At 36.2% G+C, this 576,716-nt stretch overlaps 1 protein-coding gene and 1 pseudogene across 1 annotated transcript; both read right to left on the bottom strand.

The window, feature by feature from the left end:
• Positions 1-140,229: 140,229 nt before the first annotated feature.
• Positions 140,230-431,638, bottom strand: GBE1 (1,4-alpha-glucan branching enzyme 1). Its single transcript, XM_068546910.1, has 16 exons — positions 431,259-431,638; positions 367,268-367,437; positions 324,676-324,791; positions 282,342-282,467; positions 281,356-281,491; positions 278,984-279,074; positions 277,215-277,424; positions 234,999-235,114; positions 226,517-226,644; positions 222,095-222,193; positions 216,476-216,586; positions 213,417-213,588; positions 178,948-179,132; positions 177,173-177,303; positions 155,872-155,989; positions 140,230-140,980 (listed from the first exon to the last, which is right to left on the bottom strand). The coding sequence occupies exons 1-16, from the start codon at positions 431,408-431,410 to the stop codon at positions 140,924-140,926; spliced, it is 2,118 nt and encodes a 705-aa protein (XP_068403011.1). The 5' UTR covers positions 431,411-431,638; the 3' UTR covers positions 140,230-140,923.
• LOC137765983 (large ribosomal subunit protein uL18 pseudogene) lies at positions 244,975-245,727 on the bottom strand (annotated as a pseudogene).
• Positions 431,639-576,716: the final 145,078 nt, after the last annotated feature.

Here is a 576,716-nt window from a genome sequence, read left to right as displayed (position 1 = left end):
ATCTATAGATAAATTTAAGGATACACATCTTAACAATATTTCCTCTTCTGATTCATGAATGTGGTATAGATCTTCATTTGTTTAGTTCTTGAATTTCTCCTAGCAATATTTTATAGATTGAAGTATAGAGATTGAGCACATTCTTTATTAGATTTACTCTTAGATGTTTTATGCTTTTTTCTTCTATTAGAGATGGAGGGTGTTTTTCAAATGTCATTAAAATTATAATTTATATGTAAATACAGTTGATTTCTAAATATTAACTTTGTATCTAGCAACATTTTTAAGTTCACTCTTAGTTTTCCTCTTTTCCACATTCTCCCTTTCTCTTTCTTTTTCAATGTAAGACCCCTTCATTTGAAAAAAGAATTTATTTTGTAGCCCTGTTCAACGCTACTCACATATTTTTATAGGACCCTTTCCACAGTTCTGTGATGATAATCAAGGATAAATCATTTACATTTATGTCAATTGCTAAAATAAGACCATATTAAAGTGTTATTTGGAATATTTTCATCTATCTGAAAAGTTCTTTCTATAACAATATGAGAGTAAAGGAGTCTTCTAAAAGTGTTGTCATCAGTGTATAGAGAAGAGAGATAAGAATGAAATTTTAAGTCATTACTATAAACAAATCAGTGTCCACACACACAATGCCAAGAATAGGACTGAGGTAATTTGGGGATGATTTAGATAATGAAAAATTTAATCAATTTTCTTTCTCCTTTGTATGTGGATCAAATTTTCTAGTGAGGATTCTGTATGTATTTAAATTTACTACATAAGTTTATTCTTTAATTTGACAATTATGTACCTACTAAGTACCAAATACAAGAAATAAGGATTTTTCAGTCTAGTGAGAGATATACAACTACTGAGGCAATAAAAATTCGGTGATTGTTTTCTTGATAGGAAGAAAGGAACTGATGCTTCTCAGTTTGGGAGGTATGATTAAGAAGTAAGGTTGATGGGCTTCCCTGGTGGCGCAGTGGTTGAGAATCTGCCTGCCAATGCAGGGGACATGGGTTCGAGCCCTGGTCTGGGAAGATCCCACATGCCGCGGAGCAACTGGGCCCGTGAGCCACAATTACTGAGTCTGCGCGTCTGGAGCCCGTACTCCGCAACAAGAGAGGCCGCGATAGTGAGAGGCCCGCGCACCGCGATGAAGAGTGGCCCCCGCTTGCCACAACTAGAGAAAGCCCTCGCACAGAAACGAAGACCCAACACAGCCATAAATAAATAAAAATAAATAAATTTAAAAAGAAGTAAGGTTGAAGTAGGGAAATGAGGTAAAAACGTTGTCTTAGCTGAGACACGAAAAAAAACAGTAGTTTTATCCAGGCAAAGAGAAGGAAGATAACATTTAGCAGAAGAATGAATAATATGTGAAATTGATAAATAAGTACAAATATTAGCTGTCTCTAAACAATATCCCCTGATTGACTTTTAAATATAATTTTTTGTTTTTTTCCCCCCTGTGGATAAATTCTGTCCTCCACCATCTCTTCTCCAACCTCTACTGTAAAGTATGTTGGAGGATTACTTTGTAATTTTTTTCCTTGCGAATGAGATATAGAGCCATATGACCTTTAATATCTTAGCACCAAAGATAAAAACCCGGGACCATTTTCTTAGTAGAAGGATAGTTTTATTTATGGTGCTGGAATGAATATGGAATTAGACTACAAAATTGGATTTCTCTTCTCTTTCATTTTGTTCTCTTTCCATTCCTCACCTTACCGTGTTCTGGAAAGGTACAGATTTCCATTTTACCTTCAATATACAGTAAACTTTATGTAATGAGCTAGGCTACTAGAGTTCAAAGACAGGCTTAAAGCATCTATCTAAGAACTTTTTTTTTTTTAGAACTTCTTAAATTTTTTAATTTAAATTATAGAAATGTAATGATTTTTAAAGCATTTTGAGTGATTTTTTGGGATATAAAATTATAATAATATATCTAATGTATATGTATTGTTCAAGAGGAACAATATGATATGCTATTTTACTCTTATGTTCAGCCTTTTGAGAATATAGGAACAAACTATTAAATACCCAAACACAAAATACAAATACATGCACTTTCCTCTACCAAATATAGGAACAAAAGTAATCCATTCAGATAAAAGGTTGATATAATCCAATAAAACAAAATTTCAGAAAATAACAGTGAGGATTATGCTAGTAGTAATGAATCAGGATTTGAATAACAGGAGAATGACTTCATGCCTATAGTCTTATGTATAGGCTCTATTACAGATATATACATGCATACATATATATATATATATATATACATATATAATGCTATATTACCACTAACTTTGTTGCTAACTTATTTATATCTATTATTTTAGCCAAAAGATAAAGAAATAACAACACTAGCCAAAGCCATCTCCTGTTTGATGACTTCTCATAGGAAAATAAACCAAAAAAAAAGATTATTTACACATGTGCACTTTTGTGTGTGTGTGCTTGTGAGTTCAAACATTGAACTCTACTTAGGGATTTAAGGTCCTATTCTTCATCTTTTCTAAGATTAGGGGAAAAAAATGTTTTTTCCTTTTTCCCTTCCAGGGGTGAGAGGCGGCCTTTTTACTAATCTCCAGGAGTACTTATGAATTAATTGAAACTTGGCAAAACCTTTCACTTTAAAGAATGGAGGTGGTTATGTTATAGAACCCCTGTTAAAAAAAACAGAGGCTTTGAAGGTACTGCCCTGTCTCTACAAGTTATTTATTCTCAGGAAGAGAATATCAAACCTGCTCCAATTCTTTTCAGAAAAAGTGCTTCTTTTTGAGTTTTATTTTTAGAACCAATATGCCAAAATAACTTTAATCTTCTGAATCATTCTTAAAAACTTTAAAAAATTTAAATACTGAAGTATTCTCTTTGGAAAAAATAAGGATGGGATGGCAAGATGCTGGGCCCTAAAGAGAACCTTCAGATAGGGCAGTCGGGGAGACAAATGAGAAATATTGCACAACTCAAACTTTATTGACCCAACAGACGTTTAGGAATTGTTCTTTAACCTCTCCATCAGTTTAAAAGTCTTCACTGAAATATGAATATATCCAGAGAATTGAAACAAGATTTTAAAAAGTGCAGTCAATTGAAATTCATATTTAGAGAAATTTCTCAGACTCTAGGGCAGCTACTTTCCAGTGTGAATTATTTTTTTTTTTTCCCTGTGAATGACACACAATTTTCTGCACACCTAGTTTTAAACTGTGAGAAAAAACATAAATACTGTTTTATGCTAAATGTAACAAAAAGATAACTATTTTCTACTTCAACATTAGATGTTTCCTTATAGTATGTCAAGTGTTTTGAGCAGTAAATCTGCACTCCTGAAACTGAAAAGTACTACCATCTCCTGGGTATTCATGAAAACTGCATAAATGATTACAGTGCTAGTTGTAACAACTCCTAATATGTTCACTACAAACTTGATGATTCCTCTGCTGGGAGCTCTCATCCCAGTGAGCAAAGAGGCAAAATTCAAAATCTTTACGGAGGCTTTTCCAACTTTTTCAATCAGTCCATAAAGTAAACTGAAATGATTCCACAAGTTTCAACTAAACAAATACTTCCAAGCAAATCAGTATAAAAAGACCATTTTTAATCCTGAGACATTTTCAGGTCACGTAAAAATTGTTTGTCAAATATAATTGTTCTCTGTCCCTTTTTAAACATCATGATGTTTGGCTTTGAAATGTATTTGACTACAGTAAAATTAACAGTACACAGCAATTTATATGTAGATTCTAAATTGGTGAGTACAAAGATTCAGAACCTCAAAGAAAGCCTGCAAAATATAATTATAAACTGGAACAGAAAGAATCCTCGGTTTCTGCAACCTACTTAGAGATATTACTAGTAGAAACAGAGTATAGAATATTGCAAATATTCCAATAACTACTGTCAGGAATTCACTAATGTTTCTAAGCCTCCTTTTCCCACTGGGGAAGAAATAATTGTTCTTCAGGCATAAATTATTCACAGAAAAATAATACTCCTTTATTTTGTGTGCTGTTTAAAGTCTTATAAAGCACTTAAATATGTGTTTAAATGTTAAACTAAATATTTATATACACATATATGTAAATATATATATAATAATCATATGTAATACATCATAGATACATATATACATACATAAAATTTAGAACTCAGAACAAAATTATGTGATTGAGTTCACATTCTCACAATAATGAGATTGATATTATTAAACACATCTTTTTATGAGGAATCTAAAGCTTACAATAATAAATTATACAAAGTAACATAATTAGTAAATGATAGACCTGGATGCAAAGTAAATTCTTTATAGAGTTGAAGCCCTATGAACTTTCCGGGCACCAGGAAAGGAAAATATCGTAGAATTATTATTTTAAAAAGCTCTGTAGAACCTAAATATTGAACACCAGAATGCAATACTTTGGGTTTCCGATTGCTGAAATGTCCCTGTGAGGGTCACCTCTTTTTCTACATCCTTACCAATCACGGCTCCAGCCTGAAGTGATTAGTCAGAAAGGTAAACGCGATAAATCAATTCTTAAACCACCAGGTGTAACTGCATAAGTGACTATTTTCAGAGGTTAATTTTCTCTCCTGAGGAAAGACTAGAATCCCAGAAGGAATTTGGACACCCTAATATATCATGGATTAAGCTAATGCCTTTGAAACTGCAGTGATTTACTCTATCCAAAGATAAGATAAATGGAAGAATACCAGAGGAAACAAAAATAGAAATTGGATTTACCATTTCTTTTTCCTAAATGAAAGGATTTACTCAGGAAGCTTTTTACTTAATCATTTCCCATTGAAAAATGTAAATCTCCTAAGTACTGCAATGGGAGTCATCTTCAAAGAATTCCAAATATGCCCTGGTTTCAAGGCATACCATTAATTTTACATTATTCATCATCTTCAATGTCAAAAGTTGTATTCTCATCTATTAGATCATCAGCTAGATGACAATTATTACTCAGCCATTATTCACTTCAGAACACATACAACTATCTTTCCCAGCTGGCCAAAAAGAAATCTAAGAGATCTGAAAAAAAATGCTGGAGCAGCAATGTATTTGAAAATGTACCAACAGTTTCAGAATTCATAAATTGTGAAATGATTGTGGTGATGGCCACGATGAAGTGTAACCTATAGCTTGCAATGGTAATAACTAAAACTCTAGAGGGAATACAAAGAGAAACTATGAAAGGCTCTAAAAATAAACAGTAACAGACAGATTGAGGATGGAAGTCAAAACTTGAAGAGAATCCATCGTAGTGGTGAGTTAATAGCTTTTTTTTCCCCTTTTTTATCTCCCATAATTGATCTGAGAGCAAGCTGGGCCCCATAACTGCATAGAAGCCATGGATAAGAAAATCTACCAGAGAAGCCCCATTAAAAATGGGACTGTGAAAAGGAAACTCTTCAGTTGGAGAATGCAAGAGGAATCCCTGGTGGGATTTTATTGTTGTTGACTTGTTTTTGGTTTGTTTCTTTCCTGGACCTGCTCTGAAGTCAGCCACTATTAACTGGTTACAGCAGCAGAGAAACCTAAAACCTTAAGAGAAATGGATCATTCATACATTGCTGGTTGGAATGTAAAATGGTACAACCATTCTGGAAATCAGTATGGTAGTTTCTTAAACAAAACTAAACTTGTATTTACCATACAACTCAGCATTTGCACTCTTGAGTAATTATCCCAGAGAAATGAACACTTATGTTCATACAAAACCTTGTACAGGAATACTCAAAGCAGCTATATTCATAACAGCCAGAAATTGGAAACAATCCAACTCTTCAATGGATGAATAGTTAAACTGTGGTATATCCTTACCAAGAATACTACTTAGTATTAAAAAGGGAAAAAGCAATGATAAATGCAACAACCTGAATGAAACTCAAGGGAATTATGCTGGGTGAAAAAGACGATCTCAAAAAGTCACACACTGTAAGTTTCCGCGTATGCATTGTTTCTTAAATGACAAATTATAGAAACGGAGAACAGATTAGCAGTTGATAGAGGTTAGAAAGCAGGTTAGTAAGGGGACTGGAAAAGGTGACTGTGATTATAAAAGGCGTAGATGACAGATCCTTGTGACAGAATTGTTCTGTATCTTGAGTATTATGGTAGTCATACAAATCTATACATGTGATAAAATTGCACAGAACTACGTTCATAAATTAGTGTATGTAAAACTAGTGAAATCTGGTATTGTCAGACTGCATCAATTTCCTAATTGTGATATTTTACTCTAGATACACAAGATGTTACTACTGGGGAAAACTTAGTGAAAGGTATATAACATTTCTCTGCATTATTTCTTATACTTGCATCTCAATATACAATTGCCTCAAAATAAAAAGTAAAAAACCCCACAAAACCCTGAGGGAAATCCTGTCTAGGCATGTATAGCTAAAAATATCGCTTTGAACACTGCCTTTGCTGCATCCCATAAATTTTCATTTTTATTCATACTAAACTATTTCCTAATTTCCCTTGTGATTTTTCTTCTTTGACCCATTGATTGTTTAAGAGTATGTCTTTTAACAGAATCACAGACATAGAGAACAGACTGGTGGTTGCCAAGGGGCAGGGGCTTGTGGAGGGATGGAGTGGGATGCTGGGGTTAGTAGATGTAAGCTTTCATATATAGAATGGATAAACAACAAGGTCCTACTGTATAGTACAGACAACTATATTCAATATCCTATGATAAACCACAATGGAAAAGAATATTAAAAAAAAGCATGTATATATATGTATAACTGAATCACTTTGCTGTATAGCAGTAATTAACACAACACTGTAAATCAACAATACTTCAATTAAAAAATAACAAAAAAGAAAATTAAAAGTGTGTGTTAAATTCCACATATTTTTAAATTTTCCTGTTTTCCTTCTGCTATTGATTTCTAGCTTCATTCCATTACAGCCAGAGAAGATACACTGTATGAGTTCAATCTTTTAAAATTTATTGAGACTGTTTTGTGGCTTAATATTTAATCTAACTTTAACATTATATTTGAAGCAAGTTTCTTGTGACAGCATATATTTGATCCAATGTGACAATCTCTGTCTCTTAATTGGTGTGTATTTCATGCATTTACATTTATTACAAGCCAATCTTCTAATTTACATGGAATTACAAGAGCCCCAAAGAGCTGAAACAATTTTTAAAAAGAAGGATAAAGTTGGAGGACTCACGCTTCCCAATTTCAGAACTCACTACAAAACTATGATAATCAAAATAGAGTGGTTCTGGAATAAGGATAGGTATATAAACCAATGGAATAGAGTTGAACCTGTACTTTTATAACTAATTAGTTTTTGACAGAATTGCCAAGTCCATTTAATGGAGAAAGAACAGTCTCTTCAATAGATGATGCTGAGACAACTAAATTTCCACATGGAAAAGAATAAATTTGGACCTCTACATCAAAGCATATACAAAAATTAACTAAAATGTAATCAATAACCTGAATATAAGAACTAAAACCATAAAACACTTAGAAGAAAACATAGAGGTAAATCCTCATGACTTTGGATTTGGCAATGGATCCTTAGATAAAACACCAAAAGCATGAGGAACAAAATTTTAAAAATAGATAATTTGAACTTTATCATAATTTAAAGCTTTTGTGTATCAAAACACATCATCAAAAACTGTAAAAAGACTATGTAAAGGGAGAAAACGTTGCAAATCATATATCTGAAAAGGATTTAATATCCATAATATATAAGGAAATTCTATAACTCAAGAGTAACAGAAAACAAACAACCAAATTAAAAGAATGGGCAAAGGACTTCCATAGTCATTTGCCCAAAGAAGATATATAGATGGTCAATAAGCACATGAAAAGATGCTCAACATAATTAATCATGAGAGAAATGTAAATCAAAACTATGATTAAATAGTACTTTACACCTACCAGGATAGCTATAATCCAGAAAAAAAAAAAAAGAAAGAAAAGAAAGGAAAAGAAAAAAAAGTGTTGGTGAGAATGTAGAACGTTGGTGAGAAGGTAGAAATTAGAATCCTTGTACATTACTAGTAAGAATGTACAGTAATGAAGAGCTACTGTGGAAACAGTCTGACGATTCTTCAGAAAGATAAACACAGAATGACCTCATGATATAGCAATTTCATTCCTAGGCATATATCCCAAAGAATTGAAAGCAGAGACTCATACCTATATTTGTACACCAATGTTCATTCCAGTATTATTCACAATAGCCAAAAGCTGGAACTGAGCAAAACATCCATCAACAGATGAATAAACAAAATGTGGCATATACCTACAATGGAATATTATTCAGCCATAAAAGAGAATGAAGTTCTGATAAATGCTACAACATGGATGAAACTTGGAAACATTATACTAAGTGAAACTGGCCATACACAAAAGGACAAATGTTGTACAATTCCACTTGTATAAACTATCTATAATAAGCAAATTCCTAGAGACAGAAAGAGATTAGAGGTTACTTGGAGCTGGGAAGAGAGGGAAACAGGGAGTTTTCGCTTAATAGTTATAGAGTTTCTCTTCGGGGTGATGAAAAAGTTTTGGAAATGAATAATGGTGATGGTTGCACAGTATTGTAAATATAATTAATGCCATTGAATTGTACAGTTAAAAATGATTAAATGGCAAATTTTATTTTATATATATATATATATATATATATATATATATATATATATATATATACATTTTTATAGGATTGGAGGACAGATCTGTAGTTATTTGGGTTTAGAGATGGGGGAATGGTGTGTTTACAAAGGGTCAGCATGGGGGACTTCTTTGGGGTGATGGATCTTTTCTGAATATTGATTGTGTTGGTGATACACAACTCTACGCATTTGTCCTTACTCACAGAATTGTATACCAAAACACGTGAATTGCATTGTGTGTAAATTTAAAAATTTAATCCATTCCCCAAAATAAAAATCCCTTAGAAATAGTTTCCAGAAATAGAACCCTTTTGCCCACTAAAATAGTCACTTGATACGCTCAAAGAATTTCCACAGAACTTCCAATTTTTGTATGATATTCTTTTTATTTTACTGGGACTGTTTCCTTATACTTTAAAAATATTTCCAAATTATATTTTTAAAAACCTGTAAATGCTTCATTTGTGGGGACCTTGGCTATACACCCAGGTTATAATCATAATTTACAGAACATGCACCAGTGTAGCATTCATGAAAATTGAACAAGAATATTATTAAGTACCTCATCAAGTAGATGGAATTTCATGATTTTCTGATGGAACGGGTTGGCTCAATCTTTAAGAATTGACAGGCCAAGTCTATCATCATATTTAAACCTTTACTTTGCCTCAGGTTCAGCTCTGTTCCTGATAAAGGACAATGGCTATTGGTCCTCTGAGCTCTGCCATTAATCATTTCTGAAGTCACGCCACTAAAATTTTTAGTAATTTTCATAAGCTTGAAGAAGTGCTTTTTTTTCCCTAAGATAAAACACTAGCTATCTTCTTTATTCTGTTTTTTCCTTAAGATTCATGAATCACATTATCTGTAACTATTTCTGATTTTCCATATTAGAAGTAATCATTTTTCTCCCAATGTATTTTTAATAAGTCCAATAGTGAAGAGTACTATCATTTCATTTCTTTCAAAATGTCTAAAGTGAACAGTGGCTATACTTGTCATAACTGTCTCTAAGACTTTGCATTCTTTACTTATGAGTTCATATGCTAGTAACTTCCAAGATACTCCTTTTTCAGGGAATCATTTCAAATTCCATCTTTCAATTCCACTAACTCCCCCTGCCTGTACTACTGATGCAGAATCCCTCTATAACTGCCACCTTGTATTTGATGCATACCAAGATATGAAAAAGCTCAGGATCAACACAACCAATTCTTTATTAACAATGATACCTGATCTCCCAAAACAAAAAAATCAAACTGCTTTATAACTCACCGAATTGCACTGAAGTCACAAATGTTCCTTTCAATGCGATATGGAAACACGTCATCATTGGTCTCACAATAAACATACAAATGAGATTTGTAGTTGTATGTCTGAGCTTGGATGATCTCTAGTAAGTAGGCCATCTTTATGGAAATCCCACTGGAAAGAAAACTCACGTGTATTCCTTTCCAGTATATAAGACTGCTTTTATTTGAAACATTGTTCACTGAGCTGAAACTCTGTGCACTGTGATTTATTGTATTTCATATCTGGATTTTACAGTTATAATCTAATGGTAATAGAGGCAGAGTTATCTACATGCACTAAAGGCCTTGTAATATTTTCCTCTGTCTTCTGAGGCAAGGCCTATTACAATGTATTTACATCTTATATTTGAAAACTTTTCAGTTATGCATTACATATTCATGGGTTTTAAATTATCCACATCTACTTGAAATAATGTTGACAAATCTTATGTTTCCTTTTGGGTCCTTAATAGAGCTTCTTCCTCCCCACCATCAGGGTTTAAACAAAGGTTTATGGGTAAAAACGACGCTTATATTCTTTCTGCATTTGTCATCCATGGACACACATATATCATGGTACTATAAGGTGTAAAGGTAAAATAAAAGAAGGTTTATCGGGAAAACTCACAAGCAGAGATGCAGCAGAGTTCATGACTCTTCCACCCTCTTGGATCAAGTAGAGAGGCATGCTTGGGTAGAGCACAGCTGGAGAGCCTTTAAGCTTAGCTTCTGATACCGGGCTGTTTTACTATTGAGCTAATTCAAAACTGCTGCGGGAGCAGCCTGCTAAGCTATCAAAAGAGTGTGGGAGTTCTGGGAGGGGGAGAATGAGCCTCAGACTCATCCAAATTTGTCTCTCCTCAGCCCACCCCCTAGCCCTTGGTGGCTCATTAAGTATGAGTCTTTCCATTAGCTCTCATGGATTCTGGGTCACAGTGATTCTTGCATAATTACCTAGTAGGTCTCCTGCAGCTGAGAAAGATAGCAAGCCATGGCTTGAAACAATTGTGAAAAACCATTTTGGCCTTTTCATCCATATCTAAAATAGGAAATCTACATGCACCAAACCTTCTGGGGTCAGAGGTACTTGTGCCTGTCTAGTTGAGGTCTGCTACTCCTCTTTGTTTATGTTAGGCTGTATATCCACTTTTAATTAAAAATAAGTTCTTCAGAGATTCAGAAATCACCCTTTTGTTATCAAAAGCAACTTCTGGGCATAGAAGGTAGTTGTACAGCTATAAGAGGCAGAGCCACTATCTAGACTCATATCTCTCCAGATGTCCTTAATCTTAGCAACATACACTATTCATCCACTCACCAAGGTCATAAACCATCCATCCATAGAGCATTGCCAAAGCAAACACAAATTTTGAAAATACTGAAGATGGCTAAAATGTTCCTCCTCAAACTCTTACTAACTCATGACTTCAAGGTGCATTGTTGCTCAGCCGAGGCAAACTAGATATAAAAGCATATGTACAACTTTTAAAGAGCGGCAGGCAGCCAGCCCAGCCTTATAGATATAGTTAATGGAGAGGCTAGAATAAGGGCAAACAGAGGATACTCGGAGTGTCAAAACTTTTCCCATTGAGCACCCCCATCCATTATGGTGGTTCTATGCCACTTGTTAAAATACCACTGCACAGACTTGAACAGACACTACAAAGAACTTATTGTCTTTAGAACTTGGAACACCGAGGGCAACTCACCAATCTGGGTCTATAGCCTATTCAGTCGCCAGCCCTCCCACTTTCCTTCCTCTAGGAGGGTGTATTGCCGAAGGAACACTGTTACTTGCAAGAACAGCCCAGAATGGAGTGGTGTTTGTCCCTTCGTGGTTACCTGCTTTTATGCAAAAAATCATTGACTCACCACTCCAAATGTAAAATCAAGCTTCTTAGAGGAAACTTGAAGGCATTGATGGGGGAATGTATGTCATCTGTGTTTGCTAATTGGATTTACTCAAAGGAAAAGTAAACTCTCTCCTAGCTTCATAACAGGAGGTAGTTTTACAACTTAGAGCAAGGTATCCCCCTAAATTAAGCTCTTACTCTCCCACAGAGACTGGGAGACAGAGACACTCTCTGCCTTTGTGATTACATTTCAAAGGGGTGGCTCCCAGGTCCTTGAGAAAGACCATGCTGGGCTGTAAAACTGGCAAGAAGCTTTTAAAAGATTTACACTTCAAAGGGGCATGAAAATAATTTATAATTATTTGTTTTCTAAAGTAAATGTTCCAAGAAAAGGGAGATCAGGGGCTTAGAGACTGGAAGAAACTTGTCTAAAGTTTAGTCATGCTGAGGGAAATGTTAAGGTCTTTTTGGTTACCAGGTATCCTGCCTGGACATTATAGTCACCAACCTGGGAGCCAAAAATGAAGGAAGACTTGAGTTTAAGCTCCAGCTCTGATCTATTCAAGTAAACATCTATTCATGTAAACATAATTCAGAGAAATACTGTACATGTAGCCAGGAACACTACACCTAAGAAATAAAGTCAGTAAAAAAAAAAAAGAAAGTAATTTAGAAGTGGGGATCCAAAACTTATCCACTTTTAGAAAATGGAACGTAAGTCAGGCAAGGGAGCCAAATATCAATGTGACCTCTCCTGGCCCAAGACACTACGTTCTTCTGCCATCCACAGAACACCTCGTTCATAGCATATTTTTCAAAGACTCTGCCATCAAAGTAGTTTCTCTTTCTAGGGATGTAGTAGTTCACTCACCCAACAGCTGCATGCTCTCTGATATGAGTGTTCTTTACCTGAAAAACCCTTTCAAACATACTTTAATTTGTTCATCTAATTCATCCTGTTTGATCTCCTTAAGTTACTGAGTCTCACACATATTTTGCAAAGCTACCAAGTCTTAGATACTGATACTTTTTTCCCTAGGCTACCCAGCAGACAAGCACAAGTCAGCAGGGCATTTGCATGGAGTTTCCAGAGTTACTGGGGAAAACAAAAGTAGCAAACAGGTGCAAGAAGTCAAGCAGAAAGTGAAAGAGAGATGCCAACCACCTCCCTTTCCTCTACCACATTCACTAGTATACCTGGAGTTAAGTCAGTTGACTGGTTTGCCATTTTTCACTACAAATATATTAAAAATATTTAATCTCAAAAGGAATGTTGAAATAGCTATTCTCCTGCTTTCAATCCACTCTCAATGCTGCCATTTAGCTTTTTAAAACTCAGAAATAATCCCTCATTCACTTCCTTAAAACTTAAGTGGTTCTTCCCAACTTCAGAATAAAGTCACTACCAAACTGCTTCACCTAACAAAAGGGATAACATGCCCCAAACATATTTCTTCTTCCCCATTTCACCCCAGTGGGACCTTGGGTACTGTTGCCATGTGAAAGGCACCTGCTGGAATTGTGCACTATAGTGAAAATTTCCAACACATTCCTTTCAAAAGACATTCCTACAAAAGACATTAATCATGAACTAATATGATATTTGCAGCAAAGGGATGGAATTTTCACTGTTAGAGTCAAAGTCTCTTTTCTGATCCCTCTTAAGAGTAGAACATAACCTCTTTAGGGACTGGATATATTACACTCATCTTTTGTCCACACTGCCTACGGTATAGAGCCTGGCTCATGGTTGACCCTCAATAAGAGTGTGCCAAATAAATGAAACAAATTAACTGTGAATGAATGAGCGGATAAATGACACTATGGAACAACTAGTTAGAATTAACTTAAAGCTCTGGAAAAGAGAAATGCAAATGTGTACTCTAAGGGATCAGATTAATGAAGTTAACCGGTATCAATGAACCACAGATTCACCCTACACAGACAAACAAAACACTTATATGTATCCATGGGAAAAATGGCACAATACCAAGGATTCTTTTATCTTATTCTACTTTGGGAAGCCGGAAAGTACATTCCATTTCTTGAAATCACTTTCCCTGACAATTTTTTTTCAGTCAGTTGTATTGATTGATCTTCATCAGTTTTAGCCTTGAAATGATAAAAAGGGTGGAATATAAACAAAGAGCTGCCTGCACAATATTTAGGTGGAGAACATTCATCAGTGTGAACAGCTCTAACTTAAAAGCAGTAAGAAGAGTATTCCCCCAATGCCCAAGTATAGTTCTCAGATTTAATGAAAAAGAGACAATTAGAACAAAGGCACTTGCTCGCTTCAAGTCACAATTCATCAAGCTGTCAAAGACAATAAAATGCTACACACCTAATCTTTCCTGTTAACCATAATGTAGGCAATGCAATTACATTGTTGCAGCAAATTGGCAAGAATTAGAGGAAGAATTAATGTAAAAACCTTGTGAAATTTTCTGTTCCAGTAAATGGTGTCATTCATATTTAAAAATCCGGTAAAGAAATAAGTATTAAGTGAATTAGCAATAAATACTTCTTATTAGGCCCATTTTCTTGCTCAAAAGTATTAGAGATTTTTTTAAGTATATAAGCAAGGAAAAATTAATTCGTACCACCAAAGTCATCTAATTTTAATAAAAACAAAAGATAATTTTAGGTGAAATGGAAAGTAGCAATACAAACATTCAGTAATACATAGAAATGCAAGAGGACAGATAAATTTAATCTCAAAAATGGTCAAAATGCTTTCAGTGGACTTCTTTCATAAACAGTAGATCCATATGCACACAGAAGAGGAAACTAAGCTGATTACGAAATTATATGGTTAACTATAAAGAGTATTTTCTAAATGACTATTTTCCAAACTCAGCTCATGGCACTATAAGAAATACAGAAAAATAAAGCAAAGCCCCCACCCTTTAAAGGTGCAAACGTTAACTGAGGACTATAAATGCCAGCCCAAGGATTAAAAAGATGCCGAGAAGTCGTGTCTGATCTAGAGGAGCTCACAATCCCCTGAGGAATGCTGTGGATAAACTAATCATTGCTGTTTATACTTTACTGTTCATGTATGCCAAGAAAATGGAGGACATGTATTTTTCATGTCAATCTCATCTTGCTTCAAAAGTCTCCACCTTGGTGCATAACAGCGATGAGACTGGTTCTTCAAGTTTGCTTGACAGTCTCATTTTAACTTATTAATTATTCAGCTAATGCAAAGTTTAACCCCTATCATGCTGTTTCTCCTACTTCTACTTCTGTTTCTTAAGAAACCAATGCATATATTGAGGGGTGGAGCTTGCAAGACTCCCAAGACTTGGACACTCTCCAATCTGCATCTTGTCTTCTGAATCCTGGCTGCTCTGTGCTGTGGGTTCACCAAGCTCAGTTCCCCTTTGCTTTCTCATCAACACCTTGATCCTTGTTGCCATTTGGGCTCTCCCTATGTTCTCCTTATAGCCTTGGCCATGTGCGTACTTTGTCCCACCAGATCAAGCTTTCCTCCTCATCCTCCCCCAAGCTCATAAGCCAGCAGTATCAGTCACCTTCACCCTTCCAAAATCATGGAGGAATGTTTCTATTTACCCCTTCTGCACACACACCCAAACTGTCACTAGCTCCAGCTCCCTCTGTCTCTGTCTCTCTCTGCTTGCTCAAATAGAACATACATCCATTTCTACGCTGATGTAGCTACCCCATGTTGAATTCTCATTTTAAATTCCAAATAGGAAATAAAACAAAAAAGCACTCCTTCCCTTTTTTTTCCCCTCAACAAAATACTCTCTTACCTCTCACCTATCTATACTATAAAACCTATACTTCTTTAGAGGAAAAGAAGATCTCTCTTCTACTATTTTCTGTCACCAGATACATACCATATGTTATATTTTTCTTATGTTTCTTCCAGGGGGCATAAAGCCACATACTTTAGCCCTAATTATGGACAGATTTTAAGAAGAGGAAATAATTCTTTCCAGTAAGCAAAATACATACAGAAATTCCTCACAAGTATTATCCCTGTTAGACCATAATTTTATTACAATATGGTATAGGAAGATGATGTTAACGCTGTGAAAGCATAAATAAGAAAGATTAGCTTAATTTAAGAGACTAAAGAAGGTTTGGAAAAGAGGGCAGTTGATTACAATGGTAAAGATAAGTTGAATTTTCAAAAGTTGAAATGACAAATACTAAAAACCAAAAGATCTACTTATATTTATACAGATGTATTTATTGACCAACAAAACATAAGAGTTCTGTCGTAGACACAGATATGTGCTGTCCAGAGGCACCTCTTCAAGAATGAACTTGGTGTTAAGCTACGGCATATTGAGCAAGCAGCCTGCAGCTCTTAGCTCCTTCAGGGTGTGACCCAGTTTCAGAAGTAACACCGTTTTGAACCCATGTTTATTGCTGAGCAAGGTGAGGGTATGAAGTCCCAGGGATTTTGGCCTGATATGACACTCTGATGAGCATTACTCACTCTAGAGCTCCCTGCCAATTCATCTAGGGCTTTATGGGGCCCACACTACAATTCAACTCTTTCAAGGTCAAGTTTTGCCTCTTCCTTTTCCTTTCACAGAAGTTGATCCTTAATAAACACTTTGCACCCCAAGCTCTATCTCAGCTCCTGGAGAACCCAGAAGTACGGTCTATGAAAGTAGGCCAAAAGATGGAGCTTTGGGGCTAGGTGACTCAGCAACCTGTAGGCAATGAGGACACCATCACTAGTGGTAGGTCAAGAACATTCCTCCAACAAGGTGGCAGTCAATGCTTTACCAGCGGTGAATCAGAAGGGTATCCCAGGGAAGGGGGAATAAATTAGCACAGGTAAAGATCAGGCATTGCAACTTACAGAGAAACTTGTAGATGTAAAGATAACAGGATGGGCCGGCTATGGCTAAGAGCCATTCATGCTCCATTTGGAAAGATAACAAGCAGCAGAGGTAACAAGGAACCAAAAACCAAGTATGAAAGCCAGAGGTCTGCGTGGCTGCCTACAAAGATGCTCTTATCATCTGTATGGCATGAAAGAAAAAGCCAAAGACAAGTCCAGGACCTAAAAGACCAAGCGGTTAAATGTCCAATAACAAACAAGGTGAAATGCCCAACTGAGGCAAGTCAGTTACACCACAGACAGGGCTCTGAATAGGAAATCCTAGGATGCTGACACACGTGAGATGGAGCTGCTGTCTGAGTATATACGAAGTAGATTCTATGGTGCAAGAGGTACACTGGGATAGATGTGATGTGGCCCAGATCCTCCATAGAGACGTGACCTGATGTGGAGTGTATGCTCCGCAGACACCCTCCGGTTATCACCCACGCGGGTTGCTAAGTGAGGAGGGGTATAAAGTTTAGACAGTTCAGCCCGATGCAAATCACTCTGACAAGTGGACTTGCTCCAGAGCCCCTTGTTGGTTTGTTCTAAGTGTGTCTAGTTTGTTTTCACGATCTCCTCTGCCCAAGCTTGCCTCTTTCCCTTTCCTTTCACAGATTTCTCTCTCTTATATACATCTTGAATCCCAAACTCCATCTTAAAGACTGCTTCCAGAGACACCAACTTGCAACTCAAACTGTTCAAAGAGAAATTGTAGTACCAGTATTAACATACAATTAGAAGGTATTTGTTGGGGGGGGGGGGCAGGTTGTTGCCTATAGATAATTGTTAATGACTATTTGATAGGAAGTATTTGAGGTGAATGTTTGCACTTCTTTCTGTCATCTGTAAAACTATCCAATTCCTTGTAGGTTCTCAATCTTGGAAATTTCCCAGGTGAAATTTGAAACTGCCCTCCTCACCCCAGACAAGGAAGGCATGGAGAGACTTAAGAAACAGGCAGCCACTCCAGATTGGTAGGCGGCAGTTTTAATAAGCACAGGAACTTACTTACAGGACTTGTCTTGGGTGGCAGCAAGATGAGTAGATCTCCACACCCGCCAGGATCTTAGTTTATGTAGAGGCCTTAAGTGGGTTCACTAACATATACTGTCCAGCTGGTCTCAGCACACATTGTTCTCTCAAGGCCTCATCCATGAAAATAGCTCCCGCTGTAGAAATGTTACCGCCCTTCCCGAGTGGAGCCCCACCAAGTGTCCACCTAACCGGTGTCACTGGAACCAACAGAATGAGACTGATTTCGGCTCAGAAGCAAAGGAAAGCTTCGTTTTTTGATCAAAGAATGGAGAGGCGCAAGCTCACGCCCTAGAGTATATGCTCTCTGCCGGGCTCCGGGCTCCGTGGGCGGGGCTGCTTTATCTGCGGGGCTGAGGCGCAGTTCTCGCGAGTCCCGCACAGTCGCGTTGCTCACAGCACCTCAGAATGAAGCGCCTGGATTGGTGTCTCTGCACACGGCCCGCCCTCCGCCGCCGTCTCGATTGGCGGTGTTGTGCGCAGTGCTTCTGCGCATGGTCCACCAAAGGGACCAGGCATCAGGTGCAGCGGTTCTGCCCCGGAAACTCTAATCCAACGTGTTAGGAGTACGGCTTCTGTACACAGCCTCCTACAGGCAAGTGAAACTAGACTAAGCACAAAAGAAGAGGTTAGACCTTATCACCTAGAGTCCGTCTTATTTTTCCCAGGGACCCCAGTGGACTTTGCTGGTGACAGGAATGGCAGGCAGAATATACATTTCAAGGACGGGAGAGGGTGAGGAGACTCTGATGGGCCAGGTCCAGCTGGTGGGTCAGCCACAGTCAGGTCCTCCCAGCGACCTCATGCAACACTCTTATGATCCTTAATGTGCCCCAAGAGGTCAGCAACGGGTTTCACTAGCCTGGAGGTAGCTCGTTTGGCAGCTATCTGGCTGCAGTGGAAGGAGATGCCCAAGCAACAATCTAAGCACATGCGAGAGAAAACGCAGATTAAGATAATGATTTGTGATATAAGTAACAAATTTTTCAACCGAGAGGCCCATGATCCAAAACCACTGATTTACTAACTCTTCTATGTCTTCTCTGCCCCAGGCCGGGGTGGGGCAGAGTGAGGAGTTTTGGGGCGGGGGCGGGGGGGGGGGGTGTGGATCACTCAGAGCGTTCACTTGTATCCAGATTAATCAGGTATGAACATACATTGTTTGGATAATGGCATAGATGCCTCCTTGTGAGGCAGTAATAATGTCCCAGGCCATTCTGTTTTGAGGGACAGCTTTTCTCATTAGAGACGTTTCAGTGTTCATTAAGGACAGGCTTTGCCAGCTATCATTTGAGGCAGGCTGGGTGAATTTAGTAAGGACTTCTACGTGTGCTATAACATCCTCCAGGCCCACGGAAGTACCAGTGGAAAACACATTACTTTCTGAAGTCTGTAGTCTTGAAACAGCAGTTAGCGTGGGAATGGTGGGCAGAAGGTACAGTCCAAGGACAGAGGAGGGGGTGAGGAGCCTCCTATTGCCTGGGTCCATCCCACAGGTCAACATGCAGTCACGTCCTCTTGATGACGCCCTCAAACATTTTTCCAAGCGCCCAAACAAAATATTGTATCATAAACTTCCATTTCAATTGTCCTTTATGGGGTGCTTCTGTCTTTGGTTCAGTCTTACTATTCTGTGCTCATTCTTAGTCTGAAAATTGGCAAACATTTGGATTCTCTGGTGTACCTGAACTAAGTACCATAAAGTTCACCTTTGTAACATATATAATGGATATGAATTGACTGAGATAGAGTATATGCTTAATATAGTATAGCTAGAAGAGTAATAATTATTATCTCAGAGCCATTCAGTCTAAACATCTTATTTAGGGTTCAACAAAGGAAGTCATGAAATTGGACAATATCAGGAAGGGAATCAATGTAGAAAGAAAAAAGAAGACGTCTATGGACTTTCAGCATTAAAATGTCAGGGAGATAAAGAGGAACTGAGGATGAGCCGCCAATGAGGTAAAGGAGAAGCAATGGAGAATGCATGCCATGGGCCCTGCGAACAAAACTCCTTAGGAAGGAGGGAAGAATCAACTGTGTAAAATCCTTCTGAGAGATAAATTAAGATGAGAATACAATTAGTAACTGGATTTTGGAGTGCGGAGATCATTGGTGGCCTTGACGGAGGGTTTTTACGGTGTGACAGGGTCAATATACTGATGGAAATGGGTATAAGAGGGAATAAGAGAATACAAAATAAGGTTACATCTGTAAACAATGCCTTTTAGAATTTTTGTTACAAAGAGGGCAGAGAAGTTGGAAAGTTGCTGAAGATAAAATGGGGAAAAACATTTTTTAAAAGAATGGATGAAAAGATGCAATTAAAAGGACTCTAGGCTCCCTTTTAACTTCAAGATTCAGCATCGTGATCATGTGAAGAACAGCAATGCAAATGCATTATTCTGCCTTACTGGGTCAATTTTTTTTTCCATATAGAGCTTTTACCAAAGATTTAACACGTAAATGTCATTAAAAAGTATTTCTGTTTTTCAGTCAAGTACTTTAAATTATGATCCACTCTCTTAAACACCTGCTCACTTCAAAACAGCTCATTGTTAAACACCCAAGTTAACTTATAATCTCTTAACAGGTTAAACAGGAGCACTTAACTCCTAAAGTATATTAGCTACAAATTGAACATTAAGTAAAAAGCACTCAAGGCTATTTAAGGCTTTAGTGCCTTCTTATAAAGGTATGGTATTTGCAATCAGATATGATTTCCATTAGTTATTATGGAAATAATCCACAGAACAATGTTCCTAATTGGTATTATAATAAAATGTTTCTCTTTGGAGCAAGAGTGGAATCAAGGCAAAGATGTGGATTAAAGTAAATGGCTCCCTTACCTTCCGGGACCATTTATTTTTGTCTCTCTCTGGTTATTTGGCCAGGAATAAGCAGGGACCCTGGAATGCAGGTTATATTTAGTTGACCCTCTCTATCAGTAGCTGTTTGCTTTGGGAGGCAGGTGAGTGTCTGAATATCACCTGCACCCACTGCCAGAGTAAGCAGACATCTAGCTACTCCTTTGGCTCCTGGCAGTAACTGCATTACCACTTTCCTATCCAATTCCTTGCCCTGCTGTCCAGAGATGAGTTCTAAATGCCCAGGGCTCAAGGTGAAGAGATAGAAGCTAAGGCAAAGAGTTATCCCAATATCCAGTGAATTTGTATTGTTAACAATTTAACTTTTCAAAGGATTTTAGAGTAAAGCAATCAGCTCTCTGCTAGAGTTGGGCAGGACATAAGGCTGAGACTGCTGAATCAATATGTGGAAACCTGACTGACAACTCAGGTAATGTGATGCAGGATTTTGGACAACAACTGGAGATAAATTACTTAACACAGTCGGGAACCAAAATTGTGTTCAGAAAGAGACGTATTTTCCTGAGAGAAGTGAGGAGAATTGTACTGACAGGGAAGTGATGGGCACAAACAAAACTCTTGCAATTATTTCATATGCAACTGTATAAGTTCTGATGAATATCTTTGAATTGTCTTTGTGGAAGGTAGGGAAGTATTGCGAAATATATGTAAATTAACTGTGATACAAATTCCTCCTCTTTAAAGTACGTAACTTTAGAACAGTTAGGGCTGAAATATAGAAAGATGCTTATTTTGTGAAGAGAAAACTGCAGTATAAAAAGTCGTATTTTTATCTCTCTAAATCATGAGGCAATCCTTTTAGAATTCAATTTGACTTATGACAAACTGTGTGAAATACTTTATATAAAGTTTATTTGTATTTTTAACTAGTTTGTATTGGTGTGCTAAAGAAAGTTTCTTCCCCTCCTCCCAAACTAATACCCCCCTATAATGTAATATATTCAGTAGTTGCAAAATCCAAGATGAATAGATCTAGCAACCTTATCAACCCTAGAATATGTGCAGTGAAATAGGGAAGGAGGATGCAGAGAGGGGCAAACTCAATTGATTATTCACTGCTGTAGTCACTGCCAATCAAGAGGCTGCTCCTATTTTCACATGTGTGAGCAAACAATGTTTGAAAGGGTTACTTCATTTCTGAATTGCTTCAGTAAAGACTCTTAAGTGCCTTCCAGGGTGTAGCCAAGATTTGTTTCTGGCTTTTCAGATTTCAATTCCCCTTTCTAATACAATCTATATATCCTTTTGAGGAATTACCTTCTCCAGTATGTTCTGCTGTTGCCATATTCAATAGATGACATGCTATATGAGCTAGGCCAATCAGATGCTTCCTCTTGAGCAGAAGGACAAAGATACCAGATGTAATTGGAATCTATCCCATTCTAACAACCATAACTCACCCAGATTATTACTCTTCCTAGGCTCTTGTTGTTCTTGCTTCCTAGCCTCTGGGACTACTTGACCTACTCATTTCCAATGCTCATACCCAGTGTCCCATGAATTTTTTAACCTCCATTATTTCCTCAATCAACTCTCTTTTGCTTAATTTAACCAGAGTTGATTTCTGTTGTTTGCAGTTAAATATCCAAAAATTTATACACAGGATAATAACTGACTGGCCCCAATGCTGATAGTTCTACTGGGTATTATGCCACCATCCTAGCTCTCCATGAACATACATGGGTGTGTGTGTATAAGAAATCTCAATGTGAGCTGTTCAACACTTATGTTACATCTTGGCCACTTCTTTTAATGTCTTTAGCAATCTGTGCATATGGCTATGATACCAAAACTGATCTTTTTCCTTGGCATCCTTTCTTGATGAAATTGATCAACAAGGGTACAATACCAAATACCTAGGAATTATCCTTTATACCTCCCTCCCCTTCACTACCTTTATCCAGTGCCTTACCAAGTCTTAATGATTATAATTTCTAAATACTTCTTAGGTCTGTATATATAACTCCATCTCTACCACCACTGCTCTGGATGATTATCATTTCTCTCCTGGGCTACTGCAAGAGCTGCCTGAATTATAATTATTTGTGTCCCTTTACAATCTATTCTCCACACACAGCCAGCAGAACAACCTTAATGAAATAATAATTTAAACATTTCACACTCTGCTTTAAACACTTCAGTAGCTTCCCAGAACCCTTAGGACAATGTCCAAAATCCTTAATATATCCTGCAAGCCAAGTAGTCTGACATTCCTCACTCAGCCCCTTACTTCACATAAAATGTGTAACCTGGTCACGCTGATCTTTCAGCTCCAGGAAGGAGCTATGTTTCCTCCCATTACAGGGTCTCTGTACTTACCTCTATGCATTTTGCCTTTTCTAATTAAATCTTAAGCACCCTTCAGATTAGCATCCTTCAGATAGTGTTTCATGCCCCCAGAAACACTTCCCATCCTCACTAACTACATCAAATCCCTCTAGTATAGACTCTTCAGAATCATAAACCTTTCTTGACACCACTTATCTCAGACACACTTGCATTGTAGGATTATATGATTATCACTTTTCCCCCTCTCCCAACAATGAAATCTAAGCTACATGAGAGCAGGGACAAAATCAATGGTTTTCATCATTGTTTCGCCAGAACTAAGTGCAGTGTCTGACAGATGTTAGGCACTTGGTAATGGATGAATAAGGCCAATATTCTCTGCGAAAATATGAATTCCTTGAATTCTCTGTGGAAATATAAACTAATGTCTGACACAAGTACTCAAAAACTGATTGGGTTCTTCCACACTCGGGTTCAGTAAAGGAATTGCTGACCTTAACAACTGATGAAGGTTATAAACATTTTCTTTGTCACTCAAGGTCAGGTACACATTTTGATCATAATCTGATATTGCATAATTTAAAAAAAAATTATTCTCAGACTCCCTTTGAACAATCAGATTCAACATGCCAGGCATGGTAGTAGATCATCTTTCATCAACAGTCCATGATATTGTTTTTTGACAGAGAACATTTCAGAAGAACTGAAATCATGTACTTCAAAAGAACATTTAACTTTTCCATTAACAGAGTACTTTATTTGAAATGCTTATTAATAAACTCAAGATATTTAAGCAAAACCCTAAATTAAATATCAACCCAAAGCCAATTAACTCTCACACGTGTGCCTTTGATTTTCTGGTGACAACCTAAAGTACAGATTCAGACTCAAATCCAGTACCAAAGTCCATGATCCTCCCAAGGACTTGATGAGACTCACTTGGTCTGCTCTCATATTTACAGGGTTTCCCCTGGTTCTCAGATGCTGACTAGTGTTGGCAATTGTTTCTGACTGAAGATGAGCCACTTTTCCTATATAAGTGTTCCACTCTGAAAGTGTTCCAGATGTTCCATTCTGGAAAAAAATATTGAATCTTATGCCTACTAAGGAATAGCCAGGGGATACAAGCATGCTTTCAAAAAACAACTATATCATCACTCCCATCTCTTGTCAATTCAAACCTGTCCTGTTGAAGTACTTATTTCCTAACCTTTAGATGAAATAGAATGCAGATATATGCCTTTTCTCATTACTCTTAGATAATAAAATGGTTTTACTCTGGAAGTGTTGACAGCCATCTTCTGACATTTGAAGCTGAAGAAGGAAGCCAAAACCAAGAGAAAGAAGTTGAAAAATACAGAGAACATTTAGTCCATGGTGAAATTTTTTAGCCGAAGATCACATTGTGCTCAGATCTATTCAATTATGTGAGCCAATAATGTTCCTCTTTTACTTACTTCAGCTTGGTGTTTTAGTTCTATGCATAACTGACATATGATCTGCCAACTATGCCCAAGAAAGATTTCCCCCAGGTGGCTAACTGCTCGCTGGTACGTGGTACTTAGAGATATCTTACTCCCAACTCCAAAAACACAAATCCACTCACTGAGGAAACATAGACAGTGCTATCTGTTCTAAAAACTCAAAGAAGACCACTAGAGGTAACAGAGTTTTCTGTTCTTATTTCTTCACTTCCTCAACCTTGACAGTGAGGAGGTCTTTTGATACTGCCCTGTGATTATTTTGAAACACTTAGGCCTACTCCTCCAAAGACATAAGGACATAATTGCTATCAGCTACATGCAAACCTACCCAGGATTTCCTACATGACCTTGATGTTAAAGCTCCTTGTCAAGATGGAGCCTACATCCTAATATCCTGGCGAATAGGGCACAGACAATTGGAAAAAATGTAGAAGAAACTAAGGCACTGAGGATGAGGAACAGTGGAGAGAAAGAAGAGATGTCAGAGAAAGAGATGGTTTCCAAATGCCCATTTAACCTAGGCATGCCCCGTGTAGACTGAAAGGTGACAGTGTGAAAAGGAAAGAATGTTTTGTATCATCTATCAGCCTCCATGTGCTTTCCTTTTTATGAAAAATAAGATTGTATTCCCTCTGCTAACAGATTGTTCATACAAAGCCTTTAAAATTGTACAAGATATAGCAAAGCAGTTAGACAATGAACACTCCTGGAACTTGTTTAAATATTTCTTCTCCATTCTTTCAGCCTTAAGTCCCATTTTTGGCTCCCCTTGGGGGTGCCTTTCCTCTCATATAATAAATCAACAACTATATCTAAATGCCATATATGTACAGATATATATATACACACACAAATATATGTAATTTTCTCCAGTGAAACCTTAAAATGGAAAGAAAAATACCAGTTGTGCATATATATACATGCACATACATACATATATATACATATGTTATGTTTACTTTTTCCAGTTGTCCATCATAAAATCTGTGCCAGAATCTATACTTGGTCCAGCATATGAAGGACCCACTTCTCTAAGTTTTGGATAAATTTCTTCTTGTTCGTCTGCTTTTATAACACTTCCTCTCTACCCCTCCCTGCCTCTCAGAATTGCTGTGCAATTGGAAACTGTACCAGAAACTGTACTAAGAAGTCAGCACTTCATTGTTGCTTTTAAATACAGTAATTATTTATGAATAAAATTACTACACATACATAGAGTGAGCATTATATAGCTCAAGATTTTACAGATTCTAAAGCAGCTTCTTCCCAAGTAGCAGTAGACATTTAAATTACTTTCAAATACAGATACCACAAATTCAAAAAAACTTGGAGTGGGAAAAAGAGCAATGGGGATATATTGTCTGCCTTGTGTCTAGAGGGCAGTTGTTTTCTCCCCATTTGCCAAGGAGAGAAGTGAACTGAAAAGAAGTGCTTACCCAAAGCTGCCATGGTCATGTTAATGCTTTTGGAATTTTTCCAAAGATTTTAACCAAATATTCAATCCATAACAAGTATTCCCTGTGGCACCGTTGAAGCATGCTGCAGTTACACATTATAAATGAAAGCCAAATCACACACTTATGTAAAATGACTGGTACAGCAGAAAAACAAGTTATGTATTTAATAAGCAATCTCAAGCTTGTAATGTAGTGAAACCCACTTGTAATATCTTTCAAAGTTTTTTTTTTCCCCTGCACACACTATTCATTTCTAAAGCTCTCTACAAGGCTTTTACAAAAATCAACCTAGCCGATATACCATCACTCCAATTTTCTTTGCCCATTGCTTTGAAAAACTGTACTCCCATTCACGAATATTAGTCATATCAAAATGCATGAAATGTGGTTGTACGGCATTCCTTGAAGCATGGTTTTTACTTACAAAATATGTATGTTAAAAAAAGAAGCCTTCAACACGGGCTTACACTCCATATAGTAGGCATGCTTTCTGTATTTCTAACCTGTGGGATACTTTTACATACAAAAGCCATTCATCTGTATTTTGTCTACCAAATGAAGGTTGTTATAGTTCCTCACATTGACATTACCCATAATTCTGATTGCCTTAATGGAGTAGCATAATGGGCATTTTTGCCAATTAAACACAAGGCTTTTGTTAAAAATTAAAATACTGGATGTGGCAGTCAATTCTGAAACAGACTAACCTGAAATTCTGCCAGCATATTTAAGCTGTCCATTTAAAGGTGAAACTATCCATTGTTGCTTTCAGCAGGCCCTTTACTAGCTGGGTTCCCTCTCTACTGAATTTCTTCATTAATTCCTATGACATTTTACTTTCCTTTAATTAGATAATTATCTAATTCCATTTGATCTATTTGTAAATGTGTTTTCATGCATCCAACTCCTCAGAACACATTGTTTTCTATCAGGCAGGGAAAACATATTATACTGATAATTAGTTACCCCATGAAACAGTGTTATAAGAAATTTTTCTCTGATCAACTTTGATTGAAAACAAGTCAGTATTTTGCCAGTGAGTGCATACTGGCTTAGGTTTTCAGTGTATTTTAGATTTATTTTTAACCTTGGCTTTCTGTTTGAGCCAGAAAAGATCATCTTCTTCTGAGGATTTTTCTCCTCTTTTGCTGATTAGCTATAGAATGAGGAGAAGCACCTGAGGGGCCACATTAAGAAGGATGCTGAGCGGTTTACAAGTCTCAGTAATTAATGACTATTTTTACCACAAAGAATATAGACTGGCTTCTTCCATCTATCTAAAACTCAATGTAAGCCCCTATAAGCCTCAATGCAGCATAATTGGTGCAATAGAGCTGAAAATGAGATGGAGGATATAATGCAGCTTCAATAATCCTGCCTTTAGCTAAAATGGAGCAGGAGAAGCCTCTGGCAGCCTCCAGTGTGGTTGCCACTAAGATTTAAAGACAGCCAGCTGTTTAGTGTTCCTTGTAAAGCCCACATCACTGTTTATGTCCTTAAATAGAGTTCAAATGTTTTAAATAATGATATTTATGAGAATGATTTACTATGGTAAACAATTTACTTCTCAGCCTTTTGGCTCTAATTCGGTGTTTTCTCTGATTAGGAGTAATCATAGACTGTGTACTTCTATTAGTTTTTATTCTGACCACCCTGTGCTTAAAATGTGCTCTCAAACCTCTTGGGATGAACAAATGGGTTTTGCTTTCTCAGTGTTGTTATTAAAAAACCCACTCTGCTGTAAATCATAATATGCTATTAATAGGTCTGAGGACTCAACTGGGAAAATGCAAAAAGCTTCACATTCCTGAAGGCATACTAAGTGAGACCACAATAAGTGCTGGATAATGTGTTTGTTTTAGATGTGTGACCATCCCCTCTACAGCCTGGATAGCACTGTTTTGTCCAAACCAGCCATAATCACAAAATAAGCTCTTGGTAGTTTTCTACAATATGACTGGAAAGAACACTCGAAACAAAAAAAGCAAACAAAGGGAGGGGCTGGGAATACCTTCCAGGAGATTCTAAGACAAGCCAGGGTTATTTTCAGCTACCTCTTTGAATAGCACCTAAGCATTTCACTCATATTCTTCCTCACAATGCTGGCACCACCAACTGTAAAAATAAAAAGACTGGCTTCTTCAAAAAAAGGCTATATTTGGAGACCCATTAACAGCATCTTCTATGAGTATTATATAACAGCTGAATGCCACCTCTCTGTGGATATCAAAAGTTAGAAGGTCTTTCTAAAAGCAACTCTTGAGGATATGCCAGGTATCCAGAATTCAAAAGATTCATTGTAGAAACCAAATGGAATCAGATTAATCAGGGATATGGTTAGAGTTAACACAATAATAGAGATAAATCCAATGGGATGGAGAAACCAGTTGTAGTTCAAATCTTTTAAGAATTACTATAGGGACTTTCCTGGTGGCGCAGTGGTTAAGAATCTGCCTGACAATGCAGGGGACACGGGTTTGATCCCTAGTCCGGGAAGATCCCACGTGCCGCTGAGCAACTAAGCCCGTGCGCCACAACTACTGAGCCTGCGCTCTAGAGCCGGCAAGCCACGACCACTGAGGCCGCATGCCACAACTACTGAAGCCCGCACACCTAGAGCCCGTGCTCTGCAACAAGTCACCGCAATGAGAAGCCCGCGCACCGCAACGAAGAGTAGCCCCCGCTCGCCGCAACTAGAAAAAGCCCGCACGCAGCAACGAAGACCCAACGCAGCCAAAACTTAATTAATTAATTAATTTTTTTAAAAAAGCATTACTATAGATCAGGGGTCCCCAACCCCCAGGCCGAAGACCAGTACCAGTCCGTGGCCTGTTAGGAACTGGGCCGCACAGCAGGAGGTGAGCAGCGGGCAAGCCAGTGAAGCTTCATCTGCTGCTCCCGATCGCTCCCCATTGCTCGCATTACCGCCTGAACCATCCCCCACTCCCCTGAACCATTCCCCACCCCCATGCACCGTCTGTGGAAAAACTGTCTTCTATGAGACCAGTCCCTGGTTCCAAAAAGGTTGGGGACCGCTGCTGTAGATGATAAAATTCTGTTAGGATGAGAGTCTAAAATACTACCTATTCCATTACCCCATGACATATAACAGGAGGGTTTCACTGTGAGACAGTCTCCTGAAAGACACTGTGTACTCCCCAGTTCACTACTGCAGGAGTGCTTAGTAGGGAAGCAAGTTCATAAGGAGCTGTGAGGAAGGTCCAAGAACAACTCCAACTGTTGAATGAAAAACAGAATGAAACAAAAGGAAAATCTGAATTTACTCATTGCAAACAAAACGTTCATCATAAAAGAACAGATTGGGTATTTATCTCTTATTTTATTTTGACTATTCTCACAAGGTTAAAGACTTTGGTAATCTGAATTGTACAGTTTCCTATGATAAAGGTATGAGCACACCAAATGTTATTCCCTTTAAACATAAAGCTGAATCCTGTGAAGATCCAAAGTTATAGCATCTAGGCAATATTACAGAGGTGATGCAGCATAATGCTCAAGATTGCTGGACTCCAGAGCTAGACTGCCTTGAAGTGATTCTTATTTCTGCCAGTTTTCAGCTGTGTAATCTTGGGCAAGTTCTTCACTTAATCTGTAAAATGGGGATAATAGTACAAACTATCTCAACAGATTATTGGGATGATTAAATGAGTTAATGTATAGAAACACAGTACTATTTAATAAATAAGTAAATAGAAGCCCAAATATGTACATCACTTTTCCAAGATCACATACTTAGGAAATAGTGAGGGCAGGACAAGTATCCTGTGATTCTGACCTGTACTTCACTGAGATGCCCACACTGGCTTGATGAAAGTACTGATGATTTTGGTGAGAGTGATTCTGGTGATGGGAGTACAAGTAAATGTAGGAACAAGTAATTAGGAGAGGAAGATGCAACCTAGATTCTGAATAAGCAAAATGAAGGAGGAACATTGAAAGGATTAGAAGATCAAAGGAAGGTGATGAAATACTCCACAGCGTGTCTGTCTGCCCAGGTACTTGATTGGAACTATTATATATTAGATGAGGCGCTTATACTAAAATAGATGTGAACAACTGGTTCAGGTGAACAATATACAACTTATATTTGTACTTAGTTTTTTCCTGCCCTACACATCTATGCTACCTTTCATGCATGGTCCTGAAAAACTGCTAATTCCTCAGTCTCATCCAACTAGGGAATACAATCCTGTGACGGGCTAGTCACTCTCCTTCAAACACACCTGGATTCCTTTTAAGAAGATTTTCAATACTATAAAGAAGTGGATATTACAGTTGCCTTCTTCATAATTGTTTAGTTTCATGAGCTCTACATACTGTCAAAAAGCTACTGGCTATTCTGCATAAGAATGCTGATTATATTGAACATAATGCCATATATTTGATTTACTTGTCCTTCCAAAAAATAATTTCCATTAAACATTGTCTGTGACAGAAATACCTCTTTTACTGTTTATATTCTCCAATGTTACATGGAATGTTTTGAAATTTTTTTTTCAAAGTTTGGTACTTCTTCATCCAATTTAAAATGATTTCCTCACTGGATACCTTGGCTACATCTGACTCAGAACAATTCTTCACATTTTCTATAGGATTATCATACTATTACATGGTTCTGTTGCTACAATGCTATTGCATTAAACTAATAATGCACCCCAGATAGCATTCTAGATTATACATTTTTTAGGCAAGAAAATAAAATATTTTCCCGACCACTCTAGAATTGAATATTCTCATGAATTTACCTATACACTAAGCTTTAGTTTTGCTTACATCCTCTTTAGCCTCACACTTTGTATAAAGAGATTTTTGTGACTTACTCTGGTTACTACAGAATTAGAGTCAATGGTGGGTGTTAATAAAGGCAAATATCTGCTCAATAATAGAGAATTTTAAAAATAGAAAAAATAAAATTACAATGGTCCCTAATTGATATAGATACACAAATGCCTTAAAAGAAGGGAGTTGTCTGCTGTTCGAAATATTTAGAAGAAGGAACAAATCTATCACCAATATTGTAGAGAAGATTCCTGAGTCAAATGCAAAGTTAGACTCAGGGTCCTCTGAGATTCCATAATCCTAAACCAACTCACAGTAGATCTATCACAAGAGGTGGGAACAATTTTCAAGAAAAGAAGTCATAATTCTTAGTATATTTTCCATTTGATGTTTGGAAATTAATTTATTGGATTATTGTATTAAGGCAATAGCTATGGACTCTGGAGTACTATAGACATGGCTCTGAATGCCAGCTTTGACATTTATTAGTATGTAGAATCAGGCAATTTACTTAACCTCTTGGAAGTGCTTTTTTTAATTGGTAAAGTGAGATTAATAATACCTATTACATAGGGTTAGTATAAGGATTGAGTAAAATAACCTTTTAATGCTAATACAATTCTCAGCATGGAGTGAGGGCACAATACATAGCTGCTATTATAATACATATAAATCAATAGAAATAAAACTTTTAAACAGCCATATCACTGAGGATGTTTTTAAAAGTTATAAAATGCAATTGTGCCAAAGTTGTCCATAAAACCGATTCATTTATAAAATGATTAAACCATTTTTTATCAGATCAATATATTCATTCCTGTGATTCAATTATGACTTATTGATCTGCTAATATTTCTTCATTTGCTTATGTCATCCAACTCCTTTATCTTGACATCCTCTGAAAGCACTTCAAAATGAATCTAGCACTGTGTTTTTCTTTTTTGGCAGTTACCTTCTTCAGTAGCTATAAATTTAGAGACCATTACCTTTGATGGAGAATCTGAAGGAAATTGGGGGGCAGTGGAAGGGTAGTAGAAGTGTTCATTGGAAGGAACCTGTTTGGTGTTGAGTATAGAAATAAATGTTGGATACCCAAAATGAAGGTTCTAAAGAAATGCAAGGAGAAAACTCAGCACTGAGATCCTAAACACTAAATGGAAAATTAAGAAACCAGGAAACCCAACAAAAATAACAAAACATGACTTAATGAATAATTGGTTTAAGCTGGGGATTTGTGTCCTTTTAAAATACTAATTTTAAATACATCACGAGTTATTTGTTGAGGAAATCAACTTAATTTATAAATTACCATCAGACATCAGTTATTTTTTATTTATTAAGACAGTGAGCAATAAAAACTTATTATATTTATAATTTTTATTGATTGTAATGATCAGTGTTGAAAAGAAGAGGAAAAATTAATGTTTCCAAATAGCAGATATGTAGTATTCTCTGCCAAAAGGGTAAACTCCAGGCAACAAGAATACAAAATTCAAATTCATGTCTTCTTTATATTCTCCAAAATTCATTTCCCTCAGAGTTTAAGTCACCAAACATTATTAAAGCAGAAACAATTTGCTCTCTTTGATCCCCTAGGTTGCTAAGTTGCTTCAGTAATCCATTGACAATAGTCATTGTCTAACATAGCTCTTTTGTTCTTCTACTGTATTCTCTGTCCATTGGTACCTGAAGATTCAAAAACCAAAATAAAAATAACAGCAATAGTTCCAGCCTTTCCCTATCCCCTTCCCACTAAAAATACTTCTGGCTCTGCCTGATAAGTTTCTGCCTTTTCCCCAAACAATGAGGACCATTCTGGAATTCCAAGCAGCTGTTTGCATTATTGTGATGCATTATTATGGGAAAGACTGAGGAAGAGGTTACACTAGAGACTAGAAGTTTGGGGAAGGCATTTTTTAGTAGATTTAGATGTTAGAGTTTGATATTGGGTTTGTTGTAGGTGAAGAGAAGAATAATATTACAATGAACCTTATATCTTCTTGTGGAGTTTGAAACATGTAATCAACTTAATTCATTTTCACATTTCTTTTTAGTGGCCAGTCTTTGTTTTTTCTTGACCTATACAAGGCTAAGACTGGATGCTTGAATCATGGCTATATTATCTACACAATGAGTTTTTACTACCAGTTTATTGAATCCTTAGAATTGCAAATGAAGAGAACCATAAACAACGCAAAAGATGAAGCATATTGGGTATTGTTTTCAGTAAAGCTTGTCCAGCGCAGAATTCACCACCATTTACCTGGTAGTAGTACCCATCTGTGTGGTAATGCTGTTATAATGGTGCTTGGAAATTAAGTATAATGTACAGCCTGATCACACGAGGTCTATATAGATCTATCTCGGGGGCTAGGTTTTGAATCAGGGTTAGTAGGCATTTCTGTTGAAGGCAAAACTGAAAAGTCATAATGAAAAGAATTTGCGTTAAGTATAAGAAGGCTAAATTGCATCTGCAAGTTCAATTGAGCCCCAAGGTGCTGCACATAATTTGCTTTGCCTACTGACTCTGGTCACGTCAGTGTCCACAATTAATCATAAGGTTGTAATCCATGAAGTTCTGCCTGACCTACTGGTTGGTATATCTGCCTGGAAGGAAAACCCAAGAACTGAGGAATGGAGAAATCTCTCTTCCGAGGCCTTCTAAAGTAGCCTGGGATGACAGTAATTGTGGCAGCCCAAACTTTCTATCACCTAAAAGGGTAGTGAGAGTAGAAACATAACGAGGATTATATTCCAAGCTTTCACATATATCATCTCCTTTAACCCGTGTAACAACTAAATGCAATATGAACTATGTTTTATGTTTTATGGATAAAGAAACTAGGACTCTCAGAGTTATATGCTCCAAATCACTCAGCTAGTTTAAGGCCAGAATTTGAACCAAATATAACAAGTTCTTTTTATTCTTATTACTCCACATCCTTTCAGATTTCTTCCCCTTCTTTCATTGTTTTTCCATCTATAAGAATATGCCTTCCGGGACTTCCTTGGTGGTCCAGTGGTAAAGAATCTGCTTTTCAATGCAGAGCACATGGGTTCAATCCCTGATCTGGGAACTAAGATCCCACATGCCACGGGGCAACTAAGCCGCACGCCACAACTACTGAGCTCATGCGCCTCAAGGAGAGAGCCCGTGTGCCGCAAACTATAGAGCCCATGTGCCCTGGAGCCTGAGTGCCACAAATAGAGAGAGAAAACCCGCACGCCACAACTAGAGAGATGCCTGCATGCTGCAACGAAAGATCCCGCATGCCTCAACGAAAATCCTGTGTGCCGCAACTAAGACCCAAAGCAGCCAAATAAATAAATATATAAATAAATAAATAAATAAAAAGAATATGCCTTCCTAGACTTTATACTCTTTTTTGTTTTTCTATCAAAATTATTGTAAAAAAAACAAGGGTAGCAATATTATTATTGAAATAATATGCCTCAGAATAATTCACTGAAAAAAAGTCTGAAACCTTGGTTGATATAAAACAAATTATCCTAACTATCAGGCTTTTGTCCTAAATTTAAATAGTCAAATAACTTAAAAATTAATATTTTTCGCCAAGATTGCAATGCCATTAATGAAGATCTTAAATAGATGCAAGTTTTCTAAGTGGCTTCAAAGCCATTAAGGAAATATTAAAATATATTTAATAGGTATCAGTGTTATGTATATCTTACTGCATTATAATACCTGGAACAATGTTCAGTTTATTTATGGTGCATATGTTACTCTCAGCCAATCCCCTGCTTGTGACTTATAAATGAATTTAATAGAACAGAATTGAATTGATTATTTATTTAATAGAATTGTCTTTATTCAAAGCTACAGGGTTGCTGGGCTTCTCCAGTGCTTTTCTGTACTAAAATATTATCTTTTACAGTCCTAGAGATTATGGTACACAGTGAGAAGAGAAATATTCTTTCTACCAGGGTTGCAAAGTTTCCAAATATAAATTGAAGTAGAATCTACATAAATATTTAAATGTTCCTTGGCCTATTACTATCATTGTGTTCATAGTATGAGACTCATCTATGAAAGGAAGGCTGAATTTAAATTCTCTAACAAGATAATTACCCATTGCATCTAATTTTGAGGGTAAATTATTAAAGAAACTGTGTCTGTTTGCACGAATATTCTTACTGTGAAAAGTTAGGTGGTCATGATTCTGAAATAATCCTGGTGGGTGAATGTGGATATACCAGGATTCTCTGGTGATGTTTTTAAGAGATTCTGAACAGGTCTGAACTCAGGCTTTTAAAGAATTTCGAATCTGTATCTACTCCTGGTGCTGCCTGCCAGCTCCAATTTCTTTACTTTAAAGGGCTAATCTCCTTTTAAGGAAGGGCAGTAGCTCACCAAAAAGGAAATGGTGTGCTTGTAATGACAAATGAACATGGCTCTTCTCTTCTATTTGATAGAAGGGCACTTGTTCTGTCTAAATCGTATATTCTTTTGTAAACAGACTCTCCAGCCCTCTAGCTAGAGAAATCAATGTCCTGTGCAGATGGTGCCAGACCTTTATTCAGAAATGCATGCACTTGATTTCTATTAAAGTTCTGACATTTAACCTTCTGCCTAAACCTTAAATCAGGACCCTAGGGCAAGGTCAAATATCTTCATCTTTTTAAATTTAAAAATTTGTTTCAAACTATAGAAGAGAAATTAAAATCCCAGAATGATTTGAGTCTGTGAGCATAAAAATAGCCCTCTAGCATAGTATGCATTTATAACGAGAGTCATAATCTAAGGATCAGTCTCTCAAAATGAGAATGAGAATCAAAAAGAATTAGAGGAAAAAAGTTGTGTCTGTGGAAAGACATATATAAAGCCCTATGAATATAAAAACCAAGCCAAGCCAATTAAAATTCAAGCTTATTTAAATACAACTCCATACCCTGTTCTCCAACATACATACAAATATACACATAAAAAATACAATGTAACCTAAAATTATGCTATTCAGAATTTTTAAAAAAGTAATTACAGGACTTATATAGCAGCTAGGGAAATTATCACAGGTTTGTAGCTACTGCCGCCATAAGAATTGGTTTCAATTCAGCCTTTAATGAGATCAGCTATTTCTATTCATTTTCATGGGTACCTACTTCTGTAATGACAAGGATTAATTTGAAGTTCCCAGAAATGCATCACCTAGCTCACGTTGGAGGGTAGCTAGTCTGTGGGCCATAAATATAAATTCTTCAAGTAGTGAGTTGACTATTTCATTAAAACTGATGATGCTTTAGTATTTCACATGCAGAGCCATGCAAAGGTGGTGTAAAGCAAGGTTTTAAGGTTTTAAGAAGGTATTTAAGGAGGAAAAGCTGTCATGGAAAGGTGATTGTTACTCACAGATGCACGAGTCGGGGTAGGGGGATGCTTCCTTTGTCAAGCAAGTGCAAAATAATGTCTGAATTTCAGGTGTCTCTTACGGCTAAAACGGGCCTGCAAAACATATCCCCACATTCAACATAGCCAATACAAAGACAGGGGAAGGCTTCTGTGGCATGGTTACCCTTCAAATGTCAATGACATGAATTTACTTCACTTTTCTTTAAGTAAAGATAATAATGATTGGAGGGTAATATTTGAGGTTTGGGAGAAGATAGTGCACACAGTATGGTTACTCAGCCTCCTGTAGGTTAGCCCCTGTTTGTAAGTCAATATTTCCCAGCATTCTTCTCTAACACTGTAACCAATGCCATTCAGAGAGACAGTGCTGGCAATGGCAGGCTACTGTCATGCTCAGTGTGAGGGAAGCTGCAAAACCGGCATCAAGTCCACAAAGCACAAGTTCATTAAATTCCCTGAGAAGCCCGCAATGACTCAGACACTTTGTGTTATGCAAGTTATGCGCATGTAATAACCAAGCAAGTAATTTAGCCTCAATTTGATCAATTCACTGAGGAGAGAAAAAAAAAAGAGAGCCATTGTGGTTTCTTATGAAATCAGGGGCAATCACTGTCCTGGACTTCTCAATAAGAGTGTTATAGACATGTTTTCCAGATTCTATTTTTCCGGTAAAAGAAGAGTTGACCAGTATTTTTGAGAGTTAAACATTAAAAAACATTTAAAATATCAAGAATTATTTGTAAAATAGTAATAATCCACCTACTTTTTTTAGAGTGGAAATTTTATAGAAAATGATAAAATGTTTATTTCTTTCAAAATTCTTTCCAGAAGCTGTTCTGAATCTTAACATAGTGTTCATCATCTTGCAAGTGAATAATAACATATAATGATTCTTAGCCCTGCTGCAGAAATCCCACTTTGGGACCAGTATCCTCTGTGACATCTATAAACCAATGACAAGACAAGATCACCAATAATGATGTCCTGGACACCAATCAGCCATAATGTAGTGAGCCCATCTGGGGTACTGTCTTCCCCTGCACCAGACAGGTGAAGAAGGGAGCTCATAAGTGATGTATGAACCCTTCTGTTGTACCTAACAGAGGCAGAGTGTTTATCTTCCTAAATATCTGTTAGACTCCTGTCACTTAGATATATAATACTCCAAGAAGACGAAAGGAAGAGGAAAAAAGGAAGTTAAAAAAATGTATCTTTCAAGCCATTGTGCTAAGGAGTGTCAGGTCAGGGGTTACTGCCAAGTCTGAATAGCTCTTCAGTGAATATGTTTATGTAACATGAAAACCACAAATTAATTCAGAGGGAAGAAGCGAATGAAAAAAATTCCAAATTCATGATTTCCATAATACAGCCCAAACCATTGGTTAACTTCTTTCACTCTCAAGTTTTGACTGGTTGGTTTTGTTACTGTCATGCTAATCAAAGGCACAATTGATAGACTATCATATGGAAAGGAAGAGCATTCATTTTTTTCTCAGCTTTATTGAGGTATAATATCATCTTCTCCTAAATATCTAAACTAGTATGGATCTTAACCTCTAAAAGAAAACATTTATTCCTTATCACTCTGATTCTTAGTTCCATCCATAAAATTGGATGAATAATTCAGTGGGTGGCTATATAGATTAAGTGAAGTAACATATGTAAAGTGGCTAGGACATTGCAAGCACTCAATAAGTATTAAATATTATTTTTATTCCTATAGGCGTGCAATATTTCAGTTGATTTTCAGTAAAAATCAACTTTTCCTTAATTCAGACTATGAGCAAGTGTTAGTTACAGTTTGAAAAAAGTGAAACAGAAGATTAAAAGAAACTGAAGATCCGGATAACTATTATTCACTATAATTGAATTTCCATTTATGATTAAACTTCAGCTTCTTCATAACTGAAAAGATACTAGAATAGTAGGTCATAATATTTGTTGTAAATATTTCCACATGTAAGAAGACTGATTATTTCTGACTTCAAGGCCCCAGAATACTTACACTACACTTCACAATTAAGATCCCAAAATCAGCTCCCAATTTCATATGTGAAAACAGCAAAAAAAGACTGGACAATTTGAAATTCAGTGTGTGAACTGCATTTTTGTTTTCTTAAGTAGCTCATTTTCTCATACAGTTAATCATTGATTTAGCAATATATTTTGGGCACCTACTATGTGCCAAATATATAATGTTAGTACTAGCAAGAAATATTAGAGTTAATAAGACAAGATAGAGCTTACAATTGACACACACACTGAACACACACATTTGCAATCAATTGAAAAACAAATATTGAACAAGAAAGTCAACCACAGGTCCTAGAGTCGAGTGGGATTTTGACAAGTAGAGCTAAAGGAGAAGAGAATTATGGGCAGAAAGAATAGCACAAACAAACGTCCAGATAATGGAAACACAAGATCTGATTTATCCTTTCTTTGTCTGCCAAAATCCCACTCTTTCTCCAAAGTGTAATACAATATTTAAACTGACTGCTTATCCCTTCCCCCATCTTCTTAATTGTTCTTCTTCCATAACATCTTTCATTTTGCATTAGTAAGTTAAGACACTCTCAAGATCAGGAACATCTAGAATCAAGAACATTTAGTTCTCTAGGATCTTATATGGTACCTGGAACTTATTAGTCACTAAAAAAATGTTCATTCTAGAATATAGAGAATGAGGGAAAATGAGAAGCTGTGATATGTGATTTATAAAAAGAAATACATATTTGGTCTTCATCCCCATTTTTGGCTCCTAAAATCCTTGGAATTTCCTAAGTGAGGAGAGTGGAAAAGGTACCTTTTTTATGTTAATGAGGTGACTTTTGGACCCCACCTAGGGATGGGGGGTAGGTTGACAGGAGAACCAACCATGTAACTTGAGGCTTGGGATTTTCAGTCCCACACACCCCTTCCCCCCGCCCCCCTCCCCCCCACCCCGACCTCTGGGAACAGGAGAAGGCTGGAGACTGAGTTCAAGCACCAATGGCCAGTGATATAATCAATTATCCCTAGGTAATGAAGCCTCCATAAAAAACCAAAAGGAGGGTCACAGAGCTTCTGGGTTGGTGAACACACGGAGATCGGGGAGAGTGGCACGGTCAGAGAGTATGGAGGCTCCACGCCCTTTCCCCATACCTTGTCCTACACATCTCTTTCACCTGGCTGTTCCTGAGTTATATCTTTTAGAATTAACTGGTAATCTAGTAATTAAAATGTTTCTCTGAGTTCTGTGACTGCTCTAGCAAATTAATAGAACCCAAGGAGGAGGTCATGAGAACCTCTAATCAATAGAGTCAGAAGCACCTGGGCTTTCGACTGGCATCTGAAGTGGGGAGAGAAGGGGTGCAGTCTTGAGGGACTGAACCCTCACTCTGTGGGATCTGATGCTCTCTCTGGGTAGAGAGTATCAGAATTGAGTTGAATTGTAGGACACCCAGCCAGTGTCTGGAGAATTACTTGGTGCTGTGCGGGAACCACATCCCCCCGACACCACACACACCCATTGGAATTGGTACCAGAATCTATTTAGATCTCTAGAATTTAAGTTTCAGTGACTGGGTAGAAAGAGGTCAGAAGCGTGGAGTCCCTGAATAAGGAGGTAATTTAAGTTATTTGAGAAGAAGAGAATTATGATGATGTTAGGTTTGATGACAATTAAATAGCCAAGTGAAGGTGCTGGCCAATTTTTGCATATACAGGACTAGAATTAAAAAGGTAGCCAGGACTGTAGAAAAATATTTGAGAGTTGTCCACATAGTGGTAACTGTGTATAAAAAAAAGATGAGGAGTGTCCTAACAAAGAAAGCCCGAAGGACAACTATTTGGGGGACAGAAAGAACATGAGAATACAGAAAATTGAGAAGAATTAGGAAGAGAGCTAGGAGAGCTTATTGTCAGAGGATTCCATGGAGAACAAAATAGTCAAAAAGAAAGGAGAAAGATCAAGAAAAACTGAGAAAGAGTTATTAGAGTTGTGATTTCTGTGTTCACTGGATACCAGCACAAATTATTTGGAGGCAGAATGGAAGTCATTTTATCAGAAGGAATTTTTCTTCCCATGCTGGGTACACTTACATCTAAAACATATCGCAGAACAGAGTCTATAAAAAGTAATATGATATATCAATAGCTTTATGAGGAGTGAAAAGAAAGTGTTTATTCAAAGCAATTTCAATATATTACTGTGATTTGCACATAGTGACATCATTTTAGGAGTGCATTAGATGAAGTTTTTGTACTCAGGACTTTATAATATGATTTTTTTTAAAGCCTACATTATTAACATTTCTGAAAGTTAGAAAATTTACACCAACTATTACAATTAAACTACAGTAAGAAATCAGTCTTGATGCAGAAACAAGAAGCCCGAATGCTATTTTGGAATCAGTAGTTACTATTTTTATGAGGGAAAGTGGATGTACTTATACAATACAGTAGGAGGAGAATCAGACTACCCAGAGGTAATTTAGCCCGCAGGTAGCCTGAATGTTTTGCACTTTAGAAATTGTGTATAGGTTGTGAGGACAGGAGTGTAAAGAGTGAAGAAATGAAAATAGATGACCAGCTACCCAGAGAATCTGCCTGATTCAGTTTGTAATTAGATGTTTAGATTATCACTCTTAATCTTTAAATTATTTCAATTCTGTTGAGAGTGGAAGTGAAATTACAAATTGTAGAATCTTGTTAGCTGAGCTAGTTTAAGACACAATAAATTCATACTGAGGGTGAACCTTCTTTCTGTACCGTATAAGTATGCAAAGAAAACATTTCCCATAGTAATATGAAAGTTAGTATATTTTCATGGTGGAATTAATTTAGTAATCTAGATTCATGTCTTATGAAACCATATAGAAGTCAGTGTATTATCCTTTTCCCCTTTGGAGTAGGTATTCATTCAATCATCCACTCATTTACCCATTCAAATAATAATTGAATGCTTATTATACATCAGGCACTGTGGTAGGCACTGGTCATCCAATCATGAATAAGATCCATCCCTTTCTCTCAAGAGCTGAAAACCTAGAAGTGCTTTCTAGATACTTCAAAATTTGTTAAAGAAGATTAATAGAGCAACTTTTAAAATCCAATATATATATGCCATACAACTACCACTTAAATATCTCACTATATTAACCAACATTCTTTATTTGCCCTATATCATAGCCAATGTCCATAGCATACTGAATGCTCAAAAACAGGATCTCTCTTATACTCTCTAATACTTTTCCTTCCACTAGTAGAAGGTTTTCATGTTTTTGTTTTTGTTTTTATCAAGAGTACAATTTGGATTTGCTCCCAAACATGTTTATATAAGTTATGCTTATGATCGTAACTATGTAATTCAATTAAATATTGCTTAAGCTGATTAAATACAGTTGTGAAAGTGTTTCTTTGATGCTGTTTCTAAGTTGAATGCTTTGTTAAGACTCAATAAAAATAGGTTACCAATAGGGCTGAATTAGTTTAGGAGACACAACTTTAAACAATTAAAGGGAAAAAACCTTAAACGTCTTAAAGTCTTCTCTACCTAGGTTAAATTACTTTGCAATGGTCTTTAAGTTCTTGGTCCACTTAAAAAAGAAAACAAAACTGACTTTCATACAAGATCTATTACGTACATGATTTATGTGGAAAGATGAACTCTAATCATTGGGCCCATCCTTTAGGGAAAAAAAAGCAAAAAATAACTTTGGTCTAATTTAAAAAATAGTTAATGAACATTATTTGTAGGTTTTAGGTTAATAGGAAACCTTTAATGCATGCGTATAACATTATTTTGTGATTCCTCACTGTAACCAACTTTTTCAATTAATTGGTCTACTACCAACCTTACCTGCATGTGATAGAAGGCTTTTTGCTGTGCTAGCTACAGACTACAATTCCAAAGACACATGGATATGGCATAACAGTGTTGCATACTAATTGCTTATGTAGATAGATATCATTTTGTTACTCTGAAACAGAGAAGATGTCTTTTGTTTCTCAATTTAAAAAAGGAATACTTTATTTAAAGGAACAGTTTTGATTGGGAAATACAAGAAGTTAGAACTTCATAGCCCTAAGGTCCTATTCTATGTTTTCTTCTTAGAGGCACAACAGTTCTCCCAGTTGATGGATAAAAAGTCCACAAAAGGGAGCCATGAGTTGGGTAGCATGTCCCTGGAAAGGAATGAGATATGACAGTTTGAAAATTGACTTTTCTATCAAAAATGTTGAGTTATTTAATTCTCAGTGATTCAGGGTACCGATAAATATTTTTACTTGGAATGAACATCCTTGAATGTTATGTTGTAAAAATGTCCAGAAAATGGGATCTGAACAAAGCCATTTTTCTTCCATTACATACTAACAGAACAAAGAAAAACAAATATGTTTACATACCCTATGCTTTATTAAACCACAATGACTTCAGTTGTTGCCTGTGGGATTTTTATGAGAAACTTTTCTTACTTTGCTCACTCACGTGCAGGCCATTTAATGGTCTTGTTTAGTTCACACTCATTAGCAGGCTTAATGATTTAGTGGATTACAACATTAAAACTAAAATAACAACAGATTAAACTATCCAAAAAAGAAGAAGAAAAATCCTCAGAAGGTTTTCTCTTGTGAATCTCTTTGGAAAAGCTAGATGTCCTATTGTATTCAGTCTTTAGTCTAGAAAAGATATGTAATTCAAATTATGACTTCTCTGTACCATTTTTACCTTCTTGTTTTATCCCAGTTGCTGACTTTGATAAAATTGCCATCTTGTTTAGCCATCTCCTCCATTTTACCCGTAAATCCAAATGTTCACCAAGTTTTGTTGCTTCTTCCTTTTTCATCTTCCCAATTCTCAAAGCCACCCACCAAGTCAACGACCTCCTTAGCTGACACCTGGATTCACTTTAACTCATGTTTCCTTTTGCTGTCCACACTGCACAGCACTTCCAGATGAATCTTCCTCAAACATGGTTTGTATCACTTAATTCTCCTGCTTAAGAATAAATAAAGCAATCTATTGACAACATCGTTTATCTAAATGCCTCTTCTTGTTATTCCAAGTCTTCTATAATCTGCTCCCACTCAATCTGATATTTATTCTCTTCTAATCAATTTTTAATTAGCTGGGGGTTTGAATATATAATTCCTTAACCTCAGCATAAATCCCATAGCTTATATCAAGGGTCTATAAACTATAAGCTGTGGACGAAATCTGCTCTATCACCTTGTTTTTATACAATCCATGGTCTAAGTATGATTTCTACATTTTTAAACAGTTGGGAAAAATTACAAGAATTCTATTTCACGATATGTGAAAATTAGATAAAATTCAAATTTCAATGTCTATAAGTAAAGCTGTATCGGAACACAGCCATGCTCATTTGTTTATATATTGTCTATGGCTGATTTCACACTACAAAGCTGAGTTGAATAATTGCAACAGAAACCACATGGCCTACAAAGTCTAAAATATTTACTATCTGACCCTTTACAGAAATATATATATTTCTATATATATATTCATTTCCCTTTATTTAAAGCAATGTATGCTAGCCATGTTATACTCTACTTCATAAGCAATTTTAAACATGAATCTCCTTTTGCAAACTTAGAAAAACATTTTCATCAAAACGCTACTTGGGGTGTAGTGAAAACTAAGCAGGAGATAGAGGGGAAGGGAAGAGGCAACATAAGCATGGAGAAAGAGGAGAATTTAGTGAAAGAAAAAGGTAAGTAAGGAGGGCAGCAGGGAGCAGATTGTACGACATAGAGGGAGAAAAACAGAATCAGAATTAAGTAAAAGTTAGAGCAATATTCCCAAACTAGCCAACTCCTGCCATGCTGCCCTTTCTCCCTATTAAAAAGAAAAATAATTAGCTCTTACTTAAAAGATTTAGTTATTTATCAGTTAAGCCTCACAACAAACTGCAATTAAGGCAATAATGTTATTCTAAGTTAGACATGAAGGGTGTGAGACCTACAGATGTTGACTAAGTGACATACCTGTAACTGCAACTTAGATATGATGCCAACACCCACTGTTATAACACCACGCTGCCTTTCGTTATTCTTCAAGAGTTCTTTATTCAGGAATGTATGTTTAGTTCTTTAGAAAATCATGCATTTTTAAAATTACTATGGAATACTATCAAATCTAAACTCAGCTTGCCTCTTACACTTAATAACTTCTTGTAAAATCCAGGTGTTGATTTTTACCTAAGAGGCTCTTGTGAGAAAGAGTAATCAAGAATTCTGTTGACCCAGGGAAATAAACTACACTGGTAGGTTTCAAGGCTATTGACCGATGATTAAATATCATCCTAATAGTGAATATTTATTGACCTCTTACTATGTTTCAGTCATACCTTTCTCACAATAATCTTAAAAGGTATGTACAATTAATATCCCTATCTGCATCATCACAGAAAAGTTTTGAGTAAATTGCCCAAAGTTACAGAGCTGGGCAGAAGCTGGGATATGAACTTAAATGGTCTAATACTAGAGCCATAAGATTAACAATTATGCCAGGTTAAGAAAATCTTTAAAAGATTTAAATATATGAGACTCATGAAAACCTAAATGCATGAGATTTACATTAGTGGTTTCTATTTTTTTAAAAAAATGAATTACCTTGCTTTGATAAGGCAACAATTTGAATTTATAAGACTACTGAAGTGCTATCTTTGAAGACAAAGCAGCACAGCATCATGATGAACAAACACTCACATGTGCCTGTGCACGCATACACACACAATTACAAACACAGTGGTAAGAAGTGCTATTGTGGTCAGGAAGATCCCAAATGGCATTATGCTTATCAACTTACCAGTAAACAGGAACTCCTCTGTGATGAATGGCATGCTTGGACCATAGTGTGGAGTTGCTTTAAGTTCAAGAAGTGTCTCTCCTTCAGGCAACACTCCAAGCCAGCTTTCCTCATGATCAGATCTTGGGACTGTTAACATAAAATGTTTGCTATCGTTACTGGGCTGTGAACGGTGCATAATGAACAGTCTGTCCCAGGGGGCCACAGTTCATGTAGCCCCCAAACACTGATGAGGCCAGAGACTGAGATGTCTGTTCAATCTTATTACTATTTTTAAGTCGATTTCAAGATAAAAAAGTTCTCTGGAATGAGGCGGAGGAACCTCACTGCTGCCGGCATAACCTTTTGCTGGTACATTCTCTTGGATGTTTCATCAACATAATGCACTGCATTTCACAGGAACTGTACTATTTTAAAAGACAAATGCTAAAACTATAATGTAATATTTAGATACTCTTTTCCTGGAGGTCAATGTAAGGACACAGAGTAATTATATCATAACATGAGATACTTAATTACAGAGGTACATATATATTACCTCTACTGGATAAAGCCATTTTTATTACAGCAATTTCTCATTTTAAAGAAACACTTTTTCCCCATTTAGGAAGTCTGACACTGGAATACATCTTAACATCACAAAAGCAGACATAAATGTGTACATTTAGTGAGGTGATACCCTACCCCAAATGTTGATTTTACATCTTAAACTAGAGGGTCTCTTAAAATGGAAAAAATAATGCAATGATTTAATATTGGTATGGTATAAAAAAATTTTTTTTTAATTTAAGAAAGCATTTTCAAGGTTTTCCAGTGCTGTTAAAAAGAACATATTTGTCTGGATCACATGGAATGCTCACCACCTCCTCCTGACAAAGTAGAGCATTAATAGTGGCAGCAACCATAACATTCTTGTCTCCCTTACTGCTAAAACCAGCACCCTGCGACACAGTGAGAATTGAAAATTCCTAACCTTCAACTCGGTTGATTGGAAAGTCTTCATTAGAAGTAGGTTCTCTTATGGCCCCATAATCTACATTTTAAAGCTTATTATCCACTGTTTTAGCCATTGATAAGCTGACAACTGTAAAACATTCATGAGAACACACTTGCAATCTTGCTAAATGCCTCCACTGTGCAATCTATTGCAGCAATGATATGTATTACAATTATTTCTTAAAGTACCCCAAATTCACAAATTCACCTTGTTTATACACACATACATAATGATGTAGTACTAGACCTAGATTTAGAATGATGCCCTTTTCTTTTATTATCAGGGAATTTTGCTTTCCATACTCCTATAATTATTTAACATGAACAGCTTTCTTTTTCCTTCCATCAAACAGCAGTGCTCACCAGCAATACAAATAACCAGAAGACAATTAGCCTTAATAGTCAACAAAGTGTTAATCATTATATATACTATGGTACATTTACAACCTGTAATGTATTGTTTTCCTTTTCTCATATAGTGTGAAGAAATTTGCAGGCTTGCCTAAAAGGTTTCTGACAACATAACTATCAAAATGATTATATAAGTAAAAAATAGAAGCAAACTTGTTTTTATTTAAAATTAAAAGTCCAAAATTTTAAATATCCTGTGTAGATCCAGTAATAACTGAAATGTTCTCCCTTTACTTGAGTCTTCATTTGATTGAATATATTAAACATATAAATATCAGGACTTTAGATTATAGAAAATGTGTCTGAAAATTCTTTCCAAAATATACCCCTGTAGACCTCTAGATGGCAAGCTTTAGTAAATTTTTAAAACGGGGCTGAATTCACAGTTTCTTACCAACTCTGTCTAATCCACCTATTGAAATAATTTCCTGTTAATAAGCTACTCAGAGGTATTTGTGCTCTTATGGAACAATGCATGAAAAGAGAACATTATATTTTTTTCTGAAATTTAATCCTCTTCTTTGGGATAAACTAATTGTATCTACATGGTGTACTAATGTCTTCTAGCAGTGTCATTTTGGTGTATGGGATAATCTGGAAAAGTTTTACTTGATAGATGATTTCAAGTGTTTCTAAAATCAACTATTCATTTACAATTATAAAGATTAGCTACAGCTTTTATTTTAGGAATTTCAGAAACCTTATAGAATAATTTTTTAAAAGTCCTTTGAGAAACGTAAAGTATGAAATATGTGTGCATTGGTCATTAGAATTTCAAGCATGCCCTTTACAAAACAAATACTAACAGAACAAATTTCCAAAGCATGCATCTTTTTGGGATACATCATTCATGTCTGTTTAATTCTATAATCACTGCTATTCCTTTAGTCAAGTTAAAAATATTTGTTTTGAATGCCAACTACATTCAAGAGTTGTCATGGGATGAACTGAAAAAAATTAGTAAGAGAGTTGATAATTAACATATATGCAAGTGGCGTTGAAAAGGACAAATTTACTTTGCATATAATATTATTAGCAAGAATGCTGAAATATGAACTCCAGTTATAGCTAGGATACATATGTTAAATCTTCAATGAGGACTTGAACTAATATCAATATCACTGGCTATGAGAAAATCCATTACTTAGTGTGCTGGATATTATAGATCCCTTTCTGAAAGGTAGCTCGTCCTCAAACACATAGTAACTATAGAAAGAATATTTAGCATCATGTCATACTGGCTACTGACGACAACTGGGAATCTGCTCTAATTGGCATAAGCATCTGACAAAAGCTGGGACCAATTTCTTTTCAAATTCCAGATTCGGGTCACTAGGATGGGTCCCTAATCCAACATGAACCAATAAGAGTCTTTCCCTAAAGATTATAAAACTAGAAAAAGGGGAACAAATCTCTCTCTACTAGCCGAAGCTATAATATAGAGAGATAGAGACAGAGATAGATATAGAGATAGATATAGAGATAGAGATAGAGATTGAGATAGAGGTAGACATAGAGATAGAGATATCTATAGTTGGTGAGTTAGAGGCAACCACTTTTGCTTCAGATTGGAGGATCCTAAATGGGAAAGAGTTCTGAGGGATTAACCCCTGATTCCAGTTATTTGTGAGATTGAGCTATTTTCTTATCTTCCCAGTCTGTGAGACAGCCTAGAAGCCAGTCATTAAGTTCCCATTTTACTTCAGCTTGTTCAAGTTGTATCTGAACACTTAAAACCAACAGAATCTTAACTAATACTTTTTGTTCTTTTGATAAAATAGTATCTTTTGTAGTTGTATTCTGAAGGTAAATCATTTTAGAGCTAAATCAAGCAGCTAGGTTTTTAATTCTTATTTATGTAAATACTGAGAGTGTAGACATCTTTTAAAATATGACAGAACCAAGATATACCTTCTTATAAAATCCAGGTACATTAAATATTATTTATGGACAATAAGTAGAATAGTACATTTAACTTAGAAGACTTCAATACAAAGAAAACTTTGTGACCATAGAAATGTAAAAAGAACCCAAATGAATAAAGATAAGATTTTCTTTCATTCATAATTATAAGTGTAAATGAGTCTTTTTGGGGGATACATACATGTATCATCCAAGAAATGAAAAGATTGAGAACTTTTATAGCTCCTATAAAATACTTTGATCTAGATTGTGCATGTTAAACTGAAATGAGGTATAGAGGTGAAGCCCTGGCTTGAGCTCAGCTCTCCTCATCACAAGCTGGGTGCCCTTTTGCAAAATCCTTACAACTCAGTGTCACATTCTTTTCAGACAATAGACCTCCTTGTTTTCAACACAAAACCTTGAGATTTGCTCTGTAAATGCTTTTTAGATGAGCATGGATTTTCTCCTAATTTTGGATGGTGGAAAATACAGATGATTTCCACTAGGGGCTCCTAAAGTCCTACAACATGGAGAACACCTGCCTGAAGATTAAGTCAATTCACAGAGAGAAGCAGATCAGGTGAAGAGAAATGCAGCAAGGGTATCACTTGAGCACATAGATCCAGTCATGCTGAGTCAGTCCAGCCCTGAGACTTTACATTTATGTACACTAATAATTTCTCATTTTTATCAAACCAGCCTGTGTATGGATTAGTTAGGAACCAAAGGAGTCTTAAAAATAGCGTCCAACCCCACTTTTTTGACTCGTGTATTTCAGTGGAATCTCTTATTCTTCTCCAAAGGGTAGAATCAGAGCTAGAGGATAAGAGAATCTTTAGTTTTATACAGGAAACTTAAAATGTTGATAGCTAGATAGAATGACATACCTAGAAGCAGCAAAAAGATTCATCAGATCACATATCCAGACGTCTGCGTTCAGGAAAATGTTATTTACATATAGTGATTGACAGAATAAGGTTTTCAAAAAGTTTGAGAAGCTAAAAGAAAAAGTGGGTCAAACTTGAAACATGAAATATCAAAGAGATTTATCTTTTTAACAGAAGATTAGTGAGTCCCACCTAACGGATCTTTGCAGGTGAAAAATATAAGAGGTTTTTGATTATTGCAGAAATGTCCAAAATGACTAATGTGACTTAACTGAATAATAACATTATAATAATGCCTTTAAGAGGAATATTTTGACTTTTTCCTTGGTTTTCTTTATTCTATAACATAATTTTGCTAAATTCTGGTACAAAAATATGCATAACTTGAACACTTGTAAGAAGAGTATAATTGAAAGATTATATCCAGATAGTCAGCTAAAAACTGGAGTAATTCAGGTTAGAAAAGAGAAAATTCTGGGAAAAGATTTAAAAAAAAGATGTGATGTCAAAAGGCCTGAAGTTCTTGACCTGTCAATTGCTAGAGAAACTGTCTTGGATAAATTGCCTGGTATCTGTAAGTTTCAGTTTCCTCATCCATAAAATTGGATTGATGTAGTAGATAACTATGTGCCTGTCTTCCCAACAGCTTTTCTTGGAAAATATCCACTATTTACATGGGAACTATGATCAACCTTGTTTGTTTGCAACCTTGGAAATTTTCAGGGTGAGATATGAAGCTGGTCCCCATACACAAAGGGCAGGAAGAGGCTGAAGAAAGAGGCAGACCACTCCAGATTAGGAGGTGGTAGTTTTAAGGGAACTTAACAAGGCTGGTCTTGGGTGATGGCAAGAAGAGTAGATTTCTGTATAACTCTGCTCAATATTCTGTAACAACCTAATTGGGAAAGGAATTTGAAAAATAATTGATACATGTATATGTATAACTGGATCACTTTGTTGTACACCTGAAACTAACACAATACTGTTAATCAACCATACTCCAATATAAAATAAAAAGTCAAAAAAAAAAAAAACACTGAATCAAAACTACAAAAAAAAATTTTTTTTAATTAAAACTAAAAAAAAAAGAAAAAAAAAGAAGAGTAGATTTCTTCACCCGCCCACCAGAATCTTAAGAGTTTATACAGAGGTCTTAGCTAGGTTTAGTCACCTTTTCAGTCCAGATGGTCTCAACAACATCTTACTCTCTCAAGGCTATGTCTCTGAAACAGCTCCTAGTGTGGGAACTATGGACAGAACATCTTCTCAACCCAGCCCTTGATGGGAAGAGAAGTTCTTACGATGATTGAGAGGCTCTTCCTGGAGGAGCGCCGTGTACACTGCTAGGAGCACTGAATAGTGAGCTCACCAGGAAGCCTCCTATCACCTCCAAGGGCCCTCACCTGGAAGCAATCTCAGCCTGCAGCATACCTGGGGCATGGGAAGCACCCAACCCGTCAGGGATGGTAGGGAAAGGTGGGGCAGCTGTGAGCTGTTGTTCAGGTTTTAAGGCTTGGCACAGGCTGACCAACACAGCCTTGGGTGGATGGTCTGTCTTTTCAGGTGGGTCCCGGCAGCAATGAAGTCAAACCACACCACACTGCTTCCCAGTTCCTGTTACCACACACTTTACGTTGACTGGGGTAGCCTTTTGGCTTTTTGAGCTCCCTCTCTGTCTTGGGCCTTTCCCACAGCCTGTACCCATTCCCAGGATTTGTCAGTTTCCCCCAGATCAGCAATGGATTTTCCAACATCATAAATATCTTGTCCCACAACTGGGCTCAGAATGGATATCAGCTTTCCATACCAGGTGCTGGGGGTGAATTGGAATATCTTGGCCTTCATTCCTGCAGCGAATGTGGCACACTCAGGGCCTTTAACGATGAGCAGAGATGGCCTGTTTCATTTCCAACTCCTAAGAATTTTTGGTACCTCCTCTATAGATTTCCAAGGCCCCAGGCACCCACAGAGATCCCCCTCACTGGGCCAAGCTTCCGGAGGACAGGGAGTGTGGGGGTGATATTGCTCATTCTCTCTGCCTCCTGCCTGGTCAGAGAAATGCCATCACCCCCTGTATCCCATAGCTGCACTAACCATGCCTGGATACTTTCCCTGGCCTTTGGCTGGAACTTGGAAGTTATATTAGTAAGCTCAGCGGGAGCATCTTCTCTCATCAGGAGCATTTCCTGAATTGGGGGCTGCCCTGCTGGCTGGGGTTGCTGTCACAGTGCTTTGGATTATCCTTTGTGCTAGAGATCAGATGTCACAGGTGCTCTGTCCATTTCACTGTCGATCACATCCTCCTCTTCACTCTCCTCACTTTCCCAGGGATTCCACCTCTTACTGTCCTAACCAGGCTTTGTCACAAACATCTGGACCTTACTCCTCAGCGGTCTGCACCCTCCCAGCTTTGCAAAACACACACTAAGGTGTCCAACTTGTTATCCTGCTCTCCTACCTTGTCCGCCAGCCCCAATGCGAGCAGAGCAGTGGACACCCGCATGTCCTGCTCTAACCTCAGCTCTTCTGCCAACTCTCTAACTGGCCCTCAGCCTCTAGTTGGACATTGGTGGCCACAGTAGAGGCCAGTCCACTGTGGGGGCCATTTGTTTCCCTTCTTTGCCACAGCATGCTCTGTGCAGCTCCTCAGACAAGGGTGTTAGACCAGCTGGCGTTTTCAGGGCATCCGCAGACTCACAGAGTGGTCCACAAACATCTAACATATAGGCCACCCCTCCCACATAGAGGTCAATGGCCAACTCATGATTTCCCTGGAGGATGCCTCTTTCCTGTCAAAAGCTAATAAAAAAACAGCAGTAAAACCAATGAATTGCTTAAGTAGTAATTAGTAAAAGTTTGTTATTCACACACCAAAAAAAAACTATTTACAAACTGGGAGCACTCAAACTAGAACACGGAAGGAAGCTCAGAGGTGTATTGTCATAACGCAGCTTATATAGTGTCAAAGCAGTAAGTGATTATTCTTTACAAAGATTGGTTATAATACTAGAATTTTCTTAAATAAATGGGAATTGGTTAGCGGTTACCACATATCAACTTTGAGGAACGCTTTAAGTTCTGCTTATAATTTTCAGAGGCACAAGCAAGAAGTGACCCAGGACAGGTTAACCTTGCTTGTCTGGCAAAATAAACTAGATTAAAGCTTTGCTTGTATGACTAACTGGTTTTGTGTGCTCAGGGAATTTTCAAGTCTGGTGTCCATTTGCACTTGATTTTAATATTCCCAAGACCCATTTATTTGGTCTCTCAGTTGGCTCCCCAATCATCGGTTCTCGACCTCTGGAATTTCCCTAGTGAAATCTGAAACTGGCCTCCATACACAGAGGGCGAGGAGAGACTGAAGAAAGAGGCAGAGGACTTCAGGTTGGTAGAGGGCAGTTTTTTTGTTTTTGTCTTTTTGGGTTTTTTTTTTGTTTTTGCTTTTTCTGCATCTATTGAGATGATCATATGGTTTTTATTCTTCAATTTGTTAACATGGTGCATCACACTGATTGATTTGCATATACTGAAGAATCCTTGCATCTCTGGGATAAATCCCACTTGATCATGGTGTATGATCCTTTTAATGTGTTCTTCGATTCTGTTTGCCAGTATTTTGCTGAGGATTTTTGCATCTATGTTCATCAGTGATATTGGTCTGTAATTTTTTTTTTTTGTAGTATCTTTGTCTGGTTTTGGTATAAGGGTGATGGCGGCCTCATAGAATGCATTTGGCAGTGTTCCTTCCTCCAGAATTTTTTGGAAGAGTTTGAGAAGGATGGGTGTGAGCTCTTCTCTAAACGTTTGATAGAATTCACCTGTGAAGCCATCTGGTCGTGGACTTTTGTTTGTTGGAAGATTTTTAATCACAGTTTCAATTTCATTACTTGTGATTGGTCTGTTCATATTTTCTGTTTCATCCTGGTTCAGTCTTGGAAGGTTATACCTTTCTAAGAATTTGCCCATTTCTTCCAGGTTGTCCATTTTATTGGCATAGAGTTGCTTGTAGTAGTCTCTTAGGATGCTTTGTATTTCTTTGGTGTCTGTTGTAACTTCTCCTTTTTCATTTCTAATTTTATTGATTTGAGTCCTCTCTTTTTCTTGATGAGTCTGGCTGATGGTTTATCAATTTCGTTTATCTTCTCAAAAAACCAGCTTTTAGTGTTACTGATCTTTGCTATTGTTTTCTTTGTCTCTATTTCATTTATTTCTGCTCTGATCTTTATGATTTCTTTCCTTCTGCTAACTTTGGGTTTTGTTTGTTCTTCTTTCTCCAGTTCCTTTAGGTGAAAGGTTAGATTGTTTGAGATTTTTCTTGTTTCTTCAGGTAGGCTTGTATAGCTATAAACTTCCCTCTTAGAAGTGCTTTTGCTGCATCCCATAGGTTTTGGATCGTCTTGTGTTCATTGTCATTTGTCTCTAGGTATTGATTGATTTCCTCTTTGATTTCTCCAGTGATCTCTTGGTTATTTAGTAAAATATTGTGTAGCCTGCATGTGTGTGTGCTTTCTACGTTTTTTTCCCTGTAATTCATTTCTAATCCCATAGCGTTGTGGTCAGAAAAGATGCTTGATATGATTTCAATTTTCTTAAATTTACTGAGGCTTGATTTGTAACCCAAGATGTGATCTATCCTGGAGAATGTTCCGTGCACACTTGAGAAGAAAGTGTAATCTGCTGTTTTTGGATGGAATGTCCTATAAATATCAATTAAATCTATCTGGTCTATTGTGTCATTTAAAGCTTCTGTTTCCTCATTTATTTTCATGTTGGATGATCTGTCCATTGGTGTAAGTGAGGTGTTAAAGTCCCCCACTATGATTGTGTTACTGTCAATTTCCTCTTTTATAGCTGTTAGCATTTGCCTTATGTATTGAGGTGCTCCTATGTTGGGTGCATATATATTTATAATTGTTATATCTTCTTCTTGGATTGATCCCTTGATCATTATGTAGTGTCCTTCCTTGTCTCTTGTAACATTCTTTGTTTTAAAGTCTATTTTATCTGATATGAGTATTGCTACTCCAGCTTTCTTTTGATTTCCATTTACATGGAACATCTTTTTCCATCCCCTCACTTTCAGTCTGTATGTGTCCCTAGGTCTGAAGTGGGTCTCTTGTAGACAGCATATGTATGGGTCTTGTTTTTGTATCCATTCAGCAAGCCTGTGTCTTTTGGTTGGAGCATTTAATCCATTCTCATTTAAGGTAATTATTGATATGTATGTTCCTATGACCATTTTCTTAATTGCTTTGGGTTTGTTTTTGTAGGCCCTTTTCTTCTCTGTGTTTCCCACTTAGAGAAGTTCCTTTAGCATTTGTTGTAGAGCTGGTTTGGTGGTGCTGAATTCTCTTAGCTTTTGCTTGTCTGTAAAGCTTTTGATTTCTCCATCGAATCTGAATGAGATCCTTGCCGGGTAGAGTAATCTTGGTTGTAGGTTCCTCCCTTTCATCACTTTAAGTGTATCATGCCATTCGCTTCTGGCTTGTAGAGTTTCTGTTTAGAAATCAGCTGTTAACCTTATGGGAGTTCCCTTGTATGTTATTTGTCATTTTTCCCTTGCTGCTTTCAATAATTTTTCTTTGTCTTTAATTTTTGCCAATTTGATTACTATGTGTCTCAGCGTGTTTCTCCTTGGGTTTATCCTGTATGGGACTCTCTGCACTTCCTGGACTTGGGTGGCTATTTCCTTTCCCATGTTAGGGAAATTTTCAACTATAATCTCTTCAAATATTATCTCTGGTCCTTTCTCTCTCTCTCCTTCTTCTGGGACCCCTATAACGTGAATGTTGTTGTGTTTAATGTTGTCCCAGAGGTCTCTTAGGCTGTCTTCATTTCTTTTCATTCTTTTTTCTTTAGTCTGTTCCACAGCAGTGAATTCCACCATTCTGTCTTCCAGGTCACTTATCCGTTCTTCTGCCTCAGTTATTCTGCTATTGATTCCTTCTAGTGTAGTTTTCATTTCAGTTATTGTATAGATCATCTCTGTTTGTTTGTTCTTTAATTCTTCTAGGTCCTTGTTAAACATTTCTTGCATCTTCTCGATCTTTGCCTCCATTCTTATTCCGAGGTCCTGGATCATCTTCACTATCATTATTCTGAATTCTTTTTCTGGAAGGTTGCCTATCTCCACTTCATTTAGTTGTTTTTCTGGGGTTTTATCTTGTTCCTTCATCTGGTACATAGCCCTCTGCCTTTTCATCTTGTCTGTCTTTCTGTGAATGTGGTTTTTTTTTTCCACGGGCTGCAGGATTTTAGTTCTTGTTGCTTCTGCTCTCTGCCCTCTGGTGGATGAGGCTATCTAAGAGGCTTGTGCAAGTTTCATGATGGGAGGGACTGGTGGTGGGTAGAGCTGACTCGGTAGAGGGCAGTTTTAATAAGCAAGGAAACTTACTTACGAGGCTTGTCTTGAGCAGTGGCAAGAAGACTAGATTTCTGCACCCACCTGCCAGAATCTTAAGAGTTTATATAGAGGCCTTAGCTAGGTTTAGATACTTATTTGGTTCAGATGGTCACAACATCTTACTCTCTCAAGGCTGTGTCCTTGAAAGAGCTCTTAGTGTGGGAATGATGGACTGATGGACAGGATGTACATTCCAAGGACAAGAGAGCAGGTAAGGAGCCTCCCATTCCCAGGGTCCAGCTCAAGCATCAGCCAGCAGTCACATCCTCTTGATTGCCTCCTCCAACAAACCTCTAACTGTATTTGGTTGTAGCAGGTTCAGAAACCTCATCCCGATTAGTCCACAAGGCCCTTCATGGGACCTGAGAGCCAGAGAGAGGTCAGACGGTCTTCAATAGCCAAAGGTGGGAGATGACAGTTAAGGAGCTGCTATTGATGATAGTTACTGCCAAGGAAAGGCAGACTGCAGTAGGAAAGAAGCTGATAAGCAGAGAGACTGACAGTTAAGAAATAGAGAGTCATGTTGTTTTGCTCACTGAGTCATTCTAAGTTCAGCTCTGCAATACTATTTGCTTTGTTGTTCAACTTTTCCTTGCAATCACTTGCCAGTACATTTCTCTTTTTTTTTTTACATCATCTTTGAAATTGGTATCTATCACTTGCTGCCAAGGAAATTCCTAATCTGATTAACTTTTCTAATTTTATATATTTTTTTAAATAAAGAAATAATATACTGGACATAACAGGACTTGGAAAACTTTAAAGCACTACCCAAATATAAGACAGTGTTACCTTGTTTATTATCTACAAGCAACCTCAAATGTTTGAGGGACTGTCATGAAAAAGAAGGATTTCTTGTTATAAGTAGTTTCAAATGGCAATACCGGGGAAAATAAGATTTGGCGAAATTTAAAAGGAGGAAGATTTCAGCTCAATATAAGAAAGAGGGTTTTAAAAACTGGAGTCTTCTAGTTTTCTTGCGTTCAACCCTAAAATTCTGTGACACTAAATATCTCCATGATTCTATTCCAAAGGCTATACCCATTCTAGTCAATGGCAACATTCCCTCAGCTCTATATTACTTTGGATAAAAAGCTATCTTTTCAAGTTTTCTACCACTTTTGTTTAATACACACATGCATACACACATACACATATATAAATACAAATTTTACATATATTTAAATTTTCTCTATATATGTGTATATAGTTTCTAAACCAGTAACTCTCAAAAAACTGAAGTCACTGATTGTTATTTTCTCTCCAGCAACTACTCCCATTTCTTTTAGCAAGAATAAATAGTTAAGATTTAAGGGAACCATTCGTCCCCATTCTTTGTCCATGTTTTTCATTGAAGCTGAATGTTGGGTTGGGATTGTTCAGGACTAGAGGATATGACCTCAATTAAGCCCATCAGTGTATTGAATTTCCTGCCCATAAAAATTGCTTAAAGGACAGGCACATAAACTAAGCTGGCTTAATTAGTGTGAAATCAGAAAGTTGCTCTGGACCAATTAAATGGCCTATCAGGAACTTTGCTGGGAATTCTGAGACAAATATCGTTTCTTCAGTTGTAGGCATTTGACTCTGGAATCTGCCAGCAACCTTCATGTGTTTATGGGGGAAACAATCACAGAATAGGTTCTAATACATTAGAAACAGAGTGGAGAAATAAAACTGTGTCCTTGATGACCAGGTTGAGTCACTGGATTAAATCTAATATTAAACCTTTTAAAAAGATGAACTTTTATTTCCTTTTAGTGTTTAAGACAGTTTGAGCTCAACTGTCTTTAACTTGTAACTGAATGCATTTTAGAAATTTTTTTTTTTTTTTTTTTTTTTTTTTAATGGCTGTGTTGGGTCTTCATTTCTGTGCGAGGGCTTTCTCCAGTTGTGGCAAGTGGGGGCCACTCTTCATCGCAGATGCGCGGGCCTCTCACTATCACAGCCTCTCTTGTTGCGGAGCACAGGCTCCAGACACGCAGGCTCAGTAATTGTGGCTCACGGGCCCAGCTGCTCCGCGGCATGTGGGATCTTCCCAAACCAGGGCTCGAACCCGTGTCCCCTGCATTGGCAGGCGGACTCCCAACCACTGTGCCACCAGGGAAGCCCCCTGAATGCATTTTAAATAATGCAAGTGAGGGGAGTGATGAATGAAGGGTACCAGAATAGGCCACAGCAAATTATGCCTCTCTGGCATATGGATTGTTTCGAGGTAATGGCCATTGAGAACCAGCAGATGCTGGTAAAGGACTCTTAACAACTCTTATCAATAGGGAAAACTTAAATCTGCATAATAAACCTTACTAAACACCCTTGTTTACCATACTTTTCTGGGTCACCTTCTTATAATTTGTTCCCCCCTCTCAGAAGCCCCAAACCCTAAGATGGTATATGGGTCCAAGTTCCAACCAGCCCTTTGGGTTACTCATCATTGGTTGCTCCCATGGGTGTGCAGGATACACATGTTAATAAACTTCTGTTTGTTTTCCTCTTGTTAATCTGTCTTTTTACAGTCTAATTTACAGGGCCCTGCCAGAGATGGGTAAAGGAAAAATATTTTTTCCTCCCCTAAATGGACAACACTGTTCCCACTATGTTTGTTCAAACCCCATATACCTGCACAATCTGACATTATACCCTAGTGACAACAGTCACAAAATCCACCAAGGTAAGGACTGAGATGGCAAAATTGTAAAAATAAAAATTAAAAAGGTTTGAATTATTAAAAAACACAATTCAACTGAGTAAATTTGAAGATCTCATTGGCCTTATTAGGCAATTCATGAATTGGGCAGCATCCCTTCTAGCAACTGAAAGGGCACTCTGAGGTGTTCTACAAATGGAAGAATTTTATAGGAAGAAGGGTGGGGCCAGGGAGTTATTAGCAAAAAAAAAGGATTTTTTTTTAAGCTGGGATATCTTTTGGGGGGGAGGGGGAGGGAACAGCAAGGGTTTTATCACTGAAATTGCCTCTTCTTCCTATGGGGGATGGAGTGGTCCCACACGGCAGATTATCTCATTGGTGCTGACCAGAAAATTCCAGACTGGTTGATTAAAATTACATATTTGGTGAAGGTAGAAACTGCTGTTAGGTTAGGTTTTAAATCTAGGTTTGGTGCCTTGGGTTTCAGCACAAGCGACGCCATTTTGGGCCTGTGGTTTTTCTCTTTAACAGCATAAGATATTTACTCACATGCCATGGACTATGAATTGCCTACTAAATGTGACTGAGAATAATTCTGAAAAGTCTGGAGCTGTAGGTGAAATTATGTCATGCATAAAGTGTGTCTTCAGGACTACATTCCTCCCCTCTCACTATGAACCTACACCCTCTCCTCCAAAGAAACATGTACAGAATATTTATCTTTGCTCTCCAGTAACTACACACATATATGGAATACTTCCTGGATTCCAACATCTTTTTTTTTTCTCTGCAAGAACTACATTTGGAAGGGTATTGGAGTAGGAACGACTTCATATTTTTCAACTCCCAGAGTTATTTGTGTTCCAAGAGAGCATGCCTGTGTGAGTCAACAGGAGTTGAACTCTTGTAACAAATGTTTCTAAGAAGCATTATAACAGAATATAACAGAAACTCCTATAGTAAATATGAACCCCATAGCCCACAAACTCTGGTGCTAAAAAAAACCAAAAACATAAAACAATTTTTTTAATTACTTAATTTAATGTCTATCTCAAGTCCTCATTCTGCCTCATGACAGAAAACAGCCTATCTGAGCTTACTCTCTGCCTTCTAATTCTTGCTCCCTTCCAGGGGGAGACGGGAGGAGGGTAGTAGATGCTGAGTCTAATTTGGAAATATTATCAAGAATAAAAAACCTGTATCAAAATATTTTCTGCTACACTGCTTTATTAGTAAAGTTCTAAGAATTGAGAATTCTAAATTAATCGGATTGTTGTATCTAATGGAATTTGATCTTAACCCAATCTTCTACCTAAAGCCCCACTTTACCAAAATAATATTGGTTTTTGAATAGAATTGGAAAGATAATCCTTAAGACAGCAGAATAAGTGGCTAATGGTGAAATCTGTAACATCAGTGATTAGAAGCCAGGAGACAGACTATTCACCCTATGCTAAAGAGATAATTCAGAAGAGGGGAGAGAAATGAATGGTTTTCAAAGAAAATTTCTGAGAACCAGAATTTGCATACAGTTTCCAGAAAACAGGTCTGATGAAGCAAGAATAGAAGATAATGAGCTAGGACATTTCCTCCTCTCCTGCAAGTCTGCAACCTCATCAAGGTCAAACATAACCTGGCCTGGCTAGAAGTCAATTGGTAAAATAAATTATCAAAAATATAATTAAGTAAGCAGAGAGGCCTGGGCAAGCTTCTTGGACTTTTTTTATATCAAAGCTGTAAAAATGAAGCTTCCTGGGGTCATTCCATCAAAATCACTAACAAAGCCTACATCTGGCTTGACTCTGACCAGAGATCTCGCCTCAGAATCAATTAGGGCAATTACAAACTAGTGGAGCACAAGGGCTCATCTGTGGTTAATTGAGTAAAACGTACTTAATCAACTTTCTGAGTAATAAGTACATAGAAAATCAGAATCCCTCAGGTCCACTGGTGCTTGCTCTAAGTCCTGCTACTTAAAATCTGGCTCTTTTATGGATATGAAGGGAAAATGTTTGAAGGAGGAGAAAAAATGGTTCAGGATGGTTTATCTGGTATAAGAGGGTATTTATCACCCTTCCTATCACCAATAAACAATTTCCAGTATATCCGAAGACTATCTTTGTGCCCTAGAGAGAGCACAAACATGTAAAAACAAAAAGAATCAATCAAAAGCAGCTAAACCTCAAGATTTGGAATCAAGATGGTGGAGTAGAAGTACATGCTCTCTCCCTCTTGTGAGAACACCAGAATCACAACCAACTGCTGAACAATCATCGACAGGAAGACACTGGAACTCACCAAAAAAGATACCCCACATCTAAAGACAAAGGAGAAGCCACAATGAGATGGTAGAAGGGGCACAATCACAATAAAAACAAATCCCATAACTGCTGAGTGGGTGACTCATGAACTGGAGAACACTTATACCACAGAAGTCCACCCACTGGAGTGAAGGTTCTGAGCCCCACGTCAGGCTTCTGAAACTGGGGGCCCGGCAACGGGAGGAGGAATTCCCAGAGAATCAGATTTTGAAGGCTAGTGGGATTTGATTGCAGGACTTCGACAGGACAGAGGGAAACAGAGACTCCACTCTTGGAGGGCACACACAAAGTAGTATGTGCATCAGGATGCAGGGGAAGGAGCAGTCACCCCAGGAGAGACTGAACCACACCTATCTGCTAGTGTTGGAGGGTCTCCTACAGAGGCGGTGGGTGGCTGTGGCTCACTGTGAGGACAAGGACACTGGCAGCAGAAGTTCTGGGAAGTACTCCTTGGTGTGAGCCTTCCCAGAGTCCGCCATTAGCCCCACCAAAGAGCCCGGATTGGCTCCAGTGTTGGGTTGCCTCAGGCCAAACAACAAACAGGGAGGGAACTCAGCCCCACCCATCAGCAGTCAAGCAGATTAAAGTTTTACTGAGCTCTGCCCACCAGAGCAACAGCCAGTTCTACACACCACCAGTCCCTCCCATCAGGAAGCTTGCAAAAGCCTCTTAAATAGCCTCATCCACCAGATGGCAGACAGCAGAAGCAAGAAGAACTACAATCCTGCAGCCTGTGGAACAAAAACCACATTCACAGACAGACAGACAAGATGAAAAGGCAGAGGGCTATGTACCAGATGAAGGAACAAGAGAAAACCCCAGAAAAACAACTAAATGAAGTGGAGATAGGCAACCTTCCAGAAAAAGAATTCAGAATAATGATAGTGAAGATGATCCAGGACCTTGGAAAAAGAATGGAGGCAAAGACAGAGAAGATGCAAGAAATGTTTAACAAAGACCTAGAAGAATTAAAGAACAAACAAACAGAGATGATCTATACAATAACTGAAATGAAAACTACACTAGAAGGAATCAATAGCAGAATAACTGAGGCAGAAGAACGGATAAGTGACCTGGAAGACAGAATGGTGGAATTCACTGCTGCAGAACAGAATAAAGAAAAAAGAATGAAAAGAAATGAAGACAGTCTAAAAGACCTCTGGGACAACATTAAACACAACAACATTCGCATTATAGGGGTCCCAGAAAAAGAAGAGAGAGAGAAAGGACCAGGGAATATATTTGAAGAGATTATAGTTGAAAACTTTCCTAACATGGGAAAGGAAATAGCCACCCAAGTCCAGGAAGTGCAGAGAGTCCCATACAGGATAAACCCAAGGAGAAACACGCTGAGACACATAGTAATCAAATTGGCAAAAATTAAAGACAAAGAAAAATTATTGAAAGCAGCAAGGAAAAAATGACAAATAATATACAAGGGAACTCCCATAAGGTTAACAGCTGATTTCTAAACAGAAACTCTACAGGCCAGAAGGGAATGGCATGATACACTTAAAGTGATGAAAGGGAGGAACCTACAACCAAGATTACTCTACCCGGCAAGGATCTCATTCAGATTCGATGGAGAAATCAAAAGCTTTACAGACAAGCAAAAGCTAAGAGAATTCAGCACCACCAAACCAGCTCTACAACAAATGCTAAAGGAACTTCTCTAAGTGGGAAACACAGAGAAGAAAAGGGCCTACAAAAACAAACCCAAAACAATTAAGAAAATGGTCATTGGAACATACATATCAATAATTACCTTAAACGTGAATGGATTAAATGCTCCAACCAAAAGACACAGGCTTGCTGAATGGATACAAAAACAAGACCCATATATATGCTGTCTACAAGAGACCCACTTCAGACCTAGGGACACATACAGACTGAAAGTGAGGGGATGGAAAAAGATGTTCCATGCAAATGGAAATCAAAAGAAAGCTGGAGTAGCAATACTCATATCAGATAAAATAGACTTTAAAACAAAGAATGTTACAAGAGACAAGGAAGGACACTACAGAATGATCAAGGGATCAATCCAAGATATAACAAATATAAATATATATGCACCCAACATAGGAGAACCTCAATACATAAGGCAAATGCTAACAGCTATAAAAGAGGAAATCGACAGCAACACAATAATAGTGGGGAACTTTAACACCTCACTTACACCAATGGACAGATCATACAAAATGAAAATAAATAAGGAAACAGAAGCTTTAAATGACACAATAGACCAGATAGATTTAATTGATATTTATAGGACATTCCATCCAAAAGCAGCAGATTACAGTTTCTTCTGAAGTGTGCACAGAACATTATCCAGGATAGATCTCATCGTGGGTCACACATCAAGCCTCAGTAAATTTAAAAAAATTGAAATCATATCAAGCATCTTTTCTGACCACAGTGCTATGAGATTAGAAATCAATTACAGGGAAAAAAACGTAAAAAAACACAAACACATGGAGGCTAAAGAATAGGTTACTAAATAACCAAGAGATCACTAAAGAAATCAAAAAGGAAATCAAACAATACCTAGAGACAAATGACAATGAACACAAGATGATCCAAAACCTATGGGATGCAGCAAAAGCACTTCTAAGAGGGAAGTTTATAGCTATACAAGCCTACCTCAAGAAACAAGAAAAATCTCAAATAAACAATCTAACCTTACACCTAAAGGAACTAGAGAAAGAAGAACAAACAAAACCCAAAGTTAGCAGAAGGAAAGAAATCATAAAGAGCAGAGCAGAAATAAATGAAATAGAAACAAAGAAAACAATAGCAAAGAACAATAAAACTAAAAGCTGTTTCTTTGAGAAGATAAACAAAATTGATAAACCATTAGCCAGACTCATCAAGAAAAAGAGGGAGAGGGCTCAAATCAATAAAATTAAAAACGAAACAGGAGAAGTTACAACAGACACCGCAGAAATACAAAGCATCTTAAGAGACGACTACAAGTAACTCTATGCCAATAAAATGGGCAACCTGGAAGAAATGCACAAATTCTTAGAAAGGTATAACCTTCCAAGACTGAACCAGGAAGAAATAGAAAATATGAACAGACCAATCACAAGTAATGAAATTGAAACTGTGATTAAAAACCTTCCAACAAACAAAAGTCTAGGAACAGATGGCTTCACATGTGAATTCTATCAAACATTTACAGAAGAGCTCACACCCATCCTTCTCAAACTCTTCCAAAAAATTGCAGAGGAAGGAACACTCCCAAGCTCATTCTATGAGGTCACCATCACCCTGATACCAAAGCCAGACCAAGGTACTACAAAAAAAGAAGTTTACAGACCAATACCACTGATGAATATAGATGCAAAACTCCTCAACAAAATACTAGCAAACAGAGTCCAACAACACGTTAAAAGGATCATACACCATGATCAAGTGGGATTTATCCCAGGGATGCAAGGATTCTTCAATATATGCAAATCAATCAATGTGATACACCATATTAACAAATTGAAGAATAAAAACCATATGACCATCTCAATAGATGCAGAAAAAGCTTTTGACAAAATTCAACACCCATTTCAGATAAAAACTCTCCAGAAAGTGGGCATAGAGGGAACCTACCTCAACATAATAAGGCCATATACGACAAATCCACAGCAAACATCATTCTCAATGGTGAAATACTGAAAGCATTTCCTCTAAGATCAGAAACAAGACAAGGATGTCCACTCTCACTACTATTATTCAACATAGTTTTGGAAGTCCTAGCCATGGCAATCAGAGAAGAAAAAGAAATAAAAGGAATACAAATTGGAAAAGAAGAAGTATAACTGTCACTGTTTGCAGATGACATGATACTATATGTAGAGAATCCTAAAGATGCCACCAGAAAACTACTAGAGCTAATCAATGAATTTGGTAAAGTTGCAGGATACAAAATTAATGCACAGAAATCTCTTGCATTCCTCTACACTAATGATGAAAAATGTGAAAGAGAAATTAAGGAAACGCTCCCATTTACCATTTCAATAAAAAGAATATAATACCTAGGAATAAACCTACCTAGGGAGACAAAAGACCTGTATGCAGAAAACTATAAGACACTGATGAAAGAAATTAAAGATGATACCAACAGATGGAGAGATATACCATGTTCTTGGATTGGAAGAATCAATATTGTGAAAATGACTATACTACCCAAAGCAATCTACAGATTCAATGCAATCCCTATCAAATTACCAATGGCATTTTTTACAGAACTAGAACAAAAAAATCTTAAAATTTCTTTAGAGACACAAAAGACCCCAAAGAGCCAAAGCAGTCTTGAGGGAAAAAAGCAGAGCTGGAGGAATCAGACCCCCTGACTTCAGACTACACTACAAAGCTACAGTAATCAAGACAATATGGTACTGGCACCAAAACAGAAATACAGATCAATGGAACAAGATAGAAAGCCCAGAGATAAACCCACGCACCTATAGTCAACTAATCTATGACAAAGGGGGCAAGGATATACAATGGAGAAAAGACAGTCTCTTCAATAAGTGGTGCTGGGAAAACTGGACAGCTACATGTAAAAGAATGAAATTAGAACACTCCCTAACACCATACACAAAAATAAACTCAAAATGGATTAGAGACCTAAATGTAAGACTGGACAGTATAAAACTCTTAGAGGAAAACATAGGAAGAACACTCTTTGACATAAATCACAGCAAGATCTTTTTTGATCCACCTCCTAGAGTAATGGCAATGAAAACAAAAATAAACAAATGGGACCTAATGAAAGTGAAAAGGTTTTGCACAGCAAAGGAAACCATAAACAAGACAAAAAGACAACCCTCAGAATGGGAGAAAATATTTGCAAACGAATCAACAAAGGATTAATCTCCAAAATATATAAACAGCTCATTCAGCTCAATATTAAAGAAACAAACACCCCAATCCTAAAATGGGCAGAAGCCCTAAATAGACATTTCTCCAAAGAAGACATACAGACGGCCACGAAGCACATGAAAAGATGCTCAACATCACTAATTATTAGAGAAATGCAAATCAAAACTACAATAAGGTATCACCTCACACCAGTTAGAATGGGCATCATCAGAAAATCTACAAACAACAAATGCTGGAGAGGGCGTGGAGAAAAGGGAACCCTCTTGCACTGTTGGTGGGAATGTAAATTGATACAGCCACTATGGAGAACAGTATGGAGGTTCCTTAAAAATCTAAAAGTAGAATTACCATATGACCCAGCAATCCCACTACTGGGCATACACCCATAGAAAACCATAATTCAAAAAGACACATGCACCCTAATGTTCATAGCAGCACTATTTACAATAGCCAGGTCATGGAAGCAACCTAAATGCCCATCGACAGACGAATGGATAAAGAAGATGTGGTACATATATACAATGGAATATTACTCAGCCATAAAAAGGAACGAAATTGGGTCATTTGTTGGGACGTGGATGGATATAGAGACTGTCATACAGAGTGAAGTAAGTCAGAAAGAGAAAAAGAAATATCGGATATTAACGCATATATGTGGAAGCTAGAAAAATGGTACAGATGAACCAGTTTGCAGGGCAGAAATTGAGACACAGATGTAGAGAACAAATGTATGGACACCAAGGGGGGAAAGCAGCAGGGTGGTCGTGGTGTGATGAATTCGGCGATTGGGTTTGACATGTATACACTGATATGTATAAAATGGATGACTAATAAGAACCTGCTGTATAGAAAAATAAATAATATAAAATTTAAAAATTCAAGGAAAAAAAAAAGCAGCTAAACCTGGAAGTTGCATTGGTCAATAAGCTGAACATGAGCTTTGATCCAAAATCCTAGCTCTTAAAATGTTCTGCAAGGATGTTAGTTTATTTTCACTCTCTTACTGATGATACATTCTGAAAATTAAGTTTAAAAAATGCTCCCAGATTAACTTAGCTCATTATTCCCTTTTCTTTTCAACCTATTCCAAGAGACAAGTGCCAGCTCTAGCAAGACAGTAGAAAATACAGCTCATGCTGGAATCCAGCATTTCCCAAACAACATTTCAGAGTCAATCAATCTCCAATGTATCTAATTTTTTGAAGACAGCTCTGTTACAGAAAGAATAGCCAAAAATCATTTCTACTGGGCATGGGGGCGGGGAGGAGACTACAAGCTAATTACCAGAGAGTTGGGGCAAACCATCAAAGTATATAGGTTTTTACTGAGCAATGAAATTTCTAACCTAAGCTATATGAGGAGTGAGTCCCTTACGTCTATGGAAAGACTACCCTCTAATTCTAATCTAAAGCACCGGGCGAATAAGCAAGAACTATTTTAAAGAATCCAAACAGCTCATTTCCTCCTCCTGCTGGGTACACTTCTAACAAGTTGGCATTAGCACACACCTTCCTCTGAACGGAAGAGAACAAAGAGAAAGAACAAACGAGATATAAAACAGAAAACAAAAATGCCCTAGGGTTGTTCTGAACTCCAGCGGCTCAGACTAGGTGAATAGTGCTTCATCAGCACAGTGGGAAGTTCCCAAGCAGGCAAGCCCCATGCCCTAGAAAATGCCTCTGATGTGGATCTCTAATCAAACTAAACAAAGAATTTTAAAGAGAGGATGAAAAAAAAAAAGTGGCATGTTTTTATGGGAAGAATATTACGTTGCCTCGCCTCCTCTGGAATTGGTACTCTGGCACCACACAACTGTCTGGAGTGTTCTCTCCCAGCAAAACAAGGCTCAAATTATTTATGTTTTCACTGTGTCACATTACACGAGGCTACAATGCAAAATAATCAACAAAAAGAAGCCTCAGGTGACACAGATGGTAGCACCAATTGTTTAAAAAAAAATACCTGATCACAAGCTTTGCATTAAAACCGCTCTGACAAATGAAATCATCATAAGAAGAAAATAGCACTTTGATTGAATAATAATTCTGAGTAAATGTCAACTTCCCTATAGCCATTTGGCATTAAAGATGGCTTTGGAATAAAATGAGAAGGACTCCGTTTCTTGTTTCACATGAATAGAGATTAAGTAGTGTAAGATCTTTTGAGAAGCAAGGAGAAAGAATTCCCACAAGGTTTCGATGGGCTCAGATTTTTAAATACGAGGGTACATGTGTGTGCAGCCTATAAACAAACCATCAAATCCTTCACACATGCACTGTTCTGAAGTGTTCAATCTCTGAGATATGTGGGAGTGGAGGCCAAACAATCTAATAGAATAGCAGAGAAGGGAAGATACTAACCGAAGTTTAAATATATTTTCCCATATTTTATTGCCTACATAGAGGTGTCAGTGTATACAAAAATAACAGATACATAGAGCATTTAGATAACCTTTTCTGAAATGTTTATGTTTGTAATCCCATGTTGTGTTGTTTGTACAGCCTTAATATTTAAGGTGTCTCTGCAGCTCTTTAGCTTCTTGCCCCTTATATTCAACAATGATAGAGATGACAGTGAGAGTATCAAATACAGCTGTCGAGTTTGATATGTAACCCAGGGTCCCTGTACACCCTTGGGTTCGAGTGGCTGTAAACCCGGCATCTACAGTCATAGGCACTCGGGTAGGTCTTACCTCTGGGCTTGACATTGCCCTTGCACACCCAAGGTAGCCTCTCCTTTCTTTTTTCTGTCTGCTTCTAGAGAGCTAAGCCAAAGATTTCTCTTTTGTGAGTCTTTTTAGGTTTCGTCGCCTGCCATTCTCAGTTGGCCCCCTTTCTCGTGCTATCCATAAGCTATTTTGTCATCTTGCTGCCTTCCCTCCCTTGCGCATGCCTTGCCTTGTGAAGCTCACTTACAGCTGTACACTTTCCATGCTGGTTGGCAGGCTGAGTGGTAGGATTTCATTTTTAGTGATTGTTGTGGTACTGGATGTCCCTTCTGATGTAAATAGAGCTCCACAGTTTCCAGGAAAAAAATGGAGGGTTCTATGTAAAGCCTTGTGAGTAATGGTAGAAAGCTTAAAGGAGATTAATGATTAGTCCCACCCCGGATGTCTTCCCCAAGTGTACCCAGAGTGAAAAGTTGGTACCTTGACCTGCTCTATTGCCTCATTTTTCACCATGTGGAAGGGTGGTCTTGGAAAAGGGGGTGATGCTTAATAACCCCCCATGGATTCCCAGGCTATTTTAGCGCCCCCAACACAGGCTGGGTCTCTTTTCTCACTTACCGCTATTAACAATCATTTGTTAGAAAGCTTACAAGCCAACAGCATGTACCGACAGCTTTCATTTCTGCATCTCCAAGGACTACCCTTAGCATTACAAATGGTCATCACAGGTCTAAGTTGATGCTGTTATTTTGATCTCCTTCCAAACAAAGACATTCTCCTAAGGATCTCTGCTGTGTGTGGCTGGCTCCATATTACTAGTGAGTTATCGTGTATGCAGAAGGATTTCTGAGTGTTGTAAAGATGTCCATAATTTTTTGAGCTGAAAGAGCTTCCCCAGAGGCCAAATTTATATTCTGATAACATAATCCTCATGTCTCATCTCCCTAAGCAGGCCTTCAGGAAAAGATGATCCTGAAGCCAAATCTACAAACTATTCCTACTTCTACACCATTAGTAATAGGAAATGACTCTAACACAGCCCCTCAATTGTCACCCACAAGGCTATGTCCTCATGTGCTACTTTTGCATCAAAATTAATTCTATTCATATCCACATCTGTTTAGAAGTACCTCAGTTCAGGTCTGCTAATAATTGAAAATATGTCTATACGAAGTTTTGAGAGATCTATAGAGACAATTCATGTAATTTCTTGTATTTCTCTCCTATCAAGAGAAAACTGCCTTTACTTGCAGGCAAAATCTACCAGGGACTCTGGGAGACTTCTTTAGCACTGCACAGTAGCTGATTGAAAGCAGCTCATTCAGGGATTGTGCCAGTGCTCGAGAGAGATGGCAAGTCCCAACAATCGCTGCGGACAGCTTTTTGACTCTTCTTTACAGATGGTGATGACAGTCATGCTGCATCCTGAGATGCGTTACCAGTCCTTTATGGGAAGATTCCTAGAAGACATCTGAGGAGCTCCTTCTTGTTCAGAAAACCTTGGCAATGAATATGGCAAAATCCAAGGACTTTACTATTAGTCATCTGCCTGTCCCGTCAACTTCTGGCAAAGCTGAATATTTTCCTTAGCACCTTGTTGAGTATTCTGTGTAATAGAAAGCCTTATGCATAATGGTAGAAGGCAATAAGGAGACTGATAAACTATTACTCTCAAGGAATTCCTCTCCAAAGGCCCTCACAGTGAAAGAGCAGAACCCATATACTTGTTGTCACTTGATCCATAAGACACTCCATAGTACCAACAAATGGGGAGCCCAAAAGAGGTATGAACATAGGCAAAAAACAGAAATGACAAAAATGCAGTAGGTCTGAAGGTTAGTCCAGGCTACTTTAATCCTTGAGGGTCTATCAAGCTGACTTCCCCTTGGGAATTGTTTTCTGGATAGCTTTGAAAGGAAGTGAAATTTGCAAGAAGAGTCTCAACCTGAATATTTTGGGGCTTGGTTATTAGCTTTGTCATGAACAGGCTTTACCTTCTCGGATCCTACTTTTCTATATTTTATTAGGATATCTCACGTGACCATCTCAGAAAATCTGCTATTGCCCCTTTTATAAGTGTCCAAGCGTGGCTTACAATTTAGGAATCTTCCTACTTCTGAATTCAAAAGACCCATGCTGTTGAGCAAAATGATAAAACATTAATATTTTTATAATTCTTCACAGATGTACAGAACCACACATCATGGATAAGATGAACATAGCATAACACTCATCAAGGGAAAGAACAATGAAAAAATTCATTAGACAAGGTTCTATTTGCATATAGGAACAATAACATTTATTGAGCACTTACTCCACATGAGGCACAGTTTTTTACATGCATTTTACATATATCACATATTTAATACTCATAACAAAACTTATGCGGTATATGCTATTATTTTCCACATTTTATAGATGAGAAAACTGAAGCATGACACAAATCAGTAATCTGATCAATGTAAAATTATTGGTAAGTGGCAAAAATGAGGTTAAAAGCCAAGCAGTCTGGCTTTGTAGCACGCTAGCTTAACCATTAGTCCATACTGCCTATGGTCAACACTAATCATTGCTTCGCTCTTACAAGGGGAATTGCTTGATTAAGATCACTAATGATCATGGATGTATCAATTCTGTATTGTGACAATGCTCATAATAAAGCACTCAAAACTTCAATGGCCTATACCAGTGAGCATTTATTTATCATGCCTCACTGGGATTCAGCTGACCTAGGCTAGGCTTAGCTGGGCTTGGCTGGGATCATTCATTTTTCTGCAGTGGTTCTGCTTCACATGCCTCTCCACCAGTCTCTGCTTGCATCTTGTTTACCAATATTCCATTGGCCCAGTGCAAGCCACATGGCAGAGTTCAAGAGTCAGAGTGCAAGGGCCCTACCAAAGGTGTATGGCAATGGATATGGACACAGGGAGAGGTAAAGAACTGGGTCATTCTAGAGACTGTCATACAGAGTGAAGTAAGTCAGAAAGAGAAAAACAAATACCGTATGCTAACACATATATATATGGAATCGAAAAAAAAAAAAAAAAAAAGGTTCTGAAGAACCTAGGGGCAGGACAGGAATAAAGATGCAGATGTAAAGGATGGACTTGAGGACATGGGGAAGGGTAAGCTGGGATGAAGTGAGAGAGTGGCATGGACATATATACACTACCAAATGTAAAACAGATAGCTAGTGGGAAGCAGCCGCAAAGCACAGGGAGATCAGCTCGGTGCTTTGTGACCACCTAGCGGGGTGGGGTAGGGAGGGTGGGAGGGAGACGCAAGAGGGAGGAGATATGGGGATATATGTATATGTATAGCTGATTCACTTTGTTATACCGCTGAAACTAACACACCATTGTAAAGCTATTATACTCCAATAAAGATGTTAAAAAAAATAATAATTGGGTCATTATGTAAGCCTACTATAATTAGTTACAAGGAATGTAAATAAGGTTGGAAGCAAATTTTACTATATTTATTCATCCCTTTATCCATCCATTCAGTAAACTCCCTTGAGTTTCATATATAAGCACTGTCCTTACATCTTTAGTCATACAAGATAAAATTCAGAGTTGCTCCTTCAAAAAGACTTGCAATCCTGTTGATGAGATAGACAAATCAACAGTTACCATACATCATGGTATTGCAAAGAATGTTATGAGAGCAAAGACTAGAGCTCCAAAGAAGGGTTGTATTCAATAAGGAGAAAGGATAAAGGGGAGGAGTGACTCCCCTAAGATAATGTTCAGGCTAAACTTTTATGTGTAGGTAGTTCAGGTAATAGCAAATGTGCCTGCATTACATGCAGCAGGACATCAAGAGATGAAAATGGAAGTGAGATCATGAAGGGATTTGCATGTCACACTAAATAGCCCAAATTCTATCCTGAAGGCAATAGAAGGCTATGAAAGATTTAAGCAGATTATCAAACTTTTTAAAAATGTCTATACAATGCCTGACAATTTTCTGATGGATAATTTACAAGTTGATATATAGGTAGGTAAGTGGTATTAGACAGAGATAATCCTTCTATAATGTTCTTTTATTTTGAAGTCCCCAAAGACACTTTCTTATTGATGTTCCAAAGTGTGATTAGGCTTTGAATGACTGGTTCACACTTACTAATAAACAACATGTAAGATAAATATCAAAGAATCAATTTATTTATATGCACTGAGAAATATAACTTTTACACGAACCATAAGTATTTGAGTCAGCAGGGTTGGCACATTGCTTCCCCATGGCCAAACTATGTGGTCATGCAATAAACATTAACCAAAATCTGTTTTAATAATTTACTGTGAAATATTATAGTGACAAGGACCACATAACAGAGAGGCAGACGTGGAAATTAGATTTCTTGGTGAGCATGGAATCAAAACAATGGGAGTTAGATGAATTGAATGTTTAATGGCAACAGGTGAGAATACCTGTTGGTCATTTTCACAATAGAGTTGGACTTTCCATTCATATCAGAAAGACCTAAGAGCCGTCCCCTGGCTCCAAATCTTAAGGACCAACCTTGCCTGTGGGACATAAGTAACTTGATGTCTAATGACTAGGGTCCCTTCTTCCTTTCATGATCATTACCTTTTGCCCAAAGTCTTGGCTTCTTTTCCTGCATTTCCACAGTTGACTGATGCCCCTTCTGTGTGGCACCTTTTTTCTTTAAATATGTTAAAACTTCAACCAGAAGTCATCTGGTCTGTCATAAGTCTGCTGGTCTATAATCTAATATTGATTTTACCATTTATCTCCCAGAGAGCCAATTATTTCCTTCACTGTCAACATTCCTAGTGGGCTTCTTATTGTAGCCTCTTAATACTAAAGAAAAAAAAAAACAAGGACACTAGAATGTGTAGTCAACAACTATTATACAAACATACATATGCAGTCAAGTTAAAAAAAAAACAGACATTTTTGGTTATTTAATGATGTAGTTCCAATGGTGAGTTTTGACCTGTAATAAAAGCATATGAGTTTTCCCTAAGTTATTTAGATCAATATATTCATGAAAATATGTTTTTTTATTCACTGGGAATTTTAACTTCAAGTAATGCATCTTTCTAATTATACAGTAAAGGGCAACAGACACCTCCAGGTAATCTTTGAAATAGGAGAAGAAACGATTTGTTCTCTGATTTTCCATTCTCCTTTCTTGTGCTCTTTATTACCATGAGCAAAATATTTGAATGAAACAGAATTTTTGTTTATAGATGACTAACTTCTGTTAATGTCGAAAAAGCCTCCTGACTCCTAAATAATAGTGTGATTACATTATGTATATTTCCTTGGCAAATGAGTGAAGGAAAAGGAAATAAAGTAAGCAATCTCCAAATTGCTCACTGATATTGGGCATTTATGGCTTCATCTACGTTGCTATGAGATAAGCAATTAAAATATGGTATTGCATGCACCCATAATATACAAGTCACGAAGGAAAGTCAGAAAAAGCTTACAACTATATAGAAGTACTGCTGCTTATGTGTGTCTGTTTCTTTTTATTTATTTATTTTTTACATATGATTTAGGGATTGGAGAATGGAGGATTACTACATATATCAAAATGCTTTTATTTGCTAGTAGTAGAAAACACAACTCAGGCTTAATTAATAATTTATTGCTTTTGTGGCTGAAAAGTCTTTCAAATAGTGCTTGAACCACAGCTCAAAAGGTATTGCCCAGGACTTTTATTCTTTTTGCATGTCTCAACCCCTCTTTCTGGGCATTTCCCTCATTCATTAGAGGCTTCTCTCCTTATACGCCAGGATAGATGGCAGTGGTTTCCAAACAATCATACTTCTGCATTCCTATCCAGCAGAGGAAAGCATTTCTGCCACAATATCCAAACAAATGCCCTGATACTCATTCTGATCAGACCAGCTAAACCGCAAGCCCATCTCTGAACAAATCACCATGGCCAGGGAGCCACCTCTGTACCTGGCAATGAAGTCAGCTTCCTGCACCACATGCCCTCCTGAGATTAGGGAGGAGATGTTCATTACAATCAAGGTAATGCACCAAGAAAAAGGAAATAAACTTAGGAGTCAAGTAACTGACTTTACACTTTGGCTTTAACATCGAATAAAAACACATTAAAAATTATTCCTATTTGCAGTAACATATTTGGTCAAGATGAATAGGGCACACAAAAAAATACTTTCACTGAAAAAAAAGAAAAAAAAATCACCTATGAAAAGGATTAATGGTAATAATGACAGACTTCATTGAATGAGATTGGGGTATTTGATATTTACCTTCCTCCACAACAGAACTCTATAACCATTTCCATTTGCCTTTTGGATATCCCAAAGTACCACTGCTAATCAAAAACTGCTGTAAGCCGCTAAGTTCAACTTCCCCTCTTATCTTCTAAGCAGCCACAAAACCCACTGTCCAGTGTTGCTTATTATCTTCTGTCATCATTCTCCTCTGTATCAAGTAGGAGGAACACTAGCATATCCCTGACAAGGAACACATAGCCAACTCAATTCCAGGGTGCTTTGCTTGCCATCCAGTTAGGAGATTTGGTCATTTAGAAACTAGAAAGCAATTATCACATGCAAATTGAGACATATATTGCTGTGTTGCAATGCTCTGCTTGTTTGGTCTTTTCTCTACATTTTACCTTGTTTTAAATTGTTTCCATTGACAGATTTAAACCTTAATTTTTTTCCCAAAAGAGTTACTAATTATCCTTATGTAGTGACTAAACCAAAGTCTTTTCCACCTTCAGGGCTATTTAAACCTGCTATATCTTTTTTTTCTATTTGCAAGAAAGCACTTATTCTATTTCACGTGGCACAGAAAGCTTACTGGCTCCTGCAAAAGTAAATTATTTTGCATGTAATCTAAAAACAAGGCAAAGTGACTTGACAGGTCTCCCCTTTACCCCCTCTTTCAGGATGAATTGCCATTTTCCAGGTACTATCAGCCCTGAGCAGTGGGAAAATTTCAAGATGTCCACTTCATAGCATCTAGACTTCAATGAACTAAACCATCAAACTGTTTTGTGCATTAAATAAAGTGTGCATTGGTAATGAATATTTTTCCAGTCAAGGTTGGTGTTATAAGGATTTGAGATGCAGAAGCTGAGCAATAAAATGTAGATATAGCTAACAGCCTTGGAAAATAATTGATTGAATGTGGGTTTAAAATCAAGTTTTACACAATCTTATGAGTGCTTTAATGAATTATCAGATATTTTATTCTAACGAAAACTTGGCTTCTATGCTAATCAGTCAAGGAAAGGTGTATTTGCTTTAGATTAATACTTCTATATAATAGAACTTAATTTACTTTCAAGAGCTCCTAGTTTAATTATTTACAGCTTGTATATAATAAAGGGAAAACACATATTGTGAGTTACCGTTAACTATTTGAACTAGTAGGATATTCTACTGCTTAATCACAACATAAAACTCCTCATCCATAAGTATTTGTTATAATCACAGTTGACTTCCAAAGAGTTGTTGACATTAAATAATATTTATTTAATTGTGTATATTAGATAAAAACTTGAGATAAAGAAAAAGGCAATAAGTGGAAACGGATGTTCCACAGTACATTTTCATAATTATTATTCAAATTCTTTCATTTGTTCCCTACGTCCTTCCACTAAAGCTGCCCTCAATATTCCTAACTCAGAAAAAAAGTCACTGCCCACAGCCTGATCTTTCTGACTTCACCTACTGATGATGTAGTGCCCCACATTTCTCCCTACAGGGCTGAGGCACTCATTTCCAACCACTGAGAGTCTAGACTGCTGGCAATTTTCAACTGAGTTTCTCTCCAAAATTTCCTGAAGCCAGTTGTTCTCAAACTTTAACATGTATTTGAATCACTGGGAGAGCTTAGAGCACAGACGGCTGTGCCCTCAGACTTCTGATTTAGTTAAGGGATCCAACATTCTACCTTTTTAACAAGAACCAGGATGATGAACCACACTTTGAGAACCGCTGCCCTAAGTTGAAAAGAACTGCCTCACACAAGGTTACATCTCCCTCCCTGGAAGCAGCCCAGATCCACTGGGAGTAAAAAAGTTAGAATTTCTTGCTTCCAAGGGACAAATCTAAAGGGTCATCTTAGCTCCAGACATGCTGGTGGGATTGGCTGTGGCATTTATCACTGCACAGTGTTTCAGTAATTCCGTTTGTCCAATTCTATGTCCATTCTTGTCCTACAGCTGTGGATCCTATGTGTACTACAAGACCCAAATTGATCTACTTAAAATTCCTGTCTTATTAATGGCTCTTCAGTATCCCTAGAATGCCATCCAAACATGTGTCTACCTTTTGCATTCTTCCCAATTCTGGATTACTTAGCTTCTACTGTCTGTTGAATGTTACTGGAAAAAAAAATGTACAAATTCATAATGTCCTGCTCCAAATTAGCCCTCCACACTGCCTGATAGTACTAGAATGTGTGTAGGTAGTATTTTCTCCCTGTTTCCACATGAACTATCTTTTTCACTTTCTTTCTACCTCCCACTCCACCATTTCCTAATATACTCTCAGGTGGCCTTTTCATCACCTTACCTAATGGCACAAAGCAGATGCCAAAGTCACCCTCCACACTCCTTTTCCCTTATTCCTAATATCTCATCCAATATCAGGTCCTGATGAGTCTATCTACAAAATATTGCTCCAATTGTCTACATCTCTTCTTCCCAGCTATCCATTCATGCCCCAGTGCAGGCAAATATTATTTCTCATTCTGGTAACATTAAAGCCTTCTTGACTAGACCCAGGTTTTTGTTACCTCCCATCCATTCTCTACCTTGGCAGTGTTTCTAAAACAAAAACTTGATTTTGTCTCTCCCTTTTAATACATTCTTTCCACACTGTTCTACCATAAACATCCTGATGACCCACCTCACCCCTCCTCCACTCCACATATATACATAACCATCTCAGAATAAAGTTTGAAATTCTTAACTTGGCTTACAAGGCTGTTCATGATCCAACCCATGCTTATATCTCTTGCCTCATCCTGTGTCCCTACATATAATAAAATATGCTCCAGTACTTCCCTGGTGGTGTAGTGGTTAAGAATCCGCCTGCCAATGCAGGGAACACAAGTTCAATCCCTGGTCCAGGAAGATCCCACATGCCATGAAGCAACTAAGCCCGTGTGCCACAACTACTGAGCCTGTGCTCTAGAGCCCGCGAGCCACAACTACTGAGGCTGAGTGCCACAGCTACTGAAGCTCGCGTGTCTAGAGCCTGTGCTTCGCAGCAAGAGAAGCCACCGCAATGAGAAGCCCGTGCACCGCAACGAAGAGTAGCTCCCACTCGCCGCAACTAGAGAGAAAGCCCACGCGCAGCAATGAAGACGCAACGCAGCTAGATAGATAGGTAGATAAATAAATAAATACATACATACATAAATAAATATGCTCCAGTTATGCTAAACAAGTTGAAGATCCTAAGCCTTGCATAAGTCACTCATCCAGTAAAATGTGTCTGAGTCCCCAAGGCTAGGAACATTAAAAAAAAAAAATTATGGCAACAAATTTTAAACCTTTCCAATCCTTGAGATATACCCTCAGACCCTGAGAGGTTGGTCATGAAATCCCAGGTTAAGAAACACTGTTATAGATGCAATCCTCTAATATAAAAGCAAAAGAATTGTAGAATTTTAGGGCTAGAATGACATTAAACAAAAAAGCAAGCCCAACTCTCTTGTTTTCCAAATAGGGAAAATGGTGCTCAGAGAAGTTAAATCATTTCAAGTGGCTATTATAGGAGTCAGAACAGAATGGGATGAGGGTGGGAAAAGTTAAAGAAATCTATTAAATACCAAAGAAAATTTTTAAAGTGGTTGTGAGGTGTCACCATCAATTTTGAAATCCAGATGTGTAGATGCGGGACAGGGGACAGACTGAGAGGACAGATCCCACACTGGTCTCCAAGGCAGACATGGTTCCTTCCAGAAGGCATTGTTGCCAGTGCCTCCTGGTTGAAGTCAATGAAGACTTAGAATGAGAAGAGGTATTGTACTTACATATTCATCCCTTTGAGTATGCTGGGTGTAGTGCTAATAGCTAACGTCTCAGGAAGAAATGCATTTTCTATTGTTAACTGGTATACAGACACAAAGCAAAATACTTTTGCACACAACTAAATAATAAAAATTTTCACAAAGCAAACTCTGATGTCTTCTATTTTGTTCTATTCTAAATCATTAAGATAAGGGCTAACTGTGACCTGCTTAATTGTTTTCACAGTCCGTTAATGGGTTGTAACCCACAGTTTGAAAAATAATGTAGCCATGATTTCTCATTATTTAGTCTGAATTTGAGCTCTTCTTCATGTCCTTTTATCCATAACAGCAATAATACTTCATAATATCCCTATTCTATTTTGCCTTCTTGGTAAATTGCATTTAATCTCCCAGCAATGTTTCTTATTAAGATTAAGCCATGCAGTAGGTATAAGAAGGATATATATATATATTTTAGTCAGCTCAGGCTTCCACAACAAAATACCATAGACTGGGTGGCTTAAACAACAGAAATTTATTTTCTCACATTCTGGAGGCTGGAAGTCTGAGATTGGGGTGCCAGCATGATCAGGTCCTGGTGAGAGCTTTCTTTCAGCCACCTTCCTGATGTGTGCCCTGCTGGTAAAGAGAGAAAGAAAGTAAGCTTTCTGTGTTTCTTCTTACAAGGACACTAATCCCACCACGAAAGCCCCACAATGATGGCTTCATCTAAACATAATTACCTCTCAAAGGCCCATCTCCAAATACCATCCATATTAGAGGTAGGGCTTCAACTTATGAATTTTGGGCAGACATAATTCAGTCCAAAGCTTAATGTAACACAATGTTCTTTCAAAAAGAAAGAGTCTTCTACGCCTGGTGGAAAGGAAGACATGGGGAAAGTGGAAGTGAAAGGTGAAAAAAAAAGTCCTATTTACCTTGGAACCAAAATTCTAGGATAGGCTGTTAGAAACATCCATAAAGAAGGATGAAGGGCATGAAGAGGAAGGATGAAGGGGAAGAAGGACGAAGGAGAAGGGCTTACTCCTCGTTTTTAAGTTGTAACTTACAAAATTTCAAAACCCTTTGGAGAAGCAGCCTGACAACATAAGGGAGCTACCATAAAGTACTGATGACACAGGCAGAGAACAGATCATGAGACTGTGATCTCTTCGTTCTCTACAGTCTGGGAAATGTATGTAAGAAATCCAGAAGTTTTTATGTGACATCTTACAGAGTGTGTGGTAAACAGCTGAAAGTCAGAGAATTTGATATCATAATGTCAGAAATTTTTGCTAGGATTTCTGCTAGGATTAACTGAGGTGTGTGTCCTGGGTAGGAAATGGCTAGCATCTCAGGAATTTTCTTGAGCAGAGAGAGATGACACTGACACTTCACGAAAGATACAAGGACAGAAACCAAGGCCTGAAACCAGGCAAGATGATCTATACCTCGACTGGAGATACTCAGAAGCAAACCAGATAAGAATAACGTAACAGTATGTGTGTGGTCTATGTGCCTAAAACCAGAGAGAGGAGTAGGAGAGGTGGGATGGAGACAAAAAGTCTGGATATGGACCACAATGATACAGAGAAAGACTGAAACAAATTGTTGTTAAACTGGAATAGACGGTGATATATTTAATTGCTAAGTTTGTGACTTAAAACGTGACACTATTATACTACACTTTTCTTTTACGCTCACTCTCCATTAAAATATTCTGACTTGCCATTTTAACTTAAGAAAAGTATAAGGTTATTTCTAAAAATATAACATAGGTTATCATAAGACGCTTGGGTCAAAAACAATGTGATTGCATGCTAATATTTTTGGAACCAAGTAGTTAACACCTCACTTTCATCTACTTCAAAAATGATAATAGATTGATCTATGCCATGCATCAATATCACAAGTGTCACACACATTTGTGCAAAGTTCCCATTTATAAAACTAGTGTTCTTTGTACCATTTTATATAAAAACTACTCTATTCTTGGGAGTCCTCCAAACTATGTGAAAAGAAAAATGTGTAACAAAGGTTCAATCCAAGATAAATAGTGAGCCATTTCTGGATAAATTTGTAACTGAGAATAGAATGAACTCCACTGGCCAGGGCCCACCATTATACTACAGCCATTGGTGCTACACTTAGCTATTCCTAAGTGATCATTGACTTTTACTGTACACCCACTGTGTACTTATCACTGTGGTAAGTAGGCACTGAGGACACAAACTGAACAGGACAGAATTCCTGCCCTATCAGAGCTGATGGCTTAATCCCCAAAAGAGAAAAATTAAACAGTTACAAAGCATTAATACTGACATCTGTGACACGTTTCATTTTTTCATGTTTCTGCTACAGGAGCAGAGACAAGGTAGGAGGGTCTTCTTGCTGTGCAATGGGGCTGCGTTAGGGAAATTGTGAGGGATAGCTTCACAGAGATCATAACTGGACTAAATCTTATAGGGAGGAATACTGTGTTATGTTTTTTAAAGCAATATTGATTTTTTAATACTTAAGAGACCTGAATGAATCTAGTAAAAAGTATTAGAATGGAGTAAGTTGGGGCCACAAAAAATTTGGAGATTAAATTTTGAGAATTTACCTCATGATTTCATGGGTTGGGTTCTATGACAAATAAGCCATTTAAGGATAACTTTTAAAATCCATGCAATAGTTATTTATTTTGAGGAGACTGCAATATACATTTGTAAATATGAACAAATACCAGCGGTCCTAATATTACCAGAATGACTACTTGTGGCTGGGAATAAAATATCTAGCAACAACATTATGTACCAATTCAAATATTTTTGTATTTCAAAATATTTAGACAGGCGAAGATGAAGTAACCTGAAAAACTCCTTGATGATTCAAAAATGGCTCAAGTGATGGTGATGAAATGAGATTTTAAATGCATATCTTGACCCAAGTTAGGTCAAATTCACTTTCCCAAGAATTTAAAATTGGAAGAGTTTCCAATGGGCTTCGGGTGCTGAACCCTGCAAAACATGTAAAATTAGAACTGGAACAGTCATGTTTGCCCACCAGCTTTGTTGGGCAAGCAGAAAGTCCAACTGCAGAAGAGTAAAGAATAGAGGGAAACAGAATTAAAGGCCACGTGAACCCAACTGGAGGAAGGGAGAGACAGGGGTAAGTAGGTTACCTTGGTTTCTGGGTTGTCTTGATTGGTCTGGTTTGGGTGCTCTTCATTTTAGTCCCTTGCAAAGCCTGCTTGAATTTCTTATCCTTGGATTTTCTGAAATATGCCAAGATTGTCCCAGGTTTTGCCTAGATAATTATGAGTGGATTTTTTTTACATCCAAGCAAATGATTGACACACACTGTGCCTTTAAAAAAAAAATTAAAAGGTAGCCTAAGATCAAGAAAAAAAAGACAATAAATTATTTAAATCATAATGTGCAACATCTCTATCATTTTTACTATTGACTCCACTGAATGAAAAGCAATAGAACATAAATAAATTCAAATGCTGCCTTTCTATTCCTCTAGGGTACACAGAACCAAAATTATATGTAATCTTAGCTGAATGAGATGACTCCATAATTGTATCCATAATAGGCAGTTTAGAGAAAAAAATGTATTCATTTTATCATTTCCATGTTTATTCTTTTGTTAAGTAGATTAAACTAAAATTCTCAGGGTGATCCTAGAATTTCATTTGAGATTTCGATGCTTTCCATCTGGAAAGAAGGCTAAGAGAAGAGTAACTGATTAGCCATTTATTTCCAAATACCCAAATATATTGAGAGTCTAATTGAAGTTTTTTAATTATCCAGATGTTAGACACATGTAAACTTTAAAAATAGGAAAAGGAACTGCTACTTGATAAGTCATAGGTTAGGGCAGCATTAGGAATAGAAAAAACTTTAAAGAGATGAGTGTGGCCTTAATGACATCAACTACATTTTCTTATTGAGTGGCTACTCTCACCATCCTATTCTATTATTCGGTAACTTTATAGAGGCTCTCCTTGCTACTGGCACCCTCTAAATTTCTTTTCTTATTAACTCTTCAGAAATTCATTCACACAAAAGGGATTGATAGTTGCTCAATGTTAGCCTTCTCAGGAGAACTGTCATTTTAAGCCTTTAGTTAAACAGAATAATCTTTTACTGCAGGATTTTTCAAAATGTAGTCAATAGAAAGGGGAGTATTTGAGGAACAAGGAAGTTTCCCTGATGCCTCTTATCATACCAGGCAGGTAGCCGTCCACTCCAACTCTCTCCTTAACAAATCAGGTCTTGTTTGGCAAAAAAGTATAATATTAAGCAGAAGTAATTATCATACTAATTCTGCCTTATCATTGTAACTGTTATCATTGCTATTCTCATTCATGAGTGAACTTTTTAACTTGAAAGTTTATATATTCTTCCCAAAAGAGAAAAAGAAAACAAAAAAGGAGAATTAACTCAATGAAGAATTAAGCAGATGATACTGAGGCGATATGGCACTAATAGCAATTTTTACAAACATATATAAAATAATTATACAAACAGTAACAAAAATAGAAGACATAACTTGTTCAACCTGATTTCTTGCATGTTGGTCTCTTGCAAAGTTCCATGAAAATTTGCAATACAAGCCCTTAAGGCAAATAATGCTGGTAGAGTTCCATGGTGGTGAATAGGTCGCCTACATATTACATCATATTTGTGTAGCAATAGGGATGGACTCTAATTCATAATTAAGTCGAGGGAGGAGCTGATACTCCCCGAACCAAGAGAGCTCAGGTGGCAGGTCATGCCATTGGTCAATACACTAAATAGCTGTAACCACAAGAAACTGGACCCCTGATCATGACAGGGAGAGGGAAGATGCTTCATAACCATACAGTGAGAAAAACCCACGGCCTAAGAGCTGAGGTTTGTCTCGCAAGTCTGAGATCTGTTTCATCCCAAGTGCAATGGGCAACACTAAACCCCACATCAGCAACTCCTATTATTCTATGATTATTCTAAATAAGTAATTCCCCAGTAGGACAGGTATGTGGGAGATCTGGTCATTTGCCTTTGCTTTTATAAAAATATAAAATACAATATAGAGATTTAACATGTGGATAACTATACTGATTCATCAAGTACTTACTATTCACTCATCTCCCAACGAATAATTTTGGGGGACAGCTGTGCCAGAAACTGTGTTACAAACAAGACATACCCAGAACTGGGACCCAGGACAAAGCACAGGAATGGGCTTTAGAATTCACATGACTGGGTTAAAATCCCGGTGCTACTAGCGACCAGCAGTATGACTTGAGCAAGCTACACGTACTCTCTAAGCCACATTTTTTGTTCCACAAGATGGATGTTTGCAAGTTTGTCATGCGGATTAACGAAAATATACGGATAGCACCTAACATTAGTATAATGGCCACAGTATTCCATTTTGGTCAATTTGTTTATATTATAACACTTTGCTTTGAAAAAAAATTCTGATAATCAGGATATGTAAATAGATTCCTCATTTCAGAAACACAAATGATCAGGCAACAAATTATAAGAATATTAGTACCAAATTTAAAAAAAAAAACTCTTTAGTAAAACATGGGGGGTGCCTTTTGTTGAAATAGTCTATTAGAGCATGGATGCATAAAACTAAGAGAGTATTTGTAAATAGCTTCTTCCAAGAGAATGATTATTCACACTGATAATCATTCATTGTTAGGCCATTTGTCAGCGGGAAATATATCAGTTCCCAATGATTAAAAAAAAAAAAAAGCAACCAAAATTTTAAAAAGGGCTTCTTGAGAAGTCTCCTCACATACAATTTCATAGAACACATCTAAATAAGTCACTAGTGTGGGTGGGTTGCTAGGGAATGCTGTAGCTTAAAGCACTTACGTGATAGCTTTGAAAACATGGGTCCACGTGGAAATGAAATTGTAAGAATTAAATGGTCAAATCCATCCACAAACACATGTTTTGAAGATACTGCATACTGTCATAGACTGTACCGAATCTCCCGTTTGTAAACTGTCATCCCCAGGTGACTCCTGCCGGAGAGAGATGCCCACGATAGACCCAAGAGGATGCTCACCACTGGAACAGAAATAGTCTTCCCCACACCTTCCTGTGGTTGCAGCTTGAAGATCCTGAAATTTAGCAAACAAACCAAACGCTTCCGGTCCAGTGTTCCGAACTCAGAGATTGCTCCAGGGATGTTAAGTAAGAAAGGAACTAAACTGATTTATTCTGAAGGAATTCACTAGCTAAAAGTACTCCTATTCCTACTTCTTCTTGAACAATTTACTTCCCAAAAGGATTGCAATAGAATGAAGTTAATCTGGAATATATGCATGGACAAGCATAAGGGAAAATGCATTTTTTAAGAAACAAATGAATTGCCCTGGCTGTCTGTTTTTATGAGCCAAACTTACTCCAAAAACTGGTCCAGGATGTTGCTAGCATCCAGTGGGTACACAGATGTTTCCAATACAATTCACACTAATATTAAAAGTTCAATATATACAGGTGCTTTGGGGAAAATTAATAATTTAAATAATTGGAAGACATCATCCTCCACTAAGTACCCTCAACTCTGCATCAACAGGATGTGGGACCCGCGGATATCAAGGAATGATTTGTACTACGTCATTTTACATATGGGAGTTGAGCATCTGCAGATTTTGGTATCCAAGGTGGGTCCTGGAACCAAGGCACTCTGGATACTGAGGGATGACTGCACCAAGTTTAAAAGCATCGATCAATCAATCAATCAATCCCAAGCGTCTGATGCTTTAAATATATGAACCTTTTTCATCTCCTCCCAAATTCCATTTTACAGATGAGGAAACTAATACACAGAGACTCTTATTTACCCCGGGAAGCAGTACTGGGATGCCAGTGTTCCGGTAGGGTCATACTTTCGAATCAATCATCTTAAAAAGGGTGTAGGTGGAAATTAAAGGACGATTGAGGAGATACATAAAATACATTCACACAACCTAATAACAGAGAAAAAAGATTTTTCCCATTACTGAGACAGAATAAAGAAAAATAATCTAATAAGTAGCTTCTAACCTACTGGTGAAAAACAAAATAGGACTGAAGTAGTTGAGCTTGCATATGAAGGTACATACATTGTAAAAGGATAATTATTACTTTTAAATACGAGTTTTACCTTGAGGCATTGTCATCTATGCTACTTCCTTCCTTAAATGAAGATAGTTATTTACTTTCCCCTAAATTAAAATAAGGTTCATAGAAGGAATACATTTTTGAAATTAAGATCTATGATAAAGAATAGATTTATAGAGCTTCCATAGATTTGCTATCATTTTAGAGTACACAACTGAATCAGGTGAAGACTTAGAAAAAATACACCCCAGGGAGACATTCAGTATTGGCTAAAGAAACACATTCTGCTTTAATGTTTTGTTGTTGTTGTCGATTTCATCACTTTTTTCTAAAATGCTATGATCGAGCCCTTGGAAATCCAGGCTCCTTGTTTTTTTTCACGGAGTCTATGGGACTGCAGAATAATTTAAGCTTTTCATCTGAGTGAGGATCTTTACTTCTGCAGTTCATCAACCTCATCTGTCACGTATATGTCATGAAATGAGAAAAGCCTTAGAAGGCAGGAAGAAATTAAAAACAAATTAATGTGGGAAGATGATATAAATCAAGTGGTAAAGCCAAGAGTGAATTATCAAAAGATTTTTCATCAGGAGTGAATACATTTTCCTTTCTCAAGAGGAACCCATTATGTGTTTTTGTTTGCACTATTATACATCAAGTGGAATATTAAGGAAATAGATTTATTAGGATTTAGAATGTGTTTTACTCTGAAAGAAAGAGGAAAGAATAGCAGTCCTTCAAATTTAATTTGAAAACGCTTAAACCATGAAAGTCTACATAGGCCCTGGTTAGTAATGAATGCTAAGAAAAACAAACACTATTTTTAACTTAAAACACATGAACAAATCCTCTCCCCTTAGAAAAAAAATACCAAAACAATATCAAGTTAGAATAAGCATTATTTATTCTATCTAAAATCCTTAGAATTGATTCAGTCAGCTATGACAGTTTGAGGTTTTTTATGGCAAATCATGCTCTGTTTACTGAGAGGGCAAAGAAACAAATCAAGGGTTGCTGTGTTCTCTAAGCTTGTTTTTCTTCTGAGTTAAATTGATTGGCTTTACCAGTGGGTTTTGAAAGATATGTCTATATAAAACAGAGATCTCAATAAGGAGTTTGAGATTGCCAAGCAATTTGAGAGAACATAAAGGTGGATAGAAATTCAAAGATAAAGAAAAATTAGCTTTTCTGTGGTAACCTACTTGTAACTTGCCTAATCACTCATCACACCTGTTATTTTATTAGAGAAACATAAGCAGCCATATTGGAGTCTACCTGGAGAAGTGTGTGTGTGTGTGTGTGTGTGTGTGTGTGTGTGTGTGTGAAAGAGACAGAGGCAAAGAGACTTGTAGGGAGAAGAACTGTCTAGGCATTTAATTTGGCTTAAGAAAGATATGTGGTAAGACTGGGGGGACTGACTACTGCAGTTGGAGAGGTGAACCATTATTGCAATAGGGAGAACATTCTGGACCAGAGATCTGCTAGTGTCTCAACAGTTAAGCAGGAAACGGCCTTTCCTTTCTAGCGAGGAGTAAACAAGGCTAGAAAAAACCAGGTGTGGGGAAGTGGGATAAAGGGTAGCCTGATGGGACAACAGATCAAAGAATGTTCTACTGTGGGGGCTTCCCTGGTGGCACAGTGGTTGAGAGTCTGCCTGCCGATGCAGGGGACGCAGGTTCGAGCCCTGGTCTGGGAAGATCCCACATGCCACGGAGCAACTAGGCCCATGAGCCACAACTGCTGAGCCTGCGCGTCTGGAGCCTGTGCTCCGCAACAGGAGAGGCCGCGATAGTGAGAGGCCCGCGCACTGCGATGAAGAGTGGCCCCCGCTCGCTGCAACTAGAGAAAGCCCTCGCATAGAAACGAAGACCCAACACAGCCAAAAAAATAATAATAATAAATAAATTAAAAAAAAAAAGAATGTTCTACTGTGAAGCCCCCCTGTTCTTGACAGGGGCTCTTACGGAGGGGTTGTATGTTGGCTCAGGCTGAAAGCGATCAAAATTCAACAACCTGGGGAAAGGAGAGAAAATTAAATTTGAGTGTTCTGATTAATCAGTAGGAATAAGCAGTTCAGCAAATCACTTATGAGGCAAAGAATCGAAATTTGGAGAGTCTGTGTCTGACTTGTCATAGGTAAATCAGATGCATCTGTGAGTTGTATTTAAATCATATGCAGTAGGGTGGTTCTCTGCAGTACGCTGTTTGCTAGAACACAAGAGTGGGGGATTTCTTTAACCTTCACTGTTTCTCTGCATCAAAGGGCCAGGACAAAATTCAACAGTCAGACTTAATGTCACTCCCAGCTCTGAGCCTTTCTTCTTGCTCTTGCCCTAAAAAAAAAATTTCCCTTACCCTCTTCTGTTACAAAGATCCTGGAAGAAACAGTTTGCTGTCTCAAGTGCTAGGGCAAGGGCAAGGATGGGGAAGGAAGATGATGTTGGGAAATCTTTAAAGAGGCCCTTGGACAACAACATCTGAGCTAAGGATGGCCTCCTAAAATGATTGTGGTCCCTCCAACAAGATAAAAAGCACCTAGAAGGGACATGTCATTTCATCAAACCCCTTCAGCTGACTGGGGGGGAGTCACTGCTGGAGTGTATAGTTTGTTTCCAGAGCTCTGAGCATGGGAGGCGCTACATGCAGCCTCTGGGCAGATGCAGGCTGGCAGAAGAGACTGTAGTGTACAAGGAGTTAAGATATGTTTAAATCCTCCTCCAGGCACATACTGGCGACTAGGCCTGGCTGGAACAAGAACAAAAAGGTCACATATGACAGCAGATCTCATCAGGGTGAGAAAGTATAGACCAGTGATTTTATTATGCCCCAGAGGCTCAGAGTCAGGAGGTATGTGAAATTAAGGGGGTGGTGGTTTTTTATCCCTCCTCGGAAATAGATGCTGCATAAACTTGAATAAAGTTCATAAACCTTTGAACTCCTATGTCTTACTTTCTTAGTCAAGAACACTACTTACAACTTTTATGACATAAGTTTATCCTGTGAATTCATAGGCCAATAAGAGCTTGAGAAAAAAGTTCTTCAAGATAGAACACCAAGTATTGTTACTGTTATACATACTACTACCATTAAAAGCAGCAACATACACCGTAAATTATATCATTAATTCCATAAGGGCGAAAAGAAATTAGTTCTGCTCATAAGTAACAAAATGCTGATAACTCTCATTCAATTTCACCATTTAGGAGCATTTAGAACTTTTATCATTATTGTGATAAACTAGAAGTGGGAATGTAGCCTGTGTTTTCTCTAATTTTGTAGTAATAATATCCTTTCTGACATACCTTGTCTCTGTCATCAAGGTAATATGATTTGCTTAATTACATTTCTCGGTGAAGGTTAAATAACAAAGAACCACACCAGTGAATTCATCTTTTAATAGATGTTACAGTGAGCTTTGGTTAATGCTAAAGAGATGGAGAGGAAAGAGGCTCAGGAAAGCAGATTGGACTCTCCTTTTCTCTGACTTGTCCTAGCTTACAGAATGTTACTATTCTGCATTCCATATATTAAATATAATTACATTTTAGTGTCATCCCCATTTCTCATAATGTTGAAGTGTTCATTGTAGCTTACCAAGAAGCCTTAAATATGGATGTATGGGAAGTTGGAATGAAAGAAATTATTCCAATCCTGCTTTCTGTATCTCATTATCAAGGCTTCATTTAACCACTCTCCTAGAGGAGGGGCAGTTGCACTAAAATTATACCACCAACTAACGGAGACCACCTAGAGAGATGCCAAAAGTCTTATGCGCAGTAATTTTTAGACGTTTTCTGTTATCCTTTATTCAGCAATATCCACAATACCTATCTTGGCATTTGGTGAATTATTCTGAATCTGAAGCTTCATTTTCTCTCCTAATCATCACACTCCACGGTCCAGGTAAGTTCTGTCACCCTCCAGTTCTGTGGCCTCTGAAAGCAGCCACCTCTTTGTACTGCTTCCACCATAGATTCAAGCAATGAGTAACAGCAATAGAAAAAGCCCTTCTTCCTCCTCCTCACTCCCGAACAGGAAGAGCCAGCTGAAGGCAATACTGTTGAACAGGTTGACCTCAACTGACACTCCAAAAACATTCATGTAGCACTGCACTAGATGTGAATAGAAATAAAGATAAGTAAAGAAAGGGACCAAGCCTTGCAGAAGCTGACAATGTATTAATGCACTTGGGAGGATTCTGATAAGTTTATTCACACTAAACTGTTATAAGCTGACAAGTGTTAGTTCCATCAGGTGCTATTGCAACAGGTTCCTTAGCAACCCAGTTCCTCCTTCCTTGGTTGGGCCGTAGCAGTGGGAGAAGCTGGTGACTGGGTATTGTTGTGTGGGAACAGCTTCTGAGGAGATCTGTCAGAGAATTATAAAGTTGCCCAACAGAGGCTCCAGAGAACAGGCTGTCATCCTGCTTCATCCTGGACCTTTTAGAGAATGGGCTCCCTGAAATGTCCCTTAACAGATTCTCTGCCAAGCAAGAGGGCAAGTATGCAGAGCTGACCTTGGAGCCGGAAGTCTCAAGAGACTCATTTTCTCATTAAGGATTTTATTCCCTTTAAAAGCACTATAATGTAGCTTGAAAAACTACTTTCCTTTAAGAGCTTGTTTCACAGCCTGATGTACTTTGTGGGGTAATGGCCACAGAATTTAGGTTCAACTGTCAGTAATCCTAAAGGGCACCATATCAAGTGTTCAGAACGTTAGGAATTTTAGGCTGGAAATAAAGTGGCCTCCTGAGTGAATTTCACATTTCAGTCAGTGGATAGAGGAGATCTGCCCTGAAAAAAGGTTTTGGGGAAAAAGTCTAGACAGTCTTTTTATAGGAGATTCTGTATTTCTATCTATGGATATATATAAAAATATATGGATATAAGATATATTTTGTAACTATCCTATAATACCATCTATGTACATATGCATACATAATTTCTTGTATTCAATCTGTGGTTATTCAACAGTAAAAAAAAATGAAAACCAGGGGCCACCCTATTTACACAAAAATTTATAGGATAGTTCTTTAATTTGGTCTATAATCATAAAACAGTAAACTTTTTTTTCTTTTAAATGAAAACTAGGGGCCGGACCACTAATAGAAATTTAGCTGAAAGATATTATGATGACCTCTTTTATCACTTAGGCAGGTCATTGAATACGTTTAGGTTTAAAATATATGAGGGCTGCCCTGAAGGTCAAGGCCTTGGCCAGTTAGCTTGGAACAAGGCTTCTTTCATCTGTGAACATATAGATCCAATAGACTGTTGTTAGCGATGCGTGGTATCATGTGTTCCTCTGCCCTAATCCCGAAGTGTAATTTATAAAAATTAAGTAGGGAGGAAAACAAGAGCATGTGGTTTTCTATAATTTGTGTATTTTGTAACTTGTCATGAAATTTTTCACATACTTGCTCCTATGTAATATCCAGTAGAAGACAGGAGATGCCCACTTCTCAGCGGCTCAAACAGGAGACAAAATGTTGCAGTTGGCTAGGGACACTGCCTGTCATCTCAAGTACAAAAGAGTGAGATGGGTCGTCTCAGGAGCAGAGACCAGATACGTCGGAGGAACTCGAGGAAGTATGAACCGCTCTGTCTTGAAGAGGGCTGGGATGGGAGTGGCAGCCATTTCCAGTTCTGCTTGGAGCCTTCACCATCACGGGGTTAGAATCTAATGTACAACACGGTGACTATAGTTGGTGACACTGTATTGTATAATTAAAATTTGCCAAGAGAGTAGAACTTAAATGTTTTCATAAAAAACTAAATATGTGAGGTGATGGATGTGTTAATTAACTTGATACGAGGAATCGTTTCATACTGCTATATACATATATCAAATCATCACATTGTACACCTGATACATCTTACAACTTTGTCAATTATACATCAATAAAAAATTTAAAAAATAAACCAATGTGGTCCATATCTGAATATTAAGGTTATCTGGAGGAGAAATTTTTAAAAATTTTGTGAGAAAAAAATCTTCTGACTGGCACCTGTCTCTTCAAGTTCTGAAGGTTTCATTCAGTCTTTAAAAAAAAAACCAAAGTATTAATTAATCAGAGCCTGAGAAGAAGGAAAGGGCTCTGACCTCAATCAAGCAGCTCCATATGACATATGACAATAACATATGACAAAATTAATAGCACGTGGTAGGCACTCAGTAAATGTATTTACTGAATAACAATAATAGTAATGATAGACAATGTCTGAAGAATTTACTATGTACTAAACACCTGGCTAAACACTGTACTCAGGCAATTCCAGCTGAAACACACGTTTTTCATGACCCATTGGACAGCAACACGTGACCTGGCTTAAAGTCATTTGATGGAAAAACGTTACCTGAACTGCTATGTGGCTATTTCTCAGCTTTTTTTTTTATTCAACTTAGTGTGAATATCCATATACTTTCCTGCAGAATTGTTAATATGTTTGACTATACTGCTCAAATTCTGTCATGGGTATTGTATAATATATTACATATACTCCATTTAACCTTTCTTTAAAAAATAAAAATGTCTTAATTCTAGGGTACATCCAGTCTCAAGGGCTTTAGACAAGGGTTGTAGACACTAAGTCCTTCCAATAACCTTTGATTTGGTATTACTATTATATTTATTTTATGGTTGAGAAACTGAAGCACAGAGAGATTAAGTAGCTTTTCTAAGGTCACACAGCTGGTGATGACTGGAGTTAGGACCTGAATTTAGGCAGTTTGTCACCAAGACCTATAATCTCTACCCACTGTTTCATACTATTTCTTATATGGATAATGACACATAATAGAGAAACAATCAAGTTTAGTGATAGGATAATGGAATGCCTACATGTAACCTATAAGAAAATATTTTATAAACAAGCAAAAATGCTTTCTGTTTCATTTTGGACAACTAGTCCAATGAATTGACTAAGAGCTACAGGAACTAGAAAGCAATATTGCATAGAAGAGAATAGGACAAGGCCACTTTGTCAGTGGCAGGTCCTGGGAAACTCAGGACATCAAAGAAGAAGCAATTATCAGGGGGAGATCTTAGGAATCTTTGTGTTAGACGCCTGGAAGAACCCCAAGGCAGCCACGAAAAAGCAGGGACCAAAGAAATCAGGAGAACCACAGACCCACAGAGGTCCAAGAGAGGTGACTGAGAATCTCTGCTTCCTCTTTTCCTTCACCTGGACACTCCATTGGGATTACAAGGGTTGCACCCAGTTTGCTACTAGAAGCCCTTCCTCTTATTTCCCTCTGACAGGTGAACCATCTGTGAAGGCTAGTGCAGAGGTACTGGGGAAAAGAGAGAGAGAAACAGCTTGCATGAGGGTGAGTATTCATCTCGATAACATCTCATTGAAAAACTATCTTCAGGTTTATAATATTTAGACATATACTTAAAATAATAAGAAAGAGGTAATGAGATGTAAAGTGATGTTTTCAACAACAAAGGAGAGGGAAAGTGGTCCTTTGCAAAATAACTGGCTAATATGAAAGGGGCCAGAGGACTGTAAACAGATGCTGAGGGCAAGCAAGGAGGAGGCTGAATAAACACACGCTAATGGCCATAAGAGAAATGCGTTTTCCAGAAAGTTCTGTTATATCATGATGTGCTCTGGAGTTAGAAGGGGCTAAGGTGAAATAACTCTACAAGTAAGGAGAGGATAATTAAGTTGGCTGGTCTCTGAGCTAAATGCTGGCCAAGTAGAATGGATTGCTTAATCCACCATCTGGAGTGGTGTCCAATTTATCCTTGGACTCTCAGGCCTTGACTATGAAATTAGGAAGTCAAGTTCTTAAAACTAAACAAAGATGGCTATTGAAGTGTGTGATGATTCATTTTCTAGCATGTCTCTGTTAAGCAATGGTATTAGAAGATAACACTTAGAGTATCCTGAGGACAGTGACATATTGTCGTAGCCACATTGATCCACAGAAATGTAAAGCCATTTGTCCCAGAGGTCAAATGGTGATGTTAAAACAAGCTTGCTTAATCTTGAGGTAATGTTGGAGTTAATTTACATGTGGACTTCGGGTGATTTGTATCAGAGACTAAAAAACTATTAAAAAGATTTAAACTCTCCTCCCCTTTTACCCATATAAAATGACCCTTCTCCAAAGAACTCTGATGGGGTTCTAACAGCAAGTTCTTACAAGGCTGACCAATCAGCTAAATGGACTTTTTAAATCACTATAAAAATGAAGCATACTTTCAGAGATCAGAATGCCAATTATTTTATCTAAAATTTCTTTCAGAGAAATTACATTATAAACTAGTGAACCCAGCGTAGAACTGTTTATAGCACAGCAATGCATTCACACGACTATCATTAGTGGCCAGGAAATGCTACTGAAAAGTCAAAAGATATACATTGTGTGATATCCATCCACATGTGTCAAAAGTTTTTTTCTTTCTTTTTTTTTTTTTTTTAAATCTTTTGGCCACACCATGCAGCATGTGGAATCTTAGTTCCCTGACTAGGGAATCGAACCTGTGCCCTCTGCAATGGGAACACGGAGTCTTAACCATTGGACTGCCAGGGAAGTCCTGTGTCAGAAGTTTTGATAAGACAGACATGATAAGGCTTCAGTGTTTTCTGATAAACTTTGAGGATTCACTTTATATTCAAGACCCCTTGAGTTATGTTGCAAGAAGAAACTGGGTGTCTTTGTTCCCTGGGACAGAAGGTAAAGAGTAGAATGAAAAGTTATGAAATGAGACTTCTTTTAAAAATAAGTACTTCAGCCTGGTCATCTAATTCAACTCTTTGATATCTTTGAATTGTAGTAATAGTCTCTTGTTTTTGTCTGCTCAGCATGTATTTTCCTTTTTTTTTTTTTTTTGACAATTAAGAACTCTATTTTTCTTTGCAAAGTAATTCAGGTAAATCTGGCCCCATTCCATCCTGCTCTGAGGGGTGGGAAGTAGCTATACCCAGTCAAACACATTTACAATGAGTAGCTCAAGGACAGTTATATGACCCTAGTTGAGCCAGGGAGTTAAGCCCTAGACTCTTTTAGAAATCCATGGAAAGAGAAGCTAAGTTAATAAGCCAAGAGCTGCAAACAGCCTCTGTATGGTGAAAGCCTGCCTGAGAATGAAGCCAACATAGAGAATAAAAGATGGGAAGAAGGGTGGGGGACAGGGGCGAGACCAAGGAAGCACTTGTTGATACTCTTTGGTTATAACTCTTCCTAAAGCTGGCTCTCTTATTTCTGGATTTTTCTGTTATATAAACTAATAATACCTTTTGTATTTATTATTATTTTAAGCAAGTTTATAATTGGGAGCCTGTCACTTGAAGTTTAAAGATTCAAATTTGCAAAAACTGATACTTGCAAGTGGGGTAAAGTATAGACTTTTGAACCGACTGAGTCAAAGTGGGATATGAGAAAGCTCGAATTTGTCTACCCCAGGAGATGACTGATGTTACCTATTATGCACTAACGAAGTAAATAGTCAAATTATCTCTTGCTATATTTTAGGAGTCTGGTGATGTGCCCACTGTAGTTGGAATTTTAGGTTACTAGGTATAAAAATGTAAAGACAGCTAAATCTTTTATCCTATGTCCTTAAAGAAAGACCAAGCATGTGTCCAAATGTGGCACACCAGAAAGCAGGAATGAGGAAAAATATACTGTTCTTGTTTGTTTGCTTGTTGCTATGAAGCTACAGTAATCAAGATAGGGCAATGTTGGTAGAATGATAGACAAATAGATTAATGGAAGAGAAAAGAAAATCCAGAAATAGACTGCTTTTTCACAAGGCACAGTCAAGCAATTCAATAGGAAATGAAAGTCTTATCAACAAATGATCTGAAAAAATGGAATAAAAGTATGAAAAAATATTAACTTTATTCATTATCTCACAATAAAAATTAATTCAAGATGCTCATAGACCTAAAACATTAAACCAAAACTATAACATTTCTAGAGATAAACGTGGACAAATATTTCCTGGAACCTTGGGTAAATAAAAATTTCTAAGAAAAGGCAAAACAAGCATTAACAAGAGAGAAAAAACACAATACATTGGACTTTAAGTTAAAAATGTCTGTTCATCAAGAAAATGAAAAGGCTGGAACAATATTGGTAATATGTACACCTAACAAATGACTTGAATCCAGAATACCTAAACTCCTACAACTCAATAACAGAAAAACAAAATATTAAATGGGTAAAATATTGAAAGATACTTCACAAAAGAATAAGCACATGGAAAGATCCTCGATATCATTAGTCACCAGAGAAATGCAAATTAAAACCACAATGAGATACCACGTCACATCAATTAGAAAAAAATTGAAGGAATTGATCAGACCAAACATTGGCAAGGATGTAGAGCAGCTAGAACACTCACACATTGCTGGTGACAGGGTAAAACAGTAGCACCACCTTGGAAATATGTTTGGCATTTCCTATAAAGCTAAACATCAACTTACCTCTGTCAAAGAAATTCCTTCTGTAGATATTTACCAAGAGAAATAAAAAAAATTTATTTTATACACAAAAACTCATAAAGTTTATAGCAGTTTTAGTCAACTGTATTCCCAAAGTGGAAACAGGTTAAGTGTTCCTTAGCAGGAATACATAAAAACAATGTGTGGTATAGTCATGTGTTAGAATACTATTCAACAATAATATTAATATTAAAAAATAAACTACTGATACACTCAACACAATGAATGAATCTCTTAAAAATACTATGTTGGGCAAAGAAAAACCAGACACAAAAGATTACATACAATACAGTTCCATTTCTGTAAAGTTCAGGAGTAGATAGTTGCTCTCAAGCACACCCATCATGGCACTTAGCTTAACCCTAACCCTATCCCTAATAATATCACTTGCATTTCAGGCTCAACTATATCCAAGGGCTTTCTTTTTTCTTCCCAAATTAAAATATCTTCCTTGCACCAATTCACTTACTATCCCAGCTGTCTTACCTTAGATAAGATAAAGGAGAAAAGGAAACAGAAAACTGTGGTTGATATACTCTTTCTGACTTGGATTCTATAAGATGGGTAGCAATAAAGAGCCATCATTCTGCAGTGAGGAGACAGAGCTTTTGGGGGGTAGTAGTAAACACTTAATGCTTTTATTATTTCTGACTTAGATAAATTGGCAAGAGAAGAAGACTATACAAATACTAACTTATGATGGTAAAGTTAGAACAGTGGCTGCTTATGTCAGGTAGGGATTAATTTGAAGAGAACTGAAGGTATTCCTGACCTTGACTGGGGTGTTGAATACATGGGAGTATACATTTTCAAAATTCATTGAACTATGTATCTAAGATCTTTGCATTTCCTTATATTTAAGTTTTTCTTCAGTGAAAAATAAAAATTTACGTGCTTAACAATATTTTTTTTAAGTGTCAAAAAACCAAAAAGACATTAAGGCCATGGGTTGCCATTTGTGACTAGTAACCTACGATGCCTACAAATCAAGTAATCAAATTTTATAGGATTGGAAAAGCTGAATTTTTCTCTGTGAAAAATATAGTTAGTCCTGGCAGGAATCAGGAGTAAGACTGAAATCAAAGAAGCCAGAGCTCGAGTCCTCATGCCATTTCTCTGTTTCCTTCCTGCTCGAGAAGATGGGGGATTACCACATTCACATTTCTGATGGAAAAGGCTTTCAACTTAAAATTATACTCAGTAAACTGGTTAATAAAGTGAGCAGGTAGAAAAGAACCATTTTCAGACATGGAAGAAGTCAAACAATCTAATTCTGAAGGGTCCTGTCATAGGAAGCTCTTTCAGGATGTGCTTCAAGCAAGGAAGGAAATAGATGAAGAGATAAGAAGGCAGAGCTCTTAGGAACAGGGGATCTCACACAAAATCAAGGAAGGAATACAAAGGACATCTCAGAATGGCTATTCTGTACCAGGTACAGATGGTGTCCAGTCTGTAGGGGTCAGGTCACATCACCAAAGAGCACATTATTCAATCTAGGCAACTGTTCAGGTTGGAGATTACCGCAGACCCACCAGAAAACCTCTAACATGATCTCCAAGAGAGCCAGCCTGCCAATACTTACCACATAGGAGATACCAGTGACTGAAATACAAAAGCACCAATGACATAAGACCTTTGCCACTTTTGCCCTAAGCTCTTCACCCCTTTCACCCCCCTAACCAAGAAGCCAGGAAGTATGGAGGACGGGAGAGAGTTGGGGGGACAGTGAAAGGAAAGATCCTATAATACTCCAGTGCAGGTCTCTGAGCCTAGTTCAGGACAGCCTGACCTTGGAGGAGGGGGAAAACTATGAACTAGAGATGATACTGAAGGTTTAAGTTGGAATGGTCTAGACATATACCTAAAAAGAAGTCACAGTTTGCTTTTTCTTAGGGGAAGGGGAAGGAGATCTGACAGAACAGGTTTAAACTCAGTAATGGGAAAATAATTACCTTTTCCCCTTGTTTTTACTACACTGAGTTAACTGTTCAATAATCTACTTACAGTATCTACTACCTGCCTGTCATAATGATTGAAGATTGGGCTTTCCATTTTTCTGTTACCACCACCCATATTCTATTCCCAGTAACTGAATGGAGTTATTTTACAGTATTTGATTCAGCATATTTACTGTTTGTCTCACTGTGATTATGAAAATATTTTCTATTGTGGATCCACAAGGACAACTATGATCACATTTCTTAATGTTACAAAACTTTCCATTTTCCCCAGTTACATCTTGGCTTAGTTTTTCAAGACTCAACTGAGAATTTTTAGCATAATAAAGATCTTTAATAATAATATTTGGAAATGTGTGTATATTTGCTAAAATACTAGGTATACAGTAAGTTACATGTGTTTATTTGTATTGCTTGTTTGTTTGTTTTTGAAATAAAGGTGTTGTATATTCTGAGATACTGTTCAATCCTAGCATTTTGATTGTTCTTTGCTTAAGCTTAACTTCTGGCCATTTGTGTTGTTTTATGGAGAGAAATAGAGTGAGTCTTCTTACATAGACTACATATGTGCTTAACCAGTTCTGCACTTACTTATTTTTTGTAGACACAAAAACAGATAGATGAGAGAGAAAGAGAGAGAGAGAGAGATAGAAATAGACATACATATTTATATATAGGAATAAACATATAAATATTCCTTATATATGTAATATTACTTGTAAAATTGAGATAATGTTACTTTATAGGATTGTTGAGGATTTACTGAAATAATTTATATAAAGAATAGTGCCTGTCAAATAACATGCTCAATAAACATCGTTTATTATTTTCAGAATAATATATAAAAATTATTCTCTAATCCCTTAGCATAGTCAAAAATATGGATGCATTCCAATTATTTAAAGAGTGGAGAGCACAATACTGAGGTTTAAGAGACCTAATTTTTAGTCCTGGCTTCTGTAACCTTCTCTGTTTGTGACTTTTACCAAAATGTTCTACTTCTATGGCCCGAATTTCTTCCCCTATAAAACTAAAAGGTCTGTTATATACTTTAGAGTCTACTTCAGCCTTATACTTACACAAAAAGTAAGTTAAGAAATGCATTTTCCAACTAGAGAAAGCCCGCGCACAGCAACGAAGACCCAATGCAGCCAAAAAATAAATAAATAAATTTATTAAAAAAAATAAAAAAAGAAATGCATTTTCTATAGCCAGTCGTTCGATAGACTTGGGCAAGACAAGTTAAGCAGTAATTTGAAATTGTTATGTTAACAAGTACTTGCTGAACACTTCCTATGAGCATGACTCTTTATGATGTACTGGCTCAGGGCTGGGACCCAAAGGGATTTCTGCAAATTTGGGGACCATATCATGAATAAAATTCTGTATTTATTGATAACAGATTTTTACACTTACAACTATAGCACTTTATCTGTATAGCTATAACATTTTCTTTGTATAGGTCTATCACCTACGACTTAAACAGTTAAAGGACTCAATGCTAAATTCTAGAATGTGCTTTTCTCCCTTGTGACATTTAGATCCAAGTCCGTCACTGGCCATCTCTGCAGAAGCTGAAAAACTGCTCTGCAACACTGCCAGCTCCTGCTTCAAGGTTGATTTCTAACAGATGTCTTACCCTTGTCCATCCCCCCTCTTTATTTCAGCTGCCATCCTTTGCACTAACAAAAGGAGTCTTTCGGCCATTTTATATACCTGCAGGAAGCTACGAAGCCCAGTGCATGAGAGCACATCTGGATTAAGATTGCCTTTTTCCCCTGACATACAAACACAAAGTACCTCACTGCAGCTTGCACGCTCTGTTTCCAAGTTGCTTGCAAGGGGCCTGGCAATTTGATAGATTTAATACAATGACATTCTGATCACAGAACCACTGGACTGACGTTAAGGCATTAGGATGGATGTAAGTTGTCACCCTTAAACACTTCACAGCCGACTGTGCAAAAATTTTTACCTGGGATAAAGAAAGTGTTCAAGAGTGTTCAAGAGTTGAAGAGTGTGAAACACTCAGGAGTAAACCACATTTGCTCCCTTTGGCATAATATTATACCTGCAGTCAGGATTCTGATTAGGACTGACATCAAATTCCCATTTTTAGGAAGGTCTCATTACCATCACCAACTGTGGCCAAAGAGGTAAAATAACATATGTTTATTTCATAAGGTAAATAATTTCATCTGGTAAATGCTGTATTCTCACACAGCTTCACAATAAGTACAAAGCTAAATAAAAATGGAAATTATTTTGCAAGCTTTCCTACAACTTAAAAAAAATGAAAGAAAGATACCTTGGGACTTATTTTCGAGATACATACAGATTCTTGAAATTCTTTATTCTTTTATCAGCTCTGTTGCCCAAGGGGAAATCTGTACAACAGGCATCGTATGTCTTTAATAATGAAGCAAAGTACTGTAGGCTCAAATCTTTCTAGCAGCTAAGAAACCCAATTGTGTGTAGGAAATGCCAGAAGAGTTTGTTTTGCTAGAGCTATAAATTCAGCAACATTCAAGGGTTAGGCTCATTTCAATCGAAGGCAGAAAGGCTAAACTGATGAAAACATTTTAAAGGATAATCCATATGGACTGAGTCTGAGGGAAATTTCCCATGAAGCAAATACCTTCCTTATAAACCAGAGAGCTCTAGAATCTGCCCCCTCCTTTTTGTGTTTAGAGGCTCAAACTTTATGAGATTTCTCAAAACAAAGTTTCATCCTTCTTGAAAAAGGAAAATTGAGAAATTTATTTTAAGTACTTCTGGTATAATTTCTCCAAGTGAAATTGTTTTCTCTATCATCCTATTTAAAAATATGCATTTGCAGTTAAAAACTGCAAAACTGGAGTTAGCAAATTAAGATAGTAAAGATTTGCTTCTAATGACACTGTTACACCAAACAGTACATTATATGCCTTAGCTGATGGATGAACAATGGCTAAAAGCTGCTATTAAGCAAAGTAAATACATTAAAGATAACTATAAAAATAATTGTATTTAAAGCATCAAGTAAACATTTTAGGCATCATTTCCATATGGTCTTCCTGGTGCTTCAAATTGATGTCATAATAAATACTATCCATTGAGACTCAAGATAAAGTCAATTCAAAGTACTGTAGATTTTTAAAATATTTAGTCAACAGTTCATTTTTCTTTCAAAAACCCATTCAGCTGAATAAATGTGTAATTTTAGGGACAGGAAAGGAACATGTTTACTTAGATGTTTTGATATAGGAAACCCCAGCACTACAAAAACATTGTACTGATAACAGACCAGCTCCGTCCTTAGCTAGGAACAACTAAGGAACACCACTGAAGCTGGTGTGCACTCGGTAAATTGAAGAATCATGTCATGTTGACTAATGAGCTTTTTAGCTAAAGACTCATCACAGATCTAAAATTTATATGTCACTTGGCAACAAGCCTACTTCAGGGCAAAATTCAAATTAACTCAATGTAAATATTGTTCAAAACAATCCCATTAATTTTAAGAGATTTAACAGAAGAATTCCTTCCACACACAAGTGAGCTCTTTATTTTGTAATTAGAAAATGGTGTGAAAGTGTTTCCTGACTCTATCTGTCTTGAAGTATTTGTACAGTCCAAACAAAAGAACTCAATGTTCTATTCCGGAACTTGGTATGTTAGACAAGTTTCTTACTAAGAAGTCTTGACTTCTTTAAACACGGTTCTAAAAAGTGTGCCTATTTGACTTTCTAATCTAAAACAGGTTAGAAGCAGAAAATCAGAAGGGGGCATGACTATATTGGCAGGCCATCAAAGAACAGCAAGAAATGACAGCTGAAAGGCTGGTGGAGAGGGACAAGTCAGAGAAACCATAAAATACACAAAGTAATTATAAAAAGTAAATACAACAAACTGACCCAAGACTTTAAAAGGCATAGCATCTTGAGGCAAACGTCTCCTCAAATAATTACTTTACTATACACTACAAAATTGATATGCACAGTGATGACACAGAGTCATTAAGAAAACATTGTTATGTGCTGTCCTCCAATAAGACAGGAAGTATTTAACACATCATACAAATATTCCCATAAAAATACCTAGCTTATTTTAAAAATAAAGCATGAGTATTCTGGGTAGACCCTTTTGTGGAATATCTCATCCCAATGATGTCAGACCTCTGAAGCCTAACTGTGTTAATGTCAGACTATATGATACACAATATGACTGTCAGATGCTGACTGATAGTTCAGGTAATAAAATGTAAACAAACAATTTATTTGTAACCTTAAAAGTAACCTATTGCTACATAGTCTTCGTGATAATAACATTTAATGTTATTAAACAAAATAGTTCTCTGAGTGGATATTTTAAAACTTATTCTCCACTCCCCTTTGGTTGAGCATTTATATTGGTTGTAATGATATTGTAATTAAAGCTTCATGTCTCAGGATGTTTTGCAGTATATATAACAGAAGAAAAGGCTACAAATAACTTAAATTTGTTTAGATAGCCAGATACCCAGTGGCAGGACAAACTTCAGTTCTCTTTAATACAGTGGTGCTGGTTTCATTTCTCTGCAGTTCCTCAGCTGTGCCCTTCACGGGTTTAGCCACAGGACCAGCTTCCTTTATGGTCGCAAAATGCCGCTAGCAGTACCAGGCTTCACATGTCCACAAATCAAGATGTGTGGCAGAGCAGAGAACAAATTTTTTTCCCCCTGATTTCTCTCTCACAAAAACTCAGAAGACTTCTTTCTTGTCATCCCCAGAAAAACTCTCCAAGTTCACCCTCATGAAATATGTTAATCCTGGTACCTGAGCCCTGTGGCCGGCAGAAGGCCATTCACTGACTGACTTAGGTCTGGGTCACTGAACTAATCACTGTGGGATTTCCCTGAGACAATCAAGCCCAGGCCTGGAGGTTGCACTGGATCTCACCTTGACTGTGGAGGAGTCGCCAACTATCTGAAGATTGGGTAATTATGAGGATGAGGGAAAAATCTCTTTCATTTAGATGCCTTCTTTACTATAGTTTGTCATACATAATACAAATATTTTGATTTCATAATTTAAACTTTTTTTGGCCACAATGACTGGAACGCATTTGAATTTGTTTAAGCAAATGAGGAAATATTTCGGAGTATGTAAGATATACTTATTGTCTTATTTTTCCAGGACAGTACCCTTTCCCAGTATTGAGGAAAGTGTTTTGAAGGGAGCAGGCTTTTTTGTTGTTTACATGCTTGTACTTTCTTGGCAATAGTGACTGATTGAAGGATGAGCGTCTGATACAAGCACAGCCTATCATAGTTCTCTGTACCCCTGCTCAGTTGTGATTCATCCAGGGCACAGACCCATGGTCCACGCCAGATTAGGCTACTTTCCAAAGAGCTTTATGAGTAGGAATCGTGGGAGCTGGGGAGGGTGGTTGAAAGCTGATTTTGTTTCACCTTGAAAAACTGTACCCAGAGCTGCTGGTGACCACCGTTCCAGCCTTGTGGAGAAAGCAGGTTTCAGAGACGCCAGGACCCAAAGAAGAACAGAAAGAAAAGGTGGAACAAAAAAGTCCCAAAGGCACTAACAAAGGTTCTCTCCTCTACCAAACTCTACACAGGCTGCCCTTAACTTTCTCAATTAGGTCTCCACTCTTAGACTTCCATGTTTGTCTCTGTATTGCCCAGTTTTAGCGAGAATCCTGCTAAGTTGGTTTAGCTAGAATTCTTCATCCTCTGTATCTGATCACCTTTGGTATCACATTGGGTTCCTCATCCTTCATCATCCCTCAGTTGATGTTGGGTCACCCTGCCCTGCCTTCAGCAAGACTTCTGTTAGGACGGTTTAGGCAGAATTTCCCCTTATCACTGTTGTTTCCATACAATTTTCCATACAATGACCCACATCCTGCTCTTGGTTGTAAATTCCCACTTACCCATGCTGTATTTGGAGTTGAGCCCAATCTTTCTCTCCCACTGCAAGACCCCTAGTGCCATGGTTCCTATTTCTATCCTTTGAAAAAAGTCTTCTTTACCATCATTAACAAGTGTCATTGAATATTTTTTTAACTACATGCATGCACCTCGTTCTAGCTGTGTCCAGTAACATGCAGGCCTTTCCAATGTATTGGGGTAGGAAGTTTCCAGAAAGTTTGTCCCCAATTACTTTTATAGGTATCTGATGCTTATTGCCAATTTGCTTTCCCAAAATGTTGTCCTAGTTTATAACATATTCATCATAAATCTGTATGTATTTGCTATTTAATAAATTGTACAATGAATACTTCTGAATTGCATATACTGTGGTATCACAGAAAAGTAGCAGAAGTAGGAGGAAATCTGCTATAGTGGAAGGACTATAGTCTTCAGGGTCAAGCAAACCTGAATTCAAAACTCTGCTCCTCCTGTTCACTAACCATATAATTTTTGGATAGTTACCTGAGTTTCAGTCACTTCAGTTACAAAAATGAGCATATAATGCCTAGCCAGTGTCCTATTAAAAACCCAGCATTTAATAAATATCTTTTTCTTTTTTCCCTGGAAGAAAAAGATATCTCCTATTCTTAATTTAACTACAAATTGCTTGAACTAGGGAAACTCACATTATCCACATCTCTGTACATCATTATCTTAATTTTTAACTAAGAAATTTAAAAATCTCTTTAAAATCTAATTTTTATAATCAATTTAATATCTTCAGATTTATAAATATTGTTATATCTAAATCAAATTAAAATGAATAATTTATAACTATGCAAAAAGGAGAGTTTTTTTTTCTGGGAGAATTATTACTTAGACAATAAGTATATAGTACCTGTCTCCATGGAATTTCTAACTTCTTTTTTTTTTTTTTAAACATCTTTATTGAAGTATAATTGCCTTACAATGGTGTGTTAGCTTCTGCTTTATAACAAAGTGAATCAGTTATACATATACAATATGTTCCCATTTCTCTTCCCTCTTGCATCTCCCTCCCTCCCACCCTCCCCATCCCACCCCTCTAGGTGGTCACAAAGCACCGAGCTGATCTCCCTGTGCTATGCGGCTGCTTCCCACTAGTTATCTATTTTACATTTGGTAGTGTATATATGTCCATGACACTCTCTTACCCTGTCACATCTCACCCCAACCCCTCCCCATATCCTCAAGTCCATTCTCTAGTAGGTCTGTGTCTTTATTCCCGTCTTGCCACTAGGTTCTTCATGGCCTTTTTTTTTTTTTTTTCCCTTAGATTCCGTATATATGTGTTAGCATACTGTATTTGTTTTTCTCTTTCTGACTTACTTCACTCTGTATGACAGACTCTAACTCCATCCACCTCATTACAAATACCTCCATTTCATTTCTTTTTATGGCTGAGTAATATTCCATTGTATATATGTGCCACATCTTCTTTATCCATTCATCTGTCGATGGACATTTAGGTTGCTTCCATGTCCTGGCTATTGTAAATAGAGCTGCAAAGAACATTTTGGTACATGACTATTTTTGACCTATGGTTTTCTCAGGGTATATGCCCAGTAGTGGGATTGCTGGGTCGTATGGTAGTTCTATTTGTAGTTTTTTCAGGAACCTCCATACTGTTCTCCATAGTGGCTGTATCAATTTACATTCCCACCAACAGGGCAAGAGTGTTCCCTTTCCTCCACACCCTCTCCAGCATTTATTATTTCTAGATTTTTTGATGATGGCCATTCTGACCGGTGTGAGATGATATCTCATTGTAGTTTTGATTTGCATTTCTCTAATGATTAATGATGTTGAGCATTCTTTCATGTGTCTGTAGGCCATCTGTATATCTTCTTTGGAGAAATGTCTATTTAGGTCTTCTGCCCATTTTTGGATTGGGTTGTTCGTTTTTTTGTTATTGAGCTGCATGAGCTGCTTGTAAATCTTGGAGATTAATCCTTTGTCAGTTGCTTCATTTGCAAATATTTTCTCCCATTCTGATGGTTGTCTTTTGGTCTTGTTTATGGTTTCCTTTGCTGTGCAAAAGCTTTTAAGTTTCATTAGGTCCCATTTGTTTATTTGTGTTCTTATTTCCATTTCTCTGGGAGCTGGGTCAAAAAGAATCTTGCTGTGATGTATGTCATAGAGTGTTCTGCCTATGTTTTCCTCTAAGAGTTTGATAGTGTCTGCCCTTACACTTAGGTCTTTAATCCATTTTGAGTTTATTTTTGTGCATGGTGTCAGGGAGTGTTCTAATTTCATACTTTTACATGTACCTGTCCAATTTTCCCAGCACCACTTATTGAAGAGGCTGTCTTTTCTCCACTGTATATGCTTGCCTCCTTTATCAAAGATAAGGTGACCATATGTGTGTGGGTTTATCTCTGGGCTTTCTATCCTGTTCCATTGATCTATATTTCTGTTTTTGTGCCAGTACCAAACTGTCTTGATTACTGAAGCTTTGTAATATAGTCTGAAGTCAGGAAGCCTGATTCCCCCAGCTCCATTTTTCGTTCTCAAGATTGCTTTGGCTATTCGGGGTCTTTTGTGTTTCCATACAAATTGTGAAATTTTTTGTTCTAGTTCTGTGAAAAATGCCAGTGGTAGTTTGATAGGGATTGCATTGAATCTGTAGATTGCTTTGGGTAGTAGAGTCATTTTCACAATGTTGATTCTTCCAATCCAGGAACATGGTATATCTCTCCATCTATTTGTATCATCTTTAATTTCTTTCATCAGTGTCTTATAATTTTCTGCATCCAGGTCTTTTGTCTCCTTAGGTAGGTTTATTCCTAGATATTATATTCTTTTTGTTGCAATGGTAAATGGGAGTGTTTTCTTAATTTCACTTTCAGATTTTTCGTCATTAGTGTATAGAAATGCAAGAGATTTCTGTGCATTTATTTTGTATCCTGCTACTTTACCAAATTCATTGATTAGCTCTAGGAGTTTTCTGGTAGCATCTTCAGGATTCTCTATGTATAGTATCATGTCATCTGCAAATAGTGACAGCTTTACTTCTTCTTTTCCGATTTGGATTCCTTTTATTTCTTTGTCTTCTCTGATTGCTGTGGCTAACACTTCCAAAACTATGTTGAATAATAGTGGTGAGAGTGGGCAACCTTGTCTTGTTCCTGATCTTAGTGGAAATGGTTTCAGTTTTTCACCATTGAGGACAATGTTGGCTGTGGGTTTGTCATATATGGCCTTTATTATGTTGAGGAAAGTTCCCTCTATGCCTACTTTCTGCAGGGCTTTTATCATAAATGGGTGTTGAATTTTGTCGAAAGCTTTCTCTGCATCTATTGAGATGATCATATGGTTTTTCTCCTTCAATTTGTTAATATGGTGTATCACATTGATTGATTTGCGTATATTGAAGAATCCTTGCATTCCTGGGATAAACCCCACTTGATCATGGTGTATGATCCTTTTAATGTGCTGTTGGATTCTGTTTGCAAGTATTTTGTTGAGGATTTTTGCATCTATGTTCATCAGTGATATTGGCCTGTAGTTTTCTTTCTTTGTGACATCTTTGTCTGGTTTTGGTATCAGGGTGATGGTGGCCTCGTAGAATGAGTTTGGGAGTGTTCCTCCCTCTGCAATATTTTGGAAGAGTTTGAGAAGGATGGGTGTTGGCTTGTCTCTAAATGTTTGATAGAATTCACCTGTGAAGCCATCTGGTCCTGGGCTTTTGTTTGTTGGAAGGTTTTTAATCACAGTTTCAATTTCAGTGCTTGTGATTGGTCTGTTCATATTTTCTATTTCTTCCTGGTTCAGTCTCGGCAGTTTGTGCATTTCTAAGAATCTGTCCATTTCTTCCAGGTTGTCCATTTTATTGGCATAGAGTTGCTTGTAGTAATCTCTCATGATCTTTTGTATTTCTGCAGTGTCAGTGGTTACTTCTCCTTTTTCATTTCTAATTCTATTGATCTGAGTCTTCTCCCTTTTTCTCTTGATGAGCCTGGCTAATGGTTTATCAATTTTGTTTATCTTCTCAAAGAACCAGCTTTTAGTTTCATTGATTTTTGCTATTGTTTCCTTCATTTCTTTTTCATTTATTTCTGACCTGATCTTTATAATTTCTTTCCTTCTGCTGGCTTTGGGGTTTTTTTGTTCTTCTTTCTCTAATTGCTTCAGGTGCAAGATTAGGTTGTTTATTCGAGATGTTTCCTGTTCCTTGAGGTAGGCTTGTATTGCTATAAACTTCCCTCTTAGCACTGCTTTTGCTGCGTCCCATAGGTTTTGGGTCGTCGTATCACCATTGTCATTTGTTTCTAGGTATTTTTTGATTTCCCCTTTGATTTCTTCAGTAATCACTTCGTTATTAAGTAGTGTATTGTGTAGCCTCCATGTGTTTGTATTTTTTACAGATCTTTTCCTGTAATTGATATCTAGTCTCATAGCATTGTGGTCGGAAAAGATACTTGATACGATTTCAATTTTCTTAAATTTACCAAGGCTTGATTTATGACCCAAGATATGATCTATCCTGGAGAATGTTCCATGAGCACTTGAGAAAAATGTGTATTCTGTTGTTTTTGGGTAGAATGTCCTATAAATATCAATTAAGTCCATCTTGTTTAATGTATCATTTAAAGCTTGTGTTTCCTTATTTATTTTCATTTTGGATGATCTGTCCATTGGTGAAAGTGGGGTGTTAAAGTCCACTACTATGATTGTGTTGCTGTCGATTTGCCCTTTTATGGCTGTTAGTATTTGCCTTATGTATTGAGGTGCTCCTATGTTGGGTGCATAAATATTTACAATTGTTATAGCTTCCTCTTGGATTGATCCCTTGATCATTATATAGTGTCCTTCTTTGTCTCTTGTAATCGTCTTTATTTTAAAGTCTATTTTGTCTGATATGAGAATTGCTACTCCAGCTTTCTTTTGATTTCCATTTGCATGGAATATCTTTTTCCATCCCCTCACTTTCAGTCTGTATGTGTCTCTAGGTCTGAAGTGGGTCTGTTGTAGACAGCATATATATGGGTCTTGTTTTTGTATCCATTCAGCCAGCCTGTGTCTTTTGGTGGGAACATTTAATCCATTTACATTCAAGGTAATTATCGATATGTATGTTCCTATTCCCATTTTCTTAAATGTTTTGGGTTTGTTATTGTAGGTGTTTTCCTTCTCTTGTGTTTCTTGCCTAGAGAAGTTCCTTTAGCATTTGTTGTAAAGCTGGTTTGGTGGTGCTGAACTCTCTCAGCTTTTGCTTGTCTGTAAAGGTTTTAATTTCTCCATCGAATCTGAATGAGATCCTTGCTGGGTAGAGTAATCTTGGTTGTAGGTTTTTCTCCTTCATCACTTTAAGTATATCCTGCCACTCCCTTCTGGCTTGCAGAGTTTCTGCTGAAAGATCAGATGTTAACCTTATGGGGATTCCCTTGTGTGTTATTTGTTTTTTTTCCCTTGCTGCCTTTAATATGTTTTCTTTATATTTACTTTTTGACAGTTTGATTAATATGTGTCTTGGCGTGTTTCTCCTTGGGTGTATCCTGTATGGGACTCTCTGTGCTTCCAGGACTTGATTAACTCTTTCCTTTCCCATATTAGGGAAGTTTTCAACTATAATCTCTTCAAATATTTTCTCAGTCCCTTTCTTTTTCTCTTCTTCTTCTGGGACCCCTATAATTCGAATGTTGGTGCGTTTAATGTTGTCCCAGAGGTCTCTGAGACTGTTCTCAGTTCTTTTCATTCTTTTTTCTTTATCCTGCTCTGCAGTAGTTATTTCCACCATTTTATCTTCCAGGTCACTTATCCTTTCTTCTGCCTCAGTTATTCTGCTATTGATCCCATCTAGAGTATTTTTAATTTCATTTATTGTGTTTTTCATCATTGCTTGGTTCCTCTTTAGTTCTTCTACGTCCTTGTTAAATGTTTCTTGCATTTTGTCTATTCTATTTCCAAGATTTTGGATCATCCTTACTATCATTATTCTGAATTCTTTTTCAGGTAGACTACCTATTTCCTCTTCATTTGTTAAGTCTGGTGTGTTTTGACCCTGCTCCTTCATCTGCTGTGTGTTTTTCTGTCGTCTCATTTTGCTTATCTTACTGTGTTTGGGGTCTCCTTTTCACAGACTGCAGGTTTGTAGTTCCCGTTGTTTTTGGTATCTGTCCCCAGTGGCTAAGGTTGGTTCAGTGGGTTGTGTAGGCTTCCTGGTGGAGGGAACTAGTGCCTGAGCTCTGGTGGATGAGGCTGGATCTTGTCTTTCTGGTGGGCACATCCACGTCTGGTGGTGTATTTTGGGGTGTCTGTGGCCTTATGATTTTAGGCAGCCTCTCTGCTAATGGATGGGGCTGTGTTCCTGTCTTGCTAGTTGTTTGGCATAGGGTGTTCAGCACTGTAGCTTGTTGGTCATTGAGTGATGCTGGGTCTTGATGTTGAGATGGAGATCTCTGAGAGATTTTTACCGTTTGGTATTACGTGGAGCTGGGAGGTCTCTTGTGGACCAGTGTCCTGAAGTTGGCTCTCCCACCTCAGAGGCACGGCCCTGATGCCTGGCTGGAGCACCAAGAGCCTTTCGTCCACACGGCTCAGAGTAAAAGGGAGAAAAAATAGAAAGAAAGAAAGAAAGAAAGAGGCTATAATATAGTGAAGTAAAATAAAGCTATTGTAAAGCAAAGCTATACAGACAAAATCTCACCCAGAAGCATATACATATACACTCACAAAAAAAAGGAAAAGGGGAAAAATTAATATATCCTGCTCCCAAAGTCCACCTCCTGAATTTGGGATGATTCGTTGTCTATTCAGGTATTCAACAGATGCAGGCACATCAAGTTGTTTGTGGAGTTTTAATCCGCTGCTTCTGAGGCTGCTGGGAGAGATTTCCCCTTCTCTTCCCTGTTCACACAGCTCCTGGGGTTCAGCTTTGGATTTGGACCCGCCTCTGCGGTGTAGGTCGCCTGAGGGCGTCTATTCCCCGCCCAGACAGAACGGGGTTAAAGGAGCAGCTGCTTCGGGGGCGCTGGCTCACTCAGGCCGCGGGGAGGGAGGGATACGGAGGAGGCGGGGCGAGCCTGCGGCAGCAGAGGCCAGCGTGACGTTGCACCAGCCTGAGGCGCGCTGTGCGTTCTCCCGGGGAATTTGTCCGGGGATCACGGGACCCTGGCAGTGGCGGGCTGCACCGGCTCCCGGGAGGGGCGGTGTGGAGAGTGACCTGTGCTCACACACAGGCTTTTTGGAGGCGGCAGCAGCAGCCCCAGCGTCTCACGCCCGTTTCTGGGGTCCGCGCTGATCGCCGCGGCTCGCGCCCTTCTCTGGAGTTCGTTTAGGCGGCGCTCTGAATCCCCTCTCCTTGCGCGCAGCGAAACAAAGAGGCAAGAAAAAGTCTCTTGCCTCTTCGGCAGCTGCAGACCTTTTCCCGGTCTCCCTCCCAGCCAGCTGTGGTGCGCTAACCCCTTCAGGCTGTGTTCACGCCGCCAGCCCCAGTCCTCTCCCTGCGATCCGACCGAAGCCCGAGCCTCAGCTCCCAGCCCCCGCCCGCCCCGGCGGGGGAGCAGACAATCCTCTCGGGCTGGTGAGCGCTGGTCGGCACCGCTCCTCCATGCGGGAGCCTCTCCGCTTTGCCCTCCGCACCCCTGTGGCTGCGCTCTCCTCCGTGGCTCCGAAGCTTCCCCCCTCTGCCACCCGCAGTCTCTGCCCGCGAAGGGGCTTCCTAGTGCGTGGAAATCTTTCCTCCTTCACAGCTCCCTCCCACTGGTGCAGGTGCCGTCCCTATTCTTTTGTCTCTGTTATTTCTTTTTTCTTTTGCCCTACCCAAGTACGGGGGGAGTTTCTTGCCTTTTTGGAGGTCGGACGTTTTCTGCCAGCGTTCAGTGGGTGTTCTGTAGGAGCAGTTCCACGTGTAGATGTATTTCTACTGTATCTGTGGGAAGGAAGGTGATCTCCGCGTCTTACTCTTCCGCCATCTTCTCTCCTCCCCCCGAATCTCTAACTTCTTGACACTGTTCAACTGCTTTTTGAACCATTCATGATGCTGACTTTATTTGGCTGGTGTCATTAAGCCAAACGAAAGGTGACAAAACTGCATGAAACTTTGGTATTTCTGAGAAATCCATCTCTGGATTTCTTTACAATCCATCTCTGGATTTCTCTGGACAATCTTTACATTGTCTGCTTCCTCTGGTAACACTTTGCTTCAATAAATGTATGTCTTGGGGAATTTAAGGGTACATTTAGAAAAATGGAAAATCTACCTGTGTGAAATCACTGGCTTTGTGAGGTTCCTAATTATATACTCAAAACATATACAACCATGTATAGTTCATGTGTTAATGAACTTTTTTTGTTGTTGTTGTTAATGAACTTTTATAGTAAAATCATGAATCTGCATGCCTTATCAGCACTTCTATACTGATAGCCATTTCTTTGTAGACTTTTCCAACTTAATTTGCAAGCTATATTGGAAATATTCATTAGTATAAATTCTTGAAGTTTGAATTATTTTTAAGGATTTAATGAATCATGTCAGCAAGTTCACTTTAATTCAGAGAGAATATTTTATTGCTTAGCCTTAAATTTTAAATTTACATGTATGCTCACTTCAGGAAACACCTTAATTATTTAAAGCTTTCCTTAACATATGCAGATATAAAACAATACTTTTTTGAAGCCGGAAATGTTTTTACATCAGAAGAGATCAGAAAAAAATGGATAAGAGTAGAAACACTGCTGGTTTTCATTTCCTTACATGCATTTGTCAGCTAAAGGTTACTTTTCGGGTCAGGAAAACTTGTATGCTAATCCCTTCTGATGAGAGAATCAAGGAAACATGTTGGGATTTTGTCTTTCTTAAGTAAAAGAATATTGTAATTCTCAGAATGGTACAGACAAGTATAAATATGATGCTACATTCGAAGTGCCTTTCTTATCTTTATATTTTCATTTGGTATAATGTGTAATCCACAAATAAATATGCACATAGGACCTAACACTTATCTTTATTTTTTTTCATTTATCTAAAATTTTGCTAAACAGCGGAGCAAAGTTTGCAAGTCCTAAATCCCTTTGTAATGCTTGCACTGCAACACGTAATCTGGAAAACCTTGGGACGTTTTTATTTTAGGGGAAAAAGGAAAATATATTGCATAAAACTAGAGATTCATGGTGCAGAAACTTAAGTAAAAGATGTTTGAGGAAATGAGGATTGGTTTACAGTAAGATAAGCAAATTGATTCCTCTTTTATTTAATCTGTGTTGTTCCCTGGAAAGAAACACGCACTCACGTATACACATCAACATGCACACACGCAGGGCTCACTGTAATCAGAGAAACAGCCATTGGTAGTTTGCTGCTTTTTGTTTTCTTCAGATAGTGGGTAAAGATACTAAAAGTCGAAAACATTCAGCTTTATTTTCTTCTCTAGATGTATTCTTGGATATAAGGATTCCACTGAGGTTAAAGATCATGTCTATTCTTTTTTTTTCCCCTCATAAATCTTTTAATAACAGTAAATGAAGGAAACATTTAACAGCAAGTCCCAGGGTGAGGGCTCCTTTTCATTCAGCGATCTTCAACAACAGAAACACCTCAGACTAAAATTCAGAATGCTAAGTACACAAGTTAATGACCAGTTATTTCAAAGGTGACCACAGAAACCATTTTGGTAGAGTCAAAAGGTTTTACAAAACAGAGAAAACATTACAAAATGTCCCAAGAGGTGAGCAAATTGGTGGGGGGCACAGAGCACCCAAGAGCCAGCTTGGCAAAAATAACTCTTCCTTGCAGCTGTTTAGGGGGATCACAAAACCGGTTCCAAAGGGAGCCACTGTGGGAGCAGGTGACGGAAGGGGTCTGCCCAGCGCATAGCAATCCCACCCTGGGAATGAGGGAGGATTAGGGTGCAGGAGGGGGCGACGACAGAGGCACTGCCAATTTCCTAGCAGAAAACATCACAAGTCAGACTATCTGATTCTCTCTACCACACTAACACCAATAGAAACGAAGAATTCTTTCAAATATAATACAAAACCGACACCGAAAGAAAGCAGGTTTCCAAAACGACAGCTTGGCTTGAAATGACTCTTTTCGTTTTGTTTCTTCCTGCCACAAGTAGCAAACCAGTGTACAAAAATGTCACAAGAGCAGCGACAAGCGCACAAGTGGCTCACTCTATATACAGAAGAGGAAGGCTCGCACGTTCTCACGGACCCTACCCACCCCACAGAGGGCAGGGCAGGGTGTGCGATGAGGACGCCCCTTCCCAGTAGTCCGGGGCCTTGCCTGCGGGACACCTTCCCTTATGCCTGCTCCCGATTTACCAAAACCAGCACCGGCGTCTTGTGCAGTGGCCACGCCCACCCTTCTTCCCCCCTTGCCCACCTCCCCATCTCCCCTTCAGATGACTCGGGATTGACGTCTACAAATCCTAGGAAGTCTCTTTGGTTGGGAAAGGGGGAAAGGGTCTTCCGCCAGCCCCGCTGACAACCTGCCCTCTGTGCGCAGCTGAGTCCACTTCACAAAACACGCAAGTATCAACGAGCACAAACGGCAAAACCCTGATGGAGGCTACAGCCAAAGGGATCATCGGAGAGCTGGACTTGAGGTAGCGGATGGGAAAGGGCCCCAACCGCCCCACACGTCCTGACCACCCTGCACGCAGCTTCTGTGAATGCTGAGAAGTCCCAGGACAAAGAGAGAAGTCTGACTTGGGGAGACTTGAGTCTGTGGCTTCCTCGCAAGCTGACAGAGGAACACGTCACTGGGCCTCCAGGAAGAAGATGGGCCAGATCATCATAGAGAACCAAATACCGGGGGGATGGGGAGGAGATGGGGGGCTACAAGCAGGCGTGACCATCTCTGTTATTTTGAGTTGATGACACAAGTTGGCCAGCTGAACAGAATCTTCTCAGTGGCCCAGATCCTCAGCCGAGGCTCTCTGGGCGCTGGAGGGAACCCTCCTCTCCCTTGCCGGGGCCGTTTTGAAAGAGACTATCCAGTTCTACAAACACTCTCTCAGACACACACGGAGCTCCCCCATGCTGGCAAATGGCACGTGGCAATTTGGCCAGGCTGGTTGAGGAAGCTCCTTGGCACTGGCAGGAAAGCCCTGGGGAGGCGCTGGGAAGCCCAGGCCCACAGGTGCGGGGGCCACCCTCCCAGGCACGCCGCCATGGGTCTGGCCAGGTTACCTCTCCGCATGGGCCCGGCCCAAGGTAATAGCCAGGTGCAGACCGATTCACACGCCTGCTGCTCCCCAACACCTCAAACACAGGCCATGACTCTCGTGGAGGAGGTTCGTTCTCTGTTCCCTCCCCCAACACGTTTCTAAGCCAATCCGACCCCCAGAAGCCCCACATTTCCCCTTCCCTTCCCCGGACAGGTGCATCTGCCTCCGGCCTGGCCAAGCCAGGCACATGGCTTCTTTCCACTTACTTCTTTCCTTCCAAGCAGCAGAAAAGTGCCAGCCAGCACGGGGCGCTGAGCTGTAGCCAGGGCAGAAGCGAGCTTTTGGAGGCACGCCAGTGCGGGGAAAGCTCGGGGTGACTGGCACCCCGCGCCAGGCCCGGAGACAGGGAGGAAGAGAGCCGCAGAACTGCTCTGCCACCGAGCCCTTGGCGGCGGAGCGTCTCTCCCACGCAGGCTGCTGGCCCCTAGCTGAGGCAGAGACTCTGCGTTCTGGCAGCGGGCAGGCCAGGCCCCCAAGGTCTCCTCCCGAAACCTCCGTTTAACCTTCCTGCGCGTAGAGAGAGAGGCCTAGGGCTACTGAGGTCTCGCAAGCTTCCTCATCAGCCACGCCTACACGCAGCCGGTGGGCGGGGCAAATCCAGGCACTGCGGCGGGGCCTCTTTGGGAGGGCAACCATCCAAGATGGCGGAAAATGTAGGTTGTGCATCGGGAGTTGCCCCTGGGTAGTCAGCGCGCTCGGTGTTCTCCCTCCTGCAATCCCACACCCCGGGGAGTGATGGCCTCAATACAGCGCGCCTCGGCAAAGGGGCAGGCCTGCCACAGTTGCTTCCCTGGGCGTTGCCATCCTCGGGGAGACTCCTCTCCACTCTGCCGCCTCCTGTTAAGTCCACGGCTGAAATCACGACCACCTAGTCCCTGAAACTCAGTCTAGGTCCGATACAGTTAATAAGTGAAATACTGCACGGGCCCAGGGCAACTGGGTTGCCTACAGTGGGAGGGGGAGGGGGACCCATCAGGGGAGGTCACGGAACTAGCTTTTCTGTTCTTAAATCCAGTCTTCGTAAGAGCCAACAAGAGCATGGCCATTTTTATATTGTATCTCAAGTAGGTAAGGGGAGGTGGTAGATTATGGCATAAATTCAGGTTGGAGTTTTGCTTTGTGGTATCACGGGAGGTTTGCAAGGGAGTTGAGGATATGTTATGTATTTCTGGTGAAAGCAAAAGTAGCTGATGATCATTAGGAAATTACTGGCCTTAGGAATGCAGGTGTGAGAGAGATTGAAAGAATGAGAGATTGTGGTCATACAAAGGTATGCTGGAGTTCAAAATTTCAGAGAAGCAGCAGACCCTCATGTCAGATCTTAGTGTAAGGGAAGCAATTGTCTAAGGTATCAATGCTTCCACATTTTTCGAGAGTAATAGATGACTGGAGAATGACAGCTGTGGGATAGAGGGATAGCGTGTGGCAGGAAACTCAAAGAAAGAAGGGGTTTTGCACAAGGGTAAAAGAGTCAACATTGGGAAACTGCAGTGCTTTATGTCATAGATGAAAAAGATTTGATCCCTGTTTAACAGTCATTAAGGGCATTCTGTAAAACATAATGGGTACTCATTCCCTTGGCTGAGAGCAGCATCAGGTGAGGCCACTTTCCTGTTATTTGCTAGCCTCCTACATACTGGCTGGACATTGATTCATTACCTTTTAATGAATAAATTCATTGAACAGTCAAGGTGGCAGAGCTAAGTAAACACACTGAACGTTTTTATTACTCATAGATATTTGGTCATTTGTAAGGTTGGCATATTGCTGACTGTATTTTCACTTCCATTTTCTTCAGCTAAGTCATAGTGCTCAATTGTTTCTTCCTGAAAATGTCTTTTATATTTATAAATTCTTCTCCATTCCCTTTTTCTCAGCAGTAGTTCTGAGTTGGAAATCTCTGTTTTCTCTAACTCTCGCCTCTCTCCTGTTTCAATCATCTTAATGCATCAATCAGATTAATCTTTGCAGAAGAATGATGTCAGTATCTAATTCCACTGCTCAAGAACATACACTGTATTGATTCTCCATTAGGTGCACTATTCAGTTGTATTAAGTCCTTTGTTAATCTACATCTTCAACCTTGCTCCCCACCACACCCCACTAAGAATGGTTTATTCTCTTCTGGCTGTTGCCCTCCTGTGTCCTCTGACACATAATATTCATGCTCACATTTTTGTCTTCACTAATGCTATTTCATCTGCTTCAATTGACTGTGCTTTTTCCATCAATGGGTCTGAATTCTGCCCTGTATTGTGGGCAAATTATAATCCATTTTCCAAAACGAAAAATTATCATTTTAAGTATTCCATCTTACCACGACTTTCCCCCTCTCTCAATTTTAAACATATAGCCATTCTCTTGTTTTGTTTTTCCAAATAGATTCGAAGCTATTTGAGGGAAAGTGTCATATTATATATTTCTTGCCCACCGCCATAGTGCTCAGAAACACGATATTGGGAATCTATGATGAATCACACACAGCTGGCATTGTGCTGTCAGTACACTATTAGAACACAGTATGTTTCTTGAATGATTGCCTTGGCATTTTTAAAAGAATGTCACCAAATGTTGACTATTTAGTATGCTATTTTTTTACATTGCTCAGTTCTATTTCGCATCAGAATTTGCCAAAAGTACTGCTAGAATCAGCTTGTAATAAAGTCATCACTAAAATTATCAAGGCCAGAGCATAAATGGACTTTGATTATAAGTGGATGTTAACTTTCAAAGAGTAAGCTGTGACTATTCAATTCATAAATCTCCATTAAAAGACACTCAGTGACCTTAGGCTTAAGCCCCAAGAGAGCCAATTCAATTTGTACTTCATAACCTAGGAAGGCCAGATGCTAGTCTACTCAGTTCTGTGGCAGAAAGATATTTAGAAGCATCTGAAGGTCAATCATGAGGAAAAACTCAAGCTCAATAAAAAAAAAAAAGAAAATGAATAATTTAAAGTGACGCATAGCACACCATTTTGTTTCAGTTAATTCTATTTTCTACCTCTTTACTGTAAGACAGGCCAAACATAAGAAATTCTAATTCTTTTCATAACCCAGAAAACATTTTTATGAAGAATTAAGTGTGAAAGTGACTTAGGTTTAAAAGTAATGAAATTATTCCTATGCCTCGAATTTGTATTGTAGAAAATTCAGATAAACTAAATTTCTGCAGTCAGGGGAGGGAAAGTCAGACAACAACATATTTTGGGGTAGATGACAACCCTGCGTAAATGTTACATGGCTTTTGTCCTGGTTGTTGCTACTGTTTTCCTCTATTGTCTTCAGAAGTTAAAGTCATGAGTAAACATTCTTGTTTCCTCACCTGCAAAATAAAATAGCTAAATCTTCTCAGCCCTCCCAGTTTGAAACACTGCATAATTAAAATTAGATTATCATTTCAGTACATCAGAGGTGGTGAACTACATTGCATGAGCCTTTTGTAGGCAAAATATCAAGGGGATAAATGATACGTTTAGGAGAAAATTCTCTCTTTGGCAAAAACTGTTTGTTCACACAAAAATTAATTGAACGTACTCTCTGTGTCACTATACGATACACTACATTGTGAATTTAAAAAAGAACCATAGCATATAAGGAATTGAGCTTCAAGGTTGTATAATAATATGGTTAGGGAGACAAAACACACATATATAAAATGCTCATGGCAATGAAATACAACACCTGAAAAAGGTAAGTCACTGGGAAATGTTAAAAGCTATGAGTTCAGAAGAACGGGAAATCAGAGGGTCAAGAAATAAAGTTCATTTCAGCTGTTGCATTAAAAACCAATACACACCTAAATGCTAGATGCTTTTCTTACATTGTCTCCTTTAGGGAAATTCAAAGTGGATTTTGAACTGGCAGACTTTGGGTACAAAAGAAGGGATGGAAATCAGAAGTCTGAAGGCAGGATGACAGAAGCATGGACCGGCTAGCAGGAGCAAACTGAAGTTTGGAAATCAGGTGGATGGGAAATCAATCTGGGGGTGTACACAGAAATTTAAACACTCTCAATCCCCTCAGTACTGACAAAGTATTGTCCTCCCGAGACCCCTTCACCAGCTCATCAGCTTTGCAGGGGTTTTTTGTTTGTTTATTTGTTTTGTTTTTGTTTGTTTTTACTTAAGACTGCATTAATGCATTTATTTTTTATATTTTTAAATTTTAAAATAATAACACACAGAAAAGTTGCAAGTACAATAAAGATAAATATTTTCCCCTGAAGATTTGATTTGATACCCCATCACCCCTAAATAAACGAGTGTATGTTTCCTACAAACAAGAACATTATCCTATAAACCACAATAAAGCCATTAAAATCAGGAAATTAAAGCTTTGCTGTTTAAAGACACCTTTTTGGATTTCAAAAGCATCTTACAGTGAGGACCAGTTCCTTGTGGTTTGAGTCAGCACATAACTAGCAATTGTGATGTCAGAAGCACTTTTGAACCAAACTTTTGACTAAGTATGAACTGCTGTGCTTCACTGTGATGAACTCAGAAGTTTAGAGCCTGCACTTAAACAAATATGTTGCATGTACATATTCACATATAGATTCACTTGTTAGCCATAGCTTGCTTATGCCAAGCTCTCTTGGCTGGCTACATCAGCATGCATATCTTTTCTTCTTCCACTGCCTCCTCAGAGTGCTATGGACAGATTTCTTCATTTCCTAGGCCAAAAGTCATATTGGTGGATGGAGTTGTTAAATCCAAAAAATTACTGTTATAACAACTTTAGCAAGTATACAGAGTCTTCAGGTTGATTGTGACTATATTTACACCTTTCTTGAACATATCAAGATTCTAGTTCTTGATTTGAACATTTAATTCTGATATAAGTTAAGGAAAGCTCTTCGACCAATCTCCAGTTTAGGAGGTGATCCTATTTGTAAAAGAATTAATTTCTCTTTATGCACATTAGCTCAAAACTTAATCCATGTTAGGTTTCCCCTTTTGAGCAAGTATTTTCTTTTTCTAGGTGGTTCCAAAGCACTTGATAGAACTGATGTATGTATAACTGCACCAAACTCACAACATGAACAGATTACACTCATTCCCAGTTCATAGTTTATCAAACACCATACTCCAATGGAAATAATTATATAGAAGAAAAGATACTTGTAACTTGTTTCTTCCAGCTCATTCCCCAAAAGACACAAAGTTATTAGGTTTTATTTCTTTAAAAGAAAGGGGAGGGGGCAAAAATCTCCCTTTCACACAGTAAGTTTTTTTCTTAAAGCTGTGGGAAAATCTGTTTGATATAAAAGAAACAAAAATGAGTTACACTGAATAATGTCAGAAATAAATCCCATAGAAAAAAAGCTTCCTGCAAAAAAAGCCAAAGATCCAACAGTCTGACATAATTCTCTGAAAAAGAGATAAACATGCAGGGCTTGAAGAGGCACCCTAGAGTTTGAATGTAATTACATATTTGAACTTGAAGATAAAGTATTTGACATTGGTGAACATTCACTGAACACCTGTAAACACAATTTTTTAAGAATTGCTTGCCACTCCTTAATAAACTTGAACTTTTCAATCATCTTGTCCTCCAATCCCTATATATTCACAATTTTTTCAACCTGGTTTTACTCTCCTCACTCAGACATCCTTTTTAACAATGCTTTTTCTACCACTCAGAGATCACTTTCTTGCTTAACTTTCTGCTATATCACTGTCCTTCTAGAAATACTATCATTCCTTTTCTCCCATCCAACTTTCAGGTCGATAAGAATAGTAACAGAAAAAAAATAATAAAAAATTCATCTTATCAATGGGTCAAATTCACGTGCTCTAACCTACCAGAAGAAGTTAAACATCTACTAGGCAATTCTTCTAGATATGTTTAATCAGCTCCTGTAATGAGTATTAAAAACCGTTCTCAGCTTTTGCAAGTTTTCAACTTGATGCTGCAGTCTTACTCTTCAAGGTAAAAAGAGATGCTAGTAAAGTGTCCACCAGTTTCTTTCCTTTTCACCTAAAAATCTTATTTGATATCTCCTTCCTCTTTCCTGTCTCTGGAAGAATTGCCCAAATCACACTCAGCCTGTTCCCTCGACTCCAGTCCTTTCCACTTCTGAACTTACATCTTCAATTTTTATCCCTCTACTTACTGGCTCCTTCTCTGGCAGTAAATATACACTCTCCTTTCCTAATGTTACCAAACCAGGCGCATGTGTCAGACACACAGGAGGCCAAACACTGAGATGCAGAGGTTTGCAGCAGAGAAGGGGTTTTTTCCTTAGGCAGCCAAGCAAGGAGACCAGAGAACAAGTCTCAAATCTGCCTCCCCAAAGACAAGAGGCTTGGGATATTTATGGGACAGAGAAGCAGGGTCTGAGGCATGGAGAAAGATGATTGGAGGCAAGGAAAAGATGAAGTAATCAGTGTTCTGAGCAGGCATATCTGAGTTACATGCTTCTTCATGGGATGAATGTTCAGAAAATGGTGGCATTAGTATGATCTAAGGGTGGAGTTTTGACCCTCTGAAGTCAAAAGGTCATTCATTGGGCCCTCATGCAAGCCCAGTCGAATGGTCGGTGATCTCCATTGGTTTGAACTGGGCAAGACTAGCTCCAGGTTCCTGAAAAACTACTTATGCAACTGTTACTATAGTGACCCATATATCAGAGGTGTAATCTATAGGGGGCAGTTAAAGGAGTCGTGTGATGTATTGTCTAAGCTCTGTGAAGCTTAGAGGATATGCATTTTGCAAGAACAATTGACGCAAGCTTAGGGACTTCCCTGGTGGTCCAGTGGTTAAGACTATGCACTTCCACCTCCCCCTCACCCCCCCCAAAAAAGCAGGCTTAGTCAGTAAGGGCAGGTTGTAGGATATTATTTATTAAGCAAGTTACAGTTTAAGGATCTAACTGATGACTGCCCTCAGTTTCACTAAGAAAGGGGATTATGCTTTTTATCTCCAGGTGTATTATCAAGCTTTTCTTTGTTCTTCTAACAAACCCACATTTGCCAGTCATTAGCTGTCCTCTGCCCGCTCACCAAATCCCAGTCTCCTTCTCCTCCTACCTCCCAGCATTCTGTTGAGTTTTCCCTTAAAGAATCACCATTGACAATCTAAATGGGAGATCAAATCATGGCTTTTCACTTAGGTCTTTTCTTACTCCTCAGCAACATTTCTTACCATTACCTACCTTTTGTCATTGCTGCTGTTACTTTTGTTCTAAAATCCCACTTCCTCTTTTCACATAACCTTGCATTTTCTGGATTCCCTTATGTCTCTCGAGATACTACTACCGACCCTTCTCTTGGTTTGTTATTACACACATCAAATACATGTGAGTTCTTAGAAAGGTCTGAGTTCAGAAATTTTAACTCCTAACTTCATTTACCATCACTATATGGATGGTGTTCAAATTTATATCTCTGGTTCCTAAATTTCCTGAGGTAGAGACTGAAATTTTAACAGCTGCTAGACATTTCCACATGGATTAACCTCAGTACCTAAAACATAAAAGGTTCAAAGTCAATAACCTCATTTTTTCTCAATTTCTCTATTGTTTATTTCTATGTCACTTACTTATGTTACCATTTTTCCTCTTTAAATTTTTAAAGTTACCATTGGTTTTCGTTTTCTTTTCAACTCTCACTCCCCACACCATCACAGAACTCCAGCCAAACAGTGCTTCCTTTCCAACGTTCCAATATACAAGAATTTTCGTCACCATGTTTTAGTTAAATAATACCATTTCCAAACAACACAATTCAAATTTCATTTACCATAAGGTATTAACCAAGTAATTGCAAAAAGTGAATTCTTTGATAGCTCTTCAGTCTATAAATTCTTACGTAAATAACAGCTGTGATTCATGATCATTGGCCAATAAAATAACTTCTTTCAGGTATGTTAATAAGCGGTCACTGTGTGTTATTCAGTTTATGCACAGATTATATGTAGTTATTAGTACATATTGTTGACTTCTAGTATCCTGTGATAAACCCATGAGCAATTTTTACAAAAATGGATAACTGGGAAAGGAAATTGGCTAACAAAGATGAAAGTGCAGCAAAGAAATGATAAGCAATAACATTTTTTCGGGAAGGGAAATTGGAATCAAATGTAAATGATGTCATAGAAAAAAGAAAAAAACGACTAGAGGGCAGACAGCAGAAGCAAGAAGAACTACAGTCCTGCAGCCTGTGGAACAAAAACTACATTCACAGAAAGATAGACAAAATGAAAAGGCAGAGGACTATGTACCTGATGAAGGAACAAGATAAAACCCCAGAAAAACAATTAAATGAAGTGGAGATAGGCAACCTTCCAGAAAAAGAATTCAGAATAGTGACAGTGAAGATGATCCAGGACCTTGGAAAAAGAATGGAGGCAAAGATCACGAAGATGCAAGAAATGTTTAACAAAGACCTAGAAGAATTAAAGAATGAACAAACAGAGATGAACAACACAATAACTGCAATGAAAAATACACTAGAAGGAATCAATAGCAGAATAACTGAGGCAGAAGAATGGATAAGTGACCTGGAAGACAGAATGGTAGAATTCGCTGCCACAGAACAGAATAAAGAAAAAAGAATGAAAAGAAATGAAGACAGCCTGAGACCTCTGGGACAACATTAAACACACCAACATTCGCATTATAGGGGCCACAGAAGGAGAAGAGAGAGAGAAAGGACCTAACAAAATATTTGAAGAGATTATAGTCGAAAACTTCCCTCACATGGGAAAGGAAATAGCCACCCAAGTCCAGGAAGCACAGAGTCCCAGGCAGGATAAACCCAAGGAGAAACATGCCGAGGCCCATAGTAATCAAATTGACAGAAATTAAAGACAAAGAAAAATTATTAAAAGCAACAAGGGAAAAACGACAACACACAAGGGAACTCCCATAAGGTTAACAGCTGACTTAGCAGAAACTCTACAAGCGAGAAGGGAGTGGCATGATATACTTAAAGTGATGAAAGGGAAGAACCTACAACCAAGGTTACTGAACGCAGCAAGGATCTCATTCAGATTCGATGGAGAAATCAAAAGCTTTACAGACAAGCAAAAGCTAAGAGAATTCAGCACCACCAAATCAGCTTTACAACAAATGCTAAAGGAACTTCTCTAAGTGGGAACCACAGGAGAAGAAAAGGACCTACAAAAGCAAGCCCCAAACAATTAGGAAAATGGTAAGAGTAACATACATATTGATAATTACCTTAAATGTGAATGGATTAAGTGTTCCAACCAAAAGTCACAGGCTCACTGAATGGATACAAAAAAAAACCCCCATATACTATGCTGTCTACAAGAGAGCATTTCAGACCTAGGGACACATACAGACTGAAAGTGAGGGGATGGAAAAAGATATTCCATGCAAATGGAAATCAAAAGAAAGCTGGAGTAGCAATGCTTATGTCAGATAAAATAGACTTTAAAATAAAGAATGTTACAAGAGAAAAGGAAGGACACTACATAATGATCAAGGGATCAATCCAAGAAGACATAACAATTATAAATATATATGCAACCAACGTAGGAGCACCTCAATACATAAGGCAACTGCTAACAGCTATAAAGGAGGAAATCAACAGTAACGCAAGAATAGTGGGAGACTTTGACACCTCACACCAATGGACAGATCATCCAGACAGAAAATTAATAAGGAAACACAAGCTTTAAATGACACAATAGACCAGATAGATTTAATTGATATTTATAGGACATTCCATCCGAAAACAGCAGATTACATTTCTTCTCAAGTGCACAGGGAACATTCTCCAGGATAAATCACATCTCGGGTCACAAATCAAGCCTCGGTAAATTTAAGAAAATTGAAATCATATCAAGCATGTTTTCTGACTACAATGCTATGAGATCAGAAATAAATTACAGGGAAAGAAATGTAAAAAACACAAACACATGGAGGCTAAACAGTACGTTACTAAATAACCAAGAGATCACTGAAGAAATCAGAGAGGAAATCAAAAAATACCTAGAGAAAAATGACAACGAAAACACGACAATCCAAAACCTACGGAATGCAGCAAAAGCAGTTCTAAGAGGGAAGTTTATAGCTATACAATCCTACCTCAAGTAACAAGAAAAATCTCAAATAAACAATCTAACCTTACACTTAAAGGAACTAGAGAAAGAAGAACAAACAAAACCCAAAGTTAGCAGAAGGAAAGAAATCATAAAGATCAGAGCAGAAATAAATGAAATAGAAACAAAGAAAACAATAGGAAAGATCAATAAAGCTAAAAGCTGGTTCTTTGAAAAGATAAACAAAATTGATAAACATTTAGCCAGACTCATCAAGAAAAACAGGGAGAAGACTCAAATAAATAAAATTAGAAATGAAAAAGGAGAAGTTTCAACAGACACCTCAGAAATACAAAGCATCCTAAGAGACTACTACAAGCAACTCTATGCCAATAAAATGGACAACCTGGAAGAAATGGACAAATTCTTCGAAAGGTATAACCTTCCAAGACTGAACCAGGAAGAAATATAAAATATGAACAGACCAATCACAAGTAATGAAATTGAAACTGTGATTAAAAATCCTCCAACAAACAAAACTCCAGGACCAGATGGCTTCACGTGTGAATTCTATCAAACATTTAGAGAAGTGCTAACACCCATCCTTCTCAAGCTCTTCCAAAAAATTGCAGAGGAAGGAACACTCTCAAACTCATTCTACAAGGCCACCATCACCCGGATACCAAAACCAGACAAAGATATCCCCAAAAAGGAAAATTACAGACCAGTATCACTGATGAATATACATGCAAAAAATCCTCAACAAAATACTAGCAAACAGAATCCAACAACACATAAAAAGGATCATACACCACGACCAAGTGGGATTTATCCCAGGGATGCAAGGATTCTTCAATCTATGCAAATCAATCAATGTGATACCATATTAAAAATTGAAGAATAAAAACCATGTGAGCATCTCAATAGATGCAGAAAAAGCTTTTGACAAAATTCAACACCCATTTATGGTAAAAACTCTCCAGAAAGTGGGCATAGAGGGAACCTACCTCAACAGAATAAAGGCCATATATGACAAACTCACAACAAACATCATTCTCAACGGTGAAAAACTGAAAGCATTTCCTCTAAGATCAGGAACAAGACAAGGATGTCCACTCTTGCCACTATTATTCAACATAGTTTTGGAAGTCCTAGCCATGGCAATTGGAGAAGACAAAGAAATAAAAGGAATACAAAATCGAAAAGAAGAAATAAAACTGTCATTCTTTGCAGATGACATGATATTATACATAGAAAATCCTAAAAATGCCACCAGAAAACTACTAGAGCTAATCAATGAATTTGGTAAAGTTGCAGGATATAAAACTAATGCACAGAAATCTCTTGCATTCCTATACACTAACAGCAAAAGATCAGAAAGAGAAATTCAGGAGACAATCCCATTCACCATTGCAACATAAAGAATAAAATACCTAGGAGTAAACCTACCTAAGGAGGTAAAAGACCTGTACTCAGAAAAGTATAAGACATTGATGAAAGAAATCAAAGATGACACAAACAGATGGAGAGATATACCATGTTCTTGAATTGGAAGAATCAACATTGTGAAAATGACTATACTACCCTAAGCAATCTACAGATTCAATGCAATCCCTATCAATTTACCAATGGCAGTTTTTACAGAACTAGAACAAAAAATATTAAAATTTGTTTGGAGACACAAAAGACCCAGAATAGCCAAAGCAGTGTTGCGGGGAAAAAACGGAGCTGGAGGAATCAGGCCCCCTGCCTTCATACTATACTACAAAGCTACAGTAATCAAGACAGTATGGTACTGGCACAAAAACAGAAATAGAGATCAGTGGAACAAGATAGAAAGCCCAGAGATAAACACACGCACCTATGGGCAACTAATCTATGACAAAGGAGGCAAGGATATACAATAGAGAAAAGACAGTCTCTTCAATAAGTGGTGCTGGGAAAAACTGGACAGCTACGTGTAAAAGAATGAAATTAGAACACTCCCTAACACCATACACAAAAATAAACTCAAAATGGATTAGAGACCTAAATATAAGACTGGACACAATAAAACTCTTAGAGGAAAACATAGGAAGAACACTCTTTGACATAAATCACAGCAAGATCTTTTTTTTTTAAAATTTACTTATTTATTTATTTTTGGCTGTGTTGGGTCCTCATTTCTGTGCGAGGGCTTTCTCTAGTTGCAGCGAGCCAGGGCCACTCTTCATCGCGGTGCGCGGGCCCTTCACTGTCCTGGCCTCTCTTGTTGCGGAGCACAGGCTCCAGACGCGCAGGCTCAGTAGTTGTGGCTCACGGGCCCAGTTGCTCCGCGGCATGTGGGATCCCCCCAGACCAGGGCCCGAACCCGTGTCTCCCGCACCGGGAGGCAGACTCTCAACCACTGCGCCACCAGGGAAGCCCCCAAGATCTTTTTTGACCCACCTCCTAGAGTAATGGAAATAAAATCAAAAATAAAGAAATGGGACCTAATGAATATTAAAAGCTTTTGCACAGCAAAGGAAACTATAAACAAGAAAAAGACAACCTTCAGAATGGGAGAAAATATTTGCAAATGAATCAACAAAGGATTAATCTCCAAAATATATAAACAGCTCATTCAGCTCAGTATCAGAAAAACAAACAACCCAATCAAAAAATGGGCAGAAGACCTAAATAGACATTTCTCCAAAGAAGACATACAGATGGCCAAGAGGCACAGGAAAAGCTGCTCAACATCACTAATTATTAGAGAAATGCAAAGCAAAGCTACAGTGAGGTATCACCTCACACCAGTTAGAATGGGCATCATCAGAAAATCTACAAACAACAAATGCTGGAGAGGGTGTGGAGAAAAGGGAACCCTCTTGCATTGTTGGTGGTAATGCAAATTGATACAACCACTATGGAGAACAGTATGGAGGTTCCTTAAAAAACGAAAAATAGAATTACCCTATGACCCAGCAATCCCACTACTGGGCATATACCCAGAGAAAACCATAATTCAAAAAGACACATGAACCCCAATGTTCATTGCAGCACTATTTACCATAGCCAGGTCATGGAAGCAACCTAAATGTCCATCAATAGATGAATGGATATAGAAGATGTGGTACATATATACAATGGAATATTAGTCAGCCATAAAAAGGCACAAAATTGGGTCATTTGTAGAGATGTGGATGGACCTAGAGACAGTCATACGGAGTAAAGTAAGTCAGAAAGAGAAAAACAAATACCATATATTAATGCATATTTGTGGAATCTAGAAAAATGGTATAGATGAACCGGTTTGCAAGGCAGAAATAGAGACACAGATGTAGAGAACAAACGTATGGACATGAAGGGGGGAAAGTGGGGCATGGGGATGTTGGTGGTGGGATGAATTGGGAGATTGGCATTGACATATGTACACTAATATGTATAAAATAGATAACAAGAACCTGCTGTATAAAAAAAAAGAGAAAATAAAAAAACGCTGGCTGTGGGAATGTTGACAACTCCAACATTGAAGAAACTCTAGATATGGAGCTAGATAGTCACTAGTTCACTGAAGATGGGCTTATTGACACAAATGAGGAAAGCAGTTGCCACAGCAAGGATACAGCTTTCCTAGAAGTGATGCTGGCAAAACTACATTAAAGGAATTCTCAAAGATATTTCTTGGAACTGAAATTTCAAACTATGGAATGTTGGAAGCCAATCTAAACTTAGAAAGGAGTACAATTCACCAAGGCATAGAAAAGATGTTTCCTCTGTATAGGAAGTTATATGACAAAAAGGCAAGCACTAATCAAGCTACTGTTGCCATGTTTTATACAAAGAAACCAAACACGTTAATTGTTTGCAATTCAAATGTTTTAAATTACTGTGTGCTAAATAAATGTCTTGCTATTGTTTAAATTTTCCTTTACATTTATAATCTACAGTAAGAGGGATTTTAATGCTTTGATAAACATTTTAAAGGTTGTAAAACAGTTGTAATTTTCTTTTTGATTATTGAGATTCATTTGTATGGCTCAGTTTTCACAGTAATTTTTATGATACCTCATCACTGTGCAAAACAAGGACTAGGTGTACTATCAATTCAGCTTCAGCACCTTCCATGTGTCCTCTGCTGCATTTTGGGTGTTCTTGCTCAGGAACTTCCTTACTCTTCTTAGATGAAGGATATCTGCAGATGGCAGAAGGGGAGTTTTGCCAGGAGCTTCTAGGCAGTCTCCTGAGAATTACCCACTTTGGTGCTGTAGGCAGCTCTGATAATCAAGAGCAGCTTTCAGCAGTATCTGGGCAATATCCTCCTGAGAATCACTGGCTTTGGTGTTGTAGAGAGCTAAGTTTATTAGCAGTGGCAAGTCTTATACTTTTGGATCTGCTGAAAGTCAGAAGTAAGCTTCCTCACCTTTACTTTACCAGCCCTTCCATGTCCCTAATAATAAATCACTTTGTAATATTTGTAGTGATGTCCGTCTTCCTGACTGCCCCTGATTAATACAATATTTAGCACCAGAAGAATTTCCTAGGTAAGAGCCATCTAAAGATGAGTCTTTATATTGGTTATCTCACCTAGTGAGACGTGAAGACAGTAATGAGTTTATTAGTGGTAAATGAGATGGTAGTCCATAAGACAAGGTGAAAAAGTGTATAGGTCAGGATCCAACCTGACAGAAGAGAGGCCATTATGAGTATTTAAAACACAGGGACTTAAAAGCAGGAATTTGGTTACACTGTTAATGGAAAAGGCTAGAATGCATTTGGGGGCAGTTGATACATCTCTTTACCTGTGTAGTTCTACTGAAACTACTCCGGCTTCAGGCCAATCCCATCTCTGGAGTAGCAATTGCATTCAGCTTTACAACTGATCTCCCAGCTACTGACATTTATCCCCTACAAAGTACATTTTAGAGCATCTTTCTGAGTTACAGCTCTTATGTGCACCATAACATAACGGGGGAAATTGGCTAATGTCCTATAGACTCATGGTCAAGTCCTAACCTGCAGTGAGATCAGATCATGGGCAAAAGGCTCCTGAGTCAAAATTTTCCAGCAAATACAATGAAGGGATTGGGGTAAATAGTAGATTTCACATTTTGTTAGCCTTAGGACGTTTTGTTCAAAGAAGTGCTATGTGGACTTATAAACAGATAAAAGTAGACTTGCTCTGAATGAGGAATTGTGGTGCTGTGTAGACTTACCCAGTCAGCAGCCCCAAATGCTTTGCCCCAGCCCCCTACTCACCACGTAGTTCTCATGGGGATTCCCCAAATAGCACATTATGAAAATCATTAGAGGAGTGGATTTTAAGGTCCATTCAGCTCTAAATATTATTATTTTTCTCCTACTTTGTAAATAATCCTTAATGACGATATAATCAGTAAAATCCAGTCTTCTTAGTTTAGATATTGAAGGTCATTTATAAACTGGTTCTAACATCATTCTACCATCATGTCTCTTTTCCTTCATAGAGCCTGACTCTGAACTACTAATTCATGTTGAATGAATTAATAGGTGTTCAGAGAGCATTCAGTGTAATTTCTTAATTCTAATATAATGATATGCCTTCTTTCTATATATCTATGACCTAATTCACCTACTTACTTTAACCTTATACATGCAAAGACTAATTCTTGATTTTTTTTCATCAGTTAGATCATTTAGTTTCATTGGTAAGTAAATCATTTAGGATTCGATTTGCTGCATTAACAGAAAATCCTAAACATTTTAGTACATTTATAAGGGTTTTTTTTTTTTTTTTACATAAAATAAATCCACAGTAAAGGCGGGCCACTGTTGTATGATTGATCCATAATCATTGGAAATCTAGCATTTTCTATCTTTCCTATCTGCCATCGAGCATATTAAAGTTTCTAATGACCTAAGATGCAGGCAGACCTCCAGCCATTTTATCCGCATACCAACCAGCTGAAGGAAAAGGTAAAGGCTATTGTTAGTAAATGCCCTAGTTTTCTATTTTACCTTTTAAGGAGTCTTCCTGGAAGTTCTACCTAACTTCTTTCTTTGCTCAGAATTTAGTCACATGGATGGAAAAATGATGTCTTTTGGCACCTGAATAATGGTTCTATTATTGTAGAAGACAGAAGAATGGACATTGGATAGGAAACTTGTACACTCTGCCATGACAGCAAATCTATTCGCTCCTTTGAGACTAACAGCATACTAAATTGTGAAATTCTATTACTTATTTATCTTTACATTCCTAGAACCTGGCACAGTATCTCAATACATGAATTAATAATAATGAATGAATAACAACCTTATCTTATTTTAAACTGGCATTTGGCTAGCCTTCCAGAATGTCAAGAAGGGGCCTACATCATACTTGTTCTAGGAATGTGAGAAGTACTAGAAATAACTGGCCAGTGAGGACAGAAATGATTTGTATTTGGGAATTCTTCAAAAGAAAGAAACTACGTGAATATTACTGACTTCGTTTCTGTAACTGCCTGTCAATAAGTATACATATCTATATATATATTTCACCCAAGTTTAGTTTTTAGTTTTGTCCAATATTTAGTTTATCTTAAATTTTTATATTACCTTCAGATTTCTAATATAACAAATCTTTAATATCTATTTATAAAGCAATAGAAATATGATAAAAGATGTAAGAATTTATTGTTTTGTCATACACAAAAAATTCATTTTTTTCATATATACTTTAAGATGTGTCACATATTATAATGAGATTTAACATCCTGCTGTCACAACATTGGGAAGAAATCTTCATGACTCTAGAAAATCCAAGTTTTAGGCTAATGAAATATCAAGGGAAGCTCCTGTACTTCTCATTAACTCTAAGTGGTTACTCAGCAACTAGTCACAATATGGAAACACAAAGCTACAGACTATGCCATCATGACAACCAAAGCTGTATTTTAAAATTTTGCCTATCTATCTACCCATCTATCTTTCTATCTATCTTCTATCTTATCATTCATATACCTACTGCCTTACTCCAAAAATGATTTAGATGTATTACAAATATATACTACAATAAGAGATATAAAAACAAAATTTAAAAGCAAGAATAATGAGAGCAAAGGAAGATTGGGGTAACAACAACAAAAAGCAGATCAACCCAGAAATTAGGTAATTAAATGAAATGCATAACATGAAATTATACTCATTTTCTAGAAGTTGGACTTTAATCTGGTTCTAAGATGTCTTATAACCTGGGGAAACTCATTCCAGAGAACTTTGAGATCAGTATTTGGGGATCCAGTTAAACAGCTATCAGGAGAATTCTGAACCTAGGGAAATAAGATTGTCCACTGACAATTAAATTATGAGATTAAGAAGTGATTTTAATGGAAATATTGACTACTAGATAAGCTGACCTTGAAGCAAAGTGAACTGAACACACACACACACACACACACACAGAATAGTTTGAAAGAGGAGTTATTGGTCATGGAAGCATAGAAAAAGAAGAGCAAGTTATCTTCAAGTTAGTGTACCATAACTATGTTTAAGCAAACATAGTGGGGTTTTTTCCCAAAATGTTTATCGATGTTCCTTGTGGATGAGAACTGAGTTAAACAATGTTAAATAAGTTCTGGAAACACTGAGTTAAACAATGTTAGACCAGTTTCCTTACTATAGGAATTCTCAGGGTCTTTAATATTTAATTTGCATTATGAGTCTGTAAGGGGAAATAAAGCATATAAGATTTCCCAAACTCAGTTGACAATTATGACAGATGCTATGCTATATTTTTATTGCACTGTTTCCACCTTCCTGCACAAAGAAATATCTAGCCTCCCCTGCAGTTAGGTCAGAACAGTGTGACTGAATTCTGGCTAAGAAGGTGAAACAGGAAGGGTGTAAGCCACTTCCATCCTGGACTTACTCTTGTAATTCTACAGTTTTCTCTTCCATCGTGACTTTGGAGGTCACATATTCCAGACAGCATAACTACAAAATGGAGAGGGGTCACCTAGTCTGCACTGAAATGTGACATGAAAGGAAAATACTCTTGTTTTGTCCAGTTGTTAAGATTTTAGGGCTTACCTGTAATTTCAGCCTCACTTTGCATAGCCTGAGGATTGTAGGCAAGCTCCTAATTTTTGGAGAACATTTACAAATATAATTTCTTAACATGAAATGTTGTACCAAGGTAAATGGTTGAAAAATATATGCCTGAGTATCTGAATGAATTATTTTGCCTATGGGATTACTAGTAAGTCAAATGTGGAACAAGTTTTACCAAAAAACCCCGAGTCTTGGTTTCCAAATGTTTTATTTGCTCACTTGCAGGCCACTACTCAAATAATTAAGTATAGTATCTCAGTAATCCAACACAGATCAACAAGACATACGTTTTAGACATTTGCTTTCATGTAGTCATGATTTTAGAGCTTTGCTTTGTCTGTTGGTCAGGGAAGGAGACGGGGAAAGGATGGTTGGCTATCATTATTTCAGCCACTTTAGAAAATTGCTTTCAAGCTCTTAGCCTGCAAAGTTCAGTCTCCTTTCAGTTTTGGTTTGTCTCCCTGGAACACTGGGTGTGATTTGTTTTAACACTACTTTTCTTCTGTAAAGGAGATTTGTCTGTTCAGGCATCTCCTTTTACACAATTTAAAAAAAAATATTAACTAAACTCTACATTTTATTTGAATTTCACCAGTTTTTCCCTAATGCTTCTTTTCTGTTCCAGAAGCCATCTTGGACACCACATCCCATTTAGTTGTCATGCCTCTTTAGCCAGCTCTGGGCTTTGACAGTTTCTTAGACATATCTTGTCTGGCATTTCCTTGTCTGGGTAGGTATCTCTATGATAGTTACTCTTATGTGTCAACTTGGCTAGATTATAGTACCCAGTTATTTAATGACACGCTAACCTAGGTGTTACAGTGAAGGTATTTTGTAGATATGGCGGTTAACATCTACAGATGGTCCCTGATTTAGGATGCTTCGACTTATGATTTTTTGACTTACAATGGTGTGAAAGCAATATACATTCAGTAGAAACTGTACTTTGAATTTTGAATTTGATCCTTTCCTGGGCTAGTGATAAGTGGTAAGATACCCTGTTGGGAAGCTGGGCAGCGGCAGCAAGCTCAGTGCCCAGTCTGTGACATGATCATGAGGGCAAACCACTGACATACTTAGAACCATTCTATCTTTCGCTTTCAGTACAGCATTCCATAAATTACATGAGCTAGTCAACACCTGATTATAAAATAGGCTTGGTGTTAGATGATTTTGCCCAACTGTAGGCTAATAGTAAGTGTTCTGAGCACCTTTAAGGTAGGCTGGGCTAACCCGTGATGTTCAGTTTGTTAGATGTATTAAACACATTTTGACTTCCAATCTTTTTAACTTAAGATGGTTTTATTGGGCTATAACTCCATTGTAAGTAGAGGAAGACCCTATGATGAGTTGATTTTACAGATTACTCTTGATAATGTGGGTGGGGCCTCACCCAATCAGTTGAAGGCCTCAGGAGCAAAAAACTGAGGTTTTCCAGAGAAGGAATTTTGCCTCAAGATGGCCATATAAGCTCTTATCTGAGTTTCAAGTTTTGCTAGCTTGACCTACAGATTTTGGACTTGCCAGTCCCCATAATCATGTGAGCCAATTCCTTAAAATAAATCTCTTTATATTTGCCTTATATATATTATATAAAGAGACATGCACACATATATAAAATCTTATACACACCTACAAAATATTCTTATATGGGTAATCTCTTGATATATGATCTCCATATTGTATGTATGTACACAATGTATATGTATACACACATGTATATGTATTATATACGCAACCCTTCATTTGTGTGTGTGTGTGTGTGTGATATTTTTCTCATGGTTAGACTAGAATTATAGGTTTTGGGGATTGTATTTTTGCCATTCTCATCACATCATATCGAGAGTACATGTTATCAATGTGACTAACCATGACCACCTGGCTGAGGTAGTTTTCCAGATTTTTCCACTGCAAAGTCATTATTCCCTTTTACCTACTCTGCTCTTTAGAAGGTGGCTACTAAGTGCAGCCCACACTCACAGAGGGAGTTGGGGGTAAGGAGACTTAAGCGCCACCTTCTTAAGGGGGAGTGTCTATGAAAATCTTCATCATTCTCCTGTACAGGAGATTTATCTCTTCTCTCCATTTATTTATTTACTCAATCATTTATATCAGTATGAATTCATAGATATTTATTTTATACGTTACACAGTAACACAATATTTATTTTATTGCTCAAATTATTTCAGGTATGACCATTGAGTGCCTTTCAATTAACCCCTGTTTCCCTTTGACACACTCTATTCTTTTGATTTGGGGCATCTCCCTACTTTCTGGCACTACAAGAAGTCCCAGGCTTATCTTGTATATTCCCTACCCAGTCCTAGAATCAGCTATTTCTCCAAGGAATCCTGGTTCATTCTTTTGGAAAATAACACTAGAAACCAGGATCTGGAAGCTGAGTTCAAGCTCTTTTAAATTTTTGTTTCTATGCAACACATGACAAAAATAATTCCTGGAACTTGAGTACTATCTTGCCACAGAGTGTGGGGCATTACAGGCCCTAGTTTGGCTTCAAATGCCATCCACTTCCCCCAGCGAAGACATTCAAATCCAACTAAAGACAAACAAGAGAATTCCCTGGTGGTCCAGTGGTTAGGACTCTGTACTTCCACTGCGGGGGGCCTGGGTTTGATCCTAGGTTGGGGAACTAAGATCCCACAAGCCATGAGGCCAAACAAAAGACAAACAATACAAATGAGAGCGTCAAATTTTTACCCTTGTTCCAGAGATCATCAGTGATCCATGATGGAAGACAGCAGAGTGAGTTGGATGAGCATGAGCCTAGACACAAACAAGGATAATAATCATCATTTTTCAGAGTTCAGGAGACTCACTGATAATGTGTATTAAGTGTCAGCACAGGGCATAGTAACAAGAAAGCACTGAACACATGGTAGCCAATGCAGTATGTCTTTAAAAAAAAATATATATATATATATAGAGAGAGAGCGAGAGAAAGATAGAGATATTGATATATAGATATGTATATCTGCTTGTAATTAGTAGAATTAGGCATACTACTGCTGTTTCTATATAGCTGAGTGATGCCCACTTATCGTAAGAAAGATTAAAGGGGATAGGGAGTGACTCTGTGTGTATGTGTTGGAGGAGGGACCTCTGTATCATATGATTGGTTTTAATCAATAGTTGACAACGTGGCTAGAGGCATCTGTGAAATGAAATTACATGCAGTGTTTTTCATTATTTATATTACTGGGGTGAATGGAAGGTGACACTACAAACTCAGTTAAAAAGAATCCCTAGTGGATATAAATAAAGAAGGAATAAAGCTATTTCATTTCCGCCCTCCTCTCTTTCTAGAGGAAAAACAAAAGACTTATAGCCAAATAGGTTGAGGTGAGAAATTCCCTAAAAGGATTAAGACATATATATTGCATTTTATTGCAAGATTTGCAAACTTCTTCGAATCCAAACGAAATCACTCTTGTTCAGATTGATGCTCTTAATATGGCCATATAAATTTTGGAATCAGTGAACTTTGTGAGTTTTCAGCTTACTTACAAATTATATGTATGTCTGTGTGTATTCACACACCCATGCATATGCTATAAATACATATATGTCAGAAGGGTTTTTTATTCATACATTTACAGCTGTTTCCCATATTAACTTAGACAAGTATGCACAAATAATTTGAACACTTACCTCGTTTAATTTATATCCTTGTGCAGCAAAGTAATTTTGCGTAATAGCTATTTTGTTAGTTTTCTGCTTTCCATTGTCTTTTTGTAAGTACCAGACAACTGTGGAAATTACAGATTGATGGTTGATAACTTTCTGCTTTCTTCAAGAAATTACTTTTGTGCAAATATTTACTTAATGAAGATGTGTGTTTCTGATGACAGTACAGACTTTCAATCCAAAAAATGATGGGCCAAACTGCTTCTAAACCATGAGCTCTCTTTTGCAGTTCTTAAGTTTCCTCTGTCATTTATTCCTCCTGCCAGCAGCGTATACTGGGCTGTGACAGAAGGGGAAGAAGGAAAGAAATAGAGACCCTCGACACCTGGTCGCTGTGTCTCACTGGAGAGCACCTGTGGCTATTTCACTTTGTGTACAGTTTACCCTGATCTACTGGTTACCATTAAGAGGTTGCTAACTTTTATTCGTAAGGGGTTACCTAAGAGCAGAGTCTGAGAGTAGCTGAGACACTAAGGGGGCAGTACACTGATTGCACGAGAAGGAATTCACTAGTGCCTTCAGAGAAGAAGCTAAAATAAAAAAATAAAAGCAGTGGTGGAGGAGGACTGATGTTTCGGTCATCTGCAGTGGTGGAGGAAATGCAAAATTCCCTCCTCTGTAAAGCAGCCCACACCCCCTGCCTGGGACAGTACGGATAACAGTGCAGAAGCCTTGAAGGACAGACAAGTGGCAGGTGATGGTGACAGTGTGTTCCTGACAACAAACTTGGAAAATGTCTCCAAATGCTGACTCACCATCCATGTAGCTATCGATCAAACAACAGCCATTTACAAAACCAATGACGATGCTCTTTTTTTACTAATTGTCTTAAAACCACGGAAAAGTCACTGAGTGCTTTCTAAAATGAGGCACTGGGAATTAAGAGCTATAACTTGAACTCAGGTCTTCTAACCATTGTATCACACATTTCTTTTAAAGCTCAGTGCAGGCTTCTAGGTGAAACAGTCTATGCAAGCTTATATGAGGGTCAAAGACGTCTCTCTGGTCCAGCAGAAATGACAAAAAACCCTGCAAGTAATAAGTAAACTTGTGAATGACACGCCCTTTGGTATAAGCAGATCTATCACAAAATCCCTTTTTTTCATGTAAATAAACATCACATTCTCTGCATAGTTTTTGCCAAGAGTTAAAATCCAGATGTAATATTTTAAATTATGGAGACAAAAACACTTATAACTACTGTATCTTAATTCCTCATACTACCAATTAAGAAATTCTGCCCTAAAGTATGAATGTTTCTCTGCAATTCTCTACAAATCACCACTAATAAGATAATAGAGCAGAAAAATTAGTAGGGAGTTCGTATGATTTTTTTTCCCCCTGAAGGCTGGCTTTAGTGGGAAAATTTATCTACATTTCAAGTCTCACGCATTGTGAATGATAAATGAACTCTGTCGCGTAAAGGACATGACATTGCTGTGCCTTAGATTTCTATTTTCTTTCGTCAGAATATTCTACCTAGCAAAGTTCATAGCTCAGTGCTTGTCTCCCTATAAGGAATGTGTAGATTAATGAAACCCCACCACTGTAAAGAACCCTAGTTCAGAACATGATTCAAAACAGGCAAAAAGAAATAATCTGAGAGGTGCAAGGCCAGGCAGAAAACTGCTTCCCTGTTTTGCTTTCTATCAGGTATGTCTGCTCTGGTTCATTCTAAACAGGAAGAGCAATAGGAAACCTATTTTATGATGCTTTCATCACCTGATTCAATGGCTGCAGGACCAGAGACAGTGAAAAGATATTTGCCCTGAAGCTGCAAGCAGAACACTAGAGGAAAACACATTACCCTTCATCGCTTCCCCCAGATCTATCTGCTCTCTCTCCTGTATTATTTGAAGAATAGGCTCCTTAACCAGACAACCTCCTGTATGAGCCCGCATAGCAATGGCTATAACCCTGATGGGTGACAAATGTTGAGTTGATATTGCTAAGGGGAGTGTGGAGTCAGAGGAAAAACTATATGCATTCTTTTACAGTTGCTATGAGAAAAGTCAGTTTATTGTCACTGGTTATTTTTTGATCTTGAGGAACATGGTGGCTAAATCCCTCATTTTACGTTAGAGATGAATACATCAGCTAAGAGCAGGGCAAAGTGAGAAACATCAAAGGTACAGAAAAGAAAATATGAAAGGAGTTGACCCTCAGAATTCAAGTGCTATAAAGTGAGAAACATTCCAGGAAAAATGTTTACAGTGCAAGTTTTGATTATTAAAAACTATGGTATTTTCTGAGTAAGCTAATATTAAACTAAAACATCCAGCACCATTAGCATGAGGGGTAAATTCTCTTTTGGATAATAGAGCAATTACTAATACTTGCTAATATTAAAAAATGATGGAAAGACATCTGTACTCATCCGTGTTTTCTAGAACATAAAAAATTAAAACAGTAAAAATATTTATCCTAAAAAAGCCAACAAAGATAGATCACTCTCATTTTTGATGTTGGTAATAAACACAGCAGAGGAAAAGACCATTATTATAAGGCAGACAGAGTAAAATTTTGCATCTCTCTGTTGTGATTATTGAAAAGTGTAACCAGTAAAAAGAAAAAACTTCTCACTGGACTACATGATGGTGAGAATGCTACTGAATCAAAAATGAAGATGTAAAGTGAAATATAGTACAAATATTAAACTGTTCTATAAAGGCCGTTTGCTACAACAGGGAAGAAAAATCCAAATATTACATTCTATTTGGACTCAATATTTTATTTCTTTGCATGTATTTTTATGTCTCACACCTAAAACAACTGTTTATTGTTCTTGTGGCAGGGGGAACACTTGACAAAGGCAATTAACTTACAATTACATTGTTAAATTCGAACTTTACACTGTGAAATCTAAAGACCATAATAGTAAGGTCAATCAGCATAATGAAAATATAGCATATAACTACTCTGGTCTTTTTGACTTTCCACAGAGGCTGAAGTCAAAAAAACAAACAAACAGAAAAACGAGTTCTAGGTGTGAAGTAATGTGTCATTTTTTAAAGAGTCACGATAGAAAATTAGCATATCTCTTTATACATAAGAAATGCAAAGGTAAGGAATTATAAGGTAGAACACAAAACATCATGGTTGCACATCATGTTATTATCAATAACAGGCACAGTACACAAATCATGGCAGTGCTAAAATGTTAATAACACATCTGTAAGGGGAAAAGCATTACAGAAGGCTTTCAGTAGTCTTTCCTAACGTGTGTCATCATCATCTGGCGTTGCTGTCAGGAAATCAAACTATTACTGTACTTTTGAAATTAAGGCAAATAACATGTGTCAGACCTAGATTCAAGGCTTTACTCAAGTTATAAGAAAGATGGTTAATATGCAGGTTTAGCTATAAAAGGAAGTCTCTTTTGCTAATCTCTTCCATTACTGAACCAGTTTTTAATAGACTTTCATGTACTCCTTATTAGTCATGATAAGCTAAAAACGAACAAAAAAAGAAGCAGTCAGTATTAATGTAAAGGAAAATATTAAGTCTTTTAAAAAGTGACAGATACTTTATGTCTCATAAATGCATCATAATTTCTCAGTTATGAATGAATTACCTGTGGCCTGCTGTTTAATAAACCAAGGGGCAATTTCATGATGGAGTATCCCACGGAGTTGAGATAGTTAATTCAGCTTCTAAAAGTGTTGAGGTTTAGAGCTCAAAAGTAGCTTAGATATCTGAGTTATTTAGTATAATTTCAAGTTACCAAATAGTACCTAAAGAAAAAAAATAGTATTAATCCCTACACCTCGTCCATCGTGCAATGTGCGCATATGTGGGGAAGGTCTCAGAGTTGAGAGAGGCAATTTAATATTCACTTTAAATCAATCCCCATAACATCACAGCAAAATAAACATTATCAAAGGCAATTTCGCAATTTTTTTTTTATTGACTGGAAGTAAAAGATAGTTTCTGAAATGTTACAATTACCAAGTCAGGCCTTCAGAAATGAAGATATTAGCATCTACCAAGATACTAAATGAACAAGAGATCACAAGATAAAACTTATGCAAAATAAGGCATGGATGAGTTCATAGGCAACGACTTTTATCTTTGACACAATTCTTAGTTTTATATTATTATTATATACTTATTACAGTATTTCTGAACACAATTTGAAAAAGGAGAGTAACAATCTTAGTATTTTGTAATTTAGACCAAGAGATACCAGAACAAATAAAGTCACCAAATATCCGCCTTAAAAAAAATGCTGTATACATTCAACAAAAGTAATCAAACGTGACACATGATTCAAATCTGAACTTAAAAGGACTAAATAATTGGCCTGTAAGGCAAAACTGTTTGAAGACATGATATATCACACTTCCTTTGAGGATCCTAGCTGTTCAGATGGCTGGAAAATATAGTCTAGGATCTCCAAAATTTCAAAAAATATGCTCCCCTCTCCTCCTTAAAGAAAAGTTTGACATTCATTTTCATAAACCAGTATTGAATTTCAGACATCTGACATTTAGGCTAGACAAATATATTTTGAAAAGCTTACACATTACAAGCTCTGGGACAACAAGCATGGGAAAACAAAGTGCACATCTTTCTTTGCTGGAGCTGAAATCAGATCTCTTCAGTTTGGTAGGTCCACATTCTGAAGGATGAGGGCCACTCGGTTTGGAATGTACACCTAAGTCAACACAATAGAGTCAGTGCATTTGAAAGAAAAACTGGGCGTGATGTCATCATGTCAGAGCGACTGAGGCATGATGCAGTTTCACATTTGCCTAAATTACAGTTACCTTTACAATTCTACTGGCTCTGAGGAGACTCAAATCCCACAGTTCCAACAGTTCTGGCATCAATGTAAGACTCCTTTAAAACAGTCACCGCTAGAGGGCTCCATACGCTTTACAAAAACCAATGCTCCTCAGACACTAGGGACAGAAATAGCCCTGGCTGCTCTTTCTGGGCGCTATCAGGTGGTGAAGGAAGGCTGCCCTCCAGTTCACAATGTTATTCTATTCAGGTGAATAAAAGTAACATCCAAAAGATTGCTCACATCAAGACACTTTCAGTATCGCTCTGGTTTGTGTTTTCTCCTGTTATTTTAAGAACAAAACCTTAATGGTAACAGTATAAGGTATCCTAAGTGTATTTTAGGCCCCAACCCAATTTAAATCAATCAAGAAGCTTGCCACTGCACCGAAAATACAATCCACATTCTTTGCCTGCCCCGCGGAGTCCTGACTCAGCTCCTTCTTGAAAAGGTACAGCTCCCATCTCAGATCTGCTCTTCACTTACCCCTTCTCCCCTCACCAGGCTCTGGCCACAGGGCCCTTCCTGTTCCTTGAACACTCCACATCCTTCCCTTCCTCTTGGTCTTGGCCCCTGCCTGCCCCTCTGTTCAGAGCACTCTTTACCTGGCTAGTTCCCTATCTCTTAGATCTTGAAAAATCCCAGTTCCACGGAGAGGTGTTCCTTGATAACTCTAGATCTGATGGTGTCTCCATGCCATTTCCTATCACAGCACCATTTTTGTTTTTTTCTGAACACTTAACAATTTGTAATTCTTTTTCAAGTTTATGATCAATCCTTCCCACTAGACCATGAGGTTTACCAGGGTATAGGCCATATATCTTCACATTTCTAAATTTTAGTAGGTGCCAATGGACAAAGTAGGTGCCAATGATGACTAAATAAAAGAATGAATGATGGAGTAAGTAATAGAGGGATCAATATTTGCATATTTCACAAGATATTCTTTAATACACTTACACCTAAAATAATTTTTGTAAAGCTGAGAAGTGATCTGAACTGCTTGAGGCTTATCTATGTGCTGTTTTATACATATTTAATTACTATTAACAAAGCAAACAGTAAAAATAATATTACAGATTGCTGTCTTCATTGTGACAGTATCTCTCCATTTCGGACTTTGTGAATATTTTACTATTTTCAGTCACTTTAACTGAAAACTTGACTGATGGTTAAAATAAAAAAAGAAAAAGGCTTTTATAGTTTAGAACTGGAATGAAAGATGCAAAGCAAACAGGGCTTTAGGAAAAAAAAAATAACGAACAGAACAGCTGATTTTCATTGACTGAGACCATTGTATGTCCAATGCATGTCAACTCTGCAAATGAGCACAATGTTTTCCCTTGAGGTTTCTGTGATAAAGACCTCTTACAACTGTTTAAAAAAAAATAAGATACACCAGTACAGCTGGTTAGCTTTGAACATTAAAGATTAAAGCAGTTTTTAAATGATGGAATTTTGAGAAATTTATATTATGAATGTAACAACTAGGGAACAGTTTTTCTAATCTTTCTTTTTTTTTTAACATCTTTATTGGAGTATAATTGCTTTACAATGGTGTGTTAGTTTCTGCTTTATAACAAAGTGAATCAGTTATACATATACATATATTCCCATATCTCTTCCCTCTTGCGTCTCCCTCCCTCCCACCCTCCCTATCTCACCCCTCTAGGTGGTCACAAAGCTCTGAGCTGATCTCCCTGTGCAGTTTTTCTAATCTTGAATCAAAAGTAACAGTGATTTAGGAAAAGAACATGGTCATCTGAGAAAAATTTCACAAATGCTAACAGTTTACTGGGTAACTCAATGTCTCACAGTCTGATTTGCAATCCAGTACTTCCAAAAGATAAATATTACATCCTTGCAGTCATTAAGTGTGGGGAACCCGCGTATTTCAATGCCATAATCAGTTTCCCTACAATTTACACATTATTTTTAATGTCATATAAAACCACATCATGATTTAATTGCTAATATAATCTTTTCCATTCGATAGTTTCTCTCTGACTGTGATAGGTAAGATGTTATAAGATTGGTTCAACAAAAGAAAGCTGGAGGCACTCATGAACAAAGCAGGACTATTACCAATGGTCCGGACAAATCCAGTCCAAAGGATGGCCTATTTCCACAGTGACACTACAGACTAAAGCAACAACAGACCAAAGCAAAAGAGGAGAAATAAAAGAAATCAACAATCAGATTCAATCATTTCTCTCTCCAGGTCTTCTCAAAACAGGCATGAATCAAGAGACAGTTGTCCTGCCATTCTAAAGGAATTTGCTATGTACTTATTCTAGCTGTTTAGTTTGAGGAATCATAGTAACTAGGTGTAACTAATCAGTGGGACAGCAGGTTATAATCAGAATGGTTCTGAATTGTTCTGTTAGGGCCGTTCTAAAACTGAAGACCAATCTAAATTTCTCAGCAGCACCGGAAACTGGAGAAAAGAATTTCAGTTCCCTTTACCTTAAAAACATTTCTCTGATATTATTTGGTCCTATATACAGATAAAAATATTCTGATTAGCCCAAGTCTCCTGAGAAAGAAGCAATGAAACACACAAGTCAGGCCTAGGACAAAAAATGATAGGTTCCTGCTCAGTGTGGCACAGTGATATACCAGGACACGTCACCTCAATCTCTTACTGGATCTTATGCACTTTTGATATCTACTCTGATTCATAACCTCATACAGATTTCATTAATGAAATATGAATAACTATAAGCTGATAATTTAGAAGCAGTCTTACTCTCTGTGATCTCTGGTATTTTAGCTAGCCCAAATTTAAGTGTAAGACAAACTGGATGACATAACTTCAAGGTTTGCAATAAATGCATTGAGTTTCCTATTTTGTCATTTAATGGTTAAAAAAATCCTCCAAGAATTCTCTCTCAATGATGCTGGCCATTTTATATAAGGACCTTTATGATGCCAATTCCAGCCACACTTAGAGACCTCTTAATACTATCTGCTCAAAAACCATCAGTTGATAATTGTACAATATCATTAATGGGAATATTGTGTAATTATACTTTTTCACTGCAGTGTTAATTACCAGAATGTGTTCATGTTGCTTTAGAGCCCCTGCAGTATAGGCGACATGAAAGAATTTCCCCAAGCAACGGATTTTTCTTAACTATGGCTATTTATGGATTTTGGAGTTTTCTTCTTTATTAGGGTTCTGAGTATATAAATCAGTGTTCTTAGTAGTTAGGAAGTGACTACCAATTATACTAAAGGACTTAAGATAATTAGAGCTAATCCTTATGATGAGACAATTACAGACATGAACAATTTGGGGACTCTATAATTTAGTGCTAATATTGGCTCTGTAAATCTCAATTTACAATTTTAATTCTATAAATAGTTTTGATTCATACGGCAAAAGAAATATGAACATATTTTAAGTAGATTTAAACATAAATGCTTATATTTAAATACGAACAACTCATATTTAAGTATATGTATATAGAAACCATTTAGTACACACATCACAAATAAAATATGCTGATAAACATGTTCACTAGGCCCACTTACTAACCATTAGGCCGTAAACATTTTGTAGCTAGGATCACATGAAGAACATGTGAGACAGCGTAATGTAGAGCCATGAATTTCATTTTTTCTAGCTATCTTTACAGTCCATTCTTCACAAGGAATCAGAATGCCGCATTATAATCCAGTTCATTTATTAAGAGAGTCAAAATGCATGCTAATCTACCCAGTTACTTTGACTACCTTAATGACTTAATCACTATGCAAACCATTAGTATAGCTCAAAAAATAACTGACCACACAATAATCTACTATATTATGTCATCCAGGCAAAGTATTATGTTCTTCTAGGGTCAAAATTGAGTTACAAAGATTAATTACACAATTTTTGCAAACAACCTGTCAAAAATTTGAAAACAGAAAATTTGAAAATAACTTTAAATAAAAAATACTTAAAAGGCAAATTTTGAAATGTTCTTAGAAATTGTAAAAGTTAGCAATAGCACATAATCAGAGTGATAACATCATTTGATGAAAAGGGCATTAGACCCTTAACAATCTATATATATACACTTGTCATAAAAAAATCAAAAATTATTTTGAAAAATAAGGGTGACATATAAAATAATTTTACTTTTCACATACATGCTTTAGTTCATAAAATATTTTCTAAGAAAAAAATCTTATTAATGTAGAAGTATATATTATCTCATTTAATTTAGAATATGAAAAAGAGTAAACTCTAAGAATCAAAATTGATTTTGTCTGAAAAAAAACTAAACATTTTCATAATTCTGGATAGAGCAAAAAACATTTCCCAACTTAATTTATATTTTCAATGCCTACAACTGAGCAACAAGAAAGATACCTCTATGCCAAATGCCCTATTTAAACTAAAAGTCTACCTTTGAATCACTAAATTTAGAATGGGAATAAACAGATCTACTTCTTAAGGATAAGGAGATTAATAGGCAAAGTAATAGATGCTGAAACTATTGCTTTATTCACATTTCACCATTAAGACTGCTTAAGTTATTGTAAAGGAATCTAATTCATTTCAGGTTCAATAATCTCTGCTCTTCCATTTGTGCCATGGAATTTGAATTTATGAATCAGAAAAGAGAAAGAGAGCACCCCTGCCCCTCCTCGTGCACTGATTAAGATATAGGTTAACATAAGTTCCTATATCAGGAACCAAAATATAGAGAAATCATTATGCTAAAATAGAGTTCCAAAAACTGTCAGTAAAGAAGAATGGAAAAGTTCTGCCCTATACCTTCTTGGCATTTGTGAGATACTCCGACCTTAGCATATACGTTTCAACAGTAGTACACATGCAGTTCTCCTCTGGCTTCACAGTTTCAACTGATGGAGCATATAAAGAAGACATCGGGATGGTACCTGGTGATGCTGCATATATGACTATAGCATATATGACTATTTTAAGATTCCTTTGAGCTCTGTTTGTTGCTATCTTTGAAAACAGATTTGACACTTAATCAGCAGATCCTTTGGATTATTGAGCTTGCAAATTAAGCTTTGGCAAATACAGTGTACTAGTTATGATAGACAGAAATTTCATGGAAAAGAAAAAAACTTACATTTTTTTCTCCCCTTCCCTCTTTATTCAAGGCATGTGGGAGGCAGAAGGTGGTCGAATGAGACCTAGAGCACTTAGGGTTATGTTCAAGAAACCTGATTGGATCCCAGCGCATATTGATCAGTTTAATAAAGAGTTCCATTATGATGATGCATTCTTATATTAGGTATGTATATTAATGTAATTTTTTTCTTTGGCTCTTTGAAGGATAACTCTGGTAAGAACGAATCTGTTTTATTGGATTTTCAGGTCTACTTGGGCTCCCTTATTCTTTTAAAAAATTTTATTATATTATTTTATTGTGTTAATATAAATTATTACAAAAATCACAATGTCATATACAAAAATATATGAAATACTATAATGAATATTTTAGGTACACATACCTTGCTTAAGAAATTATCCCTAACCACCAACCAATTTTTTTCTTAATTGAAGTACAGTTGATTTATTGGGTTCCCTTATTTTTACATTAAAACCAGTGATCACTTCATCTGGAGTCTAAAGACTTATTTAAAATGAGTCATTCCTAGATTGGTTCAAGATGGCAGAGTAGAAGGACATGCACTCACTCCCTCTTGCAAGAGCACTAGAACCACAACTAATTGCTGAACAATCATCGACAGAAAGACACTGGAACTCACCAAAAAAGATACCCCACATCCAGAGACAAAGGAGAAGCCACAATGAAATGGTAGGAGGGGCGCAATCATGATAAAATCAAATCTCATAACCACTGGGTGGGCAACTCACAAACTGGAGAACAATTAAACCACAGAAGTCCACCTACTGGAGTGAAGGTTCTGAGCCCTACGTCAGGCTTCCCAACCTGGGGTCCAGCAATGGGAGGAGGAAACCCCAGAGAACTGGACTTTGAAGGCCAGTGGGATTTGATTGCAGGACTTCGACAGGACAGGGGGGAAACAGAGACTCCACACTTAGAGGGCACACACAAAGTAGTGTGCACACCAGGACCCGGGGGAAAGAGCAGTGACCCCATAGGAGACTAAACCAGACCTACCTGCTAGGGTCCGGAGGGTATCCTGCAGAGGCAGGGGGTGGCTGTGGCTCACCACGGGGACAAGGACACTGGCAGCAGAAGTTCTGGGAAGTATTCATTGGCTTGAGGCCTCCAAGAGTCTGCTATTAGCCCCACCAAAGAGCCTGCAGGCTCCAGTGCTGGGTCACCTCAGGCCAAACAACCACCAGGGAAGGAACACAGCCCCACCCATCAGCAGACAAGCGGATTACAGTTTTACTGAGCTCTACCCACCAGAGCAACACCCAGCTCTACCCACCACCGGTCCCTATCATCAGGAAGCCTGCACAAGCCTCTTAGATAGCCTCATCCACCAGAGGGCAGACAGCAGAAGCAAGAAGAGCTACAAACCGGCAGCCTGCAGAATGAAAACCACAATGACAGAAAGATAGACAAAATGAAAAGGCAGAGGACTATGTCCCAGATGAAGGAACAAGATAAAACCCCAGAAAAACAACTAAATGAAGTAGAGATAGGCAACCTTCCAGAAAAAGAATTCAGAATAAATATAGTGAAGATGACCTAGGACCTTGGAAAAAGAATGGAGACAAGAATCAGGAAGATGTAAGAAATGTTTAACAAAGACCTAGAAGAATTAAAGAACAAACAGACAGAGATGAAAATACAATAACTGAAATGAAAAATACACTAGAAGGAATCAATAGCAGAATAACTGAGGCAGAAGGACAGATAAGTGACCTGGAAGACAGAATGGTGGAATTCACTGCCGCAGAACAGAATAAAGAAAAAAGAATGAAAAGAAAGGAAGACAGTCTAAGAGACCTCTGGGACAACATGAAATGCACAAACATTTACATTATAGGGGCCCCAGAAGGAGAAGAGAGAGAGAGAGAAAGGACCTGAGAAAACATTTCAAGACACTATAATTGAAAACTTCCGTCACATGGGAAAGTAAGTAGCCACCCAAGTCCAGGAAGTGCAGAGAGTCCCAGGCAGGATAAATCCAAGGAGAAACACGCCAAGGCATATAGTAATCAAACTGACAAAAATTAAAGACAAAGAAAAATTATTAAAAGCAACAAGGGAAGAATGACAAATAACGTACAAGGGAACTCCCATAAGGTTAACAGCTGATTTCTTAGCAGAAACTTTGCAAGCCAGAAGGGACTGCTACAATATATTTAAAGTGATGAAAGAGAACAACCTACAACCAAGAATACTCTACCCAGCAAGGATCTCATTGAGATTGGATGGCGAAATCAAAAGCTTTACAGACAAGCAAAAGCTAAGAGAATTCAGCACCACCAAACCAGCTCTACAACAAATGCTAAAGGAACTTCTCTAAGTCGGAAACACAAGAGAAGAAAAGGACCTACAAAAGCACCCCCAAAACAATTAAGAAAATGGTAATAGGTACATACATATTGATAATTACCTTAAATGTGCATGGATTAAATGCTCCAACCAAAAGACACAGGCTCGCTGAATGGATACAAAAACAAGACGTATACCTTATGCTGTCTACAAGAGACCCATTTCAGACCTAGGGACACATACAGACTGAAAGTGAGGGGATGGAAAAAGATATTCCATGCAAATGGAAATCAAAAGAAAGATAAAGTAGCAATACTCATATCAGATAAAATAGACTTTAAAATAAAGAATGTTACAAGAGACAAGGAAGGACACGACATAATGATCAAGGGATCAATCCAAGAAGAAGATATAACAATTATAAATATATATGCACCCAACATAGGAGAATCTCAATACATAAGGCAAATGCTAACAGCTATAAAAGGGGAAATTGACAGTAACACAATATTAGTGGAGGACTTTAACACCTCACTTACACCAAAGGACAGCTCATCCAGAGAGAAAATTAATAAGGAAACACAAGCTTTATATGACACAATAAACCAGATAGATTTAATTGATATTTATAGGGCATTCCATCTGAAAACCGCAGATTACACTTTCTTCTCAAGTGCACATAGAACATTCTCCAGGATAGATCACATCTTGGGTCACAAATGAAGCCTCGGTAAATTGAAGAAAACTGAAATTGTATCAAACTTCTTTTCTGACCACAATGCTATGAGATTAGAAATCGATTACAGGGAAAAAAACGTAAAAAACACGAACATATGGAGGCTAAACAATACGCTACTAAGTAACCAAGAGATCACTGAAGAAATCAAAGAGGAAATCAAAAAATACCTAGAGACAAATGACAAGGAAAACACGATGACCCAAAACCTATGGGATGCAGCAAAAGCAGTTCTAAGATGGAAGTTTATAGCAATACAATCCTACCTCAAGAAACAAGAAAATTTTCAAATAAACAATCTAACCTTACACCTAAAGGAACTACAGAAAGAAGAACAAACAAAACCCCAAAATTAGTAGAAGAAAAGAAATCATTAAGATCAGAGCAGAAATAAATGAAATAGAAACAAAGGAAACAATAGCAAAGATCAATAAAACTAAAAGCTGGTTCTTTGCAAAGATAAACAAAATTGATAAACCTTTAGCCAGACTCATCAAGAAAAACAGGGAGAAGACTCAAATCAATAAAATTAGAAATGAAAGAGGACAAGTTACAACAGACACTGCAGAAATACAAAGCATCCTAAGAGACTACTACAAGCAACTCTATGCCAATAAAATGGACAACCTGGAAGAAATGGACAAATTCTTAGAAAGGTATAACCTTCCAAGACTGAACCAGGAAGAAGCAGAAAATATGAACAGACCAATCACAAGTAATGAAATTGAAACTGTGATTAAAAATCTTCCAACAAACAAAAGTCCAGGACCAGATGGCTTCACAGGTGAATTCTATCAAACATTTAGAGAAAAGCTAACACCCATCCTTCTCAAACTCTTCCAAAAAATTGCAGAGGAAGGAACACTCTCAAACTCATTCTACAAGGCTACCATCACCCTGATACCAAAACCAGAAAAAGATACTACAAAAAAAAAAAAAAAAAATTACAGACCAATATCACTGATGAATATAGATGCAAAAATCCTCAACAAAATACTAGCAAAGAGAATCCAACAGCACATTAAAAGGATCATACACCATGATCAAGTGGGGTTTATCCCAGGGATGCAAGGATTCTTCAATATATGCAAATCAATCAATGTGATACACCATATTAACAAATTGAAGGAGAAAAACCATATGATCATCTCAATAGATGCAGAAAAAGCTTTTGACAAAATTCAACACCCATTTATGGTAAAAACTCTCCAGAAAGTGGGCATAGAGGGAACCTACCTCAACATAATAAAGGCCATATATGACAAACCCACAGCAAACATCATTCTCAATGGTGAAAAACTGAAAGCATTTCCTCTGAGATCAGGAAAAAGACAAGGATGTCCACTCTCACCACTGTTATTCAACATAGTTTTGGAAGCCCTAGCCCTGTCAATCAGAGAAAACAAAGAAATAAAAGGAATACAAAATGGAAAAGAAGAAGTAAAACTGTCACTCCTTTCAGAGGACATGATATTATACATAGAAAATCCTAAAGATGCCACCAGAAAACTACTAGAGCTAATCAATGAATTTGGTAAAGTTGCAGGATATAAAACTAATGCACAGAAATCTCTTGCATTCCTAGACACTAACAACAAAAGATCAGAAAGAAAAATTCAGGAAAGAATTCTACTCACCATTGCAACAGAATGAATAGAATACCTAGGAATAAACCTATCTTAGGAGGTAAAAGACCTGTACTCAGAAAACTATAAGACACTGGTGAAAGAAATCAAAGATGACACAAACTGATGGAGAGATATACCATGTTCTTGGATTGGAAGAATCAATATTGTGAAAATGACTATACTACCCAAAGCAATCTACAGATTCAATGCAGTCCCTGTAAAAATACCAATGGCATTTTTTACAGAACTAGAACAAAAAATCTTAAAATTTGTGTGGAGACACAAAAGACCCTGAATAGGCAAAGCAATCTTGAGAAAAAAAAAAAATGGAGCTGGAGGAATCAGTCTCCCTGCCTTCATACTATACCACAAAGCTACAGTAATCAAGATAATATGATACTGGCAGAAAACCAGAAATAAAGATCAGTGGAACAGGATAGAAAGCCCAGAGATTAACTCACGCACCTATGGTCAACTAACCTATGACAAAGGAGGCAAGGATATACAGTGGAGAAAAGACAGTCTCTTCCATAAGTGGTGCTGGGAAAACTGGACAGCTACATGCAAAAGAATGAAATTAGAACACTCCCTAACACCATACACAAAAAAAACCCCAAAATGGATTAAAGACTTACTTAAGTGTAAAACCGGACAGTATAAAACTCTTAGAGGAAAACATAGGAAGAACACTCTTTGACATAAATCACAGCAAGATCTTTTTTGACCCACCTCCTAGAGTAATGGAAATAGAAACAAAATAAACAAATGGGCCTAATGAAAGTTAAAAACTTTTGCACAGCAAAGGAAACTATAAACAAGACAAGAAGACAACCCTCAGAATGGGAGAAAATATTTGCAAACAAATCAACGGACAAAGGATTAATCTCCAAAATATATAAACAGCTCATTTAGCTCAATATTAAAAAAACAAACAACACAATCCAAAAATGGGCAGAAGACCTAAACAGACATTTCTCCAAAGAAGACATACAGATGGCTAAGAGGCACAAGAAAAGCTGTTCAACATCACTAATTATTAGAGAAATGCAAATCAAAACTACAATGAGGTATCACCTCACACTGGTTAGAATGGGCATCATCAGAAAATCTACAAACAATACATGCTGCAGAGGGTGTGGAGAAAAGGGAACCCTCTTGCACTGTTGGTGGGTATGTAAACTGGTACATCCACTATGGAGAACAGATGGAGGTTCCTTAAAAAACTAAAAATAGAATTACCATATGACTCAGCAATCCCACTACTGGGCATATACCCAGAGAAAACCATAATTCAAAAAGACACATGCACCCCAATGTTCATTGCAGCACTATTTACAATAGCTAGGTCATGGAAGCAACCTAAATGTCCATTGACAGACAAATGGATAAAGAAGATGTGGTATATTTGTACAATGGAATATTACTCAGCCATAAAAAGTCACGAAATTGGATTATTTGTATAGGTGTGGATGGACCTAGAGAGTGTCATACAGTGAAGTAAGCCAGAAAAAGAAAAACAAATATTGTATATTAACACATATATGTGGAATCTAGAAAAATGGTACAGATGAACCTGTTTGCAAAGCAGAAATAGAGACACAGATGTAGAGAACAAATGTAAGGACACCAAGGGGGAAAAGCAGGGCGTAAGTGTTGGGGGGTGTGATGAACTCAGTGATTGGGATGGACACATATACACTAATATGCATAAAATAGATAACTAATAAGAACCTGCTGTATAGCACAGGTAACTCCACTTCGCTGTACAGTAGAAAGTAGCACAACACTGGAAAACAGCTATACCCCAATAAAAAAACATAAAAAATTTTAAAAAATAAAATGAGTCAGTCCTAAAGCATCAGTAGTTATCGGAAACAAGATGTTGCTGCTGAGAAGACAGGGCCAATCTTTACCTTTTGACCGAGTTGGATCAGAATTCTATTACAGGCAGTGTTGAAGCTCTATTCTATTTCTCATGTGCTTGCAGTACTGTATTCCTCTACCTGGTATGGAGACTTATCTGACCTTCTCCATTCCACCTGCTAATTTAGAACTGCACAGTCCATATTTGGAAGATCAATTCAATTAGTGCTTGAAAAGTAATCTCCTGACTGTTGCTGCCACTGGTTACTTGGCTTGTTTTAATTATAACAGAATATCTTTGCTCTTAAAAAATCAAAAGGATGTCAAGATATTTTTTGCCCACCCTCAAAGATTGCAAGCCCTCGCCTAAGATGATAATTTTTCCAAAATTGGGAGAATATCCTCAAAGCACCTAGTGTCTTGACATGCTTAAAATACCTAAATAATTATTGAATAGCCACAACAATAGTAACTTTTGAATACATGTGCAGTAGCATTTTGCAGTTTCCCCAAAGCTTGGCTATGTTAATTAATTTATGCCTCGCAAGAACCTCTTGCTGTAGGCAGGATACTATTATTAATCCTCACTATGCAGACAGGGAAACTGAGGCACAAAAAGATCAAATTACTCAAGTTCTCATAGCTGGTAAATGGCAGGCTGGGGACTTGATCCCAAATTCCCTGCCATGACATTTTGTGGTCTTTTTTACTATATTACCAGGCTTCCCTCCCCAGGAGAACCCTCTTTGGATACATGAACCTTTAGGAAAGTGGGCTATATAACATTTTTGCTATCTGAAACTTTCAAAACCCTTTCAGTCTAGTTCAACTGGTTCAAGTTCAGCTTTATCACAAGTGGGTGCTACTTCTCCATGACTCCTCTTTATGAGCTGTCACCTTCCCTAACCCCTCAGGGGTCTCTAACTCTTTTGGTTATTTCAGAGCTTTAAGATCATTTTCTTATTCATTTCAGAAACTATTTGTATCAGTCTTATTTTACATGTCAAAACTGAATGTTCTGACAAACTACAGCAATCATTCTTTGGAGATAGAATCCACTAGCAGCTCTGAGCCCTCCCTCTTGAAAATACACATCAATCTAGATCTCTATCTAAGCCATATCAACATCATCATCAACACCCCACCTCAACACACACATAGGGTAACACCTAGGTTTCCCAAGGCTACTGACTTTCCTCAGAGCTGATAATCAACAACTTAATCTTGCTCATCCCTGCTCGTTTTATTTATTTTATGCCACTGTCTTTGACATATATAATATGGCAGCTCACAAAGTAAGGTGCTGGTACCACCCTAAGAGCTGGGAATATAGTAGAAAAATGGAGGAGCCAGGGGTACCAAACAGATTCTCATGCTTGACTTTTACCCAAACTTAAAAAAAAGATGAGAGAATTTAACAGCAATGATAAAGCCATACATTTGTGGGATACATCCTGGCCTCACATAAGTGAAACAAATCTTTTCTTTTTCTTTTTTTCTTTTTTCTTTATTGGAGTATAATTGCTTTACAATGTTGTGTTAGTTTCTGCCCCACATTGAAGTGAATCAGCCATACGCATACACACATCCCCTCCCTCTTAGACCTCTCTCCCCCCATCATCCCACCCAACTAGGCCATCACAGAGCACCGAGCTGAGCTCCCTGTGCTATACGGCAGGTTCCCACTAGCTACGTATTTTATGCATGGTAGTGTATTTATGTCAAACTTTACCTCCCAATTCATCCCACCCTCCCCTTACTCCCTCCATGTCCGCACGTCGATTCTCTATGTCTGCCTTTCTATTCCTGCCCTGCAAATAGGTTCATCTGTGCCATTTTTCTAGATTCCACATACATGTGTTAATATACGATATTTGTTTTTCTCTTTCTGACTTAAATCTTAATCCAAGACCTTTTATTGTGAAACAAACAAAAAAATGCAGATCTGAGACAGAGAGAAGAGGGAAGAGGAAGAAAGATAGATATATGACTAGTCAGGAAAAGGAAAACATATATAATGCAGATGTGGACTTGGCCATAAATTAAATGAAGAATTCCTCCAAATCTGCAGAGCTTCTAAATTCTACATTAACATTTTTTTTTTATTGAGATATAGTTGATTTATAATATTAGTTTCAGGTGTACAACATAGTGATTCAAAATTTTTATATATTATACTCCATTTATAGTTATTATAAAATATTGGCTATATTCTCTGTGCTGTACAATATATCCTTGCAGCTTATTTATTATATACATAGTAGTTTGTACTTCTTAATCCCTCCCCCATCCTGCTGCTACCCCCTTCCCTCCCCACACTGGTAACCACTAGTTTGTTCCTTATATCTGTGACTCTATTTCTGTTTTGTTATATTCATTTGTTTATTTTTCAGATTCCACATATAAGTGATAACAAACAGTATTTGTCTTTCTCTGTCTGACTTATTTCACCAAGCATAATACCCTCCAGGTCCATCCATATTGTTGCAAATGGCAAAATATTATTCTACATTTTTAAAAGAAATTAAATTTAGTAGTTTAAAGCAATATTCTTTCATTGTGTCAACATCACAAAGTAAAAGTTAGTTAATATAATACAACACTCTACTCAGTAATATAAGGAAACCAGAGAATTTTATAACTAGAATGAATTCAGTCATCAATAACTACATGAAAGAAAAAAATGTATATATAGATTCTTTTAAGGTGTTTTAAACTTCATTAGATAACCAATAATGTAGAAATCTGCTTAATGTAAAATATTACAGAGAAAGCAAGAACAGAAGGAAAGTAAATTGTATAAAAATAGAAATATTCATAATAGAAAGAAAACTAAAATGTGCCTTCCTCTTATTTTTTGAGAAATAATTTTTAATCCTATTAATATTCAAATTTCCTCAATTGTCAGCTAAATATCCTTTATTATTTGTTTTTCCAAAACCCAGTTCAGTCTAGCACCACACGTTGCATCTATTTTTTTTAGGGCAATCCTCTTTCCCTACTCCCTGCCTTGTCTGCATGTTGCTTACTTGTTGAAGAGTTGTTTCCTTGGACAAAAACACATCATTTTGAAAATACAGAATTAAATTTAAATGAAATGAAAAATACCTTAAAAATCTTACTTACCAAAAGAGAATAGGGATGGTTATTATGTTCAAAAGGTTTAGAAAAGAAATCGGTATCGTGGTCCAGTCTCTGGTGTCCTCCATATTCCGCTGCATCTGAATCTAGCACAATTTTGTACGTACAGTTCTTAAGGAATCACAACGGTTTAGGAGTTGAATGAGACATTATAAAACATTTCTGAGACAGGATTTAAAAGCGAGTATTTTGAAAACTGTTTAATGATGATTTGTGCTATGTTCTCATTTCTTCTCTAAGATTTCTGAGTTTGAGTTTATCATGTTTGAAAGGGGCTTTATAGGCTATCTAGTCCACACACCCATGGGATCCTTGTTATCCTTTTATCACAGCTCGTCACATGATCATCCATACCTATTAATGAAGAATCTACTTTCCTCTTCATGTAACTAATTCCATTTGTTAGAAATTCTTCTCCATATTGAACAGAATTTTGATTTCTTGGGACTTTTTCTACCCAGAACAGCCATAAAGAATAAGTTCAAAATACAGTAATTCTCAAACATTTAACAATAGCTATTTTGTCTCCATGTGTCCTCTGCATACATAACTAAATACTTACTAAATGTAATCCCAGAACCTTTGATCATTACTCATTTGATATGGCTTTTTACTATTTCCCCATCTCTGAATTCATTGCAGTTTGCTAGATCCTGGATGATAAAGTGAGGAACACAGAAGTGAACTAAGGGTCCATGTGTGGTCTGAAGACCAAGTAGGCTTAGTCTTTCCCCTTGGTTACAAGCAGCATGTTTCTAATAATGCACAAGATCATGCAAACATACTATCCATCATGCCACAGGTGGATTCATGTTGCAGTCATGTGATCTGCTACAACTTAACATCTGATTTTTCACAATGAGCTATTATGCATGTTAGCATTATTGTATTTATAACAAAATAACAGCTATGGTTATTATGTTCAAACTTATGCTCAGAAAGTCTAGAAATGATACTTGATTAAAAAATCCACAAGTAAATATAAATGGGTACCTAGAAATTTAAGTTTCTTCTAGCCTAAGGAGGGAGACAGATAGGTGTCTAGGTGCTTTGTATTTTCTTTTCCTCGTATATAAATATTTAATCTCAGAAACGTTTGTATATTTTCATTACAGCTAAAGTTATCACATTAAAAGTACATGGGAAAAAAAAAAGTGCATGCGGATAACAAACTATGACCATCATTTTCATGCCTAGGGGACCTCTGTTTGGGTAAGAGATGCAAATGGACGCACCACAGGAACTTTTGCTGGGAGTGGTGGCGCCATTTCAGTCAATCCAGGTCAGCCTACTCTGATGCAAATTTTGACTAATACTGTAATCAGCATGTTACTGTGTTTAAAAGAGAGGGAGAGGGAGAAAGACTGAGTTCAAAAGATGTCTACTGGGCACAAGCTCATTCATTCTAAAGTCACTCAATAGAGCTGCACATGATTTGAGCATATGGATTTATTTAATGGGGAAATACGGACAGTGAAAATAAATCATTAGGGGCATGGTAAATAAATGAAGCATTGTGGAATGAAAGGAACTACTAAAGTAGAAGCTTAGCTTTGGTTCTTCATCCTAGTTCATTAAATACTTTCACAGTCTTCAAAAAGCATTAAACAAAAACAAAAGGAGTACAATACAGTTTAGAGAATAATGACCTAGAATCCTTTCTAAAACACTTGAAATACAGTATCAATTATTAAATTATTGGTTAACAGCATAGATTATTGGTAGTTGTGACTGAAGACAGCAAGTATATCATGAAAAGCACTGATTCCCAGCCTGTGGGTTGATAATCACTGGTCATTGTGTTATAAGGGTCTCACGGAATGAGTAATTATGTTATTAAAATGGCTGGGATTCTATATGTACATTGTCTGAAGACTAAATTATGTTATTATACCCATTTGGTACTGTATTTCAAAGAATGTGCACTTTTTTGATGAATGAGATATAAATTCATTTAAAAAGTCACAGAATTTGTAGTAAGTTTTTTGATATGTTTTCTCAATCAAGGATACCGAAAGAACAGTTGTTACATAAGAACCAATTTCTTTTTGACATTGAAAGGGATCATCACACTGAAAATGGTTAGAATCTACTCACTTAATCTATAATTTATAGCTATAAAGAAAAAGCTTACAAAAGCCATAAAGTTTCAAAATATCAGTTTAGACATATTTCTCTGATCTATAATTTAAAGAAAAAAATTCTGCTGTGGCCACTTTTGGAATTCCCCAGCCCTGTGTCTCTATTACCCAGGGGATACAACCACGTCCTTTAGAAAACACAACCCTTAAACTCCAGAAATTCCAACAATTTAAAACACTAGATTAAAAGTAATGATTGCGAAAGAGCTTTATAATTGTGAATTACTACAACATACTACTCAAGTGTCAACTTAAAAAATGCACAATGTGAGAGTTGCGAGTTAAGTTTTATTTGGGGCAAAATGAGGACTGCAGCCTGGGCGACAGCATCCCAGATAGCTCTGAGAAACTGCTCCAAAGAGGCAGGGGGGAAGGTCAGTATATATGCGATTTTGGTGAAGGGGGAATACCTGCAATCACACACATATTTTTTTGCAGAAAGTTTCTGCTAGTCATGGGGAGCAGTCGTTGCCATGAAGGATTTTAGTGCTTTTCTAAATATGAGGAAATATAAGAATTGGGCTCATAAAATCGGCTCCTGAAAATATCTAACCATCTGAAGCCCTGTTCTGCCAGTTTTTCCCAGAGCACAGGGTGCCTCATTTCTGCTCTCCACCTGAACTCCTTTCAGGGGGTGTTGAAAGTCAGCAGACGCAGCAACTCATGATTTAATCCTTGTAGACGTAGATGGCAAGTGCCAATGGAAAATGCCAATTCATAGTTGACACAAAAATCAGGAAACCCCATCTTTTAGGAACACTGCTTAGCATAAACATGTTTAAAGAGGTTATCTGGGCAATTGGATTTTTGTTTTTCTCTTCTCTCGCTCAGGCATTCCCTCACTCCCTCTTTCTCATGTACATGTGAGCACACACAAACACACACAAATACACAGACACACATAGATACACACATGCACGTGACGTGGGACCCACACAGCACCAATACCCCTACAGAATTTGTAGTAAGTTTTTAAATATATTTTCTCCATCAAAGATACTGAAAGAACAATTGTTATATAAGAACCAATTTCTTTTTGACATTGAAGGGGATCATCACACTGAAAATGGTTAGAATCTACTCACTTAATCTATAATTTATAGCTATAAAGAAAAAGCTTACAAAAGCCATAAAGTTTCAAAATATCAGTTTAGACATATTTCTCTGATCTATAATTCAAAGAAAAAAATTCTGCTGTGGCCACTTTTGGAATTCCCCAGCCCTGTGTCTCTATTACCCAGGGGATACAACCACGTCCTTTAGAAAACACAACCCTTAAACTCCAGAAATTCCAACAATTTAAAAGTAATGACTGTGAAAGAGCTTTATAATTGTAAATTACTACAACTTACTACTCAAGCGTCAACTTAAAAAAATGCAAAGCCCTGTCTTCCACTAAAGAACATCCCTCTGAAAATATAACTCAGAGCCAATTTACACTTAAACTACCTTGTTCATGTGGTTTCCAGTTCCACAGTGGATAAAAAAAATTTAGCAGGACATCTCAACACCTTCACATCTCTTTTATTCATAGCTATCTCCCAACACATAGCAGACTTCCTTCTCATAATAGCTTCTCAATACATCTTTGAAACTGATATTCAGGATGACAATTCTGATTCACCAAGAAAGGCCAAATTACATCTTATTTTTTATATTTGAGGAAAGTAGGAGAAATTATTTTCCCATTCACTTAATAAATACACACAACGTAGGAGGCACTGTACAAGATATAAAATAAAAATGACTAAGATGTGGTTTTAGTTCACATGCAACTCATAGCCTATTAAGGGGAGATTAGAAACGCATATGAATGTCTATAAATAAAGCAGAAAGCAATATGCAATGAGAGGTAGAGCCAAGGAGGGAAGGTAGGATTGACAGTCTGTAAACAAAAACTTTTGAAGGCTAGGCTAGACTGTTAAGATTTATTTTGTAATTAAGTATGAGAACATTGAAGGTTTGTGAGAAAGGTTATGACAATCAAAAAAATTAACCTGAAGGTTGAGGGTAGAATAGGATGAACAAAGGAAAGACTAAGTCAGAGAAACCAGCCAGGGACCTAACAATGGTTCACGGACAGTAGTATGGCTAAACTTGGATAATGCAAATGGAGAGACATACATAAACCAATGAGATTTTGGATGTGCAACTAATGGTACTCAAATGTAAGGAAACTGATGCTCAATTTGGGGAAACACTTGGAAAGGGAGAATAGTTGTGTCCAAAGACACACAATAAGTTTAGTGGCAGAGCTGGGATGTAGACACAAGTCAAATTCAGATCTAATTACCCTACTCTCCACAAGTGGATGCCTATTTTATGCCAAGAATCAGGCAAAGTGTTTTCGCAGGCAGTTTCTTGTTTAATTCTAAATTTGAGATTCTAAGCATAAAGAGGTTGGAATGAACATGACATGAAGAATAAAAACAAGGAAAACAGATAAAGTGATATCCATCTGAGTGTTTAATTAAATTTAAAAGATTGGTGTTAAAGGACTGTAATTCTTAACATTACTTAAGGAGTCTGAATATCTGAGGTTTATTGCATTTGTTCTAGATCAATTTCTTGTTTAGTTGGTTCATTTGGTCACTTGATTGGGGAACATAAAATTATTGGACTGAAAAAATGTACCTTGCTCAATTTGGGAAAATACAGCAGGGGAAGAATGATAAAATGATAGAATTTTTATGGAGATTTTCTTTTAAAAAAGGAGATCAAATAGATCCCTATCCATTTGGATATCATTTTAAAATATTATTTCTTCTTATTTTAAATTCAAGAGCTTCCTAAGTATTTGATATATCTATAAACAGGCTGAAGTAGATAAGAAGTTTTAAGCATTATTTTATCATGTGTCCTTACATTTGAACCAAGGAAGAGCCATGTTCTGAAGACCTGTACTAATAAGATTAAAGAAGAGTGAAGACATGAAGACTCTTAAATTCAATGGTTCTTCAAATACTTCAAAAGCTGCTGTGTTTGCTCGGCCACTTGATAAAGTGTCTGTTCAAAGTAAAAGGATTTTGATGTAAGAAGTACTATCGTTTATATCATTCTGCACTGAACTCACTTCACTCCTGCTGAAGAAACTAAGGAAATTTATTGTAAGGTACAAACCCTGAGGTTTCAGACTGAGTGACAATAAAAGGGGTTCTCTAGTGACTAGGTGGCCATGAAGATGGCAAAGCTGGTAGGTTACCATATATCTTTAAATCTAAGACACCTTCAATTTTAAGATGAATTATTTTATACACCTCCAATAAAAAGAAAAATATCACTACCATGCTAATCACTGTAAGACACATCCCAATTGAAGACTTGTTAAAATGTGAAAAAAATGTACACTTAGAATATATGAATTTGGTATGTTATTTTTAGACCTGATTCTTTAATCAACCAACCCACAGTATTATGATTGCAATAACTTTTGGGAGTTAAGTGACCCCAGGAGAGAGAATCTGTATCAAAGGCAGAAAACAGTAGGTACGAAATTCTAAGGAACTGTGAATAAACATCTGGCAGTATAAGAACAGGTGGTAGAAAACAAAAATAATTTCATGTTTTTAACAGTCTAAAGATAACCACCCAGCACAGGACTTGCCTCAATGTTCTAACATAATGCTCCCCTTTCTATGTTTCATGAATTGAATTTTATTTATTGCCAGCCACAATTCACAAAATCTTAGGTTATGGCTGTATAGCGTCTCAAATAGATCTGTCTCTCTATTTTATAAATATAGTTAAATTATACCTCATTTATTGTCCTGAACCACCGAATTGGTCATAAATGATAACCTTTAGTTGCTCTCTCTGGTCTCTTTCCAAATATAGAAGTAGCAAAAACTTTGTGATGTGTTGCTGTATGTTCTATGAATGTATATGTGTGTTAGAGTGAGGCAGGTGTGTGTGTGTGTGTATGTGTGTATCTGATTTAGGCATTTCTATCTTTAGCTCTGTCATCTAGAATATACGATGACTTAAAAATTCACCAATGGAAATGATATTTTCATTATTTGTTTGAAACTATTATAGGGCAATGGACATTTATGAGTATATTACTTTCAATAGACAATATCCATTTAGCTTTTTGCTCTACCTAACTAACTTTAATTAAAAAAAAACTCCCCCAATATTATAATATTTCTAAAATAAAATTAAAACAGAGGGTAAAATAAAAATAAATAGGAAATTTACTACTGAATGTAGTCAAAGTATATTTTAAATATAACGAAAGGCAAGTGGAACTTCCCTTTAAGGGTACAATATATTTTTAAAAATTTTTATTAGTTTATATTAAAATTTTATTGTCCTTGTAAACAGCAACAACTTCAATGCATGAGCTACACATGCATTCAAGTTTGTGAACACTGTTTTCATTAAAAGTTTAAATGACAACCACATGTTTTAATTAAGTGCAAAACAAAAGTATATTTCTAGTATAATTTAGAATGTGCTTGTTTCATCAGTAGGTTTCTGATTTTAGCCTAAAAAATAAACTCCAATTCCTGCAAGCTTACTTCCTTAACTATCCATTCTTAGAAATTGTACAATGCAGAATAACAATAAAGTAAACTCAAAGGATGAGGGGCTCAAATATAATCTACCATGTAAATTAATGGATAGCTATGCTTTTTGAAATGTATTTTCATGCAAATCATTCTTAGGCACCAAATTGAATAATTTAAAATATTGAGCACTACATATTTCTCCATGCAAATAGAAATATTATTCTAAATACTTTACAGAATTCTTTGACTAACCTAATTAGGAACTTTTCTTTGTCCTAGAAGATTATATAACTTGAACTAACAAATGTCAGTTTCTCAGCAACTCAAGAAAGGAAAAAATATGCCCACACTTCTAGACTAACCTCCCTCTAAAATTGTTGGTCTTTGTCTGTGCCATTAAAGATTACTACCCAAAGAACTTATAAATTCAATTATTTGATGAAGCAATAGCAATTATTTAGAACTGCAAAAGAAAAAACAACCGATTTTTGTACATCTTTTAAACACATACTTTGTAATCAAAATGAGTTTTGACCATGCAGATGCAACAATTTTTACAAACATATTGTGCTTTTGAACTCAAAATAATTTTGACATAGGCTATAAAGAAACGTCTTCACCCAAACTTACTCTAATACATCCTTTAATAGAGTCCTATGCAATGTATATATAAATGGAAAATATAATTGGATACTTCAAAGTTCCTGAAAAATGATGACAATTAGCATAAGTAAGCATCATCTAAGCTATTTCATGCAGACAGACAAGAATAGGAGAAAGCATCCTAAAACAGTAAAATACAGTGGGTGCATGGCTTTGGGGTCCAACAATTGCATTCTAAACCCGATTCTGCCAATTACCAGCTGTGTGTCTTCCAGCAAGTTACTGAATTTCCTGGAGGCTCAGTTTCTCACTGGTAAAATGGAGGTAATATATCAGAGGGTTGCTGTGAGGATTCACAGAAGCAATGTACATCACGTGCTTAACACAGTGCCCAGTGCTGGGAAAAATGCTCAAGTTATTAGCTGCTCTTTATATTATTATTATAGACCCTGGACCATTTAAACTGCTGTCTAAAGTGATGAAAAATGTAAAAGTAGGTCGATTTACTTTCTTACTTTTTACACCCAACTTGGCCTTTTCTTCCTTTCTGACCTTTTTTTCCATTCCTTTCTCCCATGTCTTTGTTCTCACTAGAATCTAAACACTTTCCCTGTTATTTAAATAATCTGAACATTGAAGTTTGATTGGACAGTACATTGAACTATTTGAGGACTACACACTTTTTAAAATTTTATGAATTTGCTTCTGAGAAAGATTGAGACGCCTACTCTGAACATCCTAATCATTATTTTCCTATGGCAGTATCCTCCTTGGGTTTTGATCTATGCATGCTCTTGCTAAACTTTAAGAAATAATTTAACACTACTTTAGTCATAAAAGAACAACCTTGATTTTCTTCCCTTATTTTATAGAGTTAATATTCCAGATCCGTACAATGTAACTTCTAACACAATCCCATTTCATTATCTATAAAGTTTTATTTGGACATTTTAAAAGATTTTTTTTCCTTCTTTTTGGAACAGTCACAACAGTTAAAACAGATGCATGTCAGCTTGAAGCAATTAATTCTCAAGTGAATAACTCTGATTGGTATGAGCCCTGGAGACAGACATTTTATATAATTCTTAGTTGAAGTGGATAAATGATTACATGTTTACTAAAGTCGACATATACTCAAAGACTTGTATTATCAACTTGACTGGTTAGCCTTCTTTATACAGATGACTGAAGTTAAGCATTGAACATCAGAATGACTGTGAAAAATCATATATATATATGATTTTATATATAATTTGGCAAGGCCAGGATATGCACTTAGGTATAATATTTTCTACCCTCTACCACCATCTGCCAGTTAAAGTCTGCAAAGTAAATGAACATTAAAATACTTAAACATTTGAAAGCATATTCTTTTAGTGTTGGTAGTAGAAACATCCTTTTTCTTTATTTGAAGTCAAAATTTATTAGGAGTAATGTATAGTCTATATTCTTCTTTCTCTTTTAACTTTTAAGACCAAATAGAAAATCTAATACTTTAGGGCTTACTCAGTGCTTCAGAAAGGTAAATGAGAAGGGGCTGAGCTAGCTTTCCTTGAGAAACTGTAAAGTAAAGCTTACAGGAGTATGTGTGTATGTGTGTGTGTGTGTGTGTGTGTGTGCACACATGCATCATTACTCCCAGTCATTCCTGAGCACTTCTGGGCACACAGTCAGTAACTATCAAAACTTTACCTAGGTTGATGATTGTGAGGAAGAAGATTCAAAGTAAACATTTCTCCACAGGCACCAAAAAAATTGAGTGAGAGAGCTTTAAACACACATACACATGTGATTGTTAATATATACATTTTCCAGGGGTATAATAAATCTAGTATAGTAGTTTACAATCATCTTGAAAACAATCATATTGGTTTAATCTTACTAGGTAGTTGTGGAAAAGAATTACACAAGAAAAGAGTAAAGCTGCTAAGTTATTTCTGAAAAGTGCATTTTTGTACAATTCAAAACAAAATGAACCAATGTTTTGGCTATGATAGTCAAATATAAAGATGATTTACATAATTGAAATGAGCAAAAATTATGGCACATTTTGGATCAAATTCTATGTAGACTTAATTATTTACTTTTATAGTTATTTCACAAATGTTGAGTTTTATTTAGACTATCTAAATATTATCAAAATTCCAAAGTGATGTGACTACTATGGTCATAAAAGAGTTAACCAAATCCAGTAAGACAATTCTGTATATCCCTTAGGTAAGTTGTCTGAAGCTGTCAACAAACAAAATATCACCAGGAATAAATTTCCTACATTCAAAATTATTAAGGCAAGAAAAGGAAATATACACAATTAAATGAAAGAAAGCTGATGATAGCAGGACGCTTCTCTTTCACCTCTTTGTAAAGTGTTCTTTATTCTATGGGATTTTTAGTCCCCAGACTCTTTATCCTCTAACATCCTTCAGCACCTAGCATGACACTTTCCCAATCTGCACTTGAAGCTGAAATATACTTAGATTTATATCCTGGTTTAACAAATATTTGAGCAGTCATCTTTTTCCTTAAAAAGTAATTTTACCCCTTTAAAGTAAATATGTTTGTTTTAAAAATACTCCAGCTAAATTGATCTGTGTTTGTGAGTGTCAGAAACTAGGACAGTGTAACACTGCAAAAAATGACATTTAGTCAGAGACACCAGTAACTTTTACAAAGAGAAGCAGAGAAAAACAAATAAAATTATAAGTAGTTAGTGAGACACACTTTACCTATTTTAATGGTGTTTCTACAGGGCAACAAAAGGTGAATTATCTGGTGCCCAAGTAAAAAACTGTGCTGGACTTACAGGAACTAGATTTAAATCACATTTATTCACTTACTAAGAATATGATCTTGTGAAAGTTATAAATCTTTCTAATGCTTATATTTAATTTGAGGATAAAAATACTTGCCTGACCCCATCACTAAGATGATGCGAGGGCCAGATGAGTCAATATAAATAAAAGTATTCACACATATATACAATGGAATATTACTCAGCCATAAAAAGAAATGAAATGGAGGTATTTGTAATGAGGTGGATGGAGTTAGAGTCTGTCATACAGAGTGAAGTAAGTCAGAAAGAGAAAAACAAATACAGTCTGCTAACACATATATACGGAATCTAAGGGAAAAAAAAAAAAAAAAGGCCATGAAGAACCTAGTGGCAAGACGGGAATAAAGACACAGACCTACTAGAGAATGGACTTGAGGATATGGGGAGGGGGTGGGGTGAGATGTGACAGGGTAAGAGAGTGTCATGGACATATATACACTACCAAATGTAAAATAGATAACTAGTGGGAAGCAGCCGCATAGCACAGGGAGATCAGCTCGGTGCTTTGTGACCACCTAGAGGGGTGGGATGGGGAGGGTGGGAGGGAGGGAGATGCAAGAGGGAAGAGAAATGGGAACATATTGTATATGTATAACTGATTCACTTTGTTATAAAGCAGAAGCTAACACACCATTGTAAGGCAATTATACTTCAATAAAGATGTTAAAAAAAAAAAAAAAAGTATTCATACACTGTCAAGTGTTATGCAATTTAACTTTTGGTACTAATTTGGAAACCATCTCTAAAATACATCTGATCCAACCAATTCTACTTAATTGAATAGAACCAGGTCATGCTAGAGTTCTTCTACCTTTCAAAAAGCTATGATTCCAGGCTGCTCAGTATTTCCTAACAGTCATTAAACATCACAAAATTTCACTTAGTGAATAGGGGAAGACCATGGTAGAAGGGGCAATTAGGGATCATCTTCACAGAGCTACAGCTGAAGTTATGAGCATGTGTGAGTTCTTCAAGGGAAAAGAGCAAGAAAAAAGAATAAATGATTGGGTTTGGATCTGAGGGGAAAAAAGACAACACAAAGAGTGATTGATTAGAGAAGAAAGGGAAATCAAGATAGTGGTGCAGCATGTGGAGAAAGTGGAGGTAAGGAAGAAAGGTGGGCCAATGGTACAAGAATGAGGAAAAGATATAGCAGGGAGCAGAAGACTTTTAATTCCACTACTTCGGAAGGACAGAAATCAATTTGTAGCGGTGAAATGGGGAACAGGAAATGAAAAAAGAAGTATGACAAGAGAATGTAGGCAACAGAGAGGATGCGTATCTACTCCTCTCATCCTTTCTTTTCCTTCCTTTTATTATCAAATTTCTAGTGCATTTTTAGAATAATGATAATGACAGTAATTATGACCATCGCAGCTAACAGGTACTGAGCTTATAGTATGTGCTGGACACTGTTGCCAAGCCTTTCACATGCCAGTAACTCATTCAATTCTGACAATAATTCTACAAGTAGGTGTTTTAAAAATGAGAAAACTAGGAAACAAAGACATTACTTTCATGAGTAAGTGGAAGAGATGGAACTTGAACCCTCAGATGGTCTTAATCCAGAGCCCATGCTCTTAACCACTATCCTAGTAAAAAGAGCAAATTTCTCAATGTTTACAAGTATAAGACCCAGAAATACCTACTGCCATACAAGTTACATGAGCCTTTGTGAGATAAGAATGTTAGGGTAAGAGAACAAACTGAAGAAAGGAATGTTTCAGAATCAGAAAAGAATGCTACCAGAGAAACTTATTTTCCTTTTGTTTTCCTTAGCTGGACAAAAAGGAAGAGTGTTAGAAGGGAAGGTAGTAGAGTGAAATTGACTATTTCCCTAAGTAATAAAGAGCTTATGGGGAAAAATTTACAGTAATGGTTATAATTTTACAGACAAAGAAAATAATTTTCTGTTTTAATTAATGTTCCTATAATAAATGTTAATTGCTTGCCAATAAAAGGTAATATGACTGCACTTAAGTTATATATTAATTAAATAATTTTACTTAATAACATAATAAAGAATGCTTTCCTTATTCAACAGTTGGTATCATGTAACTACCAAAAGGATGAATTAGTTCCACAGATAAATTTCACAAATAAAATAGGGATTAATTAGGCATTTTGCCATCATTTAGGATAAGAGATACCACATTAACAGAATTAGAGATGGTTCTTACACATGGTTATAACTGAAACCACTGTTTCCAAGAACGCATTGTTCATGGCTTTACTTTTTCCACTTTTCTCTGGAGAGACACAACTTTCTTTGGTTGTAGCACCCATATATCCTTAAGAGCCCTTAAACAGTTATAATGAACCAGTAATTAAATAATGGCTTAATTTTAAGAAATCTTCTGGAATACTCAGGTACCATTTTCAAATATAGATGAAACACTGAGCCCTCAGTTTGACCCGGTGAGATTCTGAGTTAGAACAGCTTAACAGAAAACGACGAAAATAAAAATATCTCACTTATAGAAGATCCAAACAGCTTTCTCATAGGCAGGAGATATTCACTGAAAAAAAAAGAAAGGGGGGGGGTGTGGGGTGTGGGCTAATTTCTACAGAGAAGATCCAGAAGGAAAAAGTAATTTAACATCCAATATATTAGAAATTTATTTTAGATACTGAATGCTCTATTTAAAAAAAGCTGGCATCAGATATAAAGGTGATATGTATAATTTATTTTTCAAAATAAAAGAGAACAATCTGTTCTGGACTAATTAAATAAAGGACTATTTAAAAAGAAAGTTTAGATATGAAATCTTTCAGGCTAGTGTTTTCATTGTGGATTTTTCCTTCCTCTATAGTTTGCAATGCTATTCCCTAGGAAAGGAAAAAGTTTACTAAATGAGATAGTGAATGTAAAGTGCTTGCAGCACGCAAAGCATATGTTTGTAATAGATGGTAGATCTTATTATGAAAGTCTGTTCAGCAAGTATTCTGACAGCAGATTCCACAATTTTAAATTCTACAAAATCATGATGTATGTTATTGATAATATTTTATCAATTTTTCCTTTCTACCATTTAATTAAACATCTGCTCTAAGGGAAAAGCAATAGATTATAGAAATCTTTGTGTTTTAATTACTTAATTTTGAACAACATTTAAGGGCTCTTCCACCATTAGGAAACTGTATCCTCCATCTATCCATCCATCTATCCATACATCCATCCATCCATCAATCAGCAATTTAGCTTTATGTTTACCTAATATATTCCAAGTAAAGATATAATTGCTAATATAAGAAAGACAGTCTTACCATGTATCTTGGAGTCAATTGCCATATAATAGTACCGCTTTTCACAAATCGGTAAAAATACTTATGCTAGGAACAAATGTTTTCCTCCCATTAATGACACAACTAGTAGGTGAGAATGTCCTGTTTTCATAGCATACAATAATATTTCTGATTTCTGTTTTCCCCAGAAAGGCAAGAAATAGAGGAGAGAAATCTCGACTAAGCTATTGTTAGATGCATTTCTGGAACCAGAGGAGACTATCACTGAGGAACTGAGCTATGAACCAAAAACAGAAATGCTGTTGAATGACACTGAATAGCACTCAGCTATTAAAAAAAAAAAATCTAAAAACATTTGTGTGTAGTAAGGGCCCACTCATTATTCATTACTACCTATAGTCCTATGAATATATATTAAGCCAATCTAAAAGTGTTACAGCAGTTGCAAAATATTTTTCTTACTTTGTGATTCATCTCAAATTCCTGAGTAGAAAATGAAGCTAAATCATAGGCTCTTCATTGCCAGTGGAGGTGAGGGGTACACGTTTGTCATTATCATTAAATCACAGGGGTTTCTGGACAGTGGTTAACAATGAAAAATTACCAAAAGTACCTCTAGGTAACGAGGTAATGTTTAAAAGTATTACTTTCACCTTGAAACTAAAGAAGGCTAACCAAGGCCATGAGTGTACATCCATTTTGAAGCTACAGAAACAAAAGGAGGACTTATGTTAAATATAAAATTGTTAGTAGGATAACCTGTCCCCATTCGCATGAAAAGAGCTTCATCGCTAAATGGACACACAGAGTAAAAGCGCTCTTCCGCTCTCTCTCTCTCACACATACGCACATGAGGAAAAGAAACATGCTTGCATCTGTTCAAAGTCACTATGTAGATCTTTTATGAGAAATCCTTGCAACTTGTTTTTTTTTTTTTTTTTTTTCTTTAATTTTTTACCAAAACATCTAAGCCTGGAAAACTAAAAAGTTAAGCTCTAAATTTTTAGTCCAGAAATTAACCTTTACATATAAAATCTTGATAGAATGTGGCATCTAGCTAATCCTAAATTAAGTCCTTTGTTTTTATTTGCTGCATAAAGCCTAGATTCTAACAAACACAGACTGTTACATAACCATGCTTCAAAGGCTTCTGTAAACTAAGCAACTCACAACAACATCTCTGCCTTCAGCGATCACACTTCAGTGAATCATCCAAGTGACCTTATATGCTCATAAGAAACTCTGTGTACAGGTTGCAAATGTCAGTGTCTGAATTTACATTTTAAAAAATACATCTTTCAGCAGTTTAATGAAAATATTGCAAAGATCTTGAGTCAAATCCAACTATTTACTCATCTGTTCCCTTAGCTTTAAATATTTTTGGCCTGGATTCACACATTCTTCACAAGCCGTAATTTATGATTATTCCTCTTAACATCTCAATACCGTAACAGTTTGAAAAGCCATTTGGAAAGGGGGTTGCTATAACACTATTATTCTCACCCCACCTCAAAAGCATGCTGACAAATAATTTGAAAACATTTGTTACTAGTGTTGTTTATGCTCTCAGAGTGGTAAGAGTCTGTACATACCAAGACACATACCTTATAAATGAGCTGTGAGGGCTTAACTTTTACATAAATATTTTACAATAAACTTAACTGATGTGATGCATCAGAAGGTTTCACTCTGAGCAAAGAACTACGGCACATTTATATTCTCCAGAATGCAGAGAAATCACAATAATTGACCTGAGGCAATTATTTCATGTTTTGCTTAAAAAAAAAATTTTTTTTTTTTTTAGTTTTTTCTTTTGGATGATGGTGACAGGGGTCACGAGGAAGAATCTGTGGGGAAAAATCTGTAGAGGGTGATGGTGTGGTACTGTGGGGACCTGACGAGACAGACGTTTGTGCCATGAAATTGTGTATAATTTTCTCACGCTACCTATTTTCCCAGAACTGTATCAAAATCATTTTGAACATTACAGAAGTAAGTCATCATCTCTAATACCACTATTGCTACCACCAGCAACTAAATGCACACACCCATGAACGGCAGAAAGGGGCACCGTGGTCTAACAGAAAGAACATGGGCTTTGTAATACACTGCCCAACCTTCACCAGCCTGTGCTGGAGGGAAGTTGGATACTTGCTTAAAGGCCTAGTTTCCGGATCTGTCACACGAGTCTAACACAACCTACCTTACGGGGCACCTGGGAATGTTAAACTACATACTTAATGAAAATGGCTAGCAAGCAGAAGGCCCTCAAAAGAGGGCCCCTTCACCCATGCTCTCCCCTACGTCACTCAAAATGAGGCAGCGTCATTAGTTTTATTCAAAATGGATTAGAAAGAGCAGTTTGTCCTTAGGGGCTTAGCAGTTTTCCTCTTGATTCACTGCTGATTTGATAATGGTCTAAGTGAAGAAATGTGACCACAGACAGACAAGAATGATTCTGATACTACAAAGGGCATTATGTTTCTTTCTTTCTCTCCAGCTAAACAATGTAAAATCATGAGCAAATATACCACATCAGGAGAATGCATTTTGTCTTCCTGCGCATGTACCCTGCCAGTACATCGGGTCTCAGTTCTGCGTCACCCACATTGCTATCCACTGTATGAAAGAACACTGGTGATTATTACACTGCAGATGAGTGGCTAAAAAGACAAATGGGAGACAGCGCACAGGCAAAGGGTTTTTATTGTTGCTACCTTTTTTGTTTTCTAGAATATGGCTACAGATTCCTTTTGCAGAAACAATACTACGTCCTTTAGCAATCACCATGAAGACCAGGTTCAAAACCTTAGTAATACAAAGCAGACAACCCTCTCAGCTTTCCAAATTTATCATCTTATTTTGAAGTGACAGCTAAAAGCATCCTTAAAGCGTTGCTTCTGTTCTGCCTGGCATTGCCCCCAAAATAGCTCCCCTTACAACAGTTTCTTGGGAAGACAGTCAGCACATATGCTACACAGATCTGAGCGAAAGTTGATGTCTTGCTATTTGATATACCGGATACACAGGTTCAAAAATGGAACTGCTCAAGAATTCAGACATGCTGCCTATTGCAGGTTTGTATTTCATAGGGACAGAGGAAGTTCAAATGACTTCTTTAGAAACTTTAAATTTGTTCTGGTACCAAATCCTGCTTTTCTGGGAATTAAAAATTTGATGAATTTCTTGACTTGATTAATACATCCAATCTTGCCTCTGTGGATCCTTCACAGAGAAAATCTGTATTCAGTTCACTGGCTCAGTAGTTGGAAATACCAGTGGCACAGAAGAACACTTTGGTAAAGTCAGAAACTACAGCACAGAAGTCCCAATGTTTTTGTACTTTCTATACCTGAAATGATTCTATAATGCTGAACGACAATGTTGTTTAAAGGTATAAGAATAAAGTCAGAAAGATGAAAGACCAAAAAGAAGTGAGACTTGTAAAATGCTAAGGATAGTAAAAAGAACAGTTAAAGCTAAGCTAGAAACAACAAGAAGCTGAAAGAAGAGATCTATCTATTGCTTAGGGAAGATGGTACGATCATAACATTAATACTCTAGTGCTCTTGTATCTTCTCTATTAATAGTTTAGAGACAAAAAATAATGTTTTTTTTATGTTCAATGTTAAATTTGGAATTTTAGTTAAATTAGCTGAATAAATAAAGAATAAGGGAGATAGGACATAATACAAATACACATAAAGAAAAGCTAAAGCTTTTAATTTGAAAGTGAATAAAATATGAGTGAAAAATGTGATGGCTGCCAGAAAAGCTGATGTAACTTTAACTCCGTTAACGAGAGAGCAGTCTCAAGATAAGAGGAGGTAATGGGGCACTCTATATCACACTTGCCAGACCATATCTGGAATATTCTGCTGTTAGTTCTGGAGACACAATGAAGAGGAGTGTGAACAATGCTGGGCGGATTTTGATAAGAGAGACATGATGGTAACAGGTCTGGAAAGTATCACAAGAATCTATCAAAGAAACCAGAGGTATATTTGGTCTGGAAGAGGGTAGACTAAGGAGAGGTGGTACTGTGAGGAACAAGTTAAATGCCTTTTTGATTTGAATAGCTGGCATATAGAACAGGCATTGGCCCCAGAGTACAGAATTCATGCATTTACATTTAAGGCTATATTAAAAAAAAAAAAACAACAAAAAAAAACTTGAATTGTTTACCTTGTGAAATAGTGAGATTCCTAAGACTGGAAAGTGTTCTGATGTCTGCTATGATTTGTGAAGGAGTATATAGGTGGGATTTCTGCACTGAACTGGGTTATTGGAGTATAAAGCATTTCAAAAACCAGAAGTTTTTATGATTTCAAGCTAGGAGTTAGGGCTGGCAGTATTAATATAGCTAATTAGAAAATATGGTTTAAGGTATGTTGGAAATGCTCTCCTGCTCTCCTTTCCTCAAAAACAAAAAACCCTCATTATAAAAAAAAATTATTCTACTAGATATCTAGTCCATTAGGTCTTCCATACTTTTGAGTATTCAAAAAGACTGTTATTAAAATGCAAATGTCCTTAGAGGAAGCAATAACATATAGGAATTAGTTACAGCTTGTTGACAGAAAGACAGGAATGAGAAAGGCAGCAAGAGTAAATAAGGTCCAAGTGGGCACAAATCTGTAGAAGACAAAATCCTTGTAGTAAAAGAACCAAACAATATTTCTTCAAGGTTCTCTTAGAGACGCAACAGATGACTAAGGCTGCAACTATGACTTCTATAAAGATATGGCCCAAATTTCCAAGATCTGTATATCATTACAACATTTAATGAGTACATTTTCTGAAATGAGTCATTAATGTAAAGCATTCAGTATTTATTAATATAGAAATTTTCTGTATAACAGGTGCCTATGGGCGTTTAAACAAATTGCTAAATTTCAAAAGATTCAATTTGTGGCAAGGTTTACCAAAACCAAACTAGACTTTCATGTACAGTGTAACTTTGTATCATTAAACAAAATTAACTTTTGGGGTGGCTTTTACTTAGTAAAATATACTATGTTACTATATATATTTCCATTTAATAATATTTATTAAATTACACAGACTTCAGATAGGAGATCAATGCAGCTTGAGCCAAGATTTTTCTCCTAGACAGACATCATCATTGAAATTCCATGTATTTCCATTTGTCAGTGATGCTAAATTAAATTCATATTTTCTATTCCCCAAACTGGTTACTCCTCCTTGCTTTGCTGTCCTCAGTCATAATACTACTACCGTTCTTCTCACTCTTCAAAGTGAAACCTTGTATCTTCTTTTCTACACCCCATGTCCAAACAACTGCTGAGTCCTTTCACTGTAAGAAAGCGCTTCATATACCTCTTTCTAGCCTATGGACATTACTTTAGTTCATACCCTAATTATCTTTTACGTGTACTTCCATTTTTCATAATTGATATCTGTACTTCCAACCTCTCTCCTCATAAAAGCTAACACCCTGGATACATGAGAACTTTTCCAAATGCGTACATTCTTATCAAGTAGCTCCCTAGCCCAAACCCTTCAGTGACTCACTATGAAACTATAGAAAAAAGCCTAAACTAATTAATAAGGCATTAAAATATTCTATTATGTGATGGCAATCTATCTTTTCAGTTTTATCTCTGAGTACTTCTCCCTAGGGTCACCATTCTCCAGTTAATCTATGGTACTGTCCATTGTCTAAGGATAGTCTCTGATTTCCAGCAGCTGGAATAGCCTTCCTCAGTTTTTTCTACAATTTTATCCATTTCTCAAGGTCCAGGCTTAAAGGTCTTTTCTTAATCAATCAATCGGTCCACCAATCATCTCTCTCTCTCTCCCTCCCCCATCCAGGCTTAAAAGTCTTTTCCTTTTCAATCAATCAATCAATCTCCGTTGTTTTTCCTCTCTCTCTCTCATATTTATTTATTTTTCTTTTACTTATCCTCTGTTAAACGTGAGGATAAGTTTGTGGAACGTTCCTGCCCCATCCCCTTTACTGCATTATGCCTTACATCTTAAATTGGTTTTGTACATCTCTTCTTCCCCACTTAGGGTCAAGGGCAGTACTTAACTAACAAACACTGCAATAGATCACAAGTGTTCTGTAATTGCATTTTGGTTTGATAATAATCAAAATTATGGTTTGATTATATGACATTATTAGATATAGCAGGATTTAGTCCAGGGGTATTACTTTAGCAGTTTGTAGCTGAGAAGGCTTATGTATGAGTTGCTACATGTCTAGCATCTGTTTGCATTTCTTCATGGAGATGGTGAGAACATTTGCCTCCTGAACAGTACAGCTCTTCTTTAGTGCAGACAACCTCATTACACTGATTTCCATTGTCTGAGCATTCTCTGTGTTAACTGGGGCAGAGTTAGGCTATTAGTCACAGCGATAGCCTTCCCTCCCAAATGCTCTGATGTCCTGTGGGATGGTGATCTGGGAGGGTTGGGGTAGAAGACAGGGAACATCCTTCACGACCCTCAGTGTCACTGAGCAGCACAGGTGCCACAGGCTACTTACCAGACAGTATGGCCCTTTACTCCTTACTGCCAAGAAACGCGCTGTCTGGGCAACCACTTCACCAAGGAGGCCACTTCCTGGAGCCTCAGGGGTAATTCCTGATCATGACGAAAGCTACTCATGACGATAGCATTCTCCTCCCTAGGCACCTCTCTGGGGCTATGGGACTGAATTCTGGTCAACGGGATACAAAAGGAAATCTGCTAAAGTGACTTCATTCTTGAAAATAGACACAAATCTATTTGCCTTTTGTTGTGTCTGAAGGTGACATTTGGAACCATGGCTGTTATCTTGCAACTCTACCAGGTGCCAGCCTTTGGACACTGCTGGCACCCTGGAAGTTAAAAGCAGAAAGGCCAACGGACCAGGGAACTTGATGATATTGTCACAGTGCTGGGGTCCCCCTGCCTCAGGGCTTTCATTGTTTGGCAAAATGCATTTTCCTTATTGTGTGAGCCAGTCAAATAGGGGGTTTCTCTTACTGTAGCTAGAGACACCCTGACGCGTAGGACTTCATGCTGGCATCCGGCATCTCGCTCAGGTGGCAGACATTAATCATTGTTAGGGCTTCAGGGGAGGAACACATTCTTTCTACTGCCTGTTTAAAAATCTGTGCTGGTTTGTTGCTAGATCCTGAATCTGTCGCTTTTTCCCATGGATTGGGTAAGCCATAATCTCTTTAAAATACACAGCAGGTTTCACTTTGTAACAATGATCACACTTACAATTATTAATGTTTGTCTTCTTCACTAGTTTAAAAGCTCAATGAGGGCAGTGACTGTATCTGCCAGGAAATTCCTGTATTTCCAGCACCTAGCACAGGGCTGGCATGCAGGTGTTCGATAAATAGATGCTTAGTAAATATCTGTGAAATGAATGAATGGACGAGTAAATGAATGTACAGACAATATCAAAACATTCTCCCTATTATTTCCCTTGCTTACACCTCCCATGCCCTGATTCCTTACCAATTCAGGCCCACAAAAGTGAGCTATGTCCTGTATTTTAGGAGACAGGAAAAAGAAAGGGGAAGGAAGCTATCTTTACAGCTACTGTCTACTTGCTCACTCAGTGGAGAGGGGGAAAGGAGACAATTCTCAGGGGCGACTTACAAAATATTTTCATAAAGAGAAACAACAGTTATCTCCTATACTACTAATAGTATATTAATAGTATATTAATCCTATACTACCTATTGGATTAAAATATTACTTAATAAAATGTTAAAAATCTTACTTTTTAGAGCCAGAATGGAGTTTAGGGTTAATTTAGTGTAACTGAATTAAGCAAAGGTTTATCAACTATTTTAAGTCCCTCATTTTTCAGATGAAGAAACTGAGAGCTACTGTCACCAAGATCAGCATTAGTTTTTCTGATGCTCTATGATGCAATAAAAAAATTGAATGCAGACAGCCATATTCATTGGCAACAAAAAGGATATTTTCCTGGCACTGTCGTTCCAAGTCGGTAATCAGTGTAGCTGTTGCTTGGATGAAAGTTGAAAACAAAAAGAAGGCCTGCTCTCTCAAAAGCAATGATCTTATTGGATTCATGCTCTTCACTAACATGGGCCTGTAAGAATTAACACACATAATACATTTAAATAATACCCAGATGCTGTTACAAGTAAATTCTTTACTTATTTTTACAAAAAAGTTGTTTTTGTCTTTATTAACAGTCTTGTTAGTTATTAAGCCAAAAATGAAAATTCTAGCATGTTATATTTTTTGAACATGTTGCAATCTTGCCCTATCAAACTCTAGGCCAACAGCAGTCTCAAAAATTGCTTAAGGAGTATAAAAATCTCACCAGCAACTTGCCAACTTCAAACAAAGCACAGACAGAGGATTAGAGTTTTGGCTTAGGTTTTAGGTAAAAATATAGCACCTGTGCTATACATAAAGCATCTGTGTGTGTGTGTGTGTGTGTGTGTGTGTGTATTAGATCTATTTATAAGTGAATTTTCTTTAAGACTTTTGTTTTAGTCCTTAGATTAATGAGGTAAGGTATATAAAATTACTTTTCAAAATATGATGTAACATTGTTATTATATCCAGATTTCTGAAGTTGTAGTTTTCTTAAAAACTTTACATTATTGCACGACTTTGTCAGATTCAAAAACAACCAAGGGTCCTTCACGGTATACTTTTTTTTTTGTCTAATAATAGAGAAAGTCTGAAAAGGAATTACAACATCTACAAGCCCTCTTATTTTATACACCACATTTTACAGTAGGTAGTGAGAAGGCTTTGTTCTTTCAACCCTACCCTCTTCCAGCCCCAGCTCTGAGAGGACTCATTTCCATGCATGTCAGCAGCGCCACTCTTGGTAATTTAGAAACGTGAGCTAAGGCTCTAGAGCAAACAGCATGCCTTTTGGTATTCAACACTGTTCCTATTGAAAAGGAGCATCATTTTGCTCTCTCTTCTGGAATCAGCGCTACTAATAAATGCGATTAGGGTGTTTGTGTCATGTAGCCAATCTTACTGAAAATATAAGTACCTTTGTTCAACCATTAAAAAAAAATCAGAGACACCAGAGTAAAAACACATCAACAGTAATTTCAAACAGCACCAGTAGAAAGTAAATGGATTATAAGTAACACATATTATATGCTAATTTTTGCAAGGGAAAAAAAAACACTGTATAAAATCTGAACCTGTTAATTACATTTTCTAAAACTTATTGAAAACTGAGACTTTAATTCCAGAGGAGAGTCAGGCTCATGAAAAATACAAAACAGCACGCAGGTATAATGGCATCTATTGAAATGACAAGTTAAGAGACCAGTAAAGGAAGGAAAAAAAGGAATAAAGAAATCTCCATGTTGTCAAAGCAGTTTCTTTATGACAGCATAATTATTTATATAAAGAAAAATAGTCAAAACAATTAAGATATTTCCACAGCAATTTCCAAAGTGGATTCCATGCGGAGCTTTTGTCATTTATTTTAACCAATTGAAATAAAAATTACTAAATTTAAACAACAACGACAAGCTAACCAGGAATGGAAGCAGGGAATTATGTTTAAGATTTTCATTATCTATTGGGGAGACTTCAGTAACATGTTTTGACAACCTGAAGTATGTCACAGGGCACTACACACTGAATAATAAAATGCTGTTTAAAAGATCTGCATATAGATTTAAATCAATTGCCATTCTAAGCATGTACAACACTGGTGACTAAAACATAACATTTAGAGTAAAGAGCTTACCTGTGGAGCTGAAAGCCAATGACATCTTTCTTCTAATTTATTCATATCCCTGTCAAAGTTATTTAGGAACTTATAGCGGAGAAGGTCATCATCAGTTAAATGAAACTGCCTTCTTGCATAATGGTAGCTCTCATTATTTCCTTTTCTTGGGAAGTCTAACCATTCAGGATGCCCAAATTCATTACCTGCATTTGAAAACAAACATAAACATCACCTGGTAATATTAACATTTCTTATTAAGATAACTTAATAATTGTATGTTTTAAAGTCTTTGAAATCAGTTTAGGTTATAATTTACTATAGCTGTGCCCTATAAATGATGCACAACCCTGGCTTAGAAACAGCATAGTCTAGCATGCAGTACCGACAGCATTTGGACTCAAAAGCCCAGGGCACAGTTTTAGCCTGGTCACACATTCCTTGTTCTACATCTCATTTTCCTCATGCACAAACTGAGAACAGTATCTCTGTCATACTTCCTATTTCATCTCTGAAATAATCTCTGAAATCTCGGGGTAATTTTTGAGATCTCTATTTCTATAATCTCTGAAATCTGTACAACGCTTTGCAATTTCCAAAGGCTGTATGTACATTATTTTTTGATCCTCGAAGGAACTCTCTATTATATCCATTTCACAGATGAGAAATCCAAAGCTCTAGACAGCTAAGGGATTTGCCCAACCTCACATGAATAATAACTAGAAAAGCAACCGTTAAAATTTAGTTCTTCTCGTTAAAATCCAAAGTTCTTTCTAACTCGTCACATCAGGCAAGTACGTTTTAAACTTCAGGTGCTTCAGAAACCCAAGTCATCACTTTTATTATTCATTTTCCCCATCCCTTTCTCAGATCCATGTGCCACCATTAGACGTATATCTTTAATTTAAATGTGTGTGTGTGTACGGCTGGGACACTTCGTTGGGAACCCATTTGATATTATTTCTCATTATAATGATGAGAACCAGAAACCCGATACACTTTAAAAATGAAATAAAATAATAACACCTACATATTATACATTCCTCCTTCTGAAAATCAAATTTAGATATCAGTGGTCTAATAGACTGGCTCCTATTGTTTTCCCCAGGTTAGATTTCTATTGTATGGCTTCTTTTTTTTTCCTCCTAAAAATTAAACACTACTTTCCAAAATTTACTGACATTTGCCACTTTAATGCTGCAATTTTCTAAGCCACAGGTTTCTCCTTTGAGTTGGAAAGTACCGTAGCTGACACAAGTGTGTCCTACTTTAAGGTAAATAGTTGCTAAGTGAAATAAGTCAGACAGAAAAAGACAAATACCGTATGATCTAACTGATATGTGGAGTCTGAAAACAACAATAACAGCAACCAACCAGCAAACAAAAAACAAGCGCATGGATACAGAGAACAGACCAGTAGTTGCCTGAGGTAGGGGTGGGGGGTTGGGCAAATGGGTGAAGAGGGTCAAAAGATATAAATTTCCAGTTATAAAATAAAAATTAAAAAAATATGGGGATGTAATGTCCAGCATGGTGACTATAGTTGATAATACTGCATTGCATATTTGAAAGTTAGCTAGGAGAGAGTATCTCGAGAGTTGTCATCACAAGAAAAAAAAAATGTTTGTAACTATGTAGGGTGATGGATCTTTTAACCGGACTGACTGGATGATCATTTTGCAGTATATACAAATACTGAGTCATTGTGTTGTACATCTGAAACTAATGTAATGCTAGGTCAGTTATACTTCAATAAAAAAGAAAGGCAGAAAAGAAGCTAGCATATTAATATTCTAATAAATAAACACTCACAAGCTATGATGTGATTCAAAATGATTTACTGTAGAGTTGCTTTAAGTGGTAAATTCTGCTAAGAAACACTGCAATTTACATTTAACTTTTCAGGACTACAGTCATCAAAATAAAAATAACATCCAAATATGTCTGTAGCAGCTTCATAAAAATTAAAGTGTCTGCAAAAATTTTCCTTAACTCGAGTATTTCAGTCTCAACAATATTTCTTATATTGTTGTCTGCTACGTGACAGAGGAGGGAACCAGATTTCTAACTCCGCAGGCCTTTATTTACTTTATGGTGTCTTAAAGTGATACGGGAACTTCCCTCTGCTACACTTAGGAGGCCTGCCTAGGTCTGGAGCCTGATTCACATCAGCCCATGGTGAACCCATGGCATAGCTTGCTCCATCATCCATTCAACGAGCAAAAAGATGCACCTCCAGAATTGTAGTCCAGCACATTCATTGCTGATAATGAAGGTACTGCCAGTCTGGAGGAAATTATATGTCCTAGTGCTAGTGGGATTTCAACTAGTTGGGAATTTAGGCGAGACCAGAAATGCCATAGGGTAGCTAAAGTATAGTAGCCTACAAACCGGATCCAAGCTCTCTATAGGCAAAATACTTTTATTTTGGTATGACCATGAATCTCTGAGTTGACTCCAGTATTAATAAGCAATTTCTTTGGCCTTTTTGGGGGGAGATTGTTATATCACTGCCATCATGATTATCATAGTAGAAGCAGCAACAAAAGCTTAATGTTGGCTTATTATTTGCCAGGCACTATTCTAAGCATTGCACATGAATTAATTCCTTTCATTTTCAACAGCCCTGAAGTAGTTACTATTATTGTCCCAGTTTTATAGGTAAGGAAACTGAGGCACAGAGAGTTATTAAGTAGTGGGGCCTATGAGCCCAGACAGTTTGATTTTAGCACCCTCACTCTTGGTTACCACTCTCCCGTATTGCTTAGAAGCAGATACCATGGAAATATAGTGCAAAAATTGACCAAACTCTCATATGTGGACAGAGATTCCAAGATAATGGAATGATGTGCAAATGTGTTGAGTGAGAAGGTGAGATGCAGTAAGGAGTTTGGTTTAGCCATGAAATAGGGCTTGTGGTGAGGAGACGAGGTGAGACAGGCAGGGTGAAGCTAGATTAGGATGGGCCTTATAATCTTTAAACCTTAAGCTACTTTTAAGTAGGAGGATGCAAAGCTCAAATGTGTTTTTATTAAAGTATCTCTGGTAAATACAATGTGGAGGAGACACTGGATATTGGAAATAGCTGAATGGTAGGAAAGCTAACATGGAATTCAAAGTATAAGATAAGAAATAACCAGGGGAGTTCCCTGGTGGTCCAGTGGACTCTGCACCTTCCCTGCCAAGGGCCCAGTTTCGATCTCTGGTTGGGGAACTAAGATCCCACTAGCCGCACGGCGCGGCCAAAAAAAAAAAAAAAAAACAGAGAGATGACCAGATGCAGTGGGAATGGGGAAAAGAATGGCATTTTTGAGGTGGAAATAACAGGATTTGATGACTGCCTGCTGCATGGATTTTAATTCCAATGAGGACATTTTTGAGAAACATGAATTTAGGCAATTGAATCTCTCCGGGACTCAGTTTCCTCATCTGTAAAATAGGATAACAAGTTTCATAAAAGCTCTTTTAAGGTTCAAACAAGGTAAGTAAGGCACTTGGTAAAGGGTCTGGCAGCTAAAGTTTTCAATGTCTGGCAGCTTTTACGTTACACACTCATTACTGACGTTGCTCAGGAAAGAATGACATAAAAGCCAATAAGTGAGAGTTACTATAAACCTAAAATTTCTGGCTCCCATCATTCTGAGGAGGGAACTGACCAGCCCAACTCTGCAGCAGACATACAAGCAACCAGGATGAATTCATGGCAGCTATTTGGCTCTTCTTCACTTGGTTTTGTGGAACAAAATTATTCTTCTCTTTAGAGTGTGGAAATTTTACGCTGATGCGTTCATTCGTATATTCAATAATACAAACACATTTCCCTAGGCCAAGTATTAATGTTCTTTGAATTATCTATTTTAGATCTTAAAAGGCAGAATTGACTGTGAAAGTAATTTTGCTACAAGACACCCAGATTGATCGGGCAAATCAGGTTGCTATGTTAGGAATCCCCTCTCTACACTTTTCCTTCATTATTCCTACTACATGTTCATCCTGCAACCCCTGAACAAGCTCTCAGGGGTTATTTATAGTTATACTATATATTATACACACATATATATGCTATATATTGTATATATTATGCTATATAGTATATATTTTTATAGTATATATTTAGTATACAGATGATTATATTCCACCTAAAATTAACATTTTAAACAACCTTCTAAAACTATAGCTCAGTTCTGGTTGAAACACTCCTGGCATTTGAGGACCTCCTCATCTCCTAATTTCTTCCCAGTCTTCTTGAAAATGTGACCCAGGTCACAATTTCTGTTGCTTGCCATCTTTTCTATCTGCCTCAAGGTAGACTAATGAGGTAAAAACATAAATTTTTCTCCAGTGTATAGTTTAGCTTCTCTCTTAGTATCCCTCCTTGGAAGCCTAGTTTTTATCAGTACAGAATTGAATGGTGTAATCTCATTACATACTCTCATAATCTGGTGTAATCTCATACATCTCTTAATCTGATTAAAAGCTAACTACCTGCTCCCCAGAAACAGATACACACACACACACAGAGCCTCAAGGATTCATGGACTCCATTCAAAAACTGATACAATGTGAAATTACATTATTATCATTTATTTGAACATTCTACCATGAAAATTCACATCCTTATGATCTACAGAGTAAACGATTGAAGAGTAGCACAATTACAATTAAATGAAGTAACAGATGCAAATTATTTAGAAGAGTACAAGACAAAATATGTAGCTCAATAAATCTTAGCTACTATTATTATAGTGTTATATTTCCTTTTATTATTTTTATTGTACAAGTAACGTACTGATATATTATTTTTAAAAATCACAATTAAATGCACATACACAATATCTGAAATCTTATCAGATAGCCACTTGCTATGGTCTGAGTGTTAGTGTCCCCCCCAAATTCATATGTTGAAATTTAATCCTCAGTATGATAGTCTTAGGATGTGGGACCTTTGGAAGGTGTTTAGGTCATGTGGGTAGAGCCCTTATGAAAGTGATTAGCGCTTTTATAAATACGAGACTCCACTGAGCTCCCTTTCTCCTTCCACCACAAAAGGTTATGACTAAAAAAAAAAAAAAAAAAAAAAAAAAAAGGATATGACTAGAAGTCTATGACCTGGAAAAGGTCTCTCTCTCAACCATGCTGGCACTCTGATCTCAGACCCCTAGTCTCCAGAAATTGTGAGAAATAAACTTTTATTGTTTATAAGCTACCTGGTCTTTGGCATTTCATTATAGCAGCCCAAGTGAAATGACATCACTGTTTCCCTGCTGATAAATATTTTATTTATTTTTATTTATATCTATAGGAATAGCTATATATATCTCTATCTATATCCATACCTATACTTATATACATATCCATCTATCTATTTATCTATCTATCTTACCTACCTACCTACCTACCTACTTACAACTAGTTTTTGAAAAAAGGTAGATATATTATATACTATTTTGAATTTTAATATAAACACTTTCCATGTTAATAAGTATATTATCACCATGACAATATTCCATTTTGTGCATAAAATGCAATTTTATTTAACTATTTTCCTCATGTTAGTCATTTTGGCTTTTTCTAATATTCTAGTATTATAAAAAAAGGCCAGTCTTATAAATGCATCTCTGTACACTTGTCTGATATTTCCCTAACATTAACTGAATAAGTAAAATACTGCTTCAAAAGGTAAATAGCAGATAGGATTCTAAGAGAAAACATTTCCCAAGTTTTGAACATTGCTAATTATTTGAAGACACAGGCACAAGGTAGTAAATTGTTTCTCAAAATAATGTTTAACACACACACAAATTATATTCCTTAATGTATATGTTTAAGTTTCTACTTTAAAAGTACTTTTTATTACTTAAATTTAAGACTTCATTTTAGTGCCTTCTAACATACATTGATCTTAAACGTTCATTTATCTTTTCAATAACATCTAAAACTATTAACTATTAAGAAGAAAATTTATTACATGAGGGCAAATTAAGTACTTGGAAAAAATATAAGAAAAAGATGAAAGTGGTAAAAAAGTTTGGTATCATAATCCAATTTAGGATTTTGTATGTCACTATTTTAAAGAACATTCCAATAAGCATACTTACATAATATGGAATATGAAATTAAACTTCTGAGTTAGAAAAAAGAACTGTTTAAAAAAATATGACATGAAGAAGACCCTATTCTATTAGAGAATAATTTATTAATCTCTATTAGAGACTAATTTAGATTCTCTGAAAAATCTCCTGGAGAGGCTTCTTTTTAAATTGAAAGATATAGAAAGTTGCATACAACAAAGAAATAGACAAAAAAATTCCATTAGTGATTGCAGACAAAACATTTTACAGAGTGGCTTTTGAATGTTATCTCTGTTGTAAATGATCTGACAAGGGGCAAATTAAGTTTAATATAGACAAATGCAACATTAAATTTCATATTTGGTTCAAAACTGTAAGCACAAGCATAAAATAAATGGAAGCAAATCGCAGAAAGACTTTCAAAGTGACCTTGGATAACAGTGAACCATTCTCAGACTGAAAAGAGAAAAGTGGAAAATGCCCGTTAGTATCTTACACTAGTTCTCAGCTCACAAACCTAATGAAGAAAAATATTATCATTAAAACAAGTTAAGAATGTTCTTCTCCGCTATGGTCTACAGATTACTTAGGAAATGTGGCAGCACTTGAGACAGTACAGTGAAACATGCCCACCCAAATAAGCTTATAGGTAAGGCCTGCTGTATATAAAGATGGATAAGAAATCTAAATTTATTCAGGTAATGGCAAAGAAGGTAATTGATTTGTTTTAGTACAGATAACTTGATGGAATAGGGAACACATGATCTGAATCAGCATTTTAATTTAACCAAATTAAAAAATATGTGTGTATCTATATTTCTAAATTATATATAAATATGTTATGTTTACATGCATACATAATATATGTATACATTCCTCAGTGAAAGCAACAGGCATTTATAACCTGGGGTTCATGCTTTCCTACCGACTCCTGATATTTTCTGCAAAATGTTGTATGTATGTTCATCTGCGCATTTTTCTCAGGAGACAAAGGTGTTCTTCAGATGCTCCAGGCGTCTGAGTCTTAAAAAGGGTAAGAACTACTCGCTGTATTAGAATGTTAGGAACTAGAAGAATGAAACACAAGTAAGGGTTTCTAAGCTTCATAAAAAAGAAAAAAAAAAACGTAGAAGCCTAAATTGAGGAAAGCATTTTAAAAATCTTCAGCTGGTTTACTCAACAGATAAGAGGCTTAGAAAAGTCACATTTAAACTGACTCTAGTGCAGAGAGGCAATGAGTGTGACGCCTGAGAACAAGACTTCCAAGTCCAAAATATGCATTACAAGTAACCTGGCACTAACCATCAAAGCATGCTCTTCCTGCTCATTAAATTATAATTATGATCACTAATGTAATACACAGGATGGTACTCATTTCAAAATGAAGGGAGGATGGTAATTTTTTGAGCTGTCACTTGGGACATTTTGTAAGAAAACTCACAGTTCAGGCCACGATTCATTGCATTCAATATAGTAACAGAAGTGGATGCTTCCAGAAACGAGAAGGCTGAAAGCTTTAGCTAAACAACTTTAAAACAAACACAGGGAAGCAAGTGACTAACATTGCTGTGGTTAATTAATGCTTCTAGAAAATTCTACGCAGTTCCTTTTCTCCCTTTCCATTTCCTCTGTAAACAGCACCATTCATGCCTGGTTAATTGTGAAAAATCTCTAAGCGCGAAATTCCTATTGGGATTTCTTTTCCTGTAATTAATTTTTTGCTGTTTGATGTAAAGGTCCAAACTATAAATTGACAAGAAGCCAGCTGTTGCAGTGATGAAATTCGAGACAATACAACTAATGAAAAAAGCCCCAGCTCTGTTAGCTGAACATTTTGATTAGCCGGTTTGTGTGTTTTGTTTCTCTAAAATGTAATGCATACTAATTTTACCTAGGAATTAATTAAAGTCTATCACAGCCTCCATGCTGTGGATGGTATGTAACTCTTTGTGGATACCAAGTTTATGTATATATGAGAATAAGGTACAGTTTTAATGAGAATATAAAAAACTTTAGCTCCTACTCCTCTTAACTGTACTGAAGACTAACTCTTAAAAGGAAGTATCTATTTTAAAATCAAATGCTTTGGTCTTTCTCAGGGCCATCAGGTCACCAGAAGGTGAGGCACAGAATAAAATATTTTTCTATATTAGGGAGTGTGATTTCCCGTTTTAGAAAAATAAACTTGTTATCTACTGCTCCATCCCACCTTTGACACTGATCACTACGGCTCCGGGCAGGGGCTACACTAGTCTCTTCTTCATTCTCCACAGCATGTTCCCGTGTATTATACCTACAAAAGGGACTCCTTAAATATTTGTTAAGGTTGGATGTTTCCCTCTACAACTGATAAAGGTCTAACATCATCTCTTTTGAGGTACAGAAACAAAATATGACAGTCAGACCCAGAAGAGGAGATAAAGACAAGCCGAACAAAAACTCAGCAGTGCTACTGGGATTTACCCTTAAAGTCTATCACAGCCTCCATTCTGCGGATTTTAGGTAACTCTTTGTTGATATCAAGTGTATCTATATATACACATATAATGTGTATAAATATATATATGTGTGTATGTATATATGGTAAGTCCTAATGAAAATATTTTTAAAAAACAAACAAACTTTAATGCCCATTCCTCTTACCTGTACTGAAGACTATTTTAAAATCAAATGCTACGGTCTCTGGGTTCTCCCTGGAGCCTCCCTCGTGTACACTCTTCCTCCAAAAGGTGCAAGTCAGTGATTATATTCTGAGCCCCATGACTCCCTATATTGACCATATGCTCAACTATAACACAAAATTCTAATTTTAAAACTACTGAAGTGTATCCTGTGTATCAGATAACGTGCTCAGTGTACATCAGCATGGTCCCTTTCCTCATAGAGCTTACAATCTAATGAGGAAGAAAGACAGAATTAAACAAATATAAAAATACATATTTCCTTAAAGAGAGGAAGTGGGGAAGAAGGCTCAAAAAAGGCTTATGGGATCAGTATGAGTTGAAATAACAAAAAATTGTAGGGGAGGAAGGAGAGAATGGCGGCAAACTTCCTCCAAGAGCAAATATAAATGCCCAGAGATGACAGCACAGCAAGTTAGGGAGGACGGACTGATAATTATGTCAATATGCAGGGAAGGGGGAAGGGTCAGTCTTAGGAACTCAAACTTGGAATTCTAGAATTTCCCTTGGTATTAAAAAACAAAACAAAACAAAAATCTTTGCATACTAGGCATGTATATAGCTTTTAGAAACATACAGGGTAATTGATGCCACGGGAGTAGATGAAATTGCCTGGGGAGAATACTCAGGGAATAGAGGCAGTAAAGAGAGTATAATGGGACAAAGCCTGAGGCACACTCATACGGCTAGTTGGGGTAGAGGAAGAGGGGCCTGGAAAAGCTGGCAGAGGAAGGGCCAGAGAGAGAAGAGGAAAACCATGGCGGGTGGGAGACGGGAGACTGAGCCCTGAGAAGCAGTGCTTCCTAGAGGAAACAGTGGTCAACAGTATTAAGCGCTGGTGAGTTCAACTAAAACCTGAAGGCCTATAATAGATTGAGTAACAAGAGAGGACACTGATGAAGGAGAGTGACAGCAGTGATATCTGAGGGTATAACCAAAGAACTGAAAACTATACTGTGAGAAATGAATGCTTTATTTTCTTCTATTTGTTTATTCTATGATTTTCTGACAGGTAGTATATTTAACCAAACACCTGGGAGAGAATGGCTCATCTTAGTATGTAAGCTTTGCACTCGTAAATTTTAAATTCTGAGGCAGTTTATGGTATATATGTGTATGTATATATATTTCCTATTTTAAGGCATTTAAAAAAAGGATTAGTATACTATTAGGTTTCCTTAAAATTCCTGTAACAAATTTACAAACTAATATTTTGAACAAAAGACATGATAACTTCCAGTCCTTCGTCCCCTAGATAAAGGGCATGGTGGCCTGAATCAAGCACTATAGCTGCTGTCTTGCTCCATCTAATAATACTGTCGTGACTATCGTTCATGCCTCTGACACTGTGACAGCTTAAAGGGGCCAGAAATAATGCTTCTGTTGGAGCTGCGGTAGTGAGGCTGGTCAATACTCTCATTTTGCCCTGCTCTCCCCAACTTTCCCCCTGATTAATTATGCATAAAAAGTCTTGAGGCAATAGCCAAATGAGCTCTGGGCACTTGGGAAAACAATTTTCAACTTGAACTATGCTTGGGCCATGGCCAAACCAATCAATACCTTTACTTATCTACATGATTAGAATTGCTTTGGGTGATAAGTTCCCATCAATAAAGCACAGAATAGGGGGTGAACACTTGCTTACCTCAAGTGTTTTGATAAGAAGATTATCAAAATAAAACAAGCAAACAAACAAAAAATACTCTTAACTATCAATGTCCGTAAGTACAAAATCAGATTAACTTTATATTACCTGCAAGTGTGGTAAAATAAACGTAGACACGTTTATAAACCAGTCATTTTAAATGCTGAAGAATTACCATTATTATATTGATGGGTAATTATATATTTCTTGATGCTTTCATTTAAATCACAAAAATGGAAAAACGTTTTAAATAAATGAAATGTAATCATAAAACTATATTAAAATAATAAAAGCAATAGTAATTACTTGAGAGCCCTCTATATACACAGACTCTGTGCTAGAATTTTTAGCAGTTAGTTCAGATAATAGTCGCAAAAACCCCTCAGTATGGGAGGGAACATTATTCCTATTTTCAGATAATAGATCAGGAAGCTAATATAACTATCTAAGGTTATAAGGTATAAAATATCAAAGTTAGTATTCAAACCTATATCATCTGTATTCTTTCCATTTTATCTGGCATTAGGTACTTAATTTGAACAACATAGCTGGAAACCTATTCTGAATGTACAGGCATTAGGGAAGGTAATGAAAGAGCTATAAAAAGGTGTAAAGGTATATATTTCCAACTCCACTCTCAAGTGTACAAATAAATTACACCTATTACTGACCTGTGCTCCGTTTGTGCCTTGTGTGTTCTGCTACTCCTGCTGTTACTACTCCAAGTGATAGCTGTTTGGTCTCCATGAGGCCTTTTTTAACTTCTGCAGGAAGGTTTTGGTGCTTGTGCTTCCACTAGTATTTAGATGTAAATTTTTCCCTTGTTAAAACAATTACTTAAATAGTGTGAAAATTTTGGTTTTTTTTTTTTTTTTTTTTGCTTGTCTCAGATTGGGGATAGACATCCTATATCCTAGTTATCCTATATTTTTATTTATTATCCCTACTGCCTAATCAAATAACAGGCACAGAGTACCAATTCAAGGATTTATTAAACCTGTGTTGAAAGAAAAAAAATGAAGGAAATCTGCTTCCCTTAGTAGGCTATAGATTGCTTATGGAAAGTTCTGTCTTACTTTTTGATTATACAGTTCACAGCACAGGGACTCAGATAAAGAAAGTATCTAACAATTTTTTTTTAACTGATTGCAAAATTGGTCTTTCTAAGGCCATAAGAAAAACAGACAAAAGTGCTTTGGGGTGGAAAGGGGATGGATAAAGAGGAGCATATCCACGTCACCAGGGAGGGGAAGATGTGTATTAGAAGATAACTTCAGCTCTCTATTCCTCAGAGGCCTTCTCTGGCGTTCTCCTCTGAGTGCCGAGCCAATAGGAGGTAGAATTTCAAATTGTTCACGTTGCTCTGTATACTTTGACCTACATTCCATCTTCATGGCACAATTTTGTTTTAAAATAAATACAAGTATCATCAAACAAGGATAAGACAATGAACAAAACAAACGAGACTGAATTGAGAATGTGTTATTTTTATGCAAACACCATTTTTAAGAGCTAGATAATATTTTCTTAAGAAAATTGATAGCAACAGTAATGGACTTTTGCCATTCATTCCAAAACCATTTTGATGCTACATGAAGCAGAGGACTCACGATACTCTTTGACGGGGAGTGGAGTGGGAATTAAGGGAGAAATTGTGGGGGAAAAAAAGGGGTTCTTTAATAAAATCCCAACTGAATTCAGATTTTTCTGCAAGTAGTTAACAAATGCCTTAGAAGATGATTTGCTAATGGACAGCCTTGTAAAAAGTGTAAAAGTTTTGCATGCGAACAGGGCACCCACTGAAAGACTCCGCACCTTTCTAGGTGGTAGAAAACAAGAGAGGAAGACAGTAATGCAAAAACAAAGAATATATTGGCTGATTATAAAATTGATTATACATGTGGCTTTGTGGCTCTTCTAACTTTAGGTTTAGACTCAAAAGTTTAGTAATGGAGTCACACTGTACTATTTTTCCCTAAAATTTGCCTATAATTTAGGATATGTTACCACTAAGTCAGGGTCAGTTCCCTGTGGTCACATCAAACATACATAGTAATAGAAAACTTCCCTAATGAATTATTAAGAGCTAAGCAGACGCATTTAGAAGGCAAGCATATAGCCGCAGGAAGTAAGATTGGAAAGAAAATGTTCATTCAAATCCTCTATACTTCATAACCAACATCCATTTAACTCAATCCTGGTATCATTCCCAGGCTAGATGAATATTTCTGTAAGAATCTAACGCTCTTTCAAGGCACAGCCTGGATATAGCTTTTCTGAGGTTCAATCTCCCACAGCCTTTCTTCTGTAGGCAGCAACTCTGACTCCCTAGTAGAGAGATTTAACTACCTGCTTATAACTTAATCAAAGAACCAGTATCAGTTTGCCTTTGGATGATGCTTCCATCCCTCCAAGTTCCTGCCAACAGCTAGTTATCCTTCTCTACTTCCCTGCTGTCAGCTCTTGCTTCCTCTCAGGCCGCTGGTGCCCAAGAAATGAGAAAAAAGTTCCCTAGCAGCACGGTGGCTTGTGGGAAACACTGTGAACTTCTTCCCCCAGCAAGAAGAAAGGTTCTCAGTAATTGTACTTGCTTGCTTCAGGTGTCTCCCTTTGCTCTGAATAAAATGGATTTCGAATTTTAAAAATGTCATGGCAAGTTTATGAACTAGCCTATCAACTGGCTTTGAAGGCAGTTAAAAGGGAGGGTTCAAAAACACAAACAATCTATGTCTTTAAAATAATAATATTTAAAATATTATGCACAAGTCTCCTAGAGAGGTTTGATGCGACGTAAACAACCACCATCACCACCCTCTACACAGGTAAACCTTAAAATCTTCCATAAGGCTAAGTCAGTCTCTACACTTCCATAAAAGTTTAAGTTCTAATAAGAGAAAGGGTTTGGTAAAGAAAAGAACACAGAAATGAAGCAACACAACTAGTGATTTAATCAGTTGTGTGCTTAACTTTCATGGTATCCAACCATTTCATTAAACTATTCCATGCGGAAATGCTCATCACTATTATTTGTCCCTGAATGAGTAGAGTTTCTTTGCTCGCCTTTAAGCTTTATCTCCCAATATACAGAACTTGCTTCAGGCAAACCAGATGACCCACAGTAATATGATACAGCCCATGTTTCCTGCTTCCACATCTTCTCTCCAGTTAGTCCTTGGCTTGTAATGCCTGTTACAAGTCAAAAAGGCAAACGCCTCCAGAAATCCTGTCCATTCTTCAACTACCAGCTTAAACATCATCTTCTATGTCAGAGACAAATCTCCTTCAGTCTAAGAAACTTACCTATTTTTTTTTTTTTTAGCTAGATAAACTGATTTCAAGAAAAGACACATTTCCTAACTTCCCTTTATGGCTCTCCTTTATGGCGCTGTGTCTAAGTTTTGTCCAAAGATATACAAGCAGAATTGTCTATGTGAAGATTCTTTCTAAAGAGCTGACTCAAAGGTGGATATTCACTTCTGGTTCCTCTTCCTTCTTCCTTATGTAGAGAGAGTGTTTGGGTACTTATCTGGACTACGTGGGAAGGGCAGCATTTCAGGTTTGTGACTTTTACTTTATACAACGAAATGTTTTGTACATGTAGATACACAATTAAGTGAATTTAATGTAATTGTACCAAAAAACCTAAGGGTATGAAGAATATCTAAGTAAACTTCCATTCTTCAGGTTAGAAATTATATGTATAGTACAGAGGGAAACAATATGAAATATGCTACTATAGAACACATATCTTAATCTGAAATGAACATACTGTATTAATTTTTAAATAATATGAAGAAAGCTATTCAGAAATAAATGCTATAGCTTGCCTAAAGAGTAAAGAAATATCCAAGAGACTCTAATTACACTAAAAATATATTAAAATAAGCATCCAGAATCATGGCTCAACAGTCCCTCACAAATTGGTAAATGAATGTATATAAATACTGTGTCAAAGTTGTCCCAAAACTTCCTGAAACTTTACGGAAAATCATTGTGTCTTTTTCAGAGGAGAAAAAGAAACTTTTAACATTCCAAATGACAGATGTCAAGACTCATGAAATACCTAAATATTCATAACTTAGCAGACATTCTAAACAACCATCCAGGAATATATACATATTTGTTTTAATGTTATTCCTGGGACCCATTTTTAAAAAAAAGACTGTATAGGAACAGTGGGAGCACAGAGTGAAAACATACTAAGAGGTAAACTCTACTAACTGACTTATATAACCACAAATTCCATTGTAGTTTTACGCTTTCAGATAATTTTCCGACTATAACCTAGTCGAGTCTTCAGTAAATAATTTCTCTTATAGAAATTAGAAAATAGGCAAAATTATGTGTGTACAGTGAGTAAAACATGGGATATAGAAACAAATGACATGAATTTTAGTACTCTGTCACAATATATAACCTCAAGTTGTATGACTTTTCATTATTTGTAATATAGTTAGAACTTACACTTACTAAACACTTATTACATGCAAGGCATAATTCCAAAGACAACATCACTAAATATTTTAATTCTTACAAGTGCCCAGTAAGATAGGTATCATAATAATCCCCATTTATGACATGATGAAGGTGAAGTTCCAAAAAATTAAGTAATGTGCCACAGATGATACAGCTAGGAAGTAAAGCAGCCAGGATCAGAATGTGGGCAGACTGTATCCAAACTTGAATTCATAACCATTGTGTTATACTGCCTCAGAATGAAAATTATAAAAAGAATACTGACTTTGCAGGTTGGTTGTACTAAGTGAAGTTATGCATGCAAAAATGCTTTATAAACTTTAGAAGTTTAAAGAAATGCAATATTAATAGAAAAATGGCATAGGAGTATATACAGGAAAAAGAAAATGAAGAATAAGGATGCTGTGACTTGGTTACTGGCTGAATGTTACAGACAAGGAAAAGGAAGGAGCAACTGAAATGACTCAAGAGTTCACCCATGGTTACTAGAAGAGAGATGATGATACTTGTAATAATAATAATTTTTGAAAGGCATCACAATTTGTAGGGAGGATGATTACAGTTTTGGATTCAGTGACTTTGAGGAGCCAACAAGATACCATGTAGAGATCTCAGGCAGGCAGTTTCCAAATTTATATTTGTAGTTTAGAACAAAAGGTTCGATTCTGAGATGTAGATTGGGGGGATTATCTGAATTAAAGAGATGGACAAAGCCTAAAAGTAGATGAGCTCTCTGAGAAAGAAAGAGTAGGGAAAAAGTAAAAGAGGCCCAGGACAACCCCTGAGGAAGTACGTACATTGTAAAGAGAAACAAGGTGAAAAGGAGACTGTGAAGGAGACAGGGTCATGGCTGACAGAACAAGGAAGGCAGGGAAGGAAGACACGAGGGATGTGTCAAAGGGAACCAGGTGATCAAGAGAGTTCAGGGAGTAGGTGCAGAGACCCGCAGGTCAATGATGGCCTTAGAAACCAGAGTTTCCAGACCGTAGAGAGGGCAGTGGGAGACCTACAAGGGTTTGAGTGGGCAAAAGAGTATGAGAAGGAGGGGTTAACACACATGACTATATAATGAAGTTTGCCAAAGTAGAGAGAAACGGATAAAAATACTAGTTAGTTTCACAGGTTAGTAACCTATTTCTCAATTTGAAAAATGTGCATTTTAAAGCAATGTTTCAAGAGTTTTTGATAGTTTCTCAGATTCATTTCCTAGTTATTTTATAATTATCAAAATAATTAAAACAAATGTGTATAAAAATCATGGTGAAAAGAACTGTTTCCAGTCCAATGCTTACTGTCGATATTGCATGTTTAGCCACACTATAAAAGGAGACATTTATTGTTTTATTTAAGTACAGTTGAAAAACAAAAACAATTTAGGTGTCACTAAAGTATATATCATCAAGTTGCAGGGGAAATACTGCTTGGTATAAAACATCTTGTGATAAGGGTCAGAAAACAGCAAACTTTTTTTCTAATCATTAAAATTCAAAAATTCTGTTTTTCTATCAGTAAGTCATAATAATTATATCTGCCTTTTCCAATTAACCTCCTCAAGACAAAACAAATATTAAAATATTCCTGACTCATAAGGAAACAAGTGTTTTATGTACCCATGGTTAGTTACATAGATAGAAACTGATTTTAGGAAACAAAACTATGAATACAAATGGATTTCAGTATACTAAATACTAATGTGTACAATGATTATATTATTTTCTTATCCAAGAAAATAAATAATTTTCATAATATGCATAGAACAATATAGAGATATTAGAACTTTTTTCCAATTTAAACTTATGACCTTAAAGTCAACTGATTAAATATGAACAGATATCCTTGTCTTTTACTAAAAATATGATGGGTGTCTTATAGGAAGAAAAATTAGAATGTAAAAGTTTCAGCTCTTTATCTTAAGTTGTCTGGCCTTTGATGTTATATTTGCTCAGGCAACTATTGCCCTCATTTAGTCGGGGGCAGCATATATTGGCAAGGGAAAAAGAAAAAAAGTGGAAAAGAATAAAAGAATTAAGTTGGAAGTAGGCTGGCGGTAATTGAAAACTTTTTTTTCTCTTTCAAAAATATTTAAAACTTAAATCCCGTCTTTTTTAGCTACTTGAGAAATATCTTCCAGGGGAATAAGAACTGTCATCAATACCACTGTTAGGAAGAATATGAGGCCAATGTCTTTGTCTCATTTTACAAAAAGAACATTTAGTTACATGGGAATGGCCGAGCCAGGACTTTTCACGTGTCTACCCTAAAAGTAGAATCTACACATCAAACTAGAAAACTGAAACAATTACCCTTGAGATACTATTGATACTTTGAGATAAACAGAATCTAGTGGGTGACACTTGAACAGAAGGCCTAGAGTTACGATGAATAATACAGTGTTTTTTGACCTTTTTGTCATTATTGCCCCCTGACCTATGACACACACACACACATAGACACACACACACAAGCCTTTTAAGACATTTTTTTCCTAATTGCTTCCACCCCGTGAAATTTAAATACTGCAGACCTACTGCATATCTGTTTAAATATGCTATGATGCTCTGGAGGGCAATAACGATTATAATATCTAAGTTTTGTTTGCCCTCCCTTAAGGATCAATTTTCACCCCCATTGGGGTGATAGCACCCTCATGAGAATGCATGAATAAGGCATGTTTGTGAAACCAGGAAGATAGGCATGTTGCTGAAAATAAGTGCATGCATACTTCTCCATGTAGAGAAGGCACATGCTGTATGAATCAGGGAGTCAAGGAATTGTTTGATTATACATCTTCCAAGAGTATATAAAAAAAGCATACCTGGTACATGTGATCACTGCCCCCTGGATTTTATTCCCATGAAGCTCATTTTAGGAGCTGTCAGAAAAGTCTGGCTCTCACTTTGTTATACAGCAGAAACTAACACAACATTGTAAAGCAACTATACTCCAATAAAGATTAAAAAAAGAAGAAGAAGACAGAAAAAAAAGAAAAGTCTGGCTCTAAAAATATTGGGAGTGACTAACAAATGTCGTTAACAGTAGCTTTCCAACCTTGCAAGCAAAAGAACATGTTTGACTATTTTTACTTATTTATTCTGCTAATATTTCTTTGGCCTCATTTATAGGAGAGTCCATATACACACAGAATTTAAAAGTCTCCTAATTAAATGAGAGAGTCCTATCAGTTCACATAGCTTTCAGAAGACCTTGCTTTAATAAATAAAATGCCTTTCAAAAAGTCAATAAATGGATTTTTCAAAATGTACCGGGGTTATAAATGTTTATTTGCTCAACATGTAATAATTAAGTTCTGTCATACTACTATTTTAAAGTCTATAGCTAGGCATAAAATAAGCTGATCTTTAAAACAATATGTTAAATGCACAGCATTTTTACATTATAATAAAGAAAAAGAAAAGAAAATATAAAATGTGGAATGAATTGTTAACTACATAATGTAATTGATATTTTTTATTAAACTATAGACAATATATTGGAATAATCCAAGATATCTGAATGTCTTCTCGTTTGTGGAAAGGTGTTATCAAGTATAACATGAAACTTTCACTTATGACCTTTATATAATCATAATGTATGTAAGATTAAAGTATTGAAAAGGTGTGGATTATATAGGTTTTCAAACTTTTATTTTTGTCATCTTTTCATCCCCAAATGGTCATCTCAGCACATCTCAAAATGGAACCTCTGAATGATGGTGGTTTTGTGTATGTTGGTGAAGCTCAAACACCTATCATTAGTTTTTTGGGTTTTTTTAAAATTCCTTCACATTCCAAGTGTCTTTATTTTAATCACAGGCACCCCCTCCAGGTTTATTAAGATATAATTGACATATAACATTGTATTAGTTTAAGGTGTACAATGTGTTGATTTGATGTACTTATATATTGCAAAATGATTACCACCAGAGCTTTTGTTAATACCTCCATTGGGTCACATAATTACTATTTTATTTTTGTAGTGAGAACATTTAAGATCTACTCTCTTAGCAACTTTCAAGTATATAGTACACTATTATTAACTGTAATCACCATGCTGTACATTAGATTTCCAGACTTGTCTTATAACTGAAATTTTGTACCCTCTGACTAATATCTCCCCATTTCGCTGCCCCTACCCAGTCATTAGTTTTTTTTGCTTGATCACTGTCCTTTATTTTTTTTTAACTTTTTAAAAATCATTTTTCATTTTATTTGTTATTTTTTTTAAAATAAATTTATTTATTTTATTTATTTTTGGCTGCGTTGGGTCTTCATTGCTGTGTGCAGGCTTTCTCTAGTTGTGGTGAACAGGGGCTACTCTTCATTGCGGTGCATGGGCTTCTCATTGTGGTGGCTTCTCTTGTTGCGGGGCACAGGGTCTACGTGCGTAGGCTTCAGTAGTTGTGGCACTCCAGCTCTAGGGCACAGGCTCAGTAGTTGTGGCTCATGGGCTTAGTTGCGCCGCGGCATGTTGGATCTTCCCAGACCAGGGCTCGAACCCGTGTCCCCTGCATTGGCAGGCAGACTCTCAACCACTGCGCCACCAGGGAAGCCCCACTAGTTCTTATTAAAAGTAATTCATGGGGGCTTCCCTGGTGGCGCAGTGGTTGGGAATCTGTCTGCCAATGCAGGGGACACGGGTTCGTGCCCCGGTCCGGGAAGATCCCACATGCCGTGGAGCGGCTGGGCCCGTGAGCCACAACTGCTGAGACTGCGTCTGGAGCCTGTGCTTCGCAGCGGGAGGGGCCGCGACGGTGAGAGGCCTGCGCACCGCGATGAGGAGTGGCCCCCGCTCGCCGCAACTGGTGAAAGCCCTCGCACAGAAACGAAGACCCAACACAGCCAAAAATAAAAAATATAAAAAATAAAATAAATTTAAAAAAAAAATTAATTCATAAGGGTCTATTAGACAATGGCGTACAAACAAAGATGCAGAGCAGTTTCTGGATTGTTTCTCTCAAGCTATAAAATTCCTTTATAAAAACTGAAAGTTGACATTTTTAAAGTTTAATAGTATAAGCTTTTTAGTTAATTTTCAATACATTTCCTAAATATGTTTTTAAAGGGCAGATAACTATTGTATTGTAGGCTTTCTATAATATAGTTATGAACTGTTTCGGCTTTAAAAGTTATGCTATCATTCTTTTTAATTTATAATTTATGCTTCTACAGGTACAACTTACTTTAAGCAACTTAATGATATGAAAATGTTTTCATGAAAGACAAATCAGGTGGTAATTCTTTGCTATATTACAGAATTCTTTAAAATAACACATTTTCAATTGCATCTCAAATTATTCATTTTTCAAACTCTAAATTAAAGAAAACTTTTCCAAATGATAGTTACTTCATAATGTGAGTTATACCTATACTACCTATATTTTTAAAACTGCTTAAATCAAGCACCTGGATCATTTTTGAATTATGAAATAAAATGCAGAGGTTGATTCAAACTTGGACAAAGAAACGTATCTTTTATATGACCTACATAGACCAAAAATTTCAAGCACTATTACTTGATTACTTTGGATATAAATATGCAGTAAGAATAATTTACCTAAATAATATAATGATAGTTTTATCCTTATATTACATAACTTAGGTGGAATTAACAACTAAATTTCTCTTTCATTTTGAGGCAATAATCAGAGGGATCCTAGTATTCATATGGCTCTGGAAAATGGCAGTTTCATTTTCCTCATAATCTTCAGAAAAATCTTTTTTTTTTAATGAAGTAAATGATTTTGAACCCATCCACAAGAGATACATCCAATTTATTGATTGATGTGAATAGTGTGGAAAGAAGTGAGACCTACAATTTTAAACCAATTTTAAAGAACTCCAGTGACAGAAGATCTTGCAGTGCTATATTTAGGGTGAGGTCACTGCCCCCTCAAATCTATCTCTCACATTTTTAGTCCAGTAACATATCTAAACTGTGGATCTGACAATGTCAATCTCCTGTAAAACCCTTCAATAGCTCTCTATGACCTGGCCTCTCTCTCATCATTCATGTCCTAAATTAATATGTCCCTCATTCTGTTTCACCTTCTTAGCTTTTCGTAGTCACCATTCCAGTGAGGGACACTCACAGAGGATCAGGATAGAGAGGAATGGGGCACTTTAAACTGAACCCCCTTTCTGCAGGACACCCTCCCTTATAGCCCGCCACTTCCTCCCCCCGAGTATCAGTTTAGTGTTCTTCCCTGGGGCACTCACACTGCTCAATGCAGATCTTGAAGGTGACATTTATCACCCAACACACTTACGGCTATCTGGCTTTGTCAGTCTCCTTCCTGGACACTAGGCTCCGTGAGCTAATGCCTACGTCTTCTCTTTGTAAGATAGGTCCTAGGCTGGTACCTGACCTGGCAGTAGGTGATGAATCACTGTAGAATGAAGGAAGCATAGGAGACTAACAAGTCATTTGTAAGACTGGCTTGAAATTTGAGAATAAGTTACTTTCTCCCTTGATTTGTTTCAGATTGCTGCACAATATAAAATTTGGTTTGTTATTTTCCTCTTTGACTTACCTCCTCTGGAGGGATGTCTATAGCTAGAGGTTTACCAACATCACTGACAATCTTAGCATACATTTCAGGTAAAATAATAATAGAGTTGGCCCTCCGTATCCCAGGATGCAGAAACCACGGATACAGAAGACTGTACTGTGTGATTGTGATTTTACGTAAGGGACCTGAACATCCTTGGATTTTGCTATCCTTGAGGGTCCTGGAAGCAATCCCTACCCCCTCACGGGAACTGAGGGCTGATTATATTGGCTAATATGAAGTAGTGTGAGGCAGACAGAGCTGTGCTCAAATTCTGGCTCTTGTATTGATCTGAACAAGCCACTTAACATTTCATGTCCTTTATGTGTGAAATGAAGGCAATCATTCCTACCTCTCAGGATGGCAATACAGGTTTAAATGAGATATTATATGTAAAGCATTTACTGTACTGCCTTGCTCAGGGTAAATATTCAAGATATTGGAGCTAGTTTAAGACTAGCATGTTCAAAGACTGTCAAATGAAGACAAGTCACCCAAATAATATGCATGCCCCCAATCCCTCAAGGAAAATATATTCCCAAAGAGAAACCTATGTCTCTCCAGTGAGAAAGGAAAAAGAAAAATTACTATATTTCCCAAGGAATTTAATCTCTCTACTACTAACTGAGATTAGTGTGTATATTTCACCATCCTGCTTTGTTTGGGGGAGTGATGTGGGGTGGAGAGTTAAAACTCAGATAATGATCTAAAGTTTTATAGGCAAAGAAATTCACCTTCTAAATCCTATCTCCTGTTGGCAAGTTGCTCAGGAGAAATGCTGTCAGAGCAGATTATTTGTGTTTAGAGCAGTCACCATCACATCCCAAGAGATGACAGCCATACATAGCTCACCAGCTCTAGTAATATATAATCAATCACCTTTTGCATCCTATGGTTATAAGGATTTTTACAGCCTGCTTGAATAATACCGGAAGAGTCAGCCATTCAGTCTTTTAGCTAAAATAAACTCTCTGATCAATCCTGTTTGGAAGGAAGATCTGGGGGTTTCTTGGTAACCTCTAGAAGCCTATGAAAAGTTCTAAAAGGCTGTGAGCCAAATAACAAGACTTACTATATAGTAAAAGTGGAGAGAAGAGAATTAGTAAAGGAGAGAAATGATTCAAGAGCCTAACGTCACAGCAGAAATACTGTGACATAAAGAAAATCCATACCATGGGACCAGTGGGGGAGAGTGGGATGCTTATTCATTTATTGGCATATCCTTTAGGCAGATTCCACCAATAAGATGAGGTTATCACCCAGGTGGGCCTTTGGGATTGGATCAGGGGGAGGTTTAGTTAAAGATATAACTCTAAATTAGGAATCCAGGCCTAGGTATGATGTCCATTATATATTAATTTATCTTTACTCACTGTCCTAGGATAATACCCTATTTTTTCCCTTCTTAGGAAGATGAGCAATTTGACAGAGGATCCTGGACCTAGCTGCCTCCCTGAATTTAGAGGATTCTTCTGTGGGGCACTGAAGCTCATAAAGTGAGGCTTTGGAGTTCTTTTAAAATGCTAGGTAACAAAGTAATAAAGAAGGTTTGATGAAATTTCTCTGTTTCTAAATAATGTTAAATTACATAGTTCCTCCATTCTGCAAACTCAACCATCTACAACTCAACAATGGAGCTAGAGAAGTTTATATACTGAACTTTTAACCCAGGGCTACGTGGATAGTGAGTTCATTCAATGTTATAATGCAAACAGACACATACATATACACACACAGTATACATACAGTGTGTGTTTGTGTGTGTGTTTTTGTGTGTGTAGTAGCCTAAGAGCAAAGAATTCAGATATTAACTTTAGAAAAAATTGTGTTCTTTTCACTGGGACTTATTTTAAGGTCCAGGCCCACTTTATTGTTTTGTTACATTAGGAAATCTGCTATGCAGCCTACGTGTTGAACTTCCTATTTGTGATTATCTCGCCTTGAGGAGAGAGATGAAAGGAAAAATAAGTGTCTCCCATATGTGGGAATTTTCTTTCTTTATAAAGATATGATCATATACCTTCTCCAGGAGAAAAGTCAGTGCCCTAGATGGTAAGTTTTGGCTAAAAATCCGTAACACATGAGGAATAATATTCCATTGGTTAGCATGTTCTGCACAGAAGAACAATCTTATTTTCCCAGCAAGCCTCTCTAATGAAATAAACATTTGAACCAACAGTAATAATTAATATCTCTACTTTCTGATTCAGTTTTAGAGCAATAAACCAGAGAGAAAAAAAATTCTTCTTTCTGGTGTAAAAGGCTTAGAGGCAAATGACCAGAGAGCAGCAGACCTTGCTTAGATGGATAAAGACTGGGGTCCTGCAGTGGGTCTCATCTTATTGCTTTAACAATTTCTTTGGAACTTCAGTAGGAGGTTAGCCCAGCTGAACAGTAGTTTAGGGAGAATCATTTACACCACACCCAATAACACCACTGACAACCACAGAGACCCCAAAAGAAGCAATGCAGGGACTTATACAGATATCCTACCCTAAGATCAAGACAGGGAGAATTAAGGACACATAGGTTCAATTGCTTCTGTTTTCCTCTCAACATCCAGATTACTAGTAGACCCTTTTCCTATGTGTAAAGGGTGTGATGTATTCAACTTGAACAATGTGAGTGGGCTAGAGAAAAATGTGGATAAATTGCATCAGAAACATTCTTCACTAGGTTAAGATGAACTTCTCTAAAGTGACTCTTCTCCCAGGTTATAATCGTCAGCAAGGATTTGAAGGTTCTTGTGTGAAAATTAACCTGTCAGAAAGAACACTTCTGGTACTGAGCGGGGTATTTAAATCACGTCGGGAAAGGGACAGGCGAGTCCCTCAGCTGGCCCCCAGTGATCCCAGCACAGTCTGGATCTGTCTTTGGCCCAACTTTCATTTTTGCATTTCCTTCCCATCAGTGGATCTCTATGTTATATCTCCACAAATTAAAATCACTTTGTGAGATTTTTTTAAAAACCACTAGTGCCACAGCCTCACGATCGCTGACTCTGGCGTGAAAGGTTGATGAGGCTCAGGGTTCAGTACTTTAAAGACCCCCAGGTAACTGCAGCAGTACTTTCTTCTTAGCCCCATGCTGTACTCATGGTAAGTTCTCATTAAATGCCAGCCAAAATTGGTTATCAGTGTGCTGTGAATCAAATCAGGGCCATTACTTTTAAGTCTATGCCATTTAAAATAGATTCTATTTGTGTCTCTGAGCATTTTAACAGGGCTTCAAGCCATTTACAGCTGCTCATATTGAGAATTTTGCAGTTTTTCACAGCTCAGTTTTACAGACTTCTCCTAGCTGTGTCACATTCAGTAAACTTGCCTCAACAAGCTAAGAGAAAATGCCAAAAATCAGCACTCCTACTGTTCGGCAGAGTGTATTTTGTCCTCTTATAACTGCTTCAATTCCAGCACTTAGCAGGAAGACATTTAAATTTTTATTGTATTCCTATCTATCAGAAAAAAGAAGAATTTACAAGTTTGACACTAAACAGTCACAGATGGAAGATGTGAAATAGGATCACACATTTTACACTGAAGTATAATGTAGCTATCACTAAATGCAGACTGACACAAAATCCATCCAACTTTCCCTGTGGCTTCAGGGAGAATGTAACATATTCATTAAAGAATGTCCCACAGAATTTCAAATGTCAAAATACAATATAATCATATTGAGAAAATCCTTCAAATTTAGTAATGGAAATTTCATAATACTGCTGAGAGAGAAAATTGCCAGTTTGTAATTATGCCTCTTTCTCTGCAGGTACCACTCATTACAGAAACTAGGAAAACATCATGGTAATGAGATTCCTAAACAAGAAAGTAATAAAAACAGATGTACGCATACCAGATGACCACACTGTTAATAAAAAACGGTTTACTCCATTGTCATGATCTTAGTTTGTTTATAAATAGAGAAAACAATATAAGAAAAGTAGAAAAGGCTTCTCATTTAAATTTTATCTGTTGATAAAAATCTATTTGAGAAAGCTTCTCAATACCAACCAGGAAAACTCCAGAAGCAGCCCCATTCCTGTTTGCCTTGTTTGCTATGGGAAGTCCAAGTCCAGCCTCCTGGTCCTTCATTGGCCCTTCACTGACAGCTGGACTCACCACATACCCATCATCTGTCCCAACTTCCCTTCCTTGTACTGTGCCCTCTATGATTTCTGTTCTAGAACCAGAGAACTTTCCTATATCTTTTACATCCTCTTGGAATTCTCTCTTTACTTCCTAGCCTTAAGGAATCTTTAAAAAATTCCAAAGCCCAGGCTATAGCCAAGGCCAATTCAATCACAATTTCTAGTATTTTTTGAAACTCTCCAGGTCATTCCAGTGTGCAATTCTGAGAATCAGTGATTTATGGGTTCTCTATAATATCAGCTATTTTCTAATACTTTCAAAACCCTTCCCTCTTTTGACAGATGCCTGACAAAATTCCAACCCTTGAACAACCATGGCCTGCTAGGAAAAAAAAAAAAAAAAGTCACACAACAAAGAGGTTGATTTGGCTTATAATCTTGATTACAAATCTCAAATGAGCATTCAGTGTTACCTAGATATCCTACTACAGTTCTCTAGTATTTTCACTTCTGAAGATGTCTATTTCATACTTCTACCTTTTTTCTCAAGTCTCTTACTCCTTCTATTCTCAAATGATGACCTCACTGATGATATAAAATCTATCAAGCATGAACTTCTTTGCCTTCACACAACTCTACTTACATCCAGAAATTGACATGAAAACAAATGGTTTAACTGAATGAATGAATAAATAAATGAGGGAACAAATCAATGAGTCCCAATGATTCCAGATTATTTCTGACATTTCAGCTTTATTCAGTAACAGCTGATGTCATGGGGAATATGTATTTTATGATTACAACATGAGTTTTCAGTTTTCTGGACTACCATGCCATATTATAGTAGTGAAACATTGTTAGTTTTGTTGATTTTAACCCTGCTAGTTCAGTACTTTTTAAATGAGAAATTGGAATCACTTATGTTTCGAGATAAACCTAGAGAGTTACATGCAGCATTAAAATTGCTAATGGAATGAAGGTGTACTCATTTAGAAAATGGTATTCTATAACATAGAGTCCCCAGGAGGAAAAAGAAAGTGGTAACCGGGAAAGCAAAGCTTCTGTTGCAAGAATGATTCTTACTTTAGTTCAAAGGCTTTCTGAACAAGTGGAACATGAGCATGACAGTACTGAAAGTGATTCAGATCACTCTGCATCTGAATCTCTATCTATATGTGATGAAACTCAAGAAAATGAAGTCAAGTTGCTTAAAAAGATTTTCTTCAAGTTATAAGACACTTGGTTACGTGAAAATGAAAATATTTGGAGTTAGCTGTCCAATGTAACCTTCTCCTACCATTGCCCAGTCTAGGATAGGATTATAAAGAGCTTTCTGAAGAGCCAGAAAATTTTTCACAGAAACTGACTTGGAACTAACTCGATGATGACAACACTTAAATTCACGTTATTTTTGAAATTCAAATCTTTAAAAATGATTAAATAATATTATTTAGTTTTTAAATTTGAGATTAAATTTTCATCATTTTGTTTGGATAGCTGATTCTTAAGATTACATATGTCTGCTAATATTTTAAATCAGCAAGATATGTGCTTAATACTTAGATTTTAATTTATACTTTACTTGATATTTTAAAATATGTACATGTTTATATTTTAAATGAATTAAATACTTAGGTTCTTCTCTTTTTCTAGAATTCTAAGCAGTCTTTAATAAAGAATACCATCAATGCATTATTTTGGTATTTCAGTTGACTCTTGAAAAATGACAAGGTTTATCCACGAGTAACTTACAGTTGGCCCTCCATATGCTTAGTGCCTACACATGTGTAGATCCAACCAACCACTTAGTTTGTAGTACTGTAGTACTAAATATTGAAAAATATTCATGTATGAGTGGACACTTGCGGTTCAAAATTGCATTGTTCAAGGGTCAACTGTATCTGGAATTAATACTGCAGCATCAGTACTGGTGTTTTTTTCCCAGTACACAATTACTGGACATAGTAGCCCATTTGCCTGCCTGGCCACGCCTCTCTATAGCAGTTCCTGACAAGTCACATGACAAGGCCATGCGACTACTCCCTCTGCCTCAGTAAGCTGGGTTAGGAAAAGGTAGCACTTCAAGATAACCAGAGAACCACCAGAAAGCGGAGCAAAATATATCATTAACCACAGTTTCTTCTTCTTTGAATTGCTTTAGCAGTTTATCTACATACAAGTATAGGCATAGCGAGGAAACGCTGTGGGTTCAGTTCCAGACTACCTCAATAATGTGAATATTGCAATATAGTGAGTCACACAAATTGTTTGGTTTCTCAGTGCATATAAAAGTTACATTTACACTATACTATAGTCTACAGTAATAGCATTATTTCTAAAAACAATGTACATATCTTAATTTAAAAAGTAGTGTATTGCTAAAAAGTGCTAACCATCATCTGAACCTTCGGCAAGCTGTAGTAGTAACATTAAAGCAAATCAAAACCACAATGAGATATCACCAAACACCTGTCAGAATGGCTATCATCAAAAAGTCTACAAATAACCAGTGTTGGAGAGGATGTGGAGAAAAGGGAACCCTAGTACACTGCTGGTGGGGATGTAAATTGGTGAAGCCACTATGGAAAACAGTATGGAGGTTCCTCAGAAAACTAAAAATAGAACTACCATACAATCCAGCAATTCCAATCCTGAGAATATATCTGAAGAAAATGAAAACACTCATTCAAAAAGATAACATGCACCCCAATGTTCATAGCAGCATTGTTTATAACAGCCAAGATATGGAAGCAACCTTAGTGTCCATCAGTAGATGAATGGATAAAGAAGATGTGATACAAAAAAAATATATACACACACACAATGGAATATTAGTCAGACATAAAAAAGAATGAAATTCTGCCATTTGCAACAATGTGAATGGACCTAGAAGGTATTATGCTTAGTGAAATGTCAGACAGAGAAAGACAAATAGTCTGTTATCACTTATATATGGAATCTAAAAAATGAAACCAACAAATGAATATAAAAAAACAGAAACAGACTCATAAATTAGTGGTTACCAGTGGGGAAATGGAAGTGGGGGGGGGGGCAAAATAAGGGTAGGAGATTAAGAGATACAAACTACTACGTATAAAATAAATAAGCTACAAGGATATATTGTACAGCTCAGGGAAATATAGCCATTATTTTGTAATCAGTTTAAATAGAGTATAATCTGTAAAAATATTGAATCACTATGTTATACACCTGAAACTAATATAATACTGTAAATCAACTATACTTCAATTAAAAAAAGAGCACTGATCACAGATCACCATAACAAATATAATAATAAAGAAAAAGTTTGAAATGCTACAAGAACTACGAAAATGGGATAGATACAGGAAGTGAGCAAAGGCTGTTGGAAGACTTGTGCCCATAGACTTGCTCAACGCAAGGTTGTCACAAACCTTCAATTTGTAAAAAACACAATATCTGTGAGGCACAATAAAGCGAAGCACAGTGAAACAAGGTATGCCTGCAACATATATTCACTGAGGTCATCCTATGTGTAAAGCAGATGTTTTTCATTCTATATTTATTTTTAACCAACAATTAAACATTAAATAACCACTGATTATAAAAATAGCATAGACATATCCACATAGATTATCAATAATCACATGCCTTATTTTTCTAATCTGTCTCCTTTTCTATATTACAAATAGATAAAAAAAAAAACCCATAAAGCTAGTAAACCATCAGTCAATACTAGGCGTTTCTTACTGAAGAATTCATGCTGTTTTAAAGGGATTGAAAACCACATTTTTTCATTAAGCTTGCCAATCAATGAACGATCTCTAAATTGATTTCTTCAGGCCCCAGTTTTTTCATTTATTTGAAGTTTAATATTCCCAACTGACTTTAATCTCACTCCATTGCTTCAGTTCTACTCCTTCTTAGACTCTCCCTAAGTTTGTCACATGGCTTTCTTGTGCCTTTCTATTTTTCTTGTTTGCCTGGCTGAAGCAGCTCATAAATTCCACCAACAATCTAATCTCTTAACCCAGCTTCCTACATATTTACATGACATTCTCTGCTTATCTCTATCACTGTATCTAGTGAATGTACTAGGTCAGAGGTACTTGTCTGCTTACTTGTCTGGATCCCCTTTTGGGTTTTGAGACCTTGAGGGCAAGAACTCTTTTTCACCCAGGAATATCCACCACTTAGCAATACCTGGTACATAGTAGATACATATAAATGTCTGAAGCATGAAGGAATGCTATAAATTGTGTTAAAACACATTCTAGAATGTGTTATAAATATATTAAGTGTATAGTTTAAATTGATATATATGTCAAATTCACTAACTTTTTAAACTGAAGTTGCTTTATATCAATCTACCTCTCTCTCTCTCTCTCTCTCGCTCCCTCCCTTCCTCCCTCTTTCTGTGTAAAATAAATCTGGGCACAGGTAGGCCAGAAAAACATATTAAGTTTTATACAATGCTCACACACACTCATACACAGATACCATATAATATATAATAAATGTTAACTGATTAATATCATATTAGCTTATCCTAGAAATGAGCATCAAGGCAAACATCACACCTCTTCATACATGAAAGTTAAGTAAGATGTTTTAGCATCAGCATTCAGCAGATATCACTATGAATTAAAAACAAAAAAAGTAATCTTAACTCTAGTGAGATTTACTACAGAAATGGCTTAATTTCTTTTTTTTTTTTAATTTCTGTATAATTAACCACATAATACCACCTAGGAAAATGTCATTTGCTTTTTAACAAAGAATTACTACCTTTACTGATGTTTTCAAGAGGAAATGACTTAAATATTTCAAGAAACTTTTACGTTAAACAATATACCATCAGATAAGATTCTAAAGAAACACTCTTGGATGGAATTGAAACGTCAGCGTTTAGGACCCATATATTCAATGGAATAGCTAGTAATATTAAAAATAGTAATAGTAAATTTAACTTAAAGTTAAATTAAATTTAAATAAACATTAACTATGAGTTATGTGCCTGGCAATATTCTAAGTCTTGTGTACGTATTAAATCATTTCACCCTGAAAACAATCCTCTGAGGCAGGCACTACTCCACTCTACCACTGAGCAAACAAAGGCACAGAGTAATGATGCCCCTTACCCAGCTCACACAGCTAAGCTTGGATTCCCGTCAAGATCATTTTCTTAACCACTATGCTCTACGTTTTCTCTAAAATATATTTATTAACCATATTTTGGTAGCTAATCTATACACTGATCTAATAATAATTTTCACTTCTAATTTTTTCACATTGTAAATAGAAGAAAAAGACAATCAGCTGCTGTCATTTTCTAGCTGTACAATATTAGGTGTGTCCCTTTTCCTCTCTGAGTTGTAGCTTTAGTAAAATGGGACTTGGAACATCTACCTAGGTACCTGAATATTCTTCTTTCACCCCATGTTTCTTTGCAATCCAGACAGTATAAAAAAAAAAAAAAAATTTATGAAGATTGAGTTAGATGAGGCATTTGAAAATGTTTTAGAAAATATAGCATGCTATGTCAATATAAATTTACTTTTATTAATATTTATTATAACTCTCTTATGATCAATGGTATAAAAATATAAAAATAATTTAACTATCCCTGCTCTCCTCTTCTATATTTGATTCTTTCATATGCTGATATGATGGAAGAATAGGAAATATAAACCTATTTATTCATAATCATTAAAATAACCTAGCAAATTAAAAAAAAAAAAATCATAGCAAATATTCCCCTGGCTTTAACCAGAGTGAAAGAATTTTTTTAAACTCAAAATTACGAGTATATAAGACAAAAACAAATAAAATAAAACAAATCAGCCAAACTGGTATCATTGTGAGAGAATTCATATTGATCTTAATTATTTTTGATAAACAGAACACATATCTAAATGCCTGATGAATTTAGGTAAATAGATTTAAATGAAAAACTGCAAAAGTATGTTGTTTTCTTACTTCTTTTAAATCATTCTTTCTCTACTAGAGGGAAATAAAATTCCAGAAAGCTAGTAAGTTTTAAAATGCCTAAAACATGAGTAAACAACCAGATTGCTCCTCAGTCTTGAACTTCTTAAATTGATCTTTTTAAAAATTAATTTCTTACATGCCACTTGAAAAAAAAAATAACTTTCCTTAAAACTACAACTGGTGATTGCAGCTAATGAACTACTGCTAAAAATAACTACAAGGTAATTATATATATGCATATACGTATATATATAAATATATAAAATATCCTTTTTCAGAAAAATGTGAGTCTTGTGATGTGCTAGATACTGTGCTAATTGCTACTAGTTCATGAAGATATAATAGTGAATAAGATACAGATGACCCCTATTTTCATTCAGTTTTAAATGTATCAAGGCAGCTATATATTTAATAGTTTTTTAAAATGTAATTTTGTTATGTGCCACAAAAGGTAGGTATAGGGTAATATAAAAATGTATAATAGGTAAAACTAGTGAAGTTTGAGGCTTTAGAAAAGACTTCCCTAAGGAAAAAAGATTTGTAAATGAAGGATTTTGTCAGGTATGGCAGGGGGGATCTGAGTAGAGTGATTTCAAGAGGGGAGAACAGAAAAATATACAGAATTCACAGTGGAAGGAAGTTGGTACATTCAGTGAACTGAGAGAAGGCTTGCTTGACTGGAGCAGAGCCATCAACGGGGAGACCCATGGGAGACCATTCATGCAAGGCTTAGAGGTCAGCTGGAGGACACTGCAGCCATTGAAGCCATTCAGCAGGAGAGTGCCATGATCAGAAAGTGGAAAAAAATATTTAAAGTCATGATCGCTCACGGGGAAATATCAAATTTCATAAAACAACATCAATAATCAGAAATTATAGAGACTTTGGAGATTACTGGTTTCAAAGTTAGTAGAGAAATGCTAGATTTAGAAAAGACATTGAGACAGAAGCAATTTTTAAAAAGTGCTATATTGGAGTTAAACATTATAAGCCATTTGAAGGACAAATGTAAGAAGAAAACTTCAAAAGATCTTTGAGTCCTGTATCAAATAATAATTTCAAAATTATATTTGATACCACAAGTATGGTCAATTTACAGACCTTATAGAGAGATGCTAGAAATAATTATGTTTATTTAGTTGTGTTACTATCGAAAGTTCCATGGGAAGAGTTTCCAAAACAGAATAGCATCTTAGCCATCCTCAGGCTGAATATATACAGTTAAGATTATATTAATATAAACATTTCACAAAATTTATGAAGTTACTGGAGATTTGTTAAGGTCTTAGCTGTCCATGATCCATTTTTACCCTCAGGGAAAATATTGACCAAGACTCAAGAAACAGTTCTCATTATGAACTTTCATCAGACCTTTTTTAATCTGAAAGTTATCAATATTAAATTAACTAGGGCCATTAATTCTCTGTCATCTGCAGATAGTTTTGTTTTACTCTGATGCTCTGTTGTATGCTACAGGCTAGAACTGTCTTCAACAAAGGACAGTCTCAGGAAAAGGACTCTATCAGGTACCTCAAACTACTGACACTCCCAACTCTTTGCTATAGGCTTCTGAGCTGATACTGCTTACACAACTTCCAGACTAAAGCAGTAAACTAAGTCAGGATTACTAGAATTCTCAGATGCAGTGGGCTTCAAGAATTAATGACAGGACTAACAGCATGAAATCAGAGGTCTTATTTGATTTTATTTCTCTAACAGGAAAGTTGTTTTAGTTTCCACATATATAAGGAAGCTCTTTCATTTTCTTTTTAATCTATCTATATACACTGCAACAATTTAATAAACCCTGCTTTTGTAAATGAAATAAAACATTAAAAAATCTCTCACTTTACATGGTGACATAGTTGTTTACCTAAGTTCATTGACTCCACCTTTTCATCAAGATATAATTGAATAAACTGTGCGACTAAGGCCTTACTGGAAAAGTCATACTCGTGAATGACGTTCATTGTGTGAAGGAGGACTAGTTGCCTTTTAGGAACTGAGGCCGGCTTTACTTATGAATACAATGCCTGCAAAGTCCACCCAGGAAGCCCAGCCTGGTGCCTGAAAGACAAAGTGCAGTCTCACCGGTCATAAGGGCCACTTCCTGACAGGTTGGGAATATTAACAAATTTTGGTGATCCTGAGAGGAGAGGGATGCACTGAAAGGTACAGGTTGTACGGGTGAAATCTGGTGTATGGTTTATTGGGTCTGGCTTCCTAATCTCAAGTTAGCAAACAATAGAGGCTTTTAAAAGTCCAATCTGAGATTTTTTAATAAAAATTTTCAGATAGAAATGAATTAATCTGAAGCTCTACAGCTTTTATTGTAGAAAAATATCAGTCTCCCATATGCATTTTCCAGTCTTTCCAGCTCTCTCTAACCTAAAAACTGGTGAAATTTCCTAAAACTCAAATGGTCATGGTTGACCAAATAGAACTGAAGATGGTATTAGTTGATTTTTATATTTTATCATTCAAGATCCTTCAGACAACAATGACCTTTGAATATTCATATTTTCCTATTTTTTAAAACAAATATATTTTTTTGTCCATCACAATATCTTGGGCGTTGGCTTCCACATTTATAATACAAGAATACTGGTATACAACTACCTCAAAGAAGACCAATAATATTAGCTCAATATGCTATGACATGACAATTATATCCTTCTTATGTTCAATGTATTACAAACACTATAATAATAAACTCAATGATTAAATTCAGAATAATAATTCTGTTTAAAAAAGTTCACCCCACTTATTGACAACAATATTAAATAAAATACCAGCCATTAGATTACCTTTGCATCATGTATTAGTATAACAATCATCTTAAAGTAATTTAATTTTTACAGTTTACACATGACAGTGATTTAAAGAAATAAAATTATAATTTTCTATTTTAAACCTGAACAACCAAACCAAAGTATTCTACATAACTTATGTCATATATAATATTAGTTAACATTTTAAACACAGATTGGATATATGCTCAGCTCATACTTACCCATGAAATTGAGATAGCCTTCTCCGCCAAGTGCATGAGTAATGAGTCGAATCATTTTATGAAGCTGTATTCCACGATCAATAACTGGAGTAAACGGGGTTAGAACACTCATGTTGGTATACATTTCAGCATCCATCAACCAAAATGCCAGCGACTTATCCCCAACGAGTGCCTATAAAAATAAAAGTCACTGAGATAAATGCAAATAATAGGTACTAAGCAGCTGTGATTTATACTAGAATAACATGTAATTATACAGAATGGAAACAATGCAGAAGAGGTGTGTGAATTAATATTAATTTCATGTATTTTCCAACAGTCACTATGCTGAAGGTGAGCTGGTGAAATACATGAGAGATCTCATGTATCTATGTTTCTTTCATTTTTAAAATAGCTTGGTGAAAAGCTCATGATAAGCTACCTGAATATTTGTTATAATAAGCTGATGCTTCACATTTTTTGAAGTTAGAATAAACATGTATTTTAATGTTGAGAATACTAACAGATATTTTTTCTTTTTTTTAGGATTTGAATAATGAATTTTTTAATTGAATGAATTCTTTAAATTCTATAGTGCTTTACAATTTTCAAAAGTTTCACATACATGATTTCATATAATCCCATAATCTTACACTAAACTATTAGAATACTAATAGATTTTTAAAAATATCTTGCATATCATGATTTTATTGTTTTGAAAGAATGGAAGAGTTTCCTAAAAGTAATTTATATGTATATGCATTTATATTTATATAGATGTATTTATATATATAAAACATGTATATAAATATATTACAATGGACCCTCTCCCCTTCAGCAGCAAATTGACAACTTTTTCTTAAAATGTAAAATTTGCTTTCTCATTATATTTGCCATCTAATCTAAAATTAGTTTGTTTTATATGAAAATATAATAGTTGACAAATGGGGCAGGTAACTCAGAAACACCCTGAGCAGCAGAAGAGGCCTCTTAACAATCTGAATTATTTACGGTTAAAAATAGCTAACTAATGCCAAGTGTTATTTATTGACAAAAAATTATATATAGTGAAACATAGAGACTAAACCATAATCTCCTCACCCTATTACTGTACGATTATTTTCATTTTTAGAAAAATATTTTTACTTATAAACCTATTTTAATCTCTAAGCAATTTTCACATATATATTCATATTTATAATTTTTTATCAGGTTTAAAATTCAGTATACATTTGCTTTTATAGAAAGAACTAGGTAATTTGCATCTCTTTGTACATTCCCGACAATTTGTAATACAAGGCAGAATTATGTGGATCTTTAAAGTATGAAATAATTGGTAAATCCATACTGTTTCTGTACATTTGGGGAGAAAAATTATGAAATTAACCTACCAGTTTCATCTTCAATTTGTTTATTCCACTCATTTATTTATTCTTTTATTCATTCATATAAAATACACATATATTGGGAGCTCAAAACATGCTACAACTGCTAGGAGTTTGTAATAGAAACATATAATTCATGCATGCATTTTAATTTTCATATTGTTATGTATTTGACAAGAGATTCCTCCATCCTTAAATTAATACTATTCATTTCTTATTTTGTTATGTTTTGGTTCTGGTTTCTTCATAGGTATTTATTTGATCTGCTCCACAGACAATTTAAGTTGAAAAGAAAGTACTGCCCCAACTAGGAAGATGTAAAACTTAATATATGTCTACTTTATGAGTGAGCAAACTTTCTGTACAGGCCAAACAGTACATAGTGTAGGCATTGTGGGCTCCTTCCTCAGTCTCAACTACTTAAACATACCATTATGGCTCAAAAGCAGCCATAGACAATAGGTGAGTGAATGAACATGGCTGTATTCCAATTACCTTTACAAAAACAAGCAGCAGACAGAATTTGGCCCATGGGCCTTGGCAGCTGGCCTCTGGTCTACTTATACTTTCTTAACAGTTAAAGGAGACACCTGAAAAACTACTGTCTACCTTAAATTGTCAATTTCTGCTGAAATACCAGAGAAGCTTATTGTTTTAACTTTAATTTTCTGAATACATATACTGCAAATAATTTCAGAAAGTTTTACTGTCTTTTTAATGTATAAGGAGTTCATTTTATGTTGTTTATGATGATTCATAGGCTTTATGTAACTAAATGGCCTTTTCCTGCATTTATTTATGTTTATTGAGTGACTACGAGGAGTAGCACAGTGCTAAGGCTGGAAATACAAAGGTATCAGAAACAAATTTTCTGCTTAAAATGTGATGAGAAAGTGAAGAATGGGGAAACTATTTTTTCCCTATACACCTGGATGAAGGCTTCAGGGAGAATATATCTGAGCCAGGGCATTAGGTCTTTACACGAGCTTCCCAGGGGAAGTAGGCATTTGCAGGTGTGTGGGGAAAAATACAAGACTGGAACAAGGTTGACCTACTCAGGAATGGGAGGAAATTTAACAGTATTGAAGAATAGAACTCTTGGAGGGTTGAGCAGAGAATAACCTTTGGCATGGGCCTGGATATGACAGGCTGTGAATGAGAAGCTTTAACCAAAAGATCTGGGTTGACAAAATTAGCTTTGCCCTTTGGAAAATACCTCGGACTATATTACAGAGGATGGACTAAAATCAAGAGGGACAGAGGTCAGGGCGATCAATCAGCAAAAGATTTCAGTGACGGACGGAAAAAATGATGAAAGCTTGTGAAAAGGCATAAAAGAAAATCTTTAGAAGGAAACCTAAAATGGAAATTAAAATTAACCTGGATTAGCACCAACATTCCTCTCGTGACAACAAAGGAAAACATGTAAGATAACACTTGAAACTGTCATTCACAATCATTTAATTACAGTTTGGCAGGGTAAAAGTGGTACTGCATTTTGAAGCTGGAATTTATGGATCTATAAAATAATTTTAAAATGTTTTTCAAGTATGAATAGTTGTCACATAAAATAGACAGATAACACATTACATTAACTGTATTAAACTATAGAAATTTGTACTGTGATATGTTTATAATTAGGTCTGTTAATAAATACAGACAGAGACAGAATGGTTTATACACGTATTTATTTACCTGATCATGGCTCTCTGCATAAGCAATGTACTTTTCAAGGCAGCGTCTGTTTGTGAGTGTATACACTATATTGCCCATATCCCAATCTTCATCTTTATATTCTTTAAGTAACTAAATAAAAGACAAAAAATAATTCCAATACACCATTATCATCCTTACTTTAAATCCCAGTCTGAGGGTATACATCATATCAATCCAAATTATCTGAGATGCAGATATAAGCACAGCCACAGAGCAAAAATATCTTTGTCAAAACTTTTACTGAAATCACAGCTTTTATACAGACTATCCAAATGACAGTGGTTTTGCGTGTGTGTGTGCATGTGTTTGTTTTTCTGCAGATGATTTGATCACTGCATTTTAGGATTTTTGTAACCTTTTTCCTCTGTAATAGCTGCTACCTCTTGATTAATGACCACAGTGAAGTGTTGTTGTGCAGTATGTCTTTCCGCAACTTCCACAAGGTAGAGATATACTTGCTACGTTTTTAGGTTTGAATGAAAAAAAAAAATTAGCAAGAATAATGTCTCATTCCATTCTTAAAAAAAATTTAAAACAACTGTTATTTCAAAGTGTAAAGCCTAATTATCATGAAATAATTATCATCTTAACAGACCACACATTTTTGTTTCCACTTCAGTTGCTACTCAGTCTCCAGTGTGGCTTCTGTTCCACTAACACCCCTTCAGTGCAAATGACCTTGCCAAAATCTCAGACTATGATTGTCTCCTAGGTCAGTAATTGCTCTTTCTTAGGCAAATGCTTGCAGTATATGATGATAAGGCTGACCCTACCCCTTCCATGAAATGCTTTCCTTCTTAGTCTACCATTGCAAAACTCTTGATTGTTTTGTTTTGTTTTGCCACCACTCTAGACATCCTGTAAAATCCCTTCCTCTGCCTATCCTATAAAAGCTGGTGCTCCTCAGAGTTAATAGCGTAAAAATAGCCTGTTCTTTTACTCAATGCATTCTTTCTAAGTGGGTTCATTTCTCTTGTCCAAAAGTGTCAACAGCACGCAGATAGAAGCAGAGTTCTAAAATGGCCCTTACGATTCCGGCTCCCTCAGAGTCACATCTTTGTATAATCCTTAACCTGGAGTGTGGGAGGGACCTTTGAATACAATGGGTGCCCTTAGAAGAAATTGTGAGATAATAACAGTAATGTTTTAAGTTGCTAAATTTGTGGTAGTTTGTTACACAACAATAGAAAATTAATGAAGATTTTGGTACAAGAAATGGGGTTCCAGCCTGCTTGTATCTTCCTTTGCATGTTTTTTTTTGGCTCAGTGGAATTCAGAGGTGCTTAGCCATCCTGCGTAATTGCACTGTGAATCACTGAGCACCAGAGGACAGGCTGTATTAGGCAGACTAATGGCCACCCACAGGTGTTTACATCCTAATACCCAGAGTCTGTGAATATGTCACCTTACATGGCAAAAAGGACTTTAGAGATATGTTGAAGTTAAGGACATTGAGATGGGTAGATTCCTGGATTATCTGGATGGGCCGAATGTAATTGCAGGCATCTTTCTTAAAAGATGCCTGAATTGTCAGAGTAAGAGAGAGATTTGAAGATGCTACCCTGTTGGCTTTGAGGATGGGGGAAGGGACCATGGACCAAGGAATACAGGAATACAGGTCCATGCTTTTACAGGCTTTTAGAAGCTAGAAAAGTCAAGGAAACAGAGCCTCCAGAAGGAATGCACCCTTACTAATGCCTTGATTTTAGCTTAGTAAGACCCACTTCAGATTTGTGACTATGTGACAGTAAATTTGTGTTATTTTTGGACACTAAGTTTGTGGTACTTAGATACAGCAACAATTTGAAACTAATGTATAGACCTATACAAATATGCCCAATTAAGTTCGACTACTGTGTAAAAACAATTCAATGGAAGTATGTTCAATGGACTTTTCAACAAATCATGCTGAATGAGTTAGACATCCATAGGCAAAAGAAAAACAGAAAAAAACCCTTACACGTTGACTGCACAAAAACTAACTCAAATGGACTATGGGTTTAAATATAAAAGTAAAACTATAAAATGTTTAATAGAAAACATAGGCGAGTCAAAGAATTCTTAGGCTTGTCACCAAAAGAGATCCCTAAAAGGAAAAAAAAAAAATGATAAATTGGCCTTCATCAAATTTAAAGGAAACAAAGAACTTTTGTTCTGTGCAAGTCCACATGAAGAGGATGAAAAGACAAGCAAAGACTGGGATAAAATATTTGTCAACCACATACCCCACAAAAGAGTTGAATCTAGACTATATGAAGAACTCTCAAAACTCCACAGGAAATAAATGATCCCATTAGAAAATGGTCAAAAGACATGAACAGACATTTCACCAAAGAGGATATACAGAAGGCAAATTAGCACACGAAAAGATGTTCATCATCCTAAGCCATTAAGGAAAGACAAATTAAACCCATAGTGAGGTATTTCTGCACACCTGTTAGAATGACTAAAATAAAAAATAGTACAATAGCAAATGCTATTGTTCGATGATGTACAGAAATTGGATCTCACCAAAGTTGCTGGTGGGAATGTAAAATGGTACAGCTACTCAGAAAAATACTTTGGCAGTTTTTTAACAAATTAACATCCAACCACTATAAGACCCAGTAATTGTACTTTTGGGCATTTATCCTAGAATAATGAAAATTTATGGTCATACAAAAATCTGTACACAAATGTTTATAGCAGCTTTCTTTACAATAGGCAAAACCTAGAAACAATCTAGATGTCTTTTAATGGACGAATAATTAAACAAACTGTGATACATCCATGCCATGGAATACCATTCAACAATGAAAAGGAATACACTGAAGTAGAGTCACAGATATAGAAAACAAACTTACAGTTACCAGGGGATAAGTGAGGGAGGGAGGGATAAACTGGGAAATTGGGATTGACATATACACACTACTATATATAAAATAGATAACTAATAAGAACCTACTGTGTAGCACATGGTACTCTACTCAGTACTCTGTAATGGCCTATATGGGAAACGAATCTAAGAAAAGAGTGGATATATGTATATATATAACTGATTCACTTTGCTGTACACCTGAAACTAACACAACATTGTAAATCAACTATACTCCAATAAAAATTTTTAAAAAAAAAAGTTGAAAAGGAATAGACTACTGATACATGCAAGAACCTGGATGAAATCCCCAGAGAATTCGACTGAGTGAAAAATGGCAATTCCAAAAGGTTACATACTGTATAATTCCATTTATATAACATTCTTGAAATGAAAAAATTATAGAAATGGAGATCAGATTAGTGGTGGTTAAAAGTTAAGGAGTGACTGGGGGAAGAGGGAAGTGGGTGTGGTTATAAAGGCAACATTTGGGAAACTTGTGGTAGTGGAAGTGTTCTATATCTTGACTATGTCCATGTCACTATCCTGGTTGTGATATTGTTCTATAGCTTTGCAAGATGTTACCATTGGGGAATACTGTTTAAGAATTCACCAGATCTCACTGTATTATTTCTTACAACTGCATGAAAATCTACAATTATCTTAATATAAAAAGTGTAATTAAAAAAACTATATATAATGAAAAATACCAGATGCTCAATAAATATTTGGTGGAATTAATAAATGAGTGAATTCAATTAAATACCTATATTACCTTTACATGAACACTTCAGTTATTAGATAATAAAAATGATCAAATAAAATGAAAGAAGATACAGCAAATTTGGCATATTTTAGACAGGCAAATATTTGTTCAGTAAATGACTAAACTAATATGATATCCCAAACTACTGATTTTGAACTCTACAAGTAGAAAATGGTAAATAATTTGCTTTTGAACAGCAAAAACATGAATGAAATCTAGCATTCTAATCTAACGCATACCCTATGTGTAGATAAAATGCATGACACATACATTCTGAGTATAGTTGTCATTTCTATCAGTACTCTTGTGTGTTTTATTGACATTTGAAGGGATGATAATCATTTACGGAATATTTTTAGATGCACAAATTATAAAAGGAGAGGAAAATCACTGAGTTTTTAAAAAAATATTATTTTAACTCTCTCTTGTCTTATTAACTAAGGCTCCCACTTTGGTGGTGAAAAAAGATGTTAAATAATTACATAAAACAGAAGATGATATCTGTCTTCAGAGGCTTTACAATCTACAAAGACAAGATGGCCATATCCTAAACAGAGGACAATATATTTTTTTCTATTTATATGATGTACTGCATAGTACAGTATCTTGAGCATACAAGGTACTGAAATGTTTAGTAAGTTAAATTTTTTTTAAAGCCTGACATGATTGCTTAGAGAAGGAAATATCCTACTGTGAGCCATGACTGACTGGGAAATAATTCTAGTTTGATGTACACCTTGAAATATCCTTGAATTTGCCCAAAGACTGATGAAGGCTTTTCAGTAAAAAAAGTAAGATTTGGCACTTGTGAGGGGAAAAAAGTCTGTGTGGAAGATTAGAAATAATAAAAGATGGGGGGTGGATAAAGAACCTTCAACTAAGGTAAGAAACTTGAAGACCACAGCATTTTTTTTAAAGTGACAAATACAAAGCAACTTTCCCAGGTATTAAAGTTGGAACACACATTTGTTTGTTCCTTTGATTTCTAAGTCTAATCGCCTCTGTAAAACCCTTGCTTTTCGACCTGACAATGTTTACAAAATCATTATAGATGAAGAAGCGGAAGTTGTGCTGGTAGAGTTTTAATGTCACAGCTGTGCACTGCCCAAATTGCCTAGGGATACAGAAAAGACAATTAAGAGATGATTACAGTAACTACTTCCTTCAGAGTAGGCTTTATGTTTTCTCTATGCAAAGTTAAGCTCTTCTACCCTTGTGATCTCATGGCACCTGTTCATGTCTGTACTAAAGGGCTTATCAGAAAGCAATGATTATTTGATACGTATCTGACTCCTTATACATATTCAGCCTATGATTACAGACTTGGCCACTCAGAAATGTTCTACATCAAATCTATGTAACAACTTTAGTCTTTTAGACAAACATAAAATGAAACAAAATATAATCCAAACTACTTGAACTATCATTAAATTTAATAAAATTGTATTAGAAATTATATGCAAGGTGTCATGTATAATTATTCATTCCTAGTGCCTAACACATGGTAAGGGCTTTTAAACGCTAAATGAAGGAATGGATAAATCCAAATCTGTTGAGAAAAAAAACATACTATGAAGCAAGTACTGGGAATTAAGGAGTGACTTCTATATTAATTGATGATTTGCAGGCAGAAATGGATGCGTTGATGAAGTTTAATGTGTTTTAAATATAGAACACCGAACTTTCATATAATTGCATTGATAATGCAAAATTCCATTTACACAGCTAACATTATATCAATCATATTTTCTCTGTGCCTGTATAATGTAAGTGTGAATACTTTAAATTAGAACTTTTAGAAGTTTGAGAGGCACCTTATTAAAAAGCACAAGAAGCAACACACTAATGAGAGAACTTAATACTTCAATTATATCTGTAACTAATGATCACAACCAAGAAATAAATCAAAGAAATAATAAATAAACCAACACAATACATAGTATCCACAGGAAAAAAAGAAATTTACATGAAACCTTACCTGGATCCATTTATCTGGAATTGCCATGGCTAATCGATAGTCAAAGCCACCCCCTCCCTGGGAAATTGGAAAACACAGAGCTGGCATTCCTGATACATCCTAAAATAAAGAGCATCAGCATTATCAGTTCAGATTGCTCAAGTTTTTACTATATATTCTTCTGACAGTAAAATCCAGGCCAATGAATACAAACAATAAATAGGGGTGAATACTCGTGGAGTATTTTGGTAGCATAACTGTAAAAGTAGATAAAATTGTGATAGTGTATCTCATTTCCCAATAAGATTTTGTGTAATGCTTTTCATTTCAGGACCAATTTGATCTCTTTTCCTTAGCAGCACATAGAGAACAAAAACTAGTAAAAGTGTTATTGTTGAAACATAGCTTCTTACACTAATTTTTGAGTACTATATTTATTAACTACTGCTTTCATCAAACATAAAAATACATGTGCCATATATCTGTTATTCTTGTTCTCTCTGTATACAGCATGGACATATAGTGTATTTTGTGAGAACTTAGCTTCTGATGAAATGGAAAGTAGAGTTAGCACACTAAGAGCGAAGCAGCAAGATGGCTTTCACTAGAGTCAGTTACACTTGGAAAGGGTCTTTGAGGTTATCTAGTGGAATCTCTTCATTTAGAAGATACAGAAATCAAGGCTTATTGAAGTGAAGGGATCGCTAAAGACATGTTTCTCCATGGTAGAGCCAGGACTCAGACATCTGGCCTTTTGACAGGGTCTTCCTACTGTCATGCCACCACTAGATTATCGGTAATCAAATAAATATACAATCAAACAGATAAGTAAAAAAATAATGGTACAAGGACCCGGATGCAACAAAATACATTATTATAACAACTGTGGTAAAATATGGGACAAGTACCAGCAATTCTAACTCCACAATATCTTTCCAATAAATTCTTTTCCTTTGCTCCATTTCTACAGACACTATCTTATTTAACCTACATTACTGTTTTCTTCAACCACTATGTTTCCAAACAAAGTTCCCCATCTCCAGTTTCTCTTTATCCTAATTGCTGCTGAATAGTCTGCTCCTATCACTGCCTGCAAATAGCTTTCAATAGCCAACAATAAAAACCTCAAATTCTTCAATTTAAGATATAATTCAACAAGTATACTTTAAGCGTTGACAATATAGTTCACTATTTGATTATCGGCTTCCTCATTCACTGTTAAAATTTAAGATCCATGGAGCAGGACTTTTGTTGCTGTTCCTGACGCCGCTGTCCACTGACATATGCCAGGAATCTAGAATAGTAGAAGAGTCGCTGGCATAAGGCAGGAACTCAGTAACTCCCTGCTGAGTGAATGCATGAAGGTGCTGCCAAGGATTTCAAGATACATAAGACATAATACTTGACTTGCTGGATTCATGAACTAGGACCTAAATGAACATGCACACACATACACTTATCACGAAATGACAATGTGCGTGGCTGTCATAATTGTTAGCTGAAGTACACAGAAAGTGCAAGGAAGAGACCTCTATCTTTCCGTCGTTATTTCCACTACTTCATTTCAAATATTCAATACCTCATCCACTTTGAAACATTTACTCTTCCCTGTGCTTGTCACAAGCTTTTCTGTGTGTGTCATCGCCCAAATTCTTCTTTGGATCATTTTCCTTACTTCCTAAGAAAGACTATCACATACTCTGAGCTCTCTGAGACTTAACTGCTTCTTCTTCCACAACACACCTCATCCTCAAACTCGTCCCACAGAAAAGCTGGAAAAAAAGAAACATATGACCTCTCTGGACTGCCAAAATATGCATTAATTGTTTTCTAATGGAAGAGAGCTACAGTTAAATATAGTACATGGTGGAATACATCCATAAGAAAATATTTGTCAATAATATCTTATTTCTACATACTTCCTTAGAGTTTATAAAAGTGAAAAAAGATGAATTAAAAAAAGTGAAAAAGGATGAATGGTTAACAGAAAAGAAACCATTTTAAAAGAATTATATTTATCAAAATATGTCACATTTTCACAGATATGATAGGTATTCAGGTCAACTCCTTATAAACACTGGCTGAATATGTATTAAATCTCAGGCACCTGGGTTAGGCACTGGAATTACAGACACAATGCCTTCCCAAAAGAATTTTCATAAGACCCAGAGTTTTCCTAAGACTGGTGATAAGATGGCATTAAAGATCAAGATAATTTTTCTCAAGAAAACATTAAGGTATAGTCTATATTCGGTCTACAGGTAGTTTTAGCAAATAGTTTGAAAGGAAATAGAATCTGCTAAGAAAAATATTTGGACACCAATTGGTCTTAACTCCTAAATCTGACTCCTAGAAGGCTGCCCCATTAATGCATATGAGATATTTCTAGCTCTCTTTTGGAAGTACAGAGTTAATGACTATTCTTTTAAAATCTTAAAAGAAAAAAAAAAAATAAGTAAACGTAACGGTCACTAAAATAAATATACTTTAAATATAAAGGGGTTGATGCTTACTGACATAGGATATTAAAATGATCATGTATGTTTCAAATGAAGTTAAAATAGTTTTAATTCTTTAATATCTAAAAATGACTCATGACTATTCCAGAGGGGGAAAAAGCCTCAGTCATCAAAAAAATATTTTTAATTAATACAGCAAATATAACCATGTATAATAGTAGATATACAGAAAAAAGTCTTCAATTTTAATAACTATCATTATAAATAAATTCAAATTTCTACTACAGGACTTTATGTATAACATTGTACTGCATTGCATTGCATTGATTACACCACATTCCTTTCTTTAAAAAAAAAGTTCATGAGGATCAATTCCACATTTTGAAGAGACTCCCACTAGACAGAAAAGTGATGTATTGAAATTGAAGTAGTTTTCAATTTAAGTAGAATAAATTGAAGACACATCTTGTTTTAAAAATACCTAAAACCAAGTAATATAAAGTAGGCTAAAGTCTCAAAGTTTCCTTGGTAGAAACACTGATAATCAGACAAGAGCTCCCTAGATGATGAAACTATTTTACTTGAAATGAATGGAAAGATCAATGTAACAATTTTAAGTTTCATGTATTAAATAATTACTACTTTTTCTTCAGTACCCACTTCTGATTTGTGCTGTCATTAACTGTTTGTAGTAATTTGTCATATATAATGTCTCGGCTTCAAATTGCCATAAATATAATTGACAAACTAATTAATTTTTTTGATGTTTGACAGATAATATTAAAATATATAAAGACAAAATAAAAGTTTAAAAATACTAATTTACATTAAAAAATATTCAGCACAGAAAGTGTTAGCATAAGTACTAAAAAGACTTATAAGTTATGACCAAATATAGGTAGGTAGAGATTGTGAAACAATACAGAGTATCAAAATGGCATTGTAATTGTGGGGTTTTTAAGTTTTATATGAAAATTTACCCCAGGAATTTAGCATCTATTGCTCTATTCCTAGAAGATATTTAGGAGGCAAAAGGTCTCTGTTCTCGATCCAGAGATAAACCAGGAAATCATATCACCTAGTTTGAGATTTGGAGTTTTGAGAAATGATGTATAGAAAAAAGGCTATACAAATAATAAACACTACAGGAAGGAGACTGTCACTACTGCATTTCATTCCAATGAACAAAATGCCAAAAATGTGAAAATACACCTTAACTCTGACTCTTTCAACAATAGCCTTACTACTCTTACATGCCAACCACTACACTTTGTATAGAACAGTTTCAACACACTAAGTTCAATTTTAATAATAATTCCTAGTTAGAGGACTCACAAAACCAGAGGGACTTTACTACTAAATATAAATTAGCCTAAGCATTTAACAAACTTCTTAATTTATCAAATTTATCACCAAGAGGGGAATTGTCAATTATGCATATACCGAATTATATCATTACAGTGCAGCTTTGGGACAGTTAATCATGAACCTTCAGTAATCATGAATAACTAGTGAACATTTGGCAATTTGAGAGCAATAATGTAAACAAGAAAGGTAATCGCATCAGAACAAGAGAGGTTTCAGAGAAGCTCGCAGGCAGTGATCCATGCCATCTCTCATGGTTAAACCAGAAAGGAAAAAAAAAACTTAAATAGCCGGACGCATATTAATATTCAATTCTTTTCTGTGCTGAAGGTCACATGGCAAAAGGACCTGTCCACTGATTAGGGTATTTTACTTTCTAACCACTTGCAGTTTCTTTTTTAACAATGGAATAATGACAAGTAATTAGGGTACACTATCTGCCAATAGAAAAACAGTGAATTCTGAATAATATGCCACCCACACAAGGTAGCTGCACTATAGTCAGGGTATAATTGCACTTATGCAATTATTGACAACATAGAGATTATTCAAATATTGTATGCTGACAAAATGTTCTCTTTTAAAGGGGGTCAGAGGGTAGAGATCATTATAGCTTTACCTCAGCTATTGTTATAGAATCTGGGTACAGCGTGTGAATCAAATGATTTGCCAACATCATATAAGTCAAAGCGTCTTCATCTACTTGTAGTCCAAAATACTCATGGTAGTCACCGGAAAAATTCTGACCTGGAGAACAGAAAACCAATATGGATGCATCATCTTAGCATGCAAGTCTTAACTCTGCACAAATGCCCCCACCAATTAGTTGGTTGATATCAGTTTTCTTATCATAGCAAAATGTCATGAACCAGCAATTATATGATTTAACTTACAAAAGTACTCCGTATCTACATTCAAAGTTCAGACAATCCTGCAATTCAATTTTTGTTTTACAAAAGCAAACAAAAACCCTGTGATTTAAAATTTTAATTTAATTTGAACTGAATTTTACAGCAGAAAAATAAAGTAAAATGATACCAAAGAGGGCTTCCCTGGTGGCGCAGTGGTTGGGAATCCGCCTGCCAATGCAGGGGACACGGGTTCGATCCCTGGTCCGGGAAGATCCCACATGCCATGGAGCAACTAAGCCTGTGTGCCACAACTACTGAGGCTGCGCTCTGGAGCCCGCAAGCCACAACTACTGAGCCTGAGTGCCACAACTACTGAAGCCCGCGTGCCTAGAGCTCGTGCTCCACAACGGGAGAGGCCACGCAATGAGAAGCCCACACACCGCAACTAAGAGCAGCCCCTCTCGTCACAACTAGAGAGGGCCCGTGCGCAGCAACGAAGACCCAACGCAGCCAAAAAATAAAGAAATAAAAGAAATAAATTAAAAAAAAAAATGATACCAAAGAGATTCATAAATTTTGTTTTAGATACATTTTTTGTCACACTAAGAGATCTTAATGTTAGCTAGCTCCTATTCGATCCCTCTGAAGAAAAGCAAATATGAAAACCATCATAAAATTGAGACATAATGTTTATATTATTTTAAATATGGCTACAATTTATGCAGCATGGTTTTCCTATGATGACAAAAACAGTCTAAAATCCCTCAACTTCTACTTCCTCTTCCCCCACCTCCTGATTTGATTGCTTATAGTATATTTCACTTATTGGTATTATTATACTATGTACTTTATATTCCTTCAGTTGTCTACTCTTATTTTTAATTAAATCTAATTAGTGCTCAATGCCTGTCTTTTTTCCCCCTCATTTCCTATATCTAAGTTCTTTATTTTGGCTCCTTATTTTTCAGTTTGCTGGATTCTATCTCTAAAGGATATTTTCACAGGTAATTATGGAAGTGTTATTCTTCAAGTTCTTTCAAATTTATCCCTCAATGGCAATTCAAATATTCAATTCTCAAGTAACACTTTCTTTCCTTAAGAATTTTGTAGACATTGCTGTGGCAATACAGTGGTATGAGCCCAGGCATTTTTTTTCAACCGTGAAGGTAAATTGTTTTTTCTTCTACATATTACCTGATGATCTTCTCTTTATCACGGAATTTTATAAATTAAACACTGTGTCTTGATGTTAATTGTGTCATCTCACTTTTTTTTCTGGTATATTATGTATTCTTTTGCTGTGCACATTCAGTATTTGCTTCTTTCTTTAATTAATTAAATTTTTTATCAATTTGATACACATTAGTGTATACATGTCAATGCCAATCTCCTAATTCAACACAAAACCCCATGCCCCCCACCCCCCACCACTTTACCCCCTTGGTGTCCATACGTTTGTTCTCTGCATCTGTGTCTCAATTTCTACCCTGCAAACCAGTTCATCTGTATCATTTTTCTAGGTTCCACATATATGCGTTACTAAACGATATGTTTTTCTCTTTCTGACTTACTTCACTCTATATGACAGTCTCTAGATCTATCCACGTCTCTACAAATGACCCAATTTCATTCCTTTTTATGGCTGAGTAATATTCCATTGTATATATGTACCACAACTTCGTTATCCATTTGTCTGTCGATGGGCATTTAGGTTGCTTCCATGACCTGGCTATTGTAAATACTGCTACAATGAACATTGGGGTGCATGTGTCTTTTTGAATTATGGTTTTCTCTGGGTATATGCTCAGTAGTGGGATTGCTGGGTCATATGGTAATTCTATTTTTAGTTTTTTAAGGATCCTCCATAGTGGCTGTATCAATTTACATTCCCACCAACAGTACAAGAGGGTTCCCTTTTCTCCACGCTCTCTCCAGCATTTGTTGTTTGTAGATTTTCTGATGATGCCCATTCTAACTGGTGTGACGTGGTACCTCACTGTAGTTTTGATTTGCATTTATCTAATAATTAGTGATGTTGAGCAGCTTTTCATGTGCTTCGTGGCCATCTGTATGTCTTCTTTGGAGAAATGTCTATGTAGGTCTTCTGCCCATTTTTGGATTGGGTTATTTGTTTTTTGAATGTTGAGCTGCATGAGCTGTTTATATATTTTGGAGATTAATCATTTGTCCGTTGATTCATTTGCAAATCTCTTCTCCCATTCTGAGAGTTGTCTTTTTGTCTTGTTTAGAGTTTCCTTTGCTGTGCAAAAGCTGTGAAGTTTCATTAGGTCCCATTTGTTTATTTTTGTTTTTATTTCCATTACTCTAGGAGGTGGATCAAAAAATATCTTGCTGTGATTTACATCAAAGACTGTTCTTCCTATGTTTTCCTCTAAGAGTTACATAGTGACGATCTTCAATTTAGGTCTCTAACCCATTTTGAGTTTATTTTTGTGTATGGTGTTAGGGAGTGTTCTAATTTCATTCTTTTGCATGTAGCTGTCCAGTTTTCCCAGCACCACTTATTGAAGAGACTGTCTTTTCTCCATTGTATATCCTTGCCTCCTTTGCCATAGATTAGTTGACCATAGGTGTGTGGGTTTATCTCTGGGCTTTCTATCCCATCCCATTGATCTATATTTCTGTTTTTGTGCCAGTATCATATTGTCTTGATTACTGTAGCTTTGTAGTATAGTCTGAAGTCCAGGAGCCTGATTCCTCCAGCTCCATTTTTTTCCCTAAAGACTGCTTTGGTTATCTGGGGTCTTTTGTGTCTCCAAACAAATTTTAAGATTTTTTGTTCTAGTTCTGTAAAAAATGCCATTGGTAATTTGATAGGGATTGCATTGAATCTGTAGACTGCTTTGGTAGTATAGTCATTTTCACAATATTCATTCTTCCAATCCAAGAACATGGTATATCTCTCCATCTGTTTGTATCATCTTTAATTTCTTTCAGCAGTGTCTTATAGTTTTCTGCAAACAGGTCTTTTGTCTCCTTAGGTAGGTTTGTTCCTAGGTATTTTACTATTTTTGTTGCAATGGCAAATGGGAGCATTTCCTTAATTTCTCTTGCAGGTTTTTCATCATTAGTGTATAGGAATGCAAGAGACTTCTGTGCATTGATTTTGTATCCTGCAACTTTACCAAATTCATTGATTAGGTCTAGTGGTTTTCTGGTGGCATCTTTAGGATTCTCTATGTATAGTATCATGTCATCTGTAAACAGTGAGAGTTTTACTTTTCTTTTCCATTTTTATTTCTTTTATTTCTTTTTCTTCCTTGATTGCCATGGCTAGGACTTCCAAAACTACATTGAATAATAGTGGTGAGAGTGGGCATACTTGTCTAGTTCCTGATCTTAGAGGAAATGCTTTCAGTTTTTCACCATTAAGAAGGATGTTTCCTGTGGGTTTGTCATATATGGCCTTTACTATGTTGAGGTAGGTTCCTTCTATGGCCACTTTCTGGAGAAATGGGTGTTGAATTTTGTCAAAAGCTTTATCTGAATCGATTGAGATGATCATATGGTTTTTCTCCTTCAATTTGTTAATATGGTGTATCACATTAATTGATTTGCGTGTACTGAAGAATCCTTGCATCCCTGGGATAAATCCCACTTGATCATGGTGTATGATCATTTTAATGTGCTGTTGGATTCTGTTTGCTAGTATTTTGTTGAGGAGTTTTGCATCTATATTTATCAGTGCTATTGGTCTGTAATTTTCTTTTTTTGTAGTATCTTTGTCTGGTTTTGGTATCAGGGTGATGGTGGCCTCATAGAATGACTTTGGGAGTGTTCTTCCTCTGCAATTTTTTGGAAGAGTTTGAGAAGGATGGGTGTTAGCTCTTCTCTACATGTTTGCTAGAATTCACACGTGAAGCCATCTGGTCCTGGACTTTTGATTGTTGCAAGATATTTAATCACAGTTTCAATTTCATTACTTGTGATTGGTCTGTTCATATTTTCTATTTCTTCCTGGTTCAGTCTTGGAAGGTTATACCTTTCTAAGAATTTGTCCATTTCTTCCAGGTTGTCTATTTTGTTGGCATAGAGTTGCTTGTAGTAGTCTCTTAGGATGCTTTGTATTTCTGCGGTGTTTGTTGTAACTTCTCCTTTTTCATTTCTAACTTTATTGATTTGAGTCCTCTCCCTCTTTTTCTTGATGAGTCTGGCTAATGGTTTATCAGTTTTGTTTATCTTCTCAAAAAACCAACTTTTAGTTTTATTGATGTTTGCTATTGTTTTCTTCGTTTCTATTTCATTTATTTCCGCTCTCATCTTTATGATTTCTTTCCTTCTGCTAACTTTGGGTTTTGTTTGTTCTTCTTTCTCTAGTTCCTTTAGGTGTAAGGTTAGATTGTTTACTTGAGATTTTTCTTGTTTCTTGACGTAGGCTTGTATAGCTATAAATTTCCCTCTTAGAACTGCTTTTGCTGCATCTCATAGGTTTTACATCTTCTTGTTTTCATTGTCATTTGTCTCTAGGTATTTTTTGATTTCCTCTTTGATTTCTTCAGTGATCTCTTGGTTATTTAGTAACGTATTGTGTAGTCTGCATGTGTGTGTGCTTTCTACATTTTTTTCCCTGTAATTCATTTCTAATCTCAGAGCGTTGTAGTCAAAGACAGATGCTTGATATGATTTCAATTTTCTTAAATTTACTGAGGCTTGATTTGTGAGCCAAGATGTGATCTTTCCTGGAGAATGTTCTGTGCGCACTTGAGAAGAAAGTGTAATCTGCTGTTTTGGGATGGAATGTCCTACAAACATCAATTAAATCTATCTGGTCTACTGTGTCATTTAAAGCTTGTGTTTCCTTATTAAGTTTCTGTTTGGATGACCTGTCCATTGGTGTAAGTGAGGTGTTAAAGTCTCCCACTATTATTGTGTTACTGTCGATTTCCTCTTTTATAGCTGTTAGCAGTTGCCTTATGTATTGAGGTGCTCCTCTCTGGGTGCATATATATTTATAATTGCTATATCTTCTTCTTGGCTTGAACCCTTGATCATTATGTAGTGTCCTTCCTTGTCTCTTGTAACATTCTTTAGTTTAAAGTCTATTTTATCTGATATGAGTATTGCTACTCCAGCTTTCTTTTGATTTCCATATACATGGAATATCTTTTTCCATCCCCGCACTTTCAGTCTGTATGTGTCCCTAGGTCTGAAGTGGGTCTCTTGTAGACAGCATATAGATGGGTCTTGTTTTTGTATCCACTCAGCGAGTCTGTGTCTTTTGCTTGGAGCATTTAATCCATTCACGTTTAAGGTAATTATTGATATGTATGTTCCTATGACCATTTTCTTAATTGTTTTGGGTTTGTTTTTGTAGGTCCCTTTCTTCTCTTGTGCTTCCCACTTAGAGAAGTTTCCTTAGCATTTGCTGTAGAGCTGGTTTGGTGGTGCTGAATACTCTTAGCTTTTGCTTGTCTGTAAAGCTTTTGATTTTCTCCATCGAATCTGAATGAGATCCTTGCCGGGTAGAGTAATCTTGGTTGTAGGTTCTTCCCTTTCATTACTTTAAATATGTCATGCCACTCCCTTTTGACTTGTAGAGTTTCTGCTGAGAAATCAGCTGTTAACCTTATGGGAGTTCCCTTGTATGTTATTTGTCGTTTTTCCCTTGCTGCTTTCAATAATTTTTCTTTGTCTTTAATTTTTGCTAATTTGATTACTATGTGTCTCAGTGTGTTTTTCCTTAGGTTTTTCCTGTATGGGACTCTCTGCGCCTCCTGGACTTGGGTGGCTATTTCCTTTCCCATGTTAGCGAAGTTTTTGACTATAATCACTTCAAATATTTTCTCGGGTCCTTTCTCTATGTCTTCTCCTTCTGGGACCCCTATAACGCGAATGTTGTTGTGTTTAATGTTGTCCCAGAGGTCTCTTAGGCTGTCTTCATTTCTTTTCATTCTTTTTTCTTTATTCTGTTCTGCAGCAGTGAATTCCACCATTCTGTCTTCCAGGTCATTTATCCAATCTTCTGCCTTAGTGATTCTGCTATTGATTCCTTCTAGTGTATTTTTCATTTCAGTTATTGTATTGTTCATATCTGTTTGTTTGTTCTTTAACTCTTCTAGGTCTTTGTTAAACATTTCTTGCATCTTCTCAATCTTTGCCTCCATTCTTTTTCCTAGTTCCTGGATCATCTTCACCATCATTATTCTGAATTCTTTTTCTGGACAGTTGCCTATCTCCACTTCATTTAGTTGGTTTTCTGGGGTTTTATCTTGTTCCTTCATCTGGTACATAGCCCTCTGCCTTTTCATCTTGTCTATCTTTCTGTGAATGTGGTTTTTGTTCCACAGGCTGCAGGATTGTAGTTCTTCTTGCTTCTGCTCTCTGCTCTCTGGTGGATTAGGCTATCTAAGAGGCTTGTGCAAGTTTCCTGATGGGAGGGACTGGTGGTGGGTAGAGCTGGCTGTTGTTCTGTTGGGCAGAACTCAATAAAACTTTCATCCCCTTGTCTGCTAATGGGTGGGGCTGGGTCCCCTCCCTGTTGGTTGTTTGGCCTGAGGTGACCCAACTCTGGAGCCTACCGGGGCTTTTTGGTGGGCCTAATGGCAGACTTTGGGAGGGCTCATGCCAAGGAGTACTTCCCAGAACTTCTGCTACCAGTGTCCTTGTCCTCATGGTGAGACACAGCCACCCCCTGCCTCTGCAGGGGACCCTCTAACACTAGCAGGTAGGTCTGGTTCAGTCTCCCCTGGGGTCACTGCTCCTTCCCCTGGATCCCGATGAGCACACTACTTTGTGTGTGCCCTCCAAGAGTGGAGTCTCTGTTTCCCCCAGTCCTGTCGAAGTCCTCTAATCAAATCCCGCTAGCCTTCAAAGTCTGATTCTCTACCAATTCCTCCTCCCGTTGCCGGACCCCCAGGTTGAGAAGCCTGACGTGGGGCTCAAAACCTTCACTCCAGTGGGTGGACATCTGTGGTATAAGTGTTCTCCGGTTTGTGATTCACCCACCCAGCAGTTATGGGATTTGATTTTATTGTGATTGCGCCCCTCCTACCGTCTCATTGTGGCTTCTCCTTTGTCTTTGGATGTGGGGTATCTTTTTTGGTGAGTTCCAGTGTCTTCCTGTCGATGATTGTTCAGCAGTTAGTTGTGATTCCAGTGCTCTCGCAAGATGGAGTGAGAGCATGTCCTTCTACTCCACCATCTTGAAGAATTTCTACTGCCTCAGTTTTTGTTTTTATCCTCATCTCAAAGTGGGAAAGCATGCTAAGTAACTCAGGATGTTTTTCTTTACCATTTCTTGGGCTCCCTACCCATAAAAAGCATATCCCATATCCGTGGATTTCAGTTCATTTCACCAACTCCACAATTCCTTGGAAAATACCTAGCCCTCAGCACAGCGAGGTTCTGCAGGGGCATGTAGGTGTTTTAATCTAGGAGAGGATATTTTTGAATTTTGTCTTGCTTGCCTTTTTCATCCCCTAAGTCAGCTTCTCTCCAAAGTGGAAGATATCAATGAAACCTGTCATGTCTTATAGATTCAACTTCTTCCCTAGGAATGTTTCGTGTGGGCAGCATCATGACTGAGAGCAGATAACAGCACTCTGAATATAGCGTCTTTCCTTGGCAGCCACTTTTTGATTTATACTCTAGAGTCAATTTTTTGGATTGGTTGTTGCCAGTAAATATTTGGTCATTAAAAAAAGAATAATTATTCTCCATGTTATCGATTGAAGGATTAGGATTCTGTGATCCCACTTCTCTGTACAACTTTTAAACTGAAGACCTTTGATCCATATTTTTAATTACAAATTAATTTACAATTTAATTTTAACTGAGCACATCTATATTTAAAATATACATATTTTCTTCAATGTTTAATATGCAAAGGAACCCATACATTAACAAATGTTCTCATTTATTATTTTTGTTATTTATTTTTCATTACAACTGCTGTCATGTTCACAGCCTGAGGGTGCTGTAATAAATGGTATCCTTAAAAAACATTTTTAAAAGAATGCTACATATTAAGGAGAGCATATTATTAAGTAGATATATTTCAAAGAAAATCATTATCTTTTATGTACTTATAAAATATATTTGACCCAATCTCTTGCCAAAAGGGGATCAGAAGTGACCAGAGAAAAGACATACACAATGGAACTAATAAAAATCAATCCAACAATAATGGTTACTGCAGCGACATAACTGAACCCCAAGCCTGGTTGTAATCTTCCAGTAAAAAATAAAATAAAATCATTAGTTACATCTGTAATGTATCAGGTTACCTACCTATTCCATGGTGATGATAGAGCATGGATGTAACACCATCAAAACGAAATCCATCAAATCCATATTCTTCCAACCACCACCTTATGTTTGACAGAAGAAATCTTAAAACTTCCCAGCTAAAATATTAGATAAATATATATTTAAGCATAATGTATATAGTATTTTCCTTAATTCTTATACATCCTTTGCTAAGAGTAATAATTAAAATCAAAATCTCTCTCTTAGGAATCATGATGTTCAAAGAAATATATCACATAAACAACAGAAAACTGCTAAGATTTACCTCATTTGTTTGATGAAATTCATTCTAAAAGGAAAATTTGTTAAATTTCTTTAGCTGCAAAATCACTCAATATCTGAGAAAAACCTAAGGAAAAAATGTGTCAGTCTGGTCCAAAGTGCAGGGACTCTGTCTTGTTCAATGCAAACATACAGTGATTACTATACAGTACTGGTTACTTAAAAAAAAAAAAACACAAAGTCTGTCACTTATCCCTGAATTTTCATCAAGATTTTTCATGTAATATAACCATAGTTACATAGTTTCTCCTTTTAGAAAATATAATTTCATTATCAATAGAAAACTGCTTTCAGCCTTCAGTGTTTGCTTAAAATATTTCCTTATTCTACAGTTTAAAACAGATATAGTTCAGAATAAAAAGTAAAAGAAAAAAAAAAAGACTTTTAAAATCAACCATATGATAAGCAGTATTATACTTACTAGACTTGTTTTGTGAGGGTAAAAGAAGGAGACCTAATTACTAGAATATACATGTTTAATAAAGTAAAAAGTTCTACAAGTTAGAGTCCTATATCCATAAAAACAGAAAGAAAACAAAGCACTGTTATAACTCAATTAAAAACACCACATGAAACAAGGCTATTTTGGACAATTGAAAAGAGGGCATCATCAATTAGTATTTTTTTTTTTAGTCATACAGTTATGGTTGAGTTCTCTGTCTCATTATAACTACGGTCTTAAGACTTTAATACCTCATTTAGTTTAATGACAAAGCAGTAATAGTGTACACAATTCCTTAACCCATTTGAAATTTATGTAATTTTGTTAACCTTCTATATATTAAAGAGCAATCTGACGTAAGTGGAGATTAAGTCAGCATAATCAACTCCAGAATGGTAAATCAAGACTTTGGGGCAAGATGAGTATCGTTGGTAATTAACTGCTTTAAATAACTTATTTTGGGTTTCAAAAACTTACTCAAAGTTAAGAAATGAAAAAAAAAAAAAAAACAGAAATCCAAGCAATCCAGTAGATATGAAAGGGAGCCAGGAGGTTCTAGATTGTTAGGTCCAAGCCATGATGAAGGTAGAATATACCAATGTTTCTATTAATGCATACTCATTTAGGGTTTAAAGAGAAAAAATTCTGCTTAACAAAAAGAAATGAATAGATCAAAATTGCTCTATTTTGTACAGCAATTTCTAATATCTATACTTTTTTGAAGTTTCTTTAAAATTAATAAACTTTATTTTTTAGAGCAGTTTTGGGTTCACTGCAAAATTTAAAGGAAGCATGTCTATACTTTTTTTTTAACAAGGTTGCTATATAAATATTTCAGAAAGAATAAATTTGCATATCAATAATCCTTTCTAAATAATATTTTGAAAAGGTCATACTTTTCTCATTTGTCCATTTGATTGGTAATGTATATTCTACTTCTGAAAGGCAAACTGAAAGTTATTTTTAGCCCAAAATACCTCAGCGTAGGAACAAAACCTGTTTAAAAACTAAATATCTTGGGTAGATGTATGAAGGTATGAATATGTAAACCAGAGTTCACAGACTGTCCCTGGGCCTGATCTGACACGTATTACTGTTTTGTTTATCTTACAGAAGGCAGTAGACCCTTGAACAACACAGGTTCGAACTGCACAGGTCCACTTATATTTTTTTTCAATAAATATACAGTCATCCTTCCATATTCTTGGATTAGCATCCTTGGATACAGAGCGACCACAGTATTCATTATACTATGCCATTTTATGTAGGGGACTTGAGCATCTGTGGATTTTGGTATATGGTGGGGCTCCTGGAACCAGTCTTCTGCAGATGTTGAGGGACAACTGTGCTTTCAATTTTTCAGTCTGAATTTCTGAAGATGGAACATGTACTTTCTGGTTCCTCCCAGTACCTGCAAAGCCACATTTTCATACCAACCCTACTGACTCATTTACGTCACCAGCTTGGGCTGGTGGACATTTGCTGTCAATTTCTAACATATATATTAGACATTTATGTTAGACAGGTAAACACATTCAAATGTGAAAACTGCATCCTAATATCTACAGAGATAAAGTAAGAGAAAAGAAGAAAAAAAGCCAATGATATTGCAATTCAATAAAAAGCAGAAAAGGAGGTGATGTGACTCTAATAATTAAAAAGTACTGCCCAATATCACATACTTGATTAAGGGCGGAGTTACTAAATGTCCTACTGATTCCTGTTATTACAATATTTAATCTATCTTCTTCTTGACCAAAAGGAGTTATAAAACTACATTTAACATACTTGGCTGTAACTATGTGAGCAGACAGATTCTTGGTATGAGTAAATAGAAGAAGAATTTCCTGTGATAATCAGAAAAGAAACAATAATGAAAATGGAGCATCTAATTAAAAAGTTCAAATGGGCTAAAAAAATACTAAATTCTATCCTATGGACCTCTAAAATTCTCTTAACCTGAAACAAAGTCTAAACAACATAAAAATTCTTTTAAAAAAATCACCACAAGACTAAACAGATAGAAACAAATCAAATTTCTAGTGCTTTCAAAATAATCCATTTATTATATTTTATGAATATGTAAATCATTAATAAAACATAAAATAGATGTGTAGTCTGTAGGGATAGAAAAGAGATTCAGTTGACCCTTGAACAATATGGGTTTGAACAGTGTGGGTCCACTAATATGTGGATATTTTTCGATAAATATAGTATCTGGATTTTCATTTTATAGATCTTTAAATTAGCGAACTGTGGGGAAAAGTTTGTGTTCAATTAGAGATCACAACATGTAGAATCAAAAGAACTATATTTTGAGTCCTGATTCTAATCCAAACTGTTTCAGCTTGAGTGAGTCATTTATCAATTACTTTGTTTTTGAGACAGAGATAGCAGATGTGGATTTCAACTGAGCAGGGGTAGGTGCATCTAAACCCCAAGTTGTTCAATGGTCAACTGGACACAAAATTTTACAGGGGAGTAAACTATCTAGAATGAAAATAGTAAAGAAACCAACTCTAGAACATTTTGTTTTTTAACAAAATCTTGGGAAATACATTCAGGAAAAAAATCAGATCTAAAATTTTCAAGTTAGTAGCAGAAAATAGAAGGCAAAAGTTAAAAGTATTAATTCTCTGGTTATACATATTTTCTAAAACTAGATTATTTTAAAAAGTTAGTAAAAAAAATTGAAAGGTAACGTTTTATAGATAAATAGCCTTTGTTGTTCAAGAAAAAATAAACTACCAGTGCAGGAAATAGGGGGAAAGACAGACTCATAATTATGTTCCCAATATTTCTGTAGTCCAAATTTTCTCTTATCATCTTAGCATGATAAATCCAGACAGATAAATTCACTCTATAAACTCAGTGTCCTAATAAAACTGATTTAAAACACAGGTTGCTTGCACTCAGATCACAAAAATTGGGGCTTTCAAGACCTAACAAGACAGAGAACCAGGAAGACTGAGGTCTGAGTCCCTAAATGACCAGACCATACACGTGAGTAATTGCATGGACACAATCCAGAACTCAAAGTTGAAAAAGAGCAGGTTTTAGAGGGTTTACAGTATCACTGGAATAAAGATGTAGCTTTTTTTTTTTTTCTTACACTATGTAAACATCCAACTTAATGTTAACAATGTATTTAATTATTATATAAATATATTTATCCCAGGTCACTGAAGTTAAATTACAAGAGGAAAGCTGTACCGGCAGTCCTCCAGACAACATCCAGATTTAGTGATTCATTAGGAGACCTACAGGGCTAAGCATATAGTCATGCTCATGGCTATGATTTATTACATACAGTAAAAGGATAAAAGCAAAATCGGCAAAGAAAAAGGTGCATGGGGCAAAGTTCAAAGGAGTCTAGGTGTAAACTTCCAAGAGTCGCCCTCTCCTGATAGAGTCACACTTAACTCCTCTGACAACAAACTGTCACAACACTTGTGAAGTGTCATCTACCAGGGAAGCTCGTGAGAGACTCAGTTCTCAGCAATTTTACTGGGGGCCGGTGAAATCTTAAATATATGTTAAAAATCTAAATCTAAAGGACCTCCAGCTGAGGTACTCTGTTTTGCACCCTACTTTTCAGCAGTCACATGTGCGATGCAATTATTAAGCTTACACATGAATGAAATCGTTCACTGAATCTAAGCTTTGCCTTTTAAACAGAACACCAGAACAAGCTTAAGGAATATATACCAGTGAAAATATAGATTTCTGAAAGACGTCTATTACTAATCCTACTATCGTAAATTTCAAATTCAGCACCCATAAATTGCATTTTTCCTTCTTTGAGGGGCTGAGAAGAGTTAGGCTATATTCCAAATTATGACTGAATTACAAATATTACTCAATGTGCTCTGTAGGAATAAATGCACTGAATCATCTCAATTGAATGGTTTGCCTTGAGTCAAAGTAGGAAAACGTCTGGCAAAGGGTACAATAGAAAAGGCAATTTACTTTTTCTACTTCAGAATGTCATCAGACAGCCCATGACACAGTTAATATTTCCAGTTGATTAGAGTCCCATAAAAATATAAAGCAGAATTTAAGAGTACAGTTTTACGTTGGTGTGTTACAGCAGACAAGGTGGGGCTTTGATTTTAAGATTATTCCATTGACACAAGGCTTTTAAAGTCTGTCTTTAAAAACCACAAAGTAGCCTAGTTTCCAAACAACTGGAAGAATTTGATGCTAACAAATATATACTTGGGAGCCAGCTTGAATGTATTTGAGAAGTAACCTATTTTAGTTATTAGCTTTCTATCTTAAACCAATTAACACATAAATTAGAAACAAATACTATGTCATATATACTGCCTAAGATCAATTGATTAGCTTATTCATATATTTTATGAAGCAAAAACAAAATCCCTAAAATCCAGAAAAAGATAATGAAATGCGCTGACTTTCCTGTGAATCATAAACCACTAAAAATGTTTAAATCACAGGTGTCTGATATACAAACTGAATACATCAATGAATAATATATACATTTAAGGATTTCTGGCAATCAAAATAATCAGTCTAATTGGTTTGGATGTCTGAAATATTCAAGCTGTAATCAAGTAATGACGATTTATTAAGATAATTTTGTCACACAGATAATTCCAGTATTAAGGTTTTTAGGAAATATCCCTAAAATCAAAAACTGTTGATTTGTCTCACATTCTGCCAATGAACTTTATAATGAAATAAAACATCGTCAGATTTTCTTGGCAAGCAAGTATAATCAGATGTAACCACACTTATTAGATGAAGTTACATTTTGTAATTCAAAACTATTTGTCTAATGTATTTATTTGTGGTCCTGAATAACTTCTAGAATTTTCAAACTCAGCCACTTAGTCCACTGGATGTTACTAACCCCACTAATATTGCATACAAATAACTAGGAGACATTTTTAAGCAGTGGCCAAATATCAAAATATGAAGAAAAATTATATATTCCTCTTAGCTATTACACAGTCTTTGAAGCTGAATGGCTATTAAAACGTACATCATAAAACCATAAAGCAAAAGTTACATGTTTTGATCTGGGTATTTCAACTGAGGCAGCAGATTAACCTTAAACAAAGAAAGTACTTTGAGACTTTTTCTTTTATAGCAAAATATGGCATGTCAAATAGAAGGATAGAGTTTTGAATCACAATCAAAATAACATTTTTTTTAAAGGAAGATACTCTTTTTAAAGGAAAATAACTTTTTTTTAAAGGAAGATACTGAAAAGCAGGTAATATCTTACTATGTACTCTATTTTTAAAAATAAAAAAGACTCATCTATCAGTATAATTTTAATATAACTAGTCAATAAAGGGAAAATGCTATATTTTTGCTTTTTATTTTGTCAACAGAAATTATACTGTCAGTTAATTGGAACTGATTGAGAAAAAGATTAAACATCAAAACGTGCAAAAAGTGCTTATTCATATCTCGTACAACTTAATAGTATCATCTATAACAAAATGTATCTAGGTCTTTAGACAGAATTATATTGAGGCTACTGCATATATTAATTTCAAACAAAATTAGGTAGCAAGAAGCACACGACTCTAATGAGACAAAGTATTAATTCAACTACTAAAAATCTGTAATAATATAAATTTCAGAAATGGGTTTTTATTATAAAATATGATTTTGAAGTTTTCAATATCATGTTTTTTTTTATTTCAACCTGTACAACTTTATTTTATTTAAAGTAATACACTGTTTAATCATATTATATCCACTGTGCCCTGGTTATCTACATTCATTATTACAATAAAACATTTTCTTCCCCTTAAGGCCTAAATTGTACTTAGCTTATTAAATATTGAATTAAAATTACCTCCATTTATATTATCTGTAAGTCTAATCAGGTATTCTCTAGGAAATAAGTAGGAAAGGATGGCATGTTATACTTTCATATGCTAAATGTTTCCAATTATACTTTTACTAAAAAAAAAAAAAAAAAAATACTCGACTTGAGAAATTTTCAAGTCTCTCTTTTCTCTAAATTTATATTCTTAACAAGCGTGGTTACCTGCTCAGGTAAGATGAGAAAAATGCAAACTTCGAGGAGAGTGTGTTTGTCCCTGTGTATGTGTGTGCATGGGGGTGGGGAGCGGAGTGGTAAGGGACCAGCAGTGAAAGCAAAAGTGAAAGCTTTTCAGTCTGATACAAAAAAGGAGATAAATCTAAAATAAGTAATAACCCACTCTGATAATGATTAATTACCCTGAAGGATTAAGAAATTAATAAATTTTCATACTATTTATTTTTAAATCAGTTTATATTTCTTTGCTTTCTCATAAAGATTGTTACCAAAGGTGATTTTTCAAAGCATTAGAGCTTATCAAATATACTATAAAAATTTGGACAAAACTTCGAAAGATCTTTTTCAAAGTAGAGGGCCCAAAAAGCTGAGCATCTCAAGGTCCAGAACGCAGAAAGCCAAGCTAAATCATCCTTATAATGAAACAAAGGGGAGGTATTATGTGAAATTATTACATATCTCATCTGAACAAGGCATTGCTCTTCTACAGAACAAATCACTATAGGTTAGCTAATTACATGTACCTACATACAGGTATACAGATACACATCCATCTTTTTCAAACAAGGTTAAAAATTCAACCTTACTTATAGAATGAAAATAATTATTGCTCCAGATCAAAACTGACAGTGACTTGAACATATATAGATATACATTATTGGCAAATATTAAACTACCAATTGGTAATCAGATTTTAAAAGTTTATTTTAATGGTAAAAGTTTAGAAACATTAACTATTTACATATTTCTCATTTTTCAATTTTTCTCTTCTGATTGATTTATTTCTAATAGATTAACTTGATATTTAAGTGAACTACTATAATATTTCTATTGTAGAAAAATAACTCATAAACTTGATAATTTTCCATCACTATTAAAATTTGTAATTAGATATATAATGTTTATTTACTTGTATTTAACCAGCTTCACTTCAAAAGACTGACTTGAGGCAACTTAAAGATAAATACATCTAAACAGCATCAAAAATAAATGAGAAAAATACAAGTGAAGGAGAACAAAGACCTGTAGATAAACGAGTATAAAGCATCTGGGAATTAATTTTCTTTTCTAGTCCAAAATAATTATGATTTTATAGACTATACTGACTACAAGAGGATTTCCCTTGACTATCACCCCTAAATAATGAATATTTTACCACAATATTCAAGAAAAATACTATTACAGTTTATATAAAGTTATAGATACTTAGAATACTAAGGAAGTTGCAATGCACCAATGTACTCTGAGACCAAAAATGGATAAGCATTCTGGGGAGGAGATGAGTTGGGGAATACCAGGTGCATAGGGATAGAGATAAGGCAAGGGAAAAGAGAAGCACCTAGTTCTTCAGAAAATGGTATGTGCATGCCTGTGTGTGCTGTGTGTGTGTGTGTGTGTGTGTGTGTGTGTGTGTGTTCTGGGGGTGGGAAATTGAGGAAAACTGTATGGGAAGCTGCCATTAATCATATTTACATTTCAACTATCACTCCTACAGCAGTTTTCAAATTTGCACTGACCTTGTTAAATAAGATCTAGTTCTTTAATGTCTATTTGTACACATTCTTACAAACAAAGGGAATTAGCATTTAGCGGGCTGGCTATAATAGAACAGAATGAAGAATATAGGTGTTACATAGAAAAGAAAACGAAATTCAAATTCATTGAATGTCTACTGGCTTCTAGAACTCACATATTACATAGCCTCACTTAACAAGGCCGTAATATCAAGTGTGTTTCATGGTTGGAGAATCTGAGATTTTAAAAAGTTAAAATGTTCAGGGTCACCCAGCTAATAAGTACAGGTGGAACTCAACCTTTTGAGTCCAAAACCTCGACCCTTAAGTATAATTGGATAGTGCTACATTCAGCATGACCATGTATAAATTAGTTTTTGTTTTTGGCAATTTCCTTGGTACAATAATTGTTAAAACCACATACTCATAGCTCCAACGTGTGGTCATGTCAGTTGTATGAACTTGGGCAAGGTACTTAACTTCTCTAAGCCTCAGTTTTCTCAACTGTAAAATGGAAGATAATTTCAGCACACTCCTGAAAGAGGATTAAATAGGATAATGTGTATAATGTGGTTAGCAGTATTTGATATATAGTCAGGATTGATTAAGGGGAGCACCTGTTGGATAATAAACAGATTTTAAATGTATTTGTTTACATATAAATTAAATATAAATTGGAATAGGCCAATGTGTTATATAATGCCTATAATTTTTTTCATATTGAAAATAAATCTTCTTAAAGATAAGCACGTTTTGGCTAATATCAAAACAAAATGAGCTTTTTTTTTTTCTAGTTGATTCAGTAGTTGAGTTGTTACACATTCCTTAGAGGATTCCGACTTCCACGGCCACCATCTTGAGCCTTATTTTTTAATTCTGCATTTATTTTTTCTGGAGTAGTGTGCTGTTTACTTATTGGTGCATTCAACAAATATTTCTTGAGTACCTGCTTTGTGCCAGGCTCAAGGCTAGGTGCTGGGGTTATAGTCATGAATAGAAAACATACAACACCCATTTTCATGGAGCTTAGAGACTAACGGGAGAGACAGACATTTTACAAATAATAACACAAATGCATTTAATTACAATAGTGATTAATAACACAAAGAAAAGTATGGTAGTATGACACTATAATGAGAAAGGATCTGTTAATCTAGTGTGGAAAATATGAAGCTAGCCTCCTCAAAAATAGTGATATTAAAGGTGGAGGTCTACAGGATAAATTGGACAATATATCACTCAAACTTATTGGAAATCACCATAAATTTAATTCAGAAAAGCTGTCAATCCATTTCTGACAGGCATAGCAAGAATACCTTTGTATTACATACTATCAGTTCTATAGTGTAATCTTTTAACATGTGACCTCCTTTAAAAATCAATTCTAATACAGTCAACACAATCAGATTTTGTGGAAAGCTATTTATTAAATTAGCCATCAAATAAACAGGTGAGAGCATGAAAAAATAAGAGATGAACATTTTTTATGTGATAATTTTGTGTGGTTGAACCTCTCGTATAATACTCAGCTATTCATTTCTGAAATGTTTGAATCGCATTTCTCCAGAATTTTTCTATTTTATTTATTTGTTTGTTTGTTTATTTATTTAGCTTAGTCAATGAGTTTATTATTGTCTTTATCTGAAAAACCTTCATAGAAAATTGTGGTTTGGTTTATCAGCTCCCAGCGGCTCATTCCTGAGCTCTGAGGAAGCTTGCCTTCTTCTGAGCTACTCCATCTTTCTTCTGGGCATTTGACATTCTGAGATGGTTCTACTTCTTCTTTTAACCTTCTTTCTTGGGCTTCTTCTCATAGACTGGATTCTCTCCTACAGCAGCATGAGCTTTCTTATAATCTCCTCCACTGTGTCTAGAGTCACACTGGTCTTTATGTAGAATTATTTCTTGGAAGCATCTTCACCTTTTTAAATCATGTAACACATACAATCTGCAACGTTCTGACCCATGATGTACTTCCAGTGTACTTCTGCAGTGGATTCCTTGCTTTCTGAATAATAACCAGAGTCTTTTGGTACCGTGAGGGACAGACAAGCCTCCATCCACAGCTCCCTTCAGGGCCCCCAAACCTTTGTTTCAAGTAGTAGTTCCGGCAAGCCCTGCATCCAAACAGCAGGCGAAGGCACCAGGTTGGCCATCAGTGCTTTCTGCAGTGTATCCATGAGAGTTCACGAACATAAGCTGCACAAACTATCATATCTCCTTCTATATGGAATAAGCAATCTGACAAATGATATCTCTCTCGGTTACATGAACTATCATCCTATATTTGGGTTTCCTGTACTTATTTTTATCCTGGATTACCATGCATTTCTGAGCACAGTCATCAGCTTTAACCTCTCGCCTTCTTCCAAATTTCACTTGGTATCTCTTGAGGTAGGCCTTATTCTTGATAACTTTAATAAACCCCATCCTGCAGAACAGAGACGTGTGCCCACCGCTAGCCACAGACCTGCAGATCCAGCACCTCTGAGGGTGGCAGTGGGGTGGGGAAGTGGCCGCAGCCCGAGCTCAGGCACGGTAAGTAGCCAGAACTTTTCTCTTTAAAGAGAATACCTGTGGGATAACTTTCTTTCTAGCAAGATACATCTCTGGAAAATTCCCACTTCATGTTATAGCCTCTTTCCCAATTAAGGCTCACGCTTTTCTTGAATCCTGCCCCAACTAGTGCTCCCCTCAGCTGAGACTCTGCTCTTTCCATCAGTCTTAAGAAGCCATTCCTTTTTTCCCTTGCTCTCTGCGGCTCCTTAATCCCTAAACTAGCTCTCCATATGATCTCTTCTTCTCTTTCCCTTCCTTTTTCTTTTCTAACCTCTTTTTCTCTCTTCCTTTTCTCTCTCGTCAGCCTCTCTTCCTTTTAAATTGTCATTGATAAGGCAAAAGTGAAAGCCTATCAAAAAACTAGCTATTGCTTGAAATCATTAAATAAATAAATATATTTACTAATTTTGAAAAAAAATACAGAAAGCAAGTGCCTTGGTTTGATACATTTTACGAGAAAATTATGTCAGACTTCACTTAATGAACATCAAGGAAGCATTTGTAACACACACATACACACAAATAGCACTGAGTTAGGAGTCAAGAAAACTATTCCATCTGATTTTGCAAAAATCAGTATAAGCACATAACCTCTCTGAACCTCAGAGTGATAATTTTTGACAAGGAGTTACTAGATTATTTGTTCTCCTTCGAATTTAGGATTTAATAAACCTTTTATTAAAGTGAAAGATTAATTCAAGATCAAAAGTTTTCTGAGCTTCAGGATACAGAGTAAATAATTTGAATCATTCCACTATATGCTAACATAATCCAGACCTAAAGGTTTATTACATCAAATAATGTGTTTTAGGCAATAATAGAATTCTAGATGATAGGGGAAAATAAACACACATACTAAAAAACACAACCATTCAACCTCCCCCCCAAGAAAAAAACAAATATAAGAACTATTACCCATTCCTCTCCCATCCAAACTCTACCTGTTACTCAAGTCTCAGCATAAGCTTCACAGAATCTTCCTGACAATTCCTTAATTAGTGTAAAAGAAAACAGGAGATAAACTGGTTCATGTAACCAGTCTTCCCAACACAACAATAAATGTCTATGTGGTAGGAATCATGTCCTATACCTTTTTTAAAATTAATTTTAAACAAATTGACCTGAACTGAATTAATAAGGTACATAGAAAGCTAAGAAACTCAAATAAAATCCAACATTAACTCAGAAGCAGTTTAAAAAAAAAAAAACCTAGTATACATTACTTAAGAAACTGTGTTTTCAGAGTCATTGAAATAGGAAATGGAAATTAACAACAAAACTCTTGACTACACTGGCATAAATGTAAATTAAATATACTTTTGTAGGTACTTCAGATACCTACAAAAGTGGCTATGTAATTAGTATGACGCAGGCATTTAGGAAGATATTTTCACGAAGAAAACTAAATAAGAAATTATTTATTTGGGACGCTCAAATAAGATTATCCTCTTCCTTTTTCCCCACAGTTTACAATCTTTGCTTAGGGGCCTTTTACAACATGTTTACCACTATGAAAAGTAAAATCATTAAACTCTTCACTAATCATATTTCCTTATTAATGCATGAATTTGTTTATTTTAAGTTTTAACACACATGGGCATTCATCTGAACATATACCCCAATTAAAAAAAATAATAATATATCCAGCCTCTAGTTAGAACAAATTCAGATTGGCCTGCATGTATAGCCTACATTGGAATAAAAATGCTTATGATTAAATATTGAAAATTTCCCCAAATGTTATATAAATCTCTGGTGACTACAATAAAAGAAAGAAACCATAAAAACATCAGTATCCTTAAGGAATCATCAGCTTCTTTTTGTTTGCTCCAGTTATAAATTTTGCATTTGCACATTGCTGCCTAGATTTTCAAAGGGTTCTGCAATGATTAATTTAACAATCTACCCATATTGCTGTAATATAGCCAAGAACTTTTACATATGTATAATTTATAATATTCATATCAAGGACAGATTAGTGGGCAAAATAAAACCTCCAATATCCAGGACTGTTATTAATGCAGAAATGGGCAAGCATCACCAAAATATGACTACTCAAAAAACAGACTTCTCAAACTTAGGCAATTTTACCCCCAAGCATATACAGAAATACACATAAACAGTGGTGCATCTTCATGAGAGTCAATTTGACCTGATTACTGTGAAGTAAACAAAATGAATTTCTAAAAATTCTAGTAATTATAAATATATATTGAATGCTTATTAAATGCTGGACCTTGTACAAAGAGCTTTGTGTGAATTATTCCATGGAATTCCCACAATAACCCTTAGAAGTGTGCACTACAACAGGGGTTGGTGAACTTTTTTTGTAAAGGGCCAAGTATAAACATTTTACGCTCTGTGGGCCACACACAGTCTATGTCGCAATGATTCAGCTCTGCTGTTGTAGGTTGTAAGAGATCACAGACAATATGTAAAGGAGTAAGCATGACTGTAGTTCAATAAAACTTTATTAACAAAAACAGATAGCAGCCAGATTTGGCTCACAGGCCATAGTTTGCTAACCCCTGCAATTAAAACTCACATTTTACCAGTGTCCATATGTAACTTTCACAGGGCCACACAGCTGGCCAGTGATGAAGTCAGAATTTGAACTCAGGTTTCCTATTGCAGAATCAAAGTAGCTTGCTACTATGCACATCTGCCCCTTGACAGCAACTTAAAGAGCTAACTGTAGTAAAATAAACACAAATATATTCTGCAGTAAAAGGCAAACTGACAAATTTGTAAAAGATAAAACAATAGATTAGAAGAAACTTCACATCTGCAATGGATGCAGGTCCTGGGAAATAAAAGCTTAGGCTCCTCAGATTATCAGCTATCTGGTGAAAATTTTGAGGAGAATTTAGCCTATGCTTACAAAATTAACTTTTTTAAAAGGCCCCAAAATTATCTTAAATTTCCATGGTTTCAGGATTCTTTTTCTTACATAAAGACATAGGATGAATTGTCAAAGTCACCTGCCCAGAGTTTTATATATATAGTTATCAATGCCCAGGCACTTTGCAAATGTACAGTGTGCCGTCAGGTTGAGATTAATGACCCACTTTCAGGTCAAAATCCTGCCCAGTCAGAGTGACCTGGCCCTATTAAATAAGTCCCATCTCACCTGGGATAAAATCCACTCTATAGTCCTGGTTACAAGGTCCGATACAATCAAGCACCAGTCTATGGTCTATTCCTCTATTATACAAAGATTATGGGATATACCACATTAAAAACAAACAAACAAAAAACCCCAAAACAAAACAAAACAAAAAAACCTTTGCACAGTATGAAAGGAAAGTAAGGAGAGGCACTATCTAGTTAAATCCACTGTGCTTCTTCTGCTGAAAATTGTTCTTGAGAGAGATTTTTATTTAAGAAACATAAATTCTACATGTTACTCTTTGACTAAATCAGGCATTTAGGAAAAAGCTGCTTATTTGGGCTATACCATCTTCTCCTTTTCAGAAAATCCCTCCCAAACTACATTTTCAATACCTTTTTCAACCTGCACTGAAGGCCACTGAATAGGTTTGTGACACTTGCTTTTTCATTGGCATGTAGAACTGTCATTGTGAACAGTTCCAACTACAATACTCAATGACCCCCAAACAATGAGCAACACGAGAAAACTGTCAGAGTCACAATGTATCTGCTAACTCCTGAGGATGATTCCCTCTCCCCTTTGGCTGCTGGCAGTTTGCTATCTGGGGAGATAAAGAAAGAACAGAAAACTATCCTTTACTGAGAATAGATAACGGGTCAAATGCTTTATCCATATACTCACATTTAATTTTTTCTTTACACTTACACTAAGGGTCATCATCCTCTAATTACAGATGAGGAAACTGAAACAAGAGATTTTACGTGATTCTTCCAAAATCACCTGAACAGTTAAGTGAAGGATTGGGACACTGGTACAGATCTGTCTGACTTTCCCCCCCATCCAAAACATCTCTCAAAGCCAAAAAAACTTTAAAGTCAGATTTTATCCACAGACACAGCAACTGTACGGATGATTATAGCCCATATGTTTCCCTGCCTCCCAAATTATTTTCTAATTTTTGTTCCCTCCTTTTTTGTTTTGTTTTTTGCTTTCTCTTGTTATCATCCGTATTATTGGTATATTAGCGAAGTTTATAAAATTTTGGATGTATCACAGGACGTTCATGGAGCTTGCAGCAATGTGCCACTTCACTAGCCATCTTAACTTGCCTTTTTCTAGAGCCCTCTTGCTCACAGGTGGTTTCTTTTAATTTATCAATTACCATCACAATGTATTTCATTGTTGCTATTGTTGACTGCTAATGGTCAAACCGACTTTGGAAAGAATTACAATATTAGAATATTTTAAAGCAGATGTTAGAGACTGTAAATATGTAAACTGCTCACAGCAGAGCCACAAATAGCTCAAATTTGGCATTCTGACTTGTCACTAACATAAACATGTGATTCAGATTCATTCACAGCCAGTTACATGAGGAGTAAATGAAGACAAAAGGGTATAAAAATTTAATAAAGATGTAAATGTGAGCAGAGAATGAAATAGGCACATAAACAAGTAGAAAGGTCCAGAAAAATAATGGCTATACACAAAAATGAGTATTGCTCTGAAGTATAAATTCTTCTTATCATAATTTGCTGATTTTTTCCAACTGTTATGACACCCCATGTTATATGTCTGACCCACTGGTTCAAAATGGCCTTCTCTTCACTACAGCAACAGCAGTACTAAGCCAGCAAGAGCAAGCTTGTTCATGATGCTTCCACAGCTCTCCACCACCATTCAAGGATACAATTCCTTGACCTTTGATACAGCAAGCTAATCAAAGAATAATTTCAAAGCTCCTTTGTTTCACAGATACTTGTTAGTCTTTGGCAATAGTTGATTTTATGAAAAGTGCGTCTCTTTTAAAGACGAAAGAGGGGAATATCTAGTTGAAGACAATTGCATTTTTGTGAATATTTGTCATGTTTACAGATCAAAGGCCTACATTTGTTTCTCGTAACTCATAAACACTTCATAAGGAAAGGCCTCTTTGAAGGTTTATGATCATATTACAGCAAGACAGAAAATATAATTTTGATTAATCGGGGTGGCCTATATATTTCTACTGTGGCTTTTAAGATAGAAAAGTTTAAAAGTGGCCCAGTAACCTCTGAAGCGCTGTCATCACAATGGCTGGCTGAAGGAAAATACAATAGCTCTTCGAAGCTCCAAGGCTTGTTGATAACACCTGTGATTGCAGGTGGCTCTTCTTGAAAAGAAACGTACCACCTTCCTCTTCAATTGTGACCACTGTGTTCCACAGTGGGTCAGAGGTGACCAGGGTGCTTTCAAGTTCAGTTTTAGACTTCTGAAGAACTGGATTGTGAGCCCTGACAAGTTCCCAATTTAGCCTGTTAGAAACATAAAAATGGTCTGCTTTCCCTCCTTTAACATATATTTTCATTCACTAAGTGTAGCAGGAGATTTAATCTAGTGACTTTCGGAATCCAATTTAAATTTAAACGACAGATTGTAAGATTCTTGACTAGACATATATTGAGGCTTAAAAAAATAGTAATCTTCACAATACACTTGAGGGAGAGCAAATGAGGTAAAACAAACAAAAAAAAAAGGAAAAAAATATATCACTGAAAGAGTGAGTGATTTTTCTCCCCGTTAGCTTATATACACATTATTTACAAGTCCAGAAGACAGAACAGAACCAAACCTTAGTATGCTAGAAGTCTTTTGACACAATTGTACTTTTGAGGTATAAAATAAATAGAAAACAACAAAGATACAATGCATGTCTATACTGGGCAATGGCTAAGAAATTTCTGACTAAAATATAATATGATATAGTCAGAACCCATCGGTATATTACATTCAGAATTCCAAATATAAGATGGATATAGACAAATTCAAGTTTGCTAATAAATAAGAATTCAAGACCACATAATGCAATAGGAAAAATAATTGGGGAGAAAATGGAAATACACACTCTGGAAATAGAAAGAGCCCCAGGTTATAATACTCAAAGGCACACTATGTAGAAAAGTGATTGGATCTGTCTTCTGAATGTCCATGGGTTACAAATTGATAGACAGATTTTTAACTTAATGTAACAAAGAATTTTCTAATGGGGAAACCTGTCCAAATATGGAACGGGCTACCTCATGAGATGGGTTTCACACTACTGAAGATATCTAAGGGCAAGCAGAATCAGGGATGTTGAAGCAAAGATTAAAGATTAAACTATGTTACTGAGGTCACTTCAAACACTTGAGTCTATGAATTTTCTAGTAAGAGAATTGTCTACAATGAGAGAGACCCCAGGTTGATAAAAAGAGCATCTCAGAGAAAAATAAATACCACCATACAAGTAACATTAGCTAATAGCAGAAATAAATGTAACTAACACATAGTTTATAAATGCTTCTTTGATGACGAGTTAGGGAGTACAATCAAGGTGACAAGTTTGAATTGTCAAAACCAGGATGTACTGAAGAAATCTGAGAAAAATCTCAAGAAAAGAACAGTGATCTGCATTGGGCTTAGTAAAAAACAAACATTATTACAAAGCTTAATAAAATGCATTCATCAGTACTAATCCAGCACTAATGGGAAGAAAGAAACACTAGTTGGTAAACTCAAGCTTTCCACTTATTACAGGGGTAGTAACACCAGTCAGGCAGGAATGGTCCATAAGACATTGACTTTACCAAGATTACATATTGTCTAAGACCATGTAATGTTTATAGTGTTAACTCTATGCTCATTTAAAAATCCTTAAAATTACTTATTTGAATTCAAAAACTATTTGGAACAAAACAAAGGTGACTTGTTTACTGAACACAAGGATTCCAACTAACTTTTAAGGCATATACTCTATCTAACATTATTAGATCAATTTTTTTTGTTGCTGTTGTTAATATGAGTTTATTGTGAGTGTGGCCCCTATAGCTCAGTCTAAAGTAGGGGGTGGAATTCTGAACTCTAAAGTTGAGTATCAGCTCTGAGCCACAGTGATTTTAATTGGCATTGATGTTCTAAGACTGCATGAGCAGCAGATGTCCTGATTTGACTAAATCTAAACTTAAAAAAATCTATTTGAAAAGTTATTACCTACGTCAATATGCTTTTGAAAATGAAGCTTACTTTCAAATGCCCATGAGCGGTAATAGTTAAATGACTATTAACATTTTCATATGATTTTTTTGAGCCACTTTGTTTCTGATATAAAGAGGATTTTAAAAAATTTTAATTAAAACTTTTGATTTTGAGATAAATATAGATTACCACGCAGTTACATGAAATAATACAGACAGATCCTGTGTAGACTTTACCTGTTTACTCAAATGGTAACATTTGAAAAGCTATGGAACAATATCCCAGCCAAGGTACTGGCATTGATACAGTCAAGATACACAATGACATCACAGGCGGCTGTCCTGATACCCTTTTATAATCACATCCACTTTCCTCCTGCCTTCCCACCACTATCCTTAACCCCTGGTTACCACTAATTTTTCTGTTTCTTTATTTTGTCACTACAAGAATGATACATAAAAGTAGTTGAATCATATGTATGTCCTCTTTTGAGACAGGCTTTTTCCTGTCAGCATAATCCTCTGAAAATTAATCCAAGTTGTTTTGTGGATCAATAGTATTACTTTTTATTGCTAAGTAGTATTCCATGGTATGGGTGCACCACAATTTGTTTAACCATTCATCTATTGAAGCATACCTGGCTTGCTTCCAGGTATTAGTTATGAATAAAGCTGCTACGAACATTCATGCAGATGTCTTTGTGTGTGGGGAGAATAAGTTTTAATTTGGGGGGATAAAAACCCAGAGTGTGATTGTTGGGTTGTATGGTAGTTTTACAACTACCTCACTGTTTCACAGAGTGAAACACTTTACATTCACAGACTGTAAAATTTTACATTCCCACCAGGAATGATCCAGTCTCCCTGAATCCTCACCAGCATTTGGTGTAGTCACTGCATTTTATTAAAATAAATGAAATGGCTAAAGCCATTTCAATAGATGGGTGGTGATAATTCCTTGTAGTTTTAGTTTGCATTTCCTTATCAACTAACAATGTTGAATATATTTTCTTTCATCTGTTTATTAGGCATCTATATACACTGTTCATGTCTTCTGACCATTTTCTAACTGGGTTTTTGTTTTGTGTTTCTTTTTTTCCTTTTTTTAATGCGGAGTTTTGAGACATCTTTATATACAGTTGAATTTGAACACAGGTATTTTTCAATAATAAATACTACAGTACTACACGGTCTGTGTTTGGTTGAATCTGCAGATACCAAGGAACCTCAGATACAGAGGGCAGACTATAAGTCAAATGCAGATTAACACCAGTGTTGTTCAAGGATCAACTGTATTCTAAACTTGAGACCTTTGTTGGATATGTGGTTTGCAAACATTTTCCTCCAGTCTGCAGCTTTTCTTTTCATCATCTTAACAGAGGCTTTATATCATAATTTTAATAAAGTTCAATTTGTAAATTTTTCCTTGTATTGATTGTGCTTTTGGTGTTGAGTTTAAGAACTCTTTGACTACTCCTACACTCTGAAATTTTTTCTAAAAGTTTTCCAGTTTTACATTTTATATGTTAGTTCATGATCTATTTTAACTTCTATATAAGGTGTAAAATTTAGTTTGAGGTTAATTTTTAGCCCATGGATGTCCAACTGCTCCAACATCATGAATTGAAAAGGAAATCCTTCCTCCTTTGAAATGTTTTTCTACTTTTGTCAAAAATTAGTTGGGCATATTTGTGTAGGCCTATTTCTAGGTTCTTTACTCTGTTACATCAATTTGTATCTATCCCTACACTGATACAACATAGTCTTGATTAATGCAGCTATATAATGTCTTAAAATCAGGAAATCTGATTCCTACCACTTTCTCTTTTACAAGATTGTTTTAGCTGTTTAAAACAATTGTTTTGCCTTTCCATATAATTTTAGAACAATCTTCTCTATGTCTTAAAAAAAAAAAACTTGCTGGAATTTTAATAGGAATTGTCTTAAACTGCTTTTTATTTGGGAGAAATGACATCTTCACTATGTTGAGTCTTCTAATCTGTGAGCACAGTATGCACCTTCATTTATTTAGATCTTTTCACCTCTTTCACTAGTGTTTCATAGTTGTCAGCATACAGTCCTGTTTAAATTTTATTATATTTATAAATAAATATTTCTTTTGAGAGAGAAAAAAGGGAGGGAAGAAGGGAGAGAGGGAGAGAGGAAGGGAGGAATGTAGGGAGGGAGGAAGGGGGCACAATTAAAAACGACATCATATTTTTAAAAAAGTTTTTATGGTCCCACGTTCATTGCTAGTACATAGAAATACAATTGATTTTTGTATATGTTTCTTGCATCTTGCAATCTTGCTAAACTTACTTCTTAGATCTTGTTTTTTGATTGTTTGGATTCCTTGGAATTTTCTACATAGATCATCATATTACCCATAAATAGGGACAATTTTATTTCTTCTATTCCAGTCTTATGTCTTCTCTTTCCCTTTTTTTGCTTTATTTCATTAGCTAGAACTTTCAACACTATGTTAAATAGGAATGGTGAGAGCACACACATTTGCCTCGTTCTCAAACTTAGGGGGAAAGCATTTAGTTTCTGGCCATTAAGTATATTATTAGATGTAGGTTTTTAGTAGATGCTGTTAGTCAAGTTCAAGAAGTTCTCTATGGCTATTATTATGAACTATTTAATAATAAATGGGTATTGAATTCTGTAAAATACTTTTTCTGCATCAATGAATTTAATGCTTTTTTTCTTCTTTAGCCTGTTAATATGATGGATTATATTAGTTGATTTTAAATATTTAACAAGCTTCACATCTCTGGAATAAATCCTACTTGGTTATGGTGTACAATTGTTTTTATGTGTCACTACATTGCATTTGCTAATATTTTGTCAAGAATCTTTCTGTCTGTATTCAAGAGGAATATTGGTCTGTGGTTTTCCTTTTATTAATGTCTCTATCTGCTTCTGGTATCAGGGCAATACTGGCTTCATAAAATGTACTATGAAGTATTCCTTCTTTTTCCATTTTCTGGAAAAGATTGTATAAAGTTAGGGTGAAGTATTTAAATGTTTCACAGGATTACCAATTGAAAACATCTGTACCTGAAAAATAAATAAATAAAAACTTTGTATCACTATTAAACCAGTGTAGTCAATAGATACTTAGAATCAGTTTTAGAAGAATCCAAAACATCAAAGCATAGAAAAAGATCATCTACATGTTAGATCATGGTAGGTCAAATGGAAACACTATTTCAAGACAGCCTGATCTAAAAGTTGGGAGATATGAGATGGAGCCACAATAAAGTACCATGGGGTCATCACTGTCCAAGTGTTTTGGAAATTTTTCCCTAATTAAGACAAATAAATATTGACTGCTTTTATCTACTGAGAAAGAAAGAAAGAAAGAGAGAGAAAGAAAGAAAGGAAGGAAGGAAAGAAAGAGAAGAAAGGAAAGAAAGAAGGGGAGAGGAAAGAAAGAAAAAGAGAGAGAGAAAGAAAACATCTGTACCTATAGATTTATTATTTGAAAGTTACAAACCAAATGTCTTCAATAGTTATAGAATATTCAAATTATATACTTCATATGGGGTGGGTTGTGGTAGTGGTTTTTACGAATAGATCCATATCATTTAAGTTAGCAAATTTATGTATGTAAAATTGTTCCTAGTATTCCTATATTATCATTTTGATGTCTGCAGAGTGACATATCTTAAAAACTAAATAAAAGAACACTTTATTGTATTTACCCACACATTTTTTCCATTTTTTCTTCTTCCTCACTGATATTCCAGTGTTCCTTCTTTTTATAATCTCCCTTCAGTTTAGGGGATTTCCCTTAGCTATTCTTTGAGGATAGGTCTGCTGGGCACAAATTCTCTTCGTTTTGTTACATTTGAGAATGTCTTAATTTACCTGTCATTCCTGAAGGATATTTTTGCTGGTTTCTAGTTAATAACTTGCAATAAATATCTTTAAGCACATAGTATTTTCTTTTTAATATATAGCAGGCTTATAGCCTTAGAATAAAGTACCTTAAGTGAAATAACTCAATGATCATGCTATAGCATTTTTTAACATAAGTGCTGACAAACTGTTTTCCAAAAGGACTGCAGAAAATTATACACCAAGAAAAATAGTGCATAGAAGTGATCCTTACTCTTAGAGAGAGGATGGACTACTAAGACCCTTCCAACTTCATGATTCCAACTGATACCATTGAGGAGGCTCATTTATCATGGTAATTTTTAGACATGACTGTATTAGGGTTCTCCAACGAAACAGAGCAAACAGGATGTATATATATATGAGGCGACTTCTTATAGAAATCAGTTCAAACAGTTATAGAGGCAGAGAAGTCCCACAATCTAGCCTTCTGCCTGCTGCAGAATCAGGAAAGCTGGGGATTTAATTCAGTTCAAGGGTAGCTGATGACGTAACTCCCAGTAGGAGGCCTAAGGCCTAAGAACCAGGGTGCCACTGGTATAAGCCTCAGAGTTGGAAGGGCCAAGAACCAGAAGCTCCAATGTTCAAAAACAGAAAAAAAGATGAACTTTCCAGCTCAAGAAGGGAGAGAGAGAAAGAGAAAATTCACCAGTCCTTCACCTTTTTGTTCCATTGGGGTCAACAAACTGGATGGTGCCTGGCCACATTGGTGAGGGTGGTCTCTTTATTCAGTCACTGAATCAAATGCTAAATCTCTTCCGGAAACACATCCACAGACACACCCAGAAATAAATTTTTACCAGCTATTTGGCATCCCTTAGCCCAGTCAAGCTGACACAAAAAATTAACCATCACAATAACAAGGAAGAATCAACTTTGAAGAGCAGCGAGAAGTTTCTTTTGCCTTTGACATTCTCAATCAATACTTGTTTATTCCCACACCAGTTCACCTGGGCATTTTTGCTTCACTTCTCTTCCCCAGCTCAGAAACATCACTGATGATGCATATCCTACACTGAACTTTCTTTTCTATAAAGACCTTAGGGATGAGTTTAGGCCACACTACACTTTACAACTGTCCTTGAGAAAGTAGAACTACTGACTTCTATAGTTAGTTGAAAAGCTATGACTAGACCCAGAGATACTGGTGTTCTATTAATGATTTTTACCTTTAAATAAATGGACTCATCGGGCATTTTTGAGGGCTGAAAAACTTCTACACACCCAGAAACACCTTGACTAGTGTACTCTTGGAAATCTCTGAACTTGTATATGAGATACTTTTGAAAAGATTACCCTTTAAATTATGTCAAAATAATGAGAATATACAGAAAATAATTTTATTTATCATTTTGTCATAAATTGCAAGGAAAATATAATTTTCATCCATTTAGTTTTCAAAAGAGATCACAAGTAGTAAAATCATTAATAATCATAATTTACACATTGGTCTCTGCCTTATAAAAAGAAGCAGAAATAACCATATTATGCAGATGTTCAGCAGCATGGCTGAACTAGACCTGTAAAATTGATTCTATAGAAAATATGTCCTTCACATTATCCATAAGTATATAAATTTAACTCAAGTTTATTGTGCAAATATATCTATACATACATTCATATTTTAAAAGTCTATCATTTTTCCATATAAGTTTACAAAGACCACAGTGGTTTTATGGTCTTCTCCAAAATTTGCCCATACTAAAATCAGAATAAAGAGAAACCCATATCTGACATACATTAAGTGTACAGTTACAAGTTATTATGCTAATTAAAATTGACAGATTGCTTATTTCTGTATTTAAGTGCATATTTCTGTATTTTTATATTTATATAAAATTATTTATAAATCAAAATAATCATAACAGTTAATTATGTGCCATGATAGATAATCGGATGGCAGATTGGAACTTATAAGTTATTTAACACAACACATTTCATGGGGGTGGGTAAGATAAGTATTTGATAAAATTGTGACTTTGTGAGGAATGGAGAAAAATTATAAAGCTAATAATTATATATATAATTGTTTGAAAATTATCCTCTAGGTTAGAGACATCCACATTTAAAAATTCTTTAGGGAGTTAATTAAAGTAGAAAAAGTCATCACTTCTCAAAAATATGACCAAGAGATTTAATTTTGGCTTTGCATGCTTATTTTGACATTTTAAAATGCATTTTAATATGAGGAAACAAAACATCATTTTCTACTTAAAGTTTTTCTTTTTGCTTTTTTTCAGTAGGTCTCAGAGTAAAACCTTTTCATAATAAGTAAAACAGCATAATATTAAAATGTCCTCACCATTAAGATATATACAAATTTATAAAGTGAAGGATCTCTATACTTAGGAAGAACTGGATTTTATGTCAGTTGGTATATTAGAAAATAGATCATGATTTCCTACTAAAAACACTACTTTAACAAATTACTTAGGGCACAAATAAAATTAAAACTGAATGATATAAAACATATCAATTAAAAAGGCTTTACTATGTGGCAGCATGGGAAGTTAAAAATATTTTTGAAATAGAAATAATTTTTAACATCAAAAGCCAAAGGAAATGGCAGAACATTTTGCATGAAAATATCTCATGAAATGTACAGAATACTCTCTCAGGATAAACATTTTTGTTTTAGGTACAATTCTAATAGATAATAAGCATTAATTAGAGAGCAAACACATGCTGTTGAAATAAAATCAAAAGGTCACTGAAATGACATGTTGTCTAGTAGGAAAGACTAACATGGGGGGTTTTTTCAATGTAATATATATATACATACACACACATATATACACATACATACATTATTAGACCTATTTAAATGCAGTATTTAAGTAAGAAGGGGAAGCCCAGCTTAAAACTATTGGAATGAGACAGGCAAGAAGACATTTAAAGCGGCAGGGACAAGGATGGAGATGGTAGAGTTTTTATGAAGGTTTCCTACAAGAGGAGATAGATATTTGGTCTTGAAATATAAGATAGTGTATAAAGCAAAGTAGAGGAGGGAAGGCATTCCAAAGGAGAAAGAATGGCATGGGTAAAGACACAGAGATTTGGTATGTGTGAGAAACTCTACATTGTAGAATTTAAGAAGTAGAAAGTGATCAGATACTTGAGCTCCTAGTTTGCCAAGAACTTGGAAGTTATGCTTAAGACCAATTACTTTGAAAATATGATTCTTGTTCCCATAGAGCTTCAGTGAAGATGCCTCAGTGCTGAGTGGATAGCACACACGGGATTGCTAGAGACAGCTGGGCAACCCCTACCCTGGTGCCTCAAGGCAGAGAAAGGATTAACCCGCTATGACTATTGCCTATTGTTCTTAAAGTCTGTGTGCTTTCTCCCAGAAACTGGCTAAGGGTATACAGCGAAGGAGAAGTGCAGCCACATCCCTGTTTCAAGTACTTTTTAAAAATAATGCCGTCTCTTTTAATATGTATGTTTCTTAAAATTTAGAATTGGATCCTTTTGTATATCAAAAAGTTGTAATTGAATGTATTCATGGACCCATAGTTTCAGCCCTGGGGAAAACATACAAGGAGTTAGGCTTGTATGTTGTGACTGTTGTGACTACCCCACCCACCATCCCAAAAGCAAGTGCACATGCACACATTTTTACAACCACTAGACTTTCCCTGAGATAGCTGCAAACTGGATAGTACCCTTGTGCTGCCTACTGCCAATTGCAATTCTAACTACGTAGTGCACAATGGCATTTTTTGTGCTCAAAACCTTTCAGGCAATCAGGGAGCCCCACCTTCAGTCAGTGGACTAGGAACAGTAAGGATAACCTCTGAGAAATATTTGGGACCATATTTGAGATGGCATAACTGACTTGTGAAACCCTGTTTTATGTCCTTGGTTCTCATATTTCTATCTCACATGATCAAGAAAGTATCAAACTATGACATACTCTATAAGGACGAGGCAGCCTTAAGTGTGAGTAACTCTACAATAGATGTTGGATCTCCATTGTCACCAGAGCCATTAGCATTCATCTGTTTAGAAAACAACTGTCATAGGCTATAGTTTACCACTGAATGACTTACCCTTGTCAGTCACACACAAAATTTACATTTGAGAAAGCTTACTCCAGCAATACTATGAAGAATATATTTGGTGATGAGTTGAGTATATTTGAATCAATTGTCGTGCAAGCTTACTTAGCTTATAATCAATTATACCTTCTGCTGTGACTTACTATTTAACAGATTTGACCTGGAAAACTGTGATTCTTTAAGTTGACTCTTTCTGTTGTTGTGAACTTTCTGGAAATGTTAACTATATGAAAATTCAAGGAAAATGGAGGTAGAAAAATTGTCATTCAAGCATTTATTGATTGCCCTTCTCCAGCCTTTTAAACAGCTTCCAGTGGAATTTAAGGGAAGTCTCATAGTCCTAGCAGAACTTAGTCAAATCCAGCTTTCTGCTTGGTCCACAGGCAGGTGGGCCCACAAAATCACTCAGGAATCCCATCATATTTCCTTATCGATGAAACAACTCTCCCACTCTCTCAGATGACAATTCTACACCTCCTCTCATCTGGAATTTCCAACACCTCTCTCTTAACTTTTCACCTTCAGTTGACTGCCTTGACTTTAAAAATAAATGAAAAAATAGAAGCAATTACAGAACATCATCAACACCCAATCAAATCTACCACCCTCTCTGCTTAAAACTCATATATCTGTCTCCTTATTATATCAGATAAATTGTCCCTGAACTTTTCCAAGACCAACCCTCCATTTGTACCCCAAATCCCACCTTCTCTTCCCTTCTCAAAGATTTGTATCTACAGTCATCCATTCTCTACTGACTCAGCAATTTTCCCTTCTCTATTGGTTCAACCCTATCAGCTGAAACATCTCCTACTTTAAAAGAAACTTTCTGACTTACAACTCTCTATTTTAGCTACCAACCCACTTTTCTACACCCCTTTAAAGAATATCCCCTCATAAAAGTTATCGTTACACATTCTGCCTTCACTTTCTCTCTTCGCATTCATTTTTAACCCATCAAAAAGAGAATTTCAGCCCAACCATTCCAACAAAACGCTTTTTAGTCCAAATAAATGACCATCAGGCCAAATCAATGTCTACTTCTCAATCCTCATCTAACTTAAGCCCAACAGATGCAGCTGACATGGTTGAGCCCTCCCTCCCTGTCCTTCTATTTCACCTACAGATCCTTCTTCCTGACCTCTTCATGTGAGAGTAACTCAGAGATCAGCAGTCAGACCATATCTCTCCTCATCCTCACTTTTCAAGTAATCTAATTCAATCTCATAGCTTGAAGTACCTTCTATAAACAGATGACTTCTGATTTTAATTTGCCAGCCCTATCCTTTCCACCAAATTGCAGGTTCAGATATTTGACAGGCTACTCAAGATCTCCATTTATATGTGAAATGGACATTTCAAATTTAAGTTGTCCAACAATGACCTTTTAATTTCCCCCCCAATACTTCTCCCAGTTTCCTGCAGCTCTGTAAATGGCTATGCTATACCTCATGCTCAAAAGGTACAGAGGTGCCATTTTCAGAGGCCCATTTACCTACTGGACAAAAACTTAGAAATAATTTTTCTTACCCTCATATTCAACTAATCACTCAGCAAGTTTTATCAGCTCTCCCTTCAAAATGTATTTCATTTTAATCTAATCAGTTCTTAAAGCTCCTGATGGTACCACTCTTACCCCAAACACTACAATTTCTCACTGGACTGCTGCAGTGCAGATGACCCTTCACGCTGCCCACCAATTCCACACCTACCCACATCCCTCTTCCTCCTAGCTTATGATCATATAGTGGACTTATCTTCAGTATTATCACACCATTCCCCTGATCCACACCCTTTAACAGCTTCTCATCAAACACAGAATAAATTGAATAAAATAGAAGAAAATCCAAACTCTGTACAGAAACCTACAAGGCTTTACATGATCTGACAACTGACAAACTCTCTGGATTTTCCTAAAATTATGCCTCACTTACCATTCTGCATCTTCTTGCCTTCTCTTGAAAACACTAAGCCTGTTCGCCCACAGAGACTTCACAACTGCTTTCTCCTCACTGTTTGCTCACCCCCCAGGATTTTATATTGCACCTTACTTCATTCAAATCTGTTTAAATATTACCTCTTCAGAAATGGTTATCTTGATCACACTGAAAAACAGCTGCAGTCAGCATAACACTGAACACTTTTAGGTGACTTTATTTTTCTTCATGGTACTTGCTACTATCTGGAACTTTATTTTGTATTGTCTGCCCTTCCCATAAACAGGGCTCAGAGAACTGGGGTCTTACCTGGTTTTTTACTGCTTCATTTCCAGGATTCAGGAATATTGGGTACATAATAGGTGCTCAATGAAATTTTGTTTGGTTAATTAATTAATTTAATTAATTAGCTAATTCAGCACCTGTGTGTGTCAGACTTATTTTTAATACATGATTCTAAGCAGCAGATTACTTTATCATTAACATGTGTCCATAAAGCCCCCTGTCCCTATCATTCATTTTAAAAAGCAGAGACACTCAGAAGTTCATTGTATATACATATGCAGTATATATATACACATATACATAGTACATGTATATATTTCCTAAAGACATTTTACAGACATTTCTAATACATTAAAAAGTACTTCATTTCTATTTTTAAAGCAAAACTTCCTTTGCTTTAAAACTAATTTACCTGCACAGCACAGAAATCTATATTCTTGCCCCATTTTCTATCAATTTTAGTTGTGTTGAGATTATAAACTATAGTTAACAGCAAGAAGCCAAAACATTAAATAATCTATGATTAATCTGTATAAAACTTTGAACTTTAGATGTGTCTGTGCACATACGTATATAAACATGTATATAAATGATAAGAAAACTCAAATCTAGTGCATATTGATATAAACTAGTTAATATCTACACAGTAATATAATTTATAAACACGCACAGCACAAGAATCAGATTTCTACTTTCTGCAGGATGTTAATAAATCCTGCAGAAGGAGTGGATAAAAGGACCCAGCCTCCCTCTGGCTTGTTCCCAGCTTCTCTGAATTGCCTGGGTTTATGCTCAAATGGCCTCAAAGGTTTACATTTCTTAAGACAAATTTTTAGCTGCAGCCAGTTTTTTCTACATGCTGAAATAATCAGTAGAGCAGGGAAATAAGCCAATCATAATGAAGACAAAGAGGAGAGAAAACCAAAGCTGTGCCCTCACCTGATACAGACCCGAATCCTCCCCAGCCTCAGAACCTTGCTCCCCCTTGTATTATAAAAAAAGTGGGTGGAGGGAGGAGAAGGGAAGAGGAGGGGACAGGAGGAGAGGAAGAAAGATCACAAAGAAAAAACGGAATGCTTCACTTCTGCTTTGATGGGAGAAATTCTTAGGTCTTCATCAATTCACAGATGACTATCTAATCTAGACACCGAGGATAGCATCTCCTCAGAGTATTTGGTTCTGAGTGAGGTTTTTACTTTTGCATTGCCTATATTTTAATATTTTACACCTTGTCTGCTTGTGGCAAGTGCAGTCTATATATTAAGACTTTTAAAAAGAACATAGAGACAATTTTCCCTTAGCTCGTTGCAGAATTGATGAGCATAAATAAAAAAATAAAATCCATGATTTTTTTTATTGTTGGGTATCTCCTTTTAAATATCACAAAATTTAAATTGCCAAACGTACAGCTGAGATCTATGAGACAGACAGACAGAGAAAGAGACAGAGAGAGAGACAGGGAAAGAGAGACAGAGAGAGGACAAAGAGAAGAACTAGGAGAATAACAAAGGCAGCCAGATGAATCTCTGATGGACTGATGGGGGAAGACTGATAATAGTATTTTGTTTAAGTTAGCGTAAATTCTGAAGCAGGTTGTGCTATTACTTACTGCTTGAGAAGATGGTAAAAAAACCCTTCATTTCTCTAAAATGTAAACTACAAGTAAATGGTACTATATGTTGATGGGGGGTTGAGAGTGATAAGGAAGAGATGGAAATGAACGATTTCAATAAAATAAAGAATTAAAATGGTGACAAGCACTACTCTGTAAGGAACAGCCCATAGCTTGGATGCCAAAGCAAACCCACCCTAGTTCCATCCACTAACTACCACAAGTTAATATCACTATACCTTTAGTATTTAAGGTATTTAAGGGTTTAGTGAAAATTTTTAGCTTCTTACAAGGACACAAATTTCAAATAGGATATTCTTTACAAAAATGTAAAACCACCATTAACAGTGTTTATAGTATGGAATTTACATATGCACACTCAACAAAATATCCCCTAAAAATGAGATCAAAAGAAAAATAGGTTAAGTTATCACTATTTTAAAATACAAAATACAAATATAACTGCAAATCTTAGCTACAGATTATGATAAATAAGTGAAGAATGAAGAGAGGAAGCCATGAGCAAGCATTCCAGGGGATTGATTTTAGACTGCTGAAGTTAAGAAGGGACTTTTACAATGTGGACAGGAAAATAAAAAGGAGCTGGCCATACAAAGGCAATACTCCAGGCAGAGGGAAAAGCGTGCACAGAGGTTCCAAAGCAAGAACAGGACCAGAGTGGTTAGAGATTAATGAATGAGAGGAAGAGTAAGTTAGGACGAGACCAGAGGCAGGTCCTTCAAAACCTCGATGTTAGGGTTTCTTAAAAAATCTCTTCTAAGTGCATTGAAGTGCCTCAAGGTCAAAGACATTTGAGAAATGAAGTGTTATTGTGCAGCACTTACTTGGAGATTCAAAATACACAATAGCTAATTGAAGATTCCAAGAATTTCAACTCTAAAGAAATGTGTTGAACTTGATTTAATTCAGGGTTTTCCAAATTTATTTGAGCACTGAACACTCTTCATGTGACACACATGGATATCCTCCTGAACTTTCCTCCCTGGTGGATCATTTTCTATAGTAGTTACATGGAACAAACTGCTGTGACAGATCTGGATGCCATTGTTACTTCATAAATTAACTGAAATACCATTTGCTACATCTGGGAATAAAAGGACCTAAAATATTCAATAAGTAAGACTTCGTAGAGATAACGGGTTTCACTTTTTACTCGGTTGAACAAATATTTTGACAGTCTACTCTCTGGTAGGCTCTGAAACACTGGGCTAAACAATAGGGTTACAAGATGTATAAGACCTATATTCTAAATTTGGGAGCCTTAGAAAACATAAATGTATTCATTCATTTCTTTATCCGTTCAACAAATTTGTGTTTAAGTAAGTCAAGCACTGTTCTAGTCTTGAGGGATAAAGGCAGAAACAAGACAACATTGCCTTTGCTTTGCTGAAGCTTATATTTTTGCCTGGTGTAGAGGAGAAAAGTAAACTAAATAATAATGCAATCCAAAAACCAGTATAGTAAAATACATATTAACATGTAAAAGAGCAGACAGTGGAGGTAGATAATCAAATAAGAGCGTTTAACACAGGGCAGAGGTAGGAAAGAGGATCTGGATTTGAGAAATAATTTGGTAGTAATATAAAGAGGAACTGTAATGGTTAGATGGATATATGTTCAGAGTTTGTATAATACATAAATTCGAGATCAACAAAGAAGTTGTGGAACAAACCATGGAAGTTATAAGAAATAATAACTAATTCTTATTATGTGCCAGAAACTGTTCTAAGAACTTCACATATTTTTAATACTTCAAATCTCCCAACAGCTCCATGAGGTAAGCTCCGTTTTAATCATCATTTTAGAGATGGATGTGAGTACTAGAATATTTTAAATTATGTATGTGGCTTGCATTATATTTCTTTTGGACAGTGTTGTTCTATATGCTTCTCAGCAGGACTATTAGGTTTCTATTTTGCACACTTACTTTGTGCACACCTCACATATAATTTCCCATTTTTCCTTCTGACCCCACCAGCCGGCAGCCTGGCAGCACAGCAGTCTCCTGTACCAGGTGGTCGGCAGGGACAGCAGTACTGAGTGCCTCTCTCGCCACCTCTATGACCTGACAGTGTTCATCCCTTCATTTTGTCACTACACTCCCCAAATTCTCTTCTTTTATAGGAGATCATAGATACCTCACTTCTGGAAAGTGCTGGGAAAAGATAAAGAGATGGGCAATTTCTAATAGCCTTTCAGATATAACCACACAAGCTGGTCGATGAGCCCATGGCAGAAACAAGGAGGAAAAACTGCAAGTCAAGCAAAGTCCATGCCAGATTATTATAAGGCAACGCTTAATAATAACACTTTGTCAGAAGGAAAATATCAGGAGGACATGCTAGTCCAGCCTGGGCTCCAAACGACAAACATAAAGGTGTGATCTCCTTACTCATAATCATTGTCACAACATCAATGGCCATGTGAAATAGAAAGAAGAGACAGGAGATGGTGAGAACTAAGTGGGCCCTTCCTGCCTGAGCTAATCTAGGAACTGGTATAGCAAACAGCTTAGCCATTATACTGAAAAATTTGTCCCCTAACTCCAATACTGGGAAAGACTGAACAATTTGATTTAGAATCTACGTCCTGAGACTAAAATTCTGTTTCCCTCTCACAACAAAGTACCATAAGATATTATCCTAAGAAATAGATCCGATGGCCCTGGATTTAAAAGGCAAAAGAATCAGGGTAGTTAATCCAATAACTTTAATAAAATGCCTTCCTCACCTGAAAATTCTAAAAATAATAACACGTAGAGGGATGCTTTGCTTATTCTGCATTGGAGGGGAACAAAGTACTCCACATAAATAAAATCTTCACAGTAACCCTCATTAAAAAATAGTTGACAGAATCTTTAACTTAATCTCTAAAATAACATTTAAAAATTTAACATTTTTAACGAAAATACTTTGAAATAACATTTTACTTTTTCCTGGTGCCTAAAAAGACATTTTTGAACATGACTTAAAGTTTTTTTAATGACTCACATTCATTATGATCAATTATTACACTATAGTGCAGTCTAATGATGCCCAGAGGGACAATTACAGAGTGTGGAACTGTTTGCTGCTGCACCTGAGGGGCCTCACATCGCTGTGCTTTCAGTTCTGGTTTCTGGCCTTGATGGGCTTTCTCCCTCTACCATTTCTCTTGGCTGTGATTTCTCAATACTGTTAGATGTTGATCACGATCGGTCATTTCCACAAACGTTCCTAATTTGGGGCTTCTACCAAGAAAACGGTTGAATGTGCTTTTAAAAAATAGTGTGAGACCACAACAAATAAAGATCCACAGCGATTATGGCACATATTTGGCTCACGAAAAGTATTGTTATTGCTTGTCTTCAAGCCTCTAAGTATGTTTCAGAGGAATAGGTCGGCTGGTTAATCTACCCACAAGAAGACTGTGACAATGATATGGCAATGTTGGTAACAATGGCGATTATCATGACTACAAGCTAGGCGCCAGGATAAGTGTGTCACTAAATCTTCACAATCACAGGAGGGAGATACAATTAGAATCTTATTTTACAGATGGGGAAACTAAATTTAGAAAGATTAACTAATCTGGTTGTGGTTACACGCTAAGCGGTGGAACTAGTATTTGAGCCCAGGCTGCTACCTAAAGCCCAGGCCTCTACCCATTCTCTATTATGCCTCCAAAAGTCAGTAACTACATTTATAGAAATTACTTACAACTTAGATGCAAGGCATTACAATAAATAAAGGTTACTGAATTTTAACTCTGTAGATTTCTTCACTAAACGTGAATTTGGTTTATTGAGCCTGATCTTAAAAGGCATTTATTTTGTTGATTCATCTGCTACTTAAAATCAAGGAGATGTTAACATAATTCTGCTGAGAGACAGTGTCATACTACCAGTTTAGGTTTATAAAATTCCCACTGCTAATCCAAAGAAAGTTGAATTACAATGTTGTGTTTAAACTATAAAAGTATCATTGTCCTATTATCATATCTGACTCAGTACCTAATTTACTACCTGATTTTGGAAGTTTCATAGAATCTGATACTCTCTTAACCCAAGGTACATCTCAGGGTCCAGAGATAGCACTAGAGGCCCAGAGATTATATCAATCCCAAATGTGTGTTCCTTTGGTCTGAACAATAATTTCAAAAATTTAAATTAATTGCAGACATTTAAAAATGGGGATGTTTCATATAAAATCTGGACTTCTGACTTCTCTCAAAGAAGTGGAAGATGTGGCTTCACATGGAAGCAACCAGCAGGAGCTTGTGAGTGGGAGCCCCTTCTAACAAGACCTATTTGCTCTGGGTTGCCAAGACCACCACCTGGCCTGCTTCCCTCAGTTACCTGCCTGGTTTGTGAGTTAAGCCCTGCTTTCACCTTTAGTAAAAATCTGAAAGTACAATTCCAAACTCTTCATAATATTCTATATTTAGCTTGTCATGCATTTTCAATGATGTTATTTTATATAGTTTTAATAACTGCCCTGTGGCACATGATGAGCTGTTCATCCATGAAACCAAGATTTAAGTGTTAAACAGCTTGGTAAGATCAGAGAGGTAAAGGTCATGTAATTCTAAAACCACTTATTTTATATTATGTCAGATCTTTTATATCTTAACTATATGTAGTATTTATTATTATCATCATCATTTTGGCTGGAAGTATCTTTGATAGCTTTCTTCATTGAATTCCGTTCTAAAGAACAGGTAACCACACCAAGTCAATACTTTGCAGTGTCATTTTCATGGCAAGCAAATTTGATGGTGAAAAGTTTATTAGACAGAGAGAAAGAGAAACAGAGACTGCTTTACTTAAAATATTTTCTATAAGAAACAATAAATATTAACTTTACTTCCACATTTAATACATAAACAACAAATATATCACTAAAATTAAAAAAACAAGTATCTTTTTCAAATGTAACATGGTGATAAGTGCAATGGAAAAAAATTAGGTAGGGACAGGAGATAGGAAATGGCAGAAGACTGAAGGAGATATTTTATTTCAGGTTGTCAGAGAAGAAAGTTCAATAAGGTAGGTAGGCACCTAATGCCTCCAAATTGAATGATCCTTAATAAAGGTTATCACTATAGTCATCATGATATTCATCCCTCACAAAGATCAGATGAACCCACTGAACAGCTAGTTGGCCTCATTTGCCGTCCTTTACACAGTGCTGAGAATAGAGCTTAAGTCTTAGAAAAGTTGTCTATTATGCTGTTTTGTTTCCTAAAGCACTGGGAGAAAATGTTAACTATAACTGCCCCTGAGTTTTAGTGATGCTTTCAGCAGACAGAGAATTTTGAAAGGCTACACAGGCAAAGGTCTAATCTTGGGGAGCTGAAAAAAGACAATGAAATAAATCCTGAGGCTGATGGCTTGTCTTACTAACAGTGAAAGAAAAAGAAGCAGAATGAAGACCAAATAGAGATATCTCACCACCACAAAATTGGGATGGGAAATTCAGAAGTTTGAGAAAAATATGCCTGATCACTAGTCCAAATGAATGGGGGTCGGGGGAGGGGAGGAGACCCTCAAAAATAAATAATTTTTATGTTACTTATAAATTATGTGCCCTTCCAAAATTTTAAGAGATACCTATATTTTCTGAAAATAATTGGCTCACTATAACATGGGTTATTTATCTGCAGCATAACACTAAGGAAATCATTCAGCTAGGAAACCATGAAATATCTCTTCATAACTTCAAAACTGCTAGTCCATAACCTAGAAAACAGACATGGCTAAACAAGTTGTTTTGTTACACACAGATAAAAAGAGAAAAATGGATTTTTTTCTCACATTTTACCTGCTTGTTTAAAAAGGTCATAAGAAAAACCCAGATATTATTATTATAGACTCAACAAAATTCACAGACTTAAATAAACAACCACTGAATAGGGACCTTTGGACCATTTTCACAGGCATGTACCACTGCCTGAAGTTAAAAACGCTGCTTTTGAAGCCATGCTCGACATTTTCAAATTTAAGGTAAATTACCAAGTAAGAAGAGTCCTACTTTAGAGGGAGTTTGCATTTGAGAAGGTGAATGTTACAGGTGAGTAAGACCTAAATACTCAAGATATTTTCACAATATCCCTGTGCACTTAAAGTTTAGACTTGTGGGAATAAACAAGGCAGAGAATACAAAGTTTTACGAGGAACAAAGTTTACACAAAGACTGTAAATCCTGACTCCAGTGCTGTGCTTTGCGTCAATGGAAACCTTTCTGCCAAGCTGAATAATCTCATAAACCCTGTAAGAGAAGTAATATTTCTACCATTCAAACTCAAATCCAGACAGATTAGATTGATGTAGCAACTTTCTTAATCACCTTTACAAAAGAAAATTAGCCTGTCTGAATTTTGAATCTAACTCTACCTTCTTTGAAATAGTAGATTTAACCATTTGCCTCAATCAAGCTGAAATAAGGGTCCTGGTTTAAACAAGGAAAAATTACTAAAAGGAAGAGAGAAAATTCTGTAAAAGAAGAAAACAGAAAGACTTTTTAATGGGACGTCCAGCATTACTAACAATCTTACTGTGAAATTTTAATATTCTTAATGAATAGGCTATGTAAGTTATTCTGTGTTTATTTTTAATTGTCCGACTCCCTTTGGAATAGTTAACTGTTTGCTAAATCTATGTCCGAAATTGTCTTTTAATCTTCCATCATTTGCTTTTTATTAAGCAAATAGGAAAGGTATTTGTCTAAAATGATACTGTATTACTTCAACTTAAAAAAAATATTCAATGTTCTGAAATCTATCCAAAGAAATTAAAACATATACTTTCTTTTAGGGTTTTGTGCTAGTTTAAATATACAGAAAATATCGTCTCCCTAAAGATATGACATAGGGTAAATGCTCAATAAGTTTATTCAATAAATTTATGAATGAATTGATCAGAAAAACAAGTTTCTTCTTCTTTTAAAAAAAAATCTTTGATGTTAACCTTAATTTACCTAAGCAATTATTTGTAAACTTTTTTGACTGTGTGCCTTATCAGCACACTCCTCCATATGTGTATTTATTTATTAATTGTATATATACCACTTTAGTAATATATTAATAGATCCACAAAAAGAAACTAAAAATAAAGATAAAATAATCAAGGTCTGGTTAAACTTAAAATTGCTTTCATAGGTGATTTTAATGCTCCTCCTGGCTATAACAGCTCACTAAAATACATAGATATAAATGAAAGAAGGGAATCAATGGCTATCTTTATTAAGTTATAAAACTTTTTTTTTCCAACTCCTTCCACTATCTACCATCTTTCATGAAATATGGATTGTATATTTCATTTTCCCTGAGTTAGTTGGGTGATCTTGCCAATTAACCACAAGGTGATTCATTTATATTTATAATTATATTTATAAGTATAACCAATGGGCTTATGACAAACTATAATTGGAACAATTTTAGAAACTTGGCAAAAAATGCTCCAAGATTCATGTGTATGCAAATAAAAGAATTTTTATGACTGAAATCATTTGTGGCAATAAAATCACGAAGATGGAAACTTTTTCTTGATATTTTCCCCAAACGGTTTCCCCATAGCTAAACTTTCTTTGAAAGCAGTTACTTCAAGTTAACTGTTAAAATGTCACCTATACCCTGAAGGGAGTGATTTTTTTGTATTTGTTTTTTCCCAAATTTCTGATAAGCATATGCACAGAAACTTCAAGCATATATATCTAGCAATGTGTCCTAGATGAATCTAAAACTTTTCCAGATAATACCTGTTTTCAACAGATGTTGAACACATTTACCCTTTTTATGCTATTTTTCTGTGTTATTGTGGCCATTTTTACTGTAGCAAAAAAGAGTGATTATTTCACCCGATGGCCTGTTGCTTTTTGTTTTTTGCTTTTAAGAAATCACAAAGCAGCATATGACTTTAAAGCTCTCTTAAAAAATAATATTTTGGAGGTTTCTATTCATGTCCTGGATGCTTAGTTTTTAAATACCCTGCTAATCATAATGGTGTCATATATTCATTAATTAATATATCAATGAACAATAATTCTTAAATTAAGGATCATCATTAATAATTGATTGTCATGATGTAATATCAAATAAATATATGCCAAAATTTTGTTTAGAATTTTAGTACCTATGTTTATGAGGGCTTATCCAAGGAATGTAAGATTGGCTTGACATTCAAAATCAATAAATGCAATTCACTCTATTGACAAACTAAAAAAGAAACATCACATAAGATATCACAGAATATTTAAGATTCAAATATCCACTCTCAGAAGGGAAGGCCCCATGAATTTCCTTCCACATTCTAACTCGTGGAAAAGACCTAGCAAGATTAAGAAGATCCACATATTATAGTGTATGTACTAAAGGATATTTTATTCCATGTGGTTATGACCTTAAAAAATCAAACTGGATTCACTTTTTGTTTCTGAAAGGAACTCTAATAACTCAAGATAAGAGTATCTTCCTGCCTAATAGTTGTCACACTACAAACTCATGCTGACAGAATATGATTACACTACTTTTGTACCCAAATGTAAGGTTCGGGGGGGAAAAAATGAGCATGAGCTCTACTATGCTATCTCCTTTGAGATTCATATCTTATCTTTGAAGAAAATACTCAACAAAGAAACTGTTCTCATTTGAAGCTTTAGTAAAGGTTACGGTATAAAAATTGTTAAGCTCCACAAATTGTGCAGTTGTCTTGTTATTTTATCAAGTGCATTTACATAGTGCCAGACACATATGCAAAATACAATTTAAAACTGAGACCATTAAATTATATCCATTATTTCTCACTCTAGAAACTTTTGAAACTTATGGGTGACAGATTTGTCAAGAAGTTCTCTTTACCAACTGAAGAAAGAACAACCCAATCTCTGTTATGAACTGTCACTAGTAATTTAGCAGAGCTAGAAGGCAGTTCAGCCGAGTAGACAGAAAATTAAAACATGGGCAGCTCCTGATTGGAAATTTATTCATAACAGGTAATGAAATAGCACAGTCAGGATCTCTGGTATTACTCAGAGTGAGAGACTTAATTCTGATAACTCTGATGATGACACTTGAATCAGAGATTATAAATGGTGACAGGTTGTGACATACAGATAGAATGAAATGAGCATCAGCAACATATCTCTGCAGAAGCTGATTCTATATAAGATCAACATTTTCTTAATTTCAAAAATTATTACACGTTTTCAAAAAAGAGGTTTATTAGGGCCTTAGGCAAACCCTGTACCATTTTTATATCTACTTTTCAATGGAGTATAATATTAATCAACATATCAAAGGTAAGGGGTGAAAAATAACTTATAAATTAAAACATGAAGTATAAATCGTTGTTTCTGATATCACCTGGATAAGGAACAAGCCCAAAATTACAGACGAATAGCTATCCTATGTATAGAGTAATAGTAAAGGTTTGGGTTTTCCTGTGTTTATATGCATGAAAAGAATACTCATTAAGTGCAGCCACATAAAAATAATGTTATTTGTATTTGTAAAGAATAATCATTTTTATTTTGGATTTTCTATGCCTTTTTATATTTTCTAATTAACAAAAATGGCATTATTAGTTTTATAATGATTAGTATGTTTTTTGAAAATTGCCTATTTCAGACAAACTCTCTACCACAGAAATACAGCTGAGAAAAATAACAATATTTCCACATAGACAGGTATTTCAATACATCTCTTTTGAATTTGTGAACTGGCATATTTACTGTGTACGGTTAAAACCTGTTAGATGTGGGGATTTTAAAACTTAGCCCTAAAATTCTTTAATACTCCTGTCACTGAAATAAAAGGGTCTATGCCCCTTGAATCTGTAACTGTTTGGACAATAGCTTATAGCAGAAATGACGCCATGTCAGTTTCCAGACCCAGACCGTAACATGGAAGAGAAGAGATGTCACACTGACCTATGCCCCAACTGCAGATCTGGAAGTAAAATAAATAACTGCTGTTGTCCGAAGTCACTAAATTTTGAGCTGGTTTGTTAAGCAGCAGTAAATAACCAAAAGAGCATCGGACTTTCATCATGAATGCCGATTATAAAAATGGTTTTCGCATTACACCAAAACAATGTTATATTACATATGCTATAACTAGTCAGAATAGAAGGAAGAAAATGTAAAAAAAAAAAAGAAAAATGAAATACACTTTCATCAGGCTAACATAAATTTTATCAATAAAGTTTTTAATAAATTACAACACAGTATTGAGAAAATAATTCAAAGAATCTTAGAATCTTTAGTATGTTATAAATGGAAAAACCTAAATATTATAGAATTATTTGCTTAAATTTGGTGATTTAACTTTTTAAATTTGTTTTCGTAGGATTTCTCTATATTGTTTAATGATGTTGTAACTAAAAGCATAAACCTATATAGAAAATACTAATTCTATAAAAATTAGAGAATTTAAATACTGTCAAATAGAACCACATATTGAATAATAGAAATACATTTTAAATGGAACTATATTTACAGAGGTCTAAGCCTACATGACGTAATGCAGCCCCGAAAAGTATTAAAAAAATAATAACAAAGTAAAATCATGCTACATGTTATTTACCAAAAGTAAGCACTTGAGAAAGATTAATAGTTAATTCAATAAAAAAGAAACTAAGTATTGGGTTGGCCAAAAAGTTTGTTCGGGTTTTTCGGTAACATCTTATGGAAAAACCCAAACAAACTTTTTGGCCAACGCAATATTAAATAAAAATGTTAAATATGCCTTAATTTCGGTAATATAAACAATAGAATTGTTTTAAGACTATTATGTATAATTCCTTTTCCTTAGAAAACTGGATAACTTTAAATGGACTTTGAGAGCTCAGGATACAGAAAAATGCCCTATAATAAATATTTTAATAAAATAAATAATCATTTTATAACATAAAAATCCACCTACTTAATGTATTTCTTTTCAAGACACAGTTCCACAGCAGAATAGTTTCAAAACATAAAAATTTAACAATTTAGTGTATTTCTTTCATAAGGCACAGTTCTACAGGATAGAGTCAACATTATTCATCCAAATATGAACCAGAAAGTTCAATTAATTGTATTTCTCGTCCACAAGCTACTTTGATAAGATTTACTCAATAATGAAATTGTTAAGAATCATATCGTAGAATTAGCACAGGTTCAGTCCTTTTTACTCGTTATAAATCTACAGTATAAAAAGCAATATTCAAAAGGTGACACAAATACAAAATACCTTTACAGAGGGAATTGTATTAATCCCAAAACTCTGCCTCCTCTTATAATGAAAACCTGAGAACCAGAATGATTAATCGATTTGTACCAGAGTGAAACTAGGCCTGGAACCCTGCCACCTGCTTCTAACTCTTGTGTCTTTTCTCATATATTATGCTGCTTCATCTGGCACGAGTGATTCCTATACAGCTATGAAATATAAAATAATGCATGATAATAAGAAAAGAGTGAAGCAAAACAACTTCCTCCATATAAAAAGTCATCTAATTTATGCTGAAACATTAGAATTCTTCATTTTATCAAAGTCCTTGCTGAAGCATTTTTCTACACTGTTTGTTTTCCAGATATGTGCGTATTTATTTATGGTACAACATCCAACAGAAAATTCATTAAACTCTTTCAGAAATATTATAAAAATTAGTTATCTATTACTTGACACGCTGCTACTTTTAATACACCTGAAATCATATTTTTATTATATTTTCACTTATGATAAAAAATGGATACAAGTTGATAGTATTTTTTATTTTACAAAATTTTTGCCATGTTTTGGAATTTAGATTTAATCACCTAAAACACCCTTCTAATTAGATGGCAAGTCAGAGATGTATTTAATCTTAAGGAATTGTTTTAGCACTAAGCCTTAGTTTATTATCTGTGAGATGGTCATAACAATAGTACTTACCACATGTAAGTAGAATTGTTGTGCAGAATAAATAAAATATGTAGCTAATATATCTAAATCCTTGGCACCATACCTGACATATTACATACTAATAAATGTTAGTTGTTATTATAGTTTAGCTGCAATCAAAAACATGGTAATATTAAGATAGCAAAACATATAGTATGATTTTTAAAAATGGCCTACTTAAAACAATGTGTATTCTTCTATTAAAAGGCGATTTGCTATGTTTAATTCAAACTGATAAAGTACTTTCTAGATATTAAAAAATTATTCACATTAACCTTTTAAGGGGCAATATAACCAATATATGTTAAGTAGCATATGATTTGTAAAACCGAAATTTAGTGCAACTTACCACGAATACACGTGCTAATCAAAACAAGGTAAATTCTATTAGTATGTTAAACATTTCTCATAAAATTTTTTTAAAAATTAAGAAATTAAATACCAGTGAGAGAGTATACATACAATGAATTTAGTAAAATTCCTTGAATTATTTTTAAACAAGTAAGACATTTCCATATTCTATGTACGTACCTGGAGTAGGCAAACAATCGACTATCCCAAAGATTATGATTCCCTTTAGGTCCGTAATGAAAGTAACAGGACTCTGTCCCATCAAACATATTCAATCCATCTTCTGAATTTTTGGAGGCATGGCTATGTACCATATCTAAGAAGACTGTAATACCCATTGAGTGAGCTGTGTCAACCAGTTCTTTCAGCTCTTCAGGAGTACCATAACGGCTTAAGGTAAAGGAGACAGCAAAAACATGATCACATCATATTTAAAACCAAACAGCCAATCATTTACTGAGACTCAAATGTTTTACCAGCACAGTACTAGATACTTCAAATGTACAAATGTAGTATGATATAATACTTAGATACAAGTCAAAGTTGCTTAATATTTGTTATTAGGCATTTTTAAAAGCATTCAATAAAAAAAATAAATCTGGCTGTTAATTGTAGATTTATAGCACAATGAAAATTCACATTTTGAGTAGGTAGATAGTAAAATTCCGCTTCTCTATACGCAGAGCTTCTGATTTCCATCACCAAGCCTAGCTAGTTTGAGGGGTATGGTCATTCCTGTCCACATACCTGGCCATCCCTTTAAGCATGCATGGTTGGGATTGTGAGGGCTCTTAGAATACTTCTTTGAATATCCTTGGTGCCTTAATTGAGGCCATTTCTCCTGTACTTAATTATTCCCAGACTGGAATGCCTCAAGTACCAGCGGGTCCTGTCACCACCCAAGCAGGAACGATGGGCAGCTCACATGCACGTGGGTGTGTGTTAAAGAGAAACTGATGATTGACTTAACAATGCAGAGGGCAACAGTATCCTAGACAGGAGCAGTTTCAGCAAAGTGGTGGAGCGCGTACTTGGAATGCGTTCAACAAATAAGAGGAGTGGAGGAATTAGAGACAACAAGGACAGATAACTCGTTCAAGGAGAAGTCCTATGAAGAGAAACAGGTGAAGGGACCAGTATCTTTTCTGTATGTCTGGAATGCTATCTACCTACTCCCACTTCACTCCTCCCCCCAGGTAACTCTTTTTTTTTTTTTTAGATTTGAAAACTGTTTATCTCTTAATCATGTTTTAGATCTCAGTTGTAACATCAGTTCAGATCTAATCTAAACTGATTAGACCCCTGATTCTATGCTATCGGAGAAATCTGCCATCTTCTTCTTAGCTTTTATTACACGTGGAAATAATAATATGTACGATTATTGGATTTATGTCTGTATGCCACCACACTGTAAGCTCCATGTGGCAGAGACAATGTTGGACTTGTTCAACTTGTGGTTATTCGGGTCAGTACCTCTCTGCATAGGACCCCTTGATGTCTTTCTGCCCAGACAGCAATATTCCTTGGATTTCACTCTGGGAAGAAGGACAGTCCTTCCGTGGGTAGTATATATCCCACCAAGGGCCTCCTCAGTTACCTTCCTATATAAGTCAATCTCTTTCCAGAAAAGGATATGAGCTCTAGCAATAATGGTTTCCATAAGTCAGGATTTTCTGACTGAAGCTTAGGCCTCCGAACATATGACAATTTCAGCAGGCTAACTGGATATTCTGTACCAGAAATCATTTGTGAAAAGCAATGTTAAATCAGGCCAGTCTCTAAGGCTTGATGAGAAAAGAGTCTATGATCTTAATAAAAGAAGATGCTCAGCTTCTATTAGCTCTGTTAACCCTAAAATAGGTTATAAGACATCACACAAAATATAGAAATTCATTTCATTTTTTAAATGTTTTGTTCAAACAAGAATGGATATAATTTTTTCATTTTACCTTGAAGCTGCAAAGAAGCTTGTGATTTGGTAACCAAAACTGGCATAGTAAGCATGTTCCATGATCGCCATCAACTGAATGCAATTGTATCCTGTATGAGCAAAGGTCAAATAGAGACTAAAAGCCACATTTTAAAAAAGTAATGAAAACAATATATAAACACAGCACCCTGTTCAAAAGGCATTAAATTTTACATATAACCTAGAAGATTTGGTCATTTTGAAAAGTTCTACTACTTTAACATCTTTGCTTGTCTGACCTTCTAACACAAAATCAGACAGTTAGTTCTTGAGGGTTATAGTCTAGCTATTTGAAATGTCTTCATTTTAACAAGTAATAAATGATATGCAAATATACTCTTAATTTGGCTTTAGAATATTAAAGATGGCAATCTGCATATGCTAAACTTCAGTTGCACTTGTAATATTCATATCGAAGATTGTGAAAGCCAAATAAAAGTAACGGATTGCAGGCCATGTACTTTTTATTTCACCTTTTTCTTTATATTTCTCTTTTTTCTAGCATAAGATACACCATACCACTGAATCCATTTTTCTACAAGGTAGCTTTTATAAAGCCAGCATTAATGCTTCCATTTTCCACTGTTTCTAGGACCTATAAAATTACTCCACAGTCATCCATGGGCACACATGTGCGTGCGCGCACACACACACACACACACACACGTACACCCACATACATCCTTCCTTTCTCTATCTGAAAATGTTTTGCTTTAACACTAAATGAATTGACTCAAATGAACTGACTCAAAAAAGATAGGTATGTATTTTTAAAAATCCTTAACACAAATATATTTATTAATGTGTTTTTAATGTAAGCAAATAATCAGAGTAGAAGAAACTTTGGTCTTTTAAAAAACTAAAAAAATCATTTTCTTCAAAGTAAAATATGGTAAAATTTTCAAATATGATTTAATTGCCTTCTGCAACATGCAGAGAAAATATTCCTATTCTGTTCTCAAAGTCTAAATTCATGTCAATATAACTTCTTGTGCACATATTTTAGTACATAATTAATATTGGAACAATTACGAATTCACGTTCAGAACTGAGGATTCGTAAGTTTAAAGGATAACATAAACTCCATGATTCAGAATCTGTTGAAAAATTATTACTGTTGGCTTTATTGTTAAAAAAAGAAACAAATTAACTCTATCAGGCCTGGTAGAAACACGTATATAAACTACTGCTCAATAATATAAATCAAGTATAATACTTAGTCACAAAATACAGAGTTTGTAGTTTATTTCTCTATTATGTAATCAATATTATTCTTCTGACCAAGTAACAATTTATAGCTTTTATTATTCATTTTATGTCATTAACCATTCCTAAACTCATTTATGGTCAGAGTACTGGGCTAGGTAATTCAAGCACAAAGATAAATAAGAAAATCCTTGTTCTGCTGAAACTTCTGCAAGATCCAGGTCATAAACAATTTACTACAGTATGAAATGAGAGACCATCTCAAGTATAACAACCTTAATATAATATTTATTAAATATAATTTACATTAAATTCTCCAAACATTTAATTAATTTTGGTTTCTGGAACCTGACCTCACCATCTCAGGTAATCAAGATCCCTATATAACTAAAAATTTCAACCATGAGAAACTTTTCCTCTAGCCAAAATGTGGACTGCCTACCAGAAGCAGACTAATTAAATGTAGTTTATCTTCCTGCCTAGCCACTGGAGCAGGTGCTAATATGCTGAGAAATGATAAAAAGCATTACCTATAAAAAGAAAATAACAGATCTAAAGCATTCTGAATCAATAATTCAGCAGTACACTATTCACTCTCCTGCTTGTTCCCATGAAGACAGGGTTTGTGTGATTAGAGTCCAATATACAAACACCTAGACCAATGTGACTCACACAGAAAGATGCACCACAAATATCTGTCTAATAAGTCATCCAGACAGGAGCTATATATACAATGACTCTGAAACAAAATGAGTTCTAGTCACCTTACAAATGTAAGATTTTTTTCCCTAACAGACTAAAATGAACAGGCTATAATCAATGACCACTTAAATTGATAAAAATTCTCTCCTGCAGAAAAGTAATTATGCTTACGTATTTATCTATAATTTTGGAAGCCATCAATTCACATTAAAATTAAAATTGAAATTGGAATAATATCTTGAATTCTTATGTTCTATCTTATTCCATTTCTCTTTTCTATGCTATCACTATTACAGGGCAATTTGAGAAGCCTAAAATAACATGCACTTCTATTACATATTTAATCTCTTAACACAAAAAAAGAGACACTTGTAATTAGCTTCTCTAATAAGGGAACAGACTCATTAAAATTTTATCTGAATAAAAATCACAGTTATTACTTACCAAGGTCTTTGATTCTTGGTAGTATATTGCATGTAAAATGTTTATAAGAAGCTATTTTTCCTTCATAGGAAGAAATTCCCACATGAGATTCATAAATTCGTAGACCTCTTGGCTTCTTTGGTTTGGAATGCTTAAACTACAGAATATTAAAATTACATATAGAATTAAACCAAAAATGCAGGTATGACACTAACAGATTAAGCATGTTAAATGAAATGATGAATTAACTCAGTCAAACACTTTGAAACTACTTTCACATATAAAAGGCACTGGCTACCTCCATTAAACTTTCTTTTGAAAAAAAAATCCTTTTTAGGATCATGGTAATAAACCTATTTGAAAAGAGTAGTCATGCGATAGCTTATGCCTTATCACTGAGTGAAGATGTATTTTGAGCCTAAGCCTTAGAGAAAACATAAGAACTGTGAAATGCATACATAATTATTAAATGCAAAGCATTTATCAACAAGCTTCGATAACTTAAAGGACAGAAAAGTGAGCTCCAAGATACCTATAAACTCTTATCAATAAGACAGCCTTAAAAATTACCCTAATTAATACATTCATGAGACGTCTTGACTATTCGTTGTTCCTAAGGACACTGATCCTGCTTCAAGCCCATGACAGTGAGAAATATTACACCACTGGAGAGTCTTTGATTAATCAGAAATTGTAGTTAAGATTTTTAAAAATCAGTATCCCTTACAGTTCAGTACATAGAGATTTAGTGTTCTTCCCCCGCCCACAACTTCAGAAACACACGATAAAACAAAAACTCACTTTTATATTTGATTGGCTACAGATGATGGACTCTGATATATACATATATATAGAGAGAGAGAGAGCAAACGAGTACACTATGATGTAAAATATTAAACCGGTGGTGAAGAGAGAAGTTGAACATTACAATAAAAGTTATAAAAGTAAAAATTAATTTTCCTAGAAATATTGGAGCATGCATTTATTTAAAGAGTTGTTGTTCTCACTTTATATGGGTGTTCTGGATCCCAGTGTATCCAATCATAATTCACATTATCACCGTCACGGGTCACATACTTCGCCCACGGTGAAATACGATACAAGATCTCTCCACTTTTACTCCTAATAACAACCTAAAAAGAGAACAAGTTATTATTGCCTTAAAATACTTTCAAAATTCTAAGATAACGCATGATACTCTATGAGCACTGTGACAAGTAAGAAAAGGAGGAATGATCTTAAGAACCGAAACTGCCTTCCAGATGTGTGACCTTAAGCATGTTTAAATTCTATGGACCTTGCTCTCCTCATCTGCCATGGTATATGATCCCTAAAGTCATTTCCAGCTTGAATATTTTATGATTCTCTGGCAATTTTCATCATTGTCAACCAACCATTATAGTAGTTAATTAAAGTAAGCATACAGTAGATAGGAAAAAGGCATGAATATTATCGGAAGCTACTGTCAATAAATCAATCAACAGAAGGAGCTGATCCTACTACATTTAAAAAAAAGTGATGAGGTACATCACCATCTCTTCCTTTTCCTTTTCATAGCAATTAATGATAACATGGGTTTTGACTAATAATTGTATTATACACACAAACACACACACTACCCTACAAACATTTTCCTCTTCTCAATTTCTTCTACACCTTATTCCAAGTATGCTTTACCGTATGAAACCAAACATTTTCCTTTTTAACCATTTATTCCTATACTTGCCAATAGTATCACTATTGCTATCAGTATAAAAAATAACAATAAAAATGCAAAGGCAACTTTTACAGAATCCACCAGTTTAGACTTAGTACTGAATAGAGGGCTTTGAATTTATCAGCATGGTTAAATAGTGAACAGAGCTTCCAAGTGACTAAAATATAGCTTTTTTAAGTTTTTTTTTTTTAATTAATTAAACCTTCTAAGAGTAGGTAGAGTGTGACAAAAAATGTTCAGATCAGTAGCTGATCTGAATGCTGAATGATCAATATGCTCTCAGCATTGAGAAAGAACATATTCTTTGGTCTCCTTTAATAGAGAAAAGCTCAAGTATGCATAATTCTTGGTCATTAAATATTTGTAGAATGTTTTATAGTTTAGAAAGGGCTTTCATAGTCATATCTCACTTGATTCCAGAGAATCTTTATAACCCAAATATTAAGTGAGTAGCCAGAAGTCCCAAAGTCACCAACTGGCAGAACCAAAAGCTAAGCAGAGCTTCTGATACTCACTTCCTTTTTCTTAACAGGCTTTAATGGCACTTCCTTCAGATACAGAAAAAGAATAAATCATGATTTAAGGTGGAGGGGGCAGGTGAGTGGTGAAAAGGAACATTTAACTTACATGAGCTCAATTCTATCTCCTCAGTTATGCCTCCCACTTATTAAAGCCTATCACAGCTAAGTGTTTCTATTATTCAAATAGTTACACAAAACATGAATGAATAGGATCAACCCAGTCCCGGAGTATTTTATCCCCCAAAATATGTCCCTTAAGTCACATAAATTTCTAGTATAATACACACAGTGATATATTTGAGAAAAGGCTTTTTACTCACTCATCAACCCAGGACAGGTTATGGGGAAATAAAATACCAGAAATCAGTTTTCAATGGATAGCACCCTGCCTAATCCATCCATCTATCTTTTCTCTTTTTTGAAAATGGCTCTACAACCTCTCCAAAGGATGATCATGAACCAATAAGTATTTTTCAAGGTGTCTGCTGGCAGAGAGAATATTTGAAACTTTAAGCAAAGAACATGAAGAATTTCCTTATGCTGAATATAATTTCCACATTCTTTGGAACATTAACTTATTCATCTTGCTGTACACATGAATGTCTTCAGAGGGTACTGAGTGATGGAAGTTGGAAGGAACAGTCCTCCTATGGGTCTTTCTCACTCCTACATGTTTTGCTGGGTACACCAAGAATATAAGGTCCTATTGATGACAGAGGCCATTTCTCAGAGTTGTGTTTGTAGCAAGCAACCCTGAGGAATGAGATAATGTCTCCCTTGAAGACAATGGACAGGTTTCCTTACTGCTTGCTATGAAAGAAATGATTCCCTAAGGCAAATACTCCTCACCTATGAGGCAAACTAGCTGTGTGCATAGCATCCATCTAGACCCTATAGCGTCACCCCTATAAGACTTAGAAAACAAGGGGAACTAATGCAAGTATGATGCACATCCTGTGCCATGAGTAATAAAGCCATTTATCTCTGACTCAGGAGTCCTGTGTTTTCTGCCAGAATCCACGAAACAGTAACAGGTTAACTTACGAGCTTGAAGGTACGGCGAAATCAAATCCTATACCTGACAATGGATGACTTACTCATTTTGAATGACTTCAATATTTTTGTTACCAAAAGTTCTATTTCTTCATTTCTATTAGTGTTTTATATTAGACATTTTTGTTCATCATTTTTATTAATTTTGCTTCTTGGGGTGGAAACTTTTAATTATCTAATTCCTTCCTTTTTTCTTAGCAATAAAATCAGAGCCTGGATCCTTGAATGATATGTAAAACAAAGCTTCCCACCACATCTAGAACACTTCACTGTAATCATTACATAAACGGTAAATTCACTTCTCTATTCTTTAGGCTCCTGAATTTTGGATGCATTTTTGCTATAGCAGTTTAGATTTTACTAATAAACACACTTGCCAACAGTACCCGCCTCACCTTGCCTTTGATTTACTGTTCCTAAGTTGCTGTGATAACAACTAAGAGTATTATGGTAAATCTAAATAACCCAAACTTGAGAGACCTTCCAATGAGTAAAAATATATAACCTTCTGGACTAAATTTTGCTCCTGAAATGTTTTAAGGGGGAGAAAGGGGAGAGATGAGTGTACTTACTGAATTTGTGCTCTCTTGAGTTCAGATTCAGACAAAAGATTTTTTAGATAAAATTTTATATCATTTAATTTACAACCTCAAAATAGAACATGCTATATAGCAAATTGAAAAGAAAGCGCTAGCTTGATTGATCTTTCAATGATAGTGAGTCTAATAGCTGATGGATAGAAGAGTTCACTTGGTACTAGCAAACTGAAAGTCTCATACACTACTAGTATGAGTATAGAATAGTATGAACATTCTAAATAGCAATTTGGCAATATGATCAAAAATTCAAAAAAAAGTTATTCTCAATGACTCAGCAATTCTAATTATAGATGTTTGCCCTGTAGAAATAATCAGAGAAGTGCCCAAAGAACTATATTCTTATCTATTAATCTTAGTGTTACTTTTATTAGCAAAAATTGAATGACTGAATAGTGTATGCTTATTAAAAATTATACCACTGAATTATATTGCAGGTTGCAAGAAAATTCTTTCAAGTTATAAAAAAGAATGTATTGCATCTTCCTAATGTAAATATATACAAATGGTTGCCTATGGATAGAGAAATTATTAATAGCTTTTATTTTCCAGTTGTATCTTTCTATATTGTTATCAATTCATTTCACTTGTAGAGCTTCTATAAATCAGAAAAAAATAAGTATTCTGATAAGGATTGCAAATAGATGAATTATACAATTGTGTACCTTTGTGGACCTGTGCTACCAAGTTCCATATATATGTGTGTATATACATACACTTTAAATATATTGACACAGTGTTAAAAATAAAACTTTAAAAAGTGTATTAGGGAATTCCCTGGTGGTCCAGTGGTTAGGACTCCATGCTTTCACTGCTGAAGGCTCAGGTTCAATCCCTGGTCAGGGAACTCAGATCCCGTAAGTCGTGTGGCCAAAAATAATAAAAAGTATATTAATATCACCACATATCACTCCAATAAGAAATATATATAAAATCACTTTAAAGAAATATACTAATGAAAATAATATCATGATGAACTTTTGTAGGGCAAATTGATAATTTGTATAATTATAACATTTTATAACATGGTAAAAATGTCATTAGCCTCCTTTTCTAATGAGCCAAATTATCTCTTTGACTTATGGGAGGTTAACATCAAAAGACATTATTAAATTAAATAAAGAAGTGAATAAAATAAACCTCTACCTGTGCAAAAGTCAAACTGACTTAGTGAACTGTATGAAGTTAAATTTTATTTAGAAAATGACATTTAAAACTCAAATATACAATATAAGAAACAGTTTGGTAAAATAGTGAAGACCTAAAAAATTGTGTTTGTGTGTGTACATTCATTCAATCTAGGAATATCTTTTGAAATGGTTCTTGTCAAAGACTATTGTTCCTTTGGACCGAAAAATCACTGAGATAAGATGCTCCTCAGGTGGCCAACAATTTTATATGAAAAGAGTGGATGTGTTCAGCTGGTTAGAAGTGGTAGGATACTCTGGAAAATGGTATTGCATGTAACTCTGGGTTTCAAGACTGAATGTGTAGAAGACGAAGAGAAAAGGCACAGATATTGAAAAATATAATTTGATTTGCCCAGATTATACTACCAGAATCACAACAACATGCTATGAAGGAAAAAATATATTAATAAAGATAACTATTTAGTAGGCTACAGGTCAAAATAAATAAGCAATCAAAGTGATTTCTAATTTATGAAGCAATGTTATCTCTTCCTCTTTTAAATTACCTCTAATTTATATAATAATATCTAACATAATTGATATTATATATAATATGTATATAAGTATATAATATGTAAAATATATAACTGATATTATATACATATTTTTAAAACAATGGGTACAGTCATACCAACATGCAACGTTAAATATCAGTATCCTGTTGTGTGTGTTTAAAATGTGACTAAAAAAATGCGTGTGTGTATATTGAGAAAGAGAAATACATATGTATAGAACATATAATACTTTTAAGTAATTTTTAGAAGTGAGTGGGACAAAAATAAAAAAGAGCAGTAGAAAAAGTAATCACAAGTTTGTAATTAAGTAGAAAAATAAGCGATATTCCAGAGGAGAATCTGATGGTTCTACCAATGACCAGAATCCTGAAGAAATAAATATGTGCTTTTAATATTTACAATTAACATAGCATAAACATTATTTTTAATGCATAGATATAATTATTAAAACTTTAAAATACCTTAATATAAATTAAAAAGAAGTTCTTAAATCTCATTTTAATTCAACTAAAATTTTATGACTAACCTTTGTTAAAAAATAGGACATAGGGAATTCCTTGGTGGTCCAGTGGTTAGGACTCCATGTTTCCACTGCAGGGGGAACTAAGATCTCGCATGCCACAGCACAGCCAAAAAATTAAAAAATTAAAAAAAAAAAAAAATAGGACATATGAGTATATATTTTTTTTCAGTTTTGTTTGTTTGTTATCCTTGCTTGGGCCAATTTTAAGATTCAGTAAGGTTACTTAAGAAAGAATCTCTTTACCATTTTGAGAGGCTGAAAAATGGCCTCTCATTTCATATGTTCATATCCTACTCTAGAATCTGTGAATGATAATTTATATAGCAAAAAATGGGTCTTTGCAGATGTAATTAAAGATCTTAAAATGGAAAGATTGTTCAGATTTTCCAGGAGGGCAATCGCATATATCCTTATAAGAAGGAGGCAGAGGGATATTTTACACATAGACAGGAGAGAAAAAAGCAATGTAACCAAAGAGGCAAAGACTGGAGTGATGCAGACACTAGCCAAGGAATGTCAGCAGCCACCAGAAGCTGGAAGTAGAAAGGAACAGATTCTCCCCAGAGGGAGTATGTTTCCGCCGACACCTTGATTTCAGCCCAGTGATACTGATTTTTAACTTCTGGCTTCCAAAACTGTGACAGAAAAAATTTCTGTTGTTTAAAGACACCAAATTTGTGCAACCACCATAGGAAACTATATAGAAATAAAGAAAAAAAATGGAGGCAATCACTCTTCTAAGAATAAAATGTAATGTACTTAAATTTAGTTAAATCTTGTCAGTGCCAGAAAGAGTTGAAAAAGTTATCTTAATGAGTAGTCTAAATTACACATTTTATCTCTTATTAACTTCCTACTCCCAAAAAGTAGACAAACATATACCAATGCATTTCAGTGACCTTCATTAAACAAAGTAAGTCCTTGACAATTCTCAGGAAAAGCAAACTCATTCAGAATAAACGTTGCTAAGCTTCAGAACTGATAGGAGGGCCTTCAAAAACGTGAATTTGTAATACGCAGTTTTTACTGCTAGCCTACTCCCATGTAATTATTTTCAGGGGTTGAACAAAAAAGAGTCAGTCTTTACATGATGCAAATAAAAGCTCTAAATTTTCCATAAGGAAAAGCTAAGGAACTATTTTTTCTACCTAATACCTGATGTCCACCAACAGAAGAATGGATAAAGAAGATGTGGTACGTATATACAATGGAATATTACTCAGCCATAAAAAGGAACGAACTTGTGCAATTTGCAGAGACATGAACAGACCTGGAGACTGTCATACAGATTGAAGTAAGTCAGAAAGAGAAAAACAAACATTGTATAATATCACTTATATGCAGAATCTAGAAAAACGATACATATGAACTTATTTGCAAAGCAGAAATAGACACAGACGTAGAGAATGGATGTATGGCTACCAGGGGGGGAAAGGGAGGTGGGATGAACTGGGAGAATGGGATTGACATATATACACTACTATGTATAAAATTGATAACTAATGAGAACCCACTGTATTGCACAGGAAACTCTATGCAGTGCTCTGTGGTGATGTAAATAGGAAGGAAATCCAAAAAAGAGGGGATATATGTATACGTATAGCTGATTCACTTTGCTTTACAGCAGAAACTAACACAACATTGCAAAACAACTAAACTCCAACAAAAATTAACTTAAAAAAACAGAGATGGGACTATTTAAATAAATAGATGATCAGTTGTCAATAATAATAATAATTTTTCATTCTGCATTTTCTAATTAGGAATATCAGAAACACTATCTGATATTAAAAGGCTATTTATTTCATTGTGAACTTGAGTTTATATTTCAATTAATGAGAAAAGAAAACAAAGAAACCAATAAAAGTATCATGGCAGTTTTCTAATAATAATAAGGTCCTGATATACAAATGACCACTTTGTGGATATACTTTCTTAAAACTACATATAATTGATTGGTAAAATTATATAAACTGGGGTTATATATGAGCTATAATTGACATTACCATTATTTAGATATTGAGCCTGCTATAGTAACCAAATAAAATTACTCTGTCTCTTGAAAATTTTTAAATTTTGTTTAATTTTTTCTAGATATTAAAGTTCATACATTTTGGAGGTCTCCATCTTTGTTTCATAATTTACTTCATAATTTTCAATTAAACAAACAACCTGACACAAACCATGTGCATATAAAGTTATCATAAAAAGTTGTCACATCCTGGTGATGTCCTTTACATCTACAATGCTCAGGTATTGAGGGAAGTGAAAAAGAGATTAAGTGATTAGATTAAGCCCCCTAAGCTCTTTGGATACTGGACACTATCCTAAATAAGAGAAAGAAAAGGCAATATCCTTGCTAGTAGCTTGATGAAGAAAAGACACAAATCAGTTGAACTTCAAAAGCAATAACCTATTGATGAAAAAAAAATAACCTATTGATGAATTTTCACTGGCTCCCATTATTTTTGCTTTGTATAAAATTTCTTATTTTAAAACATGCCATCACAATTCAGGTTTTTTTTTTCTTTAATAAGAAATTTTCCAAGGTTAAATCCTATAACAACAGCTTGATTAGGAAGAGTTAAAGGATTTCACTAACAGAAGCAAAGCCACTAATTAAAGAAAAAAAACTTTCCTTAAAAGAAATGATTAAGTATACTAGCTATGAAAAATAAATTTGTAATATGACAAAAAGTATCATACAAAATTATATCAAACTTCTGCATAAAGGACACCAATGTATGGAATAAAAAGAGATTAATTTTGAGGTATAGTACTCATGGCCACTTTACTCCTGATTTAACAACAATTAGAATTACAGAGATATAAACATTCACTTCTGTAATACTTACACATAGGAGAGAAGAAACTGCAGAATATTGCCAAAAAGAAATAAATGAAGATCAGTAGCTGCTTCTTCTAAAAGCAGGTCCTTATTTAGAATGACTTAGAGAGACAGATGCTACTGTACCTATAAAAAGCAGTATTACTCCCATAGGTTTCCATCCCAGTTCCCCAACCTTCTAGTCTAGTTAAGAAGTATTACAACTATAATATTTTTTCTGTTTCTGTCTCTTGACTGAGGAAAATCCTTAATGAAATAAAGTAGAAATAAACTAAGTAGAACTGATAAAGTGCTTGCTTCATTTCAAGTACATTACCTGAACAAAAACCTTATAAAGTGAGGTCACTACAAAAAGACAAAATCCAAAGGGATTATGTGAGATTTAGGATGCAGGCATTGAAAATGATATCCCTGAGCAAGTGAGAATAACTACTCCTAAGTGAAAAGAATAGGAACAATGCTGAAATGTTGTAATCAGGTAAAGATTGATTAGGTGTCTTAGATGAGAAAACAGATGAATTACACATGATATAAAAATATAGGATTTAAACTTCCAAGATATTGGAAGATCAATATAGTAATAAAAGAAAAAAGCTATGAAAAGGGGAAAAAAATCAGTGAGTTTTCATTACTGAAGAAGTGTGCTTCAAAGAGACTCATCCATGTGCAGTGAAGGCTAGAATTCTATTAAGTAAATAGAGTTATAATCTGGTATAACACCAACAAAAAAAATCTTAAAAAGTATTTTTAGAAGCGCTAGATGGGAGAGGTACTATCATAAGATGAGTTAAAACTCTCTTTAAAATATTTCATTAGGTACAATTATAAAAGTCTATATGGTGATAAATTGAATCATTTGAAAAAAAGAATATGATTCTTAAGCAATCACTCTAAGTGCCATTGCAATGAAGTAAAATATAAAATGTGAGGGCTGGGGGAGAAATAATTCACCCCTTAAGGGAAATCTAGAGAAATTCCAGGAACTAGATACAGAATATATAATTCTAAAAAATCATAAGCTCTTTTGAGAAAACACGTAATTATATATTTAATATACATCGAGATTATCTCTAAGAATATAATTAACAACTATTAAATAAAGAAAACAGTTAATAATGAAAAGAATTCAGAGTTACATTTAAATATTCTTTATAAATTAAGGTTTCATAATAAAGAGTGCAACACTATCACTCTTTTCTTCCACAAAAGTCACATATTTCGCCAGGTGCAGGTGGTATTAGGGGAAGAACTACAAACAGGTATGTATGAATTAGGAAACACACAGTACACACATCATATGAGAAATTGATTAAGCTGACAGTATAATGGGAAATAGAACATGACTACATGTGAGATATGAAATTCAACATATGCATTTGGATAATTTCTTGTTAACTGATAGACAGTGACGATGGGAAGAAGTAGTGGTAAACAATAGGAGTCTTCACAATAGAGCTATTTACTTTAAACCTTCGTAGCTGAAGTGTATTTAAATTATTAAACATAGATATTTCCATCTTATGTAGATAGCGAAGGCACAGAACAGCAAATGAACTTTGATCTCCAAGTGTGACAAGCTCTCTGGAGAAGCAGGGAAACTTCTTTGACCAGTGCAGTCAATAAAGCACACAGGTCAGGGAATTACCCACCTGACTTCTGCATAAGGCTCAGAGAATAACCACGTGTTGAGGTGCAGTGACCTATGGTTCACTGTTTTCAAATATATACATATATATTTCATAAAATAAATATTATGTATAATATATATGTATATGTATATATGTTACACACACACACACACACACACACACACACACACACACACACACACACACACACACATATATATATATATATGTATCCATGAGACTTTTTTTTTTTTTTCCAGTCGGGGGCATACTGAGTCACTTGGGGAAATTTATAGTTTATTGGCATATTTGAAAGATGTTAAGATGAACAGACTGAAGAGTGAAAAAAAAGAAAACAAACCTTAAATTGAAGAGGGTTAAAATTCATATTGACATTTAACACACATTTAACTGTGCTACTCAGTAAAAGAATTCAGCTTAAGTGTAAATATTTAAATCATAAAAGATTATATAGTATGTACTTTATCACAAGAAAAAGGTCCTGTAGGCATACCATTATTCATTATTATTTGAATTCATTATTATTACTTGGCCAAAGTGCAAATACTTCTATTAAATATAACCAAAAATAATACCCAACTTAACAGTCACAAAATGTAATTTTCTTCCTTTTTCTGGCACAGCATTAAAAGATCAAATACTAAACAAAAGCTCTCTTTTAAAAAAAAATTAATGCCTACATAACTTAGAAGAAAAAAGCATGAAATACTTTTATTAAAAAAAATACTCCTAAAGAAAAATGAAAGTGTTCCATTCTCCATATTTTATAATCATATTTAAAATCTACTATGCCCACACTGAAGGACAAAGGAATAAAAGATTGTAAAATAAATGCAAGATACTTCACAGTACATGGATATAAGAAAAAGAGAGTCTGCTAATACATTTAAAGTATTTCTAGAATCAATGTTCACATAAAGGGTGCAATCAGAGAACCGATATTTATGGACAGTCTAATTTTCTAGATACCTGTGATTCACTTCTATAAGCACTAAAACAGAAAGAGAAAAAGAATATGTTTTATAGTTGTCTTTCTAAAATGTATCATACATTCCCTTGTGACCTTAACAGAGGGAATTAAACACTTGTAGAAACTGATTTGTATACGCTGAACTGTGACATGGTTGGAATATGAACATTTCCCCCTGAATTCAGTAAAGAGAATATTAGACTTTTATATGTGTCTTTGACAGCAGTTTTCAACCCTGGATGTGCAATGAGAACCACCTGAGGAATATTTTAAAATAAAGATGCCCGAGTCCTATTTCTATCCACTATCACCACCCTACCTGTCACCCTTGATTCTGATTCTGTGAGCTGCAGTCTAGTAGCTTAGGAGATAAAAGCTAGACCTGAGAAAGCAAGAGACAAAGTAGCTACAGGGACCAGTGCTCCAATAATAAAGGATAGATTTTTATTTTTAAAAAGTTATCATGCAGGAAAGAAAACTAACATTAAAGTTACAGGGACTGCATTTTCTAAACCTTGATAATAATAAACACCTTTGCAAATGACAGGACATATTTTGCAATAAAATTTGTCTCAATCTCTACTTTGAATTTTTAATTTATTTCTTATACAGTAATAATTTATAATTTGCTTTCATTCTTCCTAGTCTAATCTCCCTAATTATTCTCAAACAATTATTCTGTAAACTTTCAATCATGAAAGGTAACCAAGCTAGCTCAAAATTTATTCATTTGTGGTCCTGAGTACACCCGTGAATGTCTTCACTGATTTACTTATCAAAAATTTTCCCCTGCACTTAAGAAGGCCTCATAAAAGAGTATGGTGAATCTATTCAAGTTTCTGATCTTGGCCTATAGTTTAACCCATCATTTAAAATATTTTACAATTTCTATACTATGTATCACATAAATCATTTTGCAAAACAATATTTATCATGGCTACTTTAAATGCCATTACTAAAATTGGATGATTGTCTTTTCAATACTATGTTCTCAGGAATTCCATTTATAATCTTCATTGCAAAGTTGTAGATGATATTGGCTCTTCAGTCAGTCAAACCACTTTCTGGCATTTCTTCCTATTATAGAAAGGATGGAAAGTTTAAAGTCACATTTTTCACACTCCCTTGCAGCTAGATTTCTGCATCTAGTAGAGGCACCCATGCAAGATCTGGAAGGAAGAAACTAGTACTTCAGTTAAATCATATGGAGATCAATCTTTTTTGCCTAAGAACCCTGAATGATGCTTAATCTAACAAAATGGCATTATCTCCACAGGCATGAGCAGTAGAAAACTCAAAAGATAATTGACATGCCACAATTAATCAGCCCACATGCTCAATTTCCATTTGTACCTCCCCATATATAATTACATATACATTCAGAATCGCTTTTTCATGAGAAATAATCACAAAAAAAGTGTTTACCTGGGGAAAATTCTTTTCATTCTACATTTGGTTTCAAACTAAAATTTTAAGTTTTATAAGCAGAGTTGATATGATTATCATGCAAAAAGAAACAGATGTTGGCAATACATAGGAATCCTCAGAGGAAATAGAGAAAATGTTGGGGGCGGGTGGAGGATAATTTGAACCTAAACTGGCATTTGAAGCAGTACTCATCATAAAAAATACGAGAAAGATGCTTTGACCTAAAGTAGGACATCATTTGAAAAGAACACACCAAATTTGGATTATGAGATATTGCAGAGGCAAAGTAAGTTTGAAAAATGAAGTGGAAAAGCAGGCTCATATAAGGAAAAGTTGGAGGTAGAACCTGGAAAGTGGAGGCTTAAAGAATTGGAGGAGAATGCACCAGATTTCAAGATTAGATGGGTGAAAACAGAAAACTCCTAAGATGTGTCTAAAATGTACCAGCACTGTGAAAACAAATAGTATAGGTATGCCCAAACCTGGGCCTAAAACGACCAAAAAAAAAAAAAAGCTTTGAAAAGAAAAAGAAAGCACCTACAGGATTAATTCTTCAAATGTTAGAATTACTTTTGATAGAATTATTAATTTAAAAATGAGTTCCTGTCTCAGGAACAAATGGAAAGGACTGATGCTCAGCTGAGAAACAAGTGTTTATGACACAGCTTATGGTTTTGCTCTAAGAAAAGACCATGCCTACAGAATAGCTTATAACTGCTTTAATCATCAACCAAATACTTATTAAAGTTTGGGATTGACATGTACACACTGCTATATTTAAAACAGATAACCAACAAGGACCTATTGTAGAGCACAAGGAACTTTGCTCAGTACTCTGTAATAACCTAAATGGGAAAAGAATTTGAAAAAGAATAGATACAGGTATACATATTACTGAATCACTTTGCTGCACAACTGAAACTAGCACAACATTGTTAATCAACTACACTCCAATATAAAATAAGAAATTTTTTTAAAAGTACCCACAGTAAAATTACCTATTTGTTTCAAGATTGACAGGTGAGTAAGGTGTACTTTCATGTTTAACTTACAGATACATTTGAAAGAACGATGAAAATATTTGCATGAACAGAGGTTTGCAAAAATCACCCACTAATTAGCAGTGCAAGACATCATGGATTATTATTTCATTATTATCATCTCGTCAAACCTCTCAACATAACTGTTCATAAATGTGACTTCTTAAATTAATGAAATAGAATTAATTTGCCATCATAAACTAACAATATTTAGCATAATGATAGAGAAAATCCAGTTTAATATAAATACGCATATGTCAATGACATTGTTACTCCCAAAGGCAACAAACAAAAGCCATTACCTGTATATTCTTCAATTCATACTATTTCATTAAATTCTGATTTGTATATGAAATAAAGCCTATTCTGAGAGTTAAATTCAGAGGCAGTTCACAACCATGTTTCATAATAGTAATATATATATTTATATATACACACATATATGAACGTATATTGTTGTATGAACTCCATTTAGATTCCGTAGGCTGAAGTAGTGTTTTCATCCTCTTAGGAAAGCTGATTAAATAATTAAGTTCTAAAAGTAATTTATGAAAATTAAACAAACAAATGAAAACTATCAAATTGATGTTAGACGTGAGACTTTTTAAAGTAAAAGAACCTATTTTGACTCTTGCAAACCTTTTTTTTTTAAATAACATTTATATAGTCATCCTGGGATATGGTAATGATTAACTGAAAATCTTTAAATCCAAAGTACTTCTTCAGAGTCTGTAGACAAAGTTACAAAGGATTACACAATAAAATCTAAGACCATGTCCAGCAAGATACTCAACACCACTGAACAATTTACAGGTAAATTTAGAGCATTTTTAAGGCTCAGCTGCAAACAGCAAAGAGGGTAGAAAACAAAAATGCTATTCTAAACAATGGTAGTGAAGGCAGAACCCTGATCTTAATATCTCAAGAAAGCACAAAATTATTATAAAATTACTTTAGTTATAAAAAGAAACAGATTTGTGTGATATCCATTAAGTACATTAATATGATTTTACTTCTTTTTATAATAGTCAGTTATGCCAAGGTAGAATGCTTAGTCAGAGTAAATATCAATTTCTAGCTTATGTATATATCAGTCTATATGAGTATGGAGTTTATTTAAGTAAGTAAAACAGTAATGTACTTTTTGAGATTTGCATGATGTATTGAGTGGGGGAAAAAAAGGAAATTGAGACCCAGCAGGCATAGAATAATCACATTTTTATGATTTTTTCTTAAAAAGCATATAAATACAGAGAGGCAGAGAGATAATGAGAAAGACAGTCTATCAATGCCTAGAAACAGATGAGGAAGAATACTCACAAAAACTAAAACAGTGGATGGTAGGAGGGAGAGCTAGGCTGTTAATTTTGAGAAACGCTACTTTGCTGTTTTCTTTCCATATTTCTTAATTGTTTTAAGTCCTGTTTTTTTAAAATACATTATGAATCATGTTTAATAATTACAAAACAAAGTAAAAATAACTATTCTTTAAACAAAAATGAAAGCATTTCAAATATCAAAATAAAGTTTTCCCGGGGTGCAACTCATATCATACGGCCTGTACTGAGTTCTTAAGCCTCAACAAATATATATGTGCATATGTATATGGAAGTTTAAAGTTTTTATTAATGTTCTAAAATTCCAAAGGAAAACCACTCCAAAGAAAAATGTTCTTTTTACATCTATATGCTCAAGAAATTATGTAACTGAAAATCTGTAAAGAATAATTTAATCTTAATCAAAATGCCATGCCTTGGCTTTCCAAAAGAGGGAGCTATAACTCCACTGCCACAAATGTATCAGTTGGATACATAAGTGATGTATTCAAAAACACAATTTATTGAGTTACTGACATAAAATAATTTTAAGAAAAAGAACTTAAATTATGTGTTTATTTTAGCCTTATGATTTTAATTGCCTAAAGAGCAGAGTAAAATCTATGAAAAATATCATGATCCACGATAATAAAATGGAAGCTGCGCCAACTCTTTTATGGATCTCTCAATTGGAGAATAAAAGTATGACAGAAGTCTCACAATGTTTAGATATTGAAAAAAAACATAGATTCAGAGACCACAGATGTTATGGTTACTAAAAACTGTGGTTCTATTATATGAAAATAAGATTTAGTATTGTTCAAAAAAAACTAGAGACAGAATGCTATCCATTTCCTGCAGTGATGATTAAAAATATGAATATTAAATACTGTACCTGGGAGCTTCCTATTGAAAACAACGTTTACAAAACTGACTTTATAAATTAAATCAAATCTTTAAAAATGCATTGCATCTTTCGGAAAAAAATAAGAATATAATCTAGTTTCTAAATTAAGAAATAGAAAATTAATCAATGAATTAAAAAGCTCAAAGCAAAAGAAATATTTGTGCTGTATTATGACCAAAGAAAATACACGAATGACGAAAGAGGAGACATCAGCATCAAATCCAAGAAATGAATTCAACTTGATAAAGCAATGGTATCACTCTCTGGACAAGTATATTGTAAAAAGAATGCAAAACTGCTCTAGGTTAAATACATACACATATACATTTAAATATAAAATGCAAGCAAGCAAAAACAGTTGAAAACAGGGCACCTATTTATTCAGGATGCTATTTACCATGTTTATTTTATCCACTCTTTATGTAATTACATTTAAAAATAGATGGTTTGTTTCTATTTATCAGCATGTGGCCAAATCACCAAGTTTCCACACATTTAAAATAAAGTTTGATTGAGTTGATTAACTACAGTTCTCCCAACTTCAACGTAAGTCAACATATCGCAGAGGATAAAATAGAAGGCAAACTTCGCAGTTTGATTATTGTTTCAGTCATTTATGACATCGAACAAGATACTTAATCTAGCCAACATCCACTTTCTTCAGCTACAACTGGGAGTAATGATAGTATCTATACCTCACAGGACTGTTAAGCAAGGGTTAAAATAGAACAAGCTGTTAAGCAAATAAAATGCTTAAAACAGTACCTTTAATATACTGAACACTCAAAATAATAATTTTTTAATTCAAACTGAAATGCTCTAAAAATTTAAACTCATAAAAGGACAATAGTATCCCTGGAAGACTATTCATAGTCATGAAAAATACTGCAAATAAAAACATCTCTCTTGATAATGTTTTCTTATTTATACCTTAAGCAAGTAACAGATCATTTATTTTGCAACAAGCATTAAGGAGCTGGTATTTTGTAGGCTCAGACCTTACTAACATGAAGAGATGCATAATCTTGGGAAAGCTATAACTTCCTTAAAATTTAATTTTCTGAACTAAAACAAGAATATCGGACAAGGATGATCTAGAAGTTTCCTTCTTGGTTGCAAACTCAAGGATGCTCATTATGAAAACAACATTGTGTGTATGGGTACATACGTTTACACATATGTACATATAGAGACAGAGAGAGAACAGGATGATAGAGAATAATAAAAAACAGCATACGTTAAGTTCTGAGGCTATGTGAAAACTGATGTTCAATCATAATGTTATTTCATCAAGGAAGGAACTTCTAAGCCATTTTGAAGAAGGAAATGGATTTGGAAAGGCAAAATACAGAAAATGGGACATTCTAGGAAGTGAATGGAATAAAGTAGATATCCAGAGGTGGAAAAAACAAATTCAAGGAGAGTAACAAAACCTGATTCTAGAGGATTACATGAATCTCTAAATAAAAAACTGGCACACTGAACAGAAGAAAGTCTAAAACAACAACAATCATTCGATTAATAAAGAAAATAGAAATGCCACACTGAGTTTAGGATTAACAGCTAAAAAAGTGCCAAGTACAAGATAAAAATAATAATGATTTACATCATTAGATCATTTTCATCCTTTAAAGGTATCTTCATGAAGTCATTAGTTGCGACATATAAAATATATATGTATATGTATGGGCGATTGGGATTGACATGTATACACTGATGTGTATAAAATTGATGCCTAATAAGAACCTGCAGTATAAAAAAACAATCAAAACAACTAATACTAAACTTTCATTGGGTTATTTGTATGGAAATATGTTAATATAAATGTTTCAGACATTACATGAAATTTCTAAAAATCTTATATGTTCTGGTATAATGTTATAAGTCATAATCCTAGGTATTACCTTAAAATGTATATCTCAGAAATAACTAAAAAAAAATATATATATACTTAATAATACCTGACTTATGAGGCTTTTTAGGATAAATAAAATTATTTCCCTAGCACAAAAAAAAAAAAAAAAAAAAAAAATATATATATATATATATATATATATGTATATTGAACAAGTAAACTGAGGAACCAAGAGAGAAAATCAGTGAACTAATTACTAATGTTACTAATGGTTAAACTATAACCCAAAACACCTGACGCCTGGCCCAATGCTATTTCTATGAGGCCAGTGAATTCCAAATTCACCCACCAAATCATCAGGAGCTGTTTAAAAGCACAGAGCCCTATTCCTCTATGATGGCGATACAAAGCTATCTTTGAAAACTACTGTCTTGTGTAGTGGAAATGCCACAGGAGTAATTTAGACGAAAGGCAACACAGGCCTGAGCTACCAATGAAAAGAATAATATTCAAGAAATCCTACAGAGGTAGACTCAGCTAAATTTCTCAACTGAATGTGAAGGTAATAGAAAGACAAAAGTAAAAGAACTATAAATTTACAGACCAGAGGACGGCAGATGCTCTGAGAGTGGTAAATAAGTTGGAAGTTTACACTGGTTTGCAAATGAGAAAACGAGCTTCGATTCCTCATATTAAATGCCAGTTGTACACTCAGATTTCGTCAGATTTTGAGATTCACACATATAACTGAAAGATATATGTATTTTTTTGCAATATGTTCAGAGATTTTTTCTGTTAAAATTAAAGAACTTAAGAACTACATATGATATCTGAGTGTATATACATGAATATATTTTATGTTTATATGAAGGTCTACCTTCCCTCATCCCCCAAGCCCAAGCCCACAAGAACACAGGCACTGTTGAAACGCAGAGGTAACAGTTAAACTATATTGATTTCATCATTTACTTTTCTAGGAAAAAAAAAATCTTATTTTAAACTAATTAGGCCAGTAAAAATACAAATGTCTTTAATTGCAAATATTTGTTACTTTCAAAGTTTAGTCTAATTTAAATTATTATCCTTCAAGTAAGTCTAGTAGAAGCTCTCTCTTCATAAATAAGGAAGGATCATTTATAAACAATATAAAACAGTCTAAGAAAAGCAAATATTTGCTTGGTAGTATACAATTTATGAATGTGAATTACCCTGTAATAAGGCTAAAACATATTAAAGGTATGGATCCTTTTGCAAAGGAATCTCTCTTTCAGAATACATTCCCATTACCCATTAGCCTAAGAAATTTGTTTTATCTGTATATTACTCATAAATTATGATAAATTAAAATAATATGTTTTAGGAAAATTTCAGTGTAGTGTGTTTGAGCAATTACATGAAACACAAAATAAGTGTACTAAGTGGTAAGTCTATATATGGTTGACAAACTTCAAGAGTTATAAGCAGAAACAGCCGAATTTGTTCCTGTGACTTGCTGGAGTTCACTGAAAAGACTATGGGAATTGTCTTCACCAAAATATGAAAGACTCCCTTGGTTATCAGATGGACAAAAACATGTGTAAAGTATGAGAACAGTATCTAAGTTCATTCCGGTGCTCACAGTTTAATACATTTCCTATGATACGTGTTTTTCATATTGATTAGATCTTATTGATTATTCACAGATAGTCCTTGTATTTGATTAGTCTCAAAACAACTAGCTTTTCTTATTTCCAACCAGTTCCTTTCTTTATTAAGGATTCTCTATCCATCTTCACTGTGGTAGTTTCTTTTTGGCTCACAATCTCCTTGATCTCTCTCATAACATTTCATTAAGATTTCTTTTAAAGTTGTACAGAGATTTTATACATAGTTCCAAGATTCTTAAAATGTAAACTTTGAGTTAAGAAAATGAATGTTCAAAAGCACATAAAATTCTTTACATAAATAAGTGCTGGGCAAAGCACACACTTTCTATAAACACTCTTGTGAATTTTCAGACATTGGTGGAGTAATCCCATGAACACACCAGCTGAATCTCAGGAAACAGAGCATTTTGTAGGCAGGGAGATAATGCTGATTTACAGACTCATCAGATACTGGCTTATTATGCAAATTTATAAAATATTTGGCCTGTGCTCACGAAGTCTACAAAGATGTGAGAATTAAAGGCTAAATAAACGTGGCCTTTGCACATATGCGTGGAAAAGAAAATAGTTGAGATTACAGAGCATTAACTAAGTACCAGGCATTGTTGTGAGTGCTTTTACCCTCCCATCAATTCTAGGGGGTAAGTATGATTATTATTCCCAGTTTAGAAGAAGCTACTGAGGTAAGAGAATGATTAGCCAAAGTTCACACCATTAGCAGGTGTTGGAAACAGCAAGTGAACACAGGTAGTCTGGCTGGAGTCTATGCCTGTATTTATTATGCTATTATCACCACTCAAGGGAACATGGAGATACATATCCTCTGAAATATAAGTAGTATGGGCACCAACATAATGTCAAAGCCATCTAATAGGCAGAGTGCACAGCAGTAATGTTACATGGTATCAAGTACATATTAGATATTCAAGTGAGACATGGTACTGCACTGAATAGTGTTATTGGGCAGTACACTCAAAGGAGATTTGTTCTATCAGATGTATTATGAGAGAACAAAAATTTAAATAACGAAATATGTACTGTGAGAGAATAAAAACAATCACTATATTTCTTATTTATCGTGAATATGAAAAATCAGAAAGTTGAAATCTATTTGAGTACTCTTTCTTTGAAATTTTTTGAAATGTATTAGTTAGATTTTTTTTTTTTTTAATACAGACTGGGGGATAGTCAAAAGGCTCAGCTATGTAACTTACTCAAAGCCATAAATGGCATATAATGAACTTATATATTCCAAAGTCTTTTTTATCCAACTCACTATACGAAATAACTTTTCATGACACCCAGCTAACAAGTTAGTAGATGGACTCTAATATTTGTAAACATTTACAATAGCCAAGACATGGAAGCAACCTAAATGTCCATCGACAGAGGAGTAGGTAAAGAAGATGTGGTACATATATACAATAGAATATTACTTAGCCATAAAAAAGAATGAAATAATGCCATTTGCAGCAACATGGATGGACCTAGAGATTGTCATACTGAGTGAAGTAAGTCAGACAAAGAGAGATATCGCATGATAACGCTTATACGCGGAATCTAAAAAGAAATGATACAAATGAACGTATTTACAAAACAGAAACAGACTCAGACTTAGAAAATGAACTTATGGTTACCGGCGGGGGGGGGGGGGTGGGGGGGGAGGGGGGAAGGGTGGAGGGAAGGGATAGTTAGGGAGTGGGGACTAACATGTACTCACTGCTATATTTAAAAAGTATAACAAACAAGAACCTACTGTATAGCACAGGGAACTCTGCTCAATGTTATGTGGCAGCCTGGATGGGAGGGGAGTCTGGGGGAGAATGGATACATGTATATGTATGGTTGAGTCGCTTTGCTGTGCACCTGAAACTATCACAACATTTTTAATCGGCTATACTCCATTATAAAATAAAAAGTTTAAAAAAATTAAAAATAAAATTAGTAAACATTGACATGGTTATTCCAACTTCATCTCCAATGCTTTGCATCTAAGGAAATTGCTGTAGCAGGACTCCTAGAACTGACTTAATATAAAGTGACTACATGAATTCATATACCCTAATCTTGTATTGGGGTAGAAGGGCTGAGAAAGGTCTCCATGACTTATTTCTCTGCTCAGCAAAATAAAATATAAAGTTTTGTTCAAGTACCCCTTTATTGCACCTGGTCCATAGTCTTCAGTGTTAGAATTAAAACAGCTGTATACAACTAGTCAAAATAAAACGAACATGTTCTTGCAAGGGACCTCCTCAAGATCTACAAATTAAAACAAAACAAACAAACAAAACAAGGAAAGAAAAGAAAAAGAAACAAGATTTGAGGACACAATTCTGTTTTTTAAAGCATTATCAACAAATGGATGTGCTAAGCAATAACAGAGTCCTCTGAACTGTTCTCAAATTATAGTCCCTGAAACAGCAACACTGGCATCATCTGGGAACTTGTGAAAATTCAAAATTTCAAACTCATCCCAGACCTACTGGATCAGACACTCTGGGGTGTGTCTTTTAACAAGGCTGACAGGTGTTTCTGATACGGTCTAAACTTTGAGAACCAGTGCTTCAGGATACTGCTATACAGGGTTTTTTGGACATGCGAGTCCAAAAACATGGGGAATGAAGGGTTTATGAATAAAGGCAAAATCTACAGTATGATCACTGCAGTGGATGGCTGTGGATCATGCAACTTAGTGAAACTGAGTTGGGAGAAGGGCAAGATCCCTAGAGCAGAGGAGGTGAGGGAACTGAGAGGCCAAAACCAGCATGCTGACGGGTCTCCTATGAGGATATGAAAATTACCAAAAGTATTTTTGTTTAAAATATTCTCTCAAGGATATAACTGAAACATTTTAGGGTGTTCTGTCCTCCCCATATTTAATAATTTTATCCTAAAATATCTTTTAGAAAAGATAGATTTTGAGAGTATAATTATTTTAATAAGATTCCATTTACTAATGGTTGCACTTAAAATGTTTAACCAACTTACTAGTTTTAAAAAGCAGTCTTCTTTCTAAAGCTCTTCTAATACTGCGTAAAATATCTTGAAAATCACTTACATTAATTATTACAACTTTACACATAAATGCTGGCTCACACCCTTTCCTTCTTATCTGATGTTCCTACAGAACTTATTTTTTAAAAAAGAGTGAAGATTTAAGTATGTGTATTCAAAAATGCTCACCACCAACACAAAAAATAAATGATTAGAGCCAATACCGATTTAGCATTTTTAAGAAGGGAAGGGAAATCATTCTTCTTGAACCCTAATTTAAATTTAGGTATCTCAACAGTACCCATCCAGCTGTCCTATGAATTCTCTGTCACAGAGGTGGTTGGTTTACATTCTCAACTGTGTTATTCAAGAAAACCAGGTTAGAGCCTAGTTGCTGTCAGTTGCTGATTCAGCTCAGTATGCTTTTACATCTCACACTGCTATATTTACATGCAGTGTTTTCATTAAAATCCTACTCTTATTTTGTGCAGAAATTGTTGTCAAACTAAAAATAGCATTAAAAGTGAGACTGGTACTTCATGATAATTTGGACATCCTTCAAAAATGGCAAAATTTTAAGCCTCACATAATATCTAATAAATTCCAGATTGCTTTAGGATTTTACTTTCATTTTATTTGTTTAATGTTGGCGTTTGCAATGATCTAAAAGCATACCATTATGATTGCACTCTATGAATAATACTAGTTATATCCTTGAGTGTATATTATTAATATTATCAGCTATATCCTCCAAATTTTCTTTTTTTTATTATTAAGAACACCACACTTTTTCTGTTATAATGAATTAAATCATAAAAGTTTTAAAACAATGTGTTTCTATAGCATAACAAATGAAAAAAGGATACATTACTTACAGTTGTTCTGAGAAGTATAAAAAAATGAGTTTCCAGCACAAGGTTAATTCTTCCTTAAAAAGTTCCTTTTAAATGGCTATAGCAGCAAATGCTAATTGTATTCCAAAATCAACCCTCTATTTTCCTTTAAATAAGACAGAACCTGCTGAATTTTAGCTGGACAAATGGCCCCGAAGCTAAGCCACATTTCCCAACATTCCTTGCAGCTAGGATAGCCAATGTAACAAAGATCTGGCCAAAAGGATGTATATATAAATGATGTGTTCACATCCTTAAAAGAGAATGCCTTGACCTTGTTTTCCTCTTTCTGCAGGAAACACAGAGAGATGGTGAGTGTTGTTTATCATATAGATAACATACTTGGAGATAGAAGACCAATGGGTTGTAAGGAACCTGGTCTGAACATACACATGTAGCAGAAGCAGCCTGTCCACAAAGCACCTACTGACTTGGACTTTTCCTTCAAAGAGAATCATCTATCTTTATTCAAACACTGTTATTTTGGTCCTTGACAAAATAAAATATATATACGTGTACAAAATAAAATATACACGTGTGCATGTGTGTACAAATGTGTTTGTGTATACTTAAATATATATATTACGTATAGCGTATGTTCTATTGAATATTCCTAAAAATTAAACAATGTCAAATTCTTTTCTGTGTGCTCCCAAATGCATTACTGTCTTTGCTACTTGCTCACAGGAAAACATGTATTCTAAAAAAACATATTAGGATTGGCAAAGGTTTATCATTTTAGCCAAAGGCTATGCTTGGTGGTGTTTTTAAACAGTTATCAAGAAATCACAGGAACTGTAATTAAACTAATATATTATAGCAACATAACATAATGTTAAGAACACAACCTCTATAGCCAGATTTCCTGGGTTTGAATCCCAGCTCTGCCAGCTATTAGCTAGCTATGTGACTTTGAGCAAATTATGTCATCTCTCTGGGCCTCAGTTCCTCATCTGAAAAAATGGGGATGATGATAATAGGACTTTCCCAATAGGGCTGTTATGAGGGCTAAATAAATTAATATTTGTTATATTTAAAATAGTAACTGGCACATAGTAAGGGCTATCTGATAAAGGAAAGAAAGAAAGGAAGCCTTTTACAAGGAACAAAGCGGATTATAATTATAGCCTAGTTTAGGCTATAAATTCTGGATAGTCAATCACTGCATATTTTAAATTATGAAATTATTTTACGTACTGCATTTTAAAAAGAAGGTAAACAGAGAAAAAACATAGGAGAAAAGGAAGAAATCAACAGGTTTGCAGGGTTTTTTTTCCTTGTGCTTGTCTCTGAAGGTGACCTCTTTGGGAAACGTATGTTATTTGTTCTCTGAGCTGTGTATGATTAGTTTCTTCATCATACACAGACAAATTAGGAAGGCTGCTGTGGTGCCCAGAAATCATCCGTTAAACAAAGTCAAAATTAATGATAAAATTGAGTTCCCTTTGTATTTGATTTTCATCTATCTGTACTCAATTATAAACGAGCTATCAAAGAAAGCTACCCATTAGCTCTTAATTCATAATGACTCCAGAAAGCAATCCCTATACTGCCATTGATATCTCACCAACAACCTCTTATTCTCTGCAGGGCTTTAGCTGAAAATGAAAAGGGAAAACAAAACTACATAATCCAAGCAGCTCCTCATCCTGAGCCCTACCATGGAAAACTAGGAAATCAGGCTTAATATACGCAAGGTGTAATAAGTTTTCATCTATATATGTGAAAGAGACATTTGAACTATTTTTTTCTTTCACCATAATTTATTGTGCCTTAAATAAAACAGTCATAATAGCAACAGTGCATCCCAGATTTCTATTTCATTGTGTCAAAAGCAAATATTCTTCAAAGTTAGAGAAAGCATTCCATGAGGAAAAAGTTTAAAACAGAGGTGATATGTGCTTTATCCAGAGAGAAATAACATCTAATTATTTATTTGGGGTAAGAGTGACATCATCCCATAACTGAACTTTTCTCTCTTCATAGTACTCATCTCAACGCCTAAACACTGACCTCTGGCACAACCCATAGTAAATCCATTCTGTAGCCTCCTAACTAACTGGTTCTGAACTATAAGGAAAAAGAATTAGGCATTGTCCATTTATTCATAGGTGATTTAAAGAAATATTAAAACAGATTTGAATCCTGATTTGAAATAATACCCTGCCCTTATTCACAGATTTATGTACATTTAATTTATCTTCTTCTTACTTCCAAAAAAAGAAAAAAAGACTACTCACAATTTTAAAATACGATATGTTTAAAAATAAAATGAGAAGAAAAAATCAGCAGTTACAATGAAAGTGGTCAGAAGGAGAGAAGGGCTGGAGGGCAAGGAGACGAGATAATGGTCTAGGACTGGAGCTGGATGGTTATTGCAAGTGTACAATTCATTTAATTTTAAGTGTTCTGACAGACAAGAGAAAGAGGCGGTGGGGGAACCATAAGATAAAAATAAGCATTTCAAATCTTCAGGAGGAAGGCAAACTTTTTTTCTAATATTAAGTTCTCTAAACAGTGATTCACAGGAATCTTTGTTTTAAAAGTAACATAGAAAATGCTAAAGATTCATTAAAACAAACTGTGATTTCCAGACCAATATTTGCTTAACTTCAGTTATTTTGTTTGCTTGTTTTTAACCCTGGTATCAACAGCATTCCTCCTATAAACAGCAATTCTACAGGCTGAAGATGCCTAAACTTATAGAAAATTTAAAATTACTGAAACACACTTTATAAATTTCTTTCACTTTCTGTATAATGTGCATATGCAAAAATATTTCCAACAGTAGCAAGTGTACTTACCTAATGATCCCTAACCCTTTCATCCATGCAGTCAATAAACACTTATTTTTTTTTTTTAATTTATTTTAATTTATATTTATTTTTGGCTGTGTTGGGTCTTCGTTTCTGTGCGAGGGCTTTCTCTAGTTGCGGCAAGTGGGGGCCACTCTTCATCGCGGTACGCGGGCCTCTCAGTATCGTGGCCTCTCTTGTTGCGGAGCACAGGCTCCAGACGCGCAGGCTCAGTAGTTGTGGCTCACGGGCCCAGTTGCTCCGCGGCATGTGGGATCTTCCCAGACCAGGGCTCGAACCCGTGTCCCCTGCATTAGCAGGCAGATTCTCAACCACTGCGCCACCAGGGAAGCCCCCAGTAAACACTTATTGAATAGCTTCTATGAATCAGATATTACTAGGTTCCAGAGACACAAAGATGACCAAGACACTGACCCTGTCCTCAAAAAGTTCACACTCTAAAAGTACATATCATCACAGTGAGTATAGTGGAAACAGGCTCTAAAGAGGTTTATGGCAGAAGGGATATTTGGTAAGTAGAAAGTGCCATTCGGGATTATGAAAAACTTCACCAAAAATAAATGGCATATAAACTCTATATCAAAGACTAGGAGTTTGTCAGATTACTAAAATAGGAGAAAGCCATTCCACATAAAAGGGATGCTGTCTTTGCATTTGCTGAGATATGACCAGAACAGCGTTTAAGCAACAGCAAGTAATTCAGTATGGACAGTATACCTTATTGTTATGGACTGAATGTTTGTGTCCCCTGCAAAATTTATATGTTGAAACCCAACCACCCAGTGTAATAGTACTAGGAGGTAGGGCCTTTGGGAGGTAATTAGCATTAGAATGAGATCAAGAGGGTGGAGCTCGAAGGAATGGAATTAGTGCCCTTATTAAAGTCACTAAAGAGTTTGCTTCCTCTCTCTGCTCTCCACCATGTGAAGAGACATTACCAATGAGAAGCTGGCAGTCAGAAAACAGCCCTCGCTAGAATTCTACCAGGCTGGCACCCTGATCTCATACTTCCAGCCTCCAGAACTGGGAGAAATACATTTCTGTTGTTCATAAGGAGCCTAGGCTATGGTACTTTATTATAGCAGCCCAAACAGACTAAGACAAGGATAAAGACAAAGCTGGAGAGGAACCCAATGGCCAGGGCGTGGAGGGCTTTGTATGGTAAGCTAAGGAGTATGGAATTCAGCCTAGAGGTCATTGTTGCTCAATTCTTTTAAAACAAAGAAATCATTATTTAGACATAAACATACATGGGAGCCCAACTATAAAACAGAAAAGGAATCTCCTTATTTCGGGTGAGTGCTGGAGAATCTGAAAACTGACCTGGTCAGCTTCTTGTCACACAGTTTGAAAACCCTGTCTATAACCAAATCAGGGGTGGGGAGAGTTTATCACAAAGGTTTTTAGTCAGAAGGATAACATGAGCAGATTTCAAATTTTAGAATGATGACTATGGCTCTAATATGAAAATGGATGGGGGGGGAAATGAGAACCAAGGAGAAGATGATTTATGAGGGTAAGACCATTACAAGAAAAAAGTAATAAATGAAATCCTGTATTAGGACAGTGAATAGTGAAATTTTTAGAACATGAAGGATAAAGAGGAAATCCGGTTCAGAGAAGATGGCGGAAGAGTAAGACGCGGAGATCAACTTCCTTCCCACAGATACAGTAGAAATACATCTACACGTGGAACTGCTCCTACAGAACACCCACTGAACGCTGGCAGAAAACGTCAGACCTCCCAAAAGGCAAGAAACTCCCCACGTACTTGGGTAGGGCAAAAGAAAAAATAACAGAGACAAAAGAATAGGGACGGCACCTGCACCAGTGGGAGGGAGCCGTGAAGGAGGAAAGGTTTCCACACACTAGGAAGCCCCTTCGTGGGCAGAGACTGCGGGTGGCAGAGGGGGGAAGCTTCGGAGCCACGGAGGAGAGCACAGCCACAGGGGTGCGGAGGGCAAAGCGGAGAGATTCCCGAATGGAGGCTCGGCACCGAACAGCACTCACCAGCCCGAGAGACTTGTCTGCTCAGCCGCCGGGGCGGGCGGGGCTGGGAGCTGAGGCTCCGGCTTCGGTGTATCGCGGGGAGAGGACTGGGGTTGGCAGCATGAACACAGCCTGAAGGGGTTAGTGCACCACAGCTAGCCGGGAGGGAGTCCAGGAAAAAGTCTGCAGCTGCCCAAGAGGCAAGAGACTTTTTCTTGCCTCTTTGTTTCCCGGCGCGCAAGGAGAGGGGATACTGAGCGCCGCCTAAACGAACTCCAGAGATGGGCACGAGCTGCGGCAATCAGCGCGGGCCCCAGAGACGGGCGTGAGACACTAAGGCTGCTGCTGCCGCCACCAAAAACCCTATGTGCGAGCACAGGTCACTCTCCACACCGCCCCTCCCGGGAGCCGGTGCAGCCGGCCACTGCCAGGCTCCCGTGATCCAGGGACATCTTCCCCGGGAGAACGAACGGCGCGCCTCAGGCTGGTGCAACGTCACGCCAGCCTCTGCCTCTGCAGGCTCGCCCCGCCTCCTCTGTACTCCTCCCTCCCCCCAGCCTGAGTGAGCCAGAGCCCCCGAAGCAGCTGCTCCTTTAACCCCATTCTGTCTGGGCGGGGAACAGACGCCCTCAGGCGACCTACACGCAGAGGTGGGTCCAAATCCACAGCTGAACCCCAGGAGCTGTGCGAACAGGGAAGAGAAGGGGAAATCTCTCCCAGCAGCCTCAGAAGCAGCGGATTAAAACTCCACAAACAACTTGATGTGCCTGCATCTGTTGAATACCTGAATAGACAACGAATCATCCCAAATTCAGGAGGTGGACTTTGGGAGCAGGATATATTAATTTTTCCCCTTTTCCTTTTTTTGTGAATGTATATGTGTATGCTTCTGGGTGAGATTTTGTCTGTATAGCTTTGCTTTATAATAGGTTTATTTTACTTACCTATAATATATCCTCTTTCTTTCTTTCTTTCTATTTTTTCTCCCTTTTTACTCTGAGCCATGTGGACGAAAGGCTCTTGGTGCTCCAGCCAGGCATCAGGGCCGTGCCTCTGAGGTGGGAGAGCCAACTTCAGGACACTGGTCCACAAGAGGCCTCCCAGCTCCATGTAATACCAAACGGCAAAAATCTCTCAGAGATCTCCATCTCAACATCAAGACCCAGGTTCACTCAATGACCAGCAAGCTACAGTGCTGGACACCCTATGCCAAACAACTAGCAAGACAGGAACACAGCCCCATCCATTAGCAGAGAGGCTGCCTAAAATCATAATAAGGCCACAGACACCTCAAAAGACACCACCAGACGTGGATGTGCCCACCAGAAAGACAAGATCCAGCCTCATCCACCAGAACACAGGCACTAGTCCCCTCCACCAGGAAGCCTACACAACCTACTGAACCAACCTTAGCCACGGGGGACAGATACCAAAAACAACGGGAACAACGAACCTGCAGCCTGTGAAAAGGAGACCCCAAACACAGTAAGATAAGCAAAATGAGAAGACAGAAAAACACACAGCAGATGAAGGAGCAGGGTCAAAACACACCAGACTTAACAAATGAAGACGAAATAGGTAGTCTACCTGAAAAAGAATTCAGAATAATGATAGTAAGGATGATCCAAAATCTTGGAAATAGAATAGACAAAATGCAAGAAACATTTAACAAGGACGTAGAAGAACTAAAGAGGAACCAAGCAACGATGAAAAACACAATAAATGAAATTAAAAATACTCTAGATGGGATCAATAGCAGAATAACTGAGGCAGAAGAACGGATAAGTGACCTGGAAGATAAAATGGTGGAAATAACTACTGCAGAGCAGGATAAAGAAAAAAGAATGAAAAGAACTGAGGACAGTCTCAGAGACCTCTGGGACAACATTAAACGCACCAACATTCGAATTATAGGGGTCCCAGAAGAAGAAGAGAAAAAGAAAGGGACTGAGAAAATATTTGAAGAGATTATAGTTGAAAACTTCCCTAATATGGGAAAGGAAATAGTTAATCAAGTCCTGGAAGCACAGAGAGTCCCATACAGGATAAACCCAAGGAGAAACACGCCAAGACACATATTAATCAAACTGTCAAAAAGTAAATATAAAGAAAACATATTAAAGGCAGCAAGGGAAAAACAACAAATAACACACAAGGGAATCCCCATAAGGTTAACACCTGATCTTTCAGCAGAAACTCTGCAAGCCAGAAGGGAGTGGCAGGATATACTTCAAGTGATGAAGGAGAAAAACCTACAGCCAAGATTACTCTACCCAGCAAGGATCTCATTCAGATTCGATGGAGAAATTAAAACCTTTACAGACAAGCAAAAGCTGAGAGAGTTCAGCACCACCAAACCAGCTTTACAACAAATGCTAAAGGAACTTCTCTAGGCAAGAAACACAAGAGAAGGAAAACACCTACAATAACAAACCCAAAACATTTAAGAAAATGGGAATAGGAACATACATATCGATAATTACCTTGAATGTAAATGGATTAAATGCTCCCACCAAAAGACACAGGCTGGCTGAATTGATACAAAAACAAGACCCATATATATGCTGTCTACAAGAGACCCACTTCAGACCTAGAGACACATACAGACTGAAAGTGAGGGGATGGAAAAAGATATTCCATGCAAATGGAAATCAAAAGAAAGCTGGAGCAGCAATTCTCATATCAGACAAAATAGACTTTAAAATAAAGACTATTACAAGAGACAAAGAAGGACACTATATAATGATCAAGGGATCGATCCAAGAGGAAGGTATTACAATTGTAAATATTTATGCACCCAACATAGGAGCACCTCAATACATAAGGCAAATACTAACAGCCATAAAAGGGGAAATCGACAGCAACAAAATCATAGTAGGAGACTTTAACACCCCACTTTCACCAATGGACAGATCATCCAAAATGAAAATAAATAAGGAAACACAAGCTTTAAATGAAACATTAAACAAGATGGACTTAATTGATATTTATAGGACATTCCACCCCAAAACAACAGAATACACATTTTTCTCAAGTGCTCATGGAACATTCTCCAGGATAGATCATATCTTGGGTCACAAATCAAGCCTAGGTAAATTTAAGAAAATTGAAATCGTATCAAGTATCTTTTCCGACCACAACGCTATGAGACTAGATATCAATTACAGGAAAAGATGTGTAAAAAATACAAACACATGGAGGCTACACAATACACTGCTTAATAACGAAGTGATCACTGAAGAAATCAAAGGGGAAATCTAAAAATACCTAGAAACAAATGACAATGGAGATACGACGACCCAAAACCTATGGGAAGCAGCGAAAGCAGTGCTAAGAGGGAAGTTTATAGCAATACAAGCCTACCTCAAGAAACAGGAAACATCTTGAATAAACAACCTAACCTTGCACCTAAAGCAATTAGAGAAAGAAGAACAAAAAAAACCCCAAAGCCAGCAGAAGGAAAGAAGTCATAAAGATCAGGTCAGAAATAAATGAAAAAGAAATGAAGGAAACAATAGCAAAAATCAATGAAACTAAAAGCTGGTTCTTTGAGAAGATAAACAAAATTGATAAACCATTAGCCAGACTCATCAAGAGAAAAAGGGAGAAGACTCAAATCAATAGAATTAGAAATGAAAAAGGAGAAGTAACCACTGACACTGCAGAAATACAAAAGATCATGAGAGATTACTACAAGCAACTCTATGCCAATAAAATGGACAACCTGGAAGAAATGGACAGATTCTTAGAAATGCACAACCTGCCGAGACTGAACCAGGAAGAAATAGAAAATATGAACAGACCAATCACAAGCACTGAAATTGAAAATGTGATTAAAAACCTTCCAACAAACAAAAGCCCAGGACCAGATGGCTTCACAGGCGAATTCTATCAAACATTTAGAGAAGAGCTAACACCTATCCTTCTCAAACTCTTCCAAAATATTGCAAAGGGAGGAACACTCCCAAACTCATTCTACGAGGCCACCATCACCCTGATACCAAAACCAGACAAAGATGTCACAAAGAAAGAAAACTATAGGCCAATATCACTGATGAATATAGATGCAAAAATCCTCAACAAAATACTAGCAAACAGAATCCAACAGCACATTAAAAGGATCATACACCATGATCAAGTGGGGTTGATCCCAGGAATGCAAGGATTCTTCAATATACGCAAATCAATCAATGTGATACACCATATTAACAAATTGAAGGAGAAAAACCATATGATCATCTCAATAGATGCAGAGAAAGCTTTTGACAAAATTCAACACCCATTTATGATAAAAGCCCTGCAGAAAGTAGGCACAGAGGGAACTTTCCTCAACATAATGAAGGCCATATATGACAAACCCACAGCCAACATTGTCCTCAATGGTGAAAAACTGAAACCATTTCCACTAAGATCAGGAACAAGACAAGGTTGCCCACTCTCACCATTATTATTCAACATAGTTTTGGAAGTGTTAGCCGCAGCAATCAGAGAAGAAAAAGAAATAAAAGGAATCCAAATCGGAAAAGAAGAAGTAAAGCTGTCACTGTTTGCAGATGACATGATACCATACATAGAGAATCCTAAAGATGCTACCAGAAAACTCCTAGAGCTAATCAATGAATTTGGTAAAGTAGCAGGATACAAAATTAATGCACAGAAATCTCTTGCATTTCTATACACTAATGACGAAAAATCTGAAAGTGAAATTAAGAAAACACTCCCGTTTACCACTGCAACAAAAAGAATAAAATATCTAGGAATAAACCTACCTAAGGAGACAAAAGACCTGTATGCAGAAAATTATAAGACACTGATGAAAGAAATTAAAGATGATACAAATAGATGGAGAGATATACCATGTTCTTGGATTGGAAGAATCAACATTGTGAAAATGACTCTACTACCCAAAGCAATCTACAGATTCAATGCAATCCCTATCAAACCACCACTGGCATTTTTCACAGAACTAGAACAAAAAATTTCACAATTTGTATGGAAACACAAAAGACCCTGAATAGCCAAAGCAATCTTGAGAACGAAAAATGGAGCTGGGGGAATCAGGCTCCCTGACTTCAGACTATATTACAAAGCTTCAGTAATCAAGACAGTTTGGTACTGGCACAAAAACAGAAATATAGATCAATGGAACAGGATAGAAAGCCCAGAGATAAACCCACACACATATGGTCACCTTATCTTTGATAAAGGAGGCAAGCATATACAGTGGAGAAAAGACAGCCTCTTCAATAAGTGGTGCTGGGAAAATTGGACAGGTACATGTAAAAGTATGAAATTAGAACACTCCCTGACACCATGCACAAAAATAAACTCAAAATGGATTAAAGACCTAAGTGTAAGGCCAGACACTATCAAACTCTTAGAGGAAAACATAGGCAGAACACTCTATGACATACATCACAGCAAGATTCTTTTTGACCCAGCTCCTAGAGAAATGGAAATAAGAACACAAATAAACAAATGGGACCTAATGAAACTTAAAAGCTTTTGCACAGCAAAGGAAACCATAAACAAGACCAAAAGACAACCATCAGAATGGGAGAAAATATTTGCAAATGAAGCAACTGACAAAGGATTAATCTCCAAGATTTACAAGCAGCTCATGCAGCTCAATAACAAAAACACGAACAACCCAATCCAAAAATGGGCAGAAGACCTAAATAGACATTTCTCCAAAGAAGATATACAGATTGCCAACAGACACATGAAAGAATGCTCAACATCATTAATCATTAGAGAAATGCAAATCAAAACTACAATGAAATATCATCTCACACCGGTCAGAACGGCCATCATCAAAAAATCTAGAAACAATAAATGCTGGAGAGGGTGTGGAGGAAAGGGAACACTCTTGCCCTGTTGGTGGGAATGTAAATTGATACAGCCACTATGGAGAACAGTATGGAGGTTCCTGAAAAAACTACAAATAGAACTACCATACGACCCAGCAATCCCACTACTGGGCATATACCCTGAGAAAACCATAGGTCAAAAAGAGTCATGTACCAAAATGTTCATTGCAGCTCTATTTACAATAGCCAGGACATGGAAGCAACCTAAATGTCCATCGACAGATGAATGGATAAAGAAGATGTGGCACATATATACAATGGAATATTACTCAGCCATAAAAAGAAATGAAATGGAGGTATTTGTAATGAGGTGGATGGAGTTAGAGTCTATCATACAGAGTGAAGTAAGTCAGAAAGAGAAAAACAAATACAGTATGCTAACACATATATATGGAATCTAAGGGAAAAAAAAAAAAAAAGGCCATGAAGAACCTAGTGGCAAGACGGGAATAAAGACACAGACCTACTAGAGAATGGACTTGAGGATATGGGGAGTGGGAGGGGTGAGATGTGACAGGGTGAGAGAGTGTCATGGACATATATACACTACCAAATGTAAAATAGATAGCTAGTGGGAAGCAGCCGCATAGCACAGGGAGATCAGCTCGGTGCTTTGTGACCACCTAGGGGGGTGGGATGGGGAGGGTGGGAGGGAGGGAGGTGCAAGAGGGAAGAGATATGGGAACATATGTATATGTATAACTGATTCACTTTGTTATAAAGCAGAAACTAACACACACCATTGTAAAGCAATTATACTTCAATAAAGATGTTTAAAAAAAAAAAAAAAACACATGAAAGAAAAGTAGCTACTCTATCCCAGAAACAAAAAAAAAAAAAGAGGAAATCCAAGTGACTACCAAGAGAAAGGGCTGATTACATACAAAGGAATAAAAACCAAATTATCAGGATTTTATCAGCAACACTGAATATAAGACAAAACCAGAAATATAAAATCCTAGACAAATATATAAGATCTCAAGTCATCAATAAAAGAATTTCTATAGGATGTGCCATAAGAAAAGAAACTGTTAACAAGTAAGCTGCAAAAGCGATGATTTATGACAAGTTTGAGTTGGCAGGTGGTACACAGCAAAAGAATATATTTTACCCATGACATAACTAGAAATGATCACTCAGGAACTGCAGAAGATTCAGATCCTATCACAGGCCATGACATAGTAGAAATCATCTATAAATTTATATGAAATACTAATGTGAATATGTGGTTCAAATGATTCATAATGGGAAATGAGATTTATATTGCTTCATTCATAGGTCTTAAATTTAAATTATCATCATCCAGCTATTTGTACCATTTTACTTTATTTTTTATTAAATCAGAGTAGGAGAGGATAGAAAACAATGAATTGGAAGTGAGGATATAGAAAGAGAAGACGTACGTGATAGTAAAGTTCTTCTTTCTAGGAATCTTTATGACATAAAAGAAAAAGAGAGAACATTCAGGATCCATTAACAGTGACTAATTTTTGTTAATTGATAATAAGATTACTTAAGCATTTTTATATGCTCTAGAAGAGAGAGAATGAACATTTCTGAGGAAAAAAAAAAAAGAGATCATTAAGGGTCAAAAAACACCACAGGTTAAAGAATAAATTGTTCATTTTTTAAAGTTATTGAGGTTTTTCTTAAAGTAAGAAATGTAGGATTTAAGAAAAAGCAAAAAAGAATCTCTGTCAAAATTTAGCAATTGTAGGGCCCTGCACGCTTTTAGAGTAAAATTTCCTAAAATAGATTCATTATTCCATTTAGTCTCCTTACATATGTGACATCTTCATAAGTCAATACAAGTCAAACTGACCACTGTCTCCCATATAGAATTGGTTAATTCCTATATAATCGTGCTTAACTTTATTTTCTTTTATTCTCTAATAGACCCCTGACAACCTATTCATTAATCTAATCCATTAACTCCTTCAAGAGCAAGCTTAAAATGCATCTCTTTCCATAATCATTCCCTAACTAACTATTCAACCTTGACCTTAATTCTTCTCCATCTTTCCAGTTTCCTAAGAATCTATCTCTAATTCTTGTTCTCTCTCCCTGTCATCTTCTTTCTTGGGCCCCCTCTTAGCCCCATTAATATTTAACCAAAAATGAAAGGAACTAACAAATATAAAAAAGAAACAACCACATATTCTATTTACTTATTCTTACTTTCCTGTTATAAAGCTCTCAAAAAAAAAAAAGCTTCTTCCTCTACTCCCTTGCCAGCCACAGAATGCTCAAGTGACTCATTTGTTTATGGTGAGTTTTCTCCAAGTGGACAAGAAATTCAAAGTGCAGGCATTTTGTCTTTTATTTCTTCACATACATCCAGGGAAAACAGTGCAATACGTCGAGTGCAGAAAATATAAAACTAAATATGTGCTAACTAAGATATTAAGAAAGAAAAAGAGTAAAATCTGATAAATTAATGTGGAGCACGCTCAAAACAGAAGGAAACACTCACACTTTCTACCTCACCCACCCTCTAGGCAAACAAAGTTATGCTAAATATTGGTAAAAAGACTGCTTTGGAAATTTACACATTTATTTTGTGTTTCCTGCCAACATTCTAGAGAGCTTCAGAAAAAAACAAAAGAAAAATGAATCAATTAAAAAGCCTTTATTCTCATCTACAGAGGAAGACCATTTCCTAGTATGTTATTTAGGTTCATTAACATTCATGGTGTATTTTGCAAACACAGAGAATTATAAGCTCTGTGGTAAAGGAAAGTGCATCTAATTCTACCTCCACATTCTCCCACAATTAGATGTTTCAGGGTCTTAAAGGTTGATTAAGTTGAACCAGGTAACAAATGAAGTGAGTAAAGGATTTTCTGTGGGTCACAGAGAAGAAAATCTTTATCACATATAATAATATGTAAAGACACCACAAGCTAGAAATAATCAGTCTGACCAAAATTTTATAACCATGGCATACGATAAGAATATAATACTCAACCGAGGCCCCAGAATTATAAAATATTCTTCTATCCGGTAGATGTATTTTTTTCCTCTTTCTTTTAAATACAGGGGTTTAAGAAGTATAATCAAAATAACAAACCTACCAAACTTCTGTTAAAATAAATAACAGCAAAGGAATACAAAAAGTATTAACAGAGAAAGACAGAAAAGGAGGCAACAAGAGGACAGAAATTTCAACAAATTTTTGGAACTTAGAAAGTAGATGGAGTGGTAAGGAACTAAGTAGACAGGAAAAAATTAAAATCTGCTATTGCAGAGGAAGAACCTGAAGAGAGTTGGTCAGTTTGCTTCACAGAAGCCCTAGGAAACTCGGCATCTGGAGGCTTCTAGTACTATGGCAGAAGGTAAGATGCAGTGTTAAACAAGAGCACTGTAGGCTCTTCAGCAGAGCCTTTCCCTAACCCATACAGATAAACGTGTATTCCTCCAAAATGCCACCTCTCACCCCTCAAATGGGAGATCAGATGTTCACTCTCTGAAAAACACTGAACTAGGAAGGCTCCAAGTTCAGAGACAATGAGCATAGCAAACGGCAGAGGTGTATCATATGGTTAAAAATAGGGGGATTCAGTGTCTTACTGAAAGTTGGGACCCTTATCTACTTTCCCTGTCCTTATGCATGGATGCCAGTAGCCACATAAAACTTCCTCCACTCCATACCCTTTCCACCCATCCCTTGTAAGAGACTGGAAGATTCACCTCTGGAAAAAATAAATGACCCCAGAGAAAAACTTTCACTTCTCTCCATCAATATAAAGGCTGTCTCTCTTTCTGGCTACCCAACAGTGAAGATCACCAGGAACAAAGGACACCAGAAACAGAATTTTCAATTGTCTTTTCCTAACGTATTCTAAAATATGATTATATTACCATGGATCACCAGGCATTTCAAGACAGCCTGCAACACAAAAGACAAGGGACTAAAAAAAAAAGCAAAAACACACAGGAAAAGAAAATCTGAAAGAAACAGTGAGGGGGTGGGGGAACAAGAAGAAAACTTGGGGAAAAAATAAAACATCTATAATACTTTGAAAAAGATAAAACTATCTTTGAATATTTAACAATGACAGAATCTACACAAAAGGTAGACGACACAGGCATGTTATTAGAAATGTTTTTAATGTGATTACTAAAATAATGCAGTTGGAAGATAACTTCTCAAAATGGAACAGAAAGTCAAAATGATGGGGAACTTGACAAAAAGATAAGAAAATCTAGGAGATTCAATATCCAAATACTAGAATATCCTAAAACAGTTAACAAAAAATGTGGAGAGAAGGAAATAGATGGAGAAATGACACAAGAAAATAGTCCAGAAATAAAGGATAAAGTGCTTATGAGATTAACCTTCTTAAGCAAATATGTAGATACTAATTTTTCAACGTGCCACATCCCTGCCCAATGGCATCCTTCTGCCTAGCAATCTCATTCTAGCTCTCAATAACTAGTTTCACTTTATGTAATCAATCTGATCTCTTATTCTCTAAAACCCAAACTCTTTCCACAAACTTTCTATCTCCTTTCTATTCTCAGGGAAGGTCACTTCAATACTCAGCACCCTGAAAAATGGAGACAATAGTCCCCACACAAAAAAGCAAAAGCAATTATGGTATAAAATAATTTGTGGGCTTCCCTGCTGGCGCAGTGGTTGAGAATCTTCCTGCCAATGCAGGAGACACGGGTTCGAGCCCTGGTCTGGGAAGATCCCACATGCCGTGGAGCAAATGGGCCCGTGAGCCACAATTACTGAGCCTGCGTATCTGGAGCCTGTGCTCCGCAACAAGAGAGGCCGCGATAGTGAGAGGCCCGTGCACCGCGATGAAGAGTGGCCTCCGCTTGCCACAACTAGAGAAAGCCCTCGCACAGAAATGAAGACCCAACACAGCCATAAATTAATTAATTAATTAATTAATTAAAATAATAATAATAATAATAATTTGTTAGACCTGAGACAAGGCTCAAGTTCTACTTCCTCTGTATCACTTTTTTTTTTCCTTTTTCTCTCTGTGAACCCTTAGCCTGACCAGCAGTGTAGCACAATGGTTAGAACCATGGACTTTGCTATTAGACAAGCCTGAATTCAAGTCCAGGCAATACCGTCTACTTAACCTCTCTAAACTTCAGTGTACTCATCTATGAAATGAATATATAATAACAGTATTTTATCTCACAGTGTTACCGTGAGGATTCAATTAAATATGAATGTAAAATCTCTAATTTCTTTCATGTGTCTCATCTGAGGAAACTGCAAATGTAGGTATTAAGTTCCATGACCCTTTTCTACCAATCAATTGTATAACATCTAAATATAATTCAGAAAGCAACATGATCTGCTCTGAACTGAACTGTGCCCCCCACCAAGTTCATATGTTGAAGCCCTAACCCCCACTGTGATGGTAGTTGGAGACAGGACATTTGGGAGATAATTAGGTTTAAATGAGGTCATGAGCATGGGGGCCTGATGATAGGATTAGTGCCATGTGAGTGCCATCTGTAAGCGAGGAAAAGAACTCACTGGAACTCAACCACGCTGGCTGATCTCAGACTTCCAGCTTCCAGAACTGTGAGAAATTAAATTTCTGTTGCTTAAGCCACCCACAGTATGGTATTTTGTTATTGTAGCTCTAGATGATTAATACATGATCCTTCAAAAAGGTTAAAAGTCTGGTATCAAAAAACCTTTATCCTAGTCCATTTTGTTACTGATTTGGCAAGGAAAAGTTAAAGTACATAAATATCCTAAACACTTAAGACAATTTTAATTGCCATTGCTAGTCATATGGATATTAATAGGAATGATTTTTTTAAAAAAGAAGAAAATGGAAATCAGAAGAAAAGAAAGGAATTCTTCAGTTTGCCCCCAACCCACCTTTCAAGTTCACTTTCCCCGATCTCTCACTTTTTCTGACGCGGGGTCTTTCACTGACCTCCTCACCTTATTACTTTACTTTTAAAATATTTTTTTTGGTAAACTCACTTAAAAACATGGAAAGGAGACGTTTACATGACCATATAAGCAATGGGGAATCTTCTTCCAAAGTGTTCAATTAAAAAGACCAGGTATTTTGCAAAGAAAATAAAGCTATTATTTCAATGGTAGGTAATATTCTTTTTTGAGAATGGTTACCAGATAATTCGTAAGAGAAACATCCACAAGTGAGTTATAAAGGTCAATCCCTTGTGGAATGAAATAAATTTTCAAGTTCAATTTAAGACAAGATTTTTAATTACCAAGGTAGACTACCTAGGGACAATTTCAGATTGAAAGGCCAAAACCCTTAAGTTAGTTGATTTTTAATAGAGAATTTAACCCCAGCCCCCACAAAGAAAATCTGATAAATCATTTCCCATAAGTGAAAAACTACTTATATCACCATATTGACATTATAATAGCATCTAAATGTTTCCTCAAAATTTAAAACATCTAAACACTATGAGTGATATTTTAGGCCTAAATTTCTAGTGAATTTATCCTCACTGAAATCTTTAGAGAATAATAATGAATAAAGATTACACAACAGTTGATTGATATTTTTTGAATGTTTACTGTTAGATATAGATTTTTTTTTAAGTAAAAAGGTAAAAGATGCTTTTTAAAAAATTTTTTTTATTATTTCATTTCATCCAGGTCAAATGAATTTATGAAAAAAAGCATAGTATAGTACATAGCATAGTGTTGAAAGCACCTTAGTCCATTTGGGCTGCTATAACACAATATCAGGAACTGAGTGGCTTACAAACAACAGAAACTGATTTCTCACAGTTCTGGAAGCTGGAAGTTCAAGATCAGCTGCTAGCATGGTCTGGTACGGGCTCTTCTCCAGGTTGCAGAGTTCTTGTTGTATCTTCATGTGGTGAAAGGGGTTAGGGATCTCTCTGGAGTTTCTTTTTTAAGGCCACTAATCCTATTTGAAGGGCTATACCTCATGATTTATGCACGTCTCAAAGCCCTACGTACTAGTACCATCACATCAGGAATTAGTATCTCAACATATGATTTGGGGGGAGGACACAAACATTCAGACCATAGGAGAAAATATAAAAGCTTTAGGGTTGGATGGGAGAGGCAAATGCCTATCATTATTAACTGTATATATTAATAATCATTCATTCCTAGTAATCATTTTTTCCCAATGTATAAAAACTACACATGAAAATTAATTCATTCACTGTATATAACAAAACAGAAACAGACTCGTGGATATAGAAAACAAACTAGTGGTTACCAGTAGGGAGAGGATAGGAGGGAGGGGGAAAATTGAAGTACGGGATTAATAGGTACAAAATACTACTTATAAAATAGATAAGCAACAAGGATATATTGCATAGCACAAGGAAATATAGCCACTGTTTTGTAATAAACTTAAATGGAATATAATCTATAAAAATACTGAATCACTATGTTGTACACCTGAAACTAATATAATATTGTAAATCAACTATACTTCAATTTTAAAAACTGTAAAAAATTAATTCATTAACCCCCCATTTAATGCAAAGAGTAGGTAATTGAAGCCCATAACATTTTCTAATTTAAGAAGACAAAAAAATTTCTGCAGCACTTTAAAAAACTGGAAATTTCAATTCTTAAAAACAAAATATAACAAAACAAATGGCCAAAAGACCTAAAGCAACAATGAAATCAGTACTATAATAGTAGCCTCGCTTCACAGTTTCCTAAAATCAGGACTTACAGACCATAGAAAAATCAAGCTCTATGGTTTATTCCTTCAAAGATTGGGCCTAAAAATGGCTTTAACATTCAATAAACATTTTTTGAGTGCCTACTCTGTGCCAGGCACTCTTCTAAGAATTGAAAACATACAGTATTAGCAAACAGAAAAGCAAAGGCCCCTGCTCTCGTGAAGCTTATACTGACTTGGAAAAGGGATTATATATATTAAATTTAAATCCCTCTTATTGTATACTGTAGCTACTTTTTCTCCTTTTCACTTCAGATTTAGGAGAACCTTGGCTGCTATCCCATATAAAAATGTCCCTTTATTCCAGACAATATGCTCTTCTGGTAACTATATTATGTGTGGCAATATTTCAGTATTTTCAGGTACACTTATAATTTCATTATTTGTAAAAAACTGCGAAACAAACATACAGTGCATTTTTTATTTTAAATATACTTTAAGTAACTCTGGTTAATATTGTTAAATAACAAATGCCAATAAAAATATAATTCACTTACAGAATCTATCATGAAAAATGCTATGAATGCTATCACACGTCCAAGGAAGGGAAAGAGAAACAAGGGACATGGAAATATTATATAATTATATGAGCATGGGCTAAAATCAAGTAAATGTTGAAGGATTTAGATCGCCTCTCATGTAATCAAATCTGTGATAGGTAATCCAGACGTTGGGACCCATCCTTCAAGCCTCCCTTGAGGAGACAGAAGAGGGCAGCTGTGTTGGCTCTGCACACCCTAAATGCAGAGCTGCATGGTCAGCCAAAGCAGAGGGGAACTAGAGGACAGGCAGGGCCCTAGGCTAATCCAAGGAGAACAGGAGAAGCAACAGCCCTGATATCAAAGAGCAGAAAGAGATCAAGAAAATCATATCCCCAAAAGGCATGGGTCTCCAACACAGCCTCCCACATTTATGTGGCTCATCACAAAGTCAATTATATCAAGTCTGTCTCTACAGGTAAAAATTCTCTGCCCGGCTGACTTGAAGACAGGCTTCATTTTTTTTTTTTTTAATCAAACTTTCTGTTTTCCAGGCTAAACTTTTGCAATTATTCAGTGATCCTTCTATAAGGTTTCCAAAGTTGATAATAATACAACTACTAAGTTCAGTACCTTACCAACCGAACAATTCCAGTCTAACACATTTCAATTTGCGATGACTTCTCTTAAATTTTCCTCTATTTAAAAATTTACACTGTTTCTCCCATAATTATCATGCATCAGTTTACATTTTAATAGTTTAAATCGAACTTTTCAAACAGGACAAAAAGAAAATAGTAAGTTCAAATGAAAACAGGAGGGAGGAAAGTACCTTTAATTTGGATCCATGAGGTACTAGGACAGATCTATTCTGCTTTGGTGGGATATACAGCTCCCATTTTCCAAAATCCAGTTTTTTATATGGGTATGCAAATGGATTCCAATCATCTGAAAAAATAAAGACGATCAATTAACAATAGCATTATAGGACTAATATTCAATAAATTTCAATCAAAGTATAATATACTGCCTACTTATACAGAATCAAATTGCCTAAAAAACATTGTTTTCTAAGGTACTAAACAAAATACTCTACTAGTCATTTAGAAAAAGCAGGTTATGCTTAACTTATTTTTTTTAAAACATATTTGAAAGTTTGCCTTTTGCATCTTAAAATTAAAGATTACAACACATTTTCCATTGTACTTTCAACTCTATTACTTCTATCAATAAACAGAATGATGGGTCCTTTTTTAAGAAACACCATCAACAAAGGGAGATAATATGAAAAAAATAGAAACGCATTCTAGGCAACTAGATAAAATACATGTTATGGTAGAAAAAAAATGGTGAAAAATTATTAAAATCATATTACCCAAATCCACAAGTATGTGATAGAACTGAGTTAAAATCTAAAGAAACGCCTCAAGCAAGAAAGGTAGAAGGTTATAAACTACAAGAGGCAAAGGAGAGGTGGACTGCAGATGCTGAAAGAAAGCCAAAATGAACCACAAGAGACCCATGGACACATAGAAATTTAACATGTAATAGAGGTGGCATTAAAAATCAGTGAGTAAAGGACACACTGTTTAATAAGTGGTGCTGGGACAATTGGTGATCCTTATGAAAAAAAATGAAATGGATCTGTACCAATAATATTACTGAAGAATCATTTGAACATAGATTAATATTTAAATATGATAGACAAAATGATTAAATGCTTAGAAGAAAATACAGGAAAAGATATTTATAATCTTGGGTTTAAAAGTGTTTTTTAGACAAGATACATACATGTACACACACATACACATACATACAAAACCTTAAGGAAAAGCCTAATAAATTTGACCACAAAAATTATACACCTATCTTCATACATAGATAGATAGATAGACAGAATGACAAGACAAGCTACCAACTGGGAGAATACATTTGTAATGAACATACCAAGAAAGAGCGTCTAAAATACATGAAGATCTATAAATCAATGAGAAAAAAAAAAAACAGACCAATAGAAAAATCAACAAAGGTATTCAAGGGAGGACATATGAATGGCCAATAAACATACATAATGATGCTCAAGCTCACTCATAATTAAGGAAACACAGATTAAAACAACAGTGAGATGTCATTTCCCACCCACTGGCTTAGCAAAAATTAAAAGTTTGAAAATATCAAGTAGTCAGCAAGGATACAAAATAACACTGCAGCTGAGGGTACAAACTGGTAAAACAATTTGGCATTACATAGCAAAGTTGAAGCTATGTTAACTCTGGGGTCTAACAATCCTACTCCTAGGTAATACCCTAGGGAAATTCTCACAAATGGTCACAAGAAAATATTCAAAGATGTTCACTGAAGAATTGTTTGCAATAGCAAAAAATGGAAGCCATTGAAAGTTAAATCAGCCACAAAATGGGTAAATACATCATGGCTTAATTAAACAGGATGTTATATAATGCTATAAACTGTTTGGATTAAATATTCAATATATAGGAATAGGTAAAACATTAAAGTTCATTTTAAAGGTATATAGAAATACCATTAATGTAAAGTTCAAAAAATATGCAAAATAGTATTATATAACATTGATACATACATATGTAGTAAAAATATCAAAAGAAAAATAAGAATGACAAACATCAAATTCTATTGTGATTTCCACTGGGTAGAGGAAAGGGAACACAGGAAGTTTTAATAATTATCTGTAAGGTTTTATTTTTTAAGGTAGGTGGTGTACACAGAGATGCTTATTACATTTTCCCCTATTTGTTTATGCCTAAAATATTTCACTGTTTAAAAAAAACTTAAGCCCCTGTGATGCTATGCACTATAGTGCTACGAAATTAGATTCTCAATTAAGGAGATAAGAAAAACACCAAGAAGCTTGTTTTATGCTATGATTTCTTCTTTTAGACACCAATACTTTCACCACATTAGCCTTAAGGTTTTTCACTCTCAGCCAGTCTGAATGTTATGGGTAGAGTGGGGTAAGAAACAACATGTAAATAAAGGTCCTTCTAAACATTTTTCTACTCCCCATCAGAAGACAATCTGAAAATATCTAAAGGCGGTTTATCTTCAGGAACCGTTCAACAAGCTCTGTGTTACTATATTCTCCTGCCCCTAAAACATCAAATACATCTCACCTGTTTATGATGTGACATTCCTTTACCAAAGCAAAGAATTTAGGGCATAATTAGAGAAAAGGAAAAAAGCTTGAAATATGAGCATCTAGGTAGTGTAACACTTTATACATTTACTGAATTTCTTTTTAAGCTAATCATTTAAGACAATTAATAAATTAAGACAAGCAGCAGATCTTTTCCTGGTTAGTTAGATTTGAAAATAAAGGGTACAGTTCATTAGTTCATGCATTCATTCATTCATTAAATATGTACTGAGCGGTTAATGTAGGCCCTGCTCTATGCCAAACTGAAAATTAGGGTTCAGATGACATTCAGATTTCATCCAGAAAAGGTTAAACTGAGTCAGTGCACCAAAACGAAGAGTAAAATATATAATATAGGATCCTCTAAACATTCAACTATAAATAAGACTGTTACTTTGAAAGTGAAACTTCAATTATATGGGAAATTTTCTTATGCAGATTTACTTAAAAGCTGTTTTCAATAATGTAAAAATAAATGTGGTTTTGAATATTAGTTTTTGAATATCAGTTGAAATAGTTCTTCACCTTGCAGTCACTTGAGTTTTAAGATCTGTTTAAACAGGTAATGTTATAATATTTGTATAAAGAAAAATATTTTTACTGAATCACATTTCTCCTTTCATAGTGTCTTAGAGACACTAAGACACATGCTGATTATTTCTAATCCTACACTGTAAAAAATGTTTTTTCTATCATTTTCAAGAGCTTCATTTCATTAGCACACCTCCTCTTCATGGAAATCCTGGTGTTAACTTCCACTACACGTACATTTTTCTTGCTGAACTCCAATCTTCAAAGAAAAATTTGGAACATCTTCACATACGCTACCAAAGAAAATCCATCTACCAACCATCATAAGCAATGTAGAATATACTAAAGGTTTCATAAGGGAGAGAGAGGGGAAGGTTTGCAAGGGGCGTACATATATGAAACAACTTGAGATTTTTGCATTGGACAACTGTCTCCCGCATAAATCCCTCTTCAGCCACACCACCACCAGTCTTTTATCTCCTTGATTCCTTCTCCAATCAGTGTTCAGCCCTGAATTTTCCTTACCCTTCCTCCTTCATTAAATACTACTGCTTCTTTCCATTTGAAAAATGGGCACCAACCAAACTAACCACTTCTAGTGTACTGCAGGCATATGAAAGATTTTTTTCTAATAAAACCAGTTTATCCCTAAAATTGCTTTCTAAAACTAGCTAATAAGATGAGTTTTATTCTACAGGATACAGATATCTAAGGTCCAGGAACAGAATAGTCAGAAAAATCATTGGATTTGGATCTGTTCTCATAAACTTAATATTAAGCCCTTAGTTAAGAAAGAAGGAACTACCATTAAGGTATATTTAGGCATGACTGTGGGAACTAATTGTGGAAGTACACAATTAAAAATAAGTAAATAAAAATTAAACATCCAATGATTGGTGTAAAAATATTAAACAAAAGTGAATGTTTTGTTTTTAAATGAAATTTTTTTTAGAAAAACACAGAAGGCAAAATAATAAGACATCAAAGATACATTTTGGGGGAATTTAAGTCTTAAGTGTCATGAGACTTTATTCCTGAAAATAACTGAAGGTAAAGTAATATTAATAATGATAAATGGTTCTAAGGCATATTAGATATATCTAAAGTGCATACTTTTAGAGCCAGATTACTCATTTTTCATTTTAATCCTCCATGACTTTATATCCTGAATCTACAAGATAGAATTAATTTTAATTAATTCTTAATGCAAATAGTTTGTATCTCTATGTAGGCCTCAGGACAGGACCAAAAATATCCTATCACCACCTGTGACAATTATTTGTTTCTCTATCACACACAGAACTACACATTGAGAGTTCTGTAGTTCAGTGATTCTCAAGCTTTAGCTCACATCAGAATCACTTGTTAAAGCAGATTGGGCTGATTAAAACAGACTGTTGGGCCCCACCCTCAGAGTTTTTTGATTCAATATATCTGAAATATGGCCTAATAATCTGCATGTCTAATGAGTCCCTACGTGATGTTGATGCTGCTTGCTGAGGGACCACGTTGAGAATCAACTTCCTGGTTCGACGGCTGACTTCAGGTGTTCTCTGCTCATAGCTTTGTGAGTGATGTTCTAGATTAGATTAGATTTATAGATTACCAAATAATGTTCCAAGTCAGTAGCTCAAGGAAATTCTGAAATAGAAATTATCACTAATAATCCCTCAAGGCAAATATTACTCACGTGAAATTCAGGATTTAGAATTTGGGATTCACTAGGGTTGTAAAGCCCAGAAGGATGACCAGTGAGATGAAGATTACAGAACAGACCTGAGATATTAAGGAATCTGAATGTGTCAGTGTGAGGAAACAAAAATTTACAATTTGAACATTAAAAGATAACATATATTAAGACCAATATTCAATACACTGCTATAAGTGTCTACAGAAAATGTTTCTTATAATATTCTCACCAATAGATTGCATGGTTAAAAAGTACAGGCCACTTTGATCAGAAAATGAATATAAATTTGAAGGCTTCTACCTAGAAAAGTAACATTAAAATTTTTAAGTGTTAACATTTTAACTCATCTTCCTTTCTGTGTGTCATTTCCTGCCATAACCTAGACATTGCTAGGCTCAAGGATGAGGTACCCCTAAAGCAATGTGTGCTTATTATTCTAGTCTTGGTGTTTTAAGAACATGTTTCCTGCTTGCATAAATTATTTTATTAAAACATTTTCTAAGACTTTCGATGATTATCAAGTTTGAATAACCTGACACAGTTTTTTTTTTTTTTTTTTTTTTTTTAATTTATTTATTTTTGGCTGTGTTGGGTCTTCGTTTCTGTGCCAGGGCTTTCTCTAGTTGCGTTGAGCAGGGGCCACTCTTCATCGCGGTGCGCGGGCCTCTCACTGTTGCGGCCTCTCTTGTTGCGGAGCACAAGCTCCAGGCGCGCAGGCTCAGTAGTTGTGGCTCACGGGCCTAGTTGCTCCGCGGCATGTGGGATCTTCCCAGACCAGGGCTCAAACCCGTGTCCCCTGCATTGGCAGGCAGATTCTCAACCACTGCGCCACCAGGGAAGCCCCTGACGCAGTTTAAAAGCAAACATTTAAATAAGTATTTTATTACTAACAGGCTGAAATTCATCATCATATTTTATAATGCAAAAGATTCTATTTGTCCATAGACTCAAAACCAGCAGACAAATTTAAATCGAGATATGGAAAAGAAACGATGTGTGATGAGCAGTTTAATATGAACTGCAAACACACATTCGGCACAGGCGATCAAACATTAACTAAGGTCACTGCATCAGGCACACAGATTCTATATTATCTCAAGCCCAACAACCTTTCTTTTTCTAATGTAATAATCCTCACATAAAATTCTTAAATGTCAGCCTCCTTCAAATATTCCCAAACTCTTTAACTCACAGTAAAGTATTTCTCTTCATCAGGACTTAGCCACCTCATTTCTGTAGAGTTTCTGCGTTTAATATATATATTCCTTGCGCATGGTTGAAATGGTCCCAACTTACTATGTAGAACCACACCTCTGATGAAGATGCCAATGTGCTGAAGAATGTGGTCCGTACTTGGGCCAACCCCTGCCATAAGCAGGCTTCACTGAGCTAGTGAAGTAAGGTCCCTGTTGGATGTGGCAGATCTAATATCAGATCTAATACAAGGCCAGTACTGGCCTATATGGCAGATGTCAGTGACCTCCTATCTGAGTGGATATCCTTACATCATAAGTTATTAAATATTTGGAATATAACCTCCTTAAAGCAAGTAAACACCCTTCCTCATCATACAATGTTGTTTAATTGTTTCAAGCTTCATATCATTCAGAGTTTACATAGATTTATAATGCAAAGTTGGCTTGTCATGATGGAAGTTTTGGGACTTCTCTCATGTCAAGGAAGCATCCAGTGTGTTTCCAAGAAGTCATAAGATCCAGAACTGGAACCTCCTATGGCATTGCCCTTACCCAGAATTATGGAAGGACCACACAATTTTTGGAGGTGGAGAACAGCAGTCCTGACATATAACCCTGTGCTTTTTGATCACCTTCTCTTTTCCCCTCCAGATAATTCTTCTCCTCATATGGTTACTTGAGAATCATCAAATTTCTGCTGGAAGATAGTACCCTGGAAATAACCTTAAGACCTCCAGCATTACTTCTTAGGGAAAACTGCTCTTAAAATACATTAGTTTAGGAGAGCTGTGGTTTTCAAGAACAAAATCTAGAGTATGTCAGAATGCCACTAACTTCAGAACCAATGGGATGCTAATATCGCTTTAAAGAACAATATGCTCAGTCCTATAATATGTAGCTTTCTGGAAATTAGGGAACAAATTAAATAACCTAGAGTTTCACTCACTAAACTGTTCTTAAAGGCATGCATAGAAGAAACGTTCTCCGTGACCAAAAAAAAAAGTGTGGCAAAAGTGACTTTAAATAGAATTAACTACGTGTCTTTATTATAGGAATAGTATCTATATTATGATACTTTTATGAAAGAAAGGGGATGATAAATGAATATACAGTTGGCCCTCCATATCAGAGAGTTCCATATCCACAGAATCAACCAAACATGAATCAAAAATATTAGGGGAAAAATTCCAGAAAGTTCCAAAAAGCAAAACTTGACTTTACTATGTACTGCCAAATATTTACATAGCATTTACATTGTATTTACAACTATTTACATAGCATTTATGTGGTATTAAGTATTATAAGTAATCTAGAGATGATTTAAAGAATACAGGAGGATGTGCATAAGTTATATGCAATACTACATCATTTTTAAGGGACTTGAGCATATTAACAAAATCCTCAGATTTTGGTATTTGCAGGTGGGGGAGGTCCCAGAACCAATCCACCAAAGACTGAAGGATGACTGTATGTAGTCACCTATGATTTCAAAAAGCATGAAGATGGAACCCAAAAAGTGAAGAGAAATGATTATGTATATGAAGAGGGAAAACACAGATTAGTTTTGTAGGATGGTACCTTGCTTTATTTTGACTATAAGACCAGGTAAACAATTCATAAAATTAGAAAATTTAATAAGTCAAAAAGAGGGGAAAATAAGAAAAAAAAAAAAAAGTCTCTTAAAATGGAAACAAACTGAACCTGTGTGATGGAATGTGCAGATGGGGACTTTGGGAGGTAGTTAGGTTATGAGGGTAGAATCCTCATGAATGGGGTTAGTGTCTTTATAAAAGAAATCCCAGAGAGATCACTCCTGCATTCCACCAGGTGAGGATTTCACAAAGAAAGGGCTGCAGTCTATGAATCAGGAAGACAGCCCTCATCAGACACTGAATCTGCTGGCACTTTGATCTTGGACTTCCCAGCCTCCAGAACTGTGAGAAATCAATTTCTTTTGTTTATAAGCCACCCAGCCTGTAGTTTTTTGTTATAGCACCCTGAACAGACTAAGACAAAGCTCATCTCTACTTTTCCGTATAATAGGAAATTTCCATAACAAAATTGTAAAAACTATGTTATGAGGTCTCTGTGAACAAGTACTTGTCCAAATCTCTTTCCTTGCTATCAATTGTACAAAGTGATCTTATCAGCCAAAGAGTGTAAGATTTTAATTTATTTACGGTTTTAAACACAGATTAACCAACTGCTTTCTGGATAAGCAGTTGCAGTTCATACTCCCACCAGCAGCATATAAGAATTGTCAACTATCCATATCCTCATCAACACCGGAGATTGTCATTTTAATAACAAGGCATGCCTGCCTTGTTCAACCAGGGTTCGCTAAGAGAATTAAGTTAGAATGCCCTACAGATCCATTGTATGCAATAAATTAACTTCTCTTCAATGCATCTTAGAATAGTACCTGTATGTACTACACTTGGGAGAATTTAGAAAATAGGCATTCAAATCATTTTCTGTGTTCTGTGGATCAGATTCGGAACCAGCATGAGAAAAGTTGCCTCTCCTTATTGTCCTAGCTGTAACAGATGGCTTTGATACACAGTGTTTTCATTTCTTTTCAAAGCAGGTTATAATTATAACTACTTATATTCTCTTTAATTCTATTTTTATTTGGGAGAAATTGAGTAGTGGGTATTATATTTTATTTTAAACTTTTTCGTTTAGTTCTAGTTTTATTAAACTGAATATAATAATGTGGCGTCCTTTATGGTCTAATACAGTGGTAACCAATCCAGTTATTTATTTACCAATCTATTTATTTTTAGCAGTATAAACCATTCAATTATCTCAAAATAGATATTATGAAGGACTCCAGCATAGAAACTATACAAAACATGTAAAACAGCAAAGCGGCTTTGCTTGAAGTGCCCCTACCTACCTAAACCCTCATCCTCACCTCTTTCTCTCCCTTTCAGAGCCTACTACTCAGAACTCAGTTCTAAAAAGTGCTCCAGTGTATGATCTACCTTTGCAGATCTTCCATAGATCCTTAAAATGTGTCATTTCTTTTTTTTTTTTAATTCTCCATTTAATTTTAGTTTATTTCATCCACGACACGTTAAGAATATGTTAAATTATATCATGACAATTGGATCTGAAAATTTATTCAATTTCTAACAATTCTTGCCATCTACACTTGACCAAAAGTAAATGTTATTTGGGACTTAAGGATAAAAGCATTTATCGCTGCTGTGACTTATATTACTGATCTCTGTGCCATTTTATCTGGTTTGTTTTTGGTCTGGATTTGACTCCTTTTATTTTATAATCTTTCAGTGACAGTAAAACAGAGAGAAACTAATGGTTAAAGCTGAGAAGAGGTACATTATTTGCTTAGAAAGAATGCAGAACAGGACAAAATAGGAAGGGGAAAGAATGGGAGAGAGGTACTAATGCAATATGGTCAATCATCAGAGGAAGGCATCCTATGTGCCAAGAAGGGTTCTCAATTATGTTTTAACTGGCTAGTACATTGAACTGTATCCCTCCATGTCAGCAAACATCTGAAGCTTAGTTGGAGGACTCTTACAGCACGTACTCCAGTTCACCCATTATATCACTATTGACTGCAATTTAATCTATTTATGACTCCCCCAAAGTCATAAATTTGATTTGACTTTAGGACTCTTCTCTACACCCTAAAACACAATCTTTCATCTTAAGATGTTCCACTTGAACCAGTCCCTGCTGTGAGGGCATGGGAGGGGCCTATAGTAATCAGGAAAGCAATTATATAGATCTCCCTGCTAACCCTATAGCCACTTATGAAAATATTTCAATGAAAGTAAAATAATATTTTCTAACATGGCTAGCAATGTAACAGAAGTAAACCCATGTGTCAATGGTCAATTGATTTTCAACAAGGGTGACCAAGACCATTCAATGGGGAAAAAATAGTCTTTTCAACAAATAGTGCTAGGACAACTAGATCTCCACACACAAAAAGATATATTTGGACTCCTATCTTAAACCATATACAAAACTAACTCAAATGGATCAAGTACTTAAATGTAAGAGCTAAAACTATACAACTCAATGTAAAACAGTGCTGACACCTTGGAAAACAGGCTGGGTGTTCCCCAAAATGCCAGAGGTACCATTTTGACCCAGCAATCCCACTCCTAGTTATAAACCCTAAAGAAATGAAAACATATGTCCACACAAAAACTTGTATATGAATGTTCATAGCAGCATTACTTATGATAGTCAAAAGGTGAAAACCACACAAATTCCCATCAACTAACAAATGAATATACAAAATGATGTATATCCACACAATGGAATATTATTTGGCTATAAAAATGAATGAAGTACTGATACATGGTATAAGATGGAAGCTTGAAAACATTATGCTAAGTGAAAAAAGCCAGTCACAAAAGACCACATATTATCTGATTCCATTTACATGAAAAATCCAGGATAAGAAAATTTATAGAGACAGAGTAAGTGGTTGCCTAAGCCTAGGGGAGGGATGGGAAGATTGTGAGATGATAGCTAAAGGGTACAGGGTTCCTTTGAGATAATGAAAATATTCTAAAATTCATTGTGGTTATGGTTGTAGAACTCAGTTTTAATATACTAAAAACCATGAAATTGTACACTTTAAATAGGTTAGTTGTATGGTATGTGAATTGTATGTCAATAAAGCTGTTAAAAAATAAAAGTATTTTAAAGGTCAGGTAGCCTTTATCTGTTCATTTCTATTGAGCTTTTGCACTAGACTAAAACCAGGTTCTATCAGAGATATTGTAAAGGGAAAGACCACAAAGGGAGAAACATATAAAAATTTAATACTGAAAAGATAGCTTGGTCAATAAGTAGACTAAAGAGTCTAGGTGGATAGTTGAAGACTTCTTTGAAGAGAAAATAATTGTTTCAAGGCTTTGGAAAAAGTAGAACAACTTGACCATATTAGAAGCTGGGGGGGAAAATATAGGCTTTTAAGCAAAGAAAAATGTATATCTTCTCCTTCTGGAGCCCAGATTTGTAGTAGTTTTGTGAGTGATTACCAACCAAACTGCTGCTGCTAATGTTAGAATTTACCTTGGACTCTGAAAGAGACCCATAAGGAACAGAAATCTAAAACTATCATATAGTCCACTCCCTTACGAAGGAAAAAAAAAAGGTTTGAGCAGAGGCTATCTCAAAACTAATGATATAAGAAGGGAGAGTTTTATTATGATAGAAGAACTAACGAAAGTCATTAAAATAACAAAAAATAGGATGATTTGGTGACACTGATGGCAGCAGCAGTAGTTATGGACCGTCCTGTGAGGAAAAGGTGTTTTGTTTTTTTCTTGTTCAAAGCTAATTTCTTGATTTTGTTCTTTCTTTTTGTCTGTTTTCAATTATTTTCTCACACTCTGAGGTTTTCAAACATTCTCTCTCTTCAGGCTCTTTACTCTCAGCATCCAAATATGATGAAGTGATGTATTTGCTAATTCTGAAGTAACATCAATGACAATGAAGAAAACCTCTCCTTTGGTCCAAGTTATCCTTTGGTTCTCCTGCCACTGACAGCCCAATTTCTTGACTCCCATCTCCACTTCCTTATATCTCTTTATTCCCTAAAATATTTCTGAAATACTCTGGCAAAGGTCACCAGTGACCTCCAACTTTCCAATCCCAATTGTTCTTTTCAGACTTCAACTTATATGAGCTTTCAGTGGCATTTGAAACTCTTGGTCACTCCACCTTCGGTGTCAGTTATACCCATCTCAGTTGGTTCTCTTAAACCACTCAGTGAAGATGGGGAGTAAAAAAGGGAATGCACTTGAAAGCTATTTCAGAGTTAAAATTGATAAGAAGCAGTGTTTTAGTTATTAGGGGTGACAGACCGTGGTTACTTGGGTGGTTACTGAAAAATGATAGGGAATACAGAAGTAGGAGAGAAGAGAATTTACAGGAACTGTAAATGGTCAACACCATCTATTACTGCAGAAAAGTCAAGTAAGGAAAAGATACCTAAATTGAGAGGATGGGATATTTAATGGGAGAACACATGGGAATGAGTGTACTATTATTTCTATTACTATTATTTCTATTACTTCTCTACCATATTTTTTTCTTACCACAAAAGAAAAGGGTACTCCCTGAAGAATAAAACCCAAAAAACATAAATAAAAAAGACACTGAAGCACTCATAAACCCAACCTCCTCTACACTAACACCTTATTTTAAAATTTCTCATTTTTTTTACTATATAGGTATTTATATGCACAGACATATGCATTTCCATAATGTAAATTATATATAAAAGTATGTATATACATATAAATTTTTAAACTTACAATTTTGTATCCTTTTCTACATACTACATGATCAGCATTACTCCTGTCAGTACATATTTATTTACGACGGTATTTCCCCAACATGGCTGCTTTTAAAAGTTAGAAGTCAATAGACTCCACCCCAGGTCCTTGAATCAGATCCAGGAGTAGGTCTGTACTTTTATAAAGCTTCCTAATTTTGTGCTATGCACACACAGGTTTAGTAACCAATAATCTACAATATCATTCTAGAAATGTGACAGCAAATTAAGGGAGGGATCATCTTTAGTTTTCCAATTTATTTAAGGAAGGAAAGGAGTGAGCAACTTTATACACAGAGAAAAAGGAAGCAGCAAAGGGAGAGCCTGACAGGAGAAAGAAGAGGTAAGTAGACAGATTTACCGTGTTAAGGAAGAGAAGAGAAAATGATTCAATGCATATATTCGTGACATCAATTTCTTCTACTACCTTTTGAAAGCATGTGGGAAGGATGAATATAGATTCAGAGATCTTTTTAGGGAAATGGTTTGGAAGTTGAAATATTCCTTTCTGCTGTCTTCTATTTTCTCTGAAAAGTAAGAGCAAGCATTATACTAATGGAAAATGAGGAGATGGTGAAATAAGGGATTATGCAGGGAGTGGTGAAACTGAAGTAGCTACTGTGGAAGATGTAAGAAAGAGATGACTGGGGTGTGCAAGTGATTTCTGTAGAGTGTTAATGGCCATGAACCCACAGAAGCAGCAGTTCATATGGCTGTGTGATTTTCCTCATGGTGGCTAGAAGATGTGCATGAGCAGAGAAATTACACAATTTGATGTGAGCAACACTGCAGATTTACAAGGCGAGTGTGGTAGAAGGCTAATGTTCAAAGGAGATGAAACTTTCAGGAAGAGAGAGGTTGGAGAGCTTAGAGCAAGGGATCTAGAATAGCTATCAATGAGCCATAGACATGTCAGAAAGCATCATGCATCTAGACGTCACATTCAGTCTGGAATAACTGGTATCATGGAGTCGAGAATAGGGAAATGCTGCTACAGCAATCTTTGTACCTTTTACACAATAAATTTTGCTAATGTTTTGCAACAATTCCCCTGTCCCTCATCAGCAGTCTCATCCCCCAACAAAAAAAAATCTTGCTTGCTACCTTTCACCCTTCCTAAGCATATCAAGACCTCTAAAAAACAGAGTCACCCTAGCAGATTCATAAATATATGACTGAGAAATAAATGCTGACTTTTGCTACACAATGAGCTGGGGATAGTGTGTTACACAGCATTACTGTTGCTATAGCTGACTTGTGCACCAAGTAAGAGTGAGCACTATCCCTGTGAAATTCCCACAAATAGTCTAAACCTGTACCTATTATTACCTGCATCTATTACTATAAACCTGTTACCATTTATTATATGTGTCAATACCGATTTCCTTGTTTTTGACTATATGCTATCTGAAGGTATAGATCAACCAAGTATTCCTCGTCTTTGTATGCCAACAGCCAGTACATTACTCCCATATAAGTACTCAGCAAGTTTTTACTGGATGAATAAATTTATAACTTTTTACGCCAAATCAAGATCACAAGACAATTTGGAAACTGGAAATTTAGCAAAGAACAAAATTAACCAAAAAAACTCATTCCTTTTTAGTTTTGCAAGGGAACATAAATAGTATTCTTCAATAAGACTTCATTATACACTAATATTATAAAAAATTAACTACATTTAGCAAATAATATAACATTAAAAAAGCACACACAAAAAACTAGGTAATTCCTTTTTATTATTCTTCCCAATTAATATGGGTCACTAACTAAATAGTTTAAAAGAAAAACTATAGTAATTAAAAGGAAAAAAATGTATTTACTTCTATTTAAGGTAGATCTTGATTTTTTTCCTTCATGTGCTAAACTCCAGAAGTATTATATATAGTTTATATAATACATAAATATATTTCAAAAGGTCACTTTTTTTGAGTGGTGACATTTAATTATATGTTAGATTAATTATATATTATATAAAAAGTAAAAAAGGTTACAAAATTATAAGTTTTAAAAAGTGTTGGAGGAAGATGGCGGAAGAGTAAGACGCGGAGATCACCTTCCTTCTCACAGATACAGTAGAAATACATCTACACGTGGAACTGCTCCTACAGAACACCCACTGAACGCTGGCAGAAAACGTCCGACCTCCAAAAAGGCAAGAAACTCCCCCTGTACTTGGGTAGGGCAAAAGAAAAAAGAAATAACAGAGACAAAAGAATAGGGACGGCACCTGCACCAGTGGGAGGGAGCTGTGAAGGAGGAAAGATTTCCACGCACTAGGAAGCCCCTTCGCGGGCAGAGACTGCGGGTGTCAGAGGGGGGAAGCTTCGGAGCCACGGAGGAGAGCGCAGCCACAGGGGTGCGGAGGGCAAAGCGGAGAGGTTCCCGCACGGAGGAGCGGTGCCGACCAGCACTCACCAGCCCGAGAGGCTTCTCTGCTCCCCCGCCGGGGCGGGCGGGGCTGGGAGCTGAGGCTCAGGCTTCGGTTGGATCGCAGGGAGAGGACTGGGGTTGGCGGCGTGAACACAGCCTGAAGGGGTTAGTGCACCACAGCTAGCCGGGAGGGAGCCCGGGAAAAAGTCTGCAGCTGCCGAAGAGGCAAGAGACTTTTTCTTCCCTCTTTGTTTCCTGGTGCGCGAGGAGAGGGGATTCAGAGCGCCGCCTAAACGAACTTCAGAGAAGGGCGCGAGCCGCAGCTAACAGCGCGGATCCCACAGCAACAGGGGCGCAGGGGAAAAAGCGGAGAGACTCCCGCACAGAGGCTCGGCGCCGAGCAGCGCTCACCAGCCCGAGAGGCTTGTCTGCTCCCCCGCCGGGGCAGGCGGGGCTGGGAGCTGAGGCTCGGGCTTCGGTCGGATCGCAGGGAGAGGACTGGGGCTGGCGGCGTGAACACAGCCTGAAGGGGTTAGCGCACCACAGCTGGCTGGGAGGGAGACCGGGAAAAAGTCTGCAGCTGCCGAAGAGGCAAGAGACTTTTTCTGGCCTCTTTGTTTCGCTGCGCGCAACGAGAGGGGATTCAGAGCGCCGCCTAAACGAACTCCAGAGAAGGGCGCGAGCCGCGGCGATCAGCGCAGACCCCAGAGACGGGCGTGAGACGCTGGGGCTGCTGCTGCCGCCTCCAAAAAGCCTGTGTGTAAGCACACGTCACTCTCCACACCGCCCCTCCCGGGAGCCAGTGCAGCCCGCCACCGCCAGGGTCCCATGATCCAGGGACAAATTCCCCGGGAGAACGCACTGCGCGCCTCAGGCTGCTGCAACGTCACACCGGCCTCTGACGCCGCAGGCTCGCCCCGCCTCCTCCATACCCCTCCCTCCCCGCGGCCTGAGTGAGCCAGAGCCCCAGAAGCAGCGGCTCCTTTAACCCCGTTCTGTCTGGGCGGGGAACAGACGCCCTCAGGCGACCTACACGCAGAGGTGGGTCCAAATCCACAGCTGAACCCCAGGAGCTGTGCGAACAGGGAAGAGAAGGGGAAATCTCTCCCAGCAGCCTCAGAAGCAGCGGATTAAAACTCCACAAACAACTTGATGTGCCTGCATCTGTTGAATACCTGAATAGACAACGAATCATCCCAAATTCAGGAGGTGGACTTTGGGAGCAGGATATATTAATTTTTCCCCTTTTCCTTTTTTTTGTGAGTGTATATGTATATGCTTCTGGGTGAGATTTTGTCTGTATAGCTTTGCTTTACAATAGCTTTATTTTACTTCACTATATTATAGACTCTTTCTTTCTTTCTTTCTATTTTTTCTCCCTTTTACTCTGAGCCGTGTGGACGAAAGGCTCTTGGTGCTCCAGCCAGGCATCAGGGCCGTGCCTCTGAGGTGGGAGAGCCAACTTCAGGACACTGGTCCACAAGAGACCTCCCAGCTCCACGTAATACCAAACGGTAAAACTCTCTCAGAGATCTCCATCTCAACATCAAGACCCAGCATCACTCAATGACCAGCAAGCTACAGTGCTGAACACCCTATGCCAAACAACTAGCAAGACAGGAACACAGCCCCATCCATTAGCAGAGAGGCTGCCTAAAATCATAATAAGGCCACAGACACCCCAAAATACACCACCAGACGTGGATGTGCCCACCAGAAAGACAAGATCCAGCCTCATCCACCAGAGCTCAGGCACTAGTTCCCTACACCAGGAAGCCTACACAACCCACTGAACCAACCTTAGCCACTGGGGACAGATACCAAAAACAACGGGAACTACAAACCTGCAGTCTGTGAAAAGGAGAGCCCAAACACAGTAAGATAAGCAAAATGAGACGACAGAAAAACACACAGCAGATGAAGGAGCAGGGTCAAAGCACACCAGACTTAACAAATGAAGAGGAAATAGGTAGTCTACCTGAAAAAGAATTCAGAATAATGATAGTAAGGATGATCCAAAATCTTGGAAATAGAATAGACAAAATGCAAGAAACATTTAACAAGGACGTAGAAGAACTAAAGAGGAACCAAGCAACGATGAAAAACACAATAAATGAAATTAAAAATACTCTAGATGGGATCAATAGCAGAATAACTGAGGCCGAAGAAAGGATAAGTGACCTGGAAGATAAAATGGTGGAAATAACTACTGCAGAGCAGGATAAAGAAAAAAGAATGAAAAGAACTGAGGACAGTCTCAGAGACCTCTGGGACAACATTAAACGCACCAACATTCGAATTATAGGGGTCCCAGAAGAAGAAGAGAAAAAGAAAGGGACTGAGAAAATATTTGAAGAGATTATAGTTGAAAACTTCCCTAATATGGGAAAGGAAATAGTTAATCAAGTCCTGGAAGCACAGAGAGTCCCATACAGGATACACCCAAGGAGAAACACGCCAAGACACATATTAATCAAACTGTCAAAAATTAAATATAAGGAAAACATATTAAAGGCAGCAAGGGAAAAAAAACAAATAACACACAAGGGAATCCCCATAAGGTTAACATCTGATCTTTCAGCAGAAACTCTGCAAGCCAGAAGGGAGTGGCAGGAAATACTTAAAGTGATGAAGGAGAAAAACCTACAACCAAGATTACTCTACCCAGCAAGGATCTCATTCAGATTCGATGGAGAAATTAAAGCCTTTACAGACAAGCAAAAGCTGAGAGAGTTCAGCACCACCAAACCAGCTTTACAACAAATGCTAAAGGAACTTCTCTAGGCAAGAAACACAAGAGAAGGAAAACACCTACAATAACAAACCCAAAACATTTAAGAAAATGGGAATAGGAACATACATATCGATAATTACCTTGAATGTAAATGGATTAAATGCTCCCACCAAAAGACACAGGCTGGCTGAATGGATACAAAAACAAGACCCATATATATGCTGTCTACAAGAGACCCACTTCAGACCTAGAGACACATACAGACTGAAAGTGAGGGGATGGAAAAAGATATTCCATGCAAATGGAAATCAAAAGAAAGCTGGAGTAGCAATTCTCATATCAGACAAAATAGACTTTAAAATAAAGACGATTACAAGAGACAAAGAAGGACACTATATAATGATCAAGGGATCGATCCAAGAGGAAGCTATAACAATTGTAAATATTTATGCACCCAACATAGGAGCACCTCAATACATAAGGCAAATACTAACAGCCATAAAAGGGGAAATCGACAGCAACACAATCATAGTAGGGGACTTTAACACCGCACTTTCACCAATGGACAGATCATCCACAATGAAAATAAATAAGGAAACACAAGCTTTAAATGATACATTAAACAAGATGGACTTAATTGATATTTATAGGACATTCCACCCAAAAACAACAGAATACACATTTTTCTCAAGTGCTCATGGAACATTCTCCAGGATAGATCATATCTTGGGTCACAAATCAACCTTGGTAAATTTAAGAAAATTGAAATCGTATCAAGTATCTTTTCCGACCACAACGCTATGAGACTAGATATCAATTACAGGAAAAGATCTGTAAAAAATACAAACACATGGAGGCTACACAATACATTACTTAATAACGAAGTGATCACTGAAGAAATCAAAGGGGAAATCAAAAAATACCTAGAAACAAATGACAATGGAGATACGACGACCCAAAACCTATGGGACGCAGCAAAAGCAGTACTAAGAGGGAAGTTTATAGCAATACAAGCCTACCTCAAGAAACAGGAAACATCTCGAATAAACAACCTAACCTTGCACCTGAAGCAATTAGAGAAAGAAGAACAAAAAAACCCCAAAGCCAGCAGAAGGAAAGAAATTATAAAGATCAGGTCAGAAATAAATGAAAAAGAAATGAAGGAAACAATAGCAAAAATCAATGAAACTAAAAGCTGGTTCTTTGAGAAGATAAACAAAATTGATAAACCATTAGCCAGACTCATCAAGAGAAAAAGGGAGAAGACTCAGATCAATAGAATTAGAAATGAAAAAGGAGAAGTAACCACTGACACTGCAGAAATACAAAAGATCATGAGAGATTACTACAAGCAACTCTATGCCAATAAAATGGACAACCTGGAAGAAATGGACAGATTCTTAGAAATGCACAAACGGCCGAGACTGAACCAGGAAGAAATAGAAAATATGAACAGACCAATCACAAGCACTGAAATTCAAACTGTGATTAAAAACCTTCCAACAAACAAAAGCCCAGGACCCGATGGCTTCACAGGTGAATTCTATCAAACATTTAGAGACGAGCTAACACCTATCCTTCTCAAACTCTTCCAAAATATTGTAGAGGGAGGAACACTCCCAAACTCATTCTACGAGGCCACCATCACCCTGATACCAAAACCAGACAAAGATGTCACAAAGAAAGAAAACTACAGGCCAATATCACTGATGAACATAGATGCAAGAATCCTCAACAAAATACTAGCAAACAGAATCCAACAGCACATTAAAAGGATCATACACCATGATCAAGTGGGGTTTATCCCAGGAATGCAAGGATTCTTCAATATACGCAAATCAATCAATGTGATACACCATATTAACAAATTGAAGGAGAAAAACCATATGATCATCTCAATAGATGCAGAGAAAGCTTTTGACAAAATTCAACACCCATTTATGATAAAAGCCCTGCAGAAAGTAGGCACAGAGGGAACTTTCCTCAACATAATGAAGGCCATATATGACAAACCCACAGCCAACATTGTCCTCAATGGTGAAAAACTGAAACCATTTCCACTAAGATCAGGAACAAGACAAGGTTGCCCACTCTCACCACTATTATTCAACATAGTTTTGGAAGTGTTAGCCACAGCAATCAGAGAAGACAAAGAAATAAAAGGAATCCAAATCGGAAAAGAAGAAGTAAAGCTGTCACTGTCTGCAGATGACATGATACCATACATAGAGAATCCTAAAGATGCTACCAGAAAACTACCAGAGCTAATCAATGAATTTGGTAAAGTAGCAGGATACAAAATAAATACACAGAAATCTCTTGCATTTCTATACACTAATGACGAAAAATCTGAAAGTGAAATTAAGAAAACACTCCCATTTACCATTGCAACAAAAAGAATAAAATATCTAGGAATAAACCTACCTAAGGAGACAAAAGACCTGGATGCAGAAAATTATAAGACACTGATGAAAGAAATTAAAGATGATACAAATAGATGGAGAGATATACCATGTTCCTGGATTGGAAGAATCAACGTTGTGAAAATGACTCTACTACCCAAAGCAATCTACAGATTCAATGCAATCCCTATCAAACTACCACTGGCATTTTTCACAGAACTAGAACAAAAAATTTCACAATTTGTATGGAAACACAAAAGACCCCGAATAGCCAAAGCAATCTTGAGAACGAAAAATGGAGCTGGGGGAATCAGGCTCCCTGACTTCAGACTATATTACAAAGCTTCAGTAATCAAGACAGTTTGGTACTGGCACAAAAACAGAAATATAGATCAATGGAACAGGATAGAAAGCCCAGAGATAAACCCACACGCATATGGTCACCTTATCTTTGATAAAGGAGGCAAGCATATACAGTGGAGAAAAGACAGCCTCTTCAATAAGTGGTGCTGGGAAAATTGGACAGATACGTGTAAAAGTATGAAATTAGAACACTCCCTGACACCATGCACAAAAATAAACTCAAAATGGATTAAAGACCTAAGTGTAAGGGCAGACACTATCAAACTCTTAGAGGAAAACATAGGCAGAACACTCTATGACATACATCACAGCAAGATTCTTTTTGACCCAGCTCCCAGAGAAATGGAAATAAGAACACAAATAAACAAATGGGACCTAATGAAACTTAAAAGCTTTTGCACAGCAAAGGAAACCATAAACAAGACCAAAAGACAACCATCAGAATGGGAGAAAATATTTGCAAATGAAGCAACTGACAAAGGATTAATCTCCAAGATTTACAAGCAGCTCATGCAGCTCAATAACAAGAAAACGAACAACCCAATCCAAAAATGGGCAGAAGACCTAAATAGACATTTCTCCAAAGAAGATATACAGATGGCCTACAGACACATGAAAGAATGCTCAACATCATTAATCATTAGAGAAATGCAAATCAAAACTACAATGTGATATCATCTCACACCGGTCAGAACGGCCATCATCAAAAAATCTAGAAACAATAAATGCTGGAGAGGGTGTGGAGGAAAGGGAACACTCTTGCCCTGTTGGTGGGAATGTAAATTGATACAGCCACTATGGAGAACAGTATGGAGGTTCCTTAAAAAACTACAAATAGAACTATCATACGACCCAGCAATCCCACTACTGGGCATATACCCTGAGAAAACCATAGGTCAAAAAGAGTCATGTACCAAAATGTTCATTGCAGCTCTATTTACAATAGCCAGGACATGGAAGCAACCTAAATGTCCATCGACAGATGAATGGATAAAGAAGATGTGGCACATATATACAATGGAATATTACTCAGCCATAAAAAGAAATGAAATGGAGGTATTTGTAATGAGGTGGATGGAGTTAAAGTCTGTCATACAGAGTGAAGTAAGTCAGAAAGAGAAAAACAAATACAGTATGCTAACACATATATACGGAATCTAAGGAAAAAAAAAAAAAAAAAAAAGGCCATGAAGAACCTAGTGGCAAGACGGGAATAAAGACACAGACCTACTAGAGAATGGACTTGAGGATATGGGGAGTGGGAGGGGTGAGATGTGACAGGGTAAGAGAGTGTCATGGACATATATACACTACCAAATGTAAAATAGATAACTAGTGGGAAGCAGCCGCATAGCACAGGGAGATCAGCTCGGTGCTTTGTGACCACCTAGAGGGGTGGGATGGGGAGGGTGGGAGGGAGGGAGATGCAAGAGGGAAGAGAAATGGGAACATATTGTATATGTATAACTGATTCACTTTGTTATAAAGCAGAAGATAACACACCATTGTAAGGCAATTATACTCCAATAAAGATGTTTTAAAAAAAAAAAAAAAAAAAGAAGCAATTAGGACACACACCCAGAGAAGACCAAGTGAAGATACAGGGAGAAGACAGCTATCTATAAGCCAAACAGAGAGGCCTCAGAAGAAACCAACCCTATCAACATCTGATTTTGGACTTATAGCATCCAAAACTGTGAGAAAATAAATTTTTGTTGTTTAAAAAAAAAAAAAAAAAAATGTGGTAGCTACAAAAAAAAAAAAAAAAGTGTTGGAGTTCCCTGGTGGTCCGGTGGCAAGGACTTGGCACTTTTACAGCCGGGGCCTGGGTTCAATCCCTGGTTGGGGAACTAAGATCCCGCAAGCCACATGGTTCAGCCAAAGAAAAAGTGTGCATATACATTATATATAATATATAAATTATATGTAATTAATCTAATATGTATATAATAAAATATCACCACTCAAAAACAGTGATCCTCTAAAATGCTCCATATGCTATTAATCTAAAGATTCACAAAATACATAATTATCCATATATAAACACACGTAGCATCTAAAAAAGACCTCTACATGTTATTTCTACATTTATAACACACATAAGACATAATTCATTAAGGCTATGCTCCTTCTTTTCTGAAACCCAAAATACAAGAAAATTGAATCACTTTGAAATGAACCAATGTGTTTATTAGCTCTGTGGGGTGTAAGAAAACTTCAATTGCTACTCTATGTCATGCTGATATAGGCATACACTCTCAGGTTAAACTTCTCTTAGTAGTACAAGTTTCAATTTGGATTTTAAAAAGCTTGAGGGCATCAATTTTCACATCTTTCCCCACTCCCATTTCAGAAATCTGAGACCCAATTTCAGTAAAATACTGACAAGTTATATGGAGGTTTAACATGTTCAAGAATAAACATAACTGCCATTAAGAAAATTCTACATTAAAATAAAGAACATTTAAACCATTTACTATTATCAGGTTTTCTGGCTTCTAATATAATAGCCATTTATCTAAATTCAAAAGAATAATCATGTTTTTCTTAACAACTGCAATGATCAGATTCAATACCGATTTATGATAAAAACCCTCCAGAAAGTAGGCATAGAGGGAACTTTCCTCAACATAATAAAGGCCATATACGACAAACCCACAGCAAACATCATTCTCAATGTTGAAAAACTGAAAGCATTTCCTCTAAGATCAGGAGCAAACAAGGATGTCCACTCTCACCATTATTATTAAACATAGTTTTGGAAGTCCTAGCCACAGCAATCCGAGAAGACAAAGAAATAAAAGGAATACAAACTGGAAAAGAAGAAGTAAAACTGTCACTGTTTGCAGATGACATAATACTATACATAGAGAATCCTAAAGATGCCACCAGAAAACTGCTAGAGCTAATCAATGAATTTGGTAAAGTTGCAGGATACAAAATTAATGCACAGAAATCTCTTGCATTTCTATACAATAATGATGAAAAATCTGAAAGAGAAATTAAGGAAACACTCCCATTTACCATTGCAACAAAAAGAATAAAACACCTAGGAATAAACCTACCTAGGGAGACAAAAGACCTGTATGCAGAAAACTATAAAACACTGATGAAAGAAATTAAAGATGATACCAACAGATGGAGAGAGTAACCATGTTCTTGGATTGGAAGAATCAACATTGTGAAAATGACTATACTACCCAAAGCAATCTACAGATTGACTGCAATCCCTATCAAACTACCAATGGCATTTTGCACAGAACTAGAACAAAAAATTTCACAATCTGTATGGAAACACAAAAGACCCCGAATAGCCCAAGCAATCTTGAGAAAGAAAAACGGAACTGGAGGAATCAGACTCCCTGTCTTCAGACTATACTACAAAGCTACAGTAATCAAGACAGTATGGTACTGACACAAAAACAGAAATTAAGATCAATGGAAGAGGACAGAAAGCCCAGAGATAAGTCCACGCACATAGGGTCACCTTATATTTGATAAAGAAGGCAAGAATATACAATGGAGAAAAGACAGCCTCTTCACTAAGTGGTGCTGGGAAAACTGGACAGCTACATGTAAAAGAATGAAATTAGAACACTCCCTAACACCATACAGAAAAATAAACTCAAAATGGATTAAAGACCTAAATGTAAGGCCAGACACTATAAAACTCTTAGAGGAAAACATAGGCAGAACACTTTGACATAAATCACAGCAAGATCCATTTTGACCCACCTCCTAGAGAAATGGAAATAAAAACAAAAATAAACAAATGGGACCTAACGAAACTTAAAAGCTTTTGCACCGCAAAGGAAACTATAAGCAAGACAAAAAGACAACCCTCAGAATGGGAGAAAATATTTGCAAACGAAGCAACCGACAAAGGATTAATCTCCAAAATTTACAAGCAGCTCATGCAGCTCAATATCAAAAAAACAAATAACCCAATCTAAAAATAGGCAGAAGACCTAAATAGACATTTCTCCAAAGAAAACATACAGATTGCAAACAAACACATGAAAAGGATTCTCAACATCACTAATCATTAGAGAAGTGCAAATCAAAACTACAATGAGGTATCACCCCAGACCAGTCAGAATGGCCATCATCAAAAAAATCTACATGTCCACCTAGAGGGGTGGGATAGGGAGGGTGGGAGGGAGATGCAAGAGGGAGGAGAAATATGAATGTATGTATATGTATAGCTGATTCACTATGTTATACAGCAGAAACTAACACACAATTGGAAAGCAATTATACTTCAATAAAGATGTTAAAAAAAAAAGTATTTGTTAAGTGAATGAATAAACACAATAGTGAAGGAAAAAAATAAACTTATACCTAAAGGGAAATCCAAAAAAATAAAAAAATCTATAAACAATAAATGCTGGAGAGGGTGTGGAGAAAAGGCAACCCTCTTGCACTGTTGGTGGGCATGTAAATTGATACAGCCACTATGGAGAACAGTATGGAGGTTCCTTAAAAAACTAAAAATAGAACTACCATATGATCCAGTAATCCCACTACTGGGTATATACCCTGAGAAAACCATAATTCAAAAAGAGTCATGTACCACAATGTTCACTGCAGCTCTATTTACAATAGACAGGACATGGAAGCAACCTAAGTGTCCATAGACAGATGAATGGATAAAGGAGATGTGGCACTTATATACAATGGAATATTACTCAGCCATAAAAAGAAATGAAATTGAGTTATTTGTAGTGAGGTGGGTGGACCTAGAGGCTATCATACAGAGCAAAGTAAGTCAGAAAGAGAAAAACAAATACAGTATGCTAACGCATATATATGGAACCTAAAAAAAAAGGTTCTGATTAACCTAGGGGCAGGACAGGAATAAAGACGCAGATGTAGAGAATGGACTTGAGGACACGGGGAGGGGGAAGGGTAAGCTGGGATGAAGTGAGAGAGTGGCATGGACATATATACACTACCAAATGTAAAATAGATAGCTAGTGGGAAGCAGCCGCATAGCACAGGGAGATCAGCTAGGTGCTTTGTGTCCACCTAGAGGGGTGAGATAGGGAGGGTGGGAGGGAGACGCAAGAGGGAGGGGATATGGGGATATATGTATATGTATAGCGGATTCACTTTGTTATAAAGCAGAAACTAACACACCATTGTAAAGCAATTATACTCCAATAAAGATGTTAAAAAAACAAACAAACTACAATTTAAAACCAACTCATTAAAATGTTTGTCACTTTTAACCATCTCCAAACAGAGCCAGCAAGGAGCCCTCTCATCCTTAAACACTCTCCCCCATCACTGAGGGACTAGGCCACTCCCTGTACCCGTTTTTTTTTTTTTTTTTTAAATTTTTATTTATTTATTTATGGCTGTGTTGGGTCTTCGTTTCTGTGCGAGGGCTCCCTCTAGCCGCGGCAAGCGGGGGCCACTCTTCATCGCGGTGCGCGGGCCTCTTCTCTATCGCGGCCTCTCTTGTTGCGGAGCACAGGCTCCAGACGCGCAGGCTCAGCAATTGTGGCTCACGGGCCCAGTCGCTCCGCGGCACGTGGGATCTTCCCAGACCAGGGCTTGAACCCGTGTCGCCTGCATTGGCAGGCAGATTCTCAACCACTGCGCCACCAGGGAAGCCCTGTACCCGTTTTTGAACACACTAAGCTCCTTCCATTCTCTCTTGACAATTAGCCATCTGTCCACTACACAAACCCTTTAAATGTATACTCTGCAGACAGAGAACTATCTGCTGTTTCTGTGGCTGCCCCTGTCTCCACCACGCACTGGGAGGAGATCTCCACTACTATGGGGACTGCCGCCCTACCTGAGACTATGTGGAGTCAAGCTCTTTGTTACCAGGCAGACACTCAATACCAATCAAGGTCATATCTACATCCCTTCAGTGCAGACTTTCTCTCCAAATTTCTCTTATTAAGGTTCCCAGAGAAACGAATGAACGAGATCTCAGATGAAGCACTATCAGTCAAATAAGACAATAAGAGCTAATACAGAAATAGCAACCAAAAAAAGTCATAAGGTGGATATACCTCCAGCTTTAGTACTGGATCAGGCACACAGCAGAAAATCAATAGTGTGCATTAAACAGCTACCAGAACTACTCTTTATTTTATAGTTACATGTAATATGCATTTTAAACTATAATCATGATATGGCTCATCATAAAGTATGTATTAACCATTTGCTAATAATTCATTGTCTTTGTTATCGTTACTACTTATCCTAACAGAATGAATATCTCATAAGAGTAGCATAATCATGAATCACATTTTTAAATTATGACAACCTTATTTTCAAAAAAAGGTTAAACCACCTATGATTCTCTTTATTGTCTTTCTTTCCTTTACTAGACATTACAATCATTGTTTGTAAGCATGATTAAGTCCTACTAAATAACTCAATTGATCACCTAAGATCATACACTCAAAAGTCTGGCGGTTTTCCTTCAATATCTACTTCAATATATTATATATATGAGTTCTCTTTCAAGTCAGTCCACTTCTTTTAATTTTCCTGTCTCACAACTCGAAGGTAAAGAATGTACATCATTTTATTACGTATATATCTATTGTATCACACACATACGTATATGTGTGAATATATGTACATATACACAAACTCAACACTGATGTCTTATAGTTTAGATATAAAATTATCTCAAAAGTATAAATCATCTTCCATTTTGGAACAATACACCACCAATGAGCCTAGCAAGAGAGTCCACACATTCAAAATGTAATCCAGCAAAGACATGCTTTGACAAATTAGACAAGAGTGTTCACATTTTCCATTTAATCTTTTAGAAAATGCTGGACAAAAGCTAAAAAGGAGTTAGTGAAGAAATATTTATTGTAAATGTACTAGGTGTCAGGCACCGTGCTAAGAGCTCTCACATATACACAATTTCATCCACTCTTACTTGCTTTATAGCACCATACATAGCAGGCTCTTCCTATATGGCTGATGTTGAAGGCTTAAATCAAAATAAAGTCCAGATGAGGATAATTCATTTGCTTGCAACAATGAATTCCCATTTTCTGTATGCCTAACATGACCATGATTTCTTACCAAGCCTCTGAGAATGAATGAATCTCAATCTTCACTGAGCAAAGATTAACAACTCTGTAATGTTGCAATTACCTTCTGGGTAATGATGGTGTATTTACAGGAGATTTTAGTTTGTGATTACCTCACCCTGTGGAGAGGAGGAAAAAAGAGAACAAATATGGACCATTTTCTATAGCAACTTTTCCTTTAAAAAGGAAATGAAAGTTATAGTCAATAGACTTACCTTTTGACAGAGTTTATTTTGATTTAGTATGTACAATTAATCTGAGATACTTTTGTGCTAGTCAGCATGACCTAGCCATTAAAAAAAAAAAAAAAAAAAAAAAAAAGTTGTACCTGCCAAGAAGGATAAAGCTATAAAGCACTTAAGGTTATATTACCACTCATCTGAGTAGGTCTTAGGAGAAAGTAAGCCAGTAAAAGATAAAACGCCTCTTCTGACTTAGTAACCTTTAGAAAAAAAGGATCAGCTATGTTGATTGACTGACAGGAGCCACAGGCTGATCACAGACTAGAGCTGCAGCAACTGGTATCAACTCTCTCCCCCAACTCTACTCCTCTGACTTTTCTCAAGCAGGAGAAACTTCATGACCCAAAACACAGCCCAAACCTCAGCATCTGCTCAGAACAAAGGACCCCCATGTCCTGAAACTACAAAATGCAGTTCCAGGGCTAGAGAGAGAATGGTCCAGGTTAGTAGCCAACTACACATTCTTCTTATTCAACTTACTTTTTCTTAATGCCTTGGGCTGAGAGTGCACAGTCAGACAGGACACAGAATAATCTTGGAGTACCTTCATTTCCTCTAATTAACCTAAAACCAATTCTGTAGTAGTGGAGGTTGCAAATCTAGCCAACACACGCACCCAATATATATTCTTATTTATGTTTGCTTCTCTACTTTGACAACTTCATTCTTCATATGCTTTAACTTCTAGAAGAGTACTACCCATTGGACAGAATTATAAATGAGATAACAACCCATCAGGTGATAACACTAAAACATTAGGAAATACAATTTATAAGGACTGAGGAGTTGTGCTGTTGAGGTGTTAGGAGAATTCAGAAGGCAGACCCCACTTTTGTTCTGAGGTTTTAGTTTGGTAAGTTTGGTTACTTTTTCCATCAGGAGAAGAGTAAACCATACTTGGATCCAATATACTAAGTTATTAAATTCTTTCAGAAACTTTCTTTATATGTTCACTGTAATAGTTCAATTAAAATGTACCTCTTTGGGGCTAAACTTTATAAAGAATCCCTATTAAAGGCAAGTCCTGAATACAAGTTAAATACAAGCTAACCATAAATTTAATTTAAGATTTTAAACCTATTTCTAACTTAGAGAAAGGTTAAAGCAATCTACTTTTAATTAAATATATCTATGGCCAACTTAATTCCAAATCTTAAGGTTCTGCAACCCAATTTCTCATGATAAGAATATTACTAAAACTCATCTGCATTGAATGACAATCTTCCATTCCTCTCTGCTCTCTGAATCCATTATCTCTCTCATGGGAATGAATGCTTTGCTATGACTGATGATGAATAAGATATATAGGACAAATGATGCACTCTTTCATTTAAAAGACTAAAAAGGAAATTCACTTTAGTCTCCTTTCTGCCTCGTTTCATTAAAATCTAAATACAGCTATTCTAAGAGATTTTTTTCTAGCTCAGTTCAGTTTGACAAAAAACGCCTCATGTATCATTTAAATCAATTACAGATTATCTGGAAATATACCTCAGAAGTTTCATTTTGACACTGTTTGGTTTAAAAATAAACACACAAAATGTCACCAAGATAAATAAGCAATCAGAAAATCCTTTAAAAAAAAAAAAACAGTATCGTGAAAGAGTATATTGTTTATAATTATTACTAAATTATATTTTAAGAGTTGTTTCAACTTTAGACAGTATTAAAGAAAATATCTTTATATAATTCTTTATTTGTAAAATACCTTTATATTTTATAAATATATCTTTATTTTTTTTTAACCTGAAAAATTATACAGCAATGGCCACAATGCTTAGAAAAACATTGAAATCTCAATTTAATTTTATTACTAGATGAGCTTAGGCAATCACTGCCATTTAAGAGAAGACCATCCACTTCGCCTGCTGGATGAAAATTATTGTCCCTCTTTATCATCGCTGAATTTCCATGACTTAGCACAGTTTCTGGCACATAGAAGATGCTCAATAAATACTGCTACCTAAGGTAAGGGAAGCCGGAGGGATGAAGGAGAAGTTGTTGAATGTAAACTATAGATTTTCACATGCTGTTCTAACTTCAAGGACTTGAAACAAATCTACTTTCTAAAAAATCACCATATGCCCATTCACAACTGTATATTTAATGAATTAGTACATTATTTTGGAAATACTGCAACTTTAACAGAGTAAGCACCTTAGTTTAAGATTATATTCTATTACTCCAGGGGGAAATAAAAGAAAGAAACACTTTGATTTTACTTGCCCAGAGTTTAGATGTACTGGTAATCATATACACATTATTTTATGATACTTTAGAAGTCTCTGATAAATTGCTACAAAGTTAATTGTTTGCTTTAAGTGGATTAAGAAATAAAGTTCCATCTTCTTTTCCTTAAGAACCCAGACCCTTTTATAAACTTGAAACTCTTATACTTCTTAATATTAGTTACTAGCCTTGCTCAGGATTAATAAGATCAAAGGTATATCCAAGGAAAAGGAGGAAGGGAGGGAAGCAAGAAAAAGGGCAGGAAGGAGGGAGGGAAAGGGAGCAAGCAAGAAAGGAAGGGAGAAAGAAACCAGTGCACCAAAAATGTTTTCTTCCTTAAATAGAAACGTACATAATACACTGATGTAGTTATTTATGATGTAGTTATTTACAGAAGTTTGGGTTCACTTAGAAGAAAATAGAGTAAAAAATGCCTCTAGTGATTTGTGTACCCTCTAAATCATGTGAAGAGAAACCCGGGTAGTTGTTCTGATTATTCCCCATTTCTCCATGCTAGGAACTGCCTTAAGATCCCTCTGAGCTTCTCACAACTGCTTTTTGAGACCCTGGAGGCTGACATCAACAGACAGTAACCCAGGACTCCCCTGCCCTCCAGCTTCAGGCTGGGTCTGACCAATGGGAGACGCTGGCATAAGAGAAATAGTGAGATATTTAGCATCCCCTTCCATCCCTGCTTCTTTCAGGCCTTTCTTTCTGGCCACAGATCCTGGAACTGGGCTCATCTTTGAGGGCTCCAGCTCTAACTATGCTCCAGTAACCATTCCCTTCTTTCCCAGACCTATGCCCAAAGCTAGAAACAACAGCTTCTGATTCTGGTTGTTCCCTTAACCCTCACCAGCCTTCTCTGAAGAGTCCTTCATGAAACTATCTCCAGTGAAACCCCTGAGTGTGCCATCGGTGTCCTGCTGCTCCCTAATATAGAGGCAAAAATCCTGTGACTCTAAAGAAAAATTCTTCAGCAGAATCAAGTCTTCAGATCACTAAAGCTGACACTCACATTCACTGGAGCTAAGCACACTTAGCAGGGGGCTGAGACATCAGAAATAAAGCAAGCAAGTTAGAACTGCTGGGGTTAAAAACAAACAAGCAAACAAACAAATAAACAAATTCCTATAAAGTGCCCAGAACTGTCAATCTGCACATGGTTCATTCACTTTCAGTCCTGATGGAGTTCTCTTCTCTCCCACTTCCCCCTTATTGGGATGAACATGTTTGAACAAACACATCTTCACGTTTCCATACATAAAGCAATGTATAGATTAAGCATACATCAGCCTGGCCTATCTGTTTCATCAATTGGCAAGTATATCATACACATTTATCACAATAGAGATACAATTCACTTATATTTTAATGAGTAATTTTTAATTAAAATGGACATGGTTACTCACATAATGATACCCTTTTAAGAAAATCTTCCAAAATTTTCATTATTATTTTTACAGAAACATTGTAAGCACCAAGTATGTAATGATGCTTCTATAGGTTAATTCAAAAAGTTAAAAACTAATGAATGGTTCTTACATTACAGTAAATATTGTTCGTTGCAGAGTCAACTAGAAAACTAGGACTACAGATATTGTTCACAGTCTAATACCATGACCCTGGGCCAATACATTTAGTCTGTCCAGGCTACTCTGACAAAATACCACAGACTCGATGGTTCAAACAACAGACATTTATTTCTCACAGCTCTGGAGGCTGGGAAGTCCAGGATCAAGGTGCCAGAAGATTTGATTCCTGGTGAGGACCCTCTTCCTGGCTTACAGACTGTCACCTTCTCATTGTGTCCTCACATGACAGAGAGATAGAGAGCGAGCTCTGATCTCTCTTCCTTTTCTATTAAGGATATTAATCCCATCATAGGGTCCCCATGACCTCATCTAAGCCTAATTACCTCCCAAAGACCTCATCTCCAAATACCATCACGTTGGGGGTTAGGACTTCAACATATCGACTGGGGGGTGGGGGGGGGGACCATAAACATTCAGTCTTTAACAGCCACCTAAAGGAGACTCTTTCCAGCATTATGTTTAAATTCAGCCTTACTTTTTTCTTCTACTGAAAACCTTTACTCATGTCCTAAAATTTTCTAAGCTCCCAAACGTTCTCTCCATTCTGCCATTTTCCTCCCAGGAAACTCCTCCCAGGGAATTTCTTCATGGGACTTTTCACTCTCTTCCTAATTGTTCTCTATGGCTGTTGCACAACCCGACTACTACTCTTCCACTTTACTCTCTCCTGAGCTCGAGTGACGGATTCCTGCATCCCAGGTCTTCCTCTTTCTTGGTTTATTCCTTCCTTTTGCTGGCATCCACACATAACCTCCTTAGGAAGAATTTTTTGAAGATAATGCTTCCTGAATTCCTAAATATCTGAAAATATCTGCCTAGACTCCTAAGTGATAAATTGGAAAATTGGACAGGGAGTAGGAATCAAATATCCTCCACCCAAGAAATCTGAAGTAATTATTTCATTGTTCTCTACTTTCCCCTGTAAGTGATGAGCCTCTCTGATTCTTTCCCAGAAGGCATGTGTTTTTCTTTCCTTCCAGGAGATTCTCTTAAAAAAAAAATATGGGTTGCTGCTTTGGGTTGCACCCTGCCTACTAAGTGCTAGGGTGCACATAGTAGTGTTATGACTTCCCCAACAAAGATAGAGGGGGGAAGATGAAAAGGAAGGATATATGAAACTACAGAGGCCGCTAGCTTATAAACAATAAAAGTCCTCAAAAAAAGAAGGCAATGCATCATCCACATTAAACTCTACCCCCAAGAAACTGTGATTCAGAAAGTGTGTTATTCACCCTGGAATCTTTACTTTACCAACACCCAAGCTACTCTGCTTCAAGAGTTACATGGACCACACAATGGGGGGCAGGGGAATCATGATGAAGACGAAACTGTTCTTCAGCAGAGGGAACATCAAAAAGGCTGTTTAAAGTAAAGCATAACTAATTTGCTACAACGTAGGAAAAGAACATTAACAATATCTCTCACTGCTGAGTTTTCTAGAATTCTGAATAACTTAAATTCTATAGTACATATTTCTTTACCATAAAAAGACTTAAAAATTCACAAAGTTGGTAAACCTAACTCTAAAAAAAATTATTGAAAATACTTTAACAGATGCAGGGCCACTGAGCTAAACTATTACAAGGATGCTTTAGAATACCTAAACTACAACGTGAAGGGTGTCTTGTAGACCTGCATAACTCAGCAGGCCTAACGGAAGGGAAATACAAATCCAGAACGGAACCCACCCTACTTATTTCACAGAGGGACTTAATACAGGGAATTGGTTACACAGGTAACAGATGAAATGAGAATTCAAATATAGGACAGTTAAGTAACCCAGGGATTAGCAATAATAGGAATCTGGTAATCCCCCTAAGTAAGAGGCAGAATTTACTGGAACCCAGAAGACAGGACCACCTAGCAGAAGCTGGAAATAAGGCAAGCCTTCCCTGCAGGAACTGAGCTCACAGAAAGAAAAGCAAAAAGAACAACAACACACCTGCTGCAGGAGACAAGGCTAGCCTCACTTTAGACAGAGGGCGGGCAAGGGAGTAAGGGAGAATTCCCTGGCTTCTCCCTCCTCCCATCCTCAAGTTTCCCCCACTAGCGCCTCCAACGAAACCAACTCTACAGAAACAGAGTTCACAGGAGTGTGGGAAATGTGATGCAGAGCACAGCAGAAAAGGGTGTGTGAAAGGATATTAGGGCAAACAAACAAATGGCCAGCACAGCCAAATAGCTGAATTTGGTAAGAATATCAATAACCAAGGCAACCCAGACAATTAAAAGCACATGTTAAAAAAAAAAAAAAAAAAAAACACATGTTCACATAAAATCCGGTACACAAAATTTCATAAAAGCATTATTCACAATAATAGCTTTTATTCACAATAGCTAAAAAGTAGAAACAACCCAAATGTCCATCTGCTCAGGAATGGATAAACATAATGTGGTATATTTATACAATGGAATATTATCCAGCCATAAAAAGGAATGAAGGACTGACTGTTACATACTACAAAACGAATGACCCTTGCAAACAGTATAATAAGTGAAAGAAGCCATAAACAAAAGGCAACATACTGTATGATTCCATTTATAATGAAATGCCCAGAATAGGCAAATCCACAGAGACAGAAAATAGATTAGTGGTTGCCAAACAATAGAGGAAAGAGAAGAATTGGGACTAAATGATAATACATATGAGGTTTCTGTTTGGAGTGATGCAAATGTTCTGAAATTAGCGGCAATGGTTAAACACCATAGTGACTATACTAAACACCACAGAAGTATACAATTTGAAATGGTGAATGTTATGTTATGTGAATTATATCTCAACTTTTAAAATGTTAAAAAAGAAAGAAAGAAAACAAATAACTAAGAAGTGAGAGTATATCATAGGCCTTCAAGATTTAGGTCAAAAGTCATTAGTCCCCATGGTTGTTGGGCAGTGACACTGCACCACGATATCACTACTGAAGGTCACTGATACTTGCTGAGAAAATGCGGTATTATTTTCAGGTTCCTAATCTCTAAATAATACATCTGAGGTAGTTCTGCCACTGATTTACAAGCAAAACTAAGACAGCTAAGTCATTTTTTCAGGAACCCATCATAAGAGGTGGGTCTCTGACAGTCAAAATTAAATTAATAGGGAAAAGAGGGAAAGGATGTAAGGAGAGAGCTACAGATTCAAAGCCTGACAGTAAAACAGACAAAGCTTCAAGACTCATCAGTGAATTCCAGCTGACCTGTTTGGGACAACTGTCTGGATAAGTAAAACAAACAGTGCTATAAACCTTTTACAGATTTACTACATTTCTGTAAACCACCCCCCTACAGTGCAAAATGATATTCAGTTATGTTATCTGTGGCATAAGAAAGAAAATCACAACAAATTAAATTGGAGTTGCCTTAAATGCCTATCTCAAGTGACAGCTTCTTAGAGTACTACAATTTGAACTTAAAATAGTTTAGTTGTGATCAAGATACAAAGAATGTTATATATGTTATAGTCAGTCACACTTAGGGCTAGATGTGACTCATAAAACAGAACAACACTTCTCTAAGAAAACCTCTAACTTGATAAGAGAATAATATGAATAATGTTCCTTCTTTGTATAAGTAAATGCTGAGCTTAATAAAGTCACTTTAATGGATAAAATTATGAAAATGTCAAAAGACAAGTGCTGAAGAACAACCATAAACAAAATAATTTTGTAGATACTAAGTACAAGTGAAACACCAAAACTGAAACCTAACAAAAAGTACTGTATTATCCAAACAGCATAAATTTTTAACAGAATACTTACAAAAAAGCAACACGAGGCTAGAAAATTATTAGTTATGTCACACAGTTCAAAATCTACCTTCTAGCATTAAGGTTTCTAACAGCATCCCTAAAATCCCAGGAAGTAAAGATGCTTCCCTATAAAAATAATCCTATTAGGCATTATCACAAAGCTCTCTGATCCAGCACAACAACTGGGGCCAGAAGTTGGTTCATATATTGAAAATATTGGTTAAAGCAGAGAATGATTATATATATAGTAAAAATTATATATATATATTAAAAATGTTGCTTTAACTTAAAACACAAATATAAATATTCACTCACCTTCTGAAGTAAGATTACAGCCATTTTTTAAGTTTAGGTCCTTTGATTAGGATTTTGTATCATCTTTCTTACACGAACCTATACCTACAATGCAATATTTAGAATTTCCAATTTCCTTTGGATTAAAACAGATTGAAAGCTAAAAGGTGTATGCAAAATAACTGGCATCTGAAATCGTTAGATTTATATCATTTTTTGCAGTTCACTTGTGCACGCTTAATTCAAAATAACTTTCCAACTTATCCTTACTGAGATTTTTCCCAATACTTAATAATTTTCTTTGCTGTCACACTCACAGTTCATCACTTTACATAATATTATATTACAGAATTCTAATGAAAAGAATGGGCATTCACAGGATTGGAGGCAGATGGGAAACTGGCTCATTACAAGCACACAAAGCAACTGGCAGGAGCAGAATTGCATACATGAAGTAGACCACAGTTTACTCCCCATGGATGCTCAGTATCCTGTGGGAAGCAGGCAGTATCATTTACAGTGAGCCTGTCAAGCAGAAATAAATTCAGTAAGTCTAATAAGTAGACAATGGTTAAGTAAACCTCCACTGTACATCTATTCCATTGAAAGTGAATAATCCATCAGTGAACACAGATAAAAGGGGTGAGAGAATCAACATCACATTGGAAAGCTAGACAAAGTTCTAACAACTTTCTATAGAAATGCCTATTGGCTGATTAGTTATTTTAAGCTCACATCCATCAAAGAGACTATTTCTCAGCACTGGTGCTGGTTTGGTTAACAACCCTAAAGCCTTCTACCTCTACCTTGTAGTTTGCCACCCCATCACCAAAATAAACAGTATCAGAGGTCCCCAGACACCCTGGAAATTCACTTTCTAGAAGCATCACCATCTCCAATAAGCCAAACTGAAGGAAGCCACATAACAAAAATGCATTCACAGAGGACCCATGGGGAGTCGAAAATGTCTACATTGCAAAAGATTCCTTGAAGTTCCATTTGAATCCAAAGGTCGGTAGACATTCCAAAGAAAATTTCTCAACAATCTATTGGAGCATTACCCTACCTGGCACCAACTCCCCTCTGCTCCCACAGAAAAGACTATAAGATATCAAAAACTCTGGAAAGTTTACACTTTATATTATGAAGATGTGTTATTTGCCATGGGGATCATTTATATTATTATTCCCAATTTTTCATAAGCCTCCATAAAATCAAATTCTGCTTCCAGTATCACCAACATAAGGCTTGGTCAAATTATTTGGTTAATGAAATGGAAGTACAAATCACATTTGCCACTTCTGAGCTGAACCTTTCAGAGCCACGACAGGTTCCCTCCACTGCTCTTTCTCTCTGTCACGAGATCGGCACATCTCACACAGGGGCTGCTCCATCACCCTGGATCTTGGAAAGAATTTGACACTTGGGACAGAGCCACAGCTGACAACCACAGCCAACATGAGCAAGAAGTAGCCTTTGTTATTGTAAGCCATTAAAATGTTGGAGTTTTTTGTAACAAGCCATACCGCAGTGAAAGCTAACACAACAACCATCGATTTAGTTGAAGGAAGAGAATACAAAGGAGGTTGACATCAGTGCTATACCTTCCAACCATAAATGACTTCTAAACCAATAAATAATGATCACTAATTTTCAGATCAGTGTTTCTCAAACTATCTATGATGATGGACCAGTTACCTTTCCTTTTTTAATTTTCCAACCTATTATAGACCAGTACTTACATAAAATATAAAAAATGAATTATTAGAAAATCGAAAGAAAAGAAGACTTTCAAAATTTAAGCCCCAATATTTATATTATCATTATTAGATTCAACAGAAATAAAATTACTCTTTCAAACCGCTATTAAAGTTTCTAAATACTTACTCCCAATTTCTGACAATATATTATTATTGCAAACCAATTACAGTGTACAGACCACACTGCTCCACAGAGCACACTTTGAGGAGCACTGTTTCAGAGCATGTGAAATTAAGAAATATAAAGGCTTTTGTGATGATGTAAACTTCTTGGCAATTGTATAAATGGAAATTAAATTGTAGACACATTTTGTCCAGAAAAGAGGTAAAATTTTTCCTTAGCTTCTTTCCCACTCTGCAAAAATATCTGTGGTTCCTTTTTTCTATAGGCATAAAAATCAAGGGGTTTTTTTCACCTTGTTTTTTCAGTCTATCAGTGATAGACATTTAGGTTATTTGAAAAGTGCCTAGCTCCCAGACTTAGTAATTTTAAATGAAATGTTTTCAGTTATAACGAATAGGAACCCAATTATTTTATATTGACATATGTAGTTTACTGCTTTTCTCTCTACTTATTATCTAGCTACTGGAAAGCAGCTAGTTTTCTCCAATTATGTAGCAACCTGCAATAAACATGATTTAGTTCTAAAACCCCAAGTATATTTTAAATCACATTTAATTTTCTAAAGAATGAATCTTTCCTTTATTAAAGATGATTCAAAATTTCAGAAATTAATCTGAAGCCTTTAAAGTAGTTTCTGGCTGGCCCAGAAATACTTTTTGGGTGGTAAGATTCCAATCTTGATGAATGTCACTATATATCCACTGTCCTGGGTTGCTGCAGCAGCTGCTAGCTGCTTAAAGGGAGAGTTTTTTTAAAAAATGACTGAAAGGAAAAGAAATGATTGTTTCATTTTCTCTCAAATGAAGAAAAATATGTGAAATATATTTAAAGTGAAAGTGCTTTCTAAGTTTTAAAAATATGGATGGCAAAAGCCAGAGCCACCTCAGTTTGGGCAAAACAGAGACTACATCATTTGACTTTTGCAAGGCTCAACTGCCTTTTGAAATTAATAGTATTTTTTTTAATAAGAAAAAGAAAGACTTTTGCAAATGAGAGTACTTTTTCAATCTTGTCAATTAAGATTTCTATGGCACTGAGTAATGTATAAAATTACAATTTGCAATCTAGTTAGTATCTAGAGCAACCCAGTTAGGCAGGTAAGAGGAATATCATCACCTTTAACCCCACTAAGCCAGATGAAGAACCATGTTTAGAGAGCTCCACTGTGGGTTCAAACTCTAAACCCCATTCTTCTTTTTTACTACACACCAATATATGGTAATTTCCTTCTTAAAGATCATTTATATTTGACAACAATAAGCATTTGTACCTAAAACATTTTCAGGTCAGTTGGCAAAAAAATACACTAGAACAGTATACATTTACCAGCAGTATTATATGTATAGTAAAGTATAGTGCAATTTCTAAAATGATTAGAAGAGAAGAGAGATATCACAATATGCTAACATATTTTGATTACTGGTGTAATTTTCTATAATACAGAATTAAAGTCTAGACAGTCTTTAATTTTCATTTCTTCTGAAAAATTATCAGAAATAGATGGTTAATCATTTAGATAAAAATTGAATTAAGAACATTTCCTTTTACTGTTTTCCTGTTACTGTAAATATAAGTAACAGTCAATTTATTCCTTAGCAGAAATAAGATTTTTGTTGTTGGTTTTTGAAGATGTGTTTTATATTATCTTTGGAGGTGTAGGGAAGAGGTAGATACAAAAGCAATGTGTTAAATTATATATATATACACTTCCATGATAAAAATATAAGTAAAATTATGTTACTTTTTACAACTCTGCCTATAGGTAAAGAAGCAATAGGGTTTTTTAGGTGATATTCCAAGTACATATATAGAAGTTAAGCTTACTGTTACATTAAATGACAAAGTAAGGAACAGAATTTTTAAAAGTAACCCATGTTACAGTTAGAGACTATTTCCATAGAATCTTATAAATTTACTGCTGTTTCAACTTAGCTGATGAAGTTATATGAATACAGTTAAATGTTTTTAAAAACGTTTTAATATCATTAGCAAAACCACCTAGAATACTTTTTATTAATCTTCGTTTGCACTCTCTAATTTTAAAAAATCAACTAATTTTTTAGCTAATTAACACAAATTGTATTTTCCCTTCAGTTTAGTACAAATTTATACATTGGAAGACTAACTATAAAATCTAACACATTTTTGATGCTGAGGAAAACCTCAACAAAGAAAAACAACTTTCTTCTTGCTCATCTCTTCATAGCCATAAGAAACAGATTTTTATGTAAATAAGGGAAAAAATATAGAATTCCTTAATTGTATTTTTAAAAAAAGACATGTTTAGTTCAGTAATTATGGGTATATTTTCAGCTATGCTGTCATTATCATCAAAATTCTATATTCTACAAAGTTACATTAAACACTCAGGTGTAACATTCTTTTCCAAAGAACTATTATTTTAAATGCATTATTAACCCAGAATTTTGGCTCTACTCTCAATTTGAAAGTTGTTTTTCTTTATTTACTTTTTTAAGCCAAAGCTCTTTAGTGAGAAAAGTTTCAGATCCCATTTATAAGGAGATCCTGTGACCCTATAACAGGGCAAAAACAAAAACAAAAATCCCTTCATCTAGATAAGTAAATAAATTTAAATTTTCCCAACATACTGCCTGTTAATTATTTTAACAGTTAACTGTATTCTATCATACTTCCTATTTTCTATCACAATTTCATTTATCTTAGTCATTCCTATCTCTCCAGTAAAAATAAAGGTCCATTGATTAAATCTGATATTCTTCGTGCCCTTAGACACTAAATAAATATTGCTTGAATGAAAATAATTGACTGAATGTTGTTTCAAGGATATGGAGAGATTTAAAATTATGTGATATACCTTCACAAAGAGTAGGATTTTCAAAAATTAAATTAAATTGAAAAAAAAAGTTAACAGAGGATATTTTTACATTAAAATAGGAACTAGATAATTTTGAGTTTTCTCTTTACAAAAGATTTTATAAATTGTTATATTTTTAATATTTAAGCATTAAATCCTAAATCCTTAAAATTTTTAAATACAGTTTCCAAACACATATATGGTCCAACTGAATTTACAAGGAACAACTTTTAATAAATCAGCATTAGTCATTATGATAGCTACCAACTCTAGTTTCATACAGTCCCTTTCCCATATTTTTATATTTCTAAAGCCTATTTAGTAGGTTCAATCATAAATATGGGGGAGAGGTAATGAAATGCAAGTACCAAATTTTAACTGAGGTTCTTATAGCAGTTTTGGTATCTGTATGTAAAACTTTAACTTGAACACTCTCAAGCAATACCTCTCAATAAATGGCAGTAAAAAGAACTAATAAAATAGAATGCCAAAAAGTGCCTTGATTATAGGTTTATATCAAAGTGGTCTATTAATATAAAGCTAGTGGTCAAGGCAGTCACTTAGAGAAGATGGGGAAATAGTCATGTTTATGTATGAGAAAAAATTATAACAATTTTAACAACAATTTAAGTGAAAAGACTCCTAGCCTAAAAATATATTTCATAATAATCACCAGGCCAAGCTGTCTGAATCAGCAGACACACGATCTTTCTCAAAACTTTCCCTAAAGTTTTCAGTAACTCTAGAAACACAGGCAGCTGGCATCATCTAATTTGGGGGACTACACAAAGAATAATTTTAAGTCCTTAGACCTGCTTTTTCCAATAAGGGAGCCACCAGACAAAGGTGGCTACTTGTGCTTAAGATGAGGTTAGTGCAACTGAGAAACTAAATTTAAAGTTTTATTTAATTTTAATTACTTTATTAAATGTAAATTTTAAAACTATTACTCATTTGAGTTGCTAGAACTTTTAATAATGGTTGGAAAAACTTGGGTATGTACTTTTTTTTAAATTAATTAATTAATTAATTAATTAATTTATGGCTGTGTTGGGTCTTCGTTTCTGTGCGAGGGCTTTCTCTAGTTGCGGCAAGCGGGGGCCACTCCTCATCGCGGTGCGCGTGCCTCTCACTATCGCGGCCTCCCTTGTTGCGGAGCACAGGCTCCAGACGCGCAGGCTCAGTAATTGTGGCTCATGGGCCCAGCCGCTCCACTGCATGTGGGATCTTCTCAGACCAGGGCTCGAACCCGTGTCGCCTGCATTGGCAGGCAGACTCTTAACCACTGCGCCACCAGGGAAGCCCTGGGTATGTACTTTTAAACTGAAAATTGTATTAAATCTAAATATTGATCAAGTATTTCCAATGGAAAAATACCAGATTTAGAAAGTGCAGTACAAAAGAATGAAAATATCTCACTAACAAATTTTATATTGATTACATGTTAAAATATGTTTTGATATATTGGGTTAAATAAAAATCTATCGTTATTAAAATTCTTTCAGCTGTTCTCCTTTATTTTTTTAATATAGCCACTAAAATTTTTGAATTATATAAATGGTGTCCATTATATTTCTATTGGACAGTGCTGCCTTAGACAATATAAATAAAATCAAAACTTTTTTTAAAGTCAGGTTCCTTAAGGTATAATTTACACGTAGTAAAATTCACTCTTTTACATGTATAGTTCTATAAATTCTGACAAATGTATACAGTCATGTAACCACCACAGTCAAGACATAATACATTTTCATCACTCCAGCAAGTCCCCTTATGTTTCTCTGTAATCAGCTCAAACCTCCTACCCCTAAACCCTGACAACTCAGTTTTCTATCCCTACAGTTTTGCTCTTTGCAGAACAGTACAGCATGTAGACTTCTGAGTCCAGGAAAATCAAACTTTAAAGACCACGCTACCCTATGGTACTAAAGGATTATTATCATTTTGACATTTACTTTCCTTGTATTACGAACATTTTACCAAGGCTTATTTTGCCAGTTATTCCATTTTCAAAACTGAGCTTTCTTCCTTGTCACTATTACAGTAATTTATTTATACTTATAGAATAAAACTGAGCACACTGTATTTTAGTTATTTACATACAGGTTTCCTTCCACTAGACTGTAAGATGGAAGCCTGACTTCTAGAACCACTGTGCTTTCCATAGAGTTAACTGCCTAATGAAATTAATGGTGCAGATGACAAGGCTGAGAAGGTATTTCCCATATTGTGTTATAAAAAAGGAAAAGGAAAAAACAAAGAACTGACTGATGAAGCAGTTTACCCTCTAGATTAGCTGTCTACTTTTACTGCGGTCTCAAAAAAAGATATTAGAGGATCCAAGTACTATGATGCCAAATAACCAGGAGCAAATGTTACTGGAGATTGAACCTACACCAATATTTTTACCTAGATCGCTGTTAGTTTTGTCAGAGCTTGATAACAAAGTTGAATAGATTTGGAGTACTCTGTCTAACACTATTTTTCTCATAAACTCTGTTATTTCTGGTACATGATTTTAAGAACATAAAGTTTTTAAGAAACACATGTACCTTATTACAGCAGAAACACCTTTACCACATGAAGGTAAAGACTGAAGAAGTTCTATGGAAAAGTAGAATATTTGTAATCAATAATATTCATAAAAGTTAAATATATGAAATATAACATCTATGTTTTAAGTAAATAAATAAAATATTACAACTGAGTTTAATCGTTCTAAAATACTTACTGAAGTCTCCAGTAAGAAAAACTCCTTCTGCTCCCGGGGCCCATTCTTTGCAGTATAAACCACCATCAGCACATCTGTGGACGCCAAATGATTCATAACCTCTGGAAAACTTATCAATACCACCTTCGTTCTCTCCAATGTTGTTCAAAGTCTGGTTAAACCGCTTATACCTTTGAAAAAGTGCAAAAGAAAGGAAATTGAAAAATTAAATCATCTTCCAGAAAAACTACTATAATTAAGAAGCTGCTTTACTCTCATTCAGAAAAAGAAAAAAAAAGACATCATTAAAGAGGAATGATGTGAATAATTTCATTTATTGGTAGAAGTTACCTGGTATGATAAAATTATTCTTATCTCAAATAAACTGAACTAATCCAACTAACTTTTTTTTTGTAATTTCAAGCATTTTGGTATAAGAGAGAAAATATGATGGTTATGTTATTCCATGAATATTTTAATATCAGCACTATAGCAACTTCTATGTCAAGACAGTATAATGAAGGAGCATTCCTACATCTCTCCTCAAACTCCTACAAAAAAAAAAAAAAAAGAAGGAAAAATAGCTAAAAACCAGTAAGAAAAATAAAATTACTCTGTAGCAGGTTTGGCACATTTTTCCTGTTAAGGGGCAGATAGTAAATATTTTAGGCTTTGCCAGCCATATGGTCTCCATCACAACTACTCAACTATGTCTCTGAAGCATGAAATTGGCCACAGACAATATGCAAATGGATGGGTGTAGCTGTGTTTCAATAACACTTTATTTACAAAAACAGATGGTGGGGCCAAATTTGGCCTCTGGGCTGTAGTTTGCCTAGCCATGCCCTATAAGCATGGAAAGAACATACATCACATCAAACTACAGAATCTAGCAGCCAGGAGAAGAAACCAAAGATTGCTTTCCAAGCAGGACCAAGAATAACACATGGCTGCTCCTGAACCTCTCCCAGATTCCCAGAGTCCATATTCAGGGCTGGTACACAAAAACATACTACTACTTGCACTTATTAGCCCCAAGCCTGGGGAGAAGCAAAGTAGGACAAAACTGGTACAACTAGAGAAATGAGGCATGTGGCAGCTGCTCTATGTCAGAAGTGAAAGTTCCAGAACTATGCAATGAATTGAGCAATGTCCATAAACTTCCCTGCTTACCCCATACCCTGAGGGGTAATCAATAAAAGTCCCAGAAAGATGGCATGAATCCAAGTAGGGAATATACAGGGAATATACAAAATGTAAGAAGCTAACTAATGAAGAACACCTCAAATGAGCTGAATGGAAAAAGAATCTTTCCACAAATGTTTCATGCTGTACTTCAACTTAAATAATAATGAATTGAATTAAAATAAGAGCTGAGAGATTATATGACAGAATAACAGAACGAGAAGTAAAATGAAACTGCAGACCCAAAGAAATAAACAGAGTATCAAAATGTAGCATTAGAAAATAATAATTAAATTCAAATTGGCAAGGAACAAAGTGTACATATAACCAAGGGGGGAAAGCGGGGCATGGGGGGGGGTGGTGGGATGAATTGGGAGATTGGGATTGACATATATACACTAATATGTATAAAATAGATAACTAATAAGAACCTGCTGTATACAAAAAATAATAAAATAAAATTCAAAAATTCAAAAAAAATAATTAAAAAATCCCTATTTTTAAAGATAACAAAAAAAATACTATACAGTGGACATCCCCAATAATTGAGTATGAGAGTTACTGTTTCTCTACACCCTTGGCAATGTTAGTCTTATTAATCCATCTGATATTTTTTAACTCTCTGGTTGGTAAAAATATCTTATTCTGTTTTAGTGCTTGCATTTTCCTAAATTATTATTAAGGTTGAATGGCTTTTCTTAAATTTATTAGCTATTTGTGCTTCTTTTTCAGTGAGTTGAGTGCTGGCTAGTATTTACTAATGGTATAACTCTGGACAAATTCCTAAATTTCTCTGTGTCTCATTTTCTTGCCTGCAAAATGGAGATGCTAAGTGTATTTGATCAAAAGAGTTATTATGCAAATTAGTTGAGTTTGTACATGTAAAGTCCTTGGGCTATTGCCTGGCAAATAATATTCTCTCAATCAATATTAGCTATATCTTTGTCCTTTTTTTTCCATTTTAGGTTGCTTTATTTTTTGATTTGCAAAAGCTCTTTATATATTACAGAAAGTCATCTGTTTTCTGAAACACACTTATTGCAAATATTTTCTTCCAGTTGGTTTCCTTCTAGCTTTACTTATGGTATATTTCATCTTAAAGAATTTAAAAATTCTTTCTAGGGCTTCCCTGGTGGCGCAGTGGTTGAGAATCTGCCTGCTAATGCAGGGGACACCGGTTCGAGCCCTGGTCTGGGAAGATCCCACATGCCGCGGAGCAACTAGGCCCGTGAGCCACAGTTACTGAGCCTGCGCGTCTGGAGCCTGTGCTCCGCAACAAGGGAGGCCGCGATAGTGAGAGGCCCGCGCACCGCGATGAAGAGTGGCCCCCACTTGCCACAACTAGAGAAAGCCCTCGCACAGAAATGAAGACCCAACACAGCCATAAATAAATAAATAAATAAATAAACAAACAAAAAACAAAAAGCAAAAAAAACCCTAGTTTAAAAAAAAAAATTCTTTCTAATCTATCCATCTTTAAGGAGTTTTATATAGAATATATATAGCATTATATTTTGCTTAAAAGGTATTCCTAATCACAAGATTATAAAAGAATTCTCCCATATTTTCTTCCACTATACTTATATTTTTTGGTGTTTAGTGCTTATATTGCCTTGGAATTTTTTTTTTGTATATGGAATGATGTAGGAATTTTAGTTTTCTTCCAAAGTGCGAGAATAATTTTCCCAGTGCTCTTTATTTCATATATTCTGCCCTTTCTCCACTGATTAAGATGCCTGATTGACTGTATGTATTAAATTCACATATATAGAAGGCATTTTAATTTATTGCTATTTCTTTGTTCTTTTCTGTATCTGGAGGAAGAATACCACACAATTTTAATTAACATAACTACATATAATAGGATATTTAATTTTAATTTTTCTGTACATTTTCTTGGATATTTTAAAAACTGTTTTCCTTTATATGAACTTTACAATCAGTATGTCAAGTTTATTCAGATTATTTTACTATATATATTAATTTGGAGAGAATTGCTACATACAAAATATTGAGTCCTTTAGCACATTTATTATTAGGTTAATCTTAGCATTTTGCTGTTATCATAAGATGCTCCTTGTCTACTACATTTTCTAAGTGGCTATTGTTGACAAATAAAGATGCTAGTGGTTTATTATAAAAAAGAATTATTAGGTAAGTGAACTGGAAATTGATATAATTAGAGAAAAAAGACAAAGAAATTGAATATACTAAGACAAGAGATATGCAAAACTAACAAAAATTATCAAAATAAGGATAGCTGGTGACTCTGAAGAACAAAACTAAATAAAATGAATATAAAAGACATAAAACTGGACAGTTTTTCCTATAGAATTAAATCTGCATTTTAAAAAGAACACATTACGTTTTAAGAAAAATTTGGAAAACAAACGCACAAACACGCATGCACAGCATCTCCCAGTTTAAGCTACTGAAATTCAAAGGAGAAAGAAATAATTCTATGGACAACTGGTACAAAAAAATACGGAGAGGGGGGCATATTTTTTTGCAAAGGAGCATTACATTAAAGACCAAAACATAACAAAGCCAAGCCCACACAATTCTGAGAGGGAAAAGTAGTAATCTAAGGATATTATATGAGACACATGCTTACTCGAGCTTAAGGAATTCTTTAAATATTGCCAAATTAAAAAATAATTTTAAGTCTTTGACATTAATGAACCATTGTTGAAGAAAAGAAAAAAAAAAAAACACTTTCCATAAAAATTAGTCAATTAAAAGACTAAAAACACACACACAGAGGAATGGACAGTCATTGCAGCAGTGTGGTTGAGCCCTAAGTCTTTAAATATAGAACCAAGGCTAATCAATTGTGCAATTATGTGAATGTGATAACAAGAAAAGAATCTCAATGGACAAGTGAAAACTTGATTTATAAAAAAACAAGAGGTAAGTGAAAGAGAGATGGAATAAAGCATCAGTGGTCAGACCCCTATTTTTTTTTAGAACAGAGTCACTCAACACTGACTAAAATTTAAGATTGTCATCATTATACTCTTTAATCTCTTCATTAATCTGAGATGGCCACTTTAAAGAAAGTCGTAATGTGAATTTCAGCCACTTCTTTCATTTTATTTCAGTCTATTTGTTTAAAATTAAATTTGAAACACATCTGTTTTCCTCATGTTTCATTATATGATTTCTATCAAGCTATTTCTCTATCCTTCTACCTATATATAAGCATATAAAAAATATCAAGAATGATGTTCCCTTAATATCAGTGATGATTTTTTTGGTGGGGTTTCTATTTACTTTCTCCCTTGCATTGTTTTAATTATTTATAACAAAGAAACACCATTTCAACAAAATAAATGTTTTTTTCTGAAACTATAAAATTTTTAGATCATTAAAATATCTACATAATCCTATAAAATATTCCATAAGAATTTTAATGCGTATATAAAACTATGTTTATAAAATTTGGGGAATTCAAATAGTTTGAAATAGATCAGTGGGATAAAACTGAGTTCTTGAGATAGACTTGAACATATAAAGAAATTAAATACATCGTAAAAGGACATTTCAAATAAGTAAGAATGGCTTACCTATTAAAATATTGGAATCTAAGTTTAAAAATTGGACCTCTAAAACCAAAATAACTTTGAAAGATCAAAGTTATAAATATTTAATTAAAAAAACCAAAACCCATAGTTCACAGAAAAAGAAGTACAAATGGCCAGTAAACACATTGAAAAGATGCTCAAATTCATACATAATTGAAGAAGTGCAAACCTAAATTTCAAAATTCCATTTTCCACCTAAAAGACCAGTAAACATGTGATAGTCTGTGCAGACAGAATGCAGGTCCAGGAAAAAGACATTCCCAAATACTCTTTAATGAAATATAAATTAGATAACTTTGGCATCAGCTATGAAAATTTCAAAATTACACTCTTCAACTAAGTAATTCCATTTCTAGAAATTTACCCCTAGGATATATCACACAAAGAAGCAAAGACATGTGTACAATGATAATCATTATGGCATTATTTAAAATACCAAACCATGGAAAAGACCTACCTGTTCAACAAGGGAGGCTGGTTGAATTAACTGTGGAACATGCAAACAACAAATTACATGAGATCCATTATGAAGAATGAGATAGAATGAAATGTGGTGATATGGAAAAATGTCCCAAGAGCAATGGCTTAGGGAAAGAAGCTGCAAAGCAGTTTTCCACAAAACATCTATTTGTATATAGAATATTCAGATAGGTACAGATGGCATGTAGATGGTATTTTCACAGGGTCCCTTCCTCTGCACCAGCGGTTGAATTCCAATGCACTGAGGTGAACAGGAGCCTTAAAGCCTCCCTAGCCTCACCACACTCACCACATTTGCTTCAAAGACAAGAAGAGGTACAGCACAAAATCTGATCAGTGTAGTGCAATGCCTACGGGAGAGGTAGGTGTGAGTGGAATATTTCATATATGACCCCCTTTTGTATTGTACACATATACCCAACACACACAAATACACATGCCCACCTGTGAGCGCACATGCCCATGGTTTCAAAAAAATTCAGATTACATTTAATCTATTATTTGAAACAAATTAGCTTTTAATGAAATGATACAACCCCAGTCTCACTGGCAGTCTTTACTCCAGTCTTTACACAAACTGAACCACCAACAGAAGCCAGGAAGGTATCATAAATATGAGGAGCTTCTCCCACACGAGGAACACAAAAGGGCAAGCCTGATGATAGAAGAATGACCAATGAGGTTAGCCTTCTAGTATGGAAAACAACACAGAAAAGAACTCTAAGTGAGATGGAGAGCACAAAGCCCAGCGAAAAGTGACAGTGCCTATTTAAAAGCTATAGCCTATTATTACCAAGCATTTGCCAAATCAAGTAAGAATGAAAAAATTCCAGATTTTTCTATGAACTCTCCCTAATTGGCAACTGTTTCAAAAATACTTCAAAGACTGATCTAGACCAAAAAAGAAAAAAGGCAAAAAAACCCTCAATCTACAAATCTAATGAAAGACTAGTATTGCAAACTCTCTCGTACTCTCCAAGATCTATGAGAAAATGATTGTTACCTCTTATAGATATTATTCAGATATAACTCTTGGTGTATGGAAACTCTAATCCATATTAGACAACGTAAGTAACAACATTCAATAAAATGATCAAACAGTAAGGAACAGTCAACAAAATAAATCTGGACTTAAGGTAAAAAAAATACATACACATACATTATCATAATATAAGAAAAATTACTGATTCTTTTTTAAAAAGATATCAACTTCGGGAGGGCGAATAAATGTGGCAATAATTTTACTGTCCATGTGGTTATAATATCTTTAAAACACAGTTTTAGATTTATTTAAAGTTTAAGTTTAAAAATAATCATTCTTAAGACGTTTCATAAGACATGTACAAATGTCCCATTTACTAACAATTGAACAGAAACAGGATTATAGCATGATATAATTCTAACTAAATATCTTGACTTCCTCAAGGTCAGCCCTGTAGCTTCTGATACAGAAATACACATTCCACTTTGAAATCACTGTGGCTCAAAAAAGAAAATGCCTGAGGATATAGCAAGCTCATCATCCCTTTGCCCTCTCCTACTACAGTCATCTCTCTCAATATTTTGCTATGAATTTATAGAATATTTAAAAACTGGGTCAAATTCTTGGTAACCAGAACATAAAATGAAGTTAGTATTGCAACTAGCATTTTGTACAGATTTAAAAATATTATCACATTTGATCTCTACATTGATGTTTTTAATCCTCTTTTTACAAAGAAAGAAATAGAGGCACAGATAAATATGTAAGTTGCCCAAGGTCAAGAAGGTAAAAAGCAGTAGAGAGGTAGTATTATTCATCACAAAAGGTATACTTTAAGGAAGTCAAGAGACAAAGTCTCAAAAGTCACATCTTCCTTTTAAAAAAAGCCCTATAAGTTTTATTCATAAGGCTATTAATCTTATAATTAAGAGAAACAGCTAAGGCTCTAGAAATAAACAGTTTAGGTTCAAATCCTAACTGTTACATACTATATGTGACCTTGAACAAATCACTTAGCCTCCTTTTTCCTTAATTTCTTCCCCTGTTAAGTGGGGGAAATCTCATAGTTTATAAGGAATCAATGACGTCATCCCCACAGTAGCCGGCAAGTGCTCAATAATTGTAAGCTATAAATTTTCACCATCTCAGTGGAAGGCAATGCTGTAATATACTTTTTAATTTACAATTTTTTAACTTATAATACTTGTTTAGATTTTAATATGCACATTAATTATTAGCAAACATCAAGGACTGTTTCTCCTTAAATTCCAAAAGTGTTTGAGAACACATTTTTTCCTGCTATGAAAAATTACAAAATAAAAATTACAAAAATTACAAATATAGGCATACTAACGCATAACACGTACCAGGCACTCCAGATTAACTTGAATGCATGGAGTATACATACATTTTGAAGAAAATTAAGTAAATTGGATTGATTAGGGGAAAAAATAGTTACTTTAGGGAAGCAGGAAATGATTAGTTTGGAAAAAAAATGAAACAGGCTACAGTCTTTGCTCTCCTGTAAGACAGTTCATCCTAGATCCGTACCGAAACTCTAATTTCAGGCAAGGTTGTGAACACAGGAGATATGTCAGGGGAGATGGATCATACCTTATCTGGAAATGTCTAGGATGTAGAATTCTTTCTCAAGTGCTTCTGAGTGGGCCTGAAACACAAGGAACCCATGGGGGAAATTCCTTCTTTGCTAGCTTAATTTAATTCTTAAGATTTTATATTGTCATCTGCTTCCTAGAGGAGACTTGGAATAGAGGCAAGCAAAAGCAGAGAAGTAAAAGCTCAACAGGAATTTTTAATAACTAAAAAAGGGGAAAATAAAGGAGAGGGGAATGGAGTTTTTTTTGAAACAAAAAATTGCTTTTTAAATCGGCCTTTAAAAAGACCTCAAGGTGACTGGCAGAAACTTTCTTCTTGAAGCACAAAGTATGTGTAATATACAAACTTATCTATATATTAAACCTGTCAAGTGAAGAGTAGGCATTTGAGACTTTAAAGTGAATAGTTTATGTCCCTCAATCACGGATAAGTATTCAACAACAACAACAACAACAAAAACTCACAACATTTATTACAGGATAAAAATATTTACTGTGTGCCAATAATTCAAGGTCCTTCCCTCAATAAGTTCATCAGTCTAATAGAAGACTGTTCAACTCAGGACAGGATAGGGCTGAGATAAGCAAATGTTAACAGAAGAATAAGCAAGACAACAGAAAGAACTGATGGGAGAAGAGAACATTAGAAAAGGCTTTAAAAAGTGGCTGGCATTTGTGCTATATCTTGAAGGATGAGTAGTATATTCTGACAGTTGGAGACAAGACAGAGAAGAGCATTAAATGTGTAAAATTTAAGGTGGTTCTTGTGGGCTACATATTAGCTATACGTAGATGGACAGGAGGATGGCTAGAAATGTAGTGGCAAATCAAGATGGAAAAGATGGTCTTCAGCTAGATAATAAATAAAAAATGAAAACCTTTAAGACTTTAAAGAGGAGATAACTGATACAATCAGAGAGAGTTTTTAAAGGGAGCAGTTTGAAGGATGAATTTTAGCAGGCAGAGTATAGAGATTACTGAAGTCTTTATTAAATAGACTGAACATTAAAATACAGGGATTTGTGGACTCTTGTTATACAGGATTGATCAATGAAAATCATTTAAAAATTGACATTATAGTAGACATGGTTTCTTACTTTTGAATGACGTTCCTTATATTTAAATGTTTAAATGTACTAGTCAACAAATAGATGTATAAATTTTCAAAATTTCATTTAAAATTTTAGTGACATTTCCAATCTGTATTCAATTTAACATACACTCTAAACTTCATCTATCAGGAAACAGTAAAATTGGGGCCATTTAAGTAAAAGTGACAAGCAAGGAGTGGTAAAATCCATCCATTTATTCCACAAATATTACTAAGCATCTACTATATGTCCAGTGCTATGCTAGTCACTGAGAACAGAGAAGAAAGAGTCCATGCCTTCAAGACATTCTTCGTTATGTGTGGGAGACAGAAGAGCAAAAAACAAAGAGCGAGAAAGCACCGTGTAAGGCGTTGATAAAGGCTTATAACCAGAAAATAGAAGTAGCTAGAATGTAAATTCCCCAAAGACAGGGAAAATTATCTGTTTAGCACACTCATATACCCAAGCACCTTAAATACTGCCACATATTAAGTACTTAACAAATAAATATTTAGTGAGCACCTATTACTTGCCAGACAGTGGTGAGGCAATGGTGACAGGATGGTTAGATTTAGGTTTAAAATTAAGATTATTACATCTGAATTTGAATTCCAATCCTACCTCTTACCAGCTGTAACTAAGACTCAATTTCCCTATCTAAGAATAACAGAATATATTTCATAAGATAATCAAATGAGATAATATACCTAAAGTGCTTAGCGTAACACCTTTCGCATGAAATGAATAAGCACACTATTAGGACAATAAATCTATTCAATATGATTGTTGGATTTGAGGCCAACATAGAAAATCAATAGCCTCTTCAAATATAAGAAAGATACAATCCGCCCTAAATGTACGAGACTCACATATTCACTTAGTCCCACCACGGTCCTGGCTTTGTACCCTCGTTTGACCGGCCCTATGACGGCTGTGACTTGCGAGCAGCTCCTGAAAGAAGCCAGATACTACAACATTGATGTGTGGAGAAATAAAGGCCAAACTTTTAAAGGGATAAACTTTGACCAATAAGAGATAGAAAATGGGAAGCAGTCTGCAGATAAATCCCTCACTCTTGCTCTTGTAGGTCCTGTGTGACTAAACAACCAGCTTTATAAGGAAATGCATTATCTCACGTAAGACACTGATTCATTGACTTGAATGTTATAAAAAGTTCAAACGTATGGATCTACAAAAGTGAAAAGGAAACCAGAGGATGTGATGACCCAATCAAGACACCAACTGCTGCCAAAATGAATGGAAGACAATTCACTCCCATCATCTCATTTCTACTCAAACTGATAGTAACATGCATGTCTGTGGTTTTTAACTCAAGCAGTTTTTCTTACTATCATAACCCTTACCAATGCCTATGTTCATAAGATTTGGGACTAGATGTTAATGAAATGAGTTCTTTCACATATAGAGTTAACCTAAGACTAATTTGTATGGGCCATGTTCTATGTTCCAGGCATGATGACACACTATAGAAAAGACAGATTTTAAAAATAAAAGGTTAGGTTCTATTGCTAGGCCCATTAGCAAAGTAACCTTAGATTTTCCCCTTAATGATCTCAGAGTTTCAGCCTCCTCATGTATAAAACAGAAAGATAATACCGTTGATGTCAGGACTATCGTGCTTATATATAAGTAGCCCACCAAAAATAAATTATGTCATGTCTCATCTTTCCTTTTTTTAAATAAGAAATTAAGATATTTCTAAGTAGAAAAAAAAAAACCTTGAAAAAATTGGAATAGTTATATCATGTTAATTATAACACAATAATAAAATCTAAATGTTAATTCAATTACAAGCAAACATTAAGCATGTTACTAATTTTAACCTTTTTTAAAAATCTTTTTCATTTTGTACCATTTCTAAAACACAATCAAATGCACTATGGACAATCTGATAACTACTATCCTCAGAGCATATTTAAGAGCAAACAGTTGATTTCTTATTTTCTGATGTTTTAGAATAAAGGCTATTTAAATAACAATTTTGTTCTTACTTAGCCTAAAGTTAAATGTAATTTGGCTACTTTGTATTTCAAATTAATAATATATATATAGAAATTATGATTATGTAGAAATCATTAAATCTCTCTTTTTTGGGAGGCGGAGAATGAGGTCAATTTAAAACTGTTAAAAGTTAACTTTAAAAGTGAGAGTGGCTACTATTTAAAATTGTGTCCTGAAAGTAAATAATGGCTGTTACTTATTAAATGTTCTTTCTTAATTCTGGTACCGGGCCATAGAGGTGAAGGGGTGGAGGGAGGTCACCGATGAGATCCTTCCAAATCTAAATCCTACAAAACCCAAACCATGAAATGTTCTCATTCAATTAATAGAAAATTAGAAATACTTCACTTGGTGGTATTGCTTAGAAAGCTTTATACAACTCCTTATTTATTTTAATAATAAAGTACTCATTTCTAGAGTTCAACATTTAGGATAATGGAAATGACATTTAATGACACAACATAAAGAACCTACTATATAGCCACTAATGTAAACATATTTTGACTTCTTAACATATTAATTAATTAGAATAAATTAACAAAATGTAGCTAGAAATTAATTTTAATCACTGTGTTTTGTCTCTTGGCTGCAAACAAATTAATAATATATTGCCCTTGCAGTTTACCAGGGTATGATTAATGGTCAATATTAAAATTTCTGGGGTCTTCTGGCAATGTGAAAACCTGACTGCCTAACTAGAAAAAAAAGCCATCTGAATGTAATAAATCAGAATTACTGAAGGCAAGCCCTGTGAGATGGCCCATCTGGTCAGGCCTGGAAGTGTCAAGTACTGTCCCAAGCACTTTAAGCGGCCAGCCTCTTTATCAGCCACTCTCCCTCCAGTCACGCTCTTGTTCACGTCTTTGCTACATGCTCTGCTGATTACCTTGGAAAAGGGCAAGGCTGTAACTGTTCAACTGACCTTTCAGTTTATTTTCTCTTGTGTAATATGAAACATGAGCTAACACAGTCTTAGTCTACTGATTTTTAGGAAGAAATCTAACTTAATGTTTTAACAGCTCTTAGCTCAAATAACACTCTGCTCTGTGGTCAGGTTTCTCTTTGGGGAAAAATTACATGGCAAAGACCAGAGGTTTGGGCTAGAGGTCCTCCATGATGTAGACCACAATCTGCACAACAGCTATACTCCTCAGTATGCGTGGTTAACTAACCTGCTGAGAAGCAATTCCAATCTTTTAAATCACCAAGAGAATCTTGCTCTTAATATGATTCATTGTATCAATAAACAGATTGAAAGCAATGATGGTTATGTCTTTTGTCTTTAATATGAATGTCACTGTTATTCAAACATTGTCAAAAATTCTATACTCCCCAAAGTAGAGAGGGAGGTGAAGGAGTCAAAATATACAACTTCTAGACCATCTTTAAGGTACTAGCTATGTGAACTTAAGGAGGATAACCACCCAAAGCTTTAGCTTCCTCTTCCGTAAAATGAAGAAGCTAAATTGAAAGGTACCATCCAGGTCTAAGAACCTACAATCCGTACTATAGCCTTCTTTGATTCAAAGTTGGGTCCTAATTCTTCCAACCAAGAAAGGAAAAAATTGCACCCCAATACAAAGGTTATTTTGGATGTCTCCCACACACACACCATAGAGTGTATATTTTACCATGCACAAGTAGCATAATTCTAAATACACCATTTTTCTTAAAATACAATGCAGTCTATAAACCACTATGAAACATAAAATGCAAAGCAAATAAAACAAGAAAATATTCTGTCAGTCAACTGAAAAAATTATAATGAATTATAAATATCACAAATCATAAATGATAATGACTAATACTTCATGGAATACTTACTATGCTACAGGCACTGTTAAATATTAACTATTTAAGCCCTCACAATAACCCAGTGTGGAGGGTACTGTTATCATTCTCATTGTACAGATGAAGAAACAAGAGGTTAAACAATTTTGCCCAAGGCCACACAGCTATTAAGTGGGTGAAGCTGGAATACATATCCAAGACTTTCCTTCCAGAGTATTTGTACTTAAGCATTACTCATAATAGCACCCAATACATTTTGCAGTTTACAGTTTTTCAGTTGATTTGGACTGCTATACTAAATTTAAATTATTTATTACTTAGTATTTGTTAAATAATTTTCATATGCTGAATTTTTGATGGAAAAAACCTTTTATTATAGGTTAGAGTGATACAAATGTTCAAAAATAAAGTCATCAGAAAACTCACTTGAAAAAAATTAAAACTTGTCATATTTACACTAACTAAACAAATTCACAAAGCATTTTTTTCTATTTTATTTTGTAAAGTCTAACAAAAGGCAGAAATCACATTGGTACTGATTCTAATTACCCAGAGAATTTTACTTGGAGGGCAGGTGTACCTGTCACAATGAACCTGAAGTAACTGAGTTAAAGCAAAATATGCAAACATGTACTATTTATACCTCTGATATACAGTTTCAAACGGGATGGTTACTATATCAATTATAAGATAAAAACTAATGGACACTAATTTTTTTCCTCTAAAAATCACCAAAGATCAGAAAGCTCATATAATGGTAATTGGCAAATCAACAAACCCAATCACACATTTGAATTTATTAAATATAGACAGATAGCCATGAACTTTATCCTTGTGAATGTTTTTATATTAGAGACAGGATAAATGAATCAATTTTCACTTTGACAATGGCATGGGACACAGTATACTAATATATATAAAAGAATCCAAGGAGATACATATATTTCCAACAAAAACTTCACATCCTTTGGACTAAATAGCCATGAAATATCAAAGGTTTATCAAACATTCTCACAAGATTTTTGCCTTTACTGAGGGAGATAAAGGTTTAAAAATTCTGTCAGCTACAAAACCAAAAGATCAAAGAGCTTTCATAGTGACTCCTAACATATTGGCAAGACCTCTTTTAAGTTATAAAAATCCAAGTTTCATATCTATATCCAACGATCTATCCATCTATCTATCTGTGTGTGTGTATACACACACACACACACACACAAAAGTCTTTTTTACATCCATTGACCTAACACAGACCAGACATAATAGGTCTGAAAGCAAAGAACAGCTTGGCAAGTGGAGTAGTCTGCTATATTGTCTGCATGTCTCAGTTTATTATTTTTCCAAATTACACATTTTATTCTTTTAAATATTTACCCAAATTGAGATTGAGATAAAGTATTTAAATGCTACTGAGCAACAATAATCTGTAGGTTTTGTAATGAAGTATAGATGTAAAACAACATTTTTAAATTTCACTTACCATATTATCAAGAGTCTCTGTGCCAAATTAGACTACTATACAAAGACCATAATGTTATAAGCAGATTTGAAAGAAAACCCAAAGTTAAATTCCATTCAAATATAGCTAAATCTGTTTGCTAATAAGGCCACCCTGATGCTTAATTTAATAGCCTGTTCAACATCAGTAAAATGGATACTTTAAATTCATCTAGAACTCATATTGCTTATGGGCAACAGTATTCTAGTTCAGTGCTCCCAAAATGTTCTGGCCAGATCACATAGTTGTACTGATAGTTAAAGCCTATTCATAATCAAAATTACTGGAATTGAGAACTCAAATAGGTTCCTCATCATTCACAGACCACCCTTTAAGGCTGGGTTCACAAAGAGTTTTGGCCAAACTGTCCCAATGGTATATTCATACAGTATTATAAATTTCTTTGCTGACATCTTCTCCCACCAGATTATAGATGCCATAAAGCCAAGGGTCATCTTTTGTTTAATTTTACATCCTCAACATCTATTACAGCGTCCATTAAGGAATAGGGACTATCGGGCGCCTTCAAGATGGTGGAGGAGTAAGACGTGGAGATCACTTTCCTCCCACAAATACATCAAAACTACATCTACGTGTGGAACAACTCCTACAGAACACCTACTGAACGCCAGCAGAAGACCTCAGACTTCCCAAAAGGCAAGAAACTCCCCACAAACCTGGGTAGGGCAAAAGAAAAAAGGAAAAACAGAGACAAAAGAATAGGGATGGGACCTGCACCTCAGGGAAAGAGCTGTGAAAGAGGAAAAGTTTCCACACACTAGGAAGCCCCTTCACTGGTGGAGATGGGGGGGTGGGCAGGGGGAAGCCTTTGGAGCCACAGAGGAGAGTGCAGCAACAGGGGTGCAGAGGGCAAAGCAGAGAGATTCCCGCACAGAGGATGGGTGCCGACCAGCATTCACCAGCCCGAGAGGCTTGTCTGCTCACCCGCTGTGGTGGGTGGGGGCTGGGAGCTGAGACTCCAGCTTCAGAGGTCAGATCCCAGGGAGAGGACTGGGGTTGGCTGCATAAACACAGCCTGAAGGGGGCTAGTGTGCCACAGCTAGCTGGGAGGGAGTCCAGGAAAAAGTCTGGAACTGCCTAAGAGGCAAGAGACCATTGTTTTGGGGTGTGCGAGGAGAGGGGATTCAGAGAACCACCTAAACGAGCTCCAGAAACGGGCGCGAGCCACTGCTATCAGCGTGGACACCAGAGACTGGCATGAAACGCTAAGGCTGCTGCTGCAGCCACCAAGAAGGCTGTGTGCAAGCACAGGTCACTATCCACACCTCCCCTCCTGGGATCCTGTGCAGCCGGCCACTGCCAGGGTCCTGTGATCCAGGGACAACTTCCCCGGGAGAACACACAGCATGGCTCAGGCTGCTGCAGTGTCACGCCAGCCTCTGCCACCGCAGGCTCGTCCCGCATTCCGTAGCCCTCCCTCCCCCGAGCCTGAGTGAGCCTGAGCCCCCTAATCAACCGCTCCTTTAACCCCATCCTGTCTGAGTGGGGAACAGATGCCCTCTGGCGACCTACACACAGAGGCGGGGCTGAATCCAAAGCTGAACCCCAGGAGCTGTGCTAACAAAGAAGAGAAAGGGAAATTTCTCCCAGCAGCCTCAGGAGAAGTGGATTAAATCTCCACAATCAACTTGAAGTACCCTGCATCTCTGGAATACCTGAACAGACACGAATCATCCCGAAATTGAGGCGGTGGATTTGGGAACAACTGTAGACTTGGGGTTTGCTTTCTGCATCTAATTTGTTTCTGATATTATGTTTATCTAAGTTTAGTATTTAGAGCTTATTATCATTGGTAGATTTGTTTATTTGGTTGCACTCTTCCTTTTTTAATTTTTTAATATACATAGGCATTTTTTTTTCCTTTTTGTGAGTGTGTATGTGATGCTTCTTTGTGTGATTTTGTCTGAATAGCTTCGCTTTTACCATTTGTCCTAGGGTTCTGACTGTCCATTTTTTTCTTTTTTTTCGTTTTTCTTTTTTTTTTTTAGTATAGTTTTTAGCATTTGTTATCATTGGTGGATTTGTTTTTAGGTTTAGTTGCTCTCTTCTTTCTTTCTCACTTTCTTTTTTTTATTATTTATTTTTTTATCTTTAATAATTTTTTCCTATTTTAATAAATTTATTTTATTTATTTATTTTTTCTTTCTTTCTTTCTTTCTTTCTTTCTATCTTTTCTTTCTCCCTTTTCTTCTGAGCTGTGTGGCTGACAGGGCCTCGGTGCGCTGGCTGGGTATCAGGCCTGAGCCTCTGAGGTGGGAGAGCTGAGTTCACGACATTGGTCCACCAAAGACCTCCCGGCCCCACATAATATCAAACGGTGAAAGCTCTCCCAGAGATCTCTATCTCAACACTAAAACCCAGCTCCACTCAATGACCAGCAAGCTTCAGTGCTAGACACCATATGCCAAACAACTAGCAAGACAGGAACACAAACCCACCAAACAGAAGAGAAGATGTCTAAAATCATAAGTTCACAGACATCCCAAAACACAACACCGGACATGGTCCTGCCCACCAGAAACACAAGATCCAGCCTCACCAACCAGAAAACACACACCAGTCCCCTCCACCAGGAAGCCTACACAACTCACTGAACCAACCTTACCCACTGGGAGCAGGCACAAAAACAATGGGAACTACGAACCTGCAGCCTGAGAAACAGAGATCCCAAACAGAGTAAGCTAAGCAAAATAAGAAGACAGAGAAATACACAGCAGATGAAGAAGCAAGGTAAAAACCCACCAGACCAAACAAATGAAGAGGAAATAGGCAGTCTACCTGAAAAAGAATTTAGAGTAACGATAGTAAAGACGATCCAAAATCTTGGAAATAGAATGGAGAAAATACAAGAAACGTTTAACAAGGAACTAGAAAAACTAAAGAGCAAACAAACAATGATGAACAACACAATAAATGAAATTAAAAATTCTCTAGAAGGAAGCAATAGCAGAATAATGGAGGCAGAAAAACGGAAAAGTGACCTGGAAAATAAAAGAGTGGAAATAACTACCGCAAAGCAGAATAAAGAAAAAAGAATGAAAAGAATTGAGGACAATCTCAGAGACCTCTGGGACAACATTAAAAGCACTAACATTCGAATTATAGGGGTCCCATAAGCAGAAGAGAAAAAAAAAAAAAGGGACTGAGAAAATATTTGCAGAGATTATAGTTGAAAACTTCCCTAATAGGGGAAAGGAAATATTTAATCAAGTCCAGGAAGTACAAGGAATCCCATATAGGACAAATCCAAGGAGAAACACACCAAGACACATATTAATCAAACTATCAAAATTTAAATACAAAGAAAAAATATTAAAACCAGCAAGGGAAAAGCAACAATTAACATACAAGGGAATCCCCATAAGGTTAACAGCTGACTTCTCAGCAGAAACTCTGCAAGCCAGAAGGGAGTGGCAGGACATATTTAAAGTGATGAAAAGGGAAACCCTACAACCAAGATTACTCTAGACAGCAAGGATCTCATTCAGATTAGACGGAGAAATTAAAACCTTTACAGATAAGCAAGAGCTAACAGAATTCAGCACCACCAAACCAGCTCTACAACAAATACTAAAGGAACTTTTCTAGGCAGGAAACACAAGAGAAGGAAAAGACCTACAATAACAAACCCAAAACAATTAAGAAAATGGGAATAGGAACATACATATCGATAATTACCTTAAATGTGAATGAATTAAATGCTCCAACCAAAAGACAAAGACTGGCTGAATGGATACAAAAACAAGACCAGTACATATGCTGTCTACAAGAGACCCACTTCAGATCTAGTGACACATACAGACTGAAAGTGAGGTGATGGAAAAAGATATTCCATGCAAATATAAATCAAAAGAAAGCTGGAGTAGCAATTCTCATATCAGACAAAATGGACTCTAAAATAAAGACTACTACAAGAGACAAAGAAGGACACTACATAATGATCAAGGGATCAATCCAAGAAGAAGATAGAACAATTGTAAATATTTATGCACCCAACATAGGAGCACCTCAATACATAAGGCAAATGCTAACAGCCATAAAAGGGGAAATCAACAGTAATACAATCATAGCAGGGGACTTTAACACCACATTTTCACCAATGGACAGATCATCCAAAACGAAAATAAATGAGGAAACACAAGCTTTAAATGATACATTAAACAAGATGAACTTAATTGATATCTATAGGACACTCCATCCAAAAACAACAGATTACACTTTCTTCTCAAGTGTTCATGGAACATTCTCCAGGACAGATCATATCTTGGGCCACAAATCAAGCCTTGGTAAATCTAGGAAACTTGAAATTGTATCAAGTATCTTTTCCGACCACAACGCTATGAGACCAGCTATCAATTACAGGAAAAAAATCTGTAAAAAATAGAAACACATGGAGGCTAAACAATACACTACTAAATAATGAAGAGATCACTGAAGAAATCAAAGAGGAAATCAAAAAATACCTAGAAACAAATGACAATGAAAACACGACCACCCAAAACCTATGGGATGCAGCAAAAGCAGTTCTAAGAGGGAAGTTTATAAAATCCTACCTCAAGAAACAAGAAACATCTCAGATAAACAACCGAACCTCACACCTAAAGCAATTAGAGAAAGAAGAACAAAAACACCCCAAAGTTACCAGAAGAAAAGAAATCCTAAAGATCAGATCAGAAATAAGTGAAAAAGAAATGAAGGAAACGATAGCAAATATCAATAAAACTAAAAGCTGGTTCTTTGAGAAGATAAACAAAATTGATAAGCCATTAGCCAGACTCATCAAGAAAAAAAGGGAGAAGACTCAAATCAATAGAATTAGAAATGAAAAAGGAGAAATAACAACTGACACAGCAGAAATGCAAAGGATCATGAGAGATTACTACAAGCAACTATATGCCAATAAAATGGACAACATGGAAGAAATGGACAAATTCTTAGAAAAGCACAACCTTCCGAGAGCGAACCAGGAAAAAATAGAAAATATAAACAGACCAGTCACAAGCACTGACATTGAAACTGGGATTAGAAATCTTCCAACAAACAAAAGCCCTGACCAGATGGCTTCACGGGCGAATTCTATCAAACATTTAGAGAAGAGCTAACACCTATTCTTCTCAAATTCTTCCAAAATATAGCAGAGGGAGGAACACTCCCAAACTCATTCTATGAGGACACCATCACCCTGATACCAAAACCAGACAAAGACACCACAAAAAAAGAAAACTACAGGCCAATATCACTGATGAACATAGATGCAAAAATCCTCAACAAAATACTAGCAAACAGAATCCAACAGCACATTAAAAGGATCACACACCATGATCAAGTGGGGTTAATCCCAGGAATGCAAGGATTCTTCAATATACACAGCTCAATCAATGTGATACACCATATTAAAAAACTGAAGGAGAAAAACCATATGATCATCTCAATAGATGCAGAAAAAGCTTTTGACAAAATTCAACACCCACTTATGATAAGAACCCTCCAGAAAGTAGGCACAGAGGGAACTTACCTCAACATAATAAAGGCCATATATGACAAACCCACAGCCAACATCATTCTCAATGGTGAAAAACTGAAAGCATTTCCACTAAGATCAGGAAAAAGACAAGGTTGCCCACTCTCACCACTATTATTCAACATAGTTTTGGAAGTTTTAGCCACAGCAATCAGAGAAGAAAAAGAAATAAAAGGAATCCAAATCAGAAAAGAAGAGGTAAAACTGTCACTGTTTGCAGATGACATGATAGTATACATAGAGAATACTAAACATGTTACCACAAAACTACTAGAGCTAATCAATGAATTTGGTAAAGTAGCAGGATACAAAATTAATATACAGAAATCTCTTGCATTCCTATACACTAATGATGAAAAATCTGAAACAGAAATTAAGGAAACACTCCCATTTACCACTGCAACAAAAAGAATAAAATACCTAGGAATAAACCTACCTAAGGAGACAAAAGACCTGTATGCAGAAAACTATAAAACACTGATGAAAGAAATTAAAGATGATACCAACAGATGGAGAGAGATACCATGTTCTTGGATTGGAAGAATCAACATGGTGAAAACGACTATACTACCCAAAGCAATCTACAGATTCGATGCAATCCCTATCAAACTACCAATGGCATTTTTCACAGAACTAGAACAAAAAATTTCACAATTTGTATGTAAACACAAAAGACCCCGAATAGCCAAAGCAATGTTGAAAAAGAAAAACGGAGCTGGAGGAATCAGTCTCCTGGATTTCAGACTATACTACAAAGCTACAGTAATCAAGACAGTATGGTACAGGCACAAAAAAATAAATATAAATCAGTGGAACAGGATAGAAAGCCCAGAGATAAACCCACACACATATGATCACCTTATTTTTGATAAAGAGGGCAAGAATATACAATGGAGAGAATACAGCCTCTTCAATAACCAGTACTGGGAAAATTGGACAGCTACATGTAAAACAATGAAATTAGAACACTCCCTAACACCATACACAAAAATAAACTCAAAATGGATTAAAGATCTAAATATAATGCCAGACACTATAAAACTCTTAGAGGAAAACATAGGCAGAACACTCTATGACATAAATCACAGCAAGATCCTTTTTGACCCAGCTCCTAGAGAAATGGAAATAAAACCAAAAATAAACAAATGGGACCTAATGAAACTTAAAAGCTTTTGCACAGCAAAGGAAACCATAAACAAGACAAAAAGACAGCCCTCAGAATGGGAGGTAATATTTGCAAATGAAGCAACAGACAAAGGATTAATCTCCAAAATTTACAAGCAGCTCATGCAGCTCAATATCAAAAAAAAACAAACAACCCAATCCAAAAATGTGCAGAAGACCTAAATAGACACTTCTCCAAAGAAGAAGTACAGATTGCCAACAAACACGTGAAAGGATGCTCAATATCACTGATCATTAGAGAAATGCAAATCAAAACTACAATGAGGTATCACCTCACACCAGTCAGAATGGCCATCGTCAAAAAGTCTACAAACAATAAATGCTGGAGAGGGTGTGGAGAAAAGGGAACCCTCTTGCACTGTTGGTGGGAATGTAAATTGATACAGCCACTATGGAGAACAGTATGGAGGTTCCTTAAAAAACTAAAAATAGAGCTACCGTATGACCCAGCATTCCCACTACTGGGCGTATACCCTGAGAAAACCATAATTCAAAAAGAGTCATGTACCACAATGTTCACTGCAGCTCTATTTACAACAGCCAGGACATGGAAGCAACCTAAGTGTCCACTGACAGATGAATGGATAAAGAAGATGTGGCACATATATACAATGGAATATTACTCAGCAATAAAAAGAAACGAAATTGAGTTATTTGTAGTGAGGTGGGTGGACCTAGAGTCTGTCATACAGAGTGAAGTTAAGTCAGAAAGAGAAAAACAAATACCATATGCTAACACATATATATGGAACCTAAAAAAAAAAAAGGTTCTGTAAAACCTAGGGGTAGGACAGGAATAAAGATGCAGACGTAGAGAATGGACTTGAGGACACGGGGAGGGGGAAGGGTAAGCTGGGATGAAGTGAGAGAGTGGCATGGACTTGTATATACTACCAAATGTAACATAGATAGCTAGTGGGAAGCAGCCACATAGCACAGGGAGATCAGCTCGGTGCTTTGCGACCACCTAGAGGGGTGGGATAGGGAGGGTGGGAGGGAGACACAAGAGGGAGGAGATATGGGGATATATGTATATGTATAGCTGATTCACTTTGTTATAAAGCAGGAACTAACACACCATTGTAAAGCAATTATACTCCAATAAAGATGTTAAAAAAAAAAAAAGAAATAGGGACTGAACAAATGGTTCCCTATGTTTTACGATGGGGCTTCTCTAATAGTACAAAACGTCAACAACCTGGGGTGATTTTAATGGTATTTGCTACCTATTACATAGCACTTACTATGTACCTAGTATTGCGTTAAGTGCTCTACAAACAAGATCTCATTTAATAATCGCAATTCTATGTGTTGAAAATTCTATACTTATTACACAAATGAGGAACCCAAGGATCAGGGACCTTAAGTAACTTGATCAAGATGGCTCAGCAAGTTATTGGAAGAACCAGAATTTTAAGAGATAGAATTCTATGTTAAGGTATCTTAAAAATGGTTATAACATAATAGTGACTTATAACAATGGTTAATATATTGCCTATACATTCAAATCAATTTCAAATCCCCTTTAAGAATTCCCAAAGTTCATGTGGAATACTTTAGCTATAAGTATTAATATTCATGCATAATATCTTTAAATTTTTGAGCACCCCCATGCATATCACAGATATGATTTTAATGAATATGTATGCTATACCATCCATGAAATATTAAGAAGTGTTAAATAATTAAGAAGTGTTAAGTCTATATTCATTCATAAAAATGCTAACTATACCTTGTTAAGTGAAAGAGAATCAAGTTTAAAATGTGTTTTTTTGTTTAATTATGAATGTACATTAATGCATAGAAAAGTACCTCAAAGATTATACAGCAAAATATTACCCATGATCTCCAAATAATGAGGTTATGAATGATTTTTCTGAAATTTTATCTTTATGTTTTTCAACTATAAACATGCAAAGACAATAGAATATGAAGTAAATTACAAAAGAATCTATAATATAATTATTATTTTAAAGTTTATTGTTTAAAAGTTCTAAGAGCATATGTAATCCAACTGTCTACTTTAACAAAAGTTTGAAAGAATATTTGTTGGAAAGCAAACGAAAGAGGGACAGGGGGACAACCAAATAATGAAAACTTAAATCTCATTAGCTCTTCTACTATTCAAATCACTATAATAGAAGGTATAACTCTCCTGACTCAACAATACGATCTGCTACCACTGATAGCGCTGCTGAAATGAAGTGTCTGAAGCCCTTTAATGCCTTGAAGCTGACTCCCCCTATACATATTTTTCCCACCCCCTCTAATCCATTTATTAATTCATTCAAAAAATGTTTAGGCTCTCTCTATATATAATGATCTCATACATGAATATATATACTCTCCTACTTTAAATGTCCAACACCTAATCAGGTACCTAACAACAACAGGCACTCCTGAATAAAATATCTCTTGAACTAAATAGAAAAAGAATAAAATTTGGTGCCTGTCTTCAAGAAAATCCCAGTTTGGTAGGGCTCCTTAGCATTCTTTGCTTGCAGCATCATTTCTTCAAGGATATGACCTATCACAATCTTCCTGACACTTCCATACTCACTCTCAAAATGTCAACCCCACCCCATCCCAGAAACTAACACAAATCCTCAGTGTTAAATAAATGTAATTTTTAAAACGAGGACTGCAATATCAAAAGTGCCATATTTAAATAAAAACTACCACCTACAGGATAAAAAAATAAATAAACCATTCAATTTTTCACCTTATTTTTTTTCTTAAAAAACAGTGCAATACATCTTAAATTACTTCACTGCCTGTTGCACAGAGAGTCCCAGTGATAGAGCTATTTTATTATTGTTTGCTTCAATACCTATTTCCCTCCTTTCTTCTGACTTCCAGCAACATTCTCAAAACCATGCTTACAAACAATAAATACTAAAAGCAGTGGCACTGAAGCATGACATACTCATTCTCTTCGAAGACTGGTTACTACCAGAGCACAAAAGTCCAGCTCTGCACCCTCATGAGCAACATTATTTCTATTTAAAAACTCCCAGAGAAGACAGAGGCAGCCATGTAATTATGTATCTGCAGCCACTCAATCTGCCCAGCCTCCTGCTTATTAGACAGTGTGCAGGATTATGGAAAACATTAGTCAATCGGTCTCACAGGTCTCACAAATCAACTCCAAAATCAAAGCCGGAGCTTTGGTTGTGTGTTTGCTTGTTTTGCTTTCTTTGTTTTATTTCTCATCCCGGGAAAACACTAAGTTTCAAATTCCCTCCCTTTAACTTGCTACTAGAATGAACACCTAAACAATAATTGTACCCCATCAAGAACTGGGCAGCTCAACAACTGCTGAGAAAAGTATGTTTGACATTTTTCTCCACAAGACTCCATTCTCAGTTCCTGTACCGGTTCAGTGAACATGGCTATAATTGAGAGGAGTCCAAATGCCAGGAAAGAGTCATCCTTCAGGAAATATATATGTATATATTTAACATATTTTATACAGCTCACTTTAAGTGAATCTATATTTTTTTTTCCAAATTCATATCAAAAAAATAGTATTTGGCAGCATTTTCTTATTAACATTCTAAATTTAAAAATGAGAATGCTTCCAAGTATGATAATAAGTAAATTATGATACGGTTCACTAATTATTTCCTATAGTTCCGTGGTACCAAGATGTAACTTAAAATTCTAGTTTTTAACCAAAATCTCCCACTCTCCAAGATTTTTTTAGTAAATAAAAAGAATCAAAGATTTTTCAGGACAGAAAAAATCTTTTCCCTTGTTCAAGGGGGAAAAAAAAGCTAAAATCCTCAACCAATTACAAAATAAGTATTCCAAAATAAAATTCTATGTCCAGTTTCCACAGCTCCTCTACATAGTTCCAAAACCCCTTTGTAGTCCCAACACCTCAGGTTAGCAAACAGTGATTTAATGATTTCATATGTATATGTGAAAATGAGGTATTTTCCACTGAAAGAAAAGCAGTTCATTCATTGGAAGCAAAAATTTATTTTTTTTGAGGATAAAAAATACAAATCTAAAATTTGAAAAAAGTGAAAAATCCCTTCATATCCAAATACTCTAAAACCAATACTAATACTAACTTTAGGCACTTGAGTAACATAAATTCTCTAAAGCCAACGAATGCATTTTAACTTTAATTTCCGAAAAGTATTTCTGTAAGTGTTACTCCTCCTGCATCCAACTCAACTGGATTACAATCAAGATTTTTAAGATACTGGCTGAAATACCTGTTACTGGACCTAATTTCTGGCAATAAGGCCCAGAAATAGGCATATAAAAAATTTTTCACGTCACTATTATGCACATCAAACTGTTTTAAATGTCTCCTGGTGGGTACACTGCTTCTTAATTAAAGTTACTTGAACTCATAATCAAGAAGATTTTTTTTTTTCCCTCTTTAAAAGAATAAGATGGACCATATCAAGAATTCAAATTTACCTGATGTTCCAGTTTTGGGAAAATCCAAATATATTTCTTTTTCATAAGATCATATTTCTCCTATCAGGATATATGATATCTGACAACACATCTCCCTTCAGAATATTTTTTGTACTAAAAGTGACCTCAGGATTCTCCTGAGACACATCAGGATTGAGAATACATATGAGAAATGCCCTTCTCTAAAGGAGGCGGCCTTCAGTTTCTTTTTAAGAACAATGAGATGTTCATCTCAGGACATGAAGAGGCAGAGATGGCTCAAAGAGTTATATATAGATGTTGCTAAGCAACCTTGGGGCTTTACGTGAGTTATGTTTCAAGCTTGTATCAACTAGAGGGATTATTCCAAACGTCCCAGTGGTGTTCCCCAGAGTTCTGGGCACCAAAGTGATGCCGCACAGCTAGGATACTTGGCTATGCCTTGGTGACTTCAGTGACAAGTGGCAAGGGAGATGAAGGGGTATCGGTGGGGGGTTTCTGGTCCCTTTTGTTCTCTTCCCTAAGGCAGAAATGATGCCCATGGTGATATCCAAATCAACCAGATTATTAAATTGAGGCACTTCAATGGGCAGGATACTTGGTATTCTTCAATAAAAATATGAAAACACAAACCATGCTGAATTCCTGGGCAAAATGCTCTTCAAATCAGAATTCTGCAAATGTCACACATCTTTTCCCTTGATGCAATACGTGTAACATCTCCTGAAAGGAAACCCACAGATCTTATCATTATTTGAGAACAAACAAAAGTCACAAAGTAGTACTCTATTATGAGAAACAGGGGAAAAAAATCATTAATTATGTGGTGAGCGTTAGAGAATCTTTAAGCCAAGAGATGGGAATTTGACCAAGGCATCCCCAGAAAAATAAACTACTTTTTATGATGTGTTATCAGTCCAGTCATGTTAATTTTTTATACTTAAATGTTTACAGATGAGTAATTTTTGAATCACCTGCCATTGCATAATCATTGCATAACACAAAGCCAAATATCTCCAATTTAGTTCTTCATTTGATGAGACACTTTAACAATTTTTAAGCTAAAGTACAAAAGGGAATATGAATGTCAATATAAAATGAGACTCCTAGCAAAAACAGGAAAAAAGTAGGCAGTATATTTTTAAATATCTTTTGGAAGATAAATTCATGCTGAATAAATTGAAGTGACATTTGGTTTCTCATAAATTCCAGCCTGTCCTGATAGCCTCCAAAGTAACAGATTCTTAAATGTAGCCTTTTTTTCACTAAAACTGACACCTAGCCAGAATTGTCCAGGCATAAGATTATTTTTAAAGATGCTCATAGGATAAATAGACTCATATTAACTAATTATATAGAATTATCAATTAACCTCCCAGTTAACACAGAGTTACCAATAAAAATTAGTTTCCTGGCAGTATTTGTTTTATTTGTATATAGATTAGCTGTTAAATCACAAACATTATAAAACATTGCAAATGAGCCAAAAGATATAATAATACTAAGGGGAAAAAGGAATGATATCAAAACTTTCTGAATTTAAAACGTCTCACTGAGCAAGAATCTGCCTCATATAAAATATAGAAACAAAGACATTGGTCACCCTAAAGATAGTTAAATGTATTCAAAGTAATTTAAACTTTAGAAAAAAAATACAAAATTTAGTAATTTATGAAGTAGAAACTCTACAGGTGGGGGAGAGGAGGAACTATAACAATGCAATAGAAATCGATTTATCCCAATTACATTCATATGCTTTCTAATTACCTTGGCCATAGACCTATCTCAACATAGATAGTTCATGGAAATAATACAAAATCATCTCAACCAATTTTTCCTCGAAAGAGAAGAAACAGGCAGGTATTAAAAGAAAAGAAACTGGAAATAGTAAATCTGGCTAGCAGTGAATTACCAGTCTAGTCTCAAGCTAACACCTTTAGTTTAGCCATATATTGCAATAGAATCTACAATAGAAATACATCCTAATTAATACTTGGCCATCTAAAGAAAAAATAAAAAAGGAAGGAAGGACGGGAGGAAGGGAGGAAGGAAGGGAGGGAGGAAGGAAGGGAGGGAGGGAGGGAGGAAGGAAGGGAGGGAGGGAGGGAGGGAGGAAGGAAGGAAGGAAGGAAGGGAGGGAGGGAAGGAGGGAGGGAAGAAATAAATGTTCCAAAGAAAATGGCACAATATGAAAAACCACTATTATGAAATTAATTCTAAATCAAATCTTTACTGATACCCTCTTAAACAAAAAGATATATAATAACAAAAGAAGTGATTAAATGTTTATCATTAAAAATGTGAGGGGGCTTCCCTGGTGGCGCAGTGGTTGAGAGTCTGCCTGCCAATGCAGGGGACACGGGTTCGAGCCCTGGTCTGGGAGGATCCCACATGCCGTGAAGCAACTGAGCCCGTGAGCCACAACTACTGAGCCTGCGCGTCTGGAGCCTGTGCTCCACAACGAGAGAGGCCGCGATAGTGAGAGGCCCGCGCACCGCGATGAAGAGTGGCCCCCGCTTGCCGCAACTAGAGAAAGCCCTCGCACAGAAACGAAGACCCAACACAGCCAAAAATAAAATTAATTAATTAAAAAAAAAAATGTGAGGAAATTCTTTAAAGTGTTCAAAATATGTAGAATATCTTCCATTTTTCCCCTCCAAATTCACCATCCAAACTTTTCCACCCTAACTTCAAGAAGCTGATGTTTATGTGGGCTGCATTAAAGGGAACCCATGCCCTTCTCAGCAGACAACTGCTCTCCAATTGAAAAGCAGTTCCAGCTAACTACTAGGTACCAGTAGAAATTAACCACCTGCCCATTAACATCAAGTGACTATGAGATTTGAACTGCCCATGTTGAATTGGATGTTATCTGTTCCACCAAACCTTTAAAACGGACACGCAGAAAGGAATTTCATTACAAAACAGAAGTGGTAATACACAAGACCAAACCCAAGCAGGTCCTGAAAGCAAAAGTAAACTAAACTACACAAACAAGTGACACAGACTACCAAGGCACTTGCTGCTACTATGTTACTGCCTCTCTCTAAATCCACGTCTGGCCTCAATGGGAGCTCCTGATGGCTAAGAAACAGAGGAGGAAAATGCATAAGCCTGCATAATGGATGCATCTGAACAGTATGCTTGCATAGTTAGAAGTATACTACAACTCCACTCAGTGGTAACCTTCTAAGTGAGTGAACTGGGTTGTACATCTGGTTTTCCACTTGGAGTGGAACAAGAAGTAACTAAAAGTATAGTTCGACACTGACTTACAGGCTAGCAACTACTACATGGTCTGGCCAGCAACGTATAAACTTGGAAACACAGAAATTTAAAAATCGGTGACAGAGAGGTATGTTGATTGACCTCTAGGAATAGGTACAAGAGTATGTTGATATCCTGTCCCATGTAAATACCCATCATAGAACATGCATGAAGGGGTAAGGCTCTTAAACACCAAGTGAACAAGTTGACCCATTCAGAAGATGTCAGTCAGCCATTTTCCCCAGTGAATACAGCCCTTGCTCATGTACAAAGTTGCTACAGTGGCAGGAATGTATGCTATACATGGATTCAACAACATGGTCTTCCCCTCATCAAAGCTAATCTGGCTACCACCTATGCTGAGTATGCAGCCAGCCAAGAGCAAGCTGGCCCCATAAGCCCCTAGAATGTTACCATTCTCTGGGCTGATCAACTAACTACTTGGTAGCAGAGTTGATTTCATTGGACAAGGAGGTGCAGCACATTCTGGGTATAGATTTGTCTTTGATGTTTCCACTAGTATCACCATTCATGAACTTATACTTTATCAACTGCCATATTGGATGACACAATAGTGCCTCTGACCAGAGCGCATATTATACAGATAATGAGCTTACACTTAGGCAATTCACTTGTAGTATTACCAGATGTTTCATCACCCCAAACATCCTTTTCCACCCTTTATAAAATGGTATAATGGCCTGTTGAAGGCTCAGTTATGATGACATTTGGTAGGCAATGGACTGAGAGCTTGAGGTACTGTGCTGTGAGATACAGTATATGCTTTAAATTAGCAGCCAAGATATAGTGTTATCTCCCCATAGGCAGAATACAGGTCCAGGAATCAAATGGAGGAGGTGAGTGTAGCCTCTCTCAGTATCATATCTGACAAGGTACAGGAAGAATTTTGCTTCACACTGGGATTTTAGGCTCAGTGTGTTTAGAGGTACCAGTTCTCAAGGAGGAAATTCTTCCACCAAGAAATATGGTTATATTTTCAACTAATTGAAAGCTAAGACTACTCTCTAGCCATTTTGTGGTCTTTGTGCTACCGAGCCATGGGAAGAAGAGGAGGAAATTGAGATACAGTTTCACAATGGAGGCCAAGGAATATACTGGGAAGCCTCATGGTCCCAGTAAGGGACAACCCAATAAAAACAAAACCACCGAGGACTCAGATCCTACAAAAATGAACCTCATAAAGGTTCCCATAAAGGTTCTTCTTGCAAATAACCCCATCTAGCCAAGGTGGAGGGTGAGGGGTAGTATAAGGAGACATCTATGATTACAATGGGACCTGCAGCAGCTATGCTTTGTACCACTTAATCATATATTTTCTTTCTTTTTTCCTCTGTGCTATCTTATTTGAAGAATATTAGTGGTAGTCAATGCTTTATATTCCAGTGAGGATATGACCAGTTTGACATCACCTGATGATTAAACATCTAACAGGACTTTGTGCATTGCCTGTGTTGGAATCACAAACTTTTTACCTTAAAAAAACATACGAGGGGCTTCCCTGCTGGCGCAGTGGTTGAGAATCTGCCTGCCAATGCAGGGCACACGGGTTCGAGCCCTGGTCTGGGAAGATCCCACATGCCGCGGAGCAACTCGGCCCGTGAGCCACAATTACTGAGCCTGCGCGTCTGGAGCCTGTGCTCGGCAACGAGAGGCCGCGATAGTGAGAGGCCCGCGCACCGCGATGAAGAGTGGCCCCCGCTTGCCACAACTAGAGAAAGCCCTCGCACAGAAACGAAGACCCAACACAGCCATACATACATACATAAATAAAAAGAATGTAAGCAGACAAGAATAGCATTAAAATAAATAAATAAATAAAAAATTCAAAAAAAAAAAAAATAAATAAGAGTGTATGCCCAGAGGCAAAAAGGGCAGACTATGCCAGACTTCTTTCATTTGTCCCTGCAGGCCCATTCTCCATCATTCTGCACAGTGTTCTCTGCCCCCAAAATATGACCTGTATGGACTATATCAGCAGACTTCTGGTGTCCAGTGGGTCTGGTCATTGAAGAGATCCAGGAAGACATCACAGACAGAAAGGTGAGTAAATCAGGATACTTGTTCTCCAGGCTTCCTCCTTGCAATTGAGTTGACTCTGTCCCTGGACCAAAGACCACTGACCTTCTCAAAACAGATGACTCTACATGATATTCTCCTTTGTGATTATATTAACTGCCCCTTCCATTATTCCTTCAGGGCTACAGATGGTAGTAACTCAGAAGCTAAGTCCCTGGTCACTGTATTATCCACTGTGGTTTCCCTACTACCATATCTTTATAAATAAATCATCCTCAGATTATACTGTTTTGATTGCCATCTGTTTCCTGCGGCAGCCCTGACAGATATAAGTCTAAAAACTTACCTTTATCCCCAAATAAACTAATTTTTATTTCTAATCACTCTACAGGAAATAATAGGAAGAACAAAAACAAAACAATAACATACAAAACACTTTTTAGGTATACTGCTTATAGCACCATGAAGACAACTGTCTGATTTATTTGTTTATTACTATAGCCCAGCACCTAACACAATGTCTGACATACAGTCAGCATTAAAACATAGCTTTTAAATCAATGAATATACATAAACACTATGAGAATTGCAGGGATCCAAGTCAATAAGTAAAATGAAATAGAAAGCCCGCTATTAATCAACATAATTATCACTCACAAACAGGACATTAGACTACAACACAGCACCTTTTATATTAGGCAAACGTACAAAGCAAGCCCATTTCTATCCAGAATAATAACTAAAATAGCAGATTCAACTATATTAAAAAATATTCCAAATAAATGTGGTCATTGCTCCTACCATCTATGAGATTTAAACACATTTAAATCTGCAAGCTACAAATAGTGACACCCAAGTTCTAGTACTGTTCCTGAACTAGATGACAGCTGCAGCCAAGGTCACTTAAATTCTTCCCTATTGTTGATGTCAAAAACCTCAGAAACATCCTTAATTCCTCTCTTTATCTCATACCCAATCCATTAGGAGGTGCTTTTGACTCAATTTTTATAATAAATCCAAAATGCAATCACTTTTTACTACCTCCATTGCCACAATAAGGGTCAAACCACCATCATCTCTCACCCGGATTATGCAAGAGCCAAAACTCGTCTTCCTGCTTACATCTTTGCTTCCTACAATCTTTTACAATACAGCCACTCAGAGTAATTGTAATGATTAATTTTATAAGTCAACTTGAATGAACCATGGGGTACCCAAATATCTGCCTAACATTATTTCTGAGTGTCTGTGAGAATGTTTCCAGATGAGATTAGCATTTGAACCAGTAGACTTAGTAAAACACATTGCCCTCCACAATGTGAGTAGGCATCATTCGATCCTTTGAGAGCGTGAATAGAACAAAAACACGGAGGAAGGGAGAATTCGCTCTCTCTGCCTGACTGCAGAGCTAGGGCATCGGTCTTCTGCCTTTGGACTAAGACATAACATCTGTACTCCTGGTTCTCAGGCCTTTGGAGTTGGACTAGAACTTATCCCATCTGTTCTCCTAGTTCTTTGAACTTTGTACTTGGACTGGAACTAAAACACCAGCTTTCCTGGGCCTCCAGCTTGCAGACAGCAGATGGGGGGACTTCTCAACCTATATAATCACATAAGCAATCTCCTCAAAATAAATCTTCATGTGTGTGTTTATGTGTGTTTGTGTATGTTGATCTGTTTCTCTACAGAACTCTGAATAATGCAGTAATCCTTTTAAATCATAAGTAAGATCATGTAATTTCTCTGCTTAAAACTCTCCAGTGGCTCCCCATCTCACTCACACTAAAAGCCAACCAGTCTTTACAGTAATCCACAAGCACTTGTATATTCTGAGACTTAAGCAGTTTTCTTTCTTATGCCATTTCTTTCTGCTCTGTCCCTAACTCACTATTCCAAACAAACTGTTCTTTTTCCACTTTCCTGAATACTCCAGACAAATCCCTGCCTAAGGGCTTCTGCAATGGCCATTTCCTCTGTCTGGAAAGCTCTTCCACAGATATCTGCACAACTAATTCCCCTTCAGGTCTTTGCCCAAATGCCAGATTCTCTCGATAGTTCTGACCTTAAAAAAAAAGCCTGTTCAAAACTTCCCCTTCATTCCAGTGTTCCTTATATTTCTCCCTGTTTTCTTTTTGCCATAGCATGTATCATCCAATATGTGTTAGGTTTATTATGTATCACTTGTCTCCTGCTGTGAGAAAGTAAGCTCCTCAAACTTATGGATTTTAGTCTGTTTTGTTCACTCTTAGATTCTAAATCCCTGTAATGGTAACTGACGGATAGTAGACTCTAAATAAATCGCTGAAATGGATTCTATTTCCTTACTTGAACAAAGGGTAAGAGTTGGACAAATTTGCCTCTCTTACCTATAAAAGTATTTATTTTCTGTAGTCATCTGTTACTTTACTAAATATAAATAAGATTTTACTCATTAATAGCATTAGGTATAATCAAGTATAAAATATTTGAGGATAGAAATATCCTGATTTATTTCTAAAGTTTTCCAAACTAACTTTTATTCTCATTTTTACATACAAGTCATTAAACAATAGAGTTGTATTTTTAAACACCACAGTAATTTTTACATTTGGGTGTATATATGTATAAAATAAATACACTAAATTCCATAAAGTTTTTTTTCTAGTAGACAAACAACAAAAAATAACCACTATTCAAAAACAAAGTTCAAGTCAAAAAGCTACAGAAGTTTGTATTTCAGAGGTCTGCTACTGTGTAAGTTGTTCAAAGTGAATTTCCTCTTTTCAAATTAATATGGAGTTCTTTGTTTTTCTTTATTTAAATACCATTCATTTGGAGAATCAAAAAAAAACCCTATAGACTCAGAGACGTGTTAAACCAATATTTGAACACTGTATTTAGATAAGTTTTGCAGAATTACCAGATTAAAGCACAGAGTTCACCATCTACTTTCTGATATGTATGAGTCTCACTAAGGCATCTAGACTACTTGTTACTCCTTGCTCATCAGATACAAAAAGCATGATGGCTTTAGTACAGTATACTGGCCCATGATGATGTTCTATAGATATTCAGATGATTAAGTTCTGTATTAGTCTAGACTCTCCAGAAATACAGAACCAATAGGAGATATACAGATATTTATTAACGAGATTTATTAGAGGAATTGACTTACATGGTTACGTGGTTATGAAGACTGAGAAGGCCCGAGATCTAGAGTCAGCAAGCTGAAGACACAGGAAAGGCAATGATTTACTTCCAGTTTGAACCTGAAGGTCTGAGAACCAAGAGAGCTGGTAGTATAAGTTTCAGTCAAAGTCTGAAGGCAGGAGAAAATCAATATCCCAGCTCTAAGACTGTCAGGAAAAGAGAGGGAATTCTCCCTTACTCTATGTCTTTTTGTTCCACTCGGGCCTTCAATGGATTGGATTAGACCCACCCACATTAGGGATGGCAATCTGCTTTACTCAATCTACCAATTCAAACATTAATCTCATCCAGAAATACCCTCACAGACACACCTAGAGCAATGTTTAGCCAAATATAAGGGCATCCTGCGGCCCAGTCAAGTGGATACATAAAATTAACAATCACAAGGTACCTATGAACCATATTATGACAGAGATCAAGAAACTGTCATTGCCCCTGCTGTAAATATATGAAGGTGTTAGCCCTTCTCTGTGGCTTGAAGGCCGTCTGCCGTCTGATTGTCCTAATTGGTAAAGAAAAAAAAAAAAAAAAATGCCAGATCAATTGCTGCATACCAGGTGCCAAAGACTATACTGATACTACATTTTAGAAAGCAAAGCCATTGGAGTCACTCTGATTAGGTTTCCCTTAGTCTATGTTTATTCTCCAAGATCCATCTGTCAAATCAGCAAACCAAAAGGGAATGTTACAGAAATCTCCATTGTTGCATCCTGCAAGTCTTTGAAGGTGGCCCTACTCACTGCAATGTTTCCAGGGATGTAGTCCTGCTTAGGGTTTTCTCTTTTGTTAGGAGGGGCAGTTCCAGAGGCTTCAACTTAGTCCTTCCTAAGTAGTCCTCATTCCATAAGAAGTCAGTGTGAAAACTGTGCCAATTCCCGTGCCTGTTGCAACTATGCACTCAGGAAACTGTTAAGTATCCACAGGATTAGTCTGACAAGACATTGGAGCCACACTGATGAAGATTAAGTGACCTCCATAAGCCTGAACTCTGACTGATGTGCCACTGTGGCATTTACGTCCGCAAGATAAATCCAGAACCTGTTTTTATTAATTCTCAGAAGTCTGGGCTTTTTCCTGGCAAACAGCAGGTGCCTTTGGGAAAGGCTTGAAAGATTTAAAGTATATATTTATGGTAGCATTTTATGTCCCTTCTTAAGGGAAATCAGCCTCTCCTTTAATCAGGAGAAGCTGTTCTCCCTGTTTCAGTAACACAAGTCAAGTTTCTATTCAGCATATCTAGAATTTCCCCAATTATACAGATTAAGTAAAAATTCAGTAATCAGCCAATGTATCACAGTCCTAAGGACATGATGATCAATTAGCCATACCACAGAACCCTGCATTTCAAAACACTGACTGCTATTCCACACTTGAAGCCTATTATTGAAACAGAGGAGGACCCTGTGGGACTCCTGGGCGTGAAAGCCTTTCTGTGTCCCCTGTTTCTTGTTTGTAGGGAATAGCCTTCAGCCTCCATGACCTTCCCTGAGTTTCCAAAAGGCAAGTCCAAACAGTAGCTAATCAGGGAAGGGAGGGGTTGCAGAGACAAGGGGGGAGCATCCAAGAAACAATAGTGCAGCCTTGGGGCAGGGTCCTGGTTCCATCTCAAGGGATACACATAAAAATATCTTTGAGCTCTTTTACAGAACTAAAACCCCCAACAAATGGAAGATGTTAGCATTATTCATTCCAGAGAAGGTCATAGTTTGATAACCTCAAGAAGTTCATGAGGAGACTACCTGAGGCCAGATTAAAGGAACCAGAGAAGCTCATTAGGAGACCACCTGAGGCCCTGCACACACCCTGATCCTTATCAGCAACTCTGCCCTTGAACCAATGCTATAAAACTCCTCACCAAATCCTCCCAGGTTGGGACACACAGTTTTTCAGGGCATGAGCCCGCTGTGTCTCCCTTTGTCCAGCAAAGCAATAAAGCTATTCTTTTCTACTTCACCCAAAACTCTGTCTCCAAGATTCAATTCAGCACCAGTGCACAGAGGCCAAGTCTTCAGCATCATTATGGTAACTATAGCTACTTTATTAATGAAGCCTAAGCACTGCCAAAGCACTTTGTTACCAGTCCAGAATCCTATGATCCCCACTGAAATCAATGAGTCTAGTTCAATGGCAGCATACCCAATGACATTGCCCAGCCTAGAGCTACCACAGAGGTCTCATCAATACATTTCTTAATTCTTAATCAAAAGTGTCCCCTCTAGAATCTCAGGGCAGAGTGACAAGGTGGATGACAAGACTATCCATGATAAACCTACTCCACTATTCCCAACTTCCTATGGCTCTTCCTTCCTCCACAGCCTGAGAGTGTTCGGGCATCTCAACCGCATAAAATGTTAGCCATTGTTGAGTTCAGGTTCTAGTCAAATAATCAAGCAAAGTGTTGAAGCCATTTCCAGAAGCTCAACTAACACATTAAATCCAGATTATTAAGAACACTCATATCGATAAATCTGGCTCCGTCTGAATTAAGTATATTCATATCAGTATGTTCCATTCCCCCTGAGTCTACTTTTCTTAGAATTCAACCCAGTACATTACTTCCAGATTGCTGCTGACACAAATTAGCTTGCTTACCTGATATGCCAATCATCCCTGTAAAAGGCTAGGATGTGAAAGGCTAGGCTCAGTTATGGTCCTGAAGAAATGGAAAGAAATAAAGGTAGATCCTGAAGAGAATAGTATCCCTTTCCCTATAAAACTTATAAATGATCTCCATACCTCTGGTTTATTTGTATTCATTTTCATACTTGGCAGTCTCTTGAATCAGTATTTTTCTTTTCCATTTATACAACTACCATCCCCTTCTAGGCTACTGTAATCACTTACCCGGAGTGCTGAAATTGCCTCCTAACACTATGAAAATGTAATTGTTACATACCATTCAGCCAAGGAAACTGTAATGAAAACATGAAGACATCGAAGGTTATAAAAAGGCCTTACTTTCTCAGAAAAAATCCTTCTTGCAGATATATGGAAAATAGAAGGCGGGGGGAGGGAGAGGCGGAGGCAGGTAGAGAGTAGAAGCAGGAAGGCCAGTTCCAAATCGGGTCAGACATTGATAGTGGCTTGGACTAGAGTGTTAGCACCAGAGATGTAAAACAACTGCAAGATTCCATAGGACATATTTTAGGGGATAGGGGAAGTAGGAAAGAAAGGATTCAGTGATAATAGCAGATTTCTACTGAATAGATATGTAGTGCCATTTACCTAAAAGAAAGAGATGGTCATCTCCAAGTGTGAATTTAAAGGTCAGAGAAAGGATCTGGGTATAGATACAAATTTTGAAATAAATGAATATATACATAATATTCAAAGCAGCACTACCCAAAAATGTGATCCATGGACCAGTGCTGAGCCACCTACTGTTTATCACTGGTCCACGACAAGAAAAGTACCGAACTGAGGTTAAGCACTTAGAAACTTTTATAGCAATTGTATACAGTAGTTGTATAACTTTTGAATATAACTTAAAAACTAGGCTTTTATTTTGAATGTCTTTTTATAATTTAATTATTCTAATAACTCTTGTTGAATTTTATAAAAGTATCAGACTCTGGTAGATAATCAATAGAAAAAAAAAAAAAGACCCACCATTTACCATAAGTTGGACAGCACTGATTTAAAGCTATGGTAGTAGAAGCAATCACTTGAGGAGAGAATCCTAGAGAAAAATTCTAACTATGATTATGTATTTGATCCTTGTTGCCCTCATCATCCTTTATCATCATAAAAATTGTATACCCTGGAATGTAATTCCCAAGATTGCTTTATCATCCATGTCTCCTTATTACCATCAATAATATTTTACTGAGCACACTTCTTGCCAAGCAGTCATTATATGGATTATCTCATTTCAAAATCTCAGTAAAGCTAGTATTATAATCCCTATATTAAAGATTTTAAAAATTGGGGCTAGGGAAGTTAAATAACTTATCCATGTCACATAACTAATAAGTCAGGGAGCTGAAATTTGAACACAGACCAACTGACCCAAGCCTCAGCTTTTAATTACTGCAAATACACATATACTGTCAACCTATCAATCAGACAGTTTATATGTTTTAAGGAAAATATTTCATGTGAAATCAAAACTTCTGTGTATATAACTTCCAGACCTAGGAATTTATTTATATCTTGGTTATCAAGCAAGTTCCGTTTACTAACATTTATCACTGGATTACTCTTATTACCTCCAAGGAGGCAATAACTGCTCAAGAACAAAAGATAGGGGTACACATCCTAAAATCAAATATACTGCCTGGTAAATACTGAGTGAGCTAAGGCCTATTTCAGGAGAGTTTGGATCTAAGAATCTAACTTTCCATAACAGAAAAATAAAGTTTACTCTGCCCATCAACTTAGACAACACAATAATGTGGTCGCACTGATTCTGCAGCTGACTTGATTTTTATTGAGAGTGTTTTCATTATCAACTTGGGTCTTTTCCATGAGGCTTCACAAACAGGTTAAGCCAAAATAACCTTGGTTTGTCATCATTTGAGGACTAATTTATATACTCTATTTCTTTTTTTAGATTTTTTTATTTTTTAAAAAATTTTATTGAAGTATAGTTGATTTACAATGTTGTGTATATATTCTACTTCTTTAGAAAAATATTTCTGCCAATTTTATTTTTATTTTTAACCATAAACTTATATCGAAACATTACACAAATTAGGTATGGCTTTTGCTTAAGTTTCTAAATTTCCTTTCTATAGCCCATAATAAATAAGATTACAAATTAACTATTACATATTATAGTACTTTTATTTAACCCTACACTTTTCCATTTTTTTTGTCTAATTCACACCTGAATTTCATCTTACCTCCAAGAAAATGTGATATTAAATAATATTAACAATGGCTACTACTTATTTCAGTGTTTAGTATCTGACAGACAACATGCTGAACACCTTTAAACACATATTCCCACTAACGTTTATCCTTGGAACAACTCTGGCACATAAGTATTTTTTGCCTCATTTTCACATATGAAAAAACTGTGGCTAAGTGAAATTTTAAAAGTTCCAATGCAGAGCCAAAATTTAAACCTAATCTTACCCCAAAATCCATGTTCTTAATTATTATGTGCACTTTCTCCCCTTTGTAAAATGTACAAAACTCCCTTTGTAATGATCACTTCTAGAGAGCAGCTTACTAACATATATTTTCTTGCATTAATTTTCTCCAGTGGATTACAAGAAAATCATTTCCTTCTCTGGATTTGTGGACACGTAAGTATTAGATGCTGGATGAAAATTCAGGTGGCAAAACGAATTATTTTCTAACTGAAAGTCTAAATCATGATTCGGTTGTGGTGAATTCCTGACATGTTAATTCTGTTCCACAGACAAAAAACCTCTGAGAGACATAAGGAAGGTGCTTTGAAGCAAGCAATACAACTTCTACTGAAACGACCACATGATCACTAGAATATCTGTTAATTTTAACATGGGATATTTTAGCACAATGTGAAGATTACTAGACTGAGTTAATGCCCTTACAAAGAGAAATTCTACCATCTTAGATAAGCCACTCAAAGTAGCAACAGCACAAGCTCCTTAACTGTAAAGTAGAGATAAAGGCACAAAATTAAACCTAGCTGAAAAATGTGCAAGAATTTGACTAGCAGTGATGCATTTTATGCATTCCAAGCACTACAGAGAAAAACAAGAAATTCTGATTCTTATAATAAAAGACTGATTTTATTGAAAACATCAGTAAATATGTTTGGGCAACTAATGTGAAAGAAAAAATAAAAGGAAGGAAGAAAAGAAAGAAGGGAGGAAGGAAAGAAAGAAGGGAGGGAGGAAAGGAGGCAGGGAGGGAAAGAAAGGAAGAAAAAAAACTGATGTTCTTGGGTGGAGGTAAGTAGACAGTCAACATAGTCAACAACTTCATGCATTCTTTGGCCTTGCTACTCAAATTTTGGTCCAGCAGAATCACCTGGGAAGTTGTTCAAAATGCACATGCACAAGCTCGGCCTCAGACCTATTGTATCTGCATTTTAACAAGATCCACAGATGATCCAGAGGCAGGATTCTTGGCTATCTGTATTGTTACAGAAAGAAAGCAAAATCTCATAATGACTTTAGGTATCACTTATCATTTTCAATACCAGACCTTATCTTGTGGCCTTTGGCTAGTGACTGCAGCAATTTCCCTCAATTACAGTTCTCTTCTGTCTAGTGTATTTACAGTTCACCATTGAACAACTCAGGGAGGTTAGGGGTGCCCACCCTCTGCACCTGGGAAAGTCAGAATGTGACTTACAGTTGGCTCTCCCTATATACGGTTTCTCTGAATACAGGGTTCCTTCATGTATTCAACAAACCTCAGATTGCATAGTAATGTAGTATTTATTAGTGAAAAATACCATGTGCGAGTCAACCAGTACAGTTCAAACCCGTATTCTTCAAGGGTCGACTGTACTTAAAAGTTAGGTGGTCTCCAACAAGTGATCAGGTAGTTCATGACTTTATGTTTTTGTGGAGGTTTTTTCCTCTGTTTTGTTTTTGCTTAAGAACCAACATTACACATGAGTGGTCACCAGTTTAAAAAAAAAAAAATTCTCCCATTCACAGATGAAACCCTCATGAATTCTCAAATGGCTGATCTTGGATCAGCCTGCAAACACCACCATTTAAATGTATGTAATATACGAGTAAGTATATGTAATATATAATACTAAGTTATTATCACCTATCCTCAATATCACTTGACTTCTAATTGGTTGACCAGCCAGAAAATCAATTAAGGGGCACAGAACAGAAATGGAACCAGGGAAAGGAAATAGGGGGAAAGAAAACAGGACAAAAGGCTCAGTTACTGCAAAAACATGGCTAATATTTAATAAGTGTGTATTTGTCTCTGGAATTACCAGTTAGCTTTTATTAGGATAATATAGAAATTATGTTGTAGGAGCTCTACTCTTCATGAATTCATTCACTCAGGAAACAAACACTTCCTTCTCTAATAGACTAACATACACCAATTCTACTACATTGTACTACACAGAAACATTGCAAGACAACATAAAGAAATCTAGTATAAGTTATTTGCATCCTTTCATTCTTTATAAGTTAAGTATGCCTGCAGATTTCTGATGACCAGGCAAGATGGAAGATGAAAAGAAATGGCTTAGAGTCTTGTCAAAAACATTATTAAAATGAATGCTTAATTGTTGGTATGACAACCACTTGTAACAGTTCAGTCTGGAGTAAGCACTGTATTTATTGTTAGTTCTTGTAAGAAAATCTAAAATGCAGTAAATTCTCTTAAAAACTTTTTTTGCTTCTCAGCTCTTACATGAACCTCACATACAATGCTCTTATTTTTCTCCAAAAAAAAAAAAAATCTTTATAATTATTTCAACTTGAGGAAATAGTCTATTTTTTCCCATGCTACACAATGAATGACTTATATCTGTCTATAATCAGGCCTCTGCCTTAATTCCCAGGAACCCTGGAAGATTTAATGGCTCCAGTCTTTCCAATTTGAAGGTAACAAATTTGGGGAAACTTGTACTATTTCTTTTTTTTTTTTTTTAACATCTCTGTTGGAGTATAATTGCTTTACATAAAGCTGATTCACTTTGTTATACAGCAGAAACTATTTCTTTTTTACTTTTCACAGTACTTAAATTTAATGACCCCCAAAATCCACTACTGCCTAATTTCAATCATGTAGTCTTCATTATTGAAAGTGATTTTACTATTAAGTGAACACAAGTCTGATGGCTTCATTAGGAAATCACAATGAGCTTCTACTGTATTGCCTAAGAGTGTTGGAAAACACACACACACAAACAATTCCTTTAAAATCTAAAAAGTAGTTTTTTCTAGAAGAATGCATCACAAACAGTCAGAGCTAGAAAAAGTTAGAGAACCATTAAAGACTGAATGTTTGTGTGCCCCCCAAATTCATATGTTGAAATCCTAACCCCAGTGTGATGGCATCAGGAGGTAGAGCCTTTGGGATGTGATTAGGTCAGGAGAGTGGAGCCCTCATGAAAGGGATTACTTTCCTTATAAGAAGAGACTGGAGAGAGCTTGCTTCCTCTCTCCCTCTCCTCTCTCTGCCAGGTGAGAATACAAGGAGATGACAGACATCTCCAAACCAAGAAGAGTGTTCTCACCACTGAATCTGTTAGTGCCTTGATCTTGACCTTTCCAGCCTCCAGAACTGTGAGAAATAAATTTCTGAGGTTTAAACCACCCAATCTATGGTACTCTGTTATAGCAGTCCAAACTGACCAAAGCAGGAATCAATCAGACAAACTTGACTAGTCACTGGATAGAGGTCCAGGCCACCCATTATTCAGCCAAGATATCTCACACACAGACACACACACACACACAGACACACACACACAAACACACACAGAAAATGCCAAGTGACTAGGATTCAGTTAGTTAAAAAAAATAGAGTATAAAGTCAACAAAAGTCATACAGCAACCCATTCTGGCTTTCTGTGGCTTATTCACATTGTTACTATTTCCTAGGATATAGCTGAACCTTAATCAAACAGCAAAGTAAAATAAAATAAAACCACAATGGCATCAATAAATAGAAATTAACGATATATCTATATGAAAAGATTGCCTTGATGCCATAAAATTGGAGTGCCTAAAATTTTAATATTATCATTGTATTTTCAGCCTGAACTTTGCATTAGTACAAAAATGATTACTAATAATGTATAATAATCAGTAGCATTACAAGTTTCAGAAATATTTCGTTCAATAAAATGTTTGATTTTTTTTTTAAGCCAAAGAAAAAGCATTCAGACCTAGAGTGAATCACGATGTGATAGAGCCTCGGTTGTATTTAAAAGTGTAAATTCTGTTTTAAGCTTTTCCACTACACTTGAGAAAGAGCAACGACAAAATTCCCAAATGTCAACACAGATGGAAGTTGAGAGGAACAGCAATGAAATCTAAAATGCAAACCATAACCTAAAAAAGAAGTATTCTTCCTTTCTCATTTTTAACACTATGCTGACTACCTCAAAGAGAGGAAAATCCCCATTTTCTGCCATGTTTGTAAACAGATATCAGCACAATGAACGGGAAAACTTTTATTTCAACTCAGACAAGACATGATATAAAAACCATTTTTATACACACACAAACACACACATATATATGATATATACAAATGTATAATACATATTTATAGCATGGCCAGAGTTCTAATTTTATTTTAACCCTAAATCTCTCTCTATATATAATTCTAGAATCTCTTGAAAGCCTTCATATTATTATAGATGGTTCAAATTCTACCTCAGTGTAAGCCATTACTGGCTAATGATAAGAGAACAATGGCTTTCTCTTGTATACCTCTGTTTACCAGACTTTCCCCATTAAAAACCTAAATCCCTCAAGAGTATTTCCTTATTATAGAATTCAGAACCAAAAGCAGCTTCAAGAGCCTCAGCTTAGAATGCTGTCTTACCTCAAGCAAAAATCAAGCCTAATTCATGATCATTTGGGAAGGCAATCCAGGTAATTTGTTTCATTCACTTTTAAGATACTACCTTAAAAAGGAATTTGCTGCCTATTAAATGAAACTGAATATCTTTTATTTATCCGTAAAAGTAAAACAATCTCTTATTCTAGCATGAATACTGTTGTTCAAGAAAATTTTGTGGATGACTTTAAAAGCTCAGGTGGAAAGTTAGAATTCTATTCATTAAGAAAGCTGAGGGACTTCCCTGGTGGCACAGTGGTTAGGAATCCGCCTGCCAATGCACGGAACACGGGTTGCAGCCCTGGTCCAGGAGGATCCCACATGCCACGGAGCAGCTAGGCCCGTGCGCCACAACTACTGAGCCTGCACTCTAGAGCCCGCAAGCCACAACTGCTGAGCCCATGTACCACAACTACAGAAGCCCGCGCGTCTGGAGCCCATGCTCTGCAACAAGAGAAGCCACCGCAATGAGAAGCCTGTGCACCACAATGAAGAGTGGCCCCCGCTCGCTGCAACTGGAGAAAGCCCACACGCAGCAACAAAGACCCAACGCAGCCAAAAATAAGTACATAAATAAATAAATTTTTTAAAAAAAAGATAAAATCTAAAAAAAAAGAAAAAGCGAAGTCTGGCTTACAATCTAGAAAACTAAAACAGATTTGAAACAAAATTAAAAACAAGGTATGCCATCTCCTTAGTATAAAAATGAAATAATAATTTTGTGAACCACAGTAAAATCAACAAATAGAAGGCACTGGCATCTCAGCATTTGCTATGCAGTAAACACACACAAAAAAGACATTCCTAGCACATCCATATAGAATGTTAACAGTGAAGGTGAATGAAGCCAGCAAGGATAGAAATTACTAGTGGCCTGGCTGGAAAAGCATGTTGGGCCTGAGGCGAAAGAAGTTTTTTAAATAGGAGAGTGTCTTGAAATAGAAAGCATGTTAAACAGAATTGCCCGAGGACTGCTAGGAAATGAAAAATTACGCTAGCTGCATTGGGAACAGCAACCTGATAAAAGCACAGTGCACAAATTACAATCTTCTTCACAAGTAGTATTAGACACAAGAAAGGTTAAGCTGTATGTGAGAAAGGTTTTGCCCACCACAGGCCACTACATGATAGGAGAATTACTTTCAAACATCTCTAGAGACCCTCCAAGAACTATGGTAATAAATATTTCTCTATTTCTAATATCACAGAACAAGCTGGACTAGACTCCCAGTCAATATCTATTTGCAAACCTTTGAGTGCAAACCTCTACTCTAAGCTCTATGGAAAACACTGAAAGACAATAATGTGTTCCATAAATATACTCTTCTCTTCTTAAATTCAAAATCCAGCATCCCAGGGATGCTCGGTGAGTCAGCATGTCCTGAGCAGCTACAGTGTGGAAAACACAAGACTGAAGTGAGAAGGAAAACAGTATTCCACAAGAAGAGCCTGACTGACCACTCACGAGGGCAAATACTTTAATAAACAGTAATGTTTTTGCTATTATTATAAGGGTAACTATTAAGTATGCAAAGTGAGTAGGTGCAAAATGAATGAAAAGTATAAATGCTGAAGAAACTATCATCTAGAGGAAGTTAAAGCAAGTCGTGAAGAAAAGGGCATAAAACACAAAACATGTATGTGTTCGTGCACACACACCCACTCACAATATTGTCATTAGTTTGAAGAGCGATCAAAGAACAATCCTTCCAACCCTACTCCTTTATAAGCAGAGACCAACTCAGGAATAATGCAAGTCATAATGAGTCACTACACATAAGCAAGATTCTCGGGACAAGGAAATTAGGAACAGCTGTCACTTGGGCTGAGTCAAAGTGAGGTTGGCATATCCCAAAAGGTCTAGGACTATCAGAGCACAGACCAGCCACCTGATCTCAGTTACTTTATCAAGAAAGACTAGATTTACTTTGGCTGACCCAGGTTTTTGTTTTGTTTTATGTTTGTTTGTGCTGTTTGTCATGGGACAGAAGTAATGCATTTAGCATATGAAAATATGACACAAATAAGAATCACCTAAATGAATAGGGCAAAGTGGACAAGCCATGCCAAATAATCTGGGGAACGTGGCTACCTAGACACCCCCAGGTTAATTAAGTATGTGGCATATCTCCATATCTACATTTAAGACACCATCCATTTATCTTTTTTCAAGCATAAAAAAGGTCACCAGTCAATAATTTCTGACTCCCTCTCTCAGGCAAAATCAGAATCTCTCCAGGTCTGCTTGCTTCTGTTATCATGAACACAGGGCTGACTGTACCTGTCTCCCTCCTTAATCTTCCTCTTCAATGTCTTTATGGGTCATGCCACCTCTTATCATAAAAGCTCCTCTTTGAAATATACAATCTAAGGCTGCACTCCCTAATACGGTAGCCACTAGCCACGTGGTTACTGAGCACTTGAAATATGGCTAGTCCCAAATGAGATGTACTGTAAATGCAAAATACACATCAGATTCCAAAGACTTAGTATGGAAAACAAATGTAAAATAGCTCAGTAATTTTTTAATGCTGAAACAGCAATATTTTGAAAACACTGGATTAAATAGTATATATTACCAAAAATAATTTTATCTGTTTCTTTTTACCTTTTTTAATGTGGCAAATAGAAAATTTTAAATTACATATATGGCTTATATTATATTTCTATTGGATAGTGATGATCTAGGTGAGACACTTAGTGGGGGGGTCAGGTGGAGTCATTCAGTGTTCATTTGCATTTCTGCAACCTTCCTGACTGGGTGATACTCATCAAAATGTCCCCCTGACTCATTCAGGAATAGGTATCCTTAGCTTACGCAGGAACTGCCTCAATGCCTCAAAAAATAGTCCACAATCCCTTCCAAAAGGAGCTTATCTGCTATAAAGAAACATACCGATACGTTATCAAATATGATTTATAAACTATTTTAGAGGGTTCAGTTCTTACACAATGTGGCAATTCTTACACAAGAACATTTTGCAAATGAACAATTTTTGCAAATAAACTTCCACTTAAAAGCAACAAAAGGGCTTCCCTGGTGGTGCAGTGGTTGAGAGTCCGCCTGCCAATGCAGGGGACACGGGTTCGAGCCCTGGTCTGGGAAGATCCCACATGCCGCGGAGCAACTGGGCCCGTGAGCCACAACTACTGAGCCTGCGCGTCTGGAGCCTGTGCTCCGCAACAAGAGAGGCCGCGATAGTGAGAGGCCCGTGCACAGCGATGAAGAGTGACCCCTGCTTGCCACAACTAGAGAAAGCCCTCGCACAGAAACAAAGACCCAACACAGCCAAAAATAAATAAATAAATAAATAAATAAATAATTTAAAAAAAAAAAAAAAAAAGCAACAAAAAACGTGTCAAATCAAATTATAACTTATTATGCAGTCATCCCTCAGTATCCATGGGGGATTGGTTCCAGGACTGATGCAGATATTTAAGCCCATGGATGCTCAAGTCCTTTATATAAAATGGCATAGCATGTAATATTTGCATACCACCTACACACATCCTCCTATATACTTTATTTTTTTATTTAAATTTTATTTATTTTTTTATATAGCAGGTTCTTATTAGTTATCTGTTTTATACATATTAGTGTATATATGTCAATCCCAATCTCCCAATTCATCCCACCACCACCCCACAACCTCCCATATACTTTAAATCATCTCTAGATTACTTATAATACCTAATACAATGTAAATGTTATGTAAGTAGTTGTAAATACAATGTAAATGCTATGTAAATAGTTGCTAGTGCAAGGCAAGTTTAAGTTTTGCTTTCTGGAACTTTCTGGAATTTTTTATTCCCGAATATTTTCGAGCTATGGTTGGTTGAATCCTCAGAAGTGGAACCCGAGAATTGGAAGGCCAACTGCAGTTTTTTGTTTCTTTTTTTTAATTTTTAAATTTTTGGCTGCATTGGGTCTTCATTGCTGCGCTCATGCTTTCTCTAGTTGCGGCGAGCAGGGGCTACTCTTTGTTGTGGTGCGCGGGCTTCCCACTGCGGGGGCTTCTCACTGTGGTGACTTCTCTCGTTGTGGAGCACGGGCTCTAGGCACACGGGCTCAGTAGTTGTGGCTCATGGGCTCTAGAGTGCAGGCTCAGTCGTTGCGGCCCACGGGCTTAGTTGTTCCGTGGCATGTCGGATCTTCCCGGACCAGGGCTTGAACCCGTGTCCCCTGCATTGGCAAGCGGACTCCCAACCACTGCGCCACCAGGGAAGCCCTGTAGTTTTAATAAAGATTAATATCTCAGCTATCATATCCTTTGACTCTTTCCAAAAAAGAGTCTCATAGACTTTGTCCACATTCTTCAAGACTCAGTCTTCCCTTTATAAAGAAATAATTTTAAGAATTTAAGGCAATTCAAATGAACTCCTTTGTGCTATATACTCCCCTTCCTTAACAGAATAGGACATGCTTTTATCTGTCTTACAATGAATTTTATGCCCAAATATCTACTATAATTGTGTTTACTTGTAATCTCCCCAATTAGAGCTCCCATAGAGTAGGAAGCCTATCTTATATTTGTTCTGCTATCATATAGAAAAATGCCTGGGACAAAGAGGATGTCAAAAATTGGTTTGTTAAATAGCAAATTATGCTGACAGCCTGTAACTCAGCTGCCCATATATACCCTGGAACAACATATGTGGAGAATAATTTTTTCTATGTGATCACCTTCTATATATTATCCTAAAGACCCATATGCAACAGTGAAACTCACAGTGAAGATGTAAGAAAAGTAACTTTGATATTAAAAGAAAACCACTTTTATCTAAAAAAAGGTAGAAAATCATGTGACCATTAAAAACTTAAATGATATGGTTAACTATACTGGTACATATGGATTAATTATTCTTAAAAAATTAGGATATTTACTTATAACTAATTTGGCCCATTACTAACTCAGTTTTTTTTTTTATAGATCTTTATTGGAATATAATTGCTTCACAATACTGTGTTACTTTCTGCTGTACAACAAAGTGAATCAGCCATATGCATACATATATCCCCGTATCCCCTCCCTCTTGAGCCTCCCCACACTCCCTATCCCACCACTCTAGGTCATTGCAAAGCACCAAGCTGATCTCCCTATGCCATGCTGCTGCTTTCTACTACCTATTTTACATTCGGTGGTGTATATATGTCGATGCTACTCTCACTTCGCCCCAGCTTCCCCTTCCACATCCCCCATGTCCTCAAGTCCATTCTCTATGTCTACGTCTTCATTCCTGCCCTGGCATAGGTTCATCAGTACTATTTTTTTTTTTTTAGATTCCATATATATGTGTTAGCATATTTGCTTTTCTCTTTCTGACTTACTTTACTCTGTATGACAGATTCTAGGTCCATTCACCTCACTACAAATAACTCAATTTTGTTTCTTTTTATGGCTGAGTAATATTCCACTGTATATATGTGCCACAACTGCTCTATCTATTCATCTGTCGATGGATATTTAGGTTGGTTCCATGTCCTGGCTATTGCAAATAGTGCTGCAATGAACACTGGGGTACATGTCTCTTTTTGAATTATGGTTTTCTCAGGGTATATGCCCCGTAGTGGGATTGCTGGGTCATATGGTAGTTCTATTTTTAGTTTTTTAAGGAACCTCCATACTGTTCTCCATAGTGGCTGAAACAATTTACATTCCCACCAACAGTACAGGAGGGTTCCCTTTTCACCACACCCTTTCCAGCATTTATTGTTTCAAGATTTTTTGAAAATGGCCACTTTAACTGCTGTGAGGTGATACCTCCTCATTGTAGTTTTGATTTGCATTTCTCTAATAATTAGTGATGCTGAGCATCCTTTCATGTGCCTCTTGGTCATCTGTATGTCTTCTTTGGAGAAATGTCTATTTAGGTCTTCTGCCCATTTTTTAATTGAATTGTTAGTTTTTTCTTATTTTTTTATTGTCTTTTAACATCTTTATTGGAGTATAATTGCTTTACAATGGTGTGTTAGTTTCTGCTGTATAACAAAGTGAATCAGCTATACATATACATATAACCCCATATCTCCTCCCTCTTGCATCTCCCTCCCACCCTCCCTATCCCACCCCTCTAGGTGGTCACAAAACACCGAGCTGATCTCCCGGTGCTATGCAGCTGCTTCTCATTAGCTATCTATTTTACATTTGGTAGTGTATATATGTCCATGCCACTCTCTCACTTCATCCCAGCTTACCCTTCCCACTCCCCGTGTCCTCAAGTCCATTCTCTACATCTGCGTCTTTATTCCTGTCCTGCCCCTAGGTTCTTCAGAACCATTTTTTTTTTTTTTAGATTCCATATATATGTGTTAGCATATGGTATTTGTTTTGCTCTTTCTGACTTACTTCACTCTGTATGACAGACTCTAAGTCCACCCACCTCACTACAAATAACTCAATTTCGTTTCTTTTTATGGCTGAGTAATGTTCCATTGTATATATGTGCCACATCTTCTTTATCCATTCATCTGTCGATGGACATTTAGGTTGCTTTCAGGTCCTGGTTATTGTAAATAGAGCTGCAATGAACATTGTAGTACATGACTCTTTTTGAATTATGGTTTTCTCAGGGTATATGCCCAGTAGTGGATTACTGGATCATATGGTAGTTCTATTTTTAGTTTTTTAAGGAACCAACATACTGTTCTCCATAGTGGCTATATCAATTTACATCCCCACCAACAGTGCAAGAGGGTTCCCTTTTCTACACACCCTCTCCAGCATTTATTGTTTGTAGACTTTTTGATGATGGCCATTCTGACTGGCGCGAGGTGATACCTCACAGTAGTTTTGATTTGCATTTCTCTAATGATTACTGATGTTGAGCATCCTTTCATGTGTTTGTTGGCAATCTGTATATCTTCTTTGAAGAAATGTCTATTTAGATCTTCTGCACATTTTTGGATTGGCTTGTTTGTTTTTTTGATATTGAGCTGCATGAGCTGCTTGTAAATTTTGGAGATTAATCCTTTGTCAGTTGCTTCACTTGCAAATATTTTCTCCCATTCTGAGGGTTGTCTTGTTTATGGTTTCCTTTGCTGTGCAAAAGCTTTTAAGTTTCATTAGGTGCCATTTGTTTATTTTTGTTTTTATTTCCATTTCTCTAGGAGGTGGGTCAAAAGGATCTTGCTGTGATTTATGTCATACAGTGTTCTGCCTATGTTTTCCTCTAAGAGTTTTATAGTGTCTGGCCTTACATTTAGGTCTTTAATCCATTTTGAGTTTAGTTTTGTGTATGGTGTTGGAGAGTGTTCTAATTTCATTCTTTTACATGCAGCTGTTCAGTTTTCCCAGCACCACTTATTGAACAGGCTGTCTTTTCTCTATTGTATGTTCTTGCCTCCTTTGTCATAAATTAGGTGACCATATGTGTGTGGGTTTATCTCTGGGCTTTCTATACTGTACCATTGATCTATATTTCTGCTTTTGTGCCAGTACCATACTGTCTTGATTGCTGTAGCTTTGTAGTATAGTTTGAAGTCAGGGAGTCTGATTCCTCCAGCTCCATTTTTCTTTCTCAAGATTGCTTTGGCCGTTTGGGGTCTTTTGTGTTTCCATACGAATTGTAACATTTTTTATTCTAATTCTGTGAAGAATGCCACTGGTAGTTTGATAGGGATTGCATTGAATCTGTAGACTGATTTGGGTAGTATAGTCATTTTCACAATATTGATTCTTCCAATCCAAGAATATATTATATTTCTCCATCTGTTTATGTCATCTTTGATTTCTTTCATCAGTGTTTATAGTTTTCTGAGTACAAGTCTTTCACCTCCTTAGGTAGGTTTATCCCTAGGTATTTTATTCTTTTTGTTCTGAAGGTAAATGGAGTGTTTCCTTAATTTCTCTTTCTGATTTCTCATTGTTACCATATAGGAATGCCAAAATTAATGCACTAACTCAGTTTTGAACTGACATTGGGACGATGCCATGCCTTGCTCCTCAAAATATCATCTGGGAAACAGCAGCATCGGCATCACCTGGGAGCTTCTTAAAAATGCAGAATCTCAGACCCAATGCACGTAAAATGATGTTTACATAAATTGTAATAAAAATTGTTATTGTGGTGATGATGATAATTTATTAGTAGAGTTGTCAGAAGTCTCTTTTGGATGTTTAGTGCCTCAGACCCATCATAGTTAGTAATCATTGTAGAATGAACAAGTCCTCAAAAGTTCCACTTTACTTTTCCGTTTAAAGTGGGTAAACTAACAACTTTCATCTCATAATATCTAACCAATTTGTTTGGAAATTGACATGCTTGGATTTCTACTTATTAATAGCACAATGAATCCTGACAAACATCAAAGTAAATATTAAGACTGAAATAAAACCAAAGGCTAATTTCAGTTAGATAAAAAGCAACTAATCTTGGGAAATATTAGCATTACCTTTGTTAAGATTTAACAAACTCATTTCTACAAATGAGAGTATAACATGAAAAGTTTTTGGAGATTTACCTGTCATTTAAGTCGAGTAAACAGACACACCGAATGAATAAAATATTATTTTTCAAAGCAATATTTTTAATAATGTAGAACTGAAGAATATATGATACTAACAAATGAGTAGGTTCTAAGTAGAAGACATGAAATAAGAAAAACCTTGGAAAGTCAAATTAAAGTTACAAATTCAATCTGTATAGATTAATAGCTATATATGTTTGGAATATAACTCAAAAAAATAATGCTATAACATGATAAAAATATACAAATTATAAACCAGAAAAACTCTCAAGTAACTACTTGAAAATAAATTATTGTATCTTTCACAAATGTTTTTCTCCAGCTTCCTGAAGTTTGACGCGCTGCTTTATGATAATAACCAAAAGTTAAAATAAGATCTTAGAAATAAGAAAACTGACAGGTTAATTAGTTCCCACTGCTTTCAATAATCTATAGTATTTATAAAAATTGTCATTGTTCATATATTTCAGTGAGACCTGACTAAAGGCTTATTTTTTATTTTGATCAGGTGGCTCCCCAATATAAGTCTGTCATAGTTTATGATCTTTAAAAAAAAATCAAATATCCTTAGGAAACAAAAAAAAGCCTTCAACTTAAACCTTAAGCAAAAATTAACTCAAAGTGGATCATAGACTTATATGTAAAATGTAAAACAATAAAACTTCGAGGAGAAAACATTAGGGGAAATCTTCAGATCCTAGAGCTAGACAAAGAGCTCTTATACATGACGACAAAAGTATAAACCATACAACCAGAAAAAATCAATAAATTTCATCAAAATTTAAAACATTTGTTCTATGAAAGACCCTGTTAAGAAGATGAAAAGGCAAGCTACAGACTAGGATAAAATATTTGCAAAACAAATATCTGACAAAGCGGGGCTTCCCTGCTGGTGCAGTAGTTAAGAATCCACCTGCCAATGAAGGGGACACGGGTTCAAGCCCTGCTCCAAGAAGATCCCACATGCTCCAGAGCAACTAAGCCCGTGCACCACAACTACTGAGCCTGAGCTCTAGAGCCCGTGAGCCACAGCTACTGAGCCCGTGTGCCACAACTACTGAAGCCCGCACACCTAGAGCCTGTGCTCCACAACAAGAGAAGCCACCGCAATGAGAAGCCTGCACACCGCAACGAACAGTAGCCCCTGCTCGCCACAACCAGAGAAAAGCCCAAGCGCAGCAACGAAGACCCAACACAGCCAAAAAAGACAAAATAAAATAAAATTAATTAATTAATTTAAAAATATATCTGACAAAGGACTTGTATCTAGAATATGTAAAGAAATCTCAAAACTCAAAGGTAAAAAAAAGAGAAATCAATCCAGTTAGAAAATGGACAAAAGACATGAACTGAACATTTCACCAAAGAGGATATAAAGATGCCAAATAACACTGTAAAAGACTTTCAACATAATTAGCTATTAGAAAAATGCAAATTAAAACCACATTGGCTTATCACTACACACTTATTATAACAGCTAACACTTTAAGAAACATATTACCAAATGCTGGTAAGGATGCAGATAAGCTAGATCCCTCATACATTTGGGAATGCAAAATGGTACAGATATCATGAAAAACAGTTTAGCAATTTCATACAAAACTAAACATACATTTGCCATAGGACCCCAAAATTACACTTCTAGGAACTTCTCCCAAAGAAATAACACCTATATATAATAAACATATCTTAGCTTCACTGCTATATTATTAATAGCCAAAAACTGGAAACAATCCAAATGTCCTTCAACAGGTGAATGGATAAACTGTGGCACATCCATTCAATGGAATAGTATTCAGTAACAAAAAGGAACAAACTATTGATATATGCAATTTGAATAGATCTCAAAGACATATACTGAGTGAGAAAAAAAAAGCCAATCCATGCTGGAGAGGGTGTAGAGAAAAGGGAACCCTCCTATACTGTTGGTGGGAATGTAAACTGGTACAGCCACTATGGAGAACAGTATGCAGATTCCTTAAAAAACTAAAATTAGAGCTACCATATGATCCAGCAATCCCACTCCTGGGCATATAACCAGAGAAAACCATAATTTGAAAAGATACATGCACCCCAATGTTCACTGCAGCACTATTTACAATAGCCAGGACATGGAAGCAACCTAAATGTCCATCAACAGAGGAATGGATAAAGAAGATGTGGCACATATATACAATGGAATATTCCTCAGCCATAAAAAAAAGAACGAAATAATGCCATTTGTAGCAACATGGATGGACCTAGAGATTATCATATTAAGTGAAGTAAGTCAGAAAGAGAAACACAAATATCATATGATATCACTTATATGTGGAATCTTAAAGGGTACACATGAACTTATCTACAAAACAGCAATAGAGTGACAGATGTAGAAAATAAACTTATGGTTACCGGGTTGGGGGGGGCAGGGTGCGTGTAGTAAGGGGGAGAGGGATAAATTGGGAGATTGGGATTGACACAAACACACTACTATATATAAAATAGGTAACTAATAAGGACCTACTGTATAGCACACGGAACTCTACTCAGTACTCTGCAATGGCCTATATGGGGAAGAATCTAAAACAGAGTGGATATATGTATATGTATAACAGATTCACTTTGCTGTACACCTGAAACTAACACAACATTGTAAATCAACTATACCCCAATAAAAATTTTTTTAAAAAGCCAATCTTCAAAGATTAAATATTCTCCGATTTAATTTATATAACAGTCAAAAAATGAAAAATATTATAGAAATGTAAAACAGATCAGTAATTCCCAGAGTTTATGGATAGAGGGAGTGGGAATAGTATAAGTATAAAGGAATGCAGAATTCCCTTGTGGTGATGGAATGGTTCTGTATCTTCACTGTAGTGGCAGTTACATTAATATATACTTGTGATAAAACTGCAAAGAAGTGCATACAAAGACTGTTGAAAACTGAATAAGGTTTCAGAAACCTTATTCAGAGTGCATTATTGATACTGCAGAGTGTATCAATGTCAATTTCCTGGTTTTGAAACTGCCATACAATTAAGCAAGATATTACCACTGGGGCAAGCTTGGTAATAGTACAGGGGCCCTCTCTGTACTATTTTTGCAACTTCCTGTGGTTTATAATTATTTCAAAATAATTTTTTAGATCTAGTCTAACACAATTTGCAATTCTCTAAATTCACTATATTTTTTAATGTCCTCTAAAGGTACCTTAAACCTGCTACAACCAAACTTCAGTTTTGATAACACTCTTGTTTCTCTGTATTTCCTGCTTATGTGTTGAATTTGTGAGTAGAGGTTTCCTTTATACTGCATGGATATCAGATAGTTTTCAATAAAAGGCATTTTAGGGAAGTGAACAAAAAGAGACCCATTCGCTTCACTACGCTCCTGTGCTTCACTAGCAAGCACAACTTACACAACCAAAAGAGCACTGCCAATTGAAATGGTCAAGAGGATGGAAGACTCCCACATGTAAACAAAAAAATGCACAAATAAGCAAACAAAAATATGAGAGATTGTTAATGCTGAAAAATGAGAACTGGAGGGGGAAAAAATGCTTGGAAATGACGAATATGAATTTGTTTGTGAATCTCTAGAATCCTGGAATAATAATCAATCCTCTTGAGAAAAGATTGTAAAACAATGAAAAAGCAATGGTAACTCACACATTAGTTACTCATGTCCTCCAAACAGTAGCCTAAAATGATCATGGATAATAGACCTATAACCTCTTAGGAAAAAAAGAAACTAATATGACCCCCCACACATTACTGATCTATTCTGACATCAAAGAGGAATCATTATGCTGTCTTTACAGTCCAAAGAGGAAAAAAAGAGGAATCCCATTCTTCCACAAATTGTCCTTTGGTCTACTGTCAAAGATGAAATACTGGGCTTCTCTGTGATGATAAAATCTTATATTTATACGGTAAGTCTGTAGCAGGTATGTTCTGAAGAACAAAGCTCACACATCTTAATCTTTTAAAAGAATAGAAAAGTATAATGTGAAAGCCCATAAACTTGCATGTAGTTAGGTAACAAAAGACAATTCATGTTTTAAAGACTGAGCATCAACTGTCATCTTTATTTTAGTTCTTTTCTTCTTTCTAACCCCACAAATACAATATTCTCCAAATAACTTAAAAATAAAGCAGATCATTTTTGAATGAGCCCAAGAGAACATGAAAAAATTAGTAGTAGCTGACAAACGCATTTCCTCTCAAAACATCCTATTTTTAAGAATAAAATACCTATGAAATTAAAAAGAGAAGACAGCGGTGCTCCCCAAATCGTTGGGCCAGGGGGCTGAAGCGAAACCAGACAGGCTCATTTTGGACTAGAGCAAGCAAAAGTGTCTGTATTTGTCCCAAGAAAAGAATCCAGAGAAATACAGAAATCCAGAAATACAAGGTAGAGCAAAGTGAAAGCCATGCCCCAGAGTCTGGTGATACTGAGGGATGTGGTGCAGACTTCTCTCAGAAGTGGAAATGCCTGGATTCTGCCCAGAAAGATTTGTACACAGATATGATATTGGGGAACTACAACATGGTATCACTGGGACTTTTTATCTTTAGCCAGACATTGTCTCCTCATTGGAGCAAAGGAAAGAGCCCAGGCAAGTTGTGACGGATGAGACAAAAAGGCATTTCTCAGGAAGACATGCGTACAACTGAAAGCCTTGATTATGCAGGCTCACTTTCAGCTAAGGATGGCCAAGCCATAGGACAGCTCTGACCAATAATTTGTAAACTGAAAGAATGAGATGTAGTTTACAGGTAAACTAACTTATGCTTGGCTAAAATGGACATAGTGAGTTAGCTTGTACTCCTGCTAGGAGGACAGATATGGGCCCTAGATATGCCCAGCCATCTTCTAAGCATTAGAATCAAGACCATATGCTAAGGATAGCAGAACCAAAAAGATAAATGATGAGTCAATGCGAAGGCCCAAACCACTTACCCCCACTTTCTTTGTGAGAAATACAAACCTCTATTTCCATAACTCACAGTTTGCGGGATTTTCTGTTCTTTGAGGGTACGTTCAGTTTCTGTTACATACACCTAAACGCGTAACTGATTTTATCACATTCAGTAATAGAGAATGTAGCTGTGTTATGCAGCTATTCATAATTAAATATAACCAGTGGCTACTTGCTTATCATTTATGCAAATAAAAATAAATTATATTGATGATATTGAGTAACATACAATTTTATTAGTAAAAGAAATATTTCTCACTGCTAAATATTTGGAAAACTTCAAGGTTATCTATACAAGAAATATATTTGAAGACTTGGTTTCTGATTATCACATTTTAGATTACAGACCTAGAGGATATACCCAGAAACTGTCTAATTGTAATTTATCCTTCAATGGATCTATTAAAATACACATGAGTATTCCATTCCTTTGTTTTATGTATCTCATTGCAAATTCAAACATACTGAAAAGAACTGAAATCATCAAATAAAAAAAGAGAGGATAAAACAGACAAGGCAAGACATGGGATTTAAATTTTTTTTCTTATTAATAGGTCATAAGTTCAGATTCCACTAGATAATTCTTTCATTTGCAAACTTTTAAGTTGCTATTATGTATTTTTTTCTTCTTATTTTCAAAGTCATTCCTGCTATTAGTAAACTCGGTATGACCATTCCTCCAAGCATCCAGAGTTCAGGAGGAAGAAAATCCCTGCAGCTGTTTGATGTCCAAGAATATGAACCCTTAGCAGTCAGATGAAAGAAGAGAAAAGACAGAAACGGAAGATCAAGAGAAGAGTGATTTGGGGTTTCTGCAGGGTAGCATTTACCTCTCTCAATAAAGGGAGCTTTGTGCTCATTACGTCCCAGAATTCATCTTGCCTTCAGCTTGTAGCAAACTGGCAACTGCCTTATCATTTCCTCTCCAAATTAAGGATCAAAATTTAAACATATTCTTTTCTTTCTCCATTAGATTATGATTAAAATTACCACCTCCTCACCTCATTCACACAAATGCACTACTAGGAAAGAGAAGGAACCCCTTAAAGTAAAGATGCTGTTAAGCAGCAAAATGAAGAGTTGTGGGGAATTTCCGGTCAGGTTATTTATCTGATGGTTGATTTCAGGACACAGGATTAAAGAAGCGATATCTTTACATATATTCCTCATCCTCAAGAAACCCCTATAAGGTGGGTCCAATCTATATTCTTCCAAAAAAGAAACTGAGGTTCACAGAGGTTGACTAAGTTGCCCTCGAATTCGAAGCTGTTTAGCATTTACGACAGCTAAAATTCAAGCTTCATCTTGCTCTTGTGCTTTGCAACATGGACACTCAGCCATATGTTTATTTTTTTTCCATTTCACATGTGAAGAAGCTAAACTTAGGATCTCAGCTATTATGATCTTTTAAACATCAGAAATCAATCAGGTAAGTCACCATAACTTAATGTCAATTGTATAATAAATTAATGAATGTAGATTGTATAACAACGTGTGTTTAATGTAGAATTTTGCCTTCTGTTGATGTACTAGGTTCCTGTTACCCTAAACACAAAACAGAACAGGGGCTGCTCTTGGATCTTAAGCACAAAAAAAAAAAAAACAAAAAAAAAACCTGGATTCTAAACAGTAGTGAGCATCTACTGATGAGTGGACATCACTACATGAAGAGAATCTACTCTTCTGTAAAACAGTAAAGTTACTTTAGAATGAAAGGTAGCTGAGAGCAGCAATTCTCTCCACTGAAAACCCTTTCATGTTTTCCTTTAATATCTATAAATGTATAATTGAAGTTTTACACATGCTTTTAAATAGCAGCAGCATGATACGCTTATCAATCTAAAACGATAGCACATTTCACAGGGTCTGTGTTATCATCTCACTGACTAACTAGGGCCAGCCTGGTGGGAGCTGAACTGAATCGTCTAAGAAGTTACCACACAGAGTCATTTCTCAGGAGATGGTGCAGCAGGCGCCAGAGCCTAAACTAAACCAAATGCTCCATGGAGTCATTTTAAGGCACTTTGAAAATAAGAAGAGGTCACAGCCTCTTGCCCATCACTGTAAAGAATTCAGGAGTGACTCTGGAGTTAGTACAGACCTCAGCTGCAAGGCACAAAGGAATCTACTGCTAGTACAGAAGAGCAGGACAGGTATGACTTATAATTTTTGGATTCTTCTTTGCCTTCTAGAATCATTGACATTTGACTTTCTTCAGAGCCTGCAACTTGGCCAGGCACTGAGAGAAAAGTGCACCATTCAGCTACAATATAAAATTTCTGCACCACAAGAATCAGTCTTTGGTGTGGTTGCTATTACATGAAATCTAAACTACATTCTAATTCTGATTAGATACCAGTGTAAAAGCTATTTTCATTTCTAACAAAATAGAGATGTTCACTGTAATTGTGATACTTAACACACTTGAGCTCACAAAAACCTCTCTTCCTATTCTTGAGCATGCAATTTGACCTGAGGCTCTCTTCAAACTGAATATTCCTTCAGTGATTAAACCCTTAGTCTCTGTGGAATATGGAAATATCTAATTAATAACAAATTTCTTTATTTTCTCTGGTTATTTTTAGCTTTTTCCTTGAACATACATTCCCCTACCCGAGACTACCACACATAACTCCTGACAACTACTGCTTCTTCTCCTTCTGTCCATCCTAGCATTCCTAACATTTTTAGCTTAAGGTGAGCTTACCTGAGACTTACTTGTGTAGAAAAGAGAAAAACAAAACACTATACTGTTTCCTGTAGGCCAGGTACAGTTTTACAGACTGAGAATATAACAGTGAGCAAACAATATAGACAATGTGACTACCCATAGGAGCAAATAACCCAGTGGGAGATACAAAAGAGCAGAAACACAACTTCATTACAGTGGATGATCACCCTTACAATACAGGTTTTCAAGGTGGTAGGTAAGAGGTGCGAAGAAGGTTTGGGGATGGGAAGAAGTCAGGGAAGGCATTTAATATATATCTCTAGGCTGTGTCCTGAAGTACGTACAGGCACTAACAAGACAGAAGCAAAGTATGCATCAAGCAGAAGAAATAACATGTACAAAAGCCATAGCTGGACCCATGGCTAGACCAAAACAGGTGGCATCCAAGACTGGATAATATTCTGGCACACTTCAAATTGATCTTCTTTAAACATTTGGTAAAGATCTATTTTATGGGGTAGAGAAAAATTATTTTCTATTAATAAAAATTAAATATAGAAATGGGTTCCCTTTTTAATTCATTTCTACTAAGCCAAAAGCATCATTCTTCTGATAAAGATCAGAAAATGTTTCTAGTTCTTGACCTCTCCTGCCTTTTACTCAGTGATCCTTCTAGACTCCTTACTTCTCACAAACCTACACAAAATAAAAAATGAAAATCTTCAGTATTTAAGAAAGGACTACATGTGTAAAACAGGTATCATGTTTCCAATTTATTCTAGTGATATTTTAGTGCCCCTTATAGAATAGCCCCCAGACATCCTAGCTACCTCTTTACACTTAGCCCCCTTCTGATTAGGTGGTACAGAGTGAGAAGGAGGATCCAAAGATGAGGCTAAAAAGGTAGACAGGAACCAGATAATACAGAGTTTTGTAGGTCACGAGAAAGAGACTACGCTGTACCTTAAAAGCCATGGAATTGTTGAGAAGATTTGAAAAGGGAGACCAACTGTGAGGCTGTTTTTATAAACCAGGCTAGAGATGCTAGCAACTTGAGTAGGAGGAGAGCAGTAGGAATACAGTGTGGCATATACTTGAAAAGTAGTTAGGAGCTACTACTGACCAGACTTAGAGACAAAAAGAAGGGGAGAGGAGTAACTAAGGATAAGTCTTAAGTTTTAGGCTTGAGTAGTTGGGAGAGGAGGATAACACACACTGAGATAAGGTATAAAAGGACAATCAGGCTTGGGATGAAACACCCTAAGTTCAGTTTTATACACATTGAGTTTTACACTTACACTACATCAAAATGCAGATATTTATAAATAAGACCAGGAGACTAAGACCAGGGGAGATTTAGGGTGAAGCTAGATGTGGGCAGCCTCAGTACATAGATGGAATTCATGGGATGGATGAGAATGCTTAAGGAAAGTATGTGTATAAAACAGAAATACATAAAGGAACCTAGGGAAGAGCCCTGAGAATCTCTTATATTAATGATCTGAAAGAGGCTGAGGAGAAACCACCAGAGAAAATGGAAGAAAAGCAAGAGTACACATCATGGCTTCAAGGATCTAATAAGTGGTCCAAAACGTTCAATGCTAGAAATTAAGAGAAAGAAAGAGGTATTCACTAAATTACCAAGAAGTCATTTTTTGTGAACTTGTTGGAACAGTTTTATTAAAGAAAGATTAATCCCAGTTGCAGCAAGCCATGTGAATAACTCACCACAACCGAATCTCGGGGTCTTCATCTGTAAAACAGGAAAAACAAAAATACCCACACTTCCTACCTTGTAGTTTTGTTATTAGGGTTAAATTAAATACTATAACATATGTAAAAGTTACTATATAAACAGAGGGTATAGACAAGTGTTACTGTAACTGTGTTGTTCATCCTCCTGTTCACAAATGTCAGTTTTCTGTTCCACCCACGTGGTCGATAAGTCACATTTGACTTACACTGGCCAATATGTGTATCAGCAGAAGTGGCTGATTGCTTGGCAAAAGCTGTAAGAAATAGTGCATAGTTCAAAATGTTCTCTGTTCCTTGCCCCTGCCACTGTAGAAGCATGTTTCAAAATGAAGACTTCATCAGCCTAGATCCTTGAATGATTGCCATGAGTAGAGCCTGACTCACGCTGACATGTAGCATGGGGACAAATAATGTTGTTTTAAAACACTACGATGTTGGAATTATGATACAGCAACTAATTGCAGCACAAATAACAGGTGAAAAAAGCAGGAAAGCCAAGAGGAAAATCCTATCTTAGAAGGTAATCAATGAGACATCACAGGGCCTGTCACCCACGCTAATGTCTAATTTTTATTTTATGGCACGGAGTAATTCACTAACCCTCACACTTGATTCAACATTCCTACAGTTACAGAGAAGGTAAACAAGAACAAAGGTACATAATGGAATTTCTAATGAAGACACAGTGTTTGGGAAAGAATAAGACAGTCCATCAATGAGAAACTGCCTCCCCCATCACCATTATACTGTTATTATTTGTACCCTAAATTTTCTTCACTCCTTAGTAAGCATACTTTGCATCTATGTTTGACTGGTTGTATATTTGTGTTAGGCCAAAGACACACTGCCCAAGTGGGTTATTAGAAATGAACGGAAAATAGGAAAAGTAATCAGGACCATACTTAACGAAGGAGAAATTCTTTAATTCTTCAAATGCTAACAGTAAAAGTTACTGCTGCCAAACGCCAAATTACTATTTGATATGCCTAAAGGGAACATGTGTGCTGGAAAATGGCAATTACTCAGAACCAAGGCCAGAAGTAGAATCCAGGTCAGAGTGAGGCACAAGGACCCACTGGACCAGCCTTTTCATCAAGAACACTGGACTGCTCCCACTTCTTTATTCTGGCCTTTGTCCCTCTCATTAGTTCTGACAAACCATGAAAGAGGATCAAAACTGCTTCAATCCCAATGGAGCTGAAGTGAATTACATGAAAGAAACACTTAACAAGGGAGGTCTGTCTACTTGTAATCATTTTTTTAAAACAGAGAGGGGAGAAACGGAGACAAAACATTTCCACAACTCTGCTTTTAGAAATGTCTTACGTGTCATTTTACAAAGCAACCAAGTAAATTAGTGTCATCAAAAAAGTCGGACCACCATCTTTTGCTCTAAATTTTTTTACTATTTCTAAACCAAATCCAATCCTGAACAATGAAGATCATACACTAAATTTCTTTGAAAGCACATATTGTAAACACTGAAGGCAATTTCACAAGGCTGCTCCCCAAATGGCTTATATAAAGGCCCAACATCTGATTAACTTAGCAACAGCTCAAGGTGACTCCTTTGAGGAGGGCCCATGCATTAGGATATACAAGCTCTGGAATGAAGTGTTGTATTCAACTTTGTGTCCCTTACTCTTTGTTCCTAAAGGACCCTTAATAAACAGTTGCTGAATTGAGTACAGGTAATAAGTGACAATGCCAGGTCATGAACCTAAGACTTTTATTTTCCCAAACTCCAAATCAACCGTGTTTCATTACCCCTAATGCTGCTTCTTGCCAAGTAACTACTAGAAGTTTTCTATTACTTGAAACTGTGACTAGGTATTCTGTTGCCATGGTAATTTTCAAGTGGCTCTGCTAAAAGGGCAGAAACCATTAAATCGCAATGTGCTTATCTCACAAATATAACTACTATAACTAGCATAACAACTATTTTAGTCTTAAAAATTATACCTTTTAAGTTCAGCTGACTACTGGAACTATTATCCTAGCAACTTCAGCATGATAGGAGACGAGCTAAAAGTAAAGCATACTAAATGGGCCTCTAGAAGTCTGGCTTTCCTCGCCTTTCTCCAGCTTCAGGATGGCAATCCCAAACACGGGTTAGTACTCGTCAATGATGGCCCAAGGGGTAAAAAACAAGGACCAAGATAAGCTTAATCTTCTCTGAGAGGGGGAATATTAACAAGGAAAAAAAAGCTGCCTGAAAGAATCCTATATAAAATCACAATATTTGCTATAAAATAAGCGAGAAGGTTTTAAAAGCGCAATTACACAGGCCGGGTGTTATGCACACGCTAATTCACAGGACCACTCTAGTCCACGGAAGGGTCAGAAAACCTGCAGTGCAGTTGCCTAACTCCGCATCAGCACCTGAGGAAACGGGTGCTGGCAGCCAAAGCACACACCCAATGGCGCAAAACTGGCGATTCGAAGGGAGGGGAGAGGTATGAGGAAAGTTTATTCAGCGCTTCTGCCTCTAGTCCGGCGGCAAGAGTTGTCAACCCGCAACTCCGGAAGCCATTGAACCCAATTACCGGACTCAACTCGTCGCCCAAGCCCGGAAGTTGCTACCCACCAAGGTGGGGGGCGGGGCCGGCGGGGGTGGAGCCGGCGAGGGGCGGGGCCCGCACGTACGAGAGCCAACGGGCGGCCCTAGCCGCAAGCTCGCGGCTGCAAGGCGGGCTGCTGGGTTCTGTGGAGTGGGTGAGGGGGGGCAGTGGGGGGGGGGGGCGGGGGGGAGTCGGGGGACAGCACCAAGGTGGGGCTGTACCTGCGCTGGAATTCCGGAGCGAAGGGCTTCAGGTACGGGTCTGCCTCTAGAAGTCGGGCTAGTTCGGGCATGTCCGCTAAGGCAGCGGCCGGCGCCTCCTCAGAGCATTCGGACCGAGCCTCCCGAGCCGGGTGACCCGCCGAAGCCGCCATCTTCCGCCGCAGCCCGAGTAGCCGAGGCCCGAGAGGGTCGAGTGGAGCGGGAGCGGGAGCTCTAGCCGGGAGGACGCCCAGGCGAGCTGAGGCAAGCCGCGGAGGCCCAGTTCCCTTTATAGCGGAGAGGACGGCCGCCTGTCCCCCTTCTCCCCCCCGCCGGCAGGGAGGAGCAGGACCCGGAGTGATCCCCGGACGCACGTCCCAAGAGGGGAGGAGGCGCCCAGGCCTCTCCGCCTACTCACGCGGCTCGCGCGGGAGGCCGCGGAGACCTGCCCCTTCCTCCCGCCGCGTCTCTGCCCCTGTGCCCAGGCCACCGCAGGAGGCGGTCCCAAGCGGACCTCGCTCAGCCTTGACCTTTCTTACTCTGACCCATTCTTGGCTGCGGAGAACCGCCGTGCCACACACCCCCCCCCCCCCCAGCTTTCCTTTCTTTGAACAAGTCTCACTGGCGGCATGCCTTTCAAATGGATATATGGTTTTCTTGGAAGGGACTTTTCTTCTCTAAGTTCTGAGAGAATCCTGTAATCGTCCCAGAGATACTCTGGTGTTCTGGTATTATTCTCTGGGTTACCAAGGACTGAGAATTGGAATTATGAAAACTTTTACCATTCCCCATAACCTCAAAAAGAAATAAAGAAAGAAAAAGGCCCTTTGCCTTTTAAAATAATTGCTGTAAACAAACTTTTCAACAATTAAACTATTCTTAATGAGACAAACGGTACAGGGAAGAGCATTAGAATTCAGCTGTGCCACTTACTAACGAAGTGATAAGGCAAGAAATCGCTTCATCTTGGCCTAAGAATGGGGGTCGCTAGGTAGTCTACCCCACTTGGAACTTACTTATATTCTTTCATTCCCATTAACTGACGGGTTTCTAGCTCACAGATCCTTTTCTAAGAGTACAGAATTGTGCACCGAGACAGTTGGACCGACCAACCCAGGAGTTTCCAAGCTACTTTGTACTTAGAAACTGGAGAGGCTTGGAGTATATCTGTCCCAGTTAAGTTCGAGGTGTGGACAATCCAAGTGGCTATGGAGAAGGACGTGTTGATCAGCCACGAACCTTGAATTTTAAAATGTTCAAAACATTTTTTGTGAAGGGGTTAATAAGGACTTGATGAAAGATATCTAGTAACAGAGGGCCTCAAAGTGAAAGAGTGGAGGACTTGGAAAACCTTCAGAAAGGCATGTCTTATTAATCCCATAAAGATGACAACATGCAAACATTTGTAAATTATAAAACAACACTTGAAACTCAGAAGCAGGATACCCAATAGACCCACAGACCTGTATCCCAATCCGAAACTTGTCTCATAAATCCTGCCTATTGAAATCTGTGTTTAGCTGGTTAAGAGTCCTAAACCAAGTGTCTCCAAGACTTACCCTAAGTCAGTCTTCTCATCCTTTCTGCTGTCACTCTTAACGCAGGCAGCCTTCCTCTCTCATTTGGACTAACATATCTAAGGGTTTCCCCTTTCTCTTTCTCACCTCCAATCCATTCTCTAGTGTTTCTCGAGCTTTAATGTGCATATGAATCACCTAGGGATCCTGTTAAAAGAACAGACTTTCAGTTCTGAGTGGTGCCTCATACTCTGTAATTTTAACAAGCTCAGAGGTGATGCTGCCTCTGCAGGTTGGAAGCACAGTTTGAATAGTAAGGCTCTATGCAAGGAATAAATCATACAACCTAAATGACATGCTTGGTTCACCTGGAGTTAAAAATAAACTCCCTACTCTTCCCTTACAAGGCTTCCATAATCTGGTCCCTGCCTACCTTTCCACTGCTTATCAGTCTCTGGCTTTACTATGCTGTAGTCACACTGACTTCCCTGAAACTCACTGAGCACTTTGTAGCCTCTGAGACTTTACTTGCCCTTCTCTCTATTGAGAATTCACTTCCCATAGCTGTTTCCTTCCCAGCATTCATTGAGTTCTCACCATAAATGTCAACTCATCTCTGAGAAGCCTCTAATTCCACTATCTAAATATCTCAATATCTTCTCTCCTATGCAACAGTTAACAAAATGTGTGTATCTTTTTCTCTTTTATTTATTGATCTCCCACTTTAGAATGTAAACTCCAAGAGAGCAGGGACCCATTTTACCTTGTTCACTATTGAAAAAGTATTTATTGAAATCCCATGTGCCAGCCAGTTTCCTAGGTACTGGGGATTAGTGATGAATAATACAAGTCCCAGTTGTCATAAAGCTCACAGAATAGGTAAATCTGTAGAGACAGAAAGTAGAGTGTTGGTTTCCCAGGGCTGAAGGAAATAGAGAATGACTGCTAATGGGGAGAGGGTTTCTTTTAAGGGTGATGATAATTTTCTAGAATTGATTGTGGTCATGGTCGCACAGCTCTGTGGCTAGACTCAAAACTATTGGAATTGTACACTTTCAGTAGGTGCATGGTATGTGGATTATAGCTCAGTAAAGGTGTTTTTAAAATACCAAAAAAGAACTTTTAAAGTATAAATAATATGAAATATACTCTTTAAAACTAACATATATCTCCTGTTGAAAATTACTAGGAGAAAAAAAAAGAAAAACAGAGATCTGTGACCAAACTCTAGAGAGAGAAGTAGAAAGTAAGTAACTTTAAATAAAAACCAGCAGTGATGATAAAGGAGAATGTGGTTTCTGAGAAGACAAAGGAGAAATTCCAGAAAGAAGAGAGTGATAATAACCCTTTTATCTTTAATAATGTCATTGATAACCCAGGTTCCTTGGTTCTTTCATTTCCTCATTGTGTAGGCTTTGACCTCAATTTTGTCTCCTCATTGTTATAAAATGGCTGCCACAGCTCTAAGTGGCACTTCTTCATAAGGCCACATTTAAAGGAAAGAAAAATGTTTATACCGTCCATCTTTGCCTAAGGGAAAACTCCTTCATAGCTCTTTGGCTAGAGCTAGGTCACATACCCACCCCTGCACCACTGACATAGAGGAATATGACTACCATGCTTGGTTTAAATTAATTGTGATTCACTGCTTGAATTGGGTCCACCTTCCCTTACTGCATTGCTGCCCAACATCTCGATAAAATGGTGATTCAACTGACATGGAAAAGCAGGATGGGTAATCATGTCTGCCACATTTTCCTTTGCTACCCATCCTAGATTCCACTACCCATGAAGCTTGCCCGTGTTATTAACTATCTCGTCTCCTTACCATACTTATATGGCAAAACCTCAACCTAGAGTTGTTGAATTTGCCTTCCCCATTCCTAAATCCAGACTGGTTCTGGGGAATACCAAAAAACAAACAAAACTCCATAACTGTAGAAACAAAAACCCTTCCTCATGCAAGGCAATCACAATTTTACAGGCCATACACTGCATAAGGTATGCCCAACCAAGAGGGCAAATGAAGGCATTTGCCCTGAGGAAGAAGAACCATTTCCTTTGCATGAAGGTGCCTCTCCCTCCTCAAGCTATGAAACCTTAGGAGTGTGCCCACCAACAGGAGGCACTTCTTCCTAAATCACAAAGGTGAGTGGCAGTCCTGCCCTCAGTTCTCTTCCTCTCCCTTGACCATAACACTCCTCTTTCTTCATTGCCAAGTGCTTGAGAGACTATCCCATTTACTGTTTAACACACTGTGGGCTCACTTATGTTTCTACTGTATTGAAACTCCTCTTTCCAAAACACCCAAAATCACCTAGCTGTTAAACCCAATGGGCAGTTTTCAGTTTTCCTATTTAATCTCTGAAGATTTGGAACTGCTGATCATTTTTTTCTCATCTATTGAGAAAGAAAAGGGTAGAAAGTTGTGACAGAATTTGAGCTAATAAAGATGTTTAGCCACTGTGAGATATGAGAAAGAAAACAAGTCGAGGACAAGAGGATTCCTGAATAATGATGAGAGCACAGCAGAGGCTGGATATCAGATACCTGAAATAGTGCCACATGGCCCAACCATTAGTTTTTGTTCATTGCTTGGTAAGCTGGGTGTGTGAGCTCAAAAAAATAAGTATTTGAATGAAGCTAGAGTTGGAGATTTACAGGGTGAGAATAGTAGAAGATCAGTAGGGCTGAGAAACTTGTGCTGGTGACCATGTCACATAATACTTAGCCATGGAATTCACTTAGTAAGGGTGGTTAAAACAATAAGGGAATTAAAAGATCTTTGTTAGTGCTCGATACTGATTTAGCAAGGATAAGAAAAGTGGTTGACAAAAAGAAAGTTGTTTGTGGTTAGATAAGAGCAGTGACTGGATTTATCCAGACTGCCTGAGTTCTCATCAGAGCTCCCCGGCGTGAAACTTGGCAAATTACTTTGCCTCTCTATGCCTTCATTTTCTCTTTTTTTCTAAATTTTATTGGAGTATAGTTGATTTACAATGTTGTGTTAGTTTCAGGTGTACAGCAAAGTGATCCAGTTATACACATACATATATTCATTCTTTTTTAGATTCTTTTTTCGTATAGATTATAACAGAATATTGAGTAGAGTTCCCTCTGCTATACAGTAGGTCCTTCTTGGTTATCTATCTTATATATAGTAGTGTGTGTGTGGTCATCCCAAGCTCCCGATTTATCCCTCACCGCTCCACATTTCCCCTTTGGTAACCGTAAGTTTGCTTTCGATATCTATCTGTTAAGTCTGTTTCTGTTTTGTAAATAAGTTCATTTGTATCATTTTTTAAAATTAGATTCCACATATGAGTGATATCATATGATTTTTGTCTTACTCTATCTGACTTCCCTCCTCTCTAGGTCCATCCCCTATACCTTCATTTTCTTAATTGCAAAGTAGAGTGAGGATTAAATAAGAATAGTTAATTATTTAATGAGTTCTTAGGATAGTGTCTGTCATATAGTAAGCACTATATGTGTTAGCTATAATTATTACTATTATTATTAATAGATAATATACTTACTTTAGGAGGAAAGTGTGGCTTTTCCATCCCTATATCCATAACACACATTCCAATTTCTCCATATTAATATTTAACTTATTCATTGATTCTGGATATGGCATACTTAAACATGGAAGAAACATGAGGATGGGTAGTTTTTATTTATTTTACAAATTAAATATTTGAATGCCTACTATTTTCAAGGCATTATAGTAAAGCATTATGATCACGTAAAGAGCTTTGATATAATCCATTAAGATATTCACAATATTAGACAATTCATACATGAAAATTTAAACAATGACAGCTCAAATAGTATACAGTTGTATTAATACCATATTTTAAAATTTAATGAAGTTTTAAAATCCTATTATTTATCTTCCTTCCCCTTGCTCTTTCTCCCTCTGCCCCTCAGTACTAAAAGTGTTATCTTCTTTGAAGTAATGGAATTTAATTAGATATATATTCCTTGAAATTTCTCCATTGAAATATTCTAAAACTTGATAAGGCAATGGTTACACAATTCTATAAATTTACAAAAATGTCACTGAATTATACATTTAAAACAGGTGAATTTTATGGTGTGTAAATTACACCTCATAAAGGTAGTTTAACAGTTTATCTTGCATAAGACTGTAACTAAGACTCTCCATTGAAAAGGTGGATCTAATGGCTGGCAAGTATTGGTATCCCAGTCTCTAAACTGACATCCACTTATTTCTGGATTAAATTCAACAGAGGCAATGCTCAGCCAAACGTCCCCTCTACCACCTGCCAAGCCTCTCGGGGACCCTGGAGGAAGAGAAGTTCATTCTGTCTTCAGACTCATTCACCCTCTCACCTCTCTACTTAGATGGCCAAGTGGTGAGTGTTCAATGTGATGGTGATTGTTACCACCTGGAAACCAGAGTGAGGCAAACAACTTTTCCAGAGATGGTATTTAATTGTTTTTAGGTGATAATCATTTCCAATTACTTTTGTCCTAAGTTGTATGAGAACCAGTGACATAAAGGTGAAAGGCTCTAATTTTTGTGACAAATCCTCTGAGCATCTGGTCCTCTCCATAAGAATTTAAGCAATTTCCCTTTATCTCAGACCTACCCAAGCAAAACAGTAATTTTTATTTCACTCAAAGTACAGGCATCCTTTATGCCTTTATGTTATCTCTAGTGATTATTTTATATCTGAAATTTTCAGTACTTCTCAATTGTTTCTTATTTGAAAGTTTTGCAAACTTTCAGGTGCAAGATCTTGTAAGAAAGAATCAGGTAGCTGAGCTTATCGTAATGGAGTCACTCTGAAAAGATGGCAGCGATTCTTCAGAATAATAGTTAATAATAATAACACACTGCCTTCTACAGTCTAGGAGAACTATTTTATACTGCCTTTCAGAAAGGTGACTATGAAGGATAAATGCAAGTTTTTTTTAAAGACTTAAAAATTAAACGAAAAAAATTTAAAACAATGTATCTGTCAACTTTACCTAAATGGAACTCAGGTCTCTGGCAAACCTTGCCAGTCCAGAACCAAGCAGAGAGCCAGAAAATGGGGGTAGCGGGGCAGGGGCTTTTTTATCATATAAAATTTGTCACAGAGCCCATGGGTTAAAGCCTCTTCTAATATGCTTATAGGAAGTTACCTCCTACCCCCATCACCTATTATAGTAGCTTGAATGGTGGTCCCCCAAAAGATATGCCCATGTCCTAATCCTTAGAACCTGTGAATGTTACCTTATTTGGGGAAGGTCTTTGCAGATACAATTAGATTAAGGATCTTGAGGAGATCATCCTGGATAATCTGGATGGGTCCTAAGTCCAATGAGAGTGTCCTTAGAAGAGAAGAACTGCAGAGGAGATAGTCACAGAGAAGAGAAGGCAATGTGACTGTGAAGGCAGAGATTTGAGTGATACAGCCACAAGTCAGGGAATACCAACAGGCACCAGAAGGTGGAAAAGGCAAAGAACAGATTCTTCCCGGAGCGTTCAGAGGAAATATGACCTTGCCAACACCTTGATTTCAGACTTCTGGGCTCCAGAACTGTGAGAGAATAAATTTCTGTTGTTTTAACTCACCTAGTTTCTGGTAATTTGTCTTGACAGCCTTAGGATACTGATAGACCTATTCAGTTTTTTTAAAATGAGTTCTCAATGATTGCAGATGGGAAGCAAATCACATGGCTGAGGGATTGCTTTAGAACATTAATTGGCTTATATATATATACCACATATTCAAAAATGGGATTTGAGGTAGCTAATAAAAATACTTGTGTTAAATGAAACAATACTTGACAAAAGCAAAAAACAACAAATCAGAACAGAAAAAATCCATGACATTTGAGCTCAGACCTTAGTTCTTAGGTTCCTAGAAGTAGCAAAAGCAAAGAAGGAAAGATATTAGGTATTTATAATTCCATAAAGTTTGAATTGTTTTTCCTAGTTAGAAATCTATAAATGATGGGTATTGAGTAACATTTTGAATAATATACTTGGAATACAATTTTAGGTTAACTACAAAGGCCTTTCCTAGATAGTTTTTTCCTATGGGTAGCAGTATGTTATTGTTGTAATGAACACAGACCTTGGAACTAGGCTGCCTGGGTTTAGATATCTATCTGCCACTCACTTGCTGTGTGACCATGGCAAGTTAATCTCTTTGTGCCTTAATTTCCATTTCTGTAAAATGGGAATGATAATAGTGTCTGCTTTCATATTGAGAAGATTAAATGGCTCAATACATATAAGGTATTTAGAACATAGCATATAATAATCATTCAATAAATGCTAGCATTTATATTTCTTCTAAGGCAAAACAATAGCAAAGGAGAGTGATGTGTTCCATATACAAACTTTGCAATAATCTAGATTAGTACAAAAGTAAGAAGGTGTTAAGACCTGAGGATGGTTAGCACACCCTCAGGAAAAAAAGAAATGTGTTATTATGTCAATGAAACCTGACGTAGGTTCTGGTGGACACTAACACTGAACTGAGGTTTTCTAAAGAAACTCTCTAACCAGGAACCAATGTGTTCCTTGGATCAATGTTGGTAAACAAATGCTTGTTACCAATCCATAAAGAAAAATACAGGAATTGAGAGAAAGTGCTTAAAAACTTCAGTGTCAATTTGAATAATTTTATATCTGAAAAATATAATATTAAAAATGTGGGCTTGTATTTGACATTTTATAATTTTTATTTCTCTAAAAAAATGATTTTAATTTTATTTTATGAAACTAATGATCCATGACTGATTGTGGGGGAAATAACTTTTCCTTCATCACTTGTAGTTTGATAAGCTTTGTGCTAGACAGAACCAGAACTCTTCTCAGAAAATTTGTTATCTGCAAGTACCCTGATGAGTACATACTAGATACTCCCAAATTCTCATTTTTTTAAAAAAGGGATTATACTGACTTGGAACATTTTAAAAATAATTAGAATTTATGTTTTACGTGTTCAAGGTCAAAGCTAAATTATTCACATAGGGCCTTGTCAGAGATGCTGATCTGTTCAAATTGCATTGTAAGATGACCATGCCAAGTTATTGAAGGACAAATTGTAAAGGGTGGGGAAGTTGGCTAGGATACTACCCTGTTACATATTCTTTAGGTAGAAATGTCTTTGGAGTTAAATAGGTTGAGCCCACTGACAATAAAGAAACAGGCAAAGGATGGCTCAAAAGACTATAAAATGCCTATTTACTAAAGCAAAATAATCTGGGTGCTTTAACCATAAACCTAGTCGTACCATATTCTGCTGTAGGACATAAAGTTTTAACCTGAGAATAATAATTTCTCATATTTTGGACTTTGAACATATTTGAATTCCAGTCTCAAACTCTGTCATTTATGAGCCATATGACCTTGGGCAAGTCACTCTCAAAACCTCAGTTTCATCTTCTATAGTATAGATTGTAATAAAGCATATCATTGGGAAGATATGACATTACAGTATGATAATATCAAGACCATCACTGGAAGGGTACTGGCCCAAGGCAACTCAATTAATTTAGGAGGAGGCAGAGTTGAGCTATTATGACTATATCTAATAAAAGTTACAGTAGGTAGCCTTCCCAACTCTTCCTTCAGCCCAATAGAAGGACTCTCCTAGTTGCCCCACCCAAAGGACAAAGAGCTCTGATAATATTGGGGTGGGTGAGTTATAATTATGATAGATTAAAATGCTTTAGGATACTGCTTGTGTAAAAATTAATGACAGTCGTCTTCAAAATGAACCTTTGCAACATTACATTTCTAAATTCCATATAGTGTATAATTGTGGGGGGGTTTTTTCAAGGAAGTTCTCTTTAAAACTAAATTATAGAGAAAAAAGAAGCTGACATAAATTAACTTTGAAAAACACTGTTTTGACTATATACTGTAAGGGTAAATAAAGAACTATACATAAACACTGTAATCTAATTGGTAAATTTATTTTTCACAAGGGTATGGGCTAGGAATTCTGCAATTCTGCTAGGCTACTCTGCATGTCCCACAATTGAAAAAAATAAGTAAATAAATTGTAGACAATGGAAGCCAGGTTTCTGGCTGTCAGAGATTGAGGTTATAAATAAGCAATGGGGGAAAGATAGCATAGACCCTGTGGTGCTAGAGTCAGAGATAGGAATATGAACTCAGGTACACACACACACACGCACACACAGAAATATCAATACCAAAGAATGTGTATACATTGGTTTGTATAATACATATATTTCTTAGCTCTGTCTGCTGAGAGGATAGGGAAGCAGTGACACCCCAGTAACAACAAGCATACCCAGCACCCAGATCTTAGTTTCTAAACACCATTCCCCAATAAAAAGAACCAGGGCTCCTTGAAGAAATGACTGATTCAAGGAGTGGGTAGGGGAAATTCAAGATAAGCCTGGAGCATTTTATAGTGCAAGAAAGTAAAATAATGTTTTTTAAAAAAAAGAATATGGGGGCATGTCAAAAGGACCACAGGAGCCTCAAGTGGTCCTCAGAAAGAGTCCTCAAATGGTCAAAGCAGGAATCATTTGAGCAATAAAATAAATAAGAGTAGTATTGGGCTCTTAGTAGTAGTAGCATTTATAACCCAAAAGAGCAAAGTAAAAATGAGTATACCCAAATGTATATAATTGATTGAACAAATATGTAAATGGGGGAGAAGGGAAAAATCTTCCTTCAGAAAAATTCCAAATAATTTATGTAGAGCCTCCCTACTCTAAGCAGTGGGGCTTAATTCTCCTCCACTGAAATGTGAGCTGGATTTAGTTACTTGCTTCCAAATTATAGAATATGGAAAACAGAAGAATAGGAAATTTATAGTGGAGAAACCTGTCAGACTCCATCTTAACTAAGCAATCAAAGTTAACACCACAAGTGACAAGACATGTTGATATGAGGTACCCCTTGATATGATTTGATAAGAAGCATTCTTCACCTCTGAGAGAGTCTTTTCCAAGATCCACTGAGAATTCCTAATTATGAGAAAATATCAGTCAAAACCAGATTGAAAGATGCTCTACAAAATACCTGACCAAGTACTCTTAAAAATCGTCCAGGTCATGAGGTACAAGAAAAGACTGGGAAACTGTCAGCAACTGAAGGATACATGATGACTAAAAGTAAAGTGGTGTCATAGAATGGATTCTGGAATAAAGCAAGATGAAATATTAATAAAATATCCAGTTCAGTTAATAGTAGTATACCAATGTTAATTTCTTAGGATTGATAAATGTCCTTATACAAGATGTTAGCATTAGAGGAAGCTGGGTAAAGGTATATGGGAATTCTTTGTGCTGTCTTTGCAACTTTTCTATAAATCTAAAATTATTTGAAAATAACTGTTTTTATGTTTATAATGTTAACTAAGATAAAATATTAATATTTGTTGATTTTGGAGAGAAAATACATGCAGGTTTCAAAAACTATTTTTCTATGATTTTAATTTTTTCTGAAAGAAAAATTATTGCAATATTCATTTCCCCCCTTTTTTCCCCAGCAGTGTTTAGTGCTTACACAAACCTTAATGTTAAATAAAAATATATGCTAATATTTTAGTAATATCATAGTTAATCAAAACTTTCTGACTCTTCTAATGGAATTAAGTGTAATAGATTTTCTGAGCTTAACTCTTTGAGTTTACAAAGCTGCCACTTAGTTATCTGGTGGCATAGTGTTCTGAGAAATTTAAAGGAACTGCTACAAGTACCTAATTAATCCTTACAAAGTTGAGATAATCTGATTCATTAAAAGAACAATGTGTGCCTGTCACCGAACTAAAAATTTTTTGTTGTTGTTGTTTTATGTCTCTGTTGGGTCTTCGTTTCTGTGCGAGGGCTTTCTCTAGTTGCGGCAAGCGGGGGCCACTCTTCATCGCGGTGCGCGCGCCTCTCACTATCGCAGCCTCTCTTGTTGCGGAGCACAGGCTCCAGACGCGCAGGCTCAGTAATTGTGGCTCACGGGCCCAGTCGCTCCGTGGCATGTGGGATCCTCCCAGACCAGGGCTCGAACCCGTGTCCCCTGCATTGGCAGGCAGACTCTCAACCACTGCGCCACCAGGGAAGTCCCCGAACTAAAAATTTTTAATTACCATCTTGTACTTTGCTGATAACTTGATCTTCAGTGAAAAAAAGTGACAGTCTTTATGTGATGTACCACAAAGTTTAAAGTGCAGAACTTTAGGAAATATGGAAAATCACAGATAAATGGCCTAGATTTTAAGAATTTATTTTTCTCCTTTTAAGATTATTTTCCCTATACTATTAGATTTTTAAAATAATTTAATAGCAACTCATTCTACTTGTCTTTCTAACTAGTTATTTCATTTTAGTAGCTAATACAAAAATTTCACACAACACTGAGAAACATAGGCCAGTGAATACTTGGAAATTGCTTTTCAGTTTGTTAATTCTTCCACTATTTGCTTCCATCTATTTTCATTCAAATGTTTCCATCTTTGCTAGAAATGTCTTCTATTTTTCAAGATTTTCTTTTATTTTATGCTCTTTTCTTTTTATTAGCAGTTGTAATAATGCCTGTAAAACTTGAAAAGACTCACAGTATTCAAAGATAATGCAGTGAAACACAGGTTATTTACTTGATATTGGTATTAAAGGATTTTTTTTTAAACAAAGATTCTGTTCTTACATAAAATTAACAATCTAGGTAGAAACTTACCAATGTCAAAACTTGTTTTGAGGGCTTCCCTGGTGGCGCAGTGGTTGAGAATCTGCCTGCCAATGCAGGGGACACGGGTTCGAGCCCTGGTCTGGGAAGATCCCACATGCCGCGGAGCAACTAGGCCCGTGAGCCACAATTACTGAACTTGCGCATCTGGAGCCTGTGCTCCGCAACAAGAGAGGCCACGATGGTGAGAGGCCCGCGCAACACGATGAGGAGTGGCCCCCGCTTGCCGCAGCTGGAGAGAGTCCTCGCACAGAAACGAAGACCCAACACAGCCATAAATAAATAAACAAATAAATAAAATTAAAAAAAAAAAAGTTCTAAATTACTTCTAAAAAAAAAAAAAAAACTTGTTTTGAGAACTTTCTTGAGATAATTAGTCTTACAGATATCCCTGCTTGCCCACATTTATGAACACTTCCTAAATTAACTATTATGTGGGAAGGTAACATTTCCTAGACCAACCATATTAAATTATTTCATGAGAGCATTTATCATTTTACCCGACTCACTGTTCTACTAGTTATACTGTACTTCTGAGCTAAAAAAACTGTTTGACAGAGAAAGGTTGAAACTTTTCCTTAGTAAGATGAGGTCAGAAAATCTAAGAATAGCTCCAATATAAAAGGATTGTAGAGATGGGATTTGAGGTACACATTTCTGTGAAGTTATCACTACTTATTAAATGACAGATACTCATGCAGTATCTAGGTTTGTTTTTTCTTTTTCTTTTTTTGTGAACAGTATTTGGAATAGAATTTCTTACTCATTAAAATCGATACTTCTCCAGAGTACAGGGAATGTAGTTTAAATTAAAAAGATATACATATGTATGTGTATGTAGAAAGAAACTTTGATTCAATATTTTACCATAAGCTGAATTTTCTACAAAAGAACAATGCATAGAGTTTCTTAATCTTCCTATCACTCATCTCCATTGTTAAGATCAGCTGGGATGTCAGCTTCAGGTCAGATGGAGTAACAAGTACTAGATTTACTGTCCTATATGAAACAATAACAACAACAAAAATATCAGTCAAGGTGCTGGGCATCAGGCAACCTAAGAAAGTGATCCCTGAGAGATGGAAAACAAATGAGGTGAGCCCTGTAGATGTCCTAGCTTACTGCCACAAGAGAATTTCCAAGCCACAGTTCAGGGATGAGGAACAAAGGCAGAATGTGTCCTGAGGAAGTGGAAGCTGAGGTCCAGAGAGAACAAGAAGGCTAGAGTTTATAGGACAACACCATAAAGGAGAAAACTGCACAGAGAAATAACCTACAGTCATTCACATGGTCCCTACTGAGTATTCCACAGAGTACTGATCAGTCTTTTCATTTGAGGAAACTGCTAGAGACTGTGAAATAACCATTCAAAAGAATTAAAGAGAACAGTGCTTAACATTCACACAGGGCCAGGAAAAATACTGGTTCCCTTCAGCCAGACTAGAAAAACTCATAATTCATGTGGCATTGTGTCGAGTACTCAGGAAAACCTTGTCTCAGTAGTGAGGGATAATTAGCTCTATGCTGGGTGCTTTTCTGAAGCCAACTAACAACTCCTAAAAGCAAGACCCTAAGGATCTGTTTCCAAGTAACTTAACTGCATGTATGAAAGAAGCTTAAGAATATTTACAGGAATAAGAAAACATCCTCTTAACAAGTAAAGTTGACAAGTTTTGGCATTCAATCAAAGATTTGCAGACATGCAATGAAGCAGGAAGACATGACCCATATTGAGGAGAATAATCAATCAACCAAAAATGACTTAAAACTGACACAGGATTTAGAATTAGCAGACATAAGGACAAAATAGCAGTTATTATACCTGGAATACTTATGTCTAAAAAGTTAGGTAGAAATATTGAAGATATGAGAAAGACCCACTCAAACTTCTTGAGATAAAAACTGCATTGTTTAAAATGAAAATTTAAGGTATTGAAGAAATAGCAATAGAAACTATGCAAAATTTAAAACAAAAAATAATTTTAAAAAAGAGAATGCAAAGAACACCAGTGAGCTGTGGAACAATTTTAAGCAAACTTATATATATGTAATTAGATCCCGGAAGTAGTGAAAAGAGAAGGAGCATAGAAAAAAATTTGAAGAAATAGTGACCAAAATTTTCAGAATTTTATGAAAAGTAAACACCCACATTCTAAGAAGCTAAATGAGACTTAAGAACAAAAAATGTGAAGAAAACTACACCAACACACTTTATAATGAAATTGCTTTAAACCAGTCATAAAGGGACAAATTTTCAAAGCAGCCACAGGAAAAAAGGCATATTGTGTACAGACAAACAAAAATAAGGAAGACAGCAGATTTCTCATTGGAAAAACTCAAAAAGTAGAGCAATATTTTTAAAGATGTGAAAGAAAGATTGACAACCTAGAGTTTAATATTCAGTGAACATGTTCAAAAATGAAAGCAATAAAAGATAGTTCATACATACAAAAGATGAAAGAATTCATTTTGAGAAGACCTACACTACAAGAAATTTAAAATTTGTCAGGCAGATGAAAAATGATGCCAGATGAAAATATACATCTAAAGAAATGAAGAGCATCAGTGAAAATAGCTACATGGGTAAAAAATATGAATTTTTTCCTATAATTTAAATTTTATTCAAAAGATAAGTGACTGTTTAAACAAAATAGTTGCAATGTATTGTGTGTTTTATAACAAGTAAAATGAGTTTAAAAATAGTATGAAGACTAAGAAGTAAAAACAGAAGTAAACTATCTTCAAATTACATATGGTGTATAAAATCACTTGATGTCATAAAGTGATAAGTTAAAGATGTATACAAAAAAATCTTTTTTTTTTTTTTTTAAAGATTTATTTTATTGATTAATTGATTGATTGATTGATTGCTATGTTGGGTCTTCGTTTCTGTGCTAGGGCTTTCTCTATTTGCGGCAAGTGGGGGCCACTCTTCATCACGGTGCGCGGGCCTCTCACTGTCGTGGCCTCTCTTGTTGCGGAGCACAGGCTCCAGACGCGCAAGCTCAGTAGTTGTGGCTCACGGGCTCAGTCGCTCCGCGGCATGTGGGATCTTCCCAGACCAGGGCTCGAACCCGTGTCCCCTGCATTAGCAGGCAGATTCTCAACCACTGCGCCACCAGGGAAGCCCCAAAAAATCTTAATACAATTAGTAAAATAACAAAGCAAAGGGGTATAGCTAATAATCCAACAAAGGAGATGAAATGGAATTGCTAAAAAAATACTCAATTCAAAAGTGGGCAGAAAAAGGAGGGAAGCTGAACAAAGAACAGGAGGAACAAGAAATAAGAGATAATAGACTTAAACCTAACCATACCAATAATCATATTAGATATAATAGGTCCAGATATTTCAATTAAAAGGGGATTGTCAGATTGGATAAAACAAAAAGACCCAACTCAATGCTGCCTATAATAAATTCAATTTAAATATAAATATACAAAAGAGATGCTACGCTAACACTATTCAAAAGGAAGCTGGAACAACCATACTAATATCAGACAAAGTGGATTTCGAGGCAAATAATATCACCAGGGACAGAGAAGATTATTTCATAATGATAAAGGGGTCTATCAGGAAGACATTAGAATCCCAAATCTTTGTGCACCTAAAAAGAGATGTTCAAAACACATAAAGCAAAAACTGATAGAACTGCAAGAAGAAATAGACAAATCCACTATTATAGTTGGAAATTTCAATACTCTTCTCTCAATATATGATAGAATAGACAGAAAATCAATAACAATATAGAATATTTGAACATTATCAACACACTTAGCTTAGTGGACACCACTAAAGCACTCCATCAAACAACAGTAGAATGCACACTCAGTACACATGGAAAATTTACCAGGATAGACTATATATATATATATATATATATATATATTTATATAGACAATAAAATAAGTCTCAATTGCTTTAAATGGATTAAGTTATAAAGAATGTGCTCTCTGACCACAGTGGAATTAAATGAGAAAACAATAAAGAGAAACATATCTGGAAAATCCCAAAATGGTTGATAATAAATAACACACTTCTAAATAAGACATGGATTAAAAAAGAAATCAAAATAGAATTAGAAAATATTTTAGACTAAATGAAAATAAAAGCACAATATGACAGAAATTTAGTTGGATGCCACTAAAGCAGTAATTAGGGGAAAATGTATAGCACTTAAAATCTGTATTATAGAAGAAGAAATTCTCAAGTCAGTAACCTCAGCTTCCACTTTAAGAAATTAGAAAAAGAAAAGCTAACTAAGCCAAAGTATGTAGAAGAAATTAAAAGATCAGAACAGAAGTCGAAGAAATAGAAAACAAAATTAATGGAGAAAACCAAAGAAACCAAAACCTAATTTATTGAAAAGATTGATAAAATTGGTAATTTTTAGAAAATTAGCAAATTCATTCCAACAATATATAATAAGGATTGTACATCATGAGCAAATAGGGTTATTTAAGGAATGAAAGGTTGGTTTAACATTTATAAATTAATATATAATTTATCATACTGAAAATCTAAAATGAAAAATCATGTGATTATTCTCCATAAACACAGAAAAAGAATTTGACAAAATCCAACATCCATTACTGATAATAATTCTCAGCCAAGTATAAAGAGGAGGGACCTTCCTCAACCTGATAAATACCATCTATAAAAATCCTTCAGCTAACATACTTAGTGGTGAAAGACTAAATGTTTCCCTTTAAAATCAGCAACAACAAACACAAGGATGTCCACTCTCACCACTTTCATTCAATATTGTACCGAAAATTCTGGACAGTTCTATCAGGGAATATAAATACATAAATAATCCTTCCAAACTGGAAAGGAAGAAGAAAGTCTGTTCTTATTCAAAAATGATGTGATTGTCTATGTAGATAATTGAGTGGAAACTTTAAGAAAGCTACTAGAACTAGTAAGTGAGTTTAGTGAAATTACAGAATATCAGATCAAATCACAAAAATTAATTGCATTTCTGGACACTAGCAACTCATGAGAGAGAATTAAATTTTTCTAAATTGCAACTACAATAGCATCAAAAAATATGAATTACTTAGGGAAAATTTGGCAAAAGTTGTACAAGGTCTGTATACTGAAAACTGCAAAATATTGCTTTAACAAATTACAGAACACCTAAATGTAGAGACATATCATGTTCAATGATAGGAAGAATCAATATTGTTAAGATGTCAGTTCTCCCATACTAATCTATAGAATCAATGCAATCCCAATTAAAATCTCAGCAGACTTTTTTTCAGAAATTGAAAAATTGATCCTAAAAAATTCATATGGAGATTCAAAGGACTTGGAAGAACCAAAGCAAGCTTTAAAAAGAAGAAAAAACATGGAGGACTAATACTCCCTGATTTACAATACTTATTATAAAGCTATAGTTATAAAGACAATGTAGTAATGGGGCCAAAAGAGAAATATAGACTATAGGAACAGAATTGACAGTCTAGTAATAGACTAATACCTATGTGGTCAATTGATTTTTGACAAAGGTCCAAAGACAATTCAGTGAGGAAAGAATAATCTTTCAATAAATGATACCTGAACAGTTGGATTTCTATATGCAAAGGAAATGAACTTTGATCTATACCTCTCACCAAATACAAAAATCGTCAAATAGGATAAAAAAAACTGTTAAACCTAAAACTATATGAATTGTAGAAGAAAACATAGGAGAAACCCTTCTGACTTGGGTTAGGCAAATACTTGATTCAAAGGTAAAAGCATTGCCCACAGGGCTTCCCTGGTGGCCCAGTGGTTGGGAATCTGCCTGCTGGTGCAGGGGACACAGGTTCGAGCCCTGGTCTGGGAAGATCCCACATGCCGCGGAGCAACTGGGCCCGTGAGCCACAGCTGCTGAGCCTGCGTGTCTGGAGCCTGTGCTCCGCAGCAGGAGAGGCCACGATGGTGAGAGGCCCGCGCACTGCGATGAAGAGTGGTCCCCGCTTGCCGCATCTAGAGAAAGCCCTAGCACAGAAACGAAGACCCAACATAGCAATCAATCAATCAAATAAATAAATCTTTAAAAAAAAAAAAAAGAAGCATTGCCCACAGATAAACATATTGATAAATTTAACGTAATACAATTAAAACTGTCTGTTCTTTGAAAGACATTCCTTTTTTTTTTTTAGAGCATAACTATTCAGCATATTTATTTATTTTATATAACATTTGAAATATAGTCCTTTACCTTCCTTGTCATTGCTTCTTTTTTTTTCTTTTTTTTATTCAAACAGAAAGTCACAAAAATTATAATCATCCTCATCAGTTCACTCAGTTCCATGTAATTAATTTTTTTTATCTTGATCTTTTGTTAGCACTTTTATGAATTCATCAGTTTTCCATTAGAGTTCTGAAAATGCTTATTCATTCAGTTCAGCAGTATAGTCAGTTACCAGAAACCTGTACTTGTCAGAGTCTTTTCCATGAATTCCTTGAAGATGAAACCCTTTTATAGGAACATTTTCACGAAAGCATCAGAGTGCACCCCGAACTCTCTGTAAAAGAAAAAAGACTTAAAGTGACCACGGTTAAAGATTTGATGAAAGTTCATAATAATGCAATTGACAAGGAAATTTAGTTATTTCTGAGATATACATTTTAAAGTAATAACTAGAATTATGACTTATAACATAATACCAGAACATATAAGATTTTTAGAAATTTCATGTAATGTCTGAATCATTTATATTAACATAGTTCCATACAAATAACCCAAAGAAAGTTTAGTATTAGTTGTTTTTTGTTTGTTTGTTTGTTTGGCTTTTTACACTGCAGGTTCTTATTAGTCATCAATTTTATACACATCAGTGTATACATGTCAATCCCAATCGTCCAATTCAGCACACCACCATCCCCACCCCACCGCAGTTTTCCCCCCTTGGTGTCCATACGTTTCTTCTCTACATCTGTGTCTCAACATCTGTCCTGCAAACTGGTTCATCTGTACCATTTTTCTAGGTTCCACATACATGCATTAATATATGATATTTGTTTTTCTCTTTCTGACTTACTTCACTCTGTATGACAGTCTCTAGATCCATCCACATCTCAACAAATGACTCAATTTCGTTCCTTTTTATGGCTGAGTAATATTCCATTGTATATATGTACCACAACTTCTTTATCCATTCGTCTGTCGATGGGCATTTAGGTTGCTTCCATGACTTGGCTATTGTAAATAGTGCTGCAGTGAACATTGGGGTGCATGTGTCTTTTTGAATTATGGTTTTCTCTGGGTATATGCCCAGTAGTGGGATTGCTGGATCATATGGTAATTCTATTTTTAGTTTTTTAAGGAACCTCTATACTGTTCTCCATAGTGGCTGTATCAATTTACATTCCCGCCAACAGTGCAAGAGTGTTCCCTTTTCTCCACACCCTCTCCAGCATTTGTTGTTTCTGGATTTTCTGATGATGCCCATTCTAACTGGTGTGAGGTGATACCTCACTGTAGTTTTGATTTGCATTTCTCTAGTAATTAGTGATGTTGTGCAGCTTTTCATGTGCTTCTTGGCCATCTGTATGTCTTCTTTGGAGAAATGTCTATTTAGGTCTTCTGCCCATTTTTGGATTGGGTTGCTTTTTTAATATTGAGCTGCATGAGCTGTTTATATATTTTGGAGATTATTCCTTTGTCTGTTGATCCGTTTGTGAATATTTTCTCCCATTCGGAGAGTTGTCTTTTCATCTCATTTATGGTTTCCTTTGCTGTGCAAAAGCTTTGAACTTTCATTAGGTCCCATTTGTTTATTTTTGTTTTTATTTTCATTACTCTAGGAGGTGGATGAAAAAAGATCTTGCTGTGATTTATGTCAAAGAGTGTTCTTCCTATGTTTTCCTCTAAGAGTTTTATAGTGTCCGGTCTTACATTTAGGTCTCGAAATCATTTTGAGTTTATTTTTGTGTATGGTGTTAGGGAGTATTCTAATTTCATTCTTTTACATGTAGCTGTCCAGTTTTCCCAGCACCACTTACTGAAGAGACTGTCTTTTCTCCATTGTATATCTTTGCCTCCTTTGTCAAAGATTCGTTGACCATAGGTACGTGGGTTTATCTCTGGGCTTTCTGTCCTCTTCCATTGATCTTAATTTCTGTTTTTGTGCCAGTACCATATTGTCTTGATTACTGTAGCTTTGTAGTATAGTCTGAAGTCAGGAAGTCTGATTCCTACAGCTCCGTTTTTTTCCTTCAAGACTGCTTGGGCTATTCAGGGTCTTTTGTGTCTCCATACAAATTTTGAGATGATTTGTTCTAGTTCTGTAAAAAATGCCATTGGTAATTTGATGGGGATTGCACTGAATCTGTAGATTGCTTTGGGTAGTATAGTCATTTTCACAATACTGATTCTTTCAATCCAAGAACATGGTATATCTCTCCATCTGTTGGTATCATCTTTAATTTCTTTCATCAGTGTCTTATAGTTTTCTGCATACAGGTCTTTTGTCTCCCTAGGTAGGTTTATTCCTAGGTGTTTTATTCTTTTTGTTGCAATGGTAAATGGGAGTGTTTCCTTAATTTCTCTTTCAGATTTTTCATCATTAGTGTATAGAAATGCAAGAGATTTCTGTGCATTAATTTTGTATCCTGCAACTTTACCAAATTCATTGATTAGCTCTAGCAGTTTTCTGGTGGCATCTTTAGGATTCTCTATGTATAGTATTATGTCATCTGCAAACAGTGACAGTTTTACTTCTTCTTTTCCGATTTGGATTCCTTTTATTTCTTTTTCTTCTCTGATTGCTGTGGCTAGGACTTCCAAAACTATGTTGAATAATAGTGGTGAGAGTGGACATCCTTGTCTTGTTCCTGATCATAGAGGAAATGCTTTCAGGTTTTCATCATTCAGAATGATGTTTGCTGGGGGTTTCTCATATATGGCCTTCATTATGTTGAGGTAGGTTCCCTCTATGCCCACTTTCTGGAGAGTTTTTATCATAAATGGGTGTTGAATTTTGTCAAAAGCCTTTTCTGCATCTATTGAGATGATCATATGGTTTTTATTCTTCAGTTTGTTAATATGGTGTATCACATTGATTGATTTGCATATATTGAAGAATCCTTGCATCCCTGGGATAAATCCCACTTGATCATGGTGTATGATCCTTTTAATGTGCTGTTAGATTCTGTTTGCTAGTATTTAGTTGAGGATTTTAGCATCTATATTCATCAGTGATATTGGTCTGTAATTTTCTTTTTTTGTAGTATCTTTGTCTGGTTTTGGTATCAGGGTGATTGTGGCCTCATAGAATGAGTTTGGGAGTGTTCCTCCCTCTGCAATGTTTTGGAAGAGTTTGAGAAGGATGGGTGTTGCCTCTTCTCTACATGTTTAATAGAATTCACCTGTGAAGCCATCTGGTCCTGGACTTTTGTTTGTTGGAAGATTTTTAATCACAGTTTCAACTTCATTACTTGTGATTGGTCTGTTCATATTTTCTACTTCTTCCTGGTTCAGTCCTGGAAAGTTATACGTTTCTAAGAATTTGTCCATTTCTTCCATGTTGTCCATTTTATTGGCATAGAGTTGCTTGTAGTAGTCTCTTAGGATGCTTTGTATTTCTGTGGTGTCTGTTGTAACTTCTCCTTTCTCATTTCTAATTTTATTGATTTGAGTCCTCTCCGTCTTTTTCTTGATGAGTCTGGCTAATGGTTTATCAATTTTGTTTATCTTCTCAAAGAACCAACTTTTAGTTTTATTGATCTTTGCTATTGTTTTCTTTGTTTCTATTTCATTTATTTCTGCTCTGATCTTTATGATTTCTTTCCTTCTGTTAACTTTGGGCTTTGTTTATTCTTCTTTCTCTAGTTCCTTTAGGTGTAAGGTTAGATTGTTTATTTGAGATATTTCTTGTTTCTTTAGGTAGGCTTGTGTACCTATAAACTTCCCTCTTAGAACTGCTATTGCTGCATCCCATAAGTTTTGGATCATCGTGTTTTCATTGTCATTTGTCTCTAGGTATTTTTTGATTTCCTCTTTGATTTCTTCAGTGATCTCTTGGTTATTTAGTAACCTATTGTTTAGCCTCCATGTGTTTGTGTTTTTTACGGTTTTTTTCCTGTAATTCATTTCTAATCTCATAGCGTTGTGGTCAGAAAAGATGCTTGATATGATTTCAGTTTTTTTAAATTTACTGAGGCTTGATTTGTGACCCAAGATGTGATCTATCCTGGAGAATGTTCCGTGTGCACTTGAGAAGAAAGTGTAATCTGCTGTTTTTGGGTGGAATGTCCTGTAAGTATCAATTAAATCTATGTGGTCTATTGTGTCATTTAAAGCTTGTGTTTCCTTATTAATTTTCTGTTTGGATGATCTGTCCATTGGTGTAAGTGAGGTGTTAAAGTTCCCCACTATTATTCTGTTACTGTCTATTTCCTCTTTTATAGCTGTTAGCAGTTGCCTTATGTATTGAGGTTCTCCTATGTTGGGAGCATATATATTTATAATTGTTATATCTTCTTCTCGGATTGATCCCTTGATCATTATATAGTGTCCTTCCTTGTCTCTTGTAACATTCTTTATTTTAAAGTCTATTTTATCTGATATGAGTATAGCTACTCCAGCTTTCTTTTGATTTCCATTTGCATGGAATATCTTTTTCCATCCCCTCACTTTCAGTCTGTATGTGTCCCTAGGTCTGAAGTGGGTCTCTTGTAGACAGCATATATATGGATCTTGTTTTTGTATCCGTTCAGCAAGCCTGTGTCTTTTGGTTGGAGCATTTAATCCATTCACGTTTAAGGTAATTATCGATATGTATGTTCCTATGACCATTTCCTTAATTGTTTTGGGTTTGTTTTTTGTAGATCCTTTTCTTCTCTTATGTTTCCCACTTAGAGAAGTTCCTTTAGCATTTGTTGTAGAGCTGGTTTGGTGGTGCTGAATTCTCTTAGCCTTTGCTTGTCTGTAAAGCTTTTGATTTCTCCATCGAATCTGAATGAGACCCTTGCCAGGTAGAGTAATCTTTGTTGTAGGTTCTTCCCTTTCATCACTTTAAGTATATCATGCCACTCCCTTCTGGCTTGTAGAGTTTCTGCTGAGAAATCAGCTGTTAACCTTATGGGAGTTCCCTTGTATGTTATTTTTCATTTTTCCCTTGCTGCTTTCAATAATTTTTCTTTGTCTTTAATTTTTGCCAATTTGATTACTATGTGTCTCGGCGTGTTTCTCCTTGGGTTTATCCTATATGGGACTTGCTGCGCTTTCTGGACTTGGGTGGCTCTTTCCTTTCCCATGTTAAGGAAGTTTTTGACTATAATCTCTTCAAATATTTTCTCTGGTCCTTTCTCTTTCTCTTCTCCTTCTGGGACCCCTATAATGTGAATGTTGTTGTGTTTAATGTTGTCCCAGAGGTCTCTTAGGCTGTCTTCATTTCTTTTCATTCTTTTTGTTTATTCTTTTCTGCAGCAGTGAATTGCACCTTTCTGTCTTCCAGGTCACTTATCCGTTCTTCTGCCTCAGTTATTCTGCTATTGATTCCTTGTAGTGTAGCTTTCATTTCAGTTATTGTATTGTTCATCTCTGTTTGTTTGTTCTTTAATTCTTCTAGGTCTTTGTTAAACATTTCTTGCATCTTCTCAATCTTTGCCTCCATTCTTATTCCGAGGTCCTGGATCATCTTCACTATCATTATTCTGAATTATTTTTCTGGAAGGTTGCCTATCTCCACTTCATTTAGCTGTTTTTCTGAGGTTTTATCTTGTTCCTTCATCTGGTATATAGTCCTCTGCCTTTTCATCTTGTCTATGTTTCTGTGAATGTGGTTTTTCTTCCACAGGCTGCACGATTGTAGTTCTTCTTGCTTCTGCTGTCAGCCCTCTCGTGGATAAGGCTATCTAAGAGGCTTGTTGGGAGGGACTGGTGGTGGGTAGAGCTGACTGTTGCTCTGGTGGGCAGAGCTCAGTAAAACTTTAATCCACTTGACTGTTGATGGGTGGGGCTGGGTTCCCTCCCTGTTGGTTTTTTATCCTGAAGCAACCCAACACTGGAGCCTACCTGGGCTCTTTGGTGCGGCTAATGACAGACTCTGGGAGGGCTCAGACCAAGAAGTACTTCCCAGAACTTCTGCTGTCAATGTCCTTGTCCCCACGGTGAGCCACAGGAGACCCTCCAACACTAGCAGGTAGGTCTGGTTCAGTCTCCCCTGGGGTCACTGCTCCTTCCCCTGGGTCCCGATGTGCACACTACTTTGTGTGTGCCCTGCAAGATTGGAATCTCTGTTTCCCCTAGTCCTGTCAAAGTCCTGCAATCAATTCCCACTAGGTTTCAAAGTCAGATTCTCTAGAAATTCCTCCTTCCGTTGCCGGACCCCCAGGTTGGGAAGCCTGACGTGGAGCTCAGAACCTTCACTCCAGTGGGTGGACTTCTTTGATATAAGTGTTCTCTAGTCTGTGAGTCTCCCACCCAGCAGTTATGGGATTTGATTTTACTGTGATTGCGCCCCTCCTACCGTATCATTGTGGCTTCTCTTTTGCCTTTGCATGTGGGGTATCTTTTTTGGTGAGTTCCAGTGTCTTCCTGTTGATGATTGTCCAGCAGCTAGTTGTTATTCTGGTGTTCTCGCAAGAGGGAGTGAGAGCACGTCCTTCTACTCTGCCATCTTGGTTCCTCTTTGAAAGACATTCTTAAAAGAATGAAATGACAAGACACAGGCTGGGATAAAATATTTGCAAAGCATTTATCTGCTAAAGGACTTCATCCAGAATATATAAAGAACTTTCAAAACTCAATTATAAGATAGTTTGACTTCGGAGCCCACTATCTGCTCTCCTGGACAGTACAAAGTGTGTTTTGGAGTCATCAAGTACACCAACTAAGCTGCAGTGATAAGTTTATATAGGGAAACTAGGCTGCAACATCTAATTAAAGCATAAGGCATGCTGGAACCAGAAAGTAACACTGAAAATGGTGGAGAAAAGTGATCCAGGATCAGATGGGACAAGGGAAATTTATCTAGTTAGATTGTGCAAATAGCTTGACCAGTCTGGCAAGGCTGTTCAGGGTACAGGGTCTACAGGTTGCAGCACATATTTTAGTCCTGGTGTGTGTGAGGAATGGTGCCATTCAGTGGACAGTGAGAGGCTTCACATAGAGAGTGTCAATAAAGAGTCAATCAGAGATACATCATGGCTGTGGGGATCTGTGTATTCATCATGCAACCCCAGGCTTTGGAAGTTACAGTGTGTAGCTCTACTGGAGTAAAAAGGTTTTTGCTGAGAGAATTTCCTTTAAGGGTCTTATTCCTAAAGGAGACTAAAGTACTATATGCAGATTTGGGCTCAGGTTTGAAGACTTGAGACAAACCCTCCCTTAGAGGGCAAGTGCAGAAGAGCCGAAAAAGGAGACAGAGGAGATAGAAGTGTTGAAAAAGGCAGAAGAAAAAGAAGAATATTTACAGATATCAAGAGAAGAGAATGCTTCAAAACAGGCTTCATTAAAAGTTAAAGAGCGGTCAAGAAGTGTCATTAGGAATTGATGATTAGACGATTATTTACGACTGTAAGAATGCAATACTGGTAGTGTGGTGGGATAGGAATTGGCTGTTATAGAGACAAACCAGACAAAGTGATAGCAATGCATCACTAGTTGTTTACTGTTTATGAGAACCAGAGCTCCAGAAGCAGATCTTCCAGGTCTGAATACTGATTACATCCTTTAAAAACACTGCAGCTGGGCTTCCCTGGTGGCGCAGTGGTTGAGAATCTGCCTGCCAATGCAGGGGACACGGGTTCGAGCCCTGGTCTGGGAAGATCCCACATGCTGCAGGGCAACTGGGCCTGTGAGCCACAACTACTGAGCCTGCGCGTCTGGAGCCTGTGCTCCTCAACAAGAGAGGCCGCGACAGTGAGAGGCCCGCGCACCACGATGAAGAGTTGTCCCCGCTCGCCGCAACTAGAGAAAGCCCTCGCACAGAAACGAAGACCCAACACAGCCAAAAATAAATAAATAAAGATAAATAAATTAAAACAAACAAACAAAAAAAACACTGCAACTTTGGGCAAATTGTTTAATCTCCTTCTGACTCAATCAAATAGGGATAATATAATAATAAGTACACCATAAGTTGTTATAAAGACAAAATAAAAACCTTGTCACATAGTAAGTGTTCCAAAATATTAGGTATTATTAAGATCATGCATTCATTTCAGAAGTTTGGCTATGAAAGAAGAAAACTAGCCATATCCCTCCTTTTTCTTTTCACACCAGTTATGGATTAAGGCCCTACATTACTGTAATAATACAGTCAGAAATTATTTTTTTATTGAAATCAGAAATGGATTTTTTATTGAGATTTAAACTCCATCTGCTTTCTTTTCTTTCTGTCCCTGATTCCTAAATCAACAGAGATTTCTCAGTAGCCCCCTTTTGCAGGATTCCTAGGTGCTTCTCCCAGTTGCTATTCCGGGTGTGCCCAACCCTATACCATTTCTTCTGCCACATGGATGCCACCTATTCTCTTAATTGCTGACCACTAAGATAAGGGCATGCAAATGAAGGGTTTGAGAAGGCTATATTAATAAGAACATAATTTTGAATATATTCTTATGAATATATATTATAATAAGCATTATCCACAGAAGAATATGTTTATTATAATACTTATTAAAAATATAGTCATAAGAAGAATATATCCACAAAAAATTATGTACATTCTTGTGATTATACTATCTTATTCCCTTCAGTCTTCTTTACCTTCACCTTGGTCTTCCACTCTAGCAACAGAGAGTAGGGAAGACACAAAAATAAACATTCCCACAAATATTTATGTAATCGCAATAAAATCTGGTCAACTAAAGCTCTTCAAACAAGCAAACCTGGTAAATTAATCAGTTAGTAAATTGGATTCTGGCCAATTGTGTTCTCTGCCTGCCCTTGGGTTCGTCGACATTCCTTTGTATCCTTGTAAGAAATTTCCTCTCTTTTTATTTAAACTAGTTTAAGGTTAGTTTTTATTAGTTGCTTTCAAAAAAACCCTTGACTATCACACACTCTCACATATGGCTGCTTTCCATATGCATGTAAACATGTTTCATATCTTCCCTTTAACTGTCAAACTTCTCAAATGAGTTTATATTCTATAATCCCATTACCTCCCTTCTCAGTTATTCCTGGTGCTTTCTACCTGTACTACACTGTCAAAACTAGTCTTTCCATGGCTGCCAGTGAGTACCATGTCAATAACTCCAGTAGAACAATTCTAGTTTTTATGTAGCTTGATTTTTCAGTAGCATTTAACATTGTTGATTTTCACTCTGGAAATGCTTTCTTTGGTTTCTTTAACAATTTTTCTTTCTTTTTTTTAGATTTTCCTTCTACTGATTGTCTGTACCTTTTTGATCTCCTCTGTCACCTCTCTCTTTATTACTTGATCCTTAATGTCAGAGTTCCTCTGGAATTTTCCCTATTTTTGTTGTTTTCCCCCTCTTTTTGTTTGTTTGTTTGGTTTGGTTTTTGTTGTTGTTTTCAGAAATGGTATGATTACCTACCCAGTTGCTCAAGAGGGAAAACTGGCGTTCATGCAGTCATCCTTGATGGCTTCTTTTTCTTCATTGAGCACATAAATCTTAAAGAATCAACCTCCAAATTGCTCTCAGATTTATCCACTTTTCCCCTGCTTTCCTGTGGGTGCCAACCACCCTTCTCTATTCCCAGCATGGTGGTCCCAACTGGTCTACTCCAATGGCTTTCTCAGTGGTCTCTTGCATTCAGTCAATCCCTTCTTTAATCTATTCTTTACTCTCAGCTAGAATATTAAAAAAGTAAAAAGTAAAAGCATAAAATGGGTTAAGTCTTGCTTAAGACCATTTAATATATTTCAATGTCTTTTACAATAAAATCCAAGCTACTTAAATGGCTTACAGGGCCTTCCACAATGTGGGTGGTGCTCACCTATCATCTCAATCTTGTCTCTTACATACCTTCTTATATTTCTTTCACAGTTAGTTTCTTTTAGCTTTAGTGAGGTACTGTTAACACTCTGGCCTCTGGGCCCTCAAAAAGACTGACTTTTCCCTGAGCCTGGAAGTCTTGCCCCATTCCCTACTTTCACCAAGTTACTATGCACCCATCTTTGAGGTCTCAAATAAGATGTCATCTCCTTGACCCAACCCTAGGTTGTCAAACACTAGATTGGATCCCATAACATCCTGCATATCTCTTTTATAATGCCTACTACACATAAAATTACTTATTTAATGTCTATACTCTCTGCCGTATTATAAACTCCATGAGAGCAAAACCTAAATCTATTTTATTGCTATCTCCCTAACACCAAGCCCAGGCCAGGCTGATAACAGATGCTAAAAAAGATTAGATGAATGAGTAAATGAATGGCTTTTTTTCTAGAATCTACTGTGTGACTATTATAAAGTTTTCTTTGAGATGAAGCAAATGCTTTCCCTAAATCTAGGCTGGTCCTTGGCATTAATGACTTTAAGTTCTAACTATACACTGTGGATAGATGGAAGGTCCACCTTCCCCAAAATATCTTACCTGGTAACCTGTCATAATTTCTCTCCTTTGTTATTTGTTCTAAAACTGCCCTGCCTCTACCTAACTCACTTAAAGTCCCTAATTATAGGATAAAAAAAATATTAATTGCTTTCCTAAAGGTCAGTGTTAAATGCATATCATTTTTTTTCTGGGGGCAGAGTCTCACTTCCCTCTCTTTGTCCAATTGGAAGGATAATATTATCATATTTGCTTATTGCTAAAATGCTATCCCTAAGAATATAAGAGAAAGAACACACAGCTGTTAGTAGGAGCTGTGGGCTTTACCCAGAATAATAGGGCACCCTCTGACCTTTATGTTTTGGAATACTAAGTAAGAAAATTAGCCATCAGGAACAAGGTGACACTGAAGACTAACTTTTCCTCCCTCACAATTTTGTAGATCTTAGCCCAAATGCTTTTAAAATTGATATGTATTATTTTTCATATTTAAACCTTTAAATATTTAATTTTAAAATATTTCAAAATCATCAAGAATTACAGAAACTAACATAATGAATGGCCTACTACTCCATAAAATTGATATGTATTTTTGAATAATTCTTTTAATCTGGGATAACAAAGTGGTTCCCAAGTAGTGGACTCATGTGCCAGCTGTCCCTGATATCTGTGTCACTGGCCAACTGAAGGCAGAATAAATGAAATTAACTCTGCAGGAGTAAATGGTGCCAAGATCCATGACATACATTGGAGAGAACCCAAGCACAGGCCTTAAACTGCATCCTAAAATCAAGGCCAAATCAGCAAAATTACTTGCACATAAATTTGATTTGAAAAAAGAAGAGTGAAAGAAGGCAGATAAGTAAAATATCAATGTAATATGCTTGGTAGTTGACACTAGACGTACAAGAGGAAAAGGCACATCAACATACATACGTTTACTACATTTCATCAATCTGTGGTGCCCTCCTTCTCCATGTCTTTCATCTATGAAATGGAGGTTCATCTTACAAGTGATGATGTGTCAAATTTAAATGGAAATATGTTCTCTTTCCTAGTGATTCATGTAATGCATATAATGATGTGCCTTATAATCAATGGCTGATTGACTGATTAAAATACAGTCGATTGGAATAGATAATGAAATACAGTTACAATCGGCCTTCCCTATTCGCTTGCTCCGCATCCACAGACTCAACCAACCTCCCATTGATTTTCGATTTTCGATTTTTGACCTGCAGATGCAGAACCCACAATATAGGGGGCCAACTGTAGTACACCATTTTATATAAGGGACTTGAGAATCCGTGGACTTTGCTATCAAGGGTGAGGAGGTAGTTGTCCTGGAACCAACCCCCTCGTGGATACGGGAAGGGGAGCACTGTATTTGCTTGTAAATATGTACTGGTAGTATATGTTCATTGCCACATTTTCAATTCATGTCACAATTGACCATTCATTTTTACATTTGGCAGAATTTCTGCATACTTTATAGCCTAAGAAAGAGAATGAGAAATGTAAGTAATAGATATATTTGATGGAGAGATATAATGTGTCAAAACCTCCACAGCTAGCAACAACCCAGAAAAGGCCAATAAACTCTGTAGCAACCATTACCATTGAATGGATCAGTAAAGACCCTGTATTCTCAAGAAAGTAGTCTTTAGAGACATAGATATAGAAAGAAAGAGGGTGGAGGTGGAGAGAGACAGAGAAGCACACAATATGCAGATATGTAAAAGCACCAATATAATTTTCTTCTATTTAAAGATGTCAGGAATATCTCTAAAGTTAGGCAGCAGGACTTCAAGGTTTTTTGTGTTTTTTTTCTTACTTAGAACTTTCTTTTTTAATGTGTACATTGAGTGATAACATAATTAGTTGAGTTGGAAAATGCCAAATGAAAATGAAAAATCTAACACATGCTGCATATGAATGTCTTCTCAGGAAATTCTTGTAGATACTTTTTTCTGTCAAGCAGTGTATGTCAGAGAATTGTACCTAAAGAAAGAAGACTATCAAACAGTGGCACCAAAAATAATCAAAATATGCTCAGTGGTACTCAAGAATTGCAGAGGAAGAAAGAAGAGTTTTATGTTAAAAATTTTAAAAAAGAAAAAACTAATCCCTTAGAGCACACACACACACAAACAAGAACTAATCACAAAGACACCTGTATATTGCCTTCCCACAAATGTTCCTTACAAGGTAACACATTATTTTACAAGTCACCATCAATCAAAAGTCACTTTCAGTAAGGTATGGCTGTGACTGACAAAGGCTTATTTGTATATTTTTTTCCTGAAAAAATAGCAAGATTTTTAAAATATTTGTTCTTACATGTTTCAGAAAGCTCCAGAGTAAGTCAGAAGAATTGAGAGAGGTAGAAAACAGCTTGTTCTTCTTCCCAACCACATCAGATTAAGCACTGAGCATAAGCTTTCAAAAGAGACTCTATGTTAGGGCTGCAGGACATCAAGAAGAAAGTGATGGTGTACACTGTCCATTATCTGTAATGTTCCATAATTGGTTCCAAAGCATGATATTCTCAAGGTGTTTTCCTCTGCCTCATGGTGGATTTGTCTGGTGATTGATTGCTTTGCTGATCATGATTCTTGGACCTTGGATCTGCTGCTTGCCTGCAGTTTATTTGCCTTTTTCTAACTCTTTTCCAGAAGAGTAGGATCACCCTGCAGGGATAGCACTTCATGACTGGGATAGCAGTATTCAATTTTTGTATATAGTTTTAACCCTAACTTTTCTGGTTGGCAGAGTGAGTTGCTCCTCACAGATGCAACTCCCAGAATGTTTTAATGAGAAATGAGAGGAGAGAGAATTTATTCTCATTGACTTCTTTACTCCTAAGTAGCTTTTCTTGAACATGGAGCCTTAAATTTTATTTGTTGCCTCAACTGATGTATTTTAGCCAGTGAAGCAAAGTTTAGCAATTTTCTTTGTAATTAGTACTAGCCAACCCATACAAGGGTGTTAGCTTATCTTTTTGTTTTTTTAAATCAAAGTGCTCTTCATCCATAACAACTTGGTGTACATATATATTCTCTTTTTCTCATCTCCATCAATGAAATAATAACAAAAAAGAAGTTTTTAAATCCCTTGGACAAATGGAAATTTTAAATTTCAAATCTGTTAGCATCAACAAAGATGTTAAATATTGTCATTAAATTTTGTAGCTTGATATTTTTATTCTAGCAAAAACTTAGTAGGAATGTTAAACAAAAAATGATTTAATGTGTGGCTAATTTTTATTAGAAATAAGCAAGGTGATACATACTATCAGCTTTTTTTAAAAAAATAAACTTATTTATTTATTTTTGGCTGTGTTGGGTCTTTGTTTCTGCGTGCGGACTTTCTCTAGTTGCAGTGAGCAGGGGCTACTCTTCGTTGCGGTGCGCAGGCTTCTCATTGTGGTGGCTTCTCTTGTTGCAGAGCACGGGCTCTAGGCGCACGGGCTTCAGTAGTTGCAGCATGCGGGCTCAGTAGTTGTGGCTTACGGGCTCCAGAGCGCAGGCTCAGTAGTTGTGGCACACAGGCTTAGTTGCTCTGCCGCATGTGGGATCTTCCTGGACCAGGGATAGAACCCATGTCCCCTGCATTGGCAGGAGGATTCTTAACCACTGCGCCACCAGTGAAATCCCTGAAAAATTCATTTTAATGGCAATTATTAGTCAAGATTCTTACCTACTTCAGAAAAATTTCTTGTGACATCTCTTTCAATTTGCTAGGCTAACATAATAGGGCTAAGTTTACCTTCAGTCAGCTTTTGGATCTTTTACTTGGCCATCCTGGAACCCAAACTAGTTTTTAAGTATAGCACCACCTCCACATTAGTCTCCTGGATTTGCATGAATTAATGTGTCATTGCACCTATTTCTCAAGCTGTATGTTTTCCATTTTTGAAAAGTAATGTTCTTGGCCAGCACTGTATGATATAGACGAATGATAGGACTCTCCATCCTCTGACTGCTGTATATGTAACATAGCTCTTAATCGGCAAAGTCTGCTTTTGACAATTGAAAACATAAGCATAACAGAGAGGATAATGATACACACAAATCAGTTAAACTGATTTGAGCCTGCAATGTTGGTGCATCATTTAGTTTTGCAGATGGGTATCCTTAATCAGACAGTATAGGAGATACCTTTGGTCCCAGAGAACTTTTACTTAAATCACTGAACCTCAAATACACTTTAACTTTACATTCATTTTAATAGTCAGAGGTGATGCATGGATTTAAAGAGTACTAACATTCAGTTGTAATTTTCTCAGTAATTTTAAAGTGCTTTGTGGTTTTTGCTTTTGAGCAGAGGAAAGAAATATATCAGAGCTGTCACAAATCTTTCATACCCTGATATCCTACTCCCCCTTCAATCCACAGATCTTTTATTAAATTCCACCATGCCTCTGCAGGAAATGTGAATAGTCATTGAAACTCGTTCTAAGCCAGGATTTGAAAGCTGATACACTGAAAAATGTACTCAGTGTATGTTAAATGAACACCAAACTCCCTGACAATGAGAGGACTAATATAAGACTATGACACAGTTAAATTTAGAAATAGGATTAAAAATAGTCCCTGGGTTTTCATTTCAAGGTCATTCACAGACACAGTTCTCATAGTCCTGTGGAATTCCATACAGGTTAGATTCCATTTCACATGTGGAGTAGTCTTTTGTCTTTTCAGCCTATTATGACTTTTGAAGAAATGCAAGAAAGGTAACTAATATATGTTAAGTATCCACTATATTACTGAGATTTTGCACAATGCTTTCCTTTATATCTGATAATAATGATGATGGTGATGATGATGATATTACCTGATGTTTTTTGGACCTAAGTGTGCTAAGTATTGATAATTTCCATTCTTACTCATACTTTTTCCCATCAAAAGATTGTGAATTTTGCAAATGAAGAAATTGGTGTTTACAGAGGTTCCATAATTTGTTGAAAGTGGCTGCCACTTTTACTAAATGTAAAGTAAGATTTGGAACTCAAGTTTCTTTGTCTTCAAAGCCCATATTCTAAAAAAAATGTGAATGCAAAAGTTTGGGATTCAGAATGTCTTAATGTTTTTCATTCATGAATTGCTGATAATAATAATAATACCTACACCAGAGGATTGTTGTGAGAATACAATTAGTGAATACATATAAAGTTTTCATAATAATTGTGCATGGCACATGGTAAATATTTAAGAAACATTAGCTGTTAATACTGTTTAATAATAAAAATAATTATTAGGTTGTTATATTCCAAAAGACAGCAATCTTTTCTTCATATATCTTATTTTATTATTGAAATACAATACAAAACACTAAAAAAAATCTATCTATAAACATTCTCCTTTAATTCTATCTTCCCAATACATTAAAATGGCAAAGTTTGAAATATTTATGCAAAGTATTATTTAATTAAATATTTCTGGGATCTATGACCTATTTTGTAAAATCAGCATGTCAAAGATAAGGATATTTCAAAGCCAACATTTACTAAAAGCTTTAATATTTGATCCTCAACCACTGTTTCATTTTCAAAATGTTCATCCTAGAGAAAATGGGAAATTGAATATAAAGCATTGTGTGAAACTAACTTTGTTTTTGGTCGTTCCCACCACACAGATAATGTTCCAAGGTTCAGACACTGCTGTATTTTTGAAACAGCCCTAAAATCCTTTTCTTTCTTATCCTTAATGGACTGGGAAAATTTTTCCTGCATTTGAGACTTCAGTTTGTTTCTCAGTTTATTTAGTAATACATTATCTAGTGACAGCCAGTCAATAAGCATTCTGGCAGGACATCTGTCCTTAAAATGGCTAAGTTTTCAGCAGGGCCTTGATGAAACAACTTTTAAGGCTGAGATCATTCTCAGTTTAAGACAGTGATAACAGCATGTACAGTTATTCCCTTCTCCAGAAATTTGTTTCCCAGTGAGACAGCTTGCCAAGAGCTCTCCACTCTTGCTGAAGTGTTTTTTGTAACTGACATCACTCAACAAAATAGCAGTTTTACCGAAGCTTACAATTAGTAGAAGGCTTTTGAAGTACACTGAAACGATAGCAAGGAATCCCAGCAGAAGCTGGCTCTTAAGAAGGCTTCTTTCACTCTTCTAGGCCAACAAAAATGGCCTTTTAATATTACTTTTTAGTCATGGTTGTGTTTCAAATGAGTTATTCAATCAATAATAGTTGCCTTTAAAACAGGTTGGTGCTGTATGTACAGTGTGGAAATCATTAGTGTAGTTCACCAACTGTTTCTGATCTTTGGCTACCTGGTAGGATTTTCTTTTCTGATTTCCTCTTTACTTGGCTTCCTCAGGTGAGTCCATGTGACTAGTTCTGGCCAAAGGAGTCATGAACAGAAGCAACATGGGTCACTTCTGGGCCAAAACATTTAACTGACAGAGTGAGACCTTCATGAACTGTCTTTCCTGCTGTCACAGTGATTGGAAGCATTCCAGATAGTGGTTGCAACATCCATCAGTCTGGTCTCTGAAAGACAATGAAGAGCGATACCCTCAAATGATCTGCACCAGATGTACAGAGTGAGCAAAACAATAAACATTTGTTGTGTTAGCCACTGAGACATTTAGGGTTGTTTGTTACCACAGCATAACCAAGCCTATCCTGAGGGATTCATGCAATAAGAATTACAAACAAAAATTTGTGGCCATTCAAAGAGCAAACTGGAAGAGGCAAGCTGGCATTTTTAGCAAGTTACTTTTACAGTCTTTAATGACATACTTATACTTGTTGCAACAGGCAGGCAAATTTGTTTCATGGGAAGTTAGATCCTAAAACTGGAGCTGTGATTTCTGAAGTCAATACCGAATACCTAAGTAGTCATCATGAAGCAAATACTCACTATGAATTTTTGCAATATCTTAAATTTTATTTTAAATATACATGTGATTATAACATGTATATGTATATATATATATATATCTGCTTAGAGTGAAGAACTAGAGTAATTGTCTCATAAATCAGTTGTTACTTATGTTCATTTAAAATATTATTACTTTAGATCATTTTTCATGATAGGCTACATTGTAAAAATGTATTATATTCTCAAAGTGGAAAAATGAAACATAATAATTAGAGACAAATTTCTCATCTCTGCAGTATTCTATTGCACAGGGGCACCAAACTTTGGTTGCTCTCCTTGCTTTGATCAGAAGTACTTTTCTCAAACTTCTTTATTTCCTGTAATAAGCCAATTGTATATCATCATTCATCACATATCTAAATCTTGCATGAATTATTTTGTATTTTTACTGTACACTACCTCCTAAGGGTGACAAATTGCGTATGTTTAGAGCTCACTATGAAAATCAGTGCTTAAAAAAGTTTCTTAAATTTCCTTTTCTAAATGTCTTACAACATTAAAGTTAGTGGAAACATCACAGTTCAGCCTATTAAAATTCCCCTGTTTTAATGTGTTTCAATCTTATTTTCTCTTTTTTTCAGTTTTCCCAGGTGTAACCGCACCAGTAATTTTAGTCCATTCTATTATGGTATCACTTTTAATCCCCCATTATTTTCAGTATCCATCTTAGGTACTTCTCCAACATTGTGCTGTCACACATTCAAAACGTAAACAATGACCATGTTCCAGAAACTGCAACTTACAATGATGCATGATTATGTTACACTGAGAATAAAGACCTAGATTGTTAATTCTAAAAGAACTCATATTTGTTAATCTTACAGTTTTATAAGGCCTATTGATTTAAGCAGTATTTTCATAATAACCTAAACTTAACTTTCCCTCAGAAAATATTTTAAAAGTTTTTAATTGTTCTTTTTCATCCATACAATAACATGCTATTTTAGTCTGCAAAATGGTGTAAAATCAAATTTCCTGTATTAATGGATTTCAGAATTTACTAAAGCTCATAGCAAGGTACACACTATGAAACAAACCATCTTTTGTTAAGAAATGAAATCACTCCATCTTGGATGACTCAAAATAAGATGTGTGAAATTAATTTATTGAACAAGTAAAATTTGAAGTAAGGTACTGAAATTTAGTTCTTTCATGGAAGGGTAGACAGTGATTTCTTTCAGAATATGTGTCTGACTTTGATTAAAATTCTTCTATTATGCTGCACAGATGAAAGAACAAACTATATTTGTTTTAAATGATAGCACTGGATTCTGAAACTGAGCCCAGAAGATTAGATGCAGATTTTAAAGGATAGTACACATCTGTGCACTATTGCAGGTTCTTAAAACTCCACACCACAAGGTCAGATGAAAATACCAATGACCATTTGCTGTTCATTCTTGTGTGACAAAACAGATTGGCAATAGCTAATATTTCTACAGTTTGTCCCTAGGCAAATTTAAAAGCATATGTTAACTTCAATACAAAATCTATGTTGAAACATTGACTCATTTCTACTTTTGCCTGTTCATTAAAACACACACACACACACACACATCTACCCACCTTTATTATTTTTGAGTATACTTAAATAATCAGTGTGTATAAGAAATGGTACCTAATGTATACTCAGTTAGGATTTTGGAAAGTTGAAGCAACATAGTCCTAAATTACATACAACAAAAACTTTGTCATATGTTTTGAGTGGGATGAATTATCTTTTGTTTATATAGTATATGCCAAAAATAACAAAAAGAAGCAACTCAGGAAAGTCCAAGGTAATCAGCCATATACGACAACATTATCATGGATAATCTACAAATTAGAAAATTTATGTACAAGTAGTCATAAGTATAACTTTAATCCACCTATTTTGAAATAATTTGGAGGCATCTTATAATAAAAGCACAGGTACATGAAGTATAAAACCATTAGTCCAAAATTAAAATATAAAATTCAAATTATAAAGATGAGGATGGGGTAATTAAACAGAAGAAAACGTCTGTTAACTAACCTCCATTTAATTCCTTACCCAAATAAAAAGCCTTGGATATCAATGAAAAGATTGACAAACAAACTAATATTTATGTGTTTTTGTTTAAAGAATATGTTTATGTGTATGTAATTTTTAATAATTTCCATATTTTTCAGAAATTTTAGATAAACAACCAATTAGATCCCAACTGTGTAAGGATAACAAGGTAGCTAGTGCATTAAGAAACAATGATAGAGGAAAATAGTAGCAGCTGGGCATAAATCTTAGTTCCAAGCAGAAGTGGATTTGCCATGTAGCTAATAAAGGTTAAGCTTCAAGTCTCTGAACTTACATGAGCCCCTTCCATAGCCCTGCACTTAATTTTGTGTTCATGATTTTGAATTCTCTTTTCTTAGGGCTACCAAAATTATATAGACCTGTGGTCCCATAAAGCTTGGTTCCTGGCTCCAAGTTTCTTGTCAGTTAAGGAAAAAGGTAGTTGATCATACAATGCTCAGTGTTTAATAATAGGAAATTTGCCAGTTCATCAGGAATAATAGACATTTTTTTCCAGTTGATATGCTCATAGAGAAATTTACTGTTAAATGTATTGACAAAATAAGTCCCTTGGCAATGATGTTACAATATGGCAATATATCACAGAAAAATGAAGTGTTATTCTACCTACAGTGTTGCTTTATATAAGCAGCAAAGACATGCTATTAAAGCATATTTCACACACTGTTTTCTTTTTCCAGGATGGCACAAAGGGGCCCTGGAGTCAAGTTTGCTGGGAAACTTTGTTATGGGATGGAGGGTGGAGAAGAATAATAGCAGCCTCAAGGGGAGGAGAGAGAGAATAGAATAGAAAGAAGATGAACTAAAAGAACAAGCACATCATGTACAGAAAGGATATTATCCAGCTACAGTAGAGTAGAACGATGAACCGTCTTGTGGAACCGCAAAATTCAGCGACTTGTGTAGAACTTTCCATTGCCACCATGCATAAAATGAAAGCAATAAAATCAAAGCATTATTAGTCATGAAGAAACTGGATTTTCAATGCCACTTACTGACAAGATGATATAAAGGTAATTGGTCATGAGAATGTTTAGCATTAGTAATGGATTATCTATTTTAAAAATTGCTTTGCCATAATTAAATTACAAAAGTCACTGTTTCATTGCAGTGCATTCCAATATACCATATTAAAGAAAAGAATAACTATTTGAAACACAGTATGTATATTATTTCCCAACAATAAGCATTCAAATTAGGGCTTGTTCATTGCTATATTACTGGCATATTGAGGGTGCCTGACATATACCAGATTCTCAGTAAATATTTTTTAGTAAGTTAAAAATTCACACGAAACACTTATGAAACTCTAGAATTTTAAAGTATTATTTTAAGAAAGATATAATATAGTTATTAATATACTTACTGTACACAGTAATTATGAAAAAGGACTCATTGTACAATAAACTATATACACATTCTAAAATTCACAACTTTACATTATGAACTTAATATATTGCAAGCTATTAACTAATCATTGTAAACATAAATTACACTCTGCAACCAATAACTTGCTTAGGGAATGCTGGAAGTGAAAGGTGATTTCGATTATTTATATCACTTTAAAAAACTATCTAGGGAAATTTATCATCTGCCTTCATTTTCTCATGTAGCAAATAGAAATACTTAGAATTATTCACTAGACTCTAGAAAAGCACTAAAATTTTGGATAATTTTTATAGAATTAACAATTGAGCAATCTATTGATAGTATTTAAGAGCTTCATCAAAGGCTTTAGTTGGGAGACTCTGAAGAAATCTTTCTTAATGATTTTAACTTTATTTTTCTTTGTACCTTTGTACTCCCAAAGAATAGCCTTGAAGGCTAAAAGAACTCTAAATAAGAACTAAAAGTACTTCCTCAGAAGGGTGTTTAGGAAGAAGAAATATAATGGCACAGTCATACTCTTCAATCCTAGCAATAATTAGTGTTTGTATGTGTATTATATGGTATTGTTTATTTAACTACTCCCCGACAGAGTCAGTTTCTTATCATCTATTCTCTACTTGAGTCTTTGTCTAGCGCCAGCAGCTTGGGACTCTGCCATACACATTATGAAATAAATTAAAGATAGGGTTATTTAGATTGTTTTGAATGAAAAATGCAGAAACCCAGAGACTTTTAGTTAAGAAAATTATTTCCTATTTAAGTTTTTATACAATAAAAATATACTTTTCCATCTACCCTTTCTTCCCTTCAGGTTGGAGATAATCTCTCGATGATACACCAAGAAAGAGAAAAAGAAAAGGCGTATTTCTCACTGGTATGTCCCTTTTACTGATTAAAACAATTAATATATCAATATGTGTGTCTGAGTGGTAAAAACACATTAATAAATTACTACCTGAGCCAGCCATTTGAACCTTTGGATTTAGTTACGTCATTACTGAATTTACAGTTTGCTAAAATGACTCCTATGTGTACATCAGTTAATTTACTATAATTTTATAATTTTGAGTTATGGAGTATATGATCTTTAAGTTATGTAAGTAGAAGGTACCTATTCTTGCCTAACTAATAATTAAAACTTTGGAACATATTTTAAGATGAAAGTTCTAATCCCCTTTATTTTAAGAAATATTACAGATGTTTAGATACAAGAATATTGCAATAACAAGAGGATTTGTGATATTTGATATAAAATATTTCCGGTTTAAAACAGAGACAGAAGTAGAAGTGTATCATCCTGTCCATTATTTGGGACAGAATTGTTAAAAATCTTACAGGGCAGGATTGGGCTCTTAAAGAGAATTATCAGCTAAAGTAAAGTGCTACTTAGGTACAAGGAAAAGGGCACAAAAACACAAGAGCAAGTATACATAGGGCAGGTAGCACACACATTAGAAATAATCTAGGGGCTAAAAGTAGGCACTTTCCTGAAGCAAATACAGAATTAATCAAAAGATTGACATCTAATTACAGGAAAGTCCTGGGTTAACAAATATAGAGGGCTAAGAAAAATAAGAAAATCAACATTTAATCTGAAAGGGTTAAACCTGGCTATGATTATCTTAGAAATTGAAATGGAAATGTTCCTTCCTGGCTGTAATGAATCAGCTTAAAATTCTGAAGTTGTTCAGGACCGAGGACAAATGAAATTCAATACAGCCTCATAGATTTTCTCATCCCACTTGTCTGAGAATCATATATAATCATATAGCTGGAAATGACTTCAGAAATTATCAATCCCAACTCCTTTACTTTACAGATAAGAAAACTGAGGCACAGAGTTATTACTAACTTATCCAGTCACCCTGTTAGAAAGGGGTAAAGTTCAGCTTAGAATCTAAGTTTGTTTATACCTGGTACAGTATTCTCTGAGACATACAAATATATAAAATTACATGCACAGAAGATTTTGGCTGTCTTTATATTAAAAAGGTAATTTATATTTGACTTTTGTGTATGTATTTCTAAGAGTGTGTGTGTAGAGGTTAATAGTCTAAATGAACAGAAAGACCTTTTTCTAAATAGCCCAGATTGTCTCAGACTAAAATGTACCCTTCCTAGTTTTGGTATGTTTATTTGGAAATGGCCAGAAGGAAGCAGACCAAATTTAAAATATCTCCTCAGATCTTTTTTTCCTTTGTTTAGCAATGTTTAAAAAATTTTTTAAAAATATATTTTAAACAGTCACTTGCTATTTTAATCTCTTTATTCTTCAATTTTCCAGTCTAGTATCTGTGAACTCTTCTATATTTGTCATTTTTTTATGTTGGTCTGTGTTTTTGTATTGTCGTTAATTTAAAAATGTAAATAGTTTTGCTAAATTGGTTTGTTTTTTCTTTTTATTTGAAGGTTTGGTCAAGAGAAATTAGAATTTATAAAAAGTATACTATTGTTGAGATTTTATGAGAAAGCATCAATTAAGGGAAAAGTTGTATTATTCTTAGAGAATATTTTGTCTACTTTAGGCAGAGAGAGTAAGAGGAACTAAAGCAAAGGCTAAGTTCAAGTGATAGTATAAGATCCAGAGGCTTATTTTATGACCTATATAGTCACTGAAATAATAAGCTAAATTAGAAAATGGAAAGATGAATCCTAATTTGGGAACAATATGTTTTTTTAAAAAAACAAAACCTTGTGAATAGGGAATATTACAACCTCTTGATATAGTGGAAAGATAATGAATTTTGGAGTCTGAATGCAAATGTTAGCTTGACTCTCTCTACATAATGTTGGGAATTTTTCTTAGCCTCCTATCAGTCCCAGTTTCTCTCTTTGAAAAATAAGAATATGCTTTTGGATAGCATTAAATCACACAGGTAGACATATTCATCCTCCCTGATGAGGATTCTAAATAGCTGAAATGTAAATATCTGTCCTTGTCTCCATTCCTCCTCCTAGAGCCAGCTATCAACACTCAGGCCAATCCTTTAAGGTCTTTGGCTTTGATCCAATTTGCCATGAACTCTGGTGCAAGGTTCCAGAGATTTTATAAAGATATGGTATCCAGAGTTCCCTTTCACCAATCTGTCTAGCTTGAGTTGTGATAAACTCCAAGAGCCAGGTTACTAACTCTTATTTTAGACATAGTGTTCTCCAGAAAGGAATCTGGGAGAATCTTAGGGATTTTAGATCTAATCTTAGACTAAATGTTGTCCAAAAACTTCTGCCTATTTCTCTGTGGATCTCTAGGTTATTTTATCCTTCAGCACCTGCTACCTCATCCTACTTTGCTGTGGGGTTTTTGGAAGGGAGTTAGCTGTTGAAATTCAACTGGCTATTGAAAAAGAAGTTTTCCTTCATTTTGTACTGGGTATACCATTTCTAATTTGGACTAAGCTGTTTCTTCATGTCAAACTACCACACTGCAACCTAATCTAAAGTAAAGGGACCCCACGTGGAGATCACAGACATATTTTTCTGTAGAGTATAATAAAGTTAAACATAAAAAATTGTAAAATAAACATAAAAATTTTAAAACACCCTCCCTTTTCTTAATGTATATGGTCTGGGAAAAATCAAGCAAACAACTTTAATAAGAAGGAGATAGGAGAATTTGGTTTTGGATTTTGCTGTGTTTCTTTTAAAACTTTATTCAGATTTTAGCAGGAGCAGTTGACCATTTGTACTCAGGTAGGTTTGTCTGTTTGTGAGAGGGTATTCTTCACAAGTGGGTGTGGTTGCATAAAAAGATGAGACTTGAATTTACACTTCGACTTCAAAGTCTAAATATTAGTTTACATTATATTTTCTAACCTGCTCTGGGCGAATTTATGTGTGCAAGTGCAATGGAGCTTGGCTCCCTAACTCAAAAAACGTTCAGTTTTACTTTCTTTGGAAATGTACACATGGAACATATTTCCATTTATTCATTCTACTAGTAGTCTGTGATGTAAAGTTACATACTTTAGCAAAGAAATAAAATACTTTCTGAAATCTTAATTAGAAGCTAATACTTGAATTTGATCACTGTCTTTACATCTATACAGTCCTACCACAACACTCAAACACGTATGCATTAAATCCAAGGAAAATTGTGAAAACATCTACCATTTGAGTTAAAAAAAAAAAAAAAGGAAACTATTTTAAAAATCTGTACTTTAGGACTTCCCTGGTGGCGCAGTTGTTAAGAATCTGCCTGCCAATGCAGGGGACACGGGTTTGAGCCCTGGTTTGGGAGGATCCCACATGCTGTGGAGCAACTAAGCCTATGTGCCACAACTACTGAGCTTGCGCCCTAGAGCCTGCAAGCCACAACTACTGAGCCCGCATGCCACATTGCTGAAGCCCACGTGCCTAGAGCCCGTGCTCCGCAACAAGAGAAGCCACCACAATGAGAAGCCCGTGCACCGCAACAAGGAGTAGCCCCCGCTCGCCGCAACTAGAGAAAGTCCGCACGCAGCAATGAAGACCCAGCGCAGCCAAAAGTAAATAAATTAAAAAATTAAATTAATTTTTAAAAAGTGTGTACTTTAGCACAAAGAAGAGGAAAAGCTGTAATATTTAATTTTTGCTTCCGTGTACCTTGCTGTCATATCAGTTATTATCTTGAGACAATTTGGGACAAAAATCTGTGTGATTTCCTTTGCTTGCAGATTGCATACCTACATAATCTCATTAACATTTCCTTGTAGGTCTCAGTTTGCTTCTTGAACTTCAGAGCTGCAATTAATTGTTGAAAAGGGTTTTTTATTTTTTCTTATATTCAGCCAAAATCTGCTTCCTGAATCTCTACCGATTAGTACTCCTGAAAGTCCCTGGGTTCTGGGACTCAGTAAGACTGGGGTCACATTATGTCATCTCTGGCAATATATGAGACCTACTGATAGTTTTGAACCTTAGTTTCCTTATCTGTAAAATGGGAGTAGCAGCATACATATAGTGCCTGAGTGTGGAATATAATAAGAGCTTTCTACTTATCAATTTATCCTGCCTACTCCTTTCTCCCCCTTCCTCAAGAAGGATCTGGTATCACTGAAGAGACAAGATGGAAATGGTTGAAACAATTAATGAACAATAGGTCAGTATGTAATTAAGCATTAAATCACTACTGTGTCTAAATATACATGTGATTTGTGGTACACATTATAATATGCATAATGTGAATTTAAATTAGAACTCAATATTTTTCAAAACGATTATAATAATTTTCCCCTGCAATACTTTCATGTCCTTCTGTTTTCTCTTTCTCTGTTTATGGCCATCTCTGTTAACTGCTTCTCCCACTTTCTCGTGCCCATATCCAATCAGTTACCAAATCCTATTGATTCTATTCTTGTGTTGTTGCACATTTGACCCCATATATTTTTTTCCCACTTCCTGCTCTAGTCCTGGCCCTCCTTAACTCTTGCCTGTACTATCATTTTTCATTCCCAACTGGTCTATTTGGTCCAGTTATTTCCTTCTTCAATTCATTCAATAGATTCCAGCTGGTTTAATCTTCCCGAGCAGAGCTCTGATCAAGAAATTTCCTTGTTCAAATATTCTCATTTTCATACTTCTTGGAAAATGAAGTTCAAGCACCTTTTTCTGGAAATTAAGACTGTATGTGACCAAGCTTCACCTTGACTTACTCCTGTCTTACTCCTCACTACCTTGCTTAACAAACCCTAAAGCCTTGCCAAATTTGATACTTGCTATTTTCCTTTTGCACTTTCCAACTCTTGTCTTTGAATAGTGCTTAACTTTAGTCTCAAATTGTCCTTCCCTCTTTCTAGAATGTTTACCATCTTTAGTTGCTTACACCAGATACTACCTATATCTCTCTCTTATTCGTGCTCCAACAGTTCATTGTGGCCATTTTAAAACACTCGTAATATTTTGCCCTGTTAACATGAACTTGTTTAATCTCCTCATCTGTATTATAAACTGCCTGAAAGCTGTCTTTACATCCAGCTCCTTAGCTAGCAAAGTTTTTAACTTGTAGATACAGAATATTTCTTTTGAAGACTCAATAGTTCACTGTGAGTTGGAACGGCAGAGTTTGTTTCATAAAGGAGGACAGTCTTTGAATTTGGGCAGGAGAGAATTTACGAAAAGACTTTTCATGACAGAAGTTTGTATAATAGAAGACAATCACCAAGTAAAGATTTGTGTTGAGGGTAGAGTTGGAAGTACTTCCAAGTAATTATAAAGATGTCTCATTGTAGAGATCTCAAAACAAGACAGAAGAGTTTTAAAAGGTATAGGATGGGAAAGTAGAAAGAACATTACATCAGGAGGCAGGAGACTAGCCACAGTTTTACTTCTGATAGTTATGAGAATTTTATAGACCTCGGGTACCATTGTGTGAAATTAACAGATAAGATTCAATGGTTTCTAGTCTCTTCTAGCTTTAAAATTCTATGCCTATAAAGAAATAATGGCTACTCTATGTTTTTGAGCAATTAGTGGCATATAAAAGCTGTACTTGACGATAGGAAAAAGATCAAAGAGGATTAAAAAACTTTATAAATACAAAGTTTTACCCACTTTATTATTTTATATAAGTAAAAATAGTTAATAATTTTTGTAGAAATCTGTAGTTATATAAAGAGTTACAGGTTAGTGTATGTATATCCTCATATTGTCAGTTTATCATTTACTATTTGAATGTTGAAAATCCATAGGATAGAACCACAGTAGTCTGGAGGGGTTACAACTGTCATGCAGGCCCACACTCAAACCATCCCAGACAAATGAGGTTCTATCTTTGATTTTAAATACCTCAAGGCAAATGGCACAGTCTTTTCCTAGCTCAAATAGATCTAATTACCTCTAATGAGCCTGTTACAGTTTATTGAGTGTCTGTGATCCAGGTGCTTTTGCTGAAGCCTAAAGTAAAATTTTACAACCTTTTGTGAAATCTCCTGGACAAAATGAATAAAAATTACTGAGTCTTTTTTTCTACTAAAAGTATTTTTTCATCTGAATATTTATTGAGCACCTACTGCGTGAAAGAGGATGTGGTAGGCCCAACACAGAAGATAAAGATGAGTAAGACAGCCTTTGATCTCAGGGAGATTATACTTTGCTAAGGTACAACAAACATGTGAAATAGATTGAACTTCTGAAGGGCTGACACATGGCAGGTATTCAGTAAATGACTGTTGACAAACCAAATAAGGTAGAGGTTAAAATATGTTATGTACTACCAGAGAGATACAAAAAGCAATGGGAACTCAATATCTTAGGGTTACCAGAAAAAGTTTCTCAGGACAGTTGTATTTGGGCCTTGGAATTAAGTTCTTAATACGAGTAAATGTTGGAAGGTCAGCAGGGTTTTGAATAATAGGAGAGAAAAATCCCAGAAAAAATTTAAAAGTCAGGTTAACCTAGAGTAAAATTCGAAAACAAGGAATGGCCTAATTTGGCTGTATTGTAAGGGAATAGTGGAGAATAAAGTTAGAATGGTAAATGGCTAAAAAGATCTTCATTCTGTGGGCAACCTGGGAGTTATCAAGTATTTGTAAGTAAGGAAGTACTACATAAGATCTTTGCTTTCTCTTTTAGCCACTATACTTTAATATGACTATAGTGATTTTTAAATAGCACCTTCAATGCTTAGAAATGAATGTACTGAAAATACAAAAAAAACACAAAAAATCACATATCAGCCTTTTTATTTCTCACCACTCTGGGCAGCAGTGTCAAGAATCAAACGGATTGTTGGTTGAAGTTCTCATTCAGCCCTTGAAGGGGGTGTCAGGGAAGTAGCCGTATGTGGTGACGATTATGGACTTCACATTCCAGTGCGTATGAGCTTTTATTAACATTAGATTTACTATCATTATAAAATAAAGCAGGCCTATATAACATAATTTTATAATAGAACATCATAAAATCATATTTTAAAAGTATATTTCCCTAACATAACAAAAATGCTAGATTTCTATTATTGGGTGCTTCTTGCCCTAAAATTATGCCAGAAAAAAATTATTTTGTTATATCCAATCATCAGAGGGAAAGGTATGTTTTTCAGACAACGTCATCATTAAATAACTTAATTTTTCAAGTGGTGCTGGATGTTACATTCATTTGGTTCTGGGAGGTATAATCTAAATGCATCCCTATGTTAACAATCCAATTACATGTTAAATGTGTGTTTAACCTCAACGCTTACTATAAACTGACAAATTCTGGATAAATTTTCAATTTTAAATTCTTATTATAAGTGGATCATTTCACCTTACTGATCAAGAGTTGTTTCCTCAAAATGTGCACATATATTTTCCAAATTTAAAGTAATGAACATCTATTGTAAAATATTATGGAAATATTATGGAATATCTTCATTCTCCCTGTCATTGAATTATACACTCAAACCCTTTGCCAGGTAACATTTTCTTATCTTCTACTAGGGTAGGTGGAGTATATTTTCCCACCACGTTGATGTTGGGCTTGGTCATGTGACCTGCTTTAGCCAATGGAATATGAGCAACCATATTACAGGAAGAGTGGTTTTGAATGTAGCAGTGTGGGTAAGCATGAGCTCTTGAGCTTCTGCTGTCCACCATGAGAGGAATATGCCCTGAGTAGTCTCTGGTTCTAGAGGGATGAAGACAGGTGGAACAGAGTTGAACCTGATCTTCTGGAGTCCAATCCAGACTAACCGAGTCCTGGTAAGCCCAGCTGAGATATGCAGATCTGCAGCCAACCCATAGTTTGATGAGTGAGAAAAAAATTGTTTGTTTTTATAAGCCACCGAGACTTTGGGGTTGTTTATTATTCTTATTCAGCATAATTGTAGCTGTCATTGACTAGTACATATATTCCTTATAATATTTTGATAGTTATGTTTCCCAAATAATGGTAAGAAATAAATGGAGTGTTAAGACCATGAGATTTATTGTAATAAATTAAATGTTAAATAAATGTCTCAATATAAATAGGTCTCAGTGATGGTAATAAAATTTTGGTAACTAAAAATATCGTCTTCTCTGGAAACCACTTTTAGTCTCATGAGGCCCACAAGAAAGTTCAAACTGAAAAGGGGATCAGGCTACACAGTTTTCATATAGGAGAGCTGAAAATCATTTGAAAGTACTACTTCTCAAACTACATTTTATAAAGTTTCCCTTTTTATCTTAAAGCACAGCATTAAAAAATTGCTTATCTCTTTAGATCATCTGTCAGCTGCACATTGTCTTCTCTTTATAATTTAGTTATTAGGGACTGTGATGCAGGGCATGAATTACCTTTGTTCTAATGGAGACTTGCTTAGAATCAGTGGCCAAAAGATGTAAATTATACACAAAAGTTTTGTAACCTTAAAATTATGTACAAATGTTTGACAGGAAAAAGTTCCAATATCATATGAGGATATGCTTATGAATCATAGACCCAGTTGAATAAATTCCTCAATTTTAATGGATGGCCTACACCATTCAAATAAGCTCATCTAAAAATTTTTACCATGAATACATATATATGAAAAAATATGTATATATAAAGTTGTGTAATTATTGAGTGAATATTTCCATTTCAGTGACATCTTGTCAAAGCCAAGAACTATGAGTAAGTGGATGAAAATACTTTGCTTCATAAACAAGTTGGCCTATTTTATTTGGCCTACTTTTTTAGGAAGGCAATTTCCTTTTACAGCAATTGTTGAACAATTAAAATATTATTTCACAATAAGATAGGAAAAAATAGGGATATTAAGACCATTTCCTTTCAATGAGACTAAAACCATTTTTTTACATATTTGTCTATCAATGCATAATAGACCTATCAAGTAGATGTTTTGTTATGCATCTCTAATTCACATTTCTCAGTTTTAGGAAGAAAATATTTTTGAAAATGATACATAGGAATGAAAGATTTTTGTTTGATAAGATTTCCACATTAAAGTTTGGTATAATGTAGAACTGATTTAATAAAAGCTATATTTAGTTAGCTGGTTAATTCTTGGATGGAAAAAGAAATAATTATAGCTAGACATTTCACTTTTTAAAGCATATAGAGTTTTTTTATTTTGAATATCATAGTTACTTTGTTGGGGTTTTTTTTCAGGATCATAATAAGTTACCTCTATCCATCCTCCAATTAAGCACAGATATTTACTTAATTTCGGAATTGGTTACACATATTTTTTAAAAGTAAAGCTCTCAGCATCTAAAACAACATAATTAGGGACAAGAAAGATAAACTCAACTAATGAACATAGTGTTGAGAATAGAATTTTGAAAAATTAAATGATCTCTTGCTTTGCATGTCAGTGAAAACCTTTTGTTATTTTCTGGCAGGTATCTGGATAGACAGACGCTTTCCCATGTATTGACAGAACTGCGCAAAGCCCAATTAGTTCTTCAGCTTTACCAACATCTGTTCTTTCCTGAGAAGTAATTCCAAACAATTCCTAAGCGAGCAGAAAGTTATTCATGTAATAAAAAGTTTAGGAATACTTTAGCTTAGTTTTATTTTTTACTTATTTTTAATTAATTAATTAAATTTTTTTGTCTGTGTTGGGTCTTCATTGCTGCGCGCGGGCTTTCTCTAGTTGCGGTGAGCAGGGGCTACTCTTCGTTGCGGTGTACGGGCTTCTCATTGCGGTGGCTTCTCTTGTTGCAGAGCATGGGCTCTAGGCGTGTGGGCTTCAGTAGTTGTGGCAAATGGGCTCAGCAGTTGTGGCTCGCAGGCTCTAGAGCGCAGGGTCAGTAGTTGTGGTGCATGGGCTTAGTTGCTCCGTGGTATGTGGTATGTTCCTGGACCAGGGCTCGAACCCTTGTCCCCTGCACTGGCAGGTGGATTCTTAACCACTGTGCCACCAGGGAAGTCCCTAGCTTAGTTTTATTTTTAAAGACAGACAGAGAATGTCACAAACACCAGCTTTAGATAAAATCTATGGTACATTAGGCCTAGTGCTTCACCCACATTAAAAAGATCAATAACCAAGGTAATGGAGAGGAAGTGTATGTACAAAAGAGGAAAGCAGAAGGGAAATAAAATATTAGAAATGTATGAACATGTGTACATTTTAGATTGCAAGTAAAGTTAGCATTTAATTTATATAGTACCTGTGTTGTGCTGTATTATTTCAAGTCTAATAGTCATCTCCTCAACTATGGTGTAAACTCCTTGAAACAGGCTTTGTGTTTTATAGTCCCTCTGTATTTCTTAACACAGGGCCAAGCCTAGTGCTAAAGACCCAATAAATAATTGTTGATAAATTGATTAAGCTTATAATTCAAATTTGACAGGACACTGCAATGTTAGAATGTTCATTGCAAACAACACAGCCATTAGGGATTCAAACTGAGGTTATGTACAGCTTTTGGTTACCTCACCCTTTTTTTCTTTTTTAATTAATTAATTAATTAATTAATCAATTAATTTATAGCTGTGTTGGGTCTTCGTTTCTGTGCGAGGGCTTTCTCTAGTTGCGGCAAGTGGGGGCCACTCTTCATTGCGGTGCGCGGGCCTCTCACTATCGTGGCCTCTATTGTTGCGGAGCACAGGCTCCAGACGGGCAGGCTCAGTAGTTGTGGCTCACGGGCCTAGTTGCTCCACGGCATGTGGGAGCTTCCCAGACCAGGGCTTGAACCCGTGTCCCCTGCATTAGCAGGCAGATTCTCAACCACTGCGCCACCAGGGAAGCCCTACCTCACCCTTTTTTATTTCTAATTTTAAGATTGCAATAACTGCTACTGACTGAAATTTCTAAGACAATTTTCACTGCAGTTTAAAAAATATTTCTTGCCCATTTAAGTGTGTACTTAAGTGTGTATTTAAGTGTGTACTTTGTCTTCTCCTCTTCCTTTGGTTTTGTGCAAAAAGGAATGGTACATTATATGCTCTTTAAGAATTGCTTTCTTCACTTTCAGGCACACACTAAAATCTGATGATGTGAGAAGACTACCTTTTCTGACAGTCCTTTTATCTTCACTCTCCGACTAAAGTTTGAGAGAAGGAATTATTGAAATTCAATAAAGAATTATGGCAATCCCAGCCTTCACTCCCCTTGATGCCCCACAGGAAGAGTGGGAAGTCAAAGATAGTCATAAGGGCACACAGTTTTCATTATTACATGTTTCAAAGTTAGGGGAGAGAAGAGGATATATCCTCTCTCAGACCCAGATCGGGTCACAAAGTTCCAAACAGTGATATGGTTATGGAAGGACTATCCTGTCTTCTATGGACCACGTAGTATTCTTAGGAAAATTCCTAGAAGACCACTGACTTTTAGTTCTGTGTATTTAAGTGTCATACCTTTGTTTTAGACATAGGTAATTGAATCTGTCTGTAACTCAGTTGATGTCAGATTACTTTTCTGGAGTTGAGTGGGTATTGGAACCCAGCTCTTCTCTCGTTGGGCCCTGTGGTGGGAGCTGTAATGCCCTTTTGAGACAAAGAGGGTGGCTTAAGCTATGCTTTCTAAGTTGGGAATTTTTCCTTTTAATTTTTTAAAAAAATTATTTATTTTATTTATTTATTTTTGGCTGTGCTGGGTCTTTGTTGCTGCGCACGGGCTTTCTCTAGTTGCAGTGAGTGGGGGCTACTCTTCATTGCGGTGTGTGGGCTTCTCATTGTGGTGTCTTTTTGCAGTTGCAGAGCACGGGCTATAGGTGCACGGGCTTCAGTAGTTTTGGCACATGGGCTCAGTAGTTGTGGCCCATGGGCTCTAGAGTGCAGGGTCAGTAGTTGTAGCACATGTGCTTAGTTGCTCCACGGCATGTGGGATCTTCCCGGATCAGGGCTCGAACACGTGTCCCCTGCATTGGCAGGCAGATTCTTAACCACTGCACCACCAGGGAAGTCCAAAGCTGTGAATTATTTTTACACAGTCTTGTGATGAGGAGTATGATCTTTACAAAAAGAGTAATAATTTTTACTAAACAAAATATCTGGGAGTATTACTGGAGAAAGGTATCTGGTGATTGTGTTTCTGGTTATGTACGATTCTAACTGAGGGGTATTGTTTTGAGAAAACTACTGCTAATAGACCCTGGACAAAGATTTTCAGTGCCACTAATCATTGAAAAGCTGCTGAGATTTCAATGTGTAGTAAGTGCCATATTAACTAATATTCTTGTTTACATGTGAATTTCACATAGCTTATCTTTTGGCTCATTGGACATAGGTCAGTGAAAAGTGTGCATAGTTAGCACTAGGGAGCTTTCCACCCTTTACGTCTTTAAGCTCAGTGAATCACTCTAACATCCAAACTGGCAAAGCACTATTTATACTGTTTAATCAGGAATATAATTTCAAAACATCGAGTTTGCAGCAGAACCATAACATTGCAATTTAGCACTCATTTTGTTAATGTGCTTTGTATCCCATTGAAGTCTCATCTTTGTAGCCCAGTGCCATATGTTACCGGTCTAGAGTAAAACTCTTAAGCAAGGCAACATAAAAAAGAGTAAAATTACAGTGTGACATTTGCTATTGGTTACCTACAAACAACCAGTCCCCTCTTCTTCTTCCTAATCAATCCCTAATTTTGTTCAAGTTTGGGAAAAATGTGCTCAGGGAAGATGAGCCCCAGTCCCAGCCAAGGGTAGAAAAGATGAAGGATATAGGTCATAATCTCATTACCCTTTCACCAGGGATTCATTTGGAGTTTGTATGTAACTCAGTTCTTGCCAATAGGACCTGAAAGAAAATCTATTGTAAGGCTTCTGGGAAAGGTTTCTTCCTGATAAAAGAAATATACATGAGGAGAAAAACACCTCAATCCCCTTTCCTTTCCAGCCTTTGGATGTCGTTTTGAGGATTTAATGCATAGAGTTGCTGCTGCCTAGGGGCTAGGGATGAGGGAGATTGATGACATGCAGAGCATAGCAAAGCCGAAGGTTAGAAAGAGCTTAGGTACTTTAAGGCATTGTTAGGCTGCTGAGCCAATTCTTAGATCAGCTTCTCTCTGGACTTCTTGCTGAATGTCATAATAAGTGTCCTTATTGTTTAGGCTGCATTTAGCAAGGTCTTCTGTTACTTACAGACAAAAGCATTCCAACTGATAAAAGAAGTTAGTTAAAAGAATGCAGTTCATACCAGTGTGGTTGTTTCTCTAACAGGCAAAGGCAAGGCAAAGAAAAGAAAGGGTATTACTGGTTTACTAATGAGCTTTTTGTAGATCTGGTAGTTTAGAGCTTGAAATGCATTTCCCCCATAGAAATGTTATAAATGGTGTCTGGGTTCCCAAGGTAAGCCCATAAGGCCTATTTAATCCAATAATGCCACAAAATCTGTACAGTCGAGTAGAATTGAATCACCTTGGAAAACAATGTTTCCTTTGGGACAAAAATGAATTCAGGAAAAAAAAATGAAATTCAGAGATTCAGCTTGGCAAAACAGAAAATCATCACCCCAACAGCAATAAAACTGAGGACTCTCCTCCTCTTAAGGACTGGGCAGTGGGAATAATTATTAACCCATATCCCAAAAGGCAATGGTAATACTTGTTGCCTGGGAGTCAGCCTGAGAGAGGTCAAAGGCTACACAGTGATACAGGAGCAGGATAGAAGCTTGGAAGGCGTAGGGTTACATATTTTCTTTCCCCTTTACCCCCTAGTTTCAGGAGTTTACCTGCCTGTCTCTATTTCTATACCACTATACTTACTGTTTCTAATAAGACAGTTCTCTCCCTCTCTTTTCCCTGAAACATTCATAACTTGTGCCACATTGAGGCAGAACAAATAGTATTATGTAAATATCGCTGCTTACCTGGTTTGGTTTATTCTGAACACCAGTGAGAGATATTGGCCGCTACTTAAAATATCTAGATATAAAAATAGCTGTTGGGGGGTGGTATTTAACTTGGGATGAAGTGGCAAGACACTCTGTTGATTTTAAATTAATCTGTGCTTTGTTCTCACCAGTAAAGTTGGAAGACGTGAGAAGTCTTATAGCTCACTTCTCCCTAAAACTCGAGAATGTTGCCAGATTTTGTGTTCCAAGTTCTGAACTTCTTGCCTTGTGGAGTTCTTGACCACCATATGGGCAGGGCCAAGTGCTGAAGTGCTTAGGACCCCAAAGGCAACTCCTACTCCCACTCTACTCTTTGTTGGTTTGTTTTCTCTTTAAGCCTAAACTTGTGCAAGGAAAAGGCAGACAAACTGGGGAGGAGAAAGACTTTTCAGGAGTTTTCTCAAAAAATTAGGAAGTAAATGATGATATGGGAGGCTTTTGTTGAATGATAGAAACCTGAGGCCTTTACCACCCTGAAGTCTTGAGATGTGTCAAGATCTCTGATGGGATATTTGGGGTGGGGGATAAATTAATTCTTGTGATAGACAATAAAAATTACTAAAATGATTACAATTGACCTTTGAACAACATGGGGGTTAGGGGTGCTAACCGTCTACATGGTAAAAAATCTGACCATAACTTTTAGTTGGCCCTCCCTATCCAGTGTTCATATCAGCAGTTCTCATCTGAGAATTCAAACAACCACTGATCACCTAGTATTATACTATTTACTATTGAAAAAATATCCCCATATGAGAGGACTCACACAAATACAAACCTGTGTTGTTCAATGGTCAACTGTATAATGAAACTATGTACAGCTGACCACATGTAAATTACACATAAAGGGTATGTATCTGATACATCTCTGAGGACTTCTCTGATTTTTGCCATTAATCACTGAGTCCTTGTGAATATAAGAATGATTTCTAGTATACCTCACTGAAAGTCTCCTTTATGCATAACCCAGTATCACGTGGGTTCCTTATGAACACCACTCCTTTGAGGATTACTAGAGATTTTTAACTGATGATAACTACAAGAAGTAAGAGGTAGGGATTAAGTAAATGGTTCCTCCCTTGCTATTTCAACATCCTTTTTCTTTACTTAGACCTTCACTTCTATCCCCTGTGTCTTAGTCCATTCAGTATGTTATAACCAAAATACCATAGGCTGCATGGCTTACAAACAACAGAAATTTATCTCTCACAGTTCTGGAGGCTCGAAGTGTGAGATCAGGGTTCCAGCACAGTTGAGTTCCGGTGAGAGCCCTCTTCTGGGTTGCAGACTGCCAGCTTCTCCTTGTGTCCTGTCCTCGAGCAGAGGAAGCAAGTTCTCTCATGACTCTTACAAGGGCACTGATCCCATTCATGAGGGATCTACCCTCATGACCTTACTTAATCCTAATCACCTTCTAAAGGCCATCCTCCTAAAATCATCACATTAGAGGGTAGGGTTTTAACCTATGAATTTTGGGGGGACACAAACATTCAGTGTATAACACCCTATAATTCCAGGAGCCATGTGTCCTCTGCCACTAAAGAAAGAGACAGGAATTAGTCCCTTAGAGTTCTGAAAACTGATGAAAAAGAGTACTCTGTTACATCTTATAGAATTATACTTTACGCAAAAAGCTCAAGAAATACATTCTCACCAAAATACATGAGAAAATATTAGGTGGGGGGAAGCTCCCTAGTGAGGCTTCTCCAGGATCCCAGTTTCCTTATAGGAAACATAGTTGGATTCCTTGCTGGGTCCAAGGTGGAGCCTGCAAGGCTGGGGAAGTCCTCAGTAGGGATTTACCAAGTGTAACAGTGTAATAGTTTTCTATTGCTATGTAACAAATTGTTTCAGACTCAGTTGCTTAAAACAACATATATTTCTCATTTCACAGTTTCTGTGAGTCAGGAGTCTGGGCAAAGTTTAATAGGTCCTCTGCTTAGGGTTTCATAAGGCTGCAATCAAGGTGTCCAGTGGTCTGAATTCTCATTTGGGGAAGCATCCACTTTGAAGCTCGTTTAGCTTGTTGGCAGAATTCATTTTCTTATAGCTGTATGACTGAGGCTGGCTTTGCCACCCGCAGGTCCTAGAGGATACTTGCAGTCCCTAGAGGCTCTCCACCCCAAGTAGTCCCTACCCCCAGTTCCTTGCCACATAGACTTCTTCAACATGCTGCTTACTTCATCAAGCCAGCAAGGAGACTTTCTTCAGTCTGCTAAAATGGAATCTTGTGTAATGTGATATAATCATGACAGTGACATCTTAACACTTTTACCATATTCCGTTGATTAGACTATGATACACATGTCCTAACACATTCACAGGGGAGGTTCCATAAAGGCGTGGACACAAGGAGACATCAGGAAGTGGAAATTATTGAGGGTCATATTAGGGTCTGTCCACCACACCAAGGTCCTTAAAATCTAACTACACCCTAAAACTCTGAAATAATTCCTTTATATGACTGTAAAAATTCTCTTTAGCATTTCTCCGAGATCTGGATTCTGGGTTCAACTTCTTACTATGTCATTAGCATCGTCTCGTACCATCATATTTCAACAATATAATCCTGAGCAGTTTGTACACAAATACAAATTAGACCAGGAAGATATTGGTCTTGCAAGGCTTTGCCACCACCCACAAGTCAGCCCTGCTTCTGAAAGCCCGGTGGAAAGAGGGAATACCCGAAGGGTCCAGTCAGTTCACTGCATTTTTTACTGGCATAGAGTTACTATTGAATGTTCTTGGTTTTCTAGTGAAGGTGCATTAGATGGTTCAGATCTTTATGCAAACTATGCTGGTGCTCCATATTTGAGCCCCATGGTTACGGCTTTCTGACACTCTTTCTAGAGTCATAGACCAGGACAACCATAGCCTTCCCTGCTTAAGAAATCCCATTGAGCCCAGGTCAATACGATAGTCTCTCTCCCCCCAGCCCAACACGCCCCCACCCCCACCCCAGCAAATTCCCCTTAGGGTCTCTGGGATGTCAGCAGAATTTAGTCAGGTGTACTTCTCTCCACTGAACAGTTTTCCTTAATTTCCAGTCTCAGGGAAAAGTGGTTGAGATTTTGCCTCCTCCATTCACCAAGGGTTCCTTATGCAAATTGGCGCACCCACTTCTGAGGCTCCGATTACCAAGAGTTAGATGCAGCCCTGCTAAATCTACCAGAAGATTTGTTCAGTGAGGAATGACTTTATGCCTTACATTTGCATAACTGCACAGAGTAGAGAAGAATGCCTTTAAGATGAATTTTTTTACCTCTTCCTAAACAGAGAAGCAGCTGGTACTCCGCTCCGTAAAACAAATTAAAGCCCTGCCTCACCAGGCATTCCAGGCACCCGTTACCCTGGTATTTTATTATACACGTCTTCAAAGCAGTCTTTAAGTACTGAGTCTTTGTCAGTTGAATACTATGGGACGACGTTTTACTCTTCTCCCTTACGCTCTGCCAAGTGCTGGCTGGAACTGTGTGATTCTGCAGTTCTCTTGTCCTTCCATTCCCAGAAATCTTTGTCTGCTTTCTTATGCATGTTGTGGCTATAGGAGTAGTGTTTCAAGGTCTCTTTGTTGGGAAAAGCCTAAACTGAAAACAGCTGCCCCACTGGGCAGAAACAAGGAGGCCATGACATTTCCTATGTAGCATGTTAAACAGTCATTTCACATGTTATTGTTTAACTTTTTCACACAGCCCCAATATCATGTGTGTTACTCAAGCACATGGGACTTTTGAGATTTTTCTAGAGCCTACTTCCTAGGAAGTAGGAAGTGGAGGTTAGGTAAAAATTTTTCCCTGCTTTGCTATTTATACTTTGCTTTCTACCTATGCCTCTCCATGAAAACCCATAGAGACCCAAATTTTAGAACTATTTTTCTCTATTTGAATCTATGGGAGATATGAACATTAATGATAATTTTTGAGTACTAAAGTTAGATGAGGTTAAATTTCAGAACAATCTTGACTGATATCTTCTTAGACATTTCATTATAGCAGAGAAGATCTAGTACCTTGAGGTGAAGAAAGAAAAAGGATAGGAAAGTGGGACAAGTGTCTGAGTTTGGGAGGTTACTCCTTTCCTCGTAAGAATGGTGCGTGAGCACTGAGAGACTGGGATTGTCGAATGAAAACAGTTGTTAATTGTGTCTTCCTTGCAACTGTTAACTCTCCTATTGTTGGGTGAACCTGGGCATAAGAGACAGTAACAGGAAGTAATAGCTGAGTGGAGCAGAAATAGAAATCAAGAAAAAAATCCTAAAGCCACAACAGAGAAAAAAGGAGAGATTGAAAGTTCCTGTAGGCACTGCTCTTCACAGGTGAGATAGCTGTTATGATACAGCTATTTATATATAAGACATTCACACACACACACACACACACACACACACACACACACACCCATTGGAGACTGCCGAGGTATTATTTTGGCTGACACAGCTAATGCAACTCGTAATGATCAGGGTTTTTAGTTACAGATGACAGAACTCTAGCTAATGAAAGCAGAAAGTGATTTATTAAAAGATAATGGTAGCTCCTAAATCACTGGGAGAGCTGAAAAAAAAAAGAGACTCAATGCTGAATGCTATGACAACTCCCAAAACCATACCATAGAAATGAAGTACCCAGACAGCTGTTGCCTCTTCTATAATCAGAAATTTCCTGAATCAGGAAGCTGCTCTTATAACCACTTGCTCCAGAATAACCAGCTCTGCCAGAAACCGTATCAGTAATAACGGCAGACCAGTGATATGGATATTATACTGCCTGTTTTTCCATGTGACTAAGTTCTAAATGAGGAACTTTTGCCAGTATGACTGGATGGGTAAACCTAATTCATATCTTGAAGCTTAGTCACAAGGGAACCTGGGAAATATTGTTTTTTCTAATTCTCTCAGCATCTGCATGCTAGGAATTAGAACAAGTGTTGATCAAGACACTACTGTATTCTGCTACTCTATTGAACTTAGTAGATAGCAAAGACTCCTTATTCAAAATGGAGGAATGACTGGTGAAATGTAAGTAAAAAGACAACAAAACAAAACAAAGTAAGCTCTAAAGTGACCTCCCAGTATTCACATCCTTGTATATACCTCTCCCATATTTAATCATTGCTGGTCAGTAAGATCAAGAGAATATGGTGTGTTACTTCTAAGACCATGTCATAAAGACACTGCAGTTTCTGCCTTGATCTCTTGGATTGCTTGCTCTGGGGAAAACCAACCTCCACATTGTAAGACACACAAACAGTTCCTTGGAGAAATTCATCTGGAGAGGAGCCAACTTACCCACATCAACTTGCTAGCCATGTGAGTGAGCCATCATGGAGGTGGGTTACCAGCCTCAGTCAGGCCTCTGGATAGCCCCAGCTGACATCTGACTGAAACTTCGAGATTCTGAGCTAAAACACCCAATCCAGCTTTCCTAAAGTCCTGACAGAAATGGTGAGTTAAATAGATGATGGCATAGCAACCATATATTATTAATATTTTAAACCACAACATCTTGGGGTGATTTGTTACCTAGCTAAAGATAAGTAATACAAGCATTTTACATAGTGAGGTCAGGAAAGCCTCCCTAAAGAGAAGATATTTGATATAAACTGAATGAAAAGTAACTAGCTATTTGATACTTGGGAAGTTAAGTGTTCCAGGCAGAAACAATAGCAGGTAATAGCCCTAAGGTTGGGAAGAACTTGGCTTTTCAAGGGACAGAGGAAGATGTGTATGTGTAGAGCATAATGTGTGTGATTGGGGGAGGATGAAATGGGAAGAGGTAAGTAGGAGCCAGGTTCTTCAAAATATTGTAGCTCATAGTAAGGAATTTGGATATTTTTTTTCTAAGTGCAATAGGAGTTATTAAAAAGTTTTAATCATCTTAGTGACATGAGGCAAGAATGGAAGGTAAAGGAGTTGAGACTTCCTGATATACTCAACCAAGAAGTTTTCTTGTGATAGAGGAGCAGATATTTGGTCAAGCAAGGTTTTTTCTTTTTTAAGATGGGTACAATTAAGGCCTGTTTGTATGCTGATGGAAATGGTTTTAGAGTGAGGGAGAAATTAATGGTGCAGGAGATCAAAGGGATAATTGCAGAACAATTGCCTTTGCATAGACAAGAGGGATGAATTGGGATGACATCAAGAGAGGCTGTTAACTCAGTAAGAGCAAAGATAGAAAAGAGGCCAAATACACAGGGACATTGGCAATTAGACTGGGGAATCTATAAAAATGAGGTGATTTTGTCAGATTGCATCTATTTTCTCAATAAAATGTTTGGTTTGATTATGAGTCTAAAGTGGAGATAGAGGAAGTTTGAATAAAGATGAAATAGATATTTGTGTTGCATGTCTGAATAAATGGAACACAGTTGGAATTTCTGTTTCTTTCCACTTCTAGGGAAAACAACAAAAATAAGAAAGAGTAAAACAAGTTGTTATATTTAGTCCAGAAAAGCATGGCTGGTGGGAAGTGAGGATAGAAGGGAAAGAAGAGAGTGAACTAAAAGAGAAGCTGATCTTGTTTTATTCCCCCTAGATTCTAGAATTTTAGACTTAAAGGGAAGCTTAGATGAGTATATTTAGACAAAGGCACAGTCTTTGCAATGTTCCCTTGTCCTTTCAGTTCTTTTTTGTTTGGTTGTTCCAGGTATTTATATTTATAAAATGAATTGATAATTTTTGTTTTTATCACTGGTGGAACCAACATCATCATAACTAAAAAGTTGGGACTGTCACTCTGACAATAGGCACCAATGATTATCTGGTTGGATTTACTCATTCACCAAAATTGACTAAATGGCTACTTTGTCCACTGCAGTGTTCTAGGTCTAGGTGATAGGAAACAACAGTAAGTGAATAAGACAGACAAGCTCTCAGTCCTCCTGGGTCCTTTATCTACCATGGAGATAATCCATACACTACCATGCACTGTGACCTTCATCTACCCTGTAGATAATCAGGAATGTTTTCAATCTCTTAGCTACATAAAACACTTTTACTATAAAACATACCTCTAAGGTGCACCTATAGTTTAGTGTTAAGCGTGTGGTCTCTGAGCCTTACAGGGTTTGAATCCCTTAATCTCTCTGTGCTTTGTTTTCTCATCTCTACGGTTGGAACAATGATAGAACACATTTCATTCATTTCTTGACATAATGAAATGAACTTTTACACATGAAATGTTTAGTGCAGAGCCTGGCACATAATAAGTGTTATATAAGTAGTTCTTATTAATTAATATGAATGTATCTTCTTCATATTAATTGAAAAGACTCAGGCTTCTCAGATACATTTAAATCTTGGTTTAAACCAGACATAATTTAGAAACTAAATGATCTGACATAACACCCTCCCCACTCACACAACTGCATAAGGACTTCAAAAGCAGATCTTTGTGTGTGTGTGTATGTGTATATATTTGCACATTTCACTGCTCCTGTGGAAATTATATATTCACTAGAGAAATCAGATACTGGTTATGACATTACTTTTATTCGGATGAAGTTTATTTTCACATTACAACTTTAGAACTCTATTTTACAACTTAATACTAAAATTTCAGTTAGTGCTGGAACTAAAAACGTCAAATCAAAATCAAACAACCCAAGATTGGTTCAAGATGGTGGAGTAGAAGAACGTGTGCTCACTCCCTCTTGCGAGAGCACCGGAATCACAACTAACTGCTGAACAATCGTCGACAGGAAGACACTGGAAATCACCAAAAAAGATACCCCACATCCAAAGACAAAGGAGAAGCCACAATGATACGGTAGGAGGGGCACAATCACAATAAAATCAATTCCCATAACTTCTGGGTGGGTGACTCACAAACTGGACAACACTTATACCACAGAAGTCCACACACTGGAGTGAAGGTTATGAGCCCCATGTCAGGCTTCCCAACCTGGGGGTCCGGAAACAGGAGGAGGAATTCCTAGAGAATCAGACTTTGAAGCCTAGTGGGATTTGATTGCAGGACTTCAACAGGACTGGGGGAAGCAGAGACTCCACTCTTGGAGGGCACACACAAAGTAGTGTGTGCATTGGGACCCAGGGGAAGGAGCAGTGACCCCATAGAAGACTGAACCAGACCTACCTGCTAGTGTTGGAGGGTCTCCTGCAGAGGCGGGGGATGGCTGTGGCTCACCGTTAGGACCAGGACACTGGCAGCAGAAGTTCTGGGAAGTACTCTTTGGCGTGAGCCCTCCCAGAGTCCTCCATTAGCCCCACCAAAGAGCCCGGATTGGCTCCAGTGTTGGGTTGCCTCAGGCCAAACAACCAACAGGGAGGGAACCCAGCCCCACCCATTACCAGACAAGGGGATTAAAGTTTTACTGAGTTCTGCCCACCAGAGCAACAGTCAGCTCTACCCACCACCAGTCCTTCCCATCAGCAAACTTGCACAGGCATCTTAGATAGCCTAATCCACCAGAGGGCAGAGAGCAGAAGCAAGAAGAACTACAATCCTGCAGCGTGTGGAACAAAAACCACATTCACAGAAAGACAGACAAGATGAAAAGGCAGAGGACTATGTACCAGATGAAGGAACAAGATAAAACCCCAGAAAAACAACTAAATGAAGTGGAGATAGTCACCCTTCAAGAAAAAGAATTCAGAATAATGATAGTGAAGATGATCCAGGACCTCGGAAAAAGAATGGAGGCAAAGATCGAGAAGACGCAAGAAGTGTTTAACAAAGACCTAGAAGAATTAAAGAAAAAACACCTAGAAGAATTAAAGAACAAACAAACAGAGATGAACAATACAGTAACTGAAATGAAAAATACACTAGAAGGAATCAGTAGCAGAATAACTGAGGCAGAAGAACGGATAAGTGACCTGGAGCACAGAATGGTGGAATTCACTGCCATGGAACAGAAGAAAGAAAAAAGAATGAAAAGAAATGAACACAGCCTAAGGGACCTCTGGGACAACATTAAACACAACAACATGCACATTATAGGGGTCCCAGGAGAAGAGAGAGAGAAAGGACCTGAGAAAATATTTGAAGAGACTGTAGTCAAAAACTTCCTTAACATGGGAAAGGAAATAGCTACCCAAGTCCAGGAAGCACAGAGTCCCAGGCAGGATAAACCCAAGGAGAAACACTCCAAGACACATAGTAATCAAACTGGCAAAAATTAAAGACAAAGAAAAATTATTGAAAGCAGCAAGGGAAAAATGACTAATAACATACAAGGGAACTCCCATAAGGTTAACAGCTGATTTCTCAGCAGAAACTCTACAAGCCAGACGTGAGTGGCATGACATATTTAAAGTGATGGAAGGGAAGAACCTATAACCAAGATTACTCTACCCGGCCAGGATCTCATTCAGATTCAATGGAGGAATCAAAAGCTTTACAGACAAGCAAAAGCTAAGAGAATTCAGCACCACCAAACCAGCTCTACAACAAATGCTAAAGGAACTTCTCTAAGTGGGAAACACAAGAGAAGACAAGGACCTACAAAAACAAACCCATAACAATTAAGAAAATGGTCATAGGAACATACATATCGATAATTACCTTAAACGTGAATGGATTAAATGCTCCAACCAAAAGACACAGGCTGGCTGAATGGATACAAAAACAAGACCCATATATATGCTGTCTACAAGAGACCCACTTCAGACCTAGGGACACATACAGACTGAAAGTGAGGGGATGTAAAAAGATACCCCATGCAAATGGAAATCAAAAGAAAGCTGGAGTAGCTATACTCATATCAGATAAAATAGACTTTAAAATAAAGAATGTTACAAGAGACAACGAAGGACACTACATAATGATCAAGGGATCAATCCAAGAAGAAGATATAACAATTATAAATATATATGCTCCCAACATAGGCACACCTCAATACATAATGCAACTGCTAACAGCTATAAAAGAGGAAATCGACAGTAACACAATCATAGTGGGGGACTTTAACACCTCACTTACACCAATGGACAGATCATCCAAACAGAAAATTAATAAGGGAACACAAGCTTTAAATGACACAATAGACCAGATAGATTTAATTGATATTTATAGGACATTCCGTCCAAAAACAGCAGATTACACTTTCTTCTCAAGCGCACACGGAACATTCTCCAGGATAGATCACATCTTGGGTCACAAATCAAGCCTCAGTAAATTTAAAAAAACTGAAATCATATCAAGCATCTTTTCTGACCACAACGCTATGAGATTAGAAATGAATTACAGGAAAAAAAACCGTAAAAAACACAAACACATGGAGGCTAAACAATACGTTATTAAATAACCAAGAGACCACTGAAGAAATCAAAGAGGAAATCAAACAATACCTAGAGACAAATTATAACAAAAACAGGACGATCCTAAACCTATGGGATGCAGCAAAAGCAGTTCTAAGAGGGAAGTTTATAGCTATACAATCCTACATCAAGAAACAAGAAAAATCTCGAATAAGCAATTTAACCTTACCCTTAAAGGAACTAGAGCAAGAAAAACAAACAAAACCCAAAGTTAGCAGAAGGAAAGAAATCATAAAGATCAGAGCGGAAATAAATGAAAGAAACAAAGAAAACCATAGCAAAGATCAATAAAACTAAAAGCTGGTTCTTTGAGAAGGTAAACAAAATTGATAAACCATTAGCCAGACTCATCAAGAAAAAGAGGGAGAGGACTCCAATCAATAAAATCAGAAATGAAAAAGGAGAAGTTACAACAGACACCGCAGAAATACAAAGCATCCTAAGAGACTACTACAAGCAACTCTATGCCAATAAAATGGACAACCTGGAAGAAATGGACAAATTCTTAGAAAGGTATAACCTTCCAAGACTGAACCAGGAAGAAATAGAAAATATGAACAGACCAATCACAAGTAATGAAATTGAAACTGTGATTAAATATCTTGCAACAATCAAAAGTCCAGGACCAGATGGCTTCACAGATGAATTCTACCAAACATGTAGAGAAGAGCTAACACCCATCCTTCTCAAACTCTTCCAAAAAACTGCAGAGGAAGAACACTCCCAAACTCATTCTATGAGGCCACCATCACCCTGATACCAAAACCAGACAAAGATACTACAAAAAAAGAAAATTACAGACCAATATCACTGATAAATATAGATGCAAAACTCCTCAACAATATACTAGCAAACAGAATCCAACAGCACATTAAAAGGATCATACACCATGATCAAGTGGGATTTATCCCAGGGATGCAAGGATTCTTCAGTACACGCAAATCAATTAATGTGATACACCATATTAACAAATTGAAGAAGAAAAACCATATGATCATCTCAATCGATCCAGATAAAGCTTTTGACAAAATTCAACACCCATTTATGATAAAAACTCTCCAGAAAGTGGGCATAGAGGGAACCTACATCAACATAATAAAGGCCATATACAACAAACCCACAGCAAACATCATTCTCAATGTTGAAAAACAATGTTGAAAGCATTTCCTCTAAGATCAGGAACAAGACAAGGATGTCCCATCTCGCCACTATTATTCAACATAGTTTTGGAAGTCCTAGCCATGGCAATCAGAGAAGACAAAGAAATAAAAGGAATACAAATTGGAAAAGAAGAAGTAAAACTGTCACTGTTTGCAGATGACATGGTACTATACATAACGAATCCTAAAGATGCCACCAGAAAACTACTAGAGCTAATCGATGAATTTGGTAAAGTTGCAGGATACAAAATTAATGCACAGAAATTTCTTGCATTCCTATACACTAATGATGAAAAATCTGAAAGAGAAATTAGGGAAACACTCCCATTTACCACTGCAACAAAAAGAATAAAATACCTAGGAATAAACCTACCTAAGGAGGCAAAAGACCTGTATGCAGAAAACTATAAGACACTGATGAAAGAAATTAAAGATGATACAAAGAAATGGAGAGAGACACCATGTTCTTGGATTGGAAGAATCAATATTGTGAAAATGACTGTACTACCCAAAGCAATCTACAGATTCAGTGCAATCCCCATCAAATTACCAATGACCTTTTTTACGGAACTAGAACAAAAAATCTTAAAATTTGTATGGAAACACAAAAGACCCCGAATAGCCAAAGCAGTCTTGAGGGAAAAAAACAGAGCTGGAGGAATCAGACTCTCTGACTTCAGACTATACTACAAAGCTATACGACAAAGTAATCAAGACAATATGGTACTGGCACAAAAACAGAAATATAGATCAGTGGAACAGGATAGAAAGCCCAGAGATAAACCCATGCACCTAAGTGGTGCTGGGAAAACTGGACAGCTACACGTAAAATGATATTAGAAGACACCCTAACACCATACACAAAAATAAACTCAAAATGGATTAGAAACCTAAATGTAAGACTGGACACTATAAAACTCTTAGAGGAAAACATAGGAAGAACACTCTTTGACATAAATCACAGCAAGATCTTTTTTGATCCACCTCCTAGAGTAATGGAAATAAAAACAAAAATAAACAAATGGGACCTAATGAAACTTAAAAGATTTCACAAAGCAAGGGAAACTACAAAAAGATGAAAAGACAACGCTCAGAATGGGAAAAAATATTTGCAAATGAATCAACAGGCAAAAGATTAATCTCCAAAATGTATAAACAGCTCATGAAGCTCAACATTAAAAAAACAAACAACCCAATCCAAAAATTGGCAGAAGACCTAAATAGACATTTCTCCAAAGAAGACATACAGACGGCCACGAAGCACATGAAAAGATGCTCAACATCACTAATTATTAGAGAAATGCAAATCAAAACTACAATGAGGTATCACCTCACACCAGTTAGAATGGGCATCATCAGAAAATCTACAAACAACAAATGCTGGAGAGGGTGTGGAGAAAAGGGAAGCCTCTTGCACTGTTGGTGGGAATGTAAATTGATACAGCCACTATGGAGAACAGTATGGAGGTTCCTTAAACAACTAAAAATAGAATTACCATATGACCCAGCAATCCCACTACTGGGCATATACCCAGAGAAAACCATAATTCAAAAAGGCATATGCCCCCCAATGTTCATTGCAGCACTATTTACAATAGCCAGGTCATGGAAGCAACCTAAATGCCCATCGACAGATGAATGGGTAAAGAAGATGTGGTACATATATACAATGGAATATTACTCAGCCATAAAAGGGAACGAAATTGGCTCATTTGGAGAGACATGGATGGATCTGGAGACTGTCATACAGAGTGGAGGTAAGTCAGAAAGAGAAAAACAAATATCGTATATTTACGCATGTATGTGGAACCTAGAAAAATGGTACAGGTGAACCGGTTTACAGGGCAGAAATAGAGACACAGATATAGAGAACAAACGTATGGACACCAACGGGGGAAAGTGGTGGTGGTGGGTGGTGGTGGGATGAATTGGGAGATTGGGATTGACATGTATACATTAATATGTATCAAAATGGATAACTAATAAGAACCTGCTGTATAAAAAAATAAATAAAATTCTCAAATTCAAAAAAAAAAGAAAAGAAATTAAGCATAAAACTTGATCATTTATCTTGTAAAATATTAAACTGAATTTCCAAATGTTTGTTTATTGAGAAAAAACTCACTATTTTTTTACATTTCTAGCTAGGGTCTTTGGCTGTGAGAGTATATATCTATATCTATGTATAGATATAATTGTATACATATTTCATTACATTTGTAATTCATTATATACATATAAATTTTCTTGTAGACAGAATGGACTGATTAAATTTTAATTAATATTGAGGAGAAGAGTATCTGAGCTATTTAAACAAATTACTTTTCAGACTATTGTCCAAGATTAAGAAGGATTTAAACAATTTCTACTGTAAACAATTTTCCCTGTGGTTTTTTTTTTTCAATTTAATGATAAATCAGATTTACTGTAATAAGTAAGATCACTCTGTGCTTCATACTGAGAAATCTAAAATCCAAAAACTGAAAGGTGAATATTTCAGGGCTCTAAAATAAGTAAAAATCAGTAAAAACTGTACTCCAGATTTATTAATTCTGAATCTCTTTCATGAGTATCTGTGTCTCCTGATGTTCCTGTGATATTGCTCTTGATGTCCAGGCCTAGACTCTTTCATTGTAAAGTATAATATCTGTTATAAAAACTATGTTTATTTTTATACATGCTTTTGACACAATATTGTTTAGGTTCTTATATTTTCAATTAAAGATACTACTTTGCTAAGTATAAAAAAAAAAAAAAGACGTGTGTATCTGGCTGTCAATGGATAATATGTTCAATAAATATCAGTATATCTGCTGCTGCTGCTGCAAAAAAATAAACAACCCCCACAATCAGTGGCTGCATAATTTAACGTATGTGTTGTTCTACAAAAGCAAGTAGCATGAACATCAGGAAGTCTCCCCATTAACACCATCCTTCCAAGTATAACTGCTTCAATCATATTTATGCATTTACATCCCTACCCATGATAAACAGGTATAAGTTGTTTCCATTTAAGCCTGTACAGATCAATTATTTAGCTTTTTGCAGGTTTCTTTTAAACACAATTACCTTGAGGAAGAAAGATGAGTTTATGAAAGCTTCTAAGGAATTTACGCAAAAAAGCAAAAAAAAAAAAAAAAAAAAATGGTGCCCAAGTTGCCTTTCATTTTTAGAGTGCTTATTTTTTTCTCTATATTTAAAGGCTGCATTATGCTGTCAATCATTCTGTAAATTAAACCTTTTGATTCCTAGTAGCATTATGCAAAGCTAGCTTATTGTACCTATTTGCAAATACACTATATTAGTGAATGCTTTCTTTTTCTTTTCCCAAATTGCCAAAATGTGTCACAACATACAAAGAACATCTTAAATGTTACCAAAATAGGAAGTTTTGTGTAAGCTGTGATAAGCACAATATATGGTATAGTCAGTCAGTCCAGGTGCCCAAAGAGAAGCAAAACATGAAATGAAAAAAAAAAAAAAAAAGTGAAAGTACTCTGAAAAAGTTGAAAGCACAAAGCACAATATATAAATATTATGGAAAAGTCACCTAGGTGCACCTACTCATTGAGGACAACTACTGAACATGAAGGAAGTTTGATGAAACCAGGCTTTGGGAAATTTTTCACAATCCCACCCTTTTCTAGCTCCAGAAGTAACTTCACACTTCAGATCCCTTAGGTCCTATAAGGTGGGCAAGAGATTTTATGGGACAGATTTTCAGAAACAGAACAGAGGAAATGAGGGAAAGCTGAGTTGCTTAGATATTTTGGACTATTATGTCACAAATTTTGAACTACGGTGGCATAACCCTTCCTCCTTTATTCTATTAATTGTATTTAAATAATTGTATTTATTTGGGACAACACAAAATCTCAGTGATGATAGGGCAGAACCTGAGGAGGAGAGATGAAATTTACATAGCTAAGATGTTTCTATATCTCCTTACCTAGGCATTAACCACTATCTTTAGTAAATAGAAAATTTTAATTTAAAAAAATGACTTGAAAAGGCATTAATACTACTTGTGCATAGGGAGTGGAGGTCTGCAAGGGGCCAGGGGATCAGGGAGTAAAAGAAAAAGGGAGCTGAGTGTGGACAAGAAAAGAATGCTCTTTCCTCTAAGAATTTAAGAAGGAAATTTAGGATTTAGGTTATGTTACCCATTCTAAAGCATTGTTCGTTTAAAGGTGCATTGGTGGAGTCAGTATACTCTCAAATACAAACGCATTGTACAGACACAGAAACTATCTATGAGAAAATACTTAAGAAGTGATATCAGGCAGCTATTATTAAAATAATAATGCAATTCTAGCTAAATAATTATTTATTGTAATATTTTTAAGTATTATAAATTAGCTATCAAGAGAAAAAAAGAGAGATTTGGATTATTTATTCATGAAAGTCAGGAACAATCTAATATTCTATCTATCTATCTATCTATTATCTATCTACCTATCTATCTATCTATCTATCTATCTATCTATCTATCTATCTATCTATCTATCTATCTATCTTTCCTCCTGGGTGGTTTGTTCATTTGCTCTACAGTATTTACATTTCTATAGCCTTTTGGAATTTTCATAGCACATCTCCTCATTATCTCACCTCCTTTAACTCTCAGAGACACTGATGTGGTCCTTTTTTGAGAAGAGTGTGAGAGGAAAATATTTAAGCTCAGGATATGAGATTTATATTACACAACGGAAAAGTGTGATGATAAAAATATAAATTCATAAACAAATTACTGATGGTTTTAGGATCTTCAGAATTTTTTTTTTTTTTTTTTTACAGACTGTGTGTATGTGTGATTTCAGTAAAGTTTTAACAATTGTGTTGTACATGTTCAAATCTAATTGTCTTTAAAAAGTTGCTTTTGTCTACAGAGAAAAAAAAGCATGTCGCGATGAAAATAGATACTGGCTATAGGTGTTACCTGGGTTCCACAAGTGGACCTGGGGTCCTTTATATTAATATACTTGTTCAATACTAACTTAAGGGAGATACACAAATAAATTCACACTGCAGAAAAAGCTGCTTTCAATGAGGTCTATACAGTTGATGGATAGAATGCAAAGGAAAGAGAAGATTTTAGTCTCTGGGGCACAGTTTGCAGGGATTTTGATCCCCACAGTCCTGGTTCTGGCCTTACAAGTTCTCCAGCGGGCCACAGCAGCACCGCCAACAGCCCCCGGCTGGTCCATTTTTGATCTTGAACCGTATCTGTCTGTTTACCTTAAAGTATAGTGTACAGCACAAATATTACCATTTTAAGATAGGAAAACATTGCCCTAAGGAGCTATGACTTTCTAGGTCTGAGAATTGCTTTGCATTTCTCTCCGTAAAGAAATAGTCTTTGATTGTACTCTTTGTCATTTCTATGCCTACATCTATTTCTATCTTTATTTTAATCTGTATCTATGTATCCTACGAATATTTCTTGAGCACACACAATATGCCATACAGAGTACAAAATAATCAAAATCTGATTTTGATGAATGCTATGCAGACAAGCAAAATATAAAGTGGAAACATAATTTGCAACAAATAATGACTGGAAAGTGTGTCTGAGTTATACAATATTTCTGTTTGTTATGAAGTGAATCTTTTGATTCTTATTTTTCAAAAATGCTTCTCTTCTTTCTTTCTGTGCTGTAATCTAGGTAAGTTTAATTTCCTTGCTCTTCCTCTTCTAAATGTGAAACTTTATTTCTTGTTCGTGTTTATGAAACTGGAGAACAGGAACTGGATTATCTGTTGCTCTTAATATTATTGGTTTAAGAGATCCTCATCTTGTTATTTCTAAGGAAAGAATTAAAATATCTTAGTATTTCTGTTTGTGAAGATTTAAAAGCTATTTCCCTTGAATGCTGTTATATACGACAAAGGAGCTAACTGCTTAATTCCAGGGATCTGTTATTATTTGTAAACTGGTTCTTAAATAAGGATACTTACAGATGCCTCTTGCTCCAGATGGTACCATTTAACTGCCTGTGTTACTCATGAGTGGTTTTCTGCTTTAGCGTTAAACAAATACTTAACACAGCAATCCTGTTATCAAGAATTCTCTCTTAAAATTGGAACAAAATCCTAAAGTGCTGCATGAAGTGGCAGCACAAGCAATTTCCTTCAGCATGGGACATATGGGTTAAAAATAAGTGGAGCATGAAGGTACCGGTGGGGATAAAAAAGAACTGTGGCCAAGTGGAAAGAGAAAATGTCTCTGGATTTAGCCTGAAGATCTGAGTGCAAATCCTTGCTCTGCTACTTATTAGCTTGGTGATCTTGACAGGTCTCAAAAAGGTAAGGATGAGGTCATCCCTTTCACAGGATTTGTTTGGGGACTAAATAAGACAGTAGTGTCCAACACTATCTCTGATGAATGTTAATAGATGTTACCAGGAAAAAAGAAAAAGTGGCTATGGTTGCACCCATCTGAGAAATGTCAAGTTAAACCAGGAAACAGGTTTCTTCAGTGAAAGACTTCTCAGTCTTTAAGATGCTAATATGTTTTGTGAATTTCCAAAAAGATATAATGTGTCATTATGTTTCCTAAATTTATTTTATTCCTAGCCATCACTCTTGTTGGAAAGATATTCCCTGGAACACATTTTGCGAAATGTTACTCTACTCTTTAAAGTGCTTTTCAAGTGTAAGCTGTTAAAAATTTAGATGTTGACAGTAGACAGTAATCTGGGACCTGTACATTACTAATTTGTGTTCTGAAGACCTTTCTTATTTGATTCTCAAAATTAATCCATTATAAATAACATTTTAAAATGAATGGGAAATTATGGTACACTGTACATCAGATATTTAAAAATAAACAAACAAAAAGCAAAAGAAATAAAAAAAAATTTGGGTCCACACATTCAGAGACCACTAGCTATACTTCTCAGTTTTATATTTAAAACATAACCAGATAGATATTTTGCCTCTTTTATGGGATTTTTACTGGAATTTTATTAGTACAGCTTAAACTGAAGCTCTGTGAAAATTTTAATGCTATTTTGGCATTAGTAATACCTGAAAAATATAAGAGTATTGGAGAAACAGCGTAAGTACTGGATAAATCTTAATTGAAATCCTAAAGGCCACTAACTTACTCTGTGATGGCTATAATTTATCAATACATACCACTCAAGTTTCAATTTTCTCATTATAAAGTCGGTATAGTAATACCAACCTTTCAGAAAATTTGGGAAGCACAAAGAAGGAAATCATCAGATGAAATTTACTGACGTGCAACTGTTACTTCTGAATGATAACAGAAAGTCATGTATTTGTCTATTTAATTGAAGATGTATGTAGGACTGAGAAGTAGCATATGATCACAAATCGCAGTTTTTAAAAATTAGAAATCTTTATTAAAACGACTTTAATGTAAGTGATGATGCAGTTAAATTTCAATTTATATTGCAAAGAATAAAATGAAACATTTAATCTGTGCTACATATATGTATCTATGGGAATCTTTCCTTAAGTATTTCTCTCATATTACTTCTCTATGCTCTTCTGCATGCTCATGTTTACTTAGCTCTTATACTGGGATTTGAATTTTGGTAATTTTCCTTTTAAAATTCTAAACTATCTTATTGTCTCTTTTTATTTTATGTTTGCGATGGTTTCAGGAGTAATGCAAAGTATATTAATTATTCTCATCTTAAAATTATTGTCTGCATTTTGAATTAAGTGCTGCCTGATCATTGGCACGTATGAAAATCATTGTGAGCATTGGTTCAGATTACCGGGGCCTCACTGATATAAGGTGGAGGACTTAGAGCTGGATTGGTGTGTTTAAAGACCTATATGGCACATATATACAATGGAATATTACTCAGAAACGAAATTGACTTGTTTGTAGTGAAGTGGATGGACCTAGAGTCTGTCATACAGAGTGAAGTAAGTCAGAAAGAGAAAAACAAATACCATATGCTAACGCATATATATGGAATCTAAAAAAAAAAAAAAAAAAAAATGGTACTGATGAACCTAGTTGCAGGGCACGAATAAAGAGGTAAACATAGAGAACGGACTTGAGGACATGGGGTGGGAGGGCGAAGCTGGGGCAAAGTGAGAGCAGCGTCAACATATATACACTACCGAATGTAAAATAGTTGGCTGGTGGGAAGCAGCAGCATAGCACAGGGAGATTGGCTCCGTGCTTTGCGAAGACCTAGAGGGGTGGGATAGGGAGGATGGGAGGGAGGCTCAAGAGGGAGGGGATATGGGGACATGTGTATGCATATGGCTGATTCGCTTTGTTGTGCAACGGAAACTAACACAGTATTGTGAAGCAATTATACTCCAATAAAGAGTATGCTAAAAAAAAAAAAAGAGATAAACAATAAGGTCCGACTGTATAGCACAGGGAATTATATTCAAAATCTTCTAATAAACTATAATGGAAAATAATCTGAAAATGAATATATATATATATATATCTGAATCACTTTGTTGTACACCAGAAACTAACACAATATTGTAAAGCAGCTATACGTCAGTAAAAAAATAAAGTACAAAAAAAAGAAAAAAGACCTATATGGAGGTTGCCTTCGGACCTCAAGTATTTGTCTATTAGCAACTGAAACTCACCTAGATTAAAACACAGCACCCGCTCTGGTGTCTCCAGTAGTGATGCCAGATTCCCCTCTTCTTTTTAGAAACCTGCCCTAATGCTTATCCTGGGGACGAATATTGCGGCAAATCTGAGAACAGGAGGCTGGAGTGGCAATTCTTAGCCCCGTGACTAATTTACACCACCAATTGCCCCAGTGTTCCTGTCTCTTAGACTAGATATTCTGGAGTTTTGATGGAAACACTCCCTTCAGAGCAAGTCTCTGTTTTTCCTGTATTGTACTAAAGGTTACTCAGGTCTGTTAAAGTTCCCCATCTATCTCCAATTGTTTAGTGTATTCAGAAGTTCTTCAACTTTCTGGTCAATACTATAAATTTATTTTAATTTTCCAATTGCTTCTTCTTTCTCACCAATAGGATTTCTGGGAGATGAGAAGGAGAGGTAAAGTCCATTCTGTGCCAGTCATCCATATTCAAATGGAAAACCTTAAAATGATTTATAATTCTTTCTATTATCACTTCCTTTGAGTCTGTACATGGTCACAATGAGAATTTTCCTTCTTATTCTCCTTTTTGAACATATTTGACTATAGTCACCAAGAATCATATTTCTCAGCTTTTGACTTGGTTTAATACCTCAAAAAGGAAATTTCTCTTCAGAGCTGAATATGCATCATTCATTCATTCGTCAAATATTTGTTGAGCACCTCAGATACCAGGTGATGAAGAAATACAGACACTGCCTTGCCAGCACAGAGCTATACTCACTCCTTTTCTGCAAACACAGAGCAGATTTTCTTTAGTTTTTTCCTTGAGAAGAGTAAACCTGTCTTTACCTTTCTGGCTATTTAACCTATTGGCACAGCACATGTTTAGTTTTTGATTAAATAATTGCTTACTTTTTGTGAAATAAAAATCTTCATTGTAACTAAGCAACTGAAAAGAATATTTAAGGTTAAATATTAAGCTTCAAATACAACCAAAAATTAAACTGACATCTTAATTTTACTGTCAATACCGTGTATATTCTAGAGACATTCTAATAAAATTGTTGCCATTATGTAGGATATAACTGATGGCCTTTAATGGAAGTGGCTGTCTTTAAATTATCTGAATGTATTTTTTATGGTCTTCCAAGACATGTAGAATTAAAATGCATTTTGTTTATATTGAAGAAGGAACTTCCTGATACTAAAATAGGATGAGTTTCTGAGCTTGACTATGGAATCCCTTCTTTGCAGAGTTTATGGAACAATCTGTGTTCTCATGTCTTTGGAAATTTAAATGTGGTTGTCTTTGAAGGCCAGAGACTAGACAAAGTACCCTGCTTTAGGTCCCTTTCAATCTTATGACCTGTTGCTATCTCAGCCTAGTCATCTCCAGTAAGTGTTTGTAAAAATGCCAAAATGCACATGAAACTACACTGTGCCTATGCAAATGAGTATATAGAAGAGATGGCGTGTCATCCTGGAGGTCTCTGCCTCTCTAACTGGGGCATGTGTGACCCCAGGGGTACAGAGTGTTATGCTGGAAGCATAAGTGTTATGTGAAGCTATAGAATGCACATGGTCCATCTTTATGCCATGTCCATAATCTTAAAAATATTAGAGAAAAATATTTTGAAATTTTATTTTATTTTTATTATAATAAATATGGATGTATAATAGAGTACAAATCACAAATTTTTGCACTGATTAAAAAAAAATAAGACATAAGTCCTCAAAATGATCTTGGACTACTTTGGATTATTCCTCCAGTGCCTCCCCAGGGGCACTCATTCACTCTCCTCTGCTATATTTTGGTGACAGTGGTTGCAGGGCTCTTCTGTACATGAAAATGTATGGCCTAAAATACTGGTTTCATTACCCATATCATTATCACAGCTTGAGTAACAATTTTTTTTTTTAAGCTAGTGGTTAATTTATCTAGATTCAATGAACATTTGCTTTGAGACTAGCAGATTGGAACTTGGTATTTTTAAAAAATTGTTAAAAGAGAGTGATAGGCTAGCCTCATGATGATATCTGTATCTACATCTCTTTTTATATATATTGGTTATTTAATTTGACATATTAAAACATTATTAATGTCTTATTGAAAGGTAAATGTCAAAATGCATCAAGCATGCAAAACCTTTACATGTTATGCTATTTGTGGTTGGTTACCAGCCTAGCATCCATAGCTCCTCTTCACTCTAATTGTACTTTTTTTTTAGGGGGGGCGGGAATCTCTAAATTATCATCTCAAGGCTTTCAAAGCTGAATCTCTAAATGGTTCTAAAATACTCTGGAAATCACGACAAGTTTGAGATAAAGTACATGCATATTCAAATTACTCAAATGACACCTTTATTTTTAGTTAATTTTCATTTATGGATGCCTCTTAATTTTCTATCAAAACCTAGATAGAGCCATGAATTCTGTCAATTTTTTCCATTTCTGGCATCTATTTTAGAGATCTCTGCAAATTGATAAATCTGTATATATTGCTTCCCCTAGTTAATTTCACACATTTTTCTCCCCCTGAACATCCTTAACGTTTAAGTCCAGAGCTGGGGCCAGGGCCAGACTCTGAGGGGAGAGTAGGCACATTATTTTTCTTGCTTCTCCTGTTTCTCCTTTCCCTCCACATTAGAAGACTACATGGGGAAAAATGTTTATTCTCCTTCTAGCTTTCCTTTTATACCTCTGGGGAACATCAGACTGATGGGATCTAATCCAGTCCTGATATTTCTAAACTTCTGCCAACAGTAAAAACTCTGAGATTTACACTGTCCTGTCCAGTTCATTTTTAAGCAACTCTGCACCCATGCGGCTCAGTAAGAACAATTTCATGAGTGAATTTTGTCATTTTTTATTTGAAATCATGAATCAAGGACCTATACAAACAAACATCGGATAAATAACCGTTTAAACTTTAGAGTTAGAATGCATCGTTTTCTAACCAGAGCAGTTCTGGATGGCTTCTACAAAACAGCTGTTTAAGGTCATTCATCTTCTTCTTAGACATTTTCAGTAAAAAGTGTCTTTTTGGATACTTTCAGTGAAAATTCATTGCTGGAATTTCACATTGGCAAATTTCACTGTTAAAAAGTCTGGTCTTAAAATTGATCCTAAATCTGCCATTTTATATTTTGCATACACTAATCCTGGTGATGCCTTCTGGAATAAAATACTAAATTCTTACTCTTCTCCATGGTGTTTCTTCAAATATTTGAAGGAATCATATCTCCATTAATCTAGTAATTTGAAGGAGCTGGCTTATACCAGGTCACAAGAGCTAATTAAGATTTTCAGGAAGTTTGCAAACTGGTTGTTAAACTAGCCATTATTAAAAATTAAATTATATAAACTTGAAGTTAAAGAAACTATATTAAAAGAACATAAATACAGCTTATCACTTGATTATTTTACTGTTATCTGTGATTGAGGTTATTTACACCTATAACTGCATGACAGAAATACTATATATTGTTGTACTAGTGCATATATCTTCCCAACCCTGCATTCAGTGATACCAAAGTGTTAGATTGAAATTGTACATGGTGGGAGTATTTACACTATAGAAATGAACAAATGCTAAACATTAGGGCTTTTTTTCTCTTTTTTTCTGGAGAGCTTTTTATCAAACATTTACACCACACTACTGCTGCCTCATCTCTGATGCAGCCTTAAAATTTTATGCAGTTCCTATCGTCTTATAACCTCTCAAAAATTAGTTCTATATAATTTTATGAGCAACTCTGCTCTCTCACTCACTTTCTTCCAGGTGCCCATTAGTTTCTATTAGTATCCAGAACCTAACACAAATGCCCAATAGAGGAATTCCTATCAATTATTAGCATATTATTATTTTTTACATGGCCTAAGAAACATAGTTTTTATTGTTTGTAAACAGTGTCCAGGCATTATCCTTAGAAAAAAGGCCAAAATTATAAGTCACCCCACCTACAAGACAGGATTTTTGCGGGGCTCTAATAATGTAAATAAAAAAGCACCATAAAAAACACCATAGTGTGTAACAGAAATATAAACAATTATTAGACTTTATTAATAGCAAGAGTGTGAAGGTCACAGAAAGTAATATTTCCACTATATACTTCATACTTCAATGATCAGAACAAATATCAATTATTTGTCTTAGTGCCTCATTTTAATGACAACATGTATAGATTAGGGTAAGTTCTCAGAAAGTTGTCTAGAATGATACGGAGTCTGGTTTTGATTTTGTTCTTCTATTACAGGCTTAGCTTTCTAACTATGTTTTGGTTAAACTAATACTAATATTTGTTTGCATTCCCAGGTGATTCACTAAAATTTTTACAGATTATCTCATAACTAAATAACATGCATTGATAACTGAGAGTGAGTTCAATAATAAGACAACTTTCTACCAATTTAAAAAACTTCAGGGATTATAAATAAAACATTCTTAAAGTTAGGTTAGTTTTCATCTTCATATTTTTAAGATAATCTTCCATGTTTCCAGGGAAAAAAGAAAACTCCAATTTTTTTATAAATGTGGTAGCCCAAAATTTTTGTAGCAAAATGAAACACATCAAAACTTATTCTTTAAAGTGCCATCATATTCAATAAATATAACCAAATATAAATTTGGCTGTAAACAGAAGGGATTGTGTGATGTGCAACAACCTAGAGTAATACATCACAGGAAAATAAAGACATGGAACCAGGGGCAGAAAAGAAATGAAGAAGGTAGGGCAAAAGGTAATGGGAGTTGGGGGATGAGGCCACAAAGATAGATTAGGCTGAGAGTGGTGAAGATGTCAAAAATGTTATTAAAGATGAGAGAACATACTTTTTATTCAGCAGGAGTCACTGGAGATGTTTTTAAAAACTGAGTAATCTGAAGCAATTATATTTTACAAGATAACATGGGCAGTGTTGTGGTCTGTATTAGAGAAGAGAAAAACCAAAGGCAACACGGCCAGTAATGAGTACATTACAATTCAATAGCCAGATCAAATTGTATAGAAGTTTTAAGAAGTGACAGTGAGAACAATGCAGATTTGTCAATCCACATAAAGATGGTACCATAAAATATAAATAAACAAGCATACAAACAAGCAAATAAAATCACCCAGAGAGTAAGTATAGTGAAAATATACCTTGGTTAGAATCTTAGTATGAACAGAAAAAAAATTCCAGAAGAAGAGGGTCTACAGTGTCAAATGTCAAGAGTGAGAAGCCAAGTAGCATATATTTTTTGAATAGTATTCTGCATAAGCATCTTCATTAATATGCCATATTATTTTAATTAATGTTTTGAGTTGATTCCTTTATTTAAACTTACTTTAAAAAACTAAGTACAGTTGACCCTTGAACAATACCAGAGTTAGGGGCACCAATCCTCCCTGCAGTCAAAAATCCGAGTGTAATTTATAGTTAGCCCTCCATGTCCACAGTTCTATCAATACAGTTTGTACTGTATCTGCATTTTCTCATCCAGGGCTTCAACCAACTGTGGTTTGTATAGTACTGTAGTATTTACTATTGAAAAAGTCTACATATAAGTGGACCTGCACAGTTCAAACTCGTGTCATTCAAGAGTCAACTGTATTGCTATTATAAACAGAAAAACCATAAATAGAAGGTAACTGTAAAATAGAAAACTAATAATACCAAATAAGAGATTATATATCACTGAAATTGACTTTTATATAATCATGCACTACATTTTGAAAAATACAGGACTAGGAAAAGCTTATATACATATATAATGAAGACTTAAAGGAGTTGAGTTTGGAGGAAGAGAATTAGATTGAGGAGACAACTGATAGTTTGTGAGCAGACTGGCTATACTGGCTTGTCCTTGAAGTGAACTGTAGGATTGAGGATGGAGGATGTAACTTTGACTGAGAAGAATTGAGTGCTTCCTGATGCTTCAGCTGGAACTTGGATATTTTCATCAGCACATCTGAGAGATGGTAACTCTCTCCTTTCAAACATGTTGCAGAATTTTGCATTGCATATAATTATATCTCTAATAACATAATTTTTCATCAGCAGTGGGAGATTTGTCTTCCTGCAAAGTAGGTTTCTCTGAACAAGAAATGAAAGTGTGTTCCAAAAGAAGACTAAACAAGTAAATCTATAGTGTAAAGCAATAGTTCTAGATTTGACATAACCATATTGAAAGAAATTGGCTTTCTTTATTTAGTGTTGGCAGATGCAATCAGAGTAAAAGAATTTTTTTTCAAATCACCTTTTCTCTCTTTTTAAATCCAAGTTGCTTTCTGTGGGGAAATAGCCTCTTTTTATGGCTCTTTGTACAGTTAAAGGAAGAAGGGATCTTTCATGGCAAAAGGATATGCTGGAATGTACATGTCCTTCCAAATATTAAAAACTTGTTTAGATTTGCAAAGAAATTGTCTTCATACAATGAAAATCTCTCAGGAAGTCCAACTGCTTATTTATTTGTTCTTTCAAGCGAAACAAATCATCATTAAAAAGGTTCAGCTTCCAATTAAGACCTTTTCGAAGCTTAGAGGGACTTCCTCACAAAAGTTCAAATCCCTTAGAAAATGGCTCATTGCTGCCTCAGAGAAAGAGAAAAATAGCTACTGATGAGATTCAAATCATTCTCTATCTTTTCTTTCATTAATTTTAAACATAATTCATAGGCCATTATGCTCTGGAAATCAAAAGAATTATTCCTTATTGTAGCCCACCATTTTTCATCATTATACACACACAATGTCCAATTTCACCCCACTCATTCAAAATGGCGCTTAAAGCAGGCAGAAAAGATTAACTCCAATACTTATATTTGGCTTTAATTCATAGCTTTCTAAAGAGTTTTACAAGTCTAAATATGTATTTACACAATGAATATGATGAGTCATTTCTAAAATGTAAACATACTAGTTTAAAAAATTGCTTAAATATGTATTTCTGCCTGAGCTTCTCTCAGAATATTCCTATGAGATTCACAGCAATAACTCCCTAATATTTGAATCACACCACTTCTCAGTACATTACGAATAATAAAAAAAAGAATGAGCAAGGAGTATAGATACCTCTCAAAGTAATCAAAATATTTTAATCCTTCATCTTTTCTGGTGTTCGAGAGCCATAGAGGCACTGCCCTTCATTTCAGATGGAATCACATTCAAGCTATTCTGACTAAGCTTTTAATGGTATTAGCAGGTTGCTGTTTAAAATCCTCTAATGATCAAACAGCTGGGCAGATGTTTCAGAGAATAATAGTATTCACTTTCTATAAAGGAAAATACAGCTTAACACGTTGGCTTTTGTTCTTGGCTAGAAGACATTTCACTACATCATCAGTCTCTCTTTGCTTTTAAACAGTCTTCACATTAGAAAGCATTCCAAATGTTATTTTCTGCTGCCAGTGAAGGTACTGATGAGTACCATTTGAAGGCCAGTGTCTGAGGTTGGTTATCTCCGCCCTGAAGTGCCACTGCCAGTTTCAATTTTGGTCCAAGATGATGCAGAAGTGAATTCGGACAGCAGGGTTTGTAGATGTGGACATAGAAAGAAAGGAAGTAGAGTATTAAAACTTATTTGCACTTCAATTTCTATGTTATTAATTACACCTATTTCTACTATAGGGCAGTCTAGTCTAAACATTATTCCAAGCAAACTATTTTGTAAATGCTGCCTGCTTTATCTCTCTCTTGAGTATTTTCTTAGAAGTTTTATAAATACCTATTTAACCGATCTGACCTTGGAAGACTCCTCAACTCCTACTCTCTCCTCCACCACCACTCCCCATTTATAACATCAGACACAGCTGGTTCATCTAGGAAACAGACTTTGAAATGTGGAACTTGTGGAGGAAGTTTACTGGGGAATGTTTTCTAGATAAATAGGTATCGGAGAGCAAATGAGGCACTGGGAAGAAGAAGCTGAACTGAGAGGCAATCACAACGAAGGCCTCAGCGAGCCTCATGGAAGCTCTGGAGATGGGATGTCCCTTTAGACCTGTCTGCATGGAGGCAGAGGAGGATCAGCTAATGCCTTGGTTCAAAGCCTGAGGATTCAGTGTTTAGGATTCTACAATCATCAAAGCATACCTGGTAGCAAATGTCAAATTTGGGTATGAATTATATCAGAAAATATTTTTGCAGAAATATTTATGTTGATGCTTATAGGATCTCAGGCTTTTACCTAAGTATCAGGAGGGTGAGAGATTTCATAATTAAGTATTTATTGAGGGCCTATGAACCAGATATATGATATAAATATGATCTCAATTAATCATGAAAGCCAAACATTTTATTTTTTCCTCTTTCATAGATGAGGAAATTGATCTTAGGTGTGATCAAGTGAATTGTTAAGGTTCATACAGTTAGCAGGATTGCATGCAAACCTACGTGTACATGCTCAGTGGTTGCACTGTACTGTTTTATAGGCTTTGGGGAGGGGATTTGGTTGGGAGGCAGGTGCAAACTAGAACCGATCTGATTGTGCAGCAAGAGTCAACAATCAACGTAAGGGTTCAAATGGCATATTAGGGCTCTCCAGAGAAACAGAACCAGAGAGAGAGAGAGAGAGAGAGAGAGCAATTATGGAAGCTGAAGAATCCCACAAATTGCAAGCTGAAGACCCAGGAAAGCCAGTGGTGTAATTTAGTGTGAGTCAGAAGACCTGAAAACCAGGAGAGCCAACGGTGTAAATCCCAGTCTAAGGGCAGGAGAAGATGAGTTAACATGTTCCATTTCAAGCAGCAAGGCAGGAAAAAGGGATGAATTCCTCCGTCCTCTGCCTTTTGTTCTATTCAGGCCCTCAGTGGATTGGTGATGCCCACACACACTGGGGAGGGCAATCTACTGAGTTCCCGGGTTCAAATGCTAATGTCATCTGGAAACACCCTCACGGACACACCCAGAAATACTGTTTAATCTGGGCACCCCTTGGTTAGTCAAGGTGACAAACTAAATTAACCATCACAAATGGCAAAGCCATTCATATTTGGAAATATCCATTCTTTTAAGCCTGTAGTTTCCATGGTAATTGATGATAAACACTTAAAATCTTAATGTGCTTTAAGAAAATTAAGACATTTTATGATATCAAGGATAATAATGCCAACTAAAAAGAATCAATTACCTGATATGTTCCAGTATTGTGTTAATTACTTTAGACACGTCATTTTACAACATGAATACAGTTATTATTCCTATGTTTTAGGTGAGAAATGTAGAGAAGTTAAGTAACTTTCCCAAGGCCATGTTACTAGTAAGTGACAAGTCTGGGATTAAAATTCAGACTATCTTACTCTAAAATCTGAGCTCTGAGCCACTGCTCTACAGGGCTTCTCAGTGATCTTTCTGAAATGTAGAAATGTCAAGATATAAAACTGTTCACATGTTGGTTTATCATGGAAATGTCAGTCAGCTCCTTCTGGAATCACTATAATTTTTGGAAGCAATGCTTATTCTTCCTTCCTGTATCGGATGATTCTGTTGTCAACTTACTTAGTTTGGGAATGCCATTCCTTAGAAACCTTTCCTGTACCAGGTTAGAGCTGGCCGAAAAAGAAACTTGTATGAAATTTGGGAGGTGGAAGTGAAGTAGCAGGCATTGTTCTCCGCAGTTTGTCATGGTGAGTAGTGGGGACAGATAGTCACAGAGGTATTGGCCCATCCCAGTTTGTCCTCTCTCTCCTACACTTTCCAGCTCTTCTTCCTGACTGTTGACCCTGATGACCAATAGCAACTTCAGTATCATCATCAGTTTCTTGGATGTGTACTCAGAAAAACAAGAGCTTCTCATAGACTTCTCTACTAACTACCTTTTCGTGGCCTTGTTTCATGAGAGACCATGTGCCTGGACTCTCAAATCAATCAGTTGGTGATTCTTTTGATTCCCCAACTTTCTCTTTTGGGTCTTCACTACCCCAGTATTCCCCACATTTGTGTGAGGTCTAATTCCTCTAATAAATTCCTTATCCCATGTCTATAATTGTTCTGCTTCTCTTACTGAATGCTGAGTGATACAGAAATTAGTATATGGGAGTAGGTGCTACCATAACAAAAACCCAAATCATAAAACTTTGGGGGCAAGGAGTGAGACTTAAAAATATTTATAGAAAATTGACAAAGTTTTTAAGTGAATTTTACTAGAAAACATACATACAATGAAGTCAGACCCAAAAGGAAAGACAGTTCAAAATGAAAAAGAGCCGATGGGCTCCAAATTTCTATAGGAAAGAAGCAGGCTGAGAGAACTTCTCAGATGAAAATATGGGTAATTTTTTTGTATGTGAGAGGGAGTTGCCAAGCTCCCGGGGAATGAACCCAGCTGAGAACAATGGATTGTTCCATTGAGAGGGCAGAATTGATTCATTGTCTCCTCTTCCCTGAACAGAAGTGTCTATTGTGGTTGTTTTTTCCCTGTCTCATCATTGAATGTTGATTATGCAAGGTCAGATAACTTGTATCTTTAAGTTCAAAGTTTTTTAGGTTAAAAGAAGTTGCATCCCACGAGTCTCAATGCATATCTGGGCCTAAGTTAAATGATGAGATCTTGCACTTTGGTCCAGAGCCTGATGCCATGATTGGATAAAACTTTGGGGGTCTTATTTGGAGATGAGTGCATTTTGCACATGGGAGAAATGGAAATTTTGGCCAGGAAACAATTTCTCCCAAGCCTAGACATGCTGTTTCTGTCATTAAGAAATAGAGATCAGGGCTTCCCTGGTGGCGCATTGGTTAAGAATCTGCCTGCCAACGCAGGGTCATGGGTTCGAGCCCTGGTCTGGGAAGATCCCACATGCCATGGAGCAACTAAGCCCGTGTGCCACAACTACTGAGCCCGTGTGTCACAACTACTGAAGCCCGTGTGCCTAGAGCCCGTGCTCCACAACAAGAGAAGCCACCACAATAAGAAGCCCGTGCACCGCAACAAAGAGTACCCCCCGCTTGCCACAACTAGAGAAAGCCCATGCACAGCAACGAAGACCCAATGCAGCCAAAACTAAAATAAAAATAAATAAATAAATAATGATTTAAAAAAAAAAATAGTGATCAGTCTTGGATCGGAGCTGGCCTTGTGACCTCCTTCAGTCAACAGAATGCAGAGGAAGTGATGCTGTGCCAGTTTTGGACCCAGCCCTTCACGGGCCTGGCATCTTCTATGTTGAGTTCTTAGAGCCCTGAACCATTATGTAAGATACTATGGTTTTACTCTGATGAAGAGAGAAGCTCAGTACTTCCTAGCTGTTCTGGTCAGCCCAGCAACTATGGAAATGGAGTTATCTTGGAGATTCCAGCCCCAGCAAAGCCCCTGGCAGAATGCAGCTTCATGAGTGACCCCAGGCAGGTGGAGCTGAAAAACAGCCTGGTTGACCCTTCAATCCACCAAATTGTGAGAAATAAGAAACTGTTACTGTTTTAAGCCAGCAACATTTGAAGTAGTTTGTTATGCAGTAATTAATAACTGAAAGAGTTACAAATATATGAATTAAAGAACAAAGGAGCAAATGAATGATTAGAACAAAAGCCTTAAATGGAAGTAGATTGTATTACCTAGGATATCACTGGGTGTGTTATCACAAGGTGTGTTACTCTTTCCTTCCACCTAGTACCTTTTGTGAAGCTTTACATCTATGATTGCCTGTGGGCACCAAGTTGCTAAAATGGTTCTACATCTTTGTGTTTATTGAGATAAAAGCAAGGAAGAAAAGAAAAGTGTTGTTGGCTAGCCCCCAAAAGTTCTGACCAGGATAGCTTTCCCCTTTTCTCTCTCTTTTCAGGGCAATATCATGCCCATTACTTTAAAAACAAACAAACAAACAAACAAACAAAAACCTTTATTTCTACCAAATATTGAAGCTATTTTTAAAAAAATGAGATCGGGAAACCTAAAGCAATAATGAAAAGACATGGAAAGTAAAACTTATGTAATGGAAGAAAAGTGGTTCTAAGACAATAGCTAAAACAAATTCAAAGGATTTAATACACTAAACTATCAAAATATCATTGAAGGACTTCACATCAACATGTTGTGAATAAACTAAATAAAAAGCATGGAATAGAGGCAAAATGATGGAGAAAGCTTACTTCAAAAAAGAAGATCAACTATAGCTTGTCTGAGGATTTTGCATTTGAAACTGGTTGAATGGTATCTTAGTATCTCAGTGATTAGAGATTGTAAATGATAGAGATAAGGAAATAGGAGGGAAATAGATAGACTTTATAGATACTACTAAGAAAGCAATAATGAGGAATGATTTAACAAAATTCAAAGGTTTCAGATCATTTGAGAGCCTGAAACAGCAGATGGTAAATATAGTTCAGTTCTGGCAAACATAAAAAAAAAAGATGCATAACAATAGAGAGCTACAAAAGAAGGCTATGGAAACACATTTCGATGGACTAATCATCTAGTACGCCAACCAGAAAATATTTGAAAACTTTTAACTATCAGCTTAGTGCAAAGAAACAGTCTTCTAAGATGCAGGCCAGAATAAAAAAAGTGCTTCAGGCTTTTAGTCTTAACTGTTGAGGGAGGGGTCGGGAAGTGGGAATGAGAAAAAAAATACTTAGAAGTGGGAAAAGATAAAGATACTTTATAAAAAAAAAAAAAAAAGATGCTTTAGGAAATACGAGATTCTTAGTCACAGACTTCAGGGTATTTAATTTTCTCCATAGAAATAAAAAAGCATTTTGGTAGGTGTGTTAACTTTTTTAATAGGGTACATTTTAGTACCTTATATAAGAAAGTGTCTGAAAATAGCCAAGGGAGCTTTTTTCCAAGTGGAAATGGATTATATAGTCTGTAAACTACTAGTTGTTTACACTGATGGTCTTTGTGACAGAGGAGGATTCATATACATTTATATGACCAAATTGGCTGGAAGATTTCAAGACATCTGTTTTTATGTGGTTTCCGTATTTAGAGAAGCACTTCTCATAGAGGAAGCTTAAGTGGAACTTTAAAGCCTTCACTCCCGTCCTGTTAATATCAAAAATTTCTCTTTAGATTGTGCCCCCAGGTTTCACAATTTCCTCAGGGACAGCAGAATTAGTTCCTCTAACTGTAGCAATTTCAATATGTTATTAGTCTGAAAATCACTTTTTTTTTTCTTATTACCCTCAACAATTATTTTGACACTAGCAGGCATGCTAGTTATGTGTTTCTGATTTAACCTGTGATGTCATAGTGCATTTATGTATGGTGGTTTTGGGCTGAACTCAAAATTATTCTATCATGAATATCTAGAACCAAGACATTGAGGGGGAAGATAGGTAAAGACATGTCTCCGGAATATGAAAGATTTTAAGCCAGAAAATCTTTAAATGGATGTCTATAGGAGTATCTCTCCAGATATTTAACAATACAATAGTCACCAAAATATGTTACAGATATTTAAAATGGACTCCTGTTTAAAGTCCAGAAATGAAATCTGATGGTCTCCAAAAAACTTCTCTAAACTGATTTGTCTTTTTTAAAAATTTCTTTTGTTAACAGTTTAAATGCCACTAGAATTATTTTCAAGTTAAGAAGATAAGGGGATTGACTTTCTAAACTTTAAGAGGAACTTCTCCACTATGACTGACTGTATTTTCCAATATGAAGAATTGTAAGTTTTCACAATGAAATCATAAACTTTTAGTGTACATTGACGCTCTGCTTTATTTCTTATCCATCTGCCACAGAGGCATATTCTAGTTGCCATGCTGATAATAGCTAACATGCATACCATGTGCAGTTTTAAGCTTACTATTCATAATAGGAACTGAAACAATATAGCTATGTTTTAAAATTTATTCTAGTCTAATAAAAAATAGAAATGGTCAATAGAAAGAAATCTAATTTTAGATGTTTAAACATGACATATTTGGAATTCAAAATAGAGATTATTTACTTAATTAAAAAAATAAAGTTAGGGACTTCCCTGATGGTCCGTGGTTAAGACTCCTTCTTACAATGCAGGGGACGCCTGTTTGATCCCTGGTCGGGGAACTGAGATCCCACATGCCACGGGGCAACTAAGCCCACATGCCACAACTAGACGGCCCGCATGCTGCAACTACAGAGCCCATGTGCTCTAGAGCCCGGGCACCACAACTAGAGAGAAGCCCATGCACCGCAACGAACAGCCTGCGTGCTGCAACGGAAGATCCCGCGTGCCACAACTAAGACCTGACGCAGCCAAAATAAATAAATAAATAAATATTTAAAAAAAATAAAATTACCTTAAAATTTTTTGGTGAATTTCTCCTTCCTTCAGTTAGCATGTTGGCACAGGTAAACCTTGCTTTCCCCATTAAAAAGACTGTGACCATGACTTCACTAAAGGCAGGATTCCTGTCATTTATTTTTTTATCCTCTGTGCCCAGAACAGCCTTTGCAGGTGGTAGGCTAGCAAATATTTGTAGAAGAAATGCATAAATCATCTAGTACTTACCGATGGGTTCAAATAACATTTAAAAATTACAGATAAATAACCAAAAAAAAAAATTCACTAAAAATTTTATTTCACTTAGAATTTTATGTACATTTTACTTTGTGAGAGCAGAGAAAGGATCGCAAAGTCAGAAGATGCTGCTAGGCAGCTACATTTTTTAAAAGATCAAGAGTCACTGAATTGGTAGAGTAGCAGAAAGATATATTTAGAAGCAGACTTAAAATATGACAGTTCATGACCTGGTATTTATTAAGGAACACACTTCACGTATGGGAATTGACTTTTCCATGACTTGCCTCGCACCTCCTTTGTATAGAACAAACAAAAATGCTTTTGTACATGACATTGTGTCAGGGTTTCTCAATTCGATTCTATGATGTAGTTATAAAAAGGCTTTTAGTAGTTTTCTACTGCATAAGTAACCATTTCAATTTTGATATAAGCTAAATGTAAACTTGGCATCAACAGTGCATTATATTTCTGAAACTTTATTCTTGATTTTTGTTGTTGTTGTTCCTTATTTCATCGTATTCTTAGCAACCATCCCATATACTTCATGGATCACAATCCTCATGCTCTCTTTGCCTGATGGTAGAAATATCTGGCTGCCTAGCAAAATACATTTTCCTGTGTTTCCATAGTAAATTTGTTGCTGGGCATGTGTCTGCCCAGTTAGAAACCATATTTCTCACACTCCTTTATAGCTAGATATTGTCCTTAGGCTACGTTTTCACTAATGCAATGTGACCGGAAGTGAAAGTGACACTTCCACCAGCTATGGGTCTTAAAATATTGGGCATGTGAATTCTTTATACTTTCCCTTTCCCATGAGCTGCAGCATGGTCTTCTGGGATTAAGCTATGGCTATAAAAATGAGAACAACAAGTTAAGTGATGGTAGAATCACAATGTAAGGAACTTAAGTCTCTGAATGACTTTGTAGGGCACAACTGCCTGATAATCTGGATCTGTTACATAAGAGAAAATTAAATTTGTATTTTTAAGTCTCTATATTTTGGAGGATTTTTATTACACAGATTAGTTACAACAGTTGTAACTCACCCTAGTCCAGTATGAAACTGAACTGTATAGCTCATTATTTTAGATGCTGGCACTTCACTTTTGAAAATAAAAATCAGTACATCTAGTTTTATCTTTTTTTTTTTTTTTTTTTTTAAATAATTTCTAGTTTGCCTTTATTCCTGGAGGATATTATTATCAGGGGTCCCAAGTGAACACTTGAAGTCTTTTTTTTTTAATTTTTATTTATTTATTTATTTATTTATGGCTGTGTTGGGTCTTCGTTTCTGTGCGAGGGCTTTCTCTAGTTGCGGCGAGCGGGGGCCACTCCTCATCGCGGTGCGCGGGCCTCTCATTAACGCGGCCTCTCTTGTTGCGGAGCACAGGCCCCAGACGCGCAGGCTCAGTACTTGTGGCTCACGGGCCCAGTTGCTCCGCGGCATGTGGAATCTTCCCAGACCAGGGCTCGAACCCGTGTCCCCTGCATTGGCAGGCAGATTCTCAACCACTGCGCCACCAGGGAAGCCCTTTTATCTTTCTTATAGGTGCATAATATTATAGGTGATATGTTCAGCTTTATCTTCACTTGGTTTGTTATTAGATGCTATATGAATTAGGTATGCAGATTTCATAATTGCTGGCAAAGGGAGTTATCATCCAAAATGGATTCAAACAAGGACTCTTGTTCAGCATAAGAGATTATTCCATGTTTTATATTATTATTTTTTTTAACTGAAGTATAGTTGATTTACAATACTGTGTTAATTTCAGGTGTGCAGCATAGTGATTCGGTTTTTGGTTTGCAAATTATATTCCATTATAGTATATTACAAGATACTGGGTATAATTCCCTGTACTATACAATAAATCTTTGTTCCTTACCTATTTTATGTATAATAGTTTGTATTTGTTAATCCCATACTCCTAGTTTGTCCTTCTCCCCCTCCCTGTCCCGTTTGGTAACCTAAGTTTGTTTTGTATGTCTGTGAGTCTGTTTCCATTTTGTATATAGAGTCATTTGTATTATTTTTCAGATTCCACATTTTTAATATTATTTTTAATGCAAAATTCAGTTGCCATTAAGTATAATTTTGTGTGGTTTGACTGGTACCATTAGCATGTAATTGTCTTTAACTAATAATTTTTAAACTTATTAACTGTTGTGACTTTGCTTTTAATTGAGTGTACATAAAAGGGCTGGAATGGCTGAATAATAAAAAGTTGAAGATGTCTAGTGTTTGGTTGAATAATCTAATAGACATAAATATAATTAACATAGAAAATAACTTAGCAAAAGGAAGAAAATCTGAGGTCCCTCTTGATCGATGCATGTTAGGAATTGTTGAAAAAATACTAGATATACATAAACTGTTTTTCTGTAAAAATTTCCAAAAATCTGAAACTTAGTGCTTCCAAGCATAAACATATTAAAATATCACAAGAAATGTAATCAGTATCTTGTAAAAACTAGTAAGGACAATTTCTCTGCTGACTATAATATCTATGACCTGGAAAACAATTTAAGGATTTTAAAAACATGACTCTGCTTTTAATAAGTTCAGGTAAATTGGAAATCAAGTATACAATATGGCTCTTACTTTACCTCTATATCCTGTCTGCAATGCATGAAAAAATCAAAATTATATTTGCAATAATACAACATGAGCCAATCTATGAAATCTAATGTCCCAAAGAAGATTCAGCATGCCTGAACAAGAATACAATGAAGAAAAAGTTACTATAATTATGAAACTTATGACCATTAAGTTATTTATGTTGTGTATATTTCTTGCATCTTTTTGTAAGCCTTTGAATAAGCAATCTAAGAAAATAATTTTCTGGGAAATGACTGAGATAACCAGAGATAAGAAATTAAAATGAATTATTTGTCAGCTACTGTATAGTAACATTAGATTCAATTTTACTGTTGAAATTGCCTCTGTATTGTATGCAGTTAGAAAACACTTTCTCAAATGATCAACACCTATTTCCAAAAGTGTAGTTATGGATAATATGCATAGTTACAAATCATCATTCTTCCTTTAAGAATCAATCCAAGGAGCAGTATTCAGAAAAATAGATACCTTTTAATAAGTCAGGTTCCAGCTGTGAACTTCAAGGCAATCATAAGAGATAAACATAAAGCATCCTGGCATAATACAAAATAAATAAGTCCGATAAAACTGGAAATTTGCAGAGTTCTAAATCCTCAGGGATCCACAGGATGTCCAGAAATGTATTTAGAGGGCAAGACTTTCAAAGCTAACATAAAATTTGACTCATTATCTTTTTGGAATTTAGTCTTTCCTCTTAAAAGAATTCTAAATAGAGGGTAGCTAGAATAGCTGGCTTAATCTAAACTTCTTTTCCATCAAAAGTTCATTACAAGTGCCCTTGGCTCCGTTCTCATCTCCTTCATCCTTGTACATCTCTCCTGCCTGACTTCAAAGAGAACTCTCCACACAGGAGATAGGAAAGGGAGGCAAGAGGATGAGAACAGGGCCACCTCTGTTAAAAGAGAGGCTTAATTAAGTACATATTTGAAGAGTGCCTTTGACATGAAAAAGAAGTAAGAAAATTCAGTACTATTAACGCTGAACTAGAAGTGCTTGGTCCTGGGAGCAAAGCCCTATAGAGATTAGGAAAAAAGCTTATATTCTCCTTCCTCAGGCAAGCAGTTTTCAATGGGGTTCTCTATTGATGTGTCATCCTAAGAGAGTCTGTAAATCTAGTATCTGCATGTTGATTGCTAGTTTGTATGGAGAAAGAAGAAGCAGAGAGCAAAAGATACATCTTTCTGAAATCTGAATAAAACTGCAGCATGCCTGCTTTAAATGTGCACTCATTTCTTTGCAAAAGGACTTAATACATGTGAAATTTGAAGTAAAACAGTTTGTCTTTATAATAAGAGGAGGATCTATATTTTCATTTGTTACTTAATAGAAATTTAACTGGCATGTTTTATTATCAAAATGACCAATATTGGGCTTCCCTGGTGGCACAGTGGTTGAGAATCTGCCTGCCAATGCAGGGGACACGGGTTCGAGCCCTGGTCTGGGAAGATCCCACATGCCGCGGAGCAACTGGGCCCGTGAGCCACAAGTACTGAGCCTGCGCGTCTGGAGCCTGTGCTCCGCAACAAGAGAGGCCGCATTAATGAGAGGCCCGCGCACCGCGATGAGGAGTGGCCCCCGCTCGCCGCAACTAGAGAAAGCCCTCGCACAGAAACGAAGACCCAACACAGCCAAAAATAAATAAATAAATAAATAAATTTTTAAAAAAATGACCAATATTAATGTAACAACATATGAAAATTGGAAGTTTCATCTGAGACGCCATGATTCCACAGATATACAATTCTAAAGTGAGATGGCAGATCAAAATGCACACAACCCAAGAAAAATAACTGGTTAGAAGACATTAGTACTCCAAATGAAAGGATTGAGAAAGAAAGTGGAGTAAGAGGAGAATATTTGTGCCAGGATTTCCTTAAAGAGATGGCACTGGACTCTTAAGTCTCATCGTCCATCCCAAGGGTATGGAGTGGGAGTCATCCCTCCTCTACCTGAAACCTAGAAAGGGGGGCTTCATTGGGAGCATTTGGAAAGCTTGACGTATGTGCCCATAATTTGGGGGACTCTTTGGCCTGCTATCTGACAAATGCCCTGACATTCTTCAGGGCAAGGTCATGACCCTCTGAGGTGGCAGGGTCAAGAGAAAGAAGAGGATTCATTTGTGTAATAATTGCATTTTCACTAGTAGAAGGGCAAAAAATTCATGAGCTTTTCCTGTAGACCACGTGTTGATGAAAAGAGTGGGAATGCCATCCTGGAGACATTTTAAATTCTGTCCAACAGGACTTCCAGGATAGACAACAGGATTCTGATAGTCTACATGTTAGGTAGATATTTGAAGGATTAGAGTGAGAGAGAAGCAGGCATCGGAAGAAAAGTTACTGAACAAGAAGTTAACAGGTGTTGTAGTCAGAGGAGTCTAGCCTCCAAAAAGTCCTCAAAAGCTTTAAACGTCTGCCAGGACAAGTTCCTGCAGTGCTATCTTGTGATAGGTCCTGTTCAAGTAAGAACTTCCCTGCCTCTACTCCCTTTAATTTAGGAGTGGTATTTACAGGAACAGATGAGTAAAAGAGGAGATGAATGAGACAGAAGGACCCATTCCTTGTACTCTCTACCCCTGAAATGGCCAGTGTACAGCCAGGCCCTGGCTGAAAAGGGAAGACAGGATGGTGTTTTGATTATTGGGGACTGAACAGTGTAATTTCTGAAACAAGACTGTGTTTGTGATATGAACTGATTGTAGAAGCTTCAATTATCTAAAGCTGACAAATGGGTCATTAGATCTTCGAATGTCTCATCTAATATCAGGTGAAAACTACTCCTAATAGAAAAGAAAAATTAAAGTGGGATGCAAAATTAAAGTTTTGTTTTCAGTTTGCCATGTGTGTTGTGCTTACTAGATAACAACCATAAGCCTGAAGTCAAATTTTTTTAAAAGAAGCTACAGCTAAGAAGCAACTGATTAAAAATGTGACATATCTGCTATTTTGCTGTGTAATCAAATTAATCACCATTTGACACGACTTTATTCTTTAAAGTTAAAATACATATTTAAACTCAAAGGGAGAATAGTTGAATAAAAAATTCACTAAGGCCTTCTGCCTTATCCTAAAAGATATTAAGCCAAAAATTCACTTATTTATAATTGTACCTAGAAGGCCAATTATTCAATGTCATACCAATAATTTAAAGACAAATCATGGCATAAACATAGCAACTTTTTAAAGTTTTCTTCAATTTGTAGAAACGTAAAAATATATATTAGACAAATGTAAATTGTAGGGACCTGGCAGTCATACCCTAATGGCTCAAGTAGAAAATATACAACCATTCTGTAGAAGTTTGACTAGATGGCCCACTTAAAAAAGGCTTTCAGTGTGTCTATTTATCTGAGCCTTCAATAAGGAGACATCTATTCATGGAAATCTAAATACTTACTAGTTCAGCCACATTGGTTTGGTTGTGAACTCTTAAACTGAAATTTCTCTGCTATGATCTGTCAAAGATTGACTTTTTAAAAATGACTTAAATGTATTTAATTTTTTGGAATCAATTTAGGCAATAGCACTTTGATTCTGTTAATTAGCTGCCTTGCCAGTAGAAAACTGAGTTTCTATCCTCTGCTTTACAGAGCAAAGCCTAGGACAAAAGAGGGTACTATTACAGTAGTAGTGAAGAGACAGATAAGGCTTGAGCTGCAAAGAACAGTTTCAAAAAAGTGGTTCTGAGCAATCTTCAGTTACTAAATAAAGTCTGTGAAAATAGTTATTTATGAAACTTGCATTATTTTCTTCTTTTTGAAGTTATTTTAAGGATTGATCTAGAGCTTAGAAAAATGACTGGCAGATGAATCAGTTTTGAGTCTGTTTCTATTCACACTGTCTAGATCAGACCTTCATCTTTCAACTAGATTTTGACAATACCACCTTACGTCCCCTTACATCCCTTACTTCAATGTTGCTCTCCTCTCATGGACCTTCCACTATATTGACAGGTTATTTTTTTTTTTAATCTGTTAACATTTCTCCTTTGTTTAAAATAAATTGTTTGTCTCCCGTTTCCTAAAGGAGTGTTTCTCAACAATTTTTTTCAGCATTAACACACAAGATATATGGCGTTCATATGAGGGGCAAATCAACCCAGGCACACTGAGCTTCAGTCTCATTAGCTATTTGCTCTACTTTTTTCTTTCTTTTTTTGCTGCTCACTCAAAAAATCATGTTGAAATGCAAGGGACTGAAAAGGATGGTAGAGGGATAAGCTTCTTTTATTAAAAAGAATGGTTTGAAACTTCAATTCATTGCTATTATTAACAAATTACTAATACAATAACATATCAAAACCCTACAGTTAAAAATCCACTGGACTATAGGATAAATCCAGACTATGCAATTTGGTGTCCATAGCTCCAATATTTTCTGCTTCTACCTCAGTCATATCTGTCTCATACAGGGAAATCATACAAAGTACACTGGAGGGGAGAATTTTCCGGGACGGAGGAACGTATAAAGACAGGAGAGGCTAGAGAACAACAGACTTTTTGAACTTCACAGTTTACCTGAGACTACTCCTGGATCCATGAATTTTCTCATGCATTTTTAGGACTATCTTAACTAGGCTCTGTTACATTATTGGCAGCCAGCCCTTCAGTTTACAATTCTGATGAAATAATAGAATTTAAATTATGGATCTAGGACATATGAAGTTGCTAAAGTTGTTAGTAAATTTGGAGATTAGAGTTTCATAATTTTAAATTTCATAGTCCTACATTTTTTACTAGCATTATGTGAACTTTTAGAATGGCAGAAAGTCACAATCAAATAACAATATTCCAGTTATTAATATTACTTTTGATTACCTTATATGTTTTTAATAAAATCTTGAGAATCCTATACCTATGAGATTTACAAAAGTAAGATTAGTAATTGCATCTGTAGGTAGCATAATTCATCAGATCAGATAGTTGGTGAATTACTGTCTCTAAGATCATTTATCTTTTAACATTCTGTTCTAAACTGAATAAGTGGAATCTTCCATTATGATAGCAAATTACTTTACCCAGCTAAGGATACAGTGAAACTAGAAAATCCTGTATACAAATTTCTAAGTTATAATTTCAAAAAGCTCACATTCTTAAATTTCACCTGCATCTTTTTGATACAGATTTTCCTTTCTAGATTTAATTTTCTTTCTAAGACCTCATTTGACAATTATATGTCTCCTTAAGTCTATATTTTTATGAAGTTTTCTACCTTCATAACTAAATTATGGTTTCTTTAGAGAAAGGAATATGTATTCTATCTTTCTGTGTTCCAAATACATAGCAGAGTGCTTTGGAGATACGAAGGCAAATTTAGTTTAGTGGAAACTAAGTATGAGAGAAAATTTATGAGATTATTTTTTAAGTGACTCAACATCATTATTACATAATGAGCATTCTTGTCTTAATTTTCTTGTTGCATCTTTGCATTTCTACATTCATAAATATTATTTACTTACTTATTCATTCATTCATTCACTCATTTATTCATACGTTCTGCTAGGTGTTGCTGATGATTAAGAAAATCTCTGTGTTCTAGGGACTTATTAGCCAATTGTGAAAAATAAGTATTTTTACAAGTATATTCCACAGGTAAATAAGATGAAGGAAGTTTCTAGGTTCAGTGAAGAAATAATGGAGGAGAATACAATAATTATATTGTGAGTTATAGTAAACTGGAGCCTAGGGTTTCTAACATCTATTTTGTGTGTTTGCCATAGAGACAAGACGTCTTATTACAAGGTACTTCTTTTTTTTTAAGGCGTGAATGAAATATTTATTTAAAGTACAAAACATTTTACCACAGTTAAATAAATAGGTGCAAGACAAACCAATAAATGTTTAATGTGACAGAATATGAAAGGTTTACTAATATGGTTTCAGATTCTACACAGTAACTAACCTTTAAAAATTTACCATTTCTCTGGTTTGGGTGTGAGATCAAAGAATATCCACAATTATGTTAAAAGGCTATTAAAATACTCCCTCCCTTTTCTAAATACATGTCTACATGAGGTTAGCTTTTCTTCATAAACTTCCATGAAAACAACATACTGGGGCTTCCCCTGGTGGCACAGTGGTTAAGAATCCGCCTGCCAATGCAGGGGACACAAGTTCAAATCCTGGCCCAGGAAGATCCCACATGCCACGGAGCAACTAAGCCCATGAGCCACAACTACTAAGCCTGCGCTCTAGAGCCTGAGACCACAACTACTGAGCCGCGAGCCACAACTACTGAGCCCACGCACCTAAAACCCATGCTCCTCAACAATAGAAGCGACCGCAATAAGCCCGCATACCACACCGAAGAGTGGCCCCCGCTCGCCGCAACTAGAGAAAGCTGCACACAGCAACGAAGAACCAAAGCAGCCAAAAATAAATAAATAAAACAAATATATATATATTAAAAAAAAACATATTGCAAGATTGAATGCAGAAGCAGAAATGAGAAACAAGCTACCTTCTTTCCCCCCCCCCCCCGCCCCAGGGAAGCCCAGGGCTGCTAAGTTTATTTATTTATTTTATTTTATTTTATTTTTTTTATCAGTCATCAATTTTATACACATCACTGTATACATGTCAATCCCAATCACCCAATTCAGCACACCACCATCCCCACCCCACCGCAGTTTTCCCCCCTTGGTGTCCATACGTTTGTTCTCTACATCTGTGTCTCAACTTCTGGCCTGCAACCCAGTTCATCTGTACCATTTTTCTAGGTTCCACATACATGTGTTAATATACGATATGTGTTTTTCTCTTTCTGACTTACTTCACTCTGTATGACAGTCTCTAGATCCATCCATGTCTCAACAAATGACTCAATTTCGTTCCTTTTTGTGGCTGGGTAATATTCCATTGTATATATGTACCACAACTTCTTTATCCATTCGTCTGTCGATGGGCATTTAGGTCGCTTCCATGACCTGGCTATTGTAAATAGTGCTGCAATGAACATTGGGGTGCATGTGTCTTTTTGAATTATGGTTTTCTCTGGGTATATGCCCAGTAGTGGGATTGCTGGGTCATATGGTAATTCTATTTTTAGTTTTCTAAGGAACCTCCATATTGTTCTCCATAGTGGCTCTATCAATTTACATTCCCACCAACAGTGCAAGAGTGTTCCCTTTTCTCCACACCCTCTCCAGCATTTGTTGTTTGTAGATTTTCTGATGATGCCCATTCTAACTGGTGTGAGGTGATACCTCATTGTAGTTTTGAGCTGCATTTCGCTAATAATCAGTGATGTTGAGCATCTTTTCATGTGCTTCGTGGCCGTCTGTATGTCTTCTTTGGAGAAATGACTATTTAGGTCTTCTGCCCATTTTTGGATTGGGTTGTTTGTTTCTTTAATATTGAGCTGCATGAGCTGTTTATATATTTTGGAGATTAATGCTTTGTCCGTTGATTCATTTGCAAATATTTTCTCCCATTCTGAGGGTTGTCTTTTCGTCTTGTTTATGGTTTCCTTTGCTGTGCAAAAGCTTTGAAGTTTCATTAGGTCCCATTTATTTCTTTTTGTTTTTATTTCCATTACTCTAGGAGGTGGATCAAAAAAGATCTTGCTGTGATTTATGTCAAAGAATGTTCTTCCTATGTTTTCCTCTAAGAGTTTTATAGTGTCCAGTCTTACATTTAGGTCTCTAATCCATTTTGAGTTTATTTTTGTGTATGGTGTTAAGGAGTGTTCTAATTTCATTCTTTTGCATGTAACTGTACAGTTTTCCCAGCACCACTTATTGAAGAGACTGTCTTTTCTCCATTGTATATCTTTGCCTCCTTTGTCATAGATTAGTTGACCATAGGTGCGTGGGTTTATCTCTGGGCTTTCTATCTTGTTCCATTGATCTATGTTTCTGTTTTTGTGCCAGTACCATATTGTCTTGATTACTGTAGCTTTGTAGTATAGTCTGAAGTCAGGGAGTCTGATTCCTCCAGCTCCGTTTTTTTCCCTCAAGACTGCTTTGGCTATTCGGGGTCTTTTGTGTCTCCATACAAATTTTAAGATGATTTGTACTAGTTCCGTAAAAAATGCCATTGGTAATTTGATAGGGATTGCATTGAATCTGTAGATTGCTTTGGGTAGTATAGTCATTTTCACAATATTGATTCTTCCAATCCAAGAACATGGTATATCTCTCCATCTGTTGGTATCATCTTTAATTTCTTTCATCAGTGTCTTATAGTTTTCTGCATACAGGCCTTTTGTCTCCCTGGGTAGGTTTATTCCTAGGTATTTTATTCTTTTTTTTTTTTTTTTTTTTTTTATTCTTTTTGTTGCAATGGTAAATGGGAGTGTTTCCTTAATTTCTGTTTCAGATTTTTCATTATTAGTGTATAGGAATGCAAGAGATTTCTGTGCATTAATTTTGTATCCTGCAACTTTACCAAATTCATTAATTAGCTCTAGTAGTTTTCTGGTGGCAGTTTTAGGATTCTCTATATATAGTATCATGTCATCTGCAAACAGTGACACTACTTTTACTTCTTCTTTTCCAATTTGTATTCCTTTTATTTCTTTTTCTTCTCTGATTGCCGTGGTTAGGACTTCCAAAACTATGTTGAATAATAGTGGTGAGGGTGGACATCCTTGTCTCGTTCCTGATCTTAGAGGAAATGCTTTCAGTTTTTCACCATTGAGAATGATGTTTGCTGTGGGTTTGTCATATATGGCCTTTATTATGTTGAGGTAGATTCCCTCTATGCCCATTTTCTGGAGAGTTTTTATCATAAATCGGCATTGAATTTTGTCAAAAGCTTTTTCTGCATCTATTGAGATGATCATATGGTTTTTATTCTTCAGTTTGTTAATATGATGTATCACATTGATTGATTTGCATATATTGAAGAATCCTTGCATCTCTGGGATAAATCCCACTTGATCATGGTGTATGATCCTTTTAATATGTTGTTGGATTCTGTTTGCTAGTATTTTGTTGAGGATTTTTACAACTATATTCATCAGTAATATTGGTCTGTAATTTTCTTTTTTTGGTAGTATCTTTGTCTGGTTTTGGTATCCGGGTGATGGTGGCCTCATAGAATGAGTTTGGGAGTGTTCCTCCCTCTGCAATTTTTTGGAAGAGTTTGAGAAGGATGGGTGTGAGCTCTTCTCTAAATGTTTCATAGAATTCACCTGTGAAGCCATCTGGTCCTGGACTTTTGTTTGTTGGAAGATTTTTAATCACAGTTTCAATTTCATTACTTGTGATTGGTCTGTTCATATTTTCTATTTCTTCCTGGTTCAGTCTTGGAAGGTTATACCTTTCTAAGAATTTGTCCATTTCTTCCAGGTTGTCCATTTTATTGGCATAGAGTTGCTTGTAGTAGTCTCTTAGGATGCTTTGTATTTCTGCGGTGTCTGTTGTAACTTCTCCTTTTTCATTTCTGATTTTATTGATTTGAGTCCTCTCCCTCTTTTTCTTGATGAGTCTGGCTAATGGTTTATCAATTTTGTTTATCTTCTCAAAGAACCAGCTTTTAGTTTTATTGATCTTTGCTATTGTTTTCTTTGTTTCTATTTCATTTATTTCCGCTCTGATCTTTATGATTTCTTTCCTTCTGCTAATTTTGGGTTTTGTTTGTTCTTCTTTCTCTAGTTTCTTTAGGTGTAAGGTTAGATTGTTTACTTGAGATTTTTCTTGTTTCTTTAGGTAGGCTTGTATAGCTATAAACTTCCCTCTTAGAACTGCTTTTGCTGCATCCCATAGGTTTTGGGTCGTCGTGTTTTCATTGTCATTTGTCTCTAGGTATTTTTTGATTTCCTCTTTGAGTTTTTCAGTGATCTCTTGGTTATTTAGTAACCTATTGTTTAGCCTCCATGTGTTTGTGTTTTTTACGTATTTTTCCCTGTAATTGATTTCTAATCTCATAGCGTTGTGGTCAGAAAAGATGCTTGATATGATTTCAAATTTCTTAAATTTACTGAGGCTTGATTTGTGACCCAAGATGTGATCTATCCTGGAGAATGTTCCGTGTGCACTTGAGAAGAAAGTGTAATCTGCTGTTTTTGGACGGAATGTCCTATAAATATCAATTAAATCTATCTGGTCTATTGTGTCATTTAAAGCTTCTGTTTCCTTATTTATTTTCATTTTGGATGATCTGTCCATTGGTGTAAATGAGGTGTTAAAGTCCCCCACTATTATTGTGTTACTGTCGATTTCCTCTTTTATAGCTGTTAGCATTTGCCTTATGTATTGAGGTGCTCCTATGTTGGGTGCATATATATTTACAATTGTTATATCTTCTTGGATTGGTCCCTTGATCATTATGTAGTGTCCTTCCTTGTCTCTTGTAACATTCTTTATTTTAAAGTCTACTTTATCTGATATGAGTATAGCTACTCCAGCTTTCTTTTGATTTCCATTTGCATGGAATATCTTTTTCCATCCCCTCACTTTCAGTCTGTATGTGTCCCTAGGTCTGAAGTGGGTCTCTTGTAGACAGCATATATATGGGTCTTGTTTTTGTATCCATTCAGCAAGCCTCTGTCTTTTGGTTGGAGCATTTAATCCATTCACGTTTAAGGTAATTATCAATATGTATGTTCCTATGACCATTTTCTTAATTGTTTTGGGTTTGTTTTTGTAGGTCCTTTACTTCTCTTGTGTTTCCCACTTAGAGAAGTTCCTTTAGCATTTGTTGTAGAGCTGGTTTGGTGGTGCTGAATTCTCTTAGCTTTTGCTTGTCTGTAAAGCTTTTGATTTCTCCATCAAATCTAAATGAGATCCTTGCCGGGTAGAGTAATCTTGGTTGTAGGTTCTTCCCTTTCATCACTTTAAGTATATCATGCCACTCCCTTCTGGCTTGTAGAGTTTCTGCTGCGAAATCAGCTGTTAACCTTATGGGAGTTCCCTTGTATGTTATTTGTCATTTTTCCCTTGCTGCTTTCAATAATTTTTCTTTGTCTTTAAGTTTTGCCACTTTGATTACTATGTGTCTCGGCGTGTTTCTCCTTGGGTTTATCCTGTATGGGACTCTCTGCCCTTCTGGACTTGGGTGGCTATTTCCTTTCCCATGTTAGGGAAGTTTTCGACTATAATCTCTTCAAATATTTTCTCTGGTCCTTTCTCTCTCTCTTCTCCTTCTGGGACCCCTGTAATGCAAATGTTGTTGCGTTTAATGTTGTCCCAGAGGTCTATTAGTCTGTCTTCATTTCTTTTCATTCTTTTTTCTTTAGTCTGTTCCGCAGTAGTGAATTCCACCATTCTGTCTTCCAGGTCACTTATCCGTCCTTCTGCCTCAGTTATTCTGCTATTGATTCCTTCTAGTGTAGTTTTATTTTCAGTTATTGTATTGGTCATCTCTGTTTGTTTGTTCTTTAGTTCTTCTAGGTCTTTGTTAATCATTTCTTGCATCTTCTCAATCTTTGCCTCCAATCTTATTCCGAGGTCCTGGATCATCTTCACTATCATTATTCTGAATTCTTTTTCTGGAAGGTTGCCTATCTCCACTTCATTCAGTTGTTTTTCTGGGTTTTTTTCTTGTTCCTTCATCTGGTATATAGCCCTCTGCCTTTTCATCCTATCTATCTTTCTCTGAATGTGGTTTCTGTTCCACAGGCTGCAGGATTGTAGTTTTTCTTGCTTCTGCTGTCTGCCCTCTGGTGGTTGAGGCTATCTAAGAGGCTTGATGGGAGGCTCTGGTCCAAGCTACCTTCTTTTTAGATACGGAAGCGGTCAGGAGCGGACGAAGTGCGGCGGCCGATGCGGCCCCGGGCCTGAGGGGCAGGTCTTGGCCCCGTGCACAGCCCTGCCCAGGCCCTGGTCAGCGCGGTGAGCCGGGCGCTCACTCCAGTTGCTGCCACCGCCGCCGCCGCTGCTGCTTTGCCACCTCAGCCGCCATCTTGATTCAACCCCTCTCCTCCGCCCCAACAAGGTACTTCTTATAACCACAGTTTACAAACGTCTTGGACTGTGTCCAGCATGGACCTATCAAAGGATGAATTTTGTTCTTTCCCTTCTGCCTTCCTTTAGGCCATATATAATTCTGTCACAGGCCTTGAAACATTTTGATCTTTATTATTTGTTTGTTTAAACATTCTAACTTAACTAATCTAATACCTTGTAAAGCCAGTGTCTTTATTCACTGTGTAGCTAAAGCCTCATACAGAATCGGGCTTATATAAGGCATCCAATGAATATTTGTGGAGTAAATGAAACAAATATGCAGCATATGACAGTTTATAAATCTTCATAAAACACACTTACATATTTGCATACAAGTATGTATGTATACACATAAATGTATATGTATACATGTACATACATACACGAAAATATATATGTGTGTGTGTGTATATATGTATATACATATAAAACATAGGGACTTCCCTGGTGGTCCAGTGGTTAAGACTTCGCTTTCCAATGCAGGGGGTGTGGGTTTGATCCCTGGTCAGGGAACTAAGATCCCACATGCCTCACAGCCAAAAAACCAAAACATAAAACAGAAGCAATATTGTAACAAATTCAGTAAAGACTTTTAAAATGGTCCACATCAAAAAAAACTTTAAAAAAAATAAAACACAAAATTATTTTTACTATCTTAATGTGAGGGAGAAAATTGTATGATAAAGCAAAATTTAATCTATGCTACTGATTTTTTTTTTTAATCCTAATAGTGATACTTGTAAAATAGCCAGATCAGGGACTAATACATTTATTTTGTATATTAAGGAACTGATGCTCAGAGAGATTGTTATTAGGGCAAATTCAGGTGTAAAGCCAGAAGTAGCACAGAGGGTTACTTATTCCTAATCAAAGTCCTTCCATTTTACTACACTAGTAAATGCACTAACACAGGAAATAGGAATAATAACACCTATTCATTCCTTTCACCCAAGGTTCTCCACATGCCTTGCTAACTGTATCCACAACCAGAGAAAAGAAAACTCTTATACCTTCAGGATTTTGTTTAATTCATTCTACAGCCAGTGGCTGAGCCCAAAATACAATGCTTCCATCATTTTGATCAAAAGATAATATTGGTTATGTGACCTATTAGTGTCTAGAAAAGCTGTGAGTTAAATTTCTGTGCTTCAAAGGATTAAAAGCATTATTTCTGTTTTGAGATGGTATTCGAAAAAAAAAAAAAAAGATTCTGTATGTAGGAGGTTCATTCAGAACACACTTCTAACATACTTTTAAATCTATCTTAAAATAGAAGTCTGTCTAGTTCCTCTGGATCTCTTATAAATTGCTAATGTCAATGCTAAGAATATGTTATTTAGTTGGAACTTTTAAAAAGCAGTACAGTTTCAAAGTTAATGCTTATTATTACACAAGACCTCATTTGGATTAATGCAATGCTGATGTTTAAGTGCTTCTATTTTTCATCCTCATATTAGCCTTGGCAGGTCATATTTATAAAAGATGTTTGACGTACTATAGCCATTCTTTAATTTAGTTCTTTAGAGTAGGTGATGATTGCAATCAAGTGTTTACAGATAGTATTTCTGGCAATAAGTGTATATGATAAGGTTAAGTAGTAATGGATCTGATTAGAAATAACTATTATAACTCTAAGATTATGGAAAAAGTTTTACATACTTGAAAGTTTGGATTAAACATTCTATGGAGCATGTATATTTAATTAAAAATCTTGCCTTTTGAGTCTTTTACGCAAATTCTCTGTCATATCTATCTTCATTCAACTATTGCTTTCTTGTTATATAGGGACTTTGGGATAGGCAGACTTAAGATAGATTTTTCTTTTTCAGAAATTATCATTAATGATCAAACACTTGGTTAGATCCCTGAGTAGTTTAAGTTGGTTATAATGGCAAAAATAATGAGGTTGTTATTTTCTGGTTCAAGTATTGACACTATTACATTGTCTCAACTATTAAACTCTAATACTCTTTGGGAGTCTCCTGTTGGTAATTTGGGATTTACTGCTTGACCTTAAACACCTGGTAACTTTCAGAGCTGATTGTTCCTATGATGCAATTTTTTTTTTTTTAATCAAAAACATCCATCCCAACACCAGTCCCTGCCTTGCAGTATTTTTCCACTGTGAGCACATTTGGCGAATCAATTAAAAAAAAAAAAACAATTATTGAGTACTTTAAATATAATAAGGGCATTGTGTTAATTGTGAGAATACAAAAAAATCCATCATATGCCATGTTCTAAAGGAACTTATTATCAGTTAGAATACAGCATATTTTAAATTCAACTATTGTATAAAAATGATTATGGAAAAAAATTAAGGGTCATGTAAATAGAAGAACAGGAATACATTAAAACAAATACTGGATGTTAGATTGAGAGTCAGTATACTGTACTGGTTTTGAATATTGCCCCTCTATCCAGTCGGTATCAGTTTAAATTTCAACTCAACCAGATAGAAGTTGAGTGACTTTGGGCAAGTTACTTGAACTTTCTGTCAGATATTTATTATACATTATGGCCTCATAGTGATATGACTAGTGATAATAATAGTGTACATGGACTTCAAATTGTTGTCAGAATTAAATAAGTTAATATATGTAACAGTGCCTGGCACATAGAAATACTATATGACTATCAACTATTGTTAGTTGTAGCATTATATTGAAGAATAAATAAGATAATAATGTATATGAAGTGCTTAGCAGAGTGCCTGTCTCATCGTAACCAGCTGAAAATGTTGTTTTATTATTATCGTCGTTATTTTATATGCTTGATTGCTATGCTATGTTTTGAAGAAAGTAAAACCAAACCATACCAAACCAAACAAAAAAATATATGCACTAGGTAAGGACTAATGTATCTGTACAACTACATGTCTAATTGAAAGAGAAATCATGCTAGGTTGTGATTTGTTTAAGGGATAGGTTTTGAAAGTTATCTGGAAAAGGGAATAGTCTAGGATATTAATACTTGAATAAATCACAGAGTGAGACACATGCAACAAGAATGAATAAAAAACACCATACCTGGTATCATTTCCATGTTCTGACTGTGAAAAAGGCCGAATCTCAATATTAAACCCCAGTTGCCAAATGCTGTCAAAATAACTGTATTTCTTGCCAGTAAAATGGCATGAAGGCTACTATCGTAGACAAAGTGCAAATATATATATATATATATATATATATATATATATATATATATATATATATATTCACTAGAACTTTCCCTACCAAAGTAGCAAGCAAAAATAAACACATTCCAAATAAGATTGCATGTGTTTGTGCCTCCACGAAGGACTTCAAAGATACAGATACATTCCTATTAACTTTCCAATCTGGCTTGCACAGAAATAAATGGGTTTTAGAGAATGACAGTGGATTATCGTAAAGACATCCACTAGCAATTCTAATTTCAGTTACTCCTCTGTGTTTTCTTTACTGGAGCAAATCAGTAGAGTATCTGGCAACTGGTATGCAACTATGGACTTAGTGGATGCCTTATTCTCTGTACCTGATGGTTTAATTTTATCTAGAAGAGATAGCAATATCCCTATACTTTCTAATTTCAGGACTATGTCAACTTTCCAGGTTTTCTGTCATAAACTAATCTGCAGGAATTTTGTTTGTCCTGCTATTTCTTACAACATCATGCTGATCTGTTACTTTTATAATATTATATTTATTGGATTTGCTGAGCAGGATCTAATAAATAATCAATATACATGGTAAGTCACATGCATGCCAGAGGGTAGAAACTAAACCTACTGGAAAATTAGGGGATGAGAACTCAGTTGTCAGGGGAGTACTTCACAGTACAGTGGCAAGGGGAGGAGTAGGTCAGTGCAGACATTTTGCAACATATGCATTTGATCTAGACCTCAAAGAATGGATGGGACTTTTATAGTTCGAGCTAGAGAAAGGAGACCATTTTAAGTGGAGAGAAAAAGGTGGGGAGAAAAGCATGGAAGTTAGAAAGAAGAGCAGCACAAAAGCTGTTCTGGAAATGGAGAATAGTAACTGAAAAAAATGTAACTGGAACTGAAGCTGGAAAGACAAGTTGGGGCTTGAATTTCCAAGATAAGGATTTTGAAGTTTATTTTTGATGATAAGGTTTGTATTTGAACTAGACGAAATGTTTCAGTAGGCCTATTAATCTACAAGAGAATTCAGGGACCAATGGGAGGGCGTGGTTATGACACAGACACTCTTATCTTTTTCCTTCTTCCCAATCCCCTGACCTCAGGAGTCTGATAGGTTGAGTGCCATTGGCGCCAAGGTAAGAGCTGTACCTTTAATTGAACACTTGCAAAAACATGATAGATTTCTTTACCTAGACTTTAAAAATCTTAAATAGTAGGAAAAAAAGACAAAACTCAAAATGACATTTACATGAATGGTAATATCCACCGCCATGGCAGTTGATTTGTCTGTTATTTTTAACTCTCTAAATAGCCAATCCCTTAGCAAGAGAAGAGACTGCAAATTATCTATTGGATATCTATTTTAGAAATGGTCTGAAAGAAGGTCTGAAAGAAATTATTGATATTTGCACTTTATAAAGAAATGTTCTAATTAGTGGGCTAAATAGGAAATGTCATGGGTCTACTCTCAGGACTACTCACAGTTTAGTAGTTGCAACAGTGGGAAGAGTAGTGGTAGCAACATTGCTGCTAGTAGTAGTAATACTAGATGTCATTTATTACAAATGTACATGTCAGGAACAGTTATATTAATCCAACTACAGCTCTATGAAGTCAACACTATTATCATCCCTGTTTTAGAGATTAAGAATCTGTGATGCAGAAAGATGACTGACTCTGATCAAGGACACACAGCCAGAAAGTGTTAGATCAGGCAACCCAGCCAGGTACACCTCAGAATCTGTACCCTTAATTACCATATAGTTTGAGAATATTTTTGGTGTGGTTCAACACTCATAAAAACCTAACAAGTCTTGGGCATAATTTCTGGAAACAATTTATAATTGTTTGTGTTTGTTTGTTTTTAATAGATGAAAACAATTAGCCTATATTTAAATATGTGATCTTTACTTTATTAGAATATTTCTGTAACTCCAGTGATAATGAACAGTAAAGGTAAATATGAAGTATTATCATTCTTCCTTTTTCATCAGTCACAACAGTTGCTAGTCTTTTTTTTTTTATTCTTAAAAAAGTATACTTTATTGAGGCATAATTTCCCTACAGTAATATTTACCAATTTTAAGTGTCCCAGTTGATGAGTTTTGAAAAATACATACACATATTGAAAAATACATGTGGCCATGTATCATATATGGAATATCTTTCCTATCTCAGAAATGTAACTCATGTTCCTTAGCACTCAGTCATCTCTCTAATCTCTCGCCTGTGACAACCACTGATCTGCTTTTCTCTATAGTTTTTCCTTTTCTAGAATTTCATATAAGTGGCATTATGCAGTATGTAGCTTTTGTGTCTTTCTTTCACTTAGCATAATGCCTTAATTATTTATCTGTGTGGTTGTGTACATCAGTAGTTTGTTTCTTTTTATTGCTGAGTAGTACTCCATCATAAATACATACAATAATTTATCCTTTCACAAGTAGCTGGACCTTTGGGTTTTTCCAATATTTGGCTATTTTGAATAAAGCTACTTTGAACCTTTGAGTACAAGTTTAGTCTTTTTTAAGCTCATGACATTTTGAAAAGCATAGTTAATTTAAAATTTCACTGTTATTCTGAAGTTGTGAATTTTGGTTGATTTACTTCCAATGTTGCCTTCTTTGGATTACACTAAAGACCTCAGATTCATGTGTCTGGCTTCATGGCCAATTATGTTAACACTTCTTTGTTCTCTATACTTCATGTTGATACTACTGTATTTATTATAGACATGTGATCATTGTGTTTTGTTTTTAATCTTTACATGTTCAAGTATTAAATCCTGTTTTTAGTTCTATCATATAAGACAGCTAGGGCTGGGGCTAGACAATCTCTCTAGATCCTAATGACAATAATTCAGATCTTGTTTAATAGATGTGTAAGGTATGCCTAAAGGCCAGTGGTCCTGTGCCAGAAAGAGGGAGGACCAATTAGTAAGTGAATGACTTATCCTTCTGTTTATAATTGAATTCCACGATCTAATTTTGTTTAAACAAAGCCTTACGCCTTAATCATGAGCATAGTGTATTAAAGTGATGGCTGATCTTTGGCTCCTCCTGTGAGACTCTAATATATTTAGAAACCCAGGTACAGTTTCATTTATTGCTCACCATAATGGCCAATAATCAAGGCATAACCTTTAAAATAAGCAATTCACTTTCAGAATTAAAGCACATGCAGAAGAACAATTTTTAAATTTTTGAATTGTTGTTCTCTCCTGCAATGATAGTTAAACTTTTTTGTCAGCTATGATTTGTAGGCACAGTATTCATCATGTTCTGATTCTTGTATGCCTTACTACATTCTTTCTACCTTTCTCAAATAGGACATTTCCAAAAGATAACATTAATAATCATTCTCATTAAAAAAACCAATAAAATGTAGGCAAAATACTCCGGATTTTATTACTTAGAAAATTTACCAGACTGGTGATTTTTTTAAAACATTTAACACTCTTGTGATAAATATTTTCTGTTTCAGCACAATTACATTTCTTAGCATTTCTCTCTAGGTAGATATATTTGATATTTTTAAGCTAAAAATACACACATTCTGTATATCATATCTATTTATTATTAAATGGTTCAAATTTTTAATTGCACTTTTACATTAGAAACCGAACGTATATTGCAGAAATCTGAGGTCATCTTTAAAGTTCAAGAGGCTTTTCAGAATGGTAAAATGAATATAAACTTTAAAGGAAATGTCAGTTTTATTCTAAGCAATCACAGTAAAAAAATGAAATAGTTAAAGATTGCATATTTTGAAAATTGAAAAACAGAAAATACTGCTTTTTTAGTGTGATGTTCACATTGATATCGCCCTACAAAGTTTGTTACATGTTAACTGTTTCCTTCTTTCTTTGCAATTATACTCCAACAGAGATCTACTAAAAAATACAAAAACAAAAACAAAAACAGAATTTTATCATGGCTGGTCAAGAGATACATCATTTTCCTCCCTGAGATAAAATGTATTATATGTTAGTATTATTAATATTAGTATTATAAAGTAAAAACAAGGCAGTCTGAAAAAAAAACAGACAAGGCAGTCTGAGAGTGTGCAAGGTATTTTAGGTACACAAGTCAACTGAAAACATTTAAATTGATAAGAAGAGCCAAATTTAAGTCCCAAGTTCATGAAAAAATACTCATTCAGATTTCTATGGGCATTTTGTGGTTTCTGGAAAACTATTTAAAGCATATAACATATATAGTTTGGCATCTTCTTAAAGAGTAAAGAATTGAATGATTTTTGGCAGAGGGTTGCATAGAGTAAAATTCCTAGACACAAGAAACTACCTAGCAGAGGAACTCTTTGAGGACCTTTGCTTTATATTACTTAGCAGTTACACTGGAGGGGGAGCTGATTTAAAGAACTATAATCCTTAGAAGAGAGAAGAGTGTGGAGAAGGCAGTGGAGGGTAACAGGAAAATGGGAGAAGATGAGAGGTTGTGTGGGAGGAATGCTGGCTTTAGAGTCAGAGTTCCCAGGTATCAATTTATGTTGCATCCTTATGAGCAACTGTGGACAATACATTTCACCTGTTTCAAGATCCACTTTCTTCAACAGCCTGCAGGAGGCTATAGGGCCTGACAAAAATGCTTGAGATTCTTGCCTCATGGGCTCATATGAGAATTATATCAGATAATGTGTGATGGTGCCTTGTAATTGGGATGCACTGTTTAGGTATTAGCAGGTGTCTGAAAACTAATGCTGCAAAGTTTGAAATTCCTAGTAAGTAATCCAAAATGTTTAATGGCTTTTCTGCAGCATAAACAGTCATGGAGAAAAAATTCTTATGAAATCCCAGGTACCGTTTGGAAACCTCAATTTTAACAAAGCACCAACTATTTTGCTGAATGTAAGAGTTGACTGGAGGATAAAGAAAGCTGCTCTTCCCCCTAGAGTCCTATAAGAAATTTTCAATGTTATTAATTCTTTCATTGACTGCACATATCTACATTTTCTTTTCATAAACCGTATGTGAGAAGAAAGAAACTTGGATTAAAATTTGTGCTTTCATGTATAATTTTTATTTAGCAGGCAACGTGAACTATGGGCAAGGCTGGATCCAGGTTTTGTGGGGCCCGCAGCTTAATCAATTTGAAGGGCCCTCTTTGAGGGAGAGAGTGCAAAATTACAAATACAAAATTATGTATGAAAATGAAATGTTATTTACGATGAGAGAACAAATTAAAACAAATCAGGTCCTTTCTTCTCAGATCTTTTAAGGCTATTTACTAGATGCACTTACATAGAAATGCTTCATGATTGCAGCTTGACTTCTCCTTCTCACCTGGCTCTTTGCAATCCCAGCAACTCCCAGCAGCCACAGGGGCCTGTGAAAGGAAGGGACCTTCCAGATGTTTCTGACCCTGACTATGGAGAAAGTCTATTTAACTGCTTTTGTTCTGATTCTCTTCATTGGGGCTATCAGGCAACCCATGCCACTGTTGAAGAAGCACTAGAAGACTGTCTTCTAATGATTATAGTTTTTCGATCAACTCCCCGACTCCCCCTCCACTGTAACTGCTAAATGATATAGGGCAAAGGTCCTCAAAGAATTCCTCTTATAGGTAGTTTCTTGTGTCTAGGAATTTAAATAAAACTTAGGAGCTAGGCCTGGAGGCTACTTTGAATGATCACCTGCTTTCTATCTCAGGGTGATTTTTATTTTGTTTTATTTTCCTCCTGCCCTCTCCCTCAAAGCTGACCATCCTTCATTTTTTGAGTATCTTTGATTTCGCTGCATAGAGTAGTGCTTCTGATGCTTGGCCGCATACCACCAGGGGAGCTTTCTAAACTACTTAAATGGGGTTACACTCCCAAACATTAGTATTTAATTAGTCTGGGGTGATTTTATTACACAGCCAAAGTTGAGAACCATTATCTAAGATCCCAATGGTCTGTATTTTTTCAGAGCCACTGCATTTTTTATTTTAAGAGAACAGAAATGGCTGAAGATCCAGAGGTGACTATGCATATGAGACTCCACTAATCTGCATACTTTTTGCTGAAAAATTAAAAGGTAGCTGGGTTATTTCCACATAGTTGAAGATGATGTCTTATTGAATGATTCTTAAAATCAGTTTAGATATGGTATATATCCTCTTAACCACTGAAAATAGGCAGAATTTAAAGATTAATTTCAATACGGTCTCTAAATTTACTACCTTTTCCAATTTTATTCAAACTAGATAGGAGAATTTATCAAGCTAGAAGTTTTTGTGTTTTAAGTCTTCTTTAAAACGTTATCTTTTATGATTCTCTTATTTAGGGAGAATCAGTGGCAGATCATAGATGAACATGGAATAGGGTAAATCTGGAGGTGAGGGCTGGAAGCTGTGCTGTAAAATAGAATGGCTAGAGGATGGGAAAGTTGGTGTGTGGTGCTGAGCCTAAAATGCAAGTTATACCTTGAGCCCAAATGAAGCCCAAATGAAGCCCAAATGGAGCCCAAATGAAGGATGGAAGCTGGGTTTTGAGGTCTACAGAGGTCTATATCAGAAATGAGCATACAGAATTACCTTCTGGCAGAAATCTGGCATTACAGTAATGGGGCTAAGGTAAAGAGAGATCTTGGTAGGTGTTCCCAACCACCCTAGAAGAACTGAAGTATGATGCTGATCCCAGTGTTTTTATCAGATTTCCTTATGTGAGTGGATGTGTAGTCCCAAGGGCATGCTCCTCTCTAGAGTGAAGCAGGGTTCTGTAGGGCCTGAAACTGAAGCAAAAGGCCACAGCCTTTTGTGAGTCATGTGATCAATTTAGGATGTTGTGACCAGCATTTAAATTAAATAAAATTGAATAGAACTGGAAGAAAATGCTGTGGGGTAATTGCTGTTTAAATAGATGAACCTAGACTCAGTCTATGTGTGATGAACTGCCAGTTAAGTATAATTAAGATAGGAGGGACATATAACACAGGGAATTCTGATAATGTTTGGTACTTTTAGTTTTAGAATATCTCAACAAAACCTAAGAGTTGTGGGTAGGGTAGTGGAAGGCTAGGAAATTACTTCAAGTATCTCATCTGTGGGTGAAGGAGAAAATGGGAGAAGCGTAGTATTTTAAAACTTTCATATGGGGAGTACTGTGGAAGTAGGGGATGGAAATGGGGAGTGTTGGAAGAGAACACAGTGCATCTTGGTGAGAAAAATAGTTTTTCTATTTTTAAATATCAGTGAAGAATGAAGTCTGGTTGTGAGAGCAGGAAGAGTGAAGACAGCCAGTATTGGAAGGAAAAGTATACTAGGACTTCCACACTCCCAAGAGGAAAAGGAATAATACATAGCAACTTGATCAAAACAGCAAAAATAAGTAACAACAATGTAAAATAAATAATAAACATGAACTAAAAATAAAAAGTAAAAAAAGATAGATTGTTTAAATCATTATATAACAAAGGTAACATTTGTAGCAAATTTTAACAAATTATAACAAATCCAATTCTTCTATTGAGAGAAAAATTGAGAATGGGCTAAAAAAAGTTCCTCCCAAATCCCAGTTAAATACAGCTTATAAAAATAATTAAAACAAAATAACAAATTATGACAATGTAAAATGTATATCTTACTGTATGTCATGTCAGAAAAATTGAAAGCCACTGTTTTAGGAAGTTGTATAATTCTAACCTGAGACTTGTCCACTTGGTTGGTTGATTGGTTGATTCATTTATTCTTTCATTTGCTCAACAAATATTTATTAAATTCTTAACATCCTCCAAGTATGTTGGGGAAAGTGTTTGAGCTACAAGAATAAGAAAGATACCATTCCTGATTTCATGGAGCTTACATTCTAAAGGGGGAGATAAATAGTAAACAAGTTTAGTAAGCCCACAGTAATTCTATGTTATGATATAGGTTATGTGGGAAAGAATCAGTGTGCTTACTATAGAATAACAGGAGGTGACATAATGTTGAAGGTGTGATCAGGGAAGATGACTGTGAGAAAGTGACATTTAGTTCACTTCAACTTCTGTTAAATACGGGGTTCAGAATTTTTACATCTGACATTTTATAATCTGTTTCCTATTTCTCAGTCACAAACCTATTAATAAAATTTATGGAGAGTTATTTCATTTCCCTCTATAAAATGAGGGTCTAATTTTTACACACGTATAATGGGCTCATCCACTTAATTATAATATTTGGAATCAAATCAGATTTATTTTATTTGCCTTTAAGTTTAAAAATACATCTGAAAGTAGATGGAAAGAAAAGAACCTCTAAGAAAATTTTTCTCAAAACCAGTCTTCTAAAAATAACATCAAAAAGCCAAGTAATTAGTTAAATAGGCTTCATATTCAAAGAGAAATTACCAATTAACCTCCCCCTGGCCCCCTATCAAGAAAGACAGCTAGAGAATTGAAGAGTGAGGAATTCCTACAGAGGGAGGGTCTGATCCATTTTGAGGGACGCCCTTGCTGGTGGCGATACTTACTTGCAAGAAAATCCCTGCCACTTGTTCCACTTAAGTTTTGAAACCTCTTAAAGGGCTGAAAGGGGAAGTTCCGCTTGCTGACAGAAAAACAAACAATCAAGACAAAGAGGGGGTTGGTTGACAAAGCCTGCCCAGAGTCAGATCTGTTTTCTGTCAGTGGGTTTAGGTTTGGCACTAGATGTAACCAAGAAGATTATGTTTTATTTTGAGTTCAATGCTGGTGAGATGTAATGTGCAAACATTTTCTAAACTGTGTAACCTTAATTTGTTGATAAGAAGAGGATGTACTATTTGTGTTAGAATAGGAAGCCGTTCTGAATTTGAATACTCTGTGCCATCCTATATCACCTACAGAAATAGCACATTTTTAAGAAAATCCTTTCATTAAAATAAGAAATAGAAAGCAAAGAACTGGGTGTTCTCTTGTCATCGCTCCTATAGCACTGTGTCTATCCCTCTATTTTCATTTAATGAAGAGGTTTAAAACTGTTTACTTATAAATGCTTTTCTCTAGATTATGAACTCTTTGAGGGATCTTGTTCATCTTTGTAATATCAGTGCCTAACGATGTCTGACCTACTTAGAAAATGTTCAATTTAAAAAAAAATTGGGAGTGTTTATTCACCTTATTTAAAATGTATTGGGACTTCCCTGGTGATCCAGTGGTTAAGACTTCGCCTTCCAATGCAGAGGATGCAGGTTCAATCCCTGGTCGGGGAGCTAAGATCCCACATGCCTCGTGGCCAAAAAACCAAAACATAAAGCAGAAGCAATATTGTAACAAATTCAACAAAGACTTTAAAAAAACAATGGTCCACATAAAAAAATGTTAAATAAAAATAAAATGTGTAAACCCACTCCAACTTGGTCTTTTGCCTCCACCTCTGACAAAACTACTTATCAGGTTCTCCAGTGACCTCTGTGATACCAAGTCCAGTGACCAATACTTTATATTACCATCCGCTATTTCCTCCTCCTGAACATTTCTTTACTTGGCTTCTGGGACAACACATACCTTTGTTTTTCTTCCTTCCTCAACTACCAGAGTGACTCAGGGCTCAGTTCTAGGATCCTTTTTCCATCACCACTCCCTAGATGATCTCATCTAGCGTCCTACAATGAGACATCCACATTTATATCTATACCTTGGGACCTCCACCTTGAACACCATCTCATTTAGCCAGTAACTTTTACTTTGTAACTTAATTGGCATCTCAGTTTAATCTATCCAACTTCAAATCCTGATTCTTCTCCCTTAAAGCTGTTTCTCTGCAAGTGTTTCCCATTTTAATAAATGGCAGCTCCATCCTTCCAGGTGGTGCTCAGGCCCCAAATCTTGGAGTCATCCTTTACTCCTTGACCTCTAGACCACATGTTTAATTTAATAGAAAATTCTGTTGTCTCTATCTTCAACATATATTCAGAAGTTGACCACTTTTTATCACTTTCATTACTACTGTCTAAACCAGTGTGACTTCTCATTTGGATTATTGAAAAGACTTGCTAACTGATTTCCCAGCTTCCCCACTTGGCTTCCTGTAATCTGTTCTTTGTACAGTGGCAAGCATGATTCTGTTAATGATGTCCAGATCATGTCATTTTTCTGACTGAGCTCTCCCATGTTTCCTGTGTCATACTAGAAGTCAACATGCTTAAAATTGCTCCTAAAAGGCTCTGTGATCTGAAACTGAACCCTCTCTCTGACTTTATTACACTCTTTTTTTTACTACACCTTCTCTTGTTCAATAAAGACTGGTCTCACTGCCAAACTTGCTTCTTCTTTAGGCCAAACATGATCTTTGCTTCTGCCTGGGATGCTCTCCAGCCCCAAAGAGCCTCATGGCTTCTTCCTTATTTCCCTCTGATCTTTACTCAAATGTCACTTTATCAGTGAGGACTTCCTTGAAAGTCCTGCAGAAAAAGATAGCAATCACTCCTTCTTCTTTCTTGCTCTCCCTATCTCTACTTTATTATTCTCAGTATAGTACTTATCACATGCTATAAATTTTACATGTTTCATTCTTATTATCTGTATTCCTCTGCTAAAGTATAAGCTCCATGGGAGGAAGAATTTTCTTTTTGGCTGTTTTCTTCATTGTTGTCTCTTCAGCACATAGACTAGAAGAATGTTTGACACATAGCAGGCATTTGATGAATGATGATTAAATGACTGAGTTTATTTAGGGTTTGGAGCATTTTATTTATTTAAATTACTGAAAAACTTTGTTTTGTCTGTCAATATACTATGTAGTTCTAGCCTATAGAATTGTCAAGTCCACCATTTAATGAGAAAAAGGACAATTAATATCATTAATTGAGATGCCAGAAACCCAGGAGTGATGGAGAAAAAGCGAGTCAGGATTTAGACAACTCTTTCTCCTTAAAATGAGGCAAAGCCTAGCATAACAAGCTTAAGGAGATCCAGGAGGCTGACACTGACTCTCTGGACACAGCTTCTAGGGAGTACAATATTCCAAGTTTTAATTCCCAGAGTTGTTGATACTGGCAGTTGATGTGGGGAGGCAGAGAGAACAATGCAGAGGTGAATCAAGAGAGGGACTCTATGTTGGAGGGGAGGATAGAATTTAGCGTACTGTAATGTTTTAACATTACCAGTGACCCATAGGACCACAAGGGGTATGGATGTTTCTTGCGAATGGAGATTGGCAAGAGCAAAGCACAGTACTATGTGTTGAGCTTTAGAGTGCTGTTCTAAAGAACCAAGAAGGGAAACAGGTAAGAACAAAGGAGAGAAGGCTTAGTTCTATCCTTTTCTGGAGTCTGGGACCCTTCAGAGGATGTAATGACCAGAGTGGGGTGGATGTGCAAAAACTCTGTGGATATGAGGGTCATCATTTGTACTCTAGAATTTAGGACATACTGGTAAAGAAGAGATTCGGGAGACAAAATATAGAAGTCCTGATATCCAGTCAAGGCCACTAGCCCTGGGTCAGGAAACAATGCTTTATTCCAAGTCTAACCAGATGAAAGTGGGGGGTTGGGGTAGGGCATAAACCAGGCAAATATGACCTGTTGCTCTTGCAGTTAACTTAATAGTGTCAAAATACTTACCAAGCATTTCTTTTATACCAGATACCATATATGCATTTTGATTTAATATTTCATTTAATATTTACAATGCTATTAACAGTTAACAGAAGAGAAAACTAAGTGTTAATGGTCACAAGGTTTGGAAGTGCACAGGATTGAAATTTGAACCCAGAGTAGGTTAAATTACAAAGTTCATACTCCTTTCACTATTTCAAGGTGGTTCTCAACCCTAGATGTCCATTAGAATCTCCTTAATAAAAATAACATATCTAGACAGCACCCCCAGATATCCTGATGTAATATGTCTGATATGGGGTCCAGGTAAGGGCATATTTTCTTGTTTTGGTAATCTTCCCCAGGTGATTCAAAGGTTTAGCTGGGATTGAGAACAACTGCTATACAATAATGGCCCTGCAGTCCATTGTGTGTAGAGGGGAGTAGTTCAGGGTAATTTAGTGTACTGAAATGTTTTTAAGGTATGGTCCAGGATCAACAGCATCAGTTTCATCTGAGAACTTGTTAGAAATGCAAAAACCTTGAATTAGAAACTCTAGGGGTGGGGCTCATCAATTTACATTTTAACAAGCCTTCTAAAGCACACTAAAATTTGAGAACCCTTGGCATAGGTACTGCAGGCCTTGGATTTGAGCTCAAGAAGACCTAAGTTGTAACTGACTTTCAACATTTAACAGCTATGCACCCTAAATCAAGTACCTTAATGTCTCTAGGTCTCAATTTCCCCAGATATAAAAAATGATAATGCTCTTTACTGCTCTGACAAGTAATGGGAAACGTTATATAAACCACCTGGCCCAGACCAAATGTTCAATAAATAGTAACTTATACTAAGAGATAAGTATTTCAGAAAGAGTAATGAGTCAGAAACTGAGCCTGTAAGTGAAAACCTAAATAAGCCCATCTTATTTAGGAAGACAGTTATGAGAGTATAAAGTAGATACTGAAGAGTTGCATGATTGTATTATGTCTTAGAAGATTCTCAGCAGCTAATATTGAAAAATGGACAAAAATATCTGGCCTCCTGAACGCTTAAATAGTTGTCTTTCTGAACAGAATTGGAAATACCTCTTATGCATGCTATTGGATATGTAGTGGTTATATAATGATTACTAACATTTTCTACTTTTTCATTTGGTTGCATAAATGTATTGCCGACTTGCTTTTAGTTTCATCTGTTTAAATATTCTTTGAATGTTTAGATAATAGATTTGTTCATGCAAAGTACTGATGATAAATGGGTTAGATTTGGACCTTGGACTTAAGTACACATCCTTTTTGAGCCAAACTTCATTTCCTTCCTATTTATTCTCCCTTAGAGATCCAGAGTCTAAAAGCAAGTGCTTGTGACCAGCAGAAAGAAGGCATGTGCTGAGAGAATGAAAGGATTCCTGAGATCTTAAATTAGATCCACGTGTTTATTCCTGGAATTTTTTATTTTCTAGTTGAGTGACAAAAAACCTAGTGTGTGTGTGTATGTGTGTGTGTGTTTAAGATATCCTTAAAAGGTTACTGAAGATTATCTACCCTAACTTACTTAGAATAATTATGTGTTTTATATATAGTAATTGTAAAACAATGGTACCAGTAAATGGCCCTATTGGATTTAGCATTACCACTGAAATTGTCATAAGTTTGAGGAAGGTGAGCTATTGTAGAAGGGAATTAAACATGGGCTTTTTCCCTTGTTCCAGAAGATACTGCAAGTAGATTAAATAAAGTCCTGGAGATGTTTGAAAACTTTTGAGAAAGAATGAGAACTAAAACTTACTTGAAGGTGGATAGGTAGAAAGAAAAACAATTAGACAAGAGGGAACTTTTGATTTGAGAAGATTTTCTTGGATATATGAGTGCAGGAGACATTTCAAATTCACACTTACACATACACATGAAGAAGGTCCTAAAAAACATGTCACAGTACTTGAGAGAAAAAACCAAAAACAATTTAACTGTTGATGTAAAAGTTCAGTCTTTGGTTTAACAGTTCCCATGTATGTAGGATCAAATGACTGTTCTCTCTGAGTGGTTTATGTTTAAATATGACTTTAGCAAGTGTTCTGGTGGGATGTGTAATTTTAACTATAGAGTCTAGAATATGGTCATGATATTTATGTTGAAAAAGTAACAATCATTGGATCAAAAGATATACTGTTGTATAGAAATTTTTGAATTGGGATTCTGTATCAATCCCATTAAAATTCTTTTGTTTACTTATTTTTGAAATGGAAAGATAACATGGACAGGTATGCATCTGGATGACCAAAAAGGGGAAGAATCACAATTTATGCATGTAAACAGTTTTCAATAATACATTACTGTGAAATTTATAATATCATGGATTCAAAATCAGTACTCTGAGGCAGGTAACCTTCATGTAAGTGCTTGTACCTTTCTTCTGAAAAATACTGATCACTAATTTTCTCTTTTATATTTGTTAAAACGAAATACTTATAACTTACTTCTACTATGGTTAACCTTAACTTGTCAATAGATTACTCAAGATTTGTGAAACTATTTACTCTACTAATTAAAAAGTGAGGTTACCATAGTAACTAGTATATCCTGAATAATCTGCTTATATAACCTCTAAGATTCAGAGTGTTTTTCATCTGAATTCTTCTATGAGCTACACTGATTTCAGACACTCTCTTGCACTTTGGACTATAAAGGAAAATGCTTTCTTTACTGATTATACATGTTTGAGTATTTTTAGACAATTTGTTTATAATATAGACCAAGTGCCTCTGATGTTTGGGACATTTTAAAGGTGGAAATAATTTAAAAGCACTTTTCAAAAATCTTTGGAAATAACAAAGAAGGAGTGAAGGAGTATTTGTTTAAGTAACAGTGGACTTAGAGTTTTAATTTCAGAAAATGCCTTAAAGTTAAAAGGGTCAGTCATTTGATGAATATGTTATTCTGAGGAATTCTACAAGAGAGATCACATCTCGTTACTGGCGACTATCTTATAAACTCAGAACATGTAATGAAAAGGAACTTTTGCTTAGTTCCTCATAAAGTTTGCTACAAATAATACATATGATTTTTTGCATTGACTGAGTGGACTTGGAGTTATGGAAATTTAACTCACTCTTCATATGGCTTGTTTTCTTGCTGTTGAGTCTTTCTATATGCCACTGCCTCTGCCTGGAATGACTTCATCATTTCTGCACAACTCCATCTCTACCTTGCCTCTAATATTTCTTGGCTCACTTTATTTGTTCTTTAGATCTTAGCTGAGATGTCATATTCTCTGGGAATATTACTCTGACTCCCCAAGACTACGATAAGTCTCCTCCGACATGTTCACATAACACTTGTTGAAGATAGTTTTATGCCTAATTGTAATGGTTGGTTCACTCGTCTGTCATCCACTTGCTGAAGTGTCCTGGAGGGAAGGACCAGGGTCTTGTTATGTGCTGTGGGCTCAAAGACCCACTTAGTACCTGGCTTATAATAGGTTTTTCCAAAAACCTAAAAAATAGTTACATGAAGTAACTATTAGTTTTCTAGGGCTGCTATGACAAAATACCGTAAGAAAAAATGACTTAAAACAACAGAAATGTATTTTCTCTAGTTCTGGAGGCCTGAGTCAGAAAACAAGATGTTGGCAAAGTTGATTCCTACTAAAGGTTCTGAGGGTGAATCTTTTCCATTCTTTACTCCTAGCATTTGGCAGTTACCAGCAGGCATCGGCATCCCTTAGTTTATAGACACCTCACTCCAATCTCTGCCTCTGTCTTCACATGGCATTCTCCTCTGTGTATGTGTCAATGTCTCTTCTCCTCTTCTCATAAGGACACCAGTAATTTGGCTTAGGGCCCACTGTAATTCAGTATGACAGTATCTTAACTTGATTCATTTCGAATATATTTCCAAATCTATTTCTGTGACCTATGGTTACAACCATAGGTACCAGGACTTAGAACCTCAACTTATCTTTTAGGGGACACAATTCAGCTGCAACAGTAACCATCTAGTACATTTTTACTTTCGGGTTGATATAAAATGCAGTCTTAATTATGGTCAGGCCAGTCACTAAGCTGCTAGTTAATTATTTAGTCACTTTACTTAACATGCACAGAACAGAACATACTTGGTCTGATTAGTTTATTGGTCTCAATATACAGACTTGATAATTTCTTAGAGAATTTTATTTATTGGTAATACTCCCTTTGATTCAGTTGCCAAATAAATGAATTAGTTTGCTGAAACAATTCTAGAAAGGATAAATTCATATGCAGTGACTTCAGAAAGAATTAGGCCCAAATAACTGTGGTGTATTCAGGGCTGTTTATTCTTAAGTGTAATGCAAAATCTTCTATTTCTAATCTGGGTCATTTTTATTTTATATCCACTGCAAGGAAAAGGGAGAAGAGGCAATAGGAAAAGTTATTTCTTGGCACATAGCAATTAGTTGATTAACATGCAAATTTTATTCAGAGTAATATAAAATATGCATCTATTATTTTTGGTTCATCAAATTGGGTTATTTTTAATTTTAATAAGATGCAACAATAATTAAACAATTTAAAATATATAATTTAATACTGAACTAGTTTCTCAGTGGTGATGATTGCCAGGTTGCATATGAGGTTCCAGGGAGATGCTCAGCTACCAGGTCCAACAGACAGCAGGCAAAGGATGGCACCTGGAAACCAGCCCATATTGGCAAGGACTAGAGAGGACTGCAGAATTCCAGAGAGAGGAAAGCAAAGACCCAAACTAGCACTAGGGAAAAGAGGGATTTTGGCTTGTGGTTATGCATGTGTGTGTTATGTGCTTGTGTGCATGTTGTATATGGTCTTGGATTAAGGGGTTAATGTGTTTTGGGATCTAACTGGAAGTGGATGTGGGTGGCTGGGAATGTGTATACATGCTGCTGGGTCTGTGCATTGGTATATAAATGAATGTTGCTGTGACTGGTAGATGTTTTATAACTTCCAAAAGACAATTCTCCTAGATTCTCTAAATTAATAGGACTTGACTGTTTCAGAATTTAAGAAATTCTCATAGGGGTTTTCTTATTTTTATTATTCTGCTAAGCCAGCAGGGGGAAGTCACACATTACTTTTTGGTGGGCTTTAGGAACATTTCTTCAGACTTTTTCTTAAAAAGGTCTATCTTCTTGCTAAAAAAATTAAATAATTTAAGATGTGCTTATAGTTATGATTCTTGTAAGCACACTAGTATCAATTCTTAAAGAGCAGCCTTAAGTTTCTTAATAAGAAACTTTAAGTTTCTTTTTTTTTTTTGCTTTGTTGTTGATGATATTTATAGTGCTTCCAAATTACTAGTTCTATTTGTGACATAAGAAATGTAATTAATGAATTTAAATGACAGTGCAAAAGTAAAGGAAAATCTATTGGCCAGTTTTTAGTGCTAAAAGTAAATTATTTTGATATTTGCTATTGTATTCTTCATCTACTTTTTTTTCAGTTTAAAAATGTCTGAGGAAGAAGGGAAACATTTTAAATTTCAAGATACAGACAAGAATAGCTCTTTGTCAACACAGAACATAATATAGGGACTCTATAGCTATTGTTTCTGAGAATATAAGAGCTGATTGCATCATATTGTGTGTATTTTGTAGGAGAAACACTGTAATACTTACATGGCTAGTAATGGCATGATCAAGTCAATATATTGTGTACTTTTGAGTGACACAGAAGGATAACATCATTATTCTTTGTAGTTTAGTCTCTGTACTAAGTTAATCATGTTCACTGTTCCATCATCAATTGCATTCACTCATTTTGTAAAATGTGAGCATCTGCATTTAATGTTATTGTATTGTTTCTGTTTACTACAGCTGGTTGCAATAGACTCAGATGACAATTTTGCAGCTACAAAAAGGTCACAAAAAATAAACATTCAAAATAGAAACATCTTACTTCGCAACAAGTATACAATCCGAGTGAGATATCTAAAGTTATGAAAATTGAAGTGAGTTTATCACATTATATGTAAATTCATCTATTTATAAATTACTGTACATTTTAAAAAGTAAATGGCCAGGTAACATTTATCTTTGAAATCATAAATTCTCAATCATTATTATTCTTCCATATTGCTAATTATAAATGTTTCAAGAAATTATATAGAGAAATAATAGAAAATAATGATCACATATTTAACAAATATGAAAAAATACAAGAAGATAACTATGAAATAAGATTCAGACCAATAAATAGAACAGAAAGTATTAAAAAAAACTATATAATTTGTATATTTTGAAAACTTTTAATTATTCTACACACACACACACACACATACCTGTTTAGGTGCAGAGGAAAAAAATTGCAGTGGGAGAGCAAGCAGAATGAAATGGTGACAATATAGCTATACTTCCAAATCTCTATCTGTCATCACCAGGACTTCTTTAAAAGTGTTAAAGCAAGGGTGTATCTAGTAACTAGCTCTCAGAAGAATATTCTTTTTTTTTTTAAGTTTTTTTTTTTTTTTTTTTTGATGTGGACCATTTTTTTAAAGTCTTTATTGAATTTGTTACAATATTGCTTCTGTTTTATGTTTTGGTTTTTTGGTCGCAAGGTATGAGGGATCTTGGCTCCCTGACCAGGGATCTAATCTGCACCCGCTGCGTTGGAAGGCAAAGTCTTAACCACTGGACTTCCAGGGAAGTCACTCAGAAGAATATTCTTAAGTGCTATTGAATTGAAATCACACATGGCTTATGGAATAGGAATAAAATGATTATTTTCTTTCATTGATACAGATAATCTGAGTTATGAGTCTTTCCTCTCACTACTGGGGTTACAATTTTAGCCATTCTATTCTGGAAGGAGTGGGTTTCTTCCTAAAGGTCTATGAATTTTAAAGCTGTGAGAACACAGCAGTTAGATGTTAAGTCTAGTGCAAACCAGATCTAGATTAGTTTTGTTCATGGACCAAAAATAATAAAAAAGTATCAAGAATCTTTAGATAGTGGCAAAAAGATATACAGAATAAATGGTAATCTTAAGATAGTGGTAAAAAATATAGAGAATAATGTTAATCTTAAGAAGCAAACAAGCCATGTAAGTATACTGACAAATTTGAGGCAGAACAATTAGAGGCAAATTAGTCTACTAGTTAGACTCTATGTTCTTTAACAGTAAGGTTTATGACTATCACATCCATTTCCTTACCTGCTGTTCCAAGAATAACTGCCATATAATAGGTACTAAATAAATGTTTTTACAATAAACAGGCTTTCTTCAATTTATGTAACTTTTTAATTTAAATGTAATCATAGAAAATCACCCCATTTTTATCTCTGCTGATTGGAGATCAGAATTGATATTACAATTAACATGATATGATACATGGTATACTCAAATACATGGATAATATATTACCCAAGACTCATTTCAATTTCCTATCATTTGATGTTGTTATTTGTAATATCTTTGTGTTAACATGCTTCATGGTAATTTAGGAGCAGTTACGTAGTCTTACAAAAAAAAGAATGCTAGGGCTCTTGGCATAAAATATTCACTTGCATTTAATATTACAGAAATTTACATGTTGGGACTAAGTGGCCTGAAGTTCAAGTATGTAAGATAAAGTGGAAATAATGCAACCTACTGCAATCATATTGTGCCAATATTCAGGCAGGACACAGAAGAAAGATACAACAGGTTTTGAAACCAATCAAATGAATCATAGCCTAAGCTGGGAAATAGAGAGGCAAAGATTGCTGCTCATCAGGTCATGCTGCGATGATGAAGGAAAGAGATCTGATCAGTTGATTACGGAGCTATAGATACAGAATTGTGGAAACACTTCCCAAGTTACTAACTTCTGGTAACGTGTGGATATATCTGCAGTTTTGAAGTGTAAGTTGACTCTCTCTTATAACTCATGGAATGTTTTAAGGTGAGGGCCCCAAATACAACCAAAACTGTGCAAGTCTCAGATCAAGCAACAATCTATGATACACAGAAAATAATACAGGAGAAGGAGCTAATAGTGTGAAATAGAAAAACAGAATATCAGAGTAGAAGATCTTAAAGTATATGAGTCAGGAACCTATAAATACAATTGTAGGCTTCTGACTTTCATTTTAGCTTCATGCTGACCACTTAAAAACTTTTTTGGGTCCAATATTTATCCAGCTCTACTTCAGAAAAATAATTTGAGTGTCTGGAATGCTTGCTGAGGAGAGACGAAGAAGATGAATAAAACCAACACTGTTTTCCTGTCAACTCCTGTTTTCTCCTTGAGTTTAGTGGTGCCATCTAAAGAAATCTCTGAATGACATGATGATTGATAATAAGTATTTACCTGTATGATGAAGTGATGGTAGGTAATACAGGCCTCCAAGAAATTCTGAACCCAGACTTTGTGAAACATATTAATGTTGAATTGTTGGGACACATCAAAACAGAATATCTCTTTGAAATGAAGGCAAATTTGATTAAAATATCTGATCTAACATTCTCTTGTGTGACTTTGGATGCACCGCTTATCTTTTTTCCTCAGTTTCCTCACTTGTGAAAAGGAAATGTTAACATCTTCTTAATATGGTCGCTGTAAAGGTAATGAAGTGATATATGTGAACTGCTTACTGGAACACCTGACAGGTAGAAGATGCTTAATTGGCTAACAGCTATTTCTATGGTCTACAAGATTCTCTTCACTAACTACTTAAAATCTTCATCATTTGGAAGTGGATGATGTCTTCAAACTTAGGTGATATCAAATACATTTTCACACTTTCTGTCCTAAGAATATGATAGAAAATAAGTTGCTGCTAAGGAAATATTGGTAGTTCACAAAGTTTTCAAGTCTTCAAAGTCTGAGTATTTTGGGGCACCAAATTATATAAGCCAATACAAGTACTTGTTCTGTATTTTAATGAGTGAAACTGATATCATAACTTTTTAATGTAATGTATTTTCATGCTCCTGTCACAGTGAAAACCAAGTGTTCAAAGAAATATGTTTTAAAAGAAATGGATATGTGAAAGCTTTTGTCCCCACTCTCTTCTAGCCATGACAGACAAAGTGAGGGATGAAAGAAGAGCTCATTATTTTAAAGAAATGACACCTTCAATTAAAATGGCAGTGTTCTCTTCCTTTCTTAGAAGTTCCTTTTACAGTAAAAGCTAAACACCTGTTATGGGTTGAATTTTGTCCTCCCAAAATTTATGTGTTTAAATCCTAACTCCCAGTACCACAGAATGTGACCTTATTTAGAAACATGGTAATTGCAGATATAATTAGTTAGTATGAAGTCATGCTGAGTTGAATGGGTCCTAATCCAATATGACTGATGTCCTTATAAAAAGGGGAAATTTGGACACAGACATGCACACACGGAATACACTATACGAATATGCAGGCAGAGATTGGGGTGATGCTTCTAAAAACCAAGGAATGCCAAAGATTGCTAAAAACCACCAGAAGCTAAGAGAGACATATAGAACAGATTCTTCCTCATAGCCCTCAGAAGGAACCAACCCTGCTGACACCTTGACCTCAGATTTTTAGCCTCTAGAACTATGAGACAATAAATTCCATTGTTTTAGCCGCCTGGTTTGTGGTACTTTGTTAAGGTAGCTCCAACTAACTTATACAACACCATACTATTTATGGAAATGTGAGTTCTGGGGAATTGTGTATAAATCTGTATTAGGCTTCTATTGCTTAGGAATAAATTGCCACAATTTAGCAGCTTAAAACTGCACAAATTTGTTATCTGATAGTGTATGTGAGTCAAGGGTGTAGGCACAGGTGGACTGGAGCCTCTGCATATGTTCTCACAAGGATGCAATCAAGGTATTAGCCAGAATATATTCTCATCTGAAGGCTTGAGTAGGGAGGAATCTAATGCCAAGCTCATTGAAGTCGTTTGCAGAAATTAATTTTTTCCATGTGCTTGTATGACTGAAGTCCCCCCCCCCCTTTTTTTTTTTTTGGCTAGTTGTTGGGCGTGAGCTGTTCTCAGTTCCTAGAGTCTATCTTCTTCTCCCTGTTAGGTGCTCTCCTCCACAATCAGTTCACCACAGGATTGTTTGTTATTTTTCAAGTCTTGCAGGAGAATCTCGTTCAGGTCAGTCTACTAAGAAAGAGTCTTATATAGTGTAAGGTAATCATGGGAGTAACATTCCATCACCTTTGCCAAACTCTATTGGTTAGAAACATTCACAGTTTTGACCTATACTCAAGGCGAGTTAATTGCACAAGGACGGAACTAACTGGGGGTCACCCTAGGGTGAGTTGACCACAATACTGAAAAATATCTTTTTTTAGTAATAAGAAAGCATGATCAGCATTGATATGCACACACACACACACACACACATTTAACTAGGGAAGCAGATCAACTGTTCAATTATAAAATAATTATAGCATTACAGAGCCTGAAACTCTGTAATAATCAAGTTCTGAAGACAGAGATATAAAGTTATATTTACCCGGAGAAGATTACTAGTGCAAACACTGCCATTCTTCAAAAGTCCTTCAGTTAAAAAATTTTTTTCAAACTATGATTGAATTTATTACCATCTCTTATACACAAAAAAGATACATTTAAACACTCTATAGTACACCTGAATTAAAGTGAAATGTTTATAATTACATGGGAAAGAAAAAATAAAATACTTCTGAATTATAAGAATGAAAAGAAAGACATAATTGACCAGAATTATTAATATGCTTTTAATTAACTAGTTCTTTCAGCGAGAGATATAACTAAATATGGCTAAGAAAATGTCAAAGGTACTAATATTATAGATGAATTTGGGGAATTTTAACTAAATACAATTGAGAAATTTTTTCAAAGTCCTAGATTTATTTATTCTGAAAAATATTAGATACTAGATAAAATATTAATATTAGATCAGTTATAGACTACAAGTTAAATTGCATTCCAGTTAATACTATATTTTTCTAGGTACACATTCAATAGATAAAAGGGAAAATATTTCAAAATTTAACTCCAAGTTATATGTGATCTGAGTCTTTGATAAGGTGATGGGCTATGTTCTCCCACTTTTGTATATTTAAATTTGCAAAGCTCTTTTGAAGTTATATACTGATTATTTTTATTATTAGATTAAATAGATATTCTGCAGAGTTAAAATTAAAACATACATATCATATAAGAAGGTCAGTCAGCAAGAATTGCTTTCTAAATTGTATGTCCCCAGACAACCATCAGGCAGCCAGCAGAAAAATGCATTTTGAAGCCATGGAGTCTTCAGTTTTTATCTCTGACATTACATTGAGATTCGACAGATGGAAGCCCAGCAGCAGACATGCAAAGTGGATGCCAAATGAGGCACATATACATAGCAGAGTGGTGCCCTACCCAGGTGGCCATCCTCTCCTTTCCAGAACCTTTAACATGGCTCACTCCAAACTTGACTAGGCCGTAGTGATATTGACACATTCTTCAGTCATTGGTGAATGTCAGTGGGCTCTTGGCTTTCTGAATAAGGAACTTTAGCACGCTCTCTGCTCTGTACATATGTCCAAGTTGGCAACCAGCTGGCATGGTTGCTGATGTGTCTCTATCTGTCAGATCTCCTCATCACCTTTGGGATGGAGATAGACGATACGAGTATGTCAGCGAGAATGTTACCATTGGCTGTGGAAAGATGTCCAGGGAAATAAAAACTAGGAGATATTTTAGAAGAGACCTGGCAAATTATCATCTAAACCAAATATCTACTTATCTTTTGGAATACAGAGACAATCCAATTAAAATAGGAAAAATTTTAGGACAATTTTAGCCCAGACTTCATACAGTCTTCAACAGTTAATGAATAAAACACACTTTGTGCAGTTGAGCCAGAGTATAGCTCAAGCTTATGGAGGACTTGAATTTTTTTTTTTTAACACAATATCAGACAGGGTATTTTAAAAAAAACCTCAATAGCCAATATTTTTAACGGATTAAAATTACAATAATAGATTATTATATGAAACAGAATCATGTGGATGTTCTAAATATTTTCAGACATTTTTAGAATGATGGATATATTTCTATACTCACATGCACATAAGTCTACACTTCCCATTTTTCCTACCCAGTGCTCAGCTAATGGAAGACACCTAAGACACCTAAATCATTTTGCTTTAAATTTATCAGGTAACCTTGGCATAATTGCTTGAACTGGTTCCATTTAAAATTAACTTCTCCATCATCCTTTCATTTCAGTGATGTTATCTTTAATTACTACACTAATTCATCCCATCCATTCATACCAACAAATATTTACTGAACTCATTATCACCTGTCCAACCCTTTAAGCTGTTCCTCTGACTAAGTTCCCTAGTTAATTTCATAAAAAATCACTAGCCACTCACTTGCTCATTCACTTGAGACAAATACTTGAGGATCATTCTTGATTTTTCCCTTTCACTGACCTCTCACATGCAATCAGTTCTTATTCTTCTTAATTCTATTTCCTAAATATCACAGATTGTTCATTCTATTTCCAATGCCAGCAGCAGTATTCTTTCCCTATGTATTCAAGTGACCATGAATAGGACTTTATAACCTAGACTTTGGGGAATATACCAGTGTCAACCTGTTTTATGATTGTAAGAATGCATTTTTCACGAAGGAGATAAATATTGTAACTTTCAATTGCCTTGGGGAGATTAATTATGGAATAGTAAGAACAGGGACTGGGACAATTGTCTAAGGAAGTAGTTTTTCCTTTTGCATCAGAGTGGTGGTGGTGGACAATTGCATCTCATTTTTAGCTGTGGAAAAGTTGTCAAAATGTTCTTTCTAAAAGTAAACTTATCTTATTTAAATGACACCCCTGGGTTAGGAATGGAAGTCTTAACCTGGACTTTTCTGTGGTGGTCTTGACAGGATAGCAATAGCAGAAGAAAGCAGCCTGAATCCAGGACAACATCTCTGATATATTGTAGGTCAAGGGGAATTATCTGAGTTCCAATTTGATGGGTGAGAACAACAACAACAACAAAAGAATAATAATCCTTTGGGGATTCTAGGACACAGTAAAGGAAGAGAGAACTTGAAGGAAGACTGTACTTCATATTTACCTAGGAAAGTACTGACTGTGGATCCTGACATCAGTCATCATTGGTTGAGTCCTCTGTAATCATAATATAATTTAGTGGTTGCAAACATGAGATCTGGTGATAGAGTCTGTGGGTTTGAATTAGGATTCTCCTGATCTCTAGCAAATAATTTAACTTCTCTAGGTCTCAGTTTCCTCATATAAAAAAAGAAATAATAATAGTAATAATGAAAATACTCATCTTAAGATGGTATGTTGAGGTTTAATTGAGATAACACACATAAACATTTAGAACAGTATTTGCCATAGAGTAAGTGATAAGTAGATGGAAGAGATATGTTAGCTATGGCTATAATTCAAACAAAATGACTGAAAGTGCAACTTATACTGACTTAACTCCCTCACTCTACCTGCCTCCAGATTGCCCTCTGTGACCCATCCTCCAGCATTGCTAACAGAATTGCCAGAATGTGCTATTTAAAACTAGAATTGATCATGTCATTCCCCAAGTTAGCTTTCTTCAGGTACTTTTCATAGCTTTTGGGTAGGACCAAAATTTCTCACCATGGAATGTAAAAAGGGTGACCATATGATTTATCATCTAAGCTTAAGAGTGAAAGCTTGCACTATTAATAATTACTCTAGGGCAACAGGCATAACTCAGGCAAACAGGGACTTATGGTTACCATGGTTATAAAGTCTTCATGTGGTCTGGTCTCCAGCCTCACCAGTTAATTTCCTAGTTCTGGTCCTGGCTACAGCCACCCAGATTCACTAGCAGTTCCTAAACTATCATGTTTCTCTGTGCTTTTGAATATGTAGCCTTTACAACTCTCACTCTCTTCTCTCCATTCTTTTACCAAATTTATACCTGTCATTTTAAGCCATTGCTGAGTTCTGGAAATCTCCCTGGATTCATGAATTCTGAGCCATTTGTGTGTCTATGTGTAATATGACACGAGCTTATCTTTATCATTTTAATGATAAAAATAATGATAATAGTTGACAGATATATAATGTCTTTTATTCCAGGCACACTGGTACCAGGATAGGTGCTCTATATATGCTTTCTCTAAACAGTCCTGCAAAGTATACACATATTTTCTGAAGCGTTATGATAAAGAAACTAAAGTCCAGGGAAGTTAAGTGACTCGCTGGGGTCCACATAGCTTATAAGTGGCAGAGGCAATGTTTAAGTTCAGATTGATCTGTATTTAAGCCCATCTTTTCACCAAATTGTCCTCTCATCAAAACAGCTATTGCAAAGAATTGTAATGAACATATGTGTTATCTCCCCACCTACGTTATAGATTTCTTGAAGGGTAATAAGATTCCTTATTCATTTTTTTTCTTTTAAATTTCCTATTCCTTGTCCAACGTTTGGCACATGGTAAGCACATAACAAATGTTTGATAGATGAGTAGATCACTAAGTCTTGACCATTTCAATGACTTAGTTAACAATAACCAGTTCCTTTCAGTTCAAAGACATCCTTCCCAAGTTTTCTGCCTTCAGACACATTCATTCACCATGGGGCTCTGGTTCTCATATCTTGGTCAACCACCTAACAAGGTCCTGTGAGCCTAAAACCAGCACTGGATTAAAACATTTGCAAAAAATCAAGGCAAACTTATACATATGTCAAGGCACAAAGACTTCTTAGGAGGTTGCTGGATCAGGAAAACAAAACATTTACTACATAATACACAAGGAAGTTTTTGTAAAGATTGCTTCCATTGTTTTGTGTCGGAATTAACCAGAAATATGTTTTTTCAACAACTTGCTGAGATCATTAAGGAGACGCAGTTGTGATAAGAATAGGATGAGGAAGAAAAAAAGGTAATTTTGGAGCATAAGGTTACTGTGGAGGAGGCCAGGTCTTAATGGGATTTTAAAGCAGGGGACTTTGGATAGCTAGATGACAGTATGGCAAGATTGACAGTGTGGTGGCACGGGGAGCCTGGTGATTTGGGGAAGGGAGTATCCGCCCATGAAAGAGAGACAGTGGCACAGAAAAGAGTTTAGTACGTAGCACCACAGGTAACCCTCGCTGTTCAGTTTTGTTTTGGGCTAGCCCTTGCCTCCTGTGAAAACCCAGGTGCAAAATGAATCTGCCATTTGACTCATTCTTGTCAACTTCAGGGTGACTGCTGCAGACGCAGATGGGACACCTCACACATGTGAGTCCTTGCACGATAGAAAGAAAATTCTGTGAGGGTACTTTATGACATGAGCAGCTGTGCATGCACACAGCTTGGAAGGGCCTGTGTGAATCAGTCACCTTCAATGTTTTGGGCTTAAAATGTTAAATCTTACTGTTGATATATCTCAACATAACACAGAAATTCTCTCAGTTTTTATTTCTACTTTGGTTTTAGCTATATAAAGACATTCAAAAATGAATGAGTTACAGTTCAACATTGAGAACATCCCAGTTTGGATGGCTCAGAGGTGGCCTCCATAAATTAGGGCTCAAATAGAGTCCTGAAAACTGAATTCTATTCTCAACTCTGCCATTATTGGCCATGTGACCATGAGTAAATCTCTTGGCCTTCTTGTGTCTCTAGTTCCTTATGTTTTAACTGAGGACATTGTGCTCAATTAGAATAATTCCTAAGGTACTTTGCAGCTTTACAAATTTTGCATTTTACTTAACAGAATTAGAAATGCTAAAAGAACGTGGAATTTTGAAGTCAGCCAAATCTGTGTTAAAATCATCAAACCACCACTGAGTGACCTTGAGAAAGTAATGTAGCCTTTCTACAGCTCATTTTTCATCTGTAAAATGGGAATAATATTGCTGACCTTGCAGTGGCCACCAAATGAGATCAAATGTAAAGCTGGCAGCATAAAGCTGGTGTATAGAAGATACTGATAAATGGGGGTTATTATCAAGATATTTTTACAGGCAGAGGGAAATCTCATTTCCTATGAGAGTTACGCCAAATGGGACACTCAAGTTATTGTTTGCATTCCTCACCCGTGAAGGTGTCCATGAATTGAAATTAGCACTGCGTGTGAGCCTCATGGGATTCAAGTGTTGCTAAGGCAACCACTAATTTCCAAATCAGGGTAAATAGTTTCACAGCATATACAGTTTCCTTTAACAAATTGGATTCTAGTGAAGGGCGCACCTTTCCTTCCCCTGCTGCTCTGTCCCCAAGTCCAGGCTGTGCACCTGCAGCTCTGCAAGCCAGTGGCCGCTTTCATCTTCTGCCAACAACACTCTGAAGGTAACAGCCAGTAACGGAGATTACTGGGGTCTGTCAGCTTTACCCAGTCTTTACCTTTTATACTTTGTCAAGTTGGATTCACATTTCTTGATTCACACAGTAGGGCACTGAAACAGCTCCTTGGCACATTCGTGTAATAGACTTCTAAGCAAAGATGCCATGTGGTTTGCAGTCATCTCATTCTGCCTTCTCTTTCCCACCCTGCAACTATCCTTATTTCCCCTACTCATTCATATGAATTCCTGCTGAGAATGAACCTATTATTAAGCCAGCATTGCCTCTTCTGCTACATTCTTGTGTTAAATTAGTCCCCTTCATTGTTACAAATAATAGGCGACCACTTATATATCAATGAAAATTCACTGCACTGCTGTGGGGTTATTTCAGTCCTCGACAAACCACACATTCCTGCCATTGTTATGATTTTAAGTGATTCGAAATCCGTATTGCTTTATTTTAAGTCTTTTCTTTTGGAAGTGGTGACCAATCTTCCTCATACTTAGCATATTTTCTCCTTGAATCCCTTGGACAATGGGTACTTTAACAGTGGCATCTTTTTTGCAATACTTCTTAGTGTTAGCTTCTGCTTTTGAATATGCCAGTAGCAAAGCATGAATACAATACTAAAACTTCAGGGAAGCATGTTAATTAACTTCCTTAAGAATATGGAAGAGAATTTATGATTATTTATTCCTTTCTGATCAAGTCCTGAAATCAGAGAAAGCCTCACTAGCTTTTTCACAGCTCCCTTATGAAAATACTTGGCCATTCACCTTCGCTGAGGTTCTACCTTATGCCAATCACAGTGTTAGGCCTCTCATGCATACTGCAAACCTTAGAACTGGAAATAACTGCAAATTAGGAATTATTATGTCCATTTTACTTATGTGAAAACTGGAATTTTAAAAGATCTTACATGAAAAAAGTATTCAATCTGGAAAGCTCATATATCTCTGCAATGTACTAAAATTAATGATAGAATCCACTAAGCAAAACATTTCTGTCCCATGCTTGAAGAAGAATTTAAAAAACAATTGCAGAGTATATTGTACATAAAATTAAAATGTATATATTTAGTTTAAAGAATGATAAAACGGACACATTTGTACTTGCTACTCCCTTAAGAAAAAGAACCTACCATCCTGACGTGCCTGTCCTGAGCTTGTTGACCCTCAGAGTCATAGCTCTGTATCATAGGAGGAATGGCCCTTTCAGGTTACTTTACCCTAGTTCCCTTTCACTTGTGTTAGGTCAGTGCGAACCATGGCAGGAGATTGGAAGGCAGGAGGAAGGGAGAAGCCAGAGTATATCCTCCCTCCCACCCCCCCAATCTTGGGTAGCTTCCCTGGCAGTGACTGTATTCTCCATGGCTCTTGGTCAGGCCCAAGTGGTTCCATTCTGGGCTCTGGTAATACTACCTCTCCTTTTTTTCTCTTTGGCCCAGAGATGATAATGGTCCCTGCTTTTGCTAGTTCCTGGCCTACTTCACTCTCTCTTATTTGCTTTCTCAGCTCTTGCATTACCCATGTCAGTAATTTTTTGATTAAATTTTCTGTAATGCAAATACTTGAAGTGATGTCAGTTTTAGTTTCTGATTAATGGACCTTAAAAGCCCTGGGTGGGGCTTCCCTGTTGGCGCAGTGGTTGAGAATCTGCCTGCCAATGCAGGGGACACGGGTTTGAGCCATGGTCTGGGAGGATCCCACATGCCGCGGAGCAACTGGGCCCGTGAGCCACAATTACTGAGCCTGCGGGTTTGGAGCCTGCGCTCCGCAACAGGGGAGGCCGCGATAATGAGAGGCCCGCGCACTGTGATGAAGAGTGGCCCCCACTTGCCGCAACTAGAGAAAGCCCTCGCACAGAAACGAAGACCCAACACAGCCATAAATAAATAAATTAATTAATTAATTAAAAAAAAAAAAAAAGCCCTGTGTGTTCCTCCTTGATCATACCTCTCCCCAAACCGCAGTAGTAACCACTATTCTGATTTTTAATTTTAGCATTCTCTTGATTTTCTTTATTGGTTACCACTTATGTACCACTTATGTATCCTTAAACACTGTATTTTTTACTTTAGTCAGTTTTGCCCTTTATATAAATGGAATCACACAGTGTGTTCTCTTATATGACTTGCTTTTTTTTCAACAGTGTGTTTTTGAGATTCATGAATATTATACGTGCAGAAGTTCATTAATTTTCCCTAAAGCATAGTATTCTACTGTATGAAATACCATAACTTATCCATTCTATGTGATGCACTTTTGTCTGTTTCCAGTTTTTACTCTTATGAACATGTTACTATGAACATTTTGATATGTGTTTCCTGGTACATATGTGCAAGAGTTTCTCTAGTACTTATGCCTACGAGTGGAACTGCAGGGCTGTAGACCACATAAATGTTCAGGTTCACATGATAATTCAAAACTGTTTCCCAAAGTGATTGTACCAATTTATAATCCCACCAGTGAAAAAGTGTCCCAGTCATTCCAAATCCTAGTGAGTACTTGGTTTTATTGAGTATCAAAGATTCAAATGAAGACAAAAATCTACATAACATATTGAGATAAGCTATTTTATATACCTTTTTACAGTGAGATATTCTTGTGTTGACACTTTTTGCCTGTTGTGTAAGAAAATATAGACATTTCTATAGTGTCTATATATGAAACTCGTATTTATTTATAGATAAGAAGATTCCCATAGATGATTACTTTTCATTTTATAAAGGTTAGGTATTTTGTTAAAGGTGGCTAGTTAGAGGATAAGTAGATGTAAATATGTGACTCTCTGAATCTCATGTTTGACTGAAGTCCCAAGATGAAGAGGGAGAAACAATGAGGGGAAAAGCATTTCAAAGTGAGGTTCTAGACCACTTACTCATAGCTTGCTGAGGAGATGCCCCAAACAGGCTTTATAACTTTTAGCCCAATACTCTCTTGAGGGAATCAAATGTTGAGATGGAAGAGATTAAGAGAAATATTTCTTTGGAGAAATTTGTTGCATTCTGGTAGTGTTCTCACTGCCCATAGGAGAAGGGAATAAAGAGAAAGAGAGAAATGAGAGAAAGTCCTTTTCTCTCACCTTGCGCTGACGCTGAGAGACTTCAGTGGAATGTCTTGGAGAGCTCGACTTGGGTCGCCTGAATCTTTAGGCACAGAGGATGGTGCTAGGTCCATTCCTAAAAAATTGTAAAGGCAGAAGCTGTGACTGGGTAGTTACTCTGATGGAATGCTGAAGAAACGTGCTACACTGAAAGTCACCTGCACTCCAAGTGTTTGAAAATTAGAGGATCTATGGACTGAAAGTGTGCTTGAGAGATAGCTTTTTGCTAGAAGGTTTGACTGGAAGGACTGTGGGACCTGGATAGAGAGCCCGAGCAGGGTGGATTGCTAGTGGTAGTGAGCAGCAATTAAGCAATGCAACAAAGAGAGTCATTGCCATGTCAGGTGAGCAACATTTGGATGTTCCCAGGGTGTGTGGATATGGAGTGGGTGGTGTTTGTCAATGGCTCTACAAAGGATGTCCACAAAAGAAAGATTCATCTTTGAACATACACCAGGACCAGAGAGCACCAATCCCAGATCTCCAAAGTACCAGTAAACAAGTAAAGTTAGACTTCCCTGCTCTTTTTCTGTCTCTCCTTCTTCCTCTTCCCAATTCTAACAGGAGCTGAGTGATGGATGGTGGGAAAAAGAAGAGGAGCACAAGATGGAGAAATAGAGAAAGTCAATCATGCTGTCTTACCGTGAGGTTCAACATGAAGAATGCCAGTGCTGAGCCAGAGGACAGCTTCAAATTTAAATAAATTTCTGAGCTTTGTTATTACATGTACTGAACAACTTAATTACCTGAATGAAAATGTTTTGTGAATAAGAGTGACAGGAGAACTTTTGAGAGTGATGAGAAAAACCATAGGGAAAAGAAGCAGTTTGAATATAAAGTTACCTCTTCTCTATCTGAAACTCCCACTAAAAGTTCAGTAAATATATATACATATATATGTGTATATATACATATATATGTCTTTTAAGGCATAAACCCACTGGGACAAAGGAAATTGGAGAGGAGGCAATTATAGCAGACCCAGCAGTAAAAGTTTTGGAGACTGGAAACCAGCAGGATGACTGGTAACAGGTAAAGCAGAACCAAGAAAACTGAATCCTCCTCAGTGGGAGGGCTGAAAGTCAATTCACTTTCATTAAAAGATTACTAAAAGGCTCAGGAGTTGGCTAGCATAGGGACCTGTAGAAGTGGAGGTGAAGATGGGTGAAGTAGAATCACTGAATTTCTGTTTAAAAACCATTAGAATATCTAGATTCCCTCCAGCTTGTTTCATGCCTTTCCTCTGTTTCTCCATAGCCCTTATATTTCCTTTTATATTTCCAAATAATGTACTTTATATTCTCTTTTCTGACTTCTCCCTTTAGATAGTATCTTTTTACTTCCCTACATATTTTTCTATCCCTGGTAGTTTTACTATCATTTTGGATGATTGATATATCATGTTTACATTATTTTGACTATGTAAATGGTATTTACTACTAAGCCATATAGGATACTTATTTTTCCTGAAAACATGTTTGTTTTTCATGGCATTAATAAAAGCCTTTCCTTTTAAAATTTGATTGTTTTTATATGCCTATATCCAGAAGAATAAAATGATGTTCAGTAAAATACACGATGTTCAGTAAAATAAGAACACCCATATTCACAGGACTAAGGCTTTGAGGAAAAACTGAATTTGATGATAGAGCAAGAGAGTTCAGAATTGGAATTACCAGGCAAGTCATATTGATTAAGGAGACTGGATGTCACTTCAGTTCAATTAATCTAATATACTGTATTCTCGGCTCTGTGTTAGGACCTTAGAACACAAACATACCCATTTTCAATATGGTCCATGCCTCACCTGTCACGTTCTAGTGTTGTCAGAAGGAAAAATAATTAAAAAATATATCACAATGTATTTGAAGAAAGGTAGAGTGGTAGGGGTGATGGTAAATCCGGAAAAACTTCTCAGTGTCATGAGGCTTGATGATCCTTACGGGACAGGTAGGAATTAATTAGATGGAGATAAAGGAGAGTGAAGTTTCAGACAAAGAGTAAATATTTATAGAATTGCTAGGTATATATTTTAGAGGAAATATTTTTCAGTGCTATTGAGGATAAATACAGAGGGAGTTAGATTAGTGTGGAGTTAATGCAGTAGTCTAGGCAGAAAATGTTGAGGGATTAAACTAATACACTGCCCAGAAAGCAAGGAACTGACTTGAGAACTAGTACAACATTTGAATTAATAGGACAGTGTTACTACCTGGACATTGAGGGATGCAGTAGACTCTTGCGTAGCATAGATGCTTTTGTTTGGGGTTACTAGATGGACAACCAAGCCATTCACTGAGATATCCACACAGGAAGAAGATAGATTTGGGTAGAAGACAATGACTTTTAGATCTACTGAGTGTATATTATTTGTGGAAGATATGTCTGAAGAGAATGATGAGGCAAGAAAACATTTTGAGTTGTAAATGATGTTTTAATTCCTTCTCTTGGAATTAGTTGGTCTTCCCCTACCCGAGACAGTTAGAGTATTCCATCTGCACTCACAGGAGAAGAGATGATCAATATAAAGCAGATCAAAAGAATTAATTCTTGGGCTTGATTTCCATAACCCTAGGCCTTACCATAGAGAAAAGATTTAAAAAAAGAAAAACTCATCATGAAAAAAGATTAAAATATTTATTTTCTGCAAATTTCCTCCCCTCTCTAGACTAAAGATGAATTTTATGGGCTCCAGAAAGGGACCTCCTTTAATCAACTCCAGAGTCTGGAGATTTGGCAAATTACAGTGTTCCCTCACAACAAGCAAGGGCAAGAGCAATAGAAATCTTCTCCTTGCATGTCTAGGTAGACTTGCCAGAGAAGGCATCACAGATTTTCCCACAGCTCTGAGTGGTTTGGGATCAAGAGTGTATTTTCCATGTACCCTAGAATGGCTGGTACATGGCTGAAAGTGAGCTGAAACTATGTCAAGGGAGTGGAGGTTGCAGCACTGATTTTTGTGGATTGCTGAGCAAAGTAAAAACTAGGAGCAGAGACATCTCAGCAAATGACATTGTAGGTATGTAAACAGATTGTCTTCAAATGCTTCTGTGTCTCCAGAATTTAAAACAAGACAAGGGAGAAAGCAGATTGCTCCTTTAACTGATTGAAATTAAGTTTTTATTATCAGGTGAAATGAATTCTCAAAATAGAAGTTCAATTATTGAAAAATAATTGAGTTCGATTTTTGAAAAATAATTGAGTTCAATATTGAAAAATAAAGAAAATTCATTTATTGGATGTGGTGGCTTTGTAGACTAGAATTCGTACCTGCTATATACAGTAGACAATTAGATATGCTCACCTGGGATGCAGTTGATAAAACTCATCTGGAGTTGTTGACTTGGAAGTCATCAATGTATCTGTGGTAGCTGAAAGCCTAGCAAGAATCAGATTACTTTGGTAATGTGGAGCAAGAGATAAAAAGGTTAATAGCAAAAATGTCTGAAAAACACGAAGATTCAAACAGGTGAAAGAAGATGGTCCCTTAAAGAATATCGAGGAAGCATTTCTTGAGAAGTCTCCTTTTAAAGGAATAGCCTAGGCCTGAAGGTCTGATGTTGCTGACCTTGCATTTCAGTTCAAAAGGGCTGCCACCTAATGTGTCTAGGTTTCATGAGGAATATTATATATTGCTAAAATAAAATGTCTTTCTTGCCTTTCATTGTTTACATAATTAAGCTAAATGACTCCTGCAGTTCTCTGTTTTATATTAACTTTGACTTCAGGTAGAAAGGGGAATTTGAACGTTGGTACACATGAACATTTCAATGAGTTTTTGTTTTTAAAAAAATCAGGGTTTACCACCCCACCCCCAACCCACCGCCAAAACAAGGAACAAACACACAAAAAATAGCCTTCAAATAATGTGCATTAGATTATAGGCAGCTATGGTTCATCATGCACAGCTGTATTAGAGAGTAGCCTAAAAAATTAGAACTTACTATGTTGATAATTCTTGAGTCTTTGTTAAAGTTTCAATTGTCTTAAAGTAACCCATAGTAATAAATTTCCTCTGGTGTGCATGCTAGTATTCTTGAGTACTTTAGAGATATAGACCCTTATTTAGGATGAAGCTGAAGAGGCTGCCAACACTTCATGTGTCAGCCTTGGTAAAAACTGATGTTCATGTGTTTCTGTCAGTTGTCATGTGGGATGGATCTCAGTTGCCATTATGAATATAAAAAGCTCACTATCCCATTACTAATTCCCATGAGTTATTTAGTCCTGTCTTTCTTTTTCTAAAGGTTAAACTCTTATCTTTCTGCTAAAAAGTTAGATAATTAACATTCTCACTTACAAGGCTTCCATAACATCTGTAGATTATGCACCATTAATCAAGTTCCTCTGCAGGCATGATTAACTTTTGCAAAGAAACTTGGGGAATAAATCCTTTCTTTTTAGTAATAACTTTGTTGTTATTATGCTTAAAAAAGTCTCTTTCTGAGAAACTCAGTTTAGAGTAACAGTCTCTAGCTACTTAAAATGGGTATTATAAAACTATATAAGAGAAATAAGAGCAAATGACGTATTTTAGAATCTTTGAACTCTGACATTTCTTTGCATTAAAAACTTTAGAATTTATGATTTCCAAAGCATTGCATGTTTATAAAATCATTTGTATTGACATTTAACTTCTCCATTTTCAAATGATAGAAGCAAAAATTAAGGATATATACTTTATTAGCATTTTAACTTGAATTTAGAATTCACTTATATGAAAAAGACACATATAAAAAATCAGATTTTTAACATTCTAGAATTTCTGTGCCTGAATTATTTTGTCAAGAACACCTGCACAAGGCAAGTGCTGGACATTTATAGAAAATATGTCCTAGAAATGATTTGTTCATGGAAAAAATCTGTTTTATATCTGTGATGTTTCCTTGACATTTTCCTTCTGCTACAGATTTCTTATAATGCCTCCTTGATCTGTCTGAGGAGATAGATTGTGGAAACTTTTTGGAAGCTGTAGAGATCTATTAAACATAGAAATAAAATCTCTTCTTTTCCATCATAAGACCTTATTTTCATTCACTTCCTTTTGTTCCCTTCTCCTTTCTTTTTCCTTTCCCTGAGTGGTAGAAAATACCAAAGCACTTAAAAAAAGCAAATATTAACATAAGATTCTTTTTTTTGGTTGGACAACAAAAAACACACATGAATTGGGTCAATAAAACTAAATATCAGTGTTCAATGCCAAGTATATTAATAAAATATCTTGGCCTAAATGGCTCTTTTTCTAAATTTTGAATATTAGAATGACTTTCACAAAAAAAAAAGATCGACAACCTTGACATAGAGGCATATAGTTTTTTAATCTCAGTAGTAGTCACAGAGATAGTTTTTTAGGCAGAGGATCCAGAGTGTTGGAAGAGAGGAGTCATAATAAAAAGAAAACAGGGTAGTGCCAATAGATTTGGATTAGGTGTTCTGATACATTATAGAGTCTAGGTATCTTCTAAAAATCTTCAATTAATCAAGATCTTTGTATAAGACTAAGGTCTTGAAAAGGTGATACATAGAATAATTAGTCATCAAGTAACTTGTCTCTATTTATAAAAAAATTTGCTTATGAAAATCATTACATTTAGTGTTCACTTAAAGTTTAACCATTTAAACATCTTCATAAATTAGTTTGTATTAACCTCTATTTCTTCTTCTCTTTCTGGTGACCTTCTATTCATCTGTAAAGAGGCAAAGAAAATGTCTTCTCTGTGAAGGTCTTGGAACCCCTTTATTCAGAAACAATCCTTTTCATTGCTATGAACCTATGTAATTTGGAGCATAGCTTAAACACTTTGCATCTTACTTTCTTTGTTTATGTGTTTTGTTTCTCTATATTAAATGTGGTATAGGCAAAGGCAAGGGCTATATTTCAGCCATCATATTCCCTGAACTGAGCTCAGTGCCTGACATGAGCAGTCATACTTTAAAAACATATGTAAAAGTATAGAAATTTATATTCTTAGCATTAGAAAAAAGAAGAGGCACAGTTAATATCTTGAGATTAGGAAATGCTAAACATAATGATGTCAGAGCAATTATTGAGGCTATCAAGTACCAATTTGTACCCAGATCTAATGACTGAGCACCTTTAAAGGTGCGTTGTATCAAGAGTTCAGCAGATATAGACACAAGTAATTCTACTTACATGTTGTTCTCATAAGTCTGAATTTTAAATGTATATGTTCCTTTTATTCTTAAGTAAATTGAGAGCAAAGTTGACCAAAGAGATGGAAATTGTACTTCTATGGAGACTTTTAGTGTAAGCACACACAACTTCTTAGTTCTAGTCTCTCTCTCTCACTATGTATATATTCTTGTTTGGACAAGAATTTTTTCTGGCATATCTTTTCACTACTATATCCCCAATAATTAGAACGATGGCTGACACACTGATTATTGAGTAGGAACTCAGTAAATATTTGTGGATGGCTACACATTTCTGTATTACCAAGGTAGATCATACATGGAAACAGAAGACATGGTCCTTGTTTAGCAGCTGGTGATACCTAGGTGACTAGATCACTTCTAATACACATTAGTCACTTTCACTAAACACCGTTTCTGCTAAAATTAGAAATATCTTCATTCTGTTCTCAGTCTAGTATTTAATAAAGATAAACTAATCACAAAACCCTGTGAGTAAAGCTGTGTTGGTCTCTATCCCCAAAGTCCAGAGGCCAAGTTGATATGAACATTGGCCTATTTCCTCTAATAAATCAGTTTGAACATTGATTGTAATATAATAAAACATATTTTCTAAAAGATGTAATTATAAATATTGTCAACAAATAAGAAATAAAGTGTTTAATGAAGTGCCTGTAGAGCTTCCATGACGAAAAGAATGCTTAGCTTTAAGAGCAATATACAAGATTTATGGATCTCCAATAATCTTAACATTTTACAGTTGAAAATTTTAGAGTTTTATTTGTTCGAAAACTATCTCTCCTACATGGAGGGCAAGCGGAGATCAAAGGAAAAAGTCAGACTATTCCAGATTGGTAGGTGGCAGTTTTAATAAGCAGGGAATCCTACAAGACTTGTTTTTGGGGGCTGCAAGATAAGATGATTTCTGCACCCGCCCACCAGAATCTTAAGAGTTTATGTAAAGCCTTAACTGAGTGTAGTCACATACACAGTCAAGATGGTCTCAACAACACCTTACTGTCTCAAGGCTATGTCCTTGGAATAGTTCCCACTGTGGGAACAGTAGGTAGAGTGTACATTCCAAGGACAGGGGACGAGGTAAAGAAACTCTTATTGCCTGAGTTCAGCTCATGGGTCAACCAGTGGTCACATCCTCTTGATTACTTCCTCCAAGTTTAGAAAGTCATTATATCTGGGACCTTACATTTTTAAATGAAGGAGTGAGATGTAGAGCCTTTAGGACTAAGCAAGGACATATAGGACAGTTCGTCCTTAGAAGAGAATCCATGACTCCTGGTTCCCCATTTAATGCCTGTTTCAGTACACCACTATTGTTCAATATACCACATAATTTAATGAAATCCACATCTATTCAAATGTTAAACTAATTTAACTATTATTACAAGGTAGAATGAAATGTCTTTAGTAACAGTCATCCATGCAAATCAGAGCAGGAAGGCAATGTTTTTCTTAATTGATAGAAAACCACATCCTCTGTATAATTCATATGTTGTGAAGAGCTCCATCATGTGAAAATTTTGAGAACTTCAGTGTAGATAATCCCAGATTTCATGAGCCCTTGGCATTATGATAGGCCAAGGTTTTCCTTGAGTTGCCCCAATTTCTCTGGCTCTTCAATTGAACTTTTGTTTGCCCATTAAACAAAAATAATAATAATGGTAATCTGTTTCAAAATCTGTTTCTAAAAGCTATTGTGTACCACCTTTCACTGACTGGAAGACTATGTTTGGGAGACTGATGTGAACTGTTATCTTTGGATGTTGTAGATAATTCTTTAAAGTACTCAGTGTTTGAAAAATGGTATGTGAATCAATAAATAATTAAAATGATGATGATGATGACAGAGGAAATTTTGGGGGGAAATTATTTCAAACTGAATCATTGAATTAGTCTTTCAACATTTCAAGGCATCAACCAGAAAGCCAAACAATGGAACATATACAAATTAATATCTTGGTCAGGTGGAGAAGTTTAAAAAATCCTTTAATAGAACTGAAAGTGTAGCTATTGATTTCTTAGGAGATAGGATTGTTAAAGGCTGAATTGCTTCTATGATTAAATCACAAGCTTCAGCTCTGGCATCAGTGTTCCCTTCAGTCAAAATCACAAAGGATATCTGCAGATCCCTAGAGCTGTTTCTCTGAGTAAACTAGTAAAACATAAATATTTCCCTGAGGGGTTTTGATCCAGTGCTAGATTAGCTGCTTGAAGTTGATCATTTCAGTTTTTCTTAGAGAGATCTATAGAAGCTAGTTACCTACTTGACTTGCCCTTCTGTATCTGAGAATTAAAATGGATAACAGTTGAAACCTCTGCTTTTACTTAGTGCACTGCAGGGCAAGATGGAAATGCAGGTTCCTAATGTTCAGCCTTTTATGTTTCTAGCTTCTGGGTTAGATATTATTGCTTTTGGTGCTTGAAAATATTATATTCTAGAAAGGGAAGTTAGGTATTTGAGTTCAGAATTCATCACCAACCACCCTTTAATCTCATGAGTAAAATAAACCACCATTAAAAAAATAATCTTATGAAACAAATTATACTTACACCTAATCTAAAACCCCAACGCAGGTTGCAATAATAAAATGATTGAGTGGGACGAGTGGGGTGGAAGAGCAGGTAATATTTTA

This window comes from Eschrichtius robustus, chromosome 6, assembly GCF_028021215.1.
Source record: "Eschrichtius robustus isolate mEscRob2 chromosome 6, mEscRob2.pri, whole genome shotgun sequence".
NCBI lineage: Eukaryota > Metazoa > Chordata > Mammalia > Artiodactyla > Eschrichtiidae > Eschrichtius > Eschrichtius robustus.
Note: the sequence above shows the minus strand (reverse complement) of the source record. Positions and strands in the feature narration are given on the sequence as shown.

Coding starts and splice junctions, on each gene's coding strand:
- GBE1 (XM_068546910.1), bottom strand. CDS start 431,410: ATGGCGGCTTCGGCGGGTCACCCGGCTCGGGAGGCTCGGTCCGAATGC. Junction 282,468..324,675: donor CTCATGGATCCAAATTAAAG/GTACTTTCCTCC, acceptor TTCTCTTTTTAG/GTTGTTATTAGGAGTAAAAG. Junction 216,587..222,094: donor TTCCAGATAAATGGATCCAG/GTAAGGTTTCAT, acceptor TCTTTTATTTAG/TTACTTAAAGAATATAAAGA.